A 555,340-nucleotide genomic window follows, 5' to 3' on the forward strand; every position below is an offset into this window, starting at 1 on the left:
CAAATTTGTCAACTTTCTTTGATTGAGACTGCAGACTGCCAAATATGCTTCATAACCTGGAGAAATTACTGTGATTTGCGACCCAGCTCCCAACCTGGGAAGGCATGTTACTCCTACTTTAATATTTCACAGTGTTTTCCTTTTAGAATAACAAGTATTACAGCTCTGACTAATAAGGGGGTTAACACTAAACCTAAATAACTAGGGCTTGTGGAGCTGTACCTGAGACCCTGTCCACATGTGTTTTACTATTTTTAAAAATATTCTCGTCCACACAGAGACAAAATTGCTAGCATTAGCATGCGAGTCCTGTATGGGGTGATAGTACCTCCCCAAGAGGGACATCAAAACTCCATGAAGAAGGAAGAAGGAAACCATTAAAGAGGTTTAATCCCAAATAACACACTACTCCCTATGTAGTGTACTATGCAAGCCACAAAGTTACAGCCCTCGTATTCAGTGTACAACCCAAATGGGTCCCATGTTTAACCCCTCATGCTCCCATCACTAACCCTGGTGGGTATCCCAGTCGGGCTACCCATTTAAACCCCACAAGGACATGTTAGCTGGGTTGTTCCTCGCCACTAAAAAGTCTTAAATGATGTCACTTCCTGTGCTATGTAATGGTTTTAGGGTAGTATGGTATAATGGTAGTATTCTCAAGTCTGTATTTGTGCTTATGTGATCTGGGCTTGCAGTTAGCGCAAAGCCCCTTTACTTGTGACAGCAATAGCTTCGTAGCTCTTCTGCAAAACTAAAGAAGCAAACTTTGGACACCAAACCAAACGTTTTAGCTGATCGACTTCATGTGGGCTAAATGGGGACATTGTGTGAATTTGATTTTCTGGCTGAATAACCGCTTTAATTATTCTGAACAACACAGCGAACACAGCAGCAGAGGGCTAGGAAAATATTCTCCACCAGTAAGTCTGACCACAGCTGGTGCTAAGAACAAGACAGATTATGAGGGGCCTTCAACTCCCTCAGCTCGGGACCTTCTACACTTTGCACAGAGCTTGACTCAAGCTTGCTAGGTGGAACAGCCTTCCAGAGTCAGGCCACTTGGGAGCCCACTGTCCTGCAGCTCCCTCTATCAGATGGGAGGTCACAGATTCAACCCCACTCATAGTCTGTGTAGCCTTTGACATGGTACATTAGTTTGTGGGCCAGAGATTCCTTTGTCACATGTGTAGAGCACCCCTGCCAAGCCAGATGGAAGACGAGACAAGCCTAGCTTGGCTGGCAGGGACGAAGGTGCATTGGCTTGAGTTATAAACTCATTCCCCTCAAGCCACGGCAACAGCATTTGGCCCCACTTCTGTCACATGGCCTACTGAGTCTAGCCAGTTGCAGGCACAACTGCTTTCCATTGACAAACCAAGTGGGATCAGATCCCTCGACCCATTTTACTTGTAGATTATGGGATTAAGCAAACTCGTCACCTTGTCTGTACTCCATTATTCAGTGAATCGTAATGAAGACTGGGAGTGGAAGCGAAAAAAGGTCAAGTGGACAGTAGTAGTGTTCCTTTTTTGGCTGGGTTGTTTCAATTTAAATGAACCGTAGTATGACTGTTAGTGGTGGTTTGGTAGAACAAATAAAAACACTGCTCTCTGAATGCTGGTGTGCCTTAGAAAGTTAGGCCAACACCAAGGAAAAAGGTTGGTTTAAGTCCCTTATGTGTTATTTTAACAACATACAGTGTAGAGATGCTCTGATTTCCCAAATTTCCTGGCCGATTCTGATTTGGCGAATTTTTAAAAAAATGTGAGTGTCCAATTGAACTTTTCATGAACACTGTTAAATATATATTAACCCCTTAAACAGCCTATGGCCCGCTGTCAGGCGGAAAGTGTTATTACAAACTTGAGAACAGTGCCACCAGTTTGTACAGAAGTCCCTGTAGTTACTGAGTAATATACCTTAGTGTGTGATAAGCCTTTCTGCCTGAAAGGGTTAAATACTGTATATATAACAGTGTTTAGCTAGTTTTGTCTGTGCTAATTGTAAAAAGCATCCCAGAAGGTTTTGAGTGGTCCAGTGGACTAAAGAACAGCTACTATGGTCCAAGGATTGCTGGTTCAAATGCCAGGTCATGCTGCTTGCCATCAGCAGCCATAGTCAGAGAGAGCACAACTGGCCTTGCTCTCTCTGAATGCTGAATCTTAGTGAGGACCTTATGAAGAGTTCAGTTTATATTGACCATTCTGTAGAAATTAATACATTGTCTTCAGGCCTGTTCGACTCTGTCCACATATTGTTTTGCAACACATCGAAAATTGATTTTTGCATCAGTTCTCCTCACAATGTCAAATTGAAAAAATGCTGTTAGTCATTTTAATTAACTGGAAATTTGTATTAATAGGGACAGATGGTTATCAACTAAGTCCATATCCAGAGTATTCAGATGAGCTTATTTGCATACTTCTTCTCATTACTCTTGAGATATTGCTAGAATTTAAGAAAAGGTGTGCAGTGCCATGCCATATAGCAGATGCAGTACAAAGCACAGAGTATTCCACACAGAAAGAATCACAGTGAAAACACAGACAGTAAATTAACAGTATATATTCGAGCCTGGGGAGCACTCCCGAGAACCGATCTCCAGTCCTCTTGAAATCAGTGGTCTTCAAAAAATGGCTTGTTGTTTGGAGGTGTACCTATATAGAGAAAAGCCATGACTCCAGAAAGCTTTGTTCTTCGCTGCTTGAGCGTTTGTATGCAAGGAAGTTGCAGTTGTAAAAGAGGTGGTGGCTCCGAGGAGACATGTGCTACTGTTGGGGACATTGCTAGTAATGTTCCTGTAAAGAAGGTATGCCATTAGAATAGGACTCTCTGGAGCAGATAGCCAAAAACCTGTTGCCACCATACCTAAAGCCAAGCGTAAGCTGGAGGGACTAGACGGGTATAAAGCCACCCAGCATTGAGCTGTGGAGCAGTGGAACTGTGTTGGATGATGATGGATGGTGCTCATCCAACAGCCTGACTTGACTAATGCTCTTGTCGCTAAATACAATCAAATCCAAATTCTCACAGCCATGCAACCACAATCCAAAATCTAGTAGAAAGCCTTCTTCCCTGGACAGTAGAGACAGTTACTCCAAGAAAAGCAGGATAAGCGCTCTCTTTTTTAACACCCTTGAATTTGGAAGAAAGAATGAGCAGGTGTCCTGAAACTTTTGTCAAAAATAAGGTACCTCAGGTGTTTTTCAGCTCACAAACAGTAAGAAAATACTAAACGTGATAAATTCCTACATTTACGAATATTGAAAGGCAAGCTAGTGCTGATATTCAGCTTTACACATTTGTTCCAAACTCCCAGTGGGCAGTTATGCCTCCCTCAAGAACCCAAAAATGCCATTTGAGACATGCTCTTATTTTCTTCTATCTGCTCTAACCATTATGAGAGTACAAACCCCAAAAGTGTTCCCAGACAACGACCTGTTTGCACCTCCCGTCTGCAGAGCCGGGATCTGAGATAGAGGCTCAATTCTGCACTGGAGCCAGCCTTGAGAAATGAGCCTTGAATGAGCCAAGCCCCTGCAATTTGGCGAGAACACACCAGCGCCCCGAATGTGGACGTCACGCGTGGCTTGCAATTTTGCACCATGTAATTTGGCAGGAATACTGGGTTTCAGCTGCAAAGTACATTTAGCCCGGCAAGAGCTCCGACGCTCAGGGTGAGCTTGAGAAGACGCTGAGATATTGCATATGTCTTCCCTGCCTCGTCTGTGTTTCGCATTTGAAAGACTGAGGCCTCTTTGCTCTCCTGTTCTCATGGTGGGTTCGGTTCCATTTGGCCTCCTCAGCATGGAAGGTGTTCAAACGCTGTGTCTCGGCCCTGGGCAGCAGCCCTGCATTGTTGGAAGCCTCCTTCTGTCTTCACATGGAGGCAGACGAGAAGAGATGATGATGATGATGTTGTGAGATGCTTCTTGCTCAGTAGGGAGTCTGTAGAGGTATCTATGCCTCAATAAAACACTCTAATCCTGAGATGCTTTCAGTTGACGATCAAGAGGACGCACCTTTGGGGATGGTGGTGGGTCATTGGAGACCCGTTGGAGTCTTCCACAGCAGGGTACGGCCAGAGCAAGGATGAAGGAGGGGGATGGAGGCGCCCGGCCTTTTCTTGGTGCTCATTCCCACAAGGCCTGAGAAGGAACAACTGACTCCCTGTGATTGCAGAGCTGTGAGGAGGGCCATAACGCCTCCTGCTGCACTGGGACGTCTGTGTGCTTCTTCTTGAGACCCTCGGAAATGAAATGCCCTAAGAAAAATAGGGGGTTTTCAATGCCCTTTGCGCCCTTAAAGGAAATTAAGTTGTCCTGAAGGTTACGAAGGCCCTGATGATGCAGGAAATTGCCTGGGTTTGTCAAAGACAGAGCAAGCTGTGTCTAAGTTCTACGAAGAACACATCCACAAGTGTCTGAAACCGCTGTTCTCCGCGAGTAGGAAACTTATCAGCAATTACACCCTGCAGATTTTTATTTCAGATGAAGGCTGAGGTTCCTGCTGGTCCTCAATAGCGGTCAGCCAACCGCTATTGGCTCTTTTATTTAATTTCTTTTTTTAATGGCCATTGACATCTCCGGAGCAAGTCATATTCCAATAGTGTCTTTCCACAGCGTCCTGCTGAGAACCTCAGGAAAGCAAGGTTCCTCTGACGCTTGGTGTTTGTTTCTTTTTATTACCCATTGTTCACGGCACAGCCAGCACGGACTCTCCATAGGAACCGGTAATTATCTTAGCTTGGGCGAGAACTACTGTCGCTGGCAGGATCCACAGTGTACTGTGTGCGGTGTTGTTGTTCGCCGGTAATGTTAGCCCACATATCCTTTTAGGAAAGTGGTGCACACAAAACAGTAAAAGACCAGACAAACACATAAAGACAGAGAGGGGCAGCAGCAGTCGGGGGACAGACAAAACGGTATTCTGAGGCCATAAAGGGTTTTCCGAGACTACGCTTGATGCGTGGCTGGAATAGCAGTCCACAGACAACAAGAAAGGCTGCAGACAGGTCCTTTCACTGTGTGCTGCCGTCGTAATAAAGTGTATTACGACAAACCAGTTTGGACAAAAGTATTGGGACACCTATGCATTGCACTGCTACGTGTTATCTTAACAACATACAGGGTAGAGATGCACTGATTTCTCAAATTTCCAGTGGACTAAAGAACAGCTACTATGGTCCAAGGATTGCTGGTTCAAATGCCAGGTCATGCTGCTTGCCATCAGCAGCCATAGTCAGAGAGAGCACAACTGGCCTCGCTCTCTCTGAATGCTGAATCTTAGTGAGGGCCTTATGAAGAGTTCAGTTTATATATATATATAGAAATTCATACATTGTCTTTAGGCCTGTCTGACTCTGTTCACATATTGTTTTGCAATACAGCAAAAACTGATTTTTGCAGCCAATCTACTCCCGATGTCAAAGCGGAAACATGCCGTTAGTCATTTTGATTAACTGGAAATTTGTATTAATAGGGACAGATGGTTAACAACTGAATTTAGAGTCAATATCCAGAGTATTCAGATGAGCTCATTTGCATACTTCTTCTTCTCATCACTCTTGAGATATTGATGGAATTTAAGGAAAGGTGTGCAGTGCCATGTCATATAGCAGAAGTATTGGGACACCTATGCATTGCACTGCTACGTGTTTGTAAAAAGCATCACAAGAGACTCCATATAGCAAACATCAAGGATTGTGGGACCAGGAGCATACAAATAGGAGACATTCTTGGGCCTTAGCGCACCTCGTTGTAGCAGGTTAGGCGTCATGGACAGCAACCAAACCAGCTGTGTTCATTGATGCTGTTCAGCTGCATTGATGTTGCTGAGGTCCGGACATGTGGCCCTTTGTTCCAAGCTGAATGTAGTCTACCTCAGTGGCTCTACCAGCCTGAGAGTGGACGCTGCTGGTTATCTGGCAGGCGGGCTGAAAGGCAGGCCTGATGCGTCATTAGCATGCCAAACGAGGAGCCCCTGTTCGCCATGTTCCACCTCTGTGCTACTTACTGAATGCTGCATGTGATCCCTGGTCCAGGTAGAATGTCACGAAGGAGAGGTGCGGAAATGTCAGTGTTATTTAAGTGTATTGTCACACGGAGTTTGTGGCTTATCTGCTAGTGTCTGTGGATCGTCATGACAAAGAGTAATCGCACAGATCTAGATCCGTTTGATTTGGAAATGTTAGTTTGTCGCTGACCTTTATGCAACATTGATCCCGCCAATGCTTTAGTCAATGTTCCTCTTGAGCATCTGCTGCTGTTGAAGCAGATGACCAGATGACCAGAAGTAAAACCGGGCCTACATTTCAGTCTTGTATTTAGTCCAGTTTTAATATTGCTGTGGTTTTATGTACAAATAACTCATAATTCATATGTAAATGATCGTAATTCACCAATTTCCAGCTTCTATTTATGGCTCAGATTGAAACATGTTCATTTGATAAGCTCTGTGCAAAAGAAAGGTTCTTTTAAAGGCCTTCTTGGTGCTGTTAAGAAGCAGCTTCTAATGGTTTTCCACCAAACTGAAGGCAAAGAAACATCTAAGCATTTTTCTGAGGGTATAAAGCCTTTGAGGTTATATATGTGCTTTGATTTGCTGAGTGAAATTTCTAAGGACACCCAAGAAAGATCCAGAAAACGACTAGCCAATGAACGCATAGTGGTAGGTTGATGGTGAGTGGGGGGGGGGGGGGGGGGGGTTGACATGCCCAGTATGTAAATAGCTACAGCCAGGAGCCAATGGGAAGGGTGCAAGTTTCACTCATCAGAGTTTCACTGCCCAAACATAAGGCCCAATCTAAAGGTCTCTATATTTTATTAAAACACCTTATCGGTCCACACTGTCTGTCTGTCTGTCTGTCTTTCAGCTTTCACAATATAGCTACCAGTCCCCTCACGAGTACTCTGAACCTACAGCCTATAGAAACTTAGCTTTGTAGGCTCTAAGAGCAAGCTAGCATTTGTTGTGTTGCTAAAGGGGATTTCTGCTGCATTTGGCATATATTATAATATTATATATTATAAAATATTATAATATATATTTAACCCCTTAATGAATGCCATAATTATGCCTTAATAATCGTTAACTCACTGAATTGAAGTATAAGGAGCTTTAATAACGTACAATGGTTAGTACCTTTGTGTAAGTACGTTGTGCTTAAAGTTAGGTTTCTAGGTTAAGAGAACTAATCAGGGCCTTGGTTTTACATCAGATTTTAAGTTAAATAACTTAGATTGGAGTTACAGGTGCCCAATATTTTAAGGGTCAAATACTTATGATTTGCGTATTAAAAAAAAACCCCAAAACAATACAGTAATACCAGCCAAAACCTCAAACAATCTGAATAATCAATATAAAAATAGCCATAACTCAACATCTACTAATGGTTTAATAACAGCCACTGGTTAAAAACCCAATAGCATCACCAGAGTGAACACTTTACCATAAAACCATCATAGCTCTTACTTACAGTCCATATCACTAATGCCAGGCAGTCAACCATTACATAGCCAATACTAGGCTACCTAAGAGAAGGTAGTCCTGGGGACCCGACAACACACTGATGTTGAGTATTACTGAGTATGACTGGAGGACACACTCTGTATGCAAATAGATGGTGCCAGGAGCCAATGGGAAAGAGAGTGCCATTTATTTTTTTTTTACTTTGCATGGGCCAATCACTATCCAGGTGCCATTGGCAACAGTAGATCAATTATTATAGGTAGATAAAATGACCATGAATGTTCACTGAACTTAAAATAGCTGAGTAATGTGTGGGAACATACAGTTTTACCTAAAGTCGTGACAGCTAATAGGATTTCCAGTGTATCCAGTAAGACTCCAGTAAGTATTTTTCATACAACTATGCTATAATACATGGGTTCGGTGGGCCGTTGCTGGTGCCATAAGCCAGCCAATAAAAGCAGAGCTTTTTGTACCCCCCCCCCCCCCCACAACCCCTCCATTAAAGAACAATCAGTGACTACACTAGCAATAAGGGTTTATTTAGCACTGTGAGAGGGGGTGTAGAATCCCAAGGGTTGAAAGAGATGCATGCTGGGTAATGTAGTGAGACACTGGTGAGACACCCCCACCCCTCCATTAAAGAATAATCAGCGTAATTGTACATTGAAATAACAGGGTGGTAAATAGGCTTGTAAAACTGCATCAGGGCATTTCTCACCCCAACCAAAGCCACCACCAAAGCATTCGTTTACCCTTTACAACAGGACGATCAGCCCGTGTTTTGTGTCTGAATTTGCTCAATAAAGCTGCATTACCACGCAGACGACACATCTGTCAAATCGATGGATGAAGATCACGAAGCAATCTGCAGGGAAGCCTCCTGTTCATCTCAATCCCGCGGCCAGCCTGCGGGCGCCCCACTCCAAGGTGATAAGGGCTAATGATCCCTCCTCTATCTGATCTCCCCATGCCCCCCTCTCCTGCTCTCCAGATGCAGGCGCGCATCCCTATGACAGATCAGACAGAGTGTACGTCAGCCGACGTCAATACCGGCTGGGGCATGGATTTTAATTTCCATGCCGGCCGCGGAGAATCCATCGGAGCTGGGATGCACACATCTAGGAAGAAACCCCAATCTCGGCTGAAGAGCCTTGTCCGAATAGCTCTCCACTGTCGCTAATACAAACACTCGGTGTATTCGGGCGACATCATTTCCACTCGAAATCAATAGGACCCTGGCTCCATCTGTGCTACCCGGTGTGTACTCGAGGACTTGATAGCCCCTGAGGCCTCTCTATATCTAATGAGTGTGTTTGCTTATGTCTCATTTGCCTCTGTAATTGTTAGGATTCCCTGACTCTTGCAGGGAACGGCATATGGAGTCAGAGAGCTGGCATAAGAACACCTGATGTGCTATCAGTGACTCTTCAGAATCACTCTACAGTTGCCCTTTTAGCTGGAGCTGGGAATGACCTTTTACTTTTTTGATCCTGTCTTCAACCTCCCCCCCAGAAAAAATTCTGAAAAGTAAAAAAAGTCAATAATATTATTTAATATAATTACATTCATAATTACACAATATAATTACAGAACCATACATAACTTACATTTACATTACAATTAAATTCCTAACATTGTCGCTAAGGTAGTTACACAGTTGCTGTTATATAGTGGTTGGTGTGGCACAACAGATAAAACCACTAGCTACCATGTGGAAAACCAGGGTTCGATTCCCAGTCTGGGTGACCGTATGCTGCACCACACCAATAAGAGTCCCTGGGCAAGACTCCTTACACTACCTTGGCCCACCCCTGTAATACGAGTTACCTTGTAAGTCGCTCTGGATAAGAGCGTCAGCTAAATACTGTAAATGTAAATACTATTAATTAGAAAGGCATAGTATATTCCATATCTGTTTTGGGCAGGTTCGGGGGGTGGAGTTCAGTTAAAGGGGAGGTGCCAATCAAAATGCAAACATATTCAATCGCTACATCGATTGTAAATATGCCTACTTGCTTCCTCCAGTGGTGCCGTAGAAACCTCTACAGACAGATTTTCCAATTTTAACACTAAAAAAACCTTCTGGTGATGTATTTTGAAGGTGGGAGGAGCCTTACAGGTTGTAGGTGGAAACAGGAAAGCAGGCTGAATTCACATAACTAATATTAATGTCTCAAAATCGAGTGAGTGGGCTCCCCGTCAGTGGCTACACTAGCAATAAGGGTTTATTTAGCACTGTGAGAGGGGGTGTGGAATCCCAAGGGTTGAAAGAGATGCATGCTGGGTAATGTAGTGAGACACTGGTAAAAGAAAATGCAGAACAAAATTGTGTCAAACCGATGAAGCCGAGGGATGCAGTGCTGCTCTACGGAATATTACCCGACCAGCAGCTTCAGATATACGGTACAAAAATCCAGATTTAGTGGAAAGTAACGTACATTTTTTTAAGACAAGAAATATAATAAATACACAAATATGTACATGTGCAAATGTGTGTCTAAAGGCTATTTACATTCTCTGTAAATTAACAGCCCAACTGTTATTTTAAGTATTATGGCAATAATTCAAACTGTTTTAATACTTAAACAGTTTTATTAACTAAAATAATAAAAAATAATAATTACTTTGTAACGTTTTTCATAGTACAAACACCCTTGTAGCCTATCCAGAGGAGTAGGCCTCTTCCTAGTGGTTACATCCCATAACCAAACAGTAAGTTGCTCATGTGATACAGTGTGTGCTAACTGAACGGAGTGTACCCTAAGGCGACGCCTGGGCTTCCGCAGGGCAGAATTCATTCTTATTACACCTCCTTAACGCTCTTGTTGCTAAATGCAATCAAATCCTCACAGCAATGCTCCTACAAAATCGGAACAGTAGAACGTCTTCTCCTCTGGACAGTTACAGAGACATCAGTTACTCCAACAAAACCAGGACCAACTCCTTTTAACGCTCTTTAACGACTTCAGAAGGAACAATGAATGAGCAGGTGTCCAAATACTTTTGTCCCTTTTATTGTGTCTTTTAAAAAACGCCAGGTGTCTCCATGCTTCTGGCAGGCTGCGTATGGGTGAGTGCACCGCCAGCTTAATTCATTGCTGTATTTTGTATGAAGACAGACACAGTCTCGGCCGTTTTGGACGCCAGAGGAACACTGGGGTCGACGCGCGTCGTCACTACAAGCCCGGCACCTGCGTAATTAGTGTCTGTTTTGGAAAAGCAAAGCGTTCGCTGATGCTGAGCTCAGTGAAGTGTGTCAGATTTCCAAATGGGCCTGAATGACAGGGTCGCACTCCAGCACAATTTCAAGGCGGCTGTATTTATTTCTTTTCTTTTTTTTTTTTTTTTCATGCACCCTCACAGGAAATGACATACTGTAATATGCTAATTTCGCATGAATATTTCATGGCAAGTTTATAAATAAGGCGAGGAGGCGTTCTCCAGCTCCTCTCCAAGCGTCCTGCTCTGTAATCTGCAAACACTCCACCTTCTGATCATCTGACACGGCTTCGTTTTGCAGGGAAGTCTGATGGTGGTCTTATACGCACAGCTCTGAATGAAGTCTTATTGAAGTGAACTTGAGGGGGCTGCGGCTTATTACAGAAAGTGGGACGGTGAAATAGTGGCGCCGTAAAAACAAGCACAAGACCTCCATCTAGGTTCTGTTTCTGCTGCCTTGGTTAAATAACGTCTCTCAAAAACTCTGAATGTCTTTTGAGACCCTACCGCAAATTAGGAGACTCTAATGCTACGTCACCTTTACTTCAACCAATCACCAGCCTCCACCTGTCTTTAAACGACCTCTACTAACACGCCTACTTTGCTGCTTTCAGATGCTGTGTCTCTTACCTTCTTCCCCCTCCCCACCACCACCAGAGTGGTCCAGCCCGGTTGCTCAGGGGGTTGGCTCCGGCCCTGCCTTCCATGTACAGCAGGATCTGCGAGGGACCAGATGTTCAAGACCTGGGTCGAACTCTCAATCAGTGTTGCTTAAATCGTAAAGTCCCTGACATGGAAGACCACTGGAGACCACTGAAGAACACATTGTCATGTTCATGGAACAAAGTTTGAGACAACACATGGGGCACATGGTGCATTTTCAGGCTGGAGGTAGCCGTTAGAAACTGAGTACAGTGTGGTCATGAGGGGAGGCATATGGTTGGGAACAATAGCCAACCACCTCTATTAGCCGGTTGGGCCCATGGATTCAAGCTGACGGCACCAAATTATTACCCTATCATCTCTGTGTGTGATTCATCAGACCATCAGAGTCACTGGAGCCCCAGCTTTCTTGGCTTGATGGACAGAAGTGGAACCTGACGTGATCTTCTACGGTTGTAGCCCATTCGCCTCAAGGCTGGATGTTTCTGGGATGCTCTTCTGCTGTTCTGCACTGTACAGAGTGGTCATCTGAGCGACTGTGGCCTTTTTATTAAGCTTTAATCAGTCTTGCCATTCCTTGTTTACATTTACAGCATTTAGCAGACGCTCTTATTAGTTTGAATAGACTAAGATTCAAAGATCCCTCTAAGCTTAAACACAAGTCAATATGGAGACCATAATACTCTACTCTTCACCCAAGTACTCTCAGAAGAGGAGGGTCTTCAGTCTGGGTTTGAAGACAGTGAGCGTTGGATTCTGCTGTTCGTACACCCAGGAGAAGTTCGCTCCACCACTTCGGTGCAGGACAGTAAAAAGTCTGGACACTCATCTTCCGTGGATTTTAAAGGATGGCGGGTCGAGCCGAGCCGTACTTGAAGCTGGAAGGGCTCTTGGTGCGGATCGGCTTTTGAACATCGCCATCAAGTACGGAGGGGCTGGCTGGTCCAGTCTTGGCTTTGTAGACCAGAGTCAGGGTTCTGAATCTGATGACCTGGGCAGCAGCTACAGGAAGCCAGTGAAGAGAGAATGCAGCAGTGGAGCTGAACATGGCTGAACTTAGGAACGTTGAAGACGACCCAACCCGTGCCGTTGCATTCTGGATAAGTTGCAGAGGCCTGATGGTGCGCAGGGTGAGACCAGCCAGAAGAGAGCTGCAGTAGTCAAGTCTTAAAGTAACGCGAGACTGAATGAGCACTTGGGTGGCCTCTCTGGAGAGGAAGGGTCGAGTTCTCCGGATGTTGTACAGGAGGAATCTGCATGACCGAGTTACCTTAGCGACATGACTTGAGAACAGTAACTGATCATCCATGACTACACCAAGGCCTCGAACTTCTGTAGATGGAGTGACCAGTGAGTTCACAAAGGAGATGGCTTTCACATGTCCACATGACCTAATCAGAATATCGTAAAAACTGGTCACTCTGGTCACTTAACAAACCTTGACAACACTGAAGATATGTGCAGCTGCTTCTGGGCCTTACTAATGATTGTGGGTCATTTTAGAAAGTCTGGAGTCATCAAGTTGAAAACCTTCCGAAAGAAGTGAGAAAACATCCTGGAAAAGGCGCCACATTACATAGTGCAAACTTAAGTTTCGAACAGTGGCAATAAAGCGTAGGTCCTGTTGTGGAGCCCTGTGACGGTCTCTTATCTGAGCTCACGGTCGGATCCTCTGCCCCCATCCATTTCTTCAGTGGCTCTGAGTGCACACATCATCTGTTTTTGCAGCGGGGAGCCATACATCACTGTTGCTGGCGAGCGAGGAGCTCTTTAAGTTGCATAAACACTGTCGCCGAGGTGCTTTTGCCTGCAGGTGATGAATGAGGGACCCCACAGAGCAAGCTTCTGCTGCTGACGGTGACAGAGCGGCCTAAGGCGGGTGGAGAGTAGAATGGACAGATGGCTCTGTACAGGTTACAAACATGAGGCTTCGGTATTCAGAGTCATTTTGAGGTGATCAAGGGCTTTGTTTTTTTTTCTGTGCCTTTAGATATATTGTCTGTTACAGGTGACCAGGACTATATATATATTGACAAAAGTATTGGGACATCTACTTATTCATTGTTCCTTCTGAAATCAAGGGTATTAAAAAAGACTTGATCCTGTTTTTGTTGGAGTAACTGCCTCGTACTGTCCAGAGAAGAAAGCTTTCTACTAGATTTTGTTAAGTTTTGTTAAATTTTTGGTGAGGATTTGATTGCATTCAGCGACAAGAGAATGTTGGATGATGATCACACCACCACCTCATTCCCAAACTCCCCAACTCATCCCAAAAGGGCTCTTTTGTTACCATTCGTATTATCAGTCTCTTTGATCTGTCATCAATTTTCCTCCTGCGGCCACGTCCAGGGAGGTTGGCTACAGTCCCATGGATCTTAGATTTCTGAATAATATGTGCAACTGTAGGAACATCAATCAGCTTGGAGTCTTATAACCTTTACCTTTAACACGCTTGTCTGTAATTTCCTTTCTAATCTCCTGAGACAACTCTTTCCTTCACTTCCTCTGGTCCATGTTGAGTGTGGTACACACCATGTCACCAAACAGCACACAGTGACTACCTGTAGCCCTATATATAGGCCCACTGACTGATTACAAGATTGTAGACACCTGTGATGCTAATTAATGGACACACCTTGATTTAACATGTCTTTGGTCACATTATTTTCAGGGGTACCATCATTTCTGTCCAGGCCTGTTTCATGAGTTTATGTTTTAAAATAATTCTGTTGAGGCATGGTACAAAATCAATGTCGGATTTTCATTTGTTCTTTTTCATAGAATTTTTATTTTTATTTATTATTATTTATTATTACTTTTGTCAGATTCACTTTTGACAGAAGTTATTTGCTTGCTTAGATGCTGTCATCGTGGTTCGTCTTTCTCCGGAGGAGGACTTGTTTAAAAGGAGACTCGTGACCACTGTCTTTCAGTTGTAACAATGAACCATTTTATTCCAATCAAAAGTACAGTGTGGAGAGAGTCCGCCGATTCTGGGTGCCCCTCGATCTCTCTCTCTCTCCGACATAGGAATTCCTTGAGTTTTTATACCTTACTACACGTCATATTCTGTTGGACTGTTCCCATATGCAGAATGTTTGCATTTCATCCATAAGGAACACTCATTAGCCCTCACCATTACATACATGGTTCACAGACACATCTGGACCACCATCTCAGTTACATACACCCAAAAGTATGTTCCACCTAAACAACATCTTATGTTCGCTCAGTTCATGCGCAGGTTCTCACATTTGGACAGGAAACGGAGCCCACTCTCCTTTCCAAATCTACCCCATGGGCCTCACCATATTAGTCCTCAACTCCGTACCATTCCTTCAGGCCTATGAACATCTGCATAGCCGATAAATATACCACAATGCGAGTCTTGGTTCCTCCCAAGACTTCCTTCAGTTTTCTTACTGATCCGGCCTGTAATTAGACCCGTACAGAACAGTATTAGTACGGAAATAAGCTACATCAGCTGGAAAACAGCACAGTACGCTGGTGGATTATCGGAAAGCCTGAGCAAAAAGCTACGTTTTCATTCTATATTTAAGCACTGAGAGCATTTCTGAGTCCGGGAAGTTTATTCAACAGTTTAGCGAAAAGTTAAATGAGCATGACTGATTGCTGACCCCAGACGCTGTCAATCAGTCAAGACATGTTTGACATCTGAAATGTATCTCTTTAGTTTACGACAAGAGATGCTAGGCTAATGTTGCTAACAAAACACAGGGTTTCGACTGTCACCAATCTCAAATAAAAAGCTCCTCCCCCAGCATTAATTTTTTCTAAAGCGAAGAAATGACAGAAGGTCAGTGTCCTGTGAACGAAGTGTACGTGGCGGGTTGTAGGGTTCAAGAAGTTCCCTAAGATACTGTGGGACCAAATTGTTCAGTGACTTTTAAGTCTTTATTAATTAACTTTATTAATATAAAAATAGAAAATGACAAAAATATATCAAATTAAATATAAAAACATCCTGTTTTGTTTTTTTATTGTGCTATCTGGTGTCTGAGGGAGTTTTTCTTTACCACTGTTGCCCTTGGCTTGCTCAAGGAGAGGCTCAGACTGTGCCATAGAAATACATTAACACAGTCTAATCTGTAAAGCTGCTTTGTGACAATGCAAACCGCTATACCAAAACATTTACATTACTTCTATTTTAAAGAATGAAGTCAGAATGAAAATATTTTACATTAAAATGCAAAAAAGTGCAAAAAATTCATGGAATAAACGAATAAACGAGGCTGAAGGACTTTGTAGAAACTGCAGTGGGTAAATATGTTCCAGGATGCTGAAATGTTCCGCTAGACGCGTCGGAATGAGGATCGATGTGCAGAAACCGTAAGCGCAGCCATCACAGAGACAGCTTGAATTCATAAATACATAAAGGTCATAAATAGCAAAACTTTACTTTGTCTCCTTTTTCCATTTGCGGCATCCCCTTCTTGGGAAAAAAAAGGCTGCAGTTTCCATGACAACTAAACCAGAGCGAGCATCTCTGTGAAAGGTAAGCTTCAGTATTCCACTCCGATTGTCATCATCATTTTTTTTCTTAAGGTTGAATCTGGAAGATCTGTTTTTTTCAAGATCTGTAGCAAGAGTTAGTTTGTCATTTTTACTGCTTCGTGTTCTTTCCCAAAACAACGAATGTCATGAATTGAGAGTCAAGATTCGAGATTGGAGTATTTTAAGCCTATTTTTTCCCTCTTGCTGTAAAGCCACAACTGCATATGTGGATATGTCTGAAGGTGTTCTTTTTTTTTTCCAAATTTAAGGCACATTTATGTAACAGATTTGAATATAAGCTCATTATCATGAATGCCAGTCTCTTTATGAAATGGTGATGTGGTTCTCTTCATGGTTTCGGCGACTGTCACTCCTCATAAGATTTGCTCCCACTCAGGATAATATAGTGTGCTTCCGACTCCCACACTGCCATCCGCGGGTGCAGAACCAGATTTCGCTTTGTCCTTATTTATGTCTGAAGTATGCCGTGACATAGGTAACAGCCTAATGGTGCAGTTCTTGGAAAAGAATGCCACAAAATCTGTTAAAAACAGCAGATCTGAAATGGAAAATGGTCAAATGTGCTGAATACACTGAGCACCGGTGATGGAGTTTGAGTGCTGAAGATGAAAGTCCTATCCGGTGTCAGTGGTTGTACTTGAGTTTCACTTCCCTGAAGTTAGCGTTGAGAACGCGCTTGAACAGATGTTCTGAAGTCTCATGAGCATTACCTAAGATGCACTTCGCAGCTCTCAGAATACTTAGCAGAAATTCTACCGAGAGAAATGTTCATCACGCAATTTCAAACGTCAGACTGAGAAGAACCAATACTCCAAAGGAGAAGATCTATAAAATCACTAGGAAGAACCTCTAAGAGGAACCAATATTCCAGAGGAGAAGCTCTATAAAATCACTAGGAAGAACCTCTGAGAGGAACCAATGCTGCAAAGGAGAAGCTCTATAAAATCACTAGGAACAACCTTTAAGAGGAACCTATACTCCAAAGGAGAAGCTCTATAAAGTCACTAGGAAGAACCTCTCAGAGGAACCAATGTTCGAAAGGAGAAGCTCCATTAAATTACTGGGATAAACTTCTGAGAGGAACCAATGCTCCAAAGAAGAAGCTCTATAAAGTCACTAGGTAAAACCTCTGAGAGGAACCAATACTCCAAAGGAGAAGCTCTATAAACTCACTAGGTAAAACCTCTGAGAGGAACCAATACTCCAAAGGAGAAGCTCTATAAACTCACTAGGAAGAACATCTGAGAGGAACTAAGACTCAAAAAGCAAAGCTTCTTAAGAATATAAAGAAAAAAACACTGAGAGGAACCAATACTTAGAAGGTGAAACTCTCTAAGATCATAAGAAAGAACCAGCGAGAGGAACTGAGGCAACCTTGAGACGACCCCATCTTTGGAACCACAAGTTAGGATACAAGTATCAAATAAATTGCCCTGTCTTAAAAGTAAACATAGCAATCTGTAGGCTTACTACATTGGGATAATTACATTACATTGAGAGAACCATTAGCTATTTATAAAACAATCATTAGCTAAGTTCGCTTGCTAGCATAGCTAATGATTCTTTAAGTAAGGACAGACAATAAAGGCCAACTCTCTTCTGGCTGGTCAGTCGCACCATCAGACCCCTGCAACTGATCCAGAATGCAGCGGCATGGGTTGGGTCGTCTTAAACGTTCCTAAATTCAGCCATGTCTCTCCACTGCTGCATTCTCTCTTCACTGGCTTCCTGTAGCTGCTGCCCAGGTCATCAGATTCAGAACCCTGACTCTGGCCTACAAAGCCAAGACTGGACCAGCCAGCCCCTCCGTACTTGATGGCAATGGTCAAAAGCCGAGCCGCACCAAGAGCCATTTGAGCTTCAAGTACGGCTCGGCTTGACCCGCCATCCCTCAAAATCCATGGAAGATGAGCATCCAGGCTTTTTTCTGTCCTGCACCGAAGTGGTGGAACGAGCTTCTCCTGGGTGTACGAACAGCAGAATCCAACGCTCACTGTCTTTAAACCCAGACTGAAGACCCTCCTCTTCTGAGAGTACTTGGGCGAATAGCAGAGGGGTCTCCTTACTGACTTGTGTTTAGTAGAGTCTAAACTTAGAGGATCTTTGAATTATTAGTCTATTCAAACTAGCTGAGGTTTTTCTTGGGTAAATAGCAAAGCACCTTTGTAAGTCGCTCTGGATTAGAGTGTCTGCTAAATGCCTTAAATGTAAATGTAAATGCCACAAACTAGCTGTAGCGATTCTCAAACTCTTAAAGCAATGAAATAAAACTTTTACTTTTACTTTTACTCAGGTAATTAAAAGTTAAGCTCCTAAACTGGAAATTGGAAACTGGAATTGCAGGAAAACTTGGCACAGCTCAGCGTGGAGACCAGTATGGTGGCCACGTGGCTTCAAATGGCCAGTGTTTATTTTCTCCCTGTCCCACAAAAGCTCTTTGTTTCAGAACTGCCTGCTGTTCCAGACAGCTGTACACCTGTGATCTATCTCCAGTTCCACATGCTGATGCAGTTTGCCGTCCAAAACTGCTGTAGAAAAACTCATCCTCATGAACATGGCTGCTGCAGGACCCCGTTCAAACTCCACCCGAAAAAACGCTCGTCTCCCAGCTAGTTTCGCTTAAGTTTTGTTGTCACATCAAACGCGGCCAGCCTTCCTTTTTTTGCAAATGAATCCCGAGCTGTTGAGCACAGATGGAAAAAAAGAGGGAAAAAATGAAATGAAAGCGTCTCGGATTAGAGAAAAGACGGCGGACATCAACGAGGCCGACATGACAGAGCGTATCTTGGGAAAGCAATAGCAGATTGATTCGGACAGGAGTTAAATGACACTGAACTCTGGTGAGTTGAGCAACAAATCAGAGGCTCCAATGCTTAGCTGTCAGCGCAGCCCCGATCCACCGGGATATTTCAGCAGGCGCACACCTGTCAAGCCAGGAAATCTATATTACTCAGACGAGATATTGGACAAGGGCTGCCTGTGACAAAAACTTCAATCAAAGTGCAGCAAAGGTGCCATTACCGCAATCAAATGAATACTGTCACTTTTTGAAAATGAACAAACCGAAGGCCTTGGTTTTCTGGGAGGTGCACTGATCTGACCTCATGCATTCCTAAATGGATAAGTGGCTGTAGGCTTTGAGGCACAGTTTAAGAACTTTTACAGAAGGGTTGTTCAAATTTGGTCCTTGAGGGCTGGTGTTCGGGACAGTTTCCCGATTTCCTCACTCAAACACACCTGGATCCAACTGTCTTTCGACTATCGAGTTGGGGCCAAGGTTTATAAGGCGTGCTTGAGCAGGAAAACCCTCCACCATGAGAACCAATCAAATGAATAATGTCACTTTTTGGGAACAAATTAACCCAAGGCTTTGGTTTCAAGAGAGGTGCACTGATCTGACCTCATGCATTCCTACAGGGTGGGTGTTCGGGACAGTTTCCCGGTTTCTTCACTCAAACACACCTGGATTCACCTGTCTTTCAATTACCATGTTCATCAGGTGTGCTTGAACCCTCCACTGGAAATCCATCAAATGAATAATGTCACTTTTTGGGAACTAATCAACCCAAGGCTTTGGTTTCAAGAGAGGTGCACTGATCTGACCTCATGCATTCCTAAATAGATACATGGCTTTAGGCTTTGATGCACAGTTTAAGAAGCAGGGTTGTTCAAATTTGGTCCTGGAGGGCCGATGCCCAGCACGGTTTGCTGATTTCCTCACTCAAACACACCTGGATCCAACTGTCTTTCAACTATCAGGTTTATAAGCTGTGCTTGAGCAGTAAAACCCTCCACCGGGAACCAATCAAATGAATAGTGTCACTTTTTGGGAACGAATCAACCCATGGCTTTGGTTTCAGGAGAGGTGCACTGATCTGACCTCTTGCATTCCTAAATGGAGTCTGTAGGCTTTGATGTACAGCTCTAGAATAGTAGAGTAGAACCTTTACAGCAAGAAGAGGTCCTTCACACTTAGCTAATAGAAGGGGATGCTGTGGAGCAGCTGCACATGAGCTCGAGGTATTAGGAGTATGAAGCCCTCCTAGCATTGAGCTGTGGAGCAGTGGAACTGTGTTCTCTGGATTGCTGGAGATACCTTTAAGTTGGAATGGCGTCTGTAATGCAGAACTAATTATCCAACACCAATACCTGACCTCATGAATGCTCTCCTGGCTGAATGCAATCAAATCCTCTCAGCAAAGATCCAAATTCTAGCCAAATAAAGGTGGTACAAAAAGCATTTTGAGAAGATAAAATAACCAAAAGGAACCAACTTTTCTTGAAAGTTCTTTAAGCCTTTAGATCCTGTATGTTAGCCCCCTTTGGACACTTCCAAAACAACACTGCTATTCTAATTTACATAATTTTTGTAGGTCCCAAAATTGAACCCTGTGGGACTCCACAAGATATGCTAAATCTAAATGGTTACCAAATAAGTTACAATAGTTTCTGCATTTGGATTATTTACTAAATAATACACCTAGAGGTTAAAAGGTTCTTCACACAACTCTCTTTTAGAAAAAATGGTGGTTCTATGGCATTGCTCAAAGTATCTATTGTTGCACCTTCTAACATATGAACACCCTTGAATTCAGATGAAACTCTGGATGAACCAGCGACTCTTGGATAATATTCAGCTAAAGTCAAATTAGATGTTTGACCTGTGTTTGTCACAGCTAATGGAAAGGTGTGACCGCTTGGTATCACAGAGAGTGAAGAAATCCCATTTTTATTGTTGTGGGTTGCACAGCAACTGCTGCAGAATTCATTATGAGTGCTGGCCCTCCTTGATTGCGTTGTTGCAGAGATGTTTCTTGACTCCACTCTTATAAGCCAGAACATGAAGAGCCTTGGCGGGTCATGTTGTTGTAAACACTCTCTGAGGGTGATTTGACCCAAAATGCATGAGTGGCAATTACATATGCAAGTGGTGCAAATATGTTTAAGTCGTTTCACCTCTAGTTGATTTCACCTAATGATCCTCCTTATTCAAGGGTCCTTAAATGTAATTCATCTGCTTTCATAATGTAATCAAACATGCAAAGTCTGTCTACCCTTTACCATCTCTCTTCTGGAGGTTTGTCACAAAGTCAGATGCTAATTTCATCACGGGACACAATGACATTGCTATTTTCACTCTGTTCCACAGTCATTAGATAGCTGTGCTGAGGGACGTACTGCTTGCCTTCTCATGAAGAACAATTAGTGAGTAAATCCAGTTCCGTTTCACTCTATTATGAGACTTTCAGGACCCTGATAAAAAGTGCATGTAGACACAAATTCTGAATTTACATTCTGGACCTTTAAAACAGCCCCAATTCTTTCATGGCATGGATTCTACAAGATGTCAGCCACATTCCTTGAAGGTTCTAATTAATTCAAGTGCCTTCATTATTTAAATCTCCCATTCCACCACATCCCAAAGATGTTGTACTACATAGATTCCGACCCGGTGACTAGAAAGAACCAGCACTGAAGAACCCTGAACTTATTGTCATATTCATGAAACCAGTTTGAAAGACTTTCGCTTTGTAAGATGGTGCATCATCATTGAGAAGATAAAAAAATGAAAGGAACCAAATTTTCTTTAAAAGTTCTTTAAGCCTTTAACCCCTTAGATCCTGTATGTTAGCCCCCGCTTTGACACTTCCAATACAACACTGCTGTTCTAATTATTATTACATAAATTTTGTAGGTCCCAAAATTGAACCCTGTGGGACCCCACAAGATATGCTAAATCTAAATGGTTGCCAAATCATTTACAATAGTTTCTGCATTTGGATTATTTATTAAATAATACACCTAGGTGTTAAAAGGTTAGAAAAATGGTTCTTCTATGGCATTGCACCTTCTGCAGAAAGAGGGAACAAACTGCATATGAACACCCTTGAATTCTGGTGATTAGAAAGAACCAGCACTGAGGAACCCTGAACTTATTGTCAGATTCATTTTCAAACCAGTTTGAAAGACTTTTGCTTTGTAAGATGGTGCATCGTCTTGCTGGAAGTAGCCGTTAGAAGATGGGCAAACTGCGGTCATGAAGGTATGAACACACTCAGCATCAATACTCAAACAGGCCGTTGAGGCTGTTGTTGGTATTAACAAGCCCAAAGTGTGCCCAGAAAACAATCCCCACACCATTCCACCACCTCCACCAGCCTGGACAGTTGACACAAGCCAGGTTGGGTCCATGGTTTCAGTCTTCAACTGTCCAGTGTTGGTGAGCCAGTGCTGAGCCACTGCAGCCTCAGCTTTCTGTTCTTGGCTGACAGAAATGGCTGATGTTGTAGCCTGTTCTTGTAGGGTTTTACCACAATTGTACAGAGCGGTTAAGTGGAGTTACTGTAGCCTATCTTTCAGCTCCTACTAGGCTGGCCATTCTCCGTTGACCTCTCTCATTAACAAGGTGTTTCCATCTGCAGAACTACCACTCACGGAATCACCATTCTGCATAAACTCTGCTGGCACCAACAATCATGCCCTGCTGAAAATCACTGAGAACGTATTGTTGTTGATGCTTGAGGTCAACCTTACCTGAAGCTGCTGGCCGGTATCTGCAGTTTATCCACTGCCCTCCTGTCATGCAATTGGATGACTAGAGGACTGCATGCATGAGAAGATGTATAGATGATCTTAATCCAATAATACACTCAGATGTAGTCGCTGTAGGCCTGTAGTTAATGGTATGAAGTTGCCTAAAAGTTAAAGTAATTTAAGCACCCTGGACAGCGCTGACTCCAGCCGAGACAGCTAAAACATGTACTGTCAGTGCCTCAGCTCCACCACACAATCAAATTAACGAAGGTTGCTTTCTTGATCAGATTAGTTGAATTAGTCGGGTGTTCTAGGGTTGGAAAAGACAGCGACACCATCAGTGTTTGTGCTCTGTCCCCAAGCAAAATAGTTCAGAACTGAAACAATGCCCCTGAGCTTAGAATACATCATGTCAGCTTTCATTTGAGAATATTGTATCTTTACTGGAAGAAACCATATAGGAATCGCATCCCTTCACATACATCATTAGTCACATCATCAACAGCAGTGCATCACACATACAAATGCCATATCTCGAATCAACTTCAGGCCTTTTTTGAGCTCTCTTATGCGTAAATTAATGATGCAACAAATGCTGCGTATCAAGAGCTGTGATTAATACATGCTTCGCCCAATATTGATGCAAATAGCCTAAAATGAGATGAGTAGCTTGACCAAACATGCAAATGTGACAGTAATGTGTGTAATAGCCCCACATTAGCATGATCTAATCTGCATAATGCTAATTGATGGCTGTTTATTTTCATTTAATGTTAGCAACATTAGCTATGCATTATCTTTTTTGACTGTGCTTTTAAAGGGTCCACAGCACACCATAGCTTCGTTTCAAAACATACCAATCACTCTTGATCTCCAACTTATCCCATAAGGATTGGATGGACCTCCAACCATCATTCCAGAGAGCACAGTAGTTCCACTGCTCCACAGCTCAATGCTGGGGGCTTAATACCCCTGGCATTAGGCATGATGCCAGTAGACTCATGTTAATCTACTCCAGAGAGTCCTATTTATTTGGCAGTAAGCTGTGTGTATGCATTTGCACATCTGTCATCAGTCAGCAATAAGTGCATTCATTAGAAGAAGTGTTATAAAATTATGACATAAAACCCCACAAACATCATAGAAATATTAAATATGAGCCCTTTAATGCCAATATTGTGTTGTGACTTGTGATGTGCTAAGATACAGAGCCAAACCAGCGGAATCTGCGTAACCCCTTGGCCGACTGAACTGTACTGATCTGTACGGAACTGCGGCCCTCAAGACTGCGGCCTCCGCACACACTTCAGCCCAACCCAGTGCATTCCCGAGCACATCTTCTGACCTGTTAAATCCAGGGCCCGGGCACGGGATTAGCTCGCATCTCGTCTGCGTCTGCCGTTGCCTGGCTAAGTGAAGTGGGCAGTGCTAATGCAGAGTGGGAGGGTGGGGTTGGAGGGGGGGGTTGGGGCGTAGGTGTTTCCATCGATTTCTTTCTGTCTTCTCCTTCTCCTCTGCTCAACTAGGAAGCAAACAATCCTACCCTGGCCCCTACACCACCTCTTTCTATTCCATTAGTCACTTCCTAGATTGACACCAGCAATTCAGTGGGGAACAGTAATGCGGTCAAGCCAACACTTTACACATTTGGCCAAACTGAAGGCCCTTCAACCTTTCTTCTTAACACTCTTACATTACTAATTGTAATTTTCCAGGCAACTGTGATGTGCTATGGCATGTCTTGTGTCTTGGTTTGATGAAGGCCTTGGTGGAATATGTGCAGCTCCAGCTAAATGCACTGTTAAAGGGGTGGTCTACCCCTTGTTTATTTGGTTATTTGTTAAATAAAGAACTATGTTTTTGTCATTTTGAGAGATTTCCTCTGTAGGATTTGAGGTGGGCGATATTATGTTGGTATTGGTATTGGAAGATTTTGACCTCAAGTGACCTCTTTTTTTTCATCACTCACAAACCCATGTCTCTTTAGCTGTGCATGGCTAAATATCAGTGAATCATTAAATAAACACTATGTGGCGATTTTACCATAAATGATTGGCTTCAGAGTCATATTGATGCTACACTGACTGTAACAGGAAGAACAGTCCACATACATCTTCATGCTGCTTCTGCATCTCTCAGCATGTCAACAAATGCATGTGTACAGCTGCCCATGAGGGGCACTTGTCTCTGGATAGTATCTGGATCTAATTGGCATTTGTCACTAAAATGCGTTCCCAGCATGGTCAGATGAGAACCGATTTTACTCGTCCACGTAAAAAAGCACACCAACCATTTAATAACATTTACATTTAAGGCATTTAGCAGACGCTCTTCTCCAGAGCGACTTACAGAAGTGCTTTGCTATTTACCCAAGAAAAAAATTCAAAGATACTCTAAGTTTAGACTCTACTAAATACAAGTCAATAGGGTGACCACTCTGCTATTCACCCAAGTACTCTCAGAAGAGTAGGGTCTTCAGTCTGGGTTTGAAGACAGCGAGTGTTGGACACCCAGGAGAAGTTCGTTCCACCACTTCGGTGCAGGACAGAAAAAAGTCTGGACGCTCGTCTTCCGTGGATCTTAAAGGATGGCAGGTTGAGCCGAGTCGTACTTGAAGCTGGAAGGGCTCTTGGTGCAGATCGGCTTTTGAACATTGCCATCAAGTACGGAGGGGCTGGCTGGTCCAGTCTTGGCTTTGTAGGCCAGAGTCAGGGTTCTGAATCTGATGACCTGGGCAGCAGCTACAGGAAGCCAGTGAAGAGAGAACGCGGCGGTGGAGTGACCTGGCTAAATTAAGGAACATTGAAGACGACCCGTGCCGCTGCATTCTGGATCAGTTACAGGGGCCTGATGGTGCGCAGGGTGAGACCAGCCAGAAGAGAGCTGCAGTGGTCAAGTCTGGAAGTGACGAGAGACTGAACGAGCACCTGGGCGACTCTCTAGAGAGGAAGGGTCGAATTCTTCTGATGTTGTACAGGAGAAATCTGCATGACGGAGTTACATTTGCAACATGACTGGAGAACGATAACTGATCATCCATGACTACACCAAGACTTTGAGCTTCTGTAGATGGAGTGACCAGTGAGTTCTCCAAGGAGATGGCAAGATCGTTTTTAGGTCCAGCAGTTCCCGGGATGTACAGCAGCTCTGTCTTGCTGGGGTTAAGTTTGAGGTGGTGAACATTTGAAGTTATGAAACTATAAATATAGCTAAGTCAACTGACCAATGGACACTCTGGAAATCACTAAGGACTTTATGTTTTAGGTTTAGGGCCAGATTATCTCCTCAAATAGTGCTCTAGGTTACATGGTGTCTCATTATAGAGAGAGCTGCGATTGTTCTGAACATTGTGATCTAAAACATGTGGGTATTTTTGTAGATGAAGTTGCTAAAATAGAAAAGCCCTTTGATCCAAGAGGGATAATGCCAGGCTCTTTCTCTCAATGTTGTGACTGGATAAAAGCCTTTTTTGTAAAAGTGTTGTGAGCATGAAGAACCCTTAAATTGGTGTCTTTACATTGGCATTCATACCTTTAAAAGGTTCTTCACACATATATCTCTTCTTTAAAAATGGGAAACTAAAAAAGTTCTATGGAAACACTCAAAGAACCCTTTGTGGCACCATTTTTAAATAGTGTAATATTATATAATTCATGTATTTTTAGAATTGTAACACTTTTATTTTGCACACTGGGAGACTGCAAATGGAAATAAATGGAAAAACAGCTGTTTAAAAAAATCCATATTTTTAAAACAGCAGTTTTTCTTCACAGACCGCCAGTCTGATTTCTGTGCACATTCTGTTGTTATTCTATTCAGTGCAGCCAGAATCCCAGATGGTCATAGATGCATACAGTATGTGTGGTATGTCTATTTGGTATGAAAAAGCATGTGCTACATACATTTTGGGTCAAGCCTAGGTCTCCGGAGTCTCCACAGAAACAGCAAACATCTGTGTGCAGAACAGACCTGCTCAGACTCCTCCTCCCGTTGAAATTTTGACAAAAAGCTAAACCTGGCTGTCTGAAGGCGCACAGAGCATATTCTACTGCCTTCATGCCTTCAGCTGGAGCTGAGCCCATGTGAACGGTTGGGTGCTGTCAGCAGGTGAGGATGATGCAGAGTTCAGGATTAAGAAGATGAGCCACTGCAGTCATGGCCAGTGAGTCACTGTATGTGAGGAATGCTCCCCTCTGCCTGCTTAGCTTCCCCAGGTGAATTTGTAACTGAGGCGTCGTCCAGAAGTGTCTGGAGAATGTTAAAAACCTAGCTTTTTGCTTGAACTTCGGCCTCCAATCTATTTTTTAAAAACCTTGCTCCAGGGTAGAGCTTTTTTCAGAACTCTGAATGCTGACATCACACTGTTAATCACACTGGGACACAACATCCTGAGCTCATATGTGGATGAAAAAGCTACAAATTCTCCACCTTGCTGCCTGATTAGGAATTTGTATATGATTCAGAGACAGCACAGCAACCTAAAAACTGCCTTTGAGTTATAGACACCTGCCGTTTTAACACAGTGAGAAAATCTTTGTTGACAGAAATTGAGCTTCAGTTTTGTGCTACATTTAGGTCTGTTTTGGCCATTACACTGCTTCTTGAGGAATTTGACATCAAACGTTTGGAAAAGTTAGCACCCCTGCTGAGCTGTCTGGGGCTGTTTTTGCATTCTTGTGTGGACTGAGAGATTTTCAGAAACACTGCTGAAGATGGAGAGATAAAACCTACATTTTCATAAATATCTTGATTCATGTAGACAGGGTCTTAGAGGGGTAGAAAGCCCCCACCTAGAACTGGGCTGTGAAACTGCACTCTCTGAAGTGATGGAGCTCCATACAATACTTTTGAGACAAAAAAGAACTGCTTCTCCAGCATCCCAGACTCTTGCCGGGCTGAGTGATCAATTGAATTCTCACAGCAATGTTCCTACATCTAGTATAATGATTCCCTAGAAGAGTAGAGGCTGTTACTGTAGAGAAGGAGGGTAAACTCCCTGTTAATACCCTTGATTTGGGGATTCATTATGTTATTTATAATAAAATAATGCAAAATAAATAAGAAAAACAAACAAACAAACATAAATATACATATTTAGACATGTTTACATTTATGTAAGTTTATGATTTGGTTTGATAAGCTTCTGGGAGCCATTTGCAATAACCTGTAAATAATATTGTTATTGTTTTTTTCATTCTTATTTATATTGTGTGTATATAGTGTAAATTATTTATGTACATTTTTGTATCTGAGTGTCTTGCTATCCCTTTTTTGCTGTGACACTGAGAATTTCCCCACTGTGGGACTAATAAAGGATTATCTTATCTTATCTAATGGAGCCAAAAGTGGTTCTTCAGTGGGATATCTGAAGAAGAACTATTTGTAGCCCCTTTATTTTTAACAGTGCATGTGGTGAATTACTTTGCTCTTATTAAATAAATAGTTTTTTAAAGAGAATTTATATTTAATAACTAATAACCAGAATTGTGGTGGATGGATTGACTATATAGGATTATTGCTTACTAATATAACTCTTCATATTCACAATACTTTTGAAGCAGATACGTCAAAAGGAAAGTCTTGTACTGTCTTGCTAAGGCTGACATTTGGAAAGCAACTGTCAGTATGACAACAAGTCACAGATATAAAAAGCAAAAAATTTTTAGACTTTATTTTTTTTGGCGCAACAAAAATAAAATGATTTTTCACTGAAATGCAAAGTGGTGTACCTCTGCGGGTGGTAGAACCTGTGACAGGCAGCGCTACTCTCATTGGAAAGGGGTGATTTTGAATGTGTTAGTATGCTCTACGGTATAATCAGTGCACCTGTACCTTATTTGTAACCTCACCCGCTTACAATGTTCGTACAAATTCATTCCAATGACATTCTGTATTCATTGTTTCACTGCATTGTGCTGTTTACACCTAATTCAGCTGTGTTTATCGCATCCTCTACGTTCTAAAGCTCAACGTCTTCGCCAGTGGTTGCATGTTTTGCTTGCAAAAAGGGTCATTGTGGCCCAACAGCCGACATTGCACCACTGAAAAGCATCCTGCTGGCCTATTTGGCACACTTCACAAAGCATCAACATGAAAAGTACACTGGATAATGATATCCACATTTCTTCGCTGGCCATTGAGTGCACCCCACAGCAAGCCCGTGGTGCTTTAGATGATTTACAGATATGTCGAATCCCTACAGTATTATCTGAGTTTTTTTTTTTTATGGCTTTGGCTGTCCCTGTCAGGCTATTGTACAGTAAATGTTCAATTATGAGCAACTCCAGAGTCTACAGTCTTATCTCCAGCCCTCCAGTTGCAGAGCGATAGACACACTTCTCCAGGATTAAGACTTTTGCATGCACCATTGGGGATGAAAGAGAGATAAGAGTTTAGGAAGAAGATATGTCCTGAGGTTAGGGACAACTATTTTCCCTTCTGTGCTTAAAAAAGAAACGGTGGTGAGGGAGTATTCCACCCATAAAACAATGCGATAAGATGGAGAGGGAGTGAAATAAACATCAGAAACAAGGTGGAGGGCTTGGCTGAGGTGGGCTCAGACGTGAGTCCACGAAGGGATTTTTGGATGGCCTTGTGTTTTGAAACAAGCAAATTCCCATGACCTTTTGACAGGAGCACGAAGCCCATTCTATGGAGCATAACTAAATAATATCAACTATACACTCATATGACCATTAAAACCACCTCCCTAATACTGTATAGGTTTCCACCGTGCCTCTGAAACATCTCTGGCCTGTTGGGACATGGACTCCACAAGACCTCTTAAGGTGTCCTGTGGTATTTAGCATCAGGACACTAAAGGCAAGGTCCTTCATGAATCTCATCAATGGATCCTTGTTGTTCCTTGAAGCACTTTTGATAGGTACTGAGCACTGCATACTGGGAACCCCCCACACGGCCTGTATCATGTTTTGGAGATGTTCTGACCCAGTTATCCAGCCAAAAGCATCTCAGATACCTTCTGCTTGCCCATTTTTCCAGCTTTTAACACATCAGCTTCTGTTTACTTGCTGCCTAATACATCCACCCCTTCAGAGGAGCCACTGAAACCAGACCATCAATGTTATTCACTTCACGTCAATGACTCAATGTTCCCCAGCGTATTCACAGTTACAGGACAAAAGTATTCAGACACCTGCTCGTCAATTCTTTTACAAAAACAATACAGGGTATTTAAAATGTTTCTTCTGCTTTTGTTGGAGGAACTGTCTCTACTGTCCAGGGAAGGCTTTCTACCAGATTTTGGAACATTGCTGTGAGGATTTGATTTCATTCAGTGACAAGAACTGTTTGTGAGTTCTGGATGTTGGATGATCACCACCCCACCTCATCCCCAACAAGTTTTGAATGGAGCACCATCCATCATTTAATTTGCAGTACTTCTCTACAAATATCTAAAGCTTCTAAATAAAGGTTAGCCTGACGTTCTGAAGTAATTAATTTAATCTTGCACTGTTTTGTTGCATGTGCATGTATTTTGGGCTTCTCCATGGAGATAAATTTCTTCAAACAAATCCCAAACAGCTGCTAATGATCACTGTATGACTTATAAACATCTGAGCAACTTCTTTTGGACTTCTAGTGTATAACAGTGCAGGGAATACTCCATTAAGGGAATATGTGTTCATTGTAGCTACAGTGTCAAATGTCCAGGAGTGATGTCCAATGTCCAGGAGTGAAGTGGGAGGCCTGTTTAGATTGGTATCCTATTTTGGCTACTTAATAATCTAATTCTACTGAAGACTGACTAACTTTAAGGCTGTAAAACATGTATAGCACACAGTTTTTGCTCACCACAGTGTGGGATTGAGGCCATTTTTGAGAGCCAATTGGTTTTCCTATGGACAAAAAAAAAAAGCTTAGCCCGAGAGTCTAACCACAAAATCTCACCCAGCTTCAGAGCTCCATAACTTTGTTTATCGGCTCACCCATGGGTTTCGAGAGAGGCTTCTGATGGTGCTAACCCCCCCACCTCTATTCCTGACCTCTGATATGGAAATCCTGACTTGCTGAAATAGAGTGAGGCTGTGGCAGGTGGATAACGCTCCCGTGAGCTTTATCGCCCTCCCAGACTTTTGGCTTTGGCCTTAATGGCCGGCGTGGTCCTAAATGCTGTCAGCCCAGAGCACGTGTCCATGTGCAGGGTTCCACCTCAGCTCTGCTGTCAGGTCTCAAAGTGGCGCTTTCCAATTATGGATGGATCAGCGTTGCTGTTCCAGGCCAGGGTGTTTTGGTGTGTGAAGAGTCATTAAGTCTTTTAGAGCGTCTGACAGTACAATTAGCCCGCCCACGCAGGCAATAGGCTGTCTGCTGATTGGTGGGAGAGATGTCAGGCTCACTGGCGCACACACACACACATACATAGCGGCTTCTCGATCGCCCGCACAGCCTGCAGACAGCTCAGACTAACCGCATTAGCATAATAAACAGGTAAGCGGATGGAAAGGAGATGGAGATAGAAGGAAAGGGCCAGAAGATGGAATTGCGAGACCGAGAGAGCTGCATCCCAAGCCAGTTTCTTATTATTTGAAATCAGGGGTGTGAATCTCTGACCTCATATCAGTTCAGTTCTCAGTTCTTTCGGAAAGGATTCAACATTTGATTGATATAACATTTCACCATAATATAATTTTGTATGATTGGCAATTATTAAAAAAAAAAAAAAAGCAAATGTGAAAAGAGAACACAAGCAGCTGCTTCTTCTTTTCATTTGTTTAAATACATGTTTTAAGAAAAGTTTGTGGACACCCCTTCTAATGAAAGCATTCAGCTACTTTAAGTTGCATCCATTGTTACATACACACACAGCATTAGCTACACAATTAGCTTAATGCTAACATCCTCCTAGGAATCCCATAGGATTGCTAACAGTGCTGCCATTTATGGCTTAAGCTACTGAAATCTTCTTAATTACATGCTGGAATAATGAGGTGATTTCTCACCTAAAGTATCATCCATACCATCCTTGCCACAGCGAGACCTTTCGATTTTGCACGTCTGGACGAGTGTAATCGGATACTGTGTTTCCACAGGCATTGCAATGCTGTGAATGTAAATTCAGGAGCTAATGGATCCGTTAAGGCCAGCAATGCTCTGCGGTGATGTCAGAGAGTTTAATTGATTCAAGCTGGAGGCTTTGCTGATTGCTTCCCCCACTCTCTTCTCCAGCAGGGCGGAGCAGACACATCTCACCAACAAGATAACAGCTCTGTAACGTCCGGGGTTTCCCACCTTGGGTCAGTCCATCTATCCATCACGAGGAGCCTGGAGGCGGTGGGCACTGGTAAATTGCAGCTGTGAGAAGAAGAGCTGCTTTACATACACAGTCCAGCTTCTTCAGCTGCTACAACTCCAGATCGATCAGTCGGATCGGGCAGGTCCGGCTTGCATGCAGCTTTTTGATTGGACGTCAGGTTTTTAATTGCAACAGAATTTAAGACATGGTGGCATTTAGGGTGGAGATTATGCCCCCTTCTCATGTCACAGATACAAATACACCAGTAGCACCCAACCAACCCAACTGGCACCATAGCAACCACTAATCGACACCATAGCAACCATCCGTTACTATGATACTATAGCAGCAATCTATAGAAACCACCTGGCTAATACTTAGCAAGATCATAGCACCCACCTGGGATACCCTAGCAACCACTGATCACCATCTTAGTAGCCACCTAAAATACCACAGCAACATTATAGCAACCAAGACCATAAGCACCCAATTGGGATACCATAGCAACCACCAAGCAACACCCTAGCAACCATTAAGTGACGCTTTGGCAACCAAACGCCATTGCAGCCACCTTGCAATACTGGAACACCCATCTAGCAACCTCTTAGCAATGCCATTGGAACCACTTGCGATTTCATAGCAAGCACCTAGCAGCCACTTTGGAAAGACCCGCAACAACTCACAGCAACACCATAACAACCACCTAGCAACCACTTGGATTGCCATAGCAACACTGTAGCAAGCACTTAGCAACACCATAACAACCACTTGGAATACCTTGGCAGCCACCTTGCAATACTGAAACACCCATCTAGCAACCACTTAGCAATGCCATGGGAACCACTTGTGATTCCATAGCAAGCACCTAGCAACCACTTCGGAAAGATCTGCAACAATTCATAGCAACATCGTAGCAAGCACTTAGCAACACCATAACAACCACTTGGAATACCTTGGCAGCCACCTTGCAATACTGAAACACCCATCTAGCAACCACTTAGCAATGCCATGGGAACCACTTGTGATTCCATAGCAAGCACCTAGCAACCACTTCGGAAAGATCCGCAACAATTCATAGCAACACCGTAGCAAGCACTTAGCAACACCATAACAACCACTTGGAATACCTTAGCCCACCACCTAGCAATGCCATAGTATTACCATAGCAACCCCCTAGCAACATAATTTCAACCACATAGCAAAATCAGTTTGACCCCAGTGACTATCCAGCAACAGTCTAGCAACCGCCTGGATGTGGGAACCACACTAGCAGCGCCACCATTCTACGGTTCCTTCAGAAAGTGAACGTGACCAAGGTGGACACCCCCCCCCCCTCTCTGGCCTTATATTAGGACTCATTATAATGAATCAGATGACTGTTATAACAGCACATTCAGTAGAATCCCCCCCCCCCACACACACACACACACAAATCAGGGCCTGTTTTGCTCCCCCTAAATTAGCCCATTAAGTCCAACTCATGACCGAATACAGACTCCAAACTTTGCTTGTTTGTCAGCTTGTTTCATTTGCTTATCAAAAGAGCCTGGCTCTGAACTCCGGGTCCCCCGTGGTGTCTGACATCAAACTCCTTATCGCTCGCAAAAATCAAACCCCATGCGCCGCAGCCACCCGCTGAGACGGATTGTGCACCACTCCTCTCCGAGTGGCTGAAACCAGCACTTCAAAGTTCAGCAGTCTGCTCGCCCACTCGCTACGTGCTCTCTTCAGGAGATAAGCGGAGCACTGCGCCTCGTTCCATTGTTGAATTCTCTCAGACGTCTCTCGGGTGTCTGTACATTTTTCCCCGCCTATGCATTTCAGACACAACACCAGTCAAAAGTTTGGGGACACTTAGCGTAACATATTACTCAGTAACTACAGGTTACTTCTGTGCAGACTGCTGGAGCTATTCTTTGGTAATAGAGGTGTGTAATAACACTTTCGGCCTGCCAGCGGGGGGGTTTAAGACTTATATTTTATGATTACCTCCAAACTCAAGTCAGGTCAAGTGCAAGTCCAGTTTGTAATACGTTCTTGCTGGTGTGGATCACACCCTGGGGTGAAGCGGGAGGGCGGACTTCCCTCCAAGAGTCTAGGTCGGCTTTCCATGGTCTGCATGGGAAGTCTGGCTCGAGGAAGAGGTGGTCCGAGGGAGGAGATGGGGTGGCGGTGGGTGCGAAGTTTGTTTGAATGGGGACAGACTGTGAGGTGTGGGTACATAAAGGGGATGAAGACCTAGAGAAGGAGAGCAGTTTGCTCCCACCTCCCAAGAGCACACATAGGAGTAGGCCATGCTAAATTGACCAGTGGTTTGTTTGAGTGATTGCTGGTGTGGACTGGTCCCCTGTTGAGGGGGTGTTGCTGCCTTGTGTCCATGACTCTGGGCCCACCACGACCCTGACCAGGAAGAAGCAGATAAAACCACAATTATTCCATTAAGACCCCTAGCTCTAGCAATGCCCCCGACATTAGGAGGGTGAGGACTTAACCCACATCACACATCTCCTCTAATACGTACATGCAAAGCCAACCATCGGCTCTTTTTTTCAAAATGCTGCTGTTGTGGCCGATACGCTCGGCTCCCCCAACACAACAGCTAACAGACACCTACCCAGCCATCTACCCACCCAGAGAGTGCACGGCCAATTGAGCCCCATAATGGTCCTATCACTACCCCCCCTCTCTTCATACAGATGATCCTGTCTTATGTTGGCAACTGTATGAACTCTTCTAACCTATACAGTCAGTCTTCAGGGGTGGGGTTTAATGAAAGGTATGATGTGATTGACTGGTTTCTGATTCAACCTGATCAATGCATCATATTCTTTGGAATAGTTTGAAAAGATCCAGTTTTCTCCCACCTCACAGAACCAATGGCCCATTCAGGCAGAAAGTAGTGGAGTGAATGGTCTTCGCTGAGTATCTCCATTAGCAGAAGGCTCCCAAGGCGTGGAACAGCATGGCAGATGCATAGAATGCTTAGCATGACTGAAAGCGAAGGTCCAGGCCCAAAGACTTCAGAGCATTTGATCGTGCCGTTAGGACCTCTAGAGGACAGAACGGTGTAAGCCAGTCCCTTTGGGCTACATGTCTGGTACGGATCCCTTCCAAAGGATTTGGATTGGGCCTGCCTATTTTTAGCTTGCCAGATTTGTCAGTTTCTTTATATTGTACCATTTTCTGAAGATAAACCCACGTACTTCATGCTCTGCATTAGGATTTGAAAAGAAGGGGCTTGGAGCCAGAAACAAGCGATGTACGCTCTCCGTTCGGGCCCCAACACAGATGATCCAGTGGTTGCCAGTTCCACAGCAGATCATCTGTTGAAACTGATGAAGTGTGGAACTTTTTTATTCAGAAAAGCAGTGAAAGTTAAATGTTGTCAGACGACAGCAAAGAACACAGGCTCTACCTTAACCTTCCAGCTTCAGTGCTTCTTAGGCTACACTTTCAATAGATCAGCAGTGAGTGACCCCTGTGGTGACATACTCACCAAATGGTCTGCTCTGCACATGTCTGGACCCACAAGTGGTCAGCATTTAGCACTGGATGCTTTATTTTCAGATGGTTATTCATTGCAGAGGTATTGCTATTGTACTTCTGCATGCCTTTAGTGGATATCCTGGTTAACTAGCTGACTAGTCTGTGCAACCTTCCCCTGCTTTATGCATTGCTTGAATGGACACAGGACCCAGATAACATGCCCATATTGAGCCTGTACGGGGAGCCCAACTGTTAACCAGAACAGTTTCCTTGTTGGCCCCACAAAATATTTATACCAACCAAGGTCCCAACAGGTTCAGCGATCAGGATCATAGGCCCAATCTGGATTGTACACTGCATATGAGGCCTAGTTGTGACCCATGTGGGATTAAGGTGGGCTGGAACGATATTCCTATAATCTTAAACCCTCATCCTGGCCCTAATCATAATCCTTATCTCAACCCAAAATCTAATCTTAAACCCTCATGCTGGCTCTAATTCTAACCCTAATCTCAACCCAAAATCTAATCCTAAACCCTCATGCTGGCCCTAATCATAACCCTAATCTTAACCCAGAATCTAATCTTAAACCCTCTTGCTGGCCCTAATCCTCACCCTAACCTCAACCCAAAATCTAATCTTAAACCCTCTTGCTGGCCCTAATCCTCACCCTAACCTCAACCCAAAATCTAATCCTAAACCCTCATGCTGGCTCTAATTCTAACCCTAATCTCAACCCAAAATCTAATTCTAAACCCTCATGCTGGCTCTAATTCTAACCCTAATCTCAACCCAAAATCTAATCCTAAACCCTCATGCTGGCTCTAATTCTAACCCTAATCTCAACCCAAAATCTAATCCTAAACCCTCATGCTGGCTCTAATTCTAACCCTAACTGGATTGTACACTGCATATGAGGCCTAGTTGTGACCCATGTGAGATTAAGGTGGTCTGTAATGATAGGGACTATTTGGGAAGCCCCACTGGGTCCCAGTAACAATGCATGTACAAACCCACTTAAAGGCTGGCTTATGCCCACCTGGAACCCACCTAGAACCATATGGGCATGCTGGCTGGGGAGGAATCTGTAGATCAACCACCTCAAAGAAGCTTCTGTGGTTTGATATGAGGAGGCATGTAGAAGACAATTCATCCTCACAGCTCCCACAAATGCAGTCAGCTACTTTTGTGGAAAAGAGCAAGAAGAAAGAAAACCTGAAAAAATTAGTGCTCTCTCAGCACTCCGGAGCAAAGACAGCATCTATATGCGGGATAAAGCAGAGCTACTCAGAAAGGGATTAATATTGTAGATAAACACGTGAAAAATTCAATCTGCAGACGGCAGAGGGAGGGAAAGTGCGAGGCAGAAACACAACAGGACAGATTTGCTGTGGTTTGCTAAGTTCTTTTGTATTTCTAACTGAAGGATCAGGAAGCATTTGCAGATGATACAGCCTGGCTTACAATCATTTATGAAATATCTCTTTATCAAAGTTCTGCAATATTCTGTGTCTTGGACAAAGTTATAATCTTTTTAATAACCTCATGAATCATAATCTCATGAATCTCAACAAAATAAATAACTCTGTACGTGTCTTAACTTCTAGATTGGCTTATGGTAAAATAGGAAAAGTATTGGACTGAAGTATTGGGACACCTCAACCCAAAATCTAATCTTAAACCATCATTCTGGCCCTAATTCTAACCCCAACCTCAACCCAAGATCTAATCTTAAACCCTCATTCTGGCCTTAATCCTAACCCTAACCTCAACCCAAAATCTAATCTTAAACCCTCTTGCTGGCCCTAATCTCAACCCCAAATCTAATCTTAAACCCTTTTGCTGGTCCTAATCATAACCCTAACCTCCACCCAAAATCTAATCTTAAACCTTTATCCTGGCCCTAATTCTAACCCTAACCTCAACCCAAAATCTAATCTTAAACCCTTATCCTGGCCCTAATCCAAACCCTAATCTCAACCCAAAATCTAATCTTAAACCCTCTAGCTAGCTCTAATCTCAACCCAAAATCTAATCTTAAACCCTCATCCTCTATCTGGCCCTAATCTCAACCCAAAATCTAATCTTAAATCCTCTTGCTGGCCCTAATCTCAACCCCAAATCTAATCTTAAACCCTCTTGCTGGCCCTAATCTTAACCCAAAATCTAATCTTAAACTCTATCCTGGCCCTAATCCTAACCCTAACCTCCACCCAAAATCTAATCTTAAACCCTCTTGCTGGCCCTAATCTCAACCCAAAATCTTATCTTAGACACTCTTGCTGGCCCTAATCTTAACCAAAAATCTAATCTTAAACTCTATCCTGGCCCTAATCTTAACCCTAACCTCCACCCAAAATCTAATCTTAAACCCTCCTGCTGGCCCTAACCTCAACCCAAAATCTAATCTTAAACCCTCATCCTGGTCCTAATCTTAACCCAAAATTTAATCTTAAACTCTATCCTGGCCCTAATCCTAACCCTAACCTCCACCCAAAATCTAATCTTAAACCCTCTTGCTGGCCCTAATCTCAACCCCAAATCTAATCTTAAACCCTCTTGCTGGCCCTAAAATTAACCCAAAATCTAATCTTAAACTCTATTCTGGCCCTAATCCTAACCCTAACCTCCACCCAAAATCTAATCTTAAACTCTATCCTGGCCCTAATCTTAACCCTAACCTCAACCCAAAATCTAATCTTAAACCCTCCTGCTGGCCCTAATCTCAACCCAAAATCTGATCTTAAACCCTCTTGCTGGCCCTAATCATAACCCTAACCTCAACTCCAAATCTAATCTTAAACTCTCATCCTGGTCCTAATCTTAACCCAAAGACCTGGTCAGACGGGATGCCTACGCCAAAGACTTTATCTGAGAACTATTGTTCTAATTGTTAAGTATGTTCAGTCAAGTTTTGGTTAGTAGAGCGTTTTCTCAATGCTACATCTTTTCTTGGATCGTTCAGTCTGTCAAGTTATTCATTCATTCTCACAGTTGACAAATATTGGCTTTTCACATTTGGTAGACATATTTCAAAAAACGAATGGCCCATCATCATTAGAAGGCTTTTATTATCTCTTTGAATTCAGAAGATATTCCTGAAGTTACACTGAATAATCCTTCCTGAATAACGCACTTCAAAGCAGAATCCATTTGGGAATTTAAGATGTCAATAAAAGCTCTGCGCACCCATTCACAAAAAAACAGTCCTTTACAGAAGCCGCCACCGAATGTTGTTTTTTCTATTACATCGCCATAAAGAACCCTTTTAGGCACCTTTGCATTTTAAGAGCATTGTCGTACGAGTGGCAGGCCGCCGGAATTTATAGAGAAAGACGAGAGCACTGGAGTTGAGATGCAGATACAGCGGCAATAAGAGAGATATGTCGAGTGGTGCTTGTGCACAGTGCCCAGGGGAGCTGATGATAGATGGGGTTTGTTTCAGGGAATTACTTTCATCATGACAGTCCAACGCACCCCCCCCCTCCCACTCCAGACAAGCTCTTTGTTGGGGCCGACAGAAGATCTGCTTTACCTTGTTCTTGGCTCAGTTTCCAACCTTTAAGTCAGAGGCATCATGGTGTTTATGTTGTGCGCTCAGGTGTAGTCCATCGTCCGTCAGAATTGAATTCACTAGATATAATCAGAAACTTAGATTCCAATGAAGCCCCAAGAGCAAGAGCGCCAATAAACACTGTAAACGAGACCTCTTGTTCAAGTTCAGACAAACTTCTGGCTCAAGGATGGGTTGTGAATGTCTCCACAAAATCTGTGACTAGTGGTGTGTAGTTCTGGGTATTTGCTCACTTCGGTGATCAGCTTCTCCATGTCCATCACCCAAACCATGATATCAGTAGGCTGTAGAGAGCCAGGGCCCTCACATTCATCCCTGAAGACTCCAGAGGTGCAAGTGTACAAGAAGAAAACCTGGATACACTCCAACAATAAAGGAGCTACAAAAGGTTCTTTAGGTGATGTCATAGAAGAACCACTTTTGGTCCCATGAAGAATCATGTTGGTGTGTGAAGAACCTTTTAAACACCCAAAAAAACTTCAATTGATCAATAGGTTCTTTATTAATTTAATGGTCACTATGACAAAATTGGTTCTTTATAGAACCTTAAATGTTTCTTCTATGGGATACTTCAAAGAACCCTTCGTATTTTTGTATTGTAGAGTGTAGATTGCAGCAATTCTCAGCTAAAATCTTTGGCATAGGCCTCGTCGTCTGCCCAGGTCTGCTTTTTCCAGATCTTGCTGTACATGGTAGGCAAGGGTAGAGCCAACCCCCTGGGCGACCAGGCGGGACCAAACTGGTGGTGGTGAGGAGGAAGGAGGGGAAAGGCAAAACGATAGCATGTGAAAGCAGTAAAGAGGCGTGTGAGTAAAGGTCTTTTAAGGAGAGATGAAAGCAGGGGATTGGTTGAGGTGAAGGTGGCGTAGCATTACAGTGTCCTAGTAGAACTTTTGCTAAATATTACATTTCATATTAATGTTTTATGGGATCGTTTCGGTTTTAATTTAACGGAATAATGAAAATGATGCCCGGTGTGCTGAGGAATTGAACTGTGCTCGCTGAGCACCACCGAAGTCCTTCTAGGCATGTCTGTTCACTTGGCGGCCATCTTTGCATTGCTGCAATGAGACCAGGCTTTTATCTCTATCAAACTCTACTCAAAACTGAAGGTCAGATTACCGTTTCAAGCCAGATATTAAATTACAAAACAATCCTCATGAATAGGTTGTAGATTTTTTGGCCTGTTTGTAGATCCCAATATTGGAGGAGGGGGGAGGTTCCTATGCTTGCTGCATTACCAGCAAGCTGATTGTCTCATTGGGTTGAAGGACTTCCGTTAACAGACGCTATGTTGTTTACATTCACCTCAAAGAACCCTTTGTAGCATCCTTATTTTTAAGAGCAGTTGTAGTTGTAGAAAGAATAAGAGCACTATTCTTTCACCCCTCCCACCTCACCCTCCATCCAGAGAAAGGCACTGAACCAAGAACCTTCTTGTCCCAAGCTCACTTCTCTAACCCATAGACCACGACAGCCCAGTGTATTAAGGTCAAAATGACAACTTACTGATGTTGCAACAGCTCAAAACTCTGAGGGTCAACCAGACCCCCCATATCATTTCAATATCAAATCTTTAGCATGAACACATACAGCACCATCAGATACTACCAAAAAAAGGCCTAGAAGATCCTTATATTCCTAATCTTCTTCTACAAGAGAAAACATTTCTGAACTAACCAGATAAAGGTTTTTGTTTTTCTTCGTGTTTGAAGACAGACCACTATATCTCAGAGTCATATGGGAGGTTCTTGTACATTGAGTGCCTCCCAACAGCCATCAATGCTAGACTCCGGTAAGTGGTACAGAGCAACTGATGCTCCACTGAGGAGCATTAACCTCTATATTGAACACCTTCCATGCCAGGACATCTTGCTAGTGTTATCTGAGCCAGCCAATGGTGGTGATTCACGCTGATTCTGATCTGATGAAGATAAACATTAAATAAACATTAAAAAAATAGGTTGTGGTTCAAATAACCTTTTTTTTAATTACAAAGAAAGTGTTTATTTGGCAGAAATCCAGGCCATTCCAGAACCATTTAGGAACCTTTAAATTCACAAATCCATACCACTATGACTCAGAGTCGCATGGGAGGTTAACTCTCTCGACAGGGATCTCAATGCTCTCCAATGTCAATATAAGACACAAGGGTTCTTGGGAGTCTGAATCTGCTGGACATGCCCTGACAAGATGAAACCACAGAATGGAGACCGGCTGGTTGGCCTGCTGGTCTGTTTTCTGCAGGTATGAGGCCCCATCTCAATCCCACAGTGACAACCTCCCTCTGTTGGGTCAGGCCCAGCCTAAGAGCGGAGCAAAGCTGATTGAGATAGATGCCCTCTGGTACAGGGGGAGAAGGAGTGAAGGCTGTTAGCCAATCAGAAAAGGCTCCCTGTGTGACATACCGTGCACTACAAAGGGTACAAAAGCTATTATCTTCTGCTGTATGTAGAGAACTATATAGGAAATAGGGCATCATTTGAATTCAGTCTGTGTCTTTCTTTAGATCAGAGGCATCCCAGCTTCTCTCAAATAGCTACCTAAGAGGGATTCAGCAGAACTGTGGACAAGATGGAAGATTTGATGTCTAGGGCTTTGGATCTCCTTATTTTCACTTGAATAACATATAGCACAGATATACAAAATGTGATCCAAATACACAAGATCACTCAGAGCTGTTTCTCTTGTTTTGGGGTTCTTTTGGTCCAAAATTAGATGCTAAACTTAATATTAATGTTTGTAGACCAGATTCCTGTTTTTTTTTCATTAAACATATACGCAATCATATCAGAATATTATGACGATCTTCCTAATGGTGGAAGTAACCACCCTTGGCTTGAATGACACTAGCGAGACGTTGTGGCATGGACTGTATCAGGTGATGGAAGGTGCTCTGCTCCACAGTGGAGCGTCGATTACTCTGTACCAGTTGCCGGAGGTCCTTGTTCCCCTCTGGCATCAATGGCCCGTGGGCATCACTGTTATGCCATTAGGAGGCACTGGATGGAAGTCCATTCTCGGTACACCTTCACTACAGCGTCTCTAGAACATCCCAGCGGCTTCTGAGAGCTACCAACCCTCTCAAACCTTCCAATTCTCACAGCCATATCCGAATATTGTAACAACCCTTTCGAATAGATTTGGCCCAGGATGTTTTAAATAAGCGAGCCCACCAGTCAGTAGCAGATTGCAAACCTGTCATCATGGGCAAAGGATGTGATTTGACTGATGTCCTAAACGGCACGACAGTAGGGTACGGGGCGAAGGGTGGTAGCTTCTAGTTCTACAGCCGCCGTAGTGAAGGTGTAGCGAGAATGGGCTTCTTGTACATTGAGTGCCTCCCAACAGCCATCGATGCTAGACTCTGGTAAGTGCTACAGAGCAACTGATGCTCCACTGTGGAGCATTAACCTCTATATTGAACACCTTCCATGCCAGGACATCTTGCTAGTGTTATCTGAGCCAGCCAATGGTGGTGATTCATGCTGATTCTGATCTGATGAAGATAAACATTAAATAAACATAAAAAAAATGGAAAATAGAATAATAATTGATACAAAATCACAATTCATAGGTTGTGGTTCGAAGAACCTTTTTTTATTACAAAGAAAGTTTTTATTTGGCAGAAATTCAGGCAAGAACCATTTAGGAACCTTTACCTTACCTTCTGGCAGTGGGTGATGCTTCACATATTTTGTAATTCTCCACATTCACGAATCCATAAATAACGCTAAGATTAATTCAATGAAGGCCATTGGAGAACTGCTTGATAGTTCTTAGAGAAACACTATATTGAAGCATGTCTATTTCAGATTGCGAGCGGGAACCGCAAATGTACTGCTAATTTGATTTTCTGTTGAGTTGGTTATGATGCATTGATCACATCTCTCGAGCAGCTCCAGACTCAACTTTTCCATCGGCAGCCTGCGCCCCTACAAAGGTTTCTGGCCAAGACAGCGTGTGCACCTTAGCTTTGTTTAGACCTGCTGACATATAATCAATGTTACGTAGAAAACAACACAATGGTTCCAAGCGTTTGGAGGTTATATAGGTCAAACAAGCTTATTTTTGGAATGAGAATTTTCGTTAGCGCTGGGCCTGCTGCTATGGCAACGTGAATTACCACCAGGCTTGAGGGTCTACCTATGTGGAGCTGCTGGACAAGGTCTTAGGCACTCTTTCTAGGTTAAATGCAGTGTTAAATAATGATGCTTGCAACTGATTTGGGGCACATTTCTTTCCCAAAGACGTGATGATACTGTGCACTATTACGAAGAGCATCCATGCAAATGAACTTTGTGACTGATCTATGAGCACAATACAAACTTTCATTTATAGCAAATCTTACTACTCTGTTACTATGTGGTCTGTGTAAAAGTTTGAGCCCCCTAACCCATTAGAGCCCATAGTGACAGGTGTGTCACAGACCCTTTAAAAGATGTGGAAAGGTCTTTACAGCACTCAAGTGACATATACTCAACATCCTGGATGCATCACAGGGCAGTTCGTGAATGTGTGTACATGGGAACTCATTTATATAATGTCAGTGTTGCTGTCTGAGACAAATTCAGCTCATTTTTAGTGTAATTTTGGGTTCTAATGGTCGCTTCCAACACATTTAACCATTAAGAAGATTTACTAAAATGTCATATATTACATATTACCAGCTCTGAGCCCATTTCTAGAACTAAATGATGAAACATAAGTCAACATGACATATAGGTTACGTCTGGATTTCAGCCTTAAATTGTTTACAGAAGACACCACATGAATTCTTGATTGCAGAAAAAAAAAACACTAATAAGGTTCAAACATTTATCAAAACTATGGGCTCAGTGCTGCAAAGGCTCAGATTTTTTCCCCAATTTAATTAAATTCCGGGTCCGAGACCCTTTTGAGCAAGTCAAGGGCGACAGTGGCAAAGAAAAAGTCCCTCAGATTAAGAAGAAGAAACCTTGAGAGGAACCAAGATTCAAAAATGGGAACCCATCCTCAGCACAACAAGGATAAAAATGGACAAAAACAATAGTGAAATAAGATCTGTGGCAAATGTGACCTCAAGCCATAAACACACCCTAAAACCTTTATTTTAGAAAACTGGATTGAGGACATTATTGACTGTGGGTATCACGAATAACCAGCTCGAACTATTCCATACAAATCTGAAGTGAACGTCGAGGCTTTTTTTCAAAGCAAGGCCACCAGACTTCTTATGCAATAACGGGCAGTGACAAACTGTTGGCAGTTCCCTAAATAACGGCGGTAATTACAGCCCTGAGTCACAACTTAAATGGGCTGAAAAGGTGAAAGACTGCTGGTGCCCTCCAAAACACATGAATTCAGTTCAGACATGAGCCCCCCTAACCCCCTTCTCTAAACCAGCACTCCCTCACCACCCTCTTACCAAGTCCTGTAAGCTTCAGAAAGTGAGCTAAGACCATCCTTTTAAACAGTAACATTCTCTGACATGTCCCACTAATGGAATTTTTGAGTACTGGGACTTCTCTTTGCCTCAAAATCCCCACCAACACACCCCTCCCCACACTCTCAGTTAGATCACTTGCAGGTTGTCACTGTGATCTGCTAGACGAATTCCTAAAACTCCTGTTGAAGGAGGCTGGAGAAGGTCGCGAGAAGGTTGGTACGTGTCTGCAGGTTGACGACTCTGTACACACTTCCGTCGAGGCGGTTTACAGTTTAGCAAGGTTAGCAGTTCTTTTTTCCAGCCTAGTAATTAAACAGGCTGCCCTCATTGGGTTTCCTCCGGATTTTCCATGTTCGTTAAATACAGTCTTTGATAGGCAATTCAAATATGGTAAGTGATCCGTGAAATTTGGTGGTAGAGGCAGTGGTGGCTCAGCGGTTAGAGCGCCGGGATATCGATAACAGGGTTGTGGGTTCGATTCCCGGGCTCGGCAAGCTGCCACTGTTGGGCCCTTGAGCAAGGCCCTTTACCCTCTCTGCTCCCCGGGCGCTGGAGTTGGCTGCCCACCGCTCTGGGTGTGTGTGTGTACTCACTGCCCCTAACACGTGTGTGTGAGTGTGTGTTCACTACCAGATGGGTTAAATGCGGAGGACACATTTCGCTGTACAGTCCACACTGTACAGTGACGAATACGTGCACCTTTATCCTTTATCCTTATCCTTAAATTTCCAGCCCTTGCCAACCCTGGCGTCAGAAAGGGAAATTGTGCACCAACTGCATAAGCTGAGATTAAATATTTGAATGCACATTTTAAGGCCATCTGCTGGCTTGTTTACTCCAGAGATGGAGTGCCCTCGGCGCATTCTCTGGCCTTCCTTTGACGAGGATGATCTATCGTGGGATCAAAACAGGTGGGCTAACTTGGCCAACGCCTCGCATCAGAGATTTAGCCTGGAACGAGTTGTTTACAGGGTTCCAACCAACGTATTCATCAGGAACATCCACCGTCATTCTTCTGAAGCAATGGTCCTGTTTATTCCGTTACCTCCTATTTGTAGTCCAAGTTTTCGTCTAGAGCAAACACTTATTTAAAATGGTAGACATGCTCATCCCACCTCAGGCATTAGATCCTTGTTAACATAATCCTTTATATTCAGACATGAACGTGACGGGGTGGTAAATTTAATCAAAAACAGCTGAAGTTCCTGGCCTTATACACATGGAAGTCAAATTGAAATAAATATCATTTTGTATTTCTTTTTGCATTATTACAGTTAAACATTTAATACAAAACAGTGTCCCTTATCTACTGTGTGATGGGGTGGTTGGGTTGAGCTTGACGAACTGAAAAGCAAGTAATCAATGTAACAGATCATCAAAACATGATTGTTTTTGTTCCTTGCTGGTTCAAATGATGCCACTTCCTCTTCGCAATGTCATTTAAAACAACTGTTCATCATTCAGAGATGAAATGACTTAGTGTGACAGGGTGGTATCTCAAACTAAGGGTCCAAATATGGACATTTTTACAAACAAATAAGGTTTTTATATGGGAATAAATATATTGTATGTAAACATATATATATATATATATATATATATATATATATATATATATATATATATGTTTACATACAATATATTATATATATTTATTATATTTATTATATTATATTATATTTATTATATATATATATATATATATATATATATATATATATATAATCCCGGAAATATCAAGATGAGTGATGTCCAAGATGAGTGTATGCGAACGTCCAGCCACAACTGCACATAACCAGCTCAAAAGCCAAGAGACAACCTGATGTTATAATAATGGTCACTGAATAACTTTACTTCTCTTTTTGTAGCCCCATTCCCTCTGCAGTTCTCCATCTCTATCACTGACAGACCCAGACAGCAGCCAAATATCTGCAGAACTTTGGAGGTAAACCATCTTCCCTCCCTTTCATTTGTACAGAAGCAGTGGCTGACTCCAGTGTAGATGTTTCTTTGCTAAGAATACTCATTCAACAAGATCTTAAGGACTCATAGGAAAGCCTCAGTGGTGAGTTCAGTCTGCCGACACAGACTTGTTAGCGGTTTCTTCAAGCTGACTGCAGGGCCAACTGCTGTGCTTATGACAGAACTCAGCCGATTGGAAACCTAACATGACTTCAGCTTCCAGAGCAGCAAGCTGCTCAACTGCACTGTAGCTGTGCCTTTGGGAAATGCTCCGTACCTCCTATTTGTAGTCCAAGTTTTCGTCTAGAGCAAACACTTATTTAAAATGGTAGACATGCTCATCCCACCTCAGGCATTAGATCCTTGTTAACATAATCCTTTATATTCAGACATGAACGTGACGGGGTGGTAAATTTAATCAAAAACAGCTGAAGTTCCTGGCCTTATACACATGGAAGTCAAATTGAAATAAATATCATTTTGTATTTCTTTTTGCATTATTACAGTTAAACATTTAATACAAAACAGTGTCCCTTATCTACTGTGTGATGGGGTGGTTGGGTTGAGCTTGACGAACTGAAAAGCAAGTAATCAATGTAACAGATCATCAAAACATGATTGTTTTTGTTCCTTGCTGGTTCAAATGATGCCACTTCCTCTTCGCAATGTCATTTAAAACAACTGTTCATCATTCAGAGATGAAATGACTTAGTGTGACAGGGTGGTATCTCAAACTAAGGGTCCAAATATGGACATTTTTACAAACAAATAAGGTTTTTATATGGGAATAAATATATTGTATGTAAACATATATATATATATATATATATATATATATATATATATATATATGTTTACATACAATATATTATATATATTTATTATATTTATTATATTATATTATATTTATTATATATATATATATATATATATATATATATATATATATAATCCCGGAAATATCAAGATGAGTGATGTCCAAGATGAGTGTATGCGAACGTCCAGCCACAACTGCACATAACCAGCTCAAAAGCCAAGAGACAACCTGATGTTATAATAATGGTCACTGAATAACTTTACTTCTCTTTTTGTAGCCCCATTCCCTCTGCAGTTCTCCATCTCTATCACTGACAGACCCAGACAGCAGCCAAATATCTGCAGAACTTTGGAGGTAAACCATCTTCCCTCCCTTTCATTTGTACAGAAGCAGTGGCTGACTCCAGTGTAGATGTTTCTTTGCTAAGAATACTCATTCAACAAGATCTTAAGGACTCATAGGAAAGCCTCAGTGGTGAGTTCAGTCTGCCGACACAGACTTGTTAGCGGTTTCTTCAAGCTGACTGCAGGGCCAACTGCTGTGCTTATGACAGAACTCAGCCGATTGGAAACCTAACATGACTTCAGCTTCCAGAGCAGCAAGCTGCTCAACTGCACTGTAGCTGTGCCTTTGGGAAATGCTCCGTATCTCCAAATAGAGAAGCCTTTCTTACAGAAAAATACTGCTGTGCAATGCTTTGTGGGTGGGAAAAACGGATCCAGATCCACCCAACCACAATTGTGTCCTTATCCCGAGTGGCTGGGCTGTTGAATGCAGAAAACGTGCTTACAGTGCATGTCCAAAAGTGTCTTGACTCACCATACCACAAAGTTGGGACTGTCTGTTGGGATGAGTTGAAGTGGCATTTCTGACCCAGAACTAATCACCACACATCAGTACCTGACCTCATTAATACTCTCGTAGCTGAATACAATCAAATTCTGAGAGCTATGTTCCAACATTTAATGTAAAGCCTTCCCAGAAGAGCAGCAAACAGAGAGAACCTGCAGCACCACTGAACAACCAACACCAAGCTCTGAGGCAGCATGATCTGGGACACTGATAAGTGGTTCTTTGATGGTAACACTCCAAGGATCCCTTTTTGGCACCCTTACTTGAATGTTAAATATACACCGATCCATTGTACCATTAAAACCACTGATAGCTGAAGTGACAACATTGATTATCTGGTTCCAATGACACGTGTCAAGGGGTGGGATCTATAAATTAGGCAGCACGTGAACAGTCAGTTCTTACCGTACAGTTCTTAAGTGTAAGATTCTGAGCCACTTTGCAAGACCTAGACGGCTAGATGACTGGGTCAGAACATCTCCAGAACATCAGGCAGGTCTTGTGGGGTGTTCCCGGTATGCAGTGGTCAGGATGGACAGCGAATGCTAGCCCATCTGCTTCATTCCGTTGATGAAAAAGTCAATACCGGCTTGTAAAGTCCATGCCTCAACGGGTCAGAGCTGTTGTGGCAGCACATGGGGAACATACACTATATTAGTCAGGTGGTTTTAATGGTATGGCATATGAGAACTATCTGGAAAGGCTTTAGTACATAGGTACGCTGTTTTCACATAGGAACTCAATGCATTTTTAGGATCCTTGTCAGTCACAAGGCTCCCCTGTGTGCAAGAGGTACATCCCAATGTGAATTCCCCAGAAAATTGCCTGCCCCCTCTACACATGGGCCTACTCGGACATTAACCAAACTTGGTACAACATTTGCATCCACACAGACAGCTCCTCCGGGTACCGTCTAGAAATGTTCTGGCTTACCCTGCACGTCTGAAAGGGGCTATAGATAGCAGATCAAAGCTGAATGATGTTACCTTCCCCAATTGCTGATTTACAAGCACCTGAAACAAGTTTGCCACCAAGTCCAAGGACAAGCCGGGTGCCCTGAATATGCAAGAATGGAGATCCTGATAATGCTCAATAAATATACAGCGATCAACAGCAACCCCTCATGAATATTCCCTCCCTCGCTTGACATTTCATCTCTGTGATTAAGGATGAGTGGAAGCGAGGTAATCGGCCCATTTTCATCACAACGACAGTGTGCAGCACAAAGGAGCAGCGCAAGCTGGCTCACCTGTGTCACAGAGTGTCCCACTTCCAGGCAGGATGGAGTTAAAGTCATTGTGCTGCTGCCAGACAGACCTGAGATGAAATGTCAAATACTTACTTAGCATGCAGTTGAAAGAGATCAATGCGACTTTCATAGGTTCTCCTCCACATCCTGAGTCGGCCGCCCAAGTAAATGGAAAGGCCACAACACGAGCCTACAGTGCCCGGCTGCCGGGTTAATAACTTGCTTCCCGTGGATAGAACAAATTGGGTTTTATTGACACCTGCTATTTTTTTTGATAGAGGGAAAGACCTCATCAAATCAGGGACCCAGCTATTTGAGACCAGCTTTGATTTCCCATCCTGCTCTTCTTTGTTCTTCTTTTTCTTGGCATTGTTTATGCTTGCTTCTTCTCATAATCTGAACTATGAAGATTGTTTTTGCATCTGGATCAGCTTCTGTTTAATGCTAGCTTGTCTGTCTTTGGTTACTTTACAGTAGCAGTGGATTCAGTGTATGCAAGTTCTCAGAACCTCATGACTACAGGTGCATTTCTGGTATTGGTTGAATAAGGATTGGATGCGCAATTCTAGGCAAAACCTTGGTCCTATTGTTTTAAAAATGCTCTGCATTTAGTTAAATCCATGAAACCATCCATGAAAAGGCTCCTTAGAGTCAAAAGTGTTTCTTCACAATTCACAATTTACAATGGACTTGGGTGATCTACCACCCTTCAGAGGTTCTCCAACCGTAATCTAACTCACCAGATTATGAAGGTTCTGAAGAACTTCAGAAGCATCTGAATGTTATGGCCAGTTGTGTTGGATACAAACTCTCCAAGGTGGCAGATCTCCACATCCTTAAAAAAATGTTCTTTAAAGGCTCTTTAGTAAAGGCTATTTCAATCCTGGAGATGAGAGGGTTAGGGCCTTGCTCAAGGATTCAACTCTGCCCATCAAATCAGCTCCCATTCCCATATAGCAGCACTGTGTATTCAATAATTCCAGACTGTATTAATCTGTTTCTCTGCATATTTTGTTAGTTAGCCTCCTTTTACCCTGTTCTTCAAAGGTCATGACCACCACAGGACAGGTATTTGGGTGGTGGGTCATTCTCAGCACTGCAGTGGCGCTCACTGACATGGTGATGGTGGTGGTGAGTGTGTTAGTAGTGTTAGTGTGTTGTGCTGCTGGTACGAGTAGTGGATCAGACACAGCAGTGCTGCTGGAGTTCTTAAACACCTTAGTGTCACTGCTGGCCTGAGAACAGTCCACCAACCAGAAACAGAAACATCCAGCCGACAGCGTCCTGTGGGCAGCAGCGTCCTGCAAGCGAGCACTGATGAAGGACTAGAGGATGATCAACACCAACAAACTGTGCAGCAACAGCTTCTGTCTCTGACTTCTACTACATCTACAAGGTGGACCAGTTAGGTAGGAGTGTCTAATAGAGTGGACAGTGAGTGGACAGACACAGTGATTAAACATTCCAGCAGCACTGCTGTGTCTGATCCACTACTCATACCAGCAGCACAACACACTAACACTACTAACACACTCACCACCACCATCACCAGGTCAGTGAGTGTCACTGTAGTGCTGAGAATGACCCACCACCCAAATACTACAGTCTCCTCTGTGGTGGTCAGTCCTGTGAGGTCCAGATCACTGAGTGAAAGGAAGCTAATAACAGAGTCTGCAGGGAAACAGATGGATACAGTCTGGAATTAAAGAACTACAAAGTGCTCCTATATGGGAAGTGGAGCTGAATTAATGAGCAGAGGTATAATATTTTGATATGACTGTGTGTATATATACATTTATATATAATTTTAAATGTTCACAGTTTTTAAGAGATACCAGAGAGCGAGCCCTGAGCAGTACCCATTAAAGTGCTGTGGCGAAATTGTCCTGTTCAACCGAGCCCAAATCCGGCACTGGAATGGCACGGTTGATTGGCAACCGGGGGCCGAGGCAAGCAGTTGAGCGAAGGCCTTTTGCAAACCATGCAATTTTGTATTTATTCAGCCCAGAAACCTCCGAGACACTTTGTCCCTTCACACTCTGCCTCCCTCCCCGGCCTTGACTGAGAGACACTTCTGTCAGTGTGTGATGAGCAGAAGACCCCAGCATGCAAAGCCTTCTGCTGAATGTGCAGACTGTCAGTTAGGGCAAGGGCTGTGTGTGCTAATACACCGCCAATCAATGCCAGCTTTGATGGCGTTTATTTTTTTGTCGCGCAGGACAGAAGCTTCCCAAACATTCGGTGAAAAGGATGCATTTCCCATTGAGCCTCTGGATCAATGTTTTTTTTATGGCATTCTTTGCATTTTGTCAGTCTTCTAATGACTGATTACCATTTGGTAACTATTTGGTAACAAAAATTAGTCACATTGCGTGTTTACGGTGGTAGTAACTTCAGGCTCCTGCAGATGGGGCTGCACAAGGATGATCAGGCTATAAATACCTGTGGGGTGTATAACGGGATTCATAGATTGAGAAGAGGTGGTACAGTGCAGTGAGGGTCTCATTGGATGTGTGGAAAATGGGTCACAAAGCAGATCTAATTAATGATTGGCTAAAAGGAGTGACTGCATTTGGGTGTGGTCAAAGTCCATAATGTGAAGGAAGGGGCTGAATCTGCAGGTGTATGAAAGAGTATGGTCATACGGATCTACCAACAGTTGCAGGAATCCCACCAGTCTACAGGAAATTCTCATCAGAACTGGGTCTACCAGAGGTGGCAGAAAGATGAAACTGACGGACAGCTCCACAAGGAACTGCAGACCATCAGCATCTGGATCAGCAGGAGGCCTTTGCTCTCTTCTGCTCAAGAATAAGGAGAATTTCCTGTAGTCTGGGATTTCTGCCACTGCTGGTAGACCTGTATGACCGTAAGCTTCTATACACCTGCAGATTCAGCTCCTTCCTTTACACTGTGGTCTTTGACCACACCCAAATCCAACCCCTCCCTGCTTTGTGACCCATTTTCCACACATCTAACGAGACCCTCACTGCACTGTACTATACTCTTCTTAATGTCTGAGTCCTGTCACACACCCCACAGCGCCATTGGCAGGAGCCTGAAGTTACAAAAACCTTAAACATGCAAGGCTCAAGACTCATTTTTTTGTCCAGGGAGCTTATTAACTCATTCATTCATTCATTTCACTAAAAAAGATGTCTACCACACCACTGTGAAAAGAGAAAAAAAGAAAACAAACTTTAATCATGAATAGAGCATGATTTATCTTGAGCATGGCATCAAGTAAACACTCTTTATGCGCGGTTCTGCATCATAAAAAAAAGGAAACCTATATATAGCATGAAATTCTATAGCCTGAGGAAATTGCTAACAGCTATGCTGTTATGTATAATAAGCAAAATCTCTTGGCTGGCAAACAAGTGAATAAAAAGAGAGAACAAATATGGCACTTATGCACTTCTGTATGAATAGAGAATACAAACCTGCTTGGCTTTGAACAAAAGAACTGCTGCAGAGAACGTCATTTGGGAGCAAACAGGCCTACTCCTTCTGTAGTTTCATGAGAAACACTGGAATTCATGGCCCTCTTGTTGCTAATATGTGGCCTAAAGGATGTTTTGCAGCCTAGATTCAAGGTGACTGTAATAGAGCCGCATTTAAAGTAGAAGAGTAACTCACAGTGAGAGCTAGCCAGACCCAAGTACAGCCTCCACACTGGGGGGTTAGTTTTAACGCAGTAGTAGACGTAGTCCTTTGCTAGTTTGCTAGTTTGTCTTGTTTTTGGACCAAGCCATCAGCACACAATGATTTGGGAGGAGACTGAAGAAAGGCGAGGAGTTCAAGGTGCTTCTGCTTGTGGTGGGAAGTCGGTCAACCCTCTCTAGTAAGTAAAACCAGGAATGAAATATAATAGAGGTTAAAGGGGGTTCGACTGGGTGCTGGAGGTTTTGTCAAAACCTCCAAAAACCTGTCAAAAAATGGTAGAAATGGCATTGATAGGACGTTAGATAATTTGTGTTTTTTCACAATATCAGGATAAGAAAAATCAGTTTTTTCCATGAGCTTTCAGAACATTTACAATCAGCGGTTCATCAGAAAACTATACTCTGCTATGGACGCATATCAGTGTAATGGTGCTGATATTGTACTTTGTGGTCAGCAAAGCAGCAGCAGCAATTTTCCAGACCCTACCACCGCTTAGCCACCGCTGATCCTACTGCTAAGCCAAATTATGGGGTATATGTATTCAGAATTTGCACTCAAGCTTCTTCCAGCTGATTGTTCCCAGACAGAAGTAAAATAGTTTCATTTTTATTAATTAGGCAAACCCAAAATAGGTTAATTTGCCTCGTTAGCAATTCATTAATAACACAATCCTACAAGAAAATGTGCCTATTTTAAACCCTATGGTAAATGGCTTTTTCTATGAGTTTTCAAACATGTTTGGTTACACAGGCAAGTCTTGATGCACATACACACACTCAGCTGGTTAACCAATGTATTTAAAAGCATATGTGTTCAGACTGATCATCATGACAAATACCTTAAGAGACACCACTTTCTTGAGAAACATTTCAGAGCACATTAATAAAGAATTTTATATAAATTATTTTGCAATAATATTAGATCAGCAAATCAGATAAAAAATTAGATTTAAGTTGGGGAGAGAAACCGCTTCTGCTGCTCTAACTAAAGTCGTTTAACCTCGAGCTAACATTCACTGTGGATGGAGGATTGTCACATTTGATGCCATGTTCATAGATTCATTACCCGACATGTATATTTTTATTTCATTTTTATATATACGTTTTTCCCCATTTGTATTTTATTGGTTAAATACAACATTTGTTTCAGTATTTTGACAATCATGAAGTAATTGGTACTAAATAATATTAATTAATATTAATAAATAATGTTTTGGTTTTTTTTTAGGAAGAAGCTCCTTAATGTCACATAGGTTTTAATTTTACTGTTGCTGTTACTGAGTTCATGTGTAAAAATTTAATTGCATACCGTCCTGCACTTTTTTGCGTGGCATAGTGCTGTTATTACTACTAATTAAGTGGCTACGGTAATCTTTAACATCACAGATGCATGAATGCACTGAAAAAAATAATCCAATCATCAAAGGAAGTGACTGCGGCAAACAGTAGTTTGAAAACTATTGCTAAAGTAAACTTCAAGTGTATTAACTGCCCCAAAAAATATGTGAATAAACAGAAATTGGTCCTTTTTTGGGAATTAAAAAATAAAAATAACCAAATGGTTTTATTTCATGTTGATACATTCTTGGACAACACCACAGTATAGTTGCATGAGTGGCCAAACTTAAATGTCTCCCACAATATTGGCACAAAAGCAGCAAGGGCAACATGAATATACTTAGTACAAACAGTATAAAACATACATGCTTTTTATTTCATTTTTAAATCTTTTTTTTTTTCGCTTTTTTTAAATATATATTCATATTCATCATTTTTTTTCCACAATTTCTCCATACGTTGCGGGGCAGTTAGAAATTCCATAACAAATTAAAGCCATATTCTGCCTTGAGTGTGTGGATGTTTCTGGAGTGGAGGAAGAAATGAGGAATGAAAAAAATGCAAATTAATGAAAATATTTTTTTTGAGAACAGGCCAAAATAACAGCCTTCTAGTGGTGACATATTTTCAAGTTTACTTTAACATCAAACATATCAGGCATGCATTGACAACTGCTACGTGAACATCTTAACTGTTTTTTTTTTCTTCTTTAAAATCAGCAACACCGTCGAGTCTGTGGAATTTCGAGATCATACCGTAAATCCAATGCAACATGTATCTCTAACTTCTCCCAAAAGTCACTGAAAACACAGTCGATGGTCTACAAACCCTCACAACGCAACTGACTTACTGGCAGAGGTTTACTGGATGTGAGGCAAGTGCTCAAATGCTTGTACGTATCAGGAGAGGGCAGCTCTAAGGGCAGCTCTGAGGGACACCAAAAAAAAACAAAAACAAAAAACAGAAAAGAGGATGGTGACAGGGCTTTGACATCTCAAAGAGAAGAATATGGCTTTAATATAATGTGCATCCAAGAGGCAAGAGGAAAAAGAAGAGAAATAAGAACGCAAAACCTTGAAACAGAAAACCGGAAAAAAGTCCAACAGCAAAGGTAACAGGAATGCTAAAGAACCACACAAACTCGCACGGGGAAGTCTGGAAAACTTGCAGTTTGGAAGTACATGTAAAGACAAGAGGTGGCCTCTCGGGCCCCATCATCCTTTTGCTGTGCCATTGCCCTTAGAGAGACACCCTGAAGAAAGTTTCTTTTTGAAGATTATCAGAGCAAAAAAAGAAACCGATGCCTTGAGAAAGGTCTTTATAGGGCCAGGAGCTGAGATTTGTGCCATTGCTGAGTACCGTCCCGTCCTTTATATTCTTCCATTTCTGGAAAAAAAAGACAGGAAAAACAAACCCCCAAAAACTGTTTGTCATTTTTTAATTTTTTTTTTTTTCGTAACATGTTGGAATCTCTTTGAATTGTTTGACCTTCTCACTCATATCCAAGGACGTATTAAAATATCAATTGATATCCTTGAGTGTAGCAGGTACAGTACAACCATGGACCCAATCACTGTCCTGGACCTTGGATGTGAGTGGGCAGTACACCAAAGGGACATAAAAGCCTTCTTTTCCTCCCGTTTCTCCTTTTGCCGAAAAAAAAAGGGCAAAAGACCAAGCATCCCTCGCTGATTGCTTCCCTCCTTTGATGGAGGTCCTTTAGATCACAAGGTCGTTGTAGCTCACATACTTCTTCTTCGCAGCCGGACCTGGAAAGAGAGAGGGATGAAAGATAACTTTTCATTTGCCTTTTTTTGACCTCCCAAAATTGAAAATTTAAGGTTTCTGTAGAAGAAAATATCAATAAGCAAATTTTCTGTCTGTGGTAACGAGACTAGGTGGAAGTCATTCAATTCTGTACAAGCTATTACATGGTCACACCAAGTAGAATGGGTATTTAAAAAAAAACACAGTTGTGAAATCATGAAATAAAAACTGGATTAAATTATTATTATTATTGGATTTTTAAATTTATTTATTTGTCACATTTTCTCCTTTTTCTCCCAATTTGGTACTGCCAACTAACCCACCCGTTCGTAGCTCCCCCTAGCGCTTGCAATGCCCCCGACACTAGGAGGGTAATGACTTAACTGGCTCTTTTCCACCTGCCACGGACGCGGCATCGCAAGGCACCTGTTACACTCAGAGGAAAACACCGGGTCACCAGCTCCACCTGACCAGCTAACAGAGGCCTGTCGTGCTCTCTCTGACTCCGGCTGCTGATGGCGAAGCAGCACAGGCCAGGATTCGGCACACTAGACCACTGATCGTTCGGACCCCTAAAACGTGTTTTTTATTTTTAAACAAAAGAGGAAGCCTCTCTGAGTATTTGGCAGTACCAAATTGGGAGAAAATAGGCAAAATTCAACAAATAAATGTATGAAAAATAAAATTAATGCCATAGAAGAACCACTTTTGGTTCCATAAAGAACCAGGTTTGACCCCATTACCAAAATGGTTCTTTATGGAAGCAAAAGTAGTTCTTCTATGGTGTGTTAAGAGTGTAGCACTAGCAACACACTGAACACTAAGAGAGCGTAAGGACTTAACACGTCTCCTCTGATAAGTGCAAAGCCATGTTTTTTTCACTGCAGGGCAGCCGACACGCTTGGAGAAAAGCACGGCCAGTCGTGCTCTCTCTGGCTCCGGCTGCTGATGGCAAAGGGGCACAACCCAGGATTCGAACCTGCAAACGGCGGGCCTCAAAGGCAGGGCGCTAGACTGCTGATCTGCTCGAAACTCCAGACACATGGTTTTTGTTTTTAAACAAAAGAAATGAAATGGATTATTCTAGCATTTCATTCCATCTCAGAACCTGGAAAGAGCCTAAAAGGCCTGATTGCTGCGGTAACGGCCTGACCTTTCCAGCTTGGAGTTAATGTGTTTTTGGAGTCTGTCTGTAACTAATAGAGTTAATCCCGGTATTATCATGTTTGTTTTTCCGAGACACATTTTGGGAACTCTTTTGCAAGTCAAAGTATTTCTAAATCTTTCAAATTAAAGGTCAAGAAGCAAAGAGATCATAGTGACCTTTAAGTTTCAGTTACTCATCACATATTTGAAGTAAATGTCACTTCTCCAAAAAAACACGTCTCCTGAGAGATGTGTCCTTGGTAAAGGCTGGATTTAATTAGGCATTGTCAATATTAAACATATTAAACGTTATGATTCATCCGTGATTCATTCTGCGCTTAGAACAAGGCACCCTTGAGTAGGACTTTGAAACCGGCATAGTAACAGTATAGCTAAGGACAGTATTCTGGGTGTTCTGGGTATTCTGTAAAATGAGGCCCTGGGACAGAGACTGACCCCTGCTTAAAATCTCATTTGGTGCCTGACACACACCACGGCGGCATCCCTGCATTTCTGCACCTAAAGAATCCTCAGGATGGGTGGTGGCGAGGTGGGGGAGCCATTATCTGGCGCCTGACCTCAGGCAGGACATCCGTAAAGCAAGCGGCTCTATAAATTCCTTAATGCCTCTCATCCCTTCTCTTCAATCCACATGGGATGAGACTGAGGCGGTGCCAAACTACAGCTCGCCGTGGATGGAGGAGGACAATTACAGTGGAGAATGGAGATGGATCTAAAGCTCTGCTCTCCTGAACAGGTGCTCTAACGAGAGCCGCCCGCCTCTTCGACTTTGCACGACTGAGCACTCCATTAAGACCAGAGCAGACTAATCAGACTGGAGAATCAGCTGCACTGCCTAATATAAACAATGTACAGGCCCGTAATATATAACTACACAGCCATATCTGAATATTATAATCACGTCTGGTTTCTCTGCATACTTTGTTAGTTAGCCTCCTTTTACCCTGTTTGTTCTTCAATGGTCAGGACCCCACAGGACTGACCACCACAGAGCAGACTGTGGTATTTGGGTGGTGGGTCATTCTCAGCACTGCAGTGGCACTCACTGACATGGTGATGGTGGTGGAGAGTGTGTTAGTAGTGTTAGTGTGTTGTGCTGCTGGTACGAGTAGTGGATCAGACGCAGCAGTGCTGCTGGAGTTTTTAAACACCTTAGAGTCACTGCTGGCCTGAGAACAGTCCACCAACCAGAAACAGAAACATCCAGCCGACACCGAGCAGCAGCGTCCTGCGAGCACTGATGAAGGACTAGAGGATGACCAACACCAACAAACTGTGCAGCACCAGATGAGAGAGCCTCTGTCTTTGACTTCTACTACTTCTACAAGGTGATCCAACTAGGTAGGAGTGTCTTATAGAGTGTTTAAACACTTCAGCAGCACCGGCGCAACACACACTACTAACACACTCGCCATCGGATGTGCATGTGCCACAAAATCGAGCTCTCTTCCACAGTCACTTCTGCTTCATCATTACGACGCATTCCCTAGCGTGCAGGAGCATTCCCGGGTTCAGCGGATTTGCATATGTACGTATCTATAAATATTATCCGAGGTTGAAGGCCAAGACTGAGCGAGAGACACCGAGAAAAAGAGTGAGAGAGCGACACAGTGAGAGAGAGAGGGCGTAGGGGGACACCTTGCACAGATGGTTCACGGCTCTACTGGGATCTACAGCGGAGTCTACTGGAGTGTGCTGGGAATTGAGCGGTGGGACGCGATGCTTTCCATGCTTGAGTGTGTTCCCACTCGCACATGACCACTGCATTCACACACACACACACATTCACCTACACATGCATACACACTTCACACCCCGTTCCTTGTTCCTATACAAGCCAGCGCTTATACTTGTTATATACACGTCATTAAAACGTAAGGTACTCTTACAATTATTTGCAGACCACCCCCCCCCCACACACACACACACATTCTTCCATCCCACATGCACACACACTTCATGCTTCAACACCCAAGAGAGTGCACTGCAAGAAAGCAAGAAAAAAAGCAGCTGTGTTGCCCACAGCTGGGATTCGGGCTCAAGTCCCAGCTGTGCCATGAGCCGTCTGTGGCCGGGGGTCCCCGAGGACGTAATAGGCTTCATTTGTACTGGGAGAGATGGACACCAGGGGGCTATTTCTATTTTCCACTGCACAAACAACAGAGCAATATGCGTCAGGGTGAGCCTCGAGCGTAGTGTGGACAGTGGAGGCTCTGATTAGGACGGATTTGAAGGAATCCTAAGAATGTTCTTTAATTTGTTCTACAGCTCTAAATTTGGTGAGTTGGTAAGTTGGTGAATAAGGCCCATGGTCCTCTAAGGTTGTTCTTCTACGGCGTCACTTAAAGAACCATTGGTAGAACCTTTGTTTTTAGAAGTATTCTAATGAGATCATGATCTTTATTCCTCTTCACGGCTTGGAGATGCGGCAAGATTGTCACCGGGTCTTTGGGTGAAACTTTCTGAAGGTATGATGAATGACTGAGAAAAGCCTATTAGCATTTCCTTCACGTCCTCTCCTCCAGCCTTTAAAAATGGAGCAAGGTCATAATGGGGGAAAAAAAGAAGAGAAGATTAATTTGGTCTTACCTGATAAATTATGAGAATTAGCCTGTTGGAAAAAACAGTATTTGGTGAGCTGTTTCTCAGAGGCCAGAGGAAGCAGAACAAGAGAATCTAATTGGTCTAAATAGCCATGCCATCTGAAAATTACATTTTAATTTCAGCCCAGGCTTGTGCGGGAGGCTTTATTACCTCGGATGTATGTGATAAAATGAAACAGACGGGTGATCGGATCAGTCAGAGAGAGAGAGGCATTTTCTTGACGCAGCTATATCAAGAAAATGCCAGCTAGCCTGTTCGCTAGGTCCCATCTCCACCAAGCACTCATGCCTAAGGTGCCTAGACTTCGGAAAAGCTTTGGGATAAAAGAGTACCTCTCTCAGACTCATGTCTAATAATGAATGAAAGCTGATGAGTCGGAACCAGCTAACATGGTTACCATAACATTTCGCCATGCTAACTAGCGCTTATTAGCTTTCATCCGTTATTAGCAGGGAGCTTTTCTGGGAAAAGTATTCCTTTAGTGCAGGATCACCGTGGTAGCGCTGTGACAACCAACCCTTCATTTCTGGTAATGGTTTTTAGATGTGGTCATTCCCTGTGGGTGAATTCATTCTCTTATGAGTGGGAGCTCATGCCGGAGCTCATGCCGGAGCAAGCCAAAGGCCAAAGCAGCAGGGCATCAGCTGAAACAGACTTTCTGCAATGAGACAGTCTAGCACTGCTAGCTGACTTGGAACAACATGACGGCCAAGCTAGTTCATGATGGCTGATTTAGAACATTGAAGACTCTTTATTACAAAGTGGAGATTGATCTGAAACTCCTCTCGCCAGAATGGTGCTGTAGGAAAAGCACGTTTTCTAAGTTTTAGGTTGCTAAGCATTCCCTGTAGACCAGAAAAGGCTAAGCAGTCATTGCTATATACTGGATAAAATATAATAAACTGGAGCTGAATTGAAGTTCTATACATTTTGAATGTAGACCAATAGACAGCGATAAATTCTCTAATACAAACTTCAATAAAAATGATATGATCATCAGAACAGAGGGGTCAGGATCAGGGCCAATTCAGTTATATTTGTGGTATACAATACAGCTCATTTGTTATATGCTTTCTGTGCTCAACTGAGGATAATGTCATTTAATGTTGACTTTGGCTAAGCTATAATATTTAGTAACTTTACTAACTGCACATAAATTTAGACCGACGATGTATTTAAAAAAAAATGTAATGCCAATATGTTCAGCTTTAACCTCTTTCCCAAAGCCACCTACAGGCCATCCAGCTGGTGAAACAGTTGAATCTAACTGGTTGAATATTTTTACTACTTTAAATCTGCACAGTAAAACAGAACAGTGTTAAGAATCTGTATTTTCTATGAGCTACTATGTTTTTAGTGTATGGAAAAATTGCAAGACTTTTGTTCTTGTTGGATGCACTATGTTTTTTTCTTCAATGACTGCAAACTCATTTATAGCTCACAGTTTGGATCTGTAAGTGCTTATTATTGATTTTTTCCAATAATATAAATCACAGTGATGGTACAACACAAGTAAGATGTAAATTTTTGGGTTCGAAATGAGAGCTCCTTACACTGACAAGATAAAAATGTACAATCTATATTTTTTAGTTTTGTATATTTTTTCTTATTACAATAAAAATACAGTGAGGCATCATATTATTATGTTAAAGTTTTACATTAATATGTGGCGTTTTCGGTTCCAATTCCAATTAATTCATAAATCAAAATTGTACCAAGAAAATAAACTGGTTATTCAAAAATGTATCAGTTATAAATGTCCCGTTATGCACATTCTAAAAAGTTAGGCATATTCCGGTAGCATTTTTGTATAGTAGGCAGCCTAGCATCCTAACTAAACCATAAACTATAAGAATTTTACTGTTAACAACTTTAATGTACTTTAATAAAGTGTAGATTATGCAGTACTATTATTTATCTAACAGCAAATATCAGCTGATCAATGGATCCTCAGAATTAAGGGACTAAGACCAGATCCAGGACTCCAGTAAAAACTGCCCTGGGACATCTGTGGCAAAATATTTTGCTAGTTTTTGGTGGATGATGATGCAGACAGTCGGTGGAGTGAATTATAAGAATCCTAGAATCCAGTTTCGTAGATAAAACAGCCCTGGCTGGGTAATGCTACGTTAACTATATTTACAGGTATGCTACGCATCTGGCTCTGAATGAACGAGGTATGGAAATGTCTCTAAAAATCCATGAAAATCAATTTGGACTCAATCTAATCAATTCGCTGTTAAATGGGTTTGTTTGGAGCCCCTGCTGAGATAGCTTTTGGTCTTCTTGTTAAAGAGGCTCCTCCGCAGTTCAGCCTTTCACAAGCCAAGATTCAATTTACGCTCGGTGCTTCGGGGATGGCTGACATTCTTATGAGTCGGCCCTCCCGACATAACGTCCTTATCTGTACTACTGATAAGGTTGATACCTTTGAGGGAGCACCTGAAAGGAAAATCTTAAAACTGTTTCCCAATGAAATGGATCGCAAGGAGTTTTATTCAATGACCCTTTGATTTCAAATAAAAGCTCTGTGCAGAGACCAGGGGTCTAGGAGAGGTTAAGAGGGTCTCCTTAGAGTTCGAGCTTTATTTGATGGAACATAAACAACATGCAACAATAATGTGCACACTCACATTATTCAGACATTATGATGAACACAACAGCTGATGGAAATTCAGTACCTTCTTTACATACTTAAGAACAGATACTGTCGTTTATTTTGGATTCTACTCTTCTACACTAGAATGTGGTTTGGTTACAATTATTGGTACAAAAGTCAAAAGCTCAAAAGTTTGGAATCAATGCTTTTTTAAAAATTGTTGAAGATAAACATAGAAACATTATCCTCATTTGAAATTATTATTATAATAATAAATGTAAATATTATAATGAGTAGAAAGGAGAAATTATCCAAACATTAACAATCAGTTTATGAAAGCTTCATCCTTTAGGTATTTTGAAAAGAAAAAAAAAAGTTGTTAATTATAATAATAATAATTATTATTATTTTATGTATTTATGTTTTTTAAATTGTTTTAGAGCATAATTTGAATATAATAAAAACAATAATTTATCATTTAAATATAAAACATATGTTACTATGATATAAATGGTATCTACTAGTAACATTAAAAGAGTTTTAGCCAGAAATGTTTTTTGGATTTTGTGTTTTGCAACTTATGAAAATTAATGTAAAGAAACAGTAATTATGTTTTAGAATGTGTATAAATAATAATATATAATCAAATATTTAAAAAATAATTACTAATTTTAAATAAAAAAATCTTATTCTAATAATATTCAAATTCTATTATTAGTATTGGTACATTGCCATTTATTACCATTTTTAAACCTTTTTTTTGTTTTTTGGGAAATGATAATAAATTAAGCAAATAAACAGTAATTACGTTACAAATGACAAATGTTCTAAATTACAATATATTATCAAATATTTAAAATGCACATTTCTAATGATAATATCCATATTTCTGTTCTAATAATTAGGCATTGGCACATCACAATTTATTAATATTTGTAGGCCAACTATGTTAAATTAAATCAAATAAACAGTAATTATGTAAATTATGTTTCAGAATGTGAAAAAGATGGGGAAAACCCAACCTTTGCATAGGACTGTATATGTATCATACACGCACATAATAACATATACATTTATATAATCTCAGAATACCATAATCATTGTATACCTTTTTATGTTTCCTTTATAACATTTGTTCTATACATTTGTAATATTTCCGGTCGTTATAGTTTATAAAATCACACATTTGATTAGTCATAATTAGTAATAGCGATTCCAAGCTTTTGATAGGAGTGTGAATCAACAATCATCTGCCCTAAAGTGACTCACGCTGGACCGGGCTCTGTAAAAATAATGAAGGTCTGAATTCCAGCCGACGTGCGTCATCCGAGTTTAAACAGAGCTTAAAATAGGTGGAGGTGAGGCAGTGCTGAACGGTGGGTTACTCACTGTTGGGGTCCACATTTTCACACAGCTCGGTCTTGGCCTCGCCGTTGGGCCGGTCGCCAGACTTGTGCGAGAGGCGTGACGACATGGTGGCGGCCGTCGCCACGGACTTGAAGCTGCGCTTGCGCTTCTGCACGTTGAGCTCTGGGTGAAAGATGATGACATAGACCTTGGGCATGTAGAGCATGCCTAGCGCCACCGACGCACTCAGGTTCATGGAGATGGTCAGCGTGGTGGTCTGGATGTACAGCTGGAAAGCAACATGGGAAACGAGAGTCACTGCTGAGGCTTCCGAGGGGCATTTTCCGACGGGAAGCAAACCAAACAAAGTAGAAACACACCCTTAAATTCTAGGTCAGTGGTCTCTTGGAGACCCACCTGCCACACCTTGGATCTAACCCTAATCTAGCCCTCCTGACCTAAATGAAATGCTGCCTTCAGAAGTTCCTGACTGGCTGGCTAGGGAGTGTTAGCTTTGAGAAGGAGTTTCGGCAGCCTTCCAGAAGGATGGTTGGAGACTACCGATCTAGGTTAACCCAAGAGCTTTTGCAAATGGGACCCACAGTGTGAAATCTGCTTTCTTCAGGAGAACCTTAAGATAATTTGCTTTGGCTAAGCTTTCCAAACCATGTTAGGTCAGTTGAGGAGTTTACTTGAGCCTAAATACATCTAATAAGGACAGCGTGGCATCTCCAAGAGAAGTCTGATGGCAAGAGTCTTAGGATTTCTTAGTCAGATGCAAGCAACTGTTCTGAAAAGTGAACGAACAGCATGCTAATCATTGTAAATTAATATATTACTTGTATAATTCTCCATATTTCCGTGGTCAGCTTAAGCAAAGCCCTTCTGTGTGGCTTTCAATGGTGCAGTGGTGCAAATGTAATGTAATACCACACATAAATCTTTCATGAATTGGGCTTTTGGGCTTTTCTGATGAGGAGATCTTTACCGCTACTCTACTTCCTAGCTAATGTCATACATGAAGGTACAAATTAGTCGGCCTATCTCTTTTTCATGACTTCCTTACCGCCCGTCCTTACTGTGTCAGTTGAGCCCCATTCGCAGGTTGGACTGCGTATTAAAAATGTGGGAACTGAGGTCCTGGTGGACTAAAATATCAGACAGTTTGCGAACACCTGTTCACCTGTATTAACAGGGGGGTTGTCTCCTCTTTGCTGCAGGAACAGCCTCTACTCTTCTGGCTAGGCTTTATATGAGACGTTGGAACTGTGCTTGGAGCCTTCAGCAAGCCGAAGAGCATCAGTGAGGTCAGGGACTGATGTTAAACGGTTAGCTCTGGAGCACAAATGGCACTCATTGCAACTCAGATGTGTAGAAAAGGAAGTGGAACTACTTCACTACTGTACTTAAGTACTAAAATACTGTATCTGTATCTACTGGAGGATTATTTTTCTTATCTTTTACTTCACTGCATATTTTGGATGAGTTTAATACTTTAACTCTGTTCAATTGTTTGTTTATGTGTTGCATCGTTACTCGCTACAATTATTAAAACTGTACGAATCATTTCACACCCACATCATCACCTCCAGAGCGCTAGATGGCGCCGCCACAGGGTTTGATGAAGCCGCCTGAACATTGAGCAGAACAGGCGATCGAGCCATGGGCGAGCATGCTGCCGTTCTTCCTCTCTCTCACTCCGCTGCTGCAGTGAGGACACTAACGCTATGAGCTCTGTTAGTTTATCTCCAGATGGAAGAAGAAGAAGAACCACCTCTACCTGTACCTCCTGCAAATACTCACGTGTCTGAATGGCCTGAGATCTTTCAGCTAAAGACAGTTGAGAAATATCAGCAGTGTGATCTGGTGCCAGTTTTAATATAGCAGATATGCGCTGTGTGGACAAAAGTATTGGGACACCTGCTCGTTTATTGTTTCTTCCGGAATTGAGAGGATTAAAAAGAGCCGATCCTGCTAACGCTAGAGCTCTGTTAGTTTATCTCCAGATGGAAGAAGAAGAAGAACCACCATAAGAAACTCCTCCATCTTCACCTCCTGCAAATACTTGTATGTGTTCGAATGGGCTGAGATCTTTCAGCTGTAGTTGAGTTTACAGAGAGTGAAGCTCAGGGGTTTGAGCTGCTCTCCTCACTGGTTTTACAGATGACACTCTTGTATGTAGTGGGTTGAGTCAGGTCTGTTCAGCTCTCTCTCTCTCTTTTGGGCGAGTTTGTTTAGAGAGTGAACTGAAGACTCGTGTTCATGAATTCTGTTTTCTGCAGTCCTGTCCTTCTACTACAGCCAGAGGAACTGAGACAGTCCTTAAGTCTGAGCACCTAAAATAATATAAACAATGATATTCAGACTTTTGACTGTACAGTACTGTACTTTTACTTTCAGTACTTAAGTAGAAAATTGTAGAATAATCTACTTGCAAATACTTAAGTACTAAAAATGTTGAGTACTTTAGTACTTCCACTTAAGTCCCTTTTTTGATAGAGCACCTGTACTTTTACTCAAGTCTGGGGCTCCAGTACTTTACACATGTCTGGATACTGGATTCTTCACTCTGGAGAACACAGCTCTATTGCTCTTCGGCCTAATTCCCAGTGTGGCCTCTAAAAAATACCCAGGTCTTTAACTCTGGACCTTGAATCCAGTTTCCAGTCTTGGATTTTTGTTCACAGGAACAGGAGTGTCCCACCTACTACACTTAACAAATTTTGGTAAGAGATCAAATAAACACATCAAATGAAGGTAAAGGTTCCTCAAACTCTATTACAAATATGGTTCATCATGGAGCCTAAAGTGGCTCTTCTAGGGCGTTGCTCCAAGAATCCTTTCATTTAACCCATAAATCAGGTTTAGGAACATTAGTAGTGGAGAACAGAAACAAGTGAAGGAAGGAACCACATGAAGAAGCACCACATACTGCAAGATCTAAGCCCTCTACTGTGTGATTGCTTCTGTTGCTGCTGCTTTACCCTATGGCAATGCTTAGCTGCTCCAGAGGTGAAACCCTTTGCCACGCTTGCCACCCCATTCCTCTCCCCCTAGGGCACACTTGTAAACACAGATGTATTCTCAGTCCCAGAGTGAGCAGACGATCAGCTATTGCTATAGCTTGTGAGTAACCAAAATTAAGGATGCCAAGTCACCCATTTCCATTTGAAAGCAGAGAAGAAGAAGGAGAGAGAGAGAGATGACAGAGAGAGAGAGAGAGAGAGAGAGAAAGAGAGAGAGAGAGATGAAAAGCATATACGAGCCACTTTATGTCAAACAGCCCTGACTCTGAACTAAAAGTAATGGACACTTAATGAGCTGCAGTGAAGCCTCTCTTCATAGGAGATAAAAGTCACAAGTCATGATCGCCGATGATATAATGACACTTCAGACCCAACGAGAGGTCTAATGAAGACTTGAAATCCTCTAGTTGAACATTAAGTGTCATCGATTGTCAAAAAAGGCCGCCCAGGCGCTACGACCGTACGAAAAATGGCTTCGGAACTGCTTCACACGAAATGGTAACGCCTGGCATAGTTGAATAATGACAGTTCTGTACATGGAAGTGACCAACCTCAAACCTCGAACCTCAAACACTGCCATTCCTCCTTCAAATGAACACCCAGAAGAGCTGACCACAACAGAGCTGGAAAACAGGCCAATTCCAAAACCCCAAAACTGTTACATCACAGTCTTGACCTGTTATGTTTACGACCCCCCAACAATGTGCATTAACCCAGTGGTTAGCAGTAAAACGTGGCGGTGACTGCGGAGGTGTTGTTGATACTGGAGAGCAGCTCATCACCTCCAGACTCCAGACGGCTAGTTATGGGAATATGGGTTGCTATGGGAACCAGGCCTTGCCACTGTCTGGAGCAGAGGAACTCTTACTCAACTACTTTTCTTTTTTTTTTTTCTCACAATGAAGCGAAAGCTGGGGTGGCTCAAATAGGTGTCCATGCTAGGCTAAAAGCTAACACACTAGCCGACGCTAGCTTTTGTCATCTCTTCTCTCCATCATTTGCTCCCTCCAAGACAAACTGGACTACCTCAGCTGAACCAAACTGGAGCTGAACTCGCACCAGAAGGGAAAGCATCTGGGGAAACGAGCGGGAGCAAAGCTAAAAGCAAGCCCTATTTGAAGGGCTCTTGGTACAGATCAGGGTTTTGACCATTGCCATCAAGTACAGAGGGGCTGGTCCAGTCTTTGTAGGCCAGCATCAGGATTTCTACAGTGAATCTACAGGAAGCCAGTGAAGAGACGGTGAAGGAGTTGAGCATGGATGAACTCATGACACAGCAGAAGAACTTTTTAAACTGGTAGAGAACCTCGAGGAACATCAAGGATCTAGGAAGATGCGTCACGGATAACAAGAACAAGCTGCCATAAAGAACTAAGTGCCTTCCTGTCTGTGTGCGGCTGAATGTGTCAAGACTCTGTGGGTTAAGAGGTCTCGCTCATGGCTTTATTGCCGCCATTGGAAATGCACTAATGGTCTTTCTCTTTTGTTGTTTTTAGTGTTTAGAGTTTATTGATGCAAACATCAATTCCGTCTTCCCGTTATCTCTCGTCTGGAGCACTTAGACGCGACTAGTGGGTGGAGGAAGAAACGCTGTTAATTAGCCAGACAAGCTCAGAGCTTTCTGAATGTGAGCTACAGTCTTCTCACAATACAACTGTGAACAAGCGGAGAAGAGTGGGAAGTAACAGAATCAAAGGACCTGCTGGAAGTTCTTCATGGCTTTATACGCTACGTAAAAAAAAAAAAAAAAAAAGTATTGGGACACCTGCTCATTCACTTGCTCATATGTTTCTTCCAAAATCAAGGATATTCAAAAAAAAAAAAGAGTTGATCCTGCCTTTGTTGGAGTAACTGTCTCTACTGTCCAGGGAAGAATGCTTTCTACTAGATTTTGAAAGAGCATTGCTGTGAGGATTTGCGACAAAATGAGAATGATTAGAGAAGTCGGGATGTTGGTTGATCACCAGCCCACCTCATCCCCAACTCCCCAACTCACTCCCCCAATTCCTCTGCTCCACAGCTCAAAGCTGGGAGGGCTTCATACCCCCCTCAATCTGATGCTTTCTATTGGGAAATGTTTAAAGTTCTTCATGTCCTTACATACGATACATGTCCAAAAGTTTGTAGACACCTGCTCGTTTGTCCACCTTTTGCTGAAGTGATGGGTTTTACTCTTCTGGATCATTGCTGTGGAGATTTAAACGCCTATAGCAAATCCCAGGTGAGGTCAGGTTCTGATCCAGGTTCACAAACCAATCCAATTCATCCAATTCAAGGCATTGGCTGGTGCTCGTGCTCCATCACCCCAGAGAAAGTAGTTCCTGTGCTAGTGGGCCTTATACCACTCTTGGGAATTGGGAATGGCAACCTTTCTCACCACTACCTGCTGGTCCAGGGGATAGAACCGACAAGCCTCTGGGCCCAAGCCTCCTTCACAAACCTCCAGGCCTTGTCCAAAGTGAAGTAAAACTTAAGCGAACTTACAGACCTGAGAAATTAGGACCTGGAGATTACGCTTGGAGCTCAGGAGGTTCCTTGAAATGCTGTTGGTTCGCTGCAGTGATGCAATCCAATGAAATACCAGCAGTGCCTGAGATGCAGTATCATCTGTAACGTGTGTCAGTTGTGATGCTTTCCAGTATTTGCGAGAAAGGACAAAGACAGAGAGATGCAAGAACACTTCAGGAAAGAACATCTGCCCCTTTCATCCCGGTCCTAGCAGAGCACAGTTGCTTCAGACAGACTTGCTTCAACCTCAGGTTGAACTCCTTTCTGAGCACCCCCACCCCCTCTCTCTCTCTCTCTTTACCTGTAATCCCCTTTCTACCTCTGAACCCTAATATCCACGCCACATCACCTTCTCAAGTGCTCTCCGAGTGGCACGTACGGAGAGCAAACGGGATCCACGGCACGAGGCATGGCAGTGCTTCTGAACGCCCACGGCCGCGCCTGCACTCAGAGAGAAAGCGTCTTGTATAAAGTGGCATACATTTAGCGAGACGGAGAAGGAACTTAGGGTGGCGTACAGTGACACGGCGCCTTCAGACGCGCTGGATGAAAGTGACAGCTTTGTCACTGCGTAGAGAATACAGCTGGAGTGGAAGAGGTGGAATGAAGAGCGATGCGTGCGACTGCACGGGGGGGCGGGGGGATTGTTGGGGGTGCAATAAAACATCCCGACCTGGCATTATCTCAGCTTCTCTTTACATTCCTTTTACCTTCAGTCAGGCTTTGTGTTTTCCTCTGATGAGCTGAATCTGTGCAGAGCAGTCTCGACTGGCTGAGATGTAAAGCACTAAGCTGAGACGTCACTATAATTCTTACTGTTTAACTGACTACAGCTTTTCCCCTCACCCAGGTCCGCTGGCCCTGCGAGCTCGGTACGTCTGGTCAAGTGTGACAGCTGTCTTTCAGCCTGGGAGTGGTCCAGAGCCTGAAACCGGTGGTCTGGGGTTCGCTTCAAGGTGTGGAAGGTATTCGCTGCTGCCGCTGCAGGTGGGGTTGTGGGATTGCGGTGTGGCTGAAAGCGAGAGCGGCTCCTGGCTCGATCTAATGCCACGACTGATCCACGAGTCTTCTGAGCCAAAGCAGTTCTGGAAGTTCCTCTTCTTTTCATTATTTTTCTTCATCAGCTTCCTCTTCTTCCTTTGTCCTCTTTATCTTCTTCTCTTCATCCTCTTCATCCTCTTCATCTATCTTCTTCGCCTCCCTCTTCTTTTATTCTTCTTCTTCATCATCTTCCTCTTTTTTATTCTTCATCCTCTTCCTCTTCTTTCATTCTTCTTTCTCTTCATCTTCCTCTTCTTTTATTCTTCATCTTCATCTTCCTCTTTTTTATTCTTCATCCTCTTCCACTCTTTTTATTCTTCTTCCTCTCCATCTTCCTCTTCTTTTATTCTTCTTCTTCATCTTCCTCTTTTTTATTCTTCATCCTCTTCCTCCTCTTTTATTCTTCTTCTTCATCTTTTTTATTCTTCTTCATCTTCCTCTTCTTTTATTCTTCTTCCTCTTCCTCAATTCTTCTTCCTCTTTCTCAATTCTTCTTCCTCTTCCTCAATTCTTCTTTTCTCTTCCTCTTCTTTTATTCTTCTTTCTCTTAATCTTCCTCTTCTTTTATTCTTCTTTCTCTTAATCTTCCTCTTCTTTTATTCTTCTTCCTCTTCCTCTTCCTTTTCTTTTATTTGTCTATCTTCCTCTTCATCTTCTTTTATTCTTCTTTCTCTTCTTCGTCTTCCTCTTTTTATTATTCCTCTTCTTTCTCTTCTTCTTCCTCTTCCCCCCTCCTCTTCCTTCTCTTTTTCCTCTGCTGAATTTCGGCCAGCGTATCTCATCCCATATCGACACAAACTCCAGGTTGCTTAGTCTGATTTGGTGTGATGTGGGCTTGTATGTAGCTTTTGGATCAGACACACGATTTCCACGTAGCAATGGATTTTTAAGATTGCATGTTTCCCAGTGGAATCAGTACGGTGCAAAAGTCTCAGCATCCTTCAAATGCAATGATGATTCAAACACACCCACCACATGGAATACAACTGCAAGACCTGAGCAACTACCAGAGACACCATAACATAGTATTTCTTTGATTTTAGAGAATTTACCATTGCAGTGCAGAAGTAGAGCACTTACTGGGTTATAGGTAAGGCCTGAATCTCACATGCCGTTAAATGCCGCTAACACAACAAGCTTTACCACTCCTTTTTTTTCACAGTTTAATACAGTTAGCCTGAAAAGGCTCATAGAAAGAGCCAGAACAATCCACTCCAGTACTGGGAGGCCAACAGATTGAGACGTTTGTGTGGAAGCAGCTAATGCAATCCATTCAGACCAAGGAACGTATTTCCAGAAAACCATTAGATGACGAGGCTCAGCGGAATGAGTTACACAGGTTAGCAAATTGACTGTGAGTTGGCAAGGCAGCACGGCTTTCCTCTCTTCTGGAAGATCACACAAGGGTTATTTGGATTTATAGCTCTCGATTGAAAGGCAGGACGATGATATCGACAATTGTGGAGGAGTGACCTCATGCTTTTGCAGTTTACAGCAGCCATCAAATGCCAATTGTAACCTCCAACCTCGTACAGTGGTGCATTTATAATGGTAAGGCAAGCTGTTATCCATGAATAGTTGCTTGTCTTGGAGTAGAAACGGGATGTTTTTGTATTTTCTGTCACATCACGAGGACCCTGTCATGCCAGATTTCTCTACTAGTACAGTGCCAAATCAGGCATGCCTCATTTAGCGAAAAGCTGGTGTAGCAAAGACTGTTACTATGGCACTCTGTGGTCCAGCACTGAATGAAGGAGGCATTACTGATCGTATGAGCATTTTGCCGAATCCGTTTTTCCCTCTACTCATGCAATATTGCCGATGCTACTGTTGTGCAACAACACAACCCCAAAACAAACCTTTTCTGTCCACATAGCTGTCCAAAACTCCTCTGGCTTCCCTGGATCTCCTGTGAGTTTTGTGATGAGGTCACAGGTAAGGTTTCCTTCTTATCACTCTTCCATTAAGATTGTGTTAGTGCAAGCAATGCTGCACAGTGGAATAGCGCACCCCTATCTTAAATCAGCTAATCATTCGCTTGCTTTGCCTGTCTTACCAGCATACCACTAGTACTCTCAGATCCAGATCCCATCTTGACCTCCACAGTTCCCATGAATTGCCATTTTTAAGAACATGTTGCTTTACCGAAACGCATGGCTTTCTTCTTATAACCTTCCCTTGTAGCCTTCTGGGCATCGATAATAGATGGACTTTCTTGACATTTTATAAGTAACCCCCCATCCAGTTATACCATGGGCCCTATTTTAGCGATCTTTAGGCGAACGGTCCACCGTGCAGCTTGATTTAGTGCCTTGCATGGCTTGAAACGTTCAAAAGGCATGTGCTAATTCTCTTAATTAATTGTGCATGGGTGTGTTTTGGGCATAATGTGCGGTAATAAACCAATCGGCATCTCTCGTCATTCCCTTTAAGAGCCAGGTGCGGTCTGACTGACTTTGGCGGATTGCTATTTCAGTGGTGTAAAGCGTAGGGAGGGGTACGAGCTTTCGGCTGCACATGCCTGTGTTGACAATTCACTGCCGAGATAGCAACAAATGTCTGACTGTTGACGAACGTCTGCCTAGGCTGTTTTCAGTCAGTGGAGCTCCTGTGTTTTCCGTTGCCAAGATACATAGCAATACTCCAGAAATTGACCTGAACACCCCTCATTTCGAGACCACCGCGCCCATCGGCACTGATATATTCACAAAGCTATTTAAACGACGCAGGCAGAAGGTGTGAACATAGACTGTTGGCGGCCTGGAAGGTAGCAAAGAAGCTTCTCGAGGCGCCTTGCGCAGGGTGTGAGATAGGGCCCCATATATCGCACTATTATTTTGAGACAGTATAAAGGTTGGAAGCCAAAATTGGATACAGCCCAACCCTAAACTGTGCATTAGGATTTGCTGAAAATATAGTGTTTGATGACCTACAGAGGCTGTGTTTACAACTTCTCAATTTATAAAAAAAAAGAAAAAGGTTTGACCAAGGGTCCCAAACATTTGCCCAAGACCCTAATGTATCTATGAGAATGTGAGCGTGTATACAGTACCTTGAGTAAGACTACTGCAAGACTGACAGCGCTGTAGAATTCAAAGCACCTGTGTCCATTGAACTAAATACACATTCGACTACGGATGACATGAAAAAGCTAGTAAATGCCTTAAGCAAGGGTCAACAGCCACGCATAGGTGCATATTGTCTATGTCTGCTGTGCTGCTGCGTGTATAGATTTTTTTCTTCCATTGAAGATGACAGCTATAAATAACATCGGCCCTGTTTTACAGTGATAGGCTGTGTTTTAATGGAACCTCCATAATACAAGCTAAATGCTAAATGTCAAATGGGAGGATGTTATTCTATGGTACATTTACCAGAATAAATGGATGTTAAACCTTTACAAGGATGCACTGACAGGTACAAAGTGGTGGAACAATCCACCAGCAGCTTTCCCCTCATTTGCATGTCTCTGTGGTAAATATATATATTTAATAATTATAGTATTAAAAGGGAATTCCTTCAAATATTGAAAATGTACAAAAAGTCCCAGTAAACAATCTAAAAAAGTCAATCAGGGTGGTTTGATGTGAATTGCAAAATTTTATTTTTGGGGGGTAAAATTTATAAATAAATAAAGAAAGAAAGAAAGAAAGAAATAAATAAATATAAATAAATAATACAAAACTTAAAAAAAACTAAAAAAACATATATATATATATATATATATTTTTTTTTTCTTCCAATTTGGTACTGCCAATTAACCCACCAGTTTGTACTTAGCACTAGCAATGCTCCCAACAGCATTGAAACTCTTATTTTTCTATGACATTATACACTGTACAATGTACTGTACTGTTTTGACAGTGTTTACCCATGATTAGAGTCCTTTTACTATTATAATATTACCTCAATTTCATAGGCCCTAAAATAGAACCCTGCAGCACTGCACAAAATCTGGTAAACTAAACGGCTATAAAATGGTTTTCACTTTAGATTTAAGGGGTTAAGGAGAAGTGGCAATAAACACAGTACCAGAGAGGCTGGATAAGCTGAATACAAATTCCTAGCAAAATCCAAACACTAGGGTTCCTATCACTCATCTGGCACGACGAGTAAAATGTTAAATAACTAAAATGTCACTGAAGTTGATCGAGTTTAAAGCGTTCAGCTGAACAAATGAACGAATAAATAACTTCAAAAAAAAAAAAAAAAGTAGAAAAAGCATAAAATCTGGTTCGGGTCAATCCCTGTGCATTTATAATCACGGTTGTAGCAGTCAGAAGCTAAATGTGGGCTGGGATTATGCAAATGAATGCATAAAAGAAACATAATGAGATTTATGAAACTGCCTGCACCTGCTCGGGGTATGATTGAGCGATTATGTTCAAATCACTCTGAAAAGAAATAAATAAATATATCAAATCAAGCACTCTGCTTTTTTCCCTTTTTTTGAAAGTGGATCTGGGGGGAAAAAAAGACATCCAAGCAGCTGGAACTGATCCAAACAAGCGCTCGGGCCACTTTGAATCAGAGAGTGGTGGACTCCATTAGCTAGAACTGCTGAAATAATCATGGAAGCTCGCATCCTTCCATCTACCCTACAAGCCTTTAGCCTAATTATAATATACATGACACTCACCGCAGCCTGGAGAGCTACCGTATAGCTTGCCTCGCATTTCGTCATATATATGCCACATATAATCCTATGCTAATTACGGTATTACAGACCGGTGAAGAACTGGCGTAGGGTGTGCATGGGTATAGGTATATTATCCACAGTTTACTTGTGTTCATGATTGTGGCTGAATGGAGTATTAAGAGGCCTGAATTGGTCAGGCTGTTAAAGAACATCATGCTAATAGCAACCATAGTGCTATAGACTGTGTTTATTCAGTTATTTTTGATGTATAAATAGTAAGTATGTGACTTTGGTTAGAGTGAAAATGCTTAACTAGCCTATTTACCACCCTGTTATTTTGCCTTAGGATTAAAACCAGCCAGTCATGAGTCATGTAAAAATAAAACCAGAGTCATGTAAAAATAAGTGAAAAGCTCTGCTCTGATTGGCTCGTTTACAGCCACAGAACCCACATATTATAGCATAGTTTTAACACTCTGACCAAAACACTGTAATTATGCCCAAGTCTTGCCGGATAGTGCTGCTGTCCTCTGGTTGAGTCCTCTCAGCGCAATGTGCTGTTAGCAAACTGATGAGATTATAGCCGGTTAGCTTTTAGCTTTGACCCCACTCACTTCACCAGGTTTGCCTTTCTCAAGTCTGTGCTTTCCCATTTGATGTGAGTTTAGCTCCAGTTAGGTTCAGCTGAGGGAGTCCCGTTTGTTTTTGAGGGATCGGTCGATGATGAGGGGTGAAGAGATTTAGCTAGCGATGGCCCATGTTAGCTTTTACTTTGTGTCGCGTGCCGAGTTTGAGCTCCCCCTCTGCAGATACTGGCCCAGGAAAAGCTGTGGTTGCAAGGCCTAATTGCCGTAGCAACCCGTATCCCCATAACTAGCAGAGTCTGGAGGTGATGAGCTGCTTTCTAGTATCAACAACACCATGGGGTTCACCTAAAGTCGGCGTCATGGTTTACCGTTTCTCCAGCTTTGACTAGGGCTTTCTATAGCGGGCGGGGTTTATGTAAATTTGAGGGGTGTGAATATTCCCAGTTTAAGACTGTGATGTAACAGTTTTGGGGGTTTGGAATTGACGTTTTTGGGGGTTTCCAGCCCTGTTTTGGTTCTACTAGATGTTCTTTTGAAGGAGGAACAGCAGTTTTGAGGTTTATGGTACCGAATTCTCACTTCTATTCAACTACGCCAAGATAAACACAGTTCTATAATTTACATTATGGGTCCATATAGAACCACGTTTGTCATGGAAATGTGACCCAAAAACTTTCTCTTGATGCAAAGGTTCTTCATCAATTTAATGGTCACATCTCTATTAGAAAAAAGTGGTTCAAAGAAAGTCCCAAAGAAAACATAAAGGCCGCCTAGGACTACGTGTCGCTGTAGTATAAAGACTTCAACCTTGCATTTGACACATCACGAAGATGTAGCGGTAATAGTCCACTGGCTAATGATAAAGGCCCATACCCACAACTCATTCAGTTTCCTTCACAGCAGTAATCCATTATCGCCACCTCTAATTGCCTGTCAGTTGTAGCACTATAGTCCCTTTAGCACTTTAGCATCTTATCTAGCAGACCATCGCTGACGTCCCCTTTGACTTGATAAAATCTGCCCCACAGAGTAGCTCTGTACCCATATCAACCATGATATACACTGATCAGCCATAACATTAAAACCAGGTCAAGTCATGAAGAACACTGGCTTTCTGATTTTTTGCTTCAAGAGGTGATGTCTACCTATTAGGCAGCAAGGTGAGCCACTTTGACAAGCCATTGGACAAATTCTGACAGCTTAGAGATCTTCAAGGTCTCCGGGTGGTCTTGTATCCAAGTGTTCTTGGTATACAGTGATCAGCACCTACCAAAAGTGCTACCGAAACCGGCGAAACCGACAGGGTCATGGGTTCCCAAGGCTTACTGATGCAATCATGGAGGCCCCACCTCACAACTGCCAGGACTTACAGGAGCTTATGTCATGGTGCCAGACACCTTCATAGGTCTTGTGGAGTCCATGTGTCAATGGCTCAGAGCCGTTTTGGACTTACGCAACATTACATATGTGGTTATAATGTTACGGCTGAGAGGAAATGTGGCAAGGGCAGCTTAAAAGGCGATGCCCATGATCTCCACTGAGTTCTGTTAAACATTCAGCTCATACTTTCTCTCACTGTGACTACGGCTATATCTCACCCTCGGGCCACTCTCATCCTCCGTCCTGGCCTTGTCCAAAAAGCTATCACAGCCTTTCCCTTGGGCTCCATTTAACCACATCCACGACCTTCTGACACTGGGGATAATGGTGACCGTTCCTCCCTTGTAATCGGAGCACCAGTGCATGGCGTTCAAAACAGCTAATGAAAATCATCTGCAAGGTCTGTCTGAGCTAAAAACCTGCTGTCAGAACCCCTCAGTTGCTCCGATTCCTCACCATACAGTGGGGCAGGCGCAGAGGAGCCGCCCGGGAAAGTAGGCCACTTCAAGGAAAAAGAGGGGAAACAGAGATCAACCAGGAATCCAGTTCTTCCCAGTTCTTTCCCATTCTCCTTGATGCTTCCAGTGATGCTGTCAGAATTCCAGAAAGTCCAGCAACACATGCATGATTAATACTTGTTGCGTGTGTGTGTGCTTTTGATGCCCCTTTTGATAAATGCTGTGTAGGACAGTATGGGCTGTGCTGCTGCATGTGAAAGAGACCACTGCCATTTCACCTGTACATAAAACCATGCTGCCGCTGTTGCACAGAAACATTTTTTGTCTAAATTTGACCTAGTTTGAATCTGGCAGATGTCCCATACACTGTGTACATTCACAATGTCACGATGAATGGACCAATAGAAATGCTCCAAAATCTGGGATATAAAAAACCCCAAAACAATTTACATTGACTTCTACTGTAAGCTAACAGCCTGTCAGACCTCTGACAGAAATTTGGTTGCTTTACACCATGACCTAAAACAAACATTATACAATATATGGACAAAAGTATTGGGACACTGGCTTATTCATTCTTTCTTCTGTTCCTTCGCTGGAGTAACTGGAGTAGGTAGACAATCGTCCAGGCTTTTTTCTATCCTGGCACCAAAGTGGTGGAACGAGCTTCCCCTGGGTGTCCGAACGGCCGAGTCGCTCGCTGTCTTCAAACGCAAACTGAAGACCCACCTCTTCAGAGAGTACTTGGACGAATAGTTCTATGGTCGCCTTATTGTATTGTGTTTAGCAATGTCTAAAGCTTAGAGGTATCTTTTGAATTATTAGTCTATTCTAACTAGCTGAGGCTTTTCTTGGGTAAATAGCAAAGCACTTTGTAAGTCGCTCTGGATAAGAGCGTCTGCTAAATGCCGTAAATGTAAATGTAAATGTAAATGAGTAGTCTTTACTGTCCAGGAAAGAAAGCTTTCTACTAGATTCCGAGTGAAGTCAGGATGTTGGATGACCACCAACCCACCTCATCATCCCCAACAACCCGACTCATCCCAAAAGTACTAAAAGGAGCATCATTCCAGAGAACACCAGTTCTTCCACTGCTCCACAGCTCAATGCTGTGCCAATAAGCTCAAGCTGATCTGCTCTAGGGAGTCTTATTCTATTGGAAGTACTTCCCACAGGGACTGGACCAACTGTGTGCGCGTATTTGCACATTGTGTCAGCAATGGGTGCTACTTCAATTAGCTGAATGCATTCATTAGAAGGAGTGTCCACAAACTTTTTTTTTTTTATTTTCACGTCAAACTGATGTTGGCATTAGGTGTTGTCCTGACATGGGCGCCCAATGACCTACATTGAACCAGATAACAACGTCTATATATTTTTTTATATTGTTTTTTATTTAAATGCTAACATGAATTAGGAATACTCCCCAGCAGGCACTGGACATCAACTTGACGCCAGAAAGACGTTGAATTTTAAAATGAATTTCAGGTTGATGTCAAAAGCCAGACGCTGAATTTCGGTTGGAAATCAAAGTCACGTATCCATCACAAAACAAACTCTGCATGATACTGCTGGGTTTGCTGGGTTGAATCCCGGGCCACGCTGCTTGCCATCAGCAGCCGGAGCCCCAGATAGCACAATTGGCCTTGCCCTCTAGGTTTGGGTAGCCAATGCTTTCTGCCCTCTGCCCACATCACTTCAGTTTTACACTGGACGACACGGACGTCTGCTAGTTGATGCATCAGAGCTGGATACCCGGCACTGTCCTCCGAGCGTGTTGGTTGTCCGGTGATGCTGCATCAGCGGCAGTTTGAAAAGAGGAGGTGGGTGGGGAAATTGCTTAAATCTTAGATCTTAAATCGGGGAGGAAATCACTGGAGGGAAAATCTTGGAGGAGAAAAAAAAGTCGACGAGGGTGGCCAGCTGGGCTCAGAACTTCATGTGCTGACCTTACCACCCTTCCACTCTGAAACGTATTAATAGCAGCAGCCACCAAAACACTGGAACACCAACATAAGCCGCATTATCACCACTGCTGAGACGGTACTTCTATTCCTGACAGCTTAGAATGAGCTGGTTTTTGTAGCGTGATGACTCAAGAAAAATGAGCCCTTTCTGCATTTCTAATTAAGAAACAAATAATCTGCGGGAAAATGCTTAAGCTGGGAAAGCAATATGGGTCATGTCAGAAATAACGCAATAGGCCGATACCTCTGAGACTGATACCTCTGTTAGGCCGCAGTGGCTGACAGCTGCGTTTTCAAATATGCAAATGTATGTACGCAGACTTTGCAGAAGTCCTTCCCTTGTGGGTAGTGTAAAATATCAGAGCACTGCAGAGTGTGAGGACATTTCAGGTAGACATTAATATGACATAATACCTGCCCCGGGTTAGTGTGAGTGGCGTGTGTCTGACGTGGTCTGTAACTGACAGACGGGAGAGAGTAATCTGCTGGACGTGTCCACAGCTTCTGGCCAAATGCATCTTAAGGAGCTCTGTTGATAGATTTCTATATAACAGCCACCACAAATTAGTGCTGTCTACCCAGCATGATTATTAGAAAAGACACGCTGCCACTATGACCCAATGATCGCTGGTTCGAACCGGCCTGCATCAGCAGCCGGAGCAGGAGAGAGCTCAATTGACCTTGCTCTCTCCGGGTGGGTAGACGGCTCTCGCGCTTTCTCTTTTTTGCCAGCACAGGCATCAGTTGCTAGCTGATGCCTCAGAGCTGGATACCCAGAGCTTTCCTGCCTGATGGTGTTGCATCGGCGGTAGTTTTAAAAAAGAGGAGATGCCTGGTTGCGCATGTGTCAAAGGAGGCATGTGGAAGCCCTCGTCGTCCCAGTGTCTAGGGCATTAAATGTGAGGGGGAAGAGTACTAATGAGTGGCTTGGGAAATCGGCAAATTGGGGAAGAAAACACTGGAATGTAACATTAAAACGATTTAAATATAAAGTTATTATTTTTATGACATCACAAAACTTACATACAGTACAACATACAGTATTTCCACATATTTAACCTACAAAAGCTCACCGTTCATTAGTTAGAAGCCATGCTTCAGTCTGGAGTGCTTTCTGAGTGAGGCACAAGGGTACGGCGCAAAGTTTTCCAGCTTACATGTACCAGTCTATAAAGGTACACTATTAAAAGTATAATTTTATATAATTATATCGGTACTTTGTTTGTTTTTGTTTGTTTGCTTTACAGCTCTATATTGCTATATACTTTTTAAACTTATTATTATTTATTCTGTTCATTGTTTAGTGTTTATTACATGTCATACTTGTGTTGCTCACACCAAGTAAAATTCCTTGTATGTGTAACAAACTTGGCAAAATAAAGAGATTCTGACTCTGAAGTTCCTTGAGGAACTTTTGGAGGTTCTCCAGTTTTTTAAACTGTGAAGGAACCTTATAAGATTTTTCTAAAAACCTTGTCTTGAAGGTTCCTCAAAGCACCTTAAGAGGTTCCTCCACAGTTTCAAACTAACGAACCTTCAAAAGCTCCTCAAGGATCTTGCACGTTCTAATGGATAAAGAGAGGTTGGAAAGTGGCAAGTCCACATTGCAAATGGACTTTAGGACAAACCATAAAATGCAACAAAATGTAGGATACATTAGGATACAGGGGCTCTAGGAATAAAAGATGACCAACTACTATATCAATACTAATAATAGTAATAATAATAATAATAGCAATAACATGTGGTAATGCTTCCTTAGTGATTTCCCTAAATGGACTCTGAGCTACTGAAGGTACAAGCTGGCAGCAAACTCGCTTGTTCCCGCTAACCATCAAATATTTATTGTACTTACTCTAAACATAAGGAATCTCTCCTGTAGAAGAGATACTTTCTTCTGGTTAAGGAAGCTCATACACCAGTGATGTTATAATGTGGTGTGCCTCAAGGCTCCATATTACAGCCTTTGCAGTTCTGTTCAGAGCGCACAGATATTGCAACCTCTACTCGTCCTGTTTAAAGTTTAAGCCCAAAACAACCAGTATCACCTTAAGAACACTGTTTATGGGGCTTTTTTTCAGGAATGACGGGACGTTTTTATAATTTCGACAGGAATGAGAAAGGTCAGTAAACAATGGCCGAGTCCAGATTTCTTTCTTTGTTATTGCCTAGGAGTGATCTCCCCAGCAACAGCCCAGAGCCAGAGGAAGGCATGAATGTTTGATAATGGTCAAGAGTCCTGCTGCCGCAGCAAAGACCTGAACCTCCCTTTGAAAGGAATTCATTTCAGATATTTTACCCTCTAAAGTGTTTGTTTACTGCAGAGTGCTTTTTGGATGCCCTAACTGGTTCCTCTAGTGAGCCCAACAGCCTAATAAGAATTTTTTTTTTTTGTTTTTTAGCGTGTCCCTGTTTTTCCTTTTTTTTTCTCATCTGTGTTCGTGAACTACATCAAGTCACTGTCGTTAACCGAAAAAAAAAAAAAGTTTGTGAGGGGGCCTTAGAGAGCGCCTCTGTGAAAGTGTGACCCAAATTCATCAGCTACACATTTCTTTCATTAGTGCCATCAGACATAAAACATGCTGGTTTTGAGCGCCTTCAAAAGCTCTATTGTTCAGCTCGAACGTCAGAACGTTCTGGAAATTTGCCAGGTGCATGTTCTGCATACGAAGCAGGTACTTAGCATTTCAACAGCCACCAATCAATCCAGTACAGTGGGATTCTATTTGACCTCATCTCAATTTATACATATAGCGTCGCTGTCATGCCCAAAACTCATATCTCACAGGAGAACTGCCAATAAAATAGAACTCTCTGGAGCAGATAAACTTGAACCTATTGGCACCATGCAGCCTAATGCCAGGCATGGACTAGAGAGAGGGGTATAAAGCCCCCCCAGCACTGAACTGTGGAGGAGTAAAATAACTGTGTTCTGTGGAATGATGGATGGTGGTGCTCCATCCAATACTTTTTTGGGATAAGCTGGGGAGTTGGGGAGTCCTGACCTTACTAACACTCTTGTCGCTAAATGCAATCAAATCCTCACAGCAATGCTCCTCCAATTTCTAGTAGCATGGTAGCGACAGTAGAGACTCCAACAAAAGCACTATAAACATTTTTTATGTCCCTGATTTCAGAAGACACAATGAATGAGCAGGTGTCCAAATACTTTTGTCCATATCGCCCACCTCTGTATTTCAGATACTCACCACATATCATGAAAATGAAAGTGTTGCAATGACATCCTATATGTATAGTTATCATATTGCTCAACCTTGGTGCTGTCCGTGGTCCTGAAGCCCTGGATAATTACACATGGTATTTACTGACCTTCAGCAACAATGAGAAACTGAAGCCTTTTGAGCGCCAATACATGCTGTATACAAGCATCCCTATACTCTATATGTCTATAAAACAAACCCACCTCAGCCATCTATATATATACCTCATAACAACCTCTGTTGTTATTTGCTTTGTTACTATATTTTCCTGGACAGCTACACTAACCTTATTACACAAGGTAATGTAAAAGCCTGCTGGCTGTCAAAGAGAGCACCTATAAATACCCCATCTGCTGGACTCCCTGCCGAGAGATAAGATAATTTACCATTTAAAGCCTGGGCCCCCACAACAACATCCCTGGCCAGCTCAGTGATTAATGACATGGTCAAATATAGCCAGGCTATTAGTCTCATGTAAAAAAGGGGCCCAAGCACAAGGCGTCATGGGAAATAGAGTCATGGAGGGAGAAAGAGAGGAAAGGAGGGAGGGAAAGAGGGAGGGTTAATAAACAAACTCTGATCAGAGAGAGAGAGAGAGAGGTATGCCAGCTGCAACCCGGGCGCCCAGGTCATGTTCTTTCCATCGATCGCAGTATTACCATGCGGCAGGTGTTCCATATCGAAAGGGCTTCAAGGTCATGTTGGAACAAGATGCAAGAGACACATGGCAGTGGGTAATTCAAGCAAAACCTACCCTCTCTCAATTCCAGTATGAATTCATAGGGAAATACACATACACCTTAATGTTTTTTATTTATTTATTTATTTCCCCCCATATTTCCAGGGTGAAGGCTAGCATGTGCTTTCTCATAGTCAACCACTTCTATTCAATTAGACCCTGATGCAACACTGGACAGCTGAACTTGCTCCCATTTGTGTTACATCAAATAACAGACTAAATAATTCACAGCAGTTATTGAATAATTCATAGAGGATAACTGAATAATTCATGACACATATGGAATAGCTGATTGTAGGTAACAATAAGTAAATCATTTATTGTAGATGAGTAATTCATAGTGGGTGAGAAATAATTCATAGTGTTTCCTGTATAATTCATACTGAGTATTAAATAATTAATTGTATAACTGAATAATTATTAGTGGATACTAATAAATATTGATGGATACTGAATGCATCACAATAGTTACTGGATAATTCACAGTGGATACTGAATAATGCTTAGTAGTTTCAGAATAATTCATACTGATTATTGAACAATTTATTGTAAATACTGAATAATTGATAGTGGACACAATGATTCATAGTAGTTACTGATCAGTTCTTAGTAGTAACTGATTAATTCATTGTGGGTATTGAATAAGTCATCGTAGTTACTGGATAATTCACAGTGGATACTGAATAATGCTTAGTAGTTTCTGAATAATTCATACTGGCAATTGAAAAATGTATTGTAAATGTGGACACATTGATTCATAGTAGTTACTGAGTAATTCGCAGTGGATGCTGAACAATTCATAGTAGTAGTAGTTACTACATAATTCAAAGTGGACATAATTCATGCTGGGTACTGAATAATTCATACTGAATATTGAATAATTCATAGTAGGTACTATGGATACAAGTGGATACAGAATAATTCATAGTAGTAGTAACTACATAATTCAAAGTGGACAATGAATAATTCATGCTGGCTAATGAATAATTCATACTGGATATTGAATAATTCATAGTAGGTACTTAGATACAAGTGGATACAGAATAATTCATGCTGGTTACTGAATAATTCATACTGGATATTGAATAATTTATATTAGGTACTATGGATACAAGCGGATACAGAATAATTCATGCTGGCTACTGAATAATTCATACCGGATATTGAATAATTCATATTAGGTACTATGGATACAAGTGGATACAGAATAATTCATAGTGCGCACTTGATAATTCATAATATGTGCAGTAAGCATTTACAAAAGATGCAAAAGATGTTATAAATAAACAATCATCCACTGAAAGACTCTTCAGGGAAAAATATGTTTGTAAAAAAATATATATTAAAGGATGTGGGCAGTGTTCAACACACTCATTAATCTTGCTCTTAATCTGAAGCCTGGCTTCACTCTGACCTTGGGCTTGAGCTTCTCACTTGTGTGCATTTCTACTGTATTTTAGAGCCTTTTTTATTCCTCAATTACATGTTTTTGAAGCAGAAGCTTTCATGTATCATTGAAATATCTTCCTCATTACACATTCATGTGCTTGTGCCCTAAAGCCACTGTGTGTTAAATCAGCAAATACCTGCGAGCATCACAAACACAAGCGTTGCATCTGTATTCCTCTGTAGTTTGAAATCAGTTTCCTTCTGTAGGGGAAGCTGCTATAAGGGGAGACAATCTAATAAAACACAACCTTCAAACCTTGCTTTCCTTTAAGCCCAGGTTCAGTCCCCTGAGCTGCGTTCAGCGTCAGCCGTGTGCATTCATTTCATTAAAGCAGCTCCGGCTCCACCCGGCCTTTACGGCTTTACCGCCATGTCAATAATTGTTCTCTGAGACTGAAATGTGGAGCTGTACCGAACGTGGCCTTGTTTCAATACAGTTCCTGCAACACAGGTGGTATTTTAGTTGTTTTGTAGTACAGCCTTTGAATGCGGAAACAGAACATCAACAACAGAGCTCATTTAGATTTATCAGGCTTGTATAGAAACTGGAATAAGAGAAAGAGAGGCTGGAGAGTTGTGTGGAAATAAATTAGGACTGGTTTTCAAAAAAAGTGTGAAATCAATGCGAGTAAAGTGTAAAAAGTACTTTCTGGGCCCTTCAATCTCAAATAAGCAAAGTATATGTCCTTATAATTAGAGGTAGCACAATACTAGGGGCTGAAACGATAAAATCAGCTCACAATTCGTCTCGGTTTGATTCAATTCCCGAGACTGGGGTCATGATTCAATATTTTTACAACATTCTGAACATTATTTGAATAGGAATTACATGCAATTGCATAATCTCCTAATGGGAGAAGACTTGATAGGGGCTCACTGGCCAGAACACAGCGTTACTACACAGGGTTGTGGGTTCAATGCCCTTTTACTATACTGCAAAAAAAAGGGCTTTCTCTTTCGCATTAAGACACCGAAGTTGCAAAAATATAATGTAGTATAATGTATAATGTTAAATATAATGTTGCAAAAACCATAATATAGGCCAGCACAACAGATGTTGTGGGTGCAATACCCATATGTCATCTGTAATTACTATACTGTAAAATAAAGGGCTCTCTTTTTTCTATTAAGGCACAGCACAAGCCAACATGCTAACATGGGTCTAATAGGAGCTAGGTGGGTTCCAGGTGGGCATGGGCTCTAAGTGGGTTTGTTAATGTGTTGTTTCTTGGACACAGCCCACCCTATTCTCACATAGGTCCCATCTAGGCCCATGAGCAGTGTACAACCCCTCCGGGTCCCATCACTGACCCTGGTGGGCATCCATTTGTGGGGCCAACCTGGAACCCATGGACAGGCCCCACACAAGGTATTACAGCAAAAATAACCACACTATAGGCCGGGATTCCTATTGCGGAGACCCTATCAGCTGTCTGACCCTATCACAGGGTTGTGGGTTCAATACCCATATAACTTGAAGACACAGAGAAGCTGTGTACACCCTTCAAGGTACAACATGATCCTTCAGGTCCAATGATGTCCCTTAAAAGTAGGTAAAAGTAGTTTTTTTTCTAATCACAGGGTGTATCACAGGGTTGTGGGTTCAGTACCCATATAACTTGAAGACACAGAAAAGCTGTGTACACCCTTCAAGGTACAACATGATCCTTTAAGTCCAATGATGTCCCTTAAAAGTAGGTAAAAGTAGTTTTTTTTCTAATCACAGGGTGTATCACAGGATTGTGGGTTCTATACCCATACCCACCCATACACAGATGCCATCTGTAATTACAATACTGTAAAATAAAGAGCTTCCCTTTTTCAGTAAGACACAACAGTTGAAAAAAAGGCTAAATAAGCAGCACTCCTGTTGTGTTAGCCACACACAGCTGTCTGACCCTGTTACCATGGCTCACGCCCCGCCGTACTGCCGGTAAAAGGCGTGCGCTGAACAGATGTTGGAAGAAAGTCAGCAGACTGCAAAGAAACGGCTGCATGGCTTCAAACGGTGGTGAGTCCGAACAGTGGCTGCGGTCGGGTAGCTAGCGTTCAGCTTCGGAAAACAAGGCCAGGTGGCAGAGCTGCTGTTTTTTTGTTTGTTTGTTTGTTTGTTAGTTCTTGTAATTCCTCCAGTATGAAAGGATCCATACGCTTCCATATAATTACTCTGTGGTCAGTTTTGAGTCAGTGTGGATCCCTTACAGTTGTGGACGCAGCGAACCTGTAGTGTTCAGAGCACCTGCAGACTCACACATGCCACAGCAGTGTTATATACAACCACACAATTGTATAATAACATCAGCATGGCTTTTAGTGTCTATGCTGGGTCAGTAAGGCAATATCCAACAGCTGTAATGAGTGGCCATGTGTTAGAGTGATTACAGTGGTGAAATCACTGCACTGCACAGCCTCTCGCAGCTTATTGCATTTATGAAGCAGCATAAAATATAATATGATAAAATAAGCCAGTGCTGAGTAAACAAACATCCTTGCTTTTGCACATTGTTATACAATTCAACAGCTAGCATTATACCAGGGGCTGCAACGATATAGTCAGCTCACAATTCGACTGGATTGATTTCACTGGGGTCATATTTTGATATTTTCACAATATTTTGAACATAATCTGAATGAAAATGACAATTGTATGAATGAAGTTGCATAATCTACTAATGAGATAAGAGTTAACAGGGCACGATGGCTTGAACACTGGGTTATTGATCAAAGGGTTGTGGGTTCAATGCCCATAGCTATGTGTCATCTGTAATTACTGTAATTACTGTAATTATTAAAAATGGTCAAATATAGTTTCCTTTTTCCATTAAAACACACAGTAGTTGCAAAAGTTTTGCCATAGATGTCTGAATCTTTTACAGGGTTGGGGGTTGATACCCATACCCATCTACCCTATAGCTAACATTCAGCACTAGGAATGGTGACCTTAGAACCCACCTAGCCAAAATTTCTCAGTAGGGAAGGTGACCTTAGTACCAGCCTAACCAACAACACCTGGAATTAGGGATGGAGACCTTACACAGTCTACCCAACACTCTAGCCAACACTCAGCATTGGGAATGGTGACCTTAGTACCCCTCTAGCCAACACTCAGCATTGGGAATGGTGACCTTAGTACCCCTTTAGCCAACAGTCAGCATTAAGAATGGTGACCTTAGTACCCCTCTAGCCAACACTCAGCATTAAGAATGGTGATATTAGTACCCCTCTAGCCAACACTCAGCATGAAGAATGGTGACCTTAGTACCCCTCTAGCCAACACTCAACATTAAGAATGGTGACCTTAGTACCCCTCTAGCCAACACTCAACATTAAGAATGGTCACCTTAGTACCCCTTTAGCCAACACTCAGCATTAAGAATGGTGACCTTAGTACGAATCTAGCCAACACTCAGCATGAAGAATGGTGACCTTAGAACCCCTCTAGCCAACACTCAACATTAAGAATGGTGACCTTAGTACCCCTCTAGCCAACACTCAACATTAAGAATGGTGACCTTAGTACCCCTCTAGCCAACACTCAACATTAAGAATGGTCACCTTAGTACCCCTTTAGCCAACACTCAGCATTAAGAATGGTGACATTAGGACCCCTCTAGCCAACACTCAGCATTGGGAATGGTGACCTTAGAACCCCTCTAGCCAACACTCAACATTAAGAATGGTGACCTTAGTACCAATCTAGCCAACACTGTGGACTGGGGAGGGTGTCCTTAGCACCAATCTAGCCAACACTGAGCATTGGGAATGGTGACATTAGTACCCATCTAGCCAGCACTCATCATTGGGAATGGTGACCTTAGTCTAGCCAACACTGGGCATTGGGAATGGTGACATTAGTACCCATGTAGCCAGCACTCATCATTGGAAATGGTGACCTTAGTCTAGCCAACACTGTGCACTTGGGATGGTGACCTATATGGTGCCCATATGTGATTGCTCTAGATCATCCCGGCATAGCCATGCTTTTCTATGGATATTATGTACAGTATGTTCGTACCGGCTTTGTGCTTCTGCTATGGATCCCACACCCTTCAAATAACTGTACCCTCTGATGTATCTCCTTAACGGTCTAAAGACTGTTTTCTTTTGGAGAAACTGCAAAACGCAAGCAATCAGTCAGCAAAGGAAGTACATAGCACAAACAAACTGACAGCACACTACAGAGAGAAAGAGTCATTTGGCACCTCAGTCACTTTTAAATCATGATATCCCTGCCAACATGTAGACCACTAACCGTGACTGAAACAACTGCTTGCCTTTTAACGGCCGACTGCTTACATTTAAGAGAGGAAAAAAAGAAGCAGCAATTACAGCTTAGGATAGCTGCACTTGATTGGTTTGGTGTCGTTCTGTTTTCCATGAGAGGTACGGTCATGTGAAAATACATAGGACACCTGATGAACCTGAAAAAAATTTAAAATATGGACAAATTTTGTAAAATTGATTTAATAATTAATAAAAGTGTAATTTTCTTGTAAGGAAAAGTTAGAAGACCCCATGCTTAATATCTGGTATCGAATTGCTGCAATTAAATATTTCCTATAACCGCAGACCTCTGACTTCACCTCCATCTGACATCAATTAGGACAATGTTTTTCCCACTCCTCCAAGCAGAACTCTTTCAGCTGCGTGATCTTTCAGCTTCAGCTTCTAGACAGACGGCCTAACACTTTCCTCGACCACCCTCTCAATAAAGGATTCATAGAGGATTCTATGATGGAGAGCTCTCCATCTGCCCTGCTGTAGCCCTCCAAAGTGGGTAGTTCTTGTGTTCTTGTGCTCAAATGCTGTCTGGTTTGTAAAACTCAGGATTCACCACCATGGTCCTCATCAGAAGTTATGGTCCTGGTCTAGGTGTTCTCTGGCAAACTCGTTGGGTCAGCAACTGTGGCAGCAGGAGCTACCTGTAGGTCCAGTGATGGCATGTCAGGACTGTTGGAGACTTCTTTACGCGTCATGAGGTCCGCTCTTGGGCTGCAATTGCTGACCTGGCCATGCTAGCACTTATTTTAAGTGTTCTTCCACGTTCTCCACAGATTTAGCGGACAGTGGAACGGCTGATTTCGAGGTCATCTGCATCTACAACCTTCTTTCTGAAGGCCTCAGAGAGCCTTGAGAGATCTGGCTATGGTGATGTAACGGTTACAGCTATTCTTCGCCTTTAAGAGAATCAAGCTCTCTTGTTTTCATGTGTGTATGTGCAAGAACCTCTCTCACGAGAGTTTAGAGTTGAGAGTGAATTCCAGAGGTAAGCTCTGACATTCCTACAATGTGTTAGACCCTCTCCAACTCTCCAACTCCAACTGTCTGTGTGGTATCCTGAGTGCTAAGCTAACGGCTAACTTTGTACCATGCAGCCCCAGCTCCAACCTCCGGAGCGTCCTGGCCTACACTAACGTTAAGTGCGATAGGTCTTCAAGTGTTACAGTGATCTACACCACTCACTTCAACTTCAATCAAGAGCAGACCAGACTAAACGTCTGAGGTTTAAATAAGACCGCCTCCACCTGAATCCTTTTGAACCATGTTCTGATCGTCTGCAGCTGATTCTAACTTTACACATTTGAAGTAGTAATAAATGTGAGGGGGGCTCAGACTTTTTTTACACGTTTAGTTAGATTACCTTTATCTCTCAGTATCGATCACATGAAGATCAAAGCTTCACATGTTTAAATACGTTAAAAAAGACGTATTTTTATGTATTGACGTCTTTTAATTTACATATTTTAAAGTGGTTTTATTATGTGTCCCAATTCCTTGCGAAGACTGGAGTGTCCAGCTGGGGTCCGATTGACTCTGCACCTTTGCTGTCCGAATCCAGCGAGTTTACGGCATTGCTTTCCTGTTGTCGAGACATGGCTAGCCTTCAACTAAAAAAAAAAACAACCCTGTGCATTCGTGTACGTCTGACTCACCCTCTCAGACACACACACACACACACACTCGGTCTTTACAGCCCCTGCAGCCATGCCTGTGTGAAAGCAGCTTAGCGTCATTTGTATTCAGCCCCATACTAGCCAGGTAAGGAATGACAAGCAGCGCAGGCCAGGGTGTCACAATTCCACTCAGCTGGGGCGACTTGCTGACGTCAGGCCTTGCACACACACACACACACACACACACACACACACACGTTCTCTGCAACAGATGAGCCTGCTCCCGTCTAATGAGCCTGGGCCTTGTCTCCCAGGACTCTATATCATCTTTAGTTCCTCCGGCTCTGTGCTAGCTGTGGGTAATAGCGCTAGCAAAAAGCTGCCATTCTGTATCAGAGCAGCGATGCCCTCTAAACGTATTCGGTCAACACACGGCAGGTCTTATTTTGGGTGGGTACACACTGCCTGTCAACCCATTTAGGGATACAGCCATTATAATACAATGTTACATTTAGCTCAAACGATTGTGTTTCTGAAATTTTGATCATATGAAAATATGATATATGAGAAAATAGATTTTTTTGATAAAGAGTATCATATCATTCTTAATATTTTTTTTTTAGTTCATGTTCATAAATCTGTATTGACCAACATGACATTTGCATCTAAAATATCACCAAATAATCAAACGTTTATTTATATATATATTTTTTGGCCTTATATATATATATGAGTTTGATTTTCTCCATAAATTATGCACTGTTGCATTAAATGACATAAACAAATAGGAAGTGACATATACAATTTGAGCTTCTGCTCAAGAACTCAAGGAACAAGAGGAATGGGGCACTAAGAGGGAGTTTTTATTGGACCGTCTTACCATAGACCCGGCCTATCGAGGCTGCAGCCGAGGTTTTTAAACCCAGCTATTGTTTATGTGCAGCTTTTTTATGTAAGTCAGGGTCCATTAAGATGTATTATTGACATATATACACAATTAATGCAAAAAAAAACATTTATATTTAATTTTAAATGGATTTTAATGTGAGCTAAGCCAGGAACTTGACTACAGCAAGAACTCTGGCCATTTTAGGGAACCATTTACCACCCCGTCACGTTTTATTGTGAACATGTCTGGCTTCCAAAAAGGGCGTTGTTTATATTTTATGCATGAAGTGGGAAAATATGTGCTTTGGAGGATGAACTAAACTAAACTAAATCTCTTGAGTTTGATTTACCATCCTGTCACACTAACTTAATTTCTCCATGAATTATGGACTGTTGCATTACACAACATTGCTAGAGAAGTGACATAATCTGAGCTTCCTGGCGCAGCCAGATGTTTTTTTTTAAAAGGGTTTGCTTTTGACGTAAATTTAGAAAAATTTGGACATGCCACCCGTTTCATAGAATCTCAATGACCACAGATAGTCCAGTTTAGCTCAGCTAACTGTTCAAGCTGTTCCTTATCTGTAGAACACAAACTCCTCTTATTCTCCTCTTAAACTAAAGCTAAGCTAAGTCTCTCAGTTTGATTTACCACCCTGTCACATTAACTTGTTTTGATCATAAATGATGCACTTGGTGTGAATGACATTGCAAAGAGAATGTGATATAATTTGAGCTTTTTGAGTGGCCAGGAACAACAAAATAAAGTACCATAAGAGTTCCATTAAGCTTTATTACAAAAAAAATCACAATTAATTAATAAACACAATTCTATTTAAAATTGATTTGCATGTGAGCTAGGTCAGGAACTTGACTAGATGAAGAACTGCAGCCATTTTAGGGAAACATTTACCACCCTGTCACGTTTTATTGTGAACATGGTTGGCTCCCAAAATTATGATTATTTATAGGGGTTTTATTTATTTCATTTTTTATCATTCCTTTCATGCTGTGGATTAAAAAAGAAGTATTTGCTCTTGATGTAAACTTTGAACATTTTGGACTTTTGGCCACTTGTTTCATTGAAACATAATGGCCACAAACTTTAAAGACTAGCCTCAGCTAACTGTTCAAGCTAGCTGTTGCTTATCTGTAGAACACAAGGTCCACTTATTCTCTTCTTAAACCCCTTAAACGTTTAAATGGGGATCGTATTTTACTACTGCTTGTGGATTTGAAACCTTAATTAATAGAGCAGTATAATTTAAAATGTAGCGTAAATGCTAAGAAAGTTGACTACTTAGCTTAGCCTTGCTAAACATATACTGCACACCTTACAGTTGTTTTTTTTTTAAATTTTTTATAAAGTTTGGTTTTAGCATCGAGTCCATTTACAGCCCTAGAACTGAAACTGTGAGAAGATTTAAAACTTAATTTTGGCTTCCTGTTCTGGTCCTGAAATGTTGAAGCCATTTGCAAGTTTTTGAACCTTTGGCCCCTACAGCCACATTGCTAACGTTACCGTTTTGGATTCCATGGTCTCGTCCAACACACAGAGCTTAAAAACTACGGATTCAGGCAGGACCATACATTGGTTCCTCCTGATTGGCAGTAAACAGTTCACACTTTCACTTCCCCTGCCTTTACTTCCTGCAGTTTCAGGGGATCAAACCAGCAACCGGTCCCAAGCCTGCTTCACACTCTGATACTGCACAACATTCTCTGCTCTCCATAAAATCCTCTCAGAATTAACTCTCTCTTTTTACCTTCTCAGAGTAAAATGGCCACTCAGCCCGACCTGCTGGAAGATTGCTGGCTAAGGTCCCCTCTACCTGCGTCAGACCAGCTGCCACCTACCAGTCCGACCATCAGGCCCCCCACCCACCACCACCCATACCAGACCAGCGGCACACCCTCCTACCACTGCTACCTGTTTAATGACGATGTTCAAACCTAAATGGACTCGTAACTATCTTCCATTATTAATATCACCACTATTAACTATCTACACCATGATTATTATATTATGATTATGATCAGAGCAGTTCAACAGTTTAGATGGTTTAGTGACTTTTATCAATACTGTTTAAATATTTCTGATCAGAGGAGGACGGTCAGGTCCTGGTTCCTCCCAAGGTTTCTTCCTCCAGCTCTGAGGGAGTTTCTCCTTGCCACTGTCGCCGTTGGCTGCTCACTGGGGGTCTTTGATCCTTCTCTTGATGTCTTTTTATGTTATTTCTTTTTGTCTCTGTCTTTTACTAATTACTAATTATGTAAAGCTGCTTTGTGACGACAGCAGTTGTAAAAAGTGCTGTACAAATAAATTTGACTTGACTTGACTTCTCTACCTTTTAGGACATTGCTGTTCCCAAGAGTTTCACTGCTCGGGTCTAAAACACGATTCACTGAGCTCGGCTTTTGCGACCCACTTTTCTGCACACTGCAACCCCCTCGTGGGTCACAACCCACAGTTTGAACAGCATTTATTTACGCACTTATTTATTTGACTTATTTTAATCAAAAACAGAAAAACATGTTCATGTTAGCCATGAACCTTAAGGAATGAGGGGAGCGTTGGGGGGCAGGGTCAAACTGGCACCTCCATGCCAGTCCAGGGGATCAACAGGGTGACCATCTGCCAATGAAGGGTGTACTTGTGCAGTACATAGGCATCTTCGTTATTGGATCTACAGGCCTGTACAGGCCAAATATTAAAGATCTTTATTTACGTGGCTTTCTCAAATAGCAGAGAACAATCTAGAACGTCTGAAGCCCATCATCACGGTCAACATGCCACACACTCTGAAATCAGTTCTTCCCTGTTCTTTAAGTAATTGCTTTTTTTTGGTCCAGCTATCTGGATGAGAACAAACAGACCCATCCCTCCAGTATGCAGATAACGAGCAAATGTCCTCATGGTAATGAAATGGAAAAGGCTATGTAGGGTGAGGGGAGTTGAGGAGGGAGCCATTAATACCATCCTGCCCTTCCAGTGTGGGAGAGCGCCACCCTTTCCCACAGCCAAAAATAATTTTTCATTTGGTTTGAAAGGGATGAAAAATGGATGATCGTTTAGAGGTAGAGAAGCCAGAAGTCTGGATTGCCTACAGCTAGCAAACAGGTATTACAAAACACAGCCATTACAGGAACATCAGCCTGCAAATGGATTTGAAATGGAGCTGAAAGTGATACATATGCAAGGTTACTCGCCTTAGAGGGAATTATGTGGAGGGGAATATTCACACACGAAAATAGGCCAAGCAGAAAAGGTTTTCTGGGGTTTCCATTAAGATCTATATATTTTTCTCGAAGCCATAAAAATATATAAAAAAGCAATCGAGTATTTTTTCACTCTGGGCACTGTGTGCGTATACATCTGGGAGAAGAGAATCCCCTCACTCGAGGGATCATCCCCTTTAGCCTCGACAAAGACCTTGACTATTGGAGGAGTTAAAGCAAAGCTGGTGTAGCATCAGAGCATAGCACCCACAAGTCGCCTGGCATCTACGGCATACAACGCATACGATGCAAATGCTAAATCTGCAACCAGCCTTTACTGACATTCCGAATTTTTACCTTTTCTGCAGACTGCGCCGTTCCGAAGAATATTGGAATGAAGGCCAGCCATACGATGCAGGTGGTGTACATGGTGAAGCCAATGGGCTTGGCCTCGTTGAAGTTCTCTGGAACTCCTCGCGTCTTGATGGCGTAAACCGTACATGTCACCATCAGCAGAATACTGTATCCCAGCGAACAAATGATCTGCAGGTCCGTGATGTCACACTTGAGCACCCCCCTAGCCTTTTCTGGGTTTATGGTCTTCTGCTCATCGTAGTCGATGATGGTGTTGGGCGGGTCCACCCCGAACCATATGAATACCCCTAGGAGCTGCACGGAAATAAGGCTCGACGTTATGGCTAGCTGCGAGGTGGGGCTGATCAGTCTGGGCGGGGTCACCGACTTCTTGCCCTCCTCGAAAATCCGGTAAATGCGGTTGGTCTTGGTTAGCAAGGCGGCGTAGCTGATGCACATGCCCAAGCCCAGGAAGATGCGCCTGAAGGAGCACACGGCCACGTCGGGCTTGGCGATCATGACGAAGGTGATGATGTAGCACAGGAAGATCCCCGTCAAAAGGACGTAGCTGAGCTCCCGGCCCGAAGCTCGGACGATGGGCGTGTCGTTGTAGCGTATGAAGGTGGCCATGACGAAGATGGTGGCGATGATGCCCAGCATGGCCAGGAAGACAGGGATGACGGCCCAGGGGGAGTGCCACTCCAGCTTGACGATGGGGATTGGGTCGCAGCCCGTGCGGTTGGGGTTGGGCCGCATGTTGTAGGAGCAGAGCTTGCAGGTGGTCTCGTCGTACTGGTACTGGTAGCCGTCGCAGGGCTCGCAGTGCCAGCAGCAGGGCATGCCCTTTACGGTCTTCTTGCGCTGACCCATCTTGCAGGGCTGGCTGCAGACTGAACCGGGGATGTCCACTTCACCGTTGGGCCACTGCATGTCCTCGATCTGAAACAGAAAAGCAGGCATTTGATATTGTTTTTTATGATTTATGATATGATATTTTGGAGAAGTTTTTGGAGACATTTTTACAGCAATTTTCCAAGGAAACTCCAAGAAAACCCTAAAATTCTAACATATTTAAACAGATGAAGGTGTTTTTGGGAAAAACATGAGACCATCTTTCTAAAAACATACCACAGCTGAAAGACTCCTGCATGGAGGAGTGGGAAACCCTTTCTCCAGTCTGGTAGAGAGTTATAGGAAATATCTAACTGAGGTTATTTCAGACAAAGTGGGAAACACCAGCTATTAGGACACAAGTTAAATAAACAATAAAGTCAAATTTTTCATTGTTAATTAAATTACATGCAATTTGCGAATGCGGACCACGCTAGCTGAGGCAAGGAGGAGAACTCAAGAAATTTGGGCTGGACGTTTGGGGGGCTTCGAGCTGATGGGCCCCTTGCCAGGAGTTTGGGCATGGTCCTTTACGGCACCTTGATCGACACATTTTGTTTGAAAGATCAAATATTGTCCATACTTCTTAATCAAGAATCTAATATTTATTCAAATTTATTAAATATTAAAACATTTTTTACAGTACTGTATACCATAAGAAAATATGTATTATTCAGGGCTGAATCTTCAGCTTTTGTTTTTGACATACAAGTATTACATATGCAAATGCCTGAGCTGGACTGATCACCCCTCACCGTCTGGTCAGTGTGTGTATACGTGGCATTTGTAACAATACACAAAAACAAGCTCACAGCAACGAATGTCAACTGTTGTTTTTCATGTTTTCACAAACGTACGTTTTTAAAGCTCACTATTAAAGACTGTTAATGGCTTTAATAGTACAAACCCTTCAACAGAGGCTAATTATATGAGATCTAATCAATTACAGCTCGTTTCATTTGCGACAATAACCGAAACCCAGCATAGCAAACAAAGTTCTAACACAAGCCTTCAAAAACAAACTTCCTAGACAGTATTTACGCCCCTGGCAGACAGCTCTGCCGTACTTCTTTTCGCTCCTCGCGCCGGCCTTTTCTTAAAACAGCTCTGATTGCAAAGTGATTTAGATTTTTTTTTCCTGCAGTCCTTTGAAGCAGCGATCTCCATGGAGACGGTGCTGATTCTAATGAAAACGCACAACAAGGGGGCGGTGAGAGAAATCAAATGTGTCTCTGTTAGAGAAGATGGTTATGGAGAGAAGTAATTAAATTGTATTATTATGTCATGTGGAAGCATTGTGAGGTGCTTTTCAGAGCATTAACTGGATACAAGCGCTGACTGGCTGATGACAGTCAGGTTCAGAATGAAGTAGGGTAAAAAAAAAAAAGGTCATGGCAAACAAACTGACATTAGTTACACCTTTATACATAAGAAGTGAGAATAATAACATAATCCATAATTGTAGTTATTGTATTAAACTATATTTGGAATTATGTTTTTATTAATATAGTTCAATTAATAATATTTGAATGGATATGGCTCTTATAATGTGCTAATAAATACTATTATATTACAATGAATTTTAAATAAGTAATTATACTAAATATTATATTTAACAATATAAAAAATGACTGATTTTTTATCATTTTCATCATTTCAAATACTAATAGACATTTGAATAATAATAATAATAATTATTATTATTATTATTATTATTAATAATAATAATAATAATAATAATAATAATAATAATTAATCATTAATAATTAATAATAATTGTTGTGGAATGATCATTACATAAATACATTGATACATATACATATTATAATATTTCATTTAGATAATATTCTAAATATTACTTTTATTTATATATACACTGTATTTAGACAATATCCTTTCAGATAATTAAAATGAGACCAATATGTTATAATTATGCATTATTTATTTATGATCATTATTACTCTTCTTTGTCTTCTTTTTCTTCTTCTAATTATATAATTAGATTATAACTGTATATTATAATCATTCGCGTTATTGCTGTCTAATAAGTATTGTTGTATTATATTAGAATGAATTACATTTAAGTTTGATAATAATGTAATTATTCATATTATAATCAAGTGATTACACATTTATACACATCTTCTAACATATAAATTAAAATAATGATACTTATGTATTACTATAAAACACTTGGCAATATTATTATTCTTATTATTCTTATTATTATTAATATTATTCTTATTCTTATTATTAATAATAATAATAATATTTAATTTGTATTATTCTTATTCTTATTTTTTGTTCCTAGAGTATAACAGAAGCTCCAAACATTTACAGACTTTGATGAATCACAGTCATTCGATCAATACTCAGATCAATATTGAGCATGTGTTCAGGCAGCTGGAACAGAGGCCGGGCAGTGGTAATTAAGGTCTTAGAAGCCGACTATTAGCCGCCGCTATTGTCAGACACTGTTTGTTATGGGTGCTGGTGAGCCTCTTTTTTCAGCCTCTCCTTGGCAACCGTGTGAATGGTGGAGTGACACCTGGAGAGGGCCGAAAAGAAAAGCCACATCAAATGGGCTGACACACTCAGCAGGGCTGCCTGATTGGACATGGCCAGGCATTCCAGCAACAGAACAAAAGGAAAAACTCTCGGTGCACTCTTCTAATCTAGCCACAGACACCCATCTGCGCTCGGAGAGAGACGGAAAAACACAGGAGACAGCACACATCTCCTCCTTTTTCTCCAAATCTGCTGGATCTTACTTGTTGTAAGGTCCTCTTTGTGCAAAATGTCCTTTATGTTTTCCCTCCATTTTCTCTGTTCTCTCTCTCGCTCTGTGAGAACACTCCCACTCAGCCTGTCCTCACAACCATGGAAAGCTCATTAAGCATACACGCATGCATGCACACTCTCAACAACAACCGCCGAAATGCTCTGAATGCTCCAAGTGCATCCAAAGCATCCGGGAAGAACCTTTTAAACCGTTGAAATGTCTGATGTAAAGGTTCTTTTACACTCACATCACTGTTACCAACATGCTTCTTTACGAAAGCAAAAGGTTCTTCTGTTGCATTGCTCAAAGAACCATTTGTAGCACCTTTCTTTTTTAAAGAGTGTATGTCCAAAGTTTGTGGACACCTCTAGGTATGACTAGTCAGCTGTATTAAGGTGTACCCACTGCTAACACAGATATACAAATGCTTGTATATTCTCCATAGAAAACCACTGCCAATAGAATAGGGTACTCTGGATATGCCACTCATGAGCATAAGGTCACTACGTCCAATGCCAAACAACAGCCAGACGAGCATAAAGCCTGATCTGAGCTATGAAGCAGTGGAACTGCGTTCCCTGGACTGATCTCAAAATCTTCAGCCATTACCTTTGGCTTTTAGGTTCAGTTGGAGTTGACTTCAATGTTAGTAACTGACTGATTTATATGCTCAGACTGTGCGAAAGTTGTCGGCCTGTCAGGCTGAGACACGGGGGCTAACACTTCATGTGATAGACAGCCCATTCTGTCTACATACAAGCACTCGTTTTAGCAGAATATGGCACCCTGTATATTAAAAATGAGCATAGCTGTGCTAACTTGTGCCATGGTAGGCACTGAAATTCCATAGAAAATGAGGAAAAGTACATGGACCCACAAGCGGCTAGGAAGATGTTGACAATACAGTTTGTCCATTTAGTAGAGAGAACTGGCAGTAAGCTCTGACTTGACTGTGAGTGTGTAGTAGTGTCCAAAACACGACATTTTCAGTACTCATTTGTATGTAACTATCTGTAACCAATACAGTCCACAACATACAGCTTAGAAATCGGCTTGTGAGACTGCTCAGACTGTGAGAAGAGTAGCCAGAATTTCGGATATGTCCGGCTGCTCACTCTGAGCTCGTTTGGGCAGATAATCAGACATCGCTTCCCCCCTCAACCTGCATGTCAAATGTCAGCTGATCGAGATACAAATCAAACAGATAAAATTCAGTCGGCTACGACCAAATCAAGCTTAAAAACAGGCAAAAATCACAGTGTATTCCTGGCCTAATGCTCTTGTGATTGCTAAATATTATCAAATCACATCAATGTTCCAGCATCTAGTCTGCAGCCTTTTTTAAAAGAGTAAACCTTGATTTCAGAAGAAACACTGATGGAAATGTTGTCTAAAACCTTTTGGATGTAGAGTGCATTTAAATTTTACATGTTTGAAATTGGAAACATCATGTAAGGTATAATCTGAGGCAGTTGAGAGTTTTGTAATATTTATAGGTCTGTGGCACAAGCTATGCTTCCAGCCATAGGAATCTAATATTGTGGGGGTCCCACTGGTGCTGTCAAAACAGCTCTGACCCGTGGAGGCATGGACTCCACAAAACGTGGCTGGCATTAACTTTCTCAGCAACCTACTATAAGATCAGCCTAACCTTTGCTCCCTACGTACATCAGTAAGCTTTGGGTGTCTGTGACCCGGTCACTGGTTCATCTGGCGCCCCTCCTTGTAGCACTTCTGGTAGGTACTAACTCCTGCATACCAGGAACACACCACAAGATCTGCCTGATGTTTTTGGAAAAGCTCTGACTCAGTTGTCTAGCCATCATAATTTGGCCCATGTCAAAGTTGTTTAAATCATTTTTATCGCTAAAGGTCACCAGATTGATTGGAACAATTTTTCATTTTATCACTTGGAATGTGAGCTGAATGTCGATGCAAAGACAGATACTGTTCTGTAAGGTTACAATTTTGCATCGGGACATGCTACTTTGCAATCTTATAAAGGTCTTTCTTGGAAGACCAAGACCTTTTCTTCTTCCCCAACTTAGTCATTTCCAATTCCCACCAACCAGCTAGGCCTCCCCTTTCACACAGAGCCACCAGTGCTGGGAGGCTGAAGGCTAGTCTCTGAGACATATGAAGCATCACTGAAAAGCTCACCAACTTTTGAGGAGAAATGCTAAGTCCAACAAATGCAGATGTTGGCTAACATCATTCCAAGAAATGTGTGGACAGAGAGGGACTCTACCCACCCAGAACAAGGTTCCTTAAGCTCGCTAGGACTCTCGGCAATGGATTTATCATCTATCAATGAGCCTTGACCAATGGGCACCCTTGACCCTGTTGCCGGTTCACTGGGTATTCCTTCCTTGGATAACTTTTCGTAGGTCCAGACCACTGCATACATACGACAACATCCCGGAAGACCTGCCTAATGTTTTGGAGAAGTTCTGACCCAGTGGTCCAGCCATCGCAGTTTGGCCCTTGATCATCGCTTTTCCTTCTTCCAATGCATGACCTTTAAGAACTGACTGTTCACATGCTCACTAATACGTAGATCCCACCCCTTGACAGGAGTTATTCACTTTGCCGTGTTGTAATGCAACAATATAGTGCCAACTCTGATTACCACACCTGTAAAAGCTGTGGTATGAACCCCAACACAGCTGATCCGCCCTCCAGCAGGTTTAACTTTTCGTGTCATCCTCATTACGTAAGCTCGAGCAGCCTATTGTCAAACCGCAGAGTCGTACGGCTCTAAAGATGAAAACAACACACTCACTCACACCATCATGAACTTGTCCCGCCAAACGCGGCAGTCTGGAACAGAATCAATTATTTACCTTCAACAGCAGATATCTATGTATCTGACAGAACACAGACTGTCGACCTCTAAATTATTAACAGGCTTTGTCTCAGATGATGTCACAGTCGAGAGCCGCATTTGACTGCGACTCGCGCAATCGCACCGGAGTAAGCTAGAGGAACCTCACAAAGCAAACGAGGAGGAGAACTTTAGTCTGATTCCGTCAGACTGAGTAAGGTATGTGAGGACATCTCTGTTTCAGCCCTGCTGAGAAATCCATGAAAGCCTCATGCTTCATTTCATTTCAAGCAATTTACAGGCATCAAGAAAATGATTCTGATCAAACAGAAGATCTCATCAGAAGCCACTTTGGTCTGCTCTGGTCTTAATGAAGATAAAAAAAAATAACTGATTCGAAATGAAGTACATAAATAATATATATAAAAAAACCACAACTGCCTGTTTCTCGACAGCTCTGATTCCAGTTAAGGTGCAATCTCCTGGCCGAATTGAACTAAAGCAGCCGCTGCAATCAAGTGAACAAACACCACAGAGGCTGGAGGACCAGCACGGACTGACTTACCCTGAGTGGCAGGCAGGGTCAGGAAGAAATTGCAAGCAGGGGAGAGCGAGAAACTCCAACAAACCACTGCACTGCAGACACTGGTAGAACAGAAGTCAATTACGTGTCCCTCAGTGAGATTGCCTTGCTTTTCTAATATAGCATAGGCACACAGTCCAAAGTTTGCAGATTAACATCTCTGGTGCTGCAGACTTGGTCTACAGGCATGGAAAATGTTCATGTTAGCATGCTGTTGTGGCAGGTGACCCCCTATTGCTCATTCTTCTTGAACGTTGACTGTTGGTCCTACATTTCTCTACTTCAGTGTCTCCAAACTTCATCAACCAAGCCTGGTCCATCAACCCAGGACTCTTGGATTAGCTGAAAGAGGAGAGGAGATGTGGGCTTGAGGTGAAACCCACTGGAAAGTACATTTCCAGAAGAAGGGTTGGTGACCATAGTTAAAGTACTGGGTTCAGGATTGTGGATTTGACACCTCCTAAACTGCCTAAGTTGGGCCCTTGAGCAAGAGCCTTCACCCTCTCTGGTCCAAGGGTACTCTGAACCATGATGGGACAAGTAAAGAGAAAATGACAAACATACTTTACAGCCATTGTACAGCACATCTCAATCATTTCTAAGCCACAGACTCACAAGCTAGGGACTTGGGGCAGTGATCACACACATCCAGGGTGGTTGGCATCTACCTGGCTCTCCATTACCCTCCTTTTCTTAATTCAGTTTTGATTGTTGGTTTTATTCCTGTTTTGATTTTAATCATTATCCAGTGTCGACCAGAGGAGGATGGGTTTCCCTTGGAGTCTTGGTTCCTCTCAAGGTTTCTTCCTCTTGACTCGAAGGAGTTCTTCCTTGCCACTGTTGCCATTAGCTTGCTCAAACGAGGCTTGGACCCGGATCTCTGTAAAGCTGCTTTGTGACAACAATGTTATATAAATATAAATACAAATTGAAATCAAATTGAATACCCCAGCAGCCGGGAGCAACTAGGGTTAGGTGCCTTCTCAACATTGAGGTAGAATGATCTTCACTCCCCGCAGCCATCAAGGTGGCCTCTTATAGCTCAAGAACATTCAAAGATAGGGGGATCTTAAACATTGGACCTATCATCAGGAGATCAGTTCTTGGTGATGCCACAGCCATCTATGCCAGAAGATCAAGATCTGCTTTCTGCTTTGGTCTAAATCTAAGAAACGGAACTACAGGTATATATATATTTTACAGGTATACCTAATAAATGTGGTTGACCACATTTGCTACCTTTATGATGGGCATCCCTCTTGTTTGGCACACTCTATAGATGTACAGAGGTGCAAACAGTGTTTTTTCCCGTTAGATCAATTTTCTAAAGTCTTCATGCTCCGCTGGCTCTCCTCCCTGTTTCGTGCCCTGGCTGTTGGAGGTGGCGGCACAGGGAAAAGAACAGTTACACTGCATTTAGAGCGATGGAAACAGGGGGCAAAGCTTCATCCTCCATCATTATGCCTACAGCTTGCCTCTCTTATCAGGGCCAGCCAGCCTTTTTTTGCTTTTCCGGCCTGCGTATACTGTCAAGCACAATTGCCAATAAATTATCTCTCCGGTCAGGCTAGCGTCACAGGTCAGGTAGTGATTTAAATACCATTAACAGCAAGGCTAAAGGGAGACTTCCACGCCTACATGTTTGGCAAATGAAACTCGTCCTACAGAGACGTATTGGATTCAACAAGTCAAGTGACCTTTGCATGGCCTCCTGTGGTCACTAGCTTCTAGCGTCTTCTTAAACTGGCTTGGCCAGAATATTAACTAGCTATATGATTATATGCATAGGCTTATAAGTCGACTTATTAGACGACCTGTTTTGATTATATGTTTTTTATACTTTTACTTTCTGGCACAGGTTGGACTTTGATTGATATTAATGGACATCTATGGTGTGTACAACTCCACACTTATACTGTCCTTGTTAGTACCAGAAGATAGCATTAGCATAGCAAGCAGGCTACATCGTAACTCAGTTTCAAGTCAGGCTTACTTACGTATTATTGACTTAAGCTAGTGCTAACATAGCCAACTTCACTGCATTCGTCTTAGCACTGTTCAAGATAAGTTAATTTTGCATAATCATGCATAATATATGCATATGTATAGGAATAGACAACCTTCTTTTGGCATCCAGATGAATAATGAAAGCTGAAATGAACCTCAAACAATGTTCCTCCTTTAAAAGCAAAACCCATGTAACTCAACCAGAGCTATAAAACAGGCCAATTTTTATATTCAAAACCCCCAAAGCTGTTACATAATGGTCTTGACTAATTTTATTCATGCCCCCAAAATGAACATAGACCCAGCCCACTAGCTAAAGCCTTTCAAAGAACAGAAGACAGTGAGGTGAAAAGGGCTAAAGGCTAGTACTGGGTCAACCAGGTGAAGAAGGGCTGACTGAACCCAGAAAGGACATCAAACTCTATTCATTAGGACTACAAAAATTCTCTGTTAACGCTATACTAGGCTAGGCTAGGCTAGGCTAGGCTATGCTGAGGTGGGCCATCATAGAGACATAACACAGCCAACAAAAGCAGATATTCTCTTATTTCTCTTATAATCATCCTTCTGGAAATATAACAGGGTGGTAAAAAGCCTTTAAAACATGCATGTGAGCATTTTTACCCCCAACAGAGGTCACACACTTACTATTTATACACCAAAGAATAACAAACACACTCACGAAATGCATTCTATGGTCCCGGTAATGACTGTAATGGTTTTTTATTTTAGTAGGACTTAACATATATATTATATACAATATTTAATAATAATATTCTATTCTATTTTTTTGGTTTTAGCTTTTTGGGTATAGACTTCAGTTGTAGTCTAATAACCCCTTAAATAGACGGCGGGCCGACAGCGTTATTACAAACTTCAATTACCAAGGAATAGCCCCACCAAGTTTGTACAGAAGCCCCTATAGTTACTGACTAACACACCCTAGTGTGTAAAAAGCCTTTCTGAGATTAAGGGATCAACACATAAGGCACAATTTTGACAATTCTACAAGTCTATGAATCATTCCACCACCCCCTCCTCCAGGCCAGTCTTTAACCCAGTCCCATTATTATTGGGCCGATATATTTTCAATGTACTGCAAGGCATATCGGAATCGCAATACTTGTACTACTTGTGATACATATCGTGCAGCCCTTTGAAAAAAACGTCATACTTACAGAGTAGCTGCAGTTGTTTTTTAAAAAGTGCTTAGACGACACACTTATCAGACATCACGCAGTACAGCAAGCAGTTTAGCACCGGCTCCAGCGCTGGCTCTCGTCACAGAATAATCAGTGGCGAACTCCTGAGGACGTACCACGGGAGGCACAGGAGTTTTATCGCGCTCCAGCGAAGGCATTACTTGGTGTTTCTAACTTTATTTCAACACTGTCAAATAATTGGACTCGAGTTCGAACCCACAGGCCTTTTCAGACAAAAGCAAGCCATCCCTTCTCTTAGTGTTATTAACTCCGCACTATCAAGGTTTCCACAGCGCTCCGCTGTGTGCCAAGTCTGCAAGCAGTCTCTCTAGTTGCTTGGAAACCAGGAATTAAAGCTCCAGCTCTTCTTCCTCTTCTTTTTTTTTTTTTTTTCTTCTCCTTCCCTCAACTTGTCCCCCGATCTCTCATACTGCATGCATGAGCGTTTCTTCGCTGCAGAACCATGTTGTGGTCAAAGAGCTTAACTCTGACACTCTTCTCACCACAGCGGTCTCGGCCAAGTTGACAGCGTTTCGCTAAACTTCAGAGCAAAAACGAGGAGCCGGCATCTTGCCTCTGATGAGGATGAGCTTTTTTTTTGTTTTTGGATCCGGTCCGTTCTTGGAGGAAAGCGGATGGGCGCTAATTAGCTTGATATGGGCTTCCACACCCAAAGCGAAATTTTCCCAGCATACAGTTACGGTGCAGTTCGTTTCTCTGGACGTCGGGGGGCCTCCGTAGTCTTGTCCTACTGCTCATAATTAAGCACGGTGTGCAAATTCCTATTGAGATTAACAACAGTGTTGCTATGGATACTGAGCGAGCCCCATCTCCTTAGGTGTGGAGTTCCTTTAACTCCATACCTCCTCCTCAGCTCACGTGGCGAAGACCACAGCAGCATCTGCCGCCATCGCAGGCCGGGCTCAGTTTACGGCTCTCGTATCGCTAGGATCTCGGCGCTGGTTTGACCTGCTGAAACGGATTCAAATCCACCAATCCCGTTAGCGCCGACATGCTAACAAGAGACGCAGTAATGTTTGTTCCACCCCACCCCCGCCCACGTTAAGCGTGAACACAATTATTATAGATTCGCAAAGTGATGGGCATGTTCGGAACTGTCAAACATAGTAATTGTCACTGGTTTGTCACCCAGCAAGCGTTCAATCCTCAGTCGTGGCAGCTCTTGTCACAAATTCAATCTGACACTCTGTGTATGCTTGGCTGCTTTCTCATATGATTGTTTGCCACAGTAATTAATTATTCGGGAGGAAAAAACTACCTCTTTAAAAGATCCCTCAGAGCCTCCTGCCACCGAATGTACACAGTGGGCAAATTACTGTCAAACACAAAGTGACAGAGGAGGGGAAATTAGGCACTTAGGCAACAAACCAGGGCTGGTGACGTGTAGGCTTACATGTAGGCTTTCAGAGAAACGTCAGAAACCTCAGAAAAGGGCACCAATTAAAGTGCTGAGGCGCCAGCTTGATTTTCCAGCGAATGATAAAACAGAAAAACTTAAAGCAACATTATGCAGCATTTTACCTGTCTTAAGAACCATTGAAGCTCCACTGACTAGGCCAGAACTACTGTGGAACTTTGGTGGTGGAGATACACAAGACCACTTCCCAGAACAGGTGTGGAACTAGAAACTAGCTAGGCCTAGCTAGAACCTACAAGGCCTGAAGCCCTCTAGCAGATGAGCTGTCAACAAAGAGATCCTCTCATGGTGACGAACTTCACAACAGCCACTTTTGATTCCATAAAGAACCATGTTTTTTAAAGAGAACCTTTAAAGGCTTAAAGGAACCTTGTCTTTATGTGAAGTGTATGATTCTTCACACTTATACGGAGCATCACATCTATGGAACTAGAACCTAGGCTTGTGCTAGGCTTGTTTTGGGTCAGCTCATTTGAGGGAGCTACAAGGCCTGAAGCTCTTAAGCAGATGAGACGGCAAACGAAGAGTTCTTTGCGTAATGCCTTAAAAGAACCACTTTTCGTTCCATAAAGGACCTTTAAAAGGCTTAAAGAACCTGCACTTTATGTGAATGTTTTTCAACAGCTGAATGGTTCTTCTCAGAAACCTTAGAAATTTCAGAAAAGGGCACCAATTAAAGGGTTGGCCAGCTTGATTTTCCAGCAAATGATAAAACTGAAAAACTTAAAGCAACATTATGCAGCATTTTACCTGTCTTAAGAACCATGCTAAAGCTCCACTGACTGGGCCAGAACCGCTGTGGAACTAGAACCTAGCTAGGCCTGAAGCCCTCTAGCTGATGAGCTGTCAACAAAGCGATCCTCTCATGGTGACGAACCTCACAACAGCCACTTTTGGTCCCCTAAAGAACCATGTTTTTTAAAGAGAACCTTTAAAGGCTTAAAGGAACCTTGTCTTTCTGTGAAGTGTATGATTCTTCACACTTATACGGAGCTTCACATCTATGGAACTAGAACCTAGGCTTGTGCTAGGCTTGTTTTGGGTCAGCTCATTTGAGGGAGCTACAAGGCCTGAAGCTCTTAAGCAGATGAGACGGCAAACGAAGAGTTCTTTGCGTAATGCCTTAAAAGAACCACTTTTCGTTCCATAAAGGACCTTTAAAAGGCTTAAAGAACTTAAAGAGCACTTTATGTGAAGGTTTTTTAACAGCTGAATGGTTCTTCACACTCACACAGAGCACCACACACTCACACCAACCTCCACAGCTGTGGAACAAGGACCTACAAGGCGCGAGGCCCTCCAGCAGATGAGGAGGCACCAAGCGGTTCTTTGCAGGTTGCTGTAGAACAGTTGCGTAAGTTCGAGGAACTTTAAAAAGGCTTTACATTCACACATATACAGTAGCTCCACAGCTGTGGAGCTAGAACCTGACTAGGCTTGTTTGTGGGTCAGCTCATTTGAGGGAGCCACAAGGCCCGTTCCCTTAAGCAGAGGAGATTGGCAACTGTTTGCAACCAGCTGCATCGTCTAGACTCACAAAGTGAAAGATAGTTCAGTGGTCTCAACCAAGAGCTTCCCTCCCTCAAGTGTTTATTCCAGTCCATTTATTCGGTCCAGTCCAGACCAATTACATGCAAAACAACGGACTAGTCTGAAATGTAAAGAACTTCTGATTGCCTCACAGAGTCCTGAAATGCTACAGTAATCTCTAGGAAATGTGAAGTCATCGGAACTATACCCCAGACGGATGTAATTAGCCCACAAGCTAAAGACTCTGGTCACACACTCCAATCAAACTTTTGCTGAGACTCCAGAGGGAGTGAATAATTGCCCCCTATTGGAATTAGGGAAACTATCCAATGATAAGCTAATTAAAATGAGGGATGGTTGGCTGGTTTTGTTTTCAAACAATGCACTGTTATGTGTCATGCTTGATGTTCAATTTGTGTAAATACCTTCCATTAATTGTCTTGGAATTAAATTAGGTTCACTGAGGCCTTAAATGCCGTATGTTAATCTCAGATTACTGAATAATACAAGGTGGATATAATAGCACCGCCGTTATGAATCCAAATCTCAAACAAATCAGGAGACAGGAGATCTGGTCCAGGCAATGCATCTGCAAGTTCAAGTGAGTTTATGCAAACGCCAAACTCTGCAGTCAAACTACAGCTGGTTAAACCTCTTACTGGTGCTTGGACCAGTTCTTCTTTACCCTGGGCAGTTGTCAGTGTAGTTGACTCATACAGTAAAAAGAACCGTCTCTGTGAAGTAAACCATTTCAAAGAGATTCAGCATGTGGCGTATCCTTCAAGGATTCATGGGTTCTATGCAGTTCCAAAAAAGGGTTCTCCATCATAGAGAAAAAACAACTTCAAGACCCTTTTTTCTGAAGTTTTCCTCTATTGGATTTAAATTTGGTCCATCTGAAGTCAGATCGGCCAAAGATCCAATCAGAGTTCGCCATATTTTGGCTTCACCTACCTCAATTCTACTCGATAAATCCACTAGTTCATCTAACCTGCTTCCTCAGAACATGGCCCTAAAACAAGGCAACACCTGTGTTCATCAACGTAATTTTGCTGGTCATGCCGTCCATGCCATTGCTGGTTTTCCTCGTAATTCGCTAAAACAACGTGAAAATGTTCATTTGTGACTGTTGTGCTTCTCGTAACTCAGTAAATCAGTAAGTATATCATTTCTACCTTTAAATTCAGAAGGTAGTGATTCCTGTAAACAAGCACGGCTACACCATCGAGACTGAAGTCATCCTATAGGTTCCTGCTGGAATTTTCCAGTCCACCTTAAATGGTGCAGAGCTAACAGGAGGCAGAATGGAAATACGGTGCTGTTATGAGGTGGAATATCAGCCTAATGCATCCTTGCAGATCTGAGTGGGATGCAGGTTGCAATTTCTACAGCATTTGACTATGAATAAACTGCATTAATGTAAACTAAAACTTTAAGTAGTAACTTTAGGCTCCTGCCAATGACGCTGCATGAGGATGATCTGGCTATAAATACACGCGTGGTGTGTGACGGTATTTACGGATTGAGAAGAGGTGGTACAGTGCAGTGAGTGTCTTGTTGGATGTGTGGGAAATTGGGTCGCAAAGCAGACACAATTAATCACTGGATAAAAAAAGTGACTGCATTTGCAGGTGTATGGAAGCATACGGTCATACGGGTCTACCAGCAGTGGCAGACATCCCAGTCTATGAGAGATTCTGGTCAGAATTGTGTCTAAAAGAAGAAAGTGACAGACAGGAAAAGTGTGAAACCCGCTGAAGGTCCCTGTAGAGAGCCTATTAAGTAGAACTTAAGAAGAACCATTTTGGCATTTAACTGATTCTTTGAGTTGCCATGGTTCTATACATAGCACCACTGAGTACAGAAGCGTAGAAGTGCAAGGTCAAACAACTGTGAAGCACCTCTGGTGCAGTTTGGGTTAATGGCCTTGTACAAGAGCCTAATAAAAGACAGGACAGGACGGTGATTCCAGTGTCCCTCCAGCTGCTGTCTCACTCTGCTCCCCAGTTTTTAATCAATTTATATTAACCGGTTTCTCAATGCTGGCCTTGGGCCTGTCCGATGCAGCAAGTTCAATTTCAGGCTGGCTTTCTGACGATTCCTGCAGTTTCAACCTCACAAAACAGGTCTTCTCTTCATTGTAAAGGCAGACAGGTAGGTTCTGGCGTCGATCTCTTTTCATGTTGACTGAAGCTGTAAAGAGTGTTCTGTAAAGAGTGCATCACTGTCACTGTCAGAACAAGACCTTATATCTCCAAAGAGCTTGACTTACTCGATGTGAAGGTATTTCTTCCAAGCCATTCACGACCACTTCTACTGCTCCAATCCTCATAGAATTTATACAGAGCGGTGTCAATGTGTGGTACAATCCATTCTGATTTAGTAATCCACAAGCCTCACATTAGCAAACACTTATAATTAATGGACATAAGTTTTGGGACATCTAATCACTCTCTGTTTCTTCTGAAATCAAGGGGATAAAAAAAAGAGTTTCTCCTGCTTGTGTTGGAGTAGCTGTCTCTACTGTCCAGGAAAGAAGGCTTTCTACTAGATTTTGGAGGTGCATTGCTATGATTTCAGGATGTTGGAAGATCACCACCCCACCTTATCCCCAACTCCGCAGCTCATCCAACTCATTATCAAGTATTGCATGGAGGACCATTATTCCAGAGAACACAGCAGTTCCACTGCTCCACAGCTCAATGCTGGGGGGCTTTATACCCCTCTAGCCCATGCCTGGCATTAGGCAGCATGGTGCCAATAGGTTCATATTATTTATCTGCTCCAGAGAGTCCTGCTCTACTGGCAGCACTTCTCCACAGGAATTAGACAAGCTTGTTGTGTGTGAGTGCATTTGCTAGTCCCTGTCAGCAATGGGTGCGACTTAAAGTAGCTAAATGCATTCATTAGAAGGGGTGTCCACAAACATTTGGACATATAGTGTATGTTGTACCTGCCCTTCCTGTAGAAATGAAGTTCTTTGAGTGACGCTATAGTGATGTGTAAGGGTGAAGAACCTTTAACTCTAAGAATGATATTCTTGAGGGATCCAAAACTGGTTCTTCTATAGCATCGCTCAAAGAACCATCTGAAGCACCTTTATCTACAAGTATAAGTGTACAGCTGGAACCACCGGTACCTGAACCTGAGCCTCACTGTTCTATCAACATGACAAGGTTCCTCCTAATGTAGTAAACCCTAGCCAGTCATTCTAGAAGGCCTCCAGAGCTCCAAGGTCTTATAAAGACCCCTTTTAGAAGCCCTTAACAAGAGTGTAAACACATGATCTCATGATTTATGACCTCTCTATGATAAAGACATTGCTATATCTCAAAGGTCATGTCTCCATAGGTTTCCATCTGACTTCTCACGAGCCTGGCATTTGACTCATTAAGGACTGAGGCAGTTGTCGCACAGCTGCCATAAAGGTTCCTGTCCTATTTCCCCTGCCACACTTGCCTCTATAACCTGGAGCATCCACAACTGAGGGAATGAATGAGGGATTCTCAAGAAATCATGGCTTGGTTTTCTTCCTTGGGGGATGATGCACTGTCCCAGCCTTGCTAAGAGACCCCTAAAAATCTGTTATTGTAAAAAAAAAGCTTTTTAAGAAAATGCAAAACCTTGGATAACATTGTGATTGTGCAACCCGGTTAATTATTAATGCCTCTGCAGCAAGCGTGAAACACATGAGAGTCCCCGAATTCCGTAATCACCCACCTAGCCGTTATTCACTGCCTTCTTTCTTTGGGAATGGGCTTTGTCTGTAGCTTTTATCACGATCCCAGTAAACAAACAGGATCAAGTCGACAAACCCAGTCACCATTTCGTTCCAGTGTGCTCAGAGAAGCTGGTAGGGGAGTGTTTTTCTTCCTCCCACCACCCCCAACACCAGAGCTCCTGGCAAGGCTTACTGCAATGTGACCTTGTGCAGCTATCAGGGCTCGCGGAAAAAGTGAGGGAAAAATATCGATCAAGGCGTTCCGCAACAGAGGAAAGGTCCACCTTTCCTATGTCCATAAAAATGCAGACGTCTTCTGGACATTTTAGCCTCGCAGGGCCGTCAGCTGAACCCACTCGCAGTTTTGGAGATTCGCTCCGTGGGTGGAGGGGTGGTGGTGCAGGAGGGGCCATGATGCGCAAATGACATTTGCTGCGGGAGCCGGGGGCGATCCTCGGAGATGACTGTACCGGACTCCTCATCTGTGACTCGATGCGTCCAGAAGACGTGAATCACACCACAGTGGAATACTCCCTCTCTCTCTCTCTCTCTCTCGCCCTTTTTTCCCTTTCACACAACTGCACAACTGCCTGAACAAGGATTCCCACAAAGCAAGCCGAATCCATTTATGATGCCACCAGTGCCTAGGGAAGGTCTGGCTCCTGACGGATAATACTCATCCGTACGCTGAAGCACAGTCCTAATGTCAAACGTAATTATTCTCTGCCTTCCCAACAACGGCGAAAGAGGGCCGAAGGTTTCTGGGGATTTCCAGCGTGAGGAGAAAGTACATAATCTAATATCTGTTTGGCATATCAGAGTAAACACAGAGCAACAAGAGCACAGTGAGAAACAGATGTGATGGCAAGACGTGATATGATATTGCAGGGTAATATGATATTACTATATTATGGAATCGTCCCTATATATCATAACACCAATATGCCCTGCTGTGGGGTAGTGTAGTGTGGCAGTATGCCTTTCACTGTGGATACCCCTTCCAATGATCGAATGCTGGTATGCAAATGCACACACAGCTTGTTTAGTACTGCCAATAGATTAGGACTGTCTGGAGCAGTTGAATAGGCATGAACCGATTGGCACCATGCGATCTAATGAAGCCTCCCAGCATTGAGCTGTGGAACTGTGGAATTCTCTGGAATGATGGTTGGTGCTCTATCCAGTACTTTTGGGATGAGGTGGAGTGGTGATCATCCAACATCCTGGCTTCGCTGTCTACAATCAAATCCTTGCAGGTATTTATAGCCCAATCACCCTCATGCAGCGCCATCTGCAGGAGCCTGAGGTTACTACTAGTTACTACCAGCTTAAACATGCAAGGTGGCATATTTTTGGTCTGGGGAGCTTCCATTTCAGAACGTCCACATTTAGATGCATTTCTATTGATGCATTTATGAATATTTTGATACAGACTAAAGGACAACTGCCAGATTTAGTTAATGTCAACGTCATAAAGTAGAAAACAGGGAAAATGGAGATACAATTTTTTTTTTTGCATAACAGCAACAGCATATATATATATATATATATATATATATATATATATGCATAAATTACCTTGTATAGTAGAGGTTTTACAGGCAAAACACCCTATATACAAATATTTACACACGAATATATATATATATATATATATATATATATATATATATATATATATATATATATATATATATATATATATATTGTTTTGAGGGTTTTTTGGGACACATCAATGAGTCCACACACCATCCCCTTAATTCTTTGAAGTTTCTCTCTGAAGTTGTGCATTGCATATTTCTTCATTTCCTGCATGCAGAAGGACTAACTCACCTATATTCTGTCTGATGAAATTCTCCCGAATTCAATTCCTCCAATTCCCGCTCTGCTGTTACGTACGATCTTTGCATCTCAATGAGTGCAGCAGTACAACGCTTCCCAAATAAACAGATCTGGCCGGCACTGTCTGAGGATATTTACAGGCTTACCTTGCAATGCTGGCTGAATTGATCCGGTGTAAATTCGATTGAACGGCCCTGTGGTGGTCTGACAGATTTAAATCCTTAAATGCTTTTTTTTAGAGTGAAACAGTCTCACAATCATTTATAAAAAATAATAACAATTAAAAAAATTATAAATCCGCTGGGAGGAGATATCTAAAAGCTGACATGTACTAATTGTGTTAGCCTTCCTCATTATTCTCAACCTTAATTATGATGCAGATTAGCTGCTAGTGCTTAAGAGAGTCCACGATATGATCAAAACTCATTAAGGAAGGCGGACCTTGAGGGTACACTATGACCACTGCAATCTTGATAGCGGAGATGGCGCGTCAGTTCCATTGTGCTGATTCCAGAACATCTCAGCGTTTCCTCAAAGCCGTGTTTTGACTGAACTTAGGCTGGGGAAGGGGAGGAAGCATCCACGGCACTTGTTGGTTAGATTGCCTAGCGCAAGCTGATAACCTGATCAAATTTGAGACGCACTTTGAGATATACGGCATTGCTCTGTGTTGCAGAGGCGATTTACACTCTATTTGTACAACAAACATCAATAGCTTCCTGCATATGCTGCTTTCTCTGTCAACTAAATCACAGGGTTGTCTGGCACTGCTAAGGAAGTACGCCTGGTCGATAACACTAGGCAGGGTAGAACTGGGACGTGCATGTCAGCGCTGTAATGCAGTCAAGAGCTGTGCTTTTTTGTGCTTCAGAATATATATATGGTTTGATTGGGCTATTAACACCTGTGGGGTGTGCGGTGGGACTCATACATTGAGAAGAGGTGGTTTCAGAGGCTCTACAGCAGAAGCTTCACTGCACAGGTAATGATGTGCTAGAGGGAGTGACTGCATTTGGGCGTAGTGTGAAGGAAGGAGCTGAATCTGCAGGTGTATGGAAGCATACGGTCACACTGGTCTACTAGCAGTGGCAGAAATCCCAGTCTATAGGCCATTCTCGAGCAGATGTGAGCAAAGGCCTCTTGCGTACCACTCTGCTCCACATGCTGATGGTCTGCAGTTCCCTGTGGTCTGATCTTTCATAAATTGGTGGTGAAGGACCTTCGCTGACTTCTAGAAGTAGTTCTTGCCTGGAAGTGAAGCGAATTTCATTCCCAAGCCGTGAACCAGCCGTGCAGTGGAATGTGATCTTCAGGAATGCCTTTCAGAGGCTCTACAAAGCTTCATTTACACTACATGGACAAAAGTATTGGGACACCTGCGCATTATTTGTTTATTCCGAAATCAAGGGTTTTTAAAAAAAGAGGAGCATTGCTATGAGGCATTTTGATCGCATGTTGCATGTTTGGAACAAGAGATTCATGAGTGCTTGGAACCTTTTAGAAGCTTTACAAATCTTTCTATACACAATATGGATATCAAAAGTATTGGGACATCAATAGCCGTGAATCAGCAATCTTTTGGCCACAACTGTGACGAGAATCTCCTGTAGACTGTGGTTTTTAGTAGAGCCGTGTGCTAGTAGAGCCGTGTGACCGTATGCTTCAGTACACCTGCAGATCCTCGTGCAATGCCATCTGCAGGAGCCTAAAGTTACTACACCCTTAAATAAACATATGCAAGGTGGCTAATTTCTTTTTGCAATTATTATTACTATTATTATTATTATTATTATTATTATTATTATCTATAATACAGAGTCTAATGTTTAGACTGAGGTCACTATCCATTGACAACCTAGCTATTCAGATGCAGTGTGTCCTTTTCCTTAAGATTGTCCTTTCCAATGATTTGGGCATAATTGTTTTATGCTTGACTGCTTGAGTCCTCAGAACCCCAGGAGCATTGCGATCTGGTGGAACCGCAATAAGCAGATATGGATATGGAGAGCAATAACTGTAATAGGTAATGACTGCTAAAGATCCCATATGGAGTATGGTACAGATAATGAAAGTGAATTATTTAGTGTTTGGCCTCATCAGCAGATTGCTTTGCTTATTTATGGCTGATATTGATTGATGTTTTTTTCAGCCCCTTTCCTCAGATGTTCAATTGGGAGAAAAAAAGAAGTACATTTTTTGGCACAAATGCAAGACATTTCGTATTAGTTTAGAATTACAATTCTGCTCTAATCTGTAGAAAATTGAGCCCCAACTGCCAACTGACTTGTGGGAACCAAAATGTACCAGATGTAAACGACATTTAGCATACTCACATTAAGCTGGAGCGTTTCCGTCCACTGTCCAATTACTCTGTACCCTGGAGAGCTGTTATTGTTAATCTGGTACTGAAACAAGTCGTAGCGTCCCGGAGCATCTCCATTCTGATTGAAGGTTACAGATGTTCCGGCACTCCCTGAGAGAGAAACAAAGAAGAGAGAAAGGAAAGACAAGGCATTACATTTACATTTATGGCATTTAGCTGACGTTCTTATCCAGAGCAACTTCCAGGGTTACTCATATTACAGAGGTGGGTCAATGTAGTGTTAGGAGTCTTGCCCAAAGACTCTTATTGGTGTAGCGCAGCACAGTCACCCAGACCGGGAACTGAACCCGTCTCCTACATGGTGTGGTAGCTCACTGGCAGGTAGTGGTGTTATCTGTTATCTGCTACCACACCATGTGGGAGACTGGGGTTTGATTCCCGGTCTGGGTGACTGGGTTAGTGCAACATCAGAGTGTTCCATTGGACGATGGCAGAACGTGGAGATCTTAACTCCAGAGAGAAGCTCAGTTAGATGAGGCCCAGGCAGTCCTGCCTTGCACTGAACCTCCTCTCCCATGCTTTGAGAGAGAATCGCAAATACCTTTTCTCACCAGAGGCACCGAGCCAGAGCCCCTGCGCTCTCTGATCTACCGTCACTCTTTCATTTCTAGGCTATTGTCAATCGCTGGCTTCAAAACAACACACACTTTGTTGACTATTCTCTGCATGCAAGAACGGCTCCTTTTGTTCTTGTTAGGAATACAAAGAGTGAGCAGCCTTTGGGATCAGGAGCGCGACCTGGTAGGGCCCTGACACTTATCCAGGTCTCCTTTGTGGAAACGCTGGCGCCCATAGGCTTTGGCACAAAAGGTACAACAACAAGGTCACTCTCTCCGCTCTAGCCAAATCAAAGACCAACGTTCCTTGCTTCCACTCTTCATTAATCAGACTTACAGTACAGCCAGTGTCTGCGGGAGACACTTAGCACAGCGTGTTATCCAGCCGTTTGTGTGAATGTGAGGATCACAGCTGCAGAGCTGCCTGCGCAGATTCTAGAGGCAAAAAGCAGTCCAACATTTTAATGACAGGGTTTCTTAGTGGGACAGCCCGAGGGCTAAGTCCCGAATTTGATTCCTAGAAAAGCAGAGCCATCCAAGCCTGGGAGTAAATGTGAGCCCAATGAGTCATGATTCGTATGATTCGGTGGAAAAGATGGCTTGATCTGGTGGGATAGTGCAGATCTAGGGGGGTTCCTTGATATCCCAGAAGCACAATCCAATGCACTTGAACTTCTTGGCAAGAAGGTTCATGGCAAGGTACCTTGCAAGAACTAGGATAAACCACGCTAACTTGGACATCCTGGGACAAGCACGCTAACTTGGACATCCTGGGACAAGCACGCTAACTTGGACATCCAGAGTGGAATGTGATCTTCAGGAATGCCACGAAATCTTAAAAAACATGGTGAAGAGATTCATGACTGCATAGAACCTTTCAGAGGTTCAACAAACCTTCATTTACGCTATATGGACAAAAGTATTGGGACTTTCTAGACTGACTTCTAGAAGCAGTTCTTGCCTGGAAGTGAAGCGAATGTCATTGCCAAGCCGTGAACCAGTCGTGCAGGAGTGGAATGTGATCTTCAGGAATGCCTTTCAGAGGCTCTACAAACCTTCATTTATGCATATGGGGGAGCAGTGGAAGAACGGTGTTCTCTGGAATGTTGGTTGATGCTCCATCCAATATCTTTGGGATAAGTTGTGGACTTGGGGATGAGGCTGGGTGGTTATCATCCAACATCCTGACCTCACTAACGCTAACATCCTCACAGCAATGCTCCTCCAAAATCTAGTAGAAAGCCTTCTTCCCTGGACTGTAGAGACAGCTACTCCAACAAAAGCAGGATCAACGCTTTCTTAACACCTTTCTTTTGGAAGAAACAATGAATGAGCAGGTGTCCCAATACTTTTGTCCATTTGCTGTATGTGTAAGAACCCTTTTTAAGGTTTAGTCAATGTTAAGCTTCTTTACCAATTAAAAGGTTTTTCATACTCACAGCTTCTAAAATATGGTGAGGCACATGAGTCAATTGAGAATTAACTCCATAGGCTGAAAAACCCAATTCCAGGTTCTCCACCCTTCAACATCTGACAGTCCATCCTATACAAAGAGCGTTGCACACAATTTGAAGCGTGCATTTTTCTTCCCTCAAAAACCCGGTGTTGAAATACTGGAGGGGTGGGGGAGAAAGAGGCGCCAGCAGCGATTAAGGCATGATTCCGAGGCATTACAAAAGAGAGGGACTGCTGTGGCACATTGAGCCGCGTGGGCGGACGAGGCAACCTGCTGCAGAGCTTTCGTGCTCCATTATCCCTGCTGCAGCTATGGCTTTTACGGGGGAGAACTCACAGAAGTAGGAGGGGGTAGAGAGAAAGAGACATGCCGAGTGACTTTCCCTTCTCTGAGAATGACAAGACTCGGTGTGACAACGGGGTAGCGATGAGGTAACTCTTGTAACTGCACTAGTTACAAGGACATTTCACTGCAGGAACGCTGCAAGGAGAAGGTATTCGAATGAAAACGGGCTCTCGGAGATACGCTCGCTGTGGAAATACGCTGAATAGTGAGATCAGTGGGCACAAAAATTGTAAAGGATGGAATCCTCAGACAATAGCAGGCCGATATCTTCCATCATCTAATTCACCTAATTCACCAAAATCACCTTAATCAGCAAGGTGGATTTCGTAGAGAATTATTCACGTTGTTCGGCTAATCATCAATTATAAGTAGAACGCAGTCTAACATGATTCCTTTGAGATTCCTCCTCAGACCTTCACCCAACCTTCTAACAACCTTTTTGTACACCTCCAGTGGTCAGATGTTAGCTGCTAATTCTGCCTCAAGTTCAAACCAGTTTAGCTAATATTAATATTGACATTAATAACTAAATTCCTTCTTCTTCCATCATTCTACTAAGACCCACCCATATCTGAGGTTATTGGAGATACACCCTAAATTTCTTTTTAGCCTTTTGGGTTTTTCTTTCGCCTTGACTTGACCGCCCCCCCACCAACCCTTTCTCCCTTTCCTATCTACATTATGAACTGAGCAAACAGCTACCTAAAAAAGGCCTTCTTCTCCTGCTGTGAGCGACGCAAGAGCGGGATGTCATCTTCAGGAATGTGTTCTCTAAAAGTCATTGTGAAGTGAGTCATGACTGCATAGAACCTTTCGGAGGCTTCACAAGCCTTCATTTTTACACTACATGGACAAAAGTATTCGGACACATGCTCATTCATTTTTTTATTCCAAAATCAAGGAAATTAAAAAAAGAATTGATCTTGCTTTTGTTGGAGTAACTGGGAGAGAAGGTTTTTTACTTGATTTTGGAGGAGCATTGCTATGAGGATTTGATTGCATTCGGTAACAAGAATGTTGGTGAGAGCAGGATGTTGGATAGAAGCAGATAACTATGAACCTACTGGCACCATGCCTAATGCCAGGCATGGGATAGATGGTTATAAAGCCTCCCCGCATTGAGCTGTGGAGCAGTGGGACTGTGTTCTCTGGAATGATTATGTTGCTCTATCCAGTACCTTCGGGATGAGCTGTAGACATCCAGATTTAGAAGACGTTTTGAAATTTGCATTATCTGTTTTTTTCTAACAATGATTGTGAACCCAGGTGGATTTGCTGAGAACAAGACATCTAAATAAGAGAGTTTGCCTAGCAATATCATCACTGCTGATCAGATCATCATTTTTAAATTGCAATTATGGCAATAAAATTAAAGTAGAAAAACAATGTTCAAAATCCCCTCGACTGTAAACAGAGAACGGAAGCATTTCTCTGGGTTGGATTCTGTGTAGGAAGGTTCGTCCTTGAACGTGTTGTTATATACGTCCATGTGCCCTTGACTACCATCATATTTCTCTCCTTGACTGGGAGGAAAGTTCTTTAATAGAAGGAGCGTTTCCCTTGCTTCAAAAGTGGTTCGCTGTATTTACTACACGTCAGAAACATCAGAGAACTCAGAGATGTCCTTTAATGTTACATCACCAGCATCATGAGTGCAGTATGCTCTGACTCTGACATGCAGTACGCTTCCAGATAATACTGATAGCCGCTGTTGATTTTCCCTCCAGCAAAATGAAGCCTTTAATGAATTGTGAAGGAGCGTGAGGTTAGCTGTCCGAACTGCAGGTGTGCCAACTGCAGAAATAGCGGGAAATCGATGTGCCAAGAAAAATGCTGTCCACAATTCTGATGACATTTCAACAGATTCCTAAAGACAGAGGGAAAGCGATGGGAAATTGAAGATGACAGTGAAAAAGTGGACAGTTTGAGGAAAAAAGCTTTAAAATGGACTAGAATATTACCTGGCCTTCACCAACACTGCATTGTACCTTCCTAAAGTTTGAATTTCACAACCACTTGACCTTAGAACAGTGAACTTTTGGCCAAATAGTGGAATACTCTAAACTAAGTACCCTGAACTGATATTGGCCAGCAACAGAACATTTTAAAGGTCTAAAGAAGTGTTACATTCTGGCAGGAAGAAACACGCCTGAAGCTCCTCCTCCCCAATATAACATCCTCAACTTGATCTACCACCCGCCACCTCCCTTTTAACCCTGTCATCTATCATTCCTGGCTCCACATAAGGTGGGGGGTGTCCAGCTTGTAATTCTCAATGTTCCCCATTTTCGTAGTCACTTTCTTAGTCTTCTCAAATTTCCCCCACTTTCTTAGTCTCGTCAAAATGCCCCACCCTCTTTGTCTTCTCAAAGTTCCCCCTTCTTTCTTAGTCTCCTCAAAAATCCCCCACTCTCTTAGTCTTCTCAAAGTTCCTCCCACTATCTTAGTCTTCTCAAAGTTCTCTTCACTTTCTTAGTCTTCTCAAAATTCCCCCACTTTCTTAGTCTCGTCAAAATTCCCCCACTATCTTAGTCTTCTCAAAGTTCTCTTCACTTTCTTAGTCTTCTCAAAATTCCCCCACTTTCTTAGTCTTCTCAAAGTTCCCCCCACTATCTTGGTCTTCTCAAAGTTCCCTCCACTTCATTAGTCTTCTCAAAATTCCCCCACTTTCTTAGTCTTCTCAAAATTCTCAAAGTTCCCCCCACTCCTTTAGTCTTCTCAAAATTCCCCCACTTTCGTAGTCTTCTCAAAATTCCCCCACTTTCGTAGTCTTCTCAAAATTCCCCCACTTTCTTAGTCTTCTCAAAGTTCCCTCCACTTCTTTAGTCTTCTCAAAGTTCTCTTCACTTTCTTAGTCTTCTCAAAATTCTCAAAGTTCCCTCCACTCCTTTAGTCTTCTCAAAATTCCCCCACTTTCATAGTCTTCTCAAATTTCTCAAAGTTCTCTTCAATCTCTTAGTCTTCTCAAAATTCTCAAAGTTCCCCCCACTCTCTTAGTCTTCTCAAAGTTCTCTTCACTTTTTTAGTCTTCTTAAAATTCTCAAAGGTTCCCCCACTTTCTTAGTCTCCTCCCAAATCATCATTAGGTAAAGGGGTGGCCTGAACTAGCAATACATTCTTTGTAGCACCTTTATTTTTCAGAGTGTACAGAGTTTACTACAGGTAGACACTTCAGCTGCTCACAGGTGTGACATAGTGGACGACTTCAAAACTAGTTCTTCTTCTGAGAAACCTGACAAAGAATATCTTCAACTCATACCTGACATCCCTGACCCCAACAAGACAGTGTGTGTGTTCTTGAAGAATGATACAATTTCTGAACAACAGAAGAAAGCACAGCAGATAAAACCAGCTCTGAATACCAAAAGTAGGTCAGGACCTTCCATCACCCTCACTCACAGGAGTGGTTCAGGCAGAAAGAGAAAGACATACTTTTGGGTTAAGGCAAGGTTAGACAGAGTCAAGGACAATATGGTGCATCCCATGCAATCTTGGAACAAGACATTTTCACATTCTTTTCGATGGAAAATATTTCGGTTGCAGAGGAAACTTCTTAAATATATGAATGTTTATTAGTATGCTGCGAGCTTCCCACTTGTTTTTATCATCTCACTGGAGGCTACAGTTTTCAAGAACCCTTTGAAAGCTGGGTGAAAACGTCAGTAGCCCAACTTCAAGTGAAGTTTTTTTTTTCATTTTTTAAAATTTCCCCCATCTTTTCATCATCAGCACTTATGCGCAAATACCCCACTTATATTAACACCACTGTGATGTTTCAGTAATGAAACGTGGAGCAGTTTTCACATCAGCTGCTTTGTATTAGACATATTCATCTTTACTGACCACAGGAACTGATGACTGGGATTATTATTAGTGCATATCTCGAATATATCATATATATCTTTTAACGAACACCATAGATCAACCTGGAGGTAATTATGCAGATGACAACAGGCAGGGAATTCATGCATTACATTACTACTTACATAACATACAGGATTAAATGTTTACTATATGGCCACATACATAAGTTTAACTAAGTAAGTTTAAATCACTTTATTTGACTGTCAACTATTATATTGTCAATATTGTCAACAAATGATGTGTCAATTAGTTACATGCTCAAAAATATTACAACATTTTAAATCATAAATAAATACACGGTTTACAGTACAATTAATGCAACATACACAACATACATGTTTAAATGTTGCTATATTGCCACACATCATTTTAACTATGTGAGTTTAAGTACTTTTAGAGAATTGTCCACATTAGTTACTCACTTTTTAAAAAATTAGCGAAACTAAATGAATAATTAATTAGGTAATTAAAAGATGCAAGATGCAAAGCTAGATAATAAATAGAGGATAATTAGGGAACAATGCATTAGATAAAAATGAACATTAGCAAAAATATAAATAAATATTTATATAATAATAAAAATTTATTAATTAATTAAAGTAAATAAAACTTGTATTAATTGATGTATATTTACAATAAATGCTAAATTAATAGTGAAAATAATATAAAAAATTATGGATTTGAATTATTAAAGTGTAAACAGTTTATACTCATATTTTCTTAATATTAAGTAATGGTTACTACCTTTTATATGTGCATTGTATAACAGGCGCTCTTAATAAACATCAATTGAATACAATATATATATTATTTGAATCCAATATATTGTCTTTATTATCTTGGTACTTGATAATACACAACCCTTTCCTATGTAATTATTATAAAAGGGTTGATTATGATTAATGTAATATATTGTTAATTAACTATTAATTGGGTTTTTAATTAGTGTTAGAATGAAGGAAAGCAGACATCCCATCAATCCTATTTTTTGGAATTTAAGGAATTTCTACAAATTACCCAACAAGAATATTGATATTGCGGAATGAGCATGAGCATTAACTAATGCAGGAAACAATATAAACAATCCCAAAGAACTTCAATATAAACATGTCTAGTAAATAGTGCTAATTTGTAGGACCATTCCTACTACACTCCCAACCTCTGCTGCCTGTGTGTCGGCAGCATATTCCATTATAAATATGATTAAAATATTAAAATATTCACCTTGGTGCTTTGCATGTGTTGTTTATGCATGGCTGCAGCCTGCAGTGTCTCGGTATTCTCGCTAGGCCTGGATTAATCATTACTCATAAACAATGCACAGGTAGGGTTCTGCCTCAGCAAACAAGATTATGACTGTCGAGCTGCATTCGGTATGTAATTTATTTGCTGTTATAGCTAATAGGAGATATCTGTGCTTACCAGGAGAGCAACTTCACAGCTAGCTGCACAGAAAAATGCCTACCTTTGAGAGTTTGATGTGTTCTTTGAAAAGTGGCTAGCGAGGTTTTGTGGCGGGTGTGAAGCGGCGTTCAGTAGTAAACGACTGGATGACTGAGCATTTCATGCGGACTGGTTTTGAGATTTGTCCGTTTCCTCTGGTGACAGGAAGGCTTTAAATGGAGCTCAGGGGAAGAAAGAGCTGTAGCAGTTGTAGCAGGCTTTTGCTTAGCCGAGCCGCACAACTCCATTTTTAATCATTAGGGCTTACTGCAGAGTGGAGAGAATACAGATGTCATGACTTCATCTATAAGTGCGTCAGAGCATGATTTTAAGCACTGGAATGGGTTTAAGAGACTGTTCTGCAGTTTATTCGGTCAGTCAGTTGAAGCTTTATTTACTTACAGAAGTTTTTTTAACCACCTGAAATCTCAGACGCATCACATCACAAGGCTCATTAGTCAGTAACTGACATGGAAAAGCAATACAAACTAGGGTCATTGCTGCGTCACCCAGGAGTAAATACAGTTGTATGCTAAAGTTCGGGCATTCTAGGTCAAATGACACATTTTGGATGTTAAGAAGCGGCAATTTAACGCAACTGTGAAAGTCAAAATGAGATCTTGAAGACCAATATGTAAGCCCTTCAAAAAGAACTGCTCATATGCTGGTAAGAAAGGCAAGTCAAATCCCCCATATGACTGCAAAGAACCTGCGTGAAGGTTTAGCTGAGTCAATGATGGCGGTGCATCAGGGCCGGCCCAAGTCTTTATGGAGCCCTGAGCAGATTTTCATTTGGGGCCCCCATACCACCATCTCAGCATCAGATGCTTCATCATTTCATAAGGAGAGAGTTGTTGTGCAATACGCTGAAGCACCAGGGCCTTTATCGACCACCCAAGCAGTGCATATCTACATTTGCCTAATAGTGGCAGCAGCCAACAGCAGGAATTGATTAAGCTAGTATTGGTACTGGTGCACCAACTATGAAAATGAATTAATATAAGATCTGCTTTACCTGTGTAACATCATTCATTTTATTATTCAATGTTATTTTTAAAATATGTATTTTTTATCATGATATCTTTTTATCATGATATCATGATACCCTGGTGACGTTGGGGCCCACGTAATTTGCCGTGGGCTGATGAAGTCAAAGTACAGCTCTTTGGCCAAGAAAAACTGCATTTCATGAAACAAGAACACCTTGCCAACTTTGAAGCATGAGGTGGCTCTGTAATGTTTTAGGGCTGTGTTGCTGCCAGTGGCATTGGCAACATTGTAAGGGGTGGAAGAAGAATGGCTTCCATCAAATATCAGCAAACCCTGCATGAAAATGTCAAAATCATGTGTTGGTCACCAAAAGGCTGGAGATAAGGATCCAAAATCTACTTCAGAAGAACTGAAGAGCTACCTAAAAAGACCCAAAATGAAGCTTTTTCAATGGCCCTCAGAGTACCCTGACCTAAACAACATAGATAGTTTGTGGATAAAACTTTCTGTGCGGTGGCCCTGGGTGGTCCAGCTCAGATAGAATCCTAGTTATGCTGCCAGACATTGCTCTCCATTGGTGGCCTTGCTCTCTCCAGGGTGGGTAGATGGCACATCCACATTCTCCCCACATCACTCCAGCACAATGCTGGCCGGCACTGGCATCTGCTGGCTGATGCATCAGAGCTTCACCCACCCAGTGTTGGGAGCATTGCACGTGACAGGGGGAGAATGTGAATGGGTTATCTCTCCAACCCAAGAGTTGCAATACATCTGGATTAGACTGTATGTCCACTATGTAATAGTTCAATTACAGACTGCAGTCCATCTGCTCTCAGCAGACCTGGTCAGTTCCTGAAAACAGGGCCTCTGTTGACGGGATATTATCTGGGCGGTGGACCATCCTCAGCACAGCAGTGCCACTGACACGGCCACAAACACTGACATAACACAAACTGTACAGGAACAGATGGGCTGCAGTCTCTGACTGTGCAGCAACAATGTGGAGCTGTTCCTAATAAAGTGGCCAAAAAAACTTACAAACCATGTTAGTTTCTTAGCTTCCTGGCAACCTAAACTCATGGGAATGCTGCAGTTTCAACATCTGCCGTGTCGGGTCGAAAGCTTACCATGATAGCATGTCGTAGTTAACACACATACATCAAAGACATGTTTACTCTTTGATCTACAGTAATCTGCTTATGTAATTAGGATATATTAATATCTCGGTATCTTCCTTTTTACGAGTGTCGGATAAAAACAGAGTTCATAAATGTTGTAAATTCCCGCTGCTGTTTCTATATTTAATGCCGGAAACGTTTTTAGGAACGCATTTATAAAAAAAGCAATGTTGCCTTGACTGGCTGGATCTTGTTCTGCAGCTACATCAAAGAGAAATTTTAAAGAGGAGAACGTCAGAAACGGAGAGCATCTACACAGACGAGTGACGACAATTAAATTAATCATGCATAATTTGACGAGTCCGCGATGCAAATTGTTTAGTGCCTGATGAGGAAATAGGCATTTTATGTGCAATAGAATTCCAGGTGGTTGTTAGGGTGTTGCTAAGTGTATGATAAAGTGTTGTTAGGCAGTTGCTATGAAATTCCAGGTGGTGACAAGTGGGTTGCGAGGTGGTTGCTATGGTGTTGTTGGGCAGTTGCTATGGAATCCCAAGTGGCTCAGGTGTTTGATGTCATGTTGTCAAGTGGTTCCACGGAAGACAAGCGTCCAGGCTTTTTCCTGTCCTGCACCGAAGTGGTGGAACGAGCTTCCCCTGGGTGTCTGAACAGCACAGTCCAACGCTCGCTGTCTTCAAACCCAGACTGAAGACCCTCCTCTTCTGAGAGGACTTGGGCGAATAGCAGAGTGGTCTCCTTATTGACTTGTGTTTAGTAGAGTCTAAGAATAGAGGTATCTTTGAATTTTAGTCTATTCAAACTAGCTGAGGTTATTCTTGGGTAATCAGTGAAGCACTTTTGTAAGTCACTCTGGACTTTTGTAAGAACATCTGCTAAATATCACATGGACCCCATGTGGTTGGTTGGGTGTCGCTAGTGTTTTTTGTGCCATGAGGCTTAAGAAAGCTACACAGTCTTTAGCAGCCCAGCCCAAGTGGTTTAGAGTCGAAACTAGTCGCAATTCGGAAAACAGTGGCAGGGTTCTTGACTGCAGCTTCTTCGCTAGTGCGGGCTAATACAGTAAACGTATGCCGTGCAGCACCGCCAATTAAACCAGTAGCCTCTATGATGCCACATTCGGTTGTTTTGCTGCCCACTCTATCACAGTGCAGCCCACTCACAACAATCAGGGTGTTAGTGTGGGAATTTTGCACTAATTATATAGGGCATGCGAGCTGTCGCTATTAAGGACAATGCTTCAATGAAAATATTTCATATTTTGAGAATGGAGAGGCTCTTTACAGTCTGAAGGTTATTCACACTCACACATCTCTTTCACAAATATATATTTTAGGGGACCAAAAATGGTACTTTGATGACAATGGAAGGTCACTCCAAAAGCTTAGTTAGCCTACTTCATCCATCCCACAAACACCTTTAAAATACGTTGGAGCACTGCTGGAACACTCCGTTATGATGATTTGGGATTATGCCAAAGGATCCTGAATATATTATATTATGGTATATTATATTATCTATTAAATATAGCAAATATAAGAGTAGTCAGAGCCCAGTAGCTAGTACACTGGCTTGTTTCCAGCTTCCCCATGGACTCTGGCCATGGTATGGATTTGCTCAGTTCCACATGAAGCTCACCCGATTTACTTTAATGAATGACTGGTCAGATGAAGCAGGTATCGGACCAGGACTGTAAATACTGGGCGTCTGTTAGGAGAGGAAGGTCGGACAAACATTTACTGCTTAGACCTGCACTGTGCTCTACATTAACACTGGGCCCGAATAAAGTACCACATGCAGAGCACGCTCCTGCAGCAATGGAGGGCTTCCCGTTCACTTACCATTGAAGTTGACGTTGCGGATGTACTTCAGCAGCTTCTTGCCGCCGGCCACTTCCATATCTGGACACACGCCCGAGTGCTCTGGACACAAGTCCTTCTGCATGTTGTGCAGCGCGTGGGCCATGGCGTACACAGCGTCAATCACAAACTGTACCTTCCCCTCCTGCTCGTACTTCGAGTCCGTCCCTATCCGCTCCTGGCCTGAGGGAGAGCAAAATAAATAAATAAATAAATAAATAAGCAAAAGAATACAAAAATAAAAAAGACACAAGAGGTGCTGCGGATTTATGCAAAACAGTCTCGAGGCTTTCCAAGTGCTGGCACATTCTCCAAACGCTTCGGGACAGAAAATAATGTCGCTAGCATTTGTGTGGGAAACCGCATAGTTAAGTGTTAGCGAAGTGTTGGGAACGTGAGGCCTTTACTAACTAGGAAAGTGCATCTCCACAGGAAGCGGTTCCCATTTCTAAGCAGTTGCTAGGTTGTTTTTTTTTTTGCTAGGTGGTTGCTATGGTATACCAGGTGATTGCTAAAGAGTTGCAAGTGATTGCTATGTTATTGCTTAGTGGTTGCTATGATGTTGCTAGGCAGTTGCTATGGTATCGCAGGTAGCTCAGGTGGCTATTGTATTGTCAAATGGTTGATTTGATATGATTATGATGTGTTCATAATGCTAATCATGTAGTGTCTTGTGAGGAAGCAAGTGTTTTAAATGATATGGCATTCTAGATGGTTGCAATGGGGTTGCTAGGTGGTTGCTGTGGTATTACAAATGGTGGTGATGGGGTTGCAAGGTGGTTGTTGCAGTGTTGCATAGTGATTGCTAGAATCTTGCTAGGCAGTTGCTATGGTAAGACAGGTGGTTGTGATGGGGTTGCAAGATGGTTGTTGCGGTGTTGCATAGTGATGCTAAGATGTTGCTAGGCAATTGCTATTTATTAGAATGAAAATGTGAGGCCTTTATGAACTAGGAAAGTGCATCTCATAAACAAAGTGGTTCCCATTTCCAAGCAGTTGCTAGGTTGTTTTTTGCTAGGTGGTTGCTATGGTATACCAGGTGCTTGCTAAGAAGTTGCAAGGTAGTCACGTTGGTGTTGCTTAGTGATTGCTATGGTGTTGTTTGATGGTATCCAAGGTTGTTGCTAGGTTGTGGCTTTGGAGTTGCTTAGAAGTTGTTAGGTCCTGAATAGTAGGTACTGAATAAGATGCCCTAGTGTGTGACAAGCCATGGATTGTTAAGGGGTTAAAAGAAAAAAAAATGAACAACAACAAAAATAATAAACGTGGAATCGGACCACCTCCACCTATTCAGCCTATTTTCCCTGAAATGAAAACAGTAAAAATATGACTTTGCCCTGAAAAACAATACAGACATTCGAGTGGCTGCCTTGTCTCCTAGAGAGAGCAGAGAGAGGAGACAGGGACCCTGCTGTCTTCTCGTCCCGAGGAGATCATGGGCTATTGCATTCTAAGGGAGCTCAGACCAATACTGCCTGTGGCTCAGCTGGACCTTGAATCTGATTCCCAGCTGCAGAGTGCACCTTTGCCCCAGGGGGAATACTGGAGAAGTTGTTAAAAGCCAAACAAACAGGACCGGATAATTCGGTGGTAAACTTTACTCGCCTGGCTTGAAGGTTCTTGAGGATTGAGAATGAAGACGGTAAGATGTCTGTGATCAAAGGGTGAGGCTAAGCTGCTGGGCAATTACAAAAGCCAGCTATATTGTTGCTGGAGAAGAAGTTCTCCATCCTTTGTCAGGCTTTGTCGGACACTGGTTGGGTAATGGTTGCCGAGACCTCTAATACCTCTAAAGCAAACAGCTCTGATTCGTCCAGGCATGAGGCACAAGAGAGGCCCAAGACTCTACCTGTGGTACCTAGCTTCAAGACGTTTGCAGCAGATCCTTTAAGTCCTCTGAGTTGTGAGGTGGGATCTCCATGGATCACAGCAATGAGTCTTGGGTTCTTTTGACCCTATCGCTGGTTCACTGGTTGTCCTTCCATGGGATACTTCTGGTCACTGCATACCAGGAACAGCCCAAAAGATCTGGAGACCATTTGGAGATTTGGCTCTTACTCAGTCGTCTAGCCATCACAATTTGCCAAAAGCTTTGTCGAGGTGTCCTCGATGTTTTATGCATAAACAACAACTATTTACATACACTACAATGACAAAAGTATTGGGACACCTGCTCATTCACTGTTACTTCTGAAATCAATGGTATTAAAAAAAATGTTTAACTATCTTTTGTTGGAGAAAGCTGCAAGTGAGGTCAGGATGCTGGATGATCACCACCCCAACTCATCCCAAAAAGACTGTATGGTGCACCAACCAGCATTCCAGAGAACTCCACAGCTCAATGTTGGGGGGCTTTATACCCATCTAGCCCACTAGATGGGTAATAGGCAGCATATATATATATATATATATGAAGTTAATAAGTTATAAGTTATAAGTTCATATATATATGTTCCCTTTTTGGGCTATGCTCCACCCCATGTTATTTCCCTCACCTGTGTGTATTCTACTGATTTTTTAGGCTTGCCCAACTTCATCTGTCAGTGGCTTTAACTGTATAATTGATGTAAAAAGATCTTAATTTTGGACCATTGATCTTGAACTCGAACTTGTCTTGTTGCTTGAAAAAGTAAAGCCAGAACTCTGTCAAAAAATCCTTTTCTTAAAGATGACTTAATCTGGAGGTAGAAAAGGACATCTCTGTCAGGCTATTTCACCCTCTCTTGCATGCAACTGCTCTTCAGGGACACTGGGAAACTTGGGCAATCTCCTCTTCGAACTCCCTCAAATTAGCGGCACTCTCCTCACGCTTTGACACTGCTTGCCCCTCTGTAGTCTCACTCGTCTCCTCAGGGAGTCTCTCCAGCCGGCCCACGGTAAGAGGGTTTTTTCCTGAAGCGTTCGCCAGCCAACTTAATCACTGCAGCCATGCTCAGCGTACCATCATTGCGAGGCTATTGAAGGGGAAGGTTAAGTCCCATGGCAAATCGCAGGCTGAGCCGGATCCTGGCGGCCACGTCAATCCGAGGACATGTATTTTTGAGAAAGACCTCTGCTCAGGCAAGTGCAGTGGCCTAGACATGAAAGACGCTGGTGGGGAACAGATCCGGTAGGTGAGTCACTAGCCACTGGTAGTGTTGGGGGCGGGGTGGGTAGGTTGGTGGATGACTGGAAAACGCCAGTTCTCCTAAACGTGAATTTCATTAGAATTTCCTACACTGCCCACCTTCCCACCAGTCTGCACATGACCTACCTAATTTAGTGGAGATCCATCTCGTGCCACCAAAACACCTCAGACTTGTTGAGGCATGGACTCCACAAGACCTCCAAAGGTGTCCTGTGGTATCTAGAGGTATCTCTAGAGAACTCTCCACAAGCTCTGCCTGATGTTTTGGAGATGTTCCAATCCAGTCATCTGGCCATCACAATTCAAGACCTTCAAGAACTGACTGCTCGCTTTCGTATGGCAAATAAATCGGGCAGAAATCAGAGCACAGTGGATGAATCAGCTTCTGTAATCGAGAGCCTGAGCACGAACTACTCCCAGCTGTTTTATCTTCCTGAAGCTTTCACAATTATTTTCATTTAAAAAATCTAGCTTGTAGCTTAAAACTGTCCGAACTTTTAATGTGCAAAGCTCCCCGTCACGCTGGTCATTCGTCCACTCAAAGCAGCATGGATGCGGTGGCATGACAATGATTGATTGCCGCTGACGTACTCCGAAAGAAACGTCTAGTACGATAATTAGAGTGATGCACTCAACAGCTGGAGTCACATGTGCAAAACCTGCAGATATCAAAATCTGCAGAAATGACAAATGTGTTTATTAGAGAAAGTGTGCGTTTGCAGGAAGGGCGGCCAGCTTTGAGACCCCGCACCCACACAAAGAACAGCAGCATGCTTAATCACTGATATCGCACTGGTTCCTGTGGCTAGATCTAAGAGTAAGAGGCTTACGCTTGAGAACAACAGAGCGATAACCCTGTAACTGCTATGAACTGCTATGAAGTACTTACTAGTCAAACAGTCAGGAACTATAAGCTCTTTAAAAAACACCTTGACATTTACACCCTTAAAAGAAAGGGTTCTTCAAGGGTTCTTTAGGTAATAGAACAGTGGTTCTAGTAAAACTGTGACACCTGGTTGAATGCTTACACCATTTTTTTGCCTATTGTTTAATGGTTCTTTGCAGGGAAAAGTTGTTGTAGATGCTTCGTTAAGAAACCTTTTAAACACATTTTGCTTAGAGTGAAAAATTATAATTCAGTTCATAATCGTAATACTTGCAAATGCAAAGTGGATCCAAGGTCCATGATGAATGGACCAATAGAAATGCTTCATATTGACTTGGAATAAAATCCCTTTACATTAAGTATCAGTATGTATTTGGTCACCTCAATAAAACAACTATTTACATACACTACATGAGGACAAAAGTATTTGGACACCTGCTCATTCACTGTTACTTCTGAAATCAAATGTATTAAAAAAAATGTAACTGTCTTTTGTGGGAGTAACTGTCTCTACAGTGAAGATTTTGGAGGGGCATTGCTGAGGTGTTGACAGCATTTAGTGACATGAGCGTTAGTGAGGTCAGGATGTTGGATGATCATCACCCCAACTCATCTCAAAAGGACTGGATGGAGCACCAACCAACATTCCAGAGAACTCAATGCTGGGGGGCTTTAGACCTATCTAGCACACACATGGCATTAGGCAGCATGGTGCCAACAGGTTCATGTTTATTTGCTACAGAGAGTCCCATTGTATCAGCAATACTTTTCTACATAGACAAGCTGTGTGAGTGCATTTGCCAATCAATGTAAGCAATGGGTGCAACTTAAAGTAGCTAAATGGTGTCCACAAATATTTGGACATTTGGCTATGCTCCACCCCTTTGTCATTCCTCTCACCTGTGTGTATTCTACCCTCGCATCATTCCTCCCAGCTGTAGTTTTTCCTGCCTTTGTTTCCTGTTACTCTGTCATATTTCTTCAGTTTTATTCAGTTTTGTTTGGTTTCATGTTCAGTCATCTAACATTTTCTCCTGCGTATAAACTTCTGTTTACTTTGTTGATTTGGATTCCACTGTTCCCCCCACCATGGATTATAAAAAAAAAAAAAATTGTTCTTGCATCCTGCCTCCTTCCCTCTTCCAATGTTACACTGTAATACTAACTGGCAGCTTAGAGTATTTACATACAGTATGATACGGTACATAGCATAAATGATGCAGTTTTACCCTACATATGCAGGAGGAGAGAGAATCAATATTAAATACTCAACTACGGCTAACAGAATTGCGTTGGAACACGACGTGCACACAGAACACACAACATTTACATGTTGGGAGGTGAACAGCTGCTTCATCCACCTGAGGCAAAGCCACAGGGCAAGGATAGATCATAATGTACAGCACCCTTTAGGACTGTGTCCTTGAAGCAGAGCAGCTGTGCATGGCTTTTTTTTCGCTAGTGAGGATGTCGGCACAAGGTCTGGCCACTTTATAAACATGTCTAAGACCATTTTTTTAAAAGTAAATCTTTATTTATTAAATCTTTATTTTATATATCTTTATTTTTAGCGCAGCACACTGATGGGTGTGGTATAAAAGTGGGAAATGGTCATCATAACTACTTACATTTGCATGTAAGTGAAATTATTATAGTAATGCAGATATTATAGCAATCTAAACGGAACTACTTTGATCATATACAGTGCATATACATATATAGACCCTTAATCCTATTATTTAAAGCCATCTACATCAGCAGTAAAAGGGTTTTTACTGTAAGAGCTTCAGATCTCATCAGAACAGATGCAGGGAAACAGGAATCCAGTAAAAAGGAGAAACAAGAGCTTCTGAAGAAAGTAGTGAGATCTTATCAGTGATCTAGTCTGGAGAACAGAGCTCGGTTCCTCCAGGTTTCTCCTGGACGCCCCCCAGTCCAGCCAGCACAGCGTGGAGGATGTGTTCAACTCCATCATCATCATCAGCAGCAGCGGCAGCAGCTCTCCTGATTTACCATCATTAAGCCCTGATTTACCACCAAACCAGGTGTTGATCTGAGGAAAACTCTAAATAATACTAGACTCAATGAGAGAGGAGAACTTTGGAGATGTTCTAATGATGAACACAGCGATGGAGAACCACCAGCACTTTCTGTAGGAGTGTTATTATTAGTGTTTATTCTAGTATTAGTGTTTTACTGAGTAAATGAACACTTACTGACCAGATAAGCAGCTTTTTCATTCTAATTTCTGCAGGTGCCACACGTTTTGCACTTGCAATTTTTTTTTTTCCAAAATGGCGACTAGTACTAGAAGGAAAACTTTTAATGGAAGTCAATGTAAATAAATATATAAATAAATAAATAAATAATAATAAACATTTAGTGACAGCGGTGACAGCTACTGCGCCACCAAGAGGTTGATAATGAAGTTCTGCTGCATCTGTAAGTCTTCTTCAGTCGATGATGAAAAAATAAGTGATGATTTCCCCCACTGTTACGTAGCAATAGGCACCAACCTTTCAAATGCTGGCACCCCCATTCATGGCATCGGTGATGTACAACCTCCTTTCTACCCCGCCCACTCCTCACTAAGCCTCACTGCTTGTTATCCACACAGCCCAAATGTGCATTTTATAAATGTTCTAAAAGGGATGGGAGACCAGCAGAAATTGGGATAAGATGGGATGGGAGACCATTGAGAAACTGAGAGATCTACTCCATGCTGGATTCTGCAGAAAGACTGAGGTATCCAGCACTCTTGGTGGAGGCCATGCAGAAAGTCAGAATGACAATTAGTGGGGTGAGTCTTGTTTTACTTACTTTTTCATTGGTGAAATCCAACCAGTCCTGGCTGTTATGAGGGTAGAACCAGATCAGTGGGCTTAAAAGTAGCATCTAAATCAAGCACCACTCAATGTATTGCCTTAGTGTATGAAACATGGGGTTCAGGGTCAGTCATCACTGGTCTACATTTACTTAATTTCAGTCAACCTTATTTGAAAACTGTCCATTGTCCTGAATCTGACTTTGAAAGAATCCTTTCTGTAGTTTTAATGAATGTTATTAATTTTTTATATATAGTTTTTTGCTTCTCATATGTTTCAGGTCAGGCCTGCTATTCACTCACTACAGCAGAATCTACTGATTGGTTAATTGTGGTCCTGCCAGGTGTTCCCACTAATGGGAATTTGTCCTACCAACTTGCATGGGCTTCACCTAATCTACATTGCCATATGCTGTTTGCTTTGGTGTTCATTATTTTTTATGCAGAAAACAACCACGTGTTGTTTTTTTGGCAGCATATATACCACGAGTCCAACGGGAATTAAGAGTGGAATAAGCTTGGAATTATTATTCAGCAATATTCTGAACAGGTAAAAGGTTTTTTTTTGGAGTGATGCCATACAGATGTTTTCTACTCTGGACTTCTATTAGTTTCTGGTCTTCTGGATTTTGTAATTATTTACTCATTCATCCATCCTCCTATCAGCTCTTCTATTCTTGGTCAGGGTTGGGGTGGTTTCAAAGCCTGTCCGGAATCATTTGGTACAAGGCAGGAATATCGTCTGGACAAGGTGATTTTGTAATGAGCTGTTGATGGAAGTACTGAAGCAGATGAGGGGAATTTCTACCAGTGATTAAAAGATCCTGGACTGGAAACTTGATCCAAGCCTGGTTTTGAAGAACCACTTTATGCTTCCTACAAAGAATTTTTAATTGGTGGTCCCATGAAGACCAATTTCTGTCTATAAAACAGGTCAAATGGTCCATAAAATAAAACTTATTTCATTACCATACATTGAACATTCCTGTAAGGTTTTTGGAGATCACATTTTGCTCTGACTGATGATATAATGTAAAGTTTATTTGGCTATTAAATGTTTTAATAAGAAACATAATATTTAAGAATGTACATATACGACCAGAAGTGTTCGGAGTAGCCTAAATCCACCCTTTTACACGAATTCTAATTCTCATTTGTCCCAGTTCGCACCAGCTAGCTAACATTTACTTCGCCTTGAGTTCACACCTCTTTCTTTTCGCTCTCTCCCGGGAGTAGACTGCTGTACCTGTCTGTCTGTACTTTGGTTTTTTTGCTACTCAAATCATTATATTCACTTCTGATGCATTAGTATACAATTAAACCCAGGAAAAGCTATTAATAACTACCTTTTTATGACTAAAATGTAACTGTAATGTAAATGCCCATTTCTTTTCTCATAAATATCCAAGAAAAATTAAACCTTATGATTGTAAAATCAAAACAAACCATCAAAATGGTACCAAAATGTTAATTAAGATCATGTGATTAAGTAAATAAGTAACTAGTTAGTACCCACCTTCATGATATTGTTCAAGCAAAGGGTATAACCTCTCTAGCTTGCTCATGCACAGTATCCAATAGGTACATAACCTCTGGTCAGAGCCAGATTTACAACTAAAAATGTCACAATTCAAGTCACTTCCAGTTTATCCACTGTAGCTGTTCTGCATTAACTTGAAGGTGGTGGAATTTACCATTGTAGGCCACGTTCTCTTCACAAAAGTGACTCTTATTTGTGAGGGTGGGAAAAAAAGGAAAAAAGAAAAACAGGATACCAAGGCTTGCCGAGTCAGAAATAATTCAGAGACGCGATGTGGATGTGCCGCAAAGCGACCCGAGGCGACTCTTCCGCCGCCCCTTTGTTTTGAGACAAACCTACGTGCATGTGGCCACTTACGTCTGCCGCGCCGCAGTGTATGCAAACAAAAGTGCCTCTACAGCCAGAGCTCTGTGCGCCAGATTCCTTTTGATCTTCCAAATACCCAGTAGGCCTTTCAGAGCTAATTAGCAACCGTGGTTCTTCTAAGTGAGGAAAATAAAAAGTGATGCAGAGCTTAAGAGAAGCAGCCCTGGCCTGGAAACAGCGGCGGCTAAAACGCTTCACGTATGACACATTAGGCACGTGATGGTCACTGGTTCCGAACCTCCGGATCGATTAGGAGCAGCTTTGATCTCGATTCGTTGTTAAGAGAAATGGGCGCGTGTTTCCGTGGTAACTTGGAGGACGGGATGTTTTCTTCTCGCAGATATATGGAGCAATGCCTGTCACGCTCATTATACTAATGAGATAAAGTGGTACAACCCGTTGTCGAAAATGGAAGTGATCTTGGAGCCTGTGTTACAAAGATAAACATAGCATGTAATTATGATGAATAGATGGATTTGAGGAGATTGGCAGCAACTGAATGAGGTCCAAAGCAGGAGGGGGGAAAAAAACACCCTGTTTACCCCGTTTTCTACCCAGAATCCCCTTGGTTGAACTTTATTTTTTATTATTACATGCTGGAGAAAGAATAGGCAGGCTTGATGCGATCACCCCGAATTTTTTATTTGTACGGTTCTGATGTCAGCGCTGACATTTTGGCAACCTGTGACAAATAACCTGATGTTCCACTTGCCTGACATGCAATAAATACGTTCAGGCAAGCGGGTGTTGGGGGGTGTTTGAGGGGATTGGGTGAGCTTATTAGAAACGCACAGAGGCAGGATGTCTTCCCGGCTGATGTACTGCAACAGCAATGGAATCAGACGTCTGCTCCAAAATATAAAAGCTAGCAACCTGATGAGTGTTTATGAATGCTGTAACATTGAGAGATAAGCAATGGGAAAGCTCCTTAACTGGGCATTGAGACTTTATTAGCTCAGTAAAACACTAATATTAGAATAAACACTAATAACAGTCCTACAGAAAGTGGTGGTGGTGGTTCAAAGTTCTCCAAAGTTCTCCTCTCTCATTGAGTCTAGTATTATTTAGAGTTCTCCTCAGATCAACACCTGGTTTGGTGGTAAATCAGGGCTTAATGATGGTAAATCAGGAGAGCTGCTGCTGCTGCTGCTGAAGCTGCTGATGATGATGGAGTTGAACACATCCTCCACGCTGGCTGGACGTCCAGGAGAAACCTGGAGGAACCGAGCTCTGTCCTTCAACCTAGCTATATGGAGAAAAGTATTGGGACACCTGCTCATTCATCGTTTCTTCTAAATTTAAGGAGCTTATCCTGCTTTTGTTGGAGTAGCTGTCTCTACTGTTCAGGGAAGAAGGTTTTCTACTAGATTCTGAAGCACCGGTGTGAGGATTTGATTGCATTCTGCAACAAGCGAGCTCACCAGCTTATCAGCACCAACCATCTTTCCAGAGAACACAGCTCTTCCTCTGCCCCACAGCTCAATGCCTGTAGGGGGACTTCATACCCCTGCAGCCCATACCAGGCATTAAGTATTGGGCCGAAAGGTTCATGTTTATCTGCTCTGGAGAGTCCTATTCTATTGGCAGCACTTCCCTTCAAGGACTAGACAAGCTGTGTGTCTGTTTCAGCAATGTGTACAGCTTAACATTTGGACATACAGTGTGGATTTATACATAGGATGACTTACTAGAGTATATTTCACAGCAAAAGCCCAGGATACTGATACCAAAAGTATCTGTAGGATAGAAAGGCATTCAATTATTTGCTGGACTCGGAGAGTACACAGACTAGGTAGTGGTTCCCAATTTGAGGACATGGCACATTTTTGTGTCCCCTGGCACTGCTCACCACTAATTTTCTTGACCACATTCTTTTGAACTGGGTCAAGGATGATGAGAGCAAAGGAAAGCAGAATGTTCAGGGGATGGAGATCTTAGGCACGACCTGTTTTTTTTTTTTTTTTGCCAAGTTTTGCAAAGAATTGCTTTAAAAAAAGAAAAGAAGAAGAAGAAATGTTCAGATTTGACTGATATGTTTTCAATATTTGATATTTAAAACTTAAATTTGATTATGTATTGTACTCTAAAGGTGGAGAACCTTTAAGCTGACTCTAGACTACTTAGTTAAAATATCGACATTTAATTAATTTACCGCAACTGTACCTGGACAGCAATTAATCCAGGTATGCTAATAGCTAATGCTAATCCAGGTATATTTAATCCCAATTTCTACATTTCATATTTATATTGGATATCGGCACTGGCTCACAATTCCCATTTCTATACACACATACATAGGTCAAAACACACGAAAACCTATGAGCTGTGAAAAAGGTGATGAGTTCGGGAACTACACCCGTGTAGGGGGGTCACACAGCATCGTTCCCAGAGACTAAAACTTAAGAGACTAAAATGCAGGGTGGACTTTCAGCTTTAGCTCTAGAGTAATTACCTGAGACTCACCACAGGCATTTCAATGCATGAACATCCTGACACGTGCAAATGACAAATAAACCTTTTGGCTTGACCTGACTTGACTGACTGCTGTGGAATTATTTAGTTCCCTGTGTTTAACAACTATGCAAATTCAAGGCATGTTCAAAAATGTCCTTTTGAGACCCCTCATCTATAATAAATGAGGCCAGTCTAAAAACACTGCCTATTATTTGCACTCCACTGGCTCCCATAATAATGCACAGTGCTTGGACCCCCTGGAATTGCCACTTACTGCGCACTTACTGCGGTTATGAAAGGCCTTAGAAATCACATTCCAAATCAACTTTAGCTAAAAGCTAAATATTAGCTGGTTGCCTTGGTTGCTAACAGTAGTCATTTACTCAACTTTTAACCCCTTGTTAGAAAGTTACAGAGGAAAGAAATCAGAATATGAGGAAGTGAAGTTCAGTAAAGCTCACCTAATGTGGGTTTCTTTTCACTTTTCATTAATGTTACCAAGTTCTAATTGACACATTAAAATATAATAAATACTGTAACTGTAGGTATAGTGTAGGGACAGCAACAGAATACTATGAAATAAAAGTAAGAAGCTGTTAAATTCTAATCTGTTACTTCAAATCAGGCATTTTCTTTACATCTTACATAAAGGTAAGGTAAACACTGTGTGTAATAGTTAGGGGGGAGGGTGTGTAGGCATGGGGATTCAATCATGCCTGAATATTTTGCAGTCCATGTGGGAAACTACAAATAGAGACATACATTTTTAACTTTGTTTTGCTGTTAGGCTGTTCAAATGAAAATCATTCTTCACATGTATGACAGAAACCACATAAACTCACATTTATCTAAAAGAAAATCTTTTTTTTCTGTAAGAAAGTGAGTTTTGAAATATCTGAATCCAGTTGCACTGAAAACTCATATCTCCAAAATGGCAAATTTACCTTCTTTGCTTTCAATGGAAGTCAATATATATTCCAAGTTATTTTCCAGCATTTCTATTGGTCAATTCATTATGAAATGTAATTTTGTAAAAACAACAAAACAACACCAGATTGACAATATGTAAAAAAGGCTTTTGTAAGACAGCGGCGATATGAACACTGTTTAAATTTCTGGCCATAAAGACAAGAATTCATAACAATTTATATAAAAAACAAGTAAAACAAAAAAACTATGTATTCACCTACATTCAGATATCCAAGCTGGAACATGAGCTTGTTGAAAATAAATTATGTCTTACGTTTTTGGTACACCCAAGCATCCAACGCTACAAGAAAAATGTAGGATATTGAAGTTTCAGTTTTAAATCTAAATGCTTAGCAAGTCTGATCTCTTTTGATAGAGAGAGATCTGATTACAAACCAGTAAGCTGTGACATGACTTTGTATCATGATTACTCATCATGCATCTTCACCCACGTAACACAGGACTAACTGTAGCATCACGCCCATGGAGACCTGTAAACACAGTATAGCCTTTCTTCAGTCTATAAACACCAGGCATCCAGGCACCAGGCAAGCCTGCAAGCCCTCTGTTTTATCCACCTGAATGAATATCTGTTGTCAGCTTCAGCTCACCCGTGGAAAACAGTCTCTACAGGCTTGTAATGACAATTTAGCAAAAAAAGGAGCTAAAACACTGCTTTTCTGAAACAGCCCAGATACGCTAAGGAGACGCGACAAGTCAAGACGTTGTTAGACGTCCCGCAGTGGCATGTTAAGGAACGTGTAAGACTGTGGCCAATATGAGGTGACAACTTGTTGTTCGATGTCTGACTGTGGTTTTTTTAGGTATGAGCTGATGAGATTTCTGTTAGAAGCAAGGTCTGACTAGCGTAGCGCATCCAGGTCGAAAAAAAAACTTTTGCTAAAAAACTTTTTAAGGAAACAACCATTTCATCAGCTGCAAAACTGAAGCTTTACAGGAGAAGGAAAAATCTTCTTAACTTTCAATGGAAGTCAACGTAAAAGATTTCATCAAGCCATTTATGAGCGTTTCTGTTGGTCCATTCATCATGAAGTTGACACAGTATACAGCATATATGTTTTTTCCGACTACTGATGTGTATTTATTTGCATTAGCTTTGTTTTCTTTCCCAATGTTCTCTCTAATTTAGCTGAGCCAATAAACCCACCCACTCAATTGGACTTCTACCTATCACTTGCAAAGGGTGAGGACAAGCACTTGCCTCCTTTGATACATATGAATTCAGGCACCGCCTCTTTTCAAACTGCAGCCAATGCGTTCAGAGAAAAGCACCGGATCCCCAGCTCTGATATATCAGCCAACAGATGCCTGCACCGGCCGGCATCACACTGGAATTCAGTCACATTGAAGGGGACACAACATGGCCAATTGTGCTCACTCTGGCTCTGGCTGCTGATGGCGAAGCGGCATGACCTGGGATTCGAACTTGTGGTCCTCCGGGCCATAGTGTGAGTGTTTGCGGCCCACTTCTTGGTTCTAAACTCGCTATTCATCGCTAGTTCAAAACCAAAGAAAGGACTGTGGTTCTCCCGCTGGCAAAACAGAGCCTTTCCATGATAGTTTCGTTTCTACCCAGCAATTATTTAAGAGTAAAGATGGGGCAGGAATGTGTTATGTGTTACCCCATGTAGTTTAGTCTGCGTAGTCAAAAATGGTAGAAAATAGACAAAGCAGTAGAACCACAGATGTTATGTTATCTCCGGAGAACCTTTTTACTGCTGCGGACTGTGATTAATATCCATTTATTATGTTTAAAGGATGCCAAAAGGTACACTGCTAAAATACAGCGGCAAAAAAAAGGATTGGAAATGCATTGGGTTTAAAATAACTGGTACCTGGCTCACTGGATCAGATCAGGGCATCTCTAATTATTAGCAATGGCAATCATAGTCTTTTTAGTTCATTAGAAAAGAATAATACTTCGCTTAAACCTAAATAATATACCTAATGATGACATTAATGTAGAAATTTAATCAGGGGGAAATCCTTATTACAGGTATTTTGTGCTATCCTTTGCTAAACGTCTTCCTTTCATTGTCTTTAGTATATATCTTCTTTAAAACTGGCCATGTTTATAAAGCAGAACCAGTAGAGGCATGCTGATATATTTATAGCTGCTGCTGAATGAATTGTAGATGTCCCTAAAATGCAAACACATAATTTACAGGTGAAATAGCCGCCTGCAGGCTTCTTTATGTCACGCCGCCGCCACAGACATGAATGTTAATAATAATGCGTAGAATGCCCTTTGCAGTCAAATGCCGTTGTATGTTTTTGTTTAGATTTCACAGCAACAATAACACTGTTTCCGTTCCCTCTGTAAGGTTGTGACAGTCTTTTCCTCACCTTCATCACCCTCAATGTGATGAAAATGCTACCGTAAGGTTGAGCATGGAGACCTAAAAGCAGAGCTCCGTTTCGTAGTAAGTGTCTCTTCAGCGTCTGCTCTCTTCAGCTTTGGTGAAACTGAGATACCCAGCTTTTCAGAAGATCTCTAAGGACATAAGGTCATTTTGTAGTTCAGCATTAGCACTTGAATGGTCCTTGCACTGCTTGAGGGTTCTTTGAAGGACCACTTTTGCTAAAGGATTATGCTTGAAAAAGAGAACCTTGTTCTAGATGTTCTACAGCAGTGTTTTTTAAGCCTGGTCCTGGGAAACCATCTGGTCTGCACCTTAATAGAACCACATCTCCTAAAGAATTATTTAAGAGTCCGAAGGCTCTTTAAGTGTCTGAAGATTTGTGTTCTAGATGTTCTACAGCAGTGGTTTCCAAGCCTGGTCCTGGGGAACCATCTGGTCTGCACCTTGTAGAGACACTTTTCTTAAAGAATCATGCCTAAAGGGAATACTATGTGCAATATCCCATCCCCATGTGCAATTAAGAGTCTTTTACTGTAAATAATATTGTTTATTGTTTATTGCTTTTTTTTTTTTTTTTTTTTTTTTTTTTTTTTTAATTCTTATTTATATTGTGTATATATATTGTGTATATAGTGTAAATTATTTATCCAAATTTTTTGTAACTGAGTGTCCTGCTATCCCTTTCTGCTGCTACACTGTAAATTTCCCCACTGCGGGACTAATAAAGGATTATCTTATCTTATCTTATCTTAAAAAAGTAATTGGGAGCCTGAAGAACATTGTTCTAGATGTTCTACACCAGTGGTACCCAACCCTGGTCCTGGGGAACCATCTGGCTTGCACCTTAATAGAACCATGTCTCCTAAAGAATTATGTTTGAAAAAGAGTCCAAAGATCCGTGCTCTAGATGTTCTACACCAGTGGTTTCCAAACCTGGTCCTGGGGAACCATCTAGCCTGCACCTTGTAGAGCCAATTTTCTTAAAGAATCATGTTTAAAAAAGTAATTTGGGAGCCTGAAGAACATTGTTCTAGATGTTCTACACCAGTGGTGGTACCCAACCCTGGTCCTGGGGAACCATCTGGCCTGCACCATATTTAGAGCCACTTTTCTGAAAGAGTCCTACTTGAAAAAGCATTGTTCTAGAGCCCTGTTCTAGAGTTTCTAGTGGTTCCCAAGCCTGGTCCTGGAGGTTCTTAGCTAATTAATTAATAAGCCCGTAATAAGCCCAAGTTGAAAGCAGTATGTCAGAACAGGAAACCACTGAAATGCAGGATTGGGAACCTGTTCTACACCAATTTGAGGGTTCTTCCTGGAAGCTTTACATTATGTGGGGGTCTTTAAACTCTCCAATGGTTCTTTATATGCCCACATTCATTTACAACACTGATGGTTCTCTTAAAACAAATGTAGGACCACCTATAGCTGTGCGCACTGTGGAATAGAATTTGGGAAACGGGAACACTGCAAGTGCCTACTGAGGCTGCCTACTGAGGCTGCCTTGAGGCATGTTATGCACTTAAATGTTCTCTCACTTGTACGTCTGATCCTGAGAGTTGAAACACTGTTCGAGGCTTGTTTCTCCGTCTAGACGCTGTGTCTGCTACCATTCTCAAAAAGGAATTCACCCAACAACAAACCTCTGAGACACTGCAGCAGATCTGTCCTTGGTTTTAACCTCTTGAATCTGAAGTGTATTGTTGAGTTTTTATTTTTAGAGCATATTTTTTGGTATTTCGGTAGCTAGTACTAACAAATTAGTACTAGCTAATCGCTGTTACTCCTAGTGAGGTCCTGCTCTGATCCAGTGGATGAGGGCTGATCCAGGTATATTTGAATGGATCAGGTATTATCTATTTTAGGCTTGACTTATTTCCGATCCTTTGTTTTTACTACTGTGTTCTAACTAGAAGGGTGCTCAAAAGCTTCTGGAGCCTAGAATTATAGGTTCAATCCTTAGGTGTAAGTGAATTGGTGTCTGGTGATGGACTAATGCCCTGTACAGGGAGTGTCCCTGCCTGGCCCAGTGCTTCCATGTGGGCTCCAGGACCAACCAAGACCATGATCAGGACAAGTGGTAGAAAATATGACCTATTATATGAGAGAATCCAGTGAGAATCCAGTCTTCATTCGTCCCCACAGATGAAGCCAGCTTAGATCTATAGGTCATGTGAATGATTACAACATACAGACATAATGAGCCACTGTGTTTCTAGGTGGTGGTTTCACCGGGAGCTAGGAAAATTGCAGCTACAGTCATGGATACTGAGGAACTACGGTTCATTTGCCAATTTTCTCACAAAGACGCATGTCGCCAGTAACCCACTGCTGACAGATGTCTCTGCGACTGCATGCCGTCTGGTATCTCCCCAGTGTTATTTAAGAACGAGACAATATTTTCACCCAGAATATAACCCACCCAATTAAAACCATCCCCTGTTTAGGAAGTACAGGATTGACAAATGATTTACCATTAGTCAATATTAGGATCATATCTGAGCACTCCTGCAGGCACTCTAGCACAAACGGGAGGGAAGTTGTGTAGAAGTTTGCTCATTAGCTTGCTGAACTGAATCAGGACTGGTACAGAAACTCAGCTGCTAATAATGGAGAGGGCTCTCTAAACTTCTTAACATTAGCATGAAGTCGTTCTGAAACCAGTACTTTTACACTTTTACTGGAATAAAAAGCTTAAGTTGATACTTCAGCTTCTATAGAAGTCTTTTAAACCCTAGTATCTCCACTCACTTCTACCTAAGGAATGAATGTGGATCCTGTTGACACCTTTGGGTTGGAGTTGAAACCTGGTCTCCAGGTGGAGATTATTGCCATGTCACTTCTCTACACTATTCGAGGTGCCAAAAAGGGGTCCTTGGTACATTACCAAGGTAGAGTAATTTTGGTTCCCTAAGTAATCCCTTCAAAATAATCCAATCCAACGTTCATTGCTGTGAGGATCTGACTGTATTTGGACATTAGAACATGATGTTAGATGATACATTTTTGGACTAAAGACACCACATCAGCTTCAATCATCCCAAAGGTACAGTGTGAAGCTCCATCAGTCCAGTTTAGGGCATAAGGCTGATGCTCGGCATTAAGCAAGGTGACCATCCTCGCTCCTGGAGAGTTACCTTCTTGCAGACTTTGGACCAAACCCTTGTCCACCCACCTGAACCAACTAATAAGTGCCTTTAGAAGCCTTTGATTGGCTGAATTGGGTTGTGTTAGATTTGGGTTGGAGGTAAAACCTGCAGGAAGGTAGATCTTTAGGATAAAAACATTGCCAAAAAATGGTGCCAAAAGGTTCTCTGGTGCAATGTGGTCTCAATGGAGTTTTATAATGAACCATCCATCACTGCTGTGAGCATTAGGGAGGACTGCTATTGATGTCAGATGAGGATGGAGCTCCATCGACCCAGTCTGGGGTACATGGTGACCTTAGGCCAATGGTCTCCATCCTTTCTCCTGATGAGATATCTTGGAATGCAAACCTGCACATAGATAGTTACTCTCTTTTTAGAAGTTGAAGGGTCTCAAATTAGCTTTATAAAGACCTAACCATTCAAAGGTTCACTGCTGGGAGGATCTGACTGTATTCAGGCACAAGAGCATTAGTGAGGACGGCTACTGATGTTAGATGATTAGTTTTGAACGACAAACACTGCACACTTCAACTCATCACAGAGTCATTGGATGGAGCTTTATTGGTCCAATTTGTGCTATAAAGCCAAGACTTAGCATTATGCAAGGTGACCTAATTAGGCCAGTGGTCTCCATCCTTTCTCCAGGTGAGTTATTTTCCTCCAGACTTTGGCTCCAAACCTAATTTGCCCCATTTATCCATAATAGCTGCTTTCAGTTCAATGTCGGTTGCAGATGAAACCTGCAGGAAGTTAGCTCTCCAGGAGGAAATCATTGCCTTGTCAGTTCTCTACACTCTTGCCAGAACAGGTTCCTTGTAGAGATGTGTGCACCGTAAAGTCAAAAGTAGTTGAATTCATTAATTAGAATGGGTCTGCGCACTTTTAGATATAGTGGATTTGATATAAGGAAGCTAGCTAAAGGCAAGCAGAGAACTTTCATCCCTCATATCTTTTTTTCCTTGCAATTTTAATGTGCTCTGCTTGTACGTTCCATATTACTAGCTTTCTACTAATCACGTGGCTCGCTATGTGCCTGTTTCCAAAGGAAAAAGTGACCTCCAGGGCCATCCCAGTCCCTGATGGCCTATATTAAAAGAACTGTTTTCCCTATCTCAGCTCTGCTGTGCTTCAAATGGTCACGTTCTGCTGCTGAGTGATGTTCAGTGCCAACTGTGCTTCGCTAATGCTCAGTTTTTTAAATATCCTATAAGCTTTAAAATTATTCTTGGTGTACTTGCAAATGATGGATTGGTGGACAGAACAAGTACCAAATCTGGGCTGATTTGGAGGACTCTGTGTTCTAGCTGTCCACTCTGGTCTTTTTAATTAGGGTCATAATTACCTCAAAGGAGAAGAGCGAGGAGCCGGCTAGCAGACACCGGCTTCTGGTGAAGACACTAGAAATCTGGACAGTTCTCTCCATCAATACTCCCCCTAACAATCTCATTACCTTTCATTAGTGGGGAAGAGCAGCAAAGAAGCCAAGCGCGTAATGACCAAAGCAATGGAATGTAGCACAGGGAGAAAAAAATCTGACCAATTTTTCAATGCTTTTTTTTACCCATTTGAACTACAGCTAATGGATTCTTAGTAACATATTGCTACAGGGTAGTGTACCTGAGGCTACCCAGCAAATAAACAAGCCTTTCCTAAAATAAAGGCATAGACTTAAACCATCATAAACATTTCTAAAGGCTTTTTTAAACAGGTGTAAAATGTAAAATGATCACAATACCAACCTTCATGTTGGAATAAATTTGCATAAATTATTACATAGTTGTAGTTATCTGTAGAAATCCACCATACCACATTTTCTATTAAATGGTACCAATACTGATACCAATATCAAAAGCCTTGCCTTTAGTCCTGCTCCAGAAGACTAAAGCAGTTAAGAAATATAGCCATTCTGCTTGTAACCAAAACATCAGACATAAAAAGTCAGGGCAGTGCTATTTATATACAAATTTATTTAATTGAAAAACCTAATTAAAATACACATACTACACATAGCTACAAAGATCTGATTGAATTATTTTATATTGAGTTAATTAATATGAATTATTCTAAATTGAAATGTAACCTCCTCCCCAAACGATTGCTGTTGTTTGTTATTTATTATTGTATATTCTGCTACTACAAAAATAAAAATACACAGTTTTTTAAAAAACACCATTTAGGAATTTATTAGTATATGTTCTTTGTTCAATAAAGCCTGAATTAGACATCAGTTCAGTTCAATGATTGATTTATTTCTAAAATTCATTTATTAGCAGCATTTATTAGCACATTTCTGGAGATCTGTTATGTGCTAATCACCAAGAATTGCATGTTTAGTTATAACAATGCAGAGAAAACACTTTGTACCACCCTGTTATGCAAATATTCAGTGCAGTTTAGTGTCTAATTAGTGATCAGTGTTTTTTTTTTTTTAACTCCTGACTAATATATCAGATATTTCCACACACACACACACACACACACATATATATATATATAATGACAATAATAATATATATATGAATAGACACTGACTTTGTGACGCAAATTTACTCATTACATGCTTACTTAGTGCTTTTAGGCTTTTAGTGATTCTTTTAGTGCTGAATCGAAGCTCACTTTAGAATCTGGAATACTTTGTGATGTATCAGGGACTTCTTAAACCTTTAATAAGTCAATAAAGTCACATAATGCAATAAACCTGTCAATATCTAGAACTTCTATCTAGAAGGGGCTGGCAATTACACACTAATTAACAGTAAAAAAACAACCAGCAAAAAATATACATAGTCGAAACACTGATTAATTTAGGTGATAATTCATGCATAACAGGGTGGTAACACCCTCTTTATTGTGTTTATTTAGTGTTTATTGTGCATTTCTACAACTAGTGATGCAAGTCTTAGTGTTTTTTTTTTATATAACAGATCTGCAGTTATGTACTAAAAAGGGCTGCAATCAATAAAGCTTATTAATAGAAAATGAATAATCTAAAAATGGTTTTATTTACTAGGCTTTTAAACAAAGAACAAGACCTTAGTAAAACCCAAATAATAAAATGCTCCTTAAAATAAAGTGCAACTTGAAAAAGTTAGGACCTGATTTTCCACATGTATTAAATAGATCACGCCATCACACTTGCGGCTAATCAGAAAACTGCGTCAATATGAAAACAAATGTAAGAAATTTGATGTTCCGTACTCAAATATGCTGTAACTAACTGTTTCCGGCTGAAGTATTCCTTCAAATTTAATTTCTTTATCCCTTCCCTTTTTCTCCATCAGTCTCACTAGAGCAAAGCTGCTCATGCCCCTTAGCATACAGTCATATCCTAGCGACAGCAGCATGTGCTGTCCCTCTTGTCAGGCACTTGATCCCTTGATGTGTGCAAATTGGCCCTCGCACTGATGGTGTCTCCAGGCACAGCTACAAAGCTGAGGTGCTGTTGTCTTCGCCAGCTGTCACTGACAGCATGCCACTTCCTCTCGCATTCCCAAAATCACTGCTGTTGACCTCTAGCGAGCCCAGAGAGCGCAGCCTAAAATGCTATATGAGGTTCATGATGTGGTTTATACATGATGTGTTTAAATAACGCTGGGTTAGGATATACTTTGGCTTTAATGCAGGAAAAGTATTAAAGTGGCCTGCGATTGTGATAATGGCAGAGTGTGTTAATGAGGCGTGGTAGAAAATATATTAGTGTTCATAAAGTCATCTCCGTCTACCTTCCCTTCCTCTATCTATCTACTCCAACACCGGAATCAACTGTTTCAAGGAGCAAAAGAAGCTCTAGGATGCTGAACGTTTCTTTAGGTCACTTTTAAAAGGGTCTCTCCATACATAAGAACTTTGTAAAACTCTATATAACATTAGAATAAACCCTAATAAATATAGGCAGTGGTCAGTAGGAGTGTCTACCTGTGATTAACTCTATATAACATTAGAATAAACCTAAATATACAAAGTCAACAGTCAGTGAGAATGTCTACCTGCAAAACTCTATATAACATTAGAATGAACCCAAATAAACAAAGTCAGTGGTCAGTAAAAGTGTCTCCCTATAATTAACTCTATATAACATTAGAATAAACCCAAATACACATAAAGTCAGCGGTCAGTGAGAGTGTCTACCTGTAATTAACTCTATATAACATTAGAATAAACCCAAATACACATGAAGTCAGCAGTCAGTGAGAGTGTCTACCTGTAATTAACTTTATATAACATTAGAATAAATCCAAATAAACATAGTCAGTGGTCAATGAGTGTCTACCTGTAATTAACTCTATATAACATTAGAATTAACCCAAATAAATATAAAGTCAGTGGTCAGTGAGAGTGTCTACCAGTAATTAACTCTATATAACATTAGAATAAACCCAAATAAATATAAAGTCAGTGGTCAGTGAGAGTGTCTACCAGTAATTAACTCTATATAACATTAGAATAAACCCAAATAAATATAAAGTCAGTGGTCAGTGAGAGTGTCTACCAGTAATTAACTCTATAAACATCAGTCAGTGGTCAAAATGTGGTGTTGGTTCGTAAATGCATTGAGATGTTGGTTAGAACAACACAGTTAGAAGAACACAGGTTTGGGTGCTGATCTTTTCTGGGATCTCCAGACACTGCATGGATTTATGCAGTTTTACCAGCAGGGATGGAAGAGTTTCTGATCATGCATCATCAGTTTCTGACCTCACTATTGCTCTTATGACCAAACGAAATCAAATCCTTACAGCAATGTTCCATGATCTACTGGAAGCCTTCCCTAAAAGTAGAGTCAATTACAGCATCCTTTTGAAAGCTCTTGATAACTTCCAAGAAACTGTCTGAGCAGGTGTCTACAAACCTCTTTCAATGGAAGTCAATATAAAAAAAATAATCTAAAACATATTTGAAGCATTTCGATTGGTCCGTTGATCACAAATGACAATGCAAATGACATAAATGTAGAAGCAAGAATTAGTTCCAGCCACAATATCCGTATGATCTTTACCAGTGCTGCTGCTCGGGTTGTGGGTCGCCCCCTAGTGAAGTAATGGCTTGGGTCCCAGGTGCACTTTTTGATGTGCTAGGTTTGTTACAGGGTTGGATTCTTTCAAGCACCCATTATGAATATTCCCTAGCTTCACTTAAGATTCCTGCAGCGTGTTGAGCGAGCTTGTACTTCACTGGGTTTCGTGGAAGTCAGTCAGCCTGAAATAGTAGTGATGGGTTGAGCGAAGCTCATTATGTAATTGAGGGCTTTATTTCAAGGGTGGAGGTGCTTTGTATTCAGATATGCATTTTAAGGAGGATGAAAGCAGCCAGGCTTTTTTGCTGCTGCTGGTGAGACAGAAAGCAGCAAAAGCTCAAGGACCTTTGGCTCTCTTACGCCATCATAATGGTGCTGTCAGACATAAAACTATGAGAAATACGGCGACTATGTGTCTGGAATCTCTCGGCCTGAGAAATAAAATAAATGGGCAGTTGATGGTCGCTTTAGTAACACCTACACTCAAAGGGTTCTTTGAGCAGTGGTTCTTCTATGGCTTGGCTCAAAGAACCCTTTTTCAGTTTGGCCAGACAACTTGAGCCCAACGTCAAGCCTGGAAAAGAGTTAAGGGACATTCCTATAGAACCATGCTTGCACCGGAGAAGTGTGGGTGTGAAGAATCTTTGAATTGGTAAAGAAACTGTACATTAAGTGAAGGTTCTTTAGACCTTTGAAAGGTTTTTCACACTCACACATCCCTGATAAAAAACATGGTATGAACCGTAAAGTGGTTCTTCTATGGCTTGGCTGATGGAACCCTTTGAAGCACCTTTATTTCCCAGGATTTTTAAGTTTGGCCAGACATCTTGAGTCTGAAGTCAAGCCTGTCCAACAGGAAAAGAGTTAAGGGTATATCAATTGGATAGACCTTGAACCTTGAAGAACCTTTGAAGAACCATGCTTTACATTAAGTGAAGAATCTTTAGACCTTTGAAAGGTTCTTCACAAATCCACATCCCTAATACAAACATTGAGCTTTGCTCAAGGAACCCTTTGAAGCATGTTTCTTTCCCAGGATTTTTCAGTTTGACCAGACACCTAGAGTCTAAAATCAAGCCTGTCCAACAGGACATGATGGATTAACTGATCTGGCTAACTGAGATATCTTCAGAAATGCCATAGAAGAACCTTTTTTGGTTCCATAAAGAACCCTGTATATACTACAGATGTGATTGGTTAAGAAATTGACATCAATTGAAGGTTCCTTACACCTTTCAAAAGTCTCACCCACACACTTCTGTTATTATTTCCCATACCTGTGCACTTTCTACTGGTGTCTTCTTTCTTGGAGGAGCTCATGAGCTTGCAGTTGAAGTTCTCCTCCCAGAACTCTGCGAACCACACGTTCCTCCTGTTGTTCTCCAGCGTGCGCGAGGTGAAGTAGGCATCGAACCCTGAAACGGACCAAACGCAAGTGCCTTAAAACAAAATTCTGCCAGATCGTTTCACCCACAGGGCAATTTTCCATACACGGCTGTTCATAAATGATCATATGGATACAAATCATACACAATCCTATAGAAGATAAGTGCCTCAGGTGTTAATTAGGGCAGTAAAATCATGCTTAAATGGATATTTGAGCCTCATATGTTATTCGATATGTTATGTAATGTTTCGTAGCACAGAATTGCATCATTTACATTTACATTGAAGGCATTTAGCAGACGCTCTTATCCGTAGCGACCTACAAAAGTGCTCCACTGTTTACTCAGGAAATACCCATAGCTAGTTGGTAGAGGCTGGAGTCCATAAGATACCTCTAAGCTAGTCTGGAGACCACGATACTCGGCACTAGACTTCGCCCAAGTGCTCTTCGGCTACTCCTACACCTCCTAAAATTCTTCTAAAACCTTCTAAACAAGATCATGCAGCTCCAAGCAGTTTGCTAATCGCAGTTACGTTTCTGCTCGGGGGTCTTTTACTCCACCGCTTTGCTAAAACACTGCGCCGATTGCGTACTGTGTTTCACAAGCTACAACGTTTAAATCAGATGATTGCTGGCTTATTTGCATGTCAAGTAAACAGGCTACCAAGGCTTTGTGCCTGGAGTCCCAGCACCGTCAGCGCCAGCGTGGAGATTATAGCATTAGCAGAAGAAGGAGCTTGGCCTGCATCTCTTATGTCACTGCTTTGTAAAATCAGGTTTGACCCATGTTCTTTCTTTCTTTTTCAAAAGCTCCCTAGATTGCAAAGGCAGCAACTTCACCCCCAGATTGCTTCACGTTGAAAAAAATAAGTGTGGGGGAATTAAAAGCTGATAAGGTATTATCAGCAGACTGCTGCAGCAGCAGCAGCTCCTTGAGCGAGTCTCCAGGTAACGTGGACTTGTAGAGCAGAAAGAAGCACAAGCTGGACCCTTTGCTATAAGCTCAGAGACTGCAGAATGCCCAAGCTTGCCATATCTGGCACTCCCACACAACGCACCCTCAGCCAGCGTCTCCAGGGCTGCAGCAAGTTGAGGATGTCAAACATCTCTTCCTTAGCAACTGCAAGGCCGGTTTCGTGGAGACGCATTCGTTTCACCCACACATAAGAGGAGAAGGGCAATTTTCCATACACGGCTGTTCATACACGATCATATAGATAAGAATCAAACACAATCATATAGAGGGTAAGTGCCTCAGGTGTTAATTAGGGCAGTAAAATATTTGAGTCTAAATTAGCAATTTATATGTTATTCGATATGTTATGTAATGTTTCATAGCACAGAATTGCACCATTTACATTTACACTGAAGGCATTTAGCACATTTAGCACATCCATAGCGACCTACAAAAGTGCTTCACTGTTTACTGTAGTCAGGAAATACCCATAGCTAGTTAGTAGAGGCTGGAGTCCATAAGATCCATAAGAAGCTTAGGCCAGTATAGAGACCACGATACTCGGCACTACACTTGGACATCGACGTCCCAGGGGAAGTTCGTTTCACCACTTCAGTGCCAGGACAGAAAAAAGCCTGGATGCTGGTCTTCCGTGGATCTTAAAGGATGGCGGGTCGAGCCGAGCTGAGCCGTACTCAAAGCTCGAAGGGCTTGAAGGGCTTGTGGTGGTGCAGATCGGCTTTTGACCATTGCCATCAAGTAGGCATGGAGGGGCTGGTCCAGTCTTGGCTTTGTAGTCCAGGGTTCTGAATCTGATCTGGCTAACTGAGATATCTTCAGTAATGCCATGGAGAACCTTGAAGAACCTTTGAAGGACCATGCTTCTACCAGAGAAGTTAGTGGTAGAAACATGAGCAATGCAACAGAGTTAGCAAAAAAACGGCATGCAACGCTAGCCAATTAGCTAACTTTAGCAAAGGGAGTCAGGAATTGTGGGGGGATATATGAAATCAAATGGAATTACTGTTCGGATGGACTTGCCTTAGGTCAGATTTGCTTTAGCACTACTGCTTCAGAGTTTCTTGTATGTATGATCTGTCGCAAGTGGACATCTCCTGAGAAAAGGGCTAGAAAAGGCCAGTGAGAAATGAATAGAAACCTACAAGATCTGCTGTAAATCCAGTGTGTGTGGAGTATTATTTCATCTCTGCCCTGACAAAACAAAGCAAAACAAACATGAAGAGAAAAAAAAAAGCTCTGTTTGCCCAGAGGCTACAGTTGAGGCTAGACATGGAAATTGTTTAAGAAGCTTAATCACACTTTAAGCACTAAAATATGGTCTCCAGAAAGTGACTAATTACCAAACAGAGCTGAAAGAGGCAAATCTGAATATAATCACGTGCATGAATTCTAATAACACAAGCTTTTCTTTTAATGGGGATATTGTAGATCTTCCTCAACTGGACTGCTAACGTGGACCAATGCCAACATTTAGACTACAGGTCAAGCAGAATGGGATGTTATTGAATGCATCCAGTCGAAATCTCACGTAGCCAGCGTGTCTTGGGAGTTGGTTGGGAGTTTAAATAGCTGCCTTTACCCTCAGCTTGGGAAAGACATGGAAGTGCACTTACCCATTTTCCCAAGAAATGCTGAGCAATTATTGTAGCCACATATGGGTTCTAATAGCGTGACAGCTGAAAAGTATATCTATCTATATACACAAATATCTTCTGTCTGTACTCAGAACGGAAGTAAGTACAGCTTTCTTATCCCAATTCAACCCCATTTCCATTCTTTTCTCCATTAATTTAGACATTCCCAACCAGTGCTGCGAGGATAAAGGTCAATACAAGCTTCCTCTGAGACTTCCTCTGGTTGGCTGGATTCCTCTAAGCCAGCTGAGCCAACTGCTTCGTATCTCTAAATGCAACGTCATTGGAGCTCAACATGCTTGTAGGAGGACACTAACTTCTGGTTGTGCTATACCACATAATGGACATTCACACTGGCTAGCATTGTGCTAAATAGTGGGAGAGGGAAGGTCATCCTACCCACCCAGAAAGAGAAAGGCCAGTTATGATCTCCTGAATTAAAAGGTTGGGACAATGGTTAATTAATAATGTATAAATAGTAATACATTGGGATAATTTGGCAGCTTTTGTTTTTAAGTTTAACCTCAAAACTCTATCATATTCATAGATTTATAACCCAAACTCAAAATATTTGTTATTAAATCATATTTTAAATATTTTTAATGTTTATTATTTTTGCTTGATTATACAGTAAAGTGACAAAAGCTATATTAATTTTTGTATTTATTTACATTTCTATCAATAATCGGTTAAATCTTAAGAGCCATGGATGTTATAGTTTGATATATATATATATATATATATATGTATGTGTGTGTTTGTGTGTGTGTGTGTGTGTGTGTGTGTGTGTGTGAACATATATTTCAGATTGTTCAGGTCCAGAACAGGTCAGGAAATCTAGCCATCACATACTCCAATCAGCCATTACATTAAAACCACTTATAGGTGATGTAAATAATATTGATTATCTGGGTCCAATGGCAGTTGTCAAAGGGTAGCTATATATATTAGACAGCAAATGAACAATCAGTTCTTTGGAAGTTGGCAAGCATAAGACTCTACACTTTGACAAGAGCCAAATTTTGATGGCTTGAAAACTGGGTCAGAACATCTCCAAAACACCAGGCACGTCTTGTGGGGTGTTTCCAATATGCTGCAAGGAAGTACGACCAGTGAACCAGCGACAGGGTCATGGATGCCCAAGGCTCACTGATGTGACCCATGGAGGCCCCACCTTAACCTCACAACTAATAGGACCTAATGGATCTGCTGTTAACGTCTTAGTGCCAGATACCACATGACACCTTCCCAAAGGTCTTGTGGAGTCCATGCCTTGATGGGTCAGAGCTGCTTTGGCAGCACAAGGGGGACCTACACATAACTATGTAATATACTGCTGAAATTGTCCTCAAACCTCAGCAAGACTAAATGTTGTGTGAAAATGTATCATGATGATCTAAATTTGTGCCGAATCATCCACCCTTAGTCTCGATCATTACAAAAGCTGACCAGCTCCACCCTCAGCAATTAACAGGCAGACTGTGTACGTCGCCTTGTTATCCGAGTCAGTGACTCAACAATGACACTCGCTTATAAATATTAACATTGTATCTAAAATAAGGATCCAGACCCCATTTTATATTTAGCCGAAGGCCACCGGGGAGTGGGGTTAGACACGTAAGCCCAGTTCAATGGGAACGCCACTTGAAAAGATCCATTACAGCACCCAGTTTCCCATTCATAATTCAGCATCCTAATGTATTTAAATGGATAAGGCCTCTCTGACTTAGGGATGTGGTAGACTTCTCTTTTCTCTTTTTTTCTCCATTAAGGATGACCCTTGAGTGAAGTGGCAGATCACTAATGACAGGCTATATCATCAGAGGCTGAGGGTCTTCTCTCGAGAACATCATTGAGGAACGTGGTGCTTCTACATATCATTCTGGGGGCAGGAGTTTGAGCTGTGAAGTGTATATAACAGCACTCTGCTGTTAGGGAGGCTGATATTTGGCAAATACACCATGATGGTGCTTCAAGATCATTTCACAACACACAGAATGTGTGACGATAAACAGCAAAACAATAGTACCACAAGGTCAAAATTGACCTTTTTAACCTTTTAGTTCATGTCTGTGGTCGTACTTATCACAATGGGTCCACTTTACACATTTCCCGGACGTTATTTTATGCCTGTAGGTCCATTTATACTATATGTGTGACATAATTCATCTTCTTCTCACCCCATTCCAACATATCTAGAGCCCTCTGTAGTAACTCTTAATGCAGCAAGGTTTATTACACACTAAGGGGTATTACCGAGTAACCACAGGGACCATAGTCCATAGGCTTCTCAAGGCTTTTGTTACTGGGCCTCTAAGACTGGCGTACGTAAACAACCTCATTTGTAGTTTGATTGGCCTCAGAAATCTAGGCTGGGACACTCCGGATTTCTGTGTGAATGGGCGGGCCAAACTGCTGTAAGCTAAAGTGCCAAATTTCCATATATGGCCTGTCTAGGCTGGGAACCCACCAGTATGTTTTGTTTACATATTAAAGCAAAGTCAGTTTTACATGTCTAAATGTCAGTGGACACCCTATCCCCCTGCTTTCAGCCATTTCCAGTTGCATCCATTGCTGACACAGATGTGCAAGTGCACACACATAGCTGGCCTACTGTGTCTAATGCCAGACGTGGGCTAGTAGACAGGCATAAAGCCCCCCCATCATTGAGCTGGGGAGCAGTGAAACTGCTGTGTTCTCTGGAATGATGGTTGGTGCTCCATCCAGTACTGTTGGGATGAGTTGGGGGAGTTGGGGATGATGAGGTGGGTGGGGTGGTCATTATGCAACATTATCCCGACCCAGCTAACGCTCTTGTTGCTAAATGCAATCAAACCCTCACAGCAAGTCTCCAAAATCTAATAGAAAGTCCAGAAATGCCAACGGCCAGAATGCTTGTGGTTTTACAGTCAGCATCATCTAATAGACCTTATACTGCAAGGCTTTTGGAACATGGAGCCTAGGCCGAAGTTATGCCCCCCCCCCCGCTAACCGCAAGCCAGCAGATTTCAGCCCACGCTTGGCATTGGGCATTCAGCCAACAGGTTCATGTTTATCTGCTTCAGTCTAAGAGCCTATTGTATTGGCAGAACCTCTCTACAGAGGCTAGACAAGCTTTGTGCGTCTGCATGCATTTGCACATCTGTGTCAGCAATGGGTGTAACTTAAAGTAGCTAAATGCATTCATTACAAGGGGTGTCCACAAATATTTGGACATATGGTGTAAATCAATCCAGAGTGTCTCCTTATAGAAACTGTCACTACAATACGTCTGTATTATCATCCATAGAAAGACTAGATGGGATCAGAATCAGCGATACTCAGCATCAAGATACTTTTCTGATCTGATCGGGAGGCAAAAAAAAAAAGTATATGGACTGTGTCCCTAATTGCAAAGCTCTCGGGAAATGGATTTGCATTTAATTGAAACAACAGGAATGATCATCAAAGCAAACGAGATTAGCATATGTACGAACGGCCCTGACGGCACATTAGCGGAGCGTAATGGAATCATTTACTTCATGAATCTTTGAAGGAATTAGAATCAAGACATGTCACCTTCCGCTTCCCACGACATCAGTTCACCACGCAGGACGGATAGCTGCACCGGTTCCAGCCAGTCGGTGTGAGGAAGCCTATGTGACAGTGGCTGGTCTTAATGACACTTCAAATAAAGTGGCAAAGCCTCCGGTGACACGCCAGTTTTTAGTGTATAGCGACAGGCCATGTTTGGCCGTGACGTGATGGCCTGTGCCAGGTTAAACGTTGCTCAAAGCCTCGGGGGAAAAAAAAGGCAAACCAAACCGGCTCTGGAAATCACCAGCGCTCACGCCCCTAAACGCCACTCCGCGTTACGCGCGACTCCAGATAAGCTGTCAGCCAGCGTCCGACCTACCGTAGGCCTGCGATGCTTGCAGTTTGCTATCTGAGGCTCGGAAGCAAGCTCGGAACAGATGGAAACATCACACCTTCGGATCGATCCCGCTGAAGCAGGCATCGGAGCGGTGTTGATTAGGAAACACATAATGATTAATAACAGTGGGTGCCACGCTTCTGCAATTTCCCATGGACCGTTTGCACATCCGTGGAAAAAAGGACGAAAACAAATAAGCTATTTTGCTGGAGAAAGTGCTAGCGCTGGACGCGGCAATCCCAGCAGTGTGAAAGACACTAAAATATGTTGATTAATGGCATTCTGAAGAGGCGAGGGGTTTCTGAGAGAGATTCACGTGGTAATTTACTGCCGTCGTCAAGATCTTTCTCTCAGTTTCTCGTCAAATTGGGCACAGCAGTAAATTCCCCATTCCCCAGCAACTTCCCTATTCGTACAAAGCACCAAGCACAAGACGTATATACAACATTTTAGATGTATACACCGATCAGCCATAACATTAAAACCACAGGGTCACAGGGTGGGATCTACATAGCAGGCAGCAAGCAACTGCACAGTCAGTTCTTGAAGTTGATGTGGTTGGGTCAGGACATCTCTATAAAGATCTTCAGATCAGTGGTCAGTCCCTAAACCTATACCAGAAGTGTTCCAAGAAAGGAGAACCGGCGAAACGGCGAGAGGGTCATGGGTACCTTTCATTGGCTCATTGACAGTTAAAGGATCTGCTGCTAACGTCTTGGTGCCAGATACCACAGTCACCTTCTGGGGTCTTGTGGAGCCCAGGCCTCAAAGGGTCAGAGCTATTGTGGTGGCATGAGGAGGACCTTCACAATATTAGATATTAGATATTAGCCAAACACTTACATACTCATTCATTCATATATTCATCCCAATTTTATATATTTATATATACTGCTGCTACCTTTTTAATTTCTCTACTTTTCCTATTTATGTTTACCCTTTTTATGTTTTATAATATTTTATTATTTTATTTATTCAATATTGCTCTTTGGGTGTAAGTGGGACCTTGAGATCACAGTTTCGTTCCACCCCATGTACCTGTCAGCCCCTCGGTATCGCGCCCTCGGTATCGCTGCAGCCCACAGGCCCAAATAAGGACTTCCGCCTTAGTTTCGTCATGTTCGTGTTCATATGTGTTTGGTTCTTTTCACCGATTCGTGATTCGGTTCTGATTGTCCTTTTGTTTGGTTCATGTGTTTCACCTGGGACTGGGGGTACTTAAGGAGCCTCAACACCGTGGCTCAACGCTAAGAATTGTAGCGTTTGGAACCTTGAGGTCGCCCAAGAGGTTCCCCGTACGACTAAGGTGTGTTAAGGTCAGCTTTTGCTCGGTATATGAGCAGGTCACTCTGCTAACCATGCTATCAGCAAGGCTCACTCGCTTGCTCACTGTCAGGATACACTGGCTACCCATGTCCCAGCAAGGTGACCCACGCTCACAGCAGCGGGCTGCAGTTCCAGGTTTGGTCGGCCCAGCCGTTTTTGCTCAGTAGCTGGTCCCCCAGCTCTCCCCCCTTTTATCTTTATGGCGCCGGTCGAGCGCAACTTGCGTTAACCCCTGTTTAACCCAGGCCCTGCCTGTAGGTTCAGCTCAGCTCCCAGTTTCTCCTGGTCCCAGGTTCGTTTTGTTCCGCCCTTTCATTTGTCTCTTGTATTCCTGTATTTAATGTTACGGCTGGTTGATGTATATAAAAATATACACAACTACAATTACTGCAGTAACAGCTAGAGGTGAGCTTCATTCCCTACATAGGAAACTATGGGGGGGAAAAAAGGAATAAAACATAAGGGATTTGACACAAAGCAAAATGGTGATGAGATTAATTATTAACATCTCAGCCACTTAATTATTCAGTTCTCCACAAATTATCTCTCCCTGACCAAAAGTGTTTAACTTGGGGGAGGCCCTGCAGTTTTCTCTAACTGCTTTCACTGACTCAGAGAATACCAAAAAAATCAATACACTGTATATGACTGTAAGGCTGCCAGTGCAGAAGGGTACAAAGGAGGTGAGCAGGCATTCAACCCAGTACTTTTCAAAGTACCGGGTTGATCCCCTGCCATACAGACAGAGGTTTAATCCCCTTAACCATAGAGAGCACTAATCAGTAGAAGCTGTGTGTACAAATAAGCTGGCCTATTTAACAGGCCCAAAGTGTGCCCAGAAAGCCTTGAAGGTCCAACACACCGTTATCATATCAAGCATTTAAAAAATGGTCTGGGGTCAGCAGTATTGTGCGCAGCTGATGCCATGAATTATGAGTCATATGGACAAATCATGGAGGGACAATTGCAGAGCTCCCGCTGTCAAAGAGTCATCTACGGCCAAACACAATGAGCACCCAAACAAACAAACCCAGTTGGGGGTCACTGCGGAGGCACGCGTCCCTGCCGTGACTTTAATGGACAAATTACAATTAGAGCAAGAGGCTGAAATGCCACATGATAAGCCTGAAAAGAACCACTTTGTGCTCGGTTTGAACAAATTATAGACCAGGCTACTGATGTCAAATCCCGACTGGCTCATGCAAATCGGTCAACCGCCAGTAGGGCTCTTTACTATCTCTGTTTATCAGTGAACCACTTTGTCTTTTTCCTAAAGTGCCTTATGGCTATATTCAAAAGTCAGGTTGTCAAGTCAAAAGGTTCAAGTTGTTCCAGAAAAGTAAAAAAAGAATAATAATGGGCCGCAAAACTGATACCATCTGACCTAAAAACAAAAAAAGGAACTGGAAAGGCCTGGAAGAAGTTTATAAAAGTTACATTCTGGGAATAGTCTTGGCCTCAGTAATTAGAGCATTGGATTGTTGATCAGATGGTTGTGGGTTCAATACCCATACAAGCTAAACTGCCTACACTCCTGGGTCTTCAAGTAGGGCTAAACCTTCTCAAGTCCTTGGCTTGGCTGTTGGGTCAGTGCTAGTTCATTGGTTAGAGCAGTGGGTTATTGATTAGAGAGCTGTGGGTTCAATACCCATGTTTGCTTAGCTGTTGCTGTTTAATTAGGAAGAGTTTCAGTTTTTTCCAGAAAAGATAAAAATAAATAATAATAATGGGCAAAACTGATGCCACCTGACCTTCAAAACAGAACCAAGAAACCAAGGAGATGTAAGGGCCTGGAAATAGTTTACGGAACAGTGTGGGTTGGCTCAGTTGTGGGTTATTGATCAGATGGTTGTGGGGGTAATACCCATGTAAGCTAAGCTGCCACTGCTGGGTCCTCAAGCAGGGCTAAAACTTCTCAAGTCCAGGGGTAACATGGTTTGGCTGTTGGCACAGTGCTAGTTCATTGGTTAGAACGCTGGGTTATTGATCAGTAGGATTGTGGGTTCAATGCCCATGTCTGCTAAGCTGTCACTATTTAATCAGGAAGAGTTTCCATTTTTTCCAGACAAGATAAAAAAAAATAACTGATGCCACCTGACCTCAAAACAGAACCATGACACCAAGAAGATAGAAGAGCCTGGAAGTAGTTTACAGAACAGTGTGGGTTGGCTCAGTTGTGGGTTATTGATCAGATGGTTGTGGGTTTAATACCCATGTAAGCTAAGCTGCCACTGCTGGGTCCTCAAGCATGGCTAAAACTTCTCAAGTCCAGTGGAAACAGGGCATGGCTGTTGGTGCAGTGCTTGTTCATTGGTTAGAACGCTGGGTTACTGATCAGTAGGATTGTTGGTTCAATGCCCATGTCTGCAATGCTGCCACTGTTGGGCCCTCTCAACCTTTGAACTTCTTTGTTCTACAGCAAAAATCTGCTATACTATGTAAGTTAGAGAAGGGAAGACTGGTTTGATCCCCTGGCTTTACTGGCTTCTGTGCTATATCGTTGGCACCTTATCGATGAAAAAGGGTTATCAGGAGTGTAGAACCACCTAAACAGCTACAGAAAGTTGTCAAGTAACGAAGCACAAAATGGGGAGCGGTGCAAGGCCAAGAGGTGATGACGTAACGTTGCGGGGTAATGGAGATGGGCAATGTGATTAGTTCTCCTGCTCCAACATCCCTTCCCCATTTCCTCGCTGTTTGTCACTTCGGCGCACTCGACCCATTCAGTGAGTGCTATGCATTCTGACAGACTGCCAGCCAGATTTCAGCTCGAGTTAGCTGACTGGTGAGCGAGCAACCATTGTACTGCGGAGCCGCCTCACTTAGCGGTGCGGCTCTTAGCGCTGTAATACATACGGAAGAAAAAAAAACAAGAGGAAACAAAAAAAGAGTCGTTCAAAACAAAACACTGTAGTCGAGACCTGGATTCGGCGGCGGCTGAACACAGCAGCGTGGCAGAGTTATCAATCAAGTCAGGGCGATGTTTTAAACATGGGGAGAGATTAGCATCCTCTGTCTCTATTGTGCAGGGAGCTGGACGAACTTATTAGCTTTGCTTGGTGCGCAGAGCCCGGGGAAAGCAGGTGGAAATGCATCAGTCTTGTGTTTTGCAGTCTTGCCTCATCTCACCTCATAACAAATGGGATCATAGTAGTTTCTGTAGCAGCAGTCCTGGCTGCAAGGGATGTGAAGATTGGGCGGCTAAGTCGATTAGCTGTTGACACTAATTACGCATTAAAGTTGCCACAAGTTAAACACAAAAGCAATATAATGTGCTATAAAGTTTGCAGGATATAGCAAGGCAAAAATATGTATATATATATATATAGTGTCGATGTCTATTAAATAATGACTTTACAGGAGTTTATTCCAAGTAATTTCGAGCATTTCTATTGGTCCATTCATGCAGAATTACAGAACAGCACAGCTATAGGTTTCAAACTATGGAGAAAACTAAAAGATGACAAAAATGAAGAATTTTTTTTACAGCAGTAATTTAAATGCCAAACCAATGCCATCTAACCACAAAACAAAACCAAGAAACCAAGGTGTTGGAAGGGCCTGGAAGTAGTCTACAAAAATTACATTCTGGGGGTAGTGTTGGCTCAGTAATTAGAGCCTTGGGTCATTGATCAGATGGTTGTGGGTTCAATACCCATGCAAGCTAAGCTGCCACTGCTGAGTCCTTGAGCAGGGCTACATCTTCTGAACTCCAGGGGTAGCAAAGGCTGTTGGTGTAGTGATAGTTTGTTGGTTAAAAGTTTTGTGTGGGTTATTGGAGGGTTGTGGGTTCAATACCCATGCAAGCTAAGCTGCCACTGTTTATATATGTAAATATGTACTTTATCCAATACAGTGCCAGATGCCTGAGCTTTTGTAGACCTGCTGAGTTTGGAGTAGTGTGCTGTAGTACTCCTAGCTGAGGAACTGCCAGGCCTGTCAGTCTGTCAGGACTGCTAACAATAAACTACTCCAACCTGGCCTGAGTGTGTTAGAGTCAAAATTGGCATTAGACATCATAATTAATAAATTAATATAATAATTAATCTTATAAACGCGATATGATACATCATCACACCTCCATGATGAAAACTGCCAAGCATTTGCGATACAATATCGCAATTTTTATTAGGTATGACAACTGGTTAGCTGTGGGGCAGCCGTAGCCTAAAGGTTAGAGATTGGGAGGTTGCTGGTTTAATCCCCATAAACCACAAAACTCCAGACACTGTATGTTGAACATGGTAGGGAAGCAAGCCCAGCCCAGCCCAGCGAGCAGAGAAGGTGAAAGGCCTTGCTCAAGGACCCAACAGAGGCAGCTTGCTAAGCTCGGGTATAGAACCCACAACCCTGTCATCAATAGCCCTAACAAATAGCTCTAACTGCTGCAGCACTTCCACAAAAACTCAGGCGTCTGACACTGACTAAGTTTCTGTAGCTCTGAGCTAAGACACACACAAGTCATCCAGATCAGCAGATGCTCATTTTTTTGTTTACTGTATATATCGTTGACGAAGCTGCTAACATTAGCTTGCTAGCTACACCAGAGTAGATTTTTTTCATGGCCAAGCTTCATGGCCAATAACTTTACCATTGCATGCCCTCGCCAGGCTTGAGACTGTAGCTTTAGCTTTGGCTAGAAAGCAGCCACCATGTTAGCATACTTCGTTACAGTAGCCTTAAGCGTTGATAATGCTAATTAAATGCAACATCCCATTAGACCAGCCACAATGGAGGAGTTTTATGCTGCACTGGTACCTTTTCCCCCTTCACCCCCCCGCTGTCAGATAAAAATCATTAATGATGTAGGCTTGTAAAACGCAGCAGTGTAGTCTCATAAAACTGCTATGTTCAGGAGTTATGTCTGCAGAATGCCTGGTGGTTTCTCGAGGCCACTACAAACATCCACAAAGCAGCGTGAGATCACACCAACCCCTGATAGGCTATTAAAGACAGGGTCAGTGATAAATGCCCTTTGGTCACTCGCTCTGTCAGCTTGGCTCAGTAATTAAAATTCAATTAAAATTTCCACTTTTATTATTATTATTATTTTTTTTTTTGTCAAAAGGATAGCAAAATTCATTTGCAGTAAATGGCATTTTTCTAAGACAAGTGTGCTCTCAAAATCTCAAGCATCTTCTAAAGCTGACAGTCTGGAGGAAGGAGGTGGTTGTGTGAAAAAGGTACCCAGGCTAATCGTGACGTGATGTTTCTGAGAGTGACGTTTTTTTAATAAAATCCTTATAGAATGCGGGTGAAGCTCTGACCAGTGGTGGCTCAGCGGTAAGAGCACTGGGCTGCTGACGCCAGGGTTGTGGGTTCAATACCCTTGCTCAACAAGCTGCCGCTTTTGGGCACCCGTGAGCAAGGTGATGTGATGGCTGGGTGCTGAAGTGATGGCTGCCCACTGCTCTGAGCACTTATTGTGTGTGTTTGACCACTAGTGTGGACTTGAATCTGGGTGTCTTGAGGTTCTTCACACTCATAGGAAATTCATGTTGGTGTTCATCATTGCAATACTGGGCAGACTGTTGGGAAACATCATTAGTAGGGGTGTAGTGATTCACTCAGCCCATAAGTTGATTGGGTTCATCATTCAATATCTTCCAATATAAATATAAACAAATATAAAATATATAACAAAATTTGATAGAAAAAATATATTTAACACAGTTTCCCAGTTGATTAATAATCTACTAATGAAACTAGAGCTGGGAGGCCAGAGGTGTGTGGCATATGGCCTTAATGCCCTGGAGTCAAATAATGCCATTAGATATCACAATTTATAGCGATATAATAATGAATATTAATATAAATGCTCCACAATACATAATCACACCTCCAATTTTCAATAATGAATTAGATATGAGGGCCAGCCGTGGCCTAAAGTTTAGAGAAGCATGCTTGGGACTGGGAAGATGGCTGGTTTGACAGCAACCTCCCAATCCCAAGCCTGCTTCTCTAAAGGACTGGCAAGACTGGCTGTGGTGCAAGATTGCTGGCTTGCGCAAAGGGAGCAACTGGAGGAATTGCTGCTCCCTTGGTGCTCCCTTGGTTCTGCCCTAATCACTAGTATGAGTTCACTGCCATGAATGGGTTAAAGTCTATGTCTATGGAGTGTGTCTTACTGAGTGTGTACATTGTGCTGGTATAGGCAGGCCCTGCACCAGCTCTGGCATATCCTCTCCTATGATTGATGGACGTTATGGGGGCCGGTGGTGCTCAGGGAGGGTGAAGTGCTCTCATGCTGCATCGCGAGCGAGCTCTGTAGGAACACTGACCCTCAGTGTCTCACCAAAACACCATCAGCTGAGGAAATCTATTAAAAGCACAAGCAGAGCTTCCGCGGCAGCAGATAAGCCTGGCTGTTATGTGGACTGTCAGCGCTTGGCTTAGCGGTCCCTCACGCTTGTCACGATGCATTGAAGGTTCTTCATTTGTAGGAGAGGCTTTGGACAGGTGACACAGCGCTCGTTGATCAGTCCTAGGCTAAACCTTTAGTCAATAATGCCCTCGTTTTGATCCCAAACATCGGTCAGATCGCACTGTTAAGTGTAATGTGTTTTCGTAATGTGCTCTGTAGCTCTCACAACAGACGCTACTGGTCAACTGGCTAGAAAAAGTCCTGTTTACCGCCCAGCACATACACAGCATGCACAGTGGCTTGAATACCTCGGCGCAAATGATCACACAATCTAGTATAGAGCAGTACTTGGGTAGGAGCATTCACAGCAAGAGGCCTATTACTGTGGGCTTGCTGCATGGCAATAACTGCACATTTCTGCTATGTGATTTTTGTGGTCCTTGCCTGTAATCGCTACAGGAGTGAAGTGAAACACCTATTAGTAGTTTCAAAGAGGAATTTCAAAGGTTTTTGTTAACAAAGTCCATCAGCAGGGTTTGATTATAAATGGCTCATTTAACCCTTTCAGACGTACATAGCAAATCCAAGTAATTTTGAATGGAAGTCAATGTAAAATAAAAGTTTATTCCAAGTAATTTAGAGCATTTCTATTGGTCCAATTATCTGAAAGTATGTACATAGTGTATCGAGCAGCTAAATGGTTTAAATCATGGAAAAAACTAAGAATGTTAGAAAATTCCTATTGGTTGTTTTTAAAGAGGAATTTCAAAATTTTTGGAAAGTCCTGTGTACATTGTTTGATGGTAAACAAAGTAAAGCAGAGTGGTTTGAGTCGAAATGATTTTAAATGGTTTATTGTATTGAAACATACCAACTTCAAATTCTGTACAGTGGTGGTGATTGGAACCAACCAACTCTTGTGTAGAATGTAGAACGTCCAGTGAACATATATGTAGCGTCTGAGTTTATTGAGGTAATATCAAAGCATAGCAATATTTTTTTAGCTTTCCACAAAAGAAACCAGTGACATCTCATCAAATTCCAATGAAATCATATGTTTTTATGTTCTACTTATAAACAAATCTATAAACACTTTAACTGGAATGGAAGTCAATGTAAAATAAGTGATTTGGAGCGTTTCTATTAGTCTGTTTATCCAGAATTATTTATCCAAATTTTTGTAACTGAGTGTCTTGCTATCCCTTTCTGCTGTTACACTGGGAATTTCCCCACTGCGGGACTAATAAAGGACTATCTTATGTCTCTTATGTCTTAATTATTCACACAGTGTACAGAAGCAGCTACAAGGTTTAAAAGATGGGGAAAACTAAATACAGGCAAAAATGGAGATACATGTTTTTCATTGGCCAGCAGCAAAATATATAGATAGTATATACATAGATCAATGCATCCTTAACCATTTCATGATACCTCTGTAGCCTAAGGTCTGTGCTGTACCTTTTAGAGGCATTAAATACTTTGAATATCGGGTTCCTTTCACCACCAGTGTGAACAACTCTGGTAAGCTGGTAAGTTTCTATGGTACAGAACATTTCATGCAAAGCCGCCCTTTAATTACTTTATTTATATATTCTCTATTTTTTATTTGATCACTGCACTGATGTCAAAAGTACGTAATTAGCTTGGAATTCACACTGAGAACTGCAGCCGTACTTTTTTCTGGCCTGCTCTGTGGGTGTTTACTCGAGGGTACTTTTCCTTGTCTTGCAGCTCTAGGACATTGCTGGACATTGCTATGCTATGTGTGCACTGTCCTTCAGAAGTCGAGTTATTACTTGGTATATCTGCACCAAGACGTTCAAGACTGCATGGCATGCACACAGTCGCAAGTACAGGAAAGCTTTCACAGCAACTTCAAGACCTCGGCAAAAATGATCACTCAGTCTAGTATAAAGCAGTACTGGGACAGTGGTCTATTATTCTGGGCTTGCTTTATAATAATAGCAGCACATTTCAGGAAGGCATGCAATGCAGTTTATGTGCCGACTGCCTGTAACCAATATATTGTCGCTGTCCAGTAAAAAACACGTATCTCCAAAATGGTGACTTTACAGGAGAAGCAACAATGTTCGTAATTCTGAATGAAAGTCAATGTAGAATAAGTGTTTATTATAAGTAATTTAGAGCATTTCTATTGGTCCAATTATCTGAAAGTATGTACATAGTGTATAGAGCAGCTACATGGTTTAAATCATGGAGAAAACTAAGATTGAGATTGATGTTTTTCATTGGACAGCAGTGATATGCAAGTAAAATTCCTATTGGTTGTTTTTAAAGAGGAATATCATAATTATTGGAAAGTCCTGTGTACATTTTTTAAAGGTAAACAAAGAGAAGCAGAGTGGTTTGAGTCGAAATTATTTTAAAAGGTTTATTGTATAGAAACGTACCAACTTCTAATTCTGTACAGTGGTGTTAATGACTACAACTTTATGTATAGTCATTTTATGTAGCATGTAGAACGTCCAGTGAACGTACATGCAGCTTCTGAGTTTCCGTATGGTATACTGATGATGCAAGATGTCTGCAAGATAGCATTTGTTTTTACTTCTAAAGGATTTCTATCATAACAACAGAATAACTGATATTGACAAATGACTAGAAGCCATTGAATTAAACCAGTTTTGGGGAGTCAAGTTTTGGAGTGCAGGTTCATTTCTGAGGTGGGTTATCTGAGCTGCACTGACTATATCATTTATTATTTTCACTTAATACTCATTTAACACATTTAATATTTCTGTGATTATGATAAAACCATTTTTTTTCATCTGGTTTTCATGCACAGCCAATCAGGAATGGGAATTGCTCTTAATTTTGCAGGAGATGGCCAGTAATCCTGATTTCAGGATGACCTTTTTAACCTCCATGGGAATACTGATTGCTAAACATTCATTTTTCAATTGTCAATTGTCAACGGTCTTGATTACTACAACAGTGTATATAGCCATTTTATGTAGTATGTAGAACGTCCAGTGAACTTACATGTAGCTTCTGAGTTTATCGAGGTAAAATTAAAGCATAGCAATATTTTTTTTAGCTTTCCACAAAAGAAACCAGTGACATTTCATCAAATTCCAATTAAAAAATATGTTTTAATGTTCTACTTATAAACAAATGTAGATTTGCAAAGTAATTGCTATGTACTGGAGAATAGCAAATCAGTCAAACTCAACAATTATAGCACACCGAAGAGAATAAGCTCAAACTAGCTCCAGAGTTCTTAAAAATGTAAAATAATAATAAATAAAACAATCAAAAATTACAAATGCCACAGATCTATAAGTCAATCAAATTTTGCTATTCTACAGCTTTATTCCACATTTCATGGTATAATTTACATTTTGGGTTAAAGGAATAGGACACTTGCTCCACTCTTAATATTTTTTTTCCATACAGTTTAAGAACGTGGCGCTAAAATAGTTTTCTTGGTTTGTGCAAGAAATAATTCATGCAATTAATTACATGTTGCATGCTGTTGTGTCCATATGTGGCAACTGTGGCTTCTAAGAGTTAAGCATGGCAATTAGGGAGGCAAAAGGAAAAAAAAAAGCGCTTCTGAACATTTTTGTTGTTAGTATTTATCAATATTCATTTGATAAGCATGCCGGGGTCTCCAGCTGCCCACTCAAGGTGGGAGATTTGTGTTTGAAAATTGAATTGACTTTGCATCTGGTTTAGGCACAGTGGGTCTGACTGCAGGAGGTTTCTTTGACACAGAGGGGGGAGTCCAGTGCCTACAGCCTTTTTCACTGGAGCCATATTCCAACTCCCTCCGTACAAGCACACATAAACACACCTACACTCTCTCCGGCTCCATTACTCAGTATCTGCCCCAGCGCAAGAGCAATGCAACAAACATCAGAGTAAGGAGAGAGGTGATTATTTATTAACCTGGCACTCTGGGGCGACCATGGCCTGGTTACAGTGGTTCTAGGTTAGGCTGAGAGATTATAGTCCTCACTGGCTGGCTGGCTGTCCATGCTCAGTTCAAGTCCAGGTTGCAGTCTGGGCATTGGCTACTTATGCTCCAGAGAGCAAAGCAAATCAGCCTGGCAGTTTTGAGCACAGTGGTGTTCCCTTCGGATTCTGTTGTGCGCCAGGCTCTGACACTTTTCCACTACCCCTATCAAACATGACACAGTTCTGTATACACCAGAGAAATAATGGGCTATTCTTAGCATCCGTGTTCGTGCAGTGTGGTTAACTTCACTGATTTCAACGGACCTCTCATGGATGTCTGGGGGGGGAGAAAGGCCGAGCCATGGGGATACTTGTTTTGCTAGGTAAGACATATCGTCCACTCTAGGGTATGACCAATATATCAGTATATTGTTTCCAAGATTATTGTTCCTCAGCTACTTCAGGGTGCCCAAACATCTATGCAGTTTGTACAGTCTCTCTAGAAAAGCACTGTCAATAGAACGGGATGCTCTGAAGAAGCTGCACATGACTCAAGAAGGTCCTCCATGATCAATGCCAACGGTTGTCTAGAGCAGTGGTCCCCAAACCCTGGTTTTGGAGGACCCCCTGCCTTGTACGTTTGAGTGGTTTTCTGCTATAACACACTACTTTCAACTCAGGAATGTCTAGGTAATTTGCTGATTAGCTGGATCAGGTGTGTTGGGAGCAGTATAAAGGCTAAAATGTGCAGGGCAGGAGGTCCTCCAGGACCAGGGTAGGGCACTGGTCTAGAGGGGTTTCTCAGTAAAGCTTTGGAGCTGTGAATATGAACAAACTCCTCATTATTCCCACTGATTACGAGGTTCCATACCATCCAGATCTTGTGAGATGCATTAATGGTGCATGATCTCAGGTCTAACCCTCACAGTCATGTGTCAAGAAGTTCCACATCACAGCAGCAATGTCATGGAGGTGGTTCCAGCTTGAAGAACCAAAGACATTTTCCCTCCTCGCCTCAAAACATCTCCACATTTACCAGCTTCATGACTCAGGTTTGCTGTAATTTCATTGCGCCACAGATCAGATTGCGCATCACATTCCCCAGCGTGAACTGAGGCCTCTGGGAACAAAGAATTGATACCCTAATCTTACCAGCTATGGTGGCTCTTTTTGGTAGGATGGTGATGGCTCCCACTGCTGCATCTTCTAGTCCGTGAATGGGGCTGTTCTTAGCCCCCCAGCTGTCTGACCCAATCCACAAGAAGTGCCCAACTTGATCTGCTCTTTTACTGGCATTCAAAATCTCCCTAGAAGCACAGAGAGACACATGGAGACATTCAAATGACATTGAGGCCCACTTGAGGAGATCTGGTCACAACTGTAAAGGGGGGATTATTTTCTTGTCACGTAAAGATTCATAAGAGACACATTGAATGAATTAGTGACTTAATGTATCAGGTAGTTTTAGGGAATTTTTAGGGAATGTTACAACTACCTAGTCAGTGTGGTGTGGTGAGCTGTAACACAGTGTACCAGAAACAAAGTATGGTAACTCTTTATCTGGACAGTTTGCTTGTAACTAATACTCTAAAACTAAATGTCTATTAAATTCACATTAACAGTAAAAACACTGTTAAAAATCCACTGAATTGAATTATAGTTATGAATCTGAACATCTGTAGATAATCTACAAGAGCTAGTGTCCCATCCAAATAAGGCAAAACTCCAAAGTGTACACTTTTAGAAAGATCACTTTCAAATTAGACTATCTAGACTAACTATTTTAAAGGTTTATAGGCAAATATATATATAATATTTGCTTAATATTTGTGAATTTAATAGCAATTTAGTTGAATACCAGTTTTAAGTAGACTGTCCAAATAAAGAGTTACCAGACTTCGTATCAGGTACTTTGTCTTACGGCCCACCCCACACTGACTGGTCGGGCTATTCTTAGTATCCGTGTTAATGCAGTGTGGTTAACCTCACTGATTTCAACGAACCCCTCATGGATGTGTGGAAAGTAAAACGGCTAATCCATTGGGATACTTGTCTGGTTTAAAGGTGCTGTTTGCGAGGCAATATACATCGTCCACACTAGGGTATGACCAATATATCAGAAGTATCTGATATATATAAAAAAGTGTCCAAATGTTTGCAGACACCCTTTCTAATGAGGTAATTCAGCTAATTCAGGGTGCACCCACTTATAACACAGGTGCCCAAACGTCTATGCAGTTTGTACAGTCTCTCTAGGAAAGCCCTGTCAATAGAACGGGATGCTCTGAAGAAGGTGCACATGACTCTAAGGTCTTCCATGCTCAATGCCAATGTCTTAAAGTGTACACTTTTAGAAAGACCACTTTTTAATTAGACTACCCTTTTAAAGGTTGATAAACATATCTGTGAATTTGTGCGAATTGAAGTAGAGTGTCCAAATAAAGAGTTACCAAACTTGTGTTAGTCGTAACAGTCTAAAACAAAATCCCTAAAACATAAACATAAACAGTTATTACACTAATAAAAGGGCAACAGTGAACAATCTCTTGCCAAATAGTGAGCTTTATTTAAACTATTAACTCTCAGAACTTCTCCATCAGTCAGTGTTAAGCCTCTTAGCTTCAGCAGATATTTGTCAACAGGTTACTACAATCTAACCCCAATTAGGATCAGTCTTCTAGTCAGAAATCATAATTTAGCCTGTTTCTGTCTGATGCCTCTTGGCATCTACGATTCAGTCCATCTTAATGAGCTCTGAACATTTAAAAACACCACAAAGGGCTTTGCTGAATGCAGTCACTCCATATGTGAATACAGGCTGAACAGATGATCATTAGTGTGTAATAAAAGCTGCTGTTGGTGATAAATTGTAGGACATTATTATTGGATCTCTGATTAGACTGCCCCACCCTCTACTCAGTGTCCCCATGTCTTTTTTGTTAATGTTCAGAGTATTAATAGCGTTGTTTTGCTGGTGACCACTGCCTTATCCACGCTCAGGCTTCTTTCTTTCTCTGTTTGTTTGCTATTTTGGTCAGTCTTTGGTTTCGACTCCAAAGCCTCAAAGCCTCCATATAGTGCCAATAAGCTTTACAAACTACTCATTGATGTGTGGTTGTCCCACTATAGAGGAAAATGGTAGGTCCGAAGAACCACCTTTGTCAAGACCAGGACTTCAGACTAGTTAAAATGAAGTCTGAAGAAGGGACCAAGGTCAAGTCTACACCGAACTTCAAGACTTGCTCAAAAACGAGTCCTCTTTTAAGATGGTTTCAAATCTTCCAATCCAAAACAAAATGTAATTAAATTTACTAATCTAATTGAGGTAAAATACTGCTAATGAGGTAAATACTGCTGCATATTTACAGAATCTGCTGAATCTAGATGTTTGGCATATTTACACATCCCTTGGATCCAGTGTAACGCCCCTTTTAATAGTAGGAAAACAAAAAATCATAATTTTTCAAAAAACATAAACTCTTGAAATTTCTGAAGGTGTTTATAACCTAATTATTAGCCATTAATAAAGACATGTAGTAGTTGATAGTGAGGCTGAGAGTGAATGCAAGCTTACCGAATGTCTTCATCATAAGCAAACATGATCACTGCTCGAGCCTGGCGCGTGTCAAGGAGCATCCGGATGATCTTGTCGAAATCGGCTTGCTTGTGGTCATGTGGGATTTTCAGGGACTGGGCAATGCATATCCCACCTGCGGAGAGCCGAGAGGAAAGAAGTCTCTTCAGTGAAGCCACTTAAAACATCCCAAACAGCCGTAAATATCAGATCAGACTCTAGAACTCAATGGCTTCTTAAACTGAGGGTGAAAAAAAGGCCATAGTTGATCAATGAGTCGGAAAGCACGGGTTTTATTGCACTTAGTAATGAGACATGACACCTGCTTCATTATTAACTGCTACTAAAACTGCCTGAGTTTTAATCCAGTGGGAGGAGCTAATGAGTAAATATAGCTCAGAGCTAATGAGAGCTAATGGCAGATTCTGTCAGAGGCTCTGCTTATGGGACGAAGAATTACCTGGATTTGTTGCTTCGCTGTTGTCAAGTATAGTGTTTTTAATATTGTAGGCTATCACAGGTTTGTTCATGGGAATTTTAACATACTGCAAATACATTAATAGTATGTAATAGTACAACCCACCCCCTCTGTGCCTGTCACTCCCTTCAGCCAAGTCTAGAATGTAACCCCGCCCTCTACTCATTGTTCCTACTTTATCCACGTTCAGGCTTCTTTCTTTCTCTATTTGTTTGCTATTTTGGTCAGTCTTTAGTTTCGACTCCAAAGCCTCAAAGCCCCCATATAGTGGCAACAAGCTTTACAAATGACTCATTGATATGTGGTTGTCCCACTACAGAGGAAAATGGTAGGGCCGAAGAACCACCTTTGTCAAGACCAGGACTTCAGACTAGTTAAAATTCAGTCTGAAGAAAGGACCAAGGTCAAGTCTATACCGAATTTCAAGACTTCTAGTCCTCTTTTAAGATGGTTTAACAAGAAATCCAAAACATTTTTTTTTTTTTTGCCTAGTTTTGACTTGTAGTGCTCGTATATTCAGGTGACGTCTCGAGAGTTGGCTACATTGAATCAAATCTCTCCAATTAATAATGAACTCCATAATGACAGCCCTATTATTAATGAGCATCTGATCGTAACTGCTCCACAAACTTCTAACAAGGGGCTTATAAAGCAGTATAACCGAGAAAAACTGCGCTCACCTCTTAAGCTGCCTGTTAAAGTGATGTAGCGCTTGGGCTACTGACAGCTGCACCTTGAGTGCCATGGAGTCTGAGTCACCCAGGTGATTCATCTGGCATGAAGCACCGGTGTCCGAAGTCACGAGCAATTCAGCACTGGCACTTTTACAAGCATTGAGGTCAGAAAATTGGAAATGTGATAAAGCGAAATGCATAAACTAAGGCAGTCCGTTAAAGTTGGGCCATGCGCTGACTGTTTGGAGAAGAGCTGTCGCCTCTGGCAGCCCCCCCACAGCATTGTCCCAGTGAAAGCCCTCATTCCTGCTGCCGTCGCTTCGGATATTCATGGAGGAATTGCATGCGAGCCACCATGAATCGTGTGGTAGGGGTGCTTTGCTTCATGATGCAATCATTAGTTTTTGTGTGGGGTGGATGGGGTGTGGGGGTGGTGGTGGGATCTGATCCGTGCCTTTGTGATACAAATGCATGGGCTAATGCTTTATTGAAGGGAACACATACTGTTGGCACATTCACAGTGCATTTGGATAGGCTACCTCGTTTGTCTTGGGAACACCAAGAGAAAGCTCTGTGCAAAGCTCCTTACTACAGACAATGTGGGGGGAAATTATGGAAAGCACGGGATTTCAGAGGCGCTAGCTATGGAGGATGGAGCGTTCAGAACCGCCGCAGAAGAATGTGCAATGGTTTAATAACTGCTCTTTGAAAGACCAGAGTTATTACCGGAAAGGAAGGAGGAAGGCACGGCGGAGGAGGTGGAGAAACCACTGCGGTACAAGACAGATAAGGTGGCGTAGGATGCAGGCAGACTGGGATACAAAATACAGAGGGTGGAATTCAGATAAGTAGGCCGCCAAGAGAGGACAGAAGTCAGCGAAGGACAGTGCATACCGGCGAATAACAGCTACATTATAAAAAAGGTCCAGGTGTGATGGTTCAGCTTGTTGAATAAACTGCTAGCTAGGTTCCTCTCACTAAATTTCAAGGTGACCAGTCATGCTCTCAAGTGTCCGAAGCAACGGCAGCAGGAACGAGGGCTTTCCCTGGGACAATGCTGTGGAGGGGCTGCCAGAGGCGACAGCTCTTCTCCAAACAGTCAGGGCATGGCCCAACTTTTACGTTTTCACTTTAGCACATTTCCAGTTTTCTGACCTGAATGCTTGTAAAAGTGTCAGGGCTGAGTTTCCTCGTGACTTCGGACACCGGTGCCTCACACCAGATGAATCACCTGGGTGATTCAGACTCCATGACGCTCAAGGTGCAGCTGACGTTAGCCCAAGCGCTGTGTCATTCTAAGAGGGGGGCCAAAAATTGAGCCCAGTTTTTCTCTCTTAAACTGTTTTATAAGTTATGGTAGAAGGTTAAGAAAGGAATTTGGGAGCTCATCCAAGTTGTTTGGTAGCAGCTGCTAACAGATACTTATTAATAAGTCTGTCAGTATGGATTAAATTGTAATAAAATAATCAAAAGAGCATTATTTTAATGATTTATGAAGTTGGTGACTGTTTATCCCTTTGGTCGCTGTTGACCTAGTTGTGGTATTCTTTAAAAGATTGCCAAAATCTATCCATGTCACAGAGGGATTTGGTCAAATGTAGTAGATTCCTGAGACTTTACCTAAAAAAAGATGAGCGCTAGCTGGTTTTCCTACAATTTGTGGCTAACTTTGAAAAATTTCAGGCCTATGGGTGATTCCCCAGTTGTAATTCCATGACTGACACTTTGGACACTGTATCTCTGAAGAGTTTTCAATTTTGCATTAAATAAGAACCTGTATTTACACATTCAAAAGACAAAACTCAACTCTGAAAAACTCACTCGCCCATCTAGGCAAATTAGGTTAATTAGCAAAATTTACTTCCAATTTCTTTTAAATTCAGCACAAAATGCCACTTTTAAAAGCCGAAAGTTGGTCAATTGTGTTGGCAAATCTAACTTGCAGTGGGGGTTAAATCATTTCACCAACAACTATAAGTCTCTGGAGTGCCTACCAGTCCACATGCAGTGAAATACGACAACCCAGACAGTTTTTCTTGTCTGAAATCTGATGATTTTACATGCTTTAGATTTTGACCTCAAGATTTTGTGACCTCAAGGTGAAGTAAATGTTAGCTTAGTAGTGCAAACAGGGACAAATGAGAATAAATTATAAAGTCTAAGAATTTGTGTAACCAAGACGATGATGAAAAAGGGTGAGGCGAGTGGGCAGTGGCTCATTATCGCAAATAAAAATAAATAAATAAATAAATAAATAAACAAACAGGGCTAACGTGTACAGATATATTGAAATCAAATCAAACGGTTTGATCCCCATATTGAAGGTAGTTCATTTATACAGTGTTTCTTCCATTTCAGTCATCCCGTATTCTGGGACAGCTAGAATAGTTAGCTAGCTAGGCAACTTTAGCTTAGATAGCTGGGCTAAAAGACACAGCAAAAGAAGAAAAAACTCAAAGTCATACTCTAACACTACGAAGTCGACAAAATGAGCAGATTTTTTAAGGGTATTTGAACCTTAAACAATAGCGTGAATGCATTTAGCAACTTAGCATACTGCTAGTTTGAAAATGCGAATGCCGGTTCATCATGGGGCATAGTGTTAGCCTTCCTTCCCAGAGAGAAGACACAAAGCTGAGGAATCCAGACCCCTCAAACTGTGTTATGATTAAATTGATCTGTCAACTAATGTTCACTGACCAATTAGATTCTTCCTGAAGCATGTCACCCAGTGCTAAGTTTGACTAAATTGACACAGACAGGCCCTGCAGATAGCAATTATAATTAATCCCTCCAAGGTACTGAAGTCTCACTGCGCCTCCCACACAAACACACACACAGCACATCATCACGACATATGCGTCGGTGAGTCATCGAAACAAATGCAGCGTGGCGTTCTCTCCACAGGTGTGTGAAGTCAGTTCTCTGGACAGTGTTTATAAAAGAGGCTAAACCTCTTCTAAACCTCAGTAAGGAATTAGTCTAGTCCCTATGAATCAATGGATCTATCCATCTGTCTACCTGTCTGTCTGTCCGGTTATTCGTCCATCTGTCTGTACCATCTATCCATCTATCCAACCACCAACCATCCTTTGATTTATCTGTCTGTCTGTCAGTCTATCTATCCACCCATTGGTTCCTCTGTCTGTCTGTCTGTCTGTCTGTCCACCTATTTATCCAGTTATTCATCTATCTGGCTATCTATCCACCCACTGGTTCCTCTGTCTCCATCTCTGTCCACCTATTTATCCATTGATCCATCTATCTGTCTATCTGACTGTCTGTCCGTCCACAGATTTATTTTTCTGTCTGTCTGTTTGTCTATCTATCTATCTATCTATCTAGCTAGCTGTCTACCTGTCTGTCTGTCTGTCTGTCTGTTTGTCTGTCTGTCTGTCTGTCTGTTTGTCTGTCTGTCAGTCTATCTATCCACCCACTGGTTCCTCTGTCTACATGTCTGTCCACCTATTTATCCATTGATCCATCTATCTGTCTGTCTGTCTGTCTGTCCGTCCATTCACAGATTTATTTTTCTATCTAGCTGTCTGCCTGTTTGCTGTCTGTCCATTTACTTATTTATTTCTCTGTCTGTCTGTCTGTCTATGTATCTATCTATCTAGCTAGCTAGCTAGCGGTCTGTCTGTCTATCAACCTGTCCATTCACAGATTTAGTTTGCTGTCTATCTGTCCGTCTATCAACTGATTTATTTTTCTGTCTTTCTGTCTATCTACCTAGCTGTCTGTCTGTCTCTCCTTCCATCAACCTGTCCATCCACTGATTTATTTTTATTTCTGTCTGTCCACCTATACATCCATTGATCTATCTATCTATCTGTCTGTCTATCTATCTATCTGTCTGTCTGCCTGTCTGTGTATCTATCTATCTGTCTGTCTATATGTCTATATATCTATCTGTCTGTCTGTCTGTCTATCTATCTATCTATCTATCTATCAGTCTATTCACCCACAAATTTACCTATTTGTATGTCTGTCAGTCTATCTATCCGTGCATCCATGCCTCCATATCAAGCTGTATCAAGTATTAACATTGTTTACAGGCTCTATTGCTCATCCTTATCAAGGGTGCCGCTAATTCTGGAGAGCATTGTACCCACAACCCATTTAACAGAGAAACATTTACAAACTACAGCCCAAACTCCCTATCTCTCTCATGCACCTCAGCTTTGACGTAAGTGAAACAGCAATCAGTGTATCACCATCTTGATAATGCTGTAAGGCCGCGCCTCACTGCTAGAACTGAGGCATCATTTGTAAAACATTCACAAGCAGCGAATGAATATGTACCTCCTTTGATGAGAATCAAATGTAATCTTTAGACACTTTCATGGTTGAAAGCTGCTATCAATTTTCACTACAAAAAAGAGAGAGAGAGAGAAAGAGAGAGAGACCCGACGATGTTAAAAGTTAGCTTTGGAGGCAGCTCTCTGGTATTTTACAGGGCCATTACCTCTATTCATCTTCCTAATGCAGGATGTCAACCAAGGGTTCTGGCTATTCTTGCAGATTGCAGTGGCTTGACCTGGATTTAATTCCCAATCTCCAACTGTCTGAGCTGACCAGCGAGATCCCTGGTGAGCTTTCTTCCCGGAACGCGAGTAATGACTTCCTCCCTCTTTGAGGACTGCCTCTTTGATCTGAATCCTCTTGAAATACCATCTTGATGAAATACTTAGATGTTGGTGTGACAAATTGGCTAATCAGCAGACCAAAAAAAAAAAAGGTACATTTTGTCCCATATTATTTTTATAGGGGGCACGTTGACCATTACCCCTTTTCCACTATTACCGCTTGAAAACGTTGGCTTTTGAAGGCCTGTTACGCAAAATGCCATTCCATGTCTCTCTTCTGTTGATAGCAAATGGAGAACTAAATTGCTTGACAGTTTTTAAATAAAGAAATCATGAATAAAAAAAGCGTGCAAACCTTGTCGGCGCAGCCTTTTTTAACAAATGTCTGGAGCCCGTGTTTTGATAGGAACAAGAAGGAACTGAATAGCCGCGGAGATGAAAAAAGGAAAGAAAATAAAGACCGCGAGGAGAAGAGCTGGAGTGGACTAAAGCACTAAAGCTACGTCTGATTAATGGCAAGGACAAAATGCTTGTCTCTTCCACACCTTTGTGTATTTGTCATTTCAGGGTCAGCCGTGGGTAAACAGCTCTAGCCCACATAAGGTTCCACTGAGCCGGAAAAAATAACCATGGGCCTGATTCACGAAAGGCATTTAGTCCGAGCCAAAGCGTTTTGCTGGAACAAGGAAAGACGCTCAGGGACTTGATGAAGTATCCGGATGCACCTGGACATTGATCACGTCCCACAATCACAAAACAACACTTGTCGGGCCGATTCGGGCACCTGCCGTGGCAGTGTTGTTCTTTAGGCTTACACTTCTGAGTGATGCCATAGAAGAACTCATTGTTGGTCCCATAAAGAACCAATTTTGTAAACGAGATAGATAGAAGATAGATGAAGAACCTCTTCAAGGTTTAAAGGTTCTTCTATGGAAGTGGTTCCCAGCCCTGGTTCTGGAGAACCCCCTGTCCTGCACATTAGCTGATTAGCTGGATCAGGTGTGATGTGCAATGTGCAGAGCAATGGGTCATCCAGCACCAGGGTTGGGAACCATCGTTCCACAATCCTTTGTAGGGCTGGCTTTGAGTGTAGGCCTAATTGAGGTCTGAAAGGCAGAACACGGCCTAAAACACAAGTGCCTCGCATTGCGCTGCAGACCCAAACTGAAAGTATATGACCGTGAAGCAGGAGGGACGACGGGATCAGCATGGTCTGTACAGACCGCAGAGGGAATTGGAGGTGAGTAGTACGGCACATACTGGAGGCGGCCCCACGAGGCAGATGTCCCACTGGAACAACCTCCTCCTAGCCCCTTTGTTTTTCCTTACTTTCTGTTTTCTTCTCTCTCTCTCTCTCACTTAACTATGTACTGAGATGCCCTGTTTCGACTGTTCTATCACACTACTACCACCACTGCTGCCCACTGCGAGGGCACTCCTGTCCTCCTCTGGATCTTCACATTGATTCATATTCGCCTCACTGCATTGCTGTGCATATGGCTGTTTGTTTACCTGCATGGACTTTTTCATTTCACATTGCACCCACACTCTCATCATTCTTGGCTTGATGTCACATTTGTCACGGCTCTCATTTCACTACTGTTTTTGTCCATTTTTATTTGTTCTGCTGTCTGGAGCCGACCGGAGGTGGACGGGTCCCCCTTCTGAGTCTTGGTTCTGAGGGATCTGAGGGAGTTTTTCCCTGCCACTCAACGTCGCCAATGGCTTGCTCAAAAGAGGCTCGGACCCAGATCTCTGCAAAGTTGCTTTGTGACAATACTCGTTATGAGCTGAATTGAATGTTGGCTTCTTATACAAAGTTCCATTCCACCTTAAATGTTGCTGCAGATACTGGCACCAGAATTTAAGGAGTAACTGCCTTAAAACGGCCTAAACACTGCGTTTCTGCACTTCTCACGCACTGCTCAGTTCTCTCGCCAACTGATGGAAGAAAATCAGCAGACTAGAGCCAACCAGCACACCAAACTGGTGTAGGCTTTAGGACATCTTCACACCAGAGTGTCAGGTTCCAGACCTCAGACCAAACAGTTTTAGGTCTCAGCAAGAAACATGAAGGTAAAGCCACACCTCAGCTTTTGTACATCAGGCGAAATGGGCCATGGGAGTCTCTAGAGAAACTAGCTGACATGGTACAGTGTGTGCAGCATTCACAGTTCTGTTGAAAATACAGTTTTGTGGTCAAATAAAAGATGATCGTCCTGTATTCTGCAACTGTACTGGGTTCAGTTTCCCAAAAGCATCTTTGTTTTAGGATCGCTAGGGCTGCAGCTGTTCCAGTTCCAGGGACCATCTCAAAATAAGCATAAGAATAATGTTGTTTTTGTAATTAGAGGAGTAGGAGGAGGAGTAGTTGTGGTGTCTCACAACTACGTGCCTCAGCAACTTCTCCTGAACATATAATCCAGTCCTAATGTTCCTGGAAGCATCAGTAGAAACCCCATCCCCATTCACTCTTCTTAATTCTAGCTAATGCACCAGGTAGAATTCTTCTACAAGTGTTTTGAGCTGTCCACGGAGGTTGTAGGTTCAATGCCCACACCATACTCATAGTCATCCACATCTAGGTGCTGAAGAGAGCACTCACTCTCTTTGGGGCAGCATTATGGCATGTTGCTTCACTCTTCTTGATTCCAGCTAATGCACTAGGTAGAAATCTCCTATAAGTGTGAGGTTGTATGTTCAGTGCCCAGCAATGCCACAGCCTTCTCCAGCCAGGATCCCAAGTGACACCATTCCCATCACACTCTCTCAGAGGGTAGGATTGCTTTCTGCTGCCCCCTCAACCTATTCACTCAGCTTGAGTGTAGCTAATGCATCGTGTAGAAATCTCCTACAAGTGTGATGAGCTCTCCGGGGAGGTTGTGAGTTCAAAGCCCAGCAATGCCACAGCCATCTATATCTAGGAATTCAAGAGACATCAAACCCCCCCTTACTCTCTCTGGAGCTCTCTATGGAGCTCCTCTTCATCCACACCACTCTTCTTCATTCCAGCTAATGCACCTGGTAGAATTCTCCTACTAGTATGCTGAGCTGTCCAGGGAGGTTGTAGGTTCAATGGCCATTGTTCGCACAGTCATCCCCATCTAGGTGCTTAAGAGACATCCAATAGCCCTCACTGTCTCTGGGACGGCACTATGACATATTTTTTACCCCTCCTCCCCGATATGGCATCACTCTTCTTGATTTTAGCTAATGCACTAGGTAGAATTCTCCTACAAGTGTGCTGAGCTGTCCATGGAGGTTGTAGGTTCAGTGCCCAGCAATGCCAGAGCCATCTCCAGCCAGGGGTAGGACTGCCTTCTTTTGCCCCCTCAACCCATTCACTCACCTTGAGTGTAGCTAATGTACCACATACAAATCTCCAGGGTGGTTGTGAGTTCAATGCCCAGCAATGCCACAGTCATCTACAGCCAGGAGTCTGAGAGAACATCTAATTGCCTCACTCTGTCTAAGAGGGCAGGACGGCCTTCACTATCCCCGTCACCCTGCTTGAGTCTAGGTAAATCACCAGATTGAATTCTCATACAGGTATGTTGAGCTGTCCAGGAAGGGATGTTGGGGTTAACAGAAATGAAGCCTTTGCTTGCATGTTGTCTGGTGTTGACCGATCATGGCTGCATGAGGATGACCTGCACATGTAATTCCAACAGGCTTAAGAGATGACACCACGTCAAACGCGTGACTCACCCTTTGATAGGGGCCGCGACTGACATCTACTTACCACTTTAACGGCATAAATGAGTCAGACTCGGCTGCTTCATAAACGCTATCACTTCAAATCAAACCCACTCGCGGATTGTCACAGTGTGCCGTATCCCCCCAACATACAGAGTAATGGGTTTACCCATTAAGTATGTATGAAAAGGAATATACTGTAAATCGGACTCCTTTGACGTCTCCTTATTTGCATTTTCCCGTTAATAAACGCCGTCCATTCACTCCAGAGCTTGACAATAAGAGCCCAGTAATATGATTCTTGTCTGCCAAAAGCCTGACAGTAGATCTTTCCCTCTTTCGCATCTGATGGCACGTCTCATATTGAGAGAAAGTCAAACAGGTTTTAATGTATAATTATGGTGCGACTGTGTTTGAAGGGAATATTAGTTTGATGGACAGCCGCTCGTAATTGCTTCTGCAGAGGTTGTTGATGTATCGCCTTCTCATCGCCGGGCTTCAGGAGCGATCGGAGCACTCAGTGAAATAAATGTTTGAAATTCGAGGCACTTCCCGTCATTATGGGGGTAATTTATGCTCGGAGACTGCAGAGAGCTCAGCACGCTCCAATGAAAACATGGGAATGAAGAGGAGGCAGCCGCCATCCACACGCGATCGCTTTGCTCAGAGGAGCAAGAGTGTTTAGTGGCACAAAAAGGGAAACACTGACACTGACATTCAGCTTCGCCGTTTCTGACTGTGAGCAAATTACATGGTTTTTGTACAGCTGCTTCCAAAAAAAAGGAAAAAACACAATGTGCGATGGCAACTCTACTACAGCGCTGGCTATGTACTGCCCCTGATATCTGGGCTTTGGAGGCAACCTTTGAGAAGGTGGCATTTGTCAGGAATCTTCTTTTACAAGTGTATTGAGCTGTCCACTGAGGTTGTAGGTTCAATGCCCACACCATACTTCTAGTCATCCACATCTAGGTGCTCAAGAGAGCCCTCACTCTCTCTGGGACGGCATTATGGCATATTGCTTCACTCTTCTTGATTCTAGCCAATGCACTAGGTAGAAATCTCCTATAAGTGTGAGGTTGTATGTTCAGTGCCCAGCAATGCCACAGCCTTCTCCAGCCAGGAACCCAAGAGACACCATTCCCATCACACTCTCTCAGAGGGTAGGACTGATTTCTGCTGCCCTCTCAACCCATTCATTTAGCTTGAGTGTAGCTAATGCATCGTGTAGAAATCTCCTACAAGTGTGATGAGCTCTCCGGGGAGGTTGTGAGTTCAAAGCCCAGCAATGCCACAGAAATGCACAAAAATAGTGATTTTGCCATTTTAATGACCATGATCTCTGTTAATGGCATGATTTCTCAGATGTATTAATAAGTAGAGTATCTAACAAAACCTACAATTTGGAAATATGAATTTCGGCCTGCTTGTGAAAGCTACAACATGTGGACCGATATAGGTATAACAAGCTTTTTTAAAGAATATATACAAAGGTTGACAGAGTCAATAAACATCTCACTTCCTTCTAAGCTAAGAAGATTAACTTCTCAACTGTCCCCAGTTCAGAGTTTCATTCACAAGCATTTATCACGCTTTAATCCCCCCATTAAGACTCAGCGCTTCACATTTCTTGACTATGAGGAGGTCTTCTGAAATATTTGGAGTATTCCGGGTAGTTCACTCTCTTGTATTATTAATGCAGCCCATAATCTAGTCCATCAGTCTGGGTTGTGGACCTTTCACAGCATTTTCACAGCTGAACCGAATGGATGAAATCCAATTGACTCCAAGCTCCAGTGCCCAGGCAACAGTCTTAGGACTCTTGACTGACAGCACCAAAATCCCACCTCCTGCTTTGCCCTACTAGTCGCACTGGTGTCCCCTTAGCCGTCACTAGCTGTCACACACATATCGCCGTCTACCTCTGCCAGGCAGAGTCCGCAGTATTCTGGGGAAATGAATATTAGTCACTTTAGGCTCGTATTATTTGAATGTAGTGTTGATTTGGCTTACACTCACTGAGCAGTTTATTAGGAACACTATAGTGACACTGAGTAGAGCTTCCATTCTGCATGATATGGATTTCACAAGATAATTATGCATTGAATTCACCTTTATTTTCCTTAATTCTAACTCTGGCACTGTAATAAGAATGAATTCTGCCCTGCTGACGCCCAGGCGCCGCCTTAGGGTGCACTCCATCCAATTAGTACACACTGTATCGTATGAACAACTTACTGTTCGGTTATGGGATGTAACCACTAGGAAGAGGCCTACTCCTTTGGATAGGGTGTGTGTACTAGGCATTACAAAGTGGTGCAGGTGCACTGCGGAACCACGCTAATTTGGTCTATATATCTGAATATAAGGATATATAATGCGTCCATGTTCACCTTATATAAAAGGTATGCTTAATGTATGGTCTTAATGTATTGACAATATGTTGAAACAGGTCCATTATAATTGTTTCAGGTTATTAAAAGTCACAGGTTATGTTATACTGCAAACTCACGTTCCTATAACCAATTATATGACTTGTTGTTCATGAGGGTGCTGTTATCAACCACTGGAAGTAAGGGTCAAGGGAAGACTGTGCCTGGTGGGAGCGGTTGGCCCCCGCCTCCGTCCACGCACAGTTCTTCATTTTGTTAAAGACATAAGAGACGGGTTTCCCCCTTTTCTGGTGAGAGTCGGCTGAGTGGAACTGCAGGTCCAGCTGGTGGTTTACTGAGACTGAGCTGTCTCTTACAAGGATCGACGGGCTCTCCCGATCCAGTGAGTGGTAAGTAACAGCAAAAGCCAGTACATGTGGGCATTGCATTCGAAGACACACAACAGACACTTTTGCGTGTTGAGGGAAATCCCAAAAGCCAAGCTTCAGCTCTTAATCTAGCGCAACTTCATAGAGGAACGCATCAAAGGTTCTGAGCCTGGTACTACAAAAGAGGAGGACGGGCATTGTGCGTCACCACCCGCGGGGCCTTGAATAGAGACTGCTCTGGGCACTGATTTGCAGGGGGCTACACCTCAAGGAGCACGTCAGGGTATGACTGTTACTCAGTACAGAGGGAATTGGACAGGCATCACATAAAGAGCTGAAGTTATTACCTCTCTCGGCACCTTGCCTGCTGACAGCCGCCCAAGGGTGAGATGGCGGAATTTATCTGCATTATCCATGACAAAATATTGATCTAGGTAATCATTTTTAGGTTAATCTATGTCCATTCCCAGGCTGGCGCAATGGCCTGAAATATGACTTCATTCCGGCGACTCTAAATCTGAAAATTACACATGCCGCGTCAAAACGTACAAGGTCAGCCTTGAGATATGGTCCAGGACTTGTCAAGCCTGAACGATCTGAATGGGCCGGAGTTACTAAGTCACTGTTCCAAGGTTGTAATTAAAATCGCTAGGCCATTCTGTATGTCGCTCAGACAGCCCGGGCACCTTTTTTTAAACTCCGGCCTCAGAACATTCAGCACCTCCCAGCCTGTAGAACTTTAAACGAGCCTGGGAAATTGGTCCGAGCTCATTTCTAACCTAGGAACCAGGGTTTGACCCAACCCACCGTACCCAGACCTGAAGGTCTTAGAAAAAATCAGTGAATGGACAAAAGTATTGAGACATTTCATTGTGTTAGCTATAAAAAAAAGAGTTCATCCTGCTTTTGTTGGAGTAATTGTCTCTACTGTCCAGGAAAGAAGGGCTTTCTACTAGATATTTTTGAGGAGCATTGCTGTGTGGATTTGATTGCGAGGTCAAGAGCATTATTGAGGTCAAGATGCTGGACGACCACTACCCCACCTCATTCCCAACTGCCAACAACTCATCCTAAAAGGATTGGATGGAGCACCAACCATCATTCCAGAGACCACAGGTCCACTGCTCTATAGCTGGGGGGCTTGATTCCCCTCTAGCCCAAGCCCATCATGGTTGCAGGTTTAGCCACAATGAATTTGTTTGAAAGATTGAAAGAGCGAGGATGAACCTGGATGAACCAGTTTACTCAATGTGCCTGAAAACCGACTCTGTGCTCTCAGGTATGAGGCTTTATTCTCTAAGCCTGTGTGATTTGGGCCTCAGTTAGCTGGAACGCGGCCTGTGCTGTGGTCTTTAGCCTGCTAACTAACTTTTCTAAGCCTAGACAGCCGGCTACGAGTCCAAACCCAGAAGTACTGCTGCTCTGGGCTGTCTACTAGCTGATCTAGTTAAGCAAAGGTTGGCTAGCTTAGCAAGTGGGCTACAGATTCCATGGGGAAAAGCTTTACATTTAGCTTCTGTCCTTTTTAACAGCATTCGCTCGATTATTAGTCACCAGTCGCTCCAGTTGTTCTCATGGGGTTTCTGTCAGCCAGACTTAAATTTGCTGCTAGCTAAGATAATGCTAACCAGCTTCTCTGTCCTGATTCAGAGCCGTTAAAACATCTGTAATGGTTTAACATTCATTGAATGATTCATTTAAAACTGTGTTCACTTTGTCATGCCGAGAACAAACTGAACGTTGTATTTGGTCATTTTTTTGGTTTTGATATAAAGCAGGGGGAGATTTTACGTTAGAATATATACAGCGGTTCTATTTAAAAAACGTGGACATCTGTCACGACTGGCTAGATCAGACAATGACGGGTGAACACTCGCAGGGACGGTGCGACGCAAAAATGCTTTAATAAGCAATAAACAGAACAGGGGTAAGCACAAGAAAACGCAGCAATACACGGAATAATGAATAACCAAAACAAACACGTGACAAAAGAACGTGGGCAACACAAACCGCACACCTGAGGCTGGTGGAAAGCTAGGGAGCTAATCCTGAACAGGAGAACAGAAACGGGGAGATATAACTAGAACTAAGATCACTGGCCGTGCCAGTGTAAATGCAAGGGAGCCATGTCACTCCACTGCTGCGTTCTCTCCACTGGCTTCCTGTGGCTGCCCGCATCAGATTTAAAACCCTGACGCTGGCCTACAAAGCCAAGAACGGACCAGCCCCTCCGTATCTGATGGCAATGGTCAAAAGCCGATCCGCACCAAGAGCCCTTCGAGCTTCAAGTACGGCTCGGCTCGACCCGCCATCCCTCAAAATCCGCGGAAGACAAGCGTCCAGGCTCTTTTCTGTCCTGGCACCAAAGTGGTGGAGCGAGCTGCCCCTGGGTGTCCGAACGGCCGAGTCGCTCGCTGTCTTCAAACCCAAACTGAAGACCCACCTCTTCAGAGAGTACTTGGACGAATAGTTCTATGGTCGCCTTATTGTATTGTGTTTAGCAATGTCTAAGCTTAGAGGTATCTTTTGAATTATTAGTCTATTCTAACTAGCTGAGGCTTTTCTTGGGTAAATAGCAAAGCACTTTGTAAGTCGCTCTGGATAAGAGTGTCTGCTAAATGCCGTAAATGTAAATGTAAATGTAATGTAAATGGAGAGTGTAAACAGCGCTCGTCAGGTACAACAGAACTTACAAGACGTGGATACGAAGCTTAGGGATCAGTCGGCGTACCCCAGAGGCAACTCAGACCAAACCAGAGCTGTAGTACTCTCATGAACGATGATAGCCCAGCAGGACCCTAGGAAACGTGACGGACTCGCGCAGACGTCCTCGTGAAGAACTAACTAGACCCTTGACTACGTGGACCTGATACAGACGCCAGCTTACCAGGTTGGCTCAGAACGGCAACAGCCGAGTTAAACACAGAAAACGTGAAGGACTCCTACGGACGTCCTCGTGACTCTCTAATGAGACGCTTGACAAAACTAAGTCGCCAACTCACCAGGTTGGCTCGCTCCCTAAATACCCCAGCCTCAGGTGAAACGAATGAACAAAACCAACAAACGTGAATCGACACAATGAATACAACCTAAACATGGCGTGATACATGAACAGAATGTCAACATAAAAGTCCTTGAACTTGATGCCTGTGGCGACGGGGACCTGACAACATCGCCCAACCCTAGGAATTGGTGTTAAGAACCTTTATAGTAGTAAAGAACCCTTATAACCGCTTCTTCTTCAAAGTTTTTAGCTTAAAAACTTCAGTAGATAAACTTTAGTCAAACAAATCATGGCAGGCTGAAATATTCTCGGGAGATACCAAAGCTGAAAGTGTTATCTGAACCTGACTCAAGCCAGACAAACATTTGAAAAATGATGTCTGAACCACACATAAATAGCCGGGTTCCGTCAACTTCGGACAAATATTCAGGCGCTACCAGCAGCAGGCTCGCTATGGGCAGCATCTATGATCTCCTGTTCACTGTCGACGAGTCAGACAGAATAAATAATCGAGACGCTGACATTTTCGTGGAGATGATCTCATAGAGTGTGTTAGGTCGATTTGCAGCCCACAGAAAAGGGTGTTTGTATTGAGCAGCAATTAATCTTTACTGAATATGAGAGGCTAGAAAATTACACTCATTGAGCAATTCGATCAAGCTCTAGCCTTCCGGCCTACTTTGAGACGGCCCTGCTTATAACACGCTCTGTACTGAAGGCCGCCGTGAGCAGTATGTCTGAAGATACCTGTAATTATTACTTTGGAGGGACTTACATACAGACTATACTATATCTCTATATACCAAGACAACACTGCCTAGTATTGGGACTCCATATTTTACACTGATTCTGTGCTAATGTAAGCAAAGGGAAGTGTCAATGGTGCAAGCAGGTCCCACTCCAGCAAAAGATGCTGAACTCCCAGTTCTTCTGTTTTCGGAACTTTATGCCTAGATTTCTGTAACTACCTTTCCTTTGGTATTTCCAGGCAAACTCTAAACCTGTTACAATTTATTCAAAACTCAGCTGCCAGAGACCTTGGCACTCACACTGAATGCTCAGCACCACTCTCCACCAATAACACTGGCCTCCAGCGTCTCCGAAAATTGAATAAAAAGTCTTGATACCAACATTTTAAGCACTACACTGCCTAGCGCCAACTCCTCTCCAAACCCTATGCACCATCTCACACAGTCAGGTCCACCAATCCTGGTCAGCTGGTGGTCCCTAAGACCAGGCTGGTGTCTCTAGGGGGCGGCCATGGCCCCTAAGGTTTGAGAAGGAGGTTTGGGATCGGAAGGTTGTTGGTTCGATCCTCTGGAATCCCTGGAGTGAAGGAACTGTGCTTTATTTTCTCTTATCATTCATAGCTGGGGTGCTCAATTGCTCCCCAGGTGTTAAGGTAGATGCCCACCGCTATGGGCAGTGTTTTCACTACTTCACTATTTTATGAAATGTCATGAAATTGCAATTACAAAACCTTTCAATTCATTATGGTGTAGATATTTTAGTAGATCAATGGCAAACCTCAAGAACCCTGGCTATTCTTAATTTTCCCACTTTTATTTTGTAACTACAAAGTGACCTTGAGTGTAAAAAAGGCGCAACATAAATGGAAGTCATTATTATTGCTCTTAATATTGCTATTATGAGAACTAATCTCTCTGACCCTTCCATAGGCCTATTGCTAAAACAAACAAATGGCATTCTCGGCAGGAAATGAGCAATTAGCAATTAGCAATTCATCTGCAGACCGTCAAACGTTTCCAGTGAACACCGCTCCCACTTTCCTTTAACAAAACACAGGGTTGTTACTCTCGCCACTCGTAAACAATTGATTATACAATGGCTTGAACTTCCAGCGCCCTTATGAGGTCTCAACGGGCAGCGCCGTAACTCAAAGCTCGCTTATTAAAATTACTGAGAATGGGAGAGCAAGCAGGCGTATCACCATGGAAAAGTCATTATCCGGGATTGCTTTCTCATAGGCCCATGCTCAGGCCGGGGAGAATAATCAACGGGAAGGTTTCTGTTCAGCACACTCGACAGGTGACGACGTATTATAAGTGGAGCTCATCGAATCTCGAAGCCGAGAAATCCCATTTGTCAATTACGGACGAGTCGAAATAGCCAGAGCTGAAAATGTCAAAAAGAGCAAGACATGGTTTCAGGTAATTCCGATACAATTAGGGTCTAAGCCAACTACCCTTCTTATGAATAAAGGTGCCAAAGAGTCCACAGAACGTGCCTCAGAAGAGCTGCTAGCTTTGTTCCCTGAAGAACCTCTAAATGGGTACTGCATTCAAGAACCGATAGTCCCTCTACATACTGTAAAACCTCCATACCAGTCAAATGACATCATGGCCATGTACATCTAAGCCAGAAATGACCCTGAAACCTTTGATAGGTAGCAATAATAGGATTGAGATATTACATAAATATGAGATATTAGATTTTTGCCATATGTGGAGTTCTGTAGTAACAGAATTTTGGGAGGAAGAACATGCCTTAGCCGCTCCTCCCTAATCTAACGTCCTATAAATTCCATCTACGACAAGTCTGCACAACCTTCCCCCCACCCTGTCACCTCCCCTCTAACCCTGTCATCACTCATGATCATTAATTTATCACTAAAACAAGCACAACTAAAGTAAAACTTTCAACTGCATGAAAAATGCAATTCCCATGCAATCCATCTCGACGGAGAGGACGGGGAATCCTGAAGACGTTGCAGTGTGCAGGCTTGCTCGCGGCAAAGAGAGCAGAAGTCAAGCAGGAGTACTGAACTGTATTCCTGTACAGTCCCAGCGCACCCAGCTATCAGATTTCCGGGCCCCCCCTCGTCGTCTTCCTTAACGTGAATATTTGCAAACAAGAGGCCTTTCTAGCCGCACCGAAGGAACACACAATTGCATCATTCAAGAGGAGGAACAACTGTTGTCTATAATATTAAAAATGAATAGGAGGCAAGAAGGGACGGGGGTAAATAAAGCACGCCAGCGAGAGAAGGTCCTGGGGGAAGATATGCATGGCCGGCTCTGAAACGAGGTTCCTGCACAATTTAAAAGCCGTGTTTCGTCCTCGCTCTTTTGTCTTTTCCTAGGGAGGTGTCTCCAACAACAAAGACAAAGCAAAGACGCCGAGCCAGCAGTGAGACAGGGAGGCGAACTCTGTGGCACTGATTCTCTCTATCTCTCTTTCTCTCTCTCTCAGTGAGTTTTAGAGAGGTAGGTACGGGGCAAAGAAAAGAGGAGGACGAAAAAAATCGGCTCTTGGTGGAATGTGGTCTGTAAAATAAACGGCCACCCAGTCCGACCTGCTGGAAGATTGCCCACTGAGGTCCCCTCTACCTGCGTCAGACCAGCTGCCACCTACCAGTCCGACCAGCAGGCCTCCCCCACCCACCACCACCCATACCAGACCAGCGGCACACCCTCCTACCACTGCTACCTGTTTAATGACCATGTTAAAACCTAAATGGACTCGTAACTATCTGCACTATTAACATGGTTAATGATTATTATATTATGATTATGATCAGAGCAGTTCAACAGTACAGATGGTTTGGTTTAAATAGTTCTGACCAGAGGAAGGCGGGTCAGGTCCCCCTTGTGAGTCTTGGTTCCTCCCAAGGTTTCTTCCTCCAGCTCTGAGGGAGTTTTTCCTTGCCACTGTTGCCGTTGGGGCTCACTGGAGATCTTTGATCCTTCATGTATTTTTAATTTTTTTCTTTTTTGTCTTTTACTAATTACTAATTATGTAAAGCTGCTTTGTGGCGACAGCAGTTGTAAAAAGCTGTACAAATAAATCTGACTTGACTTAACTACTGTCACTCCGTCACAACCGCAACTTTCATATCATTTCTTACCAAGGTCTCAGATCTTAATTAGCTCGTTAGTGCTATGGCTTGTGTGCTGTCATCGTTAGGAAAGGTCCGGTGATGCACATTTCAAAGCTTTAGAAAAAACCCCGGGGGGGGGCTGAAGTGCGGCAAAGTTTGGACTGGTGCAGTCCTTGGCAGTGCTGACTTGGCAAGTTCGACTTACGAGCACAAACTCTCGAGGACAGGAGGATGCAGAGCATGGTAATTTCGCAATTGGAACAGCAGTGTGATTCTGAGTAGCAGTGCATTCTGGGATATTTGGCTGTGTCAAATCCACGCAAGTCACGTCCGGATGCATCCTCGGAAGAAGGACACATCCCGGCATTTAGACTGTCCTCGGCTAGATGTGAGCTTTCGAATGGAACAGTACCCAGGCTGCAACTGGAAGTCCAAGGACCAATCCTTTTAAAGGATTGCTAGAAAGGCAAGATTTGGCAGGCTCTGGTGCTCTGGTGGACACCTGCACTAATAAGACTAGCATTCGGCTTCATCAACGTTTTTGAAGAAACATCTAACTAAACCTTTGATGCAATTCGGAAACAAGCCCTGTGGACTGCTGAAGTCAAAATGACTGGAAACTCAAATATCAAGACCTTTTTGACAACACTGGGCAAAGGTACACTATGTGGGCAAAAGTATTGGGACACCATTACAATATTTTTATTTTTCCCCCGAAATCAAGGTTATTAAAAAAGAGTCAGGCAAGAAGGCTTTCTACTAGACTGGTATAGTAGGATTTGCCCTGAGGATTTAATTACATTCAGCGACAAGAGCGTTAGGGAGGTACGGATGTTGGATGATCACCACCTCACCCCACCCCACCTCATCCCCAACTCACCCCAAAGTCCTTCCACAGTCCTTCCACTGCTCCACAGCTCAGCGTTGTTCTGTTGCCAATGCGGCGTTCATCAGAAGGGGTGTCCACAAACATTTGGATCATGCTTTGGGCTTGTGTTGCAGCCAGTGGCACGAGGAACATTGCACTGGTAGAAGGAAGGAGATGCCCAATGGTGGGTAGAAATGTAGAACATGTGAAAGTGCATGACTCACTGGTCCTTCAGACCATGAGAAGATGCGCTCGGTCTTGCGCAAAATGTAATGCGCTAAACTCTCCACTTGACTTCCAGTCCTGTTCATTTTTCATGACCAATACAAGCCCGTCTGTCTCAGGATTGTGCTCGCTCTGTAGCCCAGGCGTGCCGTTAAACTCCTTCTTCTGCCAGTTTTACGACAACAGCAGGCCGACCTTGGAATGTAGCTTCTGAGTCACAGGTCCCGAGGAGCAAGAGCGATAAAAAAAGGGGAGGGTGGGGGGTTGGAGGGAGTCAGAGATCCCTGCCAGTCGCTGGCCGAAGCAAAGATTTTCCACAATCACTGCCCTTGAGTGTAGATGATGAAGGAGATTCGCATCCAGAGAGGAGTCCATAAAGCCACTCCACCATTACACCAGGTCCTTGGCAGTTCTAGAAGTTCTGTTTAAAAAATTGAGGCCTCATCACTCAAGTGTTACATTGGCTTGTTTAAGCTGCTGAATCTTGGCCTTATTATTCAGTTATTAATCTTAAGCCCGCCGTCTGTCTCGCACGTTTATTGCATGTCAGGAGGGTGCAGGAGGTGCTGAAACTGAAATCCCGGACAAAGTCTGTGGCAGACTGTGGGAATCCGGTTGTGCTCAAAGGATCTAGGATGCAAGAAAATGACGGAGCTCTGCTTGCGTCTTGTGTGGAATAGAGGGCAACCAGGAATCCCCATTTTCCAAAGGGAGTTAGAAGTCAGTAAACTAATATTTCAAGTCTGTCTCTATATGAGAACTGAAGGCTGAGCCAGGCTGACATAAACTATATGGACAAATGTATTGGGACACAGGTGTGCAGGTGTTTCAATTAGTCCCCATTGTCACATATAAATAAAACCAATCATCCAGCCATGCAGTCTGCCTTTCCACACATTAGTGAAAGAATGGGTGGTTCCAAAGAGCTCACTGAACTCCAGCGTCTTACTGTAATAGGAGCCACCGTTGCAGCTGCAAGTCAGTTAGTGGATGGATTTAGAATTGGATGTCATAAAAGCTCATGCAGATGTAATGTGTCGGTGTCCTAATACTTTTGTTCATGTAATATGTCACTGCTGTTGCACAAAAACTTTGTATTTCAATTTTTTGATGAATGGACTAATAGAAATGCCTTTATTCTTATTCAGTAGCTACACTCTTGATATATTCATATGTATGGTTGGTGAGGAGGAGCAGTTTACAACACTGCATTATCTGTGACATACTATTTTAGACTGCCTATAAATGCGTGGGTGTTTGGGCCTGTAGGACAGTGTTTGGGTCTATAGGACAGTATTTATGCTTGCAGGACAGTGTTTGGGCCTGTAGGACAGTGTTTGGGTCTATAGGACAGTATTTATGCTTGCAGGACAGTGTTTGGGCCTGTAGGACAGTGTTTGGGCCTGTAACACAGTGTTTGGGCCTATAGGACAGTGTTTGGGCCTATAGGACAGTGGGCCTATAGGAAAGTGTTTTGGTCTGTAGGACAGTGTTTGGGCCAATAGGACAGTGTTTGGGCCTATAGGGCAGTGTTTGGGCCTGTAGAAAATTGTTTGGATCTATAGAACAGTGGTTGGGCCTGTAGAATATTGTTTGGGCCTATAGGTCAGAGTTTGGGTCTGTAACACAGTGTTTGGGCCTGTACAACAGTGTTTGGGCCTATAGGACAGTATTTAGGCTTGCAGGACAGTGTTTAGGTCTGGGCCACAGTGTTTGGGCCGGTAGGACAGTGTTTGGGCCTGTATAATATAGTTTGGGCCTATAGGTCAGTGTTTGGGCCTGTTACACAGTGTTTGGGCCTGTAGAATATTGTTTGGGCCTATAGGTCAGTGTTTGGGTCTGTAACACAGTGTTTGGGCCTATAGAATAGTGTTTGGGCCTATAGGTCAGTGTTTGGGTCTGTAACACAGTGTTTGGGCCTGTAGAATATTGTTTGGGCCTATAGGTCAGTGTTTGGGTCTGTAACACAGTGTTTGGGCCTATAGGACAGTATTTAGGCTTGCAGGACAGTGTTTAGGTCTGGACCACAGTGTTTGGGCCGGTAGGGCAGTGTTTGGGCTTGTAGAATGTTGTTTGGACCTATAGGACAGTGTATCTCTTTAATGAATTGAGCAGTTGGAGCAGTTGTTCTTTAAGCACTGATGATATTCACCATACGCTTGCTTTCATCTCCATTACAATTCTTGCTGAAATTCTTCACAATTTCAATTTACTGCTGAAACCCCAACAGCACTTTACTTTCTAGAACAGTGCTTCCAAACCCTGTTCCTGTACGTCCCCCTTTCCTGTACATTTGACAGCTTTCCCTGCTCCAGCTTTAACCAAGGAAGGGCATTTATTCACTAATTAGCCTCATTAATTAGCTGATTAGTTGACCTCACATCATAATGTAGTTGCTGCTAATACTGGGTTGAGCCTCAGAATGACTGTATTACTGTACTGGAGGTGCTTTTTTTTATCTACGTGCCCATTATCAGTATAAAATATTTAATTTGAATAATTATCATTATCATCCACTCATTCCACATCTCAAAATGTAATGAACACACACTCCGAATTACAAAAAAAGAGGACTGCTTGTTTGAGACAGTCTTAACCAAATAAGACTAGCGTATTTCCAGAATGCATGTTAAAATGTAAATCAACAAAAAGACTGCAGCGTGATGCAGAAACGCCTCATTCTTTTCACCAATTGTGATGATAATTGGCAATTTTACACATCAATCATCAAGTTAATAGCAGGTGGCACTACTGGGCGGTATGGGATGTCTCATCTTCGCTAGTCACACTCCATTTGCCTCCACTCTTCCTTGAATCGCCAGAGATTACATCAGATTTAGCAAATTAAAACTTTCAGAGAAGCAACAGGAACTTCCCCCGTTTGTTCTTTAAGACTTAGCCGAGTGCGTTTCCCTCTAACTTTCCCTAAAAGTAGTTAAAACCTCTCTTCCGCGATTGCGCCTCACTCCAGGGGGGCAGGAAAATGCATTAAACCGAGGCAGACAACGAACCTTTAAAAGAGACGAAGGCTAATTCCGCAATTACCTCACTTCGTCAAGCACTCTGGGTGAGTCTTGATGGAATGATTAGCAGTTTCAGACGCTCTGAAGCCCGGAGAAGCCAAAGGAGTGCTAGGCTGAGCTCGGGAACTCTCGGCAGGGGGTGGAGGGGAGCGACACAAATCAACGGCTGTGTCAGTTCCCTGAGCCCCAACATTGCAATCAGACCCTTACCCCCCCATTCTCTTTGTTACTTAGCTCTCGGGCAGCAAGAGCTTGAACGCGGTAACCCCGCACAACTGGCTAATGACTAGACTGTGGCCTCCTTTCGTCTCTTTTTCGGCACAAACGGAAGCCTTCCTCGCCACTGTGTTTTGATCTTGCTCTCAGACGTGAACGGGATGACACTGCTAATTAGCCGACTGAATCTATTAATAAAAAAACCATTGAGCTTAGAAGGTTTTGGCAGACTCCTAGAATCCCTCTGAATTCCCTCTGAAGTGAGGGCTACCGTCTTCTGTGGGGCTAACCCAAGGCAGCGCAAGGAAGCAGGGCAAAAACGGCCAAGAACAGGACAGAGAGCGTGGACAGCACACAGCAGATGAAAAATGCAAAGGGCTTGGAGAGTCGCAGAGGACTACTTAAGATGTTTAAGCATGCTGTGGATGGCCAATACACGGAGAAAGGAACCTCCAAGGCGTGGGAGGAACCGCAATGTGTGCTGAGAGCAATAAAGGCAGCCTGGCGAGTGTGAAGTAAACAGTTTGGAAATGCTATGAGTTATTAAGCACTGCAGAAAAACAGCTCTACCGGAGATAGAGCGATGTTGATTCGCTGACAGGGAAACAGGCGGCAGATGGCCTCCAGTGAGGTTTTCATGTCTGTCATAGCTGGTTATAATTGTGGGGGGTTTGGGGAAATGTAGGTGGGAAATCTACAGGAAGGAGTAGCGTATTACTGTCTGTCACACATGCGTCAAACAAAGCCAACTCTCGAGGGTAGACGTTTTCAATCCTGCTTCTGGACTCTCTGCTTTCTCTTAGGGTGTGTGTATTTCTACTTGTCAGCTTTGCTTCCATTAAAACAAGCCCTGGTGCGATTGCTTGTGTTTTGTTGGAGTGCGGTTTGTTGGAGTACATAATGCTGCCTTTTGAACTCTGGTGTGCCCCGAACAAGTGCGAGGACCAGGAGCGCCTGAGTAGGACACAAAACCAACCAAAGGCATCTAAACACACCAAACACAGGATGTGATGTCACAAGATGGTTGTGTTTTAGGCGTTCTTGCAGCTAGAGTTGTGCAGAGGCACAGAGCAGAGTCACTCCTGCCCACAAAATCTACGTAGTACCAAGTCTGCCCGCTTGGATACCAGCCCACGTTTCTGTGGTGTAACCTCTTCATTCTGATGCTTTAGTTTAGTGGGGCTGTGTCCCAAAGCACACACTTCAGAACTAACCCTCTCTTGTTACCTTCTCTGAGTAAATGGCCACCCAGCCCGACCTGCTGGAAGATTGCCCGCTGAGGTCCCGGTCGCCTCTACCTGCGTCAGACCAGCTGCCACCTACCAGTCCGACCATCAGGCCCCCCACCCACTACCACCCATACCAGACCAGCGGCACACCCTCCTACCACTGCTACCTGTTTAATGACCATGTTAAACCTAAATGGACTCGTAAATATCTGCTACTATTAACTATCTGCTGTATCTGGTTTGGTCATTTTTATCAATCATATTTAAATAGTTCTGATCAGAGGAGGACGGGTCGGGTCCCCCTTGTGAGTCTTGGTTCCTCCCAAGGTTTCTTCCTTCAGCTCTGAGGGAGTTTTTCCTTGCCACTGTTGCCATTGGGGCTCACTGGGGGTCTTTGATCCTTCATGTCTTCTTACGTTATTTCTTCTTTCTTCTTTTTGTCTCTGTCTTTTATTAATTACTATTTATGTAAAGCTGCTTTGTGACGACAACAGTTGTAAAAAGCTATACAAATAAATCTGACTTGATTTGACTTGACTTCATACTACTACACACTACACTACACAGTGTTGCACAACTAGCCACCATTAAAATAGTATTAGTGTAGTTGCCTCCGTAAAGGAAAGACGTGTTCAAGTTGGGATGCAGCCACAGGAACCCTGAGAGTGGTCTGGGCGTGGTCTTGATATTCTAATGAATGAGTGTGACTGACAGCCACCTATCAATGGCGAACAACATTTGTTTCTGTTACCATGACAACGACCATAGCCTCGAGATTGATAAGTTGCATTTTTAGCTTTTTACTGATGTTCTGATATTTGGAACCGAGTTACTGAACTCCAACGTCCCCGCCCCCCCAACTCGAGCTTTATCTGGCCAGGTTTTGCTTGAGCTTTATCTTGCTAGGTTTCAAAGCCATGTGATCTACTACATCTCAGCATCTCGACATTGGCTGGCACAGGCGCCTGTTAGGGACCGGGGACCCACTGCTTTCCTCTAAGCGTGTCGGCTACCTGACGATGCTGCATTGGAGGCAGTTCGGGAAGAGGTTGACTTTGCATGTATCAGAGAAGACATGTGCTTACCCTTCTAGTGTTCTAGTTCCAGTGCTTTGGAGAGCTACGAATGGTAGGGTTAATAGGCAGTACCAAATTGGGAGACCATCAACTACTCGCACCATCTGGAAAAAGGCTGAAGGGGTGTAAGCTGGGGTGCAAGCATGGACCTCACAGTCCCCCGACCTAAACACCATTGAAAATGATTTGTAATATTTGTATATGGACCTCTAAAAAGAGCAGCTCAGCAAAACATCCCATGAACCTCACAGAACTATTCTGTGGTTTCCAAACCATATGGAGGAGGACATCTTCATCATCTACGTCACGTTTTCCACGTCTCTTCTCACTACAGATCCTCAGGGTTCAGAGATCAAACTTCTAGTTGAAAAAAAAAATCAACTCTGACAACTGCCAAACAATACCTCAAGACACATCACATCCATCAAATGCAGGGCATTTGAAGAGCAGACTGGCATCCCTGTAGCCCAGTCAGCCGGAGTCAGCAGTATAGCTGGGACGCAGCTGGGGGTGAAGCTTTGCCCTTCTTCGTCCTCCTGCTGCAAAGTCTGCTACATCAGGAGAGACACTGACCGTCCTTTTCTTGCTTTTTCACACAGATAGCTGTTGATGCAGGAAATGTGGCCTGTGGTGCCAAGCAGAGTCAAACACAATCCAGATGCTTCCAATCATGAAATCTACCTGACCTTACAAAAGAAACCTTAAGGAGCAAACTACGAGACCGTATATCAAGCTTAACTGCTGCTCCGCCTCTATCACAAGGCATGACCTCAAACGGAGTGTTCCGTGGGCTCGACCCAGCCTCCGGCTCTGTCAATTAATATGCAGCTGATCATGGTTTGCATTGCCAGGGCACAAAAGCGCTGCTGCCCACGCTGCCTAGGGGAGGCCGATAGAACTGGAAAAAAAAGGTCAAAATCTACACACACACACACACACATAGCTCAGAAAATTTGCTACAGAAAATCAATGAAATGCATAAAATAAGATACAAAGCCCAAATAATAGCTGCCGAGAACTCTCGCACTGACGCTGGGGAAACATTTCACAGGTAAAATCTAATGTTAATTCATGGAAATGCAACTCTAAAAAGACTTTAATAAGGAATTTCAAGGGATCTTGATGTGGTTAGGGCTTGTGGAAGCAACTATTTAAGCATGAAAGGCCTTTCTTGCCTCCTGAATCGTGTGAACAATGGCAGAAGCACAATTGTAAGTAATTGCAACTCCAAATAGCAAGGCAGAACCCTTTCAGTGGCTTCATGGTACACCAGAGAAACAGATTACATGCCGGAGACTTCCGAATATTAGCCCATAATAAGATATTTCCAACCTTTCCCGATACAGAGGTAGTATAACATCACAATACACAATATGCAACTACTCAAGCTGATGCTGGAACTACTCTAGATGATGTTGGATAGATGTTAACTGCTCTAGCTGAAGTTATAGCTAATCTATCTGATGTTGGAACTACTCTAGATGATGTTGGATAGATGTTAACTAATCTATCTGAAGTTATAGCTAATCTATCTGATGCTGGAACTACTCTAGATGATGTTGGCTAGATGTTAACTAATCTAACTGAAATTATAGCTAATCTATCTGATGATGAAACTACTCTAGATGTTGTTGGCTAGATGTTAACTACTCAAGCTGACATAGGAACTACTCTAGATGATGTTGGCTAGATATTAACTACTCTAGCTGATGCTGTAAATACTCTAGATGTTGGCGAGATGTTAATTAATCTATCTGAAGTCATAACTACTCTAGATTATGTTGGCTAGATGTTAACTACTCTAGCTGATGTTGGAACTTCTATAGATGATGTTGGCTAGATGTTAACCACTCTAGCTGACGTTGGAACTTCTATAGATGATGTTCGCTAGATGTTAACTACTCTAGCTGACGTTGGAACTTCTATAGATGATGTTCGCTAGATGTTAACTACTCTAGCTGATGCTGTAACTACTCTAGATATTGTTGGCTAGATGTTAACTAATCTAGCTGACTTTGTAACTACTCTAGATTATGTTAGCTAGATGTTAACTACTCTAGTTGACGCTGTAACTACTCTAGATGTTGGCTAGATGTTAACTACTCTAGCTGACTTTGTCACTACTCTAGATTATATTGGCTAGATGTAAACTACTCTAGCTGACGCTGTAACTACTCTAGGTGTTGTTGGCTAGACATTAACTCTAGCTGTTGTTAGATATTATTTACTCTAGCTGATATTATTGTGTATATATATTGTGTATATATATTGTGAATTTCCCCACTGCGGGACTAATAAAGGATTATCTTATCTTATCTTATATTAGCTAGATGTTACTTATGCTGATGTTAGCTGAGGTTAGTACAGTTAGCAAAGTAGTTATTCACTCACCACATTATCATCACCTACGGGTGAAGGCAGAATACAGTTCAGTTACACAAAATATGAATTGTATAATGGTTATTTAACTGGCAATTCTTCATGTAGTCACTTTTTATAGACCGCAAACAACGTTCGAACCAAGCATTAAAATGAGACCAGTCCAAATGCATAAGTAATGGAAATGCAGGGCATATGTTACAGGTATTGATATCTGGAGTAGTAAATTAAGGGGGTGAGTAAATCCTATCAAGAGCAATCTAGCATTTGAGCAGCACTTTTCAGAAACCTTTACTGCTAACATTACCTTGCAATTACTGCCCGAGAGTAATAAATTTCCACCCGGAAGGCGCTATGGCCTCCTCAGCTATCCCCACACAGCCTGGCATTAGTGCCATTAGAGCTTCATGGATCTAGCCTTAAGAATGCCTGACAGGCTAATCAATTTTACAGGCTCCCATCTTTTATAGGGCTGTCCGGGAGAGAGTCACGTAATGAGTTCGCGACGCTTGATGAAGTGGAAGTTTACAGACAAGAGCATCACGACTGAGGAGGCATCTCTGCCATCCATTACCTAATAATGGACTAGAGGGGGAAAAAGCAAGCAGGAACGCTGGAAACACGGAGTGCACGGACATAACAGATGGCCCGGCAAGTTGCTGCTGGATGAAATTCACCAAGACTCTGTAGATTCGAGTCATTGTTTGGCGTTATCACCGCGCAGAGGCAGAATCAATAATCAACCCCATGTCACACTGGTTCACTGAGGCCTCGTAAAAGTTATTCCCCTTCTCGTTTTGGAGATCCAATAAGCCTACGAAAGAGGCTGGAGTCATTCTCCTCTGAGATGGCAAATGAGATGAAAGTGTGTCAGGGTAAACACCATATTTCATGAGAACTGTGTACCATTAAGACCATAAAAATACATTGTTAGCTTGCCTGTATTTGTCAGAAAAGTAATCCTCAGGAATGTTAAAACTGCAAAAGCTCAGCAAAAAGACTCTCATTTATACTTGGAAAAAAGTTTTCCCTGATAAAAGACAGGGCAACAAATCTGCTCAGAGCTTGGCGTTTGCCATCTCGTTTAAGAAATGATAAAAATAAAACTTGAAGCGCTGATTCAACACCTACTTGCTTCACTGAAAAGGTTCCCTTGGTGATTGAAGTGAAGATAATGTTCTTCCATTTACAGTTTTGAACCTGGAAATGTAAAGCAGTGAGTATCAGATCTATGGAATTATGAACGAAATGAGTTTGGTAAAAGTTTATAAGGAAAAACAAGCCGTCTTATTTCTTAGTTACCTTCCGTTCTACAGTTAACTACACAAGCTGATGTTGGCTGGAGGTTAACTACTTTACCTGATGTTGGCTAGATGTTGACTACTCTGGACAATGTTGGCTAGATGTTGACTACTCTGGACAATGTTGGCTAGATGTTGACTACTCTGGACAATGTTGGCTAGATGTTAACTACTCTGGACAATGTTGGCTAGATGTTGACTACTCTGGACAATGTTGGCTAGATGTTGACTACTCTGGACAATGTTGACTAGACATTAACTACTCACACTGATTTCAGCTGGAGGTTAACTACGCTACCTGATGTCGGCTTGATGTTAGCTACTGCATACAATGTTGGCTAGATGTTAACTACTCTGGACAATGTTGGCTAGATGTTGACTACTCTGGACAATGTTGACTAGATGTTGACTACTCTGGATAATGTTGGCTAGATGTTGACTACTCTGGACAATGTTGGCTAGATGTTGACTACTCTGGACAATTTTGGCTAGATGTTGACTACTCTGGATAATGTTGGCTTGATGTTGACTACTCTGGAGAATGTTGGCTAGATATTAACTACTCACACTGATTCCGGCTGGAGGTTAACTACTCTACCTGATGTCGGCTAGATGTTAACTACTGTATACAATGTTGGCTAGATGTTGACTACTCTGGACAATGTTGGCTAGATGTTGACTACTCTGGAGAATGTTGGCCAGAGGTTAACTACTCAAGCTGATGTTGGCTAGACGTTACTTAGCGGGTGTTGCCTAGATGTTAAAAACTCTAGCAGATGGTGGCTAGATATTAACTACTCTATCTGATGTTGGCTAAATGTTAAATACTCCAGATAACGTTGGCTAGATATTGACTACTCAAGCTGATTTCGTCTGGAGGTTAACTACTCTACCTCTCTGTCGACTAGATGTTAACTACTGTATACAATGTTGGCTAGATGTTAACTACTCTGGATAATGTTGGCTAGATGTTGACTAATGTACACCAAACACATTGGACCTACAAGGTAGGTGGCTCTCATTAAAGTGGCCTGTGAGTGACTTCTACTGCCCTTTAGAGTACTGCGTTCACTTCTGAACCCGCAATCAATCAACAGAAGCTGATCATCTGCACTACTTCTTCTGACTGACATCCTTGATCCATCCAACTGATCCATCAATTCTGCGTAGACCTTCCAAAAACAAACAAGTGTGTGTTTTCAGTTCAAACAGACAGATGATATGGGTGAAGAACGAGGGGAGCAGCTTGTTTGTCCACAGTGCTCGAGGAATGAGGGAGCTAGTATAGCATAGCAAAGCAAAAATCTAGTCTTTTTAACTGTCCCTGAATTATTCAGCCATAATCCATCATCAGCTGCTCATTTCCTTTGCAGGGACATTAACAGTCAGTTGGAACTGCTCTTTAAATCGAGCCAAATTACTAGAGGCTGGAAGCTGCACTGATTCGAACAGGGAGAAGCCATTGATCAAAATAATTGTGTGTACTTTCCGACTCTTAGCAGTCATTTATTGTAAACATCGTCAAAGAGACGGTAACCACAAAACCAGGTAGAGCATCAGTCACCACTGCATTTCTGAATAACAGTGAGAACATCAGCGCTGGGACAGAACCCACAAGCAAGAGAATAGCAACATTTTACGAACCCTACCGCAGTCGCTTAGCAACACCAGAGCAACTGCCAGTGATATTATGGCAACTGCTGAGAAACACCCAAACAACCACTAAGCAACCAAATAGCAACTGCCTAGCATCACTATAGCAACCAAATAGCAACCACCTGGCATATCATAGCAACTGACTAACAACCACTAGAAATTCATTTTAGAGAGAGCTGAGGTAGATCAGAACAGGTTGATAAAAAATGTTGGTAACTGACTAGGAAACACTTAGCAACACCATAGCAACCACTAAGCAACTTCACAGCAATCCCCTGAAAGTTCCACAAATTCATTCTAGATAGAGCTGAGACTGTTCTGAACAGTTTGATATAAAACTTGTGGGTAACCAACCACTTAGCAACACCCTTGTAACCACTTAGCAACACCCTAGCAACCATTCTAGAAAAATTCTAGAAATTCATTCTAGATAGAGGTGAGGTATTTCTGAACAGTTTGCTATAAAAAGGTGGGTAACTGTCTAGCGGCCACTTGGCTGAACTCATTGGGAAGTTCCGGATATGATATAAATGCGGGTGCATTTTGGGTCGACACTTTTGCAGCGTAGTAAGCACTCCAGAGCTGGAACTGTCTGACACAGTCACTTAAAACAAAAGAGGCGAAAATGCACCGTGTGAGAATACAAACCTCTCCCTGGCTTACTACACAAAATCCGCAGAATAATGAAACAGCAGGGGGAATGAATTTGTTCGGGGGGGCAGGAGGGGGGGGGTAGAAAAAAAGAAAAAAGTAGAAGAAGAAGATGGCTGGCTGCTCTGAATCCTCCCATGGTTTATCGCACATCTTTTAAGAATTCTGTTTGAGCAGAGGCAGCCAGTGAGGAGCTCGTCTCTGGGCCTCAGCATGTGGTATTAAAGTCGGATTTGAGGCTCCTCTGTTCCAGCGGTGTCTCTCGCTTTCAAAGTCGGAGAGGAGAGCCGTGCCTGCGTGCTGTACCCTGCAGTTTAGAGCACTTCCCCAGGCCGCAGGTATCCCAGCCTGCATGCGAGCACCTCCTCACTGCGCTGCACGCCATGAGCTGCTGTGTGGGGGGTTCAGTGTGATGTGATTGGAATTGCAGAAGGGATATAGCTTGTCCCGTGGGAAAGCCAGTGAAGTAAGCAGGTGCTAGGCTACAAGCAACATGTACACAATGCAAACTGGACACCAAGAGGAGAGCAACACTTTATCTGGCAAGACTCTCAGGATATCAGGAACAGTTCGGAAAATGATTTGTTTTTGGTACAGTGCTAAGCTATGCTATGCTAGGCTAGGCTATGGTAAGAAAAAAGAAAAAAAAAAAACAGCCTGTTTCATTGTGAGACAAAATAACAGGGTTGTAATTAGACATTTAGTGTATATCACACTATATACTTACTAATGATGCTCCATAAGCATCCGCAAGCCTTAGGTGACCACGAACACTTTTGGCAGGTACTGACCACTGCATACCGGGAAGACCCAAGAAGATGGAGATGTTCTGGATGTTCTGGAGATGTTCTGACCCAGTTTAAAAAAATGACAAGTCAATCCAGTGGATCAGGACTGGGGTCTACCCAAGATCCTTGCTTTTCCAGGCAGTCTAACCTGGTCAGCTAGATGAAGCCTGATGCTACGTTGATTACACACACCTTCGGCTTGATCTGTGCGCCCAGTCAGTTTCACACAGTGCGAGTGTCTGATCCACACACACACACTTTTCCGCGCTAGCTGCAACTGTCAAGGCCCAACAAAAGGAATCCCATCGTCCTTAAGACACATCTGAAGAGGAAGCTCAAAAAAAAAAATCCCACAAAACAAACCCCCAATCAACCTCGACAAGCGAGTGGCTTCAACAACTTCAGCATCACAGCGTAGCTGACTTGCGTTAGAGTTGTTGCCTTCGACCGTGGCTCCTCGGCTCAGCCTGCCATACAGACTGATTATGCAAGAACTGTTGAATTATTGAGGAACACACTGGAGAGGAGCAGAGGAGGACTCTCTCTTTCTTTTTTCAGCAAGCAACACTGTGCCTGCAGGGCTTTCCATTGCAGAAGTGCCTGTGTATCTTTATCAGCTCTCCATGGCCAGCTCCCAGCCACCCAGACCTGAAACCCCTCCAACCTAAAACGAGCAAGAGGCCAAGAAAAGCAATAAATCTGCCGGCATTTCATCCAGAGAAGTATTGCTCTCAAAGGACAGATCACGTCAAGCTTGTCTGCCCTCCTTTGCCGCTGTTGTTTTATTTCTTCAAGGTGTTGTTTTTGGGTTGTTTTTTTGGTTTTTTTGAAAGGAGGGGTGATCTGGATCACCTTTGTACGGTGGAGCTTTTTGCAAGTTTAGTGTAAACCCAACAAATGCACCTTTCATGCCTGACCCAAATATGGAGATTACTTCAAGGCTGGGGAGATGAGGCGATGATCTAAATATTGAATGATCTGCGCTGTTTGTTGGATCTCTCATACACAGTGATGGAAATGCTTGAGGATCCAACAAACATCACACAGTCTGTACGACGCAAGGTCTGAACGATGACGCTAAAGGATACAAGCCACTGATATAATAACAACACTGAGTAGGTTCCCTTTGTGCCGCAACCACAACAGATCTGAGCATTTGAGGCCTGGACTCCACAAGGCCTCTGAAGGTGTCCTGCTGTGGTATCTGGCACCAAGTCTAGCCTCAGTGCCCCTGACCGGTTGTGCTGTCTTGGAGCACTTTTGGTAGGTACTGACCACTGCTTACTGGGAAGACCCTCCTCTAGCTATCCCAGCTTGGTTCTTGAAGCGAAGTGGCTCAGATCCTTATGCTTGGCCAACATCGCCATCAATAACTGACAAATACTGTATATATCCACCCCTACATTGACAGGAGCTGCTGTAGATGAAGGTAATCAATGTTTTTCGCTGGCTGTTTTTATATCAGTGTCGGCGTGTTCTACTTATTACTGTAAGTTATATGATTTACTCATGACAAGTCTCAGAACCTGAAAGAAGCTGTTGCTGTCTCGTAGGCCCGGCCATGGTTGGGGATTTTCATAAGCTCTATTTAAACTGGATTAGATTTACCTGTGGAGGTGCTGTAATTTGAGTGATCGGCGGCGGACGTCTGTGATTTTAATCCAGTATGAATCGAAAGAGTCTGTAGTTTATACAAGCCGGCAATGAAGATTAGTAATAGTAGTAATTCCACAGCAAATCAAGTCCACTCTTAAAAATAGAGCTGCTTTAAATGGTTCTTTGAAGAACCATTTTTGGTTCCACAAAGAAATGAGATGTGAGGGTAAGTGAGTGAGTGTGAAGAACCTTTCAAAGATCTAAAGAACCTTCACTTGATGTAAAACAAAAAAGCTCCTTACCAATCTAAAGATTCTTCACACACCTCTGATACATAGAACCAACAGGGGTTCTTCTAAGGCACTGTTCAAAGAAACTTTTGAAGATCCTTTATTTTTGAAGGATTCAAAGCCGGGTCGTAAAAGGTGTTACTTCCGAAATGTCATGGTATGGATCAACGACTGTAGAATACATGGACAGCACAGCATCTCTCAAAAGTGAAGCAACCACAGGTCTAGTGCCCCCAAGCGCTGGCTGGTTGCAGTATGATGTGTAGCTCCGCCCATCCCCATATGTTTCGACCAATGACCAATGACCTCCTCTAAACTGTCTTTCAATCTCCAGTGCCACCAAATTTCAGTAGTCTTCCATGTGTGAATATTGGCCCATTTTTCATTGTTAACCCTTACTCTGCTCTATCTTAGAAGGCGGGGTTGCATTTAGGAGTGAAGTGATTGACAGCTGGAAGAGAGCGGTCATCTGCAGGACTTGCTTTCAGGACGCACTGTCTGTTCGTTATATGGAGGAGCTGAGTACTAGTGGAACTTCCATAAGCTGCACTTCTACTGTCCAGCCTCTGGACTTTACTGCAGAGGCTCTGGTTGCAAATTTGACAACATGGCGGCCAGTTTTGGCTTCATTTCTATAGGACAGAATGGGAACGGGACCATGGCTTCAATGTTTTCTACAGTCATTGGTGTGAACATGACTGAAAGATGAAGTTCTGCTTGAGGATCCCTCTACACTGCCATCCCTGAAAGATCTTTTACTTCAAAAAACAGGCCAAAAAGTGCTAGTTTCTTTTGTCATTTGGAATTTCCAAAGCCTGTCAAAAGGTTTAAGGTCAAATCCCACATTTTGTTAGGCCTGCTGTGGACAATTCTGAGATGTATAGCAGCTGAATTGGTTCATGATTGAAGCAAAAAGGATCTCCAGACCACAAACCTGGAATGTGCCACTACAAAACCTCCACAGACAAAATTATTGCTCATAGGGTTGTGGGTTTTATTAGGTCCTCAAAGCTGCCACTGTTGGGACCTTGAGCAGGGTTCCTAACCCTATCTTATCCAGGGGTGTCCTATCCAGCATAGCAGTTAGGACACAGTTACACCAGAGATCTTTGTACACATTCAGAGCAGTTCTGGTTGCACATGCACTGGTTGACACCAGTGTCACTGTCTACAGTCAAGCAAAAAAAGTGCTAGTTTCTTTTGTCATTTGGAATTTCCAAAGCCTGTCAGAAGCAGCCTGCCCTCGTTTCAGGCAGATTTTGAAAAGTGAGCTTACTCAGTTTACCAACTCCAAATAACAAGACAGCAATTACCTTGTCCTGCAAAAAAGACTGTAAGAAGCAGCATTTTCATCCTCATTCTAATTAGGCCACCATCAAAAATGCTGCAGAGTACAGCAGTCCTGGGTTGAACTTGAGAGTAAATGAACTGTGCCAATTTGAGCTCCAAAACATAATGGTTAAAAAGACTCTCCTGAAGGCCCTCTCCTGCCCTCACTGTCACTGACACGTTCAAACAGTGCCAACAACCTGATTAATCAGGCCAGATGGGGCGGGATCCCCTGGATTAGCATTTTTTGCCACTTGCTAAGACAGTATTTGATTATCAGTAGCAACATTTACTAATTACGGTTTATTAAAGCATAAAATTAAAACATGCCAATGCTGGACACGTTTCCCAAGAGAAATGGGCAGTTATTAAGCTTTTATATATCAATATACACTGTTTACTGTCTGTATAATCAGAGTCAGTCAAGTCTTTTAGCAGAAAAATGAGAATTGCATTAGTTAACGGTTGGGAAACGTAGCTTTTTACTAGAAATAGTAGTGTTAAACAGCTTCCGGTCGTGATGTAAACAATGACTTAGATACTTACCAGACTTTCCACTCTATCCACTCCACATGTTCAACTCCAGCTGAAAAACTCTGCACATTATGTGTCATTTTTAACGAGGCGACCACTAAAGGGAAAGTTAAACTGAACTAGAGTGAACGCAGGGCTGAACAGTGGGACAGACCTGCTAAAATGTTTGTGATTAAAATGATAAACCTGCTAATAATGCTAATGTTTACATGGTGAAAGACTTAAACCTGAGGGATTTAAGTGTTGGGTTGAGCTGCTGAGCTCCGTGCAGTGGTAAACAGCGACAAACTAGCCTTTCGTCCATATTGGAGAGACTTATAGACATGTTAACTATCCTCCTGTTGGCTGTTCTGAAGGCCAGTGAAGATTTTTGAGGAATGCTTTCGAGGAAGGCTGGAGCCACTTCGGTCACAGCCGTGGTGTGTGTGTATAGGTATGTTTGTGCCACTGGTGAAAAGTGGAAACGTGGCCGACACAGATTCGGTTATATGAGACTGATCAGCTGGTCACCAGGTATGGCTGATTACACCGAAAACTGGCTGATTCCATACACCGGCTGATCGCTCTGTGCATCTTAAAGTTGATGTCCATTGAAATTCAGCAGTTATTGGACAATATTGACCATCAATATTGATAATTGGCAACCCTTCTTTCTAAATATCTGGCTGATTCCATACACCGCCCGATCGCTCTGTGCATCTTAAAGTTGATGTCCATTGAAGTTCAGCAGTTATTGGACAATATTGACCATCAATATTGATCATTGGCAGCCCTTCTTTCTAAATATCTGGCTGATTCCATACACCGGCTGATCGCTCTGTGCATCTTAAAGTTGATGTCCATTGAAGTTCAGCAGTTATTGGACAATATTGACCATCAATATTGATCATTGGCAACCCTTCTTTCTAAATATCGGCACTGACCACTGAAAACCCTGTACCAGTCCACCACTATTCAGAGAACCCCTGCTATCCCAGCTGGCCAGGCACTTCCATGGCCACGTGTGAAGTTGTGAGCACTTCTCGTTCTCCGCTGAGTTTATTGAAGAGCTTGATAATGTTGCAAAGCCGTAATAAATCATGAGACACAACAATAATAATCTAAACATTAAAGGCAATTGTCCGTAAAATCACGAGTCAGCTTTGCAGCGGCATCCCAGTAATTTTTTGCTACGTTGTTGTCTATTTAGCTGATTTCAAAGACAGCTACAAGTGCTAAGTGCAGCGATGCTCCGGTAACACCGTGACCACCTTGTTCATTTATCACCGCTTCCAATTACAGCTGCTAAAGGCACTCCTAACCCAAACGCCTATTGATCGGGGCGGAGCTCAGATAACATTTTTGGCAAAGGTTGGCTCGCGTCTCATTAGCCCGTCATTATCCACCGCCTTTTGAAGAGATTAGGGGCCGGCACCTTTCCGGGAAGTGAGATCCACGCGCAAAAGTCTCCAACAGGAAAAAAAAAATCACAGATGGCGGCGTATTAGCTCTCTTAATAGGGCAAAGTGGTACCGAATTCCCTGTGTGTACAATGTCTGCGACACTGGCACTGATGACTGGGGGAGAAGGTTATAAAAGGAGATGAATAATGGATCAGCAGGAAGCTTTGCCCTCGGCTGATATGTTGACGCCGTGCTTGCTGCCTGAGAGGAACTGAGGGAGGAGGGTTGGTGGTGGTGGAGGTGGTGGAGGGGGTGGAGGGGCAGACAACTTAATAACAGCTTTCCCCATTCGGCACTGGGCTCCACAGGACACTAAATTGTTACCTGAGCCCGAGTCATGGCTACGTGAGTGACTCACTAATAACCATCTGCCCCCGGTTTACTTTGATCTACTGCTTCTGCGGGATGCCAGCCTGGATCCAGAAGGAAACGCTGCATCCTCAGCTGGAATTTCCTGTCGATATCATCATAGCGTAGCACGCAGCTACTTTGTCGAGGACTTGGTTGAGGAGCCTTCAGATGTCTTGGTTGCAGGTAAATGTTTAAGGTCAAATCCCACATTTTGTTAGGCCTGCTGTGGACAATTCTGAGATGTTGGAGATGGAGGTAGGGTTTACAGAGGTCAATCAACTGCATGCCGGTCACTGTGACATAATGAGGCACAGTATAGCAGCTGAATTGGTTCATGATTGAAGCAAAAAGGATCTCCAGACCACAAACTTGGAATGTGCCACTACAAAACCTCCACAGACAAAATTATTGCTCATAGGGTTGTGGGTTTTATTAGGTCATCAAAGCTGCCACTGTTGGGACCTTGAGCAGGGTCCTTAACCTTATCTTATCCAGGGGTGCCATAGCATAGCGGTTAGGACACAGTTACACCAGAGATCTCTGTACATATGCAGAGCAATTCTGGTTTCACAAGCTCCCACTGCGCTGCCGCAGGAAGCTTCTGGAAGTGGACCAGTGTCACTGTCTACAGTCAAGCAAGTAATACATCGCCATGGACTGAGAGGCTGCTGTAGAACTGAGCCCAGCTTCCAAACTGGGATAGGTAAGGAGTTCTGTGATGAGCATGACCTTATTTCTTTGCCAAATCTTCCAGTGTGCTACTCTTTCAGGTTCATAAACTTCCGCCAAACGGTCAACAGTTCCAAGGTCCAAATTTGGAATAAGAAGTGAAGAACCAGAAGCAGATGTTTGCTCTACCCAACTAAAATGGGTGGTGCATGTGCTCCATATGTTCAGGCATCTACACTACAGATTACGGACGACCAGGCTAAGATCTCGCCTGAGGAGAATCTCTGGGAAGCTGAAGGAAAAGAGCTGTGAAATGAAAACAATGACCTCCCGTTCACAGCGACTGTCAGAAGGAGGAGAGGCTGATGCTAATTGTAGAATTGATTCATAAGGAGTGCTGAACTTTCCAAATAGTAGTCCACTTAATCTGTCTTCAGGAACAGAAGAAGCAGTCCGGGGCTATTGTTGCTAGCAGTGATGGAGCACCGCTGTTAATTATTTACACATAAGGTGAAATTTGGAGGAGGCTCTTTTGGAGCACGGGGTAAGACATCCCATTTAGCAAACATCGGAGAGAGCTGTGTGAAATGGAAGCGTGTTACCGTAGGTTCTACCCTCGAGGGCGGTGGGCAGCAGCTGACTCAGTCTAACACCTGAGGACAAGAGCTCTCTGACAGCATCCGGCCGCTGCCGTCAGAAGAAGTAGAACTCAGACAGCCACGATTTGTCCTGCAGTGTTTGAAATCCATGGTATGTCCTAAAGTATGTGGACACTGGACAGGGGGCAGTGGACAGTGCCTGCTTCTTCAGAGTTGCTTGTGAAATCAAGGTTAAGGTCAGGTGCTGATAATGGAGGATTAGTGGCAGCTGGCTGGAACTGTCAGTTCCTAGGCTCTACAGCCCAGTGCTCCCAGTGCTACCCCTGAATCTATGGGATGGCATTGGGCATGGGGACTTTAGACTCTAGAGTGTTCCGGGATATGGGCAATGCTTTTCTATGGCGATTAAACAAGTAAATGCCTGTGTCAGTAACTGCTGCACGTGTCTGAATACTTTTGTACGTATAGTGTATGAAGCCTGATGTTCCAACCAAAGGTGATACAAAGCTAAAATTTTGTATATCAGGGTTCAACAGAGTGCCTTGTTTTTTTAAACACAACAGAATTTTGATTAAAGAGCAGCAGCGCGAGAACAAAGTTTGACCTGAGCAATCCACTTCATTATGCGTGAGTCGTGAAACATGCTAATTACTTTCAGCAGAGCTGCTGGAAAACAGAATACAGACTATTTGACAGGGCACAACGAGAATATTAGCCTACTTGGCTGTAAGCGCATGTGCCACAAGAAGCCTAACAAACCTGCTAAATAACTGATTAGCATAGCTGTCCAGCCTCACAGTCCAGTTAGCAGTGCTGTCAGCCCCGGGCTGTTAATGACAGGGTTGTAGGTTCGATACCCAAGCTTGGCAAGGCCCTTCAACTTTGCTCCCTGGGCTGCCCACCGCTCTGGGTGTGTGTGCTCACTGCCCCTAGTTCACTAGTGTGTGTGTGTGTTCGCTACCACAGATAAGTAAAATGCAGGGGACACATTTTGCTGTATATAGCACAGTAGTATAGTGAAATATAGTACATTAGTATAGTGAAATTACAAGCAGCCATTGTTCGTCACCGCCCATATCAGTGGTGCTAATGTTATGGCAGATGCTTATCAGTATGGCCTTTTGATTTCATAGCTCTGTGTGTAAAAGACTCGTAGAGGTCAAAACTGGCTTCTTATTGGAATTTTCAGTTCCACCTTAAATAGTGCTTCTTTTTTATCTTACTATACAGAAGGCATAATGTAAAGTTTAACGAAGAAACTGGCGAATAAAAAGGTGAATTCAGCCTCATAGCTTCTGTAGGGATCCCCATTCATCCAGTGCAATCATGTTCTAGTTTCTGTTTACAATAAAAATGGGGGAAAAAATGACATCAGTGAAGTGTTGGTTGAAGCTCCATGAAATACTTTTGGAGAGAGCTGGAGTGGCAGAAGCGATCAACCAACATCAGTACCTGACATTGTTGACTGATAATTAAACACATTTCTTGGATTTATGGAATTTGGACCCCGCTAATATTACTTTTGTGGGTTCCTGAGCACAAATCAGAAGCACCAGCACTCCTTGGCCAAAGGCCTACCCATAGAGAACCCTGTATATTAAGAGATATTACATATTACTAAAAGACCAGTGCTTGCAACGCTGGCTGGATGGGCCTCATCATCTGTGCCTGGCTGGATGGTAAGCAATCCAACCAAAGTCATTATCATTCTAAATAACCTTTAGAAGCCATCAGCTAATTGCTGCTTCATGAGGCTTGTAATGATTGTGTGTGTCGTTTTGGGCCATAGTGGGTCTTCCGAAAAATTGTGCACCAGCCCCTGACGTTGATGACAGGTGATGATGTTAAAATAAATTTGTAAATAAAATCAATACTGCTTTCATCCCCTTTGCACCACTTAGAATATATCCATCATTCCCTTTATAGCACAATTTATAGCTCCCAAGGTTTCCTTGGACGAGCCAAATGAAATCATTTCCCTTAATTCCACAACAGATAATAGAGCGCCATGTCTCGCCTCCTACTGCTGTGAACTGATCCCAGATGTGACCAGTTTGTACAGACACAATGAAAAAGTCTGTCACGATGATAGATTGACTGCTTCACAATGCTATAAAATGTACTGTCGGCCTCGTCCGTTGATTGATAAATGACCCAATCCCGATCGGACAGACGGCCCTCATATCAGCTGACATCTCTGTTGTGTCTCCACTCGGTAATGGAATCATGCTAAGAGATGATTAAAACATCGCATGGTGACATTGCAGCAGGTAGGCCGGGGCGGCCGAACACACAGAGCCAGAGCAGGCAAGAAGCGATCAGCGAGGGAGTTGAAATTTCGCTAGTGCTCTCGGAAAAACTTCAAAGGACTTCAGTGACTCAGAGAACGAAGACAAGGGCTGCATCCAAATGGTCAGAGCTAGTGCTTTGTTCTCCCAGCTGGTCTAAAATGAAAAGATAGGTGGAGAGAATGAAAACTCTCGCCTCAGACGATGAGAATACTTTTAAAAACGATTGGAGAACCTCAATTAGGCAAGCCAGCGGTCGGTAGGCTTGCTGAAATATCCTAATTTCTCTTAGAAGTTCAGCTTTAAAAGATGTTTTCGTGTTGGAGTTCCAAACCTCAGGAGGCCGCGGTGGAAACGTCTTTGGTATTTTCTGTGCTTAGGAAGAAACAGCATCACTAAATAGTCCTCGAAATCTGAAGGACTACAGACCGAAAATCCCAAGCTTAACAACAGATCTTGAATTGGGGTTTGGATTGGGGTGGTATCTTTAAAGTAATGGTATTATTATTTAAATAATGCCTTAAACAAGGCTCCAAAGTGCTATTCAACCTAAAGCTATTCAAGCACCAACAGCGCCCCCTTGTGTTTGTGGAGAATTTGCATCCTGCTAAACATGAGTCACAGGCTGTGTCCATTAGATGAGAATTGCCCATCCCTAATATACTGCATCTATATATCTTTTGCACTATTTAAATTTCCCAATGAATGGGCCAATACAAATGCTTTACCGAAACTTCCACTGAGGTTGAGTTCCAGTAAAAATTAGTGAATTAATCTTTGACTGAATATAATCCAAAATGTCTGATATTATCCAGTTTCTATTTATTTTCTGAATTTAAGTAATAGAACATAACATATTTAATGTAACATTACTTTTGCATATATATTAATGTTTAGTTTTTTTTTTCTTGCCATAATTCTGCTTTGGAATGTGCAGAGGTGTGTCACTGTGAACAACTTATATTTTTGCAATTATATATAGAATTATATGGACAAAAGTATTGGGACACCTGCTTATTCACTATGGTAAATAAAAATGAGTTGATCCTGCTGTTGGTAGGGTAAGCTTCTATACTGTCCGGGGCTTTCTACTAGATTTTGGAGTTTGGCATTTTGCCAACTCTTCAACTCCACATCCCAAAAGTATTATATGAAGCTCCACCATCATTCCAGAGAACACAGTTTTGAAGAAGCATTGCTGTGAGGATTTGATTGCATTCAGTGACAATGATCACCACCCCACCTCATCATCCCAGGTAAGCTCTCCAACTCATCTCAAATGTATTGGATGGCGCATCATCCATCATTCCAGAGAGCACAGTTCTTCCACTGCTCCACACTCAATGCTGAGGGGCTTTATACCCCTCTAGTCCAGCATGGTGCCAATAGGTTAATGGTTATCTGCTCCAGAGAGTCCTATTCTATTGACAATATTTGCACATCTGTATATATATATATATATATATATATATATATATATATATATATATATATATATATAGATCATAAATCATATGATATGAGTAAGCCAAAATAGTTGACTTTTGTTGCACTACATGAACACCTTGACTCATCAAAACATTCACACGAACACTCGCCTGGAACTGTGATTTGTAGGAATGTCAACAGCGTAAGGTGCCAAAACACTATGATTGGTTAGAGAGCCTATTTGCATAGTACAGCCTTCTGTATGAACAGCACCGCAAAGGCCATTATCACAATTAACGGGCGATTAACAAGCGGTATATTATGCAGCTCTAATGTCAACAACCACATTTAGCACCGCAAAAAGACACTTCCGATCGGTGTAAAGGTTATACATAATCAATGAATACTAAGAACAATGTGTTTGCTATTGTAATGCCAACACCATTTCCCAGAACACAAATTCCCCCTCTGGGGAGTCAACAAAGGAATAATAAGAAGCTGGTCCAGGGCCGCTGAATGAAAACCAATGCAAGGCCATCATCAAGCTTGGAACGAGCAAAGCTGGCCTGGCTGGCTTGACACAGGGGCAGAAAGCAAGCTGCTGTAGATGCATGCCCTAGGCACTAACAGGGATGGGGGGGGGGTGGTGTAAACAAGCAAATAACAAGCTAAACCTACTGGTCAAAGCTACACGGCCTTAGAGAGCCTTCACTTTTTTAGTAGAGAAAGCTATTTAGCTAAATAAACCCTGATGGAATATGCATATCTCCTCGCCTTTTCTCCTCGCACGGTTTGCGAGAGTGCAAATTTGGCCACTCGAAGACCTCCGAACACCGAGCTCCAGCTACCATGCACAAAATCCATAACCACAACACGATCTCCTGCAAATTTAATGAGTGATTAGGCTACGCATGAAGACGAGGCCCTGCAATATTAATGAAGGCCGAACTGGAAATAGTTAGCCCTTGGGAAGTCATTAACTTTGACAGGTCCATTCAAATTTAACAATATTAAAACTATTTTTTTTTCCCATTATAGCCATGTTGGATGCAGGTATCTCACCTAACATGCATGACCTAACACATACTATATGGAAAAAAAAGTTTTGGGACACCCACTCTACTCCCCACTTTATATCGAATCAAGTGTATTACACAGTTGAGCCTGCTTTTTTTGTTGGAGTAACTGGAGTCTCTACTGTCCAGATTTTTGAGGAGGTACTGCTGTGAGGATCTAATTGCATTCAGCGACATTGAGAGCGTTAGTGAGGATCCCCCAACTAAAAATACTGGGTGGAGCACCAACCATCATTCCAGAAAATTCCACAGCTCAATGGGGGCTGTATACTCCTCTACCATCATGCCTGGCATTATCTGCTCCAGAGAGTCCCATACTGTTGGCAATATGTCTATTGGGTACAGGGACTTGCCCAGTGACTTCAAGTAGGTTGTAGTAGTAGGTTGTCCACAAACATTTGGACATAAAGCATACCTCCAGTCTGTAAAGCAGACTAAGCCTTGCATCACTGCTATTCAACCACCAGGCTGGTGCATCACTCCGCATTAGAGCTACAAGGCCATTACTCCCCACAAAGGGATCGTAGCCATCTGAATCTGAGGATCTGAAGAACCAGAATCTCTCGGTGCCGGAGCTCTGCATGGCAAAGCTTTTATTGGGTCGATCACACAAGGCTTCCATCAATGATTAATACTTCTCAGCACTGACCAAGAGAAGCAGAAGAGGATTTTAAATAAAAGACTGCTCAGAGACTGGCAAGCGTGAATCATCAAATGATTTCCAGAAGAGAAATATTGAAGAACGTAGCGTAGCGAGCTTGTGTTTTCCATCATTCTTTTCATTCAGCTTGCTGCTTCACATCCTAGGTCTGTTGACAGACCATCCTTTTATTCGGGCTCCTTTTCAACCATTAAACAGAAGTTAAATGAAATGCGTCATAGACTGCTCTACTTCCAGCCGGCCCAGAAAAAAAAGAAAAAAAGAAAAAAAAAAGCAAGCACTCTTGATCTTTTGCCCTTGACTGGAGTTAGCATTTACTTGCACATTAAAAACCCGATGATTGGCTCCCAAGTGACGCCGCTGGCTACGAAAGTTGCGCTCTATTACTGGGAGCTAGGTTGGATTGCCATGGACATCTGTGGCAGGGAGACCGTGAGAGCACAACTGGCCCTGCAGCTTTCCGGGCAGAAAAGATGGCTCGGTTCCTCTCTCTCTATGTCAATCTGGACACTACTGGTCAATTGTGGGTGTCCGCCAACTCACACACATAGGACTAGGCTGTCAGGGCTAGCAGAAAAGTGCATCTCGGACCATACAGTGCTTCGATACTTCCACAAAACGGTTCAACACATAATGACATTGCAAATATGAAAAGGTAAAGGTGCACGTATTCGTCACTGTACAGTGTGAACTGTACAGCGAAATGTGTCCTCCGCATTTAACCCATCTGGTAGTGAACACACACTCACACACACACACGTGTTAGGGGCAGTGAGTACACACACACACCCAGAGCGGTGGGCAGCCAACTCCAGCGCCCGGGGAGCAGAGAGGGTAAAGGGCCTTGCTCAAGGGCCCAACAGTGGCAGCTTGCCGAGCCCGGGAATCGAACCCACAACCCTGTTATCGATATCCCGGCGCTCTAACCGCTGAGCCACCATTGCCCTACTGAGCCACCACTGCCACTGCCCACATGTACCCTATGTACCAAGATTTTTGCACTTGCACCTTGATATTAGTGGAGTATTGGCAATAAAGGCAGTATATTTTATGCTAATATGAAAATATTAATATTATATTATCCGTTATAATAGAATCCAACATTTCTGACTTGATTTGGCTGAGTTACCACCTTCCAAATCAAGAGCATTGCCTAGGGCCCACCTTACTGTTCTTTAGCCCCTCTACAATCTTAGAAAGAAAGGGTTCTTTGAGCGATAGAAGCCGTAGAAGAACCACTTTAGTGTTCTGTAATAGAGATGCGTGTTGATGAAGAACCTTTAAATCTGTGAATAACATTTATTAAGTGATGGTTCTTTGAGGCTTTGAGTGGCCCAGTGGTCTAATGCGCTACCACTATAGCCCGGGTGTCAGGATTTCCACTCCGAACTATAAGGGTTTTCCATCAGCAGCCAGAGTCTGAGAGAGCACAACTGGCTGTACTCTTTTCGGCTGGGTAGATGGCGCTCTCTTCACTCTTAAGGAGATGTTGGCTGGTGCGGTGGAGCTGGGCACCTGGCGCTTTCCCCCCCCAAGCATGGCTCCCACTCTTGGGCAAGAGCCAAGAGGCGGAGTCATCATGACAGGACAAAGCAAATCTGTCTGTCAAACTGGTTGGTAGGACATTCAATCAGCAGCTGAGCATTGGAGAACTACATGGAGAGGGAAAACCCTGACGATTGGGGCTCTTTAATGATGATTGGTGCTCTTTAATACTGATAAAACGATTTATCAGGTCAGTACCAGCCCCCATGCCACCAAGACGTGTCCCTGACCACAAACTGTGGCTTACACAGTACACATCTCTGAGGTCGGGTGGACACCTTGTCACTAATCTGAGCTTGTGAAACCAAAGACCTCAGTAAACAGCTGCGTTTTGGCAGTCGGGTGCAGGGATAATGAAATAAGCAAATTAGGGTCCTCAATAACAGGCACATCTGTTTTAATCCCAAGCAGGCCTTAATGACTTGATAAACAAACACACTAATATTGGGCCCGCAGTAGGAGCCAAGTCATATCCCTGGCAAGCAAAGTTAAGATGACAAACGCCAGCTGACAAATACCTGAAGGCAATGCTAGGTGTGGGTAATATGACAGGGGAGGAGGACAGACTCAGGCATGCCACAATACTTGAAATGCTCGTCAAAACTGTCACTGTCTAGCAACGCGCCGCGTCAAGTGTGTTATGACGTACTGCACACAGTGAAAAGCCCCCTTAGAGTCATTATAGAGCTCCATCTTCCATCCAGTACTAGGCCTGGTTCTTACACAATGTGAGGAAAAAGTATTGGGACACCTGCCAAGTCATTGTTTCTTCCAATATCAAGAGAATTAAACAAGAGCCTGTCCTGCTTTTGTTGGATTAACTGTCTCTACTGTCCAGGGAAGAAGGCTTTCTACTAGATCTCCTGGGGCGACGAGCATTTGTGATCAGATCATCCCAAAAGTATTGGATGGAGCACCACCATCATCATTATTCCAGAGAACACTGCAGTTCCATTGCTCCACAGCTCAATGCTGGAGGGCTTTATATGGCTCTGGCCCACGCCTGGCATTAGGCAGCTTGGTGCCAATAGGTTCATGATTATCTGATGTAGGGAGTCCTCTTCTATTAGCAGTATATTCTATTGGGTATAAAGGGGGCATCGAGCTATGGAGCAGTGGATGAATGGGGAATGATGGTTGCCGTTGCATGCCAATAGATCCTCAAAGCAATGCTCCACTAGCAAAATCCAGTAGAAAGCCTTTCTCCCTGGACAGTAGAGACGATTATTCCGAAAAAAAAAAAAGCAGGATCAATTTTTTTTATATCCATGATTTTGGAAGAAACAATGAATTAGTAGGTGTCCCAATACTTTTGTCCATTAAACGTATCAGTTCAAAACTTGGAATGCCCATTAATTAGACAAAATACACATCATAGACTGCCCTACATCTAGCCAACAAGCAGTTAATTTATGACTTATCATGCAATCATGTCATTTTTCATTATAATCACATGATCTTATGATGTCATATCATCCGTCTCTATTCCGGTTCCATCTGAAAGCGGGTGTTTTGCTTCCGTATCCCGAAATGAACTCTCCTTTGAAATCTGCGCTACAGTACGGAACTCAGCCGAGCTCTTGCTCTTAGCCCAAGGCCTTGTTCTACATGCGTCGCAACTATGGACAACAGCCTTTCAGGAGTCAAGATCAAATTTCTTCCCTTTCCCCCTCCCAAGGCATGCTCTTATCTCGCTGAATGAGAAGGCAAATATCTTCAGGCAGTCCTCCACCCACGACGCTTGCTAGCTCCGTCAGCCCCTTTGAAAGTACACAGTGTCTGCTTCGTGCTGCCCCTGACGGCTAAAACTGTCAACTCCGGCTCTCCGGTCGGTACGTTCAGCTTAAGCCAAACACCTGCTAAAAATAAGGCAGTGTCCCGTAGGCTTCCAGACCTGCAAGCGGCAAAGTTCTGAAAGAGGTTCCTTCACCGCAGATCATGAAAGCTTTGCTCTGAGGCCGGGACGGGACGCTTGTCTGATCTCAGCACTCCCCTGCAATGGTAATCAATAGAGATACATTCCACCCTCTTCGCTAAGTTGAAGCGAGTAGGCCTAATTAAGAGGCCGTGCTGAGCGTGGAAAATGAGAAACTGAAGGCACAGATGGAGAAACACCTTGTAAGATCGATTTACAGAGTGCTGCACCAACACAAACCCTGCACTGTTTACCTACGGACAGAGCTAAAGCTCAGAGGACAGAAAGCTTCATATCTGAGCCGGAGACCTGGCCGGCAACCTGTCCTCTGGCCAGGTCTCTAGCCCACACCTGGCATTCGGAGGCATGGTGCCAATAGCTTCAATAGTTTATCTGCTCCAGAAAGTCTTATTCTGTTGGTCTCTATGGGGACTAGACAAGCTGTGTGTGTGTGTGTGTGTGTATATATATGTGCGTGCATTTGCACATCAGTGTTAGCAATGGGTGCAACTTAAAGTGGCTGAATTTATTCCTTAGAAGTAGTGTCCACAAACATTTGGACAAATAGTGTGTTTGCATATTTGTATTTGCGAGTAAAATAAACCAAAATAATTCATTACAATAATTAAATTATAATAAAGGTAAGTTATATAATTAAATTATTTAATTATTTTAAAAAAATATTTAAATATATTCATTAAAATAATTAATTTATAACTGAATTAAACATATAATTTAAATATTAAATTATGAAAATTAAATAAAATGTACTTATCTAATTAATTTAAATAATTGAATTAGAATTTAGTTAAATTATACTTTATTTTAAAATTAAAAAAATATATATGTTCTAATATTCTATCCAATCAGAAATTCAGTTCTACTCATGAACACATACATATTGCATGGTTTGCTGGTTGTAATTAGTATAAACCATGCTGCCCTGACTGGTCTTACTGGTAATTGTAATGTCTAAGGTTTGCAATGTCTGACTAGCTCTTGCAGCCCTTCAGACCACAGAGCATGTGCATATGACTGCAAGCTCCAGAAAACTTGCAAAGGCACCATAATGTGTTTGTCCTTATGTAGGCTATCATCACAGGGCCGTAAAACTCACTGCAGTCCATTAGGCCCAGCACATCGTCTCCGAAGCCGTCCGTCCTCCCGCTTTCATGGCCAGGCTCTATTTTTACTGAAACTGCAGACGGCTCTGGCCAAGACAACTAGATTCTCAGGCAGCACCTCAGCCTGTAATGTTGCAATCATTACAGCCGTAATAAGATTTGCTAAGTGAGGCTAAGTGAAACCAAAACTGCAGAGAAAAGGCTAAAGTAGCATAACGTGGTAATTACCAGGGATGTCTTAATCCATGCCAGTGGTTTAAGACTGGGGTTGATCCAGGCATATTACAATGGTTTGGGTAGCAGATGTTTTAAGCTGGTTTTGGTTTCAGATCCTTTGTTTTTACCGATTTGTTCTGCCGTCGTCTACACTCTTGATATAAAGGTTCTTTACTAATTTAAAGTTTTTCGGACTGCTTTCATGAACATGACAATGAGCCGAGGGTTCTTTAGTGCTGGTACGTCCCAGCCGGCGGATCTGAATCCGAAAGAACCCCTTCGGAATGTGACAACAGACGGAGATTCGCAGCATGAAGGTGTTCCTGAAGAATCTGCAGGAATCTCATTGTGATAAATTTTGTTATCATTTTACACAATATGCTTCTATGAGTGTATCGTGGATTTCGCCAGTGCTTAAAGAATACTGATTGTCTGCACGTTTCTTATTTAACTGATTGGAGTTCAGCATGTTGTGAGTAAAAATCACAGTATTGGAGAGTATTTGAATTGCATTATTATTTTATTTTACGTTGTTGCTGTATTTTGTCTACATGGCGAAATATTGTGATAAATTTAGTATATTGTATATATATTAAATATTGTGATATCAATTGTTTTCCATATCGCCCAGCTCTAGATGTAATCATGTGAACATGGACCAGAATCTCAAAGGAATGCTTCCAACATCTTGTGGAATCCATATAACAAAAAATGCTGCTTTGAGAGCAAACAAAGGTTTACTTACTATTACACTCTTAAAACTACAGGTGCTAAGAATTGGGTTATAGAAGAACCATGTAGATCCATCTTTGTAAGAGATGTGTGAGTGTGAAGAACCGTTCACTTGACATCTTTACCATTTCTTTCTTTACTCACACTTTTCTGTTACAATCATGTTGTTCTGTATATTGCTGTGCCAATCACCGGCCTTCCCCACCATCTCTGCCAAGGCATTAGCCTCGCTACCACGGCAGCCACTGGATTTGCCCAGCATCGCTACCGCACCAGCCACTGGTCTTGCCCAGCATCGCTGCAGTGGCATTAGCCTCGCTACCACGGCAGCCACTGGCCTTGCCCAGCATCTCTGCAATGGCATTAGCCTCGCTACCACAGCAGCCACTGGCCTTGCCCAGCATCGCTACAATGGCATTAGCCTCGCTACCACAGCAGCCACTGGCCTTGCCCAGCATCGCTGCAAAGGCATTAGCCTCGCTACCATGGCAGCCACTGGCCTTGCCCAGCATCGCTGCAATGGCATTAGCCATCACCTGTCGGTGGTGCTAATGTTGTGGCTGATTGGTGTAAATCTGCATGGTTAATGCTTTTCTCAGCCTGTGGTTTTGTCAGTCTGTGGGATTTGGCTACAAAACCAATAAAAGCTACAGGTTTCGATTACTGATCATGGCAGAAAACCAAGTATGGCAACAGGGCACTGATAAAGAGCGACGGCCGTACCTTGTGACTGATTGAATATTTGTGGACTGCCAGAAAGGGACATCACTCATCCAGTTGGGTATGGCAGAGATAATGCGCTAAAATGTCTCCGACTACAAGCTTGCCAGCCAACTTATTAGATGCAATGCTGTTGCCAAAAGATTACAACCTCTGAGCCAAAAAAGGAGTCTTCTGGAGACGGATCACAAACTACAGATGCGGAATGTCAGCGACGCTGGGAAGCGCCAACTGAACAAAGGCAGGAAAATTATACCCTCAAGGAGTAGCCATGGAAGTCAATCCATGTAACTGCTTGGTGATTAGCATGGGACTATTATGAAAGATTAAATACAGCGTCTCCTACTGCCACTCCAACTACTCCCCCTGTCATTAGGAAGCTCCGAGTCTAATTCATGCCCTAAAACCTACAAGTCAAGTCTCATCAATTGGCTTTCTTCACTAATGGGGAGAAGGGTAAAATTACCCCTAGGGCGTGTAGCGCATTGTTGTGTCATGACATTTGAATGACTGTGAGCTTCGCGTCTAAGACCTTTCAGACAGAGCTTCCTCTCCATTACTGGCTGACGTCAGCTGAGACTTAAATTCTAGCATGTTAACTTCCTCCTTATGAATCAATGAATTTTCACTCACCGGCTTCCCGCGAGATCTGCATGAAGGCCTCCACTCCTTTCTCTCCATAGCTTCCTTCTGAGGCCACAGTGGATACGTAGTTCCAGCCCATGGCCTTGACGATGTCCACCATGGCCTGGGCCTGGAACGAGTCTGGAGGCACCACGCGCGAGAAGAAGTCGTAGCGGCGGTCGTCGCTCAGCTCCGGGGCTGTGGAGGCGTAACTGATCTGAGGAATCTGAAAAGCAGAAGACACGGGGCATTAGCTCAGTGTACTTCATCAGTCAAGGCAATGCTGGCCTGCTCTGGTAAAATGCTCTCCAGTAGTCCTAATTTCTACATTTCATGCATGGTTATGTTATACTTTATGGGGACAAAAGTATTGGGACACTTGCTCTTTCATGAGTTTGTCCCAAATCACTTCCCAAATAAAGTTTATCCTGTTTAATCTTTTGTTGAAGTAACTGCCTCTATTGTCCAGGTAAGATGGCTGAAGCCCAACTTAACCCAAATGTAATGGATGGAGCCTGAATCTTTATACCCCTCTATCCCACACCTGGCATTAGGCGTTGGGCCAACAGGTTCTATGTTCTATTAGCAATAACTTACTACAGGGACTAGACAAGCTGTGTGCGTGCATTTTCACATCTGTGCCAGCAATGGGTGCAACTTAAAGTAGCTGAAAGCATTTACTAGAATCAGGGGTGTCCACAAACATTTGGACGTATAGTGTAGGTATATTAAAAACATCAGTCATTATTGGCTTCATTGACCAGAAAATCTCATACTGTTGCACGCCAGGCTTTAGCTGGCATTAGCTAATATTAGCTGGACCCATTAGATGTTAGCAATATTAGCCCCCTTCTTGGGCAACGTCTTGGTCAGTCGTCTCCATTGGGTACATTTGGTAAGTTCAGGTATTCCCCCTAGAAAGGCCGCCAGTCCATCACAGGGATCCCGACGGTTCTATCTCACAATATCCACTATAGAAGAGACTGAAGAGGAGAGAAAGTCATGTATTCTTCAGAAAACCAAAAGCAGCCCAGGTCAGCTTCAGGGAACCTTGAGAAATATCTAACAGCAGCGATACGGATAAGCAGCAGCACATTTTGCCGTCTGTACAGAAACTGAGGACTGTACCTCATCAATGAGCACAGATTATGAGGACCGGGCTGAATGGGTTCGCTGTGGCCGGGCCTCGGCACGGTCGAAATGCAGTGGCAGCATATTTTGTCTGGGCAATAACGGAGCACGGAGCAATAGAATCTCATGTCATCACCGCTGCTCTGCGCGCTCGGCAGAAATGCATTCATCATCTTGGACAGGCTGCATAATGCACTCATTGTTTTGTGAGTTATGTAATGAAACCGTGAGTGGCGCATTTAAGCATTCAAACTCAGCGGAGGCCATGCTGTGATGCGTGCCCAGAGTCCCCGAATGCTCACAAAACACTGTTTAGACTAGCAGTGGGCTCGACGGATGGGGCCGGGTTCAACATATCAACACAACATGACTCGAGGCCTCGGAAGAACGAGCTCGGTCTCCGTCTCCGAGTGTTTTTCGAATGAAGTTATGAGAATGTGCTTGGCAAAGCTCTTCCGACTCTAATCAATGCGGAAGGACCTCCGGGCTATTTTTCCTAATGTGTTCAATAATCGCTCGCCTTGAGCTGAATATTCAATATCAGGGCGATGCGGGGACGCGTTCTATCAGATGTAATAATTCCGAGATGAGAAAGGAAATGAAAAAAGGTTGCGGTAAGGGTGATCACACATCTCCAGCTGATATGCGCAGCGTATCGTATCTACGCAGCACAGCAGCAGCAGCACAGGGTATCTGGAAGTCTCAGGGATAGGTCGCTGCTACCTTGATCGGTTGCCGAAACAGAAGCCGCAAACTGGAGATGTGTGGATTGTAGTGGCTGGCTCGCTTCTACGGCCCGGTGTTAAGTCAGCAACATACAGGGTTCCGCTCCAGAACAATGTTCCTATAGGAATTTCTTCAGGGAGAGGTAAGCTTTGTATTCTGATCTAGGACCATCTGCCTCAAGACAGGGTTACACTTTGAACCACTATGATGAACACTAGCAGGACGTCAGGGATGGCGTTTCTGAAAGAGTGTCTTTATCAGATCAGGGACAGATGAAGTTCTAAGAGGAAAATAAGAAATCTGAAAGGAGATTACAGTATAATCCTACCCTCACAAAAATACAGGTTCCTAAACGAAAGTCCAGCTCTGTAAGGTTCTTCTTCAATGTTAAAACTAGGGATGCACCGATCCAATATCAGGATCAGATATCGATCCTGATATTAACAAAATTAGCTGGATTGGGTATCGGATAATTAGGCAGACCCTCTAATTTGTTGGTGTGAGACTGCACTAAATGTGCAAATAAATAAATGACAAATGGCAGTTTACTACATTTAAATATGGGTTAATTAATTTGTTATATTAAATAAAGTAATGCTTAAGTCAATCCTAATACCTAAGTCTCTTCCACATGGTGAGGTATACTGTTTATTTATACAGCAATGGTATCGGACTGGTGTCAGATATCGACCGATTTGCAAAATGTATGTATCGGTATCGGAACTGAAAAAGCCGGATTGGTGCATCCCTGGATAAAACCCTCTTTCACACACAAGGTGGTTCTTCTAAAGCAGTGGTTCCCAGACTGGGCCTCACTGACACCCAGATAATCCATGATTTTACTCAATTCCAAGTTAAGTTGGATACCAAGTTGAGTTGGGAACCAGCTAGAGAACCAGTGCTGTACTGAACTGCTCCAAAGAAGATACTTTTAGGAAGTTTTATTTTGGAGAACATTCTAAAAGCAGGCCCCCAGATAGTCCACATTTTTGCTAAATTCTGAGTTTGTGAACCATCTAGGAGTTCCTGGAAACCAGCTGGAGAAACCAGTGCTGTATTTCACTGCTCCAAAAGTTACTCTCAGCACTTGTAATTTGGATAAATTTCTCAAAGCAGACCTCCGTAACCCTCAGATATTTCACATTTTTGCTGAATTCCAAGTAAAGTTGGATCCAAAAAAAGGTCTAGTCTAGGAGTTCTTGGGAACCAGCTAGAGAACCAGTGTTGTATTGAACTGCTCCAAAGAACATACTTTCAGGAACTTTTATTTTGGAGAAATTTCGCAAAGCAGGCCTCACTGACCTCCAGATAGTCCACATTTGTGCTGAATTCCAAGTTGTGTTGGATCAAAATTGTGAACCATCTAGGAGTTCCTGGCAACCAGTTAGAGAACCAGTGTTCTACAGCATTGCTTCAAAGTAGAAGCGAGCCAAGTTGGATCAAGACTGCGAACCATCCAGACATTCTTCAGGACCGCTCTGAGAAACACTGTTCAATGGCGTTGCTCTAAAGAACCTGTTTGTCACTTTTGTAAAGCACTGAAGAACCTTCTTGAACACCAGTTCAGCCTTCAGATCACACCGTATTCTTTCTTAATGGTTCACTAAGCATTGCTGTCAACTGTATTGGGGTCTGACTGCTCTGGACAAGGTTCTAATTCCCTTTGAGGCTCTTCAATGAAACCCTGCCTTAGCCGTCCAACGGTACAAACCTTCAGGAACACCACAAAGGATCCAAATGCTCGTTCAAGAACTTACCACTGCAGCCACTACCTTAAAGATAAACTTGCCCCTGGGTATCCGACCACCAGAAGGGTTCCTGCTGTCCAGGAGACCACTCTTAAAGGTCAGTATTTCAGGACCTGAAGGTTCCTATAGGGGTTCCCTTATCAGATCAGGGACAGATGAAGTTCTAAGAGGAAAATAAGAAATCTGATAGGAGATCAGTCATAAAAAAAAGTTCCTAAATGAAAGTCCAGCTCTTGAAGGTTCTTCCAACATTAAAAACCTCATCTTGCATTAAGTGGTTCTTCTATAGCAGTGGTTCTCAGACTGTGCCTTGTCGTTCCCTGAGTACTGCTGTCAACTCTATTGGGGTCTGACTGCTCTGGACAAAGTTCTAATTCCCCTTGAGGCTCTTCAACGAAACCCTGCCTCGGCCGTCCAACGGTACAAACCTTCAGGAACACCACAAAGGATCCAAATGCTCGTTCAATAACTTACCACTGCCGCCACTACCTTAAAGATAAACTTGGCCCTGGGTATCCGACCACCAGCAGGGTTCCTGCTGTCCAGGAGACCACTCTTAAAGGTCAGCATTTCAGGACCCATTCAACACGGCAGTAAACCCACAGCAAAAACTTTCAAAATGAGTTTGACTTAACTCGCGCCCCAGGCGTCCTCAGCAATTATCTTCTTGACTTTTCCTTCTGTGTAACACAGGCTTGGGATTACTTGATCTTTGACTGCACAGGGCTAACCCACCACCCCCCCAAACGAGGGAGCTTGGGCCGGAGCATTTGAATGAGGTGTTATTATTTTCAATTAGCCTTTTGATCTGCCATGTTTTAATGACAAGGCAGGCGTTTTCCATTAAAAGGCGGTCGATTCTCAGACTTTGTGACTGGAGTGCGGCGGTAGGTGTGGAAACAGCGTGCAATACTCGACGGAGCAGGCATGGCCATATATGGCAGCGAGCTCGGAGAGTAAACAACAATAATGACTGTGTCATACTGAGAGCTGCACCTCTAAATTACCATGATGAAAGACCTCCATGGTGTATCGAGCAATGCATTTTCTCCAAACTCCTCAAGGAGCTGTCAGTCTCTATGCTAATCCCCCCAACCCCCATCCCCCTCCACCCCATCATACAATCACTTTTCCTCCCAGAGCGTATGTCTTATTTCACCAAAAAATAAAAAATATCCATCTCAGAGATTCTTAGTTCCAGTAAAAGCTTCACGTCAGTCAGGAATATGTGCTCAAGGCGTATACCGCTAAGTAAGACTTTCGGACAATTCCTGACGGGCTGGGATTTGCCAGGATTTGGGATTTGGTGCTAGATACCAAAATACTGCAAGAGGTAAAGGTCTTACTGTCAGGGGATCTGTCCGGTCATCTGTCAGGGGAGGTCATCTGTCAAGTCTCAAACCGGCCGCACAAACAATGCAACACAAACAGCCCTCACAGTGATACATCACCAGGAGGGGTTCCAGCGTCGCTGGAAAAGGGTTTCGGGGGGTGACACTGGAAGACAGTACCATGGCCAGGGCGTCCACATCACACCACCATCCCATCTGTCTGTCCTTTACCTCTGCTACGAAGGGTTCTTTCAGTGGTGCAACTGAAGAACCACTTTTGATTCCATAAAGGAATCAATATAGAATTGTTGCTATATACTATATTGACAAAAGTAATGGGACACCTGCTTATCCATTTCTTCACAAAAAAAGAAATGATCCTGTATTTGCTGGAGTACAGTCCAGGGAAGAATGCTTTCTACTACATCTTGGACTCGGAATGAAGGGCCGATCCAGGCATTTTTAATGGATCAGGTATTGTCCTTTAAAGCTGGATCCACTAGAGGGGTATTAATCTCCCCAGCACTGAGCTATCTGAACCATCTGGAATGATGGTTGGTGCTCCATCCAATACTTTTGGAATGAATTCAGGAGTTAGGGATGAGATAAGGTGGTGATTATCCAACATCCTGAACTCACTAATAACACTCTTGTGGCTGAATGCACTCAAATCCTCACAGCAATGCTTCTCCAAAATTGAGTAGAATGCATTTTTTTTTCCTGGACTGTAGAGTCCGTTTAAATACCCTTGATTATGGAAGAAACAATGAATGAGCAGGTGTCCCAATACTGGCCAAGTCATTTCGTTTACCATTTGGGACAAAAATCCCCATCTTCCCGTATTCCTTCCCTATTATTCCCTTATATTCTAAACCCTTATTATAGGTGGCAGGGGGCCCTCCCTCTCCCCCATCGCACAGCACGATTCTTGCCAGGGAGGATGTCTGTTAGCCTTCACCAGTCTCCAGTCTGGCATTGCGCTAGCGGCAGTTCAAAAAATTAAGGGTGGTGCCGCCTATGTCTTGGAGGACGTTGGAAGAAGCGCATGCTAGCCCAGTGTTAGCAGCACTGCTAGCACTGGGAGCTAGCTAGCGGACAAGTAAGTGGGAACTGGAAATGACTAAATCAAGGGGGAAATGGGTTTGCAAGGCAGCATATCCCAGTCCTACATTCTAAACGAGATGTACGGTCACTTTCGAGACGTTGACATTGACCTTTCTGATTCGCAGAGGCCATTCTTTACTGTGTCCGACTTCCCAGCACCAGCTAGCAGCTAGCTAGCACCAGAGTCGGAACCTGCAGCGTCCAAGAAAACGGATCACCCCCTCAATCTGAGAGCGGAGGTGAAACCTTGAGCTCCCGACCTCACGGCAACCCCCACAGCTCATACGCTCTCTCTCTCTTGCTCTCTCTCGCTCTCACACATCTCTTTTATTCCCTCTCTCTCTCTCTTTCCCTCTTCATCTCAATCTCTCTCTCTCACACTGGGCTGGCAGAAGTAATATCAGGGCCTCGGTATCATAGCCTTGGCCCGTCGCGAGCCAGCACCGCTGTATTTATGTGTCTGTGCCGATGACAGGGAGGGCCGTGATGAACATTGTGCGTCAGGCGGCCTCTGGACAGGGCCCCATTATCGCACTCCATTATCTTGTCCATCAGGGTGACTGATCAGCGGACAGCTGGCAACCTGTGTCCGCTGCGTCTCTGGGCTCGTCCGTGTCAGGTGAGGAGCTGAGAGAATAGGGCCTCTGTCCGGTCATCTGTCAGGGGAAAGTTTCGACCAGCCGCACAAACAATGCAACACAAACAGCCCTCACAGTGATACATCACCAGGAGGGGTTCCAGTGTCGCTGGAAAAGGGTTTTGGGGGGTGACACTGGAAGACGGTTCCATGGTGCCATGTCCAAGGCTTCCACATCACACCACCATCCCGTCTGTCTGTCCTTTAACTCTGCTAGAAAGGGTTCTTTCAGTGGCGCCACAGAAGAACCACTTTTGATTTCGTAAAGGAATCAATATAGAATTGTTGCTATATACTATATTGACAAAAGTAATGGGACACCTGCTCATTCACTCCACTCTTTTTCTTCACAAATCAATGGCTTTAAAAAATCCTGTATTTGTAATATCCTGTATTTGTTGGAGTAACGTCCAGGGAAGAAGGCTTTCTACTACATTTTGGAGGAGCATTGCTGTGGGGATTTGATTGCATCCTGTTTATCTGCTCCTGAAAGGCCTATTCTATCGGCAGTGCTTCTCTCCAGGGACCATACAAGTTGTATGTGTGTGTGTGTGTGCTTCTGCACATCTGCGTCAGCGATGGGTGCAACTTAAAGCTTAAAGCTGGATGCATTCATGAGAAGGGGTGTCCACAAACATTTGGACATTTTAAAAGGTTGAAGAAGGACCACGCCCACACTCCTCCTTCCTCCTCCCTTTTTATCCATCACTCACAACAACAATGGGGGCTTCACGCCCAGACCACAGGAAAGCCATCACTCAAAGATCCCCTTGTAGTGTGCTCCACCTACCAGAGCAGGGTTTGGCCTTCAGACTCCAAGCAGAAGCTGCCTGAAGTCCAGCCTTACGTCCTCACAGTACCATTGGAAGACTCCAGGGACGATGTTAGCAAGTTAAAACTGTGTGTTGATAGATCTTATAAATCTTTGATGTAGGCCCATCATCAGCCCAGGTCGGTTTTGCAACATCCGGACTTCTTAAAGCAGCAAAAACTGTCTAATAAGAGGTCTTGTAACTCTACAGGCTGGCGATTGGCTGGTACTTCTTTCACTGGTGCTTTCATTTCTTATAGGCTCCTTCCACAATATCAGCTAAACGTGCAAAGCTTGTCTTGCCTGGCTGATTCCAGCCAGAGTAAAGGTAGGTAGAAGTGTGTAAATGTGCTTCTCGGCTGAGCCATCACTCCAAGACTTGGGTTCAGGCTGTGGGAGGAGTAAGTATTATACACCGATGCGCAGCCGTGTGGCTCAACAAGCCACTTGATGTCTCCAGGCAATAAAAGAGCGCACTTTTACTAGTTGACACCTCGCTCAAAGCTCTGTGTATTCAAACGATGCCCCCTTTAACACAACCCTCTTCGCTTTGTAGAGCATCTCACTACAATCGCCGCTCATAAATGGCTTCGCATCGTCCCTCACTCTGCCCATCTCTTTATCAGCTGCTCTGAATTTTGATCAAGCACTGCGAACATTATAGGGATCATAAACAAAACCTGCCTCTCGTGTGTTCGAGTGTCTTAAAGAGCCTCTAAAAGCAACTGTCTGGATCAAGCGGCAGCAGAAAGCGCTCCACTTTCATTCCCCGTCTCCAGGAGACAATTAACAGCAACAGTTCTATTTCCAAAACGGCCAGAGCGTGCAAGCGTGAGCCATCGCTTCCCAGAATCCTCCTGTGAAAAGATAATAAACACCTCGCCAGGGTCTTCACAGCTCTGCAACCGCTCTGCAAGCTCGTAGACGTCCAGACCTGGAAAACAGAAGCAATCTGACATGCTTCTATTTTGTTGTCCCCCCCCCCACCAAGACCACCACCACACACACCTCCTGGTGCTTAATTCGGACTTGACCTCGGACCTGACCTCAAGGACCTGCCCGGGATGAGCACTTAGACAACAGATCGGGCTTACGACCCACTTGGGGTCATTTTCCAGGCCAGGCAGAAAGGTCGGGACGGGTTGACAGCGGCAATAAAAAGTAGCAGACAAGGAATTTGATGACAAGAGCCGAACCGGGGGCAGAATGCCACTGTCTGAGTGGAAATGGGGGATCGCTGATGTCCCTGCCACGATATTGGACGTGGGATGTGATCGCTGACATTTCAGGTGACATTTTCTCCTGAAAACTAAAAAACTCCTTCTGGAGTTTATTAACTTTCAGTGCTGGGAAGAACTTTCCGAATGTGAGCCATTACAGAGGGAATCCTTAATGGGATGGGCATTACAGGGCACATGTACTGTAATATCATGAATCATTACTGTACGTGTTTTATTGCTATAACAACTCTTCAACCCTGAGAACTCTACCTATCTTATCTTGATAGAATACAGAGAGTTTGGCCTCATGGAAGTGACGAACCATGAACATCAATCATCGTTGTCTCTTCAGTGAATAGGGAACAGACATAAGGAACAGACGGTGCATCCAACAACAAGGACAGCATGGACTTTTGTTTATACAGTGATGGCACACAGGAAGCTGATCCATTTTACTACAACCAATGTGGATATGAAGACAATACCCTAAGGGGAGATGAACTGAATGTACCACAGATGAAAATACTAATATCTGGCAACATACAAAAAAATACTTCATGTAGTATTACTTGCTATTGCATGGCCTGCCCGGCTGCTACAGTACAGTACAGAGAGTTTGGCCTCATGGGAGTGACGAACCATGAACCTCAGTCACCGTAAATCCCACATAAGGAACAGAGGGCTATAGAACAGGCCAGTTCCAAGTCCGTGGAACATGTTTTTGGACATGTCCCAATATGTTCATCGAACCAGGATGCTATTTCCAACCTCGGTGTGAACCAGCCAAACAGAGCAGAGCTCATCAAAATATTCATGAGCCCACAATCAAAGGAAAAATCTGTGTGTTCAAATCAGTGTGATAAAATAACAGGGTGGTAAATAGGCTGGTAAAACGGCATCTGAGCGTTTCAGTCCTAGAAATTGCATAAAAATCATATATATAAACACACAACCTCCAGGTTCCAGGCTGCTATGCAAACCTGTCAATCAGAGCAGAACTGATTCATTAAACTATTCATGAGCCCACCACTGAAGGAAAATCAGTGAAATAACAGGGTGGTAAAAATATATCTGTTGTAAAGATGGCAAAGGTGGCAAATGAGCCACCCGGCCCTGGCACGAGAGCAGGCCAACGTGGACATGCAGACAATACCATGAGGGCAGATGAGCTGAATGTACTACAGATGAAAATATTAATATCTGGCAACATACAAAAAATACTTCACGTAGTATTACCTGCTAATGCACAGCCTGCCCGGCTGCTACAGCGCCTTCCTCACAAACACCTGATTAAAAGCTTATGACGGACAGGTCGATGTGAAGTCAGGGATTATCTACACATGCCCGTACATTAATTGGCGTGCACTCCACCTCCCCAGGCTCAGCTCCCCTTAACCCTTAATTAGGGAAACCAGCTGAACGGAAGAGAGGCGCTCCTGATGTGAGGTGAGGCGAGGCGAGGCCGGGGGGGTCTGCTCTGATTGTGTGTGCAGAGGGTTGGAGGCCCAAGAACCTTCTTCTGCAGGTTTGTCTAATCACACAGACCTTTTTTTGCTTTTTTCCCCATTAGTTAGGAGCGGCTGCAGCTGGTGTGTTGTCAAACAGTCTGATCCCTGAACCCAGCATGGCCTGCATGGCCCGAGCTACACGTGTGCCTGGAAGACTAACTAAAGAACAGGGCAGGGAGCTGCAGAAACCGGTCCTTCACATAGTGGTGGGAGAAACGTGAACTGTAAACAGGACCCCTGTGGAGTGCGTGTCTTGAAATGCTTCTTCAAAAGCTTCTTCAAAAGCTTCTTCATAAGCTCACTCAAATAAAAACTGAGGAAGTGTTTCCAAGCTCCATCCTGTAGAATTTAGAATTTACACTACAATGGCGAGAGCTATCCAAATGGAATGCAATTAGCTGTAATTCAATTATTCAAATATCTATGAAATGTAAATTAAGAGTACAGACTTATTGGATCTCAATGTTTCTATACAAAACCAGGACTCAGACTAAAATAAATTGGGGATTAGGGAATTAGGGAATTAAATTAGGGATGTCCCAATCCGATCCAGTCATATTTTAATGGATCGGGCACCTGCTATTTTAATTCCAGTCTTTGAGTCTTTGTTTTAACCACTGTGTTCAGCACAAAAAGGTTTCCACTACTTTCAAAGAGTCAAACAATCCTTTTGCAGTGCTATATAGAACACATTTACATTTACAGCATTTAGCAGACGCTCTAATCAAGAGCGGCCTACAAAAGTGCTTCACTGTTTCCTCAGAAAAATAACCCTAGCTAGTTTGAATAGACTAAAATTCAAAGATATCTTAGATAAGCTTAGACACGACTAAACACACTAAAATCAATATGGAGACCATAATACTCTTCGCTTCCAACACCCCCAAAAAAAGGAAAGGTGATTTTGCATGATTTAGACAGGGTGTGCATCAAGGGTGCATGCGTGGGCCTGTAGGATTTGTAACCTGGACCACAGCAACAAACAAGTCTACGGTGGAACGCAGCTGCTGCGTGAGTCAAGCTCTGGAAATCGAATTACAATACAGAGCAGAGGGCGCCTCTGATGTGAAGTTCATTTGCCTGGGATTTTAATCATTCTGACCTGCTGGCAGGAGGTGCAGCAAATCACTGAATTTCATTACAAGTGCCCATTCCGTCCCTGCGTGCCTTTTCCTATTGCTCAGACAAAGAACAGAGGCATGTTTTCAATTCATGCCTCCTTTTTCCACAGCGTGGGCGTATTCAATAAAACCGCCGTGAAGAGGAGAGGACGGGGGAAAATAGATTGGGGTATTAAACAGCACAATGAAAATACTTCGGCTAAATAAGAGACGCTAGCTTTAAATCAGGCCAGGTTGACGTTAAACAACCTCCTCTATTTGTATGTATGTTCAGTGTAGCGGAGAATCTGAGGATCTTAGCGAGTGGACTCCACGAGCCCACTGTCGTGGAATGCGCTAATCCCGTTTAAGCTAAGTCTTTACTTCGGCTGTCCAACACAGATCCGGCTGTGTTGAAACACGAACGGGAAGAGCTAAGACGAGGCGCGCGAGTCAATTCCGAGTGGACTATCATTGTTTTAACTGCACCCTTAGGGGGGCCGGCGCGTTGGCACTGCTGCGGATTAGATGTTTTGTTTTTTTTTGCAATAGAAGAATGAATCACACAACGGCGGAGGCCCACGCCTTCGCGCTACGGCTTCCGAAACGCTTCTGGGTATGCGCTGATGTATTCTGGCATGTGGTGGCCGCGCAAGTAGGTCAACAAAGTTTACCTACACCGTCTGCCTGCCTGGAATACAAAGCTACTGAGCGCTCGCATAATGACCCAACACTTAGCATGATCAGGCAACAAATATGGAGAGAATCTAGCGAGAAATAAGTTCTGAACAGCTCCAGCACCTGCTCCTACGTCTTGATCCCACAGCTCGGCACTTTCCAGAGTCCTCCGAGGGCTTCAGGAGTATCTAAATGGAGATGTTTCTCTGGGCGTCTTGTGATATTTTGGTTCTTAGTCAATAAAGTAGCGATGTAATGTCTTTCACACTGAGAATCTAGCTAGAAATAAGATGTTTCTGCATAACCCCAGGTGTTAATCCCACAGCTTGGCACTTTCCAGAGTCCTCCCAGGACTTTAGAGCTATGTTAAGGGAGATGTTTCTCTGGCCTCCTTTGGTGCTTTTAGTGCTTAGTCAATGAAGTAGCGACATAATGTTTTTCACATTGAAAATCTAGCAAGAAATAAGACGTTTCTGCATAATCCCATGTGTTAAATTCCACAGCTATGCTCTTTCCAGAGCCCCCTCCAGGACTTTAGAGCTATGTAAAGGGAGATGTTTCTCTGGGCTCCTTCGATGCTTTTGGTTCTTAGTCAATTAAATCGTAACATAATGTTCTTCACATTGAAACTCTACCTAGGAATAAGGCATTTCTGCACAATTTTATGTGTTAATCCCATAGCTATGCACTTTCCAGAGTCCTCCCAGGACTTTAAAGCTATGTAAAGGGAGATGTTTCTCTGGGCTTCTTGTGATATTTTGGTTCTTAATCAATAAAGTAGCGACGTCATGTTTTTCACACTGAAACTCTTGCTAGGAATAAGGCATTTCTGCACAATTTTATGTGTTAATCCCACAGCTCTGCACTTTCCAGAGTCTTCTGAGGGCTTCAGGGCTATCTTAATAGAGATGTTTCTCTGGGCTTCTTGTGATATTTTGGTTCTTAGTCAATGAAACAGTAAGACAATATCTTTCACAATGAGAATCTAGCAGGAAATAAGACATTTCGGCATAATCCCAGGTGTTAATCCCACAGCTCGGCACTTTCCAGAGTCCTCTCAGGACTTTGGAGCTATGTAAAGGGAGATATTTTATTGGGCTTCTTGTGATATTTTGGTTCTTAGTCAAGTCATATCGTAATGTTCTTCACACTGAAACTCTTGCTAGGAATAAGGCATTTGAGTCCTCCAAGGACTTCAGGGCTACCTAAATAGAGAGGTTTCTCTGGGCTTCTTGTGATATTTTGGTTCTAAGTCAATGAAGTTGTACCGTAATGTTCTTCACACTAAAACTCTTGCTAGGAATAAGGCATTTCTGTATAATCCCAGGTGTTAATCCCACAGCTCAGCACTTTCCAGAGTCCTCTGAGGGCTTCAGGGCTATCTAAATGGAGATGTTTCTCTGGGCTTCTTGTGATATTTTGGTTCTTAGTCAATGAAACAGTAAGACAATGTCTTTCATACTGAGAATCTAGCAGGAAATAAGACATTTCGGAATAATCCCAGGTGTTAATCCCACAGCTCAGCACTTTCCAGAGTCCTCTCAGGACTTTAGAGCTATGTAAAGGGAGACATTTTATTGGGCTTCTTGTGATATTTCGGTTCTTAGTCAATGAAACAGTAAGACAATGTCTTTCACACTGAGAAGCTAGAAGGAAATAAGACATTTCGGCATTATCCCAGGTTTTAATCCCACAGCTCAGCACTTTCCAGAGTCCTAAAGGGAGATGTTTCCCTGGGCTCCTTCTGTGCTTTTGGTTCCTAGTCAATGAAGTCGTAACGTAATGTTCTTTACATCGAACCTCTTGCTAGGAATAAGGCATTTCTGCACAATTTCATGTGTTAATCCCACAGCTCTGCACTTTCCAGAGTCCTCCAAGGACCTTGTCCTATGTATATGGACATGTTCTCTGAGCTCCTCTGTGTTTTTTGATTTTCAGTCAATGAAGTAGTAAGGTAATGCTCTTCACTGTGAGAATCTTTATAGAAATAAGTCTTCTGCACAGTTCTGGCACCTGCTCCTACCAGTAGATCCCAAATCTCAGCACGTTCCAGATTCCTTCCCATCTTTGAACTTTTCCAATTTCAAATATTATTCACCATTAGCTGTGCTTTGCTAGCAAGACTGGCAATATTCGCCATATCTTCTGAATTAAGTATGCAAATGCTTTTGTCAGTGAGAACTCATTAGAAAGCATAATTAGCTGCAGTTCACTGGCACTGTAGCTAAGCTGAGATGGGAAAAAAGGGAAAACTTTGGGTGAGAAGTGCCTGATTTTTAAATCTTGTTCGCCTCTAATCGTGTTTACATGTTTTCATTGATGTTTATTGCCTAAACGGCATTGCCGCCGTGTCATTATGTCAAATTGTGATCCTGAGCTCGTGCTGAACTTTCCACACACCCTCGCTCTGATTTGCACGGCTTTCCGAAAGAAGGGAACAATCTACGGATGAGCCGAATCCACATGCGGCATGTGTTCCCATTACTGTACTACAGTAACAGTGCCAGCGGTCACGGTCGTTAAAAAAAAACAGCGCCAGCAGTACTAACACCTGTAAAACATGCTATTTCGTTTTTTTAATTGACAGATTTCCCCGCTATCTCTCATTCCGTGGAATTAATGCGTCTCTTGAGGTGTTTTATCAACCCTAGGACCTCAGGACTTCAGGGCTATGTAAATGAAGCTGTTTCTGCAGGCTCTTCTGGGCTCTTTTGGTTCATAGTCAATGAAGCAGTAAGGTAATGTGCTTCACAATGAGTCTCACAGCCCCCCACGCTCCCCTCAGACCACCCCCCCAACAGCTCCAAAGCTCAGCGCACTGGATCTATAATGTAAACATCAAATGCAATTGAGCTGTTTGCGCTGGGAGCCGGGCTTGCGACAAGAGCCTTATTTCACTCAGAGCCTGAAGGCCAGCAGAGCTGCTCAAGAGCTACCCAAGTGACATCATAGCTTTCCACCTCTTCTCACACTAACCCTTACATAGCATTAATGCTATGGCAGCAAACTGAAGACGCCTCGGACAGACTTCCAGAACTGCTATGTTTTCTCCAGCATAGATTTTCCCTCTCGATGTTATGAATGCTGCTACATCGGCGCGAACACGACTGGGACTTCATAAGATTAGCTGCCAGAGCTGGAAAACAGGCCAATTCCATTTACATTTACATTTAGGGCATTTAGCAGACGCTCTTATCTTTGCTATTTACCCAAGAAAAACCTCAGCTAGTTTGAAAAGACTAATAATTCTAAGATCCTCTAATCTTAGACTCTACTAAACACAAGTCAGTAAGGAGACCATAGTACTCTGCTATTCACCCAAGTTCTCTCAGAAGAGGAGGGTCTTCAGTCTGGGTTTGAAGACAGCAAGCGTTGGACTCTGCTGTTCGGACACCCAGGGGAAGCTCGTTCCACCACTTTGGTGCGGTGCAGGACAGAAAAAAGTCTGGACGCTCGTCTTCCGTGGATTTTGAGGGATGGCGGGTCGAGCCGAGCCGTACTAGAAGCTGGAAGGGCTCTTGGTGCGGATCGGCTTTTGACCATCACCATCATACGGAGGGGCTGGCTGGTCCATTCTGGGCTTTGTAGGCCAGAGTCAGGGTTCTGAATCTGATGACCTGGGTTGCAACTACAGGAAGCCAGTGAAGAGAGAACGCAGCAGTGGAGAGACATGAGACTGAATGAGCACCTGGGCGACTCTCTAGAGAGGATGGGTTGAATTCTCTGGATGTTGTACAGGAGAAATCTGCATGACCGAATTCCAAACCCCCTTAACTGTTATGTTAAATGATCGTTAAATTGACGGCCACAAAATGTCCATACACCCCCTCCACTGCAGAAAGGCTTTCGAGGCTTCTTCAGGAGAATGTAATGAAAGCAAAGCTAAGCCAAAAAGGCTTAAAGCTACTGCTAGGCAGACCTGAAACCAGACCAGAGTCAGCAGCAAGGGTAAGGGGTAACAGGGGGAGCGCCATGGGGAAGCCATTCATTATAATGTCTTAATGGCTATGCTAAGCATGGCTAGGCTAAGCTAGGGTGTAATACAGGGTGGGCCATTTATATGGATACACCTAAATAAAATGGGAATGGTTGGTGATATTTTAACACATTTTATAAGTGGTCAGAAACTTGTAAATAACTCATGAAAGAATTAAGTTAAGTTCAAACACACCAATGTTTTTCTGGTGAAATTCTCAATAAGTTTGATGTGTCACATGACCCTCTTCCCATTGAAAAAACTAAAGTTGGATCCAAAATGGCCGACTTCAAAATGGCCACCATGGTCACCACCCATCTTGAAAAGTTTTCCCCCTCCCTTATACTAATGTGCCACAAACAGGAAGTTAATATCACCAACCATTCCAATGTATCCATTTAATGGCCCACCCTGTATAAGCTTTGCGAAGGTTGTAAGATAAGGCCCTCAAGGGGGACGGCAACCCTAATTTGCAAAATTATTTACGTTCACATGAATATTTATGTTCCCATTTCTAGATACAGTTTAGAAAGGCAAGTCAGCTAGCACAAGGACAACAGACCACCCTGCGCACCAGCTAATTAGCCAGTAAACGTCGGCCCAAAAAAAAAAAAAACTATAGAAATTTTAGAACAGTTAAGAACGATTCGCAATTCTGGCCCAGAGGGAAAGACAATATCTGGCAGAATCTGCTGGATGAGATACTTCTTTAATCACCACAGCATGGAATAAAACGATGGAACGAACAATGACTATAAATGTTGGATGACGCAACCATAAATATATAAGCAGCCTCACTGAGAGCATCAAGGCCTCGCGAAAACCCTCCCGCTGTCTTTTCAGAAGCATCCAAACAACCAGTACAGAAACTCTGCGTGGCTAAAATGCCACGGTCCCGACATTCTCCTGTTTACCCTCCTGGATGTTCCAGACGTATTCAAATGTGCAAATGTGCAATTGTGTCGTTAAGCAGACCCCCTACCCCCTCTTCAACATCCCCGCCGCTGCATTCTCTGCCTGTGTACAGAGCCCGAAAGCAAATCCTTGACTTTTGCAGCGCTCCACCAAAGCCCATTATTCTGCAGTGTGGCGCACAAACCCCACGGCGGCTCGTAAACAAAGAATGCGGCGCCCATGTTTAGGAGTGATACCAGGCCGCCACACAATACCCACAATGGTACATTTTGCTGTGATTAATTTTCGGGTAGATCCAACGCGCCGCAAAGCCGGTCTGAAATTGAGCGCAGCCTCTGGGGGGGTGGGGGGGGGGGGGTCTCTCAGTGGACGAGAGAATGGGTTTCAGTGTTCCTCTCCATCCCTCGACGAGAGCGAAATGCCTCGGAGCTCCCCAGGCTCTGCTCGGAAATACCTGAGCCATGGCTGGATAAAGCAGGGCGTCCTGAGCCAAACCTTTTACCCTACAGGACAAGGGTGTAATTGGATCACAGCGCTGTACAGAGCTGACCGTCGCTTCGCAGGATGAGGGATTTAAATGTGGCGAGGCCATTAGCATCCCACTCTAAAGGCTGGCTGGACAAAAGCAGGTTAGGGATTGGTGTAAACCGTGAGTCAGTGCTCCTCGGGCGTATCACTCATTTTAGGCCGGCGCTCCGGCGGTGACTAAGTTCGTGAGTGAGTGTGGTTTCTGGGGGTGCATAAAAACATTATAACTAGGGGATTAAAATGAACAGAATTTAATATTTGGTTCAGGATGACACAGTGAGGTCTGGATTTGACTAAAAAGTCAATTATGAATGCCATAAAATTAGCACCACCTGCACAATAGCGAGAAGATCAGCTTCGAGAAGGTGCCGCCAAAACAGATCTGACCTGTTGAGGCATGGACTCCACAGGAATGAAGGTGTCCTGTGGTAGCTGGCACCAAGACTAATGTTAGCAGCAGATCCTTTAAGTCCAGTAAGAAGTGAAGTGGGGCCTCCATAAGCACCAGTGAGCCTAAGGTGCCTGTGACCTTGTCGCTGGTTCACCAGTAGTCCTTCCTTGGAGCACTGGAGCACACCAGAAATACCCCACAAAACCTGCCTGATGTTATGGAGATGTTCTGACCCAGTCTTCTAGTCCTGCTTCCAACATCATCACCTTTGAGAACTGACTGTTCACTTGCTGCCTAATGTGCTGCCTACCCCTTGACAGATGCCAGTATATGGACGAAAGTATTGGGACACCTTCTCATTCATTGTTTCTTCTAAAATCAAGGGTTTTAAGGGGTTTAACCTGCTTTTGTTGGAGTAACTGTCTCTACCGCCCAAGGAAGAGGGATTTCTACTAGATTTTGGAGGAGAATTGCAGTGAGGATTTGATTGCATTCAGCAACAAAAGCGTTATTGAGGTCAGGATGTCGTATGATGATCACCACCCCACCACCTCATCATCCCCAACTCATCACAAAGTACTGTATGAAGCACTATCACCAACAACATCAACATTCCAGAGAACACAGTAGTTCCACTGCTCCGCAGCTCATTGCTGGGGGGCTTTATACCCCTCTAGCCCACACCTGGCATTATTAGGCAGCATGGTGCCAATAGGTTCATGTTTATTCATCTGCTACAGAAAGTTCTATTCTCCTGTCAGTACTTCTCTACTTAAGCTTCAGGTATGGCTCGGCCTGACCCACCATCCTTTAAGATCCATGGAAGACGAGCGTCCAGGCTTTTTTTCTGTTCTGGCACCGAAGTAGTGGAACAAACTTCCCCTGGGTGTCCGAATGGCAAATTCGCTCGCTGTCTTCGAACACCGACTGAAGACTCACCTCTTCCGAGAGCACTTGGGCGAATAGCAGAGTGGTCTCCTTACTGACTCCTTACTGAATAGCAGAGTGGTCTCCTTACTGACTTTTGTATTTGACAGCATCTGGCTTGAGGTATCTTCTGGATTCTAGCCTCTACAAACTAGATAAGGATATTTTCTGAGTAAACAGCGAAGCACTTTTGTAGGACGCTCTGGATAAGAACATCTGCTAAATGTCTTCATTGTAAATGTAAATTTCTTCCCTCATTTTTAGATACGTCTAACTTCCAGCTCCAGCTCATTGAAGTCTCTGTAAGTTGTGCAACAGCACAGAATGACGGTCTATATTTTGCTTCATTCAAATTTGATATGAAATATCGTGATAATACAGATATAATAAAGCTGACTGTACCGCGACACTGCTGGCATTTTTTCACCGAGCATAATTTTTTTTCTGCAGTCCCTCGAAAAGTCAGTAATTCATCCTAAGTAGAAATCTGACCACATCCGCCTCGTTACCAAAAGACCAAAGCAGAAAGAGAGCCCTATTTTCTCTCCGCTCCCTCTGGGATTACAGTCTCCTTCCCATAATTCAAAGGAAGCCATATCTGCAATATTAACACAGCGCGATAGTAAAATATTAATTATTCTTGCGTTTACGCCACAGTGTAAATCAGGCCAATGAACAATCAATAGCAAATTAAAAAGGGAAATTAGGCATTATTGTCGCCCCCGTTTCCCTCCCCCGCTCTTTATGGCGGAAGCCACACTAGTTCCTTATGAAATAACGAGGCTAATAAATGGAAGGGCTCTGCTCAGATATGGAGCCAAACTTTGATGACAGCCGGCACTCCCTCCTCTGTATGTGTGTGGAACGTTTCCTTGCCAATAGAGGGAGTGACAGCTGGTCCTGTCCCCATGTTACTGTAGTAAGTGTTAAAACCCATGCGAGGCCCGCAGTTCTGCGTAAAGTAAATAAGGTTGTGTGCTCTCATTTGTCTCGTAACCACGCTGGTGGTGCGTGGAATTAGTTTTGGGTTAATTGCAAATCCTGTTCGGATGTTCCGAGCACACATTTGATATAAGCAGCACAGGATGACTGTAGGATTACTGCTGCTGTAGCTTCTGCTGCCGCTACCACGTAATTGGGCGGGGTGATACGCAACATGCTTGGCTTTCGTTGGATGGGTAGAACAGAGGCTTGGTCTTGAAGAAATTCAGGTTCAGGATTCATTCATTAGTCCAGTGGTTCCACACAAAGAAGAAACATCTACCGTACATCTACTCAACTGCTGTGTTTGCGCTGGCGTTGATGATGTAAGGGGTTTTTACTTGTGTGGGCAGCACAACATGTCATCTGCAGTAGTGCATGAGCAACAGTCACATCACATGGCGTGCAATCAAGCACATATCTACATTGTTAAAGGTATGAGATCCTTGAAGAGCTTCTGAAGGAACTGTGGAGGAATCGCTTAAGGTGCTTCAAGGAACCCTTTTCTTGAAGGCTCCTCAAAGCACCAAATTTGAGACACCCCTTTAAAAACATCTGGACATTTGATCCTCATTTGAACAACTTACTTGTGAGGAAAAGGTTAGAACACCACCTCACATTTATTACTACTTCAAATGTCTAAAGTTCTGGAGAACATCAGCTGTAGACGATCAGAACATGGCTGGAGAGGATTATTCTGGAGGAGTCTGTCTTATTTAAACCTCAGACGTTTAGTCTGGTCTGCTCTTGATGATTCAAGTAAGTGGTGAAGAAGATCACCATGGCCAGATCCAAAGAGCTCTCTGAGGCCTTCAGAAAGGAGGTTGGAGAAGCAGAGGAGTCTGGGAAGGGGGTTAGAAAGATGCCAACATGGCCAGATCAGGCCGTCCTAGCAAGTTCAGCCCAAGAGCGGACCTCATGATGAGTAAAGAAGGCTCCAACAATCCTACAATATCCTACAATATCATAATGGAACCAGTATAAGAACCTTAAGGAACGTTTGGAGGAACCTCCCTATTTCAATATATGTCCAGCTGTTTAAATATATTTAATACGTTTTAATGGGGTGTCCTCATTTTCTCACATGACTGTATGTACCCATGTGAACTGGTTACATTGGATCCATCTAAATATAAGGGTCCAATTCCACTGAGAAAGCCTGCCAATATGGAGTATGTATCAGCCTTCCAGGCATTAAAACGCACTTGAGATAACCTTGTGCCAGATGATCCCGGAACCTACTGCCAGCAGCCTCCTGACGTCAGCCTGGACCGGGCCTGGTCTACCGGGGAGAGGACAGCGGCTGCCCTCCAATCTGCTCTCTCGCTTCAGAACAGAAGTTTTATGTGCTATTTAAGAGCGTTTTCCATTCAGTGGCATCATTAACTGTATCCATGGCGTGCCCGGTGCCAAGCAGGCCAGAAACTTCAAGGGTGCTTCACTCCAGGGATCCCAGCTACGGTTTACAGAAGGATACGAGGCATTTGGTGGGATGCGGGGAGGGAAGAGAGAGCTGGGCTGGGCGTCGTGCCCTGTGGCTCTTCTGCCTCAGTGAACTGCAAGCAGCACTGTGGAGGCAGGGCTGTATCCCAGGAACACTCTGCAGCACCTTCAGTGTATTTTAAGAAGCACCGCATACAGCGATTACACTTTGTTTGGCAATAAAGCTCAGTGTCAGCTCCTTCCAGAAGCAGTAAAACGAAACCCGAACATATTGTGCAGGATACACACTGTGCACAACGCGGGCGGACGATTTAGAGGCAAAGCAACGTCGCGATACTTCAAGACATTTGCACAATAAACAGGATATGAAGTTACATGCTTAAAAACAAGGGTTCCTCCAGGGTTCCTTACATTTACATTAAAGGCATTTAGCAGACGCTCTTATCCAGAACCACTTACAAAAGAATGACCTCAGTTAGGCTAAAGGCTAATACTTCAAAGATCCTCTAAGTTTAGACTCTACTAAACACAAGTCAGTAAGTTGACCACTCTGCTATTCACCCAAGAGGAGGGTCTTCAGTCTGGGTTTGAAGACAGCGAGCGTTGGACTCCCAGGGGAAGTTCGTTCCATCACTTTGGTGCAGGACAAAAAAAAGCCTGGACACTCGTCTTCCGTGGATTTTGAGAGATGGCGGGTTGAGCCGAGCCGTACTTGAAGCTGGAAGGGCTTCTTAGTGAAGGTAGTTCCCCCTAGCACTAGCAATGCTCCTGACACTAGGAGGGCAAGAACATGTGTCTGCTCTGAAACATGCAAAGCCAGCCACCACCCCTGTTCGAACTGCCACCAGGCCAGCATTGCTAGGTAGCCGGCACACTCTGAGGAAAGCGCTGGGTCTCCAGCTCCAACACACCAGCTAACAGCTAAAGCCTGTGCCAGCCATTGCTTTAAAAGTAATGAGGGGGGGTAAGGAGAGGACGCCATCTACCCACCCAGAGACAGCACAGCCTATTGTGCTCACTCAAACTCTGTATGCTGATGGCAACGCGGCATGACCTCTGAGCCACTTGGAGCCCCCTTATAGAACCTTTTATGTAACATCAGTGCACAAGAACCTTTTCCATTGGGCCCTAAACTTCCAGCGAGAACAAAATCCAGGCCTAGAAACTGGACTCACAGATTTGAAGACCTGGGTTCTGTGCTCTTATCAAAAAGGTTCTTTCAAGGGTTCTCTAGCCACGGCAGTAGTTTGTAAAGCACGACTTGACAGATGCCGCTGTGGATTATCAGAGTTTCACTTCCCCTGTCAGTGGTACTAATATTATGGCTGATCGATGTATAAATTAACTACATAACCATGCTCACAGTGGAGATAGGGACTTTAAGATTTAATGCAGGAGCACTGCATATCTCAAGACATCTCACATATATGATTACACAAGATAATCTTCTCTATTTAATGACCGATGACCAAAGCTAACGACTAGCGGCTAATGATATGATTAATTTGACTTTTTGATGTCTTCGGTTATTAGGCGTACTGATTAGCTAGCCCGAGGGCAGTCACTGTCCTTGGTCTCTGCACACCAGTTTAAAATTTCTGCCAATCAAATATTCATGCTTTTCGCTGTTCAAGTGTTTTATAGATTTCACTGACCTCATGTGTCACTTCTTTTTTTCCCAGAACGTCAGTAATTATACATTATAAGACATAATAATGTATAATTAATTCTTTGTACCCCGCTACAGCCGGGCCCCCTCGCTATCCATCATTGCTACTACTAATTCCGAGAACTCAGCGTTTCAGCGCCCCCCCTAAATTCACATTGTGTTACGGGCAGCGCTGTTGACACTTGTTTTGTTGACACTTGCTGGAGGCTGGACAGAGGCTGTTTTAATACCAGCTCTTTAACTTTAGAAGCGAGGCTTTATCTGAGTGATCTGCAGCCACTGGTTTTATCACGTTGTTTGAATGACAACAATGCTTGAAGTGCTAAAACATTATCAGCGATTAAAACCCTCTATAACAGCAGCTCAGATAGGAGCTCATCGTAGCATGTGCTTTGCCAACAGCTTAGCGTTAGAGATAAAAGTGTTGGTGGGGGGGTTGGATGTTTTTTTTTTTTTTCAGTGCCTTCCAAATAGCACCTAGGGGAAAGAACTGAAGTATGAGGCTTTAAGAGATCGTGGTGCTAGCCAATATGTTTGGCTTCTGCTGGTGTATTATTTGATCCAGGCCTCATAACAACAGATTCGCTATTTCCGAAGGTGGGATGGAATGCGTTTATGCTAAATATATTACCTCTTGTCAGAATGAAAACTCCATCTAGGTGAAAAGTGAATCATAAGATGCCATGCATTCCGTGGTACGACCGCCTAAAGCCATTACCCGGTCTTGGTGTGAAGCCTTGGCTGTAGCTCACGCCGGAGATACCTTCCAACCTGAGGTTTTATAAGCTTCTAAACCCGCAAACACCTCGAATGACTTTGAGACTACCAGAGGCTGCCAGAGCATCACTGGATGAAGAATCATACCATAAAAGTGGCCTAGCAGGCTCTTCCTGCAGCATGTCTGAGTGAAATTAGCATTTGTTAACTGAGGGACTCCCATGCCTTGGCCTGTGAAGTTTATTCAGTTTGTGAGAAAGTGAGCTGCTGCCAAATCCTCCCCTTTTAGCACAGTGTCTTCACTCGGCCTGCTGAGTACACAGGAAGCTCCGACGATTTGGCATCATCTTTCTGGAGTCCATCAAAGTCTCCAAGTCTCAAAGTGGCTTTTAAATGATCTTATGGTTTGAGGATCTCCAATGAGGCCCAGTTTCTTTCAAGTGGACACTATGGTTGTCCACTAAAATTGTCTCCAAAATCTCCAAAAAGGCAACTTTCCAGAAGATTGAAAAAACCGTCTTAACTTTGAATGGAAGTCAATGTAAACAGATTTCATTGCATAGCATTTTGGAGCATTTCTGTTGGTCCAATCATCATGAAATTTCTACACAATGTAAAGAACAACTACCAGATTCACCGTATGCAGAAAGTGAAAAACGGCAAAAATGGCATGACACAGAAGTTAGCGTAGCACAGAGACAACACAGACGCAGGTCTCGAGTAACCCAAAGTGGCCTTTGTTCACACACTCCCATCACCTAACACCAAATACACGTAAATAAACATGACTAGAGCCCGAATGAGGCTCTATGGGAAACGAATAGGCTGAAAGTCCTTGGGCTTTTGGCCCTGTGTGCTCACCTCAATGTCACTCTCAGCCTCTTACCCACCCACTGTGTGTCCCTTTTAGGCACCACAGGAGGCATAATGCCTTAACCGTCTTATGGCAGGGTCCATGATACTATGGGGGGCTGGACCGTGGTTCCCCAGAAATTTTGGTACATTTACGGTACCACGTACAGTACCACCAATCGCTCAAATCGTCCGTTCTTGTCAAAATATTGGGCCGTCTAACCTTTGTGCTCGATGAGTGACGACTTACAGCATATATTATTCATTAAACCTCGACGCACAGCATGTTGAGCTCATTGGCCGTAATGGCACTTCAAGTGAAGACTGCTCAGTGCACTGTCAATGAAGCCTGGTCACTGGCTGAGATGAGAACATGCTCCGACCCCGGGGGGGTGAAGTCACCATCTGTATTGCACTCATTAAACTAATGAACCATGCTCCGCAGACACGAGGAACGAACCATGGAAGCTAATGCTGCAACTGGGCAACTGCTTGTATGTGCTAGTGTATAGAATTTCTTTTATTTCCCGCTGCCTCCACGTTGGTTTCACAATGCCTTAGCGTCCCCCAGTGCGTGCAAATGTCAAGTGCTATTTGTGACTTCTCTCAAGCGTGTATTTACACATTCCGTTTGTCACCATTTATGTATTTATTGGTTTATTTATTTATTTACTTGCGCAGGACTTGCCACATGCTAGCGCTACTGTCGTGCTAAGTGCTGTCTGCTGTGAGATAAGCTGGTCGGCACGTCGGCATTAGCACTCAACGTGCCACAATGGAGACTTCCAGGCTCGCAGTGCTGAAAAACAGATCCCGCCAGCCATGGGAAGTGGGGTAGGGGGTAGGAGGGGGGTTGGTGGTGGTGGAGGCCGGGGAGCAATTCAGTCCCTGTTGATATGTCTGGCAAACAATAAAGATGGAGCACTCCATGGCTCTACACACGCATTTGATCTAGCGAGAGGACGACCAATAAATTTTACATCAGCTTGGATATTGGTGCCTTGATGCCACGAATCAGCGGCACCTCATCTGAATGTAAATTCGGCAGCCAGGTTCCATTTCATGGCGCTGGAGACCTGTGGGGAATTAAATGCGTTGGAGTGCACTCAGTCCCACTTCTGCTTCCGACGCAGGAGAAGGGGAAAACGGGAGAGAGTGAAGAGTGCTATACGCTAAACACCTCATGCCTGCCCATTAAAGCCAGTATGGGGACACTCGCAACCCAATCGACTTTCATTCACCCAATCTAAAGCTCACACCAACCTTTATTAGGATTGAGATCATCCGGTATAGCCGTTGGGGTAACCCACACACCTGAAGAGGTGACCAGCCATCTTGGGGTCTGGGGAGCAATTGAAGGTTAGGTGCCTTGCTCAAAGGCACCTCAGCTGTGAATGTAGAGGGTGGTGAACGTCCTGTTCCTTCACTTTCCCTGCCCTTGCTTTCTAACAGCTCAGGGGACTCAAACCGGTCACCTTCTGGTTCTCTAAACTTTATATAAAGGGCCTATAAACTCGACTATCCACAGACTCAGGCTCTGAGGACCAAAAATCTGATACCAGAATCAAGGTCAGCACTGCATATCACTACAACTGTTGCGATGAAACTCTTATTACTTATTAATTATTACAATAATTATCTATAATTAAACATGCAGATAATAATATAAATGTTTATAGTCCATACTAACAATTGAAGTTATTTTCCTTGTAATTTTAATGTAAATTTCATTTTTGTTTTATATTAATGTATACACTTAAACCGCAAAATTAAAATCAAATATCCAAATAAAAATTTTTCAAAACTTATTTACAGTAAGTTTCTGCAGATAAACACTCCATTATTATGACCAAACACTTTCAAAACAACTGACAGCACTAAAAGTTCTGCAGCAAACATACACATCTTTCCCATCTGTTTACATACAGGATGTGTCCTCCAGTGACTGGCACTCACCGTCTGTATGTTGTCGTACCTCCGGGACTACATTTGTGTTTCTATGTTTGACTGCCTGGTCTCAGTGCTGTCGGCTGTGACGTTGAGTTGGACTCGAGTGTTGGCTGTGTGCCAGCGTTTACTCTCATAATAAGTTATTCTGTTAGTGTTAGACAGGCGGTTCATTTTGCTGCCGAACATTTAGTGCTGTCACTTTATTGAAGGTGTTTGATTGTGATTTTTCAATAAAAGACAGAAAATAACAGTATTTCTTTGTAAAACTTGACAGTTGAAGGTATTTGATTGTAATAATTCAGGAAAAATATGTAAAATAACAGAATTTCTCTGCAGAAACGTATGAAAATGTCTGTAAATGTATTGTTTTTTCACTGAATTTGGCTATTTGACTTCTGTTTTGTGGGTTTTGTGTGATAGCCATTGCTGCCAGTTATTTGACAGTTTTATTATATTGGGTGTTTTTTTTTTCTTCTTTTTTTTCTTTTACACTGCAGCCCTACGGCCCTGTGGACTTTCTCTGTAACATGCTTGTGAAGTCTGTGAGGCTGAGAGTCTGCAGAAGACCAGAGATTTAGGTTGGGCACTTGGGCTCACAGCTCAATTCAAGACCACAGGATTTCACCTTCTGTCAAATGCTGAGTGTAATAGACCAGAAAAAGCCTATAAATAATATTACATTATATAATATTATATGATAATATTATATTATATTAAATAGTTTCTTCATTTTTGTAAATGTTGGCCACTGGAGTGGGAGCAAGACATCTTTCTACTCTTTTGGGCTACCTTTAATAGGCCTTTCTTTTATAAGTTCTAGGTATTAACCTCATCCCAGTTTCCCACAGTCTCCAAACGGCTGTGAAACGATTTGGGGTAAAATAGAGGGAAACTAGCCAGACTTCCAGATCCACTCTGCACTGTTAGCAGGAAAGTAAATGGGAAAAATCAATGTATCAGGTGGTTTTATGGAATAACATGATGCTAAATAAAGAACTGAAGACGTCCACCTGTGTACCTGTCTGCTACCTAGACCTGGAATGAAATCTGGGCTGTAAAAGAAAGCAGAGATTCTTACTGTAGTTTTAAGTTTTATGGAAATTCCTTTAGGTTTTTCAAATGTCTGGATAATTAAATGGTTGAGGTGTAAACAAGGTCTTTCAGGGTGATGAAAGACCTTGTTCTATTGAAACCTCCTCACTAGTGGCTCTGCAATCACTGGCTACCACTATGGCTCGGGGGTTGCAAGTTCAAATCCCAGGCCATCAGCTTTGCCATCAGCAGCCAGAGTCTGAGAGAGCACAATTGGCCATGCTCTCTCATCGGGAGGGTAGATGGTTCTCCCTTTCCCCTCATCCCTTTTAAGCGATGTTGGCTGGCACAGCTGGCATCTGATAGCTAGTGTGGCGGAGCTGGGGACCATGTGCTTTCCTCGGAGGAGACAGCTTTAGTCCTTGGAAGCATCGCTAGTGCTAGGGATAGCTACAAACCGGTGGGTTAATTGGCTATCAATGCAGTTTTGGCCTAAAGCATGTATTGCTATAGAGCCTAACAGTGGCAGAGGTTAGCAGAGGTGGATCTCGAACCCACAACCCTGTTTTCAATAACCCCAGCCACCACTGCTCCCAAATCGAATCCACCACCGCTCCAGCCCTTAGAGCAAATGCCTTTAGTCTGTATCTGCCAATCCTGAGAAGGCTCAGCCCATGGTGCTGACATAAGACAGAATCGGGGTAATTAGCTGTACAGTGCTGTCTTCATTTGCTCCTGCGCGCCGAGCAACGTCACAGCCGGAACATTTGAACCGAGGCGCTTGCCTTCAGCGCTACTCCACATTTCGCAGTCCAACAGCACCTGCTGGCAGACGGAGCCACTACGCTCCCTGATGACGCACCTCTTGTCAGTTCAAATCCTTGACACTTACAAGCGTATCTCTCTAATAAAACAGGAGCTCATCCTTCGCCAGGCAGGGAGGAACCTCGTAAGCCGGCGCCGCACTAATTCGAAACCTCGCTAGTTCCTTGACAGCGGTATCAAGCGCTTGACAGAAGTGCAAACTTCTTTTTCTTGCGCGGCACGAGCCTCTATTTGTTCTCTCTCTCTGTTTTTCATGACAGCATGCGATCTTTCAGGAGTGACCTAGATGCACTCCCTACCTCAGGCTTGATAAATGGCGATACTCTCGTTGCTATAATTTGGCGGAGGAGCGAATGAGTCAGCGGATAGGAAGGCAAACACGGGAGCTACTTTGTTGGGGAATCTGTCAGACGCAGCGAAGCTGGAAGCACGTTGTGGAAGTCGAGCTCCTCGACAACTCCAGACATTTCTTTTTTTTTCCTACCTGCTCACCTCCTTTGAAGAACTCAAGGTTATACCGATGTCCCAGTCTGTGATGCCTGTGTTCCTCAGAGTCTCCGAGACTGTAATGAGATCATTACACACTGCCCGTAAAATGTCATGAGTCTGGTCTGGAAACCTTGTTTTTATATATATATGTGTGTGTGTGTGTGTGTGTGTGTGTGAGTGTGTGTGTGTGTTTCCCTGTTCTCCCGGGACCAGCAAGTGATGGAAGGGTTCTTGTTTGAGGCGAAATGCCATTGGGCACACTTGCAAGGTTGCACCCACGGCTGACCTTGCATTTCAAATGTTAGCTATTACGTTGCGGTTTGGTGGATGCGGGAGGGACATGAAAAGCATCTCAAGGAAATGTTCTTCGAGGGGGTTGCTGAGGCCTGTTTTGGGAAAAATCAACAGGAAGCACGCTACAACGGTTCTAATGAAAAGCCGAGAACCTTGTTAGGCTCAGATGGATGAAAGTTCCCCGGGAAGAATGTTGGATCGAGCAGCCGGGGAGACACGGGGAACAGCACTACCCCCATTCTTTATTTACACAGCCCTACAGCTCGTGGTGGAGCAGAAGATACAGAACAGTTATTACCTCATAACCTTAAGGATGAAATTATGTACAATTTCTTAGTGGAAATAATGAGGTGGTGTCGCTGCCCCGAAAACACGTTCCTCCGACATCTCTGACATGGAACCCTGCTGGGTTTTCCCTCCAAAACAAGACATTTAAACATTACGCTTATGGAGATACTTGGTTTTAGATTATTACTTGGTTATAAATGATTCAGTGTCCACTTTAAATAATTTTATAACTGCTATAAATGATTCAGAACCTATTATAAATGATTCAGTACCCATTATAAATGATTCAGTAACTACTTTAAATCATTTGGTAACTGCTATAAATGATTCAGTGCATATTATAAATGATTCAGTAACTGTTATAAATGATTCAGTATCTACTTTAAATGATTTAGCAACTGCTATAAATGATTCAGTAACTCCTAGAAATGTTTCAGTACCTATTATAAATAATTTGGTAACTGCTTTAAATAATTCCGTACCTATTATAAATGATTCAATAACTTTTATTAATGATACAGTAACTGACATAAATGATTCAGTAACTGCTTTAAATAATTCCGTACCTATTATAAATGATTCAGTAACTGCTACTAATGACTCAGTATCTACTTTAAATAATCTGGTAACTGCTATAAATGATTCAGTACCTATTACAAATGATTCAGTAACTTCTATTAATGATTCAGTAACTGCTATAAATTATTCAGAACCTATTATAAATGATTCAGTAACTCCTAGAAATGTTTCAGTACCTATTATAAATAATTTGGTAACTGCTTTAAATAATTCTGTACCTATTATGAATGATTCAGTAACTTCTATTAATGATTCAGTAACTGCTATAATTGATTCAGTACCTATTATAAATGATTCAGTAACTGCTATTAATGACTCAGTATCTACTTTAAATAATTTGGTAACTGCTATAAATGATTCAGTGTCTGTTATAAGTGATTCAATAACTTTTATTAATGATACAGTAACTGACATAAATTATTCAGTAACTGCTTTAAATAATTCTGTACCTATTATAAATGATTCAGCAACTGCTACTAATGACTCAGTATCTACTTTAAATAATCTGGTAACTGCTATAAATGATTCAGTATCTATTACAAATGATTCAGTAACTTATATTAATGATTCAGTAACTGCTATAAATGATTCAGTACCTATTATAAATGATTCAGTAACTTCTATTAATGATTCAGTAACTGCTGTAAATGATTCAGTACCAGTATTCAGTTTTAGATCAACTGTGACATGCGATGGTTCCTAATGTGTAAAACGCCAAACTTTCGTTCATATTTTTGTTCATTTGCACATCATTTGTTGTTTTTTGTTCAATATCTGCCACCATCAGCTGTGAAGTACACGCAGTGTGGATAATACAAGGAAATGAGCTGGGTCAATGTCACGACTACAGGTCACTCCTCACATTATGCCCCCATTTGGTTTGATTAAAAAACGACTTTAGTACCATATGCGAGAGTAAATTAGCTTCGGATGTAATGGGTGTGTAATTGCTATGTAACTACCCAATAATGCCCAAATCACTTTGCTTATAATTGGGTTAAGAGCTCGCGTCGGGTCATCGATCAAGGGTTAAGGTCTGTAATGGGCGCTGAGTAGGCATGCAAATAACCGATCGTTACGGCTGGCTTTACCGCTTTAGATCATTAAAGACGTGAAACAGCAACCGACTCCTGAAACGCCAGGATCTCATCAATCCGATTATTAAGGATGCTCTTATCCTAGGATTATCACCCTATCAGGGAGCATTATGTGGGTGAGACTGGTTGGATGGATCGCGGTCACCTGTCCTTACTGTCATGCACGCCTTGTGGTAGGTAAAGCCTACCTAATTTCCAGTCTTTCTAAGACTGTCGACTTAACTGATCAACGACAAACCATAAACAGGCAGCCCAGGATTCCAAAGCACTTTACGGAGGAAAACCAAGTTGGCAGCCTAATAAAAAAGGCCAAACCTAATACTTGTTCCAAACTGTAACGAGACTGGTTTACAAATTACATTACAAAAAGTACACATATTTGTCCCATCTGCACGGTGCAAGAGGAAACTCAACACTTTAAATGATTTAAAAGATTCCATAACTACAATGAATGATTCAGTTTCTACTGTAAATGATTCAGAAACTGCTTTAAAATGTTTCAGTACCTATTAGAAATGATACAGTAACTGCTTTAAATGATTCAGTATCTATTATAAATGATTCAGTAACTTCTATTAATGATACAGTAACTGCGACAAATGATTCAGTACCTATCCTAAATTATTTACTAACTCCTATAAATGTTTCAGTACCTATTCTAAATGATTTAGTAACAGCTTAAAATGATTCAGTACCTATCATAAATGATTCAGTAACTGCTATTAATGTTTCAGTAACTGCTATGAATAATTTAATAACTGCTATAAATGTTTCCAAACCTATTATAAATGATTCAGTACACATTGTAAATGAATCAGAAACTGCTACAAATGATTCAGTATCTACTTTAAATAATTTGGTAACTGCTATAAATGATTCAGTACCTATTATAAACGATTCAGTACCCATTATAAATGATTCAGTAACTGCTGTAAATTATTCAGTATCTACTTTAAATAATTTTGTAACTGCTATAAATGGGTCAGTGCCTATTATAAATGATTCAGTAACTGCTACAAATGATTCAGTATCTATTATTAATGATACAGTAACTTTTATTACTGATACAGTAACTGCTTTAAATGATTCAGTACCTATTATAAATGATTCAGTAACTGCTATTAATGACTCAGTATGTACCTATTATAAATAATTTGGTAACTGCTATAAATGATTCAGTATTAATTATTATAAATTATTCAGTAACTGCTATTAATGACTCAATATGTACTTTAAATAATTTGGTAACTGCTATTAATGATTCAGTGTCCACTTTAAATAATTTGGTAACTGCTTTAAATGATTCAGTGTCTACTTTAAATAATTTGGTAACTGCTATAAATGATTCAGTACTTATTATAAATTACTCAGTATCTACTTTAAATAATTTGGTTACTGCTATAAATGATTCAGTGTCTACTTTAAATAATTTGGTTACTGCTATAAATGATTCAGTGTCTACTTTAAATAATTTGGTTACTGCTATAAATGATTCAGCAACTGCTATAAATGTTTTAATACATATTATAAATGATTCAGTAACTAAAACTTAAATAACAAACATAAATAACTAATTTATTTTTAAAAAGTTATGTATTTCAGTTCCTGTTGCTGGACGGTGTTTTCTTTCGGCAGTTTTCCTCTTTCAGCCTTCACCTTTGATTGAGAGCATTTGAGATAATCTCCTCATTCTTGGGCTTGTTGTGTGTGTGTGTGTGTGTGTGTGTTTGTGCGCGTCATGTATAAAAACAAGCTGTTTTATAGTCCGAGAGGAAAGTTGTGGCTTAGTATTTGATGTGTGTGAGATGAAAGTGTTTTTTTAAAGGGAGGGGAGATGCTTTATGCAGTGCCTTCAAGGACCATCTTAGTACTTTCAGCTTCTTATCCGTCTCCGTCCAAATTGAGGCTGGAGCAACGTCTTCAAACACCTGACAGAAAGCCACTTGTGCTACCACCATGCCCCAGCAGCCTTTCAAACCGGCGATTTATCCCGTGCCAAGAGCTTAAACTGGTGCTCCTTTGTGTGCAGACGCTGCAGCATCTACACTTCTTCTAAACTCTCGTCTTAAGTTAGGTTTTCTAATCTCTAAAGTTAGTATGTCACCCAACAAGCGAGAGCTGTGAGGATAGACAACATTCAAACATCTTGATAAAATACTTTTTGTGATAAAGGCACTGATAAGCCACAACATTAGAACCACCTGTGTAATGCTGTGGAGTCCAGACTCTGAAGGCCTCTGAAGACGTTCTGCGGTATTTGGCACTCTGACGTCCTGTAAACTGTGAGGTGGGACCTCTATGGATGAGCATTTTATGTTTTACTGCTTCTGTTATTTTTTTTTTATTATGTATTAATTCTGTTTGATTTAGTTTTATTATTTAATATTATTTAATATTAATTAGTTTTTTTATTATTTCTCTGTTTATCCTATACTTATTTCGTCAATCACTTGTGAAGCATCTTGAATTTAATTTGTATTTGTCTGAAAGGTGCTATGTGAATAAAGTTTGATCGATTGATTGATGGATTGAAATCAATGAGCACTGGGCTTCCATTATATTTTTATATATTTTGGTTCACTGGTTGTCCTTCCTTGAAGCACCTTTGGTAGAAACTAACCACTGCAGGCCAGAAACACCCCACAAGACCTGCCTGATGTTTTGAAGACCAGCCAGTCGTCTAGCCATCACAATGTGGTTCTTGTCAGAGAGTCCGATTTTTATGCTTGGCATTTTTACTGCTTTTAACACTATAAAGTCTCTACAATAAATGATTCCGTCTCTACAATAAATGATTCAGTAACTGCTATTAATGACTCAGTATCACCTTTAAATGATTCAGTAACTGTTCTAAATGATTCATTAACTGCTATCAATGACTCAGGATCACCTTTAAGTGATTCAGTAACTGTTCTAGATGATTTATTAACTGCTATCAATGACTCAGTATCACCATTAAGTGATTCAGTAACTGTTCTTAATGATTCAGTATCATCTTTAAATGATTCAGTAACTGTTCTAAATGATTCAGTAACTGCTATCAATGACTCAGTGTCATCTTTAAGTGAGTCAGTAACTGTTCTAAATGACTCATTTACTGCTATCAATGACTTAGTATCACCTTTAAGTGATTCAGTAACTGTTCTTAATGATTCAGTAACTGCTGTAACTGCCTCAGTATCTACTATAAATGATTTAGTAACTGCTTTGAATGATTCAGTGACTGCTACAAATGACTCAGATCAAACTATAAATGACTCAGTATCGCCTTTAAATGATTTGGTAACGGCTATAAATGATTCAGTAACTTGATTTCAGGCCGAGGAACTAAAATGGACCCACATTCAGGGTCCAAAATAAATATGCCCCCCCCCCACTGCCTGTGCACTGTACCTTCCCTGATGGCTACTGAAACACATGCCAGGCACCTACAAGATCACATCTGGCGCACACGACCAAGCTCAGAACACATTACAAGGTGTCACACCCCAGTCGGCTCTGGGGAAAACAACTAACAAGCCCAGGGTATCCTCTCTAGGACTTTCTGACAGACCGCGCGCCTCGATAGCTAATGACCCGCCCAGCGGCTGACAAGCAATTACAAAATTACAAGCACAAAAACTCATCAGCCGTGCCCAGGAAATTAGAACCCTATCGTACAGGATTGTGGGTTTTTATCAACAAAGACAACAGCAACATGTCTAAAGAAAGGCCTGTCAGGAGTAAATTGGTGTGTTGGCAGCTCACTCTGACAGGCTATTGTGCTACTTCGTGTTTTTTCTTGTTTTTAATGCTGGTGTAGATTACATACATTAAAAGTTACCACTGCTCAGCGATATCAAGGAAGTCGAGCATGAGAAAATAGCGGAGCTTTCACGGGCGGTCTTTCACAGGAGCGTTGTGAGAGCATTAGGAACTGTTAAGGTCTGCGTATACATATGTCGCGGACCTCCACGTACTAGTAGCACATGTACTCCCTCTCTTTCCTCAAGGGGGAGCTAGAAACCCTCTGCAGCAGGGTCTCACAAACATGCAGCTATGCCTGCAGTCAGGAATTGAGGGTTTCTACTCACACGCTCTGCAGAAGGTAGATGAAGTGCTGCTGTCGCTGCTGTTCTCACACTGGAAATATTCACTCCAATAAAGCAACAATATTTTACAGTAGTGCTCGGTGTTATGGCGGTAAAATTTGTCCAGCGGTCCGTGTTTCTTACACGCACCGTAACACCGTGGTGCACATAAAAAGACATGGCATCACAGCCAGGCCCAACGCTTAGCACCAACGTGTTGCTAGTGAGAGTAGGCTAGCACCAGAGAGCACACATACACACCCAAGTGCTAGAATATTAGAGATGTACTTCAGTGAGTGGCTAAATATGTGTATTTGCATGCAGACTGATCCCACTGGTCATTTTGTAGGGCCAAGCAAACCCTTCTGTCCTCAAAGCCTTTGTTATACACATGATAAAATGCAACCCAATAGAAAGATGTGATTTGCCAAGAAATTGACATAATTCTTGGGCCATACTGATAGGCTCCAGTTTACTTAAGTTTTGAAGGAGAGGAAAAGGCAAATAAGCACCAGGATTGCTAGAAAAAAAAGGCCTGAGCTCCGATCCTTTGTTTTTACCACTGTATTCTAGCAGAGCACCCTTTGGCATTGTCTAGGCTCAACTAACCCCTTAAAAGTCCAAGGCATATTACTCACTACTCACTAATATTTGTTACGGTGTGGTGTGGGGTTTGGACTCAAGTGCAGTCAAAGTTTGTTTTATTATGATTAAATGAAACTACTCCTCTTGTGGTGTGTACTTTGTGACTGTTGGGCTTGAACTACCAACCCTGGTAATGGGAGCCCAGTGTGCCACCACAGCTGTGAGGGGCGGCAGTATAAACATTGATCATAAGCAACACAGAAAACGTCGGGAAAACAAACAAAGGAAAAACCAGGAGTGATGTTTACTCAAACAAAAGACAACTCAAATGCTTTTCTCTTTTCTGTTCACAACTTTTCTCTTTTCTGTTTGCAACATAAACCCACTGTTACCGTTCACCCCTCTACAAAGGTGCGACGGGGAAGTGTGTTTGGCTGGGTGTATTTATACCGTGCCACAAAGGTGGGTCTGGTCAGCGTTGATTACTGCTGGGGATTCTGGGGCTTGGAGTTCTTTGCTCCAACCCCACCAGCTTTCATACTTTGCTGGCCGGGCCCCCTGCTGGTGGCTGACGGTACATGCTGCCTGCTCACAGTATTATTCAGTAAATACAGGGATTTCTGTATAAACTGGTGGACCTATTCCTTGGTAACAGAAGTTTACCAAGTGTAATAACACATTCGGCCCATCGACAGTCCACAGGCGGTTTACGGGGTAGCAGTAAAAGCTGCCATGTGAAACTATTCAAGTACTCTGACTGTGTTTTAGCCGCCATTCTTACTACATTTGTCTGTTCCCTACAGCTCCTGCTCATAAAAAAGCCATCCCCGGTTGTGGGTTCACAGAAAGTTAACTAGATCTCACAGCAACAACAATTTCGAGCTCTCTGTGTCATACCAGATTCAAACGAGAGCTTCATCACCCGAACAAAACTGTTTTGTCTGGCATAATTTGCAAAAAATCAACCAAATTTTGGTTTCGTGACGCGAGCACACGATTTCTATCTCCTGGGCGGATTACATCTCTGTGTGAAATTAGTGAGAACGATCAATAACTACGCTTGACAACAATCCCACTGCTTACAACACTGAGGATGAGGAGGCGTCATTTATACATACATGGTGAGACTTCCTCTCTCTCTGTCTCTCTCTCTCTCTCTATATATATATATATATATATATATATATATATATATATATATATTAGTGATTAGTAAAAATTAAGGGCATTAATCACAACAATATTCTGTGATTATTTCTGATTCATCACAAGTTAAAATGCTAGCTAGCACACCCCTGAATGTTTGAATGGGCAGAAGAACGAATAAATGATGTGCCTAATAAACTGTCTAGAGGAATGTGGTTGTTTTAGGTAATATCTGTATATATATATATATATATATATATATATATATATATATATATATATATATATATATAATAAATGGTGTAGTTTTAAGGAATTTAGCTTCGAACACAACAAAACTCAAACACAGAAGCTTTAATAGAGAAAATTCTTCACCAACATGGATGGTCAGTTATTGGGCTGGATTAGGCTAAGAGCTAAGAGAGGATCAACTGTGTGTGTGTGTGTGTTGTGTGTGTAAAAGAATAAGAGTTCGTTATGAGATTTAATCCATATTCCAGCATAAATAAAGTGTAATCTCCCCTCTGAGTTTACATCGCTAAATAAAAGCACTAATACGTCACTAGACTCTGTAAAGAGAGGGACCAGCGTGAGCAAGTTGGGGCCAAACATGGTTAGATTAATAATTTGCATTAAAAAAAGATTAACACATTAAAGTTGAATCAGTACAGATTAAACATGTTAATGTTGACAGCACTAATATATATATATATATATATATGTGTAGAGTGTAGGTTTCACCATAAACATCGCACATCTCCTTGCAATTCATAACATGCAGTGAAAGTGAAAGAGGCCCAAACAGCCCTGCAGTACTTTCTTTCTTTACAGAACAAAAGCTATTTTTATTCCGTGTGGACTCTGTGCTCTTTGTACTGTCATATCAACACATTCCTTTTGAACATGAATGAAGAAGCATCTTTCATAGTGAACCCACTGAGTGAAGCCAGCCACTGAGAATGTCAGCCATGATCATATTCGGACCATGCATGGAGCAGTATGAGTTGATGTATGTATGACTCCTTAATCCTCAAGGATATTGCGTACTAGTGTCTTAAAGGTGCCAAAGAATGCATGTATGAGTGTTTAAAGTTGATCCCTGATATATAAATAGTAAGTATGTGACTTTGGTTGAGGTGAAAAATGCTGATTGAGGTGATTTATAACCCTGTTCTTCTATCAGGGGAAAAAAAAACGATAAGCTCTGCTTTTGTTGTCTGGTTTACAAGTCTTCCTAGATAGTGCTGCTGTCCTCTCCTTGTGTCCTCTCAGTGCGATAAGCTGATAGCTAGTGGAAAAGACCAGGAGTAGCCGGTTAGCTTTGCTCCCGGGTTAGCCTTGCCCTCACTCGCCTTCCCAGGTTTGGCTTTCTTCAGTCTAACTGATAAAAAGAAGCTGGTGCTTTCCTTTCTGAGGTGAGTTTAGCTCCAGTTTGTTTTCATTGGAGAGGGCGATGGAGAAAAGAGATAGCATAGCTATCTTAAGGTTTTAGCCTAACACGGGCCAAATTTGACCTCCTTCCTCAACTTTGACTGCTGCTGTCCTCTCATTATGCCCTCTCAATGTGATGTGCTGTCAGAAAGAGCAAGAGATTATGTGTAGCCAGTTAGCTTTTAGCCTTGCCCCCACTTGCTTTGGTCTTACTGCTAAAAATAAGCTGGTGCTTGGCCTTCTGAGGTGGGTTTGGCTCCAGTTAGATTCAGCAGAGGGAGTCCAGTTTGTTTTAAAAGGAGTGGGCAATGGAGAAAAGAGAAAGCTTTTAGCCAAGCACGGACCACATTGCACCTCCTTCTTCTGTAGACACTGGCACAGGAAAATCCCTGGTCACGAGGCCTGGTTGGCGTTGCAAGCCACATTCCCATAACCAGCAGACTAACTAGAGTCTGGAGGTGTTGAGCTGCTCTCCAGTTAACCGCCCCATCAGCTTTGACTTGGGCTGTCGCTAGTGGGCGGGGTTTGTGCATATTTTTGGTTATGGCCAAGACTGTTACCTAACAAGTTTGGGGGGTAAGAATTGGCCTGTTTTACAGCTCTGTTTTAGTTCTGCTGGATGTTCTTTAAAAAAAAGTGGGATAACAATGTTTGAGGTTCACGGTTTGTCAGTTCTGCCTTGCTGAACTCTGTTTTTTCAACTACAGCAAAGTAAGTACAGTTTCATTTTGTAGATTCATTTAAGAAAGAACTGTGAGTGTGTGTTTGAGTGTGTGTGTGTGTGTGTGTGTGTGTGTACGCATAACAACAACAAACCGTGGTGAATTTTGCGGGGTCTCTCCAAGAAGAGAGTCTGTGAGTAACAGAGCTTAAATGAATACACGGCTCGATAGAAACAGAAAAGAAAAGGTCCTATAAATGGCTTTATATCTCAACTAAATAACTAACTAACAAAATAAATAAATAAACAGCGGCTGAAGCGTAATTGAAACTTAAAATTCATGGCGTGATAATAAAGTGCGGAGCTCCGGATTCGCTCAAAGGCTAATTATGCAGTGTCGGAAGTTATAAGGCCGGACAGCATAAGAAGCAGCCGGCCAAGGACTGCCAAGCCAGCAGGGTCATAACATTAGAACGGAGTGTGCTGTCTTCATTACTTTGTGCTGCTTATATTAGGTTCCTGCCACATGGTGCGAAACAGATAAAGGGCTCGTTCTGGATCCAAAAATGTCAAACTCTAACCATGAATCAATTCAAACGACTTTGGCTGGCAGCTGTGTACTAAGTACGCCTTTGTTATTCATTCATGCTCGTCTGGATCTGAAATTAGTTCGTTACACACCTCCGCTTCCACTACTCCAAGCCAACCCCATGCAAGGCCCAACTAGAAATAGCTGACATGACCATGCAAACTGAGTACAAAGGATTTTTTTTGTTGGGCTAACTCAAAAACATCAGTAAATGAGCTGCAGCTGAAACTGATTAACCATTGTGTACGATGTTTCATTTGTGGCTCCACCCCCTCAATCAGTTTACTGATTATTCCCATCTACAGGACAGTTTTTCCCCCCATTACATGGAAACAAGACCTTCCTATTCCACACCTGACCAAGAAAGGCTGTGGTGTTGCCAGGACTGAAACTTATGATCTTCTGGTGATCTCATGATGAGCAGGCAGTTAGACAGTCGCTCCACCCTGGAGCTGTGAAGCCATGTGCATTTCTGTGTCTGAGAAAGAAGGGAAAGGTTAATTTACCCAGAACTGTGTTTTTATGGAGTGTAATTTTACAGCTCTAGACCGGCCCTACGGTCTAACTGCTGCTCATTATCAAGTGCGAAGAGTTCATAAGTTCAAATCCTAGCAAGGCAATCCCTGCAGATGGGAAAAAACAGTAAACAGATTGAGGGGGCGGAGCCACAGACTGAAGATCTTATGCAGTATTTCATCAGTTTGAGCTGCAGCTCATTTATTGCTGATTTAGAGGCACAGCTCAGTGTGGATTGTTGACCAAACTGAGATGCAGAAGTCTTCTTGACTAAAGTAACTCTAGAGTTAGAGTTAACTCAACTTAAAAAGAAATCCATAATTAGTTACTTTATTAGTTGGCCTGACATTACATTTTTACTGTGTACGTTATTTTGAGTATATCATAGCTGCCACGCATAAATCCAAGCCATTTTGCATCCCTACTGGTCCATCCACTATGAAATCCTCCCACAATGTAAAGAACAACTGCCAGATCCTGCAATATTATTAATATCACCTTGTCAGTCCACATGCTTTTTTCAATTCCACCTGTCAACAAAAGCATGTGTAACAGCTGTAATTGTGGAGGCGCTCAAAACATGATTCATATTTCTGAGTGAACTACACTCCCAAACTGTAGGGGGAGCCCAGAAAATCCTCGCATAATGCTGCTTTAACTTTTGACAAAGTGCCTCACTGCTATAGGTTGTAGAAGTGGGCGATTTCGTAAAAATATTTATCACAATATTTATAGAATGTTTTTACGATACGCGATATTAAGTGCAATATACAAGATCACGGACAAAACTCGTCAGTATCCACAGATTCCTCTAAACTATTATTATTAAAATAGTCTCCCGTACTGATTCTTACAGTACAGAGATTCTAAATCTGCTAGTAGGTTGTGCATGATGTCTGCTTATAGAGCCTCTACGACAAAGATAAACCCAATCCATTAAAATAAGCCCTGGTCCGGGCTCTGATCCCAATCCACTGGGCTGAATCGGGGAATCACCATAGGTAATGAAAGTGGATTAAAGGCAGCTGATACTGGAGTGTCATGAAAAGTCTAATTGCATTGATAGTCACTCAGTTCATCTCTCGTATCAAGAGCACAGGCACTTTCTGCTGGGCCAGCAATTGATGACTGAACGCAGCAATTTATGACTGCGCAGCCCAAAAGCGAGTTATCCAAGCACTCGACACGCGAAAAACGCAGTGGCTCATCCACTTTCGGGTCTAAAAGTGCTCTTTTGCTTCACTGACAGCAAATTTCAGCTCTAAAATGGAGCTTTCACAATCACTAGTGTCACGGTGGGGAAAACACAGTAGAGGGGCTGTGACAGGGAGAAATCACAGCGCTGGTGGGGGTGGAGGTGAGCTAGATTCGTATCAGGCGAGGCTACAGTGCATGCCCGTGCATGTGGATGCAGCGGAGGCAGTTGAAGTTGGTAATGACAACATCTAAAATCTTCAGCTTCTTAGATCCCAGTACTCTACGCTACAGTTGGTGTATCTGTGCGCTCCAGCCACTGTATGGGTTTGTTCAGTTCCACCATTTGTTGTGATATCACCGTTTTATTGTGCAGATTAGCACGTTCTGACTTTTTCAAATGGATACGTAAACCCCACGCCCATTAAGGCCATTACTGTTGTGAATATGTTATGGGCACAGTGTCAGTAACCATTTAAGTGTATCATTTCTAGAGCTGAATTACCTCTGAAGATATCAATGTTATCCTGTCGTCCTTTGTACGCATCATTAGGCTTACGAAAGAAAGAGAAGAAGGTCAAGAAATCAATTTCCAGCTGAATAATGCTCAGCCTGCAGTGTCTTCAGGACAAGCGAATTAAAGAGTCCTTTCATCCCAGAGCTTCATCTATATTCTCATCTCACCTGCTATGAGAAACACGAAAAGAGAACCTCGAAATGTGTGGCGAGAGTGGACAAAACCTCGTATCATACACTGCCAGTAGATTAGAACTCTCTAGAGCAGGTAAACATGAACCTACAGGCATCATGCCTAATGCTAGGCATATAAGAAGACCCCCCCCCCCCAGCATTGAGCTGTCGTGCAGTGGAACTGTGGAACCATACTTTTTGGGGGGGCTGGGGATGATGAGGTAAGGGGGTGATTGTCCAACATCCTGACCTCATTAACGCACCTATCGCTGAATGCAATCAAATCCTCACTGCAGTGCTTCTCCAAAATCTAGTAGAAAGTCTTCCTCCCTGGACAGTAGAGAGAGGAGTTACTCCAACAAAAGCAGAATCAACTCTTTTTAATAACCCCTTGATTTTAGAAGAAACACTGAACAAGCCAGTGTCTCAATACTTTTGTCCACTGAACTGGGTTCTTTTGGGCATGTTGGCCGTGCTGACTTCAGTAAGGTTCTTCCTACTGGATGTGTTTAAGTACTACTAAACATCTCCCCTCGGGTTCCTCTGCTCAAGGCGGAAGAGGCCCTTGACCTCATCATTTACATAAGCAACGATCTGTGTGAGTCCAGACATGGACAGAAGGAAAAGAGCTTGAGTCCAATCCGAGTCCAATCAAAAACCCAAGATCTACTGATCCCAGTAACGGCACACCGCACTTTCGCGAATGCACCGAGATTTCCCGACTGGCAGGCGGGAAAGCCACTGGTAAACAGCTCCCACTGGGGAAGACACACATCAGACGCGAGGGTCAAGGCAACAGGAGAAGCGACAAACAGATGGGATGTGCCTCGCATTTTCTAATGGCTGATCAAGCATGAAGGCCTCTGTAAAACACAGAAAGGTCAAGACTGATTGTCAGCCCTGTTTACGTTCTTTACCGGAGGAAAAAAACAAAGACAAGGACTTACTATGACACACTGTCAACACGGCCACTTTGGATGCCAACGCATGACAATGAACGGCGCATGGAGAACACCCCTGTTCCACCCCTCACTGAGGTGCTGCACACAGGCCTGCTTTGCCATTTACTTGAAGTGACTTCAAAGAGGGAACGACGCAGAACTAGCTGGGTGTCTTTCTACACTCGAGGTGGGAAGGACCTTGAAATTGGTACACGTCTTCTTTATCCATGTAGCTGGGTTCCCTCGGTCCAGAAAATGATACATTGATGGATTCTGGGGGTGAGTGGGGCTGATGCTCTTGCCGCTGAATGCAATCAAATCCTCACAGCAATGCTCCGCTAATATCTAGTAGAAAGCCTTCTTCCCTGGACAGTAAAGAGAGGAGTTACTACACTAAGGAATGCAGTTCTGATGGTGGCTAGTTTAGAAACACTGTGTAGTAGTGTGCTAGAGTGTGGTTTGGGACACAGCCTCACAGTTCTGATGGTGGCTAGTTTAAAACCTCTGTGTAGTAGTGTGTGGTTTGAGACACAGCCCAACAGTTCTGATGGTGGCTAATTTAGAAACACGGTGTAGTAGTGTGTTGTTTGGGACACAGCCCAACAGTTCTGATGGTGGCTAGTTTAGAAACCCTGTGTAGAAGTGTGGTAGTGTGTGATTTGGGACACAGCCCAACAGTTCTGATTGTGGCTAGTTTAGAAACCCTGTGTAGTAGAGTGTGGTTTAGGACACAGCCCAGTATAGTAATACTATAGTCATACTACAATAAGAATATATATTAATAATATAAATATTAACAATATAATATTAATCTAATAATATTAATTGTCCACTGTAAACCTGGATTTGATGGTGGATAGAGCCTACTCCCTGCCTGTGTCGAGGTAAATTACACATCCACGTATCTCCAATCCTAGCTGACTTTGCCTTGCACTGACATTCCATATCTTAGTCATTACTCTTGACCAATCCCAGTCATCTGCACCGATATTTGCACTGCAAGACAATGACTCCAAACCCTGCTGTAAGATTAGACGATCAGCTCTGCCCGTTTCATTACGCTGATCCAGTGGAAGGGTATTGGAATCTCGCATGGTTAATGAAATGTATAAAAGAAACCCGGAGTAATGCTGAGGAGGAGAGGGGCAGAAATGAAACAGCCGTATGCAAATGCAGAGTTCCGCAACCTGGGTCTGGCAGAGAAGGCAAAACAGTCCAGCCGCCAGAACACAATAGACATCCTTCCCCTTTCAAGGTACATTAGTATTGATGAAGTACCTGTGGTGCACATTTTGCACTGTCTTTTATAATTTGCTTCTACACTGGATTACCCATTCGAACATGGAGCTCAATGGCGTTCCGTGACGAATATTAATGTATCGGTGAAATGAATCATTACTCAGGCTATAATTTCGAGGTTACTATGGTAATGGGAGTACTGCACGGGACTGCGGTACTGTAGTGAAACATAATCATTTCATGCCGCTCAGGTATTTCATTCAGTTCCTTCTGGCTTTCAGAAGAAATAATGATTTCTGAATGACTGTGATTAATTGGGCCGTCTTGTCATACCCAGAAAACACCACATGGAGATCTCCTCCGCACGCTCTGCAAGAGGCAATATTGCCATGGAAACACACATTCCTGCACAGTATTAAGCACCTCGGTCTATGGCAACACGGCAGGTGAATGGCTTCGACAATAAAACGGTGCTGCCGTTAAATCTTCCATCTGAGGACGGCTCTGCATCAGTGTATTACCTTGCTTTCATATGAGTATATATCCCTGCTGGTATGCAAACACTGGCCATGCTCGTTCTTTGAAAAGCTACAAATCTTAGTTACACCATGGACTGTTTGTGAAAAGCCTAGAAATGTATACTCTTAGAGGCCTTAGAGTAGGGTTCGATTCCCTGGCCAGTCAGGCAGGCAGGCAGGTAGGCAGGCAGGCAAGCACACCACACTACACCAATAAGACTCAGTGGGTAAGACTGCTAACTTTGCTTTCAGATAGAGTTGTTGACCAGCATGCTCCACTAGATGGCGCTCAAGGTTGAACACATCAATCATGTGATATTCTCCGACTGGTCTGAAACACGAGCGGGAGGCCAAAAACCACAAAGGTCCACAAACTCTGTTCCTAGGACCACGTCAGTGATGTCAAAAAGGCTTCTTGCCATTAGCTCTGATTATTCTCTGATGAGCGACCCCCAAAAGCTCCAGCCAATCAGAAGTCTGGCCAAGCATGCCGGTCAGGCCGGTTCAAGAGGCCCGGTAGGACCATTCCTCCGCCAAACATCAGAGGCGCGGCCGTAAAATAAAGGGGAAATGGCAGGCTCTTCAGCAGACCGTTCACTCCTCCAGCGCAGGCTGAGGAGGCTAACGCGGAGTGGCAGCTCGGTCAGCTGTTGAATTCATAGAAGCAAACAGTAGTTGGAGAAAACCGTACATGGACCAAGTGTCTCAAGCCGCCTTAAGTGACTCCGGTGTAACGGTTGCAGCTAAGTGTCATTTCTCATTTCACAAGGAACCAGCATGACCATTGGGATGGTGGGGTGAGGTTAAAGACCCTGCAGCTAACCCTGCCCACCAACCGAAGTTCGCTTCACCTTCAGGAGCAGTAGATGTCGTGTAGCTGTTTACAGTGATTCAGCTGCAACTTAATGAGTTGTTTATTCCATACCAATGTTCATTCCGCTATCATCGCTTAGCCTATTTGTACAGTTCCATCCATCATGATGCTGTGAAAGTAATCCAGATGAAAGTAGCAGATATGCTAAAAAACACACACACACTCGAGGATTAGCAGCCCCCTCTGTATCCAGAGGACAAACGTATGTCCTTCTATATGTTTTTGCTTCCATTTCAATACCCTTTCCCCTTCGAGGTAGAAAGTCACAATACGCTACACAACACACAGCGTTAAATAAACACAAATAAGGAAGGAACGTTTTCTGTGTCGGCCCTCTGGGCCTTGTAAGGTGGAGAGGCACGGCGCGATTTCGGAAGCTGCCACAATGCCCACATGAGGTGCCTGTCCAGATTACACATCTCATCTTGATGTCGCAAGCTTCGAACACCTAGGGATACCCCCTCTGCTTGACCCAGCCTTGGCTTGTCGCGCCGGGCTTTCCACTTGACTTCCTTTGCCTTCCTGAAAGAAACTTCCCAGTCTGCACTCGAGGCCGCTTCGGCCTTTGAAAAACACCCTGCCGAAGGAAGAGAAAAAATAGTGGTGGAATACAAATGAGGCCTCCAGACATGGAGCAAATGCTAGCATGGCATGGAACATGATGTCCTTACATGAGCTACACTTTTCTTCCAGTTGTTAGCATTTTTCGAAATTCTGATTGACAAGTCTTGACCCCATTTGGCGGAAAACCTTAACCTTAACCTGTTTCTTACACTTCCCCAGTACTCGAGTGGGCTCAAAATGAGGCAAGGGGGCAACCGTGACCTAAAGATTAGAGAAGCTGGCTTGGGACCAGAAGGTCATTGGTTTGATGCCATGAACAGTCAAGAAGCGGGAGTGGCTCTGAGTGGCTCAGCAGACTAAGCAGACGAAGACGCTGACACTATGGCTTGAGGATTGCGAGTTCAAATCCTAAGCCATGCTGCTTTGCTATCAGTAGCCAGAGCCTGAAAGAGCACAATTGGCCATGCTCTCTGGGTGGGTAGATAGCACTCTATCCTGACGTCACTGGTGTCCATTAGCTGATTTATCATGACTTAACATGTATCTGAGGAGGCTTGTGCATTTCCTCACCCTCCTAGTGTCAGGAGCATTGCAAGTAATAGGGTGAGTCCTAGTGAGTGGGTTAATAGACTCAGCTAAAAAAAACAACAGCAGGGCTTTCTTTTCCCTTAAGGTTCGAGGGTAAGATGACCTTGAGCAAAGTACCATGACCCCCAACTGCTCCACTGGCACTGAGGTGACTGCCCACTCCTCCGGTTCTGTATGTGCTCGCAAACCCCTGGTCACTACTGTGTTCACTGCGGCTAATAAACCACTAGTCTTGACCGGCTTCCAAGCGGCCTATGGTTCAGTTTGCTTGCTGGTGGGAACGTTTTTACGATGGTCTGCAGAATTCACACCACAGAATTCAGCATCGGAGCGAAGTTGGCTTTGTGCAGGTCAGCAAGTGATTGACCAGGGCAATCAAGAGCAGATCACTTTTGGACCTCTGAAAAGCTCCACAGTAGCTTTGTTATGGCACGAGTCATTGTCCTCCTACAAGGTGAAGTGCCACCCGCAAAGTTCTGAGCCATCTGATTGGGCTCAAGCATTTTAAGACGCTTCAATATGCGTCAGAATTCGTCCCGCTGCTGTCAACAGTCAACCAATCGATCTGCAATAAATGCGAGTGAGCTAGTTCCACTGCAAGCCAGGGTTTTCTGGCTCAACTCGCGTTGAGGTTAATCTTCATCTTATCTGCCCAGGCATTTATGAAGTATTAGGACACTAAATTGCATCTTGACCTTTCTCTTTCTCCCCTCGGCAGTGTTTTGCATCTTGTGGAAAACGCTATGAGGCCATGCTGGTGAAGTTATCCACTGCTGCAGTCTTCCAGGCTCTGCCAGGTTCTCTGCTATTGTTGTTTGCTAAGCTCACCTGTGCATTCATTCCCGCTCCTTAACAAGGTGCCAAAGATTTGATATTGGCACATGTGATGCTTTGGCTCCGTCTCGGATTCATTTAGTCTCATTTTCAGCTTCATGAGGACTCTTTTGTCCTCATGTTGATAGCGACGGAGATGGAGTGCAGATGCACAGTAAATGCCAAACCTAGATAAGACAGATATTCTGTATTTAACTACTCATTTCTGCTTGTTTATTGAATTACATCTCATTAATGATGTGATCATAACTTAATGGGGATTTCTGCAGTTATCTGCAGTAAGTTAGTGATTATTTGGGATGTCCCAATCAGTTTTTTTGGCCCCCCGATCTGACTGTCTGACTGCTGACTGTTGTCAGATAACGCTCCGATCTCTGTGTGTGTTTCGATAAATAATACAGCCCCACAACTTAGGTATGATGTGCTCTTAATTAACACTAGAAAACAGCAGTAAAATCACAGAGGTAAAAGTACAGAGATGGTTATGTGAGAAAAGCATGCCTCACACATTATGCTAGGCCTGCTAGCATCAGGATATTTGCACTTTTTTGTGCTAATATGCACAGCTAACGCATTGTTGACGCCACCTACTGTGTATATTTTAAACTGCGGTAGTAATTCCAACGTACATAGTCATAATTATAATTCATTAGGGTGACCACAGACATGGGGGTCCGCCATGGTAAAAAAGTCGCACGTATTTGTCACTGTACAGCAAAATGTGTCCTTCGCATTTAACCCATCTGTGGTAGTAAACACACATGTGAACTAGGGGCAGTGACAGCCAACTCCAGCAAGCATAAAGGGCCTCGCTCAAGGGCCCAACAGTGGCAGCTTGCCGAGCCTGGGAATCGAACCCACAACCACGTTATCGATCTTAGCGCTCTAACCGCTGAGCCCCCACTACCCCTGGTTAGGGTGTCATGGCCATGAGCTTCAATTGAGCTTCACCACTGCCCCTGGTTAGGGTGTCATGGCCATGAGCTTCAAGTAGGGGTAATTTCTGGGACTATGGCAGTGTGTGTGAGGGTGGGAGAGAGACCTCTAAAACCATGCAGCTATGATAATGAACATTAATGCATTCACCAACACTAGTAAACAGCCTTAGCATTTGCTAGCATGTTGTGTAATTGCTGTAATTCACCATTTACACAACATGCCAATATGGAAACGCAACAGTACACACTGTACAATACAATGAAAGTCGTCTCTTTGCACATCCCAGCTTAGAAAGCCAGGGTCAGCCATGACACAGCACAATGGTCTTGCTTAAGGGCCCAACAGTGGCAACTGAGCAGACCCGAGTATCAAATCCATAATCCTGTGAGCGCTAACCTCGTGCTCGAACCACCAAGCTGCCACTGCCCTCATCCTAACAACGAGGGCATGTCCAGGAAAAAGGAGAACATATGGTCACCCTACTTTAAGGGTACTTTTGGGCACTCATTCGGAAAACAAACGCCTGTAAACTAGCTACTGTTTAGTCCAGCCATCGTTAGCAATGCACATAAACGGAGAAACTTTGAAAGGTGAGAAGACAGACTGACCGCAAGCTACTGGTGACCAGGGCATTGCTCATAATAGCCTATTTGACCCATGAATAGCTTAGTGGTGGGCTATTCATTTCAACGCCAAACGAAACGAGTGGCTCAGGAAGTAGTTCCCATTTCTACTTTACCGCAGTCCGCTGTTCAGCTTGAAATTGCGGCTGGAGACAGCCTAAGTAGGGTCTTCAAGTCCTTCCCAAAACGCCTCATTCTGCTCTACGGCTCATGTGAAAGTAATCTGCCACCTCGGGAGTGTATTATTTAAAACATACGAGCTCCCAGCCGATACGCGCGCTCTCCCTCTATTAGCAGTAGGGCCCTCGCTGTATTTTGCCCTCGCTGTCAATCAAGTGTCCAAAAGTGTGCGGCGGCGCCCATGAATGTTGTCGGAGTCTCTCGCTGGGAGGAGATGAGAGGGTGATTTGATTTGTGTCGGCTGGTGGAGTCCGATAATCAAAGTTCAGGAAGCTTCGAATGTCGCAGACGAAGGCCGCGCACCTCGAGCCGAGACCGGAGAACACGGACCTAGCGAACAAGTCGTACATTTGGAAAGGAGACGAGCTGCGAGGACGTCTCAGAACACACAGTATTTGCTTTTACTTATTAGCTGAAACTGTGGTTTGAGTGCGACTGAATGTCATCACGTCTGTGTAAATGACAATTTGTCCTCGCTCTGGGAAGGGGCTCAAAATAAACACCGGCTCGGAGAGATATGAAATTGCAGAGAGGATTTCGGGTCACAAACCAAAATGTTGCTTTGTTGCCTTTATTCAAAGTTTCCCCTCGCAGCCTCGCGCAGGATTTAGCCTCCCTTTTGTAGAAATCTCGTGTGTGGATTATTATAATATGATTGCTGTGAGAATCTGAGGTTGCATTAGGTTCTATTTATATAGACTGTGTTTACGGCCCTTGTCCCAGACAGGCAGATTTACTAGGGTGTTTTAAAGGTGCAGTTTGTTGCATTAGCTCACTACGTGTTAGCACTGCTGGCCGGGCACATGACCATAGATGTAGTCAATCCTAATGCAGTCTCAATGTGTGCTAACATGGCTAGCAAACATGGCTAGTGAGCTTAGACGGTCACCAATTTCCTTCAAAAACTGACCTGTAGGCTACACCACACGGACAAAAAGTATTGGGACACCTGCTCATTCATTGTAAGCTTGGTTATTTCTATAATCAAGGGTATTAAAAACAGTTGATCCTGCTTTTGTTGGAGTAAAAGTCTCTACTGTCCAGTGAAGAAGGCTGGGGCAGGGGGGGTCTTCCAGGACCAATGTGGGGAACCACTGCTTTAAGACACCAGGGCAAAGTGCTGTCTTTACTGGTCTAGGCCGGAGACTGCTGTGAAACATTATAGGCTATATCCCACTCATATATATATATATATATATATATATATATATATATATATATATATATATATATACACCCTCAATATAAATATTTATATATATTTGAGGATTGTTATTGTTGTGTAAAATCACCCTTTTCCCAATTTGATCAGGCTTAATGGAAAATTGCTGTTATTGCACCTTTTAAAGCCAGCTGCAGCCTAATTGGTCGTACAAGGCTTTGGCTTTATCCCATCGCCCCCTACACAGAAATTAGATACCTAGCAGAAAGGAGCATAATTGTGCAATCTCGAGGGAAGCAAATGCGTTTTTTCCCCTTCTCCCTTCCCACAGATTTAGAGGTAATTGATATGAAAATGAAATATATAAATATATAAATATTCCTCTGCTCTCTCTCTCTCTTGCTCTCGCTCCCCATGTTGATTATAAAGATGGGATGGCAAATTAAGCAACGCTTTCACTTCTGTGTTAAAGGTGTACGGGGGAAGAGAAGGCAGGCAGATGGCTTCTGGGCGTTTACCCAGTCACGATCTGACTGTTTGTTTTGTTTTTATATTCGTGGCATTTTTCTTTCAGGAATGTGACAAGAGACGGTCTGGGGGTGGAACATCTCAGAAGCGACTTTAAAAGTAACAATATGTGTTACGGCGACAAATCCGAGCCAGCGATTTTAAAACTGAATAACTGCAGATTATTTATCATAAGCCCTGTTTTAACACCCTGAGACCTGCCACGCTAAAGCCAGAAAATCAAAAGCTTATAGCGTAAATCCTGTTTGGCAAATTAATGTTATCTTCTGAAAGCGGCAGCCTGAACATTTAGTGGTGATTACTAGTAATACAAAGAGAATTCTGATTATTATTCACACAGTAAATCAGCAGATACTCACTTCATCTGCATTTTAAAGGGCCCAACACTAAAAAACTGATGATTCCTCACCCCTTTTTAACCCTGCTAACATCACTGTTCAAATAAAAAAAATCAGTTAATCATAATTAGATCACAAACGTTTAGGGTTAATTTCCGAGTTCCTCTCTGCTGCAGGCAACATCTGAAATCATGTCTGTCTATTGAAGGACGCCAGAGGGCGCTCTACATCAAAACCAAGGATCGGAAGTGGATCGAGCTTTAGAATCTGATACCCAATCCAATAAAAAACTCCTGCATCAGCCCAAATCCTGAGTCACTGAGTCAGATCTGGACATCCCCATTCATTATTCGAGCGGTCATGTGAACAGCATACTCTGATTTTTTCGATCAGATTAAGGCCTAGAAATCTAAATAACACCTTTGTAAATAATCTGTAGATAATACTGTTAAATATTGTAAATAATCTGTAAACTGTAAATAATCTGTAAATAATACTATTATTGCTCTGTAAATATAACTGTTAATGCCCTGTAAATAATACTGTTAAATACTGTAAGTAATCTGTAAACTGTAAATAATTTGTAAATAATACTGTTATTGCTCTGTAAATAATACTGTTAAATAATCTGTAAACTGTAAATAATTTGTAAATAATACTGTTATTGCTCTGTAAATAATCTGTAAATAATACTGTTAAATACTGTAAATAATCTGTAACCTGTAAATAATAATGTTATTGCTCTGTAAATAAAACTGTTAAATACTGTAAATAATCTGTAAACTGTAAATAATCTGTAAATAATACTGTTATTGCTCTGTAAATAATACTGTTAAATACTGTAAATGATTTGTAAACTGTAAATAATCTGTAAATAATACTGTTATTGCTCTGTAAATAATCTGTAAATAATACTGTTAAATACTGTAAATAATCTGTAACCTGTAAATAATCTGTAAATAATACTGTTATTGCTCTGTAAATAAAACTGTTAAATACTGTAAATAATCTGTAAAATGTAAATATTTTGTAAATAATACTGTTATTGCTCTGTAAATAATACTGTTAAATACTGTAAATGATTTGTAAACTGTAAATAATCTGTAAATAATACTGTTATTGCTCTGTAAATAATCGTTATTGCTCTGTAAATAATCTGTAAATAATACTGTTAAATACTGTAAATAATCTAAACTGTAAATAACCTGTAAATAATACTGTTATTGCTTTTTTTACTTCTATTGTTTTTTTTACTTCTACTTCTTTATTGTACATATATTGGTAATAACATCTACATTTTTGCATCTGAGTGTCTTGCTATTCCTTTCTGCTGTAACACTGGCACTGAGAATTTTTCCACTGTGGGACTAATAAAGGATTATCTTATTTTAACAGCCTATGGACCGCCATGTTATTACAAACTTCTATTACCAAAGAACGGCCCCATCAGTATGTACAGAGGTCCCTGTAATAAGTGTGTAATAACTGTAACTGTGAATAAACTGTTTACAAGCGTCTTTCGACTTTTAAACGAAAAAGCTGCATATCTGGGCAGTAAGTGTTTATGAGCTCAGGCAAACACTAACATGAGTATAGAGTGGTTCTCCATCACTGTGTTTATCATTAGAACGTCTCCAAAGTTCAACCTCCTCATATCAACACCTGGTTTGGTGGTAAATCAGGGCTTAATGATGGTAAGTCAGGTGAGCTGCTGCTGCTGCTGCTGATGGAGTTGAACACATCCTCCACGCTGTGCTGGCTGGACTGGGGGGCGTCCAGTAGAAACCTGGAGGAACCAAGCTCTGTTCTTCAGACTAGCTCACCAACAAGATCTCACTACTTTCTTTCTTCAGAATAAGAAGCTATTTATGTTCACCTGCATCTGTTCTGATGGGATCTAGAGTTTCTACAGTAACTCTCTCATTTCTTAGAGAAATGAGGTTAAATAATGCACTTGGTGCCATGGTGACTAAAACCTCTACACGGTAAAGTACATCTGCATTTTTAGCTGTAGTGGTTTAGCCCCGCCCATTTGCACTTATGCAGTTATGAGGGGGCTCAAGCACAACAGTTTTATTCTAAGGGATAAATGAGGTTATAGGTTTTAAAATGGTCAAGAATTGTTTAACCAAAGTGGTAAATATGGGCTCTCGAACCTCTTAAACTCCTCAAAACCACTGGTGTGGTCAGAACAGAAGAAGTCACAGAGCATAAGGGTCTAAAACAGACTGCGTGTGTTATTGGTGGACACTTCCTCATCCAACATTTCTCAAAATCAAGCTTATTAATAGCCCCTCCCCCCCTTTTGTCTTTGTCTATGTGTCTATGCTACTAGATGTGGGCTCACTTGCTGTGAGGAAAGTTTTGATTGCATTCAGTAAGTTTATTAGTTATGGATCACTAACTTCACTCCAGCTCATCCAAAAAGTGATGAATGGAGGCCCTTCAGTCCAGAGACAGCAGCTCCACTGCTACACAGTCCAGAGCTGGGGGGCTTTCTACCCCTCCAGCTAACGTTCAATCGTAGACTTGTGCGTGTGTCATTCTATTGCTAGTGCTTCTCGGAGGGTATTATATGAGCTGTGTTGATGCAGTTGAACACCTAATAACGTCAGCGATATTAATTATTGATTAGAAGAACTGTCTGGTTACTTTTAGACATATACACTTTGCTATAGGCCTTTCTTTCGCTAATTTCCCATGCAGAGCGCATCCTATTGCAGCCTCGAGCCTTTATCCCGCTGTTGACATCACATTCTGATTGATTGCCAGCCATCACAGGCCGATATGTTTGATAAAGGATGGGGCGGTAAGACATATTATCATCCGGAGGACGCCACTGCAACTCGCTGCTTTAGCCGAGCCCCTGATTGAGCTCCATCCCAGCCTGCCTCAATCAATAAGCATCTACAACCTAATTACAGTCTTTAGCCTAATTCAGCCAGATCCCGCAATCTAACTCAGTACTTACATGTTACTCATACTGAGCTGCTATTACAGAACGGCCGGTGGCGAGGGTCTCTTTTTTTTATTTTCGGTTCCCAGTTAGTTACGACTATGACTACACCATCGACGACTCCGAAAGCTCTGCGAAAGGCACTTCGTCTTTGCTGCTTTCAAAGACTTGGCCTGTCAGTGCACCGCATTACAGATACTTGAACCCGGTTGAGACGTCACATCTGACACCATTCATAACTGTCTCTTTGTGAGCGAATTACCCATTTGTTTACAGTGGTGGCTCTGGTTCTGACATGGCTAAATTAATTAGCTCCTGATTTGAATATGCAACATAATTACAATCCCCCCCTAATATTGCCGTCAACCCACTGCCAGAAAGGATGATCCTGCACCATAATTAAGAATCAGCTTATCTGTCCGCGTGTGTTGCTGGAGACAAGCAGCAAGTAGACTGGATTAAGTTTCGAGTGGCAGTGCGTTGGTGTGGGGTTATTAGCAGCCTTCCTTTATGAATGGAAACTAATCAGAAGTAGGGCGCAGAAGAGTTCACTTATTTTTAATTCACAAATATGTCCAAATATAATCCAAGTACAAGTCTTAGATTTTGTTTTCAGAGCTTTCAACTTTACAGTCTTAAAGGTGCAGTAGGATCCATTTATTCAGTTTTTAAGATGTTATTTGTTGTATACATAGTAAGTATGTGACTTTAGTTGGGGTTGTTTTTCTGTTAATGCCAGAAAAAATGTAAGCTCTGCTTTCATTAGCTTGTTTACGTCGCCGCAGCGGCAAAACCCAGCCTCAACAACTTTTAACTTTAAAAACTATAATAAAAACATTGTTTTTTCACAAATCTTAGCAAATCTTTTATGGTATGCGGTTTGCCAGACGACTGGCTGGGTTAGCTTTTAGCCTAGTACCCAGTGACAGACTAACAGACTTCCATGCAACACAGCGTTCGCCCCTAGCTCCCCTGCATGGGTATCCACAGCAATGCATCCTCTGGTTAGCCTAGTATTAGCCTTGCTTCCATATTCTTCTGCAGTAGCCCCTTTGTTTAGGCTCAAAAGGCTTTCTATAGTGGGCTATAATGTAAATTTTGGGATGTATGTGGTTTAATTTGTGCTGATGCAGATTTTTGGTTCTGCTGGATTTTCTTTGAACTGCAGAGACAACAGTCTTTGAGGTTCTCAGTTTTTGTCATTTTCGATGTACCAAACTCTTATTATTCAACTATGCCAAGGAAAGTATGTTATCTAAGGTTCTCTTTTGAAGTGCGTGTGACCTACAGTGTATACCTGTAGTACCTGTTCTGTAGCAGAACATCTAATATTCTTTTACTCGTCCACAGTTTATTCGCTGAACCTAGGCAGGATTTCTACAACTGGTCCTTAACACTGTGCATAATGACACTCCAGGACTTAAAGTGCATGAATAAAGTGTGACTGAATAAAGCTGACTGAATAAAAGGTATTAAACATGTGCAAGAGAGTACAAGGCTTTGATCAAGGCTTTAGATCTCAGACTGAAAGTGAATTTTGTCCTTGATTTCTTTCCATGGCCTTGATGGATGACTCTTTGTAAACATGCAAACTTTTCGATCTGTATTAAAACACCCCAAGCAAATCAAATGAAACTCACATTACAGAGCTAATAAACTGTGAGTGTGAGTTTATGATTGAGCGAGGGAGTGAGCGAAAAGGGCGAAAGACTCTAAAGTCTTGAACAACACAAATAAACGAAGCTGTACAGCAATGTGTGAAAACACTTCACCATAAAGTACTAAAAAAAAAGACTTGGTTTGACAATCTTGGTTTTGCTGAAGATTTTTTTAAAGAAACCATTAACAAGATATTTTCTTGTATTTAAAGAACCACGTAAGCATCCAAATGTTTTTTTTGAGTTGTCATGGTTCTACTGTGGCCTAAAGGTTAGAAAAGTAGGCTTGGGACCATAAGGTCGCCAGCTGAGCAAGGCACCAAACCCCCAATTGCGCCGAGGTTGCTGAGGTGCTGATGTGTCCTCGCTGCCTTGTTCACTAATGTATACATTTACTGCCAAGTTACAGGTTAAATGCTGATGTTTTAACAATAGATTAGGCCCTCTGGAGCAGATAAACATGAACCTATGCACCATGCCTAATGCCAGACATGGGTTAGACGGGTATACGGCCCTTCAGCATTGAGCTGTGAAGAAGTAGAACTGTGTTCTCTGGAATGATGGTTGGTGCTCATCCAGTACTTTTGAATAGATTGAATACTCAATGAATGCAATAAAATCCTCACAGCAGAACTTTAGAATAGACAGCCTAACCTGGACAGTAGAGACTTTTACTCCAACAAAAGCAGAATAAGCTCTTTTTAATACCCTTGATTTTGGAAGAAACAATGAATTAGGAAGGTGTCTCAATACTTTTGTCTCTATAGTGTACTACAGTAGCCTCTTCCTACCAGCTCCTTTAGTGGCTATTTCGCAGGCAGATTAGAAATCCACGAAATGTGAATCTGCTGCCTGTCCAGAGGGTATTCCTGTCTTGCGCCCAACGGGTCTAAGTAGGCTCCGGACCAGACGTGACCTTGACAAGGAAGAAGCAGATAAGAAGATGTATGGATGGGTTGAATCTGCGGCCAGAGGACAAACTGTGTGTGGCTCTGGTGTGTGCTTGTACTTAAACAAGGCTTCCTTTATTACGGTCATTCTTTCTGAGCAAGTGTGAAACCTAATGCCTGTCATTCAAGCAGAGTAACCTCTTAAATGTGTGTGACGTTTTCCTATTCATGAGTTTTCTTGGTGGAAATAAGAGTTTTTGACAGTTTCTAATAAAATGAAAATCAAGTCATTGTTGGCTTTCTAAGATTGTACTAATTGCATATCAATTAAAAGCAGGGATGTCTGTGAAGCTTCAGAAACAGTGGCCACTCTTTGCTCTGCAGAATGGTGCTAAACTACTGTATTCGTCAAAAAGCAAACAGCAGAAGTACGCCGAACGCTTCCTTTCCTCCAGCGCTCCATATAGGCTCTATTTGAAAGCTCGGAATTTGACACCAGTACTCAGCTTGCTCACAAAGCATGTCACGTTGTCTCACCCTATCTTCTCGTCTCGAGTTTAGTGTTTGCTCCATGTCTCTCTCTCTGCTTCGCTGCTCCGCATCCTCCCCGTCTCTTCTACAGGCACCTTACGACCCCACATCTCAGCTGCAGCACACCTTAACAGTAGGAGATCAAACCCTGGCTGCACATTTGGCTGTAAGCTGCCCGTGAAGCCGGAGTCGTTTCCACCCCTTCTTATGACAGTTTATCTGACCCACCTCGCTCCAGCGACTGTCTCTGAGCCTTTATCTCCAAAATGTTACAAAGCTGAGACCTGAAAAGGTGAAAAAGAGAGAGGCTGGAAAGGAGTTTGGTTAGGGGACAGATCGAAAAGCAAATCTAGGGAACGATTATCCTCAATTTAAAAATGAGAAGTTTCTCAGTGACCAGACCAGAATGGTCTTCAGGATAGTTCAAATATACTGAAAATAAAATAATTAAAAAGCGCTAATGCTCACGATAATCATTTTACTATTAGAACTTTAAAGCAACATTTTGCAGCAATTTTACCTTAAAATAGCAGCTTCAGAATCACGTTGGTGCTCTTCTGACTGTAATTGGGAGAACAGCGTCTCTGTCATTCACACTTCATACCAGGACGCTGCTACTGCACTAGTCTAGAGACCTCTCATCAGAACAGTGTAAGGCTGCATAACCCGACATATTATAACCTGTCATATTTGTGTAAAATCCTATAATCCTACTCTACGACCTCAGTCCACATGCTTCTTTCACTTCAGATACCAGTTTCATTTCTCTCAGCTTGTAAAATGCTCGATTGGTGGGACTCAAAGTGAGCTCCACCACCAAGAGTCCATTAACAAAAAACACAAATTCTCCATACTGCTGCTTTAAAGTCTCATAAGTCAACTACAATTACTATATAAGTAGGAAATGATCACCAACACTACTAATATTTACAGTGTAGATTTAACTGTGTAAGCATGTATTTACATACATCCAGCCCTGTAACAAAATCCTACGGCTAAAATCCTCACATTGGCTACTTTGAATATGGAAGCCAGGCTAAAAATGCAAAAAGCTATTGCTCATCCTATCAGGTGAAGCACTGCTGTGAGAAAGGTCAAATGGAGCAAACAGCACTGCTGGTATCTGCAGGTTGCAGAGAAACCTATACCACAAACAGATGCTAGCTAGGTGCTAGGCAAAAGCTAACCCTACTAGACCTACCTACTATAATCTCTTCAGCGAGCTAACTACCCACGTGCACAACAACACTGTTTGTTATGACTCAGGAATGTATCCCAGGCGTTCTTGTTACAGTGTTAAAAACTAGGCTAGGCTACACTAAGCTAAGCTAGGCTAGACTATGCTATGCTGCTGTGGATCCTAGCCATGACTTAAAGAAGCCAATAAAAGCAGAGCTCATGGCTGTTGTTTTTGTTTTTATCACAAGCCCTCCATAAAAGCATGATCAGTGGGGTTCAGGCAGGTATTTTGAGGTAAAATAACAGGGTGGTAAAAAGGCTTGCCCAATCAGAGTCGCATATTTTACATTTTTGCATCAAGCTACAACTTAAAATACTCAATACCTGCATTCTTTGCCATTGTAAAGCAAGACAACGGTTCTTCTCCATAAAAACATTGCAAAGTTTGCATGGCTAGCTGATTAGCACACTGAGGCTTCTGCATTCCAGCTGAAAAAACCACCCCCCTCCCTTTGCGCTGCGAGCGGCCACTTGGGTAACGTAGGTTCGGCTCACGTATGCGGCGAAGCTGGCGAGGGGATGTTAGAACTGTATTAAAACGGGGGGTTGGTTTCACACACCTGGCCTGATGAATGAAATCTTTCTCAAGTCAGTGAGCAGACTGTGCCCTACTTTTTTTTCTCCCTCCCCCAGCTGTGATGTAAGCTGCAAGGCCAAAGCGAACAATATTAATGGGATGTCTGAAACTGTACCAGTGGAGCATCTTGGTTACTGTATCAACCCTACGTTGTGTTTCAAACCGTGGTGCACCGTACCTGTCTCGTAATGCATCTTCATTACATAGAGCGTAATTAAGTCTAATGCCAGTTGTGATATAGCCATTATGTTGTGTCTGTTATTCCAAGCGCAGTCTCAGAGTTAGTGCTGAGAAATCCACAGTGGGTGAGAAATCCACAGTCGATGCGCCTGTGCTTACAACATGTAAGCTACATCGCTTCAGTGCGAAGCCGCCATACACTAAATAATAAATAGCGCTCTACTGAGCGAGGCTCCATCCGTCATAGTCAAAATTCTAGTCTGACTTATCGTTCCAACGAATGATCCCTTCTCGTGTTGAATTTAAAAGCCATACAAATGAATCAGTTGCACTTAACGTGATAAATGTCAATGGGCAAATAGGGGGGAGCAAGGCAGGAGCTGAAGCATGTATTGATTGGAAGAAGGGGGGGGAGTATTTTATTAATTACTGGTATGTATATCAATGACGCTTTCTAAACGAGCTGCTCTTCTAATGATTTATGGCAGTTCATCTCAGCGGGGCTTTGCCATTTAGCAGGCCAGAGAAAGCCGTGCTTCGTGCTATCAAGTGAGGATTTTGCAGGCCCTAATGTGGAGTAGCAGTCGTGCAGCGTTGGGGAGATAAGTGAGAAGAAGTCGGGCACAAAGAGAGAATTATGCTCATTCTGCGGGAGCAAAGTGGCAATTCTCAAAAAATCCCATAATGTCCTTTCAAAGAGCCCTGCAGCGCTGCCACAGCGAACTCCATCTCTATTTAGTGCTGTAAGTTCTAGGACTGCCATTTTCTTGCTTTCCTAACATTTCCCAGCCTCTCCTTGTTTATAGATGAACACACGTCTATGTTGGGATCCGGTCTTGAAAATCAGCTTAAATGTGGCCTAGAATGGAAAACTGTGTTTGCCTCTGAATAGCTGAATAATGGATGTGACTAACCGTGAAACCTCAGCCATCGTTGTTCCGTGTTTGTGGTTATATGGTGTTGCTGATACTGGAGAGCAGCTCACCACCTCCAGACTACTTATGAAAATGCAGCTCGCTATAGGAACCGGTATTAATGAAGCTAAAGCTGGAGAAGTGAGCAGGTGTCTCTCTGTGCTAAATGCCAAGCCGACCGTCTTTCACCATCTCTTCACTCCAACATCCATGCCCTCGAAAATAACCTGGACTACCTCAGACTAGGGCTATCCACACAACAGTAAGGGAGTTTAAATATCCTGAACTAAGAAGCCAAGCCTATGGAAGCAAGCAGTTGCTAGGCTAAAAGCTAACCCTAGCTAACCACATATCTGTTATGGTACGCTATGCTATGTGTAATTTAACTGCGTAAGAATGTATTTACATACCTCCAGCCCAGTACGAAAATCCTCCTAGAATTCTTGCATTGGCTACTTTGAATATGGAAGCCAGGCTAAAAATGCTAAAAGCTAATGCTCGTCCAAACAGGTGAAGCACTGCTGCGAGAACTCTGGTCAACTGGAGCAAATGGCATGGCTGGTCTCTGCGGGTTGTGGAGAAATCTGTAACACAAGCAGGTGCTAGCTAGGTGCTAGACAACAAAAGCTAACTACAATCTCTGCAGTACTGAAAGGACAGACAGAGCACAGCAACTAGGCAAGGCTAGACTATGCTAATGCTGATGGCTGTTTTTTTTTAAAAGAGGCAAAATAGCTAAACAGGGTGGTAAAAAACAGTCGTTCCAAACTAGTGTCACATCATTTACATTAATACATAGAACAATTGTCCAGTGGCGCCTCAATCAATGCAACAATTCTTTGGAGTTGAGCAGCAATTCATTAGCATACTAATTTCATACCATTCTCCATGAATCTGTGCCAAATTCACCACTAGATCACACATTAACTAGCGTAAAACGATATTATTCAGACCCTAAACGCATCCCATCCCTCTCCACTGCAATAAATCCCCCAATGAGTTCAACATTCAACGTTACGTAACACAGCCTCCCAGTTTGGCAACATGGCGATGGACTTTTTTTTGGCACGCTAGCCCTGCACACGCAGCCAATGTTGACAAACGAGGTTTGGGATTCCTAGCGCTGAAAATGGTCCAGAGCTGCAGGGAAGAGTAGCTGAGAGGGGAGAGGATGTCTGTGGCCGATAAAGAAGGGGTTATCAGAGCAGAACTGACCTCCAGGTGAGCCGGCCTCTCCATCATCCTGAGGCTGATGGCCAAGCGGCTAGGACTGGGCCCTTTTTGGGCACCTCTCGCAACAGAGAGGCCAGAGGACTTGCTCTGAGCTCAGTGTGTGTGCCTACCGATCCTGAACTGCCTTTGCTCAAAGCGTGGATGAATTATGAGGGGTTCTTTTGTGAGGAAAGCAGCTTGTATAAGAGAGTAGCGACTGAATTGGGAAGTGGAGATCGCACTGGATTTCTCGGTTAACCCTTACAGCTTTATTTATTTATAATTCCTTTCGGGTGTAACAATTAATGAAGCTTACTACATGACACAGCTCAAAAATGTGACTTGATGGTAATGTCTTTAGCTATTATCAGTTTATTCATTATCATTGAGTATTACACAGCATTTATCAGGGTCCGATGGTATCAAACTGTGCTGCATTCTGAGACTTAAGGGGTTCACTACTGTGGAATTGCTCGATCAAAATTCGAGTCATGTCTGAAACTCTCCTTTAGAGACCCCACATCTACTACAAATAAGGCCCGTCTTAAAGCACTGCTCTACTGGCTCCATAATGGAGCGTAGTGCTTGGACCCCCTCATGGTTGCCACTTGCAGTTTAATTTGGAGACAGGTGCTCAACTCTCATAGCGGAGTTGGGGGTATTCGCCAACAAAATTCTCTGCTGGCAGCCGACCCCCTTTCAAAATTAAAAACTCATCAAATCCATGCGATTCACATGAATGGCATATTCATCATTCCAAACGGCCAATTTTGTGCATAATTGGCTTATTATGAGTAAAACGCCCCCATCCACCATGCTAGGCACAAACTACTAAACTAGCCACAATGTGTTATGATACCACAATATGTTACAATCAGCCATACCATTAAAACCACTGACAGGTAGAGTGAACAGCACTGATAATCCGGTTCCAATGGCATCTGTCAAGTGGTGATATCTACATATTGGGCAGCAAGTGAACAGTCAGTTCTTGAAGTTAAGATCTGAGATACTTTGCTACTTGAGACAAGACCAGGTTTTGTGGGGTGTTCCCAGCATGCACAGGTCAGTACCTACTAAAAGTGGACCAAGTAAAGACAAGAAAACAGAATCAAGTGCACCCAAGACTCATTGATGCGATCCATGGAGCTCACAGGATCTGCTGCTAACACCTCAATGCCTGAAACCACAGAACATCTTCAGAGGTCTTGTGGAGTCCATGGCTTGATGGGTCAGAGCTTTTTTGCAGCATCAGAGGGCCTACACAGTTTAATGTTATGGCTGATTAAGAGTTAAATACATGAGCATCTCGTCTGTTTTCTCTTCATTTCTTTCAGTAAAACAAATCCATCGTATGGCCGCACAGCCTGCTGGGATGCCTATGAAACCTTTTTTAATTTACCAGTCGCACGGCATTGCGGAGCGTCTCAATATGCCCCTCAGAGAATGGCAAGCACTCAGCTCTGCCACTCAACCATGTAGATGACCAATTATCTGGTACAGTACCTGGCACGACTAAACTGTGCTACAGATACATACGGTGCAGTCCGTTAGTATTCGGGCGGTGGCCTGATTTGTGTTGTTTTTGTTTGTAAAATGAAACAATCGCTATGAGGTGAAAGTGTGAAATGTCAGCCTTAGCTCTGAAGTGTGCTTCTGTGCACTCCAGAATTCGTCATGCTGCTGCCTACGGCAGTCACATCATCAGTAAAGGCAAGTGAGCCATTTTCCACTGGCAGCTATGCATGCCTGTGTTTCCCAGACAGGGTGGAACGTTCTGGATTCATCTCATCTGTCCTCAGGACTTAACACAAGTGCTTTTCATCAACCTCTAAACCTGGCCTGTCTGTCCTTGAGACTTGTGAGTAGACTGCATTTTGGACTGTGGTTCATTTTAGGACTTCCTGAGCATCACAGTTGTGGCAAAGTATTGATGTTTTTGTGCCAAATCGATATAAAAGAGCAGCATAGGTTTGCGCAGGACATGGCTTGGGATTTAACCGGTGCAAATATTTAACTGAAATGTCACTGGAATTTCAAACAAGCTCTTTAGATAAAGTACGGGCCCTACAGGAGTTCTTTTAATCCTTGTCCATATTCCACAGTGCCAAATGCAGCCTCGAAATTGAGTTATCATTTTTGCTGGTGGGTTCGTCTTTGTATGGCAGTCTTTCACACGTCTATGCCAGCATTCAAGACAGTGTGCTTGGTCTCTTCAACGGGTTTCATTCTTGACAGCCTGTCTTGTCCAGTCATTCACTACTATGGTCTTGTGTTTATACTTGTAGCTCGTTTCCCTTGGCCGTCCGGACTAGAAAACAAAGCTAGAAAACAAGACATTGTCAGATTTTAGTCCTGCAGGCTCTGTGTAATCCATGCAATACCTAAAGGAAAAAAACTGTGGATCCTTAAACCTTACGTCTTATTAAATCACAGTCTTAATTAGATAACGTACACATGCTAATTTATTCATGGAATGACATTAATGTTACATCTGGACAGTTTAACGTTGCTGTGGCTGCGTCCCAAACTCACAAACCTCTTCACTTTCCTGAGGCAACTATTTTCATGGATGCTATTCTTATGGCTAGTTTTGAAACCCTGTGTAGTAGTGTGGTAGTGTGCGGTTTAGGACACAGCCCTGCTAAACTAAAGCATCAGACAGAAGAAGTTAAAGCACAGAAATGTGGACAGGTCAGCACCAAGACCCAAAAGTGGACGGCGGGGCGTTGGTGGAGAGAGTGGGTAGGGTTGGTATTAGACCTTGCGGCACCTTGGGCCCGTGCACAACTCATTTGCATTTGGTTGGTTTAGATGCCTTACGAACTTCAACTTCAAACAAACTGCACCAGAGTTCTTAAATGGGCCGAGACCGCCTTGTTTGATGCCTTGTTTGAGTTAGAAAGGCAGGGTTTACTTTACACTACACCAAAACAAATGTTGGCATTACACTGCCCGAACACCTTCGGACTGAGCTGTACTCCCATGCGTAATCGCCCAAGGCTTGGCACGAAGCACCCCTGACAATTATGCTCTCAAGAACAGCCACCCACAGCATGTGTCAGAGCTTGGATCTTTATATGATAGGGTTCAACTATCCCATCAATCCCACTAAGCAACCCGTTTTTAAGACACCCCCTCGAAGGCTCTCTTCTACTGTTTTCTACACATCTTTCACAAAGTATGGGCACTGAAGTAACTGAAGCCGTGAAATTGCCAACAGAACCATCCTGCAAACAACAGCATCCCGCTTGTCATTTCAAGTTTTCAGACAGGCGTTGAATCAGCCGAGCTACGGAACACTTCAGTTTGTAGGTTAAGGGCTATGTGAAAAAACTCCATGCTCCACCAGACAGCGATATTTTTAGAGTTTGCCCACCGAGGCCATTGTCAGTTCCATCTTGGTGACCTGACAGTGAGTGATAGCTAGCATATACTGTACTTACCAGGGCTTAAGGCACCAGCTCATTTAGGCCCATGCAAACATACGAAACGCACCAGAAATCAATAGACACTAACATACTATTGGAGAACCATGATAGCATGGACCTTTGTTCATTTGAGGTCTTCCTGGAACATTATAGATGTGGCAAGATATTGATGTGTTTTATATGAAATCAATAAGAAAGAGCAGCATCTGTTTGAACAGAACATGGCTTGTGAGTAAAGTGCTGCAGATGCTTATCATAAATGTCGCTGGGATTGCAAAGAACCAGATCCAATCGCTATCCATCTTTCCTCTCAGGACCAGAAGGGATGGGCTTGACAGACATGCATCCAAATAAAAATATTAATACATATCATAACATAACAATCACTAAGATACTGGGCAAACCACATCTAGGTGAGTTTGATACATATAATACGGAGTCTGAAAGCTGAAGATACATTTGTGTGGTCTACAGAAAGTTCTTAGGGTGAAGCCTTAATGTGGGTTATGCCTCATAAATTGTGTCAAATGATCTGTTTTCTCATATTCCCTTCCATCGACTCCCAAGCCTCCAAAATATAACCACAAACCGCACAGGAGGTTGCCGAACCAAAGGGAGAGACTATTCTAAAAATATCAACCCAGATGCTTGTAAACAACCTAGTTTGAGTGAGAACTAGTGAAAAACTCTCAGGCGCATGGCTTGATGGAACTGAGTAACTTTCCCAAAAGAAGAGCTGAGACACACAAGGCTTTGGTTTTGCAATGCTACTTCATCAGAATTAATCTCTGATTAAAAAAGCAGACAAAAAAACAACTGCATTAACCTCTTAAACAGCCCATGGACCGCCATGTTAATAGCCCCACCAGTTTTATCAGAAGCCCCTGTAGCCACTGAGCAATACACATTAGTGTGTAATAAGCCTTGGAGAGTTAAGGGGTTAAGCTGATATGTGATAGTTTGCTTTAGAGCATTCAATATGCATCGCAAAACTGGCTTGGGTCACCTTTTTTTGGCTGTTTCTCGTTTGGTGGTAAACTCAGCAGTGTTTTACCTGACTGAGCCACTTGCTTCTTAAAGCACCATACTGATGCAGCTGCTTGGATATAGGTTCAATTGCTAAATCAATATCTCACCACAGGTCACAACAACATACTTCTGTTGTCAATACTCTGATACGTGACTGTCTAATTCATTCATGCTTTATGTCAAGACACAAAAGCAAACAATGGAAAATCAACAAAACTGGTTCGATATTAATGCATTAATTATTTGCCTCAAACAAACCAAAAATAGGAGCTTCCAACATCACTAATTCAACGAGTTGTTAAAAAAAAAAAAAAGATGTGAGCTGTTAATTGCACTATTTGGGGTCTAAATTGCTCGCAGATGCTGAGTGTGAATGAGATGCTGTCTTGGTGAAGCTAGATTTAGAGAATGTCTTTGATAAAATGATAAAATGCAGCAGATCAAAGGCACGTACCAGCAGCTGAGGACTGACCATTTTATTCCCGAAACAAATCTTAGAACTTAGGATGTCTCAAAGCCTTGGCTAGGGAGAGAGGCAGAGAGGGACTATTCACTGGCAAATGGTGCAGAAGACAGGAGAAACATCTGAACATCCCAGCATCTGACTGGACCAGTGGGACCTCATTAGCTATATTTATCTCTAATGTGGAGCATGGATAAAGCTGGATAATCCACTCACGCCATTACAGGGAACCAGATAGGGGAGTTACCGTTTTAATCGTGGTATCAGGCCGAACAAAGCTAGTACAAAAACTCCAGAACAGACTGCACTTATTACTGAGCACAACTGTCAGGGTACTTACGGCATACACGTGACCTAACACCATATTTAAAGCAGCAAATGCTACTCAAATGCCCACTGTGAATATGTATGAAGACGGTGCTCATTCACAATGATACACAATGCATTTCTTAAGATTCCCTAGGATTTATGTTCAGAGCTTGTCAGAGCTTTTGCACACTGCACTTCAAACTGCAATACACACACTCACAGCAACGTGAATTGGTGAGGCTCGCCTTGTAACTCATTCACACTTGCTTCGTACATGTTGGTGTGGGCGAAATGCTACCAGGCTTGGAGAGCTTTGGCCAAAAAAAGAAGAAAAAAAAAAGACATGATGGCGTTTGCACGAGCGTGAGCGCATGATATGTGAGGCCGGAGCTGAAGTACTGGGAAAAGGAGCTGTTCTATCAGCACTACCACGAGAGAATAAGCTGTTCTTTCAGCACCACGACGGAGAGCAGAGGAGCTGTTCTTTCAGCACCACGATGAGAAAGGGGGAGCTGTTCTTTCAGCACCCCCGGCAAAGAGTGGGGAGCTGTTCTTTCAGCACCACTGTGGGAAATAGGGAGCTGTTCTTTCGGCACCACTACGGGGAAGATGCTGTTCTTACAGCACTACCGTGAAGGGGTAAATAGGGAAGGGAGCTGTCCAAAAAAAAAAAGCTTGGACACTGCAGTGCAACGCTTGTCAGAAATGTACATGTCTCACCATCGCTTCTGCCATCTCTGCAGCTGTCTGTTATTCCAGCAATGCTAAAACGGTCTTCATGTTTGAGTGATGCAACGCTGCTGGTGTGTGCTGGTGTTGGAGGAGCAACAAGAGTGGAGATTATTTCACACAGGTAGAAGAACTGCATTCAGACCCATTCACATCCATTACATTATGATGGCTAACACCAAAAATACCAAACACACTATATCCCAAACACACCAATCCACTGTAACACCAAATTTCTTTAATAATAACATAATGTTTCATATGACCTAACACAGTGTCCCATACCATTTACCACTGTCCAAAAAATACACTGCTACATATACCAAACACAATTTCCAGTTCTGCTTCAGTTCTGGACCATTGCCCAACACTGTACAACATATGACCAAACACACTGTTATAACAAAAATACACCATAGACTCTAATACCCAATACTGTTGCATTTACCCATGCTCCCATCTGCCACAATACTCAACACACTAACCATACCACCAAATATAACATAGGTCCTAATAACCAACACACTGCTGAGTCTACCCAAATCTACTCTCCCACAACACCCAACACGCTGACCACAATACCCAACACACTGACCACATTACCCAACACTGTCCAACAATACCCAACACTGTCCAGTAATACCCAACACACTGTTGAGTCTACCCAAATCTACTCTCCCACAATACCCAACACACTGACCACAATACCCAACACTGTCCAACAATACCCAACACTGTCCAGTAATACCCAACACACTGTTGAGTCTACCCAAATCTACTCTCCCACAATACCCAACACACTGACCACAATACCCAACACTGTCCGACAATACCCAACACTGTCCAACAATACCCAACACTGTCCAGTAATACCCAGCACACTGCCATGTGAGCAGTCAACACCCAGTTATGTCATAAAAACCAACACACTGTCTCCTATTACCAAACACACACTAACACACTACCTGATGACGCATGTGACCCATCACACTGCCCCATAACACCTCCCACGTGCCCTGCTGCCCCACAACACCTAACTTCTGCGAACCCCATCCTCCCACGAGACACCCTTCCGGGCTCCCTCGCGCGCGCTCTCACCTGGAACAGGCGCAGAATGTTGGCCACCATGATGGACACGGAGCTGGCCGAGGCCCCAATGACCCCCACCACCTTCTCGGGCTTGACGAAGACGGGCGGCTCGCCGTTGGTGCAGCGCACGTCCGACGTGTCCTTCTGGATGAGGGCCTGCACGAAGGTGAGCGACTGCTCGAGCGCGTGCGTGTCGCGCGAGCACGTGTCGAGCACGCGCGCGCCCAGCGTGATGTTGGGCAGCAGCTCGTCGTCGCTGTTGATCTGGTCGAGCGCGTAGAGCATGGCCTCGAGCCGGTGGATGCCGTTCTCCTTCTTCACGTCGCCGCACGGCTCGCCCGCGACGCCTCGCGCGTGCACGGGGAAGAGGCCGCCCAGCGTCACGTCGCCCTCGATCCGGATCGAGTGCGGCGCGTACGTCTCCTGCGCCGCGGCCGCGGCCAGCAGCGCCTCCAGCACCCACAGCAGCCTCCAGGGGAACGCGCGAGGGCACGCCGGCGACCGCTGGGCGAGCGCGCGCCTGGCCATGGTCTTACCCGCGCCGCCCGTCGAATGGAGGAGAGGAAAAACGGGCGAGAAGGTGTTCACGCTTTCGGGTGAACTAAGTTGGGGGAGGCCGGAGTGAAGCCAAGGGGCATTTTCGTGAGGAAACGTTGGGATTTTAACGGAATTTCTGAGGTAAAATTTGAAAGTAAACACCGCTGACGACCGTTACTCGTTGGGAATGCGCGCGCGAGCGGCCAAAAGCAGCATAGCTGCGTAGCTTGTTGCTCGCATAACCCTTCTTCCTCAGTTCCTGACAGGAAAACAGACCGAAGAGAAGGAAATAACACCACAGTACCTTCAGAAAACCTTTATTATCCACACACCACCAGCATGGTGGCGAAAAAACGACGGCTTTCCCCAAAAAGTACCTCAGTATTCCACCGGAGAACCGCGAAGCTGCGAAGCTCCAAACCTCCAACCGCCGCTCAGCTGCCACAGCTGCTAGCCGCGAACTGAGTTGGAGCAAAACGCCGCAATCCGATAAAACTGGCCGATACAACTTTACCGTCGACGCGGAACTTACGACGGACGTCGTAAGTTCACTACAACGCGAGCTCCGCGAGGGGAACCAGCAGAAATCTCAGCCATTCTCTGCTTTTATCTTCTACTTGTATCGACTAGCATAACTTCGCCAGGTGGACCAAGAGCTCCATCCGAGTGAGGGAAACGACGGTGCGTGGTCCGTGAGATGATGTGTGTCCTGAAGCCAAAGAAGCCAAAGAATTCCCAGAAGAGCGAAACCGAGCTGAGGATAACACGAGCGTCTTCTCCGGAGCTCGAGTTGTAGGAATGACGCTTCCCCTCGCTCAGCCCGGTGCTGTTTTCTTTTCCCACCCGTTTTCCCGCAAACCCCGCCCTCCCCAGCTAGGGTTGGCTAGGGACGCTCCGCCGCCTGCTCTGGGATTGGCCAGTTGTCCTGACTCAAGCGCGATCCGCTGAACTCCCAGCCAATCCTAGCGCATGAAGGCGGGGTTTGTCGGAATGCGGGTGTGTTATGAAATAACGCCTCCACCCTGAATCAAATATGCATTTTTCAAACGTCTCCGATCCGGTTCGGCTACGAAACCCAACGGCAAAACCCAACCGTCGTGGACGGTGGTTTAGCGGGTCGTCGTAAGACACGCTGTGCAGTTTTACAGGCTGTAAAACTAAACCGATATGGCAAAACTCCCTCGATAAGTTCGGTTCAGTTCAATTTCTTCTAGTTATCTATTCCATCTACCCATCTATCTCTCTCACTCAGCCTCTCTCTCTCTCACACACACACACACACTCGTATATTTTTATCTGTAGTCTTCTTTTCCTTTTTTCACTGCACCCCAAACTCGATATCTCTACAAAATCAAAGAAACTGTAAAATGCTGAGGCGATTAGCTGTCGTGCTAACAGCCCACAGCGGCATAAGGCGAGAGGACACCGTGTGAAGCCTTTCCTCACCGGCTTAGTTGTCAGTGGCGCCCACTCGAGCTTCACAACCGAAATTAGAGGAGGAGGAGGATGAGGGGGTGGGGGGTCTGCCTGCTCCAGCATCCTGAGGGATTCATATATTGCCATGCAAAAGTTTGGGTATTCCTGAAATCTAGTAAAACTGTCAAAAGACGTGATTTTCAAAAAGGCATGAAGGCATAAAAATCTTCTTCAGTTTGAAAGTTACAAAAAAAAGGAAAATGGATCAGAGCTCAAAGTTTGGGTAAAGCGAAATGTGTCCACACCCAGAGCGGTGGGCAGCCAACTCCAGCGAGGGTAAAGGGCCTTGCTCAAGGGCCCAACAGTGGCAGCCTGCCGAGCCCAGGAATCAAACCCACAACCCCGTTATCAACGGCCCGGAGCTCTAACTGCTGAGCCACCACTGCCCCTAGATGGTCAGTATAGCCCTCTTCAGCAAGTATCACAGCTTGTAAATGCTGTTTGGGACGAGGTTTGAGGAGCTGGTATGTGTAAAGCTTCGGAATTTGCCTTGCCAAGCTAATTAATGTCTGAGACCTTGGTAAAAATACATCTGAGAGCTGAAATCTCTGGGTGCCCAAACTTTTGCATGGTGCTTCTTTCCTTTCCTGCTCTCGCTTGTTTGGGGGATTTTCACCCAGCTTCTGTGAGATTCTTGGGTCATCTTGCTGCTCTTTTGAGATCTATCCACAGGTTTCTTTTTATGATATTTGAAATATTTTAAGTACGGTGGACTGTGAGGGCCATGGCAAGACCTTCAGCTTGCGCCGCCTGAGGTAGTCCATTGTGGATTTTGAGGTGTGTTTAGGATTAGTGTTGAGCTCTAGAACCTATCGTTTTTTACTGACTGTATGTTGTTTGCTTTCAGACTTTGCTGGCCCCAAGAGAAATTCCTCGTACTCCTGGTACTTATTTGGTTGACTCCATTCTTTCCTCTACCATAATGTTCCCCATGCCACTGGCTGCACCACAATTGATACACCTTGAGCTTAACAGTTGGAGAGATGTTCTTTTCATGAATTTCTGCACCTTTTCATCTCCAAACATTTCTTTGCTCATTGCAGCCAGGACGTTTTATCTTAACTTCATCAGAACTTCAACAAGACTCGTTTCCAGAATGCATCCAGTATTTTTAGTTGTTCCTTTGACATCTTCTGACGGTAAAATCTTAAAGGTTTTCTTCTAATTAATTTTCCATTTATAATTCTAGCAGAATTACTCTCTGCTCTCTCAGAAGGTCAAAGTCAAAATGCACTCTAAAAACTAACCCAGCCAACAAGCTTGCATGGGGCTTAAATAAACCCAGTTGGGCTTCCCAAATGGCCACCTATCATTACAGCCCTCCTTATTTTCACATGGGTCTCATCTAGAACCCATGTGCAGTGTTCATCACAGATGGAGCCCTGGCCCCATCGTTGATGTTGGTGGACCAACGTGAAACCCGAGGTCACAACGTTCTGGTTCTAAAAGCTTCCAACTGGGCTACCCATATAGGCCCCACATTGACATATTAGCTGGGAAAAGTTCTACAAAGTGTTTTTTGAGCAGTGCCACAGAAGAACCACTTTGATTACATTAAAAAAAAATTATACACATATGTGAATTTGTAAAGAACTTGTAAAGAACTTGTAAGGCTGTTTCTTTTGATGCAAAGGTTCTTTATTAAAAATTGAAACATCCTCACATTTCTCAATTTCAGAAATTCAGAAATGTTTTTTTATGGAACCAAAAGTGGTTCTTCTGTGGCGTCAATGAAATAAATGTTGTATTACCTTTATTTTAAGTGAGAGTGTAAGTTTTAAAAGCATCACATCATGTGACAGTAATGAAAAACAGGGTAAGTGCGTTCACAGAGGGAATGCTTTTCACGTTATTCTAATCTCCGCTGAGTCGCTGCGTTCAGCACTGCTTTAAAGGTGCAATCAGAGATGTTTTAGACCCCAATTACATGGAGATTAGTTGGTGTTGTGCAGCTCAACTCCTGAAAAGGAATAAATCATCCCAAATATGGAAACAACGGAGGTTCAAATCAACCTCAGGCCCAAAACATGGCCTTTTATATTCTGTTAGCGCTGAATTGGTCGCCCAAATCTCGACATCTTTGCATGGTGCATAGTTAACCGTCCATCTAGCCTCCATTGACATGTTTATGCACCCACAACGTAGTCCTCAAGGCCAGAGGAAGATTGCAGATCCTTCTTGTGTGCTAATTAAATTACTATTACGTGTTTAAACTCCTTCCAACACCTGATTAAGGTGTTATTCACGACCAAGGTCTGACACTTCGCTGCAAAAATGATATAGAAGTAATTAATCATAATAGCAGATTTTAAGGTAAGCGTCAGTACCTTGGCAGCTCCCTCTGCTTTTATCAGCTGGAGCGTGGTAGTCGGATTTGCTGGAAGCTTGCCACGTGCACCCTGTTTTTTTCCCCTCATAGCAACTGGTTAATTCAGTGCCAAGAGTGTATTGTTATGTACTGCAGTGCCATGCCAAGAGTGTCACGGCAAAAGGAACAGCTCTAGAACAACAACAACAACCCAGTACACCGCTGCGTCCTTTGTGCGTCCAAAGTTGCACAGTGTGCTTTACCATATTCCCTCTTATATAACTTGACGCCTTGGCAGGTGTTTGCAGAGACAATAAGACTCGTTAATAACAGATAAATAAGATTTGGTGGAATGACTTTACAAATATACTTCATGGCAAATGCCTGATTCGAGGGATTCTTCTCTGTTATAGCAGTTATAAAATGGAAGCAATGAAATCATTGCTAAATTTAGAGCAAATATGCAGTTCATAACCTCACTCTGGATTGCTAAATTAAGCAGAATCTAATTAAGACCTTTTTAATGACATTATCAGCTCTATATCAGCCTTCAGTAAAGCTTTAAACAGGCTGAATTCATGGATGACAATAGTCTTCTGCTCTTCATCTAAACCCAAGAACTTCAAGCTTAGGTCTCGACCCCAAACCCCCTTTACATTACATTAAATTTATACAGACATGTAGTTGCAGTTAGGTATGGGCTTAATTATAACTTAATACTAAATAATGCAACTGCAATGCATTATTAACAAATCCTCCAAGATGGGGCTCTGAGTGGTCTAGTGGACCAAGGCGCTGCCACCATGCTCCCTGCCATCAGCAGCCGGAGCCCGAGGGAGCACCACTGGCCTTCCTCCTAGTGGGTCTCCTGGTGGGTCTCCGGGTGGGTAGATAAACCTCTCTCCCCACATCACTTCAGTGTGATGCTGGCTGGCACGGGTACGGCTTGCATCAGAGCTGGGTACCCAGCAAGTTGGTCGGTTGCCCAGTGACATGGTATTGGCAGCAGTTGGAAAAGGGACAGTGGCTGGTGTGCCTGTCTCAGTCCGCACCCTCCCTGTGTCGGAGAGTACTGACAAATGGGTTAGATAATTGGGGTGGAATTTTGGGAAATAAAATCAGTGCCCCCCTCCCATGAGAAACAGACTGTAATCATATATATCAGTCCTCAACACATCCATCTATCCATCTTCTTGTCTTCTTCTTCTCAGTCAGGGTCGTGGTGGGTCTGGAGCCCACCCAGAATCACTGGGTGCAAGACAGGAATATCCCCTGGATAGGGAGCCGGTCCATTGCAGGGTACCACATACAAGAAACACACACACACACCTTACCAGGTGTATTTTTTGGGAGGCAGGAACTCAGAGCACCCGGAGGAGAAAACTCGCAAGGACACTGGGAGAACACACAAATCTCCTCAAAGACAGTGACCACAAAGAGCACTGAACCCACAACCCGCGGCCCCCAGAGCTGTTTGACACATGCACTACCTGCACTACCCTCAACACATCCAGCACAATGTATTTTTTAGCTTTTGCCCTCTGGGAGGCACCATAGATCTCTAGCTTTTGAAATTTGAAGTGAACATTGAATTCTACTGCAATACTGTTACCTGTCTTATCATGCACTTTTATGTCACTAGGTTCACTAGGTCATCTGCAGTCTCTCTACTTACTGTGGGTCCAGTATGTTCTGTGTTGTAAGTTCTGTTTTGTCTTATTTCAGAATTTTTCTTGATAACTGACCTTCAGAAAGGTTCAACAAACTCTGGAGACTCTGGAGACTCTGGAGAGGTTTGTTCAACACCTGCAGAAATATGACTTTCATGGAAGAAGTATTAGAAGAAAAACTTTCCTGCATCCTTGCCACAACATTTCCATCAGAAGTTTCCAAAGGATCTAGATAACATCTAAATAAGGCTGATGGCATTTTGGAAGAACATCATGTTGACTGATGAAGATCTTTGGTGAAATGAGGTATGTTTGAGGTATGTAGGAAAGGTATGTTTGGTGAGAAAATGGTGAAGAATTCCTGAGAAGAACATCAACTGACCCATCTCAAGAGGCGCAAGCTGAAGGTTTTGCCAGTCCTCTAAATAAAATCAGCTCATTTTTACTCTACAAGGGGTGCCCAAACTTTTGCATTCCACTAGAAAGGATGTTTTCCCATATAACATGCCTATGTGGGGCCTGTATGGGTAGCCCAACTGGGAACCAGAATATTTTGTCCACAGGTTCCATGTTGGCCCCACATGTGGATGCCCACCAGGATCAGTAATGGGACCAGGATGGGTTACACATGGGCCTCATCTGGGTTGTACACATGGCACATAGAGCCTCGATGGGACCTATGTGAGATTAAGGTGGGCTGTTACGATTGGGCCTATTTGGGAAACCCAACTGGGTCCCAGTGACAACACATGTACCAACCCACTCAGAGCCCATGCCCACCTGGAACCTACCAATGTGAGCCCCACACGAGCATGTTGGCTGGGAATTTTCCAGTGGTGGTATGAGTAGAACATTCATGATCCACACCTCAGGCTTCAAGTGAGAAATAATTTACATCAATTAGACCCTGCTTTTGTTGTCACCTCAAATCTGTAAGCTGTACTGTTTCTCACATCATGTGTAATCTAACCTCTCTTCAAACATCTGATAATGTTGCTACTCAATACGTCCTATTATCCTCACACATTGCTTTCCCCCATGGGTTAGACATGTTGTCATGCATGTTGCCAGGTTGGCTGCTTTAATGTGAAGTGTGTGGGGTGTGGCTAGATAATTGCTTTCCCAGACCATCACTTAAGCTCCTCTTCTACCCAGGCATGTACCAGCAGGCACCCAATTTACATCCTACTGCTAAAGGTTGGGGCCTCCTTTTCCTCTCCACTGTGACCCAAATCCTAAAACAAGGACATACCTCACCATGAGCCCCAAAGCCACTGTTTTTCAGCAGGCCTTCTATGAAGCAGTGGAATGGCTACTGCTGTGATAAACAAAGATGAAAATTCTGCTATTGATTTTACACGCTGTGCACATGCAGGGGCAAGCGAAGGCCTTGAGAAGATTGCTGATTTTCATATTTCACAAGCAGCTTTCCTGTAGCACGATCAGATAGGGGCTCTGAACTGAGGTAGGTGATCACCACTTCTTCTCAAACTGCTCTGTTCCAACTGCTCTGGTACTCCACAGCACAGTTCCCATTTCATTTATAGGTAATCTTTTCTCTGTAAGGCTCCAGTGCGAGTTACTGATATATGACATAAAATTATGGTGAGTATTAATTTAATTCTAAGAGCTACTCTTAAAGGGGTTCTCCTGGATCAAAATGGTCCATTCTTGACAGTTCCTGTAGATCAAGAAGATCCATTTTGAAAGTAAAACCACATGAGATGTGAGGGCCTATAACACCCAAGGTCTAAAGGAAAAATGGCCTACTTATGTTAAAATGGCCTACTAAAACCTTAGTGGCTCTGCACACCTAAGCGTAGAATTATCCCAAGCAGGGATTATTTTTAACAACTGCTGGGCCTTTCTTCTTGTGAGGAATACTGTAGGCCTGAAGATGAACAGCACTGAAGAAACCACTTATGATCTGACCTCACTTTCATCAGATACGCAGGAAATTACTGTAGCTTCAACCTTTGCGTTGCATCGATTACAACGGTGAGCATAATCCTTATTGATCTTTCATCTGAGCATAGCCTGAATATCACATTAATTTTAATTATTGGTTGTTAGCTACAAGCAAGGCTTGGCCTTCATTCACTGATCATTCGTAATTGCTTATTATGCCATTTGTGGAGTCCCGAATGTTGGATTAGCATAAAGTGTTACCAATGTGATAATAGGAGAGAGTCTCCAGCGACGACTTGCGAGGGAGCAAGGCAAGCCCCAAAAAATTAGGCTGCAGTTAATTAATTGCATCCATATAGAGATGAGTACACAGGTGAACCCACCAGCAAAGTTCTGGATGTGGGATTTTACTGTATGTTTTGAATGGTCCTGCATACTGTGGGCTCTTTTTGCTGACAGAAACTGTCATCAGGTGCCCACAGCAATCAATCTTGCCAGCTACGTTTAGGACAATGTTGGCTTTTCAAGTATATTGGTAGTAACTAGAGTATAGATGAATATTTCAGACTGGATCACTGTTTGAAACAAAGCAGCACCCGAATCGCGCCGTGAATAATTTAACGCTCTGCTTCAAAAGCTCTTGAGGCTGTAATGGTTAAACAGGTCTCAGGGAACGACGTTTAGGGGTCAAACGTAGTGCATGATATTATGGAAACAGCTTTAAAAGAATGAGTTATTTATGAGGCATGGGCCTTTTTGTTGGAAGTATGGTCTACAATCTCTTGAGGAAGGTGGATAACTTGGAAATACACTGTAAAAAAAAAAACAATTTAACTGGCTTCATCTCATTCAAATGAAAAACTGCAGTATGTGAAAAGTAAGAGATTTCAGGCACAGTATGCAAATACAAACTCCAGGAGAATGCAGTGGTTCTAAAACCAAAAATCCTCAGGGACCCCCAGACGGCCTACAAGTCCACACAGGTTGGAGATAGCAGAAATTAAGGGAAAAACACTGCAGAATGCTGTGGTGCTCTCGATACCTAATTAGCGCAAACTGGTCAAGGGATGCAAATCCCTGGTGGTGTTACTGCCCTCGACCTCCCACTCCTGCCTGGCTAGCAGGCTAGTGCTGAGGCAGCATGTGTGTGACTATGGGTCTGCCTCAAAACGAGAGCCAGTGGCGCTAACTTGCACTGGGACATCTTGAGCTTTTTGGCTTTTAACATATATATTATATACAGCTCAAACAGTTAGTGGAGCTGTTGTGTGTCCGGCTGACTGGCTGGCTAGCTAACGTAAGCTAATCTACACTGAACCATCCTCCATGCCCAAACTAAAGCTGGATTCCATTGCTCCACAACTCAATGCTGGAGGCCCACACCAGGCATTAGAAGGCCTAGTACCAATGGGTTCATCTTTATCTACTCCAGAGAGTCCTATTCCATTCAGTTTGCACTGCTTTGTATGTAGTTACCAATTAGAAATCCTTAGCCACACAGCCCCATCCTCCCATTGCCACAGGTGGTGCTGCACTATTAGACCTAGACTAGCTGTAGCCATGCAGTAAAAAAGGCAATTCCTATTATAAGTGGATCAAATCAGTTTTATTCTAAAAGCTTCTCTGAGTGATGGATATTCATTTACACCACACCAGTGAATGCATGTTTTCCCACTCGTATTCTCATACGGTATTTAAGGAGGCCAATTAAGGAGGCTTAGCTCTGTCTCCTGTCCACCGACAAGAGTGGGTGGCAGAGCTTTGAAAACTAGGTAAAAATAATGGGCATTATTCTTAGCTATTCATTTTTTTTTTTACCACGTTGCAGGAGTCGTTACTACATTTCTTTTTTGCATCGTATTGGTAAGTCAGAGAGGCCCATATCGTAAATCCCAGCTAATTAGAGTGCACATACCGCCCACTGTGAAAATGCACTCGTAAAGGCTTTTGAGTGTCGGAAACCTGCTCTTATTTCAACCAGTGCAAACAGCAACATCATATTTATGCTACTTCTTAGTCCCACACTTCATGTCACCACCATTCACCAGTCTGGAACCTCGCTGACAAATTTCCAGCAAATACGCTGGCAGCAAAATAGTGGTTGCGTATGTCAGTCATCTGCAGGCGTCATCTCCTAATTATTGTTTATGCAGGGTCATAACTAGCCTCCATTGTCAATGCAAAGTGTTTTCTTCAGCTATACCAAAGCAACCTTCTTTTTTCTGCTCGGAGAACTCGGAGAACAGTGCTATCCAGGCACGCTTGACGAACCACTTCATTCTCTGTTCCGCTGCCACAATTACGCCGCCAAATTCAGTGCGGAAACCCCGAACAAAAAAGAGAACAGGTGCCAATTATCACCTGCCTCTGTCTTTTGGTACATAATTATACCACGATTACTCAACCTCGCCTCGCTAAATGAGAAATCCTTTTAATCAGTCGAGAACTCTTCCGACGGGGGCCGGGGATGTTGTTTGTGTGGGCGGTTTGGGCGAGATAGCATTATTAATTCGATTAAACGAAAACCTCCAATCTCACGTCCCTTGTGGCGTGAGAACGCCTGCAGTTGGGCCGTGACTTAAGGCTTGAGGAAAGCAGGTGACGGCCATTGTTAGCTTATCCTTCACTCATTTGCAAAGTGCCCTCAACAGTTCATTCACAGCATTAGCGTAATTAAGGCTCTGGTCCAAGGCAGGTAAATAGCCTCCCCCGCCTAGAGCAGCAAGCTAGTGCCTGGAGAGGCGTCCTGGAAAGCGTTTGTTTGCTTCAAATCACAGGAGAGTTGAGGAGGCTATGTGCTGGAATGAGATGCTGAAGTCGAGGGGGGATTTCTTGACTTTACCACGGGCAACACTCCAAGACTGGGACACTTTTCTGGTTCACACTGACACAGTCCGGATGAACCGAGTGGCTTTGTTGAGTTGTTCAAGCTCTGTTTATTTGGATTTGTAGAAGACGAATATTTGCCTGCTTTTTTTTTCCCAGATACAAAGCAGTTACATGCTTTTAAGATTTTGCTCATTGGCACCAGCTGTTCAGCAATCTGTTCCTTTTTCCAGCAAAACGCGGTAGCATTTATTTATTTTTCTGCAAACAAAATTGAGACGTAAAAGGTCTGCTTAGAAAACCCTCCCCTAGCTGTGGTGAATAAGCCCACTTCTATGGCGAGTCCAAGGCTGATTGATCACCTCCTCTCGGATTAGGCCATGGGATTCCATTATGTGATGGAAACTGAGGATCGTGGAGGTTGCATGATTCTACAGTGAACAAACTTTAAGGCCACCTGATGGACAATGGTTAAACACTGCTGGCTGGTTTTGCTTTGAATTATGTGGTCCCTGCAGATAAACAGGTAGGAGGAAAAGTGCCATTAAAGTGCCATCAAACCCTAAATAAGACTGATGGTCATGAAGGTTGCTTGACTGTACAGTGAAGGAACTTCAAGGCCACCTCTTGCATGATGTTTTATAAGAATTTCCTAAAAAAAGGCCAACTTCTATGGCATATCTAAAAGTCTCCGGTGAAGGTTGGTCGATCACCTCCTCTTGGATTAGGCCATGGGATTCCATTATTTGATGGGAACCGAGAATCGTGGAGGTTGCATGACTCTACAGTGAAAAACCTTTATGGCCACCTCTTGAACAATGGTTAAACATGTACATGGCCTGCTTGGAAAACCATCCTTCAGTGGTAGTGAATAAGCCCACTAATGTTGGTTGGTTGATCACCTTCTTTTGGATTAGGCCATGGGATTCCATTATTTAATGAGAACTGAGGATCGTGGAGGTTGCATGACTCTACAGTGAAAGACTTCTATGGCAAGTCCATGTCTCACATCTAGGTTGGTTGATCACCTCGTCTTAAATTAAGCAATGGGATTTCATTATTTGATGAACATGGAAGATGTAAGTTCGATGATTGAGGCTGCATGACTCTACAGTATAGGAATGTCAAGACCACCACTTGCACAATGTTTGAAACACTGCTGGATTTGCTAAGAATGAAGTGTTTTCTAAATAAGCCCACTTCTATGGCCCTGATAAAAGTTGGTTAATGATATCTTATTGGATTAGCCAATGGGATTCTATTATTTAATATAAACAGGATCATAGAGGTTGCATGACTCTACAGTGAAGAAACTTCAAGGCCACCTCTTTCGCAATGTTGGAACACTGCTGGTTTTGCTAAGAATGAAGTGCTTCATGCAGATAAACAGGTAGGGGTAGATAAGAGTGCCTATATACCCTGAAGAATACATCACTCAGGCCTGTGCGGAGTACACAGTTGCCCAGATAATGCACTTCTGTGATCACATTACAGCTAATGATATTGTGGTTACCTCCTGCAGTCCTAAAGTCTTGCACATTAATAAAAACACTCCTTTTCGTGACATACAGACTCTTCAAATTGAGAGAACCCCTCAGGCGTGCTGCAGCCTCCTATACTTCTGCAAATAAGTGTGCAAAGTGTGTAACATTATTAATTTATCTGCAAACAGCATTGAGCCGTACGAGGTCTGCTTGTTAAACCCTCCTCCAGTGATACTGAAAAAAAGAGTCCCAGTCTCAGATCGAAAGTTGGTGGATCACCTCCTGTTGGCTCCATTTGATCGTGGAGGTTGCATGACTCCACAGAGAAATTTCAAGACCACCACTTGCACTGAATCCCAGTCTCAGACCAAAGTTGGTGGATACCTTATGCCGGCTTAGTCTGTGGGACTCCATTATTTGATGGAAGCTAAAGATCATGGAGGTTGCACGGCTCAACCACGAACTTCACGGCCACCACTTGTACAACATTGGAACACTGCTGTTTTTGCTAAGAATGGAGTGGTTCCTAAATAGGGTTAGTTCTATGGTGAGTCCAAGTCTCGGGTCAAGGCTGATTGATCGCCTCCTATTAGATTAGCTCATGGGATTCCATTATTTGATGAAAACCGAGGTCATAAATTTAATCATGGAGGTTACATGACTCTACAAGCGTCAAGAACTTCAAGGCCACCACTTCCACAACATTGTAACACCCTCTTGGAGTAGACTGTTGGATTCCATTATTTGATGGAAATTGAAGTCATACTCTTGGAGGTTGCATGACTCTCCAAGCTTCAGGAACAAGCTTAAGGCCACTACTTGCACAATGCTGGAACAGTACTGATTTGGCTTAGAATGAAGTGGTTCCTATCTATATAGGAAAGTCTAAAATATCTAAAAGTCTCAGATCAAGCTTGTTTGATTGCCTCTTATTGGATTAGTCCATGGAATTCCATTATTTGCTGGAAATTGAAGTCAGAAATTTGATCATGGAGGTTGCATGACTTTACAAGCTTCAAGCACTTCAAGGCCACAACGTGCACAGTGCTGCAACACTGCTGATTGGTCTAAGAATGAAGTGGTTCCTGTAGATAAACAGGTAGGGGTGGAGAAAAGTGCCATTAAGCCCTGAAGAATCATCACTCAAGCTCGTGCGGAGTACACAGTTGCCCAGATAGTGCACTTCTGTGATCGCATTACAGCTAATGATATTGTGGTTGCCTCCTGCAATCCTGACGTCTCGCACATTAGTGGAAACACTCCTTTCCATGACATACAAACTCTTCATATAGAGAGAACCCTTCAGGCGTGCTGCAGCATTATATACTTCTGCAAATAAGTGTGCAATACCTTGGGGGATCAACGATGAGCAGTTCTTTAAAAAGCCTCTACAGTTGCTTGTTGAGCATGATTTAGCTCAGTGGCGCCGTGTAGTCCTCAATGGAACATGCGCATTCATTATGGGTACAGTGCAGCAAACTCCATGGGGGCTTTACGAATTGCACTTTGGAAAATGAGGCTATTCATTTCAACTCACAGTGCCCTAAAATTGCTACATCGGGATCGCAAATGTGTCAAAATCCCACCCTTTCATTGGTGGTGTGAAAAATTATGTTGTCAGAATACGGCTGTAATGTTCTTTGGAACAATGCATTTATAATAACTCACAAGAAAAAAAGTACCATCCAATGCCTCATCTTACCCACTCTGCATCCGCACGCACACACATCCACACTCTCAGTCCACTACCATTACACGCCCCGATCGCAGCTAGGGTCAGGCAATACCTGGCCAGTTTTTCAGCCAAGAGGAAAGTCAACAAGACTTTTAATGTAGCCTTCATAAGTGCTCTGCTTCTTTGCGTGTCTGTGCGCCTCTCTGCTCATAAGAGATGGCTACAGCTCCCTAGATCATCCCTGTCCAGCTATTGACTTCTAAAAGGAGGGCCACACACACCATCCATCAAACTATAAAGCATTCGCTTTCACAGGCTGAGAGCTCTGCCTCCCTTAACAATAGAGGCAGTGACCCTAATTATGATTTTATGTGCCAAAAGGTTACACGTCCACCCTTGGGCAATGGGATATGTGCTCCAGGCTCCTTGCCACAAAAAATGAGCTGCACAGTTGACTAATCGGCTTGCTAGGTCTACCATTTGCATGGTAGTTACCTCATTCTGGGGAAACGAATGTAAACAAAGGAGGGCAAGCACATACATACGATGCATTCAGACTTTCCCCCCATTATTCTGCACTCAATACCCCATTATCCCAATTTTCGGAAATTTACTGAAAAGGAAAAACTAAAATATTGACATATAGACATTCAGACCCTTTGAATAAATTAAGCACCTGCCTCCAGTCTTCTTGGGTATGATGCCACAAGGTTTGCACACCTGGATATGGAGGTTTTCTGCCATTCTTCTCAGGTGATCCCCTCAAGCTATGTCAGGTTGGATGGGGACTGTCGAATTGGGCAGCCATTTAAAGGTCTCTCCAGAGATGTTCAATTGGGTTCAAGTCAGGGCTCTGGCTTGGCCACTCAAGGACATTTACAGACTCCTGTGTTGTCTTGGGTCTGTGTGTTTAGGGTCATTGTCCTGTTTGAAGGTGAACCTTCGGCCTAGTCTGAGGTCCCGGGCGCTCTGGATTTTACTCTGTTCAGTTTTTCCTTTAACCCAGTCCCTTGACCAGTCTACCTATGCCAGCCGCTGAAAAACACCCCCCCACATCATGCTTCACTGTAGGAATGGTATCGGGCAGGTGATGAGCAGTGCCTGATTTCCCCCAGATGTAACTGTCTGGCCACTCTGCCATAAAGCCCAAATTGGTGGAATGCTGCAGTGATGGTTGACCTTCTGAAAGTTTCTTCTATCTGCACACAGGATCTTTGGAGCTCAGCCAGAGTGACCACTGGGTTCTTGGTCACCTTCCCCAGGCCCTTCTCCCTAGTTTGGTGTGGCGGCCGGCTCCAGGACGAGTCTGGGTTATTCTAAACTTCTTCCATTTAAGAAGTGTGGAGGCCACTGTGCTCTTGGGAACTTTTAGGGCAGCAGAAACAGTTTGCAGAAGGGGTATCCACAGAACCCAGTCTCAAGTCTCATCGGTCCGATGCGCTACCACTATGGCTCATGTAGCTTTGCCATCAGCAGCTCGAGTTTGAGAGTACAGTTAGAGCTGAGAGATCACAAAACCCTCCCTTCATCACTTTTAAGCAGTGTTGGCTGGCACAGGCATCTATTAGCTTGTAGGGTTGAGCTGGGTACCTGGCGCTTTCCTCCAAGCGTGTAGTGCCCAGCAAATTGGGTGTCCACAAACATTTGGACTTTTAGAAGGCATACATTTTGGCCATGATGTTCAGTAACAATACACGAATAGTCTAGTTTGGGCATTAACAGGCTCAAAGGGAGCCACGAAAATATTCCCATTACACCATTACACCACCACCTCCACAAGCAGGTTGGACCCATGGATTCATGCTGTTGGTATCAAACACTGACACTACCATCTATGTGTTCCCCAGCTGAATCCAGAATCCAGCCTTATCAGACCAGGCTATGTTTCTCCAGCCTTCAACCGTCCAGTGTTGGTGAGCCTGTGCTGAGCCGTTGCAGCCTCAGCTTTCTGGTCTTGGCGGACAGAAGAGGAACCCGACGTGGTCTTCTGCTGTTGTAGCCTGTTCTCCTCGAGGCTGGGTGTATTGTTGTGCATTCTGAGATGCTTTTCTGCTTTTCACCACAATTATACAGAGTGGTCATCTGAGTGACTGTACCCTTTCTGTCAGCTTCAACGGGTCTGGACATTTTCCTCTGACCTCAGAGCATTTCCACTCACTGGATGTGTTTTTTGATTGCACCATTCTGAATAAACTCTAGAGACTGTTGTGCTGAAAATCCCAGGAGATCAGCAGTTCCTGAAATACTCCAACCAGCTTGTCAAGATCACTGATATCACTTTTTTTCACTATTCTAGCAGTTGACGTGAACATTACCTGAAGCTGCTGGCTCGTGTCCGCATGATTTTACACTGCACTGTTGTCACACAATAGGCTGATTAGATATTCGATGAATGATGAGTGGGTGTGCAGCTTTTCCCAAACATGTGTCTGCTGACTGAATATACTGGTGGAATATATTGGTGGAAAAATATGGTGGAAAAAGTAACTTTGTGGAGATTGTGTGGAGCTGTGAAGTCAGCAGCCAGCCGTGTTGATATTGCAGAGGTGTTCTGTGAAATCAGCTGAGGTGTTAGTAAGGAACTGGGCATAGATGAATTAGATACAATGCAGTAAAAGAAATGAAGAAAGGCTTAAAATACAAGCAGCAAAACTGTATCTTCGGCAGCTTAATTCATTTAAGCACAAAGTAGAGCCCTGCTGAGACCGGCAGAGTCAACATTAGCACAATACTGCCCCCTGTAGCAGAGCAAGCCTGATGTGATCTTAGGTTGCATATGAGCCCAGGTTATCAGAACATAATTGAATTCCCTTTGTGGAAAGTATCCTACTGCAGAACCTCAGGATCAGGGTAGGGGGTATTTATTGGAAAAATGAGACATTGGCAAGTAAGCACATCTTAAATTCTGGAGATATCTTTATTATAATCTCTGTAAGCCAAGTGATTACGTCTTACCTACCGACATCCTTGTATTATTATACTCTCTCAAAAAAATAAATCTGCTACTATGCCTAAGAGAACCGCATTCGGTTCCAAAAAGAGCATGAAGAACCTTTTAGAACCTTCTTCAAGACTTCTTCAAGCCTTTAAAAGGTTCTTCAGGCATTTAAAGATGTTTCTTTTTACAGCATCATTCGAAAAACCTTTTCTAGCACCTTTCCCAGCTACCATATCCATGTGGGGCCTGTATGGGCAGCCCAACTGGGAACCAAAACGATTTGTCTGCGGTTTCCATGTTGGCCCCACATATTGATGCCCACCAGGGTCAGTGATGGGACCAGGATGGGTTAAACATGGGCCTCATCTGGGTTGTACACTGGCAAATGGGGCCTAGCTCGGACCCCTACATGGGAGATTAAGGTGGGCTGTATGGCTGCATGATGGGGCCCATTTGGGAAGCCCAACTGAGTCCCAGTAACAACCAATGTACAAACCCACTCAGAGCCCACCTGGAACCCACCTAGCCCACAACGCGAGCATGTTGAGTTTATTTTTAACACTGTATGCAGGCCCACCATAGGTGTCATATATATATATATATATATATACACCATTCTTCCCACAGTGCAAGTCTTTGTAATGACGCGTTCATGCTGCCTCTTTCACCCACACTCACCGAATAGGTGCCTCACTATTAGTGGAGTGATGTATGAGCTAATTAATTGTCGCCTCCAGTTGGATTAATTGATTGTTTGCTCCAGTCATTAAATGGACTGAATAACAAACACCGAACTTGGGCTTCTTATTATTTACTAGACGAAAATATTTTCGAATATAGTTTAAATGAGGTTTGGGTGCTACTGCCATTTGTAAGAAGCCCCGAAAAACAGCTCAGAAGCTACAGAGAAGGTCAGTAATCATCTCGCGGCACTGCAGCTCATTAATATTGGTTAAACAGGCTTAGTTAATAAGATCAGCTGGTATCAGGTTTTTACCATGTTTTCCATTTTTCATTATTTTTCATAATTCATATCGTATCAATCGAGGCCCTTTATATAACATGCATGTCTAAAACTACTTGCTCAAACTACCTTTAAACTACTAGGTTTTGCTATGCTGTTGCTATTAAAGTGTTGGTAGTTGCTAAATAGCTGCAGTGTTCAGTTGCTATGGCATTACAGGTGGTTGCTAAGGTGTTGCTAAGTGGGTCCTATGGCATACCAGATGGTTGCTAGGGTGATTGCCAAGTTGCCAAACTACATGTCCAAATGTTTGCGGACGCCCATTCTAATGAATGCATTCAGCTACTATAATTTAAAGTGTTTCTTGATGGATGCTTGGGTGTTTGCGTTGGTATTTCTGGTGGTCGTTATGGTGATTGCTGGTTTCCTAGGTGCTACTTGTATTATCATGTATTTGTGTTATTGCGGTGCTTCATGGTGCTGCTGCTGGAGAGTATTCAGTTGCTATGGCATTTCAGGTGGCTGCTAAGGTGATTGCCAAGTTGCCAAACTACATGTCCAAATGTTTGCGGACGCCCATTCTAATGAATGCATTCAGCTACTATAAGTTAAAGTGTTTCTTGACAGATGCTTGGGTGTTTGCGTTGGTATTTCTGGTGGTCGTTATGGTGATTGCTGTGGTACCCCATGTGGTTTCCTAGGTGCTACTTGTATTATCATGTATTTGTGTTATTGCGGTGCTTCATGGTGCTGCTGCTGGAGAGTATTCAGTTGCTATGGCATTTCAGGTGGCTGCTAAGGTGTTGCTAAGTGGGTCCTATGGCATACCAGATGGTTGCTGGGGTGATTGCCAAGATAGACTACATGTCCAAATGTTTGAGGACACCCATTCTAATGAATGCATTCAGCTACTATAAGTTAAAGTGTTTCTTGACAGATGCTTGGGTGTTTGCGTTGGTATTTCTGGTGGTTGTTATGGTGATTGCTGTGGTACCCCATGTGGTTTCCTAGGTGCTACTTGTATTATCGTGTATTTGTGTTATTGTGGTGCTTCATGGTGCTGCTGCTGGAGAGTATTTAGTTGCTATGGCATTTCAGGTGGCTGCTAAGGTGTTGCTAAGTGGGTCCAATGGTGTTTCTAAAGTGTTCCTAAGTGTTTCTTATGGCATACCAGGTGGTTGCTGGGGGCGATTGTCAAGGTACACTATATGTCCAAATGTTTGTGGACACCCCTTCTAATGAATGCATTCAGCTACTATATGTTGCACCCCTTGCTGACACAGATGTGCAAATGCACACATACACACACACACAGCTTGTTTAGTCCTTGTAGAGAAGCTCTGGAGTTGGGGAGTTGAGGGTGAGGTGGGGCGGTGATCATCCAACATCCTGACCTCACTGATCTACTGGTCTTGTCGCTGAATGCAATCAAATCTTCACAGCAATGCTCCTCCCATAATCTAGCAGAAAGCCTTCCCCCCTTCCTTCTTTCTTTATGGATGCTTGGGTGTTTGCATTGGTATTTCTGGTGGTTGTTATGGTGATTGCTGTGGTCCCCAATGTGGTTTCCTGGGTGCTACTTGTATTATCGTGTATTGTGTTGCTGTAGTGCTTCTTGGTGCTTCTGCTGGAGAGTGTAGTCCAAGAGAAATGATGTGGGGCTTCATGTTTGTGGCTATTCAGAGGCGAATGTGTGCCGGCACACAAGCTTAGCCTCTCACCTTGCTTTTTAATTACATCCCTATTAAATGTGTTGCTCATTCGAGTGGTCTGTAATTCCTCCCCCTGAGTTGCGACAAAAGAATAATCAAAGGCCCTGGAAATTGAACCGGCTGACAAAGGCGTCCACGGAGCGCCGGAATGCATCCTGTTGTGTCACTTTGATTGAAAATGCCACCGAAGGACTGTTTCCACCTCACTCGCTTGTATCGCTAAAAGGAGCCGCTGAAGAATGTTTCCGAACGAAGCCTTCAAAAAAATAATAAAATAAATTTTACTCTGAGAATAAACCCTCACAAAACGAATGAATAAATGAAACGCACGGAGATTGTTACTTCTGCCACGTCCCGGGAATGTCATTAAAGACCAAGGTGAGTGATTTTCAACTTTCAACAGAGATTTACTCAAAACTCAGAGGTTTAGAGTTTGTAGATGAAGTGTTCCTCTCCTGCTGGATGCGCTGTTTTGCTTAGTACTTCCTAATCAACACATGCTGGGTAAATGCATCATTCCTATTCTGAGAATGGCTTTCACAGTGGGTGTGTCATGGCAATGCTCCTCCAAAAAGTTACTCCAACAAAAGCAGGATAAGCTCTTTTAAATACAATTACAACCAATAAATGAGCAGGTGTCCAAATACTTTTGTCCGGGTCTTGTATTTCAAGTGATTGTTTTGGTGGTTGCTAGGGTATTGCTATCCAGTTGCTATGGTATTTCAGGTGGTTGCTAAGCTGGGTGACTATGTTAAAGTGTTTGTTATGGTATGGTATGGTTTGAAATTGCTCATGCATTTAAGGTGCTTGCAACTTTCAGAGTTTCACGTGGTTGCTAGGTTGTTGCTAAGGTATTTTAGGTGGTTGTTTAGAGTTAGAATGAATAAGACTAATCAATACATGCTGGGTAAAATGCAGCTTTTCTATTCTGAGAGCGGCTCGGAGTCACCTAAAGAATTGCAAATTCCAGAGTGGGTGGTTTCCATCGTAGCTACGTGTCTGGAATCTTATAGGGTTCCTCATATAAAGAGACGGTTACCTGTATAATCACCATTACAAGTGAATCTCAACTAAGTGACAGCTTTGATTGCACTACCAGCACAAGTTTGTTTGGACCATCTGACCGTAGAAGCCTTGGACGTAGCGGTTTGTGGATCCAAGCCCTGCCAAACCTGCACTGCATTGGCTTATTGGGGATTACATGCAACGATTATCTCCAATCCGAGGTGTCCAATCTGAGGTGAATCTCCAGTTCAGTCCAATCTGAGGTGTTCATAAGTACACTCTACTCAACAACCCCATGAAAATAATTCAACCCCACGTAAGTAATTTGATCCAAAAATGTGTAGAGTACTACTTAGTGTACAGGTTACAATGGCAATGAACATTACGTGAGGTCCAGTCTCAGAGTTTGTAGTTGCTGTGTTTGTTTAAAAGATGGACGGATGCAGGACAGTGTACTTCACATTCCTTACAGAAGGGGGCGAGGGGAAGAGGTCATGTCCCACAACATTCCGAGGCACATGAGCGATCAAGTCCCACTGCCGATGACGCTAAACCTCTGGATGTAAGGTGGGACAATAGATGATCTACCGCTGCAGAGCCACTCTGAATGAACTCTGAATGAACTGCCGATGAAGCTGAAGCTCTGGATGTAAGTGCACAGTAAATATCGGTGGGACAATAGATGATTTACCGCTGCAGAGCAAACTGTGAAGGTACGTGGCCACTGCTCAAGGGCCTTGCAGCTTGAAGCGAAGAATTCCAGTGGGCATGACCCGTGAGAATCCTTTTTTCAGTAATATCCATGTTGGAGGGACTTCCAGACTGAATCTGAAGATTTCTGAGGGAGGCTGAAAACCGACGAGCGTTCTTTTTAACGGTGCAGACAGTGCTACTGTTCAGAGCCAGATGTGATGACGCAGTGACTGTAATATAGATCTATTTAATCAATATTGTGCTTCTCCAAAACACATCTCAGTTTTAATTTGACTGAAACTGTATTGAACATGTTTTCAGATTTAAAATTGTCAGTTTTTAAACGGCCTAATGGCAAAAAACACAGCTTGTACCTAGAAGTTTGTGCTGTTGCAGCTGCATAATAGTCAACAGGTGGCACATATACATATATGGTTCCTTGTGTGATTTGCCCAATTTCTGTGTTACTGCAGCTACTGATTTCCATATCAGCAGATTATAACATCTGTCCCTCAGCATCACAGTACATTCAGTCACATGGAATAAACGATGGTTGAGATGATTGGTCACTAATAATGGCTCTATTGCCATCTGGACCAAATAAATGGTGCTGAATACTTCATAGAGGAGTTCAGTGCTGCATTTTCATCTGGAGAGCACTGAACAGCCTATATCAGATTTTTCAGCCAGTATTGATGAGCTGTGGGTGGGGGTCTGGGGTCTTGTTCTCTCACGGTTTCTCTCTCTTTCTCTCGATTTTAACATTTAAATCAAAGCAAAAGAGGGAAATACTGAACAGCCTAAAGAAAAAAACTAAAGTGAGAGACTACAAAATATTATAATGGTAAGGAAATATGAAGAAAAGAAAAGCACTCTCCTTGGAAAGCTGCCTTGGAATGTCAAACTGTGTTCGTCTTAGCACAGTTAAATAATGAGAGTTCTGTACGTGGAAGTGACAAATCGTGAAGCTTAAACACTGCTGTTTCACTTCCAAAAGAACATCCAGCAGAGCCAGAGCAGAGCTGGAAAACAGGCAGATTCCAACCCCCCAAAACTGTTACATCACAGTCCTGACTCACTATATTTACACCCCACCCACTAGCAAGCGGTAAAACGCGATGGTGACTTCAGGAGAATATGGTGTTTTTGATACAGGAAAGCAGCTCATCCCCTCCAGACTCTGCTAGTTATGGGAGTATGGGTTGCTACGTGAACCAGGCCTCATGACCAGGGTTTTTCCTGGGTCAGTGTCCAAAGAAGGGGAGCGCCAACTGAGCAAACGACAAAGCAAAAGCAGGTGGGGGTCTATGGGGATCCTTGCTAGGCTAAAAGCTAGACTAACACTAGCCAATGCTAGCTTTTAACATTGCTAAACTCACCTTCTCATCAGAAGGGAAAACACCGGCTTCTAATTTTACTGGTAAGAGCAGTAAGAAAGCCAAACCTGGGGAAGTGAGTGGGGGTTAGGCTAAAAGCTAACCTGGCATCTACTGGCATCTTGGCAGCTTGCTAACAGCACCTTGCGCTGAGAGGACACGGAGAGAGGACAGCAGCACTATCTGGAGAGGCTCGTGAATAATGACAGTGTTTTTGTTACAGCGTTAACTAGGCTAGAGCTGTTGCTGGGGCTGTAAGCCAGCAAATATTTTGTTTGTTTGTTTGTTTATTTTTCAGTCTCAGGGCAAAATAACAGGGTTGTAAACAGGGTTGTAAATGCACAACATATTATATCTGAACATTTTTCACCCCAACCAAAGTCACATATTTATGCATCTGTAAGCTTTGTTCTCTAATAAAGCGAAGAACACCTCAGGTGGTTTCCACTTTGTGCTTTCACGGACCAAGCGATGAATGCGAGCACCACTAAAAATAAGGTGAGAATCCAGCACCTTCTGAGCATAAACCGTGGCTTCATTTGCGTATGCATCGCAGGCCTCAGTTCCACAACAAAGGAGATAATTACATCTCAGAAACCAGCGATTTATCACACGCTGTAGTTTAACAAATGTTGCGGCATTTGATCTTCAATGTGTAAGGAGGAAGGTTTTAATTGCAACATCAACTCCCTCCCTCGCCAAATTGCCCGGCTTCCTCTCTCAGGAGTGCAGCTGACCTTTAATGAAATCTTAGCCTGAACTGTGGTCACACAGAAAAGATCACGCCTGGGTGAAGAAAAAAAAAAAGATTGGTAATGTTGACGACGGAGTGGCTGTCTCCACCTGACAATCCAGGAGAAAGATTTATTGATTGATTGATTGATTGTGAGAATATTTCTTCATGATAATTACATACACTATATGTCCTAATGCACACACACACACACACATACACTCACACAACAGCTTGTCTAGTCCCTGCAGAGAAGCCCCAGCCCTAACTCCTAACACTGGGCTGTGGGGCATTGGAAGAATTGTGTTCTTCGAAATGAAATGGTTGGTGCTCCATCCAATACGTTTTTGGATGAGTTGGGGAGTTGGAGATGATGAGGTTGAGTGGTGGGTGATCATCCAACATCCTGACTTCACTAATGCTGTTGTCGCTGACTGCAATCTAGTAGAAACCCTTCTTCTTCCCTGGACAGTAGAGACAGTAACTCCAACAAAAGCAGGACAAAATCTTTTTTTAATACCCTTGATTTTAGAAGAAACTATGAATGAGCAGATGTCTCAATACGTTCAGCCGAAAAGTGAAGCTGTTAAAGGTGTGCTTGAATGGAAAACTCTATTAAAAAGAAAATCTGGAATAACCTAAACAGGGCTGGAAAATAGACAAATTCCGAAACCTCACAACTCATTTTATTTGCACCCTCAATGGGGTGGGCGTGGGCCCTGAGTGTGGTTACATATGCATTTTTGCTGCGACCCAGCTTTGGGCTTCCCAAATGGGTCCCATCATTACAGTCCATGTCCCATCTAGGCCCCATATGAAGTCTACCTACCCACTGATCCTGGTCCCATCATTGACCCTGGTGGGTATCCATATGTTGGGCCAACGTGGAACCCAAAGACAACACCTCCTGCCACTTATTCATGCAACTTCTAAATAAATGTGTGAATGTGGCCACAAGAGGGCGTTGCTGCTGCAGTGTCAAATGAAAATTAAAAGCTTAAAAGCAAAGTTTAAAGAAGCTGTATCTTACATAGGGGCCCTATCTTAAACCTTGCGCAAGGCGCAGCGCAATGCTCATTGCTATCTTATACCCCGCCAGCAGTCCATTTTCACGTCTTCTACCTGCGTCGTTTAAATAACAACACTGCCTTTAAACACATTTACTATGATGGGCGTGGTGGTCCCAAAATGAGGTGTGATCAGGTCAGTTTCTGGCGTATTGCTATCTTGGCAACTGAAAACAACCTAGGCAGACGTCAACAGTCCGATGTTTGTTGCCATCCTGGCAGCAAATTGTCATCAGCCTAGCTTTACACCACTGAAATAGCAATCCACCAAAGTCAGACCGTACCTGGCTCTTAAAGGGAACGGCACATTATGCCCAAAACACACCCATGATTAAGTAAGAGACTTAATACATGACTTTTGCAAGTTTCAAGCTACGAGCCTGAACAGTACAGAGGAATGTCAGGTATGGGTCACGTTAAAAAAACATCGGATTGGTGAAAATATCGGATTCGGGTCACATGGGTATGAACGTAGCCCGAGTAGCCCAAGAAGCCTAAGAAATACAGTGTATGGTCGCAGACATCAATTGGATTCTGTTACTCTATGGAATAGAGAATCACTGACTACCATGTTGCTCAGCAACCGTGACCCCCTGTTAATGAACTACACTGCTTAGAGAAATTGTTTATTGTAATTCCCATTAATAATGTGCTACAATTAAAAATAAAATGGGGACATGGGGACATTACAGTGCTGTATCCATGAGTAATATGTCCCTGGTTGGAATGAGCTTTCCAGGAATTTCTGCTCCTTATAATGTGGAATCAGTGTGCACATGCCATGTAGTTGGGATTTCATATTAACCTCTAAGCGACCTCTTCCACGCTCTGCTCAGAGACTCCCCTGAGGCAACAATACTGCAGCTTTCTGTGTACTGAACACACACATCGAATGTGTTATAACCTACATTTATCACAAAGTGGCCTGGCTCTGCGTGTGAGCTAGTCTGATACCAATAATGATGCTTGACATGACAAGCAGAACATCATCATCATCATCATTATTGTGTCAAATGTAAAACAAAAGCTCCAAAAGACCCAAAAATGATGTAAAAACAATCAAAGCCTCATGGGTGGACCATTGCTGTAGTGAGGCCTCCCACAGCCTTCACACTCACTGTGTGTGTCCCGTCCTTTGAATTTGTCTGAACTGCCTGGCCATCTGTCACCGAGTCCCTTTTAAACCTTGCCATGCTTCCTACACTGAGCCTGCGATCAGGGCCTTGCCTCGAAGGACTGCTTTAGAGCTGTGCCCAAAGCCTCCCATATCTGCTTCTGGTATCATAATATCACAGAATTATCAGACTATGTCATGACAGAGATGGTCAAGCCCTTCTGAAGCTTTTCTTATCAGCTAGTCTTGCGTGATGGCTGAGCTGAAGCCATTTTATTTTGCCACAGTAATCTTTTTTTTTTTCAGACAGACAGTGCCCCCCTGACTTTTTCATTTTACATGAGATCAATCTGGTTTGGATGCAGGGTAAACTGATTTTAGGTATTCAGCACAAATGTTAATATTATCAGTTTAAAGCAGCAGTATGTAGAATGTGTAAACTAGCAGCTTCAGAATCATGCTGATGCTCCACTGACCTGTCCACTGTTAAACGTATAAGATCCTTGAGGACATTTTGGAGGTTCTTCAGTTTGAAAGTGAGGAGGAATCTATAAGGAACATTTTTTCTTCTAAAAACCTTTTCACCACACTGAGGCCTGGCAGTCAACTACTACATTAAAAAACAACTGCATAGCTAAGAGAAGGTAGCCTGTGTGGAACGACTACATGCTGTGAGTAAAGCGGTGCAGAGACATGATCAATATGCAAATAGATGATGTCAGGATCCAATAAGAAAGTTTCAGGAACTGCATGTGGGGGCATTTACATGTACATTTACATTTAAGGCATTTAGCAGACGCTCTTATCCAGAGCGACTTACAAAAGTGCTTTGCTATTTACTCAAGAAAAGCCTCAGCTAGTTGAAGTTTGAATAGACTAAACATTCATAGATACCCCTAAGTTTAGACTCTACTTAACACAAGTCAGTAAGGAGACCACTCTGCTATTCACCCAAGTATTCTTAGAAGAGGAGGGTCTTCAGTCTGGGTTTGAAGACAGCGAGCGACTCTTCCGTTCGGACACCCAGGGCAAGTTTGTTCCACCACTTTGGTGCCAGGACAGAAAAAAGCCTGGCCGTTTGTCTACCGTGGATTTTGAGGCATTTATAAGCGTCCTTTTTTGTGTTTGCTAGGTTCTATGTTTGACCCTTTTCTCTTCTCTGTTTCCGGACCCTTTTTCTTGTCCTCTGCATTCTTCTGCTTAGTTTCCATTGTATTTTATCCCTGGTTTCCCTTTTAGTTTGTGTTTTGACTCCTTGCTTGGACTCCGACTGCGTTTTTTGGTTTTGCCCTTCATATGAAAGCTTCTTTGATTTTTTACAGCGAGCGTCTGACATCAGTCTGTATCGTTACACATTGTGTAATACAAAACTGATTGTTCGGGTAACACAGAGGCCCTCGTTGACAATATCAGGGTGGAATCTGACTCAGTGACTCCTAAAAAATCCCAAATCAGGCCAACGAAATGCAGTTGCTTTTTTTACAGTGTGTTAAGCATGGGTGTGGATTATCTTTCCCAAGGCTTTCTTTACCAAGAAAGCCGTAAACACTGAATGATTTATAGTAGAAGTAGACCCAGCATGTCTACAAATAAAGAAAAGAAAAAATAGGACTGGGAGCCGAATAATGACAAATTACAACTTCAAATGACAAATATGCGATTTTTAAATAATGGGTATGTAAGCTTCAGAACTTGCAAAGTGATCAGCCGTTTTCATGATCAGCTTTAATCCGCTGTATAATTATGCAAAGTGTTGCTCAGTTAATATGGAGCTGCCTGCATACACTGACTCAGTCAGGGAGTTAAAAGTAGGTCTTAGTGGCATTAGATGTTTTATTGCCTGATTGGCTTGGCACTGATTTGGCTGCATTCCTCTTGTGAGTTGATGAACTCTACAGACAGCAATCACCACGTCGCCTCTCTCAGCAGGGAAGTGCCTTCTCCGGCTCGGCTCCGGCTCTGCTCCAGGCACTGCGATAGCAATCACACAGGCTTTACTGACATACTCTGCTCAGGCCCTATGAGTGTTCGCGCTCATAATTAAGCTTTATCCCTTGTGGCAGTCAGTGGAAAACCCACTTCAGAGGTTTCTGTCGGAACTAAGTATGGAACAGATAACCATTTTCATCTCAACGTTTTAGAATCTGAAGCTGAGAGTGCAAGAAGGAGAAGGGATTTCTCTTGATGTCAAGGTGTCAACATAAATTCCACAATGAAATTCCCATTAAAAATGAATCCTAGACACTCATCAAGTACTTCCTTAGAATCACCATCCGAATACTGGATCGGCCTCCCTCTCTTTGCTCTCAGAACAGCCTGCATCTCCTGTTTTACCACTTCACAGCAAGATGATGAAGGCGTTCTATTGGGTTCATACTGGTTGACTGGGAAGAACCAGCACTGGACACTGAACTTGTTTGAAATGACTTTGGCTTTGTGACACAATGCATCATCATGCTGGACATAGCTGTTAGAAGATAAAGGTAAAGGGATGCACATGGTCAGCAACAACACTGAAACAGGCTATGGCATTCAAGCAACGATTGATTGGTCTAAACAGGCCAAGAAAAAATGTGCCAAGAAAACATTCCCCACACCGTTCTACCAGCACCTCCATCAGCCAGGACTGCTAACACAAGGCAGATTGGGTATGTGGATTCAAGCTGTTGAAACCAAATTCTGAACCTACCATCTGAGAGCCTCAGCAAGATCAGAAATCTAGATTCTATGTTCTACACTAGGCTTTGTTTCTCCAGTATTCAGCTGTCCAGTGTTGGTGAGCCTGTGCTGGGCCACTGCAGCCTCAGCTTTCTGGTCATGGTGGTGGAAGTGGAAACCAGTGTGATCTTCTGCAATGCTGGACGTGGAAGTGTTGAAGATTCTGAGATGCTGTTTACCATTGCCTTTTTACCATTCTCTAGACTCTAAACTCTAGAGACTGTTAAGCTGACCATCTCAGAAGCTTAGCAGTTCTAAAAATACTCAAACCAGTTTATCTGACACCAATAATCACATTTGTTCCCTATTCTGATAGATGATGTGAACAGTACCCGAAGCCATTGGCCCATATCTGCATGATTTTAGGCCATCCAATTGGCTGATTGGAGAATTGCAGGAATGACCAGGTGTATACATTAGCGGTTACTATTTAAGAGCTAGATGGATCTGAATCCAGTAGAAAACCTTTTAGATATGGTAGAATGGGATATTCATAACAAAAACAAATCTGCAAGAATACTCCAAAATTACTATTATAGGCATTTTTTTTTAAATGTGTCAAAAAAGTCAATTTCTGCACAAATAAATCAAACCTTATTTTCAAACTTCATAACTTCTGATTTTCTAGGTTGAAGCAAAACAGAATTGAAATGTAACACCAAGAGGGACAAAATGCCCTCGCTTTCCGTGGCATTCATGCCTACTGAATTATCAGTGTTCTCAACTGGAATGCTTCGACTCACATTTCACACTCAAGTAACTACAATGAAAATCCCCACCGGAGTAAGCTGATGTCGTGGTTGTAGACCCGAGGGATATAAAAATATATTTATATATATGCAGTCGCATCTGCTGCAATGGCTAAGACAATGAGTCTAGCTCTGTGGGGGTTTGTCATTGATTTGTCTGTGAATATACACTGTCTGAAACTTCAGCTCTATTTACTTGTGGTAATGTGACAACACTCGGACAGAGCTAAGATGTATAGATTTCTCTTAATAGGCTGCTGGGATGAATCTTCACAGCATTGCTGAATACGTCAATAGGTCAGATTCATTCCTCACCAAGGGTGTACACGTTCAGAGCACTGCTCAGTAGAGGTGGGCCCTACAGCTGGGGTTTGGGTTTAGGGTTCTATGTGACGTGATATCTATGGATGGGGGTGCCTAAGGATGCAACTGTTTGTACCCCTATAGGGTTTGAGGGATGTAGACCCTTTTGCAACCTTTGTTAAGTGATGTGCCAGCCAATGAGGCATTAGCATGATCATATGGTGGAGCATTGTGGTGTAGCATTCTCCTGAACTGCCCTTTGTAACATCACTGTGGTTCGCAATGTTAAATTTTCTGCTTAGGTCTGGAACACAGGAACCACCCGAAAAGCTTAATCCCAACACTGTTAAAAGTATAAGATCCTTTATAGTTTGTTAAAATTCTATAATTTAGAAGAGAACTTTTGGATGTCCTACAATTTGAAATTGTGGAGGAACCTCCTAAGGTCCTTGAAGATTCCTCAAAGCACATTAAGAGGTTTCTCCACAGTTTCAAATTGAACCTCCAAAAATTCCTCAAAGGATCTTATACTTTTACCTTTATACCAGTGTCAGAACCTGTACATACTGGCCCCTAGAAGGTCCAGATTTGTGCTCCAACTCAACTCACAACACATAGGGATATATCATAAATGTGCACTGTTTTAGGCTCCCCAAGGACAAGACCATATTACATCAGACACGGTTTATAAGCTGATAAGGACTTGATTTGCATGGCTCGACTCGCCAGAATGAGATTCGATTGGTGTAACACCATTAGCAATCTACCCTCCTGAAAATAAATCCAAAAAGTGGGTTCTCTGGAGCAAAGCCATAGAAGAACCACTTTTGGATTCTATCTTGGATTGAAAACAGTTTCATTGACTTGTAAGAATATTTAAACCATTTTTGGCTCTATATAGAATTTGTTTTAAAGGCTCTATATGGAACCATCTACAAACGGTTTCAACCAGTGCAAAGAACCCATTTAAGCATTCAAACAAAGCTTCTTTGAGGTGTCATGGTTCTTCATAGAACCACTGCCTTTGGTAAAGAGTGTAGTTTTAGCAGATTAGCATTGGCAGATTGTCTTCTTTTTGCATAAAACCATTACAGTATGTAGAGATTTTGATATTTTATAAATAGGTGGAAATAGGTGGGATGTTCCGATCAAGTTTCCCTCGATCTGATCTGAGTACCCTAATGCTGACTGTGGGCCGATACAGATCCGATCTTCGTGGTCATAATATAGACCCACAACGTAGGTAGGATGTGCTGTTTATGAATATTTGTAAACATTACTGTATTTTTAGTGGGTAGTTTTTTATAATCAGACAGTTTCTATAATCAGACATTTGGAATTCATTTATTTTGTTTGGTGGGAATTTTTTTAAATGACTGTTTTAAACTTTATAGTTTATTTATTTATGACATTTATAACATCTTATTGTCCAGTCTAACTGACCTAGCTGACCATTCAGCTCCTGGAAGGTTCCTTTAAAACACTGCAGTAAAGTGGAACTGATAGCTGTTGCTGCTTCTCAATTACTTATGTGTACTGAGACTGAATGAGCGGTGGCTAGCTTTTCTAGCGCTTTATGGATGCTGAATGTTATATTGGTTAATGTGTGAATATGTAGTATGATCTGAAATTCTGGTGTACCAGGAATGCAGACTCTCTGGAGATGCTGATAGCCTTGAGGTTAAGGGTCAGAATCTTCAGGGTCATGCAGATACATCCAGTTGCAACTGCCTAGATCGCAAAAGTCATAAAGATTGACCATCTATCAAAAGAATACACACACTGCCCCTCTCTAAAGCTGTAAACCAGCTATAAATCTTTGCACTGATACACAAAACCTGGAGGACTTGGGGGAACTTGGAGTTGAGCTGCCTGCAGAACGGACTGTGAACTGAGCTCCTGTATTTAAAAACTTCATCTCTGTACCTCTGAGTCTCCAGCTCACCTTCTTCTTCTCTGCATGAAAATAAAAGCTCTGCTAGGAGACTCTAATGCAGCGTCACCTTTTTTCAGCCAATCAGCAGCCTCCCCCTGTGTTAAAAAGATCTACGACTGCCCAGGGGGGAGGATCCACCCCCTGCCTCTAAGTTCAGCAGGAGTCTGGATGTTGCAAGACCTGGGCCTACACCACAAGACAATCACCAGTTGCTAACATTGTTCCCATTGATCTCATTATTTGTCGTTTAAATGTACGATTTACTGCCCACATGTTTCCAGTGTCTTTTGGTAGAAAAACAGAAGAGTGGTTTAACTACCCTAAACATTTGTGACCTTATTTAGGTGAACAAAACCAAATAAATAGCTTTATTTGAACTGATAGGTGCGCTAATGTTACCAGTTAGCGGCCAAAACAACGCTACTAACTAACTCTCCAATCCACCTTAAATAGTGCAGCAACAGCAGAATAGTAGTGCTGCATCATTTAAGGTAAAACGAAAAGTTCGAGTAGTAGGACATCTTCAGCCTGGTTTTGGCTGCTAACTGGTAACGTCAGCGCACTTACTGGTTCAAATAAAGCTCTGTTTGGTTTTTATTCACTGTAATAAGCTCACAAATGAACAGGGTAGCTTTCGGTAGCTTTCGAGTTCCTCACTTCCATAGGCTGCAATTGAGAATCTTGCCTGTTAATGGCATCTAGAGGACACCAGAGGGCGCTCTGCTACAACAAAGCCAAAGATCCGAAGTGGATCGGGCTTAAAAAGCAGATACCCGATCCATTAAAAATGCCTAGTTTGGCCCCCCAATCCCAAGTCACTGGATCGAATCAAGACATCCTTATTAATAGCCATTGGTTCTCTTCGTAGCGGGATGGAATTCTAGTTCCTGGCATTCTAGTTTCTCTGGCATACATTTGTGTTTCCCAATTGAGAAAGTGATTACTTAGGCACGTAGTTGGCAAACTGTATCTCAAGCCATTGAGTCAAAATACTGGCTGCTGTAGTCCAGAATCATGGACCCACATCCTCAGCAGGTACCAGGATTTGATGGGTTTCTCTTGCATTTTGGAGTGGATCAGGGTCCCAAACTCTCCAGGAATTGTTCCAAACAGGTGTGCGAGCAGGTGCCCAAAGACAAAGCATTCATTGTCAAACAAGACAAACAGTAGCTCTCAATAAAACAGGATGTCATGACAACCGGGCTGTTTGTTGGGCTTCTCCGCAGAATGTGTTATCTGTCAGGGACAATGGTGTTCTTGTGCAACACAGTGAGTAGGAGCTGGGTGAATTGGTCTGGCTCAGCCCAGGGCCCATCAAATGTCAGGTAGTGTATGTGTGTGTGTGGGACATGTCTAACCTGGAAGATTTTCTTTATTGCATAAGATTTCACATTCAGACTAGCTGTAACACCTCCAGAAAGCCACACTCTTAGAAATGGTTGTTTGGCGTGAAGCCATAGAAGAACAACTTTGGATTCCTTGGAGAACCTTTCAAAAAGTTGGATCTGCTAAGCACTGGCTTTGAAACTGGTCCTGGGAGACCCTGAACTGTTAAAAGGACAAGATCTTTTAAGGAACCTTTTGGAGGTCCTTCAATTTAAAACCTCCAAACCTCTTAAGATGCTTCAAGGAACCTCCAAGAAAGGGTTTTTAGAAAAAAGGGTTTCTTAAACCTTAAGACATTTACATTTAAGGCATTTAGCAGACACTCTTATCCAGAGAGACTTACAAAAGTGCTTCACTATTTACCCAAGAAAGACCTCAGCTAGTTTGAATAGACGAATAATTTAAATATCCTCTAATCTTAGACTCTACTAAACACAAGTCAGTAAGGAGACCACTCTGCTATTCACCCAAGTATTCTCTGAAGAGGAGGGTCTTCAGTCTGGGTTTGAAGACAGCGAGCGTTGGCCATTCGGACACTCAGAGGAAGCTCGTTCCACCACTTTGGTGCAGGACAGAAAAAAGCTTGGACGCTTGTCTTCTGTGGATTTTTAAACTTTAGAGGTTCTTCTAAAGTTTAAAATTGAAGAACGTCCTAGTTCCTCAAGAATCTTGTCCTTTTAACAGTGTAGATAGTCCAGATTTTCCAACCCAAATTGTAAAACATAAGTTTAGAGCAAATATGTGGTCTGTCTGATGAACCTTGAGGACTGGTGTAAGCTGGCTGGTAAGCTGACCACAGTTTTAAAGAACTCTTCTTTATATAAATAAGACATATGTGAGTGTGAAGAACCTTTTTAAAGTTTAAAGAACCTTCACATAATGTACACATCCAATACCAGTTAATGGTTTCTCCTAGAGCTAGGAACCATTAAGACACCTTTATTTGCAAGCATGTATGTGGCCCTGATGGTCCTTATTAGCACATTATGAGTTGCTTCCTAAACCTAATCACCAATTATGGGGTATCCTAAGTGGTTTTCCATCCCATATTGCCTCTTTAATTTTAATGGCCATTACCATAATATTTAGGGGCTTTCTTTTCCACTGAGGCTAAAGCCAGTGGTGTACCAGTGGCAGAATAGGTCCTTCTCATCCCCAGTGGCTTTTCTTTGACTTTAGCTTTTACTCTCACATCACACAGCAGGGCTTGTTTGGCCACACTGTTACAATCCTGCAAAAACTGAACCCTTTGTTAAATGTTTAGCCTTTGAAACTCACATATCTTAAAGTTTTACTGAAAATATATAGAATTTCTTATAAAACAAAGCAATATTTACCACATAAGTCAACAGAGTGTATATAAAAATTTTGTGTTAGAAAGTAATGGCTTGAAAACGCTCAAAAAAAAAAAAAAAAAAGATAAGAAATGCCAGAGGGTACTTACAAGCAGCCAAGAGCTTGGTTGCGAGCTGTCATAATGAGAACGCACAGTGGCGAAAACAGCAGCACTTTTTTTTACATCTAAATGAGAAGCAGGTGCAGGTTTGAATACCCATAAAACAGTGAAATGAAAAGGTGGATTTATACAGTGTCTCATGCGCCAGTGTTTCGAAATGATACTGCATTAAATGAAAACTTATTAAGATTCATTTTCTGGCTCAGGACAAATATTAGAGGCAAATTTTGTTTGTTTTCACTGAATATTCCCATGATCAGCATCTTCAAACTAAGCCACATAGGTTCAAAACAGGCTCGTAAAGTCATTTCTGGCCATGCTGAAAAACTTGACTGTAAACTTTCTGTACAAAGGCCTTATAGTTTAAGTGACAGTTTAAATGCAGTGTTTGTTAGCAATGTTACCCTAGCATTTCCCCTTCTAAACTAAGAAGCAAACTTCAGATACCAAACATGTCCTCACAGATTGATCACAGGTCAGTGATCAATCAGAATACTTTGCCAAACCATTCCTTTCATATGTTCAATGTAATACATTTGCATAAATTTGAATATTTAGTAATACTTTATCATTTTTAGATAATACACACACTCATCATACAGACTCTCAGTAACATCTCAACAACATCTCAGTGAAGCGGCAGCATCTGAACATTTAGTAGATAATGAAGACACTTGATGTTCACCTGAGGTCAATTACGTTGCTTGGCAGCTATTGCCTACTGTTAAAGTTAAGGTACACTGATCAACCAGACCATAGATTTGCATATTAAATATTGGGGTGCTGTAGGTAGTAAGTGTGTGTGTGTGGCACACCTCTGAAGGGCCTTGGGTTGTGGGTTTGATCCTGTCCACATGGGTTTCTTCCAGGTAGGCTGTTTCTTCCAGACCCACCAGAATCCCCGTCCAGGAAGAAACAGATAAGAAACATTGACACTGAAGTTGAACCCTAGTGTTGGCTGTATGATCCGAAGGTTGTGAGTTTGATTCCCACCATCCCACCAGGTTGGCAGTCCCTCTCAACGCAATGCTAGCCAAAGTGGCTGTCTGTTAGCAGACGTAACAGTAACAGTTCTCCTCTGGGCCCGTTCAGCTGTCCAGTGTTATTGCGTTAGCAGATGTGGAGGAGCTTTTTGTGTGACTCACAGGAAGCATGTGCTAGGCTTCCAGCTCTCCCAGTGCTAGCGGCATTGGAATGTCTGTGTAGCAGGTGGGAACTGGAAACGACAGAATTGTGTAAGGAAAAATAATATAATAAGGATGATACTGGATATCCTCACCGCTTTTAAAATATGACATTCTTGCTTATTAGTTTAGAGAGGATGCATTACATGCTTAAATAAATCAAACAGATTTAGGAATGCAACATGGCAAATTAATTCTGCTGTATACATAATATGCATGGTTATGCTTCAGTCACCCTATGAGAATATCTCCATTTAAACCTCATTCTGCTGCAGACCATAGCAAACGCAAGGGGACGGTGTAAACAGTAGACCCACAGACATTCCCAGGCATTTTTACAGCACCTCCAAGACCAACTGGGGATATTAAACAGTAGTTTGGAGAGGGTGAACCGTGTGCGGCGTAGTTGGGCATGAACATAATGATTGAAAGCCCCGTGAATGAACCCTGAATGAGATTCTTCCAGCTGTGTTTTCCTCCCGCCTCTTTGCCTGTGCTTTGTTGTCGTCTTCCTGCTCCTTTATTTTGTCTGGAAAGATTGTGCGGAGAGAACAGTGCCTGTCCAAGCACTCGCGGTGACAACAAAGACGCAGTGTTCTATTAGGAGAAGGCCTGCGGCGTGAGAGCAGCACTATCAGTCACAAAGTGGGCTTTATCTACAGTATATCTCAATAAGATGTTAGGGAAAGAAAAGGTGAATGGATGGAGGAAATGTGGCTAAAGCCGCGATGAGTGTTAAAAAAACGGGCAGTGGAGAAAGCCAAGGTTGAGTCATTTGTAAAGAAGGTTATGTGGAAGACGCTAGCAGTCTAGCTTTCTTTTTTTTTTTTTACAGGTAATGCTCCGGCAGAAGCAATATAGGCTTCCTCTGGGCGCTAATACCACAGAACAAAGGTACTGTGGAGGTTGTTACTCTGTCACTAGTACAGTGCAGTATAGTATATTTTCCAAACTATAGTAACATTCAATAATTGCAACTGACAATTGCATATAAATGAATAAAGCTCAGAGAGTTTCAACAGTTATGTTGTTTTAATTAAATGCAGTGAGTTCTCAGATCTTCAGAAGTCTTTGTGCAACCTCATTCAGTAAATCCCACCATCCATTTTCCCTCTATTTGCATAGCACAGTGGGTATTAGTGTAGCACATGGTTGGTGTGGCGCAACAGGTAACACCACTACCTGCCACTGAGCTACCACACAATGTGGGAGACTGGGGTTCGATTCCTGGCCTGGGTGACTATGCTGCGCTACACCAATAAGAGTCCTTGGGCCAGACTCCTAACACTACATTGGCCCACCTCTGTAATACGAGTAACCTTGTAAGTCGCTCTGGATAAGAGCATCTGCTAAATGCTGTAAATGTAATGTAAATGTAACAATCCCGCTTTCCCCATGGAAATAAGTCCCCCAGACTAGAAAAGCCTGCCAAGCTCTGGAGCAGAACTCTTTGGATAAATGAAACCAAGATTAACTTGAGTACAGAGAAGGACAGTGAGGGTTCATGTTCCAAAGCATTGCACACCATCTGTCAAACATGGCAGAGGAACTATTTTGGCATGGAAGTGTTTGACTGCCAATGAAATGGGGCCACTGGTGTTTCTTGAGGATGAGGTTTTGCAGTTTTTTTTTTTTTATTATCAGTGCCGTGCTTTAAAACGAACAAAAAAAAATGTCAATATAAGGTCGATATAACGATATAAGATTAGTTAATAGTTCATTATTGTCATCTATATGTGCTATTTAGACATATAAGAGCTCCTAAGCATGTCCAACAGTGCGAGGGAAAGTGCTATTACCTGCTTGTACTCTTGTTATTACGAAAGATGTCCGGCTCTTCGTGGCTTTATAGCCTAATGCAGAAGGTTGTACAGGAAACAAAGCTCACCACCTCCTCCACATGGAAAAAAAAACTCTGGAAACAACACTGGAGGGGTCAGCAATCCCTGGTGCACAGCTACCACAGCCCACGGGCTGCTGTAAGATGCAGTACGTGCCAAGTCTACAAAAAAGGCATCTCCCACTCACTGTTTGTTGGTGGTATAAGAGAATCCATCCAGCATGAATTGCATATCTTACATACAGTACATACAGTATGAGGACCTATCATAATTCATGAATCTGCATGATCTAATAATTATTCTGTAGACACTGCTACTGGCCAGATGTAAGGTCTTAATTTTGGCTGCACTCATTGGAATAACGTCGTCTCGGATGGCTAGGGCAGCCTTAAACACAAAGGGATTTCAAAGATCGAAGGGAAACAGGGATGTAAAGAGCAGGGGTGACCCTACCAGCTTAGAAAGCCAGGGCCAGAGCACAGGGTCAGTGATGCAATAGTGTCCCTGGAGCAGATAGGGTTGAGAGCCTTGCTCAAGGGCCCAGCAGGGGCAGTTTAGAGGACCTGGGTATCGAACCCATAACTCTGTGATCAATAATTCAGTGCCTCGAGGCAATATTCAACCCCCACACTCGTGCAACTCCATCAAAATATCAAAGGCCCGGAGTGGGAATGATAGAGGCGCCATTCTCCCTATTACAGTCAGTAGAGCATCAACATGATTCTGAAGCTGCTACACTATATGTCCAAATGTTTGTGGACACTTCTTCTAATGAATGCATTCAGCTACTTTTCATTGCACCCATTGCTAATACAGATATGCACACACACACAGCTTGTCAGCTTGTCCCTGTAGAGAAGAAGCACTGCCAATAAAATAGACCTCTCTGGAGCAGATAAACATGAACCTATTTGCACCATGCCTGGGCTTGAGGGATATTGATAAAGCCTCCCAGCACGGAGCTGTGGAGCAGCGGAACTGTGTCCTCTGGAACGATTTTGGGATGAGCTGGGGAGTCAGAGAGGAAGTGGGAGGAGGCTTATTAACGCTCAGGACCTTCTCTACAAGGCCTTCCCTTCCTACAGTTGAGACGGTTACTCCAAGAAAAGCAGGATAAACTCTTTTTTTAATACCCTTGATTTTAGAAGAAGCAATGAATGAGCAGGTGTCCCAATACTTTTGCCCATACAGTGTATTTTCAAGGACAAATATGCTACACATTGTTGCTTTAAACATACTTTACTTCTGTAATTCTGGTGCATCATGTGACCTCAGATACATATTGTGTACTGTGACCACCCTTACATCAGGAGTCCATAAAAAACAGTCAGATCTACTGGTCTGGCCCATAAAACCCACAGTCACCTCCTTGTAAATAAGGTATAGAGAACTGCTGATTCACGCTCCGCCTGAGGAGACTGGCAAACGTAATTAAAACCAATAATCCGTTCTGCTCTCCCATCCGGCACAGTGCTCTTCCCAGTAGCTTGCCCGCAAATGCCATCCTAGTTTACGGATAAAGGAAGCTAATACAGCCACGGGTGAGACAGAGCCCACAGCACAGTGGAATTATGCGTCCGTCTCGCACGTTGAAATAACACATCTCCATCCCCGGAAACCTGGACGGCTCTCACAGGAGCCCGCAGGAGCCCCCCGCTTGCAGCATGCCTTCCACTGGTCCCATCCATCCTCCAGCAGTGACACTGGAGCAGATGGCGCGAGTCTCGAAAGCCCACCACGACGCAGTCTGAGTAATGTTGCCTCACACCGCCCCTGATAATGGCCTTGCTTTGTCTTTCTGGGCGAGACACACCAGAGGACCCATCTTTCGGGAGAATTTAGAGGCTGGGATTAGCGCAGACAGCGTTCGGTAATGCGTTCTGGCTGGCGGGCCAGGTGCACAGCTCATTTGAGAGCTGTGATGCTGTGTTTTTCACATTCGAGAAAGAAGTGTGAAGTGTGCTGAGATGTCTAGGCAGCATTTGCTGACTATTGTGAAGCTCATTCAAGCCTTGACACTAAAATATTTAGCATCTTAGCGTTCAATATTTAACAAGACATTAAGGACGACAGCAAATTCAGGCAGATCATGTTTATTCAGCTGCACTGCTCAAAGATTAGCTTCTTTTTTTACCTTGCTGGAGCAGATGGCTGTGTGTCAGGAAGTCCGGGGATCATTTGAGGAAGCGGATGTGTTAGCATTCGTCCATCCATCCTCTCATCCACTTCTTCCTTTGGGGTTGCCTACACCTTAATCTACACCTGAACCTAACCTTAAAGCACACCTTAACTATACCTAAACCTAATCTTAACCTACACCTTAACTACAATTAAACCTAATCTTAACCTACACTTCAATCTACACCTAAACCTAACCTTAATCTACACCTCAATCTACACCTAAACCTAATCTTAACCTACACCTTAACCTACACCTTAACTACGTCTAAACCTAACCTTAATCTACACCTCAGTCTACACCTAAACCTAACCTTAATCTACACCTCAATCTACACCTAAACCTAATCTTAACCTACACTTCAATCTACACCGAAATCTAATCTTAACCTACACCTTAACCTACACCTTAACTACATCTAAACCTAATCTTAACCTACACTTCAATCTACACCTAAACCTAACCTTAATGTACACCTTAACTACACCTAAACTTAACCTACACCTTAATCTACATGTAAACCTAATCTAAATCTAATCTTAATTCACAGCTAAACCTTAACCTACACCTAAATCTATCCGTTTTTTAATTCTTCTTCAAGTTAATGACAGATTAATGACAGACAGGTTGAGAAAGTGTTTGTGTGTATTTTGCTCAACAGCGCTACTAGTGGACAGGCTGTATTTTTGCACTGGAACAATCAACTAATATGAAAAAAAGGAGTAATGTAATATAGATGACCAATGGGTGAAGATTAAACAATATACTAGTCAACTGGATGCAAGCCTAGACCCCCCCAAAAAAACCAACAACAACCAACAGCCGCTGCAAACAAAGAAGGCCATTTGACTGCTGTGTAATAATATTTGAATGTTGGTAAAGCGGCTTTATTGCGTTTGTGCACAAGTGGAAGATATCAGCCCCACGCACCAGACTGTCTCACTGAAATCTAAAGTAAATGGTGTGAAATTGTATCCTGGCAACCTGGACCATACGCCGAATGCATAGTCTAGAGACTCTTCTCTCTAGTAATGGAAACCCCTCTCCTGACTGAGAATATGTGCTCGGAATTTCAACACTGATTGGTTTGCACATTTTCCTGCACCTTCATACTGGATAACTTCTCAGTCTGTCTCTCAGGCACCTTATTGGAGGGAGCAGGCAAATTAGCGGCACCATAATGAGACCAGATACACTTTTGACATATAGCAGTCAAAAGTCTGGACACGCCTTATTGAATGTGAATGAAGACGTTTTGATCCAAATGTCAAATGCTGCTGTTTCTAAGACAAATACCAATAGTGAAGCTGATGCATATGTGAGCATATATATATATATTACATTACATATATTTTTAGTTTTAGTTCTCCGTTTAAAACAAGATTTATCATTATACTATCATATATAAAATAATGCTACTGTCCCTATGACATTTGTTTTAGGTCTAATCCTAACCTTGAGATAAACTACATGTCTGTGTTAAATACTTTATTATATATTTATATTATATAATTCCATACATTTTAAGATGTATTTGATATTTAGGTAATATTTTCAGTGTTTTGGACTGAAATGCAGTGTATTTGAAATGCATTTCAAATGTATAAAAGTACATCCATGTATTTCTTTTAATACATGAGACACCCTTTACAAAAGCTAACATTTTTAAACACTGCTTAAGAATGCTAAAAATGATTGTATTTATGGGAATTCATAATAAAATCTGTTGATCAGTTGTGGAACTCGACTTTGGAGAGCAGTTAGTTGGTAGAACTGTTCATTCTCTGCATAGTGTCCTGGCTAACTTAACTTTACAAACACCTGCTAACGTTGCTTGAACAATTTTTGATGGTCAAATGTCAATGCTAACCGGTTCGATGCTAGAGGTGCCCACCAGCACTGTAGCAGGACAGTAGCAACTGTCAGTTGAATGTAACATTAGCTACGTAATCCCATATATCCCACAAACATTCTGAAAAAGTCAGAAAATGCCAGAAAATAAAAGCTTTAACAAACTGCTGCTGTTCATTACTATGTCTGAAGCAAGGATCAGCAAGAAAGCAAGAGTTTTTCTAGCTTTTCTTTCAAGTGACTTGGGTTGGTGATAGTGAGAGTACAAGTCTTTACAGTGACTCAGATAGATTTTGCAGCCCCTTTCAAAATACGAGTCTCACAAAGGGTTTTGAAGCAATTCCATAGAAGAACTACTTTTGAGTCTCTGCAGAGCCTTTGTATGAGGCACTGATAGTTTCTTTAGGTAAGCAAAAGGTTCTTCTTTCATGGCATCACTCCAAAGAAACCCTTTTCCAGTGCTTACATTTCTAGTCTAAGTCGAAAAGTAGAATTTCTTTATGAGCAGCTCCTAACCGGCGAAAGCTGCAGGCACTTCATTATCCACATTTGTGCCAACTACTTCAAAGACAGTTTGGGACCTGCACGATGGAGGAGTTTGGCTTATTAGCCAGTGTAGTGAAACACAAATAAGGTCAAATCCACTGCACAGCAAACCTGGATGCCACCAGACAAGAACCAAAGGAAAGAAAAGGTCACTCTTTAATTGATGTCACCACTGCTTTCGTCTTGACAGCGTGATTGCTATTTGTGAAAACAACGCCGTCCCAGACATCCACGCTGATATTTACAAGCTGCAGAATCTCAAAGTAACAGTTGAGGATATGCTAATAGCACATTTCGAGCAGGTCAGCAGCGCTGGGCCACACGTGAGAAGTTGCTCCGAGGGTAAACTGAACCACAGATGTCCTCTGTGATTCCTTCAAATTAGATTACTGGTGATTCTGAGGGGCTCCAGAAGGAAACATGAAATGCCATTTCAGTATCTCCACTACTCCCCTAGCCTCTCCTGGAAGCATTAATGCAGGGCTTCCGGGACTCCTAGATTTCCTTTTTTTGTTTTTTTGGCTTTTTGGTTTGAGGAAGATGAATAGAATTTAACCAAACCTTCTTATTTATTTGTCTGTTTGTCTCCTCCATTACAAGCAAAGCCAGACACTGCCTCTTTTCCAGCTGCTGCTGCTGGTGTGGCATCACCGGGTAGCCGACATGCTTTGAGGAAAGTGCCGGGTCCACAGCTCCACCTCACCAGCCAGCAACATCACCTTAATGTAGCTGAATCTTGGCAACATCACTTTGCGAAGTGCGGACCATGCTCGCTTGGCTGAGGCAAGGAAGGGAAACTTGAGAAATTTGTGCTGGAGTTCTGGAGGGCTTCAAGCTGATGGGACCCCTAAGCAAAATCCCCTCGCTTTGCCAGGCAGAGATTGAGCATAATTAGAGGGGTGGTGGTGGTGGGGTGTGAATTTTCGTGATGAGAAGGAGAGGGGAGAGGTGTGGTTCATAGTGCATAGTGATGAAGAGGAGGAGTTTGGGCGTGGTCCTTCTCCAAACCTGCTGAAGAGAGCATGGCCAATTGTGCCCTCTCAGACTCTGGCTGCTGATGGCAAAGCAGCATTTTTTAGGAATCAAACCCGTGACCCCCGGGCTATAGTGGCGGCGCATTAGACCACCCAAATGTATCATTTACTGTTAAAAGGTAATTACACAAACTGAACATTTCCCACTGCCTGTCCAACAGTTGCACTGTGGGGAAAAATTCATTTGAAGACTTTTATGATGCAAATTGATTATTACATCAGGCTGGAACTGAATTCCTCAACGCTTCATTTGAAATTTGGTGAAGAGCATCTCCGAGCAAAAAAACAATAAAATGAGAAAGACAACACAGCACAGGCTGACTTGCCTGAAGTGGATAAACAGTAATTAACTGAGGAATGCTTGAACTGCCACCTCACCAAAGCGTCTTTTTATAGTTCTAGCTTGTATGGGGCCCTGGGCGACCGCCCTCTTCAGCACCATTCTGCACTACCTGTCATTCTTACTAAGATATTTAAAAAGATTAATGACTGATTTTACTTAATTGATAGTTGATAGATTGATGGCCGCTCATTTTCCAAACTCATCTTCCATACCCGGCTCCAACGCACCGGCCTGCAGATGCCAGTGATAGCCACCACTGCAGCAAAGCGACTTTGAGAAAGAGTGACCTCTAGCCGACCCTGAAGACAGCAAAGCCAGTTGAGCTCTCTCTTGCTTGCCCCATCATTTCATGTTAAAAGAAAATTACAAAAAAAAAGTTTTTGGGTTTTTTTTTTCTTCTGGGGTTTTTAGAAGTTGTGAAAGCATGTTAGCTGGTTTGTGAAACTGCTGGGCCTAAAGACTTTAGGCTTTGATTACACCACTGATTCCCAGCCACAGGCAAAGCGAACTGCCGAAGAGTTTTGAATGCCTGGACCCCAAAGAAATGTCCTTCAACTAGCCGCTACAGAGCACCTGATTATTTCCGTAGCCCGCAAGTCCTGACCATCCGTTTCTTCTACTGCCAAAAGGATCATGAAATGTTAATAGCCGAGGATCTAGTAGGATACATTAGGACTTTTACCATGCATAAATTGAATGGAGAATAATTTATCAGCCAACTGACCTAAATCCCGAAAAAACCCCCGCAAAAGCACAGAAAACAACCTACATCTCAGAAGGACGTGGCTGTAGCGTCATCCAAAATTCATGCGCTACCTGAAATCCCTCTTTAGGGCCTGCCTTCGTCCTTTCCTGCTAGTCAGGTGGGACCTGACCTGCATTACCCATAGGGAAAGCATCCTCTCGCTAACAACACTGACCTTTATCTGCCTCGGATTAAGAAGTAGGAGCACTTAAAAGCCTCTATGTTGCTGATGTCTGGAGCGCACCGGGAGACTCGCTGCAATCTGAGATTGATTACAAATTGCCCCCCTCCCCCAGTCTCCCAGCGTGTCATTAGCTTACATAGTGCCCCTGCACTCACTTCACTTCCAGTTTGGCCTGTCAACGCAACGGCAAACATCATTATGAGTCACTGGTTGCTAAGCACCCTAGATGTGGGCAGGTTGCTAAGCACTCCAGAACTGGCCAAGTTTCTTCAAGGAAATGGAAGAAAGTTTGGCGTTGATGGCCTTGTGGCCGGCAAACAGAGAATAATTAGGCGATTATGACTAATTAGGAAACATTAGCAAGATGTGACCGAAGTATCTGAAAGTAACACCAAACCAATTTGTACAAAACAAGCTGATTTTCCTGCCACTTTTTCATTTCTGCAACGTGACATTAGTATAAACATGACCTGCAAAGGTTACTTCACAGCTGTTATGAATGAGAGACCATTAGCAAACATTCATTTCATGGCATTCCTGAAGTGCCTTCAAGTAAATATTGAAGATTGAGATTCCACCTGTTGTTCACCTTATTTAGAGTCTACAAGTTCATATATGTAGTCACTGAACATCTAACAGGTGTTACTCATCATTTTAGGACACTAATGCTGTTGGAAATGTTTGTGGACACCCCTTCTAAGGAACGCCAATAGAACAGGACTCTCTGCAGCAGATAAAACGTGACCTTTTCTTGGCACCGTGGGCTAGAGGGGTAAAAAGCCCCCCAGCATTGAGCTGTGGAGCAGCAGAACTGCTGTGTTCTCTGGTATGATGGATGGTTGGGGCTCCATCCAATACTTTTTGGATTAGTTGGGGATGATGAGGTGGGATGGTGATCATCATCCAACAGCCTGACCTCAAGACCACTGCTCTTGTCGCCGAATGCAATCAAATCCTCACAGGTTGCTCAACATGGTTCTTTCAGAGATGCCATAGTAGAACCACGTTTGGTTCTATAAAGAACCTTTGAATTGGTAAAGAACCTCTGCATCAGCCGAAGGTTCTGTTGGCCTCCCAAAGGTTGTTAACACTCACCCATCTCTATTACCAACATGGTTCTTTTCATGAAACCAAAAGTAGTTCTTTTGTGGCGTCTCAAGCATAAGGATCTGAGTCACTTCGACAAGAACCCAACTGTGATGGCTAGACAACTGGATCAGAACATCTGCAAAACATCAGGCAGGTCTTGTGAGGTGTTCCAGGTAATGACCTGGTGAACAGATGACAGGCTCAACAGGACGACTGGTCAACAGATGACAGGCTCATGGGTGCCCATGGCTTACAGATGCTCACATGTCAGGTCCCACATCGCAACTTACAGGACTTGAAGAACTTGTGGAGTCCATGCCTCAACGGGCCTCAAGAGGTATTTTGGCAGGATGTGGGGGACCTATACAATATTGGGCAGATAGTTTTAATGTAATGGCTGATTGCATTGATATAGATCCTTTGTTCTTGTAATTCTGACATACAGAAATGGTCCTTTCGAGAAGCATCCACTGGAAAGTTCTTTAGGGACCCAAGAGGGATTCTTGTATGGCATCGCTCGGAAGAACTCTTTTTGGCTCCTGTAATTCTGAGAGTGTGCTTACATTTCAAAGGAAGTGACCCAAACTAGTCCTGCAAATGAAATTCATGACCACACTGCACTCAAACTGAGAGTGTGTAACAAGAACGCAAGTCGAACTCCTGTTGTCAGCGTAAAGGTTACATATGACAAATTTCCAGAGGCCTGGATTTAATTTACTTGCTAACCTTCACTTGATGGCCTTTACTTTGAGAGTGGATGCATTGCGGAATAGAAGGGAAAAGGAGAGCATGTAGGAAGCTGAGCTTCATCTTCTATGCTGCCCCAGTCTCAGATAAAGTAATCGTGACACGGAAAAGACCAGACAGGGATTAATGACATAGATAAATGTTTCTAAAGGTGCTTTATTAAACAGGTAATTGGTCTTCCTTGCTTCCAGACTTTTCCATGTGTTGTTTACATGTTAAACTTTACACTTGATCCGATCGTCTTCCTTGGTTGGTGAACAACTGTAGATAACCCTGCTGTCCACTGCTGGCTCCTAATGCTACATTCCAGCCTGATATCTCAACTCAATGTTACTGTAATCAGGGAACAACTGCCGAAAGTAATTACTTTAATCTGCACCTAAACCCAATCTTAATCAAATCTTAACCTACACCTTAATCTACACTTTATTCTACACCTAAATCTATCCTTAACCTGCACCTTAATCTACACTTTATTCTACGCCTAAACCTAACCTTAACCAACACCTTAATCTACACCTAAACCTAACCTTAACCAACACCTTAATCTACACCTTAGTCTACACCTAAACCTAACCTTAACCAACACCTTAATCTACACCTTAGTCTAGACCTAAACCTAACCTTAACCAACACCTTAATCTATACCTAAACCTAACCTTAACCAACACCTTAATCTACACCTTAATCTACACCTAAACCTAACCTTAACCAACACCTTAATCTACACCTTAATCTACACCTAAACCTAACCTTAACCAACGCCTTAATCTACACCTAAACCTAACCTTAACCAACACCTTAATCTGCACCTTAATCTACACCTAAACCTAACCTTAACCAACACCTTAATCTACACCTTAATCTATGCCTAAACCTAACCTTAACCAACACCTTAATCTACACCTAAACCTAACCTTAACCAACACCTTAATCTGCACCTTAATCTACACCTAAACCTAACCTTAACCAACACCTTAATCTACACCTTAATCTATGCCTAAACCTAACCTTAAGCAACACCTTAATCTACACCTAAATCTAACCTTAACCTTCACCGTAATCTATACCAAATATTGACCTTAACCTACACCTTAATCTATGCCTAAACCTAACCTTAACCTACACCTTAATCTACACCTAAACGTAACTCTAATCTAGACCTAAACCTAACCTTAACCCACACCTTAATTTAACCTACACCTTAAACTACACCTAAACCTAACCTTAACCTACACCTTAATCTACACCTTAACCTTGCCTTAACCCTTATTCTAAATCAAACCTTAACCATGATAAAATGAGGAATTTCAGAAATTAACAGAGATAACAGGACCCTTATCAAGCATTCCAGACCAGTTAGACCAGCAAAACCTTCCCCACCTGCACTTTAGCACAGCTTAAGATATGGTGCCAGATGGAATCAGAAACAAGCTCTTCACACACAGAGTTTTTTCAATGATCCTTTCAGATTTACCCCAGCAAAGTACTTTTGAATGGTTCACATATTAACCCGGTGTTTCACGTTTATGGTCAGTGCACTAAGTGATGGTCTTTTACTCCAAGAAAAAAACAGGCAGCTCCTATCAATGGTGATGCTGGACTGTTTAAACTGAAAGCATAACTACTTATTATCGTACTGGAGCAGGGACTGCACACGAATCCTCAAGCAGAAATGAGTGCTGGGTAAAAAAAAAAAAGAACTCAATTAACTGAGCTTTGATTGATCTTTGGTTCTTTTAAAAAAATCATCAGTGCTTACTGCATGTCCAGAACCTGAAACTTTCCCCTTTCCCTTTTATCCCCACTTTTTCGCCAGGCCTGTGTAATTAGACCATATCAAAGAGGAGGTAGGCTTGTCTTTAATGATGTCTCGGAGGACACGTTTCAGTGGAGGAAAGGTCGTACCGGCATCGGAATGAGACGGGGATTGTTTAAAAATTCTGTATCATCAACGAAACCCTTTTTTTTTGTTGTGTAGTCCACCACTGCAGTTGCAATTTTTCCTATTTTTCATTATTCCCAACTAAAAAATGGACTCCAAGGACTCTCCAAACGCTCTACCGTCATAAAGCCCAGAGATAAATGCTGCTGTCCAGCCACCTATGTGAAGAGGCACACTGTAAATCAGCCCAGAGGAGCCCTATTTCTGACCTATGACAAGCTGCCCTGGCCTTTCTGACCTTTCAGACCCTGATTATCATGTAAATGTCCTATCACACATTGCACACCTGGGTCTTTTGTAGCTGCTCTTGTCAATAGCTTGAGAAATGATCACATCCAGAGGGAGATAATGCAAACTAAAGGTGTATAATATTGGCATGAATCACATATATATTTATGCAGGACCCTGCATGTAGACTATTAGGTGAATACATGGCTCTGTCAATAATGTGTGCACACCGAGGAAATGCAGATATATGGTCTGACCTCTTTAAAAAATCTATAGTCCCCATATGTAAGCCCCAAGGTTGGGAGGATTACTTCAAGAATGTATTCCATTAGAGATTACTATGGATTAGGCTACTATAGTGGCAGGCAAACGTTAGGGCATTCCTGGTCACAATGAATGCTACTGTGAGTAGCTGTACAAGTAAGTAGAAGATGAACAGATGTCCAAAAGGCATAATGTTTAATGTTTTATGTCAAAGTTAATGTAAGTACGCCATAGAGCACCTCAAGAGATTTGGGCTCTCGTATAACTTCCACCAAGGTCTTAGACCTTAATCAGCTAATTTGGGCTATGGGCTGTTCACAGTCATTATTAGCAAAGTACAGCTGATGCAAATTTCAAAATAATCTGATTTCTCAAACCTCCTCCCAACAATTAGCAGTCATTGGCTCCTCTAAGCAGCTGCCTAGCAATCTGAACATTAACATAACTGATGCTCACCAAGCAGAAGAGTTCTAGAAGACGATGGCGGAGTGTAGAAGATAGCAGAGGTAGTTGTTCCCTCAATTTGAAGTAATTTAGAAGAAATGACAGTTAACAGCAATGGGTGAAGGTGAAGTAGAAGTCAGGAAGACCAAGAAAGGGTCCCATTATAACCTCTGTTGAGGCAACGCCGAAAATCACTGTACTGAACTGTTTAGCTTGATTAGAAGTAATGGTTAATGTGGCAGTGGTTGGAGTTGAAGTAGAAGTCTGGAAGACCAAGCAAAATTTTGTGGTGGTGGTGGTGCACTGTTCTACTGTGCAGCAAGCCCTTGCAGCAGTTTGACCTTTATTGAGTCAGAGTCATCCGAACATCCAAAAAAAAAAAGTTTCAGCATCAAAAAAAACTTTTCAAATGAGTTTGACGAACCTTCAGCTTTTGCCATTTTTTTACCTTCAAGGAGGATTGTTTGAGGAACCTTCGAAGGAAACTTTTCTTGAAGATCCTCAAAGCATCTAAACAAGCCTCTGGTGCATTTTCAAGGCATGCCCTGTGGACTAATGAAGTTAAAATAGATCTAATAAAATAGGTCTGGCCACGATGAGCAAGTGTATGTTTGGAGAAAAAAGGTGGAGAATTTCATTAGCTTCCCCGATCTAAAGCAAAAGCTGTGGAGCAGTGGAACTGTGTTCTCTGGAATGATGAATGGGGCTCCATCCAATACTTCTGGTATGAGTTGGGGTTGATGAGGTGGGGGTGGTGGTGATCATCCAGCATCCTTATCTCACTAATGCTCTTGTTGCCAAGTGCAATCAAATCCTTACAGAAGTGCTCCTCCAAAATCTAGTAGAAAGCCTTTTTCCCTGGACAATAGAGACAGTTACTCAAACAAAAGCAGGATCAACGCTTTTTAATACCCTTGATTCCGGAAGAAACGATAAATAAGCAAGTGTCCCAATACTTTTGTCATGAAATATATTGGCAGTTATGAGAAATGTGTGACAAAATCAACTGTGTAGCCTCCTGGAATATTTTTATTAAGCATGTGGTAAAATAAGGGAGTAGGTGGGGACATTAGTAGATGATATGGTGTCTCACACAAATGGTCAGTGATCCGTGTCGCAACAAGGAGGTTTGGAGGCAGGATGTAGGCGAGTTTCATTTAACTTCAATTAAATGCAACAAAACACGGATAAACAAAAAAAAAAAAAACCCAGATGAAAACTGTGGAGTCATGGTTCTCTAAATGGTCTTCAGAGACCCAAGTATCTGGCACCAAGACGTTAGCAGAAGATCTATTAAGTCCTGTAAGCTGTGAGGTGGGACCTCCATGGATCATATCAGTCACCTGTCACTAGGTTCACTGGTTCATATTTCATGATGACCACCACTTTTGGTAGTTACTGACCACTGCAACAGTGAGAAACCTTTAGGGGATTCGTCAATTTGAAACTGTGGATGAATCTTATAAGGTGCTTTGAGGAACCTCCAAGGAACCATTTTCTTCTAAAAACCTTCCTCCACAGTTTTAAACTGAAGAACCTCCAAATGTTCTTCAAGGATCTTATGAACTGTTAAAAGATGCCATTTTTTCATTGTTTGAGGAACTTTTTTCTTCTGAAAACCTTTTCTTGAAAAACTATTGGTGGTCCTTCAGAAACTAAGGAGGAACCTCTTAAGGTGCTTTGAGGAACCTTCAAGGAACCTTTTTCTTCTAAAAACCTTTTCTTGAAGATCCTCAAAGCACCTTAAGAGATTTCTTCACAGTTTTATACCTCCAAAAGCTTCTCAAGGATCTTGTACTTTTAATAGTGTATAGTCCAAGCAAAGAGGGTTCTACACTGTTCAAAGTAAAAGGAACCTTTAGAGGTTCTTTCATTTGAAACTGTGGAGGAAGTTCTTACAGTACTTTGAGAAACCTTCAAGAAAAGGTTTTTAGAAAAAAATGGCTCCTCAAAGGTTCCTCAAACCACCATAAGAGGTTCCTCCACAGTTTTAAACTGAATGACTTCCAATAGTTCCTCAAGGATCTTATACTTTAAACATGGTACTGCGTATATATTACTAAAAAGGTGTTCTATGACTCATAGTGCTTTGCAGAACCATTTATGAAAGTTGTTTTTATATAAAGAACCGTCTACAGGAGGATTTCTTCCAGGATGAGAACAATTTAACCAGACAAAGACCCATTTAAACCTTTAGTTGTTTTTTCAGATGTCATGGTTCTAGACAGAACCACTGCCTTTATAAAAGAACCCCTGAAGATCCCACATGGCATAAGTGGATGTAGATGGATGTGGATGTAAAATGAATATGGCCTCTTTAAGATTTAAAGTACCTGACTAAGGAGCATACAGTCTAAATGGTTCAAATTAACGGTAGTATGAAGCATTTTCACTTCCCAGCTCTGGAGTCAGTTCCTGATGATTCTTTTTATATTACTACCCCTGCTGAGTTTGTTTGTGCTATCAAGCTCTCCATCAGAGCCCAATCATATTGATCAGAATCACACCAGCTACACCAGACCACCCTAAGTGCATAACAGTAAAATGACTCTGATGGCTATCTAGGCTGACCGTGCAATCAATAGAAAGCAATGGGAGCACTGATTGGGGTAGAAAGGTCTTTCACTGTCTTCATTGTGGCACTACAATTGCACTGAACTGACGGTTACTGTTACACCTACTGTCATTCCATCTACCAGGCCAGTTTGACCAGTTATTAATAAGTTAAAGCCTGATAAATTCAAATCCTGGGGGAAGTAAAATATTTGGGCAGCCCTGGTAAAAATCTTGGTTACTTTCGGCAGCTAAATTAGGACGTTTTTATCACATGCACTTTTTAGTCTAAAATAAAAATTGGTAAATAGGACCCTGGTTTGTTTGCACCTTTGGTGCAATATGTTTGGGGATGCAGACCCAAACAACCACACCAAGACCTATTCTACCTTGTAAAAGGCTTTGACTTTTGTGAGATTCTTAGGCCGTCTTGCTGGACTGCTCTTTTGAGGTCTATCCACCGATTTCTGATGATGTTAAGGTTAGGGGACTATGAGGGCCATGGCAAAACCTTAATGTGGCACCTCTTAAGGTGGTTTAGGATCATTATCCTGCTGTAGGATCATTCCTCTTTTCATTTTTTTTTTTTACAGATGGTGTGATGTTTACTTTGAGGAACCACCAAGGAACCTATTTTCTTCTAATTTCAAATTGAGGAACCTCCAAAAGTTCCTCAAGGATCTCATACACTGTTAGAATTTAAGATCCTTGAGGAGCTTTGGTAGGCCAAAAGGTTCTACACTGCCACATCAGAGTACTATAACTGCCCACTGGATTGGGATGAACTCAGCCCATTCTATCAGCTCCACTTCCCATCACTGTGTAGTTCTCTAATTCCTAGTTTCTAGTTCTTTGTTATTAGCCTCTTTTCAGCCTGTTGTTCACTGCTTAGGACCCCACAGGACTGACCGCCCCAGAGCAGACTGTGGTATTTGGGTGGTGGGTCATTCTCAGCACTGCAGTGACACTCACTGACCTGGTGGTGGTGGTGTGTTAGTAGTGTTAGTGTGTTGTGCTGCCGGTACGAGTAGTGGATTAGTGGACAGCAGTACTGCTGGAGTGTTTAATCACTGTGTCTGTCCACTCACTGTCCACTCTATTAGACACTCCTACCTAGTTGGTCTACCTTGTAGAAGTCAGAAACAGGAACTCCTCAGTGCTCACAGGACGCTGTCGGCTGGATGTTTCTGGTTGGTGGACTGTTCTCAGGCCAGCAGTGACACTAAGGTGTTTAAAAACTTCAGCAGCACTGCTGTGTCTGATCCACTACTCGTACCAGCAGCACAACACACTAACACTACTAACACACCACCACCACCATTACCATGTCAGTGAGTGCCACTGCAGTGCTGAGAATGACCCACCACCCAAATACTACAGTCTGCTTTGTGGTGGTCAGTCCTGTGAGGTCCTGACCATTGAAGAACAAAGGAGGGTGGAAGGAGGCTAACACATGGAGTATGCAGAGAAACAGATGGATACAGCCTGGAATTATAGAACTACAACATTATACAAAACACTAATAACCCCTTAATAACCCCAGTCTGTGTCCCACCAGGGGGCCAAAAGTGTTTGTCCAGAAGTCCCTGTAGTTACTGAGTAATACACCTTAGTGTCTAATAAGCCTTGGAGTGTTAAGGGGTTAAACCAAAGCTTTGACTTAATCTAGGCATTATTCATAATCACGGCAAGTAACTAGTCAGAGGATAATACAAGAACATTGCTAAACATGGGTTGATGCTAACGGCTCATGACGGGCAGGCAGTATATTGTGGTAAAGATGCTGTAAACCTAATTACCTCTGACTGTAGAGATGATATAATTCAATTCCGTCCGCCTTCTACCTTTCAGTGGGTGGGGCGAGCGAATTGGTTATGACAGATCATTTTATAAATGAAAGTCCATCTGGAGATGCATGAAACAGGCTTACCCTGAGCTTCAGGCAACAATATAAAAGCAAGAAAGCTGACGTCCAGAGACAAAAACATAGTTGTTGGGGGCAATTCTGGACACGGTCAGACATTTCGGACGCCTTGGGCAACATATCTCTGATAGACTGCTTGACGTCTAACACCAGCATCATCCTGAACACAGTAAAACTCAACAACAAGGCAGGGGGTTGAGCACAGGATTAGCAAACACACATTTGTGAGCTTGGATCTGAGTGGCACTGAGATTGCTCTCCACCACTGGCTTCAAAGGCGAGTCTGGTGGAACTAAAACTCAAGAACAGCCTTAGGGTTGAGACTGTACAGAGAAACACAAGAACTGAGCTACCACCCACTAGCCAGACACACTGTAGAGACTGAAATATTTGTCTCAACCCAAGTACTCAGAACATTGCTTCTCAAAAATTCTGTTAGACAGAGATTTTTAGCATTTTCCCACCCCCCATAATTTCATACTTACTGATTTCCATCCCCAACACTGTTACACTGTTGAGGAACAGTGGAGGTTCTTCGATTTGAAACTGTGGAGGAACCTCTTAAGGTGCTTTGAGGAAGATTTTTTTTAGAAGAAAAAGATTCCTTGAAGGTTCCTCAAAGCACTTTAAGAGTTTCCTCCACAGTTTAATATTGAAGAACCTCAAAAAGTTCCTCAAGGATCTTACACTTTTAACAGTGTCAAGGACTTCTATGACATAAAGTTACCAGCACAAGCTTCTTCTGATACATATAAAGGAAGCCAACTGCATCTTTTCAAGCTGCTGCTAATGCTATATCATTGGACAGCTCACTGGACCTGGAGGACTGTGCTGACTGCTAATTCGGTTATATCCGTTAAAATAATGGGAGAAAGGGAGGAGAGGGAGGACCACCCACCCATCTAGAGCAAGTGAGGTCAATATACTCTTGAGCTCCTGGCCACAGATGGTTGTGGCATCATCAAGGATTGTGGCGTTACCTGCTACTAGGATCGCTTGATGAAAGTCGTGCCTTTCAAGAGCCCTGACAAAACTTGACACATTTGTGTGCAACAGTATGTCTGGGGGGAAATTTGGTTGGGCTACAATCTGCTTGGGCTATAGCCTGCCCGTAATTGTGGGGGCTATAGTCGGTCTGGGACGTAATTGTGGGAGCTATAGTCAGCCTGAGACATAGTTGTGGGAGCTATAGTCAGCCTGGGACAGATTTGTGAGTCATATAGTCAGCCTAGGACAGTCCTATAGTCATTGTGAGTCAAATAGCCAGCCTGGGACATAATTGTGAGTCATATAGTCAGCCTAGGACAGTCCTATAGTCATTGTGAGTCAAATAGCCAGCCTGGGACATAATTGTGAGTCATATAGTCAGCCTAGGACAGTCCTATAGTCATTGTGAGTCCTATAGCCAGCCTGGGACATAATTGTGAGTCATATAGTCAGCCTAGGACAGTCCTATAGTCATTGTGACTCCTATAGTCAGCCTTTCAATGTATTTACTTTTACTCTTGTTTTACTAACTGTACTGTGTATGTGAGAAATAAACTGTGAACTTTGGTTTAACAGAATTTTTCACCCACAGTATATTGTTGTCACTGTATATTATACAGCAAAGACTGATGTCTTCTCCAGACTTCTCCAAAAAATAGACTTGGCCTCAGCTCTTCCTACATAAATTGTATTAATGTGCCAGATGTGCCAGATGTGCCACAAAAGGGCTGCCAGACTTCGGAATGAGCTCATACTACAGTAAAATGTTACAGATTAAGATAAAAAGTTGTCTATCCTCACAAAAATTAAAAAAAAGTTCTTGGCTTGGACAGCAGGAAAAAATAAACTTTAATTAGCATCAAACTTGAGGAGGTTGTTTAAACTGAGCAGGATCTCCCTAGCACCAGTAGTCTTAAGACTTAAAGACTTAAACTCCATAATAGTCAACCTAGGACAGAATTGTGAGGCCTATAGTCAGTCTGGGACAGAATTGTGAGGCTTATAGTCAGCCTGGGACAGAATTGTGAGGCTTATAGTCAGCCTGGGACAGAATTGTGAGTCCTATAGTCAGCCTGGGACAGAATTCTGAGGCCTATAGTCAGCCTGGGACAGAATTCTGAGGCCTATAGTCAGCCTGGGACAGAATTGTGAGGACTATAATCAACCTGGGACAGAATTCTGAGGCCTATAGTCAGCCTGGGGCAGAATTGTGAGGACTATAATCAACCTGGGACAGAATTCTGAGGCCTATAGTCAGCCTGGGACAGAATTCTGAGGCCTATAGTCAGCCTGGGACAGAATTCTGAGGCCTATAGTCAGCCTGGGACCGATTTGTGAGGTCTATAATCAGGAGACTAATCATGTGATATGTTTTTACTCTCAATAATCAATTAATATTTGATTGCTTTTGCATCGTAGGAAATATTATACCTCATTTCCATAGCTATAAATTAGAACACACACTGGCTTTAATGGACGCAGCAGTGCTGGACCATATAAATAAACCTGATCTTTATGGTAGATGCAGATTGTCAATATTTTTGAATATTTCAGTGGCCGCGGTGAAACTACTGAACCGAGCGTTGAAGTGGTCGAAGTGGTCGTGAACGTATCCGAGAACCACAGTGATCAAAACTACTCTTAAAAATGATAGGTGCTACAAACAGTTGTTTGAATGATGCCACAGAAGAACCACTATTGGTTCCATAAAGAACCATGTTTGTCATAGACAGATGTGTGAGTGTGAAGAACCTTTAACAGACCCAAAAACCTGCTCTTGATGCAAAGGTTCTTTATCAATTCAAGGTCTCAGTTGCAAAAAATGCTCTTCATGGAACCGAAAGTGGTTCTTTTATGGCATCCCTTATTTTTGAGAGTGTATGATGACAATGATGTCACATTTCAGTTCAGCAACATCTCACCCAGCCTCGTAGCTGCTCAGTAACACCAGAATGATACACTGGCATTTATTGGAATCCATTATCTGATCCCAGGAATTCCCTGGATGCAGTTTCACACTGTATGAGCTTAGTCTTTGACTAACTCCGTCATCAGTTCTGCCGTCGTTGGCACAGAAATGGGCTTAATGTGGCTCAGAGAAAGCAGCAGGCCTAAACCCGGTGATTTCGAAACTTGTTGTGAAATGGACGTGAATGGAAGCTGTCACAAACGGCGGGCCTTAGCCGCGTGATACCGAAACGAAATGAGGACGAAATGAAGGCCTGTCAAAACAATATTGATGTTTTTTTCTCAGCAACGCGACAGGAGATAATAAAAAAATAATATTCGCGAATATTCCAGATGGCTGTAAAGCAGCGAGCGCCAAACAGCAATTCCGCTCATGAATGGAGCACGTCCACCTTCTCCTTAAAACGAAGGCCGCCACCGCTGGCCACATAAAAGAGGCTGCCAATTTAAGAGCACTGACAATGCGCTCGGATTGCGCTAAGAGGCCGAAAAAAACAGGACTGGTAAATTTCAGTCTTTGAATTCAGCGCATTCAGACCTGATGCTGATTTCCGACCTCCAACGCCAAATTTCATGTGAGTGATGACTTAAGCGTCCTCTCAGACGAAAAACGGAACGGATAGGGCTTTGCTGAGGGGGGCTCCGGGTGGTCAGGCCTTGCCTCTTTCATTTTCTCTCCTCTCCAACTTTTTCAATTTCACCCAGAAATGCTCACAGGCTTCCTCTTAGGCTTATTGTCAGTGTGCTGTGCAGGAAATTGGTGGCTTCTTATTACGGCTTAGGGAAAAGAGAAAAAAGAAGATGGCTAAAGGGGACTGCCCCCTGTTCCATCTCATATTCCAGAGAGTGCTCCTTACAATACTTGCAAAAATCATATTTTGCTAATGTCTAACACTGAGGCACGAACACGCACAAAGCACTGCAGAGGAATGTGAATCTGTTCAAAGCTGCTACTCGTGTGTGAGGGTGAATCAGGCTGGGTAGATCTCCAACCTCACTATTCAGTTCAGGCACCAATTCAAATTCCACCTCAATTTTGAAGTAATTTCATTATTTTGGTGTAATATAGTCAACCGATGACTCCAGAATCGAGGCCTGTACACCTTAAATCATATTAATAAATAAGAATAATGAAGTCCGGTTATGGATACGGTTATGGTTAAGGTTAGAGCTAGGGTTAGGTTAGGTTAGGGTTAGGTTACGAATACGGTTACGGTTAAGTTTAGGGGAAGGTTACGAATACGGTTACGGTTAAGTTTAGGGGAAGGTTACGAATACGGTTACGGTTAAGTTTAGGGGAAGGTTACGAATACGGTTACGGTTAAGTTTAGGGCAATGGTTAATCATGAAATTAGGGTCAGGGTAAGGCTTAGGGTTAAGTTTAAGTTCAAGTTAGGTTAAGTTTATGTTAGGGTTAGGGTTAGTTTAGGTTAGGTTTAGGTTAGGGGTAGGTTAGGTTAAGTTTAGGTTAGGGTTAGTTTAAGTTTAGGTTAGGGTTAGGTTAGGTTAAGTTTAGGTTAGGGGTAGGTTAGGTTAAGTTTAGGTTAGGGTTAGTTTAAGTTTAGGTTAAGTTTAGATTAGGGTTAGGTTAGGGTTAGGTAAAGTTTAGGTTAGGGGTAGGTTAGGTTAAGTTTAGGTTAGGGTTAGGTTAGGTTAAGTTTAGGTTAGGGTTAGTTTAAATTTAGGTTAAGTTTAGGTTGGGGTAGGTTAGGTTAAGTTTAGGGTTAGTTTAAGTTTAGGTTAAGTTTAGATTAGGGTTAGGTTAAGTTTAGGTTAAGTTTAGGTTACGTTTAGGTTAAGTTTAGGTCAGGGTTAGGATTAGGTAACAATTATGGTTGTGGTTACAGTTACGGTCACAGCTACAGTCAAGGTTAAGGTAAAGGTTAGGTTAAGTTTAGGTTTAGGTGTGGTAGTTTAAAATTGGGTTTAGGTTGAGGTGTAGGTTAGGTTAAGTTTAGGTTTTGATCAAAATTATGTTGCGGGTAGTAGGTTAAGCTCTGACTCATGAAGGTCTCCTGTGGTATCTGGCACCAAGGCGGTAGCAGCAGATCATTGAAGTCCTGTAAGTTGTGAGGTGGGACCTCGATGGATCACATCAGTGAGCCTTGGGCTCCCTTGACCCTGTTGCTGGTTCACTGGTTGTCCTTTGGTGGAGCACTTTTGGTAGGTACTTAGCACTGACTGTTCACTCGCTGCCTAGCGGGTAAATCCCACCCCTTGAGAGGAGCCACTGTAAGCAGATCATCACTGGCAATTGTCAGTTGCAAACTGTACAGACACTTTGGGTATCTGTATGCCACAGTTTTAAATGGGGAATGTGTGGTGAGTCTATGTATATTCAACAGAAGAAAGGATCATTGTTGGATCTGGATGTTGGGGGGCAGTAGTGCGTTAAGTAATCTGACCGCCTCAGGGAAAGCAGCTGAATCGCCACCTTCAGAACCACGCATCACGGTAGACTGGTGCATTTTTGCATCTCCAGTGTGAGTGTATGTGTCACGGATCGCGTTTGCTTGAGCAGTGTGTTGCCGTGTTGCATGCATGCGGCCAGCTCTGGGAGAGAGGGGCCTGCAAAAACACTGCCCCGTTAGAACGCTAGTTGCCATGGCAACTCTGCATAGCCCAGGAGGTCTCAGCAGAAGAGAGCTTCTGTGGCCTGTAACATAAAAACAGTGAACACAAAAGCAGCAAGCTCTTTACCTTGCCGAGGTGCCTGTGTGGGTGTGTGTAGGTGTGTGTGTTGTATTTACCACAAGATTCCAGACAACAGGAAGAATATGGAATATGGGTATGGTTGTGGTGCGGTGTCTGAATATGCTACTGTTGCTCAGTGATAGGGTTTGTGTCACACAGTGGCAATATTGGAATCTCTATGAAGTAGAAAAGTGCATTTCCTTAGAGAAGCACTCAGTAACTGCTCAGCTAATGTTCCCACTTCCATGCAGTTGCTAAGTTGTTGACATGGAATTCCAGGTAGTTTTTCTATGGTGTTGCTTGTTGGTTTGTTATGGTCTTGCTAGGTGGTTGCTACAGTGTTACTATGGTGTTGGTTTCTAGGTTGCTGTGGTATCCTAAGTGGTTTTTATGGAATTGCTAAGCGGTTGCTATTATGTTTCTATGTGATTGCTATGGTGTTGCTAAGTGGTTGCTAAAGTGTTGCCTGGTGGTTCCTATGGATTTGCTAAGGGGTTGCTATGGTTTTGCTAAGTGGTTCCTTGGTGGATGCAATGGAGTTGTTAAGTGTATGCTATGATATTTTAAGGTGGTAGCTATGTCGTTGATAAGTGTTTGCTAGTTGGTTGCTATGGTGTTACTATGTGTTTGCAATAGTGTTGCTTTGTGGTCGCTATGGTGTTGCTAAGTGGTTCCTAGGTAGATGCTATGGAGTTGCTAAGCAGTTGCTATTGTGTATCTATGTGATATGCTATGCTAGTTGGTTGCTATAGTGTTGCTAGGTGGTTGCTGTGGTATCCTGAGTGGTTGGTAGATGGTTGCTATGGTATCCCAGGTGATTGCTATGGTGTTGCATTGTGATTTTTATGGTGTTGCATAAGTGGTTCCTACATGGATGCTATGGAGTTGCTAAGTGTTTGCTATGATGTTTTTAGGTGGTTGCTAGGTGGTTTCTATGGTTATGTTGGTCAACCAGCATGGTCATATTGGTCATGCTGATCAACCAGTGTGTTCAAGCCTGGTCATACTGGTTGTCTAGCTTGGTCAGGGTGATCAAAACCAACTAAACCATCAAACTCAAACACAGTGAACACTTCCTATGGTGGTCAAGAGCTAAGCTGGTCAGCCAGCCTGGACTGACCATGCTATATGAAAAAAACTAAGCTAAGCTTCATGCTCAGTGAAGCACTTTCTTGGTAACTCAGTAGCAGCTTGCTAGTTTACATAACTGGGTGTGTTTGTGTTAGCATTAGCATTAGCTTGTGTCTGGTGCTGTGAGGTCAGTTAAACCAGCAGGTTTGCTCTTTATCACCAGATACATGGATGAGAACTGTGGTGAGTTCTCATTCCATCTCTGACACGTTATCTTTATTTATAATAAATTATTTATTTATGACACATTTCCTGTTTATGTGTTTGTGGAAGACACAGGTCACATAATTATAGACTACCACCCGTCTAGTGATGCACAGTTTGTGAAAGCCATACTCTAACCCATTATTAGTGGTCAGTTTCTGACCACATAGCTGCTCTTAGCCGGATAATTTTAGGTGGTGGCACGGACGGATTCATGTAAAACCTCCAGTGAAACCAGTGTGACTGATATTGTGGTACCAGTGGCACAAACACTAGCCTGATACAGTAAACCCCTTTAAACGTCTATAGAGGAACTCCATGGTGTTGCTTGTTTCTTGCTATAGTGCCGCCAAGTGGTTGCTGTGGTATCCTGGTGGTTGCTGTGGTGTTTTTAAGTGGTTGCTAAATGTTTGCCAGATGGTCTATGGTTGCTATGGTCTTGCTAGGTGGTTGCTGTGGTGTTGCTTTGGTGTCTAACCTCTGTAGAGAAAGCAACTGAAGGTCTCAATGCCCGTACACCTCTACTGCCCCAAAAGCAGTCAGCGCCAAGCTGCTCAAAACCAGATAAATAAGCTGCTGAAGCTGAAGCTTGGGCGTCACTGGACCTTGCAACAGGACAATGATCCCAAGCTTACCTCGAAGTACACCACAGCTTCTGGTTTCACAAAAAGTCCTAGAAGACTGTCGCCTGACTTGAACCCCATAGAAAATCTTGGGATTAGGTGGGATTTGTAGAATCTGGCTGCTGCGGCAAAAAAAAGAATATTAGTAAACTGGAGGCCACTGCCCATGATCAATGATGTCTGGCTATGCATCACATTTGCAGGCTGTTATAGAAAAAAGAGAGAGAAACTACTTGTTCTAGTAGTTGTGTTGAGATATTTAGATTGATCTTGTTTGATTGGTTCACAGCAAACAAACAGCTGATGGTTTGCACATTTTGCTAAAACCCTAATAATTTTAATTGCAGCTGTATTTTAATCATGTGAAGCTTGGACACCATTGGACCTTGCAACAGGACAATTATCCTAGCTTATTAGCTTACCTCAAAGTCCACCATGACTTGGTTTCAGAAAAAAGTTCTGGAATACAGTTGCCTGATTTGAACCCCATAGAAAATCTTGGGATTAGGTGGGATTTGAAGAATGTGGCTGCAGCGGCAAACCCAAGAATATTAGTAAATTGGAGGCCACTGCCCACGAGGACTGGACGAAGATTCCTCTGGCTATGCATCACGTTTGCAGGTCATTTATAATAATCCTGAGACTGCATTTGAATTTGGAGAAACTACTTGTTCTAGTAGTAGTGTTGAAATATTTAAATTGCTCTTGTTTGATTGGTTCACAACAAACAAACAGCTGAAGGTTTGCACATTTTGCTAATAACCCTAATAATTCGAATTGTAGCTGTATTTTAATCATGTGAAGCTTGGGCCTACAAAGGTTCTTTTAACAGTGTACTACACCCTCAATCACACACTTTCCCACCCCACCGTATACTGTTAAAAGTGTAAGACCCTTGATCCTTAAGGAACTTTTGTAGGTTCTTCAATTTAATACTGTGGATGAACCTTTTATATGGTCTTTGAAGAACCTTCAAAAGGTTTTTTTTTTTTTACAAGAAAAAGGTTCCTCAAAGCACCTTAAGATATCCCTCCACAGTTTCAAACTGAAGAACCTCCAAAAGTTCCTCAAGGACCTTATATATACCTTCAAAAAATGTTTTTAGAAGAAAAAGGTTCCTTTAAGGTTCTTCACCTTCCTCCACAGCGTTTTTGTGCCTTTTTTAGCCAAATGCTACAAATTATATTTGTCAGATGTTATTAGTGATTTAATAAAGGGAAGCTTGAGCATCATTGGACCTTGCAACAGGACAATGATCCCAAGCTTACCTCTAACTCCACCACGGCTTGGTTTCAGGAAAAGTCCTGGAAGATTCTGGAATGGCTGTCGCAGTTGCCTGATTTGAACCTCATAAGACCTTGGAATTAGGTGGGATTTGAAGAAGGCGGCTGCAGCGGCAAACCCAAGACTATAAGCAAATTAGAGGCTGCCCACGAAGACTGGGCTGAGATTCCTCAGGAACGCTGCCAGAAGCTGGTGTCTGGCTATGCATCACATTTGCAGCAGGTCATATCAGCAAAAAGGTACTCTACTAAGCACTGAAGACGCTTGTCATGAAGGGGTTGAATAATCCTGAGACTGCATTTGAATTTGGAGAAACTACTTGTTCTATTAGTCGTGTTGAGATATTTAAATTGCTCCTGTTTAATTGGTTCACAGCAAACAGCTGAAGGTTTGCACATTTTGCTAATAATCCTAATTTGCGATGGAGGTCGAATATTTCGACTGCAGCTGTATTTCTAATAAAACGGATGGCGAGTACACACTGTCGAAGCAAGGCGATAACATGGTGAGCCGTGTTTATGGAATTATGGGATCATGCCCGGTCTTCATTTCTTGTTAGTTAAAGATTAGTTCTGAAAATAACTCATATTCCAAACGCGAGCAGACAATTGAGAGTAATCAGACAGGACTGTATCAGAATTATCCCCCCTGCAAATTAAAGTGGTTTCCACACAGGCCGAGCCAAAGAAGACCATATCTCTTCTCGAAGATACCGCGGCACATAATTAAATCAGAGGCTGCGTTCGACGGGCCACATTAAAACAAAGCCAGTTTAATTAGATATGGTTAATAACATATTCAGCCATGGAGATCGGAACACAGGCCTCAGAAAAGCTGTGATTAACACCTGTTACAAAGTTGCTGCCAGGTTTTGTGCTACTTCTGCTTTCTCCAAACCCTGGCCTTCTTCGCGGATTTCTTGGTGCTGAAAGCTCGGTGTGTATGCAATTTCATGCACCATTTCGATGATGAAGCAGCACAATTACGTAATTATAGATTTACAGTAGTCATTTATGCTTTGTCATAATACAGCTGAAAAACACAGTGAGCCTAATAGCTTATTACAACCCACCAGAAGCCCACAAGTGTCTTCTCATTAGATGGGGAGGATGGCAGGATTTCACTCTAGTCTCTGGCCTTCTCAAACCCTCTGTCCAGACTGTTAAAAAGAGACGGTAGTCTAAGTAAAGAAGGTTGGTGGGCTGCAAAGTTGTGAAGTTAGTAAGAACGATGAACTGTACCTCATCTAGCACAAATGTAGGAACCTTTAGAGGTTCTTCCATTTGAAACTGTGGAGGAACATCTTAAGGAGCTTTAAGCAACTTTTAAGAAAGATGTTTTAAGAAGAAGGGGTTCCTCAAAGGTTCATCAAAGCACCTTAAGAGATTCCTTCACAGTTACAAACTGAAGAATCTCCAAAGGTAAGTGTAAGACCCTTGAAGAACTTTTGAAGGTTCTTAGTATAAGATCCTTATGAAACTTTTGTAGGTTCTTCAATTGTGGAGGAACCTTTTATAGGGTCTTTGAAGAACCTTCAAAAACAAGGTTTTGAAAAGAAAAGTACAATAAGGTTCCTTAAAGCACCTTAAGAGATTCTTCTACAGTTGCAAACTGAAGAACCTCCAAAGGTTCCTTTAACAGTGTACTACACCCAAGTTTTTAAAAAAAAAAAAAAGGTTCCTCAAAGGTTCCAAAAAGGACATTAAGAGGTTCCTCCACACTATATATAACATTTTATAGGGGCTTTGAGGAACCTTCAAAATGATTTTAGAAAGAAAAATGCTATAAAGTTCTTTAAGAATTTTTTTTTAAGAAATATGTTCCTTTAAGGTTCCTTAAAGCGCCTTGAGAGGTTCTTCCACAGTACCACAGCGTTTCTGTGCCTTTCAAAAGTTCCTCAATGATCTCATATATACCTTATATAACCTTTTGAGGAACCTTCAAAAAAGGTTTTAGAAAGAAAAATGCTTTAAAGTTCTTCAAGAAAAGTTTTTTTTTTAGAAGAAAAAGGTTTAAGGTTTTTCAAAGCATCTTAAGAATGATCCTCATTTTTGTGTCCTTTTGAGCCGAATGTTACAAACTATTCATCAGATATTTGTCAGATTTTATTAGTGATTTAAAAATGTTTGAAACAGTAATCTGTATTTTGGTCTCTCCCCGTTCATAGAGATAGACGCCTGATCTGGTAGCACTGGAAATAACTGCCTGCTAGTGTTGCAAAGATTGGCGCTGAGTGAACAGACGTGCCTACAAGGACTTTGGACGCAACTGTCTAACTGCCTGCTTGTCAAGAGACAGAGGACCATTAGTCTGTAATCTCACCAACACCACAGCAATCTATGGTCTGGAGTCAGAGAATAGGAAGGCTTGCAGATATGATAATAATACTAATAATACGTTTAACAGTGTGCTACACCCTCAATCACACACTGCCCATCCCCACCCCACTAATTATTGGTACCTTAAGAGGTTCCTCCACAGTTTCAAACTGAAGAACCTCCAAAAGTTCCTCAAGGAACGTATACTATTAAGAGTGTATTTGATAGATATATGAAAGACCAACACAGCTTTGGAACTGAAGATAATCGCAATGGCAATATTGTGCAGAAAATCTGTGATTAGATAATTTCCCCACATCCTTCAGCCCTCCAGGCCCCTCACTAATTCTAAATAGGTTTGCTCTGATCAGACTTTATTCAACCAATGTGTTCTCACAGCATTCAGCGGCAAGCATGACGCCTATTCTCGGCTCTGGAACATGCGCAGTGCGACCCAAACAAATGGAAACCGCAACTAAGTGAAGCAAATTAATCAGCCTTGATTTCTAAAACACATACAAGCCTGCCCTAGAATAGAACTCCTTTGTTTGTCTGCGTCGGGGCATCTCATTAGCGCTAATTCTTTGTCTAGTGTGGTTTCCTGAAGGCACCACCGCACTTCGAAGAACGTCTAATGAGTCAAGCTGAACCTCTCCCTAATATGATAAGGCTTTGTTAGCATGCTTATGGCACCACTTTGATAGATCCAGAAGATGAGACTATTATGTGATAGAGTCTCATGTGTGAAAAGGCTTTGAAGACAAGGTGTCGTGCGAAGCCATTAGAGGGGAAAAAAAAAGAAGCCCAAAACAATCAAATTGAAAAGTTACTCATTTACATAAGTCATCCAGCTAAAATTAGAGATTGATTTTATAGGGACTTAAAACTAAGACACTTTTGTCAATGTGATTTGTAGACGGCAGAGAAACTTTTTGACTAAGGAGAAAGCATTATTATTATTATTATTATTATTATTATTATGTGGCAGCACTTGGAGGTAAAAGAGAGGGAGCTAGAGAGAGAGAACAGGAAAGAAATGGTTGCAAGAGCTACACAAATCAAAAGCAAGAGGAAGATAAAAGTAGTGGCGAGACAGACAAAAAGGACTGCACACTTTTCGCAATGGTAATTGCTCCAGAGTCAATGCAATTTTTGACATCACAGAAAACAAAATAGGCCTGCTGGAGCACGGAGTGTCAAATCTGGCGTAGGAGATGATGTCCAGCGGTATTATATTATTATTATTTCGGCATTATTAAGGCATGTACACGTCTAGGCTTGTGAAAAGTTGAAGATTCTTAGAACTTCTGAGTCATTTTGAGCTTTTTGCCGGGTCATTCATATGTAATTACATTATTACACACTTAATTATATCATTATAACAATATAATAACTGCATAATTCAATGATACAATTAGTGAATCCTGCTTTGTCTTTCCAATTGAATTGACAGAAATGAGTTCCTCTGGGGATCTGCATTAAGGGGCTTAGGCTAGGCAGGATCCTACCCTGCTGGTGGGAGGAATTCCTCTGTTGTCAATTGCCATGGTAGCCTGTCACTGGGCATATACGCTCACCTCTGCGCTCGTGACTGCCTGGGAGCTACGCTGCAGTTATTAGATCTAAAAATGTGTGGCTCCGTTAAATTGCGGGAAGGTATTCGTGAGGTGAAGTCAACTGAATATTGATGCATCTATGGTAGGGCTGATCGGGGACATTCCCATGGGGCTGGCAGGGATAAACCAATCAGTACGGCCTGACATCTAGCAGATATTGGAGCTTATCAAAGTAAGTAAGCAACGGAGGAACAGTAGGAGACCATTACTCCTGTTAGCAGGTGTCTACACTCAATCAAGCAAGAAGGTTCCTCAGAACAGTGGAATAGAAGAACGATCAGCTTTGGCTTCCTAAAGGATTACCTCATAATGAGTGGTCCAGCGGTGGTGATAGCTGCAGCTTCTACGCAAATGCAAGAAATCTATTATTAGTAGTGTCTCCTAAACGTAGATCCATCTCGTCATGACAAACCGCGTCAAACCCAATGATGCAGACTGACGGCTCCGTTTCCAATCAACAGACTGGAGCAACCGACTACAGTGCTGTGGAGATGCTGGCATAGAAATGATGTCACGACTGACTCTCCATCTGCCTCGCTGGCTCTGGCCTCTCAGACAGAAGTCTTTTCTAACTGCCAGACTCAGGGGAGGCCATCCTAGTGATTAGGCCTCCTCCCTGTGGCAATACGCCTTATCTGCCCTTATACACGAGTGGAAGACACCCTAGCTCAGCAGCGGCTGACTCGCGCCCAATTCCACTGCAGTGTTTACCAACTGCCAGATAAGCTCCAAATTAGGGGTTGCATCACTGGTGACAGGAGTGTGGGAAAAAAAAAAAGCAACAACAGCAACTCTTTCAAACCGCATCCCAATCCCACGTTTCTTTGACTAGCAGTAATTCAAGCCTCGCCACACAAGCTCTCCTGAGCTCAATCAGGCAAAGAAATGTACACGAGAGCATGGTTTCGTCCACCGCTAATTGTCCTTCTCCTGAGGAATGGGGTTTTGGAGAAGATCCTCACAAAAGGATGGATTAAAGAAATCTCCTTGTTGGAGGATGGCGAGAGCGCTTCGAGAAGTAAAGCAAGGAGCTAAAAAAATAAAAAAACAAGCCTGTGAAGCGAACGCTGACCGCTGGCCTCCTCAGGAATGGGTTCTGCAGGGATTTTCTAAGCATCTCGGCCACTAATAAGACTTCTCCTTTTCCCACTTAAAAAAAGGAGTCTGGAGGAGAAATAGCCCGAGGCAAAGGAGGGATAGAAGGAAGAGGCGTGAGTCGTGCGACGGATGACTCGGCCGTTTGCGGAGGAAGGCTGCGGAGGTGGAGGAATCTGCATGAGGGCTGACGCAAGAGAGAATCCTACACTGCGGTAGGAGGAATTCCTCTGTAGTCGATTGCCATGGTAGCCTGTCACCAGGGTGTAGATACTCACCTTTGTGGTCGTGACTGCCCGAGAGCTTCACGGCAGATAATAGACCTAAAAATGTGTAGCTGAGTCAAATTGGGTGGATGCATCTGTGGAAGGACAGATCTGGGAATGTGATCTTGGATATGCATTGATGGATCAATTAGTACGGTTTCACACTTGGACCATCTTGGAATGGATGGTTCTTCATAGAACCCTATCAACCTTTCTTTGTACTTTAATTAAACAAGTGTAATTATTATTGCATTACTGTGCCTTTAAGACTGAAGCATGTACATGCCCTCTGTTCTGATTGGCAAAGGTGTCAACAGTATTCACATTCATTGCTCAGGTAGAAGAGGAGATACTAGGGTTTAGGGTTGTCAACTTAAGCTTTTTACTTCAGTAAAAGTGTAAAAGTACTGGTTTCAGAATGACTTCAAGTAGAAAAGTAAAAGTAATGTAAGGAAAACAAAGGCCGAAAGCTTAGGCTATGCCACAGGGATCTATAGTGCACCCCCCCCCCAAAAAAAAAGTTTCAGCTGCAGATCTGCCCATTGAAAATGAAGCATTTCAGTAATATCAGCTCTATTAAAGGAGCGTCTCTGTGCTCTACTGAGCATTAACATGAGCTTCATGGAGGAAAATATGAGGAGTCGTTGTCTAGAAGTTTTGTAAAGCTGCAGAAAGTCAGACTTCAGAGGCGTGTGATCAATAAGCTTTATTGGAATGTAAATGTGGGGCTTATTCGGGACGTTTCACTGCAGGTCTCTTGAGTCTCTGCCACGGACACAGTCTTCATACTAGACTACAGACGTCTGCTGTGTTGCACTTTCCGAATGGCGCGATTTATCTGGATAAGTGTTTTTTTATGTTTGTTTGTTTTTTTTAATAACGATGAGCAACAAAGGGAAATGAAATAGGAGTAACGAGGCTATTTTTAAAATGTAAGGAGGAGAAAGTTCAGATAATTGGCTGAAAATTTAAGGAGTAAAAGTAAAAAGAATTACTCCAGTAAAGTTTAGATAACCAACATTTCTACTTAAGTGAAGTAAGGAAGAAATTGTACATCGCTACTTGACACCTCTGCTGATTGGCTTCTTCATTCAAATTTCTCCTTATCATGTGGCGCTCACAAGAACGATCACTGGGGATGCCACACAGCGCTAGTCAATGCTAGTCAACATGGGCATCTATTAGCTGAATTCAGTTTTAGAGCTGTAGGATGTAGATGAATTAGTGAATGTATGTTTATGTACAACTTAGTGAGTACCAGACTAAATACTATTTTTTGTGTGAATATATATATATTTTATATATATATATATATATATATTTTTTTTTTTTTTTTTTTTTTTTTTTTCCCAAGACATTGAATAAGTGAATACAACCAAATACTATTTTTTAAGTGTGGAAAATGAGTTGGAGTTGCAGATATGGACCCTTTAATGAACTCCTAGAACCATACTTCTAAGCTGCTTAGAACTATTTGAAACAATTGTGTAAGGAATGCACAGCCAAACAAAGTCCAGACACATCGTATTATAAAAGCACGGCTCTCCATAACAGATGCAACACAATTGTCCGTTGTCATTTTAGAACGTAACTGAATGAATTTGCATAAAGAAACACAACCAGTGATTCTTTTTCCAGACCCCTTATATAAGCTGAAGTATTATGTGCAAAGGGACAAAAACAAAAAAAAAGACTTAAGCATATTCTCAACGGCCATCTAGAGTCTTCGCCAGCATGCTGGCTGAGAGCCCGGATGCCACCAAAGGCCCTTCCCTACAATACAGTTCTCACTGCTTTTGAATGGTGCAGATGTTACTGTATTGTTGAGAAAAACATTCGGCTTCTTTGCCGCAGAGATACAGACACTGGAACATGACCTGTCCCCACTGGTTTCCTCTTTAAGAGCTCATTAGAAGAACAAAGACCTGCAGCAAACACTACGTTATGAGTGTTAGTACAGCCGCAGTAATCCAACTGTGTGACTGAGGCAGGCCTGCCAAGCAACCGAAATAGGTTAAAGTGATGTTCAGGAAGAAGATTGAATATCCCAAAGTGGTGTGGGAGCATGGGTTTCCTCGGGAAAGCATGCGAACCAGACGCTTGTGCATTAACTTGCATTAACATGGCACAACTCAGCATATGTTCTGGGAATACCCAGGTGTCAACAGCTTCCACTCAAATATTGCAGCCCTGACGTCTGATGGACGGTAAGAAGTTTTTTTTCCGTCTCCTGTAAAGTTGCTGGTTTGAAGATACAAGCTTTTTCCGAGACTGTGGCGATAGACTAGTCGGCTAATAAATTCGCTCGTCAGAGTTGCAGTCGACTAGCCAAGGGCTTTGCCTGAAGTACAGCTGTGGGGGAAAAAACAGCAGTGTAGATACAGTAGGACGGTCCACAAATCAGTCCCTAAGTACTCATGAGATGGTGGGGTTTCCAACCAATGCTGCTACAACCTTTAACCCAGATAAGTTTCGAGAACCACTAAGTTTAGGACACTAGGGCAGGGCCAAGATTTTTGACGGCCATGGAACAGTAACTGTATCTCACTCCGAAAGCCTCACTGGTGTGGAGAGGACAACTCCTTGCTACCAGCAGTTTAGCTTGATGAACATAATTCGTATCCCATCAGACTGGGTAAAATGGTGCACGTAAGCTGGAGGGGTGAAAGGTTGAGATTCTGGGAGTTACTCTCCTAAAAATATATATATTTTCAATGATTTGTTGAGTAATGCCATATAGGAACACCTTTTGTTTCCATAAAAAAACATGTTTGTGATCTTTTACAACCATGGTTCTTTATGGAACCTTAAAGTGGTTCTTTAGCGTCTTTCAAACCCAGCATGCACTGAATGTCTCTTTGAGGTCGGAAAGATGTTTGACTATAAAGTTGGACAGATGGTAAATTTTAGTTGAAAAGGACAATCGCATTGGCATCAAAACCCAACGTTGTACAGATGAATTGAATTTTGGATGGAAATCAAAGTCACATATGTCAAAAACCAACATCTGATTAACATCAAGCTCCAATGTTGGATTGAATTTTGGTTACTCAACACCATGACAACATATCAGCGTCTAACAACATTCAGTTTTGTGTGGACATTATGTTTAACGTCATGAACTTTAGCACACGTTGAGTTTTGGTGACCATGCTTTAAAACTATCAATAAGACCTCATTAGATTTTTGTTAAATGTTGGATTTTGGTTACTTAACCTTAACTTAAAACCGCCTAAAAAAATCACAGTCAGCTGTCTCCCTGATTCTACACCAAATTGACGCTGCCGTTAGACATTGCCCTGACACTGAAGTTTGGTCACCTGAGGTCATGAACTACAATCAACCATTTAACAATGTCTATCAACATTGGTGTCCAGCAAGAAGGAACCATTTGCAGCATCTTTATTTTTAAGAGTGTAGGGTGATATGTCTGGTTTCCAGCTTGCCTCAGACAGTCTGTGTATGTCTGCAGATTCCTGGAGCTGAAATGCATTGAAATACAAAAGAAACCTTGGTAACTAACTTACCAAGAAAATAGTCTCTGTTGACATTTAGATTTTTTTCAATTTTTTCAGATTTATCTCGATTTTCTCCCCAATTCAGACCAACAATTACCCAACCCGTACGTACTCTCCCCCCATCTCAAGCAATGCCCCCGTCATCAGTGAGGGGTTAGAATGGCCAGCACCACAGAGAAGGCCGGGATTTGAACCCGCGATATGCATTAACTTGCATTAACATGGCACAACTCAGCATATGTTCTGGGAATACCCAGGTGTCAACAGCTTCTACTCAAATGTTGCAGCCATGACGTCTGATGGACGTTAAGAAGGTTTTTTCCTTCTCCTGTAAATTTGCTGGTTTGAAGATACAAGGTTTTTCCGAGACTGTGGCGGTAGACTAGTCAGCTAATAAATTCACTCGTCAGAGTTGCAATTACACAATTACCAAATAACCCAGAGTTGCAATTACACAATTACCCAACCCAATTACATACTCTCCCCCCATCTCAAGCAATGCCCCCGTCACCAGTGAGGGTGGACCAACACACCTCAATTTTTCAAAGACGCCAGTGATGGCCAGCACTGCAGTGAAGGCTGGGATTTGAACCCGCGATCATCTCAGATTTTCTTTTTTTTACTGAAATTGTAAAAATAGTCATCTAAGCCCTATGTTGAAGACAATCCTAAATATGCAACTCAATGAATATTGATTATTAATGCAAACTTCTATGCAATGATCCAGTCAGTCAAGAAAATGAGGAGTTACCTCCAGATTAAAATAAAATGCAATACTGTTTCTCATATTAACAGAACAGCCCTCTATTATCCACAGTGGCCATCTCCAAGAACTATTTCCAAAGCTTTATTTGCATCTGCATTATTACCCAGGTTTCCTTTAGTAATATTTCAACAGCTCTGGTCCTGCGACCCTCAATCATCTTAATGAACATAATCTGTTCAGTTGCGCTTGAGCTTTGGGTCACATGGGCACACGAAAGGGGCTCATTACAATGGTCCCATTAAATTTCCCTCTGAATTCCCCTCCCTGTATCTGCTTGCCTGTTGCCTGGCACCCCTCCGTGCTTTGGTCGCTGCAAAGTAGCGTTCCTGTACGCTGGCTTAGATGCACAATCTTAATTAAGAGCTCAAGGAGGCTGAAGGAACGTCACGTTTGAAGGGGCCATCACAAAGGCCCACATCGTTAATGGCGAGATGATGGAAAAACAAATATGGCGTAAAACAGCAGGGGGTGGGGGTAAAGTTGAATTCACACGCCTAAAGGTGGATGGAATTAATGATGTGTGAGCTAAGGCCACATCATGCCTGAGCGGGCTTCGGCAAACACAAACAAGGTCTGGTTAAGAGCGTCGCTGATTGCTGGACGGCTTCGGTTGGCTGTTGAGGGAAAGTGTGTGGTAGTTCAGAAGTTAGAGCCCTGGACACAAGCTGAGGCAATTTGCATGTTTAAGGTGGTAGGAACATCAGGCTCCTGCTGATGGCATTGCATGTGGGCTATCAATACCTGTGGGGTGTGTGACAGGACTTAGACATTGAGAAGAGGTGGTACAGTGCAGTGGTACGTGAGGGTCTCATTGTGGGTCGCAAAGCAGATCCAGTTAATGATTGGCTAAGAGGAGTGATGGCATTTGGGCGTGGTCAAAGACCACAGTGTGAAGGAAGTGGCTGAATCTGCAGGTGTATTAAAGCATGTGGTCATACGGGTCTACCAGCAGTGGCAGAAATCCCAGACTACAGGAAATTCTTGTCAGAATTGTGGCTGAAAGACAAAACTGACGGACAGGAACGGTCACCGTGTTTCATGGTTTGTGAATGAAAATTGCTTCGCTTCCAAGCAAGAACTGCTTTGTGAATCCAGTGCAAGTGCTTCACCTTCAATTTCTAAAAAAACACTGGGTCAACATCAACATCTGGAGCAGAGCGGCATGCAAGAGGCCCTTGCTCACTTCTGCTCAAGAATAAGGAGACTGGGATTTCTGCCACTGCTGGTAGACCCATATGACCGTAAGCTTCCAAACACCTGCAGATTCTGCTGTGGTCTTTGGCCACGCCCAAATGCTGTCACTCCTTTTAGCCAATCATTAACTGGATCTGCTTTGGGACCCATTTTCCACACATCCAACGAGAACCTCACTGCACAACTAGTGGTTGGTGTGGTTGGTGTGGCGCAACAGATAACACCACCACCTACCATTGCATTACAACAACACCATGTGGGAGACCAGGGTTTGATTCCCGGTCTGGGTGACTATGCTGCGCTACACCAATAAGAGTCCCTGGGCAAGACTCCTAACACTACATTGGCCCACCTCTGTAATACGAGTAACCTTGTAAGTCGCTCTGGATAAGAGCGTCTGCTAAATAAATGTAAATGTATATGTACTGTACTCTTCTCAAAGTCTGAGCCCTGTCACACAGCCCACAGGTATTTATAACCTGATCATCCTCATACAGCGCCATCTGCAGGAGCCTGAAATTACTAGCGCCTTACTGTTAGTCTACCTTCACTACCTTAATGAATTCTCTGCATGGATTTACTGAATCTATGTCTGCAGACGTCTGGTGCTACATCAACAAACCCCAACAGGTAGTTGTCGTTGTCGCATGGTATCCATTTAAGGTTGATTAAAGCTCTGAAACGCTGATGTAATGTCATAAAAAAGGCCCTGTACTGAATATTGCAACAAAACCGGGTGCAAAGTTTTAAGATAAATCAAATGGACCAGAGAAAAGAAACTCAGGCCTCTTTGCTGAAAATTGCTGCGCCTTGAAAAAAAGGAATTTGGAGGGGGGTGGAGGGATGACGTATTTCCAAGGAGAAACTTTGATGTGTGCAATCATTAAAAATGTCATTTGGCTTCATCATCACTGCTGATGAAAGGCTAGCCTACCCCTGCACAGCGGATCAGTGTTGTTTTCTTGGCACTCCGCAGGCCTGCTGTTATGTCAGCTTTTACGGAGCCTTCTCACTGTTAGTCTTCACGTTTAGTGCAGCTGAATGTGCCAGGCTTTTTATCTTCACTATGGCAATTCAATGCTGTGCTCCACTTTGTTCTCGGACTCATCTGTGCTACCCATTCAGCAGATGTATAAGGAGGCACATATACATACATACATGTCAATGACTCTCCCACCACAACGTGGTCCTTATGAAAAGCTTATCTGAATACACACTGATCAGCCATAACATTAAAACTGTCCATTCTGTCAGTTGCGCTTACCATGAAGGAGCATTTTCCATATGTTGCTGTCTTACCCTTGGAAATCCAATAAAGCTAAAGGAAATTCCCCAGTAGACCTAAAGACTCTCTCTCTCTCTCTGCAGTTTGGTCAAGAAAGATCTAATTACTACATGAGCGACTTACGTCACTACACTGCTGTTTCCTCTGCTTCACCTGACTGTGAAAAGGGGAACGATCTTCCTTGAATGCACATGTGCTATAGGTCTTGCTTTGCTTTCAGAAGGAGGCTACCATGGATATGCATGAATTATGTACACACATCTCCAGTAAAAAAAAAAAAAGACTTCACACCGAGCTTCTGAAGTGGAAGAAGGGTGTAAATCAACAACAACAACAACAAGAAAAATCTTTGAAGGACAGAAAGTTAAGGCAACTGCAGTACAGGAATGGGTATTAACCATAAGCTGTATATTAAACAAAAAAGGGGGTGGCCATGTTTTTGGCCAGCACACTCCTTTCTCTGCAGTTAGCCTGCAGTGCGTTGATTTATTTTACTTACTCAGCATACTGGAGGATTAAAATAAATAAATGTACATGTGAATAGATGTAAAAATGTCATGTAAAATGTATAAATATAAAAATATGAAACAATATGCAAATAAATCAAAGACTTCCACCAGCCTGGACTGCTGACACAAGACCAGGCTACGTTTCTCCAGTCTTTAGCTGTCCAGTGTCAGTAAATAAATACAGATGTAAACAATTCCATAAATTAATAAATAAATAAATAAATAAATGTACATTTATTTATTTACTCAATTGTTTATTCAATTTGTAATGTTGATTCCAGAAGGCCGCTGGTTTGATCCTTGTACCGAAAAGGAAGGGACAGACAATGGTCTGACCCTTATTTGTTAATTGTATTCATTATTTATTTGGCTTGTCTCAGCTGAAGGGGTTAAACAAGTTTCGGAAGTAACCGAGTTAAGCTGCAGGAGTGTAAATGGGGGAGTGGAGTCTATATGTAACTGACAGACAAGCGAAAAGGTTCATGCTGTACTTCACGCCGGTGTTCCCCCGAATACCCAGACAGATTAAAAGCTTAACCTCTCCTTATTACAGTGGCAAAGCTATGATTGAACCTCAGGAACTTGTGTTCAAAAATCAAATGATAACCTTTTCCCACAGCTTCAGCAGAAACTCCACTGGCTATTCATCTGCGAGGTCAGAATGATCTGTGCACCCTCCTTATTTCTGGGAAAACCTTTGAGAACACTTCCACCTCAGCAGTCCTGTCCAGATATTCGATACTAGCTTTTCTGTTAAAGAGGCAATGGAACCTTCAAACATGGTGAAATGTGAAGCCTTTGCTCGTGCTGCTCGGCTGTCCAGCTAAAGAATCTTACACTGTTAAGAGGAAAGTGAGGCCGAAAGCTTTCAACAGTGGTAAAGTTAGACCGGAAAGATGAAAAGAAATAAATGTAAAAATACATAAAGATATAGACATGGAAAACAAGTGAATTGTTGAGGCAGGAAGCAGAAGCAGACATACTTGCATATACATTTATATACAAGAAACTAAGGCAAAAGAGGATACAGAGAAACAAGAACAAGGGGACTTCTAAACACTAACCAGACAAACCCAAGAACATAAACCTGACGAGGCGTGGACCAGACTAAGACACGAAAAACATAAAGACATAAACAAAAAAGTGACAACTGGACTAACTAGGAAGAACCCAAGGACATAAACTAGGCAAGGTAACAAAGAGACGCTGACAAGATAAATAGACATAAACTGAGCAAGGTCACCATTGGACACTGAATTGACAAACCACTGACTGACTGGAACACATCAAGGGCAAGGAAACCAAACACATGCACCATGTGCAAGGACAGCCAAAGGCAAGCGTGAAACACAGGGGTAGATAAACACAAGAAAAGACGAGGGACACTTGGAGGGGTCGAGAGGGCGAGGCAAGGAACGGGGTACAGCTGTCCAGTGTTGGTAAGCTTGGGCTGAGCCACTGCAGCCTCAGCTTTCTGTTCTTGGCTGAAAAACATGGAACAAGGCATGGTCTTCTGCTGCTGTGGACCATCTGCCTCAAGGTTGGACATGTTGCTGTGCATTCTGCTCACCATAATTGTTAAAATGTTTTTATCTGAGTTACTCCACCTAGTCTGGTCATTCTCTGTTGACCTCTATCTCCAAGCAATAAGGCATTGGTGAACGTATGCAAACCTGGTGCTCACTGGATGGTTTGAGTAAAGTCTAGAAACTGGTGTGCTGAAAATGCAGGAAATTAGCAATTCAAGCAACACTCAAACCAGCCCACCAACAATCATGCTATGCTTAAAATTACTGAGATTACCCCCCCCCCCCCCCATTCTGATGCTTGATCTTAACATTACTGAAGCTGTTGGCCTGTATCTGCATGATTTGATGCATTGCCCTGCTGCCACAGGACTGGCTGATTAGATAGTTGCATGATTCAGTAGGTGTGCAGGTGTTCCTAATGAAGTGCTTGGTAAGCGTATAGCAAAATGACAATAAGTCAAACATGCTTGACAAGGAACATCCTCATGATCTGCAATAAAGTGTAAAATACTTGGTCAGATATTGTCACATTTATACGTTACATGTTATAACACCGTTATTACATATCAATGCATGCCAATTGCATTTTGCCTCTTGAAAGCCAGCTATTTATTGTGCTCCTAACATAGCTCATAAAATGAACTATGATTTTCTGGTGAAAGTAAAGAGATCACTGAGCACTTCATTAGGAACACTATACCAATATTGGATAGGGCCTTTGAGTTTGCTCTCAAAACTGAAAAGCCTCAATTCCTCATGACATGGATTCCACAAAATGTTGGAAACCTTTCTTTGAGATTCTGGTTGATGTTGACATGATTACATCACACAGCTCCTGCAGATTTTTCAGGAGAACGTCCATGCTCTAAATCTCCCATTCTACCACATCCCTCTGCTACGGGATTCTGATCTGCTGACTGGGACGAACCAGACACTGAAGAACACTCAGAAGAACTCAATGCCAAGTTCATGTTCAAACCAGTTTGACAGACTTTTGCTGTTTGACACTGTGCATTCTCATGCTGGAAGAAGCCTTTAGAAGATGGGTACATTGTGAAACAGCACGTGGATGCTTCAAATGCATTAAAGCGACGCTCCCTAGGTAGCCCTTGTAGTTTCGGATTCCAGATGGGCATTCAATCTCTAGAGATTGAGCTGAGCTGCTGCTGCTGCGCTCCAGTTTTTTTTTTTCCTCAAGTGTGCTTTTCTCCACTCCAGTGACTTCCCTCTTTTTGTTCCTCAATTTAATTTCAGGCCTCAATGAAAAGCAATGACTTTCTAAACAGCATCAGTGTCTCCTTAGTCGTACAGCAATGCAATATGTATTTAACGAGGCATCTGCCAGGAACCCTTTCCTATCCACCCACACCAGCTCTTGGTAAGACGTTAGCTCAGCACAGCGGTGAGGGGTGGAGGATGTACCACAGGGCAGTTTGACATGCATGTTTAGCCAGCAGATGTAAAAAGCAATGCACTGCAGTGTCTTTTCAAATACCGTAATGGAGAAGCAAAAGAATGTATGTAAAGGCTGCTTATTTACATGTTTTCTAGTTGTAGCCTCAGAAGGTCCACCCACACATACATGGAGTGCAAGGAGTTCCTGCTGATATCTAGGATAGATTGGGCGCAAGTTAGAGGATTTTGTCAGTCTGATTCTGCTGCACCTGTTCCTTTTTTTAAACCATTCTTTCCCGAAAATAAAACCGTGACACCAGCAGATCATTAGGATTTGTTATTGAATAATGTGCTGGAGAATGAAATGCATGTTTTGGCTGCGCCCACTCTCCACTCACAACGTTATGACCCAAAGACAGTTGCATACAAGACCAATGATTGGTGGTAATGTCATTAAAATGTCATAGGTCTCTGCAAGTTCAACATCTCTGGCATGTAATAATGATTGTAGGCAATGTTGGATTTAGCTTATCTTGTGAGTTAGCAAGCAAATAAAGTGTGAAACACAGAATGCAGAACTTCAACCAGGTAGAAATACTAGTTCACTGTCTCGTCCGGCTATAAAATATTCTCATAGGCTGAGCTCTGAGGGTCAGAATAATAGGTACAGTAATAGTCTTAGCTTGTTTGACCATCTAGAATTTGGTCTTGCTCACAGTGTAGAGTCAACAAGGCTGGTGTAGTGTTCAGGTCTCAGGTGATATTCTAAGTTCACTGGGTGTGGTCAAACAGATCAATCGTTAATTTTCTAATAATCCAGGCTTGGATTATTAGAATGTATGTAAAGGCTGCTTAGTTACATGTTTTCTAGTCGTAGCCTCAGAAGGTCCACCCACACATACATGGAGTGCAAGGAGTTCCTGCTGATATCTAGGATAAATTGGGCGTAAAATATTCTCATAGGCTGAGCTATGAGGGTCAGAATAAAAGGTACAGTAATAGTCTTAGCTTGTTTGACCATCTAGACTTTGATCTTCAGAACATGCTCACAGTGTAGAGTTAACCTTTGGTTCTGCATAAAGGCTAGTGCAGAGTTCAGGTCTCAGGTGATATTCTAAATTTACTGGGTGTGGTCAAACAGGTCAACAGTTAATTTTCTAATAATCCAGGCTTTTAATAGCCAGTTTTTTTGAGAATCAAAATCTGGTGTGAGATCTGGAACCAGCAAACATGCTCAATGTACGATAATTTATCCAATAGCAGCTTGGTTTGGTTTTGCAGTTGCATGTTGATGTTAATTTATGCCGAACTGCTCTTATGATGATGGTTCTGCTAAATGAGGGAGTCTGTTGTTTACTTTGCCGTCCTAGGTAAGTATTAGGTATCCACATGCAGAACCTGGGAAGAGGGCATGAAGGGATGGCTAAAAAAGGCTAAAAGCTATTGTTAGGCTGACCAGAGAAGGAATAATCATGAATCATGTTAGGCCAAAAGCTAAGAGGAGAGCTACGAGCAACCATTTAGAGTATCTTCAGCTGAGTATCTTCAGGAAGACACAGAGAGGGCCATTACTGAGACTGTGCTACAATCAGCCATTTAAAGAAGAGCTCATCCTCCATAAAAGGAAAATCTGTGTGTTTCATTCTGAGGCAAAATAACAGGGTTGTAAATCAACCCCAACCATAAACTGACTTATTAGGCCGTACATCCAAGAACGACTTAAAATACTTAATATATGCATTGAGATACAAACAGCATGTTTAATTCTCAGGGCTAAAGAGAGGTTGCGAAATGTTTGAATAATGGAGGATATGGTGTCTTTAAGGAGCTGCTCTCCACACTTAAGCCTGACCTCATTTGAAAGTCATCATAAAGGTCTTCATTCTCTCAGGCTCGCAGCGTGATGTTCCATTTTAAAGATGTCATAACCATTTATTTAAAGTAATCCAATATTCCTTGGCTTATAAAACTTTATTGACCCTTTACTGTTTAGTAAGTACACAAGGGTAAATTCTCAGAACTGGGCAATAAACCACAGGCTGAATGTGGTTTGGCCGCAATTCTAATTTATATATTTTCCCCTCTTCACAAAAAGTAGACAATCAGACAATCAGACCAGCTTAATGTTTGAAGTTTGCTTCTTCCATTTTTTTTCGCTTTAGTTAACAAGTGCTGGAACCTTCTAGCATATCCACCTGTTAGCATCATTCATTCATCATCATCAAGTCCCACATTTTTCTCAAACCGTGTCGAGATGTTTTGAAGCTTTAATGGACTGGCTTATGTGATTTCTGGTTTGCTGTATGATGGTAATACACAAATATGGACTAATGAACAGACAAAAGGTCTGATGGATGCTTTTAAAGTTGTAGCTATGTAGCTATGACAGACTAGTGTTGATTTGATTGGACATTGCTTCAATGGGTTATTAAAGGTAATGAAAAAAGTCAATCTTGATTGGATATCACTACTTTAGTATCTTAAATGGAATAAGGACTTGAATAGGTCGGATATCACCGCATCATGATCCTGAAAGGAGTGATTGGATAGCGTTGTCTGGGTTTTGAGAAGGATTAATTTGATTGGATATTATTGCACTGGATCCTTTGATTGGATATCAAATGGGCTCTTAAAGGGAATGAGAAGAGTTCATTTGATCGGATATTACTTTAATGGGCTCGCGAAGAAAATGAGAAGAGTTCGTTTGATTGGATATCACAGCACTGGATGTTTGAAAAGTGTTGATTTGATTGGATATTATTAAAGGTAATGTTATTAAAGGTAATGAGAGTCCATTATTTGATTGGATATTACTTCATTTGGTAGTTAAACAGAATGAAAGAAGCTAATTTAATTGGATATTGCTACACTAGGTTCTTAAAGGGAATGAGATAAGTTGATTTGATTGGATATCAAAGCACTGGGTATTTAAGAAGTGTTGATTTGATTGGATATTATTGAAATTTGGGTTCTTAAAGGGTATGAGAGGTGGTTATTTGATTAGATATTACTTCATTTGGTAGTTAGTTAAAGGGAGTTAGCAAAACTGATTTGATTGGATATGACTCCAATGGGCTCTAAAAGAGGATGAAAGGGGTGGGTTTGATTGGATATTGCCAAACTAGGTTCTTGAAGGGAATGAATGCAATGCGATAGTTCTAACCTAGACCTTTTTATTGGACCACTGCACCAGGTTGCAGTTGGCACAGATGGTTCTGAAAACCCCTGAAATGATTGAAATGTTTACATTATGACCATGAAAACAGACCCATGAGGTTCAGACGACACAACGGCTAGCTCATCAGCCGGTGAGGTGGAAGTGAGGGATTTCAGAAAGGTGACAGAAGCAGGAGCTGGACCTTAGAGGCCCTGAAGCTTTACTGCATGCATCTGAAAGGAGCAGGGGTCATGTGTAATGCACCACTCTTGCAAGATTGCTTTTCTCTCAAGTGGTTTGTGTCTGATGCCTGCTTGGCCCCCACAAGGCTTTTCCCACTCCGACATCTCCCTGTTCCATTTGCTGCTGGCTGGAAGGTCTGTAAGTACCAATATGAAGGAAGCCGAGGGGTAAGGCTGGAAAATCTCAGCCTGCTTTCTGGAAGCATTCTCTGTGCACCATGCAGACCCCAAGATCAGCCTTTCATCAGAAGAACAGATGGAATCTACGTCTTACCTAAGAAAACCTTGGTTCTCTTGATTTACACGGCAAAGAAATATGGCTTAAATCTCGTCCAGATTTCTGATATTGCTTTTTTTTACATTACAGTAGAAGAGGATGGAATATGACTCTTTTAATAGATATATTACTTAAAACTAGTGATGAAGTTTAATGGCATTAATCACAACTATATTCTGGGCCATATTTTAGTGATCTTTTGGAGAGCTGTCAATGTTTGTTTTAGGGCGTATCAGTGTGTCTTTGCTAACGTAACGTCCAGAAAAGTACGTCTTACGCAGTTCAAAACGCACAGTAGTCATGTACTAAGTCTCTTAATTAATCATGGGTGTGTTTTGGGCGTAATGTGCAGTAATAAACCAATCAGCATGTCGCTCGTTGTTCCCTTTAAGAGCCAGGTGTGGTCTGTCTGACTTTGGCGGGTTGCTATTTCAGTGGTGTAAAGCGTGGGGGGGTGTACGAGCGTCGGGCTGCACACACCTGTGTTGACAATGCACTACCAAGATAGCAACGAACGTCTGACTGTTGACGTCTGCCTAGGTTGTTTTTAGTCAGTGGAGCTCCTGTGTTTTCCCCATTGCCAAGACAGCAACACGCCAATCAGATTTAAAAACCAAGGACGCTATCTTACACCCCACGCAAGGTGCATTGCGATGCTCATTGCTATCTTACACTCCGCCAACAGTCTACTTTCACACCGCCTTCCGCCTGCATTGTTTAAAAAGCAACAGTGCTTATGAATATATCTACGCAGATGGGCGTGGTGGTCTCGAAGTGAGGGGTGTTCAGGTCAATTTCTGGCGTATTGCTGTGTATCTTGTCAACGGAAAACACAGGAGGAGCTCCACTGACTGAAAACAACCTAGGCAGACGTCAACAGTCAGACGTCCGTTTCTATCTTGGCAGTGAATTGTCAACACAGGCGTGTGCAGCCCGACGAGCGTATACCTCCACTTTTTACACACCAAGTTTATCTTCACTCTTGACTTAAGACATCGGAACATGCAGTGCACTCTAATCCGGGGTGAAAACAGTATCTGGGCCAGTTCCGTGCCAACTGGGCTAAAGTTGTTTACTGCCAAGTCAATGAGTCTTTTGGGGGAAATCACCAAGATGTAAGAACTGACAATGCCTAAATGAAAAGAATTGGAGCCTGCCTTAATTACCAAGAATCTAATTAACTTTCCTCCCGTCTGTGTGCAGATTAGCACAGCAGTTTATTAATTTATTTATCCGACACGTTTTAAGGAAGTGGGATTTCTTATCAACTTTTCCATTAATCAGACAAAACCCCTTTGTTTTAAACCACCTCAGCCGGCTGTCGCGGATACACCCACATTAGACACGGCTGTAATGGCACTAAAAAAGGCAGAGGAGCATAGAACAACAGTCAGCTAAACACAACACTCGCTTCTATCAGTTTTAGATATGACTATAAAACGGACGAGGGCAGTGTGTCTGCACAAGCCCACACTTCATCGACTCCTAAAGCGGAAAGCTTGCATAGTTCCACCGCGACTGTCGCGGGTAAATTAGAATAACTTTTGCACAGTGAGCAATAGAAGACCCAGCGCAATTACGCCTGCCATTCCCAAACCAAGGAAACGTCAGTTATATTTAATGATGCAAAGGAAATGCAGTAGGTAATGGAAAGCTCTTTCTCCTGAGCCTGAGTACATTTAAACAGCCATTATGGATAAATCACACTCTGTAGGTTTGCCTTGTTGTATCCTCGGAATAGATGTTCTCAACTTTTCTGAGCCAGAACTCTCCTATCCCCCCCCCCCCCCCCCCACCTCTCCGTACAATGAAGGGACGCTGGCATTAGCAGGGGTCAAAAATATACAGTGGCATGCAAATGAGGCCATGGCCTAACGTTCTGTTAAAGTGAATGGAAGATGAGCTGATCTCCAAAAGGACCATCAAAAGTACCAACAGGAAAGGAACACCATGCACAACTTTGGGCATCCCAAGAGATATGTCCCAAGAGATACAATTTACCATGGTCTAAGACCTTAGTGAGATAGCTGGTTAAGGCTATGGCCTGTTCACACTCATAGTTGGCGAAGTGGTGCAAAATCTGAAGCTTCATAAATATTCTGATTCTCAAAGCTTGTCCCAACTATGAGCAGCCATGAGCTTCTCCTAACAGTTGCCTAGAATCCTGAACATTAAAATAGCTGATGTTCACAAAGCAGGAGAAGACTTTAAGAATATAGAAAATGGGTTTTGAGGGTTTTGAGCTCTGGTAGATAGGACAAACTGCTGGAAGCTGCTGGAAGGGTCGTTAAAAATGCAAATCCAAACCCCTGCAAAAGACCTTTGGGACTATTTAGCAGGCTCTGGAGTGGCAGCGCACTGATCTTCTAACGTCTTGGAAGGTTAAATCAATTTCGAATCTGAAATATAATCCATCATTTGTGCTAAATTTTATCTTAATTTTTGTATTTTTTTAGATGTAGATGAGGCTTGAAATTCACCTTTCCTTATTTTCCATGTATTTCTTTAGCTATTTAATGAGATTTTTTTAAAGAACATTTTGTAAGAATGAATTTTTGAATAATGATTTCCCCATGTATATGATTTTTGCAAGTGCTACAGATACAGTTGGTCTACAGAAGGACTCTGGAGTGGTGGTGCACTGTTCTACTGTGCAGCAACACCTGCAATGATATGACTTCATAGAAGAGTCATCAGAAGGAAACCTTTTCTGTGTCCTCAACCACAAATGTTTAGTTTTTTAACAATAAAGATTTCCCCATGTGCATGACTTCTGTAGGCTGCTACAGAAACAGTATATATTTGATTTAAAAAATTAAATTAAAAAGTCACTTTTTTGTTAGAAAATCTTTTTAATACTTTTAAGAAGCAGATTCTTCATTTTACTGTCTTTGTCCCTTCATCGTCGAGTCATTAATTTAGTTGATGGGATGAAAACTGAATATTGAATGAAGCTAAATGCTTTATTTCAAGTTATTTGTTTGTTTTTAGTAATCAGCATTATCACTGCATAATGGAAATGCGGCAGATTTAGCCAAAAGGCTCATTTTCATCTGAAGTGCCTGGGCGTACTGACTCAGAAAATAGTAAAAGCTAACATGGCTAAATCGTTAGCATAAACATAACAGAAGCATTACTGTATTTTATAGATATATATTTTAATAAGGGGAATTAATAGGGGGCTTGTTCACCCTTGTTCTTCCTTTTTTGAGAAGACTTTACCCTAGATGTTGGAACATTGCTGTGCAGATTTGATGGCATCCAGACATAAGAGCAATGACACGGTCAAGTATAACTCATTCCAGAGGTATTGGGTGGTGCTCAATAGAGCTTTCACAGAGCTTTTCTCAATGATTAGACTATATACTATTACTGGCATTCTTAATGATTGGACTTTCTCAATGATTAGACTATATACTATTACTAACATTCTCAATGATTAGACTATATACTATTACTAACATTCTCAATGATTTGACTATATACTATTACTAACATTCTCAATGATTTGACTATATACTATTACCGATATTCTCAACAATTGGACTAGATATTGTTGCCGATATTCTCAATGATTTGACTATATACTATTACTAGCATTCTCAATGATTGGACTATATAATATTACTGATATTCTCAATGATTTGACTATATACTATTACCAATATTCTCAATGATTAGACTATATACTATTACAGGCATTCGCAATGATTGGACTATAGATTATTACTGACTTTCTAAATGATTTGACTATATACTATTACTGATATTCTCAATGATTTGACTATATACTATTACTGATATTCTCAATGATTGGACTATAGATTATTACTGACTTTCTAAATGATTTGACTATATACTATAACTGATATTCTCAATGATTTGACTATATACTATTACTGATATTCTCAATGATTTGACTATATACTATTACAGGCATTCTTAATGATTGGACTATAGACTATTACTGACATTCTCAATGATTTGGACTTTCTCAGAGAGCACAGTTTTACTGCTCCACAGCTCAATGCTGGGGGGGCTTTGTCCCCCTCTAGTCAGTGTTTGCATTGAGCATGGTCACCACTTCCTTTAGCAGTGCTTTTCTCTAGAGCTCGAACAAGCTGTGGGTGTGCAGTCATAAGGCGGTGTCAGCAATGGGTGCACCTTAAATGAGGTGAATTTCTCTAATTAGAAGGAGTGTCTGGATCCTCTTGAACCATGCAGTGTAGTGACTGGATCTCGCACTGCTGTGTTAGAGCACATTGGACTGAGCTGGGTTTGACTTCCTCTGACTGTGAATGTCTGTGTGACTCAGATGCTTTGTGTAAACTAAGGTTATAATGAGTCCCAACACAAAGGGAGCCGAGGAGACCATCATGTCCACTACCGCTGGCCGTAAGAGGGGAAGGGAGATAATGGTGTGGAAAGTATGAGGGGGAAAGAAGTTGAGATCCATTAAGAGTGTATTCTCCGGCTAGCACAGCTGCAGGTGTGGGACTAGACCCCTGAAGCTCTTCACTGCTGCTGCTGCTCTTGCTGTGGTTTACCTTTTGCTTCCTTTTTCTTCATGTAATGGGCGACGGACGGACGGATGCAACAAAGCAAGTCCTTTACAGACCCTCTCTCCTGAGCGCACACTCGAACTCTCTGTCATTTCCTTGCAGATTGAAGCATTATTCAGCTTTCCACTCTCTCGTCTTTAAGAGCTTTCTCCACATTTGTTCTTCTAAGGTTGTTTGTGTTTCAAACAATAGGTTTGGTAATGCAATAGGTAATGCAATAGGTTCGACCGTGTCGGCAAACAGAGAGTAACAGACTGTTCATGCTGTTTAAGTGAAAAGGGTTCTTTGCCTTGAAAGCATAACAGAACCCTTTCTGGGGCAATGTAGAACCTGTACATGAGGGTTTTCACAAAGGACCATTTAAGCATCCAAATGGTTCTTCGACTTTTCATGGTTTTATAAAGTAACCATTGTCTTGAAGAACCCTTAAAGAACCATTTTTAACCCTTTTTAAAAGTGTACCAGTCACCATTCAGGTGTTCTGAATTGCAGTTTTAAATGATATGTGTTGAATATAGATGTAGAAAATGATTCTGATCACTATGGACTATTACTATCATTCTCAATGATTGGACTATATACTATTACTATCATTCTCAATGATTTAACTATATACTATTATTGACATTCTCAATGATTGGACTATGGACTATTACTGACATTCTCAATGATTGGACTTTCTAAATGATTGGACTATATACTATTACTATCATTCTCAATGATTGGACTATATACTATTACTATCATTCTCAATAATTTAACTATATACTATTATTGACATTCTCAATGATTGGACTATGGACTATTACTGACATTCTCAATGATTTAACTATATACTATTATTGACATTCTCAATGATTGGACTTTCTAAATGATTGGACTATATACTATTACTAACATTCTCAGTGATTTAACTCTATACTATTACTAACATTCTCAATGATTTGACTATATACTATTATTGACATTCTCAATGATTGGACTTTCTAAATGATTGGACTATATACTATTACTAACATTCTCAGTGATATAACTCTATACTATTACTAACATTCTCAATGATTTGACTATATACTATTATTGATATTCTCAATGATTGGACTATAGATTATAACTGACTTTCTTAATGATTGGACTGTAGGATATTACTGACATTCTCAGGGATTGGACTACAGATTGTTATTGACCTTCCCATTAACTGACCTTTGTCAAGAATTTGAATATGGGCTATTACTGAGATTCCCACTGATTACACTTCCTCAGTAATTGAACTATTGACTATTACTATTAATGATTGGACTTTCTTAATGATTAACCTTTAGACTATTAATGAGATTCTCAATGATTTGATTATGGACAATTACTGAGAATTAGGCTAACTTTATATGTTATAAGTGGTGATGTTTGCTTCTAGGTCATTTGTTACATGTCTGGCGTATTTGGAATAAATTTAGTTTCAGTGCTGCCAAACATGACATAATGCATCACAGCATGATAACATAGCATAAATACATTCAACAAAAGGTTAATAGTTCTGCTATTTTCATACACAGCAAAAATCATACTTGATAAATACGCTGTGCTTTTGCAAATGTGTTCTACGGCAGCTTGTCAGTACAGCTGTGAATTTTGCCTCGGCGGCCACAGTGTTATGATACTTGAACTGAATTGTTCTTACAACAAGCATCCCCGTCCACCGGACAGTAATGTATAATAAAAGGCCGTGCATCACTTTATGGGTTTCAAATGTGTGGGTGATAAACATTTACAGCACTAAAGTGATTCACGCTTAAAGGGGTAATTGTGCTGAGAATGGCAGCAAGCCTGTGTGAAATATGTATTCGTCAGAACTAGGATGCTTGTTTATAATGCATCATTACCCATGCTTGGAAATGTGCACTTTGGGAATTTAGAGTTCAACTGTTTGTTGTTGTTTTTTTTTATGTACATAAATATATATTTATACTGCCGATTGCATGGAATTCATATTGCTCAGACCCAGTATCTTAGCTTAGCGGTACCTAGCGCAGATTAAATTATTAATGGCGGAGCAATGGGACTGCATATAGGCCCTGTGGAAATATTTTGCACTTTATGAATTTTCCAGGAAGGCTAGATTTAAATCCTAGCCACAGCAATAACTTCAACTCATGTTTTTTTTTCCCTTTTTTTATTGTCTAACTCTGCAGATTTGTGGGATGGTGCATTAATTTTTAGAATAATTCATAGAGTGGTGATTTGGTTCAGAGTTTATACTCTGCAGCTCTCCGGAGAATGAACACCCGCAATGCCAGGCCACTGAAAAGGGAAAAAAAATAAATATATATTAATGTTAGTTATGAGATTTAATCCATATTCCAGCATAAATAAAGTGTAACATACCCTCTGAGCTCAACAGTACCGACACTGTGTTACCATCGCTAGATAAAATTGCTAATATGTCACTTGGCTCTGTAAAGAGAGGGACCTACAAGAGGAAGGTGGGGCCAAACTTGGTAAGATGATAAATTTGCGTTAAAAAAGTGATTGGACTATAGACTATTACTGACATTCTTAATGATTGGACTATATATATATATATATATATATATATATATATATATATATATATATATATTCTAAAATCACAAGCTGGTCATTGACCTTAACCCCTAAAACCCCTGGCGGGCCAAAAGTGTACGGGCAAACCAGTGGTTTGGTATTAGTCTACATCCAAAACTTGATTACTATGATTAGAAGACCAACCAAGCCATGGTCATGTAAGCAGGGCAGATCCATTGTCATTGTATGACTAGGGTATATGTTGAGCTCAGACAGAGTCGAGGTATACCTGAACATGTACTCTTAGATTGGTCTACAACTCAAGTCAACTTCAACTGACCTACCTGATCAACTGATGCTCCACATGTGAATACGCTTTTACCTACATTGATCAGCTATTCCAATAAAACTGTCAGTCGAATATTGTGTAGGACCTTCTCACAGTTCTGACTTTTGAAGGTGTCCTGTGGCATCTGGTATCAAGACATTAGCAGCAGATGCTTTAAGTTCCTTTAACTTGTAAGGTGGAGCTTGAAGCACTTTTGGTAGGTACTGACCACTGCATACTGGGAACACCCCACAAGACCTGCTGGTGTTTTGGAGACGGGCGGTTCCAGTCGTCTAGCAAACACGATTGGGCTTATGTGAGAATGGCTCAGATTCTTACCCTCGCCCATTTTTCCTGCCCACTTACGAGGCTGGACCAGCCTTAAACTGTGACCTTCGAACACCCTAATGAGATGAAGATGATAAAATAGCCAAAGAATGGGCAACACATTCTACAGGTTGTCTGGACTTTCGCCCATCAGGTTTATCGACACAAGCCAGGACCCTGAATGCCATTAATGTCTTCCTTTCAGACGATGCTAAACATCCCTTCATCTTCAGCCAACCACGAAGATATACTTCAGACGTTGTGAAGACCGACTGCCTGTCCGCCTCTCGAACGGCCTCTCTGTTGGCTTCGAATAAATGGGCTCCCCGTTAGTGGCCAAGCCTGAAGTTATCAGACTCATCCGGTGTCATCTGTTTGAGCTGTAAACTTGATTACCTTAGATGCTGCGACGGTGCCAGCAAACTCCCACCTTCTCTCGAGCAGACAGGCGGACAGATTGGCCGGAGCACCACACTTTAGGGGTGTGGGAATGGGAGACCACGAGGTTGAAGAGGGATGGATAAACTCCAACCTCCAAATAGCTGATTAGCAGCTAGTCAAAAGCTTATTGCTGCAGTGCTTTACTGGAGTGGAGGGCTCTATAAAAGGTGCATTTAGGGGAGGGTGGGCTGCATTTCGGCCAAGGATGGTTCTTTGATGCATGGCTCCAGGAGAAACAGGTTCCACGTATAACCTTTTAGAGGAGGGTTCTTTAAGAATCGACCTTTAAAAGGCTTCACATGACTTGAAGGTTCTTTAACCGCAATCAGTTGGCAATGGCAATTTAGCAACACTCTTATCTAGAGCGACTTACAAAATTGCTTAGTCACTTACTCATCGCAAGCAACATTGTTAATAGTCTTGGGGAATTTTCACACTTTTGGTCCTCTTGGTTTCACACTGCAGTTTAGCGAACGCACTAAAGAACTTCGCTACGCCCTGTCGTCGTCATCTATGTGGGCTCGGTCTCATTATACTTGACACTGATTGGTTTGTAGAAGAGGAATGAGCATAACAGATTATGTCCAAGGCTTATCACACACTAAGGTGTATGACTCAGTAACTACAGGGACTTCTGTACAAACTGGTGGGGCTATTGTCTGGTAATAGAAATTTGGGTGGGCCATTGGCTTTGTAAGGGGTTAATCTAAGGGGTTAATGTAGAGGAATTGAAGGCGTAACCTGTTGCACCCATACTGCTGTGTGACCCGTGAGCCTGGGATTCCAGCGGTGTGAACCGTGGATTAACGGCATCCTCACACCTGCTAACCTGAAAAGTCTGAAGGTCCGCACCCTTAAATACAAGATACAAGATATCTACTGTAGATACAAAGAAGTGCACAGCACCTGACTGCTACACTCTACCAGATACAGCTCTGCCAAAGACTATCTTGGATATCTAAAAGAAAATATTCAAAAGTAATAAGCAATTTCTTTAAATTTCACATCACTGGATGAGATTCGCCTCGTAGCTTTGCTCTGCCCACTCTGCTCTGCTGAACCACTGGTGAATAAGACGCAAGACATTTGCTGCAAATAAGACATTTGATTGCAAACATACTAGTAAGCCTAAACAATACAAGATTAATGCTCAAGAGATGCTGTTGAGAGGAAATAGTGACAAAGCAGGTCAAATCTCATGGCACTTTGCACTTTACATGTTGTTCTAAGTCCCTTCCTCATATCTCAAGCAGTGTTGTGAACCAATTTATTAAAAAATAAATAAAAAGATTGCTTATTATAAGCATGATATTGTTATCTTTAGAAACCATACAATTCCATAAAGCTTTTACATTTAGATAAAATTAGGGGCAGTGGTGGCTCAGCGGTTAGAGCACCAGGCTATTGATAGAGGGTCTGAAAGGTCATATTTGTTCGAGTTATTACTGCCATGCAAATATTTGTGGTAATTGGGAACAGGTTTAATATCTCAGACTGTCAATTGTCTGTCCTTCCGTGCTGCTTCTACAGACGGTTTGCTCTTGTAAACCCTCGGCTGGGTCGTAGCCACACTCCAGTTGAGCAGCCTTTGTTTTGGTAAACAATGCATTTGTCGATTTCATGCCGCATTCCGAGGAAAACGGCCTTGAAAGACCAAACTCTGTGTCATTTCCACTGTTGTTCTGATTCTCTATTCATTCCACGCGTTCTTTGCTTGTTTTGACAGCGTCTCGGGTTAACCTTTGTTCAGTGGCGTGTTCAAGGCCTTCCCTCGGCCTCAGCGATTCACGTTTCTTCAGCAACTTTCTAATTAACAGGAGAGACTAGCGTTTGTGCTGGATGGGTGGACTACTGAACCAGCGTTAACATAGCTGCAGAAGACTTTACACTACACCTAGAACTGTTTGCAACTGTTTGAGTGTGTGTGTGTGTACGTATGTAGTAGGGGGCATAAAAAGTCAAAAAGGACTGTCTGAATGGGAAAAATAATGGAGTTTTCCAAAATTGGCTAATAAAAAATGTCCCAAAGGTGGTACGTATTGTCCTATGGACATTTCTCAGGGGATCTTCTAAATTACGAGGTCCCTAAATTCAGCCATGTCATTCCACTGCTGCGTTCTCTCTTCACTGGCTTCCTGTAGATGCTGCCCGCATCAGATTCAGAACCCTGACTCTGGCCTACAAAGCCAAGAACGGACCAGCCAGCTCCTCCGTACTTGATGGCAATGGACAAAAGCCGATCCGTACCAAGAGCCCTTCCAGTTTCATGTACGGCTCGGCTCGACCCGCCATTCCTCAAAATCCACGGAAGACGAGCGTCCAGACTTTTTTCTGTCCTGCCCCGAAGTGGTGGAACGAACTTCCCCTGGATGTCCGAACAGCAGAGTCCAGCGCTCGCTGTCCTCAAACCCAGACTGAAGACCCTCCTCTTCTGAGAGTACTTGGGTGAATAGCAGACTGGTCTCCTTATTGACTTGTGTTTAGTAGAGTCTAAACTTGGAGGTATCTCTGATTTTTAGTCTATTCAAACTAGCTGAGGTTATCCTTGAGTAAATAGCAAAGCACTTTTCTAAGTCGCTCTGGAGAATAGCGTCTGCTAAATGCCTTAAATGTAAATGTAATGTAAATGTTAATGAGTGTAAACAGACATCTCACCTCTCCCTGCCGCTTGCAAACTACATACAATATATATAAAGAAATTGGAATGCTATATTTTGGGCTCAATGACAGATGTAGCGATAGAGAGTAAGGCACAGAGAGAATCCTGATAGGCCTCTCCTTTTGCTCAGTAGTCCTATCAGGGTTCTCTGTGGGTGGGAACTACAGGCAACCGCTCTCATTCATCGAGCATCAGTTCAGCTGAGCTCCCTGCGGCTCCATGGCAGAATTTTCACACCAGGAAATAAGGCACTCCCCCTGCCTTTAGACCCTGCCGATAGGGTCAGAGTAACGGCAGTGTTGCAGCTCTGTTTACAGCAGCGATTATTTAGGGGTTAAAGGACTGTAAAATACAAGCTGAGGTGAGTTAAAAGCTGCCATTCTTTCATGATGAGCGTGATGTGTGAATAGTCTGATCACACAGAAGTTCTCAGAGACTCAGACCTGTTCATTTAGGATGATTTTGTAATAACTACGTTATTAGTTGCGTGATTACGCAGCACAGCAACATGACCGCCAGCAATGACCCCTCATTGGAGGTGCAGTGCTTGGTGTAGACCTCCACCAATTGGAGGTCTGCTGAGTTCCCACTTGAGATTTAGACTACAGGCTCGACATCTTTAGTCTAGCTCCTCTCTTCTGCAGCCCAGGACTGCAAAATCCAGAGTGCTGAGTTAACCCCTTAACGCAGAAAGGCTTATCACACACTAAGGGGTGTTACTTAGTAACTACAGGGACTTCTGTACAAACTGGTGGGGCTATTCTTCAGTGATAGAAGTGTTTAATAACATTTTCGGCAGGCCATAGGCTGTTTAAGGGGTTAACATGCCAGTGTGGAATCAGGAGAATTGATTAATCAGAGTTCTGTTGTTCTGTAAATAATTAATTGTGTTAAAATTTTAATTATCACACCATTATTAAGGGTAATAATGTCTAAAAGACTAAATACAAATACATTATTTGGAAGAATGTCTATGGCTGCTACCAAAAACTTCCTTCTTGTTTCCGTTACTTGACTCTGCTGATCAGCATCTCTTGGTCTCAGTAATTATACTGGCAGAGCTGACTAGCTGATGGATCCACATGGCTACCAGATCAGGTCGAACCTAGGAGAGGTTGTCGAATCGAAGTAAATGTCTCAGTAAACACAGTGTCACTAATTCAACGCGCCAAAAGTAGCACTAGTACTGTAGTGCTAATAGTGCTAATGGCCAATAGCAATGTCAGCCTGCTAAATTAGTGGGTTATTGAATGAGTGAGTGCATTGATATTAATAATAAGCCAATAAATAAAGCAGAAATCAACTAAATAAGCAGGAGGCTTCAATAACCAACAACAAACGTAGTAGTAAATTATGTCAAACTACCTTTAAGCACTTAGTCATGGGCTCAGCAGACTAAGGCGGTTGCCACTATGGCCTGAGGGTCGAGAGTTCGAATCCTGAGTCATGCTGCTTCGCCTTCAGTAGCCAGAGCCCTGCAGAGCACAATTGAAGAAGTACCTCCAATAGAATTGGACTGATGATGACCTATTGGCACCTTGTCTAATATCAGGCTTGGGCTTGATTGGTATAAAGCCCCCCAGCACTGAGCTGTGGAGCAGTGGAGTTTCCTTTGAATGATTGATACTACTGGAACCCAACATGTTGACCTCACTAGTGCTCTTATCGCTGAATGCAATGCAATCTAATCCTCATAGCAATGCTCCTCCAAAATCTAGTAAAGAGCCTTCTTCCCTGGACAGAAGAGAGAGGAGTTACTCCAACAAAAGCAGGATAAGCTCTGTTTAATGACTTTAAATTCAGAAGAAACAATAATCAGGCAGGTGTCCCAATACTTTCATTATAACTGAGTCTGGGAATACTGTATACTATCTAAGGGCCATTTGTCTAGACCCATATTAAGCCTAACCCTAGTCTTAAAATAAAAAATGCATGCACAAATCAATATGTCCATTGGAATTTAACCCAGGACTAGGCTTCATTCATGTCCATGAGAAGTTCACTACACTAGAACCCCCCCATTGCATACATACTATACTGTATACAGCTTGCTCCCTGCACAGGGCTGATTGTGATTAATTAATTCTGTAATAGCCCTCAGTGCCCAAGGCTACTCCTGTCAGGCTTTGACAGCAATGTTGCGAGCTATATAATGGCCAATATTAGCCAAGGCCTTGGATCACAGAGAAGTGCTCCATATCAAAACTAATTCCCATGGCAAGTTTTCTGTAAAGATGTAGTCCGGCAAACACATTGTTTATTAATGATGCAGCAGCTCACATGATGTCTCTACTGGGGAAAGATCATGCCTTGGAAGCTCCACGCGCTGGCTTTATCGACTCGTGCACATGTCCTGCAGCCAAGCCAGACAGGTTAGCTGGGATTTGGAGGTTTGGAACACAGGACTATCCGCAGCGGATGAGCACAGCGCAGAAAGATCAAAGATGAGCTCATTGCAGAGAATCGACGTTCTGGTGTTTTAACAGTCCCCTTTGATAATACACTTCATTCATTTAGCAGCTCGGCCATTAGTCCTGCTCAAGTCTTAGACCTAGACAGAGGCCTAGGACAGCTCTTTAGCCTATTCCACAAAAAGTCATCGATCGACTCGGGTATAAGGCCATGAATTCTCTTTAGAAATTTAGCGAGAACAAGCATATTTGTGGTTTTAAATGACACCCAAATCTGTAACCATCTTGTTTGCTCGTCTTCAGGTGGAGAAGGTGCGACTGCATCAACATCTCAAAAAGCAGCTTCACTTTTAATGAAGTTGTCCCCCTTTTCTCCCCAATTTGGGCTGCCAATTACCCAACCTGTATGTATACACATAGCCACCACTTTGGATACCATAACAACCACCTAGCAACACCATAGCAACCCATCAACAACTGCTTAGCAACATTATTGAAACCACCAAGCAACACCATTGCAACCACCTGGGATACCAATGCAACCACCTAGCAACCAATCAACAACTGCTTAGCAACATTATTGAAACCACCAAGCAACACCATTGCAACCACCTGGGATACCAATAAAACCACCTAGCAATCAATCAACAACTGCTTGGCAGCATTAATGAAACCACCAAGCAACACCATTGCAACCACCTGGGGTACCAAAGCAACCACCTAGCAATCACTTAGCAACAGCATAGCAACCACCTGGGATACCAATAAAACCACCTAGCAATCAATCAACAACTGCTTGGCCACATTAATGAAACCACCAAGCAACACCATTGCAACCACCAGGGGTACCAAAGCAACCACCTAGCAATCACTTAGCAACAGCATAGCAACCAACCAACAACTGCTTAGCAACATTATTGCAAACACCAAACAACACCATTGCAACCACCTGGGATACCAAAGCAACCACCTAGCAATCACTTAGCAACAGTATAGCAACCACCTGGCATACCATAAGCAACCACTTATCAACTACCTAAAAACTAAAAGGCAACCATCTAAAATACCATAGCAACCAAAGGTTGGTATGAGTGTCGTAGAGCTTCGCATTATGTGGAGGCTCTTTAAGCTTGAACAAGGTCATTACAAAAAATGGCTCATCGATTGAAAGTTTCTGCAAGAAATCAAAGCAGTTCTTCTGGGTACTGTTGAGAAGAACCTTTGTTTTTTTAAGACTGCAGTGGTTTTTGTAATAAAGGGGGGGGACAGTAAGTGAACACTGACTGGGGATAAAAAGGAATGAGCTGAAGCTGATGGAATCCAAAAAAGCACTGTTTTTCTTCTTGTAAAAGCGCCGAATTCCAGCTGCTGCTTCGTGCTTGAGAGTTATCAGCGGTCGGCAGTGTCTTATTAAGCACTCCATCACGCTGCAGAGTCGAACATAATCATGCACAGGCATGTTTGTGAATGGGACTCCTGGGTAGATGAGAATTGTCTTCTCATTTCTTCTCATTTTCTTCTTCCCCTCCATTTTCCCTGATGTGCTGATGTGTACTTGTCGATTTGCTGCATGTTCTCCGAATGGAACCTTTTTTTTTTTTTTTTTTTCCCCTTTTCAAATCTGTAAACGCTTTGTTGCTCCCCTTTCTTATGCTATTTATTCCCCACCAGACCACGATATGTTATCTTGGCCTAGCGCTGTTTTTTTTTTGATGATTTTTTCATCAGGCCCACTGCCGGCGTGCAATCTCTCACCACACCTGCTGTACATCCATCAACAAATGCGTACACTCGCGAAGGTATTCGCAAACATCTTTCACAAAAATGAAGCGGTGTATATGACAGAGATTCTTAAGCCGCTGTACACATCCTGTGGTCCTGTGTGAGCGCCGTTTTTTAACCGTGGCTCGGGAAAAGGGAAAAAAAGAAAAAAAGGAAAAATCCCAGTAAAATACTGGCCCCGGCAATCTGCATGCAAAACGCTCCTCCGTCTCGGAGCGGCTGAGTATATCCACATCATAAATGCTAAAAGGAAAAGTGCAGCAACTGGATGGGTTGCGTATTATGATAATGCTCCGGTCCCAAGATTATTTCCATTTCAATTAAGGATTCGGAGTAGCGCCAAGGTCAAGATAGACGCATTTTTGATGCGCTCCCACTCCAGTGAAACCCATTACGGGAGCTTTGGCCCACTCTTTACAATGCCAGGGTATCAGCTTTGGTTACAAAGCATACTTGATGCAGTGTGTGTGTATGTGTGTGTGTGTGTATGTGTTAGGGATGTCCCGATGTATGTTTTTTACCCCGCGATCCGATCTGGTCTGATACTGGTCTGATAAATAAGACCTAAGTCCTACCGCTAAGACATGCTAATCCACAGCACCAGTTTCTGTAATCAGACTAAATTCTAATCTGATTAAACCACTGTTTTAAACTCTATAGTGTTCAATATCTTACAGTCCAGTCTGACTGACCTGCCTGACCTTTTAGCTCCCAGTTCCTTTAGCTACAACTCTGCAGTCTGAACCCATTAAGTATGTGTGTGTGTGTGCATTAGCATTAGCATTAGCATTAGCTTCCTCCTCAGTTCTGAATGCGCCGTTCAGAGCTGGTTTAGAACCAAAGAAAGGAGCGTGGTTCTCCTGCTGGTAGAACTGAGCTTTTCCACTATAGTTTCTATTGGTTTCTATCCAGGTGGAATTCTGGAGTAAAGGTGGGATAATGGGAGGAACGGTAGATTTCCCAAATGGAGAGAATGGAGTAAAATATCTTTGTCCACCAAACCGGGTGGTTTTGGCAGCATGGAAAAAAATTGCCCAGCATTTTCAGGAAGAGTGAAATGTTTGTGAACGTGTTGCGTCCATTTACAGCTAGGCTCTTCCCCGAACTTTCCGTTCCATCTTAAATAACCCAGATACTGGTCCCATAAATAAGACTAGCTTACTGATCCACAAAATCATATTTTTAGGTAAAAATAACTCATTTCTAATCTGATCTACTTCGCTGGGATCAACTCTTTAAACTCTAAACTATAATGTTTAATATCTTACAGCCCAGTCTGACTGACCTGCGTGACCATTCAGCTCCCAGTTCCATTAGCTACAACTCTGCAGTCTAGTCATTTAGGGCGTGCAGCTTTAGCATTACTATGAGTATAAACCACCCTCCTTGGTTCTGAACGTGCCATTCAGAGCTGGTCTGGTTATCTGCTGCTCTGTGGCTGTCTGCTGTTGCTGTGTCAGGTTAACAGCGAGGCTCTTCCCCGAACTTTCCCTGTTCCACCTTAAATAACCCAGAAGTTCAGCTCTGCTGTTGAAATGGACACACTGTAACTGCGGCTGTATTTAAGAAATTAAAGAAATGATTATTCTTTTGTATCATTAGAAGGTTTGAGTCATATTTTTAAGATGAATTTGGGAGAATTACTGGTCAAATTTCACAAAGGACGTCACTATGAGAATGAGAAATGGCCGAAGGCATGTTTACCCCAAATTTGGTCAGCTAAATTAAAATGCGATGTTACATTTACCCCCACGCTATGTCTGTAAAACGAAACACTGCATTTGATTCAAATGTGTACGTCATGTCCACATGAATAAAATATACTATCTACTACATCTTTTACGCATCCGTACTGCTTTTGGAAGCAGCTGTTGCTATTGCATGTTTTATTCATATGGAAATGTGGTACACATTCAAATCAAGCAAACCCAACACTCACTTTTTCCATTGTCCCAGCATTCATAAAGCACGAGATCGTTAATTGTATTAATGCAAACTTGAACTCGATGGTCCAATCCAATCCGTGATACATTTGTAATGTAAAGTGTATTGAATTTGATCAGTGCCTCCCAGCAGTGCACATTCGTGCCACCACATTCTGCATCTCTCTTTGTCGTGGCTGCTGTGGCCTGGGCGGGAGCCTAACTGATGGATCACACCGCTGAGGTGTCCCGCTGCTGCATAGACATTTCTTTGTCATGGCTTTGCACCCCAGGCCAGCTGTCAAATCATATTATGTTATTTCCCAGAGTAGCTCTCATCCACTATTGAAAACTCAGTCAAAACAGACAGCTCGGCATGAGGGCTGGATGCAGACTTATATTAGCTTAGATAAAATACTGCTGTGATTATGTAATGCCATGTTTGTGTGTTGATCTGTAGCTTGACTGCTTTCTTTAGCCCATTTAGGGATGTCCAGAATGATGTTTTTTACCCCGGGATCCGATCTGAGGATCTGATCCAGTCGTCCGGTACTGGTCTGATGAATAAGACTAGCTTGCTAATCCACAAAATCACTATTTTTAGTACCAGTTTCTGTAATCAGACTAAATTCTAATGTGATCTGATCTACTTTGTTGGAAGCAACTCTTTAAACTCTAAACTATAATGTTTAATATCTTACAGTCCAATCTGACTGACCATTCAGCTCCCAGTTCCATTAGCTACAGCTCTGCAGTCTAGTCATTTAGCATGTACAGCTTTAGCATTAGCATTAGTATTAGCCACCCTCCTTGGTTCTGAATGCGCCGTTCAGAGCTGGTCTAGAACCAGAGTGTGGTTCTCTTGCTGGTAGAACAGAGTATTTCCCTCATAGTTTCTATAGGTTTCTAACCAGAAGTAATTCAGGAGTAAAGACTGGATGGGTCCCTGTAGTTACTGAGTAATACACCTTAATTTGTGATAAGCATTGGGGTGATAAAGGGTTAAAGAACCCTATACCAGGGGAAACCTTCAAAAACAGTGTGGATGTTCCAAAAAGTACCATTCCCTTCCCAAGGTACACTCCCAATACAGAAACTAAGCTGCAAAAACAATGCATGTGGATTGATCATGGTTGTGAGCCAGGGACGCATTTGCATATGTCCATCCGACCATTCAGCCAACAGCAGTTTAGCCTAGCCTGTTCATTCTAAAGGTCCAATATCCTCTATTTTCTTTTTGAGGTCAATGTGTGTATTTATTTTGGAGCTGTCATGCAAAACATTGGATCTCAATTTAGCTGTTTTTCACTTTTTGACTGAATATGAATCTGGCAGTTGTGCCAAAATGCCATGATGAATGGACCAATAGAAATGCTCCAAAATGCTTTGAAATAGTTAAGAAGGTTTTTCACTTCTTCTGTAAAGTTTCCATCACATACTTTAAAATATATGTTACACGTATGTTTGTAGTATGTGTTAATATGTGGCTAAAATACATGTCCCATATTTGAAAATGGCTCATTTAAAAAATATTAGCATGTATGTCACAAATAAATATAAATAAATCAGATTTCCATATGGGTTTAAATTCAGCAATCTTAATTTTTTTTTGTTTAGCAAATTTTTGTACTGCCAATTCCCAAATTGGGACTTATGAAAAGCCACCACCTCTTTTCAAGCTGCAGCCGCCACACAAAGTGCTGGCCCCCAGCTCCGTCGCATCAGCTAACAGATGCTAGCCACCTGGAGAGAGCTCTGCCAATTGTGCTCCCTCTGGCTCACTTTGCTGATGGCAAAGCAGCATGGCTTGAGTTTCGAACTCACAGTCCCGGGCCATAGTGGTACTGCATTAGACCACTGAGCCACTCGGGGCCTCAAGTGCAGCCTTGGGTCAAATGCATTATGGGTCAAATCAATAACAAACAAGGACAGGGTGTAAAAAAGCGAAATGCGTGACAGGGGTAGTATATATCATTCATCTAATACAGATCTGCAATGTAACGTTTATATATATATAATGTTTACTGCTATATATGTATTTTCCTATATGTGTATATTCCATATATATATATATATATATATATATATATATATATATATATTATGCATATGTAAAATATATGCCAAGCTTTTATGACATATATGTCTATATGGTCATATGAAAATAGGGAATTCTCTGATTACTGCTTAGAATGAAGGTGCACAGAGTTGGTTGACAAGCCTGTTGACTAAGTGAAGCAGACATAGCTCGTGTGTAGAGAACCGTAACTCAATTGCAACAACATTCAGTGTTTGGAACCTTCGTCTGTTCCTCCAAAGCACCGCCAGGACTGTGACTTTCTCTTTCAGCATTAATAACTCACACATGGCCGGCCGTGCTCGGAATGTAGGGCTTTTAACTTAGCGAGGCTGTCAGAAGACATGACTTCACATCTCTATTCTGTAATAATCCATATAAGTACATGCCATGACACCATGGCCTGGATTCTGTGGGAAGTAGGCCTGAACCAATTTGGCAAAACAATAAAGGCTAGCTCATTTTCCGACACTGAATCAAAAAGGTTGGCTTAATGTTGGCTTCAACCAAACCATGATGTTTTCCATGATGTTCTCCAAAGGGCACGGTACCCCAAAAGCGGTACCCCGGTATTAACAATAAAGGGTGCTTCATAAAGGGAACTTATAATGTATAAAGAACCTTTTTTAACTTTTACAAGTTCTATGTTCTACATCGATTCATTTTTCTAGAACCAGATATGGGTAGTACTGTTGGTTCTGCACTGGACTGGTCCATCTCTCACCTCAATGATAGACAGCAGTTCAGTTCTTACTCTGGCTTTGCTTTCTTTACTGCACTGTTCCTCAAGGATGTCCCACAGGGTTCAATCCTTAGCCACGGCCTGTTTTTGCTATTTCCTATTTCTGCTATTTTTACAAGGATTTTTTTGTAGTACACTTATAAAGAGGCTTCCTCATATGTTCTCAGTTGAGGCAATGGTTCTGTGTATAACACCAATCATATAAACATTTGGATGTTTAAATGTTTGAACCTGGTTAAATTGTATTGAATGGTGTTGTATGTGGTTCAATATAGCTGTTTGTTATTTTTACCCACTTTTCCTCCCCAAGTACTTTCTCCTTTTCATGTGATGCTCCAGACACTGGGAGGGTGAGGACTGCAAATGCCTCCTCCTCTGATACATGCAAAACCAGCCACTGCCTCTTTTCGGGTACCGAGCTCTGAAGCATCAGCTAGCAGACGCCACTGCTGGCTACCATCACGCTAAAGTGACGTGGGGAGAAAGAGCCATCTACCCACCTGAAGAGAACAAGGTCAATTGTGCTCTCCCTGGCTCTGGCTGCTGATGCCATGCAGCATGACCTGCTGGCCCCCTTAGAACCCCAATATGTAGCTTTTTAATCATTTTCATATTTATTAACAATGACTAGTACTTGAGTATCATCTTTTTCTACACCCTTAAGGCTCTTCAAGGCTTCTTTATTAAAAGCAATATAGAACCACTACATATAGCTCTATATAGAACCACTCAAAAAAGCATTTGAATGTTGATACAGCTCTTGAACTGGTTAAAGTTTTTTTATGGTTCTACATAGAACCTTTTACAAAACAGTTCTACTTAGCACCAGAATGGTTTCACTACAGTACTAAATTGGACCCTTTTTGCTAAGCATTTGCGGAATAGTACATATATAGAAGCATTTGTGCTAAGGATGTTCTTGAGAAATGATTCTGTGAGCAATGCCACAGATTAACCACTTTTGGTTCCATCAATAACCATTTTTGTAATATTCATACTGTCAGCCCCTCGGTATCACGCCCTCCCCCGGGGCAATTCCAAACCGCCGCCCACAGGCCCAAATAAGGACTTCCGCCTCATCTGGTTCATGTGTTTGGTTCTTTTCATGTGTATCGGTTCATGATTCATGTTCATTTGTGTTCATGTGTTTGATTCAGTGTCTCGTTTCATGTTCATGAGTTTCACCTGGGATTGGGGGTATTTAAGAAGCCTCGACACCGCCATTCGGTGCCGAGAATTGTATCGTTCGGGACCTCGAGGTTTCACGCCATTTAAATGAGTAAACGCTTCTTCATGTACAAGCACAATGTCTTACAAATGGTTATTCACAGAACCTTGGTTTTAACCATTGGCACAAAAATGCTCAGGTCATTAACAAACTGTCTAGCGAAACAAATAGAAACACACAGGAGACAGGGGCCATAATTAAGCCTGAATTATTCATTTGAAGCAATTACTCCAGTTTTCAATTGCGGACGTGCTAAAGGTAATAGAAGCGACCAGAAAACGAAAGCCCAGCTGCTAGCTCAGACAGAAACCAACGTACCTGATTTCAGCCCAAACTGCATAGCTGCATAGATTCACGCTATCACTCATGTAACACGTCGTTTTAGACGAAGCGCACCTCACGTCCCACACGTTCAATCACTGCTTGACGGACTGTGTGTTCAGCAGGCAGGGCTCCCTGAGTCCTGCTGATAACACAGTTCTGTATTGCACAAGGTCCTGCATTTTTTTTATAGTGAATTACACTCTCATACTTGATTAAGCACACTTGCAATTAAATGACCTACTTGCAGACCACTGTATGGGCTATGGTACACAGAGTCAGAGCATCTTTGTTCAGCTGCAATCGAAATGATTCACCCACCATTGCAAATTAGGTCTTTTTGCAATAAGCCAATCAAACAAGACCAATTTAAATATCTCAACACAACTAATAGAACTAGAGCTGTCTCCAGATTCAACACTGAATGCCACTTTTAATGACGATTGCAGACGACTGCAGAATTGATCAACCCCTTCATGACAAGCGTCTTTAGCACTTAGTAGAGCATCCTTCTGCTGCCAATGTGGTGCATACACATTTCAGGGTACTCCCGTGTCCGTGTTACCTTCTGGCTCTCTCCTTTTAATTAGGCTGTTATAATCAGACCTGCCGGAGTCGTCAGAGACACTATGATACTGCTCAACATTCTCTGCTCTCCATAAAATTCCTCTCAGAACTAACTTTCTCTTTTTACCTTCTCCGAGTAAATGGCCACCCAGTCCGACCTGCTGGAAGATTGCCCGCTGAGGTCCCCTCTACCTGCGTCAGACCAGCTGCCACCTACCAGTCCGGCCAGCGGGCCCCCCCATCCGCCACCGCCCATGGCGGACCGGCGGCACACCCTCCTACCACTGCTGTCTGTTTGGTGGCCGTGTTGAAACCTAGATGGACTCGTGGCTGTCTGCCACTATTAATATCACCACTATTAACTGTATTAACTATCTGCTGTATCTGGTTTGGTCATTTTTATCATTAATGTTTAAATAGTCTGGCCAGAGGAGGATGGGTCCCCCTTGTGAGTCTTGGTTCCTCCCAAGGTTTCTTCCTCCTGCTCTGAGGGAGTTTTTCCTTGCCACTGTCACCGTTGGCTTGCTCACGGGGGGTCTTTGATCCTTCATGTTATTTCTTCTTTCTTCTCTGTCTCTGTCCTTTATTAAGTACTAATTATGTAAAGCTGCTTTGTGACGACAACAGTTATAAAAAGCTATACAAATAAATCTGACTTGACTTGACAAGTCACCAGCTGACTTGACTTGACCAAACACCAGCTTCTGGCAGTGTCCTGAGGAGTCTTAAGCCCATTCCTCATTGGCAGTGGCCTCCAGTTTACTGATATTCTTGGGTTTTCTGCTGTAACCGCCTTCTTCAGATCCCGCCAAAGAGTCAGGTGACTCTTAAAGCCACTACAGACTCTTCCAGGACTTCTTCTGTAGACTAAAGTGACTAACCAGCTATTTAGCATCACATCTGTATGAGCTCTAAAGACGCTGGCATTTCCACTGGTGGCTATTACAGACCCTAAACTCTTATAGTGCTACTCTGATAGTGAAATAATCCACATTCATTAAGTCACTAATTGACCACATGTGTAACAAAACAAAACTTAGGAAGAAATCGCCATGTAGAGGCTACAGGCTAAAGGCTACATTGTTTAAGAAGCTGATTTACCATTCTGTTATTTTGCCCCAGAATTAAAAATGCTGATTTTCCCTTTACGGAGGACTTAAATAAAATAAAGCGATAATCTCTGATCTGGCTGGTTTATGGTACCACCAACGTCTCACAAAGTCCACATATTTTTTTCATAGTTTTAACAATGTGGGCCCTATTTTAGCAATCTTTAGGCAAGCAGTCAACAGCTTGATTTAGGGCGTGTCGGTGTGTCTTTGCTATCGTAACAACAGGAAAAGAAGGCCTTATGCGGCTCAAAATGCCTAAAAGTCATGTACTAAGTCTCTTAATGAATCATGGGTGTTTTTTTGGGCGTAACGTGCAGTAATAAACCAATCAGCGCGTCGCTCGCTGTTCCCTGCCAGGTGTGGTCTGACTTTGGCAGGTTGCTATTTCAGTGGTGTAAAGCATGGGGGGGTGTACGAGCGTCGGGCTGCACACGCCTGTGTTGACAATTCACTGCCAAGATAGCAACGAACGTCTGACTGTTGACGTCTGCCTAGGCAGACAGTGGTGCTCCTGTGTTTTCCGTTGCCAAGATACACAGCAACACGGCAGAAATTGACCTGAACACCCCTCATTTCGAGACCACCACGCCCAACGGCGTAGATATATTCACAAGCAGCGCTGCTGTTTAAAGGAAGCAGGTGGAATGAGTGAAAATAGACTGTTGGTGAAGTGTAAGATAGGACCCTGTAACAGAAACACTGTAATTATTCCTATCATTATCGGATAATGCTGCTGTCCTCCTGTGTTTTAAGTGATTACTTGATGGATAAATCATAAGTCTGTGATATTGGCTCAGATATCGTTTAACATGCTGATTTACCATCCTGTTGTTTTGATTCAGAATTAAAGATTTTTCATTTACTGGTGTCCCAAAATTCAGTTGCTCTGGTTGGTCCACACATTATAGCACATTTAAACACTGGAACAGAAACACTGTAATTATTCCCAACATTATTCCTGAGTCAAATGACAATTTCAGTGCCTTGTTGGACGTTGGACATACTTTACGGATGGTCTGGATCAGGTGTAAGGTTGTTCGTAATTACGAACATTTTGGGACTACAAACTTACTAAAGAATCCAGATATTTACGAACAAAGCCTCTACGAACTATTTCCACTCAAATTCGCTCACATTTTGTGCATGCGGCCCACTGTCCCAAACTTTTGAATGTTAGAGTAACTACATTTGATTAGAACAGTCGAATGAAATCCTACTGATAATTCTTGAATCCTCTAATTGTAACTCTGCCAAACATTCCGGTGGATCGCGGCGTCCTGAGCCAAGAACAGCTAATTGTGTGCTCGGCTCATAGGCCAACCTATCCCACCAAAAACAACCAAACATCAACGCAGGTGTGCGGATCTGTAATCTCCCCAGCCAAGCTCGGCTGCTGCTCCGTAATGATGTAACGCCAGCCGCTAAAGAGCTGCCAATTTTGCCACCAAAATAGACCGTGGGTGGCTGGAGACCACTCCTCTCCTCCTCCGAAACACCTGTGACCTGAGAGGGGAGGAGGCAGCTGTGGGCTCAACCGCCGCCATCCATTTCCAGCCCATATGGACCGCATCCAATATCCACACTCATCGTGACTCAAACTCAGGCCAGCTGCACACATCCTGATTGATTAGCGCTAGTTTGGCCATGAGCCTCGCCAGCACCGGCCAGGTGTCCCTCTCTCCCTCTCTCTCTCTCTCTCTCTCTTTTTCAGTCTATCTCTCTACTTCTCTAACATATATATCTATTCACCTTTAAACAATAAAGTGAACAAGGTTTTATTGTATTAATCTTTTATCATACCAGAACCTTTAACGGCTCCCTAAAGAACCTTTCAATGGATAGTTCTTTTAAGAACCATTTTTTAAATAAGACCTGTTAATGTGAAGAACCTCATCTATAATGTAAAGGCTAGGCTCAATACCTGGGCTCACCAATCTAGAGCTAATCAGTATGTTAAGGATGAAAATCTGCAGCCACCCTGGCCCTGTGACTGACTAGTAGGTCTGTGGATCACTCAGGTTTGTAGAGGGTGGAGCAGACTGACGCTAGCATTTTAGGGTGCTCCTGTGTCTGTGTTACCTTCTGGCTCTCTCCTTTTAATTAGGCTGTTATAGTCAGACCTGCCGGAGTCGTCGGACACACTCTGAGACTGCTCATCATTCTCTGCTCTCTATAAAACCCTCTCAGAACTAACTCTCTCTTTTTACCTTTGCACCTCCCAGCCCGACCTGCTGGAAGATTGCTGGCTAAGGTCCCCTCTACCTGCGTCAGACCAGCTGCCACCTACCAGTCCGACCAGCAGGCCCCCCACCATCACCACCCATACCAGACCAAAGGCACACCCTCCTACCACTGCTACCTGTTTAATGACCATGCTAAAACCTAAATGGACTTTTAACTATCTGCCAGTATTGATATTATTACTATTAACTATCTACATCATGATTAATATATTATGATTATGATCAGAGCAGTTCAAAAGTACAGATGGTTTGGTAGTTTTTATCAATAATGTTTAAATAGTTCTGATCAGAGGAGGATGGGTTGGGTCCCCCTTGTGAGTCCTCCCAAGGTTTCTTCCTCCAGCTCACCGGTCACCGTTGGGGCTCACTGGGGGTCTTACTAATTATGTAAAGCTGCTTTGTGACGACAACAGTTGTAAAAAGCTATACAAATAAATTTGACTTGACTTGACAAGTAAGGACTGGTGACCCCTGTTTTCTATATTAAATGGATCCATACATCCTAGAACCATTCAGGAATCTTTCAAAAGTGCCATACAAGGCATTTATTGTGTATATGAAGCTATAAATTCATGTATAAATAGCACGTATATGATTTTAGCCTATTTACCACCCTGTTATCTTGCCTCCCAATGAAATACACTGATGTTCCTTTTACAAACAAAAACATAAAACTGTTGGCTGGTTTACAGCACTGCTGAAAGATTGCAGAGCCCATGTATTATAGCTGATTATTATAGAATTATTCTAGAATATCCTGTGGTCAGCTTTTCAAAACAACCCGTATTCCCATACTAGCTGAGTCAGGAGGTGATGAGCTGCTCTCTAGTGTCAACACCACCATATTCTCCTGAAGATGCCGTCAAGTTTTACCGTTTCCCCAGCTTTGAGTAGGGTTTTCTTTAACGGATGGGGTTTATGTGCATGTTGAGGGTGTACATATAAGTCAAGACTGTGATGTAACAGTTTTGGGGTTCTGGAGTTGGCCCGTTTGAAGGAGGAACAGTCGTATTCGAGGTTCACGGTTGGTCACTTCCATGGACTGAACTCTTACTATTCAACCATACCAAGGAAAAAACTATTTGACATTCTACGACCCTCGAAATCTTTATCACATAAGATATTATACACAGAATAGGACTGACATGATGATTTTCCAAACAAGCTTCACTGCCACAGTGGAAAACTCCACTCCTTCCCGCTTGACTTCACCGCGCTGCTTATTCACACAGTCCGCAGAGGAAAGGAAGTGCTAAGAAGACAAGTGGGGTTTATTAGGAAAACGGAAATACCTTAAATGCTCTTCACATCCCAAATGTCCTCCCTTCATCTTATTAGCATTAAACTACAAAATAGCTCAGCCCCACCACAAGGCATCCGTGCTGCCCGCTCCTGGAAGTCTTATGAAGCCGTTACACTCAGCAGGCACATTATTAAAAACCCCTCCCTTGCAGCTCCACCTTGCTGATGTACAGTTAGCAACCGCTGCCCATCTGTTAATGCACCAGTGCAGTTTGTGGATGTTTTTGGGTGGAGGACTGTATTGTCCAGACCTTGGAAGAAGACGTCCTGTGGTATCTGGCACCCAGACAAACCACCTACCTATTATTGTGTAGGCCCCCCTTGTGCCACCAAAACCGCTGTGACCCATCAAAGGTGTCCTGCTGTGGTATCTGGCAGCGAGACATTAGCAGCAGACCCTTTAAGCCCTGTATGCTCCGATGACCCTGTCACCGGTACACCAGTTGTCCTTGGAGCGCTTTTGAAAAGTACTGACCGCTGCACTCTCTAGCAGTGCATAAGTGTATAGCAACCATTTAGCACTACCACAGCAACCACCTGGGATACCAAAGCAACAACCCAGCAATCATCTAGCAACACTCTAGCAACTGCATAGCAACAAATAAGCAATACCAAAGTAACCACCAAAGCAGCACCATAACAACAGCAACTAGTAGCCTCATAGCAACAACATGGGATGCCAAAACAACTGCCTAGCAAGCCATAGTAACCACTGAGCAACACCAAGTGCTTAGCAACTACCTGGGAAACCAAAGCAACTGCCCAGCAATCACCTTGCAACACCTTAGCAACCATTAAGCAACTCCATAGCAACCAATTAGCATCACCATAACAACCACCAAGAAACACCATAACAGCCCCACAGCAACAACATGGGATGCCAAAACAACTGCCTAGCAACACTCTAGCAACCTCACAGCAACCATTTAGCACTACCATCTCGGATACCATAGCTTCCACAAGGCAAAACACTATAACAACCGCATAGGAACTATCTAGCAGCCCCATAACAACAGCATGGGATACCAAAGCAACTGCTTATCACCTAGCAAACACCTAGCAACACTCTAGCAACCACTAAGCAACTGCATAGCAACCAATTAGCATTATCATAGCAACCACCAAGCAACACCAAAACAGCCCCATAGCAACAACATTTGATGCCAAAACAACTGCCTAGCAACACTCTAGAAACCATGCAGCCACCCTTTAGCACTACCACAGCAGCCAACTGCCGTACCATAGTAAAAGCTTGAGCAACACAATAATAACTGCCCAGCAACTACCTAGCAGTGTCATAGCAACAACCTGGGATTCCAAAACAACTGTCCATCAATCACTTAGCAACCACTAAGCAACTGCATAGCAACCATTTAGCACTACCACACTGGGATACCATAGCATCCAGCAACCAACACCATAACAAACCACTAAGCAACTGCATGGCAACCAATTAGCAATACTGTGCTTGAAGCTGATCAGTGTACGTTGTCAGTGAATTGTCAGTGTCGCACAATAGCAGCGCTGAAGCAGATCCTGTAAAATGAAATGTTGGCTGAAGTAACTTGGTTAGCTTCACACACTGGAATTAAAAAACCCTTCTGTTTACAGAGCGCGAGAAGCCACCACATCAACGCCCACACACTGCTAAGATGTTCTCTCATCTTCCCCCCGGCTGCTTTGGAATAAACACTCATACAGATGGTCTAAGCCTCCTCAGCTTTTTTTTGTTTTGTTTTGTTAAGTTTTTTTATCCTGACATAAAGGCTCAGTAAATGGGGCTCATACATGAACCGCCGAGGGTGCAAATGCGTTTGATTAAAAACATTATTAGATGCAAATTGCTGTAACCGAGGCGCCGAGCGCCACATGCATCACGCCGGTTGTGTTTTATTCTTTTTCGACTTTATGATTTTGCTGTATTTTTTATATATTTATTTCTTTCCGGAAATGTACCCGTCCCTGAACAATTTATAATTCAGCAGGCTTGCCAGCACTAACGTAATTGACCATGGTCGATTTGCGAGAAGTCATATGAGGACTGGCTAATGTGTGGAACATGTAGCAGTGTGAAGCCAAAGAAAAGTTCTGCGCCTACAAACTCTCCCTCAGACATACTGGAATCCTTAGAAGCCTAATAACAGCTTTAAATGATATCATTAGTTCGGAAGATCCAGCGGTTAACTAAGCATGAGATTATATTGAAATATTAATAATTTGGCTCGAGGAGATCTGCTTCATTTTTTAAAGCATGTGCCTCCTATTATCCCTTTCCTGTTCCTTGCTAGCCTGTGTTGGACTGGCGCCCTGTCCAGGGGGGGATTCCTGCCCTCCAGCCACTGATTCCAGGTTGGAATATTAATCTTGTCCCTTTTATAGTCATTTCTGTCAGTGCGTTCTGATTGTCCGATTTACGCTGGTATGCAGCTTTTAAATCAGACGTATAGATTCCACACAACAGCGTTTTTTCCCCTCATTTTCCCCCAAGCAACCACATGGGGTACCACAGTAACCACTTTGCTTATTGCTAGAAAGTACCTAAAACACCATTGCAACCACCCATCAATGCCCTAGTAACCACTAAGCAACTCTATAGCATCCTTTTGGCAACCACTGGGATACCATAGAAACTGCCCAGCAAATCACCTAGCAACACTCTAGCAACCATACTGCACTACCACAGCAACCACCTGGAATATCATAGCATCCACCAAACACCACCATAACAACCACCTAGCAACTATCAACAACAACAACAGCCATATATCAACATCTAACAACAGCCATATAGCAACAACCTAGGATACCAAAACAACTGCCTAGCAACATTATTTAGCACTTTCACAGCAGCCACCTCGGATACCATAGTAACCATCAAGTAACACTATAACAACTGCTTAGCTGCTACCTAGCAACCCATATAGACAACAACCTGGGATACCAAAGCAACTCCACTGCAACCAATTAGCACTACCACAGCAACCATCAGGGATACCATATCATCCACCAATTAAACCATAACAAACACTTAGCAATTACATAGCAACCACATAGCAACAAGCAGGTATACCAACACAATTAAACACAATTTAAAAAAATAAAAATAAAATCTACTATATAGACATAAGTATTGGGACACCTGCTCATTCACTGTTCCTACTGAAATCAAGGGAATTCAGGGGATGCTTTTTTTTTGGTAACTGTCTCTACTGTCGAGAGAGGGCTTTCTATTAGATGTTGGAGAAGCATTGCTGTGATGATTTGATTGCATTCACCGACAAGAGCGTTAGTGAGCTCAGCATGTTGGATAATTACCACCCCACCACATTCCCCAACTCCCCAACTCATTCCAAAAGTGCTGGATGAAGCACCAACCATCATTCCAGAGGACACAGTTCTTCCACTGCTCCACAGCTCAATGCTGTGGTTTTCATACGCCTATAGCCCACACCTGGCACTAGGTATGATGCCAACAGATCATCATCAGTCCAATTCTATTGGAAACAACTCTATGCAGGGACTAGACAAGCTGGGTTTATGTGCTTTTGGGTGTAACTTAAAGCAGCTGAATGCATTCCTTAAAAGGGGCGTCCACAAACATTTGTAGATATAGGGCTCTGTCTTACACCCTGTGCAAGGCGCGTCACGACGCTCATTGCTATCTTACACTCCGCCAAAAAACAAACGTCTATTTCCATGCCTTCCCCCTGCAATGTTTAAATAGCAACACTGATTGTGAATATATCTACAGCAATGGGCGTGGTTGTTTTGAATTGAGGGGAGTAGTGCTGTGTATCTTGCCAACGGTTACACAGGAGCCCCACTGTCTGAAAACAGCCTAGGCAGACATTCGTCAACAGTCAGCAAACGTTCGTTGCTATCTTGGTAGTGCATTGTCAACACAGGCGCGTGCAGCCCGACGCTCGTACACCCCCCCACGCTTTACACCACTGACATAGCAATCCACCAAAGTCAGACAGACCGTACCTGGCTCTTAAAGGGAACAGTGAGCGACACGCTGATTGGTTTATTACTGCACGTTACGCCCCAAAAAACACCCATGATTCATTAAGAGACCCCGCAAGGCCTACTTTTCCCGGTGTGCGGTTAACAGCTTGCCAAAAGATCAGTAAAATAGGGCCCCATAGTATAGAAGACCAGAATCCCTCTAATAGTTATTACCGTACAGTCCCTCTTCCACGCTGTAGAAGGCCGCCCATATTTGCTGAACTATGAGGATCAATAGTGATCTTCTGTAAGTAAAGCTTCTGTAAGTAAAGCTCTGACATGCCCTCTGCGTTCCATCTCCATTTCGTTCCGTTAGCTTGTTTCTTTAAGCTTGCGCTCAAAGGTGCCGGGAAAAGGCAAACTTTTCCTCATCTTGACAAATATATTCATGCAGAACCTTGCCCTGCTGTAAAGTACAGACATCATGTGGGGTTGAGAGATGTGTAGCTCCAAGAGACACATCGACCCACAGCAGAGTTCACATCATAGCCAGAGACGGGGCCACCAGGGAGCTGGAGAACATCGGAGAAAAGAGTATGAAAAAGCTATTAAGATCCTGGGGGCCCCTTTTCTTTTTTTTTTCCTCGAGGAGCGCCGTCTCCAGAGCTGCTGTGCACTGTAGCGTGTGGAGGCCCACATCTAAACAGACGGCCAGAAATCTGATCTAAGATCAGCAGGCAGATGCCGAGGTCCTGGAGCGCTCCAGAGCTGAGCTCGCTCAATAGAGAAACGAGGAGCTGACTCCCCCTCGGGCACCGTCCTTTCGCGGCACATCGCCAGCCCCGCAGAACTGGAGTAGTGCGTCACCTCAGATGTGTCACACCCACTAGAAAGCAGCCCACACTTACCGACAGAGCAAGACGGGCCTATATAGACGGAACATCAATAAAACACGAAGGAAACGGGAAGAAGTGTAGTTTTGTCGGAGGCTTTGTGAGCTGCGTGGGTTTTTATTCATGAGAACTAAAGTGCTTATGGAATGAAAGGGAAATAAGGACTCGGTAGGGAGTCTTCTGAAGAATCTCCAATGGCTTTCGAAGCTCCATTGATGCACCTTATATTCACGCCTGTAGAATTCACCTGCACAATTAATATTGACATTTCCAAGAAATGGGACATCTTTCATGCTGTTTGAGAACTTTTAATATGCTTGGGAAGGCATGGGTGGGTGCTCAGGTCCTGTAGTTCTTTCTTTTGCTAGGAATTTTACTGTACTTTCATATGCATTTAAAAATACACCACAGTAAATTTGTGCATTTTTGATATCCTACATTTTACATAAATGGGTTATTACTGGTTGGTGAATGGTAGTAGATCCACCCTTCTTGGACCAGGGTTGGGTACTCATGAGCTGCGTTCCAAAGCCAAGGCTGCAGCCAAGGTAGGGCGGGTCCTGGTTAGGACTGTCCTATGAAAACTCCTTTTTAGTAACCTATAGAGCAGGGATTTTCCAATCTTATCCAACATATCCAACTCACAGAGCAAGTGGACCTGGGTCGGCTAAAAAATCTCTAGTGTGAAATCGCCCTAAAAGGTTGTTTTTGGGTGGATTTATGATTCTTGAAGGGTCACTGCATTTGCATGTGTATATTTAAGAACTTCCTTGGAAAGATATGATGCTTAGGGTAGTAATGAGCTGTGTTCCAAAGCATAAGCTGCCTAGGTCCTCAGTAGGACTGTCCTATGAAAACTCCTTCTTATTAGCCTATAGAGCAGGGATGTCCAATCTTACCCAACATATCCAACTCACAGAGCAAGTGGACCTGGGTCGGCTAAAAAATCTCTAGTGTGAAATCGCCCTAAAAGGTTGTTGGGTGGCTGCCTAGGTCCTCGGTAGGACTGTCCTATGAAAACTCTTTCTTAGTAACCTATAGAGGGTGTGCACATGACGTTACAGGTCACTGCAGCATTAGTGTTCAGTGTGAATGACGCTAAATCCAACACTAATAACATAAAAAACGGAAAGAGCTGCAATGCAGTTGACTGCACATTGCATTATGTGGAAATCCGAACAACCAGAGTTCCAGCAGATCATTGTAATGTCCAAAACCAGTCTATACAAGAAGCCTCCTTTCTTCTCATGTGAATGCAAATGCCAAGCTCTTCTGGACTGTGGGCTATTCTCTACTGAGTGCCAAGTGAGTTAATCTTGCAGCAAATTGTTGGAATTGCACTGAACACTCTCTACTTGAGGCAGTTAGGAGCACAGCAGTAAGGACATGGAATTGAATTCTTTCAAATATGGTTGACGTTCAAACTTGCATTTGCAGAAAAATCAACCCTCTTAACAGTGCTGCTCTTTTCAGGCCAAGCCATTCTGGTCGGGGGCTAAACAGTGCTTTTGCCTCATCTGCAATGATGCAATGTCGTCAACATGGCTCTGTTCACACATGGGCTCACTGGGACATTACCTGGACTTTGCATCAGGGAGCTGGCAGGATGAAGTCCTGGTAATGTCCAGTACAACTGATAGGAACATTTGAGTTCACCCATAAACCTCCTCCGGGTCAAACAAGCTCATCTTGCATCAAATTGTCAGATTAAGAGCAAACACTTTATAGGAAATTTAGAAAGTATCAGTTGATCCTTAATGCAGTGTTTGGAGGTTGCTTCAGTTTCTAGTATTTAGTAAACAGACTGCTAATTAGGCACTCCAAGTTTTGCGCGGTAATACGGCGCACAGTGAGATCGCTTCACTTCACTTTTCACTTGAATGACAGCATAGTAATTACGGATCGATAGCGTAGGATTTAGGCCGGGAAGGGTTGAAACAAAGAATAATTGCTAGGGAATTTCAGATAGATAAATAGAAGTCATCAATCACGGCGGCGAATCCATCCCTTAAATTATAACTGAGAGGCTGATGTGGTTACGGTACAACGTTCTTGTTTACTTTAAGAAACGGTGGATGTCGGAAGTGAGGGGTTTACGCTGGAAAAGCTTGTGGAGTTGTTTGAAGAGTAGAAATTTCACCCAGGCGAAAGGACAAGAACACTAATCAGCACTGATGCTGGAGTTATCAGAGTATCAGACCCAGGGGGAAAGCAGCAAACAAAACCTCCCAGGTTATCTTCTGGATGTGGGTTCTTGGAGACTGCTCGGATTTCTAGTCTCCAACACATTATGGAAATAAAACACAAAGGGGAGGATATGCAGGATAACAGGAAGCAGGTGTGAGCCATCAGTCATTACCTTCCCCAGTGATGTCCCAACGCTCTCGCTCTCCACCCTACACTAATCAACACTCAGCTGGTTGCAGGTCAGGAGCCATTGCTGCATCTTTGAGGACGTTTTAATCAGATTTCATTGGGGTTTATTTTTGCTTTCATGCCAGTTGACCTGAATTTCTAACTGTGCGACCCTGCTGAGCATTTAGTATGGTATGGTAGAGGGTCTTCTAGTAGACTTCTTGTTTCTTTATTCATATTTTTGTCAATATTTGTTTTATTTTTTATAGAATTTGGTACACCCAATTTAACCCGTTTATGCCCCCCCCCAAGCCCTAGCAACGCTCCCGACTCTAGGAGGCTAAGGACTAAGGACTAAGGACGATGGCAGCCGAAGGCTTGCTTGGAAGAATGCGCCTGGTCCCCAGCTCCTCCTCACCAGTTAACAGGCGCCTGTGCCAGCCAACATCGCTTAAGAGTGATGAAGGGAGAAAGTGCAATCTACCTACCCGGAGAAAGTGCAGTCAATTGTGCCCTCTCAGACTCTGATGCTTGGCCACTGATGGCAAAGCAGCAGATCTCAGAATTCGAGCTTGTAAACCCCCGGGCCACAGTGGTAGATCAGTGATCCTCAATCCTCATCTTGATATTCTGTTGACCTGAGAAATTCAGCCTCAGGTCAACAGAATATCAAGATGATGATTGAGGATCACTGATCTATGGCAGTGCTCCAAATAACCCTTTTAGCATCTTTGTTTTTTTTTAATGCAGTCACTTGCTACGGTTGCCCAAGTTCAATGACTCTCTGACTCAATGACTCTTCAATGATTCCAGACTGCAGAAGTCAAGGCAATGGCTTAGCAACTAGCTGGCTTTTCTGATGGGACACCATTACGCCTTTAGCTGACCAACGCTCTCTGAGAGGCAGCTAGAAATTTCTACAGGGACTTTCAGAACCATTAAGAACCATTGTTGTGATAAAGATGTGACCATTAAATTGATGAAGAAATCATGAGAATGTTTGTTGGGTCTTTTAATGGTTCTTTATGGAACCAAAGGTGGTTCTTCTATGGCATCACTCAAAGAACCACTTGTAGTACCTTTATTTTTAAGTGTCGTTTGTAGAGTTTGGCTGAAAAATGCCCCAAAAATATGATTTCCTGATGAAATATGAAGTCTCCACTTGGGGGGGACGGGGTCCTCCACTCACGGTGTAACCAGCAAACTGATTGGTTAATTTTATTGAATGGTGGGATATTCCAACCACTGATTGATCTCCTCATTTCTGACATCTCTGGTTTCATTGCAGTTCTCTTTATCCAGGTCTATGCACCCACACTAAATCTTGTGTTTTAATAAATTCTGTTATTCCATTTGGTTCAGCCATCCTGAACTGGTCTGCCATTGCACACAACTCTGGCTTAGGAGCTTTAGCTTTTTATTTTAGACCTAACTCCACAAAAGAAAGGATAAAAATGATCCCGATAGATCTTTAAGTTCTTCAGGTTTTTGGACCAAAACTTGTAACTGAAGTTGGAAGCTACTTTCACTCCTACTTGAATCGTTATTTTATGCTGAAGCTCAAAAGTGAGAGGCGTGAGCAGCAGTAAAGCTGGAAAATGCAGCACTTCCTTGCATAAACTGCAGTTTTTTCAAATACTTCTACTGTAGTTCTACTGGGTTAACATCTGGACTTTGACTGAGTCAAGACAGTATTGGCTATTCCAAAATTGTGAATTTCTCCTGGTTCTAGTCAATACCGCTAGAGCCGAGCCTGAGTCAAGACCAAGACTTTTAATGGTCTAGAGTCTAGAATTGGGAGTGGCCGAGACGAGGCAGAGACAGGATTTTGGTTAGATTCACCATAAAATACCAGTAAAGGATCGTCAAACCAGTTGGTAAACCATCAAATGTGAGAAATTAGTGCCACCTTGGAACTGACGTTTTTATGATTATTTTGCACACCTGGGCAGTAGAACAGTCTTATGTGGCGGTGCCCATATTGGGTCCCCAATTGGTTCCTTCCTCCAGCTTTGAGGGAATTTTCCCTTGCCGCTGTGGCTTTTGGCTGCTCACTGGGGGTCTTAGATTTCTAATGATTCCTGATTGATTGTTTTGGGACAACGACAGTTATTTTAGTTAACGGCAAATATTATATTTGATTTGATTTATTATTCAATAATCATAGATTTCAAATCTGCACTTCAACAGTAAAAAGTGTCCCATTAAATCAGTCGTACACTCAGTACTGTCCAACTTCTTTCTGTGGATGTGTTTCCATGGGGTTTGAATACAGTACAAAATACTGTAATGTGGTGTTATGGTGGTTGGTGTGGCGCAACAGATAACACCACTACCTGCCACTTAGCTACCACACCATGTGGGAGACTGGGGTTCGATTCCCGGTCTGGGTGACTATGCTGTGCTACACCAATAAGAGTCCTTGGGCAAGACTCCTAACACTACACTGACCCACTTCTGTAATACAAGTAACCTTGTAAGTCGCTCTGGATAAGAGCATCTGCTAAATGCCATAAATGTAAATGTAAATGTTATCCACCTGTATCGTTAACAATGCTAACCTGGGACAATGCTAGCACATTGGGACATATTTTGGTTAGAAACACCAGTAAAGGATCATCAGACCAGTTGTGGTAAACTCTGAAGTCATTAGCTAACTGTTTTTGGAAATGATTTTACATAGTGCTGAATTATCGGAATGTTTAACTGGAACTGGAACATTCCCAGCTCCGACTTCCGAGGTTAATGGAACGCAGCATGACTCCCCTCCATATGACCTGTTAAATATGTTGGTTACCCATTGTAGCGGGACACGTTAAGATGCTTTTGGACATAAATAAACAACAAATAAATGAATAAATAAGTAATACAGAATGAGGGGGTGGTAGTGCAAAAAAAGTTTTCGAGTTTAGACAAAGGCCTGATCCCATTTTCACATTTCAGGTCAGATTTATGCAGAAATACAGAACAATCCCAAACATGGGTTCACAAACTTTCAAGTGCCATTGCGATTCTTGTTGGGATGAAAACTGTGCCTTCCAAATACACTCTCTAAGTGATAGATTGCAAAACCATGTCCCTGTCTTGACTGGCTAACTAGTACATGATGAGACAAAAAGTTGGGAAGCAGAATATATCATGCCGTATCACAAAAACCTGGACTTGAGGACTTCAGGACATGAGTGTGTGTTCAGTGCAGGGGTGTAATTGGGGTCAACGTATGAGCAGTTAACAGACATTAGCTGATACCAGGTCTTCCAGATTCAGAACAGAGCAAAGGAGCTGCTGGATGGTCAAATGACCTCTAAAAAATTGTTGCTACAAACTTCTATTAGCAAAGAATAGGCCCACCAGTATCTATAGAAGCCTTGGAGTGTTAAGGGTTAAAATAAAAGAATGCAGTGTTTTCGACCTAATCTTTATCTGCTGCATCTGTAGCATATGGTCTATTACCCTGGACAATAATTCCCCAGCATGTAGAAAAGAACAGAAAAACCCTCTGGCTTCATGATAGAAACCAACGGGCAGGTGCTGAAGCCTCTCTTTCCATGGCCGAAGCATCTGCTCAGTATGTGTGTTTGTTTTCAGCCACTGGGTTTTCTGTTCTTTCCTAAGTACAGGGATATTATAGCCTGTGGTGATCAACAGAACACTTACAGATGCAGGAGATAAGGATTAGAGCTCTCCTTTAATCACTGCAAAACCTTGAACTCTGCTGCCAATAATTTGCTTCAGGGTAAGAAAAAAGTTCCTCTGATGGGACGCCAGCAAGGTACGGAACCGTTAGTAAGACCATGCCGCGGTGAGATCCTTCTGAAGGTGGTTTGCCAGCTTGTAGAGTTGATATGTAATCTTAAGGGTAAATGCAGCTTCTGTATCAACGAGGCTCCCGCCTTTTCAGCAGATCTGACAGATGATGCATTTTTGTGGATTGATAATGAGCGTGTAGAGGCGGGGGCAGAGTAGAAAGCGACCAATCAGAAGCTTTCTCTCCATACGTGTCACACGTTGCCGCAGATACCAATTAGAGCATCTACATTCGGAAGGTCGCCGCCCATAGTGATGTAATAGAGATAAAAATCCTCCCTGTTTTATCATCAACTAATAGCCCCACCAGTTTTGGCCCAGTTGCAGTTTACAGACGCAGCAGAACTGACTTTTCAACCACTAGGGGGCGCACATGCCAGGTTGGAACAGCTAATTAAACAGCTATTTTTTTTAGTGTTATTATGATTATAAAATGTTTTTATTGTATTGGTTGTACCTTAATATGTCTAAAATGTTTTAGAGAATAAAGAAAATTTTATTACAAAATAAATTTTAATTTTAATCGAATTAATGGTAGAACTGGTGGCCTGCTGATCATGCATTGTTTGTCTAGTACGTTCATTTTTGTGTCTTGCTTATCCAATTTCAGGCATTTTTATGTATTTGCCTAAAAACTAACATCAAGTTCTTCCATTTTGGTGGAGAAATTACTGGCTTAATTATTTTTTTTATTTTTAATTTTTTTAGATAACTAACCAGCAATACACATGAAGGGTCAGTTTCCCAAACTGAGATCATGTCTACACTAAAAACAACACAGTGTCATTGATGTGAAGCACCAACAGGCATTTCAGTACTAATAGCCCTTGTGGAGAATCAGCCTGCTAAATGTGAGTGAGTGAGATGGTCAGGTTTATGAGGTGCTTCACTTTTAATGAGAATTTCCAACAGAGTTTCCTAATCTAATCTAATCTCAGAAGTAAATGAGGCCAGTTGTGTGAGAATCTGCAGAATTGTTCCCCTGGATGTTTGCTTTACGGCTTCTCCAAGAAAAAACCCTGAATAAAGAGTTTTGCTCCACCAAAATGCAGTTGTAAGCTTAGGGTGCACCAGGTAGCATCTCCAAAGCATGCCCAGGTGTCCATCTTACAAGCCTACCATCTGCCAAGCTCTGCACCACTCGCTGGAGAAATCTCCATGCAAGCTCGCGGACTATCAGAGCAGAATTTCACAGAATTTTCTTCTTTTTTATGAGTCGTGCCAAGGATAGCGTCCGCTGAGTCAGAGCGCGGTGTATGAGTAATGCATGGCGTCTGGCTGGCCTAATGAGCTTTAGACAGTGTTCCTACTTTTAAGAGAAAACACACATACATACATACACCTCCCCACACACATGATCATATACAAGATATATTCGGTGTCTTTGTTTTTACACTGAAAGCTCTAAGACGAACTGGCTTTCTGTCCAGAGGATATTCCTGAGTTGTGTCCAATGATTCCGATACGGCTCTGGAACCACAATGACCCTGACCAGGACAGGAAGGATAATTAGAGTAAGTACTGTCACTTGTAAGGTGGGACCTCCATGGATCGCATCAATGAGCCTTGGGTTTCCATGACCCTGCCTAAAGCTGGTTCTCCAGTTGTCGTTCCTTGGAGCACCTTCAAGAACTGACTGCCTAATATGCCCCACCTCTTGACAGGTGGCGCTGTAACGTAACAATGTTATACCCTAACCACAGGTCAGTGGTCAGTGGTAGATGTCTACCTATAATATACCAGCTCTCCTCATTTTCTAATGATGTAGCTCCTTGTAGTTCGAGAACAATTGATCACTGGGTGACTAATATGAAATTTACATAAAGGAAGAGCAGCTGTATTGACTTCAGACTAGCTGGGGAGTTTGGTCTGGCAAGGTCCCAGTCCAGGAACTGCATTTGTGAAGGTTTTCCCAGAAACCTTGTGCTGCTTCTGAATCAGTTGTGTTCTTTAGAGCAGGTTAAGAGATCAGTACAGTGAAAAAGGCTCCTCGTGCAAGAGGGATGATGCAAGGGACTGAAGTGGGTGCTGCTGTCCAAGGTGCTGAAATGTCTTATAAGTAAACTACAGTTGAGTCACTACTGCTGTTCTGTTATTCTATTTACATTTAATTACACCATTGCATGATTTATTAGTTGATAATCATGATAATGATAATTACCAAAATTATTTTATTTAATTATATAAATAATAATAATTAATTAACTTATTTAATTATGTTCTGTATCAATGAATACATTTTCCTACCATTTCTTTCTACAATGTTCCATGCAGAAAGGAGCACAGTCAGAGCGAAATACAAAAGTGTTTCTTATTTAACATACACTACATGGACAAAAGTATTGGGACACCTGCTCATTCATTGTTCTGTCCAAAACCAAGGGTATTAAATAAGAGTTAATCCTGCTCTTGTTGGAGTAACTGACTCTACTGTCCAGGGACGAAGGCTGGCTGGCTGGCTTTCTACAAGATTTTGGAGGAGCATTGATGTGAGGATCATGTGAGGACATTAGTGGGGTCAGGATGTTGTTGGATGATCACCACCCCACCTTATCATTAACTTCCCAACTCCTCTCAAAAGCCATGGAGCACCATCATTCCAGAGAACACAGTTCCTCCACTGCTCCACAGCTCAATGCTGAGGGGCTTTATACCCCTCTCTCTAGCCCACGCCTGGCGTTAGGCAGCATGGTGCCAATAGGTTCATGTTTATTCGGCCCAGAGAGTCCTATTCTATTGGCAGTAAAACAATGTTTTATTATATACTTGATGTTGTATTGGTAGAGGGGCCTTGGCAGACATTATGAAGCCTCGTTCTAAAGCCTTGGAACTTGAGAGAGGAACACCAGACAAGGTAGAGATCTGGATTGGCCTATACATTTGTTTCCTGAACCATCTCTTTTATCTATTTATGTTGTGAATATTGACATATTGCAATTGCAATTCAGTGCTTAGGCATGTGTTATGAACTCCATATGCAGGTAGCCTTTAAATAAAGTCTTAACAAATGTTTATTAGTAGGATAAAAACAAGCAAGATCTATCAGATCAGATCAGCATTCTCATATTATGAAATGACTTGACCTGAATTTACCCAGAAGACAAACTTCCTCCTCACAAACTATTCATGTACTACAGGATGCTATATCAGTGCCAGAGGCAACGACTGGGATCCTAATGGATGTCCCAACAGAATATATACACAAATATAGATCTATCAAGTTAACATGATCCTGCTGCTTCCATGAATAAACCATAGACTTCCAAAGAGTAGAGGCATCTTCGTTCACTGTGAAGTGACTCCCCGAGACCCGTTCTTAAGTCATAAAGAGGATGATACAGTAGTATGTGCACGGGTGTACTGTTAATAATTCATGCCCAACCATATTTCCAGTTACCTTTCTAAGAGCTCATCATGTTCTTCAACTTCTCAATGATATAAAAGGACATTTTAATGGCTCCTCATACAAAGGCTCAACACTCCACTTCAAATAAAAATAACAAAGAGGAGATTATGTGGGAGCAATTATGGGACCATTCTCGAGGCGATCAAAGCTCATTTGGACAGTGACATGCATTATTGAGATTTCCCGTGGACAGAATGGTGTTTGGCTCGGCTTATGCCCAATCCATTCTTCAGCATCAAAGGCCTGTGATCAAAAGAAGATACTCTACAAGTGCTGTCTTTTATGCCATATTAGAGAAAATGTCTAGAGGTCTGTAGTTGTACAGCTTCAGGTATTATTCAGTGTATTATTGGAGTGTCTAATAGAGAACAGCTACTGACAGTGATGTCCACAAAGCAGAAGAAGGCTATGAGAAGCAAGTAGCCGTTTTCTCATAATTCGTAGTTCGTAATGCGATAAAGAGTCGTGTTTAACCCCATTTAACCTGTTTCTCCCAATATTGTACTGCCAATTAACCCACCCATTGGTAACTCCCCCTGGCACTAGCAATGCTCCCAACACTAGGAAGGTAAGGACATAACACTTGTCTCCTCTGATGCATGTAAAGCCAGCCACCTCCTCTTTTCTACTGACATGGAAAACACTAAAAGAGCAGCTAAAAGATGCCTGTGCTGACCGCCATCTACCCACCCGGAGAGAGCAGGGCCATGTTCTAAAACCTTGGAACTTCAGAGAGGAACACCAGATACTGGTGGAGACCTTGTAGGAACACCAGAAATTGGATCAGCCTTCATATTTGCTTCCTGAAACATCTCTGTGTTATGAATTGTGCTCTCTGAGGCTCCGGCTGCTGATGGCAAAGGGGCATGGCTTGGGATTCGAAATTGCAACCCCCCGCCCAAAGTGGTAGTGCAAAAGATTGTTGAGTCACTCAGCCAATCAACTCTTGCAGCAACATCTGTACATCATCATGGTATCAGTGTTTAATAGAGAACGTCTACTGACAGTGTTACGTAGCACAAGACACATGGTAATGGTCCAGTTTGCTCTCTAAAGAAGTCATACATGAGTCTACATAAGCCTGAGGTCACTATGCTCAATGCCAAACATCAGCCCTGAAGGGTTATAAAGCCCACCAACATTGGGATTTGGGTCCACTGCATTCTTTGGAGTGCCGAAGCTTCATTGAACGCCCTTGGGATGGGCTGGGGTAGCATTTGTAATCCAGAACTCAAAATTCTTCATGAGTACATAAATGCTTTTGTGATTGCTGAATGCAATAAAGTCCTCATATCAACATTCATTCAGCATCAAGGGTAAAGCCTGGGTAGAGGCCGTTACTGCAGCAAAAGAAGGAGGCACAATTTCTATTACCAACCAAGACATGTTGGATGAGCAGGTGTTCACAAAAATGGCTCCATTGCTGGAAGTTCTTTGTGAAGACTGCTATCGGCACTTCAGTGGACGGTGGACTCGCCTGTTGCAGTCTCTTTTTGCAATTTGTCCGAAAGGTAAAACAGAGGCACATTCTGATGGTACAGATGGTTTACAAGTAACTTGGGAACACAGCTGCTTCTGACAGCCTGTCGGGTTGCGCAAGAGCTGCTGGTGCTGGCCTTGAGCTTGTCCTGCGTTTAGCCACACACTGTGGCTTGAATGAAATCAGATGTTTCCACCTGGCCATCTGTGGAAAGAGATGGTGGTACGGCTTGGTCAGGGACAGAGCAGAGGTACATCTAGGTCAGGACCAGGTCAGGACACGGCAGACAATTCAAAAACTGACCATTTTAGAAGAACCTGGAAGCACAGCTTGTGGAGGAAGAAAGTATCATCCACAGGCTGTGCAACTAACCGGCTCATCCAACATTTTCGTCCGAACGTTGGTAATTAGGACGGGCAATGCATTTCGTAGAGGCAATGTGGTTGTTTGTAGACCTGTTACACCAATGGAGGTGGTAATAAATCGCTGAATCCAGCAGTCTTAATGCATTTGAACATACAGGGCCAGACGTACATGCATATGTTATAAGGCACAGGGTAAAAGGCAGTGATGGTGAGGCTGGTGATGTGTCTGAAATGAAGATTAGGATTACTAAGGCTACAGACCCTGCTGTGCCATTAGAAAAACCAGCCAGTATAATTTTGAGGACCTAAACCACAGCCCAAACCAACCCAGCAAACATACCCATGTGGGACCTGTATGTGTAACCCAAGTTTTTTCCTCGGATTCCATGTTGGCCCCACATATAGATGCCCACCAGTGGTCAGTGATGGGACCAGGATGGCTTAAATATAAGCCCCATTTGGGTTGTACAATGCATACAGGGCCTAGATGGGACCCATCTGAGATTAAGGTTGGCTGTAACAATGGAGCCCATTTGGGAAGTCCAACTGGGTCCCAGTAGCAAAGTATGTACAACCCACTCAGAGCCTATGCCCACCTGGAACCCACCCAGCTCACATTCTACCCATGTGAGCTCCACATGAGCATGATGGCTGGGTAAACGTCACCTACTATACCTAAACCCAACCCTAACCTAAACTGGACTTCTGTCCAGTATTTCCTTGTTTAGAAGTATGGAAGCACCAGTCAAAAGTTTGGGCACCCCATCTTAACAGACTTAAGCTCTCAGATAACCTTTATTAAGACTGCAGACCTGACGTCCAGCCTCTTTTACGGCTGTGGCTTGTTCACTATCACTGTAAGGCGGAGTCTGTTGATGCAAAATCAAGCTTATAAAGCTTTATAAATACTCTGACTTTTGAAACCCAAAAATCAGCAGCCATGGGCTCCTCCAAGCAGCTACAGAGCACTCTGAATATTACAGTAATTGATGCCCACAAAACAGGAGGAGGCTGTAATTAGACAGCAAAGTGTTTACAGGGAGACATCTGTCACAAGTATATGATTGTATATAACAGTTTATGATATGATAATAAATTATGATTGAGAAATGGCAGTTAGCATGAACAGCTGAGGTCTGAAAGACCAAGAAAATGTTGGAGAAGAACTGATCATAGGGTTTCTAGAAAGATAAAGACCTTCGGGAAGAATTTGCAGTCATAATCTGGACTCTTTTGTGGTGGTGGTGATGACTCTTCATGAAAGAGTCATCCATCCATTCATTTTCTTACCCACTTCTTCCTGGTGAGGGAAACTATCTACAACAAATGGTATTTTCTTTTGATAAACTCGAGAGAGAGAGAGAGAGAGAGAGAGAGAGAGAGAGAGTATAGGCCAGTGACCTTTTTGCTGGGTTTATGTAATCACAGTCTCCCTAATCTTTGGCCACCAGACCTTTTATAATCTCCTCTTAACCCCCCTTTCCCCTTCCATAACCTCATCCTCTCCCCCTCATTCCTAAGGTAGATAAAGCCTCCCCAAAATATATGTCTTCTTCAGACTGTTGATCAACTATGCTGTGCTTGTGTATAATTTCCTGTCTGCATGTGAATAAACTCCAATGCTGAAGATCTGGTCTTCTGATTCCTATGTGCCGAGCTTCTAATACTGGAATTGGAATCACTGGGCACAAGGCAGGAGTACTGCCAGTCTGTTGCAGGGCACTCATACCCAGGGGGCAAAAAGAAAAAGCACAAAAGTAAAGTTAAAGATCCTCATTAAAATTAAAATTGTTATTTTACAAATTTTATGAGAGTTGTTACGATCGAACGCTCTCAATTTACCCTTGGGAGGGGGGGGGGCAACCATACACACTGATGGTGAGTGAGGGGGAGGACACACCCAATAAGTTCCATTGGCTTCTAGCACCATCTATTTGCATGCTGGGTGTGTCCTCCATTCATTGATACTCACTGTCAGTGTGTTGTCGTTTCCCTAGGGCTACCTTCTCTTAGGTGGGCTTGCATGTTTATGTAGTGGTTGATTGCCTAGCCTCAAGGCTGTAGGCTGTAGGAGCCTAAGTCACCATATCTTTTTGAAATGTACATTAAAATTTGAGATTTTTGTTTGGCAGCCTTTGCTGCCACTCGTTTGACCATTTGACTATTTTCATGTTTACAATGGACACAACTCAGCTTATCCGCATTGGCTGTGCTCACCACACAAGTCCTGAGAAGGTACAATATCTACTGATATCTGTCTCTTGTCAGACTTGTTGTCTCCCAGCTAATTAAGCAACGGAAGCATAATGGGCTGAATTAATTGGAGAAGGTTTAAAATGAGCTCCTTCTTCTCTGCAGATGAGGCGATGGGAACTCCAGGGCTCTAATCTTCGCACCAGTGGGGTTATTGTGTAATAGCTATTTTTAGAAGCCTCAAGTGGGAATAAAAGGCATTTCATAAGAGCCTGATGCTGATTTTATCCTCCGTCCCTAGTTAAGATCAGACAAGACTTGATTAGGTGTCAGGATGAAGTGAGGGGGGGGGGGTACGAGGTGGAGAATAGGAAGGGGGGTGTATCTCAGAAATGCTTGGCTGCCTCAGTGCGGATGTTTTTTAACCTAATGGTCCGAAGCGTCAAAAAGAAACGGGAACACAAGTGTTACCTTAATTGCAGGATGTACAGTAGGCCTGTCTGTCTGAAGTGCCAGGTGTCAGTTCTTAGGCTGCAAATTTTGTAATTTGTAAGTGTATGTCAAATACAGATGACTTTGGATCACACATGCATAGTCTGCTGCTTCTTTTTTTATATTACTCTCATATACACTGTACCCTATATATACGGCACCTTATATATACACTGTACCCTATATACACTGTAGCTTATATATACTACACATCATACATAATAAACCCTATATAAACTGTACCTTATATAGACTACACCTTCTACATAATAAACCCTTTATACACTGCAGCTAATATATACTACACCTTATACATAATAAACTAGATTTTTATATACCCTGTACACTACATATACTATACATGTGCATACTGTACCCTATATATACACTGTATCTTATATTTACTGTACCCTACATATACTGTACTTTATGCATAATGTACCCTATATTTATTGTACCCTACATACTGAACTTAATACTGACTGTACCCTATATACACTGCACCTTATACATACTGTATACATACCCTATACACTGTATCCTCTATATACTCTACCTTACACACCTTATTTGTACTGTACCCTATACTGTATGTACACTGTATAGTGTTATCTTATATACTGTATCTTATCTACACTGTGCCCTATATATATTATACCTTATTTACGGCACCTTATACATATACTGTATTGTATATATTGTGTCCTATATTTATTTTACATTACATTTACTGTTCCTTATATAAATTTAAACAGACAAGTATGTCAGGTGACTTTGGACCACACATGCAGTCTGCTGCATCTCATATTATGCTTATACATACATATACATTATACCCCAGATACTGTACCTTATACCCCATATATCATACTATACATATATAAATAGTTCTCTACATAAATACTGTATTACGCAAATACAGATCACATGTCTAGATGTTTTCATATGTTTAAAAATACAATTGTTTTTATTGGGTGTCCTGTTTTTTTTTTTGTTTGTTTTTTTTTGTTTTTTTGCATGTACACAGAATTTTGCTCTTTAAATTTCTTGATATTTATTCTTGCTACCTCGGCTTCACTCCAAACTGCCAGCCACCTGTACTGTTTGGTGGCCTTGCTATTATTTATTGTTACTGGTGTACTGTCCCGCATGTGAAATATTCTTCTCATATATCCAGTCTACCTTCCCCTGTTGCCCGCCATGTACTTCTTGTTATCTATAGGAACACACTGCAAGCATAAGAGCTGCACTGCATTATGGATATACAACATTAGCTTGAACTTGAACTTCAACTGCTTTTGTAACACAACTTTGTTGCTATAAAACAGTAACTTTCAAGGAACAAGAAAAGAAGTGTTCCGAACTTGAATGTTCGGTAGTAGTTCTGAATGTTGGTGGCCAAGCTCTTTGAAGATGTAAACACTTAGTTTACATTAACCACCATAACAACTTTCTTGTTAGTAACAGTTTTATCATTACAGCAAAGGTATTGTTTCAATACTGCTTTTATCCTTATCATATTTAGCTACCAATTTTATTTTTTATTTTTTAATGAGTGGAGAAAAAAATATAACTCTATAATAATAATACTTTTTAAACGATAGAAGCTCCAAGAGTAACAAAAAAATAAAATTGTTTCTTTAAATAAGCAACATTATCTAAGCTATTTCTGAAATAAGAAAAAACATTTATATCATTTATTGGAATAAGCCAATTTTTTAAATGAGCCAAATTATATATATTATTTCTGAAATAAGATAAATATTGATATGATTTCTTTAAATGAGCCAAATTATCTACATTATTTCAGAAATAAGGAAAAACATATGTATAACTTTTTGAAATATACAAAATGAAAAGGTTAAAAAAGCTAATAATATACAATATCTAGAAAGTAACAAAAGACTATTTCTAGATATTATATATTTTAGCTATATTATTATATTTTTAGCTATATTATTTATAAAATATGTTAAAAATATTTTGATTTCTTTCTAAAATAGCACAATAAATAATATAACATATTAGACAAATGTATTTAATTACAGTAATTCAGACCAAACATAAAAGACCTGTGTCCTGTGTCTCAGAATAGAATCTTCAGACTTTCCACAAAACCATCAGTCACTGCAAATACCCATATGACCCTCAGACATCCAATTCCACTCGACACTCCGTAAATTAATAAATGGGGAAAAAAAAAACATTAATATGAAAATAAGTATACATCAGCCCTGCCAGGCAGATGGAGGGCGAGAGGGAGAGAGAGGGAAAGTGAGAGAAAAGGGTGTGAAAGACAGGCGGAATAGTAGGCTGCAGGGTGAAATTTGTACCTGCATCAAAGTTCAGCGTGTGACAGGTTTATGGGAGGTCCGGGACCCTTCTAGAGGCCCATAAATCCCCCATCTCACAGTGTGAGGAGCTGGCATCTAAATAAAAGATGAGAGCCGGAGCATGTGACTTGTCAGTCTGCCATCGCACATCCCTCTGAATGCACTGACCAAAGGAGGGTGTGGGAGCCTGATCGGAATGTGGAAGACCCTCTGCTTTTTGAAGCTGAAGAAAGCCGGCCTACTGAGGAGCCGATGCCATGAGGACACTTCGCTTTGTGACGTGAGCAAGTCTACAAAGCCGGTGTTGACTAGCAGGGCATGATGGACATGCATGACAAGAACTGCTTTGAACAGCCAATCTCTCCACCTACCATACAGAATACATACACGATATGTCCAAAAGTATGTGGACACTCCTTCTAAAGAACACATTCAGCTACTTTAAGCTCAAGATTAATTTCTGACACACTGTTGAATAATAATTAAATCATTTGTTATCCGGCCTTTGTTGGAGTAACTGTCTCTACTGTCCAGAGCAGGCTTTGTACTAGAGGATTGCTGTGAGGATTTGACTGCATTCAACGACAAGAACATCATTCCAGAGAACACAGTGCTTGCGCTGCTCCACAGCTCAATACTGGGGGGGCTTTATACCCCTCTATCCCACACCTGGCATTAGAAGGCATGGTGTCAATAGGTTCATGTTCGTTGATCTACTCCAGAGAGTTCTATTCTGATGGCAGTACAGAGGCTAGACAAGCTGTGGACAAGTGTGTGCATGACTGTCAGCAATGGTGCAACGTAAAGTACCTGAATGCATTCATTAGAAGGGGTGTCCACAAATATTTGGACATATAATGTACAGAATATGCATGCCGGCATGAAAGACACAGCAGCATTGTCCAGCTGAAGGATCTTGGAGGAAAACACCAACCACAGTGGTCAAGGGGACAAGGGCCGACCTACCCACCCTGAAGGAGTGTGGCCAATTGGCTGTGGCTTCACCAGGGATCAAACCGTCGATCTCCCAGTGGTAGGGTCAGCACTTGTGGGGCAGCTGTACCTCTCGGGAAGCTCCCAATAGGAAAATATACGTCTGATACATGCATCGAACTGTGTGTGTGTGTGTGTGTGTGTGTGTGTTATATAAAAGGATATTAAAGTGTAAAAACACAGTGATTGGTTCATATAAAAAGACTATTCCAGAATATATGTGTGTGTGTGTGTGTGTGTGTGTTCCAAGTATTAATACTTAACAACCCGCTCATAATCCTCCTCATACAATATTGCTCAGACCAGGCTAGTGTTAGTGATGGAAAATTAAGCTCGGGAGGAGAAGAAAAAAGAGAAGGAGAGGAAAAAGAGATTTCGTGATTGCAGGCTCAGGCACCGAGGCAGTGACTCACGCTGGCTTGTGTGGGAGGAGAAGTAAGCACAGAGTGTGGATTTCAGACACACAACAAACGAAAGCACGCTCACCACCACATTCTGGCATTAGCGAGGGGGTTCTGAGCGCTGTGGCGATGCCCCCTGCTGAGTGGGTGGCGCTGGAAAGAGTAAGATCGGAGGAGGTGGATGTCTGGAAGTTGGGAACGCCGTTTGACGTGTTTTGCTGCTGAAGCTTCCATTCATGTTGGAGTGAATTTTGTATACGGAGCGATGGGGGAAAAGTGTCAGTCAGGGAAGTGCTAAATACGAGCAGGTGAAAAGAAGAACAGCTCAGAATATAAACAACTCCCCAGCAGAGAGAAAAGAACCTGCAGCCGACTGTTTTTCTGTACACTGTCTGAAGATTTCATGATGAATGGACTAATAAAAACGCTCCAAAATGAGTTCAATAAAAGCGTCTTACACTGACTTTCTCAACATGGAAAGAATACAAAGGATATTCCAAGATGTAACTGCATTATTACATTTCTGTAATTACATATCAGAAGTCCGAAACGCGTTACAGTTGTGTAATTATACAGAATTTGGCAATGTGTAATATTTGTGTTATTACATCTCAGAGTTCCGCAACTTCTCGCATTTGTGTAATTACATACCAGAATTTGTGTAATTACATACCAGAATTTGTGTAATTACATAGTAGAATTTTAAAATGTGTTACATTTGTGTAATTACATACCAGAATTTGTGTAATTACATACTAGAATTTCTAAATGTCCTACATTTGTGTAATTACATACCAGAATTTGTATAATTACATACCAGAATTCCAAAACGTGTTACATTTATGTAATTACATACTAGAATTTCAAAATGTGTTACATTTGTGTAATTACATACCAGAATTTGTGTAATTACATACTAGAATTTTGAAACATGTTACATTTGTGTAATTACATACCAGAATTTCAAAATGTCTTACATTTGTGTAATTACATACTAGAATTTCAAAATGTGTTACATTTGTGTAATTACATACCAGAATTTGTATAATTACATACCAGAATTCCAAAACATGTTACATTTGTGTAATTACATACTAGAATTTTGAAATGTGTTACATTTGTGTAATTACATACCAGAATTCCAAAACATGTTACATTTGTGTAATTACATTCCAGTATTCCAAAATGTGCTACATTTGTGTAATTACATAACAGAATTTGTGTATTCGTGTAGAATTTGTGTAGAATTTGTTACATTCTAGAATTCCAAAATGTGTTACATTTGTGTAATTACATACTACAATTTGTGTAATTACATACTAGAATTAAAAGGAATGTGTTACATTTGTGTAATTACATACCAGAATTTGTGTAATTACATACTAGAATTAAAAAAATGTGTTACATTTGTGTAATTACATACCAGAATTTGTGTAATTACAGGCCAGAATTCCATATCATACTATATTTGTGTAATTCCACAGAATTCCACAGTGTTACATTTACAATATTACATAGCAGAACTGACACAGAATTACACAGAATTTATCAGAATTATGAAATGTTACATTTGTGTAATTACACACCAGAATTCCGAAATGTTACATTTGTGTAATTACATACTAGAATTTCGAATTGTGTTACATCTGTGTAATTACATACCAGAATTCCAAAATGTGTTAGATTTGTGTACTTGTGTATCTTGCTATATTTGTGTAATTACACAGAATTCCACAGTGTTACATTTACGATATTACATAGAATTACAGCTAATTCTACCCAGAATTACCCAGAATTCCGCAATGTGTTGCATCTGTGTAAGGCACTAGACCAGCTGTGTGTGTGTATGCATTTGCACATCTGTGTCAGCAGTGGGTGCAACTTAAAGTAGCTGAATGCTTTCATTAAAAATGATGTCCATAAACATTTGGACATATAGATATAAAATATACCACTCACCAGCTCCCCCCTGCCCCTGTCCTGTTACAGGAACAGTAGCAAGGTCAGGGAACCTGAATTTCAGTCGTTTTCAATTACTCACGTCGCCCCCTTCTGGAAACATGTATCATCACGCAGCCTCCAAGACCTCTGACTCACTGGCACCGCCCCGCTTATCACTGCCTGCACCTGTTCACTATTATCTTCATCCATCTTACACTCCAGCCCACTCCCACTGTGCAGTGTTTTCATTTCTATCTACTCTGTTTGTATTCCAGAGCGGCACGATGGCGCCACAGGTAGCGGTGTGTGTGCTGTGCTGCTCCAGGGGCCCGGGGGTTGTGGGCTTGATCATGGCTCCAGTAACCGTCTCTGAGGAGTTTAGTGTCTTCTTCCTGTGTCCGCATGGGTTTCCTTTAGGCACTCCGGTTTCCTCACACCTCACAAAAACGCACAGTAGGTGAACCAGCTATGCTAAATTGCACCCCAGGTGTGTTTGTGATACCATACGAGGGACTGGTGCCCTGTTCAGAAGGTATCCCTGCCTTAACCTAATGATTCCTGGTAAGCTCCACACCCACCCTGACCAGGAAGAACGGGATAAGAAGGTGGATGGATGTTTTTTGTGTATGCTTCAGGATTTTTCTCGGATTTGTTATGCTTAACCTATATTGGCGATTTTCACCTTTGCCTATATCCACGGCGTCTTGCTTCCATGGACAGAGCGCTTTTGATTCCCAGGGGATTGCAGAAGACATGCTGGTGTGGTGAGCTTTACAGATGAAGTGTATCGACTTGACCTGGTCTTCCTCAAAACGATTAGGCTACCTCGCTAGTGATGAGATTCGCCTCCTCTTTTTCTGCCTTAATACGTGCAGCTATGGCAACCGCTTGCTTCATATTGTGGAGGTCTGTGTCCAGAGGCTGTGCTTAATACACAAAGACCAAATGATAACACACTCACCAGCCACTTTATTGGAAAACCCTACCTGGTAGTTCAACCTTGCAGGTATACAGTTAGAGATGTCTGTTGCCGTCTGGTGATGCACTGTATGTGCTATCTGTCCTTTGAGTGGTCAGTTTCTGACCTTAGAGCTATGTCTGGATTGATAGTTACTAACTCTGCTATGCCTTGCACCAGAGCCACCACTATGTCAGTGTTAAAATCAGTGTCCTCGGGTGCTGATGTCCTTAATATTGCTATTAAATTGTACAGAGCCAAGGATTGAACCTTGAGGAACCCCCTTTTTGCTGAAAGAAGCACATCAGGATTATCTATCACATCCCTGCTGAAAAGAAACTGCTGAAGGCTGGTTAACCACTTAGATGATGCATGTTTTCATTTGAGTTTGATGGTTTAGTTGGCCTACCAGCAGGCCCAACCTGGCCAAGTTAGTCAGTCAATAGGACCAAGCGTGCACGACCACTGGTCCACCAGAATTATCAGCTTAACCAGCTTAACTAGTCCATCAGTATTAAAAACCAGCTGGTCATCAAACTCCAATAAAAACATGCACTAGACCTAAGCTTGTTAATAAGCTTAAGCAGCTGGCTTAGCAGCATAAGATATGTTTTCCCCTGGATGACCAAGTTTCAACCCCCTTGACCTTCAAAGACCATCTGAAACCAGCAACCAACCACCCTGACCATCAAAGACCAGCTTGAAGCATTAAAAAGTTTGCCATGAATACATGTAGGGCCTGTATGGCTAGCCCAACTGGGAACTGGCAACCACAACAGGACCAGGGAAGGATTAAACATGGGCCCCACCTGGGTTGTACACTGCATACAGTGTGAGATTAAGATGGGCTTTAACTACGGGCCCATTTAGAAAGCCTACCGGGAACCCACCTAGCCCACATTCCACCCATGTGAGCCTTGCTTGAGCATGTTGGCTGGGGAAGTGGCTATTGTATGTAGGCGCTTCTGCTCTTTTAATCCACCCTGTCTGCTTACGGCATTCAACGGAAATGAAAGCTCAATTAAACCCCAACAAGTGCCAGGTAGACTCCATTGTTTGTGTTAATTACGGCACCAGGTTCTGCAGAGAGGCCATGATGACGATTCGCCCTTTCTTGAGCTTCAAGTGCAGTGATGTTTTCCTCCTAATGAGAAAACAGACAAGAGTCCATTTGAAAGGCAGGGCGTTACTGGGGAATTTGATTAGGACTGTGATTTGAAGGCTAATTGCGGGTTTGGCCGAGGAGAAGCAGTCAGGGTGGAGAAGGACAGCAAGAGACAGAGAGAGAGAGAGAGAGCGGGAGATGGGTAAAATGCAGATGAATGGGCAGAGAGCAATTTCAACTTGTCATGTTAATGGCTTGTATTCACAGACAGTATATAATACAGTCACAAGGAGCTCTATTCACACCACTTTTGGTCCGTAACAGTACAGCAGACATGAATTAGAGTAATCAGAGAGCAATTTGGCCATTAGCACTCTGCGCTGTGGAAGAAAACAAGTTTGCGGAGGGTAGACAGAGGTTAGCTGCACTCTGTACAGTAGCAGATGTCCTCAAAATGAACCTCCCAAATGAAGCTTCCTTAGCCTCAAACTCACTATGAGCTCAGTCGTCCTTTTGATGCCAATCAGTCTTTCTTTTCAGTCCAAGTAAAATGTGCAGCATTCATGATGCTAAGGTTATTAGCATAATAAAGCATTTTAAATACACACTGGATGCAGTGAGAAATGTCAGTCAGCTAGTGGCTCCTAAGGAGGTTGGTGTGGCGCAACAGATAACCCCACTACCTGCCTCTGAGCTACCACACCATGTGAGAGACTGGGGTTCGATTCCCGGTCTGGGTGACTGTGCTGTGCTACACCAGTAAGAGTCCTTGGGCAAGACTCCCAACACTACACTGGCCCACCTCTGCCTCTGCGGGGCAGTGGTGGCTCAGCGGTTAGAGCGCCGGGATATTGATAACAAGGTTGTGGGTTCGATTCCCAGGCTCGGCAAGCTGCCACTGTTGGGCCCTTAAGCAAGGCCCTTTACCCTCTCTGCTCCCCGGGCGCTGGAGTTGGCTGCCCACCGCTCTGGGTGTGTGTGTGTGTGTGTGTACTCACTGCCCCTAACACATGTGAGTGTGTGTTCACTACCAGATGGGTTAAATGCGGAGGACACATTTCACTGTACAGTCCACACTGTACAGTGACAAATACGTGCACCTTTACCTTTTTACCTTTTTACCTTTTAATACGAGTAACCTAGATAAGAGCGTCTGCTAAATTCCATAAATGTAAATGTAAGGCATAACCATTTTTGTTGAGAGCTTTAAAAAGGTTAGTTCAGCTATACACATGTTACTTATTAGCTGACAAGGAAGGAAAGTGAGCTAGCATACTAACAGGATTTCAACTACTGGCTCAGCATTTGTTGTTAGCCATGTCAGCTATATTAGCTATCCATATATATGCAATTTTATTTCTGCTTCTGAATGAACTAAACATGAAAAATTTGCAATTATGAATATAAATACAGTAAGGGCTCCAATTCCTAAACAGTTAACACATACACAAACCCCTTGAATTAAACCCTGAACACTTCATTTCAAATCCATTAAGGTGATTTACATAGGCAAGATCGCAAACATTGTGTTTCTGTCCAAGTACTTATGGAATAGACAGGAAATGTACCTTAACTGTTGAATGATTTTGGAGCATTTCCATTCATCAATTCACCATAAAATCTGGATTTAAGAACAAATGACAGTCACATTACGCCAAAAATGTAAAAAAAAACAATAAAATTGGCTAAATGGTTATATATATATATAAACCTTCATGATGATAATAACCATTTACATATGTACATTATATATATATATATGTAAGTCAGTATATATACATATATAAATGTAAATATATATCAATTCTTAATTCAAAAAAGCATGAAGTTAAAGATTAAATATTGAGTTTATAATAATAAATATAAATAATGAGTTAATTCGAAAATTCCTGGTGCTTTGAAAGCACGAAAGTTCATAGAAAATACTGTTCATAAAACAGGTGTGGCACAGTAGAACAGTCACGCCAAAGTCTTTAACTTTCTTATTTACTAAAAAAAAACTCTTTATATACATATATTTATATGTGTATATTTATATATATATATGAATAAATATATGAATATATATTTATATATGTCTGAATATAAATATATGTATACATATATATATTCAGACATATATAAATATATATTCATATATTTATTCATCCTGTAAGTAAGGATATATATATATATATATATATATATATATATATATATATATATATATATATATATCCTTACTTACAGCTAAATGTACAGATCGGTCACCAGCGCGGCCGAAAAAGGCACTGCTCAGCTGCTCACTCCACATCTTGATTAGAGCAGAATTAATCAAAGCTCCTCCGACTGTCTGTCAGTGAGCACCACGCTTGAGCTCCTCCTTTGACTCCTACGAGCTGCGTTTGTTGCCTCCATCTCTGTCTAAGTCACTGAAAACATCAGCTGACTTATGACACTGATCAAACTCCAGATGGATCCATTTAAAATTCATATCCCACTCTAAAAATATTTCTCTTTGCGTCACATGGAACTCTCTGGTGGTCTAGCATCAGAGGCCTGCGCCTCAGACTCAAATGCATTGTTAGCCTTAGAAGCCTTGGAGCTGAGCTGCCCTTGACTTTTTTTTTAAAGGATTCCTCTCTGTCTCTCTCTCTCTCTCTCTCTTTCTTTCTTTGTCTTTTGCTCTCTTAGTCGATACACTGAAGCAACACTCCACTCATAATGATTCCTGTACTCACAGGCCTCTAATTTGATATTCATAACAGGATTTGGTAACAATGATGTGTTTAATAGGCTTTGGATTGACAAGTTGTCATTCACGTCCCAAAAACTGAGGCGTTTTGACTTGCATGTGCTGTACAGAATGGATCATTTCATCCTTCATCTTCGTATTTGTGTATGGATTCATATTCTTTCAATATTTGCAATACATAACAGGCAGGGCTTGAGCTGGTCCATGTCTCCACTAAATCAGCCTGTCAGTTCTACAAAGGATCCATAGAACAACAAGTACGCAGCTCGTCGGCTCTCAGTGGTAAGCACCGCTCTCATTGAACTTGCCTCCACGTCCTTCAGGAAACTAGAAAAACCCATTACACTAATGTGCCAAAAGGGGTTCTTTGAAGCAATGCCAAAGAGCTTCTCTTGGTTCCCCATAACATCTTTCTAGTGAGCGCTTCTTTTGAAGAACCATTTTTGTAAACAACGTACTTGTTCGATACTAGTGGTCCGAAGGCCTTTTTTTCTCGTCTTGGGGGGTCCGAAGGGCAATGTACTAGGCATGCAAAAGATCAGTGGGCACCCCTGGTCAGAGTTCCTGTTACCAAGGGAGTAAAAGATGACCTATTTTCTAAAAGGCTTCAAGATGAAAAGTTTTAAAGTTCCTTTGAAAACCTCTGGCACTGACATCTGTGGTGAGGGTGCAGGAAAGGTTTTCATCTGATGACTTTTCCATGAAGGTCATATTTGTGTAGTAAAACAATGCAGCACCACTCCTCAGTCTGCTAAATCTTTCAGCCTTTACCCCCCTTGCTCTCTTAGTCCATAGAACCCTTGAGGAATGGAGTAGATTTGTATCACGTTGTATGATTGGATGATTTAGATGTTGACATTACTCATTAAAATTGTATTTTTATCATTCTTTTTATTGTAGTTTTGTTTTTTACACATTTTGGCAAATATTTAACATTTGGAAAAGGTTCATTTTACTCCATGATATATTTGGAATGATCTTTTCTGTTCCAATACAGATACCCATACATGAACTTTGCGTATCGGACGATACCCGATACCGATTTGATACCGCTGTTGAATTAATAAACCATATACCTGACCATCTGGGAAAGACTTAAGGCATCAGGATGGACGTAATCATTACTTTACCAGCTTTATAATACATATAATATAACACATTTATTGGTCACCAAAATTAATACTAGTCTGTGAGACTAAAAGCTCCTCCCTTCTCGGTTCTACTTATATGGACGACAAGCTGGATTATTCGCTGATAGTTGATGACAGTTCGAGAGCAATTTGACCCTGGGTTATGAAGCCTAGAATACCGGAGGTACGAGAATCTGGTTCCTGTGAATCGATTGGTCCTTTGAATCGAACTGATCCATTCTTTTGAATTAGTTTTTCGAATCAGACTAATTATCCGATACCCAATCCAGCTATATATATATATATATATATATATATATATATATATATATATATATGTGTATTTTTTTTTTTTTTTTTTTTTTTTTGTATCAGGAGCGATATCTGATCCTAGTATCCAATCCTAGTATGTTTTAATATATAAATTATTAAATATTTAATAATTAAAACTAACCCCACCATGTGGAGGATGTACTCTCTCACAAATTATACACATTCATATAAATAGTGAGCTGAGGCGTTGTAGTAAAATTACAGGATTTTAGGATTTTACACAAATATGACTCGGATTATTATACAGTGTTGCCGGATCTCGTGAGCGTTGTCCTGCCCATTTCATGTCCAGTCCTAGAGTATCTCCCTATTAAGTGATCGTAAAGCTGCTATTTTAAGGTAAAAACGCAACACAGTATACTTTAAACTGTAAGGTACAAAACCAGCGTTCAGGGTAAATCTTCAGAAATATGGCTGTGGAAATTCACAGGCGGTGTTTCTGTGGAGCAGACACAAAAAGGCAACCAGAAGCACAAAAGCATAAATCTGTTCAACTACATAAAAAATTAGGGTAGGTTGTGCCCCGCTCTCCCCTACTGTCATAAATTACTATCCCACTCTAAATTCACAGCTTCCATAATTCACCAGTCTGCAGCACCCTGCGAAGTCACAAAAAGGAGTCGAAACGTCATGCCTTCCTGAAGGCAGCCCGACATGTTAATTCACCACAGGCTGAAAGAAAGCCAGCTGTGGCTGCTGGAGATGCTGGGTGGCTCCCGTTCACAGTTGGTGACCGCTGACTTCAAAGCTGATGCCAATCATCTGGCCAATTAGAGTGGCGACAGGAAGAGGAAAGCTGGGAATCAGCAGAGGAGCAGTCCAGTCTGCCCACAATGGCTGAATCGGACTTCAGTCTTTTCTCTCCTCTGTAATGGTTCTCTAAACGACTCAAACAAGTCGGCATTCCTTTAGCATGGTGGATTTGACCCACTAGAGAAATTTCGTTGTAGTCATCAGACCCTCGGTATCGCGCCCTCCCCCGGGGCGATTCCGAGCCGCCACCCACCGGCTCACATAAGGACTTCTGCCTTGTTCGGTTCATGTGTTTGGTTTGTTTCAGGTTTCATTTGTTCATGTGTGAGACCACCTGAGATCTGGGGGTACTTAAGGAGCCTTGACGCTTAGTTCGAGGCCGAGAATTGCATGCTTGGAACTTTGAGGTTCCCGTTACTGCCCACGGTGCGTTAAGGCCAGCTTCTGATCCACGTCCTTGTTCTCGAGCAGGCCACTAGGCCATTTAAGGACTCAGCGAGGCGAGGCTCGCTTGCTCTCAGCCAAGATAGACCCACAACTCTCATTTCAGCAGTTCCAAGTTTGGTCGGCCTAGCCGTTCTGGCCAAGTAGCTGGTCCCCCAGCTAAACCCCCAGTCTCAGGTGTGTCTGTTATCCCCCTCTCGTTTGTCAAGTTTGCGTTGTGTTCACATTTATGCCCTGTAGCTGCTGCTTCTGTTGCCTTACTTTGCCCCCATCTATTTTCTTGAGCGTTTTGTTTAATAAACTACTTGCATTGAATCCATCTCTGCGAGTGTTCGTCCCTCTGTGTCTGGCCTAACCCCCCATGACAGTAGTAATATGGGAAAGGGGGCTTTTTCCCCATATCTGGGGAGACTGCTTACCCACAAACTCCCCTGGTGCCACCACTCTGGTGCTTAATAAACTTAATAAAATTGCATGGGCACTATGAAATAAACCCAGAAATGTAGTGATCCAGAAAGGTTGGTCTTCTTGGTCTTCCAGGTCTCGGGTCTTGACTTTCACAGTTCCCCTGAACTAATCACTTTTGTTGTCGGATCTTTAGACAGTTGTCTTGAGGAGCCTATGTTTGAAAGGTGAGGGTACAAGGGTTAAAGGATTTGGAAAAGCTTGATTTAGCCAATATTTCCTAATTGCAACTGGTGGCAGGCCTCAGGCTAGATTTGCTCATCAAGCAGACTTTGCTGCACTTAGGGTGTCCAGATTTTTGGCATCATGTTCCCCAAAGGTACATTAACATGAATTATAATGGCACATAATAATGTAAGTCAAATGGGCTTCACAAATTATATTTATGCAAGATTTTATACAATATTTGTCTTCTATACTTACAGGTAAGAGTGTCAACAACAGACAGTACACACAACAACAACACTTCATCAAATTCATGGGAAAACAACAGCGAAAAATGATGGCAGAATCTGAAAGGAGCAAGACAATGAGACTTCGACGCGACTGAAAAGCATTAACTGAAGATGTCACTGTTAATGGGACTCGATTATGAAAAGCAAGCTGCGCAAATTTGTACAGAATTAATTTCATTCAATTAAAGATTCAATCTGGTTTTCTGGATTTGCCAATTTGTCTTATTTACGTACCGCGATGTGAGCCACTGCTACTACTACTACTACTACTGTGAGGTCCAATCCTAATTAATATCAGTAATTAATCATTAAAATACTAATTCATGGGATTAAAGAGTAGATCCACCCTCAATTGCAGCAGGTCTCCCGCCCTCACAGCACATTAGGGGTTTGATAATAAGGTGGGGCTTAGTGAGACAGAGGCAGGGTTAGAAAGCAGCCAATCAGAGGCTTTTCTGCTACATGCGTCGCAGTGAGGACCAGTGGGAGCATCAATATTTGGAGGGACGCCTCCCACAGATAATTAATAGAGGGGGAAAAAAATCCCCTGTATAGATTTCTAACCACTAGGGGGCAGGTTTGGTGTAATTTATCAGCGACAAATAGTTTCTGTTGGACAAAGGCTAAGAGGAGAGTGTATAAAACTGTAGATATGAAATATGTAATAATTATTCATTTTTAAATAAGAAGAAACTGAAAAACTTTACTCATGAAAAGCCTCAGTTTAGCTGATGGTTGCTAATGCTAACCACTGAAAGTTGTATGAACAACCTTGAGTTTTAATTTTGAAAATCTAGCTAAATATAATATAAATATATGCTTATATTTATATATATAAATCTATCTATATATATATATATATATATATATATATATATATATATATATAAATATAACTACGGTAACCAGGGGCACTGTATTTTTTAATAAAAAATGTATTAATTGGGTGTTTTAGCAGAACTGGTAGCAGAGTTGTGCGGCCCAGCGTAATATCTTTTCATAGAGCCTAAAATCCTGGGCAGCGCCCTGGTGGTAATATGTGAAAAAAAAAAAAATAATAATTATATATATATATATATATACACATATATAACACATATTAACATATTTTAATAACCACTCTGGTGCCGCTTATTGTAATAATGCATGGACACTATAAAAGGAACCCCTGGAATGGAGTGATCCAGATGAGCCATATCAAAAATACAGAAATCCCACACTGCCTTCCCTACACTGTGATGCACACTTCATGCATGATTCTACAAAAATATATCCTATACTCCATTATTTGAGCTCCAAAATTCAAAACACACTCCCCTGGTGACCATATTGATTCTGAGCAGTTCCACAAACTTGCACATCGATTTTTGCACAAACCCACCTCATTTGTTCAACTTTGCTTCATTTGAGTTGCACGTGAATCCATATGTCATTTTCAGCTCCTTCTCTCCGACTTCATTACGTCTCACTGTGGCACGCAAGTCAATATCCCTGATTACGGCAGCATGCGTTTCCCGCTCGGCCGCTTCGGCCCAAAACGTGGGTTCCGTGGGAGGTGCTTCATCAGCGTGAAGTCAGCAGAACTGCCTCTTCGGCACAAATTTCCCTAAAATTCAGGATTGAATTTCCAGCCAGAGGACTGGCGTCCATGTTAATTATGATGTCAGTCGAAGACGCAGTGATCCAGCAGAAGCAGTGGTATTTCGCTGGGAGGGGGTGGAGGGCTTTGACAGAATTAGACAGTTTTGCCCTTAAACCTCATTTCTCTCACAGTTTGACTACAACTGTGGGTGGAGTATTGAACACCTCTGCTCGAGTGGAACCTCTGTTACTGGTGCACAGGCACTTCTCGGAGGAATTAGGCGCTAATAAAAGTAAAAGTAAAGGCATTGTTTGAGGATCAATATCAGGCATTTTCTCCACTAATTCAGTGAGTTTTCCATCTCGTTCTCTGGACTTCAAATCTTTGTCCTGCTCTAATGAACCTGACTCAATCAATGCAGGCCTTAAGCCTGGAGTCCACAGGATTGTGACTGGAAACGGTTCTAGAAAAAAACCTTATAGCGGCATTGAACCTTTTATGTGGAAGTTTCTAAACTCCACAAAACTTCTTCAGGCTCAATCTTCTGAACACTGGTTTCTTAAGGGATTAATATTTCAAAGATTCTCTAGAAAACCAAGGAAACCAGCAGTTCTCCTATTAAAGGAACCCCTTTTGGCACCTGAACAGTTTCAGTGCCGTTCGTTGTTGCATTAATAGCAAGTATGTGACTTTGATTGGGGTGGAAAATGCTCAGATGTCATTTAGCAAGCTTATTTACCACCCTGTTATGTTGTCTTAGAATGCCATAATTTAATAGAGGGCCTGTACACTATTAAAAATGAAGATGATAAAAATTACATTTTAAGTGCACCATAGAAGAACCACTTTTGGTTCCATAAAGAACCATGTTTATCAGTGTAAAGAACCTAGAACCTTTAAAGGACCCCCAAAAAACTTTCTCTTTAAGCAAAGGTTCTTCGTGCAAATGTGGTTCCTCAAAAGCATCGCTCAAAGAACCTTCAGTTCTGCTTTAACTGGCTTGGTGGTTGACCCACCCCGATGGATTACAGTATCCATGTAGCATAGCATAGACTAGCCTATCACTGTCACAAGAACACTGTAATTATTTTTGTGATAATTATTCCAGAGTCTTACCGCAGTGTTGGTCTGCTCTATGGGTTTTTCAGCGAAGTGTGCAGTGAGCTAGCTGAAGTTTGTAGCCAATCAGGTGGGTAAGCTTTTAGCCTAGCACCAACTTGCTCTTGTTAAACCCTGGCTTGCTAGTTGGCTGGGTTTATGTAACAGTAAAGTAGACAGTTAAGTAATAGGCCCTGTTCTATTTCCAAAAGTAGTTCTTCTAAGGCATCGCTTAATGTTAAACCTTTTGTAGCACCTTCATTTTCTAGAGTTAAAAAAATATCATGATACTAGCAGGTTTACACCACCCCGATGGATTACAGTAGCCATGTAGCCTAGCATAGTCTGTATAGTTATGTAAATTATGGGAATGTAAGGCAAAATAGTCTAGACAGTTGAAGCTAGCTGAGGCTTGTAGCCACTCAAGTGGGTTAGCTTCAAGCCTAGCACCCACTTGCTTCCTAAGTGCATACCTGCAGCAGTACATCCTCCTGTCTGCACTTTCCGAGTCAGGCTAGTGGTAGCTTTCGGCGTAGAAACATTAGCTTCTGGTCATCATGCTTAGCCTCAAAAGGCTTTTGCTAGTTGGCTGGGTTTATGTACATTTTAGGACGTCTAGACGTCTAGTCTTATAGTCGCTATAAACAATTTGGAATTGGCCCACAAAGAGCAGTAAAAGGTGGTAAAGTGGCAACCTGTAAACTGACCTGTAAGACTGTACTTAAAATTTTGGCTATGAAAGTACATTTTCATACTTAACCTTGTATGAAAATGAATGCAAAGACCCAGTCATGCTAGCTTTTATCAGAAAAATAAACATTTGTAAGTAACATTACATCCATGTCTGTTGATTTTATCGTGATGAACATTTCCATGTTGCAGACTTCCTAAATGAAAACGTCTAGGCTGGTTGGCCCACTAGCCGCTAGTAGCGCTACTGCTTTGGCTGCAGGGCCCCTTCTTTTTATATCAGCACTGAAGATTCAAAATAAAGACATTCAGCTAAATGTAGCGTCATGAGTATAAAAAAACACAACCCTTTAACCTCTTAAAAAGCCTATTGTCCATCAACAGGCCGAAAGGGTTATTACAAAGTTCTATTACCAAAGAATCCATGCTTGATGGCAATGGTCAAAAGCCGATCCGCACCAAGAGCTCTTCCAGCTTCAAGTACGGCTCGGCTCGACCCGCCATCCCTCAAAATCCACGGAAGACGAGCGTCCAGACTTTTTACTGTCCTGCACCAAGTGGTGGAACAAGTGGTGGAACAAGCTTCCCCAAGTGTCCAACGCTCACTGTCCTCAAACCCAGACTGAAGACCCTCCTCTTCTGAGAGTACTTGGGTGAATAGCAGAGGGGTCACCTTACTGACTTGTGTTTAGTAGAGTCTAAGATTAGAGGATCTTTGAACTATTAGTCTGTTTAAACTAGCTGAGGTTCTTCTTGAGTAAATAGCAAAGCATGTTTGTAAGTCGCTCTGGAGAAGACCATCTGCTAAATTGTTAGCAGTTGTTAGCAATCTGGCTAGTGTCATGCTAGCTCCTTGGCTAAAAGCAGTTGTACACACCAGTCACCCTACCAACCATGATGGTTATCTACACTCTCGTGCTGTCTGAGACTTATCTATTATTCTCATGCTCACATTTGTGTTTTCACAGTTATCCGGCTGGCGAGTTGACTGGCTTGCTAACTGCACCAATTTAGAGGATCATTTTTTTTCTCTCCAACCCTCCCGGTCCAGCACTGGTCACGCCTATTTCACAATGCTAAATAGAAATGTGTAGCTTTACTGCAGCTTAAAGCTTAATCAAATTAATCGTGCGCCGTGTTTGAATAATGCTCTCTTAAAGGCAATTGCGGCTTTTGTAAATAATGGACGGCCTCAGAACTCCTCCTCTGGCGAGTCAGACTAAAGTCATGGCACATTTAACCGGAGCCGGCGTAATGAGCAGCAGCTGGGCGTGCATGTGGGAATGAGTGGTCTCCTATCTCAGCCTGTGACCATAAACTGAACGGTGTGGCTCGTGTCCGCAGGCAGAGTCACTGCAGATCTGCGGCAGATTTCAGTCTCCAAGTGCTGGCATGCTAATGACATTAGTGGCAGCCTTACTGGGCTGCGGTCCTGCTTATAGCTGTGAAGAAGGCAGCATGCCACTTCCCGACTTCTCGGTTGACCCAGGTTGGCTCAATGTGTGTGTGTGTGTGTGGGCCTTGTAAGAGACAAATTGGCAACTGCCACTGTAGGACTTATTGTGTTCTCCATGACACTGATGCTGAAAGTACCATCAAATGAATTACAAATTTTAAAGATTCACATACATGTCCAAATGTTTGTGGACGCCCATTCTAATGAATGCATTTAGCTACTTGCTGACAGAGATTTGCAAATGCACACACACACATAGCTTGTCTAGTCCCTGTAGAGAAGTACCACCAACAATATATGAGCAGATAAAGGCCCCCACCATTGAGCTGTGGAGCAGTGGAAGAACTGTGTTCTCTGGAATAATGGATGCTGCTCCATCCAGTACTTTTAGGTGGGGTGGTGGTCATCCATCATCCTGACCTCAGTATGTATGCAATCAAATCCTAGTAGAAAGCCTTCCCTGAACAGAACACTGCAGGATAAACCCAATGATAATACCAGGATATTTATATGACACCATAAAAGAGCAAAAAGGGTTAACCAAAAAAAAAATGGTAATGGTTTAGCCTATAAAATTCAAAATGCTAACTAGCAAAGGCAGAGCATGGTAGAGAATGATAACTGAGTGTAACTGAGGATGTATGTTGCATTAAGAACATATACTGCTGTCCTGCTTTGAGCATGAGGGCCCAAATGAACTTGCTGCTCCTAGGTTTCTCTAGGTTACAATAACTAACTTACAGTCGTCTGGGGCAGCTCTAGCAGGGCAGAAATTCAACTAAATGACTTGTTAAAAAGGTGCCATCCTATGATGTCCAATAAACGCCACTAAGTGGTTGGTGTGGCGCAACAGATAACACCACTGCTTGCCACTGAGCTACCACACCATGTGGGAGACTGGGGTTCGATTCCTGGTCTGGGTGACTATGCTGCTCTACACCAATAAGAGTCCTTGGGCAAGACTCCTAACACTCCATTGGCCCTCCTCTGTAATATGAGTAACCATGTAAGTCGCTCTGTATAAGAGCGTCAGCTAAATGCCACAAATGTAAGATTGAACATTCATTTTTTTTTTTTTTTATGAACTTTATCATGGACTGTAAACAAAGAGGAGGTGGTGGCTAATAATAAACAGACCCATTCTACTGCCAGTGTTTGTCTAGAGAAATTGCTCTGGAGCTCCGGCGCAGCAAGACGACATGAACAGGTTGCAATTCCTTTCGAGTGAGTCAGCTGCAGCGTAGCTATAAACACACGTACATACAGTAACACAGCTTTGCTAAGTGTTTTTCAATGCCATGTGAAACTCTTCTTCAGCCGAACATTCTCCACTCCTCCCCACCCCCACCGCCGCTGTGGTCGGAATTGACGTCTGGGAGAAGAGAGAAATAATGATTTGATGTTGGGAGCAATTGAGACAGTTGTCTATGACTATCTCCTGCCATCGCTGTGCCGCTGGGCCTGCAGCAAGCGCAGACAGCCAATCGATGATTGAGAGGGCGTCATCCATCAAACGCAGCGCTATCAAGCTTCTCGTTAGCGGAATTATTGAACCATATTGCAGCTCGAGTTTGTCAGACGTCGGCGCAATTTGAATAATGCTCCCTCCTTGCAGAGACTGATCTGTGCGTTCATTTCCTCTGCCTGAGAAGGACTGACAGGATTGCACGGTATAATAACAGTAAAGCAATGTGCTAAAGCACACAGATGTTCAATAAATGCTTTCATATTTATAATTAATAATCAGTCACTGTCATTTTTCTCATGAAAGTGTGAAAACATATGAGCAGAAAATGCTCTGGCGCTCTTTCTGCAGCTGCAAGCATCCATGCTAATAAAATTAGACGTAGCTAGGCCTTCCCAGAGCGACTTACGATGGTACTTATATTACAGAGATGGGCTCATGTGGTGTTGGGAGTCTTGCCCAAGGACACCAGGACTCGGACTGGTGTAGTGCAGTATAGTCACCCAGTCTGGGAATTGAACACAGTGGTAGCTCACTGTGATGTTATCTAAGTCTGTTAACTCTTAATAAATGGATAACTGGTAAAATAAAATAGAGCAATCATCGTAGCAGTCTTTTTTTTGTTATATATTTGGTCATTAATAAGGCTAGTACCTCCTGACTGAATGCAGGAATTAGCTAACCTGTGTTTTCTGTAATTCTGTAAAGCTAAGCCAAAGCTGAAATACCAAAACACTGCTCACTGCTGCCCTCTATCTAATAAATGTTAGGTGTTTCTTAATTTTTGTCTTTAGACTTATGAAGTGTTTTAATTAACGTCATTTCTGCTTGCAATATTCAGAAATTAGCCTTTAGCATTTAGCCTATATATAATGTCTGGTCTTTGTATAGGGGGGCAGACGTGGCCTAAATGTAACTGAATCTGACTTGAAACCAGAAGGTTTGCTGGTTTGATCCCCTGGTCTGGCAGGAAGTGGAGAGCATAAAGAAAAGGAACATAGGTTTCTTGTCCCTGTACATTAACAGCTGAGGTAGCCTTAAGCAAAATACCTAAACCTGATCCATCCCCAAAAAACACTGAGGTGGCTGCCCACTGCTCTGGGTAGTTACTAGGCTGAAGGCTAACCTCACTAATGCTTTTGTTTGCTTAATGCAATCAAATCCCTACAGCAATACTCTTCCCTAATCTAGTAGAAGCCTTCTTCCCTGGACAGTAGAGATAGTTACTCCAACAAAAGCAGGATAAGCTTTTTTAATACCTTTAATTTCAGAAGAAACAATGAACGAGCAGGTGTCCCAATACTTTTGTCCATTTAGTGCATATTCAAGATACTGGATTCCAAGATACAAACTTAACCTTTCAGGACAGAATTGGTCTCAATCTGGTAAAAGGAAAGGTCAGGAAACATTGACGTCTCAGCATAGCCTGCTTTAGGTGTTGGAATTCTGCATCACCGAGCCCTGACCAGGGTGACCTGGGTGTCTTTAAATACCCAGTGCTAGCAAGGCCTTCACTGATGCTGGGGAGTTAGTGCTTTTGAGAAATAAGGGCCACAATGGTCTTCTCCTCCTTCCTTCATGTAAGCTTAGAGTGTGCTGAACATAATTTTCGAAAGCTATGGTTTCCAGTCTTTGAAAGGATTCCAGGTGTAGCTGTCATCCGTCCTCTATCACATTCGTCCACAATACGCTCTCCCTCTCTCACTCTCTCTCTCTTTCTCTACCCTCGCAATCATCACACTTCCACACACCATGGCCCACAACTGTCTCAGTCTCTTTTACGGCGGCCATCTGTCTCCTGGAATGTGACGGCCTAAATCCTTTAATGATGCTCGGGCAGCTTTCTCATCTCCCTCCTCAAACCTCCTTTAAGCCTTTACAATCAATTAAGCACAACGGCGCAGAACCACCGCGGCCGTCTGCACGGGACCCGTTGCAGGTAAAGAAAGTCGAGACATCTGAAATGGAATCACAAGTTTGGCTATCTGGAGAGCGCCAGCAATCTCAGACGGAGGGTATGGGCCGAACTCCGGGCTGATTGAATACTCCAGAGTGCCACAACGTACCGTCAAAGCGAGACAGAAGCAGTCATTAGGCACGGCCATTCCGGCTAGACGAGCCTTGTAAGAGACTGCCCAAGGAGCAGCAAATGGCTGGAAGAAAATATATCGGAGGGGTGTGGAAAGCACATACCTTTACACTCTGACAGTTAGGGGAAACGGGTACCTAAGAGGAGGAGAAAATTGCCCAGGTGCCTTGACTAATGTAGGCTTTATAGGCCCCATCATAACAACGCACTGCGACATCAGAGCCACATCAAGTTTAAGAGCTGTGAGCAGAATGCCTAAACAGGCTTTAGCACGTACATAAAACATAGAAAGGGAAGGAGTTCCTGAACAATATTAAGTGACAGCCCAGCCTCTTCGGTGATGAATCAAGAGAGGATAAGGAGCCGGCACAGTCTGAAAGAACTGACTCCGCCGTGTGCCAGGTTAGTCATTCAGATTTGCTGAAATTTGAGCGTGATTTAATTAGAAATCTTGAAGAACATAAACCTACACAGGGATAGAATGATCATTTCGCAGGTTCCATATCATGGACAATCCAGTTTTCTTTATTTTTCTTTTTTTGTCTTTCAAATAAGCAAAATTCAACCCCCTGGAGTCTATGAATGCACCACCATGTCCAATTTGTTGTTTCCCAATATTTCTGTTAATATCTTTGCGATAATACAGCGCAGAAATACATTTGTAGCATTTCCTGAATCTCTAGACTCTACACTTTCCATTGCATCTTACTGCCAGGTTGTACATGACTCTCATCCGGAGGTACAAGGCTGTCAAGACGGGTCGAGACACTCATTTCTGCCTCCTGTCTAACTGGTGGATTCATGTGTCCGTCATCTGCCTCTTATCTGTAATTGCTGGATTTGTGTGTCTGGCCATTGGTTTGGTGTAAAACTGACCAATGAACACTCAGTAACTCATCTTCTGACTTGTATACTATTGTATTCATACATTCCTACAAGTCTCCCGTTTCAAGTCCCAAAATGATTCGTCCACATGAGTAAAGTTCTGCTTTTGCAGGAAATATGAAGAATTTCTCAAATCTGATTGCAAATTTTCAGGTTCAGGGTCAGATTGTCTCGTCACGCAGTGCTCTAGGTCACATGGGGTCTCATTGTAGAGAGAGCTGAGGTTGTTCTGAACTTTGTGATAGAAAACATGTGGTATTACCCATAATTTAGTGACTTGCATAGTGCACTATATAGGGAGCAGTGTGTCATTTGGGATCAAACCTTTTAGTGTTTTCTTTATTCTTGGTGGTGTTTTAATTTGTCTCTCTGTATGAGGTACAGTCACCCCATACGGGGCTAGCATGCTCAAGCGGGAAGGAGGCAAATATAATTAAAATATCTGGATACATGTAGACGGTGTCTTTGTGCTTACCAGTGTTCCCAACACACCTGATCCTGGTCTTGCCATTGGGCATGGCTGCTCTGGAGCATCCCATTCTATTGGCAGTGCTTGTCTGAAAAGCTTTGGGAATGGCTGAACATCTATGTAGTTCCAGAAATTGAGCGTTTTAAGGTCTGCTACGGTTAGCTAGCCATAGTCTAGTGCAGTTGCGGAGGGCAGCGTTCTGGTCAAAGGCGCTTACAAAAGACAGTCATAAACTCTGTTAAAAATAAACGTTCCTAAGTGGTTCAGGCCAGAATTTGCATAATGCTTTAGAAAGTGCAGTTTCATTAGACTTTCATGTGATAAAAGCATGTGTTTTATGTCATAAACTGACACAGAAAGAGCATCTGATGTGTGCTAACATTAAACAGCCTCTCTCCCTCTTTTTATTGTGCTATTAATGACTAATGCAGTCAGTTCCATTAGTTCAGGTTGCCTGATAAAAAAAGCCCTTAAATGTCACGTATGAAGAAGCTGAGACGCTACATGGACGGGTAACCATAGTAATTGCGATGGTTCAGATGCTACACTGATTTGTGTATAACCACGTGTCTGAATAGTGGGGCTTTGCTAGCTTTACCTCAAGCCAGTGCGAATCCCTGACAAAGGAAGCCACCCTGGGTTAAGATCAGGGCATACGCTCCTCAGACAAAACCATTACATGGTAGTAACTTCAGGCTCCTGCAGATGGAAGATGCTAGGATGATCAGCCTATACATAACTGTAGGGTGTGTGGTGGTGTTCTGTGAGGGCTAGATGACTGGGTCAGAATAACTCCAAAACATCAGGCAGGTCTTATGTGCTGTTCCCGGTATGCAGTGGTCAGCTCCAAGGAAGGACAACCGGGTATCCAGGGACAGGATCATGGGCACCCAAGGCTCTAGGCATTGATGCTCATGGATGTCCCACCTCACAACATACAGGACTTAAAGGATCTGCTGCTTATATCGTGGTGCCAGATACCCCAGGACGCCTTCAGATCCATGCCTTGACTGGTCAGAGCAGTTTTGGAGGCGCGAGGGGGGCCTACACAATATTAAGCAGGTGGTTTTTAATGTCACAGATGTTTGGTGTATATTTTATGGTCCATGCAAGCTAACAGTCTTGCTTGCTGAATTGACCTCATCAAGACCTCACTAAAGAACCCTACACACCAAAGAACCCTGCAGATAACATGGTTTTTGGATCTTTCAGCAATGGACAAAAGTATTGGGACACTTGCTCATTCACTGTTTCTTCTGAAATCAAAGGGATTAAAAAAGTGTTTCGTTGGAGTAACTCTCTCCACTGTCCAGGAAAGAAGGTTTTCTACTAGATTTAAGAACATTGCTGCAAGAATTTGACTGCATTCAGCAACAGGAATGTTCACCACCCCACCTTATCCCCAGCTCATCCCAAACGTATTGGGTGAAGTATCAGTGCTCTAAAAAATTGCATTGGGTGATCTGGGAAGGCTTTAGAAGTGTTATAAGTCTAATGTGAGAACATTACAGTGAGGATTTGATTGCATTCAGCAATCACATGAGCATCACTGAAGGTCATGTACTGCTGTTGAATGGTCAGTTCTGGATTACAGACACCACTCATCCCTGCTCATCCCAAGTACTGGTAAGACCTCTATCACCCCAGAGGTCATGGTGAACCTAGAGTCATGGCTGCTCTGGAGCGAGCATCCCATTCGTTTGGCTGTGCTTGTCTATGGAGATTGTACAAGCTGTGGGAATCTGCTGAACATCTAGGCCAGCAATGGATGCTCCTTAAAGTAGCTCAGTTCCCTAATTACAAGACGTGTCTGGATATTTCCCCACTCAACTGATCACACTGAAGATTTCCCACTCAAGCATGATTGAGTTTCACCTAACTCTGCCTCCACGGATGAGCTCCCCAAGCAAAAAACGCAACACTCTCCTCTCTTCGTCTAATGCATTGGCATTCTCCCTATTATTAACACAGGTCAGTACTTCAAAGAGGCGCTGCATGTCCATTACTGGCTGGATTGGATGAGATCATTTAAAACAAATAAGTGAGAGGATGTCAGGATGCTGCCGTTTGAAGAGATAAAAGGCACTTATAACCCTTTGCATGCTTTCAGCTCTTTAGCTCACAAAGCCCCTGAGGGCCGTTGGCAGCCCACTACCATTAAAAAAAAAAAGCCCAGGCGGTTAGCCAGTCACGTGAAGGGCGGGAAAGGGTTTGCAGTTGCAGCATTATGGGGTGTAACGGCTGGAAAGAAGAGTGTAGTGGGGTGTCTCAGTTAGGGGTGAAATGACTCATTAGCCACGTTTACACGCAGCCTGATAATCCGCGGATAACCCGACTAATAGCTCGATCGGAATATAATACGTCCATGAATGCACCTCAGTCCTGAAGGAGTGGCCCAATTGAGGCCATTCCTAATTCAATTTCTATCTGACCAAACAAGGTGGGTTACCCTTAAAATAATGTGTCATGTAGAAGAATAATAGCCATGAGATGAGCTCCACAAAGTGTGAAGAAAATATGGCCTGAATATTATTATGGCCCCCGGAGTTTCTATGCTGGTGGTGAAAGGAACCAGGGCATCACAAGGTGCCCTACTGAAAAAATACACTTATTTAATTTAATATATACTGATTTTTCTAAGCATGTTGTAAATATAGTAGCACACATATATATATATATATGAATATGACTATGCTTTCATCCAATGTTTGCAAGTAAACTCTGATCACACTTAATATAATATACTTTGTTAAAAATACATTACTATAATGTACACATTTGATTAAAATTTAGTTGTCATTTTAATTTAAGATTCTTCTCATTGTATACAAGCCAATTTATGTACTTAAAATCTGTTAAAAATACAGTAATATTATATAATATAGTATATTTTTATAAATACACTACAATGTTTGCAAGTAAACTTTAAGAAAATATAGAATACATTACAGTTTTTTCAAATTTAGATTTTTTTTTTATTTAAGATTCTTCTAAAATACTTGTTTTCAGACAGACTTTTGAAAATATTCGCTAATTGTATAAAAACAAAAATTTGTCTAAGCATGTTGTTATTATACGAGACAATGTATGTACTTAAAATATGTTACAAATACATTAATGTTATGCTTTTATCTAATGCTTCCAAGTAAAGTTGAGATAGCGCTATTTAAGAAAATATAATATAGTATATTTTTATAAATACACTACAATGAAGTATGTTTAGGTAAAAAATCTTTTTAAATTACCATTGAATTAGTTTAATATACTTAAATACTTGTTGAAATAGACTTTTGTACATTTTTGCAAAGCACTGAAAACAACATTAGTCATATTAATATACTAACCAATTTATGTACTTAAAATATGTTAAAAAACTAATTAATATTCTGATTACAGCAAATGATTGCAAGTAAAGTTTTATTCTACATTATTTCCAAATGAAAAAATGTCCTTCTCCTGTAAAGTCACTATTTTGGAGACTTATGTTTTAATTGGATAGTTACAAAATATAATATAGTTTAGATTTTTTATCAGTGCATTACTATAAAGTTTATTTTAATTAAATTTAATTTCAAATACTTCTTAAATATATGTTGAAATAGACTTAATTGGTTATTAATAATGGAATTAAATAGACTTAACCGTAACTCACTTAAAGCACACCTGAAATGTATCATTAAATTATGTAAAATATCCTGTCATCCTAAACATCTTCATTAAAAAATAAGATAAAGGAAAATAAGTTTCCAATATAAAGGCCATATCGTGACTAACTTACACAAGCTCAAGCCTTTTTGTAAATAAACACCTCAGGAATCAGTCTGTGAGGCTTTGATTGCATTCAGCTACAAGAGCGTCAGTGAAGTCAGGATGCTGGATGATCACCAACATCAACATCCCACCTCATCCCCAACTCATCCTCAAGTATTAAATAGAGCACCATCCATCATTCCAGAGAAGCCAGTTCCAGTGCTCCACAGCTCAGAGCCCCTTTATACCCCTCTAGCACACGCCTGATATTAGGCAGGCTGTCAATAGGCTCATGTTTGTTTATCTGCACAAGAGTACAGAGTCCTATTCTATTGGCAATACTTCTCTACAGGGACTCTGCAAGCTGTGTGTGCGCTCATTTGCACATTTCGAATGAGCAATGGCTGCAGCTTAAAGAGGCTGAATGCACTCATTAGAAGGGTGTCCACAAACATATGGACACCCCCCCCCACACACACACAAAAAAAAAACAATTCTTTAATGAATCCATTCGTTTAAAAAAAAACCAATTAAAAAGGTTCCTTAGGGTAACGGTCCTCAAAACAGTCCTCACAGCCTCACACACTATTATTCCTTCTATCCTTATGTGTTGGGAGTAGGCATCAGGCAAAAAATCTGGGCAATCTGGGAGGCCTCGAGGACTCTTGAGGAACTGCTGCCTTGAGTGAAAGTGCTTCTTCTGTGGAATAATTCCAAAGAACCCTTTTTGGCACCTTTATTTTTGAGAGTGCGCACTCGATGCCCCCTTCAGCCATTGTTCACTTGGATCTTGTTGAACATGCTAAGCAATGAGTAGTCTTTATAAAGTGGGATCAAATTGCAGATCCATCAGTCAGATACTTTGATTCTGGGCCATTATGGTGCAAAAATCGCCTTTATCCCAAGTAAATAGCAAATGGCTTCGCTTTTGGCAGTGCAGTTAATTGTGTGACTCTCTCATAGCACTCCAGCTGCTCTGGACCACTGAATAGGCTTCATTGGGTAAAATACTCTCACACAAATGAGGCCACAAATTGACTTTCGGAACTGCGAGAAAAGCCCAAATAAAAGTAAACAGTGTCTGCTTTCTAGACAAAAGTGTTTCCTGAGGTATCACCAGTATATATGCTAAAACTAGAGAAACCACTGAAACCACTGCAACTGGGCGAGGCTTTAGGGTTTTTGTTACAGGAGATCAGGGATAACTGCACAGATTTAGATTGCCTTTCATGCAGCCCTACGCTATTCAAAAGCATATTTGCATAATCAGACAACATTGCTGGGAATGTGCACAATCCTATGCTCCATAATATAATGTCTAGTACCTCTTTGGAAGATGGCAAGCTGGACAAAAACAGGTGGATCAAAAAAAACCCTCCACCAATAACAACAAATAAACAAATCAGCAATGCTACATTTTTTATTCCACCCTCTGTGAGGCTAGAGCTTAGAGACTATGGAAACCTTAAGACACAGGGATAATGCCTAAAACATGAATGGTCTCCAGCTGAGGCCTCCATCACTTAGATTCGCCTTCAAATCCCTTAATCTACTTGTTGATACTATTTGTATCACTTATCACTTTACTGGCCAGGACCATATTCCAGAAACTGTGAAATTGTAGTGTACTCTAGTGAAGCCCAATGGTTTGGGGGATTTTAGCCATTCTAGCCAATGCTTGCAATTGAGCATGATGACCTTAGGTTCATACACAGCATCTCTGGACTTACCTCTAGGAATCTCTAGGCTTAAATCAGCTGAATTCAACAACAGGTGTCTTGGATTATCTGGCTCCAATAACACATGTCAATGGGGTGGGATCTACGTATTAGGCAGGTATTGGGCAAGCCTAGGCCTAGGATCTGAGACTTCTTGACTACTGACGGCTAGACGACTGGGTCAGAGCATCTCCAAAACATCAGGGAAGTCTCACCAAAAGTGCTCCACGTAAGGACAACCAGGCAACCAGCGACAGGGTCATGGGCCTCTGTCGAGGGATCAATGGAGGCCTCATCTTACAACTTTCAGGCCTTAACGAAGGATCTGAAGACAACAGAGGACACCTTCAAAGGTCTTGTGGAGTCCATGACTCAACGGGCCAAAGCTGTTTTGTCTGTACGAGGGGGTCAACACAATGTTAAGCCGGTGGTTTAATGTTATGGCTGATCGGTGTGTACTCCACAGAGATTTTAAAGAGTATCAGCGATCAAGATTAAGTTGTATTGAAATTCGAATCCCCCTGTTAGGGTTATTGTTCGTAAGCTTAGGCTCCATTCATGGACAGAACGTTTGTATGTGGGCGAACTCCCGAGATTCCTGCGAGAGCCGCTGATCTAACAATCAGAAGCGCTGCAGGTTTGTCTTCTCTTGTGAAGGCTAGCAAAAAGAAGGCCGGAAGAACAGAAGCGAAGAATGGGGGGCGAGGAGCCTCGAGAGTATCGAACCATTGAAATTTTCCAGCTCTCATTACACGCTTCAGAGCGAAAGTACAAACCCCCTAACCTCCTTTTAAATAAAGCCCTCTGAGAGAGATGATCAATCAAGTGGAGGTCCACTGAAAGCCAATGTGGCTAAAACTAGATTGTGAACAGAGACCTTTTGTGGCTGGCGGAAGCTAAAGCCTGATATTGGCACTGGTTTTGTCGTGGAGGGTTTTTAGGTTCACTGGTGCGAGCTGATCTTATCCCAAATCAACGGCTGTTTTCTGAGGTAGAGACCGATGCAGTTAATGAATTTCCAGCCCTAAAAGGCACAAAATCCATGAAATCGCTGAATGGCTATTGAATTCTTTTCTCATGGTTAAACGACATGCATTATGAAGTTATAATCACACTGTATTGACTCAATATTAATATCAATACCAATGTTGGTGATCTCAGTCAGTCTCCTTCAGGCTCCACAATGCCTCCTCCCACTCTGCTACCATATCACCAGTCTCTCACAGTGGGCAATAGGACAGGTTTTCACACTGAGCTAAAACCCTTCCCACGCACCTGTCCATCGATACATCCATCCATCCATCCATCCATCATCTATCCATCCAGCCTCTATCTATTCTAACAACAAGCTAATTTAACATGCTAATTTAACTCTTTAATTCTAAGTTGAGTTTGATGTCTTTTATAAAAACTTTCCCAGCAGGCAGGGGGAAACACTCCCATCCAGCAATTCTTATGAGTTTGGGGAAAGTGCCACTGGAATGTGAGAGCTCCGATCCACAATGTAGAGCCATCGCTAGCCCAGTAAATGTCCCAGCCACTGTGTAGAGTCACTATAGCAAAAGGCTGTGGAAACATCCAAGCCACAAGAGTGCAGAGTCACTCTAGAGGCGGGTTTAGGAAATCATCCAAGCCACAATGCAGAGTCGCCACAAGAGCAGGCAATGGGAACATCCCAGTTGCAATGTAGAGACATCGCTAGCCTAGGAAATGTCCCAGCCATGATGTAGGCTTACTGTGGCAGCAGGCCTAAAAAAAGCCACAATGTAGAGTCACTCCAGCAGTGGGCCCGCCACATTGCAGTAGACTTACTCCAGTGGTGGCCCATGGGAACATCCCAGTCACAATGTAGAGACATTGCTAGCCCAGGAAATGTTCCGGCCACATTGTAGGGTCGCTACAAAGGCAGGCCATAGAGCCATCCCAGCCATGATAGAGTTACTCCAGCAGTGGGCCTGGGAAATATCCCTACCACTTAATAGACTCACTCCAATGGTTGGCCATTGGACATATCCCAGTCGCTATGTTCCAACCACAATGTAGAGTCACTTCAGAGGCAGGCCATAGAACCATCCCAGCCATGATGTAGAGTCACTGTCCAAGAAATCAGCCTTTTAGTCTCAAGATCATCTAGGCTAGGCATTTTTGTCCTAAATCATTCTAGAAAAGCTAGAAACTAGTCTTGATATACAAGCTTGGGGCAAAATCAGCTCAAATCCAGCTAACTTCCTGTGGTAAAAGGTCACCTTATGGTCTCTTTTTTAACACTGAAGCTTTCTTATCCCCAAAATAAAGGCAAGATCTGCCAAGCCTAATCTCCACAGGAAAAAGTCTCAAATCTCAAATCACGGATATTTTACAACCTCAGGCATTTTTTGCACAGCCGAACCTACCTTGATAAGTTATTTAAGCAAGAAGCAGCTGTATTTTTCACATCTTCTGCATGCATTCATGTTGCCCCAAGCTTTCCAGTGAAAAGCCCACTCTGAATGTTAAGATGTTTCCCATCCATGAAAGGGGAAGTCACCATGGTGATAAATTAGTCCTAACACAGGCAGTGTTTTATCAGCTTCAGTGATCCTTTACGATTAGTTCAAAAGGAAATGTCTGAAGCTGTGGTATCTTCATCTATATCACATTGTGAATGGATCAGAACTCTCTGGTGGATGGCACTGTCTATTAGTAACATGGCCAGAAAGCTCCTGGGTGGCTAGAACCCAGGGCTTCCAGCAGGGAGTTGCAAAGTTGAGCCTGATAGTTTGAAGCAGGGAAGAGGCTGTGATTCTTCAAGATGTAGTGTCTCCACTTTGAAATGCTAATGGGAAAAAGACCAAAGTTTTTGCAGAGCATGCTGAACATTTCACGGTGAATGTTTCAGCTTTTGTGTGTGGTGGTCTTCCAGATGGAATTGCAGTGGACTGAGAGGGTTTCCTTCCTGAGGAATGAGATTTAGTCTCAGCCATGCGTTATAGGTGACTGAAAAAGAGAGAGAGCCACCGAGAGTGTGGGAGAAGCTCACCGAGACAGCCTAGCGATATTCATTTCCGCTCAGTGTAAGTGGCTCTAATGAGGCATGGCATTGAGAAATGGAGTCAACGAATCCTCAGCGTTTGGCTGGAGAAAGCAATGTTGGAAACTCCAGGCCTGAGGAAACCTGAGAAGAAGTCGTGCAGCTTCTTTCGCGACGTGTAAGAGAATCAAAGTGTTTCTGAAGTGAACTAGCCTAATCACTTTCTGCTGCGTGAGGTGTTACACGTTAAAAGCTTTGAAGCTTTGAATCTTGTGCAGTGTGATGTACACTTGAAAGGAGTCCTTGATTAAACCCATGCATCTCCTCTCAGACATAGCAGGGGTTGAGCCAAAACTAGAACTTCCACTTGCAGTTACTTACAGAAAAAGGCTAGAAGTGCCAAGTAGATAAGGTAAGATATCTAAAACATCCAAGACACTAGTTAAACCTAAAACTGCTGTTTACCCAAATGAACTGGCTAATGTCATGCATTGGACGCAACTGGACAGGCTTGCAAAATATCCTAACCCCTTAACGGCTTATTGCTCACTAAGGTGTATTATTCAGTAACTACAGTGACTTCTATACAAACTGGCATGGTTATTCTTTGGTAACTGAAGTTTGTAATAACACTTCTGGCCTGCCAGCGGTCCACAGGTTGTTTGAAGGGTTAATAAACTGAATGCCAGGAGGACTGAGACTTCAGGGCAAGGCAATATTAATAATATGGTATTGCTATTATCATGATAGGCTTTCTGAGTATATCTTGGGTATCATAAGTACTTCTAAAATACTGAATAACTGCATGTTGTTCCTCTGGTTAACCAGTGGAGCCAGCAAAAATATATATTTCATAGAATGCCACCCATTCCATAGAAGAACCACCCGGTATGTAGGCTGCCTGTAAGGTTCCAATATAGCCCATACGACCACTCAGGAAGCAATTACCCTAGACATTGCAATTATCGGCATGCATTTCAAAGACAAGCCACCAGGCCTGAAAATTGACGTAATAGGCTATACTAAACTACATTGTACATTATATTACATATATATCTCAAATAAACATGCAGTAAAGGTCGGCAAAGCAAACTACAGACTTCCTCATTTAGCAGAACCATCATTATAAGAACAGTTTGGCATAAAGTGACATTAATATGCAACCACAAAACTAAACCAAGCTGCTATTGGATAAATACTGGCAATATTTGACCGATTTGATTGGAAAAAGACGTGCAGAAATGGGAGTGATGGCATGTTGAGCATGTTTGCTGGATCTGCAGCCATTATAAGTGATAACATTAAAACCCGTGTTTGATCTGTTTGACCCAGTGAACCTGGAATATGACCTGAGATCTGAAAAACACCAGCCTAAATACACAACCAAGGGGTGACTCTGCATTGTGAGCATGTTCTGAAGATCAAGATCAAAAAGCTAAAAGGATTACTGTACAATTTTCTTTTCTAAACCCTCTGAGCTCAGACTATAAGAAGACTGGACAGCCAGACGAGACAATGACCTAGTATTCCTACCTGGTTGAAGTTCTGCATTCTGTATTTTCATGTTTATCTTCTTGCTAACACACAAGTTAAGCTAAATCTGACATTGCCTACAATCATGATTACGTGCCAGAAATGTTGAACTTGCAGCGACCTATAGCTTGCAACATTACCACCACTCATTGGCCTTGTATGCACATGTTTTTGGGTCATAACGTTGTGAGTGGAGAGTGGGCGCAGCCAAAACATGCATTTCATTCTCAAGCACATTATTCAATAACAAATCCTGATGATCTGCTGGTGTCACGGTTTTATTTTTGGGAAAGAATGGTTTAAAAAAAAATTAATAATAAAAAAAAAGTATGCATGGTGTGTACAGGATTACGGCTGCCGGCACCAGTGCTGTTCATAATGCATCTATAGTAACTACATTTTAGATCCTATTTTCTTAAACAGTTCATGCTGTTAATGTTGAATAAAAATGTACTGCATTCATAATTTTTCAATTTTTGGCTTTTTAGAGGCCCATGTTTTTTGTTTGTTTGTTTGTTTGATTGATTTTCCTTTTCAGCTCTTTAATAATGTTTTTGTCCCAAAGACACTTTTCCTTTACATGAGAATCCATTAACCTCTTTTTATTTCCTAGAATCCAACCATCTGTTTTTGGTACTGTCCCTTTGTAACTGTAATTGGCTGCCCTGTCTACTGGGTCATACTCAAAAAGCAGTCTGGGCTGAAACATCTTTTTTCCAATAGGTGGATATAATGAATGTGTCAACTTTTGTGACATCACAAAAACAAACAATTCAAAATTAACCTTTTTTTTGCAATTTAGTTTCCATATATGGACTGGATGGGCTGGGGAGTATTTGGCACATTTTGGAAATGTAACCATGGTTACATATTACATCAAACCCACACAACAGGCCCTTTAAATACAGTTCTGCAAAGTAAATATTGGCTCCTGAGTGGCACAGAAGTCTAAGCATTAGCCTTATCATCGACAGATCATTGGTTTGAGCCCAGATGATGCCACAGCCAACTGTAAACAGAAGTCCCACACCTGTATTAATCGCCTCACTCTCTCTGTGGGTGGGGATGGCCCTCCCCCAACACTGATTGCTAGCTTATGTAACAGAACTGGTTAGCACTTTCATCGAAGTGTGTTTAGCTGTCCATTGACGTGGTGTTATAGCGGCACTTCGAGAAGAAGCGTTTGGCTTGCTTCATGTGACTGGCCACCATCCGCACTTAGGACATGCTAGCCGCCACCCTCCTAGCACTGGTAGTCAATGGAGAAAATGTTATTCCAAGTCATTTCAGAGTATTTTTATTAGTTCATTTATCATGAAATGTTGACACAATGTGAAGAACAACTGTCAAATTCACAGAGATGCAAGGTTTTAGTGTGACAGCAATGATAAATTAATGCATTACCCAACCTTACAAAATGAATCCAGGTCACATGAACCATAAAACATTACATCCGATTAAATAATCGTACAAACTGTGCATGTTCAGTGTTTAACACTAACATCAAGACACAATGTCAAACTCCAACTGTCCCTCCAGCAGTAACTGTTACAACAAAGAGAAGAAAGGCAGCGGCAGAAATGTGAGCTTTTCTTCAACTTCACTGAATGCCACTTGACGGAGCTATCCATAACAAAGCCTTCGAAGAGCCGAATGACTTTCTGATGCAAGAGGCTAGAAACGCAACAGCTCGCCTCAATGACTCAGGTTACTTTAAAACACATGTACAGCTTCAGGTTTAGTGCTCTGCAGACGCATTGCTGTGACGCTACCGCTGAAGTCTTTTGAGAAAGCGCTAGCTGGTCACGCTTGCCGCAATTAAAGTGTTTCGGCATGCTAAGCTCGTGTAAAGGGGGCGTCCAAGCTTTGATATGTTTTTCCCCTCCATGGCCGGTATTAGTCGAATTTGAAAGAGGGGCGGCTGTGTGGAGGCTGAGCTCGAGGCAGAATTAATATTCGACGTTGTTTTGGTGGCGCTGCTGGCGTCTCCCCTGCTGCTCAGCCTGCAACAGCCCTGATTAGCCATCTGATTAATCTCCACTGCCTGCTTCGCTATCCCAGGCCGGGAATAAGCTGTTGATGGAAGTCACAATTGCCTATGCTTATTAGATTCAGCCTCCAAAGACCGAGGAAGGACCCTTTTTGGCCACCATTCACCCTAAAAACAACATTCGAGCAGCGGTGATTTTTGCAAAGAACAACGGCAAGGAAATTGGATCCGGTGCCCTTAAAGCATGCCCTTGTGTCCTTTCTACAGTTAGTCATTATTGTAAAAAGTCTGCTTTTGTACATTTCACTTCGCCCTGTGTGCTTTCATGGCTGCATACGGCCTCTTTAAAAATGCATATTCATGACCAAAAGCAATGCTGCTAATTGATTTTCATATATATATATATTTATGAAATAGTACCTGAGTCAGCACAGTTTCTTGATTTGCTGAACCACGGGGCGCTAAGACCAGTCAATCAGGGAGGAGGTGTTTGAAGTCAAGGCCCACTTGACTTGTTCTCGCAAATAAAAGATGGGCTTTTTCTTTGGAGTTCCTTTCAGAGTGCCTGAGGCCAGACCTTTCAGAAAGTGTTGGAGATATTGAGCTTGGGAGTCTGGGTTGCTCAAGCAAATAGCATGCAACTTTGAAAACTTGGCAGATCATTTGTGCCTGGAAGTTTAAAAAAAATAGTATCCAGAGATAAAGAAAAGTTTCGGAAGTTGAAGGAAATGTCCATTCCTGCTAACAGCTAAAGTGAAGTTACTGTAAGACCCCCGCCGCTACAATGCAGCTACTCCATGTGATGAACAGAAAGGGCGCCATGCAGGTCGTCAATCACCTCATTCCTAAGTGTAGCCCCGCCTTCTCACAGTAGAGCAGAGCAAGGAGTTCAAAACTGATTTTTGGGTGAAAATAAAAAAATGGGCCGATATTAGCGCAGGGTAGGTAACTGCTGAAATTAGACACTGTTTGGTTGTTGAAACATTTGGGGATGTTTTGGGGGCTGTGGTTGGTTCATGTTCCATGTTTTTACAGTAACTGTTTTCCCAAGATTCCCCGAGACTTCATTTAGTACCAAAAATAGTGGCAAAAATGACGCTCAAATAGTGGTTCTTCTGCTGAAACAGCCAGAAGTTAAACCTCTTTTAGCAACATCTGTAATGTAATAACACCCATCAACATTACAGGAAGCTCACTGGGTCCTTTTCCTAATGAGCTCTCAGCTGATACCCCATTTCGATGGAAAGTCACTGCCTGCGAGTCATTTAGCCCACATCCAGGCCTGGACAGCAGAGGGCTTGTGGGAGCCAGCAGTGACAGCTGGAGGCTCCCAGGTGCCACCACCCCTCACAAGGTCATTCAAGCCTGACCAATGAGTGCGCTCACCAGTGCCAAGTAGATACCATCAGCCGGCTGAAAAAGAAAAAAAAAACAGCACCGGCACACACATATACTCAGCGTGTCACATAGAGGACTACAGTAGCCGCTGACCCTTTGCCCTGGCATATAGTATTACTGAGACGGATTGAAAGGCGAGCCCCTGTGGCTGCGGGTTCCACCAACACTAACAAGGGTCAGGTACACTGTGGAGGGGGACATGGACCCTTGGCTATAATTAGGGAAGGGGAAGTGTTGGCCACATATTGTGCTGCCTGCTTTCACTTGTCCACAATGGAGGGAAAAAACGATGAGGAGGACTGACTATAATATAAAGTCCATTACAAATAATATATTATTAAAAATGATAGACAGGTCGTTTTTAAGTATGAATACTTTAGTTTTCTTCCATGAAGATGATACTTGTGCAGGAGTCGCTGCACAGTAGAACAGTGCACCACTACTCAGAGGCTGGTAAATCTTCTTAAAGGTCTTTTGCATTTACATTTAAGGCATTTAGCAGATGCTCTTCTCCAGAGCGACTTACAAAAGTGCTTTGCTGTTTACCCAAGAAAAACCTCAGCTAGTTTAAATAGACTAATAGTTCAAAGATCCTCTAAGTTTAGACTCTACTAAACACAAGTCAATAAGGAGACCACTGTGCTATTTGCCCAAGTACTCTCAGAAGAGGAGGGTCTTCAGTCTGGGTTTGAAGACAGCGAGCAGTGGACTCTGCTGTTCGGACACTCAGGGGAAGTTCGTTCCACCACTTTGGTGCAGGGCAGAAAAAAGTCTGGACGCTCGTCTTCCATGGATTTTGAGGGATGGCGGGTCGAGCCGAGGCCGTACTTGAAGCTGGAAGGGCTCTTGGTGCGAATCGGCTTTTGACCATTTTGCAGTCAACAGGGGTATTGATTTGCCCTACAGCAAACCTACAAGAAGTTATCTTAACTTGACTTCCACCATGTTAACCGCCATTTCTTGATTAAGTTTAAATTAGATTAATTATTAATTATGAATGATTTAACTATTAATTAAATTCGATTCTTTGAATTTGCAGGGTGCTCGGCTGCTGCTGAGAGGAGCCCATGGCTGCTGATTGTTGGAACGAGGTTTAAGGAGTCAGACTAATTATTAAGCTTTGAAATTTGCATCACCTGACCTTTTCTGTGTCCTTCGACGAAATTATGTGAGAGAGAGCTCTCTTAAGAAATCTCCAGAGGGGCCTCAACTTTTGTGTGGTGCTCCTCTAAAATTGTGCGAAACATATATAATAGAACTTTTCTCTAGAACTTTATACCTATTAGAGATCAACTATTCACAGTGACAGCTTTTTTGACCAGGGGAGACCAAACTTTTGCTTGCCACTGAAGCTAATTTTGCAGGTCAGTGTATTTCTGCTATGTCGGAGTGACATAATGTGGATGACGTGACTTAGCTTGCCAAGCTTGCCAAGTGCTGCTTGTTGGAAAATTGAACAAAGTTGAGTGCAGTGTGTCTCCTGTTCTTGGTGCTTGGCAGTAAGATTGACATGGAAAAATATAATAGGCATAATACAGCCCTATAGTGAAGAATCTGACAGTCTGGAAGTCAAGGCATAGCAATGACACAGCTATGCGCCATATAACATGAATTACGCTGGAGTGGGTCGTTTACGTTGTTTTGCTATTATAATTAATGATGAAAACCTGTGAGTTGATGACTAGGGGACAACCCGAAGACTTTCTTTTGGGTGCTACATTTGGAAACACTGCTCAAATTTATATTAACATTGAAGATGCTTAGCAGACGTTCTTCTCCAGAGCGACTTACCCTTAGATAGCTTGTATTGGCTAGAATCCAAAAGATCCCTCTAAGCTTAGACACTACTAAACACATACAAATCAGTATGGAGACCACAACACTCGACATACACTACACTCGGCCCGAGTACTCTCGGAAGAGATGGGTCTTCAGTCTGCGTTCGAAGAGGGGAAGTTCGTTCCACCGTGGATCTTAAAGGATAGTTTATCAAGCTTGTTCACAGTCATTATCATAATTGTCACTGTGGAAAAAACAATATTGCATTAAATAGCATTTAACTTACCCAGCATTATGCAGTTCTGGTGAGAGGTCTTGTGCAGCTCCATCAAACATTCATAGTGCAGTAGCAGCGTTCTGGCCTGGAGTGGCAATGCCAGAGACGCCATTCTCCATATTATGTTAAGTGGAGCAACAACATGATGCTGAAGCTGCTATTTTAAGGCAGAATTGCCACAGAAAAATGGTTGCTTTTACTTCTGTGAGGAACTTTTGGAGGTTCTTCAATTTGAAACTGTGGAGGAACCTCTTAAGGTGCGTCAAGGATCCTTAAAGGTTCCTCAGAGCACCTTAAGAGGTTTGTCTACAGATTTTAACTGAAGAACCTCCAAATGCTCCTCACAGATCAGTACTTTTAACAGTGTGGTCTAAATGTCATGTTTTTAACACGCAGCAGAGACATGGACCAAAACAGTGGTCATTTCTATGTCCTCAAAAAACTTAAAAGACCCTAAAAATGATCGCACTTTGCGTCCCATCAACTAAGCCATCTTGTTCACATCATTTAAACGAATCTTTGTGCTTGCTGGGTTCTGCTCTGATACACTTTAGCCCCCCAGAACACTTGACTGTATCTGAACCCAATTACACTCATGAAAAAATGCTTCCATCAGTAACTAATTACACATTATTAATACACTGCACCCTTGTTCAATTTAGGCTTTCAGAAAGTCCAATCTAATGACCATTAAATAAAAAAAACGAATGACCTTTTTTATTATGAAAAGGTGGTCTCACAAAACATCTGTCTTTTATCTGCGTTTGAGCCTAAAAAGGACTGATTTCTCGACATGCTCTGTCTTGTTGAACATCTGCACCGCAAATTATCATCTAATCACAGTCGATGGGGTCTGGCTGCTAAACATCTGTAAAGTGGGCTGCACGGCTAGATCTACAGCCACATGTAAAGCAACGCCACCCGCTCACTTCAGCGGGGAGACGGGCCGTACAATGACCATTTATCATCTTGCTTTTCTTCCGACTCCAAAATGTGCTGACCAAGCGCCTTTCTGTGTTTCTTCACTTTTCTGAAGTGTAAGAAAGTAGTTGCAGAATAAATCTTGGAGAAAAGTCGGTGTAGAGAGCCAAGAAACGAGGCTATGCACTTCTGCAAAGTCCACTCTTCTCTTTTTCCAGGTACACTGTGGAAAAGTGTGGGAATTTTTTCATTTCAGTAGGTAATGCATCTACTAGATTGGCCTCCACATAGAATTAAGCACCAAACTTGTTGAATTCTTATTTTAGAGAGATTAAAATGTTTGGCCTCTGGTGATCTCTGGTATAGGACTGTCCCTCATTTCCATTATAGCAGGGATGGAAAGGAAAATCTGCGATATTAACAAACTGAGGCCAATTGAGGCCAATTGATCGCCATAATGGAAATGCAATGCCATAGAAGAACCACTTGTTGTTCTAGTGTATGGTTCTTTTACTGTAAATTTGTAAATGCATGAGTGTGAAACACCTTTTTTTAAAGCTTGAAATGAATGCATTTATGTATTTTTAGTTATTTTTGGTGCATAAATAGCAAATAAGTGACTTTGGTCAGGGTGAAAAATGGTCAGATAAGCATTAACAAGCTTATTTACCACCTTGTTATTTTGCCTCAGATCGCTTTTTCCCCAATTAGCTGATTTTCCTTTTATGGTGGGCTGGTCATTGACTGGTTTATGTCACTGTTTTAAGAGGTTTTAAGAGGATGTTGGATACATGTGACTAAAAGACTATTTCTAATATAGATCGATTTACATTTATAGAGAATGTTACAAAGCAACCAGGGAACCTTCATCACCTGAACCTACACCTCAACCTTAAACCAGTCATCGGCCTTCATAGCAATAATCAATAACAAATCTAAATGATCTGCTGGTGTCACAGTTTTATTTCCAGGAATGAATGGTTATAAAATGTAATAAAATCATAAACAATGCACAGACATTGATGAGGTTTGAGTTTGATGAGTTTGTTCAGAAGTCCCTGTAGTTACTACAGAGTAATACACCTTAGTGTGTAATAAGCCTAATAAGGGGTTAAAGGCTCTGGTGAAAGGAGGCCCACCGCTATACTCTGAAGACTTCATGTTAAGCATTAAAAGATATCCCACTGTCAAATGTGATTTATCGTAGCCATGTGCCGTTTTAACCGACTAAGCAGTAATCCTGATGCTGTTTTTTTTTCTCCTCCCGGTGCTGATTTATTCTGAACCTTTAGCTCATCTATAAAAGACATAAAATAAAAGAAATCAAAATGAAGAGAAAGGTCAGTCACACCCAGCAAGAAAAGTTTGACTGCACTTCAGAGATGTCCTCCAAAAGTGGAGCTTTTCCTGTTGCGTTTTCTTTTCTCTCTTTTTAGACTTTGTAGACAGGCTTCAGGGACCTTTGAGAATCTTTCCGACTTTAGACGGGCCCCTTACGCACTGTCCTAGACACCAGCTATTTCCAAAAGTGCCCACAGCTGCGAGTTCGTGAGCAGGACAGCAGGAGGGTCAGGACCACGTAGAGTACCTAGTTGCGACCAGGCTTCGGGAGCACACCGCAAGAGGCCGGCCCATCCTCCCTGGTTCACCGGTCCGAAATTCTGCTCTGATGCCTTCTGACGGGAGTGCACTACATGCCGTCAAAAGTTTGGTTACACTTATTCATAGAAGCGCTTGGTTTGTTTAGAGTTTCCATGAAGTGACCTCAGCTCCACGGCGCAAGACTACCTCCCACATTTACTGAATTATTTATGGGGGGGGGGGTTTGATTACAGAACGTCAATGAACGTCTGACTGTTGCCGTCTGCTTGCGTTGTTTTTAGTCACCTGTGTTTTTTTCGTTGCCAAGATAGCAATACGCCAGAAATTGACCTGAACACACCTCATTTTAAGATCACCGCACCCATCTGCGTAGATATTTGCAAGCATTGTTGGCGGGATATAAGATAGCGATGAGCATCGCGGCGCACCTTGCGCAGGGTGTAAGATAGGGCCCTTGATCTTGCCTCTAAATCGAACGCTAAACAGTGCTGTCCTGATAACAGTGTCTCTGGTGAGATGTACTAATTCACTATCGTTGCTTCGTGGCCCAGAGCAAAGCTTCAATATTAAAACCTAAACAACTTTCCTGCACATTTGAGAAAAGAACCTAAAGATCTGAACATTGATTCAAACATGAGCGCATTCCTCCGAGGACTGTTGCAATGGCATTAAGCATTTATGCTTGAATGAATAAATGAATGAATGAGTGACTGTCTTCAAACAGGTCCTTAAAAGGAGAGACGGAGAAGCTGAGCTGGTCCATAAATGAACGGGCTTGCCGAAAAGAATACCGAACAAAATGATACAAGGAATCCTTGTTGCTTAGAGTGTACTTGACTCGAGAAACTACGGGATTGTCATTTCCGCACTTCTTCTGGCAAGCAAAACAGCAGTGGACAGCACAAGCAACCAGTGAGAAAGAGAAGCCCGGGTGGAAACAATCAGAAGCCTAGCATAGCAAGCAGGGACACTGCATTTTAGCAGCGGCTACATCTTTGGAAGAGATTCCGTGGCTTGTTTGCTTGCTTGCTCGTCCGGGTTGTTGTTAATTAATAGGCTTATCTTTCTCTTCATATGTTGCTACCTCTAATTGGGACTGCAGCAAAGGTGCCTGTTCCTTGACTTTCAAGCAGGCAGCTGCTCAGCTAAATGAGCTGTAGCCGGAACTTCGCTAGCACATACGAAAAAAAAAACCGGCCGGCAAGCCTTCCACAATGAAACATGGCTTAAAGGAGCCTTAGGATGGAAAGCTGTATCTTCCCTGGAACAGTCGTATAATTAATGATTGGCACATAGAACTGGCACAGCTGTGGAATGGGCCAATTCCAAACCCCAGGAGAAGATGGTGTTGTTGATACTAGAGAGCAGCTCATCACCTCCAGATTCTGCTCGATTTGGGAACCAGGCCTCATGACCACGGCTGGTATCCTCAGAAGACGAGATCAAACTCAGCATGGGTCGAAGTGAACTGGGATTAATGCTAGGCTACACGCTAACACTAGACGATGCTAGCTTTTACCATTTCCTTTCTCCATCGTCCACTCCCTCGGAAACAAGTTGGACTTCATCAGCTGAACCAAACTGGAGCCAAACTCACATCAGAAGCGATAGCTCTGGCTTATTTTAGCAGCGTTAAGACTTGAGAAAGACAAATCCTGGGAAGTGAGTGTGGAAAGGCTAAAAGCTAACCAGCTACTCTTAATCTCTTCAGCTTGTTAACAGCACTATCCGATAAAACTCTGGTGTTTTTGTTTCAGTGTTAAACCTACGCTATAAAATGACGTTGTCAGTGTCAGAAACCAGCCAATCAGAGCAGAGCTTATTGTTTTGGGGCTTTTTTTTGTTTTTTGTCCATGGAAAATCAGTTTCTTTCTGAGGTCAAATAACAGGGTGGTAAAAAGGCGTGTTAATGGATTTCTGAGCATTTTGTGTCCTACCAGTCCTAGCATTTATACATTAAAAATAACCTAAAATACTTAATAAAGGCTTTCTTTCACACCTTTAACCAACATGACATTGTTCCCAATGGAAGAATTTTGTGAGCATGTTAGCCCGAAAGTTGTAACGTGCCAATAAATCCTGCAAAGTTTTCTTTAGACGCTAATTATCATTTTTTTATATTAGTATTATTCCGTTTTCCCGGTGTTCTGTATATTTTCTTCACTGAACATAAATGCGATTTTTGTCCACACATCATTAAGCGCAGGCATTCAGCAATCACAATCAACACTCGTTTTCAATTTCCATTTTAAATCGTAAGCTAATTTGCAAAAGTTCACACTCCACTGACCTCCAACTGTTTCTCGCAAGTTGAGTTGCTGATTAATGCAACGTAGCCTTAAATCATTCCGGACCGCGCCGTGACGGCGGTGCGGCCGCGGCCGTTTTGGATGCAGAGCCACTTTTCTTGGTCTTATTCATATTCAAAATGGCTTTTATGGCGCTGGGACGACTGCTGTGGAGCCTTCGATGCCTCCAAAATGAAGATGAGCCTTCATCAAAAGAGAAAAGGGAAAAAAAACCTCATAAATAATCTTGCATTGCAGGCGCATCATTATCTCCATGCACTGCTGTGTATCCTACAGTGAAGCTTTGCACAGCCAGCAGCTCAAATCGCTTCAAGCTAATCCAAACTTTTGAGTGATCAGAGAGAGAGAGAGAGAGAGAGAGGAAGTTGCTGCTCGAACGTCCGCAGTACACAAATCTCCTAAATGTACTAATGCAGTATTTCAGAGTAATTACATTGCGAAGATTAGAGCTCCACTTGGCTTTTGAGACGTGGAATAAAATAGCCACATGCGCTAATGCGGCGGCAGGATGTTGTCCAACAGATCCTACCCGAGAAACATTCAAATGGCAGCTGCAGAATTCTTATACGCTCGGATTGCGGGCGGTGCTGGCGTGGAGCTAAAGCATTAAGTGCACCATAGAAGGCATTTATTTAGTTTCATGTATTCCGTATGTACCGTAAACAGCGATCCGCGCTAGGCTAAAAGCTAACACTAGCCGACACTAGCTTTTGCCATCTTTTCTCTCCATGGTCCGCTACCTTTACATCATAAAATCCATTTATTCCGTATTTTGTTAAATTTATTCCGAATGTATCGTAAACAGCGATCCACGCTAGGCTAAAAGCTAACACTAGCCGACACTAGCTTTTGCCATCTTTTCTCTCCATGGTCCGCTACCTTTACATCATAAAATCCATTTATTCCGTATTTTGTTCAATTTATTCTGAATGTATCGTAAACAGCGATCCGCGCTAGGCTAAAAGCTAACACTAGCCGACACTAGCTTTTGCCATCTCTTCTCTCCATGGTCCGCTACCTTTACATCATAAAATCCATTTATTCCGTATTTTGTTCAATTTATTCCGTATGTATCGTAAACAGTGATCCGCGCTAGGCTAAAAGCTAACACTAGCCGACACTAGCTTTTGCCATCTTTTCTCTCCATGGTCCTCTACCTTTACATCATAAAATCCATTTATTCCGTATTTTGTTCAATTTATTCCGAATGTATCGTAAACAGCGATCCGCGCTAGGCTAAAAGCTAACACTAGCCGACACTAGCTTTTGCCATCTCTTCTCTCCATCGTCCATTAAATCCATTTATTCTTTTTACATCATTAAATCCATGTATTCCGTATTTTGTTCGATTTATTACGCATGTTACGCAAACAGTGATCTGTGCTAGGCTAAAAGCTATTTACCACCCTGTTATTTTACCTCAGAATGAAACACTGATGTTATTTTACAGAGGATGTAGATAAATAATACTTAGCTCTGCTTTGCTTTGATTGGTTTGTTTACATCACTGCAGTGGATCACAGTCGCCATATAGCATAACATAACCTAGCCTAGCCTATCATTAGCATAGCCTACATAGCTTAGCTTTTTAAAATGATATATATATATTCTTGCTGTCCTCTCAGTGTCCTCTAGGTGCACTGTGTAGTTATCTAGCTGAATAGAATGAAGCTGGTTGGCTGGGTTAGCATGCAGCTTAGCATTTGTGGGCTTCACCGGCTTCCACAGAGAAGCCAGGACATCAGCAAAGCATCGTCCACCGCCAGGCATTTTTGTTTCGCCGATTTCCCTTTCTCTGGTTGGCCTAGCATTAGGTTTTTAGCTTTTTTAGCTTTTTAGCATATTCTCTCTGTTGTTTAGCTATGAAAGGCTTTCAATTGTGGGCTGGGTGTTATCAGCGTTGGGTTATGCCACGGTTCATAAAAAGCCAGCAGTGTTTGAGGTTCACGGTTTGTCGTTCTCGCGTGGCGAACTCACATAATTCGACTATGCTAAGCTAAATACAGTTTTCCATACTAGGCCACCTTAAGGTTCAGGGAACGGTACCGAATGAATTAGAAGTTTCCAAACACCAGACTGACAAAATGCTACACCACCTTACAGATTAGCTATTTTATGAGCCAACTGCTTAGCTTGCTGTCATCACTTCTCAACAACAATAACAGCAGCTTCTCTTTTTCACTGCCTCACATCTTTGCAGTTGCCTGGAGTATCGTAATGATGTTTTGAAATGAGCCTTGGATCTCAGACGTTGCCTTTAATAGCCTTCCTTGCAGCGACACAGGAGGGCAGTGGGTTGCTGCTTTAAATCCTCTGATCATTATTAGCATTGTAGCAGCACAGAAAAGAGCAGCTAAGCCTGTTACAGGCCTTCATGCCCACTGATGTTTAAACAAGACTTTGTAAGAAGTCTTGCGTTTAGGGAAATCGCGTTGAAATTCAGCCGTGAAGACTGCAGAGGTTCTGTCACTGGTTTCTTAAAGGAGTAGTTCAACCTTTTTCAATACGTCCTGCTTCGGCTGCGTATAATTGATTACCACGAACAATAATTGTAACTAATTTCCCTGTTAACTCTGAACTGGACTATAATAGAAGCCAGTGAGCAGTCGATGAACCAGTGTGTATGTGAAGAACATGGCTGGAATGCAAATTCACAACCACCAACAACTTGTACACTTTAACAGGGCAGGGCGGGAGCGGAAGCTGGTGGAAGCAAATAGATTCACGCTAGGCTTGGGCTTTATTAGGTGGGTGGAGTTTATGTAAATTCTGGGGGTGTAAATGTAATGAGTCCAGACTGTGATGTAACAGTTTTGGGGGTTTGGAATTGGCCTGTTTTTTGTAAACATAATCCAAAAGCAGGTCCCCTCATTGATCCCCCTTACTTTCCCAATTCTTTCTGGTATCCATGCACAGGTTTAGGTGGTGCCTGTGAAAATTGCACCCACACCATAACACTGGTAACAAATTCCCAGTGAAAGCTACCAGTAATAAGAAAGAGTTGGGTAGTTTAGCCAATTAATTTAATCTCAGAGGTGAGGCAGGCTACAGTACACAGGTAGGCCACAGCCATGCAGGCAGATACATACTAAAGAAAAACAGAGAATGTAAAAAAAAAAAAGCCTGGTTGTCATAGCGACCCATATTCCCATAACCAGCCTAAGTCTGGAGGTGATGAGCTACTCTTCAGTATCAACTTCCCCTGAAGTCGACGTCAAGTTTTACTATTTCGCCAGCCTTGACTCAGGCTTTCTCCAGTAGGTGGGTGGGGTTTAAACATAACGAGTCAAGACTGTGATGTAACAGTTTGGGGGTTTTGGAATCTGCCTGTTTTCCAGCTCTGTTTTGCTTCTTCTAGATGTTCTTTTGAAGGAGGAACAGCAGTGTTTGAGTAGTTGAGGTTCACCAAACTCTCATTATTCAACCAAGCCAAGAAAAATACCTTAAAAATGTGAGGGGTGCCTTTGAGCCCTGGCTATGCTACAGCCATCATGCTTCATGTTTCTCAGAGGAAGCACATGTTAGCTTTCACCCTCCCAGAGCTGGTAGCATCCCGTGCTACCGAGACCCGTTCAGGTCAGGCTTCGTCTTGATAGTATCTTGTTCTCTTGAATACAATAGAGAGATATTACCCACATTACACAGCTGTGCAGCTTCTTCATATACGTTGGTCCAGCAGCAAAATGACCTTATTCAGCAGGTTTCGGCACCTGGTTTCTAAGGGGTAATGAGAGAACATGGACCATGCTAACTTGGATGAAAAGCTTTGAATTCTTATGTCATTCTGATCATACATAGACCAGCTTTTTTAGATGTTTTAGATGGGTTTTATGGTTAAAAGTGGTAAAATAACAGGGTGGTAAATAGCTTTTAGCCTAGCGCGGATCACTTTTGCGTAACATACAAAATAAATCAAACAAAGTACGGAATAAATGGATTCTATGGTTTATGGTTAACTTTATAGGATTTTCTGGTTAGGTATTTGACCTCTTTAGGCACAAGGCATTCTGGTTGTTCCTATATGAATTCTTTTTTCTCAATGTTATAGAGTACTGTGCAAAAGTCAGAGACCACCCTCTCAAACCAATCAATAATATTTCCAATAAGATATTTCCAAGTACCATCATAAGATCATCCATGTTTTGTAGACCAGCTCTGGTCCATGTGTTGTAGACCAGCTCTAGTAGTAACTCAAAAGCTGTTCTGGGGCCCCCTGGTGGCCACAGGGCCCAAAGCAACCACTTATGTTACTCATTAGATATTAGCTGCATCAAAAAGTGCTTGTCAGGTGCAATCACACAGACATGCAACACAAAAGCAGCCATAATTACTGTCTCTTAAAACAGAACCATTAACTTGTCAGAGTTTTGTATTTTGCTGTGGTTTAAGTGTTTTCAGTCTGGTTAGGAGTTTAATCCAGTCGGAGAAGAAATGCTTTATATTCTACAGAAATGGCAGGACTGCTTCCATTAGCCATGACTGAGAGGATTTCAGCAACTGAGGTGAAACTGATACTTTCCAGCAAAATAAGAGAGTTAAACCGAAGTTCACCCGAGCGACTGATGAAGAATTTAATCAACTAGCTTAGCTGAGCGGTTCTGATCAGTACTCTTCTACTGCCCTGAACGTTCACGAGACAAACTACACAAGATGATGAATGATACATTTGCGAGTACTAGAAACGTACATGTGGACCACTGTATGGAAAGGGTGGTATTTGGAATAGAGAAGGTTAAAGGGAAAAAAAATCCACTTATAGCAACATTATAGTGCAGTTTGACCTTAAAACAGCAGCTTCTGAATCATGCTGATGCTCCACTGACTCTGATAGGCGGAATGGCATCTCTATCATTGTCATGGACCTGTGCCTGTGGCGTTCCTCAGGTAGGACGCTAGATAGCGAGGTGGGTGGTTTTAGTGTGGAGTTAGGGGGAACTGCAGGTTGTACCAATACTCATTAAATATTACAGATGATTAAAGCGTTAAAACTAAACAAAGAGATAAAAATGAAATGAAACATTAAAATATTAAATGTTGGGTTAAATGAAGAAATATTAAAGCATTTAAACTAAATGCAGAGTTTAAACTAAGCAACAGATTTAAATATTAAAGCATTAAAAGTAAACTTAAAATTAATACTAACAAACAGTTAAAACTAAATCAAGCATTAAATGATTAAAGTGTTAAAACTAAGTGAAGAGTTCAAACTAACGAACAGTTAAAACTGAACAAAGCATTAAAATATCAAAGCGTTAAAACTAAACAGAGTTCAAGTGAAACAAACTATTAAAATCTTAAACGCAGGATTAAATGAAGCAGTAAAATTTTAAATCTTTAAAACTAAAATGTTAAAAGTAAACAAAGAGTTAAAATGAACAAACAGTTAAAACTAAACAAAGCATTAAAATATTAAAGAGTTAAAACTAAACCACCAGTTAAAATCATACAAACCATTAAAATATAAAATGCAGGATTATACAAGTGATCAAAATATGACTAACTAGAACTAAAAACATTAAAATATTAAAGCGTTAAAGCTAAATGAAGAATTCAATCTATAGAAAGCATTTGTAGTATATTTAATATTATTTAATAGTAGAATTAAAAAATGCACATGTATATATATAAAAGCATTATAACTAAATGAAGTGTTAAAATACTAATGTGTTAAAACTAAACAAAGAGTTAAATCTATAGAACTAAATCTATAGAAAGCATCTGTAAAAGGTTATTTTAAAATAGTAGAATTAAAAAATGCACACATATATATATATATATATATATATATATATATATATATATATTAAAACATTAAAACTAAACACATAGAATAAAACAAATTAAAACTAAGCTAAGAGTTAAAAATAAAGGAAGAGTTAGGACCTGTCGGGACACTGCGTATGTTAAAAATCTCAGAATGGGCTTTATCACTTGTATTTAACTCTTGCATTTACATTCTCTCACTTGTCAGGGTTTCATTGTTTGCAATGCATTGTGGTCTGTGTCATTTTGAACAGAAGCAGGTAGGTCTGGAAAGTGCTGTTAGCTTCTAGATCTTCAGATTCAGAGTTGCTCCAACCTGGACGATTCCCTTCATCTCCAGACGAGCAGCGGTACTGCATTCTCTCCTCGGATGTAATTCTTTCCTTCCCAATTCATTTGGGTCCTCTTTGGATGGCCAATCAAACGTTGCTAGGAGACTGCTTGAGTAATGAACTATTTTCCAGGCCGACGGCAACTCAACTGGTAGATTAAATTAATCCCATTAGGGGCAGTGGGCAACATAATGATCGGCCTCCCAAGCATAGCCCTCACCTCTCTTTCTCTCTTTCCATTTCACACACACACTCACACACACACCTATTCTTTATATTAGCATTCCCCTACACATCACGTCTCCTGATTATCTGTCTGGCAGCAGACAGCAACGTTGCCAGTCACGCTGCCATAAATGCGCAGCCCACTGCCCGTGAAATGCTTTCAGGGCTTGGTCGAAGTCCACGCTTCGAGGAAACCAGCACTATTAAACTTTCCACTTATTGCACATCTAATTAGGGGTCTCCCAGCAGCTAATTAGCCATCGATTTATAGCATACTAACAACTGTCTTTTAGCACTGGTCAAAGGGCAGCAGCTGTCCCAAACTAAAGTATGCCACAGTAAATTCCAGGAATGCAGCTTCGTGTCAATATATTGATGGTTGCAATGGCATTTTATCTTTTCTATCCGTCTGTTTTGGGCGACTCAATTGAACCTGAAAGTTTGGCCTGACCCTGAATTTAGCCTGATAATAGTCGGTTAGCTAGCAACAATGACAGCCATGGTCTTATCCATAGAGCCTTGCATTTAAAGAGCTAAAACTACACAAAGCATTGAAATAGTAAAACATTCAAACTAAGATTTAAAATAAAAAAGTGTTTAAATATTAAAGCGTTAAAACTAAAAAAGAGTTCAAACTAAACAAAGAGTTCAAATATTAAAGCGTTAAAACTAAAAGAAGAGTTCAAACTAAACAAAGAGTTCAAATATTAAAGCGTTAAAACTAAAAGAAGAGTTCAAACTAAACAAAGCTTTCAAATATTAAAGCGTTAAAACTAAAAGAAGAGTTCAAACTAAACAAAGAGTTCAAATATTAAAGCGTTAAAACTAAAAGAAGAGTTCAAACTAAACAAAGAGTTCAAATATTAAAGCATTAAAACTACAAGAAGAGTTCAAACTAAACAAAGAGTTCAAATATTAAAGCATTAAAACTAAAAAAGCTTTAAAATATTAAAGCATTAAAACTAAAAGAAGAGTTAAAACAAAGCGTTAAAAAAATTATATATTCTTTTAGTTTTTTATTGTTTTTTGTTCATTGTGGTCGGCATCATTTTGTACAGAAGCAGATAGGTCTAGAAGTGCGGCTTCTAGATCTTCAGATTTAAATCTCTAGAATTAGAAACATGGACCAGTCCCTCCATGCTCAATGGCAATAGTCAAAAAACCCACTATCCTTTAAGATCCACGGAAGACAAGCATCCAGGCCTTTTTCTGTCCTGGCACCGACATGGTGGATCAAACATCCCCTGGGTGTCCGAACAGCAGAGTCACTCAGACTGAAGACCCTTCTTTTCCAACAGTACTTGCGAAGTGTAGTGCTGAGTATTGTGTATCCATACTGACTTTTGTATTTAGAAGTATCTGAGATTAGAGGGGTCTTTTGGATTCTAGCCTCTACAACTAGATACAGCAGTAAATTTATTTTAACCTATCCATGGCAGTGAACAAACAACCAGACTGGTGAGCAGCGACCTCAGCACCCAGGGAGCAACTTGGGGTTATGTGCATACAGGAACATTTAGAAAGCGCTGTTCATTCACTCCCCCCACCTTCAACTCCACCTCCTGCTGGTCCAGGGGATCGAACCAGCAACCTTCTGGTCTCCAAGCTTACTTTGCTAATTTTTGGGCCACAGCTGCCCCATGTTACACAGATAGATGAATGTAGTGTTGGGACTCTTACCCAACGACTCCACTTATTGGTGTAGTGTTGTGTGCTTGCCCAACCAGGGAAGTGAACCCCTTTCCACTGCAAGGTGGACAGTGTTGTTATCCATTACACTTCCCCAATCAACCATCATCAGATCATCAATACGCAATAGCCTAATTACTGAGTAGCGTAGATTAGGCTTCGTAGGTAAGCGACATGCTGCCTGCCATCAGTAGCCGGATCCTGAGAGAGCACAATTGGCCTTGCTCTCTCCGGATGGGTAGATGGCCTACTCTCTCTCCCTACATCACTTCAGTGAGATGCTGGCTGGCATGGGCATTTGCTGGCTATGGCATCAGAGCTGAGTACCTGGCGTTTTCCTCTAAGCGCCCTGGGTGCCTGGTGACGTTCGTCGCTGGCATCGGCGGCGGTTCAGAAAGAGGCGATGGCAGGTTGAGAATGTGTCAGAGGAGGTCATCGGTCGGTCCTCACCCAGTGTGATGGGGGAGAGTACTAGCGAGTGGGTCGGCTAATGGGGTAATCAAGAATTTGGGAGGACAATTATTAAATAATAATGAGGTAAATGAGCAATCAGAAGGTCATGTTAAGGTTCAGGTTAAAACCCTCCGACTGACTAGGTATTTCTGCTTGTGCCCTCGGAAAAGGCACAGCAAGGCACTCAACCCCCTTCTCCTCAGCTTAGTTATGCGGCAGAATGACCAATTTCCTTGTGAGAATGGATCAAAACTGTATAACTCACTTTACCTCCAACGACAAAAGCAACTCCAGCATGCTAAATTTAATATTGCCCAAGCTAAGACAAGTAAGGATGAATGGAAAAACACTAAAGCAGAAGAGCAGGCCAAAATAGTGGCAGATTTGAACCCCACCTGAGCCTTAGAAATGTTAGAGGATTGAGGAATATTGTGTTAGCCTGACTGAAATTGGTTCAGACAAAGACTTCATGTTCTAACGTTAAACCACTGATTTTTTTTTACCCTGTTATATGCATTTCAGCTTTCTTTTTGGCTCCATGAGTCAAAACTGATTTGGAGCTGTTCATTTAGGATTTTTCGCCACCTTCCAGCCTGCCACTTTGCTGTCCCATCACTCGATATTGAAAGGACTTAGAATAGTAGAATAATGTGTAATCTGACTAATATTCTTAGCCCAAATATTCCAGAACTGAAGTACCATAAAAAAAACACCCCACCAACAGTAAATTAAAGAAACGAGGTACTGACAGCTAGTTGGCCGTAGCTCTATGTTGCTGTATGTACCTTATGTATGTAGCTCTACGTTACTCTATGTACCTTATGTACATAGTCCTACATTAGTCTATGTACCTTATGTACATAGCTCTATGTTGCTGTATGTACCTTATGTACGTAGCTCTATGGTACTGAATGTACCTTATGAATGTAGCCCTAAGTTGCTGTGTGTACCTTATGTACATAGCTCTACGTTACTCTATGTACCTTATGTACGTAGCTCTACGTTAGTCTATGTACCTTATGTACGTAGCTCTATGTTGCTGTATGTACCTTATGTATGTAGCTCTACGTTAGTCAATGTACCTTATGTATGTAGCTCTACATTGCTGTATGTACCGTATGTATGTAGCTCTATGTTGCTGTATGTACCTCATGTATGTAGCTCTATGTTGCTGTATGTACCTCATGTATGTAGCTCTACGTTACTCTATGTGCCTTATGTACGTAGTCCTATGTTGCTGTATGTACCTCATGTATGTAGCTGTACGTTACTCTATGTACCTTATGTACGTAGCTCTACGTTGCTGTATGTACCTTATGTATGGATCAAATCATGGATGTTCCTATGCATTTAAGCTTGGGTTTGCTGTAGCTGGACCAGAGATACATTCTGAAAAATGGCTGTATGTCCAAAACATTCTTACCCTCATTTTAATGAGGCCATACCCATGCCCATGCCATAACAATGCATCCATCATGTTTGGCTGAGAGGGGTGAACCCTCTGTTTCCCTAGAAAAGCTTTGCCAATACAATCTCAGCTCGCTCAGCTACACATGAGCCTAAGGTCGCCATGTCCAATACCAAAAGGCATGTTAAGCCTCCTAGCATTGAGCTGTAGAGGAGTGGAACTGCATTCTCTGGAGTGATGGAGCTCAAGCCAGTACTTTTAGGGTGAGTTGAAGCACCGCAACTTGTCATCCAACACCAGAACTTGACCTCACTAATGTTCCTGTGGTTGAATGCAATCAAATCCTTATTGAAATGTTGCAACTCGTGTACAGCAAATGGAGGGGGTGCCATTAACCCATTAAAGCCTAGGTTAATTAATGAGTAAATCATCTTAAGGCGAAAACTATTGTATACGTATTACCCAGATTTGGTGGTGTGCCACAGGGTTCTATTTTAGGGCCTATGAAAGTGAGGTAAATTCTAATAGTCATGAACTGTGGGCCAACAGTCGCCTTTAGAAATTGATACGTAGATACCACAGTGGGTCCAATTTTGCATGTCAGCGAATGAACATCTTTCTCTTCGCTGACTCACACCATCGCAGAGCAGAACATATGGAAACACCAAGCCAAAAAACTTGAGAGATCATCACTACCACGCAACTGAACAATCATTGCACAGACATCATTCAGACTGCATTCCGACATGTGCCTGGCAGCATATTGTCAGCTGCACGGCATTATCTTCAGCTTGTCATCGTGAGCATGGCCCTCAGCCCATGATCCCACCCATAATTCACTCGGATCAACATTCCGGAAAGGAATGTGTGCGTAACATCTGTTATGAAATCTTTGTTAACGTCTCAGATTTATGATGCCACGCCACCTGCTTTGCATCAGCCCAGCAGGTAGTAATATAGAGCAATCGCAGAAAAGATGGATCGCATGGAAGCAGAAATTTTACACCCCCAGCATCTAGCTCATGGTAGGTTCTGTACTAAGCCCCTTTTAAGATACATCTACTTTGTAGTCGAGCGCTTTAAAGGAGCGATTTGCTGCAGATCATTAAAGAATGGCGCCAATGCATCACACATGAATCACTGCTTTTATGCTCCCACGTTGCTCATGCCAAGATCAAAACGCCGGAGTGAAGGTACGTGGCTTTGACTCATCCTACATGTTCTCGCACGCTTTCTTGAGAGTCTGTATATGTATATGCCACGTGTGGGGCGAATGCATAACCATGAGTTCCTTCAACGAGTGACTAAGTAAATCAGGCCTCATTTACTTCCACTAAGGTTCTGACATCATCCATCATCTTATTTGTTATCTGTTCAGTTAAGAGGAGAATGGGATCCATCCTTACAAGAACTTACAGAGATGTGAACAATTCTGAAACCATATGGTGTCACTATGATCAGGGGGTCGCTGGTTCGAAGCCCAGTTGTGAGGCCCTGAGAGAGCACAATTGGCCTTGCTCTCTCCAGGGTGGGTAGATGGCGCTCTCTCCCCACATTGCTTTGCTTTGCTGAGGCGCTGGCCACCGCTGGTGTCTGCGGGCTGGTCCGTCGGAGCCGGTGTTTCGGCGATTCCTTCCAGGCGCGTTGGTTGTCCGGTGGTCAAGTGACTTGACTGGGCACGTGTCGGAGGGGCCGCGTGTTGGTCCGCCCTCAATGGTGTTGGGGGCATCGCATGCACACATGCATGAATCTTCTCCATACAACTTTTTATTATATTATTTTATAACAAAGTTAAGAGAATTTTTGGGAAGATACTGGAGAATGAGGCCCAATCTCCACATTTCATGAAGCATGGACAAACACCAGCGGTCCAGAATGATCGTACTAAAACGTACGTATTTTTGAGACATTTTTGGTTTTGTTTGATGTGGATCGGAATCGGCTGATTATTAGTCCCCTAGTATTAAACTGGGGGGTGTGGGGGGTGTGTGGGGGGGGGGGGGCAAAATGACATCTGCTGGGTTAAGATTCTGCTCTATTACTTGATCAATATTAAAATACAGGCAACTTAACGAAATTGAGCAAAAAGTCAGATCTTCCCCTGAACCTCATGTTGAAGCTCTCAGGTTGATGTAAGGTGAGCACCCTGCTAATGCCATGCACTGCATGCAACTGGTGGGTCCTGAATACCTGGAGTAAAGTGCACAGGGACACAGGCATGTCAGTACCGAAAAAGATGCTGCTTTACCCCTGCACTTAACCCTTATGACGATTTTCCCGAACCATTCCAGCTGGAGGCATTCAACCCCCAATTCTTTGCACCCGCTTCCGCCGCTCTGTTCCCAATTTTCAAAGCAATCCTGTCACAGACGCCGCAGCCCCATGTAAACCTCAGGGAGTAGCTAGCAAAACGAACAAGCAGTGCAAATGATGTCAATAAAACGTTTGCTAATTTACGGCGCTCATGCCTCTCCACCCTCGAGTGGCTCCTTTTGTTTGTTTTCCCTGCAGTGGACGATCAATCACGAGGGCTGAGGACGTGCTGGGCGCCGAGTCGCCGTGATCCAACACGCTGGGCACGTGTCGGAGGGGCCGCGTGTTGGTCCGCCCTCAATGGTGTTGGGGGCATCGCATGCACACATGCATGAATCTTCTCCATACAACTTTTTATTATATTATTTTATAACAAAGTTAAGAGAATTTTTGGGAAGATACTGGAGAATGAGGCCCAATCTCCACATTTCATGAAGCATGGACAAACACCAGCGGTCCAGAATGATCGTACTAAAACGTACGTATTTTTGAGACATTTTTGGTTTTGTTTGATGTGGATCGGAATCGGCTGATTATTAGTCCCCTAGTATTAAACTGGGGGGTGTGGGGGGTGTGTGGGGGGGGGGGGGCAAAATGACATCTGCTGGGTTAAGATTCTGCTCTATTACTTGATCAATATTAAAATACAGGCAACTTAACGAAATTGAGCAAAAAGTCAGATCTTCCCCTGAACCTCATGTTGAAGCTCTCAGGTTGATGTAAGGTGAGCACCCTGCTAATGCCATGCACTGCATGCAACTGGTGGGTCCTGAATACCTGGAGTAAAGTGCACAGGGACACAGGCATGTCAGTACCGAAAAAGATGCTGCTTTACCCCTGCACTTAACCCTTATGACGATTTTCCCGAACCATTCCAGCTGGAGGCATTCAACCCCCAATTCTTTGCACCCGCTTCCGCCGCTCTGTTCCCAATTTTCAAAGCAATCCTGTCACAGACGCCGCAGCCCCATGTAAACCTCAGGGAGTAGCTAGCAAAACGAACAAGCAGTGCAAATGATGTCAATAAAACGTTTGCTAATTTACGGCGCTCATGCCTCTCCACCCTCGAGTGGCTCCTTTTGTTTGTTTTCCCTGCAGTGGACGATCAATCACGAGGGCTGAGGACGTGCTGGGCGCCGAGTCGCCGTGATCCAACACGAAGGCAGAAATTAAAAAGCCGCCTCCATTGTAGATCACAAAATAAAAATAATTTAAATAAATAAAAATAAAAATAAACACACCCACACACCGAACCCACTGTGCCCTCAGGTACTGAGTAAGCAGCCAGATTTCCCATCAGCTTCTGACAAGCTGTGTTTTTTTTATGTATCATAAGCTGGCTCTCGATACGCTGCTTGTTTCATTCGAACATTGAACAATATCAGGTATTAGTACATTTGCCATCTGTCAGTATAAGAACGGAGGCTTTGGGATGTTTTGGTGTAAAATAAAATGATTAAAAATACCATTCTGGATATTAACTTTACAGCTTCACTTTAGAAATCATACAGGTTTCATATACAGCTACATCTACTGTGTCATGGCGTGCTAGGCCAGACCAAGATGGGATGAATACTCGCAGAGATGGTATCAAAGCAAGCAGATCAAGCAGCAAACAGTGAGCAATGGTGATAAAACAAAACCCAACCGTGACAAAAGAAATGGCGAACAAAACAAAACCTGGGACTGGGAGGAGTCGTGAGCAGAGCGGGGGTAAAGAGGACTAACCGCGGAGAAACCAAAAGGGAGCTAGAACATAACCCTACAGGCAGCGCCTGGGCGTTAGAGGGGTATAAAGTAAATGTAACTATGAGCAGCGCTCAATAACAAAATGAGGGGAGCTGGGGAACCAGCTGCAAGACCAAATGGCAAGGCCGACCAAACCTGAAACGGCAGCGCGCTGCTGCGAGCGTGGGTTGCCTTGCTGGGGCGTGGGTGACCTGAGGATCCATACCTGAAGTGAGCGAGCCTCGCTTGACACTTGAGTAGCCGGGAAAATCTACTGCTGAACGAGGGTGAATCGCCGGAGCTGACTTAAACACACCTGAGACCAAAGAAGAACCTCCGGGCGTCCTGTAGGCTCCAATCGGTCTAATTCTTGGCACCGAATGGTGCCAGGTGAAACTCATGATCCACACATGAACGTAAATGAAACGGAAGTCCTTATATGAGGGCACGATAACGAGGGCCTGACAAATTGCAGCAATTGCCCAAATAATCTGCAATTTTCTTCAAACTGTTTGTAATCTGGGAAGTCCTACAGCACATTTCCTGGGGACAAAAAAACCTTTTTAAAAACCAAAGACTTTTACGATCTTTCAACTTTAAGAGGGTTCTTCACACTTCCATCTATCATTTGGTTCTGTAAAATCCAACCAAACATCAACATTTAAGCTGCCAAATGCCATAGAAGTACTACTTTTGGACCCCTAACAAATTTCAATGGCTACGCTCAAACCTCTCAAACTCTCCAGAACCACCGCTGGTTCCTGGCGTTGCCCCCCAATGTTTTACGTTAAAGCCTTGGGTAAACCACAGGAACTCCACTACACCACTTCCACCTGCTACTGATCCAAACCGGACATGCCCCAGAACACGCCTGCCTCGCCTACATAAGAGACGCAGAATAACGCCACCATTTGCGCCGGAGAAAGGGCATGTGGGTGAGGTCATGGGTGGGTTATAATACGATGATGTGAGAGCTCTGGAGCAATTTTCCTATTTTTATTTTATTAAATCTAATAGTTAATACAGCATGGCTGAATTTGCAAGATGCATATTGACTGTCAATTGCCGTTAATGTCAAAACCACGGCTTTTCGTTAGCATGGTGCTAACTGTATACCCAAGTCGCCACACAATTCCATTTCAAACAGACTTATGTAAGTGGATTCCAGCATTGTTTGGCAACCTACATCCATTAAACAGCCTCCTTGGCGTGGTTTGAGATGAGGGTATTATATGCATGCAGATTATACAATGCTAACAGAGGAATAGCGGCCTCCGTGAGTTAGCTAGCGTTAGCCAATTGGTGCTACATCAGCCTAGAAGTAGAGAGAAACTGCTGCACAATTATTACAAGATGCCTGGTCTTAATTTAGCAATTCTGGTAATTTACCACCACGGCCTTAATTATCATTTGGCTATAAGGACTATGAGGCCTTACGGAGTAATGCAGACATCACTGTATTCACCGGTCACGTATCGGCTTCTGTTCACACATTAGCCCACCACATAATTACCCAGGAATTGTGTTGGGTCTCATGATTAATTGCTGCATCGACTTTCCCAGATTTTCTCTGGGCTTCTGTTCACACCTAATCCCTTAATCTGTTTATTTACCGGTTAATACCCGGGAAAAAGTGCACGTGTGAAAGGGGCTTAGCGGTGAAGAGTGAATGCTGTCACATGACATCACTGTGATCAAACACTTAGCATCTCATTTTGTCATGACAGTGCACCGAGAGTGTGTCTGAGCCCGGCGGGAGAGCCCTCTGGTGCTCCAACACTAATCCACGGGGGACCCTCGGCATCAGAACACAGGGAAAGTGTACCTAATGCCTTTCATCAAGCATCTCGCTGCGCCAGACTACAGCACGGCTACCGATCGATGTCGCTATTCTCCTCCGCTACAGGACCCCAGCCTCTGGAATGGCCTCTTCTCTAAGGGGTCCAGCCTCCAGCGGTGCCCACACCTGCAAGAGCCTCATTACCCAACACTAAGTTCATCATGGGCTGACAGAAAATCACTACGCCACCTCTCTCCCCCCCCAGCTCCCAGGCTCCCATCTCCCGCTCTTCTCTCTGAGTGACCGAAAGGCCCTGTCACTACTTTAACAAAAATGTTCTCCGATCACTTTCCATTACGCTCAGACGACACACACACACACACACACACACATGCATACACATACAGACACATATACACTCTTCCCTTCCCCACCCTTCCCTCGATCACTCCTCCCTCCGTTCAGAGCTCCTCCAATTATTCCGTGCTTTCTGTGTGTTAAATATTTAATCCTTTTTAGCGGGAGGCTAACTTTTCCTCGACTTTCCAATTAGAAGAGGCTTTTCATTCAAATCATTCGCAATTGCTCGGAAATTAAGAGAGGTAATTCAGATCTTACTGGATGACTTTCTCTTTTTTGCTCTGCTTACCTTTTTTCTTCACTTTTTGAGGGAGGGGTGTAATTGCCAACCGCTGTAATTCACCCTCTGACACTGGTTTAATAGGCCCAATGTGGAACATGGTGTAAGGCAAGGATGCTTGACATCTTACAGGAAATAAACAGCTAATAAACAGCATGTCAAAGGACAACATGTCAACAGTGGTGGAGCTCCACAAGAGATACACTCACCATAGTGATTTATTGGGAACAATATATACACAAACACTGGGCGCCCTTTGCTCTCAAAACAGCCTCAAATCTTCGTGGCATGGATTCCACAAGGTGTTGAGAACTTCTTTGAGATCCTGGTCAACATGGTGGCACGGATGCGTCTAGGCCTGTCGCGATACTTACGTCATCGGCTTATCGTACAAGTTATGGGAATACTGCCCATTGTGTTTACTTAACAAGGAGAGCCCATTAAAGGAGCTGTATGCGAGTTAGGTTTTAATTGTTTAGAATATTTAACTGTCTGAATATTGTAAATAATTAATAGTTAATTGGGTTTTTAAAGGGTGTAATAGCAAAAAATGATCATAAAAGACAATTATATAATTTATTGCAATTATGTCTGGGATACTAATCATAATATTCAATCCAAAAATAGGCCTAATTGCATGGTGCAATTTCTGCTGATTTTTCAGGGACCCTCAGTGCGAACCTCTCATTCTAGCATCCTTTACATCCCATATGAATATGAATATGTTCTATTCGAATTCAAGTCTGGTGACTGGAAAGGCCTCTAAAGAATGCAGATTCATTATCATGAAATTCTAATGCCAAGGTCTGACCCTATAATCTGTAAAATCCAGATTCATCAGACCTGGCTACGTTATCCAGTCTTCAGCCGTCCAGGTTTGGTGATCCCATGCTGAGCCACTGCAGCCTCAGCTTTGTGGTCTTGGCTGACAGAAGTGGAACCCAGTGTGGTCTTCTGCTGTTGTAGCCCATCCGCCTCAATGTTGGATGTATTCTGGGATGTTTTTCTGCTCTCCATAATTGTACAGAGAGGTTATTTGAGTTACTGTAGCCTTTCTGTCAGCTCCAACCAGTCTCAATAGGTAGATCATGCCCAAGCGCTGTTTAGCTTAGTCTTCTGAAGGCAATGCTTTAAAAGCCATTTGAAATAGCAGGTGGGCTTCAGACAGCATTACTAAGGATGGTCTACAATAGGTAACAAAAGGAATAAAAAGATGGCCATAAGTATTTGGACAGTGGCAAATTTTGTAATGTTGCCTCTGGATATCATTGGACTTGATCATAAAGATGTGATTGAAAATTAGACACTCAAAAGTAGGCTCCAAAGTAATTGGACAAACCAGTAGAAATCGAGCAGAACTTTGGTCAGATCCTTGACCTAACCCAACCTAACGCACCTGATTAGAAGCAGGCCTCTGTTGGAATGAAGGCTTTCAGAGGCATCAAAATATCACAACCTGGTTAGCACTGAACTTTCCAAGGTGGTAGATCTCCAAGGTCAAGATCACCCCTAACTTAGGAGTTTAGAGATTAGTGCCCTAAACCCCTTTTTGAGAAACCCTCATTTGGGAACCTTGGCTTCCTGAGTTCTCAAGAAAAGGTCAGGAACCCTCTGAGAGAAGTCCTTTCTTACGAGTGGGAAATGTGTGAGAAACCTGTGGGATGTATGTATGCAAAGCCGAAGCCAAGCCAGTGACTCACACACCATTGCTGGAGTGGATGCCAGGCTATCACCTACGGTAATTTTCCGCCAGTTCAATAGACGTCACCTTCAGTCGGCAGGCCCGCCGTCCCTTGCCCTCCACTGAAGGAGCTGGGGGAAAAACTGGAGACTGTACCTTAGACACATCCACAATAATAATTCTCTCCTGCTTACAAATCCTTTCCACTCTTTCCCCAATGGTGTAATACAATGCAACGTCTCCTTGACTTTTATTACTCGGGGCCGTCAGAGTTTCGGCTGCTTATTCATGCATTTCTCGAAATACGCTGATTTAGGCCTACATACATATATATAGTCCCGGCATAGATGAGCGCTGCAATTCTGTTCCCACGAACAATAATATTCAAATCCAAAGCCTGACAGTAAGACAGGCTCCCAAGAGTCCTTCTTTTTTCCCTCCCTCTCTCTTTATGCTTTCTTCCCAGGCCTGTCTTCCATTCTATTCTTCCTATTATAACCCACGGAAACAGGCCAGGCCAGGCCTCCCCTCCTCGCTGCCTTTGTGATGTTCTAATTAAACTTGACTCGCCTTCATGTTTATGCATCTGCACACCTTCCAGGGCCCTCCCCTCCTCCTCCATAGACACCCGCACTCAGAGACACACACGTCTGAGTGGGATTCCATGTCGCAATGCCAAGTAGCCTCCGCTTGTCTTCTCTCCCTCTCTCTCTCTTTCTCTCTCTCTCTCTGTCTCTCTCGCTTTCTCTCAAAAGAGGCAAAAGAAAACTCTGGCCTGAAAGCTTCACTCACAAACACAGAACTCCAAAGCGTGCTCTAAAGTGCCTTCGCTGGCGAAGTCCTCCCCACAGACAGCGCAGCGGAGTTTCCTTTTCAGACGGCCGAGCAGCCTCTTCTTGGGAGATCGTTTCGCTGGGATTTGCAGTGCTGAGGCGAGGACGAGCCAGTATTTATAACTGACTACAGGCAGCTCATCCTGATTCAGTGGAGGAGCTGACCTCGCCACACAACACAGTGGGCAGCTGATACTCTTCTAGCCCTGGTGTCCCTCCTTAGGACTTAGTGGTAGTCGGTTGAGCCATCGGTGCAAGGACAGGTTATGAAAACGGATCCAGTTCATTTCGAGAGTCTGCTATGGCTTATCTAGGAGAGCTCGAATTGTATTTGCTCAAAGACATGGGGACAAATTTATCAAACACACCAGCAGATATTAGGTGGGCTACAGTCTGTAAATAACCGTCTAACAATATAGTGGACCTATATTAAGGGTCAATAAATATATATATGGTAGAATGATTTTTTTTTCACAAGCCCTCCATAAAAGGAAAATAGGCTTGTGAGGACAGCTGAGAAGATCATCAGAGTCTCTCTCCCCTCCGTCATGGATATTTACACTGCCTGCTGCATTGTGGATGACTCCACCCACCCTTCACACAGACTGTTCTCCCTCCTGCCATCAGGAAGAAGGTACCGCAGCATCTGGTCCAACACGACCAGACTCTGCAATAGCTTCTTCCCCCAAGCCATCAACTCAACTCAACTTCTGAACTGATGTCCTTTCTGTTACACTCTCTCTCTCTGTCTCTCTCTCTCTCTCTCTCTCTCTCTCTCTCTCTAACCATTTACCCCAGACAGTATGGGAAGCATTTTGCACTAATAACATTACTACCTCACTGGACTCAATATTTATTGCACACTGCATAATTTGCACATTACCACTAATTATTTATTATCCTCTGTCTGTACTGTGTTGTGTTGTCTGTCTGCACTTGTACTGTGTTGCACTTGTGTTCTGTAAGCACTGTATATATATATATATATATATATATATATATGTATATATGTGTGTGTGTGATTTATATATATATATATTATATGTATATATATATTAATACTTTTGCGCATTTCAAGCCACACTTGAAGCCAGAAATTGACCTGAACACACCTCACTTCGAGACCACCACGCCCATCTGCACCTCGCGCAGGGTGTAAGATAGGGCCCATGGTCTAAACATACAGAATAATTCTCATATGCTGATACTTTGCCTGCTATTTCTGCAGCGGTCTACTCTTGTATTGAAGGTGCTCCCACCTCCCTCCACCCCTGAGAGCAATTTGCCTGCCCATCATTAAACTGGTCCTATTCATGGAGCTCCATTTCAATGACATATCATTTCCAGGGCTGTAGCTCCGCATCATGCTGAATTACAGCAGCACTTTTTGGACTGGTTTTGGAGAGTGAGGGCATCATACACCTCCTCCAATGTGTATGAAGCCAGTCACCAGATCTTTAACTATTATCCATGTGGCACTGCCAGGCACCTCAACATGCTCAAAGGAAGCTGCCAAAGGTGTGACTCAGCCAAGTGACAAGCATGTCACATAGTGGCAGAGGTGAGAGAAGACACTGCCATCATCTTTTTTTCCCAGTGTGAATGTGCTGTGCTCTCAGGGAGCCAGTAGGGTTGCACTGCTTTGTCTCCAACTGAAAGACCACTTAATGAGATCTCAAGCTGTTAAAGACTCGCCGCCTCTGATGCCAGTCGATTACCGTGGGCTGATAGCAAATGTGTTTAACCCTTAGAAGTGCAGAATTATTTACACTGTAAAAACACAAATATTAAAAAAGGGAAACCAGGCAGGGTGTGAAGGATATTTGAGGCCTAAATTAATGTACATTTACATCTTTTCTACAATTTTAGCTAAAAATGGGTCTATATAGTACTGAAAAAGGGTTATTTGACCCATATCTATTGCTGTGCTTTAGCAAGTACCAGGCGATACAGTATGTTACAGGGGTTATGATTCTATATATTGCAAAATATTGCGATTTTGCATAAAATCTAAGTAGAACAATTTAATAATTTAGTAAATCTAAGTAATAAAAAAATGACTTCTAATGCAAAATCAAAACAATGGGATCTAAAGACTGAACACTGCTGTCTATTGGTTGGTTTAAACCCAACACAAAATGAACCACTGTCTGTTACCAGCACCAGTCAAAAATCAATACAGTATTACAAAACATAAGATTGTGATATTTTAATATCAATATCAACAATTTATTGTACCCTCCCTTGCCCATACCCATACCTTGGCCAAATAAAAAAAATTGTGTCATTTCAGGACAAAGTCATTAAAATATTTGCCTAAAATATTCGCAGTTGCTGTTGTTGTTAAAATGAGCAAACCTAATACTTTCCCTGACTGGACTTTAGCGCTTCGGCAGCTGTACTGCTTTTAGCAGCTGGAAAACGAGAAAGCACAAACCTGATCCAGTGTGTTCTGGAGTCCCAAATACAGCATGGTTTTGTAATTTTCACCAGTGTTTTGTAACCATAAATATAATAAAATGGCCTTTCCAATGCATTTTACTCGCTAGGGATGTGTATCATTGTACCTCTGAAAGTACTAGCGCCCTCTACTGGCTCTGGCAGAAAACACCCTTCAACTCACAGTGACTGCTACCGGAAACAGGCCGATCAGCCACGGCCAAATGTGAGCTATTCTTCCAGACTTACTTCCAAACTGTATGCCAGCCAGCTAAACTTTCTAATTTGGTCTGTAGAACTATTTGTCCTATGTTTTAATGAGCTACAAGTGGGAAATAATTAACCACTGTGTAAAAGTAGCACTTCATACACCACTGAAAAAGGGTTCATTAGTAATGACAGTGGTTCTACATATAAAAACATGAACAATAAAATGATAAAATGGTTATTCCCTATGAAAAACCTAGTGTAGATGCTTTTTTGAGTAGCATCAGACATTGTTTAAAGGCTTACTTGAGTCAAAGAACTCTTTTTGGTACTGTCCAGAACTCGCTTCACAAAACAATAGATAAAATTGGAAAAATCTAAATGTCCATATGTTACACTCTAAAAAATAAAGGTGCTCTATATAAAGGGTTCTCTGAGCAATTTCATAGGAGATAAGAGTTTAAAGAACCATAATTTCATCTGTAGGTTCTTTATACATTGCTTATACAGTTCTTCTATGGTGTTGCTCGAATTACCTTTTTTAGGACCGTTTTTAGGACTGTAGACCCAGAAGCCCAGCTCCTGGAGTGCTAACGTCCAGCAGACTTTAGCTCCAGCCCTAATCGACCTGACCTCATGCGCTAATTACCGCTCTCAGCTGAATGAGGTGGTTCGATTTTAGTGGGAGGTGAAACCCAGAGAAAGATACACTCAAAGCCAACAGGGTTCTTTGATGTGTAGCAACAACAGAACCCTTTCTAAAAAGGTTCTTTGAGGACCACCTTCAAGCATTTAAGCAATGAAACGGTTCCTTGGGTTCTCGTGCTGCTATGTAGAACCACTGCCTGTCCTAGGGAACCCATGAAGAAGAGTGTAGACCGAGGTTTGGTGACCATTGCTTTTGACCAATAGGAACGAGTTCTATGCCATTTTTTTATCCTTGAACAATTGCACTACTCAATTCCACCATGCTTTACTTGTTATCATCTGTGGCTTCGCAGCTTTTCATCTATTTTTGTAGGCCTTCTACGACTAGAAGAACCCCAACCTAGTCTCCCTAGTTCTTAAACAGGCCTTTCCTTAGCTTTCGAGGGAGCGAAAGTGATGAAACACCAATGACACATGACTGTGGCCTGTGCTTGAATGCCATCAAGTGGCGACGAAGCCTATTCTCCCTCCCTTCCACCCCCCCACCCCCCCCAATGCACCCCCACCCCGTATGATATAATTCCCGCTAAGCCTAATTCACGAGCACGGCGCGTTTGCACTGAGCCATGCTGTTTGCTGGCGAGCACAGCCAGTGGCGACAGGAAAAGCAGCTGCTTCTTGCACGAGGCTGACGCGAAAGGCTGGGCTTAATTTTAGAAGGAAAATCTCCCTTAATATGACATGAGATTAAAACAGCGACGAGCCAGAAAGGCTCGAAAGAATGCGCTAAACAGCACAGGCTCCGGAACAGAACAATACGGCATGTCAAATTGCTGTACTGGATTGTAAAAGCGCTGGAGTTAGAAAGCCGCTCGCCTTCAGCTTTCCGTCGCTTAAATTGGGGCATAATCAAATGCTGCCACTTTTAGCCATAAATGCTAGTTTTGTTAGTAATGATTATTTCTCAGAGCTCTTTTCTCTCAATGACCCCCAAGGGTGCTAGTCACGTCTAGTCGTGACTTGTGGGCAGCACTTGCCTCAGCATACCTTTTTAAGACTGGTGAAGATTCAGGGGCAACCCCCAACGTCTATGACTCACTCACTCATAAATAAAAAAACGACGTATGTGTGTGTGTGTATCTGCAGGCACTTTTCTTTCAGGCTTTTTACTGCATTCCAAGGCATTTGGAAAGCAGGTTTGCTTCAATCCCTAATTCTGAGCGCCTACAACACCGCCTGAGGGGATAAGACACTGTAGGCCGAAGTCGTGCTGAGCATTCAAATTACCTGGCAAGAGCCAAACAAGACTTTGTTTCTTAGCTATAATAAAAAAAAGCACGATCTCAGGACTGAGGCACCCAGGTCTACTGTTGGGAGGAAGATGAGGGGGATATGGTGGAGATGGGAGTGAACAATCCCCACCATATTGGAAATTGCGTGCAAGGAAATGATGCAAGGCCAACAGAACGGGCCTGCGTGAGGTGAAGTGGGATGGCCGTTCACCCTGACCTGATCATATGGAGTTGGAGTTTTGATTTGCTACATAACCTCCAGTTTACATCTCGCTTCTTTACTTCCAATTCATCCTGAAAACTGTAATGGTGTATGACTGGTCTTTCCGCAGGTCCATCAAATGCACCTGTCCAGTTAAACCCAGGGTTCCTTTAGCTCCCCTAACTACAAACAAACAGCTGAACGCCTGACTCTAATTTCAAATCCACGCCAGTGTTGGAAAATATTTTGAAGCAATTCATACGAATGATGAATAAATGATGACATGAGCTTCAGACATGGTCCCAAAACTTCTCTGAGCTTTTGCATGGTGTAGTTGCAAGATGTTACATCCTCCGAATCTGGTCCTGTAATGTGTTTACAGATTGTTACGAATCCTGAACATCTCAATTTACAGTGCCCTCTCTCTCCTCAGGTTCTCCAAGTCCATCGATACATCCTTAACCATGGCGGTGGCACTTCAATCGATTCCCAGGTCGCGGGCTGGAGGACGTATAGGAGAGAGGAATCGAGGAGGAATCAGTTAGACTAATGAGACGCTCCCATAGTTTATGAACCTTCCTCAGGTTGCCTCGTGAACGACCCACAAGCACGTGTTGGGTTGGTGGTGTGCCGCCACCACGGCACTGGTGGTTCCAGCTGTAGTTCTGCATCAGAAGTTTCGATTACGTGGAAAGTCTTTGCGAAGTCTTTGGAGAAGTTTTTTGGCAAAGCTAAATGCATTTTCTTACACAAAAGAGCCGTCACTGTGGAAACACTTAATAGCAGTTCTGCTTCCAACTTGGCCAAGTTTCGTCTTTGACTGAAAAAAGGCAGCACAAAGGTAAGCAATCATCAGAGCAAGTGTGAAATATGGAAGCAGTTTGTTCTATTTGGCTGATTTCCGCTGTTCAATCGAGGGTCATTGGTAGCCGTAGCACATTTCGGGATACACATTCAGGGCCCATCTTAAATCTTACACCCGTCAACAAATGTCTATTTTCACGTAATCCGTCTGCGTTGTTTAGACAGCAACGGTGCTCGCTAATATATCTACGCCGATGGGCGTGGTGGTCTTGAAATGAGGGGTGTTCAGGCGTATTTAATTTCTGACGTATTCCTATCTTGGCAATGGAAAACACAGGAGCTCCACTGACTGAAAACAGCCCAGGCAGATGTCAACAGTCAGACGTTCGTTTCCATCTTGGCAGTGAATTGTCAACACAGGCGCGTGCAGCCTGACGCTCGTACACCTCCCCCACGCTTTACACCACTGACATAGCAACCCGCCAAAGTAAGAGCACACCTGGCTCCTAAAGGGAACGCCCAAAAAAACACACCCATGATTCATTAAGAGACTTAGTACATGACTTTTGAGCACTTTGAGCCGAGCAAGGCTAATTTTTCCCGCCGTTACCATAGCAAAGACACACCGACACGGCCTAAAACAAGCTGCACGGTGCGAGTTGGCGGCTCGCCAAAAGATCGCTAAAATAGGGCCAAGGTGCAAAACTTAGCAATTACAGTGGGCTTGTTTTTTCCCACTGATTTCACCAACCAGTGAGCTCCCACAGCGCCCCCACCCTGTGGCTCTCTTAAATGCACATGGGGGAATGAGCTTATTTGGGCGTGTACTAGGCAGACTCGGACCAGAAATCTGACCCATCAGATACGTCATCATTTTGAGATACCGTCCTTATTTTGAGATACCGTCAACTGCCGTGCGGTATTACCGTTATACCACCCAAGCCTAGGGATTGCCAACTGATTTACGTAGCTAAGCTAGCTAGTTAGCCAACGTGAATAGATTAGACTTCAGATCTCTGCTCTTTTCAGTTTGGTTGTGATCTTTTTTTTTAACCCAGCGTTTTCAGAGGGCATGTTACACAAAGGCCCACAAAGTCAGCCTCAGAGTAGGTCCTCCTGCTTTCTGATCAAACAGAACCATGATGGAGAACCGACGAATCTTTAAACTCAGCTTTGGCCTTTTCTTAAAAATAACAAATACCATGTTTGTAAAGAGTGTAAAAAGTCAAAATTCCACCATGTCAAGGTGAAGAAACCCAAGGGCCAGGTTTCTGTTCCTGTGCCTCAAACAACAGTACCTTCTCCCTCCAGTGCCTACAGAGAGAAAGTGCTGGTGGTGTGGCGGTGGTGTGGTGGTGATGGGGTGTCTTTGTAAATCACACTGCTCCACAGCCTCTTCCCTATACCATCTGCACTGAATGTGCGACTCTACTCTAAAAGACCCCCTGACACAGTGGGCTCACTCGAGCATGTAATAACTCAGGGGCAGACAGAGATTTGAACTGGAGGAGAGACTGCACTTTCACTAATACAATGGTGAAAGCTTCTAGCGAGAAATGAAGCACTGAGGCACTCTAGCATGCTCCCAAGCTACCTTAGCAAAGGTAGTCAGAGAATATGTTACAGGCATAGAATACAACATAACCATAGCCATGGAACTGCATGACTCTAAAACATGGCCGCATTATGTGGACAAAAGTATTGGGACGCTCTTCGTAATCACTAAATTCGGTGGTTTTTCAATTCAGCTTCTTTCTTGGACTGAAGCCACTGAGACAGTGATACTGGTGTTCCAGCAGCTTCCAGTTCATGGCAGGCCTCTGCCTTGTTGGTTCTTGGGTTGTTCCTGACCATCCGAATCAATTTCCTCTCAGCTGAGGGTGACAGTTTGGGTCTTCTTCCGGGCCTTGGTAAAGTGGCTACACCTCCCAATACCTTGTTATTGTTACCTTATGTAGAATTGTTTGAACCGACGATCTTATGTCGAATGTGTCGTTGTCTACAAGACATTCCTTCTCAGATGATCTGCGGTGAGCTCCTTGGATTTATGTATTTGTGTAGCATCCCATTGCCACTGGGGTATAAAATCAAGCTGCCTAGCCACACATTAGTGAAAGAATGGGAGGTTCTACAGAACTCACTGAACTCCAGCATGGTTCTGTATGTAATAGGAGACAAAAACAACAACAACAACAAGTCAGCTGGTGAAATTTAGACCTTTCCTTCTAGATCTTCCACCATCAGCTGTGAGTGGTATTATTGAACAGTGGAAGCGTTTAGGAACCGCAGCAGGAACCAAAGACAGACCACGTAAAGTTACAGAGCGGGGTCGAGTGGCTGAGTGCTGAGCTCAGAGCATAGTGCAGAAAAGTCTCAATACCTGCAGAGCTCCAGACCCTGCTGAAACCAACTCCATATAAAAGCTCCTGTAGGTGTACTGTGTAGTTTAGGCGTCCCAATACTTTTGTCCATATAGCGTATTTGATCTCAAATCCATTGCCTTATTTCTGATCTACCGAGAGCTTCTAATTCAAGCCGACTGGGCCAGTCCTTTAAGGCACCGTACAGACTTAAGCTCCATCTGGTAAATTAAACCAGGTTGAGTGTTGGGCGCAAGGAAGCAAGCTCTGACAGCATAACACCACTGCCGTGTCTAGTTCGCATACGGATTTCCGTGCCCCAGCTCTTGCATATAATAACATTCCTGCTAATAGGATTGGAAAGCATCTGCTAAAATCCATTCATTCCCCAACTAGCTCTTAAATGTGAGCTCAGCTCCAGCTTTCACTATTTCAACATGGGACTTGTTAGCTCCTCAACAAAAAGGCAGAAAGTGCATTTGGAGATCATAGGGAGCTGCTGTGCATTTCTTCTGGAAGCTGAGTTAGACCTACTTTAAATATTTTAAGTGAGAACAGAAGCAGATGCTACACAAATACATGCATCCAAAGAGCTCACCGCAGATCATCTGAGAAGGAATGTCTTCTAGACAACGGCACATTCGACACAAGATCGTCGGTTCAAACTATTCTACATAAGGTAACAATAACAAGGTATTGGGAGGTGTAGCCACTAGGGCCAAGGCCCGGAGGAAGACCCAAACTGTCACCCTCAGCTGAGAGGAAATTGATTCGGATGGTCAGGAACAACCCAAGAACCAACAAAGCAGAGGGCTGCCATTAACTGGAAGCTGCTGGAACACCAGTATCACTGTCTCAGAGGCTTCAGTCCAAGAAAGAAGCTGCAGGTCCAACACTGACACCTTCAAGATGGAGTATGCAGATGAATCACATGGGCAAAAACAAGAAAACCAGGTCTAGTATTGCCAGACCGCCATTGGCTGCATAAATTGCCAAATCATCAAATTGTCACCCAGGAGAGAGCAAGGCCAATCACGCTCTCTCACGGCTGATGACCAGGATTCGAACCAGCAATCCTCTGATCACAATGACAGCGTCTTAGTTTGCTGGACCACTCGGGACCCCATAACAGGGAATTTTGTATAACGAGTTCAAATTTGGTGACCTTTGGTGACCTTTGGTGAACCTTTGGTGAACCAATTGTCCTGCTGCTCTGGCAAAAAGTGATCCATGACACACTCCATAGAGTCTCTGCACTGTTTGCGCCAACATGGAGGAAGCGCTGATAGCTGTAGTTTCGGACAAGAAGATAAACCACTCATTTTGTGTGGATTACAGCACAAATACAACACAAGTGAGAGGCAGCAATGGAACACAGTCAGCCGGGAGGTGGGGTTAAATGGTAATTACCTTGTCTTCTGGGGTTTTTAGTAGTTTTGGTAGCCACGCCCATTTCATGAGGCAATGCAAAATGCTAAAGCGCTAAAAGGGCCTTAACCCAGTGGCTAAAACTGACCAGAACTACTATCATGGAAGCAACATGAACGCTCAATTCAGCCTTCTGGTAGAACCAACAAGCCGGAGTTTTCCGATTGTTCATGCAATCGTACTGAAACTGCAGTAAGGGAGAAAAGATCCCACAAAGTAATGAATTAATGACTTAATTAGCGGCTGAATTAATCATAGTATTATTATGATGTGATTAATTCAGTTGCAAATGGTAACGATTGCAAAATGATGATCTGTGAAGTCACATGACCACTAATTCCTTCATTCTGTGCTCTTAGCCTAGGGTTGTCTGGAGAATATTAGCTAAATTCCACTAAACGTCTTCATGGCTAAAAATTACACATGTAATTATGGGTTTTGCTAAGAGTGCTTCTTTAATATTCATTGCAGGGATTCTCAGCTTGGCCCTCTTTGATAAATGGCCCTGCTCCCATTGTTTGTTTGTTTTAGTAATGAATATGTATTGATGGTGCCAACAATTGTGCATTAGTCGCACAAGAAAAGTCCTTTAAAATACTTTTCCTGCAATCCATTAGGAAAAGGGAATGGTCATAAACACACACACACACACATTCATAATGAAGTAATTCTTTCTAGAACTGAGGCGATGGCTTCATCTCGAACAGTGGGCTTTTGCTGTTTGTGCTGTAAATCTTTCATAAGCGCATATGCTTAGTAATAATCAGCTAAACTAGATTAGGCAACAATAATATTACAATACAAAAGCATGCATAAATATTGCCTTCTGATGATATTTCACCAGTTCCATCATTAAGTAATCCCAGATCCGTGGTGCAACCGAGCCTTGTAGCATTCGCTGCAGTTCATTTCACGCTATTCACTAAAGTTTGTTACACCGAGTTTGGTCCCATTTATTATTGAATAGCACAAAATCAAAGACGACCGAAGCAACCGCACCGTGTCGAAGCAGCATTTAATGTCGTCGCTACATGGAGTCAAAGTGGTACCGAGCCAAGGCGTCGGCCGTCCAAAGCGCTGTTTTCTCTCGCCTGATTACCTCTCTCTCAAGGCCTGTGGTTTGGATATTGCTTTCACTGTCTTGCATTTGTCGGCTTCCCCGTGACTCTTTGGCCTCAGAGCCGCAGAATCCGCTTTGCCATTACCCTCGCCATGCTGAAGCACTTTGTTCCGAATCTTTGCGGCGTAATGTAAAGGAACTTTGCCCTGCCTCGACTCTGCTTAGCCCTAAAGTCGATGGAATTATTGAAGACCCTTTTTGAAAAGGATTCCCAGTCGCATGTTTGTCTAGAATCTCAAGGGTCAGGCCAGCAAAATTGTGTTCTATACAACTTATTTAGTAAAAAGCTGATCCTCAGTTTCAGCCCTACACTCACTTTAGGGCAATTTAGGGGGGGGGACTTGACTAATTGATATAGAGCTGTTCATATATTGTGATCTAAATGATTTCTAGTGTATTTTAATAACTAAGAAGTTTGGAAACTCATATCATGAGGATAAATTTGAATAAAATTGCATTGCATTGAAAGCTCTTAACAGTCATGGATATCATTGAGTTTCTTAAAGAGTCCTTCACTTTGAAAGTTCTTCTAGGGATCCAGAATGGTTCTTCTGTGCTGGTGGTTCCAAACCCTGGTCCTTAAATACCCTCCTGCCCTGCCTTGCCCTAGGTACTTTAGAGAGATACCATAGAACACAGGTGCTCAATCCTGATCAAGGAGCACCCCCATCCTTATGTGGGTTCTTTAAAGAGGATCCAAATAATACAGGCTCCTAACGCTGGTCCTAGATTGTCCCTGTCCTGGGTTCCTTGGTGAGATGTTTGTAATCCTAGAGCACCCCATTCTTCCAAGGGTTCTTCTGAGAAATACCAAATACTACAGTCTCCTTACTTAGGTCCAGGGGTGCCCCTGACCTGGGTTCTTAGAAGAAATACCATAGAACACAGGGTTTCAACCCTAATTTTAGAGCTGCCCATCCTTCCATGGGTTCTTCAGAGAGGCCAATAATACAGGCCTCTAACGCTGGTCCTGGATTGTCCCTGTCCTGGGTTCTTTGTTGAGATACCACAAACACATGATCCCAACCCTGATTCAAGAGTACCCTTATCCTTCCATGGGTTCTTTGCCAAAATGCCAAATACTACAGTCTCCTTACTCTGGTCCCATGGTGCCCCCGACCTGGGTTCTTTGGAGAGATACCATAGAACACAGGGTTTCAACCATAATTCTTGAGCTCCCCATTATTCCAAGGGTTCTTCAGAGAAATACCAAATACTACAGGCTCCTAACGCTGGTCCTGGGGTGCCCCTGCCTGGGTTCTTTGGAAAGATGTAGGTTCTCCAGAGAATGGCCAAATGACACAGTTACCCTGATCTTGGAGTAATCCTGCCCTACTCACCACTCTCCAGTAATCAGTTCATTATCATGCCTTTCCACAGCAGGAGAACGCTGCCAAAACCTAGAACCTTCTCAACATGTCTACAAAGAACCCCTTTGACACGTTTATGCTTAATGCACAGACTTCATTCTGTGAACTAGAGTGTCATCTTCAAAGGCTGAGGCCGTCTGAGAGGCTGTGAGCGTGTCTTGAAAAAGAAGGCATCACACGTCTCGTCTGATAAATAGCAGTAATAAAAGAAGGTTATTGCCCGAGCTGTTTCTACTTCCCCATCTTGTCTTATTTTTTCATTTCCAAACTTCCAAATAACACATTGCACAGCACACACGTTCTTTAATTCCAAGAGTATCATGACCCACCGCTATCAGTGCTTAATCACTGCTCTGTGTACTATCAATATTTGATGCTTCTTGTTCTGTTTCCAGCTCAGCCCGGAATGAGCCTTCCCTTCTCTATAATTCTCGCGGATGGTCTTAGCCACAGGTGGAAAGGCCACTGTTTCCATTTTGTCTCTACCTCTCAGTTCCCCAGCAGCCGAAATGGCCAGAGCGGCGGAGAGGAAGATTGATGGCGCTTCATTTGCGGCCCTCGGGCTTGCTGTGAAGGAGCCGGTGCCAGAGTGACGTGGAGGCCTTGGCTGACAGATGGGGCCCCGGCCACTTTGACCTTGCCGGACGTTGATATTTCATGCTGAATCTTGCGTCTCGGGCGCCTCCTCTTCATCCTCCTCTTGGATGCACTCAGATCCCACACCTTGTCCAATTCGAGAGGCCATATCCGCGGGTGGTGTGGCAGAATTTGACAGGGGGCAATTACGGCACCAGATAGATTCTGGGAAGCTTGAGTCATGCTGGGCAGCTGAGATGTACTGTAACTAACAATAACATTGTAATGGTGGTGGGCCGACTCACGCTCTTTCTGTCTCTCTCTCTCTCTTTCTCTCTAGGTATCCTAGGCTAAGAAAAGATGTACAATAGATGGTTGTTGACTAGTTATGATTTTCAAGCATTGCTTGAGAGGTCAATAGCGTCTTATTCTCAGCAGGGGTGGCTGGGGACGCAGAAATGTTGGGAAATTACACTGAATAGCAGCTGCATTATGACAACAATCTGGCCTGCTGATTATTGGTAGCTAAAACATGTAGTTAGCTGAGTTCAATACGTAATTTATGTTGTGAAATAGCTCAGATATAAATGAAAATGCAGGGTGGTTGTTGAAAAAATTCCAAAATCAAGTCGGTCATTTCACGATATTGAACGTACTTGGCTAACGTCCACCTCCACAGACATTTATGGAATTGCCTGAGCCACTTGCATTTAAACCATGTTACACACGTAGGAGAATGTAGTGTTAGGAGTCTTGTCCAAGGGCTCTTATTGGTATTGTATAGTGTACATACCTAGCCAGGGATTGGACCTTAGTCTTCCATGGGGAAGATAGTGTTGTTGTCCACTACTCTACATCAACCACCACCACTTTTAGCCATTCATCCAACCAACATCTCAGCCTACATCTCCACTTATGGATGCTTAAATGGTTCCTGATCAGAGGGATCTTTGCGTTGGTGGAAATTCTTTAGTAGATGTTCCAAATAAATATTTTGTAGGGTTCTCTACACCACCAAAATGCGTTCCACTACCCTTACATGCCTAAGAACCCTTATTTGATGTTTTATACAGGACATAGAAACCTTTCTGTATAGATTACAGCTGCATTTAACCTAAGTCTCATTAGACAGCCAATCATAATGTAGCTAAAGTACTATTTGATTGTTTAAAATCAATAAAAAAACTCTGGCGACTAGAAATGCTGATAAGTTCTTTTAATTTGCTGATAACCAGTTAGCATGACTAGCTAGATAGCTATCTGACTAATGTTTGCTAACCTTAGGTAGCACATACAAAAACGCCACTTGTGATTGGTCTGTTTTTCTAGGTCCATCGTCTACATAGCTGTCAGTTACCATAACATTTAAAACCTATGATTTAAACCTATTCCTATAGCTATTAGATCCTGGTGTTCAAGTTGCTTCAGCCCATAATAGTCAACCAGAGGTTGCTATGGCATCCAACAAACCTGGTTATCTTTTTAAAGCATAGTTAAATGCAGACATTCCTGTTGAAAGATGGTCAAGCTGGTAAAGCTGGTTGATGAGCTTAGCTCTTGACCAGTATAGGGAATGTTTTGATGGTTTAGCTGGTCTTTAAGCATTATCCACCTGACCAAGCTAGGCAAAACTGGATTGACCAGCATGACCATTGTCACCAAGCTGGTCGACCAGAATGACCAGCCTCACCAAGCATGACCAAAATCAAATGCAGCTAGGTTACCAGTATAGGGTATGTTTTGATGGTTTAGCTGGTCTTCAAGCATGATCCCCCTGACCAAGCTAGGCAAAACTGGATTGACCAACATGACCATTGTCACCAAGCTGGTCGACCAGAATGACCAGCATCACCAAGTATGAAAAAAATCAAATGCAGCATACACCATGCTGGTCATGAGCTGGTTAACCAGCTAGGTTACCAGTATAGGGTTTGTTTTTGCTGGCTGGATGACCAGCTTTTTTAACTACCTTGACAATTAAAGACCAGTTTAGACCATCCAATACCAGCTACCGGCAAAAAGCTGGCCTTGAGCTGGATATTTCAGCAGTGATGTCAAACCAGGTTCATGCTGGGCCACAGCTTCAAATTCAACTGACGAAGGCCTTGCTTATTAGATGATGAGTTGAATCAGGTGTGTTTAATGAGGCTGAATGCTGAAGTCTGCAGTGCTGTGGCCTACAAGGACTGGAGTCTGACAACGTAATGAAGTTTATATTGAGAAAACATTTATAGTAAGCTCAATTTAGCTCGGAATTGTGGTTAAAAAAAAAAAAGGCTGAGACGCTAATGTGGCTAACTACCTTCTTCAGTCATTTAGTCAGCTCTTGCTGCACAGTGTGCACAAAGTGATACCATAAACAAAACTGCACAAGACATTTGGGAGTTTGTGAAGATATAAATAATGAGCCTATTCAAATTCTTAAGTTATGGCCTACACAAAGGCAGTGGAGTAGACAGAAATACTGTACATTGGGGCAGCCAGTGAAGAAATTGCAAGGCTATGTAACTATACATCAACAATAAAAACAGGATTTACAATAACAGACCCAAAAATGTATACCTTCAAATAAAGCATGCATCTGTTTGAGACAGGCACAATGTGTATTCCCCAAAGACATATAGAATATAATAATTTTAAGGTAAGTATGGAAAGATACAGTGATACATCACTGAAAGAGGAATGGTAACAAATAAAATTTCTGGTGGTCACAAGATAATATGTTGAGGCATTGAGATAATCTGTTTTGTGACCTCAGTATATTAACTTATGGGTTCCATATATTATCCCATGTGGCCTTAATATCTTGTGGCCCCAATATATTATCTCATGGCCTCCATATATTGTTGTGTGGCTTCGATATGTAATCTTGTGGCCTAGATATATCATGTTGTTGCCTCAATGACGTTGTTGCATCGTGGTCTTGTTATCCTGTGGCCTCTGTATATTATCTCATGGTCTCATGATGTCATCTCGTGGCTTCAATATATTATCTTGTGGCCTTAATATCTGTTTTTGTGGCCTCAACATGTTATGTTGTTGCCTCAATATGTTCTTGTGGCCTCAATATATTTTCTTGTCGGCCCAATATATCATCTCATGGCCTCAATGTATTGTTTTGTGGCCTCAACAAGTTATCTCATGGTCTCATGATGTCATCTCGTGGCTTCAGTATATTATCTTGTGGCCTTAATTTATGTTCTTGTGGCCCCAATAAATTATCTCATGGCTTCAATATATATCTATTATGTTGTTGCCTCGTGGTCTTGATTTCTTGTGGCCTCCATATATTTTCTTGTCGGCCCAATGTATTATCTTAGGGCCTCAATATATTCTCTTGTCGCCTCAACATGTCATCTCGTGGCTTCAATATATTATCTTGTGGCCTCAACATGTTATCTTGTAGCCTCAATATGTTCTTGTGGCCTCAATATATTTTCTTGTCGGCCCAATATATAATCTCATGGCCTCAATATATTGTTTTGTGGCCTCAACAAGTTATCTCATGGTTTCATGATGTCATCTCACGGCTTCAATATACTATCTTGTGGCCTTAATTTATGTTCTTGTGGCCCCAATATATTATCTCATGGCTTCAATATACTTCTATTATGTTGTTGCCTCCTGGTCTTAATATCTTGTGGCCTCAATATATTTTCTTGTGGCCTCAACAAGTTATCTCATGGTCTCATGATGTCATCTTGTGGCTTCAATATATTATCTTGTGGCCTCAACATGTTATCTTGTAGTCTCAATATGTTCTTGTGGCCTCAATATATTTTTTGCGGCCTCAATATATATCTATTATGTTGTATCCTGAATTATGTTGTTGCCTCAGTATGTTATCAATACATTGAATATTATCTGGTGGCCACTAGAAACTTAATTAGTGGCCACAATATATTATCCTTTGTCCACAATTATGTCATCAATTCTGGTGTAATTTGATATATATATTTCATTCATATTTCTGTGTTCTTTAGATCAACTGCCTCTGATGCACAGTAGCCAAATATGGCCCTGTTCCTCTGGTATGTAGCTGATGTTGGCTGTGTAATAAATGAAATCACAATAGCCGATATCTTGAGGTGATTCTTATGTTATATCCCTATAAAGTGTCTCAAGTTCAAGCCTGCTTAAGCCCAGGAATCTGACAACCCTGGCATTTCTCACAGAAACACACACAACCTGATGCTTGCATGGAGTAGCGAGAAAAAAAAACAAGGGTGGGTGGGCAAGCAGAGAGGAAGGCAGAATATGTTTCTGTTACTAAGCAACCCTGCAAATTGGACACAGAGCATCTATGGACAGGCCCGTTGTGAGGAACACAACAGCCGCCCCTGCAGATGTGTTGTTGATGCTCTATCTAATGGCAAGGGCTGGGTGTACCATGGGCCTCGCCATAATACTGAATAAAGTGGAGGGGCTAGGTGGAAGCCAATCGCAGATTGCTCAGCCTTAGGATAAGGGCATTTTTCATCCCTCAAGACATATGAAGAAACTGTAATCAGGAGTCAAGATGAGGCCATGTCAGATTTTCCTCACATAAGAGAGATAGATGGCCTCTGAAGGCTGAGCAGGTTCTCCCAGCACACACACACTCACACACACACCGCCTACCTGGAAAGGTTCAGTTAATATAAGACGGCAAGTGCCAATGAAATTCCCTGCGTGTCCAACACCTGCCTCTACCCCTCTACAGACCTGACTGAGTCTCATTAGTAAGACATTCAAGTGTCAAGGAATTCCCTGTATGGCGTTCAGACAAAGTCTCATGTGAATTCGTGGTCATTATGAGGCATAAGAAGATGCTGATCACATCAGTATGGGACCAGTCAAGAGACTTTCTCAGTCGGCTCTGAAAAAGGAGGCCCGTTCCTCTAGCGGCAGAGCTACACCCTTTTTAAGCGAATGGGCTGCTTTCTACGCTGTGAGAATGCTCTTCAATTATTTACAGTTTGGCTTGAGAAAGAGCATCAGTGAGGCAACCAGGGAGCCACAAACTTGCCTTGAAAGCGTTGGATATCTGTCAAGGGGGAAATGACGGCTTTGTGAAGTGTCAGGCAGTGCAAAGGCAGAACCTACACAGGCCAAATAGCCCTTTGCAGTAGGCCACATAACCCTTTCAATCGATCGAGATTACGAAGTGGACCAGAAAGGGTTTGTGTTAAATGAATCAGGCTCATGTTGCATTATTTAACCAAGGAAGTGCTTAGGTGTTCCTCTCCAGGAGAACCGAGATCTCAACTCATTTGTTCTAGAAACTGCATCTTCTCAACTTTCCTTTAATGAAACTGTTTCGAGGAGGATACTTGTGAGTCCTGTACTTCAGCAATAAGGGTTCCTGTCAATTGACTTACTGACTGTATGACTCTTTATACCTTGCCAATCCTGGTCCTGGAGATCTACCACCCCACAGAGTTTATCTCCAACTCCATTCTGATCTAAGTAATGACGGTCTTAAGTAGAATGTATGGATCTAGGACAAATCTTTAATTGGAATAGAACAAGGTTGCCCAATCCCTGGAGTCCCTGGAGGTCTGTCCACCACCCATCCAGGCAATGAAGGCCTCAGCAGAATGTATGGATTTAAGACCAATCTTTGATTGGAATTGAGCAGGGTTACCCAATCCTGAGCCTGGAGATCCACCATCCTACAGAGTTTATTTCCAACTCCATTCTGATCTATGTATTGAAGGCTTCAGTAGAATGTATGGATCTTAGACAAAGCTTTAACTGGAATAGAAGTGGTTGGGCCTGGAGATCCACCACCCTACAGAGTTTATCTCCAACTCCATTCTGATCTAAGTAATGAAGGTCTCAAGTAGAATGTATGGATCTAGGGCAACTCTTTAATTGGATAGAACAGGGTTGCCCAATCCCTGGAGTCCCTGGAGGTCTATCCACCACCCTGCAGAGTTTACCTCCAACCCAATTCTGATCCAGGCAATGAAAGCTCCAGCAGAATGTATGGATTTAAGACTCTGATTGGAATTGAGCAGGGTTGCCCAGTCCTGAGCCTGGACATCTACCATCCTACAGAGTTTACATCAAGCCCAAATCTGATCTATGTATTGAAGGCTTCCACAGAATGTATGAATCTTAGACAAAGCTTTAACTGGAATAGAAGAGGGTTGGGCCTGGAGATCCACCATCCTACAGAGTTTACCTTCAACCCAATTCTGATCCAGTCAATGAAGGCTTCAGCAGAATGTAATTAAGATTTAAGACCAAGATTTAAGACCAATCTTTGATTGGAATTGAGCAGGGTTACCCAATCCTGAGCCTGGAGATCTACCACCTTGCAGAATTGACCTCCAACCCACTTCAGATCCACATAATAAAGGCCTTCAGCAGAATGTGTGTATTTTAGACAAACCTTTGATAGGAATACAACAGGATTGCCCAATCTGGTTCCTGGATACCCATCACCCTGCCAAGTTTACCTCCAACCCAACTCTGATCCAGGCAACGAAGATTTCAGCAGAAAGTATGGATTTGAGATAAATCTTTAATGAGAACACAACAGGGATGCCCAACCATGGTCCTGGAAATCTACCACCCTGCAGACTACCTTCAACCCAACTCTGATCCAGGCAATAAAGACTTCACAGAAGGTATGGGTTTAAGACAAATCTTTGATTGGAATCGAGCAGGGTTACCCAAATAAGCCTTAACTGGAATAAAAGGGGTTTCCCATGACCATGGTCCAGGAAAGCTACCACCTTGCAGAGTTTACCTCCAACCCAATTCTCATTCAGGCAATGAAGGCCTTCATCAGAAAGTATGGATTTGAGATAAAACTTTAATGAGAACACAACAGGTATGCCCTGGTCCATGGTCTTGGAAATCTTCCACCCTGCAGACTACCTCCAGCCCAATTTTGGTCCAGTCCAATAAAGGCTTCAATAAAATGTATGGATCTAAGGCAAAGCTTTAATTGCATCAGAGCAGAGGGGACTGGTCCTAGAAATCTACCACCCTTCAGAATTTACCTACAGCCCAATTCTGATCCATGTAATGAAGACCTTAAGTAGAAAGAATGAATTTAAGACTAACCTTAGAAACAGGGTTGCCCAGTCCTGGCTCTGGAGGTCTACCACCCTTCAGAGTTTACCTCCAACCCTGTTCTGATCCAGGTTCTTCACATTCATAGACCTCATTAACAAAAACAGGTCCTTCAAAGAACCATCCATTGAAAGGTTGAGAGTGGTTCTTCTGTGACACTGCTTCAAAGAACTTCATTTAAGAGTGTATTCTATGCTAGGAGCTTGGTAAGTAATATGTCCTACACAGAGTACTGTTTTCAGTCATTGGCAGGCTCCTATTGTTTACAAAAGGATCTAACCACCAGGCTTGGACAGTTTCCATTATACATCTCACAGTATAGGAACATCTGCTCTGTAGCTCTGATTTGCTGGTGTACAGTTAGAGACTGTAGCATATCTGTTAATGCACAGTCTGTGTTAGACAAACAGGTCTCTCTGGACAGCCCTTTACTTTCTGGCCACCTTAGTGGACCGCTCTCAACCTAGCAGTGACACTGACCATGTCCGTAATCACTGCTGTGTTGAGAATGGCCCACCACCCATATAATATCTGACAGTCGTCCTGAGGTCGGAAACTGACCAATTAAAAACAGGGTAGAGGGGGCTGATAAACTGCATATAGTGCATCACAATAGATGGGTTTCAGCCTTACCTCCATCTATAAAGTGGAGGTATGGGGTAGGTAGCGCTCATAACATAGTCAATGAATGGAAGTGCAGATTCCACCTACAGAAAACACTGTGGCCAAGTTTCCTGGACAATTGAGGCCTAGTCCTGGACTACAGAACATTATATAAAATGAAATCCAGGACCCATATGTTGTGAGTCTATGATTGTAAACCTATAAAGTGGACCTATAGGGTAGGTGGCGCTCATAAAGCCATCAGTGAATGAAAGTTTAGGTAAATTGAATAGGGACTGATCAAATTCTGTGCATTTCAGATATGAGGTTCTTGCAGGGTTCTTGCAGTTCAAAGTATAACCAAGTTATTTTGGGAATAACAGCTCAAAGATACTTCACAGTAAGCCACACATCAATACTGTATGAATACACATAAGTACTGTAAAAATTGCTCACGGTAGCTGATCGATCCGAGCAAGTCCTCAGCAAAGCAGGAGTGCTTGTTCAGTCCCTTCTAAAGGAGTGAACTCTCGCAAAGAGATTTCGCTTCTAAAATCATAACTGACATAATCTTAAGACCAGTTCCACCAGAGGTTTTCTCAATGAAGGGTGGGATGATTTAGGGGGTGGCTAAATTAGATCTGAGCAGGTTTTATCTGTTAGGAAGACGTATGGACGTCCAAGGACATTGCCAAGAGGGTAAACAACGAGAAGGCAAGACGGCGAGGAAAATAAATAATCCTTAGCGGCCGTTTATGAGCAATGACCCCCGAGCTTAAATCTGGGGGCTTTATTTGACCACATGATGGGAGGAAGATAAAGTATTGCAGGGAAATCGTGATTGACTGGGCCTTCGCTCGCCTTGATCGGCAAAGATTAGAGCACGCGCTCAAGAAACAGTGCAGTTTAAAGGGCGATAATTCAGCCATATCTCATGTTTTAATCAAATTCCATTATAGGCAGAGTGCAGACATTTGTCAGAAATGCACAGAAAGTTGAGCAGTTGTGGAGCAGGGTAATGCGTCAGGGGTCACGGTTAAGTCAATGTAAAGCAGGCTTGTTCGCACCATCTATCAGCTGTGTGAAGCCGCTGACGTAGACACACCCTCGATGGCTCTGCCCACACACTGGTTGAGGAAACTTCAAAGCCCAGTCTCACAGAGGGGGAGTTTGGAGAGAGAGGGAGGGAGAGTGGGAGAATTTTCCTGATAGCTCTGCTCTCAGAGTGTACATAAAGAATCTGAGATGAAGAGATGAACCACTGATACTGCTACAGTAAGTCAGTCAGTACACCAGCACTAGGGCAGAGGACATACGAGGTCCTGATACAAGTCAACAGAGGGTGTTACGGTGTTAATTGCAAGTAAACCAACATCCAGAACAAGAATCAGTACCAGTCATCTAACTCAAGTAAAAAAAAAAAGTATGTGGACACCTTAATTGTTCAAATTGTGTTTCACATAAGGAAATTTTGCCATGCCCCCTTTTTTAAGAGCTTGTTTATTAAATGTTTTATGGTCATATCGTCTAATAATGCCTAATATAGTTTAATACCACTTCTTGCCTTGCGCTATTCATTATTTAATGTTTATTTAAATGTTTGATTGTTGCACCATGAGTCTGAGAGTTACGCAATTTCAGTCCAGTGTATGTCCTGTACATATTACAGTTTTGACAATACAGTTTTGACTTTGACTTGATAAATTAATGCGGCCAGAGGTAGGCTACTGCTGTGGACATCATACAGATCATACAGGACCATAAAGGGCCTAGCTATGCTAACCCAACATTCAACATTCTATTTAACGCTATTTGGGAGCTTTTCAGAGCAGTGTATCTCAACCCTGATCCTGGATGCACACTGTCCTGCACATTTTAGTGGACTTTAACACACTCCTACAACTCTGATTGGACGTGGAAATGAAGGTGGAAATAGGCTGATTAGCCTAATCAGGTGTTTTGGGAGTAGGGAAAGCACTGCAATATGCAGGTTAAGGTGCCTCCAGGACCAGGCTTGAGAAACACTGATTTAGAGCATAGCTAACTAGCGCTAGCTTTCCCACATGACCCCAAAAAAAGTGTTGTGAGGCTCCACATCCGAAGCAGAAGAGGACCTGCGTCTGAGGTTGAAGGTGCTAAATTTCAAACGTCCACCAAAATGTCCACGTCTGCTCTTACCATTTTTTCCAGGCTAAACCAACACCAGAAGATCCTTACCCAGAGAAATGACTTGGTTCTGAAGCTCTGGTGAAGCGGGCGCTTTGGGTGCTAGTGAGGCTCTTATCTATATTTGCATTTGGGCTAACGACTTACTGGATAGTCTCACAAATAAATAAATGAATAAATTTAGCACCTTCAACCACAGACGTTGGTCTTCGTCAGCCCCACAGCACTCCAGTGTTCCAGTGAAATGCCCATCTTCTTCCAATTACTGTGACACCCTCTAATGGAGCATATTATACTGTACTTACAGTTTATTAACACTGTGGTTGTAATCTATATCGGTGGATCTGCTGTTGCACTGGAGGTTATAACACAGAATGAACAAAGATGGTCACCCCTGCTGTTTCAAGGGAAATAAGGTGGATAGGAACAAAAAAGTGAGCTAGCAAGACTAGCATTTGCTGGTAACTGGTTTCAGATGGTATAAGCTGGTCTATCAGCATCACCAACCGGTGTGGTAATGCTGGTCATGCTGGTAATCCAGTCATCCAGCATAGTCATGGTCATGGTCATGCTGGTCTAGGCTGAGTAACTTGGTCAGGTTGGCCATGCTGGCAGACCAGCTAAACCGTCAAACTCAGAAGAAAGCAAACCCTATGCTGAAGCTTTAGCTGGTCAGGCTGGCTTTTTCAGTAGATAGATGTACAAAGAAAGGCTACATTCATGTGCTTTGGCTTTGTGGACAATGCTAACAGTCATTAGTAGAGTGCTAAAAATGAATACACCACCAAACAAGGCATTGCACTGCTTTGTTCATCACATGCTGTACTACATTCATTTATTTCAGTGTTTCTCTTCCAAATAAAACGACATATTCATCAATATTTAACCCATTAAACCATTGGCTTTCAAATCAGTCCTTGTAGACCCCTGGCAATCCACATATTTGCTCTTTCCCTATGAGTTGGTTTGAAGCAAAAAGTAGATCTTTTGGGGGTCCAGCAGTTTTAAAACCTCCAGTCTTCCAAGAAACGATCAAATATATATATACACCTTGTGTATTACTGCTTAGTCCAAATGTACGTATGTTTGTTTTTAGCAAACTCTATCAAGCTTTACCAAGCACGTTTCGAAAAGCTTTAGTGTCCCATTTGTAAATAAGACTCACTCGTGGCTTTCTTGCTCATCAACCTCAAATCGCTTTGTAATAAAACACATAAAACACTTCCCATTGAGTCCACTCACTTCACCTGGGAGACCTTAAGTGCCCCTGGAATATTGATTCAGACCTAAAAGCCTTTAGTCCTGCTGCTATGTGTGTGTGGAGGAGGGTGGAGGAGGGGGCATGAGAGGCTAACGGGGTCTCAAAGTTCAGCTAGGAGTGCAGGTGTATTTGCTGACAAGCAGTTTCTGAATAATGGAAGACTCTAATGCACATGCCAGAATCGACGAACTGTGCAAAACAGTGATCACCTTTGCTCTGGACAAAGTGTGTGGACATTTTGTTTGTGTGTGTGTGTGTGTGTGTGTGTGTGTGTGTGTGCTCATAAGTTAAGTTTTAAAACCAAGCTAATGAAAACATGGAAGATATTGTGGGGACCTTTGGCTGGTCCCCACTTTGCATGATGGCAAATAGAAGCTAAATGAGTACCTGTCCCCAGAATGTCCTACTTGTCCTATTTGCAGATGCACTGAAGCTAAACGCTTTGCCTATTGCTAAATTGGTTGTCTGGGTTATTAGAGATTTGAGAATGTTAGCAGCTGCGGTAATGTAATTCTCAAAGAAACGCCTCACAAAGATATGAATACAAACAGGAGTGTGTGTGCACCCCTTCAGGGAAGCAGAAGCTACACTTTCTAATCGCTGTGAACAATTAATATCTCAATAGTAATTAAAGACATAATCATCAGAGGGCACAAAGCTCCAGTTCTAGATCAGGCTCATTGTATTTTGAGTAGGCGTGTTGAAAGCCGTACAGGCTTTTATAAGCGGGTGACAAACTACCTCAGCAAATTTTTAATGAGTAATTTGTCATGTGGGGGCTCGTCCGGGATCATTTCTGCCCACTGTTTCAGATATGTTGATGCCATTCACTTTGATGTCATTATGCTTTGATGCTCGGCTTGTTTGTATTTAGCTCTTTGTCTGGCTTACAGTAGGTGTGCAGTTAATCACAGTGGTTTGCCTTCATGTCCAGGCCTGTCTGGTCCTTTAGTGCAGAACTGTTTGGTTCTTGTTGAATGGACAGTCAACTAAGCTGATTGTTTAATATTGGTATATTGGTTTCTAAGCATTTGAGCAGATATAGGGCATACATATAGGGCTACAACACCAGAAGGCCATGTCGGGTTCCACTTCTGTCAGCCAGGAACAGAGAGCAGAGTCTGCAGTGGCTGAATCTTGATTTCTGGGTCAGAATTTGGCACTAACAGTATGAATCCATGGACTCCGCCTGCCTTGTGTCAACAGTCCAGGCTGGTGGAGGTGGTGCAATGGTGTAGCGATGTCCTTCTTTCTTGGCACACTTTGGGCCTTTTAATTGCTGACCCTGTGTGTCCCTTCATGACCACAATTTACTGATCTTCTAATGATGACTTCCAGCATGATAATGCGCCATCTCACAAAGCAAAAATCATGATTTCATGAAAGTCCGTGTTCTTCAGTGCTGGTCCTCCCGGTCAGCTGACCTGAATTCAGTAGAACACCTCTGGAATATGGTAGAACAGGTGATTCACAGCATTAAAAGTGCATGGGCCAAAATCTCAAGCTGTTTCCACTCACCATCTTGTGAAATTGATGTCTCAACAAATTGAGAGCAAAATGAGGCCCTGCCCAGTATTAGTGTAGTGGTCCTAATAATGTGCTAGCTGAGTGTATTAATACATCATACAATCATCACTTTTTTGTTAATAAGTTACAACCTGGGGACCTAATCCCTCCTCCCCATAATTTAACTGTATCTCCTTCCACCTGCAAGCACACAAGATACCACCAAGCTGGGTGGGTGAAGGCCGGGCACATGATTCCTCCAAGATATGTGAATTAGGTACCAGATGCTCTGTTGGCTAGCATCACGCTGTGTGATGGCCAGTTTGGCTGTCTTGGCCATGGGTGGCTTTGGTGATGCCAAGAATTACAAGCACATTTCCCAAATGATTGTAGCAACACATTGTACCAACACCAACAACCAATCATTTTAATGTCCAGTCCTTTCTCATTTCACCAAGCCTTGGACAAAAAAACGACATCTTTAGCATGTTAATATGGCATGGAATTACAGCTCTGACATGGAAATCATGGAAACTCATGAAGATACACAGGGTTGTCCACAGCACAGGCACCAATATAGCAAGGAGTAGACAACACAACAAGCAAGTATCAATAAAAAAAACCCTTGAGAAGATAAATCCCAGCTCGTCCTCTCTCCCGAAATCATCTCTTTTCTCGAACGCTGTATAATATCTGAATAATCAGACTTTCAGACCAGGTATTTCTGCTTCATCCACCCACACAATCCTTTCCACAATAAGGTTATGCACTCGCAGAATTCCACCATCATGCTGACGTCTCCGCCAGAGCCTCTCCAGAACAAAGCCGAGGTGTTATTGTAATTTTCCCACAGCCATGCAGAGGAAGGAATACACTCTCATACTCATAAGATGTGGGGTATTAAATCTGCAGACGCATTTGAGCTGGCATGCTGAGGCCACTGGAGTGCCTAATCAATTAGGATGTTTGGTTTCAGGTACAGATTGTGAGTTTGCATAATTTAAAGTGCTCCTTGATTACGACTCAACCCGGTAGCAGCTTTTTTTGCTTTGGTGTTTTTTCCCCCACTGGCATTAGTGTCAATGCTGGAGGCCTTTTTGAGTTTCATTAGTCGGGCCACAATTTTTTTTTTTTAGACTGATTAGTCAACGGTAATGAGGTAGCGCTCGTGCTGCTCACGACACTTTATGAGCAACACCTTGATGCATAATGTGCTGGGAGAAAGAACTTGTGAAAATAGAGGTAAAATCAGAAGAAACAGAAATTCATAAGCTGTATTTATCTTGGTATAGTTAAATAATGAGAGGTTCTCCTTCAGAAGAACATCCAGGATAACCAAAACCAAGCTCGAAAACAGGCCAATTCCAAAACCCCAAAACTGTTATATCACAGTCTTGGCTTGTTTTGCTTAAACCCCCTAGATTTACATAAATCCCCCACTAGAGAAAGCCCTGCTAGCCCCAGTCAAAGCTGTGCTGTCAAATGCAATGGCCACTTCAGGAGAATATGGCGTTGTTGATGCTGGAGAGCAGCACATCACCTCCAGACTTTGCTAGTTATGGGAATATGGGTTGCTACATGCACCAGGCCTCATGACTTCGGCATGTCCTGCATCAGTGTCCACAGAGGAGGAGCTCAAAGTCAGTAAGCAAGGAAGTTAAAGCCAGTTGGCTAAAAGCTAACGCTAACTGACTTATTTGTTTGTCCCTCTGAAACAAACTGAAGTACCTCAGACTAGAGCTGACCACCAAGGAGAACTTAAGGCCCTAAGCAGGAAAGGCCAAACTTGGGGAAACTAGTGGGTATCCATGCTAGCATTACCCAGCCAATCAGAGCAGAGCAAATGTTTTTCATGTGTTTTACTCTAAGGCAAAATAAAAGGGTTATAAATAAAAGGACATGTAAGACTCTTTTGAATGAGCATCTGAGCATGTCTCACCTTAAGTCCCATACGTACTAGTCCTACATTACAACCACACCTTTAGTTCCACTTGAAAACCAAGAAGTAAAGAATTAGCACTAGCTATCTAAATGTCACCTTAACAGGATTAACAGTTCTAATATTCCAAAACTGCTGGACGTTAGAATTACACTCATTCCAATCATGTCACCGTCAGGCCAATACATCGTCCAAGTACACACATCTAGCTAGCAACTCTTCCCTGGGTGGTCCATGTTCTTTATTCACATTCAGACCACAATCACTGCCAGGCTCTTTCGTGTGTGATGGGGCTCCCCCTGGAGATTGGTGAACATTTTCTGAAACACTAAAACGTTTGGCCCTCCCGGCACATTAAAGGATCCCTCTCAGGTTTGGCAAGGTCATCCAGGGGTCATTTCATTACAGCGCTGAATGTGAGACTGCACATCATGAGATGTGTGCAATGAGGGATGCATGTATCTAGCAGGGTAGCGAATCACCAGGGGGATCGTGGGACTTCTACCATTTGTATCTCTTATTTTGACAGCACAGGAGCTTCTTCAAAGGAGTCTCCAATTCATTACGGCGCCGAACACCGAGTTAGCTCACGCTAACACCCAGCAATTCCCTCTCCGAGGCAAAGCGGACCCCGTAAGATAAGCAGCAATTGCACAGCTAGGAGGTAGCAGACAGCTTGGGGATACCGGGGGTTCTGCTTTAGCGGGAATGATGGCAAAAGATCCAGGGAGGCTCCAGGGGAGGGAAGGAGGGAGGAAGCGAGTAAGGGAGGGAGGGAAAGAGAGAGCAGTGGTTTCTAGGGAGAAAAAGAACCCCTATATAAAAGTAGCCCCTCCAGCTAATGAGCTACATGAAGGCAATGTTACAGATCTATTTATACTGGCACAAACAAGCCAGGGTGATATTTGTATTCTACTTAAAATCAACAGGAGCAGCCGGCGTTTTATCCTACTGAGAGTGCTGTTGTTCAGTCTAGTGATTCCTTAGCCTGTTGCAGCGCTCCAGGGACTCGAGAAAAGCGCTCTTTCTTTAACAACAGTTCTTAAAGGGCAAAACAGCAGAGGCTGGAAGAAGTTGCCTTTTAGAAAGCCTAGCAGCAACTCAAGTGCCTCACAGTCAAGGAGAGTCACCTTAACAGGAGGAAACATTTTCTCCGGGAGATCAGCCTCCGGTTGCAAAGCGCTTTAGGTGAGAAATGTGTTGACACTTTGGTTTCCCTGAGCAAAGCATATATACTGGGTGTCCTCACTAGATAGATATATTTATTTATGATACAAAGTTTTCTCCAAATGCCCTTAAATCCAATGTATGGCAATCAGAAACACTTCCCAATGTATTCAATGGCAGTGTAACATGGTAACCTTGAAGACATGGAAATGACTGGACACCTGCTACTCACTGACCACTATATGAGCTGTCTTTGTCTTATTCAGGAGCATTTCAGTTAGAGCACTGGGCTAGTGATGACAGAGTTGTCGGTTCGATACTAGGGCTCGCCCTTGGGCGAGAATGACTTTATGGTCAGAAACCGGTGATCATTGGTGAAGGGCTTTAGGATCTGTTATACATCTGGTATTCATCAACAGGTGGGCCACAGTCCCAACCTGTACAGTAGTTCCAAGCTAGGCTGACAGCCAGATTTTAGCCAGATCGGTTAGCTATTTCCGCTATTTTTTACTAATAGCTGAAGCCTGCATACTGTATTTGGAAGCTCAAGTGACCCAAAATCCATCTTTGATATGTAAAAAAAAAAAATCCAGTGGCTTTCAAATAAGCAGATTTTATAATTCCTCAGCTGGTAAATTTTTTAAACACTGACTATTTCAAAGCCATTTCCAGTGACTTCTTGTCGGCAGACCCTGCACATTCTGACCTATATAAATCAAAGCCGTTTCTAGCCTTCTATTTCTCTAGATGATTTCTCCTAAGACCTTTATGACCTCGACTCTCGTCTCCCCACAGTGGTCTAATACAGAGTGATGCAAGATAAGCCCACACCCTTTAAGTACAGCCTTGGACTTCCTAAATACAGCCAGTGGCCTGGCCTCCTCAGGTTCTGCCCACTATAAAAGTGGCGTTATTGATCTGTTCCTGCCAAGCCGTTTCCCCCCATGGGTTGAGTCATCAAGTGGGCGGCCCGCCAGTGGGCATGGGAAGGCCGGAGGGAGAAACCGTCTGTCTGCTTTGACCTCTTTGGCTGTGAACCACACGGCGCTTTCTTCCCCCTCATGAGCGAAAAGACAGAAGACTGAAAAAAAACAAGCAGAAAGGAATCCACTTCTGGGCTCGGCAGGGGTTTGTTTGTTTGTTTGTTTGTTTGTTTGGTGGGTTTTTCAGGCCACTCAATCGCTTGCTCCTCTCCGAAGGCCGAAGGGTCGCAGAGACTTCCCTATACGCGCAAATGTGGCTAACACAAACAAGTGCAGGTGCTAAATGTCAGATGTGTTGGTCTGAAAGGGAACTAGCTGAGTTAGCAGAGCATTTGGGGTGGGAGTTGCTGTGTTAAAGTGCATGGCAAGCAGTCCTGTCTGCAGAAAAGGAGCAGAATTACAGAGCGTATCATGCTCTGCCCCATGCTACGAGGACAACACACTTGCATCTGGGGCGAATCGATTCTTATTCAAATGCTGATATTACCCAAGCCCAAGGGTTCAAAGAGGTGGGAGGGAGTCACTGTAAGGTACACACTTCGAGTCCAACCCTGAAACAACCTGCTCCTTTTAGGAAGCTCTTGTCTGGGACCAGGTCAGTTGTTGGATATGTAAGATGGGTAAGGCAATAAGATAAAGTAAGTGGTGGCTCAGCGGTTAGAGAGTGCCGGGCTATTCGATTCCTGGGCTCGGCAAGCTGCCACTGTTGGGCCCTTGAGCAAGGTCCTTTACCCTCTCTGCTCCCCGGGCGCTGAAGTTGGCTGCCCACCGCTCTGGGTGTTTTTTTTGTACTCACTGCCCCTAGTTCACTACCACAGATGGGTTAAATGTGAAGGACACATTTCGCCGTACATAGTACAGTGACAAATACGTGCACCTTTACCTTTGTTAGCTACATGGAAACTTCCCCAGACAGTGTGAGACCATGGGCAAACAGCAGCAAGCAGCAAGCAGCAAGCAGCTGCCGAATAATTGTGCAATCGCTCAAAAGAACGGCGTATGCTTCAATTAAAGTAAGCCAATTCCCCAGGGCGCAATCGGCAGCCGAGGTCACGTTCGTGACCACCAGCTGGGGGCTTCCCAGTGATTTGTTTGGGGACATGAGCGATAATGTAAATGTCAGCGGCGTATTACAGCAGCAACCCGTTTCAGGACCACGTGCAATGAAAGAAAAGGAATCTCGCGCTCCCCTTCACCCCCTGTGCTGCGGCAAATTGGCGGTTGGCGTTTCACTGGAAACCTGATCGTGTAATTTCCCCCTTTCCCTCGCTTTTTTGGCAGACGTACTGAAACTCATCTGCAGGCCACAATCAGCGCACTGTCTCATGCTTGGTGCTCTCTGCGGCTGGATAAGACAGAGGAGCACCTGGGGCCCGCAGAGGCTACAAAACAAATGTTACACTGCCAAATTGGCCACCAGTGAGTGATCTATTCCTGAAAGACCCTGGCTTCGTACCTGCACTGGCCGCCGTCTGCTCCCCCAGACCAAGATGCGGAACGGTCTTCCTCCTCTTGTCATTTCTGGCAGACAGATGATGCTGTAATATTCACAGCCTGTTGAGTTCATGTGCCAGCTGAACCATTAAGAGGCAGGATCTCCGCCATATTAGCATAGAGGCTTATGGGGATTTGTAGCGTTTCGCCTCGAGCAGGCCCGCAATGTGGTTGGTGGCTTCCACAGTTCGCTCCAGGACTCCAAGACAGACTCTGGAAGTAGTCTTGCTACTAGCTTCCCCCGATGCAAGGCGCTCTGTGGACCAGAGGCGAAAAAATGTATAGTGCTCGCCGTAGCACTAATTGTTGATTACCAATTCCATTAGGCTGGCATTATCTTCGCCGTTATTTACATTTTTACTCAATAAGCTCATTTAGGCTGAGGAGGCTGCACTGGGAAAAGGTCATGGTTAATTAGATTTCAGGACTTATCTCTTTCTGGCCTCAAAACAATTAGGGGGGAATAATAAGCAAACGAGCGGAGCTATCAGCATCTGTGACAATAAAGTAATAAGATGAGGTGCACGGGTGCCGCCACATAGGTCTACAAGCTGTTCCTAAACCACTGGATAGTAATAAGCCCTAATCTGTGAATGCAGGGACCCCCTCCTTCCTTGCTGTAATCCTTGCTAATTGCCCAATTTAACAAAATCAGTTTCACAACAAATAACCAGGCATAACTAAGCAGTCCAAGCCTGTTTGGGAGTGAAGAGTAGTCAGTAAAATAAATTGAGGATGGCTGGGAAGCCTTCAGATCATCATCCTACTTGATATCTGGAAAATGATAACCAGGTTTCTGCTGGAATTTGGGTGGCAGAGTGAAGACTCATGTAACCACCCATGCCCTCATACTTGCATGCATCCCTTATGTCAGCATATATGTTACACAATGCATCCACTGTAGGTTTTGTTTGATTTCCACATTGGTGGGCACATAAAGGCGGTCCACAGGGGGCCCTCTGGAAGCTGAAACCTTCAGCAATTGTAATTGCAGACCTCCAACCGCAATTTCATGCCATCTAGAGCCTTTGTTTATGGATATTGTAGCCAGGACACTCATAAAGGGAGTGTTTTTTTCCTGTCAGTATTCTGAGACAATAATTATACAGTTCTGAATATGGTTACCAACAGCATCACAGGCAGCTAAACAATCATAACTGGAAAGATGACGCTATACCTTTACCTGTGACCAGCTTCTCCTCTGCCTGACCTACTAGACAGTTGGGTTGCTTCGGTCACCTGAGAAAAGCATAAGTGTTTATGCAGCCACATGAACATTAAAGGCTTTGTTGAGTATTAATTTGACTTTCTGGCTGCCATCCTGACTGAGCAGACCACCAAATTAACCCAATTGCTAAACACACAGTAACATTCAGGTTTGCCACCAGTTCTGTATAATAGACCAGAATCTGAAGTTCCTCATATAAGAATTATCAGCGCTGTTGATAGCTGTTGGATGGTGTACACAACCCGACCCGTCCTTCTCTGGTCAGAACTATTTATAAATTATTGATAAAAATTACCAAACCAGATACAGCAGATAGTTAATAGTGGTGATATTAATAGTGGCAGATAGTTACGAGTTCATTTAGGTTTAACATGGTAATTAAACAGGTAGCAGTGGTAGGAGGATGTGCCGCTGGTCTGGTATGGGTGGTGGTGGCGGGCAGGTGGCAGCTGGTCTGACGCAGGTGGAGGGGACCTCAGCGGGCAATCTTCCAGCAGGTCGGGCTGGGTGGCCTTTTTACTTGGACAGAAATAGAGACAGAAGCTTTGGCACTTCTCACTAGCAAGACATGGCAAAGCCAATCTTGTTAGCGATGCCGGTTGGGGGGTGGTCCTCATAGTAGAGAACGAGATCTGTTAACTTTTAGTGTACCAAGTATATTGACTAGCCACTGATGGACCGTTGTTGCTAGGGTTGATTTAGTAGTCACTGGAAATTGGTAGGGACATGTCCCTACCCAATTCTATACCCTTGCATCTACTAGAGGGCACAGTACCCCCACAAGTTTCAGCTTCACTGTGTCCATATGGCAGTTGTTGTGTTTCACTTGAACTATTGGCTACACTGCCCCCAAGGTTTCCACTGGTATTGCTCCATTCCGGCTGTATCTGTAAGCTTTTAGTTTAGCTTTTAATGGTTTCCCGGGTTGGACCCCTTTGAAGAGAATCCGGTTCATCTGTGCTTACTGTGTTTCTGAACTTTCTGGGTCAAGTATAAGAGAGCATAAATTTCTTGGCCAATTTCAAAAAGTGGGCCTGAAAATCCAAGCTGGGATGGTTTTAGCCCTGTCGGTGGTCCACAATGCTCCATCCAGACCAGGCTGCCTTGCTTCTTGCCATGTTAGGGATTAGCCTCCTTCTGGCTTCTTAAGGCAAGCCAGACAAAGAGGCCTTCATGTCTTGGCAAAGGTTTCAGGCCAGCTTCCCTCTTCATGGATAGGGCTCACTCAGATCCCTCTGTAAGGCACTGTCCTTCCATCTCTATCTCAAACTCCATCTCTCCTGCTCCTCCTCGCTCTCCCTAAGACAGCTTCCGCTCTGTTCCACGGGTGGGTGTTCAGTGTCATCCTCTCATCTATGAAGAGGTTCACCTGAGTCAAGCTGGAGATGGAATCACAGCGTCTGAGGAAGCAGCGTGAGCGAGAGAAGGCTGTGGAAATAGCTCCAGGAGCCGCCAGATTGCAAGTGCAAAAAAAAGGAGTTTCGCTTGGCCGTTCTTGCTCACCTCAGGAGTTTAGCAGAGATGAGGAGGTCCAGAATTAGAGAGAGAGAGAGAGAGACAGACAGGGAGAGAAAGCAAGGGAAGTCAAGGAGAAACTCCCTACGGTGGGAGAAAATAGATGCGATGAGTACTGGAACCCTGCTCTGCCAGACACAGACTGGGCGGGCTGCTACATGAGTGCGAGGGAAATCAATTGGGTGGGTTCCCTGCACAGAATGTAGGAAGACTTATTAGGGCAGTTAGACAGGGATTACTGGATGTTGAATGTGCAACGCGTCACTGAGGACAGAAATGCCTGCCATCCCTGCTATTGATTGAGCGTGGGGCGTATGTCTATGACAAATCGATTATGTCAGGCCAGGGTGGTGTGTATGACTAGGTGAATAAGCTTCTTCCGTCCAAACAGGTGAAGGAACCTGGACGTATTTCTAACGGCTGTAAACTGGGTTTGCTCTCAGAACTGCTTCTGAATGTCTCTCTCAGAAGTCTACTCTTAGAGCCTTTTCACAGCTGCACCTTTTAGTCAAGTCAAGTCAAATTTATTTGTATAGCTTTTTACAACTGTTGTCGTCACAAAGCAGCTTTACATAATTAGTAATTAATAAAAGACAGAGACAAAAAGAAGAAATAACGTAAGACATGAATGATCCAAGACCCCCAGTGAGCCCCAAAGGCGACAGTGGCAAAGAAAAACTCCCTCAGAGCTGGAGAAAGAAACCTTGGGAGGAACCAAGACTCACAAGGGGGACCCGACCCGTCCTCCTCTGATCAGAACTATTTAAATATGATTGATAAAAATTACCAAACCAGATACAGCAGATAGTTAATAGTGGTGATATTAATAGTGGCAGATATTTACGAGTCCATTTAGGTTTAACATGGTCATTAAACAGGTAGCAGTGGTAGGAGGGTGTGCCTATGGGTCTGGTATGGGTGGTGGTGGGTGGGGTGCCTGATGGTTGGATTGGTAGGTGGCAGCTGGTCTGACGCCGGTAGAGGGGACCTCAGCAGGCAATCTTCCAGCAGGTCAGGCTGGTTGGCCATTTACTCAACTACTAAACTAAACAGATGAGTTTTCAGCTTAGATTTAAAGACTGAGACTGTGTCTGAGTCCCGAACATTATCTGGAAGGTTATTCCAGAGTTGGGTGGCTTTATAAGAAAAGGCTCTTCCCCCTGCTGAGGTTTTCTGAATTTTGGGAATGAGTAAGAGTCCAGCACCCTGAGATCCTAGTAGTCCTAATCCGAGGTCATCAATAGAGATCGTAGAGAAGGGAGAATAACACAGCCTTTCCTAGTAAGACTGAAATGAAGGTGGTCAGATGGTCAATACTACAACAATCCCAGCTACACCCTGGGAGCCAAGATCTACCATCTCTCCTGGGAGTCTTCCCACTAGTAGCACACCACTGCTTGACTCAATTCCCCTATAAACCGGCATGTCCCCATTTACCCCAGGTGCATCCCCCAATCACTGCACCTCCCACCTGCTAACAACCAGCAGAGGACACACACAGGGTCATAACACCTGTTAAATCAAACGTACAACACTTCAGATGAGGTGGTCTCGGTCTGGTCCCTGGAGCTGGTTAATTTGTGGTGAGAACAGGATCCGACCTCAAGCCAACCCAACTATCAGATGTACTCAGCAGGTTTAAGCTCAACAGCTGCCATAGCCAGGTGTTAACCAAGAACGTTGACTAGACAATTACTACAGCTATGAACTAAACCTCTGCCGATTCTCCATGTTAAACTACACAGAAGTCTGCACTAGTCCAGAACACAGGACCTTCTTCTTGTATTTAGGTTCTTGCTCCCACCCCCAACAGCTCTGACCAGTGAGAACCACCAAAGAGAACCACCATGGTTTGTTGTGATGCATTTCAGTGCATTTAATTCGTTCCCCTGAAACACACCCTAACTAACTGATTTGGACTTGTCAGCTTTGGTTCAATTAAAACGAGCCCTGGAGCGATTGATCTGGAAGAGCGGTTACTTTGAGTAAGTAATGCTGCCTTTTGAACTTTGGCTTGCACCGAACAAGCAGACTGAAACGCCCTGAGCAGGTGGGTCTCAGCATATTTCTAAATGAACTCTTAAAGTATGAACACAGAACAAGCCAAACGAAGAGTTGAGCACAGGCACAGGGTCACTGGGGCTAGTATCAACCCTGCCTGCCTGCTCCACCAACGTCCCACCGTCCCACCGCATCTGCTTTATCACGGGTGAGTCTCGGTGCAGACCTGCCCACGTTTCTGTGCTTTAACTTATTCTGTTAAGCAGGGCTGTGTCCCAAACCACACACTACCACACTGCTACACATAGTTTCACAGCTAGCCATGATTAGAACTGCATTCATTAGCGTAGTTGTCTCAGTAAAGTGAAAAGGTGTGTGCATTGGGATGTAAAATTATGCAAAAATAACGTGAAATTCTACAGCGTTCACGTTAATGTCGTTCCATGAATAAATTAGCATGTTTATGCTGTCAAAACAGGGGTTTATTACTGATATCTAGACGACGTGGTTTAATAAGAAAGGTTTAAGGGTCCATGGGTTCATTTTCTTGCCGCTAGTTATTGAGTAGACCATGCAGGACCCGTGGACACACCCTCCTTATGTAGTTTTCTGTCATACGTACGTCATACGTCAGCATCTTTCCCCTTTTGGCTCACCTGCAACAATGTACCACTTCCTTGCTTGGTCCAGACCAAGGGATCCAAACTACGAGTATGAACACATTCTTAGTCATAGGTCCTCTACTTTCAAAGTCATAGATGTCATGACCTGATGCGTCGATTTTCCTATCATGTCATTTCTAGAACTGTCCAAACCCATCCCGACACAGTTATCAGACTAACCTCACCATGTCATTTCACCTCACCAGCGAGATACCACTATGTAATCTTGGCAAATTTCACTTTGATTGCTTTCAATCTCTGAACACTTTGACTGTCTTTTGTGGTGAAATTGACTGCAAGAGTCCACATCAGCTGAACCTGAGCTTCTGAGTGGGTTATCATGAAGTGAGGCAAGTCTTTTGCCAGCAGTGTATAGCTGCCCTCCCCAACCTCCCTCCCTCAAGTCTGGCATCCACCACCGACATGCTCTTCAAGTCCATTTGCTGGGCTCCGAAAGAATTAAGGCCTGTAGCTGAGGCAGAGAGAGGACAGGGACTGAGATTGAGCTGCCTATAGAGTAACATTTTCATTTGGGTCTCAAAGGGACAGGAAGCTGTTTCTTAAGCCAGATTCCTTCAACCCTACGTGCTCACCCACATTTCAATGGGCTTCAGTCATGCTTCAGTCACAGCCAGTATGTATAATTCATTATGATGCTGTCACACTTTGCTGAAGCTATTTGTCAAAGTTATTGCTTCCCGGCTCACGATGATTCAGCCAGTTAAACATATATGAGGACCCCCCCCCCCCCTACCACCTCATTGAAATGCTGGTGTTAACCGGACATTAGTATGACACTTCCAGTTATATGTGCTCACACATACCAACTAGCTTCACGTTTAGAATTTCGCAAATTGGACGCCCATGCCTTTACCATAAACCATGCCCATGAATTACAAATAACCACCATATAAGGAAGCTCCTCAAGTAAAATCCCTGCTTAAAACTCCTGTGATGATTGAGGGCTGATACATTTCTTATCAGTCAGCAATCTTCATGTCATGCCTGCCCCTATTGTCATGTCTGCCTTTGTTTTGTGTTGCCATCTGCTCCCAAGCAAGGCTTGTCTGCCCTAGCCACGCTTGTCTATTAGTGCTTCCACCTGTGTCTCCTTTAGCCACGCCCCCTTGTTAGTCCCGGTGTTCCTTGTGCTTACCTTCTTAACATCTGTATAAGTACGACCTTGCAGTCGTCCCATGTCTGGTCTTTGGTCTTGGTCAGTTCACGGTTTGTAGATTTGGCCTGTTTATGGGATTTTGGTGTTTATTTGGTAAGCTTTGCTTGTTTGGTTTCTGTTTTCTTGTCTGGCATTAGAATATTATCCTGTGAGCACGTCCGCCTCCGTCTCGGACGTAAACGCAACAACAGGAATGTTTTCGCATACACACAAAACCACAAGACCAGACAAGGTACGACTGAAACAAAGGGGTACTTATATAGATGCTAACAATACTCCCAGAGCAGCCACCTCAGCGCCCAGCAAGCAACTAGGGTTTAGGTGCCATGCTCCATCACTCCTTCCACCCTCCATTTCCTGCCGGTCCCGTGGATAGAACCAGTGATCTTCTGGTCCCAAGCCTGCTGCTCTAAGCGTTAGGCCACGTCGGAAGCCATCCCCAGCACTGACACCCACAACTTCAATTTTTCCCTCAATTGCTCCCCAGGCACCCCCAGGTGGCTGCCCACCACTCTGGGAGCGGGCAGCAGATGGCGTACTGCTGTGCTCACTATTAATCTGTTAAGATGGAAGTTTGTTGACGTGCATGTCATTGCCTAAAGCAATGAGATACGGCAAAAACAGCAGAGTGGAACTTCACTTTAAGGGGCTTTTCACCTCGGCTCGTCATTCATGCGCTAATGTGCCAGAGTTAATGTTTTTCCCCCCCGAGTGTTTATTTCTCCCGAGTGTTGGGAGGGGCTTACTTTTTCTAAACACCACAGAGCCGCGGGCTGTTTGCGAACAGGAATAATGGGTACACAGTGACTATTTGTTAAAGTTAGCGCGCCTTGTCAGTTTCATTGCTTGGTGAAGAAACAAATAGCAGCTGTCAAACTTTTGCTGCTACCTCCACACGCAAAAGTGAAGGGGTTCCCAAAACAATATCCTCCAAGTGATATTCATCAACCGAGTCTGAATGCGTTTGCGGAGGATGAAGAACGGATTGTTTCTGAAATGCTAGTCCAAGTCCACTACAGCTGCCCTCTTTTTTTGTGTGTGTCAGTTGAATTGATTGTTTTTAGCCCTTAGGTTGTTCAACCAGGAATGGGACTTGGGACAAGTGTAAATGTGTTTCTGTAGGTGTCATTCATTGTCTGCACAATACACGGCCACGCAGGGCACCCTGGCGTAGCTTCGGTCAAAATGTCATCGGAGTCCTATTTCAGTTGCTATTATAAAAGCAAAAGAGTAATCTCCAGTGAGTGATAGGCAATTGAAGGAGTCTCTTTTTTTTTTTTTTTTTTTTGGGAGGGGGGGGGGTTAGGGGGGTCCATTTTTTTGAAAGACGTTATCATCTTTTCTTCCTAATCTAAAATCCTTTACTCTCTTCCAAAGAGCCCGAAGAGGCCGGGAGTTCAATCTTTTCCACTGGATTTCATGTGGGAGCGTTTGTGAGCCCGAGTGCAGCGAGGCTGAAGGGAAGTCTGATATCTCAGATATTTAAGAAAAGATTAAAGCCAAATTAAAGTCTAGACAACCTTAATGCAACGTCTGATCCTTTAATGCAGTCGATCTCGCAGACGTCTGTATATTCAAACCCACAAGCAGCATGCTGGCATTAATACGAAGGTATACTGAGCTATTTTTAAGGCAGTCGGCTATAATACTTGATTTGATTGACAGATTTGTTGTTTTTTTTTCTGGCTTGACTGGCTGTGTGGTCACATGATGACTTGCTTGTTCAAGTACTGGTATTCTCTTTACCTCTCAGAGAGCTGCGGCACGCCACTGAACTGTGCAGGGTCTGAAGCAGTCGCTATCCTTTGTAGTAGTAAGGCTCAGCAGGTTGTGGGCTCCATACTTAGGCTCGACAAGCTGCCACTGTTGAGCCCTAGAGCAAGGCCTGATGGCTGCCCACCTCTCCGGGCAAGTGTGCCCACTGCGTTTGTGCCCTACTAGTGTGTATGTGTGTGTGTTCACTCCACGAATGGGATAAAGCCGGAGGCCAAATTCCCTCTGCGTCCAACACTAATATGGGTGTCTTTGTAAAGTAATCTGGTGTTATCTGGGGTTATATGTCTTAATTTGCATATTCATGACCTTTGAAATCTACAGTGGGCTGACACCCGGCCTTTCCATGGGATATTCATGCCTTATTCATGCCGTGTAGGCTCTAGACTGACCCAGGCGAACATGATCGGCATGACGCAGATAAGAAGATCTGAATGAATGAATGACCCATGAAAGCCCCCAGCCCTCCCCTATCAAGCAGCGCACCTAACCCATGTCAGTAGGTGTAGTGTGTAGCTGGAGTGCGTAATCAAATGCTATACGGCTCATTTCTGAATAAAATGGCTCAGATTCCTCTGTGGCCCTAAGTCTTGTCTGACCATACACCGTATTTCTTCTGGACATGTCCTGTATTTGGGATGTAAAAATCGTGTCCAGCCGGGATTCTGATTCCAACAACCTAAAATATTTCAAGCTTAAATGTTTGTATGTCTGTATATTCGAATAAGCAAGCTTGTTGCTATTTTGTGCTCTGTGCCAGAGCTCCTCAGACTGTACATGTAAATATGGGTTAGTGGAGGCTGTTAGGTTTCATGCAGGGACTGTCAATCAAAAGGTGGTGATGAATATGCAATGGGGTTCAAACCAACAGATGGAAATGGAAAGCTTCCAAAGGAAACCGGGAGGCAGAAACCACTTGTTTTAATGTTAATGTACCTTAAATGCAAATGGCCACCTATATTATAATCGAGGAAAAACAAAAGGCCTCCATCCGATACCAACCATATCATTCTAATATGCTTATCTGCATTTTCCCTCGCACAAAGCTGACCTCCCTTTCCTGATTCTGCTCTTTCGCTTTATGCCAACGAAAACTGGTGGGTGGAGCAGTGTAATTCCTCTACAGTACGATCTTCTGGCTCATGAGTAAAACATTAAAAGCAAAGCAGCAGCTTTCACTTGCATTGACTTTGGGAGGCTCATACTGGGAAAGGAAATGCAGAATGAAGGCGTTTGGCACCAAGTCTCCATTTTCTTTCATTTTGTCTCCAAATGATGACACCTAGGGCTTAAAATTTCACAACAAAAGAGGCAGCGTTTTCATCAGAGAATATACGCCTTGCGTTCCAGAAGCTTTTTCGCTATCTTCCCCATAGCATGACTCGTAAATGAGAGGGAAAAAAGGGAAACGAAAGGAAACAAGAGAAGGAATGGAAAGAAGAAGTGACTGCAGAACTGATGCAGTAGTTGTCAGTACCAAACACATCAGCGTGTTCGGCAGGGCCGTAATTACACGCGTAACGTCAGCCGTGCATTTTCAGAGTTCATATATAGGTCGGGTCACTATAAATGGACCCCTTCAGAAACGAAACCAGAAACCAGAGCTATTAAGAGAAGGCGCGAGGGTCAAATACGGGCCGGCGTTCCGCGGAAAGCGCGTCGATGAAAAATAGCAGCGGCCACTGGGCCTCGCATAATTACGGCCCACACCTTAATCATGGAATCGGGGGATGCAAATGATCTTCCCCTTTGGCGTGTTGTTTGTATAATGCAGTCGGATCCTGGGCTGTGATTGGATGATTGATGGTGCCGCCTGTAAGCTGGTAATCATTCCCGCCCTTGCTGGTGTTGAGAATGCTGAGGGGCCGCTTAGCTGGAAGGTTAGGGAACATGTCCTGTTGTAAATACCTTCCTGCTAACTTAGGCCCAGATTTCTCATCAAAGACCTGATATTAGCTTATTGCTTTTGGAATTTGATTAAATATGAACGTTATATTACATTAAAATTTATTATTTCATGTATTATAAATCATTAATCACACTAAACCTCCCTTCCACCAAAATGTGTAGTACATACCAGAGCAATTTACAAATTGCTCGGAGACTTTACCAGCCATTGCACAGCAGTACAACCTTCAAATTTAACCCAACCATGGCAAGCGTACACACACACACACACACAAACTCACACAAGTGAATTGGGGCAATGAGAACATACATCCGGAGCAATGGGCAGCCACCTCAGCACCCAGGAAGCAACTGAGGGGTTAGGTGCCTTGCTTAGGAAGCACCTGAGCCCTGAACGTTGAGGGAAGAGAAGCACTGTCCATTCGCAAATCCCCCCTCCCCCAACTTTCACATCCTGTCTGTCCAGCGGGATCAATCCGGTGATCTTCCCATGATCTTCCCACCCCAAGCCTACTTCTCAAACCTTTTGCCCAAGATAGCAGACGCCAAAGCAATGCAAAAATAAGATTTTATAAGAATTTATGACCTGCAAGGCAACACAGCCTATTTCATAGGTTAACATTAACATAAAACCCATGGCTGTTGAAGTGAGTAACGATGATGATCTGGTTCTAGTGGCACCTGTCAAGAGGTGGACATATTGGGCAGGAAGTATAAGGGCACACATAAGAAGCTGAGACACTTTGACAAGAACCAAATGATGATGGCAAGAACCAAATGATGATGAGGGTTAGAACATCTCCAAAAACTCCAAAAAGGCAGGTCTTGTGGGGTAGTGTTAGTATGTAGTGTTGGTACCTACCCAATGTAGTCAATGGGAGTCCAAGTCTCATTGACTCGACTAATAGAGGCACCAGCTCACAACTTACAGTACCACAGAGCTGGGCCTACACAATATTAGGCGGGTGGTTTTAATGTTATGGCTAATCAGTGAAAGTCACTGTATTCATTTTTTCAAGCCTAATCATCTATGGGTCCATTTCTCAGACAAGGATAGGCATGGACTACGCAGAATGCGGTATGGAGATTCTCCACTGTGAAGAATATACAGTCCAGGACTAGGCCTAATACTTGTCCAGTAAACCGTTCACCTATCTAGATCCAGACTCATCACCTTCATCACCTTCAGTGAAGTCGCTCCATCGACTGAAGAAGTTCCAAAGCATTTCCAGGGGCTGACATCGCTGACATCAGAGTGTTCTCAGGAAGGATTCATCTACTCTTTACTGCAGAAAAAAAGGACTTTTAGGTTCACTTCCCCTTTGTTGGTTTGAACCAGAGCGAAAGAAGATCTCCAGGTATTCCTTTGCAGCTTGGAAATCTCATCTTCATCCAGGGAGGATTAGCGTGGCTGCAGCAGCTGCAGGTGATAGCATCACAGGGTTCTTCAGGGCCGAATCGGCTCCTCCAGTCAGCTGAGCATTGATTGCACAGTCAGCAGAAAGGCAGCGCCAGGAGGGCGGCAAGTTTGATTGTCCCTAATCATGTCCAATCATCTCCCCTCAGACTGGGGGAGATGAGTCCAGCTGAGCGAAGCCTGACTAGACTGATAAGCCTTATCTCATCCGTAAAGTCCGGTATTTCTGCAAAAATCCATTTCTAGGAGTTGCCAGCGATGGTGATTGATCCCTGTGTCGGAGGGGGGGGGCTGAAATGTGCAGGGGAACGCCCTGCACCTTCCCCGCCCAACTGATTTAATTGAACTGTTTTTATGTAGACACAGAAGGCTGATGGTGATGTTTGGAGCACGGATCCTTGATGACCGCTAGAACTGAGGTTCAGTACGTGTATGGTGTCCAGTAAGCTGTTCCTCAGAAGACAGGGCTTTTTAATCTGTGGATTAAGACTAATCTGACAGGCAGAGATCCTAGACAGAAGCATGTTTGGGATTCAAGCTCCATCTTTGGTCGCATGTTTAATATGACGTCCACTTTGCTTGAGGTGCTTTAATTAAAATAACGACATGATAGACTTAGACTTTATCATTCTTAGTTATTTTCATAAACAGAAGCTATTCTGCTTCCTGGAATCTGTCAATTAATAATAAAAACAGGCCCTTTGATGGTAGGACTTCAATGGTTGACATGCATTTTGTTGCATTTTCTTATTTTATCTCCCTGAGACATGTATTCTTGTTTTTTTTTCAATAATTGGATTTCCTTAGTTTCAAAGAAGCAACAAGATGACCTTTAGAATAATCTCTTGAGGTTTTGGAACTAATTAAGGGTGCAATGTCAATTATGCCCAGCTGTTATCAGTGTATGAGGAAATGTTAAACCTCTTCTCTAATGAATACTAAACAAAATGTTTGCAATGCCTAGCCACTATATATTCCGATAAAGTATTAATATTAGTATAAGCCAGTCATGACAGGTGTTTGATTTAGAATGGAGGGGGGAAAACACAGCAACTATTGTTTTCACAGTTAAAGTGATGTTAGAGCCCTTTTCCACAAGTAAACACAGTTTTTTAGAGTCTTAATGAAATGTCTGTGACATGATTTGGTCAAAATACCACATGAAATAAGCACTGACAGCAACCTTCATACACAGCCTACTACAGCTTTATTTTGAAGTGCCTGTTACTTTAAATGATAATGAGCCACATCTTACCCCACCTCCTGCATAACTGAAACCTCCTCACTTTTCATTACTCATCCCAGCTATGCAAATTCTCAGACTTTAGTTCTACATTCACTGACATTTATTGACCCTGTTTGCACTAGTTAAGCTACCATTTACTCCACCTTGAGGTCATTTCTCTTTCTATCTATCCTGCCTGCTCGCTCTCCTGTGGTACATACACATTTTCAAAGTAGCCCGACAAAAACGCAGACAAAAAACCCCACAACTTGAACATTTTGACCTGATTCAGCCTTTGAAACTATAGATATCGATACAAAGATAGTGGGTGGAGATACGCAGAACCATGGTGATGTACTTCTAATCAGACAGCTTGCGATGTAGAAAGCCGAGCCACATGCTGAATGCTCTGTATTCTGACCTAAACTTCTATATGCAACTTCTACTGTGGAGAGAATCCTTACTAGCTGCATCACGGCCTGGAACGGCAGCACCACTGCTGTTGAATACCCTGCCCTGAAGGCCCTGCGGAAAGGTACAAGAACATCAGAGCAAGAACCACCACATTCAAAAACAGTTTATTCCTGCATGCTGTTAAACTGGTCTCACCAGCAACACCAACCCACAACCTGAACATCACGCCTAGTTCTTCCAGTTCACTCATCATACCTACACTGAGCTCCACTAGCTCAGGGATTATATGCACTCTGCACTGTAACCGGAGCTTCTCCTTTATTGTACATAAGCTGGGTACTATTCTCTCTACCTGAGCACTAGCTGCTATACCTAATACTGCACTGTACACACTGTACACAATACTGACAGGTCTACCTCAGTATACACACCTGAACCCCTATTTTACTCTATCTTATGCTTTACAAGTACAGCATATAGCTGATTTAAATATGTATTCCATTATACTGTGATGCACACATTTGCTCCACATATTTGAATATTTTTATATTTTTAATATGTTGTATTTATTGTCTTTGTACAGATTGATAACAGTGTTTTGTTGTACTCTACAAGCATGTATTAGTATAATGACAGTTTATGAATGAAAGTTTAATTTATTTTAAATTTAATTAAATGTAATTTTATTTAATTATTTCACAGTTTTTTCCCTCAAAAGCATACTTTTGGTAATGTTGCAAAATTCAGAACACCCCCTCAACTCCTTAAGCCCTGTACAAAAGGCCTACACCTCAGTTCTTCACTCTCATAACTCTTACAATGATCAGTTTCATCATTTTCATAGACCCTAAAATAGAACCCTGTGGGACTCAAGGGCTAATTTCCATATTTTGTGATCTGGAATTAATACACAAAACAGTAGACAGTATACAGAATACTCAGACAACAGAATAGCCCAAGTTTCATATTTAACTGTTATGTGCTCAGACTTGTGTTGTCATTCATCTCAGTTCATAGCATGTCTCTCTGTTATGACCTCGGAACAACTAAAACAAGCATTTAGCCCGATATTGGCTCTCAGATGGGGCATCGAGGACATCGAAATCTTCCCCGCCACGTCTTCCCAATGTCATTTCGAATACAAGAGAAGACATCTAAAGAGACAAACCATCTCTTCTCAGAAACGAAATTCTGCACAGTGCGCCAACCCAATTCATCATGAAACGGCACATTAGGTTTCTCAATAAGCTTCAATGTTCCAATATCCACACTGTCAGCCAGCAGATGGCTTTGGCTGAGAATATCCAATTACTGGCACAGAAGCGGTTAAAAGCAAGAGCCACTTAAAGGCAAGAAATACCGCTTTTGCCCGCAAGACAATAATTGTATTTCTTTTCTCCCCGTAAATAGCCAGGTACATAAAATCAATGCGAGAGGACCCAATAACAATCCATCTCTCCTCCTCCGGCCCGATCGCTGGGCCTCCCCACCCCCGGGGCCTTTATTACTGTGGATCCGTGTTAGAAATCCACTCTACCGTCTGGCTGACCAGATCGATCTGGCATCTATTTGTTGCATTAAAGTGATTCCTGCCAGCGAGCACACAGGCACAGAGGGAAATGCAACCTGCTGGTCAGGGCCATGATGAGGCTGATGAGGGAAGGCCTGCTCTTCCATGACGAACGCTTGCAGAGTGATGGTGGAGGAGACTGGTGGAACAATTAGTTTTGACGCTTTTTGGGATGACATATAATACAGATGTAAATCAGTAACAGCTGTAGATGGTTATCCTGAATTTAACTTACATTCAACTAAATATCTGTATTATTTATTTCCCTTAGTTTGAATCCCAACCTTAACCTTAACCTCAACCCTGGACCAAACCCCAACCTTTATCTTAACCTAAACCTAAAACCAAACCCTCATCCTGTCCCAAACCCCAATCTTTATCTTAACTTCAACCTAAACCTAAAACCTAACCCTAGACCAAACCCCAATCTTTATATTAACCTAAACCTAAAACCTAACCCTAGACCAAACCCCTACCTTTATTTTAACGTAAAACCTAACTCTAAACCTAGACCAAACCCCAACTTTTATCTTAACCTAAAAACCCAAAACCTAACCCTAGACCAAACCCCAACCTTTATCTAAACCCAAAACCTAACCCTAACCCTTGACCAAACCCCAACCTTTATCTAAACCTACACCCAAAACCTAACCCTAGACCAAACCCCAACCTTTATCTAAACCCAAAACCTAACCCTAACCCTTGACCAAACCCCAACCTTTATCTAAACCTACACCCAAAACCTAACCCTAGACCAAACCCCAACCTTTATCTAAACCCAAAACCTAACCCTAACCCTTGACCAAACCTCAACCTTTATCTTAACCTAAACTCAAAACCTAACCCTAGACCAAACCCCAACCTTTATCTAAACCCAAAATCTAACCCTAACCCTTGACCAAACCCCAACCTTTATCTTAATCTAAACCCAAAACCTAATCCTAGACCAAACCCCAACCTTTATCTTAATCTAAACCCAAAACCTAACCCTAGACCAACCCCCAACCTTTATCTTAATCAAAACCCAAAACCTAACCCTAGACCAACCCCCAACCTTTATCTTAATCAAAACCCAAAACCTAACCCTAGACCAACCCCCAGCCTTTATCTTAATCAAAACCCAAAACCTAACCCTAGACCAACCCCCAACCTTTATCTTAATCAAAACCCAAAACCTAACCCTAGACCAACCCCCAACCTTTATCTTAAATTTAACACTTAACCAAACCCTAACCCTAGACCAAACCTTAACCTTTATCTTAACCTAAACCCAAAACCTAACCCTAGACCAAACCCCAACCTGAACCCAAAACCTAAACCTAACCCTCACCTTTGCCTTAATTCTAACCATTACATAAACCTCAACCCAAAAACCTAATCCTCAACCTGGCTCATGACCTCAACCTTTACCTTGACCCAAAACCTAACCCTCGTCCTAGCCCTAAACCTTAAACTTTATCATAAACCTTTACCTCAACTTAAGCCCAAACTCTAACCCTCACCTCACCTCATTCTACAGTGCTGCACTCCTTTAACATTCACCTCGCTGAATTCAAGTCTGAATATGCACTGAATAAACACACGGGACAGCAGTGCCAACAGTCCCAAATCAATGCAGCTGAATCGCACCTTCAGCTCCACCGTCCTGCTGCATTTTTACACCCCTACTATGTAAGGAAAGCAGGACCTTTCGGAATCCCTTTTGGGGCACTACGCCACAAGGCACGGCCGACTGGAGCTGTAGTTACGAATTCAACATGTCATTCCAGTCTGAAAAAGTCTCTTTTCATATTTCGTTTCTCCAGTGGACCCATTGATCCGTGGGGAGCGGCCCGTTTGCTCAGATGAACAGCAGGCCAGTTCGGACTGAGGCCGGTGAAGGTAAACGCCAGAGGACAGCCGGCTTCGCTATAAATAAATAAGCACATTCTATTTTCTTAAAGCTGCGCATTAAACTTTAAAACGTCCCTCGTTCCTCCATGCTGGAGCTGCACAGCAGGCCTCGCTGATTCGGGTGGTAATCTGTGAGGAACGATGGGCTCTTATGAATATTTGCGGCGATATGACAGAGGAGGACAGAGGAGATCCTTACCTCAGGCAAGGGAAATCTGTCATGTGCTGGACCAGAGGACAGTGGTGACCTGGGCCATGAACTTTCAGCTGCCCATGTGCTTTATTACTCCACCCCCATTTCCTCAATGCGCCATTGCTCCACCCCATCACCCCAACTCCCTATTACTTCACCCCATCTCCTCTACACCCCATTACTCCACCCCATTTCCTCAATGCTCCACTGCTCCACCTCCTTCTCCCCAGTGCTTTATTACTCCACCCCATTTCTTCAATGCGCCATTGCTCCACCCCCTTCCCTCAACTCCCCGTTACTTCACCCCATCTCCTCTGAGCCCATTACTCCACTCCATCTCCTCTACATCCCATTACTCAACCCCATCTCCTCTCACCCCATTACTCCACCCATCTCCTCTACCCCATTACTCCACCTATCTCCTCTACACCCCATTACTCAACCCCATCTGCTCTCACCCCATTACTCCACCCATCTCCTCTACACCCCATTACTCAACCCCATCTGCTCTCACCCCATTACTTCACTCCATCTCCTCAACACCCCATTACTCCACCCATCTCCTCTACATCCCATTACTTCACTCCATCTACTCAGTGACCCATTAGTCTGAGCTATCTCCTCAATGCTCCACCCCATCCTTTTAACGTGCCATCTCAACGCCTCTTGACTCTACTCCGTATTCTCAACGTCCCATTACTCCACCTCAATGCCCCACACCATATTAACACCCCATTACTCCACCCTCATCTCCTCAATGCCTCATTAATCCATCCCATCTACTTAACCCCCTCATTAATCCACCCTATTCCCTCAATGCCTCATTACTCTATCCCATCTACTTAACACGCCATTACTCCACCTCATCTCCTCAACCCCTTATTAGTCCACCCCATATCCACATCCCATTACTCCACCCTCATCTCCTCAATGCCTCATTACTCAGTCTACTTACCCCCTCATTGCTCCATCCTATCTCATCAATGCTTCATTACTTCATTACCCCATCCTCTTAACCCCCATTACTCCAACTTAACCCCCCCATTACTCAGCTCCATCTCCTCAACGCCCCATTACTCCACCCCATCCTTTTAACACCCCATTACTCTACCCCATCTCAACAACCCCATTACTCCACCCCCACCCCCATCTCATCAAAGGGGCACCTACACAGTATTAGTCAGTTGGTTTTAATGTAATGGCTGATTGGTGTGATGTTTTGGGTAATTGTGGATTGTTTAGAATGATGATGGTTCTCCGTCTGAAATAATGGTGGACGGTGTATGGTACCGGAATCTAAGCAGAGAGTGGATGGGGCGAGCTGACGGGAAGAGGGGGAGGGTGGGCTGGCTGAGGCCTTTTTGTTTGCATTGGGAATCAGTCAGTGTTTGGGGGGAAACACATGCAGCCCCTCTGTCTACCTAAATTGTGTTTGTTGCAAACAGGCTTGCGACGGCTGCTGCCACCTGCTTGCTGCCATGCAAATGCACCTGGTTAAACAGCACCTGGACGAGCTTGCCTTGCCACCATATTGGGCATAATTAAAGGTGCTTGCAGTTTTTGCTGCCACTCTTTGATCCTCCTAAGGACGGCGGCTGCTGAGCTCACAAGCACCTGTTTAGCTTCCTATTCATCTGCTCCTCCAATGAGGCTCTGAGCAGGAAGCTGAGTACAGTGGAAATCCACCAGAAGCACCAGCAAAGGAAGTGCTGACTCGCTGTCTGTTAGAGCTGCAGACAATATCACATGAAAAAACACAGTGGTCAGTGTCTGACCACAGAGACACTCTAGGCTTGATATTAGAGGGTGGTGGACCTACTCTTAACCTTGCAGTGACGCTGGCCTGTGTAAAGAGGCCAGCAACACGACTGCTGTGTCTGGTACACTACTGTCACACGCACTAACATGTCAGGGTCACTGCTGCGCTGAGAACGGTCCACCGCCCCAATAACAACACGTCAGCAGCGGCCCTGAGGTCATGAAGGGGGATGGTGCCAAGTTGTACATGACAGTGGGCATGTTAGTGGTCAGTGAGATGTCGCACTCTCTCTCTTTCAGGGAAATCATGAGTTCGGCAGTCTCTATAGTGGCCAAAACTCTGTGGACACAATGTACACTTTACATGATGATGTACACTGACATACACTACACACTATAAAGTGCATATGTACAACAATCAGCCAAAACATTAATACCACCTGTGTAGTTTTATAAGACTGTATTCATCTATTTCTCTGCATATTTTGTTATTAGCCTCCTTTCATCCTGTTTGTTCTTTAACGGTCAGGACCCCACAGGACTGTCCACCACAGAGCAGACTGTAGTATTTGGGTACTGGAGTGACATTCACTGACCTGGTGGTGGTGGTGGCGAGTTTGTTAGTAGTGTTAGTGTGTTGTGCTGCTGGTACGAGTAGTGGATCAGACACAGCAGTGCTGCTGGAGTGTTTAAACATTGTGTCTGTCCACTCGCTGTCCACTCCTACCTACTTGGTCCACCTTGTAGCAGTAGTAGAAGTCTCATCTGGTGCTGCACAGTTTGTTGGTGTTGGTCATCCTCTAGTCTTTCATCAGTGCTCGCAGGACGCTGCTGCTCGGTGTCGGCTGGATGTTTCTGTTTCTGGTTGGTGGACTGTTCTTAGGCCAGCAGTGACACTAAGGTGTTTAAAAACTCCAGCAACACTGCTGCGTCTGATCCACTACTCATACCAGCAGCACAACACACTAACACTACTAACACACTCTCCACCACCATCACCATGTCACCAGTGAGTGTCACTGCAGTGCTGAGAATGACCCACCACCCAAATACTACAGTCTCTTCTGTGGTGGTCAGTCCTGTGGGGTCCTGACCATTGAAGAACAAACAGGGTGAAAGTATATATATATATATATATATACTATATAGAAAGTGGATCTGATAGAATGGACAGTGAGTGTAAATATATCTGTGTGTGTGTATGTGTCATTTTGCAAAGAAATGAAACTCGGCTTCTAGACTTCCACTGAATTTCACCCCCCGTTGACCTGTTGTTTGAAATGTGATTCTGTTGGCTCTGTAATTTGACCAGTTTCATTTCTCCATCTGCAGATATCTGAAGAATGTTGACTAAGTGCCTCCAGACTGTTTTCACCGTATGGAAGTATATATTAAATTAGGGATTTTGTGTGGACTGCTTCTTTCTTTCTTTCTTTTTTTTTTTTACTCATAACGGAATAAAAACAACAGGCCCCTGCAAATGGTTTCCATCCTTGTTACTCATTCAGCGCGGCACCTCTCCGCTCGCTGATAGAATTGGCGAAACAGTGAGCCATAACCTATTGTTATTAAACTACTATGCAATAATCTTTATACCATTACACCGCGCTGCTTTCAGGGAAGAGTCAATATCTGTGATAGAACATGATGGCTGATACAGAAATGTGCAGTCATTAGGGCTAGGGAGAATGAAATGGAGCCTAAAGCGTTCAGCTATGCATTTTGCGGCGTGGAGAGGAATAAGTGATGAAGTGTTTTGCCAGATAAGAGTCGTGTATTGTCAAAACTCCGCTCTCCAAAATTGCTATCTGTACATAATTGAGAAAGGACGGAGTTCCTCTTGGAGGGGGGGTGGGGGGGTGCTGGTGTCTTAGCACGTTAGCATTGCTTTTTTTAAGTACTGCTATTGATTTAATATCTGGGGGGGGTGGCAAGATGGCAAGATATATATATATTTAAACTTCCTGGACCAAAAATGAGTCACCTTGCATGTTTAAGGTGGTAGTAACATCAGGCTCCTGCAGATGGTGCTGCACGAGGACGACCATATAAATACCTGGGGGGTGTGCGACAGGACTCAGACATTGAGAAGAGTACAGTTCAGTGAGTGTCTTGTCAGATGTGTGAAAAATGTATGGTATAATTTAATAATAATATGGCAATTGATAATTACATATGAATGGTGTAGCACAACAAAACAAACACTTAATCCTAACTAAGCCAAACGCTAATCAGATGGGTGGCCTAAATATCAGTGGAAGCATGCTAATAAAAAATATTATTGCTTAAGTCTTGCTCGATTTCTTTTGGCTAAAAACCTGCAAGACTGACAATACAGATGAGGCTTGGTACCAGGCCCAGCTTTCCTCAGCCATCACAGCACTGATTAGAACAACACTGGGCCCTTTTTTGTTGTTTAAGTTTTATGTGGTGTAAGTCCAGTCCAAGACCCTGCAAAATAAACGACTGCCCTCCTGCAACGGTGACAGAGTCTAAGAGGTGATGTACATCTTCTAGGTTTGCTCTCCATTACACCTTTGTGATCCAGCTAATTTACACAAATGATCTCAGCAGAAACCACATGACATGTGCTAGCCAGCGAAGCAGGCCTTGACAGGGTAAAGTGCTTTCCATGGTGCTGAAATACGGTTGTAATCAGCCTAAAGAATGCAATACAATTACCAGATAAAAATCGGAGTTAATGAGATTATTTGTCAAAATGTCAGCACTGTCCTTTGAAGCGAGATTAAGAACAACAGCCGTTGCTCCACGTTGGACGCGCCGTAGCGTCTCAGGCAAACACGAATCAACCGATGGTATTTGTTGCCTCTTGGAGAGGTTTTAATTAATAAAGAAGATGCTTCGAGCTGTAATCAGTTGAATTGGAGAGGCCTGCTGGCTTGCGAGGGTGATTCCTTTCACTCTGCTCTCATGTGATGGAGACTCAGATCCTCCAAGCTAATTATCATAAGAATATCTAAAACTCCCATCACAACCAATCGAGCATTCCAGTCGGGCTGACTGAACCGAATGTGTGCACACTAGGAGAGGGCAGAGCATAGTGTAGACATGAGCACTTGTGAATTGGTGTGTGTGCTGGACTCCAATTTCTGCAAGGTCTTAAACCTTGCACCAGGATTATCAGGCTATAAATACCTGTGGGGTGTGCAACAAGGCTCAGACATTGAGAAGAGGTGGTACAGTCCAGGGAGGGTCTCATTGGATGTGTGGAAAATGGATCACAAAGCAGATACAGTTAATAATTGGCTAAAAGGAGTGATTGCATTTGGGCATGGCCAAAGACCACAGTGTGAAGGAAGTGGCTGAATCTGCAGGTGTTTGGAAGCTTACGGTCATACAGGTCTACCAGCAGTGGCAGAAATCGGAAGAATTAGGAGATTCTCTCTAAATAATTCTTGAGCAGAAGTGAGCAAAGGCCCTTTTGCATGCTGCTCTGCTCCAGATGTTGATGGTCTGCAGTTCCCTGTGGAGTGTTTTTTTTTTCTTTCAGAAATTGGTGGTGAAGAACCTGCTTCTAGAACTGGCTTCTAGAAGCAGTTCTTATTCTGGAAGCGAAGCAATTTTCATTCACAAGCCAGCAGTCCCTGTCTGTCAGTTTTGTCTTTCGGACACAGTTCTGAGGAGAATGTCCTGCAGACTGGGATTCCTGCAACTGCTGGTAGACCCATATGACCATACTCCTGCAGATTCAGCTCCTTCATTGACACTGTGGTCTTTGGCCACATCCAACGAGACACTGCATCCAACTGCACTGTCCCACCTCTTCTCAATGTCTGAGTCCTGTCACAAACCCTGCAGGTATTTATAGCCTGATAATGCTTGTGCCTGAAGTTACTAGTTTTTTGCTAGCTAGCTAGCTAGGAGTCTTTCAATTCTGTTTTGGGGGATTTTCGCTGATTCTTTCTTGCGAAAAGCTTCTAGTTCCATGTGATTCTTTGTCCATCTTGCTGCACTGCTCGTTTGAGGCCTAACCGCAGATGTTTGAAGACGTTCAGCTTGCCCCTATTGAGATAGTCCATCGTGGACTTTTGGGGTGTGTTTAGGATCATGGTCCTGCTGTAGAAGCTCATCCTCTTTTAGAGATAGATGATTTGCTGGTCTTTAACAGACTCCATTCTTCCCTCTACCAGTGCAAATGTTTCCTGTGCCACCGGCTGCAACTCAGACCCAAAGCATCATTGATCCAGCCTTGTGCTTAACAGTTGGAAAGGTATTCTTTGCATGGAATTCTGCACCAAAGTTGTTTGGAAAATGCTTCAGAGGCTTGTTTAGATGTTCCTTTAAAAACGTCTGAGGCCAAAGTAAAGGTTTTCCTCAGATGATTCTTTAATGAAGGTCATATTTGAGCAGGTGTTGCTGCACAGTAGAACAGTGCAGCCAGTGCAGCCACTCAGAAGTCTCCTAAATGTTCCTGAAGGTCTTTCGAAATCAACCGGTGGTCTTGTTAGCAATTCTATGAGAAATTCTGAATGAAGCGGTCCTGGCAACACTTAGCAACACCATAGCAACCACCTGTCAACTGCATCGTAATGCCATCTAGTATCTTATATTAACCCAAAGTGCTGAGATTTCACCATCACAGCGCTGATTAGAGCCACACTGAGCAGAAAAGCAGGAAAGGCCGTGGCTGGCTATGAACAGAGAGTGCTGGCGTATATCTGCGTATGTGCTGGACTGCACCATGGTGAATTATGTAAGAGTATTTGTGCTTGCCAGAACGTGTCAGCCAGTGGGACTGAAGCCAGTCATGTGAACAGTGTGTTTGTGTGGGTGCCGTTGTCTCCAGAGGCCGTCAGGGTTGAACGAGTTTCCCCCTCACCCCGGGCCGGGCGGCGAAGCCCAATATGTCACGTGTCAGTGTGAGGCTGAGAGCGGAGCGTCCTGTGGTGATCGGGGAGGTGGTCCGGCCAACGTCTTCCGCCTGCTGACCCCGTTCACATCTGGCACTCCATGGAGATGTCAACTCACTACATTCAGCCATCCATCATGGTCAGAGGTCGCTCCAAACCAGCTCAGGACACACACTTGATTGTCCTGTGTTAAGAATTATGGGGGGAAGAGCGTTATTGCACTACTGTCATGGTAACTTGGTGAAAATCAAGGCTGGAGCTTTAGAGCTGAGCAGCGGATGTTCTGCCTCTCTCCAGTATGAGAACCAATAAAATTATTTGGGTGGAATCTGGAGAAAGGTAGCACCACATTCATTTGCTGGAAATGATTAACTAACTACACTCTTCCAGACAGTTGCTAGGCCGTTGCTATGTGGTCAAACTCAGTAGTTGCTATAGTGGTTGCAGTTGCAGTATTCCAGGAGGTTGGAATGGCGCTTCAGTGATTGAGGCTTAGTGGTTGCTAAATTATTGCCAGGTGGTTGCTATGGTGTTGCTATTGTGGTTTCAATGTAGCTGATTAGTAGTTGCAAGGTGGTTACTACAGTATTCCAGGAGGTTGCAATGGATATAATTATTCGTTGCTAGGTTGTATCTAGCATCTTTAGCTAGATGGTTGATATGGTGTTGCCATCGGTTATAGGTGGTTGCAATGGAGCTGTTCAGTGGTTGCTAGGTGGTTGCTTTGGCATAGCTGGGTGGTTGTTATGGTGTTGCTAGGTGGTTGATACAGCATTCCAGGTGGTTTCTGTGGTGGCTTTGCAATATGCAACTATAATTAATGGGTTAATTAGTTATTTATTATCAATATTAATAACCAGAGAGCACCTACTTGGGATATTATAGTAATAACTAGGATAAGCATAGCAACCACCTAGCAACCTCTTGCCGACTACATAGCAACCACCTGGGTTACTACAGCAACTGCATAGCAACCACCTGGGACATCATAGCAGCTGCTTAGCAACAGTGTAGCAACCATCTAGTAACTCTCATATTATTGACTAGAATACCATAACCACCACTTAGCAGCAACCACCTGTCAACTGCATAGCAACCACCTAGGATACCATAGCAACTGCTTGGCAACAGTATAGTAACCATCATAACATTGACTGGGATACCATAACGACCACTTGGCAACACCATAGCAACCACCTGTCAAGTTCAAAACAATCACCTTGGATACCAAAGCAACTGTTTGGCAACAGCATAGTAACCATCATAACATTGATCGGGATATCATAAGACCACTTGGCAACACCATAGCAACCACCTGTCAACTTCAAAGCAATCACCTGGAATACCAAAGCAACTGTTTGGCAACAGCATAGTAACCATCATAACATTGATCGGGATACCATAACGAACACTTGGCAACACCATAGCAACCACCTGTCAACTTCATAGCAATCACTTGGGATACCATAGGGACTCCAAGATGCCTTCCACTCTAAGATGTCCAGTGACTAATAGTAGGTGAAAGTATCCAGTGTTAACGGCTAAATGCTAGAGCGGATCCAGAAGACGCTCCACCTGAACAGGTCCTACACTGGTTGTCAATCTGAATGACTGGTTGCACTGGTAGGCTTCCACTGCTCGCTTCAAATGACAGGTCCTGTTCAGACTCTTGTCCTCAATCTCAGCAGAACAGAGTTATGTAATTGTGTTCCTTAATACAGATCATGGCAGGGTATGGAGCTGAACTTTCCCTGCCTTTCAGACGTGATGCTTTTAGGCAGCGTTCAACTCAGATGACAACATTGGAAATGAAGGCTGCTGGTTTTTGCTCCCTTCTCTGTTCCTCTGTGGTCTCTATTCTCCAGAACTGTGGAAAAACACAGGATCATCCTAACAGTCAGATAGACAGGCTGTGGCTCAGGCCAAAAATGATGCCTCCTCCATCTGGAGGTTTCTTTGCAATTGCTGATCTCTTACACACACACACACGTCTCCCAGACAGTCATACGCCTCATAAATTAGCAAGTGGCCCAACCTTGACCTCAACGGGAGTTTATTCTCAGCTTATCGGAAAAGAAAAGAAAAACCCCGCCTCCTCGGATCATCTCGCTCATCCTGATATTGATGAAGGAGAACTGAACGGTACCCTGCAAGCTCACACGGCCTTGACATTACTATACAGTGATGGAGCACCGCAGACAGAAGACAAACATCTTCCGTGAAAGGAGGAGGACTTTCCAAAGTTTGAGGAAAACATCATGGTATATATACACTACATGTCCAAATGTTTGCGGACACCCATCCCCTAAAGAGTGCATTTAGCTACTTTAAGCTGCACCGATTGCTGACAGAGATGTGCCTCTGCTATTCCACCGCCAATACTTCTCTACCAGGCCCTGTAGAGAAGTACTGCCAATAGAATAGGACTCTCTGAAGCGGATAAATATGAACCCATTGGCAACATGCCTAATGCCAGATGAAAACGGAAGTCCATTTTTTTATGGTATCCACCTAGGATACCATAGCAACTGCTTGGCAACAGCATAGTAACCATCATAACATTGACTGGGATACCATAACGACCACTTGGCAACACCATAGCAACCACCTGAAGCAATCACTTGGAATACCATAGGGACTCTAAGATGCCATCCACTCTAAGGTGTCACTAATAGTAGGCGAAAGTATCCAGTGTTAACGGCTAAATGCCAGAGCGGATCCAAAACAAGCTCCTCCTGAACAGGTCCTACACTAGTTGTAGGGGTCGTAGGGGATTATATTGTGATATAATAATCACATTATATATAATATAATGTGTGTGCTCAACTCTTATATACAGCCTATGGTTACACCCCTGCTATGCGTGGTATGCAATTGTTGCGTTAAGTTGATTTGATATTGTTTGGCATTTTCCCAACCTGAAATGAATTCTGATTACTCTGAAAAATGGAATAATCAGAAATAATAATTGGTAGATTTCTCAATGACTGTAATCAGTAATGACAGCCTTAGGCAGGGGGTCCTTCCACAGGCAGAACAGCAAGACTTTCATACTTACTGTTCGCTTGTTTCGTGCCTTGTTCAGCCTTTTCCCTTCATTTCCCTCCTTAAACCAATCAGGACCTTTTTTTCACAGCTAAGGGAGACTGCAGGGTCTGAGAACTGGACACAAATGATGTCCTGGATGCACTACAAATGTCATCATAAGGGGCCTATATTCACATATTTGTAATAAGTGGATCTACAGCACAGCATCTGTTTAGTACCACGACACGACCTGGCTGGGATGAATGTGAATTCTTGAGGCCCAGCTTCATGCAAAATCTCAACATTGGAAAGCCAGAGCCTCCATGCACTCCACTGTCGTCAAAGATCGCATTGAAGGAAGTGTGAGGAGCACATCCCTGGCACCTTATTTACAGCACCTTAAAAACTGACAGCAGGCTCTAAGCTATCGAAGGCAAACAGCTCGACGCTGTGCATTCTTTACAGCAGGGATGCCTCCCACACACTGCGAGCATTTCCATGCTGTGGACACAAACAGAACGGCGTCAGAATGGCCTTAAAGGAGCCGCCGTCCTTCTCCCTGCCCCGTCTGCTTTGAAGAAGCAGAGCTGTTTCCGACAAGACCAATTCGATCTGGGGAGCGGCCCTGATTGAATCCGCTTGAATTGGCAGTAATATTCGCATTTGCAACAGCAGGTCGGCTGCCATAGGTAGTTTTCCCCCTCAGTGAAGCACAACAGCCCCATCTGCAGGCCACCGCCCTCGACTGGACAGGAGAAGGGGAGAAGACATTTTCCAAGGCAGTGGTTTCATTATGCAGCGTGTACGTGCTCAGAACAGTCGGTTAGCGGCGGGGTGGAGAAAATGCTGTGGAGACCTAAATGTGGAGTTTGTTGTTGCCCATATTTGATTTTAGCAGGATTAATATATCGGCCAAAGCTACCAAATCACAAGAATGCCAAAAAGCAGCATTTAAGAATGTCAGGGCATGGCAAACTACCTTAGAAGTGGTTGTTAGAGAAGGTAGTATAGTATATACTATATAATACTGTATAATTTATATGTATAACATGGCCAAAACACCACCAACTGGTCCTCAAGGACCCCAGACGGTCTTTAATTTCCCTTAAAGTGTTGCAAGCTGAGTTGGAGCACAAGTCTGAACCTTCTTCGGGTCCCTGAGCACTATTAGAACCACTAATACAGACAACCATCTAATTAGTCGGCTCAGCTAGGACACCAACTTTTCAACAAGTCAGGTCATCAAATATCTGCCCTGCTAGGTCTGCCCTAGCCAACTGTAAGTGCTGCTATAGCAAAGACCTAGGAACAGCAATAGCTCAGCCATGAACAGGGGAACTCCCAGGGATTTGGGGGTCTCTGTGGGTCTCCACAATTCAGCCAAAGCACTAATACATCTTTTAGTCAGGCCCTTGGAATCGTCCTAACTCTACTGTGCACAGGTCTAAAATCACCATGTGCAATGCCAAGCTTTGCATTTTTTTCAGTGGTGTAAAGCATGCCACCACTGAGCTGTAGAGCAGTACACTGGCTTTTCTGTGGGTGATGGTGCTTTTTTTCAATAGCTTTGGGATGAGCTGGAGATGCTTCCGTGATCCAGAACTAATCTTGTAATCTCAGTACCTAACCTCACTAATGGTCGACTGAAACATCTAGTGTAAAGTCTTTTCTGCAGAAGTGGAGCGGTGGATACACTTTCCCTGGAATGATGAATCATACTTCGCCATATGGCAGTCTGCCAGACAAATCTGGCTTTAGCGGATGCCATGAGAACCCCACTTGCCCGAATGCAGAGTGACAACTGTAATATTTGTTGGGGGAGGAGTGGGTAATGGTGTGGGGCTGTTTGTCAGTGTTTGGTCCTCACAGTTCCAGCTATGGAAAAATCTGCAATGACATTCTAGAGAACTGTGTGCTTTGTGACCACAGCTTGGGGAGGACCGTTCCCTGTGTCAGAATGCCCAAGGAGACATCCTTAAAGAAATGGTTTGCCAAGGTTGGTGTGGAACATCTTCACAGGCCTGCATAGAGCCTTGTCATCAACTTCCAACCTTTTGACCTTTGGGATAAATTGGGACGAGCACCAAGCAACATCGCAATATCTTTTCCAAGAAAATCCCTGCTGTCGTCTTCCAAAATCTAGTGGAAAACCTTTCCAGAAAAGAGGGACCAACCCCCCATATGTAGTCATGTCAACTTCCATCCACTAGACTGGTCTCCCTATCACACAATGCTTCCAAGCTGGGAGGGTGAAGGCTAGCTTGCGCCTCCTTTGAGACAAATGAAGTGCCATTGCTTCCTTTAGAAGTCCCTAGGACAGCTCTACAAGCTCAACACGCTTAGAGAACACTAAGTTCTTGGAGGTTATACATATTTTGTTATACAAAATATGTATAACATGGCCAAAACCCCACCATGTAGACCAGTTGGTCTCAAACTGGTCCTCAAGGACCCCAGACGGTCCTTAATTTCCCTTAAAGTGTTGCAAGCTAAGTTGGAGCACAAGTCTGAACCTTCTTGGGGTCCCTGAGTACATATGAGCTAGGACACCACCTTTTCAACAAGTCAGGTCATCAAATATCTGCCCTGCTAGGTCTGCCCCAGCCAACTGTAAGTGTTGCTTTGGCAAAGACATAGGAACAGCAATAGCTCAGCCATGAACAGGGGAACTCTCAGGGATTTGGGGATTTGAGCCCCACTCTGTGGGTCTCCACAATTCTGCCAAAGCACTAATACATCTTTTAGTCAGGCCCTTAGAATTGTCCTAACTCAACTGTGCGCAGGTCTAAAATAACCATGTGCAATGCCAAGCTTTGCATTTTTTTCAGTGGTGTAGAGATTCAGAGATTTTTTTCATTTTTTCCTGTGCCGGCCAACATTGCTTAAAGAGTGATTTAAGAAAGGAGAGAGCACCATCTACATACCAGGAGAAAGCAGGGCCAATTGTGCTCTCTCAGACTCCGGCTGCTGATGGCAAAGAGGCCCAGCTTGGAATGCGAACCCCCGACCATAGGGGCAGTGCATTAGGCCACGAGCCACTCAGAGCCCTGGAGAAGATCTGGAGATGTTCAACAAGCCCACATGGATGTGATGTTGAGATGTCTATATACACACATTTGGAAAACATTTGGAGAGAGGACTGGACACTACATCTAGTTGCTACATGCAAATAGCAGTTTCAACCCTGCTATCGGCACTGAGCACTGACTTAAACTCTTGATATGAATTAGTGAACAGAAACAGACACTACTGAGGTCATGTCAGAGGGCAGGAATATCTTCACAGCTTGAAAACTTCATGAGAGAGAGAGAGAGAGAGAGAGAGAAGAAACCATAGCCACAGCTCCAGGCCACTGTCAGCTGCTGTGTGTGATAGCAGCCCCAACCTAAGACCAACACCAACACCGCCCACATACACACAAGCCCATACACGAGGCCACTGCAGGGTCAGTCCAAGAGATCCTGCAGCACTCTCTCTCTCTCTCTCTCTCTCTATTTCTCTGCCCCCCCCAAGCATAGGTCCCCCCCCCACACACACACATCTGTTCAGGGAGCATGAAGCACACACATCAGTCATATCCATTACTTTTCATGGAGCAAAAGCCGGCCATTTGCTACCACTGATGCGGCACATTTCGCCAAAGCTTAGGGCGGAGTGCCCGAGCCACAAGCCGGAACCGCGGAACGGAGGCCGTGACAGGCCGGTGATTACACAGGCAGTTTGGCCGAGGAAAGAGCGCAAAGCGTGGGAACGGTCAGCTGAATCTCACAAGCTGTAGAGGCCGGTGAGCACAGCGCTTCAGAACTGGAATTGCTCCAGGTGCGCTTAGCTGCTAATTTCATTAACCAGGCAGAGAACTTCCATAATGCAGGTTTCCACTCGGGTTTTCTCTGGGTTTCTTATCTGGCCTTTAAACTGGGGCTGTAAGAAACTATTGATACACTGGATTATATTATCACAATACTATATTTTGCAATACGGTATCAATTCTCAGAAATGCTATATTGATTTTTTTATGAATAGTTTACATGCAGAGATTGGTGCAGACAGGGGTTTAATTTGTGCTGTGTTTAACCTTCTGGGGTTGGCAAATGTGCCGCTACATTGAATGCGATGTTTCTATTAATATCTTTGCAGTAATACAGCACAGAAAAACAGTTCATTTCCTGAATCTGTAGAGCCCGGCCTTTACATCCCATCATATCACCAGATTGTACGTGGCACAGATTTCTCAATCCTTCCTCAAAGCCCTTTGTGTTCTGCCTCTCACTGTATCCAACTGCTGGAATCGTGTGTTTGTCATCTGCCTCTCATCATTTAAGTTGTGGATATGTGCTATGTGTCATGTCCATGCTTAGTGTGACACTGACCAATGGACACTCAGGGAATTGCATATATATATATGGTAAGTTCAGAGGAAGTAGTGTAAATAATGTCAAACCTAATAAACAATTTGACAAAATTTTACAAAAACATTTTTGACATTTATTACACATTTATAAACTTAATGTGGATTGTTTCACCAACAAAATACTAAATAAAAAATCTAATAATAAACAATATATATATCTAGGATGTCTAATAGCCACCAGTGGAAATTGGGAGATTGTACAGATTTATTTAGCTGACTAGGTCGTGGACTTTACACTGTCATTTCGTATTTATGCAACATTTAATGCCCGCTTTGAGAAAGGACTCCACCAGATACTTGTCCCATACCTGTATACAAGCGCTGTCCATCCTCAGCTCCTTGGAAACACTTGCATAGTAAAATGGTAAATGTGTAAACAGCTTGTTTCTTCATTTCTTAAAATGTATTACACATTTATACACCATTTTATTTAGACGTCCAACTGCTTCTGTGAAGCTAAGGACTCACCAAAACAATTCATTCACATGAGTAAAGAAATGTTTTCACAAGAAATATGAAGATTGAATGAGATTGTTCTCAACAGTTTGATATAAAACATGTGGGTATGATGGTATGATGATGCCTTTAAAGGCGAATTCTTGAAGGTATGCGATGGCCCCAACAGCTAGATGGCAGTGTTGCACTTTGTGTTGTACGCTGTCTTCTACACTCCCTTAGGGCACCTGGCTAAATCAGTCCTAAATCACTTTCCCGTACATGACCGAAGTGTACTAAAAAAGGGACACCTGCTCCAGGCCGCACGTAAAGTGTACGCAACATCCAAAAAGACATCAACTTCCAGTAGCCTGTACAGAGCAGCTGGTTCCTACATTTTTTAGTTACTTAAGTTACTTTAGTTCACTTTAAAAGAGTCTAGGGTGTTTAACAGCCACCAGTGGAAATGGCTGATCATGTGCTGTTGCTGGATTTAGCAGACAGAAGGTTTATTAGCTGACTAGCTCGTCGACATTAGACGATTAAGATGCAACATTTAATACCAGCTTTGAGGAGGGAGTTCACCAGATTTGCGATATTCCCATAGCTGTATACAGGTGTTGTCTGTGCTAAACTCCTTGGATACTGGAACGTTACAGTGGGTAACAGTGGGTATTGTTAGTGCTAACTGCTAATTTCTCAGTCCTCAGTGAGCTAAAGGAGTTTTGGACGGCATTATCCACCTAATGCCTCGCTATATCAAGCTCCCTTACAGCGAGCAACAAAAGGTGGCGGTTTGAGAAGGTTGAGGGGTTTTTGTAGAGGTTGAAGGCCTTTGCAAACCATTAGTATTCATTAACCAACAAGACCAGAATCAACAAGACCAGCGTATTCTCCTGAAGCCACCGTCGTGTTTTACTGTTTAGTGGGCGGGGTTTATCAAAATGTTGGAGGGGGTGTAAATATAATGTGTCAAGACTGTGATGTAACAGTTCTGGGGTTTTAGAATTGGCCCGTTTTACAGCTCTGTCTTGGTTCTGCTGGATTTTCTTTTAAAGAACGATCAGCAGTGGTTAAGTTTTACGGTTTGTCACTTCCGAACTTTTACAGTTTGACGTTCTAGAGCCCTTTTAAAGTTCCCTTAAAGGTTTGAGGCACCATTGGACGATTCATTACTGAACTGACTCTGGTAGCTCTTTCCTAGACGCAAACCTTGACAAGACGAATAAACTAAAAGTCTGTTCACAGGATTTCTCACCACTGATACGCTCCTGACTTTCAAAAGCTCGTTTGAAACAGGTCTGCTTTTGAGGGCAATCCTCATTACCAACAACCAGCCATGTATCACCGCATGATATCGCTGCCTACTGCATCCTTTCATGCTTTAACCTCGAGGCCCTCCTGGATGTGTGCAGGTTATTCCATTAACAGCACAATTAGCCTTTGCACCGCGTGTAGCCACAACGCCTCGGCACGGCCAATTCAGTATACGTCAAGCCCAGCAGGCGGGACTGACCCGACACTGCCAGTACAATGCAGAGCTAACAATCTCGCTGTAGCAGACCAGGACCAATGGCATGGCTTAACTTCATTAAATCATCATCCATCAGGTGTGTGGCAGCAGCCTCGCAGCGATCCACGGAAATGCTCTTACCCCAGCTGCCTTGAGCAGCGGGTCTAAAAGAGGAAAGCAAACATAGGTAAAAAGACCAGAGCCACCGCAGTGCTATTCATCTAGTTTTCATTAAATCAGAGGTCTGTTTCTCTCAGGTTTTATTAAATGCATGGAACTGCATGGATGGCGGGTAGTCAGGTCAGAGCTTGGAACATTTGTCCGAACTCGACGGGACACAACTGCTCAAAATGGGCAGCTTTCGAACCTTCAATTATGTGTTGGGTTCAAATTTCTCGTGACATGGATTCCACAACTGCTAGCTTACCAGCATAGGTTATGTCTCCATCTGGATGTCCAGCTTTTCAAGAATTTTGACCAGCAAATACCAGCTTAGACCATCTGAAACCAGTTACCAGCAAAAACTGGTTTATTTTATAAATTATAAATAGCATTTAGAAATTACAAAGGCAGTGATTGTATTGTGAGCCCCTCTCCAGCCTCTCGCTGGAATTGTCCGTTCCACCTTAAAAGGTGCAGCGCTTACAGGAGGCAAAGTTGATCCACGGCACAGTTTTAAGGTGGAATTTCTGCTTCGTGCTGCGAGGTAAAATTTTCTGAGTTGATTATTTCTTTAAAATTATATTTTTAAAAATCAGTCAGATCCAGTAAATGATATAAATAACTAATACACAATATAATAATAACAATAATAAACATATTTTAATAAATACCATTGGCTTGGTTTGCTTTTGTCTGCACAGTTAGCTAGCTTTATTTATTTATTTATTTATTTGTGTGTCTTTAATATGCACCCCCCCCCCCCACACACACACACAGTTCTGAGCGGCTACATTTCACGATTATTAGAGCGCTTAACTTTTGAGATATAAATATACCTAGAATTCATAAATAAATATACCCTGAACATAAAAAAATCTCATTCTGTGGCATATCTTTTCTAGGAATGTTTTTTAGAATTAATTTATTTTTTAACTTTTAGACTATTAAAGTTTGTCAACTGTTGAGGCTTCCATCACTTAGCATGATGCTAGCATGATGTGGTTGGTGATCTTCAACACCACATGGGAGACTGAGGTTCAAAGACTCCTAACACTACACTGGCCCACCTCTGTAATACGAGTAACCTTGTAAGTCACTCTGGTTAAAAGCGTGAGCTAAATGCTAGCCAATGTGGGCATCTGCTAACTAGCATAACCGAGACGCCAGTTAGTTAGCGTTTTCACGGTATGACAACATGCTGGAAAGCAAGACGTGGTTTAGGGGTACACTCAGGAGGTGACCACTCAGAAGTCCATTACAAGTCATGGCAGTCAAAAGTTCCAGAGTTACACTAAGTCCAAAGTTTGTGGACACCCCTTCGAATGAATGCATTTACCTGCATAAAGTAGCACTGATTGCTGATACAGATGTGCAAATGCACAAATACACAAGCTTGTCTAGTCTCTGGAGCAGATAAACGTCCAACATCCTGACCTCACTAACGCTCTTGTCCCTGAATGCAATCAAATCCTCACAGCAGCGGTCCTCCAAAATCTAGTAGAAAGCCTTCTTCCTTAGACAGTAGAGACAGTTACTCCAACCAAAGCAGTATAAACTCTATTTGTAGTAGAAACGTTCACGAGAAACACAGAATGAGCATGTGTCCCAATACTTTTGTCCAGAAATTATATTATGGTGGTCACTACATCTGAAGCTAAAGAGCTCACTGAGGCCTTCACAAAGAAGGTTGTAGATACAGATGGGATTTAGGAAGATCTCAGCACAATTAGAAATCAGCCGTTCCACTGCCCACTAAGCATGGCCCGGTCAGGCCGTCCTAGCGAGTCCAGCCCAAAAGCAGACCTCCTGCTTTAGTACTGAGGTGCGAAGCATATATTATGGCTAAGAGACCATTTGCACGGCAGTAGGCAATTACCAGAGACCATGTCAGACTTGGAGAAACAGCTGCAGTATGTTATCTATGTTGGTCAGTTCTAAAGGTCAGTAGTAAATCAAGGGCCTGGCTGCAATAGTGAATGACACAAACACTGCTTATAGCACACGGTTCTCAGTCAGTCTTGGTCAAGAAATGCTCCACAATTACCCATAACTGTAGCTTCTCAAACACCTTATTCTGAATGGAGATCATCTGCAAACGCAGGAGCTCAGAGAGGCTTGGCAGCCTTGCTAGGCGTGTCGCATATTGAGGAGGACAAACGATGGAATAGATTTCTCACTGGAACCTGGTAACATTGGTTAAATGGCCTTTCCATGGGGATAAAAGATCATTTAAAGCCACTTAGACCAAACACAGCAGAATAAAAACAGACTTTTGCAGCCAAATGAAGCAAGTCAAGCCAAGTGGATGTGATTTAGCATCTCTTAAGACTCATCATTCATGTCTTCTCTGGAGTAGTGCCTAGAATTGGCTACAGTGTGTTCTCCTTAGAATAAGAGGAATAGAGTAGTCACCTAAAATCAGTTCATTGGTGTAAATATAATGAATGTCTTAATGGAGCTCCTGCAAGGGTTTAGGTGCGGTAAAAATATAGTGTAAAGTGTTGAGGCATATGCTAACATCCCAGTTGATAGCACATGCTAACATCCCAGCCAACATGCTCAAGTGGGGCTCACATGGGGCTTCCCAAGTTGGCCCTATTGTTAGAGCCCACCTTAATCTCCATGTGCAGTGTACAACCCAGACCGAGCCCTTGTTTAATCCCTCTTGGTCCCATCACTGACCTGGTGGGATCCATATGTGGGGCCAACATGGAACTCAAGGACAAAACCTTCTGGTTCCCAGTTGGGCTGCCCATTCAGGCCCCACATGGACACGTTATCTGGGTCATTTGAATATACACCAGTCAGCCATAACATTAAATAATAAAACTTATAAAACTATAAAATATTGTGTGGATCCAATTTATGCCACTCCACAAGACCCACCAAGGCATCCTATGGTATCTGGCACCAAGACGTGGGCAGCAGATCCTTTAAGTCCTGTAAAATGTGAGGTGGGGCCTCAATGGACCACATCAATGAGCCTAGGGTTTCATGACCCTGTCACTGGTTCACTGCTTGTCCTTCCTTGGAGCACGTTTGGTAGGTACTGACCACTACATAATGGGAACACCTCACAAGACCTGGCTGAGGTTTTGGAGATGTTCTGACCCAGTTGTCACCATCAGGGCCATTAGTACTAGATAACCAGTGTTACTCACTTCACGTTAGTGGTTTTAATGGTTTAATGTTATGGCTGGTTGGTGTATTTGGTGAATTTCCAGACCCACATTTCTCTCTCTTATTTCCGGGAGCCGTGGGTTTGACTTTAAAGCGTCTTTTCCAACCAAGATAATGTTAACATTTTAAAAACGTTATGGTGCCATTCAGAAATATTTCTGCTCAGTCAGAAGCCCGAATCTCCTAGGACATGGGCCTGTTGCTGTTTTCAACATGACTGGATTAGCAAGGAAGAGCTTTAATCTCGTAAAGCCAAGACCTGTTTAATCCCATGTAGGAATTACAGGCCAATTCTCTCAGTCTCTGGAAACTGGCTGCACATTTGTTCCTTGGTCACAGTCTTAAAAATAAAAGGTGCCAAAAAAAAGGGTTTTCCTCTACAGTGTATTCAAGTGGTCATGTAAACAGCCTGCTCCGGAGTGAGGTCTAGACATCTGGTTGAGAAGTTTGAGAAAGAGAGCTGGACTCCAGACCGGGGTACCAGACAGGCAGTGCTTAACGCAGCACCTGGGAGACAAAACACTTTGAAGGTTGAAATATTCTTCGTCTTCTAGATGATGATGATGATGATGTAGTATGTTCATATTGCAGCTGGGGGAGTGGGGTCCAACATACTGAACTCTCTAACGCTCCTGTCGCTGAATGCAATCCAATCCTCACAGCAATGCTCCTCCAAAATCTAGTAGAAAGCCTTCTTCCCTGAACAGTAGAGACAGCTACTCAACAAACGCAGAATAAACTCCTTTTTGATCCCCTTGATTTCAGAAGAAACCATGAATATGCAGGTGTCCCAATACTTTTGTCTACATAGTTTACAAAAACAGCCTTTATAATTTTTAGGCGTAAAAGGAGGTCACTTACTTGAAGGAGTGTGGTGCAGTGAGGCGTTTTTACGTGGCAATTGCGGTCACGTCTTACTCTGTGAGAATAGCGGCTGTTTGCAAAGCAGAACTCTGAGGTTTCTGCTGGACTCAGGTAGACCCGGAGCTTGCCACTATCTGATTACCGAAGCGCACATAGACCTGTTGACCTTAGACCTTCCTTGGAGCACTTTTGGTAGGTACTGACCACTGCATAATGGAAACACCTCACAAGACCTGGCTGAGGTTTTGGAGATGTTCTGACCCAGTTGTCGTCATCGCAGAACTGACTGTTCACTTGCTTCCTAATATGTAGATCCTACTTAAGTAAGCATCAGTTTATGGCAGGGGTGGGCAATTCTGGTTCTTGGAGGGGCCGGGTTTCTGCAGAGTTTTGTGCTTTTCCTGCTCAAGCACACCTGATTCAGATCACTTGTTAATTGCATGGTTTCGTAGGTCTGTTAGCAGAGGCGCTAACAGACCTTCCCTACCTACCTTCCCCCCTACCCTACCTTCCCCCCTGCATCTTGTGCAGCTGAGCAGGGAGATCAGCAAACTGTGCTGGACTCAGGCCTACGGTTCCCACCCCTGGTTTATGGCTATGTTGAGTATATGTGAGTATATTACAGTTCAGTGACTGCAGTGTGGTGAAATCTGATTGAGATAAAACCGTGAAACCTGTTGAGCCCGAAGCTGAACTTTCCCTTTACTTTGGCAGGCCCGTCTTCTGATGTGGTAATTTGCACTCGCAACCTCGGAGAGTTCTCTGTTATTTCAAATGTCAGCGTACCCCACGAGCACAATCTACCCCCTGGAAATTCCAATCAGACGTGAAACATTCGCCTTGTCTTTACTTGCCCCAGAGGAGCCATTTAGAAACTGAGGAAGACGGCTTTGTTGAAAAACTCCCACCACAAAACCTCTGCTTTTTTTCTCCTACTTTCACTCGGCTGACGAGAAAAGGGCAGCTGGAAGCTTCATCGTTCTGCCTCTGCGAGAGCCGTGCTGACTTTTTACGTCTTCTTTGGCATGAAATGATGCGAGGAGAAAGTTCTCCACTGACGTCCATTCAAAAGCAGCAGCCGGTTCTATTGTACGTGGTTTATGTGCTACAGATCTCCTCAACGTTTCCTTTGTCTCACTGTTCCGATCTTTCTGCAGGGATTTTATTCCACACAGAGACCTGACGGAAGTACTGGTTTACACTGGCGTTCAAGAGGGGTCTGGGATCTGTTTCCAGTATAAAATGTATAATACTAATGGAAATACAATTAGTATATAATACAACTTCATATACACAGAGTATAACTTTAAATTACTGCTGTGTATAAAAAAATATTTTGTCCAGATTACTAACCAGAGCTGAAGATAAGTTATAATAAAAGATGTCATTTTTCCCCCTATGTTATGTTTAAAAACTAAATTCATGCAGATAACCAGCCAAACATTCCTATTAATAGATAGTCTTCATATTATCTTTATATTATATTATATACTTTATATTATTATTTTCCTGTGAATATATTCTTGTTGTTGATAAAATATTTGACAAATAAATACAATAGTAGTAATATAAAAAATAATAATATAAAGGAAAATAATAACAAAATAGTCCAATTTAAATATTAAATAAAATTAATAAATATATAATATAAGAAATTATATAATAAAACTAATAGACATAGTATAAAGTAGTGTAACAACAGTAACACTAGGAAAAAGTGAATAAAAATAATACAAATAAAAATATATATATATATACACCGAATGTTACTAAAAATATAAAAATATATAAAAATAATTAGTCCAAACACTAGAATTTCAGTGTAATAGCTAGGGCTGGAAAATTTTGGAAATTTTCAAATTTGGGAAATTTACCACAGGAATTAATGTGATGGTGTGTAATGTGCCTGGGATTGAGGAGCAGCGTTGCTATTCAACTGTTTTGGTATCATATCTAATTCCTTTAGCCAAGATTATGCTTCAGTATATATTTTTTTACCAACTATATGCAAGTTTCTCTCCTTTTATCTTAAAATATTCCCATTTTATTCCCATTAATTACCATAATTAACCATAATTTCCATTTATTCCCATGATATACATATATTTTTTATTGTTATGCCTTCATGTCTGCAATTGACAAAATGATATAGTTCATTTAAATTATCCAATATTTCCTACTAATTCCAATAAATTCCCAAAATTTCCATGGAAAGGTTACATTTAGGAATATTTTCAAATTCCTGAGCTGAAGTTACCGGCAATTTATTGGAAATTTGCAACCCTAGTAATAAGCCATGAGCAAATAGATATCATCCAGGAAGAACCAACTGCAAGAGTCTGACTGTTTTTTATAGCACTGTCCTGCACTGCAGGTCATCAGTGTTCTTGTCCCCCCTGGATTATACAGCCCACTTTGATTTGCCTTTCTTATCAGCATATGAGCAAGTTTCATGACATTCCAAAATCTTACCCTGACCTCCACAGTTCCCCTGAACTGCTGAGCTCAAACACCAGCATGACACCAAGCATGACACCACTTCACCTGTAAAAACACATTGATTGATTGATTTGATTGATTCATTCCTTTATTCAGCGTTTTATGTACATACACCTGGGAGCAGGTTTTCGTTCCAATAGGTGCTGACTTTATTAGAGGGGTTTTCTAATACTTGTTAGCAACATTAGCCTTGTCTTGACTCATGGGATTTCATCATTCACTGTTCCTTAAACACCAAAAGACTAATCTACAGCACTCTCCACAGACACAGCTAGCTGACTGTATTCTAGCAATCTGAAAAATCTATTTTCACATAACTTCAGGCTCAGGCTTAACCAGAACAGCCTAGTCTAACATACCTTCCTAAATGTGGTTCAAGTGGTTCAGTTAGCAAATATTAAACCACCTAGCCTATGAACCAGCTGGCAACTGGGCAACCACGTGTCCTGTGAATAAAGCTAGCACTAGCCAAACTAAAGAAAACCTGCCTATATGCAAGAATCAACAGAAAGCACTTTCTGAGCCGGTCCTGGATCTACCTTAATTAAAACACCTCACGGCAGCAGGAGCTCAGCTAGCCCACTCGGAGCAGTAGTTAGGGTCACCACCTCCATAGAAGGCCACCCGTTGCCTCAGTGACTGCTACACATCAACATGCTAGACATCTCACACACTTATGTCAAAGAGGCTCGATCATCCTCCACATATCTGAAGGTAAGGATAGGTAGGCAGACAGCTCGCGCCGTGACTTCAGAAGACTGCACTTTAAGTCAGGTAGCAGCTGAGGGCTTTATCCCCTCTGTATCCACTGCATCATCGAAATTACTGTAATTATTCAGTTGCAGATAATTAGTTTTCATTTACTGACACCACTATTCCTCCTCCTGCTGCTACTACTAGTCCTACTGCTGCTGCTCATACTGCTGCTACTGCTATTCCCACTACTGCTATTACTCCTCCTACTGCTACTATTACTACTAGTCCTACTCCTCCTCCTACTGCTACTGCTACTACTACAAGTCCTACTGATATTCCTACTACTGCTATTCCTCCTACTGCTACTGTTATTCCTACTACTGCTACTACTACAAGTCCTACTGCTGCTACTGCTATTCCTACTACTGCTATTCCTCCTACTGCTACTACTACTAGTCCTACTGCTACTACTACTAGTCCTACTGCTGCTACTGGTATTCCTCCTACTGCTACTAGTCCTACTGCTGCTACTGCTCTTCCTACTACTGCTATTCCTCCTACTGCTACTACTACTAGTCCTACTGCTATTCCTACTACAAGTAGTAGTAGTCCTACTTCTCCTAGTACTGGTGCTGTTCCTACTACTGCTATTACTACTAGTCCTACTTCTCCTCCTCCTACTGCCACTCATACTACTAATACTCCTGCTGTTGCTCCTACTACTGCTATTACTCCTCCTACTGCTACTATTACTACTAGTCCTACTCCTCCTCCTACTGCTGCTGCTACTGCTACTACTACAAGTCTTACTGCTGCTGCTCATACTGCTGCTACTGCTATTACTCCTCCTTCTACTATTACTAGTAGTCCTACTCCTCCTACTACTGCTATTGCTACTAGTCCTACTCCTTCTCCTACTGCTGCTACTCATACTACTAATACTCCTGCTGCTGCTCCTACTACTGCTATTACTCCTACTGCTACTACTACTAGTCATACTGCTGCTGCTCATACTGCTGCTACTGCTATTCCTACTACTGCTACTACTCCTTCTACCACTATTACTAGCAGTCCTACTCCTTCTCCTACATAGTACTTCTATAACCGCTATTCCTTCTACTGCTATTCCTACTACTGCTATTCTCCTTATAGTACTACTACTAGTAGTTCTACTCCACATCC

At 42.8% G+C, this 555,340-nt stretch overlaps 1 protein-coding gene across 2 annotated transcripts; it reads right to left on the reverse strand.

The window, feature by feature from the left end:
• Positions 1-53,992: 53,992 nt before the first annotated feature.
• On the reverse strand, positions 53,993-294,845 carry grm7 (glutamate metabotropic receptor 7). Of its 2 annotated transcripts, XM_072665645.1 has the most exons (11): positions 293,535-294,845; positions 225,171-225,387; positions 173,568-173,703; positions 171,146-171,300; positions 151,750-151,887; positions 127,745-127,945; positions 116,063-116,202; positions 94,913-95,848; positions 63,582-63,828; positions 59,579-59,600; positions 53,993-55,824 (listed from the first exon to the last, which is right to left on the reverse strand). In XM_072665645.1, exons 1-10 carry the CDS (start codon positions 294,051-294,053, stop codon positions 59,596-59,598), a joined length of 2,694 nt encoding a protein of 897 aa, XP_072521746.1. In that variant the 5' UTR covers positions 294,054-294,845; the 3' UTR covers positions 53,993-55,824; positions 59,579-59,595. The 2 variants fall into 2 exon arrangements, with proteins under 2 accessions (XP_072521746.1, XP_072521745.1); XM_072665644.1 differs by lacking the exon at positions 59,579-59,600 and having other exon boundaries at positions 53,995-55,824.
• Between the last annotated feature and the right edge of the window lie 260,495 nt (positions 294,846-555,340).

Source organism: Salminus brasiliensis, chromosome 21 (genome assembly GCF_030463535.1).
Source record: "Salminus brasiliensis chromosome 21, fSalBra1.hap2, whole genome shotgun sequence".
Taxonomy (NCBI): Eukaryota; Metazoa; Chordata; class Actinopteri; order Characiformes; family Bryconidae; genus Salminus; species Salminus brasiliensis.

Coding starts and splice junctions, on each gene's coding strand:
- grm7 (XM_072665644.1), bottom strand. CDS start 294,053: ATGGCCAGGCGCGCGCTCGCCCAGCGGTCGCCGGCGTGCCCTCGCGCG. Junction 151,888..171,145: donor AAAAAGAGCCACCATAGCTG/GTAAGATTAGGG, acceptor GGTCCGTTTCAG/GGTTCGATGCCTACTTCACC. Junction 55,825..63,581: donor TGAAAATGTGGACCCCAACA/GTGAGTAACCCA, acceptor CTCTCTTTCCAG/GTCCGGCTGCGAAGAAGAAG.